Source organism: Rana temporaria, chromosome 3 (genome assembly GCF_905171775.1).
Source record: "Rana temporaria chromosome 3, aRanTem1.1, whole genome shotgun sequence".
NCBI classification, from domain to species: Eukaryota; Metazoa; Chordata; class Amphibia; order Anura; family Ranidae; genus Rana; species Rana temporaria.
In genome coordinates this window covers 186,868,580-187,445,295 of record NC_053491.1, presented here as the reverse complement: position 1 = coordinate 187,445,295, position 576,716 = coordinate 186,868,580, and the positions used below count along the sequence as shown (strand labels likewise).

The 576,716-nt window shown below is 42.0% G+C and overlaps 1 protein-coding gene and 5 long non-coding RNA genes across 9 annotated transcripts; 5 read left to right on the top strand and 1 right to left on the bottom strand.

Annotated features, from left to right (window-relative positions):
* Positions 1 to 156,971: 156,971 nt before the first annotated feature.
* Positions 156,972 to 486,590, bottom strand: KCNC2 (potassium voltage-gated channel subfamily C member 2). Of its 4 annotated transcripts, XM_040343983.1 has the most exons (6): positions 485,929 to 486,588; positions 481,454 to 482,082; positions 187,922 to 188,849; positions 168,887 to 169,042; positions 160,434 to 160,527; positions 157,904 to 157,991 (listed from the first exon to the last, which is right to left on the bottom strand). In XM_040343983.1, the coding sequence occupies exons 2-5, from the start codon at positions 482,027 to 482,029 to the stop codon at positions 160,466 to 160,468; spliced, it is 1,722 nt and encodes a 573-aa protein (XP_040199917.1). In that variant the 5' UTR covers positions 482,030 to 482,082; positions 485,929 to 486,588; the 3' UTR covers positions 157,904 to 157,991; positions 160,434 to 160,465. The 4 variants fall into 4 exon arrangements, with proteins under 4 accessions (XP_040199915.1, XP_040199914.1, XP_040199916.1 ...); XM_040343981.1 differs by lacking the exon at positions 160,434 to 160,527 and having other exon boundaries at positions 156,972 to 157,991; positions 485,929 to 486,586; XM_040343980.1 differs by having other exon boundaries at positions 157,902 to 161,328; positions 485,929 to 486,590.
* Positions 435,452 to 436,995, top strand: LOC120931962. The gene is made up of 3 exons (XR_005747916.1): positions 435,452 to 436,242; positions 436,386 to 436,489; positions 436,956 to 436,995. It is a non-coding gene; the product is annotated as an uncharacterized LOC120931962 (long non-coding RNA).
* Positions 486,591 to 506,026: 19,436 nt separating the features above from the next.
* On the top strand, positions 506,027 to 507,212 carry LOC120930370. The gene is made up of 3 exons (XR_005747716.1): positions 506,027 to 506,350; positions 506,853 to 506,939; positions 507,040 to 507,212. It is a non-coding gene; the product is annotated as an uncharacterized LOC120930370 (long non-coding RNA).
* Positions 507,213 to 508,561: 1,349 nt separating this feature from the next.
* On the top strand, positions 508,562 to 509,933 carry LOC120930369. Its single transcript, XR_005747715.1, has 3 exons — positions 508,562 to 509,072; positions 509,574 to 509,660; positions 509,761 to 509,933. It is a non-coding gene; the product is annotated as an uncharacterized LOC120930369 (long non-coding RNA).
* A 1,348-nt stretch (positions 509,934 to 511,281) lies between these two features.
* LOC120930368 lies at positions 511,282 to 512,653 on the top strand. Its single transcript, XR_005747714.1, has 3 exons — positions 511,282 to 511,792; positions 512,294 to 512,380; positions 512,481 to 512,653. It is a non-coding gene; the product is annotated as an uncharacterized LOC120930368 (long non-coding RNA).
* Positions 512,654 to 514,005: 1,352 nt separating this feature from the next.
* LOC120930367 lies at positions 514,006 to 515,377 on the top strand. The gene is made up of 3 exons (XR_005747713.1): positions 514,006 to 514,516; positions 515,018 to 515,104; positions 515,205 to 515,377. It is a non-coding gene; the product is annotated as an uncharacterized LOC120930367 (long non-coding RNA).
* The last annotated feature ends 61,339 nt before the right edge of the window (positions 515,378 to 576,716 follow it).

The following is a 576,716-nucleotide window of genomic DNA, read 5'->3' as shown; positions in this document are numbered from 1 at the left end:
GCCGATGAAACAGTCCCTGGACCGAATGCCAATAGGGCTGGAGGAATTACGTGTGGAGATTGAGCATTCTGCCACAATTCAAGGGGCCCTCAAACCTAATTTAAATCAAATAAAATACATAAACTTCATTAAGGAAAGGAAAACCTTTACGAGGTGCAGTAAAAAGACCTCCAATAGAGTACTATGCTGCAGAGATCTCCCAAATATGATGCATACCTCAATATAACTCCTACCAAAGCCACAAAACCCTTTATATGGAATATCCAAGTGCCAGCCTCCCCCACTGTCCCCCTAAACTATCCACCATCCAAAGACATCAAAACCACTAAACATGTTTAGACATCTTAATAAAAAGAGGTTGGTTTAGGCTTATTTCCAAATAAGCCACCCTGAGGTTTAAAAGAGAATTTTGTGAGCTGATTATTAATGCATTTACACCAGACACTAAAGACAAAGAGGTGTACGATTTCATCGGGGTTCAGTTTCCTAGAATTCCTTTGTTCTATGCATGGCCCAAGATGCATAAAAATAGCTCAAAGTTATCATTTATGTATTTGTTCTCTTTAAATTCAGGCAGAGTGGCAGAGGCTTTTTGGGGGGTCCCAAACTCAGCTAGAACCCCCCTACATTTTTTACAATGGGCCATCAGAGGGGGTGAGGAATCAGATAAGTGGACCTTATATTTGTGTCTTTAAATACTCCTTAAAATAAATGTTATACTGGGGGGGGCGGAGCTAGCCGGAGATCAGGATGGACGCACTGTAACTGACCTCCGGCTCCAGCGACGATACAGCGGCACATAGCAGCCCATCCAGCGAGCATCCTGACTCGGAAAGCGGGCGTCCTACTGCCTAAGATCCCGGGCAAGCGGCGGTGACCATGACGAGACGCAAAAAGGACGGGAGCCGTCCAACCAAGCTGACAGAGTTTTTCTCCCTCGAGGCCAAACAAGATGGCGCCGGCGCATCTTCCACGCCACAACCCAGGGCCTTCCAGCCTTCACTCCAGCATCCACATCAGCCGGGGAAGGGAGCAAAACGGAGCAGCCCTCCTAAACATCTCCACTCTTCTCCTGCTACTCCCTCATCGGGCAGCCCTGAGAAGGCAAGGTTCCGCTCGGATGCCACAGGAACAGCAACGGAGGTAAGCTCCCCTATAGACTCAGGAGATGACACCAGAGAACTGCCAGATTCCATTGATCTCTTCCCCACCGCAAATAAGCCAGTGATGGATACTGTTTTAAAGGAGATGCTGGTGTCTCTCAGGAGTTCCCTACATTCGGACATGGTTTCATGTGTCCATAGATTTAGCACTGACCTGAGCAATGTGGCTGACAGAGTCTCACATGTGGAGAACAAAATGGGGGAATATGCCTCTACCATAAACGCCCTAGTTGATGCTAACGAATCTGCTGAGGATGATATTGATATTCTTAAGGCCAAAATGGCAGAAATTGAAGACAGATCATGGAGGAACAACCTCAAGGTCAGGGGGATCCCTGAGTCCATTAAACAACCAGAGCTGCGCGGCTATATGGCCCAGCTACTTACAAGTTTACTGCCTGATCTGTCTGAACTTGACTTCACGGTAGATAGAATTCACAGACTCCCTAAACCTGCCTATCTACCTGACTCCATCCCAAGAGATGTCATACTCCGTCTACACTTTTACCACACTAAGGAAAGGCTCATGGCAGTCTCCCGGCAGAAAGACGAGGTTCCGGCCCCGTACTCGAATCTACAATTTTACACTGATTTGTCACAATATACACTACAGAAACGTAGAAACCTTGTCACGATTACTAAAGCACTGAGAAATCACAAATTGAGCTATAAATGGGGCTTCCCGACAAAATTAATTGTCACAAAAGATGACAAGGACTATGTGATAGACTCCATGGCAAAAGGCTTGGCCCTGTTACAGTCCTGGGAAATTGTTCCTGAACCACAACCACCGCAGCACCATAAAAGCAACATTGGGGGTATGGAGCAAGAATGGCGCACAGTTGACCGCAGGAATGCTCAATCCCACAATTGAATTGATCTGGATAGGGCCTTTTTTCTGCAATACCACCCGCTGGAGAGAAACACCTCTCTGCTCCAAGTTTCTCTTTTACACCCCATTTACCTACTGAGCGATTGAGTATCGCACCCTTTTGTTTTGTTTTACTACTCTTCTCCATGGCCAGAAGCCACTGTTTCACTGTTTTGTTTTTCTTGTTTAGACTGTTGTTTTTTGCCCATCTGATCGCCCTTGCAGCGATGCCTATCTCCACACAGCCCCTTCCAGGAGGACTACCTGCAAAACCTATGGAATCCGGAGGGAAAGTGCCGACCTTGCCACCGGGAACCAAACTACCCTCTCATGTGAGTGTTACCTTACACCCCCTCTTTTACCAGCATACACCCGTAGTACACATATGGCGATAACATTTCTTACTTTGAATGCTAAAGGCCTCAACCACCCGGCTAAGCGGAGGTCCCTCTGGAAGGACGCTTTGCAGCAAAAATGCGACATCTTGTGCGTCCAAGAAACGCACTTCATCCAGCACTTGCACCCTAAATGTTCACACCCTCAATTCCCGAACGTTTACCTTGCTAATGCTGATGCCAAGAAGAAAGGGGTGATGGTAGCGGTTAAAGACTCTGTGGCATTTCACTTACACAATCACATTTTTGATCCCCAAGGACGTTACATCATATTGGTGTGCGATATAAACTCAGTCACTTACACCGTGGTAAATTTATACGCCCCAAATGTCAGGCAACTCAACTTCTTCCACAGACTTTTGAAGAAAATAAAGGCAGTACGGAGAGGCCTACTAGAGGTGTGCGGTGACTTCAACATCACACCAGACCCTTCAGTGGACATGACCTCCACTCCTAGGAGACCCCCACCTTCTTTGAAATCTTCCCTTCAAGCGTATGAACTGTATGACTCGTGGAGATGCCTAAATGCCAACCATAGGGACTATACGTTTTTTTCTAACCCGCATGGTTCTTACAGTCGAATTGATCTTTTCCTGGTTGATAGGTCGTTGTTATTTAAATGCACTTCTGTATTGATCAACAGTATTACCTGGTCGGACCATGCCTCAGTTAAACTTGTTGTGGGAAACCCTTCCCTTCATAGACCCACTTACTTGTGGAGAGCCAACCCCTACCTGCTCAGGGAGGGTCCGTCCAGGTCCTACATTAAACAGAAGCTGATAGAATTTTTCGAAGTGAATCAGGGATCGGTGGAAGATACATTTGTTTTGTGGAACGCCCATAAGGCGTTTGTAAGGGGTATAATGATACAGTTGGGAGGGAGACTCAAGAGGGAGAGGCAGCAGCAGACCGCACAACTCATTTCCCAAATTGATGCCCTAGACAAACAAAATATGATCAAACCGTCCATCACATTATCTAATCAAATAGCTTGTCTTCGTACGGAACTTAGGCTTAAGTTCCTTGAGGATTTTGAGAGGGCTTCCAGGCTGAAATTAGCTTATTATACCAGTGGCAATAAAGCAGGGAAACTCCTGGCCAGTAAACTCAAAGGCCATAGGATCAAATCTCAAATCCCGCATGTTTACCACCCCATATCTGGGAAAAAACAAATCCACCCCCAGGCGATAGCAGACGCATTTAGTAATTATTACAGCTCAATGTATAACCTTAAAGAGGACTGTACTACTCCACAGCCGACGGAAGAAGCTATAAATGCGTTTCTAGACAGCATTGCTCTTCCCAGGCTCACGCAGGCCCACCTAGAACGTCTCAATTCTCCCATCTCCGAGTGTGAGGTGCAAAAAGTTATCCAATCATTACCGCTTAACAAATCTCCGGGACCTGACGGCTTCACCGGAGAATACTACAGAACCTTTCGGGACATCCTCTGCCCACATCTTACTACAGTATTTGGATCTGCTTCTGCGTCCTCCTCGTTCCCTAGGGAAATGCTCAAAGCTACTATCATAGCCCTGCTTAAACCAGGGAAGTCTTCAGTTATTCCGCAGAATTTCAGGCCGATATCACTGTTAAACAGTGATGTAAAAATATATGCAAAACTACTAGCCACAAGATTGGTGGACATATTACCAGACATTATTGACATGGACCAATCGGGCTTTACCAGGGGGAGACAAACCGCCGATGCCACTAGGAGGCTAATAAATTTAATTCACATAGCAAAACGCAGGGGAACGCCTTCTCTGCTCCTTTCTTTGGATGCAGAGAAGGCGTTCGATAGAGTCCACTGGGGATTCTTGGGGGAGGTCTTGCGTAGGTTCGGTTTCGAGGGTTGGGTCTTCTCGGCTATCATGGCTTTGTACACGCAACCGACGGCCCAAGTATACATAGCGGGCGCTTTATCTACTCCATTCGAGATATCTAATGGGACGCGACAGGGGTGTCCTCTTTCCCCACTAATCTTTAACTTAGTCTTGGAACCTCTCGCCACGTACATCAGGTCACACCCCCAGATTAAGGGCCTCCGCGTTGGCACTAAAAATCATGTCATAAGTCTATTCGCTGATGACATCATTTTACTCTTGACAGAAGCCGACAAATCTTTAGCGACAGTCCATGCAGCGTTGCATTCCTTTTCAGCAGTCTCTTATTATAAGGTCAATGAGACGAAATCCCATGTGTTGAACTTAGGGGTAGAGGACGAGGTGAAAACACGACTACAGGAGTCATTTCCCTACATATGGAGAGAGGAGGGCATAACCTACCTAGGTATTACTTTAACTTCCAACCCTGATGATTTCATTGCCGCAAACTACACCCCTTTCTTGAGCTCCTTTAGATCCAGATTACAAAAATTAGCCGTTTCCGAACTCTCCTGGCTGGGAAGACTGGCGGCTTTTAAAATGCAAATTTTACCGCAACTTCTTTATATTTTTAGGACCCTTCCCATACCGCTGCCCAGTGTCTACTTTAAGTCCCTACAGTCCACCTTAAATAGCTTTTTGTGGCAGGGAAAAAAGGCTAGATGCGCCTTTGGTGGTATTGTTAAACATAGATCAGCGGGAGGAATAGGTCACGTACATTTGCAGGACTACTATTTTGCCTCAATCTTAGGACAGCTTAGCCACTGGATTGACCCCACATCCAGACCGTTATGGAAGGACTTGGAGGGGGCGCAGGTGCCGAGGGAGAATCTTAGGGACTTTCTGTTGACAGCTCGTCTCCAGGGGTCCCTGGGCAGGAACTTCGCTCCAACTATCCTAGCTTCTTTGAGAGCCTGGTCTCACCTCTGCACGGCCAGTGGCTGGACGGGCCCTACCCTCCCGCTCAATCTACCCATAACTGCGGTTCAAAACATAATTCCTGACTTAAAACTCACACTGTGGGAGGAAAAAGGTATATGTTACCTTGAAGATATGCTTACAGATTCTCGTATGGAAGAGTTTGGGGTTGTTCGGCAGAGGTTTGGCCTACCAGACACTGAGAAGTTCAATTATTTACGGGTATCCCAGTGGTTTAAAAAGTCATCCAAGACCCTAACCTTTCTACCGACAAAGATACCCCAATTCTACCAGAGACCGGCTAGTGAGTCCAAGGGTATATCGGTTATCTATAGGGGACTTCAGGAAAAAGAGGTACTGGTCAAATCCCACAACATCCTGGCATGGGAGAGGGACCTCGGAACGGACTATTCTGTCAAACAATGGGAGAGAGCAATAAATACTCAACTAGCTTCCACTAAGAGCACTAACCTGCTGGAGATGCAGCAGAAGCTGCTCCTCCGCTGGTATCTTACTCCCCATCGCCTGTCTAGGATATTCCCGAGTGCTTCTCCGGGGTGCTGGAGACAATGTGGGGAAAGGGGGACATTGGTCCACATACTATGGGGTTGCCCAAAAATTAGGCCCGTGTGGTCACAAGTGGGAGATTTACTAGTTAATTTACTACCTACCTGCTCCGTACTCTGCCCCGGCCTAGCTATCCTATCCATAGGGGCTGATTTGTTACCCATCTCACACAGGACAGTGATACTACACATTCTTATGGCCACGAGACTGGTCATTCTTCGGCACTGGAAGGACATTCTTCCTCCTTCACTTGCAGAAATCATAGGCACTGTACAAATACATGCCACCTATGAACTCCTACACACGTCGGCACTGGGTAAACATGTGAGGGCATTGACACTATGGAGACCTTGGCAAGACTGGTATTCTGATAAAAGAAACAATTAACTTCTAATAATGACTGTGTAAGGTGAACGACCTGGCGAGATGAGGGCATAGTTTACATGTTTATTTTGTTAGGGTATTCTTTACCCGCTTTTTTTCATTGAACTCTATTCTGACCTTTCTAATTTCTTCCTTTTCTCTTCTCTCCTACTTCCTACTTCCTTTGCTAATACTACTTGTTACACACTCTACCACTGTACCTCAGGTAGCATACTGCACGTAATTGAAACTAGAGGGAGCATACTGCTTGGAGCATTTTTGTTGCTGGCTGCCGCGACCATGTAGAGAGAACGTGGGTGGCTGGCTATAGCCATTTTGCTAGGAAAGGATATGCTCAAACCCTCTGTTAATGTGATGATTATACATTTTTGAACTGTTGCCACAAGGTTAATGGAAGCTGCATCTACTGACTGATTCAAATTCAAATTTACTGCTAAGCATTCCATGACTATGCATATTCCTGTTGTTGTCCTTTTTGGTATTGTGTATCTTCTTTGTTTAAGCTGAAAATCTCAATAAAAACTATTGAAACAAAATAAATGTTATACTGATGTTTGCCAAGAATGTTTGTCTAATCTGCTTGCAATGTTCTGGAGGATATAATTTTCATGGCCCTAAATAAGGTGTTGAGGGGCGAACTGACTTCAGATACCCACCTTTGTGAGCTCCACCATCCTCCTCCTCCACCTCCTGCCACAACGCCACAGCCTGCAAGGAAGTGTGGAAGCACGTGTGGAGGGAAGGCTACAAAGAAGACAAGAAAGTGATGGCCTGGGTTCAGTCTGGTCTGACAGAAGACGCAGGCTGTTGTAGTACCGCAGACTGGGGACATATATATCATCTGCTGCTGTTCCTGATCTCTGGGAGTCCATGATCAGATTGGGCTCCCTATTGTATGGGCTTCTCAAGCTACCAATTTGCTTTTCCAAAAATTTGATCTCTGCCCTGGGGTACAAAGGCTTCACAAATTCCAGCAGATTATCCATCATTGCCTTCCTTTTTATTTTCTTTAGGAGCCATAATAAATGGTTATTTTTAGTTCAGTAAATACTTGCCTATGTGTTTTTATCTTAAAAAAAGGACAGTTTGTTTGTGAGTAGGCAGGTACATTTCAAAAATACAATGTCAAAATAACAAGGGACACCAACACCAACCTCTGCAAGGTTAAAAAATACAAGATAATAATCTTGTTTTGGTAACTTGACACACAAAAAAAAAGGATTATGTAGATCACTAAAACATTTTTTTTTAAATAATCCCAAAAATGGAGATCTAGATAAAAAAAAATGGAAAAGATGACTATAAAAATAAATTCTAAACATTATTATGGAGATATGGCTTTAAAAAAGAAAAAGATTATTCATGAGATCACACAAAATAATAAAGAAATACGTTTGTCAGAACTCTGTGTGAAAATCAGCAGCAAAACAACTTCTTTATTCTAGCATTATAAAGATCAAAAGAATGTGCTGCATTAAAAAATCCAATAATTTGCAGCGTGACAAATGTGCTATCTCCATTACAAACCCTAGTTTTACCAGACCAATCGCTTCTCGTACTTGATTCTGAGCATGCACGTTTTTTTTGCGCGTCGTAATTGCATACAGACGAATGCAATTCGTGACATGAATTTTTCCTGTCACGAAAATTTAGATCCTGCTCTCAATCTTTTCTTGGCTGGAATTCGAGGCATTAAGGGGGGGAGATGTAAGGATTAAGTTCACCTGCTGGTGGCACTATCCTGTTTGCTGCAGCTTCATTGTCCACCAGGTGTCTCCCAGGAGCCAGCAGGCTGATGTAACCAGGCAAATTAGTGTTTGGCTGCTGGGGGCTACTTAAGGCTTCTCCTCTCCCCAGCGTGTCATGATTCTGGTCGCTACCTTGCTGCCTGTTCCTGATGCCTAGCCTGATCCAGTCTGTAACCCTCTGCCTTGTTCCTGCCTCCCCCTGCCTTGCTTCTGTTCGAGTACCCTGTTGAGATCCCCCTTCTTTGCAACCTTGCATTCCCTGTACCCTTGTACCTTAGAGGGTTTTTGTATATAGATAGTAGTTAGGTTAATTTGCTATTTGTCTCTTGGGGTTTGTTTATGTTCATGTTTACTGTGTGCTGTGTTTGCTGTGTTTATGGTTCATTGTGTTTCACTGTAAATAAATATCACTTTAATATATATATATTTTTTTTGTTCTCAGTTCCCTTGTGTAGCTACGTGTCTGATCTCCTTAGACGCTGATCCCTGACAATCAGCTTCCAGAATTTTTTGTCAAAGCCTAATTGAACACACTTAAGTTATACCTCCCAACTTTCTGAGATGGGAATGAGGGACACCTATTAGCAAAAGTGTGTAGGCATAGGACACACCCTGCCAAGCCCCCTTAAAGGAGAATTATACAAAAAATTATTGAATAAACCCACACATGTTTTTTTTTTTTATCACCACTATTCCTTTACATTGGCTTTTGGAATTCGGATGCAGAAATCCAAAAGTTGAATGAAAGGTTTAGCACTGTAAAACACTGTTGGATAGATAAATAGTGCATTTTATATACAACTATATAAACCAGACCAAAAATGAGGGACAGATGAGAAGGAAAGAGGGACAGAGGGTCATTGTTCAAAATCAGGCACAGTCCCTCAAAATCAGGTACAGTTGGGAGCTATAAGTTAGAAGCTAATTGGCTACCATGCACAGCTGCACCAGATTTTGCACTCTCCAGTTTTGGTAAATCAACCCTCGAGGCCGCAGACGAAGGAGAATCTTGTCTCCTGGTTCTGCTGGACCTAAGCGCAGCCTTTGACACGGTAGACCACAAACTGTTACTAATGCGACTAGCCAAGGTAGCAGAAGTCGCAGAAGGTGATTTACCATGGTTTTCTTCCTTTCTTGAAAACCGATCACAAACAGTTAAATTGGGTTGTTTCACGTCGGAAAAGCGCACGGTGTCATGTGGAGTCCCCCAAGGATCCCCCCTGTCACCGGTGCTATTCAACATCTATCTTCGCCCTCTCTTTGATATTATCAGTAGCCAAGAACTACTCTATCACTCTTATGCAGACGATACGCAACTGTATTTTCGCATCTGCAACAAAAAGGATCATCATCTCAGTTTAGAGAAATGTCTCTCTTTGATAGAAAACTGGATGACTAAGAGTTATCTTAAACTCAACAGTTCAAAAACAGAACTCCTTATGTTTCACGCCAGCCGAAAGAGTCAACTGGCAACAACCTGGACACCCCCGCCCATTCTGGGCCAAATCATCACCCCTAGCTCCAAAGTCAAAAGTCTCGGGGTCATCTTCGACACCTTCATGACAATGGACGCACAAATAGGGTCAGTAGTCAGCGGAGCGCACCATCTGTTGCGCCTACTACGCAGACTTATTCCATTTATCCCCAAAGAAGACGTAGCAGTCGTGGTGGGAACAATCGTGAATTCCAGACTGGACTATGCTAACGCCCTGTACCTCGGACTCCCAAAGTACCAAATCTCCCGTCTGCAAGTCGTTCAGAATACGGCCGCCAGACTGGTGACTGGGAAAAAAAAATGGGAATCAATCTCACCTTCGTTGAGAACCCTTCACTGGCTGCCAGTAAAAGACAGAATTGCATTTAAAGCACTCTGCCTGACACATAAGTGCATCCATGGGAAGGCTCCGCAATATCTTTGCGACAAGATAGAACCTCACAATTCGAATCGCGTTCTGCGATCCACCGACCAAAATCTGGTCAGGGTACCAAAAACCAAATACAAGTCCAAAGGAGAAAGAAGGTTTGCTTTTCAGGGTCCTAGACTATGGAACGCTTTACCAACCAGCATTCGGTTGGAGGAAAACCACCTGACTTTCAGAAGACGGATCAAAACTCTGCTCTTTTGATGTCATGAGACACGAACAACTAGCGCCCAGAAGCGATTCAGTTCGCATGCGCCGCGCTTTATAAGTTTTTCATTCATTCATTCATTCATTCATTCATTCATTCAACTCTTATATGTATTACCGTATTTGCCGGCGTATAAGACGACTGGGCGTATAAGACGACCCCCTAATTTTCCAGGAAAAATGTTGGTTTTGGGATATACTCGCCAAATAAGACTACCCCTTCCTACTAGTCTTACTGGAAAGTTAGGGGTAGCCAGAACCTCTGACAGAAACAGGCTTTTTTCAAATCTCACTGTGCCATTACATTACATTACATGTCTCACTGTGCCATTACATTACATGCCCCCACTGCGACATGCCCCCACTGTGCCATTACTTGCCCCCGCTGTGCCATCACTTGCCCCCACTGTGCCATCACTTGCCTCCACTGTGCCATCACTTGGCCCCACTGTGCCATCACTTGCCCCCACTGTGCCATCACTTTCCCCCACTGTGCCATCACTTGCCCCCACTGTGCCATCACTTTCCCCCCACTGTGCCATCATTTTTCCCCACTGTGCCAACAGTGCCATCACTCACGTTTTGCTGATTCTGACTTCCAGGCCGGTGACAGTCTCCGTCTGCTGCGAGCGTCCATGATTTGAAAGCCGCGCCTTCTCCTCAGACTGTCCTGTGATAGGCGGAACACAAATTTTCCCAGCAGTGCCTCTGTTCTGTGTTCCGCCTATCACGGACGTCCTCTCGTCCGAGCATAAGAAGGCATCTGTGATAGGAGGAACACAGAACAGAGGCGCTGCTGGGAATATTTGTGTTCCGCCTATCACAGGACACTCTGAGGAGAAGGAGCGGCTTTTAAATCATGGACGCTCGCAGCAGACGGAGACTGTCACCGGCGTATAAGACGACCCCTGACTTTGGATGCATTTTTTTGCATCCAAAAAGTCGTCTTATACGCCGGAAATTACGGTACTTTATATTCAGTTATGACAAAACTGATGAATAAACAGGGCTATAGCAGAAATTGCTCTAGTCCAAAGGGGGTAAACAGATATGAGCTGAATGTAGTTAGGAAAACTATTACAGGCTTCATTAACAACATTATCATAGGACCTGACCAGATGGCGTGCACGCGCACGTGAGTAGGAGGTGAGCCCGTAGGTGGGGGAGAGAAGAGCAGGGAAGCCGCTGGGAGATGAGGACGCTCCACAAGACACACTGCACGTCCCATGCTGCATGCCGTAACCCGGAAGCTGACACCCTGGAGACGGTCGTAGTGGGATAGCGAGGACTGCAGGAACGAACCCCTGGCTTAGGCGCCCTAAACCCGCTCTCCACTGCGCTAATCCAGGCGGCCGCACCGGGATCTACAGCGGGCAATGGAAGCTGAGATGGACGGGGGAAAAGATACAAAACGGAGCGTATGAAAGGAGTCACATATCAGTACCCAACACTGAGCACCCACCACCACATGGATAAAGGTCGGATCTGATCTATTATTATATTACTTTTGTTTCTGTACTAAAGCATATTGGAGGAGGAAGCGTGTGACAGGGTAAAGGAAACCCCCTAAAGGAGAGAGAAATAAAAGTCACTTGGAGAAAGATGTGAATGTATGTAAAAACTAGCCCCAGGGTCTGCATTAACCGAACAGCTGTATATACTTTGTTAATCTATGTAAAAAGGGGGCCTAGGACCAAGTACAATTACTATATAATTACGAGAAGTGCTGTACTACCTGTGCTACCTGATAAAATCCCTACCCGAGTATTCAGGACCGTACATAAGATTACACATGGGTCTGCCCTACTTCAGGGGATGCTGAGACATGGAGACACTAGCAAACTGACATAAAGAGTGCACCCGAAAGTGGAAGTAGTACCCCCCCTCATATACATAAAAACCTCTTTTCAGCACAGACAAGCAACCCGCAGAGACCAGATAGACACAGGAAATTCTGTGGGTATGCCCCTGGCCTCTTAGTGGCCCTCATCTATCAGCAGATAGAGGACGGCAACATTTTCCTCTCAAAATAGAGGGAATTACCTCTCGGGCATATGCAAAAGTGATAAAGGGCCCTGCTGTGGACATAGACCTAGAATCTAGAATATATGGAACCCGGAGGGACTGTTTGGTAAATTGCATGCGGTCTATTATTTCTTTTGTTTCTTTTCTTTTTTGGTCTTTCCCTGGTGTTTGACACCCAGCTGACTGAACCTCTGAGCCTTTTTTTAAAACGTAGACATTAACTACAGGCTTTAAGGAGGATCATTTAAGGGAAACACAAAACGATACAGAGACATCAGGTATCGCTTACCAGGGTCGAAAGGGGGAAATTAGAGACTAAGGGCCGGAGTGGCGTTCTGAAAACCAGTAGGCCTAAAAGGAAACATAGACGTGCACTGGCAAACGGACAGGAGGAGGTCAAGCTGGGGAAGAGAATCAGAAGAAGGGATAACAACATGAGCAGAATGACAAGCAGGTCCACGAGGGGGGGACCCCCGACAACGCCAAGTAGTACAGCTACAACAAGTTCAATTAGACCATTTATGACTAAAGGGGAAAGCCCACGAACCCAGGGCACCCTGGGAACAACAAAGCAACAACAAGTAAACAAAGACAAGAAGCTGGAAACTAGAAAACCCCAGGGGGGAAACATCAGTGAAACATCAATGGAGTCAAGAGAAGAAGGAACCATAGAGCGGGGGCCTGAAAGTAGTAGGACTGAGGAACAACATACAGACTCGCAGTCCATATCAAAAGGAGAAATGGCAGAGATGCTGCAAAAATTGGAAACAGCGATTAAGAGTGGCATCAAGGGTGAAATACAGAACCTGCGGACAGACCTGGGACACTTACTTGGCAGAATGGAAACAATTGAAGAACGAACAGAGCAGCAGGAGCAAGAAGTAAAAGCATTAAAGGACCAAATAGATCAAACACAACTACAACAGAGACTTATACTCTATAAAATAGAAGACCAGGAAAATAGAAGTCGGAGACAAAATTTGAGGATAAGATCAATACCAGAAGAGAGGGGAGAAGACCTCAGGCAAACAATGCAGAAGATCTTTAACCCCCTGCTGGAAAAACCAATAGAGGATCCGATAAGGATCGAAAGGGTCCACAGAGTGGGGAACCCGCAGAGAACGAGGTCGGATCGAACAAGAGATGTCATAATTAGATTCCGACTCTACGAAGACAAGGAAATAGTGTGGAAGAAACTAAGGGGACAACCCCAGATAGTCTATGAAGGGATAGAGCTACAGATATTCTCCGACCTATCACTTGAGACCTTGGCAAGGAGACGAGTGTTAAAACCACTTTTAAAGCGGATGACAGATCTAAACATCAAATATACTTGGGGGTTCCCGGCATGTCTGGTCGGTACAAAAGACGGGAGATCAGCAACGCTGAGATTCCCGGAGGACCTGGAAGAGTTCTGCAAAAAATTAGATATTCAGATACCCGACATACCAGGATGGGAATAGAGGAGTAAAGGTCAAGGGAGAAAATGATGAGAGAACCCATAAGAGTTTTTTCTTAGACTTTCTTGGTTTCCCTATGTGATTGTGGTGGTGGGGGATGTACCCATCCCCCCCCCCCGCTTTACGATCAGATCGGGGGGGAGGCAACCCCAGACCTCACCTAGGGGGAACTGGATCAGATACGGAAGATGATCCAGAGGTCAATAATTGGCCAAAAGGGGATAGTAGGGGGGAGGAGATGGGAGGGAGTAGGGGGAGGGGGATGGGGGGGGGGGGGGGAGAGGGAGGGGAGGGAGGGGAGGGGAGGGGAGGGAGGGGGGAAGAAATCCTATTTCACCGAAACAATCGGAAGAAACTTTAACCAACAACCAAGATGCCGGTAATTAAATGCCTATCTTATAACGTAAAAGGCCTCAATAGTCCATCAAAGAGACATAAGGTACTAAAGGAACTAAAGAGGTATAGGTCAGATGTTGTCCTCCTACAAGAAACCCATCTTACATTAGGATCAAACATAAAGCTATACTCCCCTGACTTCCCCATATGGTACTACGGTGATACCATTTCTAAAAGGGCCAGAGGGGTAGCAATTGGGATAGCTAAGGGGATTAGGTTTGTGTTAACAGACCGATTGACAGACCCAGAAGGGAGATTCCTCTTTTTAAGGGGAAAACTAGAGGAGGAGGAATATACTCTTGTAAACATATATGCACCAAATACCTCCCCGATGAAATATCTCCAGGGAATCCTGGGGAAATTAAAAGATTTCAGGAGGGGAAAGATAATATTGGGAGGAGATTTAAATTTCTGTATGGACACAAAGGTCGATAAAACACACCAAACATTAGAGACTCAAGAAAGGCAATTAAGAAAGGTAAAAGGTAGTCTACATAGAAGCCAATTAGTAGACACATGGAGGATCTTTAACCCAAGCAAACGAGATTATACATTTTTTTCTCACGTACATGAGAGCTACTCCCGGATCGATCACATTTTCATTGAGCATAGAATGTTAGATGCGGTGGTCGAGACAAAAATAGAGACCATGACGATTTCCGATCATGCTCCAATCAGTATATCCATAAATATTATAGGCAACCAGAGGACCTATCCAAATTGGAGACTAAATGAGAAACTACTAATAGAAGAGAAAAGTTTAATGAGGGTTAAAAAAGAATTAGAGGAATATTTTAAGATAAACAACACAGATGAAATTTCGGCAGCAACATTATGGGATGCCCATAAGGCGGTGATTAGAGGGGTGTTAATCTCCGAAGGGGCAAGGAGGAAAAAAGAAATGAACAGTAAGAAGGAGAAATTAGTAGATGAGATCTTCAACTTGGAATTAACACATAAGAAAAATGGTAAACAACGAGACATTTATCTGGACCTAGTTAATAAGCGGAATGAACTTAAAGAACTTATTGATCGGGAAACAAGAAGGGAATTTAACTTGGTGGCAAGGGAGAGATATAGGTGGGGAAACAAAACAAGCAAACATCTGGCTCGGATGGTACAAAAAAAGAAATCAAGGAATTATATAGACAAAATTAAAAATGAAAAAGGAGAGGTCTTGCACACAACAAAAGATATTGCTGAAACATTTAGATCATATTATGAAAAATTATACTCAGTTGAACAAAAAAGTTGGCAAAAAGGGGAGAAAGACAAAAAAATCTTAGCATTTTTAGAAGAAGCAAGGCTATCAAAAGTCAGTCAAACAGACGCAGAGGGGATGGACAGGCAAATAACGGAGAACGAAATTAAAGTAGCATTATCAAGCTCTGCCTCAGGTAAAAGTCCGGGGCCAGATGGCTATACAGTAATGTATTACAAAAAATTTAAGGAGATACTTCTGCCAAGGCTATGCCAGTATTATAATGGGCTTGGAAAGGAGTACGAACTAAGTAAAGAGGCATCAGAGGCGACTATCACCGTTATCCCTAAGGAAGGGAAGGACATCGGAAACTGTTCAGGATACCGGCCGATATCTCTGCTCAATACAGATTTAAAACTGTTTGCAAAGGTATTGGCCGGGAGAGTTAAACAGGAAATGGCGAGATTGGTGTACCCGGATCAGACGGGTTTTGTCCAGGGAAGAGAGGGGAGAGACAATGGGGTTAGAACACTGTTAATCCTCCGGAAAATGAAGGCGGAGGGGTCCCCAGGTCTACTACTGTCGATAGACGCAGAAAAAGCGTTTGACAGGGTAGACTGGGGACTCATGATGCTCACCCTGAAGGAAATGGGGTTTGGACAGAGGATGATGGAGTGGATTGGCACTCTCTACAGGTCCCCCACGGCCAAAATAAAAATAAATGGAAGTCTCTCTCAAACCTTCTTAATGAGAAATGGTACAAGGCAAGGGTGCCCTCTATCGCCATTACTGTTCGTGCTCACATTGGAACCCCTGCTGGCTAGGATCAGAAACTCTCAAAAAATAAAAGGGGTTAAAATAGGAGAGGAAGAACATAAACTTGCAGCTTTTGCAGACGACGTCCTATTCTATTTAACGGAACCCAAAACATCAATCCCAAACCTTCTAAACCTCTGTAGCGAATACGGAGAAATCTCAAACTTTAAATTAAACATTACAAAAACGGAGATTATGAGTATAAACATAAGCAAGATAGAAGAACAACTCCTGAAAATGAAGTACAAATTTGCTTGGGTTAAAGAACTCAAATACCTAGGAATACTGCTAGCAAAATCGACTAGGGAGATGTATACGATAAATTTTATCCCTTTATTAAATGAAATTAAGACAGAAACAAAAAGGGTGGAAAACAGGGCAATATCATGGATGGGACGAATTAATTACTGCAAAATGGTCATTCTGCCAAAAATTTTATATAAGTTCCAGATGATCCCCATTGCCCTTCCCGGGACATTACTCTCGGCCCTTAGAAAATTAATAATGAATTATATATGGAGAAATAAGAAGCACAGGATAGCACTTCAGACCCTAAAACAACCAAAAAAAAAGGGTGGATTAGCGGTCCCCGATGTTAAGAGATACTATGAGGCGGTGATATTAACAAGAGTAGTGGAGTGGGCCAGGGCTAGCAAAGAAAAAAGGTGGGTTAGTGTAGAAAATGAATTGTCACAGGCAAGGTTAGATAAGATAATTTGGAACCCTCCACAATTTAGGACAATAGACAAAAACGCACACGAGATAACTAAAAATGCACTTAAAGTTTGGGACACGGTCTATAAAAAAATTGTGAAAGAGTACAATTCACCCCTTATATCACTAAAGAATAATGATTATTTTGCACCAGGTAAAACACAAGTGGGGGGAAATTGGATTAAAATGGACACTATACAATTAAGGGATATAATGAAGGAAGGGCACATTTTAACATTACAGGAGTTGAAATTAAAAAACTCTTTCCTGGAAATTAATGAATGGAGATATCGGCAACTAAACCATTTTATCCAAGATCTTCCACACCCATTGAGGTCAGGAGATCAGTTATTGGAATTGGAAAAAATATGCTCTACAAAAAATGCCAGAGGACCTATCTCGGGACTATATAAGATGTTACTGAAGATGGAAGAGCAGAACATACCTCCATTCATTAAAAAATGGGAAAGGGAACTAGGGACACATCAGGATAGGACCACAATAGAGAAAATGCTGACCCTGACACACTCCTCCGCGGTGGATAGCCGCACAGCAGAGATGTGTTTTAAATGCATAGCAGGATGGTATATGACACCAGACAAATTAAAAAAGTTTAAAGAGGGACAGACTGGAGAGTGCTGGAGGGGATGCGGTTTACCAGGAAATATGGCGCACCTGTGGTGGGGATGCCCTAAGATAAGAAGGTACTGGGAAAAAATATTGGCCTGTGTCGAAGAGATTACAAAGAAAAAGATAAAGATGGACCCTTGGGTTGTCCTGTTCCACGGGGGGGAAGAAGGCATTAAAAGTTATAAAAAATCGCTAGTACCACACCTATTGAACGCTGCCAAAAGATTAATTCCAAGGGGCTGGCAAGAGGTGGAATGCCCATCGATCTGGGAATGGATCGACGCGGTTGAAGAAACGTATAAAATGGAGGAACTGCAGGAGGACATGGAGGGCAATAACATATTACAAAATATGAAATGGGAAAACTGGAGAACTTTTAAGAAATCGTGGAGTTATGCGGAAAAATTAAGAGAAGACACTTAAGGCCATTTTAGAAAAATCAGAGAGAAGTAGAGGTATAAGGAGATTGATTCGGTGAGATAGGAGGGGGGGGGGGGGGAGGGGGGGGGCAAGGGGAGGTGAAGTATTAAGGGAAAACTTTTGTATATGTCCAGCAAAGGAAGTTAAAAATGTACTTATGAAAATAATATAATATATATATATAATAATAAAAAAAAAAAAAAAAAACACAAAAGTGGAAAACAAAACAAAAACAACTAGCATATAAAAACAGAGACACTAATGATGCAAAACCGAAATAGAGATGCAATGGGCTGGTACGCAGAACATGAGCATGTAAATGCACACTCTATGAGGTGGAGTCTGAAGTTCAAAAAAAAAAAAAAAAAAAAAAAAAAACAACATTATCATGCTTTGCAGAAAAGCTGACTGCAGAGAAACTTACCGTATATACTCGAGTATAAGCCGAGTTTTTCAGCACATTTTTTTGTGCAGAAAATGCCCCCTCGGCTTATAATTGAGTCACCTTTTTGCGCCTGATCTCCTTGACCTTGGGGACCCGGTACTGGCACACATGTAGTCCCACTATTTCTCTACAAGTATGCAAAGTTTGTTGTCCGGGGGACCTACGGCCGGGGAGCACCGTTTTTTCAAACCAGGCACCCCTTCTATAGACTCCCATGTTAAACTGTAATTTCTCTGGTGATTTTGGGGACCTGGTACCGGCTGGTCGTAGTTCCCCTGGACTCGAAACTTTGCACACATGTAGCCCCATTTCTTCTCTACAAGTGTACAAAGTTTGTTGTCTAGGGGACCCACGGGTGGGGAGCACCGATTTTTCAAAGCCTTTCATAGACTCACATGTTAAACGTCAGTCTACTCATGGACACAGTGAGGCATGGGCATAGTGAAGCATGGGCACAGTGAGGCACAGGCATAGTGAGGCATGGGCACAGTGAGGCATGGACACAGTGAGGCATGGACACAGTGAGGCATGGACACAGTGAGGCATGGACATGGACACAGTGAGGCAAAGTGAGGCACAGTGAGGCATGCAGATGGACACGCTAGGCTTATACGCGAGTCAATAAGTTTTCCCATTTTTTTGTGGTAAAATTAGGTGCCTCGACTTATATCCAGGTCGGCTTATACTTGAGTATATACGGTACTAAAGAAGTATCCCTATCAAGGAGTGTCACTGCAAGCAGTGACAAGCATGTCATTCTAAAATGACACCCTAACGCATCATTTTCAATACACCACAACATACAGGAAAACCCTACCATGCATTATGGAGCATTCCATATCTGACTATAATATGCATGTGTTAACACAGTGCAAAGAAACAAATGAGCCCTCAATGGAAAGGCCCCATTCAATCCATAAAGGCAAAGGAACCTGCTTGGGAACCTTAGCACAAGATCGCACTGCTGGAATCCTGGTAAGAAATATAAGAATGATTTGATGAAAATAACGCAATGGCGGGCGTGGCTTGGCGCGTGGAGTGGATGGCCACAGAGTAGAGGAGCTCCGACATCCAGGGAGACATTAGCTTGATTACAGCCTGCCCTGCCGCTAAATATGTCCATCCTCACAAAGAAGGGACATCACAACCGCTCCCTGCGATTGATGGGCACCCCTAAGGCCTGGTACACACGATAGGATTTATCCGCGGATACGGTCCGCCGGACCGTATCCGCTGATAAATCTTCTGCGGATTTTAATCCGATGGAGTGTACACACCATCGGATTGAAATCCGCGCCGAATTCCCATCGCGGTGACGTGTTGCGCCGTCGCCGCGATGATGACGCGGCGACGTGCGCGACGCTGTCATATAAGGATATCCACGCATGCGTCGAATCATTACGACGCATGCGAGGGATGGGTTTGGACGGATCGATCCGGTGAGTCTGTACAGACCACCGGATCGATCCGCTGGTTCCGATTCCAGCGGATAGATTTGTAAGCATGTCTACAAATTTTTATCTGCTGGAATTCGGAAATATCCGCTGGAACGTACACACCAGGGGATCTATCCGCTGAAACAGATCCGCTGAGATTTTTCAGCGGATGGATCCTCTCGTGTGTATGGGGCCTAAGAGTAAGATATCGCCGGCTAACCTAATAAAATTCCGGAGGAAGCAAGAGCTCCAAGATGGCGCTGACACGGAGCCCTGAGCGGGGAGACGACAGGGAGGATGATGAGATCTCTTTGCCAGCGTCGGAGGACTCATCGAGAGGTAACATACCTAATGATCACCCACTGAATTACGCCATAATGACTGACATTGCAGCAGACATAAAGAGTTCCTTTGCAGCCGCTATCACTGATATCCTAATCTGAACTGCTGAGGCTCTCAAAACAAATGGCGGTGAATGACAGAGCAGGCAAACGGAGAGACAGGGCCCTGATCAGGCTACCGATCACTCCAACGCTTAAGGTGTTTACTCTGTGACACCTCTTAACTCTGCGCTTCTACAAGCGACATTCAGAGTTTAGTCTCGCTCTCAGTTTGCTACTATCTTTACCTGATTCTCCATTCAATCTACCCTCCTACACCTCTCCCCCACCCCACCACTCCCCCTTTTCCCACACAGTACCTCCCACTATCCCTGTAGATTCTACAATTTACCTGCTTCATCTCATACCATCAATATGTCATACTCCCACTTGGGCAAATCACCCACACACTTATATCACACAATGTCAACGGCCTTAACATTCCCGAAAAACAAACTAAACTTTTGAGAGAATTGAGAAAAGTGAACCCTTCAGTAATCTTCATACAAGAATCACATTTTAAAGGCCAAAACGTTCCTAAACTCACCGACAATCTTTTTACAAAGGCGTATCACGCTACAAACCTCTTGGCAAAAACCAAGGGTGTTTCTAGCCTTCTGAACAAACACTCTCCGTTTGAATTATCCAGCCAACTAATCGACCCAGAAGGTCGATATATTTTTCTCAAAGGCTTATGGGGGGGGGACGCCGGTCACACTGGCGAATGTCTATTTCCCAAACTAGGCACATATCACATTCTGTACCAAAATTGTCTCAGAACTGAAATGGTTCGCAGAGGGCTGTATCATCCTGGGAGGAGACTTTAACACCCCCCTCTCCCCCTCCCAAGACACTTCTAATGGTCATTCCCACGTCTCCTATAAAATCTTGAAAAGAATCAAGAGCTTATTGCAATCACTTTTGTTGGTAGATACATGGATACTCCTACACCCCACAGATAAGGACTTTTCTTTCTTCTCCCCTCCCCATAAAAAGTACTCTAGATTAGACCTGATCTTTATCTCCCAAAGAAACCTAAACGCTCTCTCAAAAGCAGAAATAGGCATCATCGCGCTTTCTGATCACACCCCTGTAGCTGTGACTCTGTCCTTGGGACCCAAACAAAAATCCCCTTTCAATTGGAGGCTCAACGCGTCCTTACTAACAGACCCAAACATACATGATAGCATTCGTGACTCCATAGAAACATACTTCACGCTGAATAAAGATTCAGATACAAACCCACTCAACAACTGGGAAGCTCACAAGAGCGTAATAAGAGGTGAGATAATAAAATGAGGTGCGAGAAAGAAAAGAGAGAGAGTTGAGGAGATCTCCTCTCTGTCCAATACCATAGCCAAACTTGAGACAATACACAAAAAATCACTCTCTGACGGGGTAGTGGACGATCTGAACCGACACAGGACATCTCTTAAACAATTGTTAACTTTTCAGACCCAAAAATCCCTATTCTTTAAGAGAAATATCTTTTATGAACGAGGAGACAAGGGAGGGAAACAACTTGCTAGGGCCTTGAAAGACACCACTATAGCAAATCAAATTTTTTCAATCCGTAACAGCTCAGGCACCCTAGAACATTCCTTAAATAAAATAGCAGGAATCTTCCACGCTTTTTATACAGGCCTATAGGACCTCCCACCACAACACAAACCCCATCATATACATTCCTCTAAAGAGGAACTGATTCTCAAATTCTTAAAGGATAGTAACCGCCCGTCACTTCATGATAATGATGTCACCATTCTGAATGAGCCCATTACTGCAACTGAACTCAAATCCACAATCAAGGATCTAAATTCAGGGAAGAGCCCAGGTCCAGACGGATACACATCCCAATATTACAAAAGTTTCTCTCTCATCCTCACTGAACCGTTGCTCAAAGCTCTAAACCACCTAGCACATAACACACAGAATTCCGGTCCCTTGCTCTCTGCTCATATAGCCGTAGTCCCCAAACCAGACAAGGACCTCACAGATTGTGCGAATTTCAGGCCCATATCGCTCCTAAATTTGGATATAAAAATTCTAGCAAAAATCCTAGCCAACAGAATCAAACCCCTTCTATCACAAATTATTGGCTTGAGGAGACAAGGGAAGCTAGAGACAACATTACCAAATCATTAAACCTTATTCACCACATAGGTTGCTCAAAAGTCAAGGGCCTTCTCCTGTCCACAGATGCGGAGAAGGCCATCGACAGAGTATCATGGGAGTACATGTTTGCGGTATGTTCCCATATTGGACTGAAGGGACACATGCTGAACTGGATCAAAGCCCTATACCAGAACCCGACCGCACAGGTTAAAGTTAACACCACCCTCTCTGAACCCATAAATATTCGAAATGGCACTCGCCAAGGATGCCCTCTGTCCCCCCTGCTTTTTATCATGTCGCTAGAACCACTTATTAGGACCATAAACGTATTATCTGACATTAGAGGCTTCACGGTGGGAGACCGAGAATTTAAATTAGCTGCCTATGCCGACGACCTCCTATTTTTCGTCACCCAACCCCACATCTCTATGCCGAACCTGACTAAAATATTTAAAACATTTGGCTTCATCTCAAACTTTAAAATTAATCCGACCAAATCTGAGGCCCTCAACCTCACACTCCCCCCTGATAAATATGACTCACTCAAACAGAATTTCAAATTTAAATGGGAAAAAGAATCCCTTAAATATTTAGGGGTCAAACTCACACCTAATATAGACTCCCTGTACCGAACTAACTGTATACCCCTGTTAAACTCAATCTTGGGAGATGGAACACTAAATTGTTCTCCTGGTTCGGAAGAGTCGCCATATTAAAAATGGTAGTGCTCCCGAGACTTCTCTACTTCTTCAATGCTCTCCCAGTCCACATACCGAATTCCTTCTTTGCCAAACTTCAATCGGCCCAGAGGGGGTTCCTATGGACAAATAAGAAATCCAGGATTTCAATAAAAATTCTTAAACTCCATAAAAACAAAGGTGGTATCGGCATGCCTGACTACAAAAAATATTATTTTGCCTCCCACATTACAAGGGTGATCGACTGGCACTGTCATAGCCTCAACAAGGATTGGATTCGTCTAGAATTGAATTAATCCTCTCAGTCCCTCCTTTACTACCCCTGGACCCTTCATTCTAAAACCTCAAAAAACTCCTCTAATCCTCTCATTGCTAACACACTCAAAATATGGCACAGGTTAGCTCAACCTTATAATCTGGCAACAATTCCAGGCCCTTTAACACCGATTGCAGGAAATCCTGACTTGCCTGGTAAAAACCAAAAATCTCTTCCGAGCCCTAGTCCCTCCAAAAAACTTTTAGCTACCCACTGCATATTGGGTGACTCGGTTAAATCATTTGCAACCCTTAAAACCGAATTTGGGAACTCACCCCCAAACCCCTGGTTCTACTTGCAACTCAGGGATTTCCTTGTAAATAGCAAACATAAATCGGCATATTCCCAAAGGTTATCACCCCTTGAAGACATTTGCCATAGAAGGTCTCCAATCCTAAAAACGACTTCCTTAGCTTGCACATGGCTAAACTTGCACGACTCTAAAGAGGCTACCAAACATAAAGAGAAATGGGAGAGGGACCTAGGTCAGCAGTTCACTGAACGCCAATGGAAAAGGGCATGCCTATTCGCACACAAATGTTCGCTAAGCACCAAACACCAAAAAAACCTCATATAAATTACTAACACAATGGTACATCACACCATTGAAAGCTAATAAATGGTCTCCGACAATCTCTGACACCTGTTGGCGCTGCAAATCAGAAGTAGGTACCTTCCTGCACATCTGGTGGGGATGTCCTTCAATCCACAAATTTTGGGAGGAGATTTCCACTTGGATTGGGCACATCACTGAAACCAGGTTGACCCTGAACACAGCAGCTTGCTTATTACACATCAATTCCTTTCTAATACGAAAATACAAAAAGTCTTTAACAAGACACCTTTGACCTGTGCCCTTGAACCTCAGCTTTATATTCCGTATGTCATATATATCTTTTATGTCTTCAATGTATCCCAGATTTAAATGTGTGCCCCTCTCCTCTTCCTCCCTTCCTTTAGCCTCTAGTGGCAAATTATATATGCCCACCCCTCGTCAATCAGTACCTTTCCTCCCCTCCTCGCCTTCCCCCTACCCTTCTTACCCTAGAATATTCTCACTGCGCCCCTTCCTTATCTCTCCGCTACAGCTCCCCCCCCTCCCCTACTCCCCTCCCTTTTCTAATTGTATTTACTAAAGTGATTTAATTACCTTCACCTAAGGTAAACTCCCTTATATATGATTTCTCCAATTGTAGACAATTACATGTGCTTATAATTGTTACAAAAGTTATATGTACAATTCATTTCTGCTTTAATAAACCTTGGATTGTGAAAAAAAATAAAAAAAATAACGCAATGCCCCAATGTGTAAAGTTTGCTAACCAATCAGCATTCTTTGATATTAGTCGCTGACAAGCCTGAACACAGTGGTTTCTGCACAGTTTTTGAAGTGCTCATAATAAAATAAACAATCTAGACACATAAGCAATAATATTATTTATTACATATATTTACACTTTTAAATGACAATAGGATACTGAAGATGGAATAAGTAATCAGTTTAGACCCTGATTTACTATTTATAGTTCATATAAAACATACTGCTTTTCAATAAGATTGACATAAAAATCAGTTCATGTTTATGGAACTGCAAATGCATAATTGACTAATGTATAGACCACCGGCTGTAATCACATCTGACAACAACTTAATTCAGCTATAAAGCAGACATTTTGTTGACATACATTCCCCAAGCTGCTGTATTTAGCTTTCATTCTTAAAGAAAGCACTGCCAAAAATGACAGCAAGCAGATATTCCTACTGAAATTCCTGAACCTCCATCTGGTGTAAACATGTTGATGAAGACGTATGCAGATTCCTCACTTCTGATGCTATTTTTATATATTTCAATCAAAAGTAAAGTTTTCCTGTATCAAAGAATAAGAACTTTTTTCGGGTTAATATCCTGGAGTTTAAATGCATTCTTATTTGTATTATTTTTTATTTTATTCCCAGTGGAGGAAATTTACTAAAGCTGGTGCACACAGAATCTGGTGCAGCTCTGCACATAAACCAATCAGCTTCCAGGTTTTATTGTCAAAGCTTCATTTTTTTTTTTCCGCTCAGACTTAACAATCTTGGTGACTTTCTCATGGAAGATGGGCCCCCATCGTCTCTATAAAAGTTTACCATCATATGCGGATAAATGATTACTTTTAAATTAGTTTTGTATGCTTATTTTCTCTTTTTTTTAGAGAGAGAATATATAGATATAAGAAAAGAAAGTAAAGAGAATTAAGCCGGCGTTGCCCCCCACCACCCCTCCCCTCCCCCCAATCCCCACCAACCCCCCACCCCACCTTCTTGTGACTCCACATTTGCAAATTTAAACCTAATTACTGCTATATCATTCTCATTGCTCTCTCAAATTTTCCGCAAAGCTCCAAGTTTTTTTAAAAGCTTAATTAAACAAGCTGAAGTTAGAAGCTCATTGGTTACTATGCATAGTTGTACCAAATTCTGTGTGCACCAGCTTTAGTGAATCTCCCCCAGTGTGAACTAGCAATATAGTTATTGCGATTTTTCTCTTGAAGAGCCGTTTTTACCTTTATTTAAATTTTTTACAACATTTAACCACTTCCAGACCCCCCACTGTATATATACGTCCTCTTTTTAAACATGGATATCTCAGTAACGGCAGCAGCTGCTGCCACAACTGAGATATCCATGTTTTCAGCGGGCGGCCGTGTAAACGATAACGCCGGTCTCCGCGGCGGATTCGCCGCGAGATCGCCGTTATCGGTGGCGGGAGAGGGCCCCTCCCGCCGCTTTTCCGCGCCCTCCGCCGCTTACCGGAGCCGTCGGTAGTGGCGGAGGAGATCCGATGCTGCCGCCTGGAGAGTGAGGACTTGAGTGAGGGGAAGATGGCCCCCACCCGTCCTCATAGCTCTGCTGGGCGGAAGTGACGTCAAAACGTCAGTCCCGCCCAGCCTCTTAAAGAGACAATTTTTTTTCTGTCATTTTTTTAAATGACAAATTTTCCTTTTTTTTTTTTTTTTTTTTGCATTTAAGCCTAAATATGAGATCTGAGGTCTTTTTGACCCCAGATCTCATATTTAAGAGGACCTGTCATGCTTTTTTCTATTACAAGGGATGTTTACATTCCTTGTAATAGGAATAAAAGTGATCATTTTTTTTTTTTTTATATTTTAGTGTAAAAAATAATAAAATCAATAAAATTAAATAAGAAAACCAAAAAAAAAATTTTTTAAAGCGCCCCGTCCTGACGAGCTCGCGCGCAGAAGCGAACGCATACGCGAGTAGCGCCCGCATATGAAAACGGTGTTCAAATCACACAAGTGAGGTATCGCCGCGATCGTTAGAGCGAGAGCAATAATTATAGCCCTAGAGCTACTCTGTAGCTCAAAAAATGCAACTTATAGAATTTTTTAAACGTCGCCTATCTAGATTTTTAAGGGTAAAAGTTTGACGCCATGCCACGAGCGGGCGCAATTTTAAAGCGTGACATGTTGGGTATCATTTTACTCGGCGTAACATTATCTTTCACAATATATAAAAAAATTGGGCCAAATTTATTGTTGTCTTATTTTTTAATTCAAAAAAGTGATTTTTTTCCAAAAAAAGTGCGCTTGTAAGACTGCTGCGCAAATACGGTGTGACAAAAAGTATTGCGATGACCGCCATTTTATTCTCTAGGGTGTTAGAAAAAAAAAATATATAATGTTTGGGGGTTTTAAGTAATTTTCTAGCAGAAAAAACTGTTTTAGTCTTGCAAACACCAAATCTGAAAAACACCTGAGGTCTTTAAGTGGTTAAGGTGAATGTAAACCCTATGTGAATGACATTGCAGAGAGAACAGAGGTGATTGGACACTGGCACACCCAATGAAGACGAGTTCCCCTCTATATAACCCCTCCCATAAGGGAAGTACCTCAGTTTTTTCGCCAGTGTCTAAGGTGTTGGTTCGCGACTAAGGATGTGCTAAGGCGAAGCTCTACTAAAAAATCCCTCTGGGGGTCAAAAAGGCTGCGCAATCGGATCCATCCAAAACGCTTATTTTATACGCCTAAATGGATGGTACCTGGACCTCGCAGAAGACCGAGGTTTTGCCTGTAATGTCTCTCTTTCAAGGACTGGGCTCTATGGTCCAGTACTTTTGCTATACAAAAGAAAACGCAAACGTTTCTGGCAGAGTCTTTTACAAGGCCCAGGGAAGAGGTCTCTTTTAAGTAGGAACCCATATACCTGAAGGTTGGCACAACATGCCCGCCATGATGGGTGAAGATTGGTACTGTCTGGTCTTCAGCAGTCCTGCGGCGGGGAAAAGGTAAGCCAGAAAGATCCTAAGTTGAGAGAATACTTTAACCCCCCTGGCAGTATTCCCGAGTCTGACTCGGGGTGAGATTTTTTGGCTACGATCGGTAACCCCTGAGTCAGACTCGGGCTTGCCTCGCTGAATCCACAGGCTTGGTTTACTTACCTTGTCCCTGGATCCAGCGATGCCACCGCGCTGTGTGAGTGAGCGGGACCTTGCTCGATTCACACAGTGCCTCTGTGTGCCGCCGATCTCCGTTCCCTGTGACGTTACGACGCACGGGGACGGAGAACGGCGCCAAATTCAAAAAGGTAAACAAACACAATACATACAGTATACTGTAATCTTATAGATTACAGTACTGTATGTAAAAAATACACACACCCATTGTCCCTAGTGGTCTGCCCAGTGCCCTACATGTACTTGTATATAATAAAAACTGTTCTTTCTGCCTGCAAACTGTAGATTGTCCATAGCAACCAAAAGTGTCCCTTTATGTCAAAAATGGTTTTAGAGCAGCTAGAAAACAGCGATAATAAATTATAATCACTTGCAGAATTGAGCGATAGCGATTTGTGGGAAAATTCGTCATAAAAAAATAAAAGTAATGACAGCGACAATTCTGCAACTGAGCAAATTTCTGTGATTTTGAGTTGATTACATTATTGAATAATTTTTATTACAATTATATTATTATTTGTTATAATTATTTATTATATTATAATTTATCATTTTGTTTTTAAAAAAAAATCATACCCGGGATGCCTACTAGACTCTTGTTTGGTCAGATTTAAGTGAGTTATTCCTTAAAATTATAGGCCTACAGTATAAAACACCAAATTTCCTTGCAAATAATGGTACCGCTTTCAGCACCTTTTTTCTGAAATAATCATACCGCCAGGGAGGTTAAGGACTTTCTTATTTGAGTAGTGCGTGTCTTACCTGTATCCGCCACTAGACGGGGTATATCAGTTATGTTCAGTCATTCATGTTAATGGGAGCATAACACCATCCTGCGATTTCCTCCGAGACTGCATATATTATCCTTATGCTTCGATTCTGTTTCTGCACCCAGCACTCTACTTGCACCTTGCAATTTTTTCACCTCTTGGACTGAGTCGCAGTTGCACCATTTACACTTTGTAACAATTGGACAATCTTGCGGTTCCATCCACCATTCATATGATGTGATTTTACTTACATTATACAGTCACCTATTTGTATGTATTTGCACTCTTATTCAGTTCACTGTTTTATTCATCCATCATTGTTGTATATCAGTTATGTCCAGTCATTCATTTTGATTAGAGCATAACACCACCCTGCGATTTCCTCTGCGACTGCATATACTATTATCTTTACGTTGTGATTTTATTTATGCACCTGAGTCACCTTATCTGCACTGTTTGCATATTCATTCAGTACAACTTTGGATGCACCTTATCTTAGCATTTATAGCGATTGTTATCTTTTAGTCAGTCTATTTGCATATTTGCACATTCATTTATCAATTATACTATTTTGGTTATTTATACATTTTACCAATTACACCATTCTATGCTATTGGAGCGCAACACCATCTCTGGATTTTTTTCCATACTGGGTTGCTACTGTCCATGATACTTTTTTAGTTGCACTAAAGCCTCGTACACACGACCGGTTTTCTCTGCAAAAACCTGTGTTTTTACAGAGAAACATACAGGGAACATACAGGGATTACTTCAATATAACAAAAGGCAGGAGTCTGCAACAAAGTTTGTTATAATCCTTGCAATGTACATAGCTCACCCAGAGGAGAATGTTTTTTCTCAACAAAAGTGGAGTTATGCATTGTACACACGATCGGAATTTCCAATGAAAAAAGTCTGACTGAATTTTTTCATCGGATATTCTGACCGTGTGTGGGCCCTATCGGACTTTTTCCGTCTGAGTTTACAAATAGAACATGTTTTATTTTTTCCAATGGAAAAAAATCCTATCGGAAATTCCAATCGTCTGTGTGGAACTTTGACGGAGAAAAAAACACGCATGTGCAGAATCAAGTCGATGCATGCTCGGAAGCATTGAACTTCCATTTTTCGGCTCGTAGTGTTTTACGTCACCGCGTTTTGGACGGTTCCATCGGATTCCATCGGATTTTATCCCATCAAAAATTCTGATCGTGTGTACAGGGCATTATGCATTAAATGATGTTTTGTCTGTTAAAATTAATAGAATCACATGAAAATGCAAATTCATATATTGTAACTCATTTTGCAAAGAAGTTTTCATTGCACATCCACACACTTACAAAGCCATCCCCAACTCCCCCAGCTACATCACTGACTTTATGTCTAAAAAATACCAACCTAATCGTTCTCTTCGTTCTTCTCAAGACCTTCTGCTCTCTAGCTCCCTCATCACCTCCTCCCATGCTCGCCTTCAGAACTTTTCCAGAGCCTCTCCAATCCTATGGATCTCCTTACCCCAATCTGTCCAATTATCTCCTACTCTGAAAATCCTCCTCTTCAAAAAAGCCTATTCTACCCACACCAAACAACTTTAGTTTATATTTCTCAATATCATCATCCCCCACAGATGTTACCTTTTGTTCCACTTGACCATCCATTCTAGATTGTAAGCTCTAATGAGCAGGGCCCTCTGATCCCTCCTGTATTGAATTGTAGTGTTAGAGTCGGTTCACACTAGGGCGACACGACTTCCAGCACGACTTTCAGAGGCGACTCTGACACGACTTGAGCATGAACCACAGGGCGATCTGGGGCGATTTACAACACGACTTGAATTCGTCTCCAGGACAGGAGACTTTCCAGTGGCCAATAAAACAACAATCAGCTCTGGGAGAGGGAGGGGGAGGGAGGGGGACGGAGAGGTTTGCCTGAGAAATGTATGTTATCTTCCTGGAAAGTCGCTTAAGTTAAGATAGTGATCAGACTTGGTTCAGACTTCTGAGGCGATTTCCATTGAAATCAATGGGTACAAATCGCCTACAAGTCGGATTGAAGTAGTACAGGAACCTTTTCTGAAGTCGGATTGCCTTGAGTCGTGTGTATTAACACCGCTCCCATTCACTTCCATTGTTTTTCTCTACAGCGCGACTTGGGACGACTTGAGGCGACATGAAGTCGGATCGCAAGTCGCCCCAGTGTGAACCGGCTCTAACTCTAATGTTTGCCCCTATGTTGTAAAGCGCTGTGCAAACTGTTGGCGCTATATAAATCCTGTATAATAATAATAATAATAATAATAATAATGTAAGCTCATTGATGGAAGTTTTTATGTATGTTGATGTGCATTACTGTGAATGTTTACATGCTTTATATTAATTACAATTGATTCCTGTGGAAAGCAAGTGCATTAATGTGCATAGATGTTAATCTAGCTTAAAACATTTAAGAAGCAGATATATGCTGTTTTTTATTTTCCTTGCATGTCCCCCTCAGATCTACGGTGACTGCACTTCCAAGTGAACTTGCAGTGCAACGTGGATTTGCCTTTTGTAAATAACCCCCACAGAGTAAGGCAACTAATAGCACCGACATATTTATAATGCAATGTCCCATTAATGTATATTTAAAGAGATAGGCACCATAGTATTGTTCAGGGCATTTGCTCCACAGCAAATCTCATGTACTATATGTAGAAAGGAAAATATTGCCCCACTCCTATTATCAAAGCTTTAGAATGAATACTTTTGCTGCAATACCATGCTAAAATGCGTACACATGTTGTATTGTATTGTACTACGAATGCACCTTGGGTTTAAAATCTCTTTGACAACATGCCGAAGGGAGCAATGATAGCAATAACTTGAGATTACAGCTGGGTAATGAAGCAGATATGAAAGTATAATACAAAACTTTAGAGACCTGTTTGGCAACTTCTAGAAGATCGTCTTAGCTGTCCCCTGCTGAAGGATACAAGTGGCAGCAAACAGAGAAGTTCTGATGTACTTCTGCCTTACATATGACAGCTTCACCTAGTTGTTAACTGGAAGTTACCTACTATTTTAAAATGTTTAAAACATAACCACTTCACTAGTAGCTTTCTGCCTGAAGGGTTTTTACTCTAATGTGTTGATTTACTAAAACTGGAGAGTCCAAAATCTGGTACAGCTCTGCATAAAAATCAATCAGCTTCCCTTTTTTTTTTTTTTTTTGTCAAAGCATAATGGAGCAAGCTGAAGTTAGAAGCCGATTGGCTACCAATGCACAGCTGCCCCAGATTTTCCACTCTTTATCATTAGTAAAGCAACTCCTAAGCCTGGGTTCACACTTATCCGACAAACGCTCCGACATTGGGAGCTCATGTCGCATGACGTGTGAAAATGAATGTTTCCCTATGAGAGTTGTCTTAACTGGTCCAACACAAGTCGGTCTGACTTTGAAAATGCTCGCTGTACTACTTTGGTCAGACTTTGATCCTACTTCAGCCCATTGAATTTGATTGAAGTCGGATCAAAGTAGGATCCTTGCCCTAAACATCTGATTGTGATTAGCAGTAAAAAGAATTTATCTTGCACTGGGATTGTTTTGATTGGTCAAAGAACAAGTCAGACAATAACAAAGTCAGATCAAAGTAGTATCCTGTTCATGAAAGTTGAATGGATGTAGGACCAATGTAGGACCGATGTAGGACTGATGTCGCAGAGCAAAGTAGGATGAAAGTCGGATGACTGTCATGTTGTATCAGTGTGAACCCAGCCTAAAAGTCAATTTAAAGTCTATGAGAATGCAAAATCCACTTAAAGCAGATCAAAAACAGGTCAGAAGAAGGTAAAACGGCTGGTCAAATGAACCTGTCGTCGAATTTTTAATGATCTTAGAAGCGTCTCAAACCAATGTCAAACTGAGGTTATTGATACTAGCACAAAGTCTGTCCACATGGCCCCAAATCGCAGTAAAAACATAAAGGGATTCTAAACCTTCCTCACGTTATCCTTCCCCCAAAAGTTTAGGCTTATAAAACACATTAAACTGCTACACAAAAAAACATACCCATATATGCTTAACCACTTGCCAACCACCCGCTATCATTATACTATGGAAAAGTTACATCTTCTGTTGTTACTTCTGAATGCAACCTCGTTGGCGATATTATCCTATGTTTGTGACACCATGTGTCACAGACATGTATTGATAAATTGTGAACATGTATTGATAAATTGATATCAGCACAGGGTCACAAAACAAGGTAATTATGAAGTTTCTAACCATCTCCTACTCAAAAATGACAACAAAAGCTGACAAATGCTCTAACTTTTTATTGCTCAAAACAAAATAAATTCAGATTCAGACATTCTGTAAGACACATTTTTAGCTGGAGGTGTGTATGCCCTTTGGGGTTCGTCAGCTTCAATGAGGTTATCCTGGTTATTAAAAAAAATACAGAATATCAGCCTTTATAATGTATGTTATGTAAAACAAAACTGAGTAAGTATTTTTACCCATTGATTGTTGACAACAAAATCAGCACTATTTTTGACTACTTGAAATAAGTTAACATGCCCCAGGGAGCATTGGTAAGCACTGGCTGTTATGAAATGGCAAACAACCATGCAATTTTGAAAGACTGACTTAAAAAGATAAGAACATATTCTTAAAACAGAATTCCAGGAAATCTGTTAAATACATAATTTTTATATATATATATATATATATATATATATATATATATATATATATATATATATATATATATATATATATATATATATATATATGAACTGTTTTACCTGTAAAGTTAAGGAAATTCTGGTTAGCCACTCTAGTGGTGTATATACCGTTGGTGGCATAGCAAAGAAATATGACATCCCCTTTCTCCAATGCAGTTTAGTAATTATAAAACTATAATAAAAACTCAGTCAGCTGATTGGACATTGAGGTGGAACATAATTGCTCTCCCCTATGCCAAGCATGTTCACTAAGGGAGCATCATGTTGTAAAGTCTGCTACTTCACCCCATCCCAGCATGATTCATGCTATGCAGGGAGCTACAGCAGGTTTGATATCAAGGTAGATTTAGGAACTTCCAATAGTTATATGTAAAAATAAATGTAATTTTAAATGAATCCACAACTGGATAAATATTTTATATCTGCATGAAGTTCAGCTTTAAAGGGTCACTAAAGGAATTTTTTTCGCTCTTTACCTTACTGCAGTACTGGTTTCATGTCCTCATTGTTCGTTTTTGCTTTGAAGTAGCTGTAATTCTGCTGTGATCTCCACACTTCCTGGTTGCCTGTTTCCTTATAACCATCATACTGGGAGCTTTCTCACGGTGGTCTAAGCTGTCATTACTGTGTGTCTAAAACTCCTCAGAACCAATCAGATTCATTTTTAAAACAAAACACTGCCCTGGATTTGTTTGTTTTTGTTCTGTGAGTCTCCCCGACTCACCTCTCACCTGGAACTTCATGTATGTACCTTTAAAACCGAAAGTGAAACTAGAGGCACATTATATGATAGATTAAATTCAATTTTTAATCATTTTTAAAAGGAATCAGTTAATTTTTATGTCTCTATACCCTGTAAACAGTCATTTCAGCAAAAAAAAATGTTTTCCTTTAGTGACCTTTTAAACTGGCATTGTCCTTAAAGAACGCCTATGTTCAGTATGACAGCTGGCCTCATCAGTGTATTTTACTCCAAGGCTTTTTCATCTGTAACAGATGCATTTCTTTTTGTCTAAACTGGTCTTGCAATCACATAAAGATTTGGATATTGCCGGGTTCATAAGTACTCTGTCAAACAGATTTAAAAACATCAATACATTACATTGTAAAAACCCTTGCATATTTCCATGCATATATTAGCATTACTGTCCACTTAAAAATGTGTGCTGCCCATTGACAATAATTTGAATTTGAAATTTGAAATAATTTAGAAAATGATCTGGATTATACCACATTGTAGAAATGAAACAGTTTTGGATCATAGAAAGCAAATTATATTTGGATCATGTAAGTGAATACCAAAAGTGCTGCAAAAAATGTAAATTACATTTTCAGAGGCTATTATGTGTAAAGGCTAAAAAAACCCCACAAAAACATTGATTACTTACAATGGTAAAGAGAAGGCAGAAAAGTACGGTATGTGTTAAGGGAGCTGGCTTAGACTCTTTCTGGCTTTTGGCTTTTTTTGGTCATATGGCCATCAGCAATTATCTCTCCTGATATGACACAAGTCAACAGACCTGGCCTCAGAATACACCGGCTTGGGCCCATTGCTAAAATGTGTTTTAGCACCTGCTTTGAATACTCTGCTTTTGGCGCTGATTAGATTTCAGCCCTCTGTTATCCCCCTACAGGTGGTACATTGTCTCTTTGAGATTACATTTTGGATTCTTTAGATAATGAACAGATTTGTGAAAAACATACTTATGTCACAAACAGTACCAAGGGGAACTGGGAATTAGAATATATATACTATTTCTGAACTGCAAAGCCAAATTATTTTCCGTTCTATATTTTTGCATTGAAAGTTCTACAAATACATTGTTTATTATATTATATTTTATACTTACAGACTTGCAAATGTCAGACTTTATTACTTATACCGTAAAAGAATAAAAATCAGTAAAATATGCTTTGCTGTAAATATTATATTGCATTAGACTGTGTTTGTTGTGTGGTTTGACAGCTAATAAAATACTTTAATGGGATTGTTTTATGCTGTTTGTATTATTGTTATTGTGACTATCCATCCTTATTTGTATAATATCCACTGAAGTGTTACTTTTATCTTTTTATATTTAAGATAAAAATCTCCCAAATAATATAGCCTTTTACTGCAAGATTAAACAGTTATAAACAGAGCTGATTTTCTGAGTAATATAACAGAATATCTGCAGTTCCTATGATTATTTGTGCTCTTGTGAGTCTGTAACATAGGGACCAAATGCATCTACAAACATGATCTTCTTAAAGCTGTAGTAAAGTTATTTTATATACATATAAACATATAACTATGTTACCTAGTTATATTTAAAATGGTTGTAAAGGTAGAAGGCTTTTTACCTTAATGCATTCCCTGCATTAAGTTAAGCAAAAACGTTCTGTAATCAGGATTCCCCTCAGCCCCCTTAAATACTTATGTGAGCCCAAACTTGATCCAGTGCTCTTCTCTCTTTCCCTCCTCACAGGATAAAGAGGCAGCAGAGAAAGACATTGGTTCCTACTGCTGGTAATGAAATCATGTTATAAGTAATAAGGCCAGTATGCTGGCCTGAATTTATGGGAGGAGCCCGGGGGTATTTAACCAGCCCTCTCACCTGTGGTCATTGTTGGTTTCCTGTGAGCGATACCACACATCACTGGGCTGACTCTTCCCAGCTCACCTCACCTTTGTGAGTCCTGGCATTTTGATCGCAGGTGCATTTCGGCTTCTTCGTTCGTGGTCTTCGTCGGCAGTTCCCGCTCACTGTCGCAGGTACTTTCCGAATCTTTCGCATCATGTGCGATCTTGCAATTTGTTATGCTACCTGTCCCGCATCCTTTCGTAAAGAAAAAAAAAAAAAAAAGCCTGCTTCTGAGTTGTGGTCTGCCAAACATACGTTTAATTTATAATTCCAAACCTCTGAGTGGCGGTCGGTCTTTGTCCGATATCACTCGCTGTAGATTTCACTGGATATAAAGATTCACTGTCCATGGGTTTGCCGTCTCTTCCATTTAGAGACAAGCATGTATTGTTTGTACAGGTTTCTGTGGCTGATTGAGGTGATAATTAGGCTCACCTGATGCCTTCTCTGCACTGGGTTAGCCTGGGGGGAGGGGTGGTTGGTTGGTGTTCAGTTTCAGAGTAAGGGGTGACATACACTCTACAACCAATTCATATCAGATCAATTTAATCCTTCTGATTCGTATGGGATTAATTTCATATATTTACGAACTGATTCGGGTCACACATATTGCATACTTTCTACTGTTGCCATTCGTTGTTCTCCCCCATTCCGTGTGTTTTAGTTCCTGCAGTGGAACTTACAAATCGTTTGCACAAGTTTCTCTCTTTGTTTACCAACCAAAGCAATTTTTTGTGCGTCATCCACGGGGCAACACCATGCTCTTCAGATGTCTTGCAGACCCACCGTGCTTTTCGTAGATCAGGTCTTTTTTCAAACTGTCGCAGGTAGGATTTGTACAAATTCTTTGTTTCATGCACTGTTTTGCCAGATAACCTGTGCCATCAAAACCCCACTGTGGAACTTGCGAGTCATTTGTCAAGTCTCCATATGCAGCCTTATTTGAGCCTTGTGCAAGACCACGGTCTTATCGTGCAATTCATGAGCACATGCCACGTAGTAGGCCCATGTCACTTAGAAATGCACTGTCTATTATTCCAGTTATTTTACTTTTACATTACCCTCCGGTCGAATTTAGTCACATCAGCGACTCGCCGGTTCATCCCTGATAGTTTTTTTTTTTTTTTTTTTCCCCATCTCATTCACTGAGCCCTGGTTCACATTGATGCTACTTTGAAATCGCACTACTTCACTTAAAATAGCAAGTAGCAAGGTCAGTGCGATTTCAGGTCCTACGTGAGAGACATCTGTGTGGCTTCATGCTCAGATGACTATTGAAGTCGCACCGGATAACAGCATAAGTAATGCAGAAACTACTTTTGCAAATCAGTGCGGTGCCGCAAAATCTGTGTCACACCGATTGGAACAGTGCCATTGACTCCAATAGGCTGCGACTTGTCATGCGAGATGCGAGCGATTTGATCTCTCAAATCGCATTACAGATCGCTCCTATGTGAACCTAGGCTGACAGTAATTTAATTTGTCACATTTTGTTTTCCCTTCACTCCAATTCAAATCCATTCGCGTCTGCGATGCACTGATTCATGTCAACTCGTGCTAGTCATTCTGGCTCATGCATCTCACGCTCCACAGTCAGTTCCATTATCAGTCGCAAATTGCAGCACACCTGTTAGCGCCACTGTTACGGCAAACATTTCCGTTGTTCGATTCACCTACCCTTCAATCTGATTTGAATCCAAGTCGCATCCGATGCACGGATTCGTCCCGGCGTGCCCCAGTTGTTTGTTTGGCCTCATTTCAGTACATGCTCCAGAGTTCGCTCATTGTTAGTTGCACCCGCGGTGCACCGACTCGCACCTCTGTCATGGGAAATTTCTGTCACTCATTTCACTGTCACACACCTGATTTGAATCCACACGCATTCTCATGTGCAGGTTTATCTCAAGCGTGCCCTAGTTGTTGTTGGCCTTATTTCAGTACATGCTCCAGAGTTGCTCGTTGTCAGTCGCATCCGCAGCACAGCGATTTGTGCCTCTGTCATGGGAATTTCTGTCACTCATTTTACTGTCACGCATCTGATTTGAAACCACGCGCATTCTCACATGCTTCAGTCGCATCCCCATGCACCAATTCGTCCCAGCGTGCCCCAGTTGTTTTTAGCCTCATTTTAGTACATGCTCCAGAGTTGCTCGTTTTCAGTCGCATCTGCGGTGCAGCGATTCGTGCCTCTGTCATGGGAATTTCTGTCACTCATTTTACTGTCACGCATCTGCTTTGAATCCACACGCATTCTCATGTGCAGGTTTATCTCAAGTGTGCCCTAGTTGTCGTTGGCCTCATTTCAGTACAAGCTCCAGAGTTGCTCGCTGTCAGTCGCATCCGCTGGGCAGCGATTCGTGCCTCGGTCATGGGAATTTCTGTCACCCAATTTCACTGAAAAGCATCCAAATTGAAACCATGCACATTCTCACATGCTCCAATCGCATCCTCATGCACCAATTCATCTTGGCGTGCCCCAGTTGCTTTTCGGCCTCATTTCAGTACATGCACCAGAGTCCGGTTCATTCTCAGTCGCAACCACGGCCCGACCAATCCGCGCCTCTGTCATAGCAATAATTTATTAAACTGTCACATACCGCACTCTGATTTTGAATCTAGTCGCATCCGTGATGCACTGATTCGTCCCGGTGTGCCCCAGTTGTTTGGTCTCATTTCAGTACATGCTCCAGAGTCCGGTCATTGTCTGTCGCACGTGCGGCACACCGATTCATGCCTCTGTCATGGCAAAACATTCCACTGTCATGTATCATGTTTGAATTCTAATCCGGTCGCATCCTCATGCACGATTCGTCTCAGCATATCCCCAAAAAAAATAAAAAAACCCCAAGCACTCACCAACAGCCAATCTAAATCTAGTCGCAATGTCGGCCCTATGATTCGGATCCTCAGTAACCACAAACTCCTTCAACCACTAACACCATCAGCCGATCCAAATCTAGTCATATCATCGGTGCAATGACACGGATCCGGCACACAAGCCCCACCGTCACCTTACATCCACAGCCGATCCGAATCCAATCGCATCATCGGCGCGACGATTCGGATCCTCGGCAATACAAACTTCACCAACCGACCCGACTACAGTCGCAGCACCGGCCCAACGTTTCAGATCCTTCACAAAATAACCCCACCGATGCTCACACCTCGAATTATTCGCGTTGGCGATACGAATACAGTGGTACTTACGATTCAGATCCCGGGCCTTACGTTTGTTATCAAGCATAAACATTTGCATCTCACTCCATCTGTATTTACAGTGTTGCGCACGGTCCTTCCTACATACTCCAAATTTCCGCTAAACTTTGTTTTCACCTTTCTAATAAAGCTGCTTAATTGCAATTGTGGCTTAAATTGGTCACTCATCTCCAGTAGCAACTCGGCTGCTCGCCTATTTTCTGTCGCGCTCACACGCAAACTTGCATTCACTACGTCTATTGTTCCTTCAAGTTGACCCACATCAGGTCAGTGCTCCAAGACTTCACCCGCACAAGGAGTGTACTAAGAAGCAGCTTCAATCTCTCCCGGGGATGCTCAATTTTCAGTTCGGATCATTCCCCAGGGTCGATCTTTTGTATCATGCCTCCTGGTCTTCCTCTCCCAGATACAGGACTCCGATCAGATCCTTAACTTAGACACCGCGGCAGTAGCGGACCTTTCAATATGGGAGGAGTTCCTTACTACGTGAAACAGTATCAACGTTATACCATCAATGTCGCCCCCATCACCGCAGGTAGTGACGGATGCCGCAGCTTCCACAGGCTTCGCTGCAATTTTTGGGCACTATTGGTTTGCAGGACCATGGCCTCCAGAGACACTCTTAATTCCAGAGTTTACCCGGGCTTCCTCCGTGTTCAAAAAATTCCCGATCGTGGCAGCCGCTCAGCTCTGGGGTCATATCTGGACAGGACGAACCGTGGCCTTCACCACCGACAACCAGGCCACGGCCAACATTATTAGTAAAGGCAAGTTTAAGTTATGTCCTTCTTACGCAGGCCCATACAACTATCCCCACAGCACCAGTTAATGTCCACTATCTTGGCTAGTTCCCCATTTGGCTTTCTCCCCAGCCTGGTCATTCAAGCAACCATCTACTCGGCCTAGAGAGAAGATAGTCACCGCTCCAATTGGGTATGTGGATGAATCCATATCCTCTCAGAGAAACCCAGGTGCCGGAAATGCACGAAGCAATTGTAGAAAGAAATGTTTGGACAGCCTCACTCTGGAAAACCTTCTCGGTTGCCTTTATTGATAAAAGTATTCAAACACCACACATCACAGAAAAGACAGGGGCATACAGCTGACGTTTCGCACTACAATCAGTGCTTACTTATAGCTCATCTACTCGGCCTACCATGGGTTCTTGCGGCCTTGCGAGTTCACCCACAGCTACCCCACCGGCCAAGTTCTACATAGACCTCACTTGGCTTGCTACCACGACCACTTCATTCTCTACCTGGCACTATCCAAAACCCAGCGATCAGGCACTGGGGTAGACATCCAACTCTAAAGCAAACAATGTCCGGTGTGCAGTAACCATACTCAATCGCCTTCTGTCACTCCTACCTGAACAGTCAAACTCTTGTCCCCTAATACCTTTCCCGATCAAACCCTTGAGTGCCTGCCAGTTCGTCAAACACGTCAGAATTCATCGGGGCACAACCAACCATAGGAAGTTGATCCAGGGTTCACCCGATCGCCTCTCGGGGGATCAGGAAGGAATTTTCTCCCCTGCTGTAGCAATTGGCCTAGGCTCGGCTGGGGTTTTCGCCTTCCTCTGGATCAACGGTGGGGGGGCGGTTAGGTCACTTTGGGTCCTGTCACCTTCACACTTGCTCACTCACTCTTCCACGCTACCTACACCTCAACCCCAGTCAGTACTCCAGTCGCTCTTATCGTATTGGAGCGGCCTCGGCCACATCCCGGTGTGGGATCCCAGATCATGACAATTAAGAGACTTGACGGGTGGAAGTCTGCCTGCTTCGCCAAGCACATCCCTCAATACTCAGGTGGAAATGGCACAAGCGTCCACCAAACTTGCTCAATGAATAAAGCTTAAACCAATAAAACTACACCCCTACCTGAATGTTTTTGCCCCCTTATCTTGGCATACCGTCCATCAGATCAGGGCACACTTCAGGTCTATTTCATGTGGTAAGTCTTATGTTAAGTCTATCTATCTTGTTCATATCCGTATCGGACATAGGGCTTTGACCATAAGTAATAAGGCCAGTATGCTGGCCTGAATTTATGGGAGGAGCCCGGGGGTATTTAACCAGCCCTCTCACCTGTGGTCATTGTTGGTTTCCTGTGAGTGATACCCACCCTCCCATCCCCTTTTTAGGGCATTTCTCAAATTCATTTCTCTCCACAAAATAATCATCTCTAATCTTGGGTATGCCCCCTTATCTTGGCATACCGTCCATCAGATCAGGGCACACTTCAGGTCTATTTCATGTGGTAAGTCTTATGTTAAGTCTATCTATCTTGTTCATATCCGTATCGGACATAGGGCTTTGACCATAAGGAATGTAGGCAGTGTACTCAGGATTGAGCCTACACGAGTGCCCCCATGGAAATCTGCTTCCTGCGGGGGCACTTGCCAAACAGGAGGGGACAGGAGTGCTGGCAAGGGACCCTAGAAGACGTGGATTGTGGTTGCTCTGTGCAAAACCATTGCACAGAATAATAACATGTTCAAGATAAGTTGTAGACATAAAAAGCTTGATATTTTTAGGAACATTTGTTGAGCTGGTCTTCAAATCCCCAACAAAAAAATTAAAGCTATATTTATAGAGACAGAAAGAGCACTTGATACCAAATGGAACCATGTTCTGAATAAAAAAATATATTTTACCAAATAATTCCAGGCAGCGCAGCAGGATTGCAAGGCAGCTGTAATTGTGAACTAGGACAAAAGGTCAAAACTAAGGCTGTGAGGTAAACAAGCAGCATTGTTTTAGCATGTATAGATCTATTTGTAAAAATTATATATATATATATATATATATATATATATATATATATATATATATATATATATATATATATATATATATATATATATATATATATCAAATATTACCAAAAGTATTGGGACTCCTGCTTTTACATGCATTTGTGCATCCCGGGCTTAGTCCGTAGGGTTCAATATTAAGTTGGCCCACCCTTTGCAGCTACCTGTATAACAGCTTCAACTCTTCTGGGAAGGCTGTCCACAAGGTCCACAAACACATGGGTAAGTGAGTTTAGGATGTAGAAACTTGGATGGCCTGCACAGAGTCCCAACCTCAACCCGATAGAACATCTTTGGGATGGATTAGAGCGGGGACTGCGAGCCAGGCCTTCTCGTCCACATTAGTGTCTGACCTCACAAATGCGCTTTTGGAGTAATGGTCAAACATTTGCATAGACACACTCCTAAACCTTGTGGACAGCCTTCCCAGAAGAGTTGAAGCTGTTATAGCTGCAAAGGGTGGACCAACTCAATATTGAACACTACAGACTAAGACCAGGATGCTATTAAAGTTCATGTGCATGTAAAGACAAGGCTTCCCAATACCTTTTTTAATATAGTGTGTGTGCATATATATATATATAATATGTAGCTGTGTTTATCTCTCTCTCTCTCTCTCTCTCTCTCTCTCTCTCTCTCTCTCTCTCTCTCTCTCTCTCTCTCTCTCTCTCTCTCTCTCTCTCTCTCTCTCTCTCTCTCTCTCTCTCTCTCTCTCTCTATATATATATATATATATATATATATATATATATATATATATATATATATATATATATATATATAGTTCTTTCTATGGAGTGTTTCATTTTGTCTCTCATGTACGTGTGTGGTTCCAGCAGAAATAATCGGTCTTTGTTGTTGCAGGATACTTGCAGCATTTCTAAGTTTCAAGTCTTTCAGAGTGTTTGACAACCATGTCCCTTACTTAATTGCTTAGCAAAGTAAGATGTGTTCTGTTTCACTTTTTGACAGACATGCCATACGTTGCATTGTTTCTTTCCACTTGATTGCCGCTTGGAATAATTTGAAAATATACCCTGCTGTGGGTTTTCCATCATAACAGCCACACATTCCAGCTGATACTGGAGTAACTTAAATATCCAGCAATCCTTGTCTTCCAGTCTTTGTTCTGTTGTTTATGACCTATTGCACATTGTGAAAATTTCAGCATAAAAAGTACTTTTCAGTTCCATCTCCTTGTTCCATAAAAAAAAAAAAAAACTCCACAAAAATTTTTTTTTTGTGTAATGATACCCAAAGTATTTTAATATGGAGTGCAAGAAATCTTAAACATCTATATATTATTGCTGTCTATACAATATATACTGTACATTGAAAAATAGTTAGGTTAGATTTTCATTCACTTTCTAAAAATCACTGTTTTTATCTATGCTTTATATTATAATAATGCATGCCTGTTGGTAAAGCCATATGTGCTCATTACATATGTTTACTGTTGTTCCTGATTATTAGGTCTGCCTATTGGTTGTATTGTACTGTTTCTTTCTCTCTGTACCAATCTACCAGTCAGCTCTAACTGAATCAAAACTATACACCGGCTGAGATTTTAGCTGAGAACTGTAGCTGTTTATCAAGCAAGGCTGACAATACAGTAGCTCAAAAAGTAACTTTACACATCTTTAAGTGTATCATATATATATATATATACAGCATATATACAGTATATATACATTGTAGAAGAAGTATAAGAAACATACTTAGATTCGGGTACCAAAGATAAACTTGGCCCAGTCATATTGACTTCCATGAAACAAATAGAGTAGGGGAAATTTTAAAAAGGTACCTTTATGCTACCATGGGTTCAAGTGGGTCAATCCAATGTACCATAATCCCCTCATTTGAGTAGCTACAAGCAAAGTGGAAATGAGCTTCTATGTGGTCATTGTATTCATATCTTCACTTTAGACATTTATTTTCTGCTCTGCAACCCTCACTAACTTTGGACGGACCTATTACATTTTAACATATCTGTCCCCAAGCCGCATCTAAACCTCCTTTCATTTCATCAATAAGTAAAATGCTCCTAGGCATTACCCCAATAACTGGGGATCTCAGGTTATACGTGAAAAAGATGGTAATCTGTTCTTCAACACCCTATGTTTGAGTAAAATCAGGGACATGGCCTAAATCTTTTTTAGGTGTGGTTTAAAAGAAAAAAATCTATAAAATTCTCATATTCTGGTACAAAACTCCTCATGTCTTACATATTTACACCTAGTCTGTTGAAGAGGTGAGCAAGAAAAAGGCACTATGGGGAAGATGTACTAAAACTGGTGCACACAGAATCTGGTGCAGGTGTGCATAGTAACCAATTAGCTTCTATCTTCAGCTTGTTCGATTAGGCCCCTTTCACATCCGCATTTTCATCCATCCGTTGCGGATGAAAACGGGACATACATTGGTCCCTATGTGATAGCGGGTGTCAGCGGATGACCATCCGCTGACACCCGTAATCACCTGCCTCCGCAAAGCTCTGATTTTTCGGACGGAAGAAAATCCTATTTTTCTTCCGTCTGGTGGATCGGATCGGATGAACACGGACATACGGTCCGTGTTCATCTGATCCCCCCCATAAGGGAAAGCGGAGGAAAGACAGGGCGGTCCCTGCACAGTGTGCGTGGACCGCCCTGTCAACCGACGGCTCAGAAGGGATTTTACGGAGGATCCCCCCTGAGCTTTTTGGACACACGGAGGCAGATCATTACTGATCCGCCCCGTGTGAAAGGGCCCTTAGGCTTTGAAAATAAAACCTGGAAGCCGATTGGTTACGATGAACAGCTGCACCAGATTCTGTGTGCATCAGTTTTAATAAATCAAAGCCACTGTCCCACGTATTTTGGCAGTGCAGTTGACTTCAACTTTTTGGGATCTCTGTTGTATGGATCCTAGAACAAGTTTTAGATACATCTTGGCCTTTAGATCCTCTGCACTATTTCCTGTGATTACCTATTCTGGGCTTCTTTAAGCACTCCAAAAAACTTGCTATACACATTCTGACATCAGCCAGGAGACATATTCCTCTACAATGGAGAACTACTGAGATTCCCTCAAAACCTTAGCTTCTTATTACCATTACAAATGTTAGAATGATGGAGCACCTCACAGCTATGTCTAGAGCAGTGGTTCTCAACATTCCCAATTCCTGTGACCCCTTGATAAAATTTTACAAGTTGTGGGGACCCCTAACAGTAACATTTTTGTAGCGTAGGTTGTCAGCACCCAAGGCAAGACAAGTAATTTGCGCCCCCAACCCACGGACATTTAGCACTCCCTGAGTTCTTTCCACTCTCTCTTTGTTCTCCTTTCTTTCCCTTTTATCTCTCTCTATCCTAATTTCTTGTTTGTTTTTTTCCCTCTCATCTGTCTTTCTTGTTCCTTCTCTTATTCTTTCTCTCCCTTTTTCTTTGTTTCTTCCCCTCTTTTCCTCTTTCTTCCATGTATTCTCTATTTGTATTCCTTTTCTTAGGCCGCGTACACACGATCGGTCCATCCGATGAAAATGGTCTGATGGACCGTTTTCATCGGTCCAAACCGATCGTGTGTGGGCGCCATTGCTTAGTTAACCTTCGGTCAAAAAAATAGGAACTTGCTTTAAAATATAATCGATGGACGCCTAACCGATAGGTCAAAACTGATCGTTAGTACGCACTAACCACGCATGCTCAGAATCAAGTCGATGCATGCTTGGAAGCATTGAACTTTGTTTTTTTCAGCACGTCGTTGTGTTTTACGCCACCGCGTTCTGACACGATCGGTGATTTAACCGATGGTGTGTAAGCACATCAGACCATCAGTCAGCTTCATCGGTTAACTGATGACAACGATCCTTCGAACAGTTCTCAACGGATGGACTGATCGTGTGTACGAGGCCTTACTCCTTGGTGGGGGGATGGGGGGGGGATAGGATGAGTGGCAGTGCTGGTGGGGGTGGGAACAGTGGCAGTGCTGGTGGGGGTGGGAACAGTGGCAGTGCTGGTGGGGGTGGGAACAGTGGCAGCGCTGGTGGGGGTGGGAACAGTGGCAGTGCTGGGGGAAGTTCTGATCAGCCAACTTGATCAAGTTCATCTTCTGATCTGAGAACTGTATTGGGGACTTTTAATGGCCAAACATTCCTCACCAGTCAGCTGACCTCTAGTCTCTGCCCCCCAGCCATGCCGTGAACTGAATGGGTGGCTGCGAAGGGGCTGAGGGGGCGGCCACATGCTCTAGGAACAGCCCAGCTGGGCGGCCACATGCTCCAGGGACAGCCCTGCTGGGAGGCCTGCAAAAAAGGCTGGGAGATTAGTGCAGGCTTCAGGTCCAGCCCAGGATTTGGTGACCCCTGGTAAATGTTCATTCGACCCCCAAGGGGGTCCCGACCCCCAGGTTGAGAACCACTGGTCTAGAGGCTCAATGGTTTAGTTTAATAAAATATGGGCTCCCCTTTCAATATGGCATCCCCTATTGCCACCTCCCCCTGACTCTTCCTCATGATTTCTTAATGCTTGGTCTAATAAATTGTAGTCTAATGTGTTGTGCCTTTTCGATACTTCTACTTTCTTCTTGTTTCTACAAACACTCTTTATATTATTGACATTTTCAACAAACAATATACAGAACTAGTCTCAAATAAATAAATTTTTGTGGAAAGTGAAAACATCCCTGGCTATAAAGTTTTGGGCATGTAATGTGATAGTCCACTAATCTAGGCACATTAGTTCACACAAATAACAATGACAGTCACACTCTCCTAATACAATTTTACACAGATAAAGAAATCTAGTGATTTTTTTGAAGCTTCTTTTATTTACCAGTGTATTAAAAAAGCAAAATGTTTAATAATCCTCAAGCAATATTGTGCAGAACACTGGAATCTAATTTTCTTCACATATATTGAGCAAAATAATAATTTCAGTACACTCTTTTGTACTCTTTGCAAACACTGTTAATGCAATGCTATCATGATACAAGTAAGCCAGCAGCTATAAGAAGATTCTGAATATGGAAAATATGTTTTTCTTGTATGTGTTTTATATGTTAAAAAATGATTTAATTCTACTTCTGTGTATAAGGTAATTATAATATAAACCTACGGTCATAACATATGATAATATCTGACAGAAAGTCTGGTATATTTGTAGCAACATTGTTTTCCTATAATCTTACCTTTGCTCAGACATTTTTAGTTCTGATAAATACCTGGAATTTTACATTTATTTCCATTTATTTTGTTTCCATTTATTTCCATGAAGCTGATGAATCATTCCTATTGTCAATTATTATTTAAATATGGTATAATGTTCATATATCACTGCACCTGCATCCACTTGCAAATACTTCCTGAAGAACTAGCTTAGCACTGTATGCACTGCAACAAATCCTTCTCTGTCTCTCTCTTTCATTCACTCTCTTTCTCTCCCGCACACCACACCCTCATAGGGGATACATGACTATGGGCACAGGTGTACATGTGTATATATATATATATGTATGTGTATATATGTATTTATATATCCATTACAAGCTATAGAAAAGCCTTAAAGTAAGGCCTTATTGTCTACTGAAACTTCAAGCACAGTGAAGTAATTCATTTTCAAATTTTACAACAGAGGCAGAGGAATTGCAGCTCTTTTCCCTTTATTTTCTCTGACAGCAGAGATTTGGCAGCCTGACAGTCATTTAAATAGCAGAAACAATAGGTGCTGTAAGCTTTAGGAAATAAACTACGGCTGGGTTCACACCGGTACAACATGACTGTTGCTGTTGCATGACTGTCATCCTACCTTGCCCTGTGACATCGGTTTTACTTCTATCCGACTTGAATGAACAGGATATGATTTTACTTCAACTTTGATATAGTAGACTTGTCCTTTGACCAATCAAAACAACCCCAGTGTGACATGAATTCCTTTTCCTGCTGCTGTAATCACCATGTTGGGTGTCACAAGTAGGACGGTTAGGACGAGGATCCGACTTTGATCCAACATCACACCGCAGAGCTCCGCATGTGCTTGGGCACTGCATGCTTGACCAGACATATGTAGACCTGCCATGCAGTTCGTTGGCAAGCGTACCTCAAAGACCCGGTCCCATACCAACGAACCAAATGGGCCTTTCCTTGCTCCTCATCAGCTGGGATCTCCAACCCCACTATACATTCAGTCCTCTCTGAAGCCTGCACTGATAGGACTGAAGGTGTAGAATTAGGTGTGTCACAGCCAAGTACTTACGGGCAATTTACTATCGGTACACCGACGTCAGATTGTACCAGGCAAATTTCCCTGCCCCAGCTGCTGCAGCGCCGAAGTTCGCGCCCAGCCATCCACATGCCCAGTGGTTGAATGCTAGCTTAGCAAAATTGCTAGCACTTTAACTGCTGCCTTTTCAGTTGGTAGACTCTGCCCCCTTCAGTGAGTTTGTGGAATGTGCAGTACCTTAGTGGCAGGTTCCCAAACGGCACTTTTTCTCACGGAAGGCGATTCTGGCTCTGTACCTGCTTGTGGAAGGCAATGTCCATGCCTCGCTGGAAAGGGTGGTCAGCGGTAAGGTGCATATTACCGCTAACTCATGGTCCAGCAGGCATGGACAGGGATGTTACCTATCTTTTACGGCGCATTGGGTGACTCTGCTGGCAGCTGGGAAGGATGCAGGACAAGATACAGTAGTGTTGGAGGTTGTTCCAACACCATGCCTCCAAAATGCTACTACTGGTGTTTGTGACACACCTCTCTCCTCCACCCCTTCCTCTTCTTCTTCCTCCATGGCCTCTTCCTGTGCTGATTTGTCCTCGGAACCAGCGGTGCTCCGTAGGCGTTCAAGGAGCTACGCAGGTACGCAGGCAAAAAGATGCCATGCGGTGCATGAGCTGGTGTGCTTGGGGGACAGGAGCCACACTGGGGCAGAGGTTCTGTCAGCTCTGCAGGGGCAAGCTCAAAGGTGGTTGATGCCACCCCAGCTTAAGCCAGGAATGGTGGTTTGCGACAATGGCACCAACCTCCTCTCCGCCCTCCGTCAGGGACAACTGACCCACATTCCCTATTTTGCTCACGTCCTTGGTGGTGCAGCGGTTCTTGGGCAGGTACCCGGGCTTACTAATGTCCTGAAGCAGGCCAGGAAACTCTGTGTGCATTTTCACTGGTCTCCAATGCTCGACTGGCTGACCTCCAAAAGGAATACAACCTGCCCAAGAACCGCCTTATCTGTGACATGCCCACCAGGTGGAACTCTATGTTGGCCATGCTGCACACGCAGCAGAGGGCCATCAATGAGTATTTGTGCCAATATGGCACCAGGACAGGGTCAGGGGAGCTTGCTTTTTTTCCCCACGTGCACTGCCCTGTCACCATTTGAGGAGGCCACAAGGATGGTGAGCAGTGACAGTGCATGCATCAGTGACACTGTCCCTCTTATGCACCTGTTGGAGCACACTCTGCGTGGAATAATGGACAGGGCCCTTGAGGCAGAACAGAGGGAAGAAGAGGAGGACTTCCTTACCTCTTAAGGCCCCCTTTATCCAGACAGTGTTCCTGCTTGCCCGCCTATCACACAGGAAGAGGAGGAGAAGGAGGAGGATTGTGTCAGCATGGAGGTGGAGCCTAGAACTCAGCATCAGCAGCTGTCTTCAAGGGATCAATTACAGTCCCAAGAAACCCATGGACTTGTACGTGGCTGGGAGGAGGTGGCTGCGAATCATGTCGTCCTCAGTGACCCAGAGGACTCCACACCGAATGCCTCAGCAAACCTATGCTGCATGGCCTCCCTGATCCTGCAAAGCCTGTGGAAGTATCCTTGTATTCGTGCTATCAAGGAGAGGGATCATTACTGGCTGGCAACCCTCCTTGATCCACGTTACATGGGTAAGGTTGCAGACCTTATCTTGTTGGCGCAGAGGGAGCAGAAGATTAAACATCTTCGGGAGGCCTTGCAGAAAGGTCTGTGCAACACGTTCCCAAAATCCTGGTCCTGGACAACGTGCTGCTGAGGCTTCGGTCAGTCAAAGAAGGAGCGGGGGAGAAGGTGGGCGTCTGACCGATGCGTTCAGACAATTTTTTAGTCCGCAGCCCTAAGGTATGATTGGTTCCAGCAACCATCGCCAGTGTCTGTTTTACATGGTGCAGGAATACCTAGGGGCAAGATCAGACTTGGACACCTTTCCCACGAAAATCCTCTGGGTTACTGGGTCTTGAGGATGGATCACTGGCCAGAGCTTGCACAGTATGCAATTGAGGTACTGGCCTGTCCTGCATCCAGCGTTCTTTTGGAACGCACATTCAGTACTGCTGGAGGCACAGGCTGTGCCTTTCCACCGACTCGGCCGATCGACTGACCTTCATAAAAATGAATCAGTCTTGGATCACCAGCAGCTACCAAGCACCTGATGCTGATGTCAGATCACTTCAAGACTGCCTATGCTGATGCTGAGTGACTATCCTGTTATGCTGAGTGACTATCCTCTTCCTTCTCAATGATCATGCTGATAGCTTGTAAGAACATTTTTGGTTCTGGGCACCGCCACCAGTGGCTAAGGCCCAATTTTTCTCCCCCGTTTAACAATTTTTGATGCAATACTTTGCAGCATGGCTCATTCCTGCACTCCAACTAGAGTATCTGTGAGGGGTTGCTGTGTTGCGGCACCAGTGCCTAAGGCCCAATCTTTCTGCTCCTGTTTAACAAGGGTGTGTAATTACAATTCTTGATCTAATATTTCATAGCAGGACCCATTCATGCGCCCACCAAGAGTAACTGTGAGGGCTTACAGTGTTGTGGCAACACCACCACCACCACCAACAAAGGCCCAATTTTTCTGCCCCTGTTCAACAGGTGCATGTAATTACAATTCTTGATATAATATTTCACAGCAGGGCCCGTTCCAGTTCCCACCAAGAGAAACTGTGAGGACTTACAGTGTTGTTGCACCAGCACCACCATCACCACCAAAGCAAATTTCTGCAGAGTATATACGGCAGGCCCCTACTTTCAAACAACTCCAACAACTCGGAAGGAGACAACAGGAAGTGAGAGGAAATCTATCCCTAGGAAGGGAAATTCTCTCCTGTAAGAGTTAATATGAGGACAATTAGCCGGATTCAGGTAGAGCGGCGTATCTTAGATCGGCATAGCGCATCTCATTTGCACTACGCCGACGTAACAAACAGCGTAAATGGGCCGGCGTAAGCCTGCCTAATTCAAATTAGGAAGGTAGTGGGCATGTTGTATTAAAATTAGCCGTGACCCCATGTAAATGAATTCCCGAACGAACGGCGCATGCGCGCGCATGCTCAGAATCACGTCGAATTTACGCCCTAAGATACGACGGCTCAATGGCAACGACGTGAACGTAACCTACGCCCAGCCCCATTCACGTACGACTTACATAAATGACGTAAAATCCGACGGAAGTTCCGACGTCCATACCCTAACATGACTTAGACCAGCTATTTGGTGGTTTATCTTTACGCCGGACGTACGCCTTACGTAAACGGCGTAGCTTACTGCGACAGGCGCAAGTACTTTGTGAATCGGCGTATCTCGCTCATTTACATTTTCAACGCGTAAATCAATGGAAGCGCCCCTAGCGGCCAGCGTAAATATGCACCCAAGATACGACGGCATAGGAGACTTGCGTCGGTCGTATGAAGCCAAAATTCAGGCGTATCTTGTACTGTGAATTAGGCACATAGATACGACAGTGCATCCGTGGACTTACGCGACGTATCATTAGATACGTCGGCGTAAGTCTTTGTGAATCCGGGCCAATATGTCTCCTCTCCACTGATGCTTTATCACCAATCCTTGTTTCACTAAAATCCCCAAATTTTTTAAAAAATTGTCATTGGGACAGAAAGTGAGGTGAAATCTTCTGAACAGGTGCACAGACAGCAAAACAAATGTTACAGGGGTGATAACCCTTTCCTATGTTTTCCAAAAAGCTTAAAAATATATTGTTGGACTGGAGCTACACTTTAAAAATGTACCAGTTCAAAATTACAAACGGATTCTACTTAACAACAAACCTACAGCCCCTGTCTTGTTTGCACCGCCTGTATGCTGCTGTTCAAAGTATATAGGGACTGGGGGGCCCACGCCTTTCCTTTTTTTAATTTTGGTGCAAGGTTCCCCTTAACATCCATACAAGACCCAAAGGGGCTGGTAATGGCCTGGGGGTGGGGGGGGGGACCCATGCCATGTTTCTCAATGATTTCCATCCATATTGCCGGGACCAGACATTACATTGAAGCCGCAAGCAGTTTTAAATGACTTTTTTTCCTATAGAAATGTCATTTTGTGCAGGGACAGTTCTAAACACGGGAAACATGTGCTGTACTATAGACACCAAGCAGGTACGATATTTAAAGGAATATTTCACTTTTTTCCACTTTAAGCATCATTAAAATCACCGAAAAAAGGAATTTTTTAAAACTTTTTTTTGCATTGATACATGTCCCCTGGGGCAGGACCCGGGTCCCCAGGCCCTTTTTAGGACAATAACTTGCATATTAGCCTTTAACATTTGTGAAAGTATTCGAGTCCCATAGACTTTAACTGGGTTCTAAAGTTCACGCAAACTTTCGGTCCGTTCACAGGTTCTGGTGCGAACCGAACCGGGGGGGGTTAGGCTCATCCCTACTAGTTAACTAAACATACGAACGCCTTCTTGTCATAAACTTATTAAAGTGCAATGCCTTTACTAAGTCTTGGAGTATATGGACAGAGATGTATGACTTATGAAATGGTAATGTTGTAAGGCCTCCACATCATATATAAAACTCTCCAAGGATAACTGACTACTGTTTTTTGAGATAGGATTGTGACAAGATTGCACTTTGAGATTTGCACTGTATCTGTTGTTATTCCTGTTCTATAACCAATAAGGGCTCTTTCACACGGAGCGGATCCGTATTGATCCGCCCCGTGTGTGTCTGTCTGCTCAGCGGGGATCATCCGTAAATCCCCGCTGAGCTGTCGGCAGACAGGGCGGTCCCCGCACACTGTGCAGAGACCGCCCTGTCTTTCCTCCGCTCTCCCCTATGGGGAATCGGATGAATACGGACCGTGGGCCAGATTCATCAACAGATACGACGGCGGATCTCCTGATCCGCCGTCGTATCTGTGAGAGCCGACGGTCGGATCTGTGAGATCCCACGGTCGGAGCTATGCGACTGATTCATAAGAATCAGTTCCGCATAGATCTCCCTTAGATCCGACTGGTGTAAGTGACTTACACCAGTCGAATCTTATGCCGGGTACTGACGAGCAAACATGTACGATGAAACCGGTCCGTCGGACCGTTTTCACCGTACATGTCTGCCCGGGGATTTCTGTACGATGGCTGTACTAACCATCGTACAGAAATCCGCGCGTTAAATGCTTCCACGCATGCGTCAAAGTCATTCGACGCATGCGAGGGATGGCGGCCGCTCGGACATGTATGGTAGGTCTGTACAGACGACCGAACATGTCCGAGGGGACAGGATTCCAGCGGGCTGTTTTAAAACAAGCCCGGAAATATTTGTCCACTGGGAAAAGGCCCGGCGGGCAAATGTTTGCTGGAATCCTGCCCGCTTGGGCCTACACACGACCGAACATGTATGCTGAAACTGGTCCGCGGACCAGTTTCAGCATACATGTTCGGTCGTCTGTACGGGGCCTTAGGCTGTAATCTCCCGCCGGCCGCTAGGTGTCGTCACTTTTTTTTAAACGTCGCATATGCAAATGAGGAGAACCACCGATTCACGTCCGTACGCCCGCCCGTCGCTCTTTTTCAACGTCGTTTGCGTTCGGCTTTTTCCGGCGGAGAGCTACCCCTGCTAATATGAGGGGTAGCTAATGTTAAGTATGGCCGACGTTCCCGTGCCGAGTTTTAAATTTGTTACGTCGTTTGCGTAAGTATGTCGGGAATACGGATGGCCGTAAGTAACCTAGCCGCCGAAAACAATGACGTCCTAGCGACGTCATTTGGAGCATGCGCACTGGGCTTTTTCGCCGGCGGCGCATGCGCAGTTAAATCGGCGCGGGAACGCGCCTGATTTTAATTGTACACTCCCCCTAGCCGCGGAATTTGCATTCCGCCGGGGGGAGTTAGGATCCGACGGTGCAATTTGCGAGGTAAGTGCTTTATGAATCATGCACTAGCCTCGCTAAATTGCATCGGCGGATCGTAAAACAGGTAGATCTGGCGGATCTAAAGATCTGCTGAGCTACATGAATCTGGCCCCGTGTGTCTGTATTCATCCAATCCGTTCCGCCAGACGGAAGAAATATAGGGTTTTCTTCCGTCTGAAAAAGCGTATCTTTGCGGAGGCGGATGTTTGCGGACGTTAGCGGATGCTCAATCCGCTAACGTCTGCAATCCCATAGGGAAGCATTACAAGTCCGTAAACGGACTGGTAAAAAACGAACCGTTTGTTCGCCCGTGTGAAAGGGCCCTAAAAATAATGTTTAAAAAAATATGCATGCTTATTTTCCATTAAAAGAACACAAGTATTCATCAGCATTGGTCCTTCATGCTTGTGATTCTTTGGCCATGGTGATGGGCTCAGAGATGAGCTGGGGCATATCAATTTGATGTCCAGTAGTGTTCTTGTAACATGACATGAATGTGCAATAATAGCTTTACAAATAATGGTAGCAGGTAAGCAGCCAAGAAAATCTTAACACCGATTTACTTCATTTTTAGTGAAAAGGTTTTTTGAATCAGACATTTAGATCACAAGGGAAAATTTATTTGGGTTAATTACACGTGAAACTTTTCCCACTTTGACTCAAGCAATACTATCATGTGATAAAGTCCCTTGATGTGCCACTTTTAGCATTGAATACGCAAGTTGCAGCTTGATAAATAAAACCAATTTACTTCTGTTTTATTAGCTTTTGTAAAAGACAGATTAACCAAATAACATCTGAGAATATATTGGTATATTATGCAAAGACACAAATTATTTTTTTATGCTTACAAAGTCAACCACACATTTAATGAAAAATCATATCACTTAGTAAACTATTTAGGTTTGCTAATTAAGCATTGTCATCATTATTAAAGTAATGAAAGATCATGGTATGTTTGCAGGAATTACTGTAATTAAGCATAAGCAAACCAAAAGTTAATTTGAACATATTGTAGCCTTTCCAATGTAATTCTACTTAAAACAACTTAATATTTTAAACAAAACTTTACACATTTGCCAAGTTTACATTTTTTTGGTAGGTTTTGTCACAGTCCTGAGTCCATATTCACTAGGTACAAGCTGATCAGGACTTTTTAAGTAGCAACTGAGGCTATGTAGTGGTGAAGGCAAATCACTTAAAAGGCATGGCTCTCAGGATAACTGAGTGGCAGCAAAAGTAACTGACACTGGATGAAACTGGGCACATGATACTCCACAATAGAGAGGAACTAGACTCTTGGTGCCTGCATGTTCAGCAAAGGTGAGAGCCCTAAGAAGGGCCAAGGCACAGGGTCCAAAGAGCAGCCTGGTATTGGCTAGAGCACCCCACCAGGAGTGATAGACTTTGCTGCTGATGGCTCCCATGTTGCTGCTCTCTGACTCCCCCAAACAAGCACTTACTGAGCAAGAAGACAGGAGTTAAAAGAACACTTGGAAAAGAATCTGGGAGCACTGGGGTGTTGAGAACACAATACACTGGTGGAAGAGTGTCGTGTAGCACTGGGGTGCTGAGAACACAGTAGACAGACATACGAGTCTTTTGCAGCACTGGGGTGCTGGTAACACAGGAATACAGGAATTAGAGTCTTTTGCAAAATTGTGGTGCCGGGACCTAAATACCACTCTTGGAATGCCGCTCAAAGTCAGAGACCCACGATCCTCAGGTAAGGGGTGCAATCTGTCAAAAACCCCATCTAAAGCAATGTATACATGAAAACAAGAAAGTGCCTCTCTCTCAACCAGCCACTGTAGTGTAGACACCTAAACAGCTTCATCATGTGAGTCTCCGGCAAAGAACACACCCCCTGATGTGTTTTGCCTTTGGTGCAAACTCACAGGCTGAAGCGGTTTTGATGTCTACACAATGGATGATTGAAAAAGAAGCACATGTTTTCATGTATGCACTGGGGTGCTGGGAACACAGGAACACTGGGAGTGCAGCAACACTGAGAGCTCACTGGAAGTACACAGGGCACACAGATACAGGAATGCTGGAAGCTTTCTTGAAGTACACAGGGTACAATGGTGCAGGGATGCTGGAAGATCTCTTGGAGTGCACAAGGCTCAAAGAAAGAAAAACCCTGGCATTTTAAAGGCCTTTCAGTGGATTGGCTGAAGCAGCCTCTGATTGGTGTCTCCTAAACAGGAGGAAAGAAGCGCCACTGGAATAAGGCCCCGTCGACTGTTACCCGCGTACACACACTCGAAATTTCGGACAACAAATGTTCGATGGGAGCTTTTTTTCGGAAATTCCGACCGTGTGTATGCCCCATCGGACATTTTCTGTCACAAAAATTTGAGAGCTGGTTCTCAATTTTCCGAATAACAAAATACGTTCTCGGAAATGTGTGGACAATTCCGATGCACAAAATTCCATGAATGCTCTGAATCAAACACGAGACGGAAGCGCTTGGTCTGGTAAAACTAGCGTTCGTAGAGATAGCACGCTCGTCACGCTGTAACGGACTAAAAAGCATGAGGCTGAAAATGGCGCATCATCTCTCACCAAACTTCTACTAACGTGACTGGTATTGAACTTCTCTTTTCTAGTGCCGTCGTACGTTGTACGTCACTGCGTTTTTGACGTTCGGAATTTCCGTCAACATTTGTGTGACCATGCGTATGCAAGAAAAGTTTGAGCCAACATCCGTCGGAAAAAAATCCACGTTTTTTTTTGCCGGAATGTCCGATCGTCTGTACGCGCCATTACACTTTTTTCTCTGTTATTTCTTCCAAAATTCTATTCTTATTAGGAAATTAGCTACTTATAATTGTTTTCATTAATATTGATTTTACTAAATAAAAACATAGAATTAAATTGAGTTCTTAATAATATATTGTACATTTAATTTAATTCAAATGTAAAATTTCAAGTATGATGATGATTTATTAGAGATCTGCCATGTTTTGAACATTTGCTTATATAATTATTTGGTAATAAAAAAATAAGAATTTCACTTGAATAGGCTTGCTGATCTGGTATGAATATGAGATCTAGATTTTGAAGAGCTGTGGCATGAATTATGAAAGGGAAAATTGTCACATAGGGGTGTGTTTATAAAAAAAAATGCTTTTCAAATGTCTCAACATTCATGCAAGCGCAACAAATAATGCCCATAATGTTTGTAATATATGTGTAATAATTTCTTCATTTGATCCTAATGCAGCGTACACACGGTCGTTTTTCGGCATGAAAAAAAAAATCATTTTTCAGCATGTCCAAAAAAACAAAGTTTTTCCAACTTCATCATTAAAAACGATGTTGCCCACACCCACTATCGTTTTTGAAAAATGATGAACAAAGCGCGGTGACATACAAAACGTACGATGGCACTCTGAAGGGGAAGTTCTATTCGCCTTTGGGCTGCTTTCGCTTTAGCTGATTCCTTGTTAGTAAAAGACGATTCATGCTTTTTTGTCTGTTACAGCGTGATGAATGTGCTTACTCCATTATGAATGGTAGTTTTACCAGAACGAGCGCTCCCGTCTCATAACTCGCTTCTGGGCATGCGCGGGTTTAAAACGTCGTTTTAGCCCACACACGATCATTTTTTACAACCCGAAAAACGTCATTTTAAAAAACGACATTAAAAAATGCAGCATGTTCGAAAAAAAAATGTTGTCGTTTTTCAGAAGCCGAAAAACGATGTGAAGCCCACACACGATGATTTTAAATGACGTTTTTAAAAATTTCATTTTTTTTTCAGGCCGAAAAACGACCGTGTGTACGTGGCAAAAGAGTAAACTAGCAAAAGAATATTTGACCATGAGAATGAACATTTGCCATTAGAGAAAAAAACGAACTTCCCGTGACATCGCTGACCAAATATGGTCATGTCCATTTATGGTCAATGGCATCACCTGGAGACCCCACCCCTTTGATTATACTTTAGCAGAAGCCAAATAACTGTGTTGGATGTGCCAGTGGTTTCTGTTCTTTTATTGGGTTAGCAGACTTTGGCCATTGTGATTGGTGTGAATCTGCATTACTGGACAGCATGACTAATGATGGATTTACAGGGGACACCTGTTTTAGTTAAAGGACTTGTCAAAAATTGAATGTGTGTGTATTTACTATGGACTTTTTTTGTGAATGTGTAGGGGTACTATGTACCCCTTACTCATTCATGTAGGGATAGTATCTAGAGGCCCTCTTAGTTTTTAAAAGAGCTTCCAGATTCTGAGAACAAATCCAACCAAAGACCCTCACAAACACCAGACCAAGGTTGTGGGGAAGAGGTCCCTGTCCTTATTATTATAGGGGCATGGTGCTTTTCTGGGGGGGTCCCTCCTGGCAAGGTAATCCTTCATGTTTAGGCTGATGTCTGATATGGTTTAAGAGGAGGTGTGAATGCTTGCCCCCCCCTTCCTTCTTGGCCATCCAGGCTGCATGTTTGAATAAAGGTATGGATTCTGGGGGACCCCAAAAAAATGTTGTGTTTGTTTGTGTGGGGTTCCCACTTAAAATTCATACCAGACCTTAAAAGGCCTCAGAAAGGGTTTAATGTCAGGTACGCCAATGCCTTCCTTATGTTTGGGGGCAGTGAGTCTGGTTATGTTTATTCTAGATTACTTATTTTTCCATAAGAACTGGCAGAAGAGCACTTGGACAACAGAGAAAAATGTATTGGAGAATTGTTTGGAACAAGTAGAAGATCCTCAGTAGTGCGTTCATCTTTATTATAGATTCCTGTCAAACCAAAAAAAAGGCAGATTTGTCTTATCATTTTGAAATACATCCTTTAACCTGCCATTATCTCTAAACCCTTGGTATTTTACATACACTGGCAAGTGCAGCAAAAGAAGACAAAGAAACATACACCACTAACCCTAATTCATTACAGTAGTGGAGTCTCTTTCTAAGAGTCTGAGGCCCCGTACTCACGACCAAACATGTCTGCTGAAACTGGTCCGCGGACCAGTTTCAGCAGACATGTTTGGCCGTGTGTAGGCCCGAGCGGACCATTTTCGGGCGGATCGGACAGGTTTCCAGCGGACAACTGTTTCCTGGACTTGCTTTAAAACAGTCCGCTGGAAACCTGTCCGCCCGGACATGTACGGTCGTCTGTACAGACCTACCGTACATGTCCGGCCGCCCACCATCCCTCGCATTGCGTCGAATGACTTCGACGCATGCGTGGAAGCATTTAAAAGGCAGGCCCGCCCACGTCGCTGCGTCATTGTCACGGCGACACCGCGTCATCGACGCGGCGACACCGCGGACACGCCCCGCGTATTGTTTACGCGCGGACTTCTGTTCGATGGTGTGTACAGCCATCGAACAGAAGTCCCCGGGCAGACATGTCCGATGAAAACGGTCCGCGGACTGGTTTCATCGGACATGTCTGCTCGTGAGTACAAGGCCTGACACACAGATATGATTGCAAACTTATATAACAAAGACTTCCCTTTTCAGTAAACTTTTAGAAGCAGGTAAATTAACAAGCAGTTGTTATTAATGTCTTAGCAGTGTACAGTATGTAACATGTTTCAGTAGTCTGAGTTCATACAGATTTGCTGCACTCATAAGGAAGTTTGGGTTTTAGACTAGTAATTTCTGCATATGTATTAATTTCGTGTTACTCCTAATGCTATTGTGCATGGAATGTGTTTATATGAATGTTTGCAAACACTGTATGTGCAAATGATGCATCTTAAATCTAGTACACACGTACGGGTTTCCCGACTGACTTTTTACCGCCCGGTAACCTGAGGGGAAAACCGTGAACCTGCTTGGTAACTTTTTCCCCCTACACACGACCGGGTTTCCCGACAGGAAAACTGCCATGAGAGCTTTGGTCAGGAATCCCGGCCGTGTGTAAGCTCCATCGCAGTGTTTCCCATAGGAAAACTGCCGGGTTAAAAACCGCCAGAAATCCCAGCGGGAAAAAAGAGAGCTGGTTCTCCTGGCCAAAAGCTCTCATGGCAGTCTTCCCGACGGGAAAACCGGTCGTGTGTACTGGTAAAAGCATTAAGGAATTGCATTATTGTATTTGTTTTTTACAGTAAAAAAAAATATGCTAAACTCCAGACAGATATAAAAGTCGCAAATTAAAATGATATTCTTAATGTAGTTTTCTATTTATTATTACATCAATAAATATATTTTAAAATGCAAGAAACATAAGCACCTGAATTTTACCTTCTATCAGCTCTTGCAGTCCCTATATAGCTCAGTCTGGGAGGGAGAGAAGTAGCACAAAGAGAAGTAGCACATAGTCAGGTGTGCTGAAGTACTCATGTGCTAACAAGGGACCTGCTAATAAAATTAGGGAGTAGAGTGAAAGTGATATGAGCTCATTAGTTAGTTGCTTCTCCTGCCACTGTCCAGTCATGGGGTAGGGGACACACAAATTTTAGATACAGAATAACAATGCCTACTGCAGTAAGGGCCCTTTCACACAGGGCGGATCAGTAATGATCTGCCTCCGTGTGTCCGTAAAGCTCAGCGGGGATCCTCCGTAAAATACCCGATGAGCCGTCGGCTGACAGGGCTGACACTGTGCAGGGACCGCCCTGTCTTTCCTCCGCTCTCCCCTATGGGGGGATCGGATGAAAATGCACCGTATGGATTTTCTTCCGTCCGCAAAATCGGAGCTTTGCGGAGGCGGACGATTACAGGTGTTAGCGGATGTTCATCCGCTGACACCCGCAATCACATAGGGACCAATGTATGTCCCGTTTTCACACGCCTACGGATGGATGAAAATGCGGACATACGGTCCGCACATGTGAAAGGGGCCTAAGGGACATACACAAAAAGATACACTCAGAACCTTTCCAAATAACTGTTTTCTTTATTCATCAAGTTTGATGTTTCTTATAAACAGGCTTATGTATGTGTAGTGGTATCCCTGAAGGAGCTGCTGATTAATTTTGGGTCTACTCTCTGACCTATCCACCCTTCTAACAAGCTCAAACCCTCCCGTGGCACACCAGACAAATGCAATTGTATTGCGAGTCCCTTGCTTGGCTGGGACCGCAATAACACATGTGAAACATAAAATGACAATGCAATTATGTCATTACCTCATTCAACTTGCGGCTCCCAGGAGTAAACACATCTCACACATTCAGTATAGTAAACCAAGGGTAACTTTACTTGGATTGTAATAAGAGAAATAAAGTAATTGAACAACAGATTAAACACACACAAATATATGTATATGGTTGACTCTGCAAGCGTCCTTGCAAGAGTCTATAAAAACCAAATTAAATGTTAATACTAATAAGTCTCAGTGGCTATAGGTAGTCTATGCTCGTGAGCTCCCCCTAGTGGGTAATTCTGTAAAACACAGTTACTTGTAATCTTTGCCAGGCCTAGCCCAGACGACTCCGGAATGATCCTCAATGGTGAAGTCTATGGTGAATATGTTGGTGCACTTTTAGGTTATTTGTAATTCAAAAGGGTATTCAGGCCTAGTCAAAGGGGTATGATCAACACAGATGCTTGCAAACTGATCTTCAAGTCAGCAGCGGTCAACTTGGATAGCGTGACTTTCGGATGTTAGGCCTCTGAGTTAGAACATTGAACAATACGTTGCTCGGGTATGTGAAGCACTACAAGTCATAAGGCTGAAGTAATATTGAAACTTGGGCAATTGCCCTCTCACCCGAGCAGGCCCAGTCCACCTGATTCCCTCACGAGAGATGCGCTGATCAGTCGCCACTCTGCAACACACCGTCCCCGGTCTCTCGCTCTCTGTGTTTACAACCGTCAGCTGGTGAGTTTCTCTGGTCTCTTGGGAACACGAGCTGGAGGCACTTTGTCTTGTCCCTCTCCGGATGGCTGATCTTCAGCTGGATCCTGTCTCAGGCTTTAGGCCTAGCTGCTTGGCTGTAGTGCTCTCCCTCGTTCTGCAGAGGGGAGAGCGCCGATCCCAGGAGAACGAAATCCGCTCCTCCCAGGCTTTAAGTAACCTCCCCCATAACGATGTGCGGGGGTGCAATGTTCTCTGGGAAGCCAATGCATTGTGGGTACTGTAGTGGATTTTTACCAATGTCAATGGAGTCCGTTTCTCCTAAACCTTCAAATCCCACAATGCATTGCTGTAGGAAGAAAAAGTAAACACATATACACAACGTAACTGGAACTCCCGGTGATTTAGGTATTCATAACTATGAAATAGTCCCTGATAGTATGACCCCGCTACATATGTATCGCATAAATATTAACCAATTGCTTACTGGACACGTATACCCCCTTCCTGCTCAGGTCAATTTCCAGCTTTCAGCTTTCTCACATTTTGAATGACAATTGTGCGGTCATGCAACACTGTACCCAAATTAAATTTGTATCTTTTTTTCACACAAATAGAGCTTTATTTTGGTGGTATTGAATCAGAACTTTTTTTTTTATTATTGCTAAACAAACAAAAAAAGACCAACAATTTTGAAAAAAAAAAGAAACAATTTTTTTTTATATTTTGTTATAAAATTTTGCAAACAGGGAATTTTTCTCCTTCGCTGATGTGCGCTCATGAGGTAGTACTGATGGGCACTGATAAGCTACACTGATGATGCAACACTGATGGGCACTGATTTGCAGCACTGATGGGCACTAATAGATGGCACTAATGGGCACTGGTGAGGTAGCGCTGGTGGGCACTGATCAAGAGGCACTGATGAGGCTGCACTGATGGGCACTGACAGGTGGCACTGATAGGCACTGATAGGTGGCATGGAAATGTGGCACTGATAGGCGGCACTGATGGGCACTGATAGGTGGCATAGATAGGCGGCACTCATGGGCACTGATAGGCGGCACTGATGATCACTGATCAGGAGGCACTGATGATGAGGCACTTATGGGCACTGATTGGAAGCACTGATAGGTTGCACTGGTGGGCACTGATTAATAATACTGATGGGCACTGATAGATGGCACTGGTGGGCATGGATTTGCAGCACTGGAAAGCACTGATTTGCAGCACTGGTGGTACTTAGGGAACCAATGTCACTCTAACAGAAGCTGGTTACTGGCTTTATTCTTTTCTTCATGCTAACAGCATGAGGGGCTAAAAAGCCAGTAACCAACTACTGTTTACTTCTGTGATCAGCTGTCAGCCAATTACGTGGTAAATGACCCACTGTGATTGGCCCTGCTGTGTTATCACCCGAGTCCCAAGCACTCAACGATCACAGAGTATTTGAGGTCTGCACTGTAGCCATCTTTCGGCTATAGCGCGTACCTCAAGTGCTTAAGGAATAGATTTTTAAGGTAACAAGGGTAGTAGGTAAAGCAGTACATACAGTAGGTGGGCTAGTGTCTTATCAGGGTATTAGGAATATGACAGAAGAGTTAGTATGATGCCAAGGTGTTGACTGCAGTCCACAAAGCATACAAAATTAAATACATGTATATACAGAGTTTAACAAAAATTCTCACACCTCTAAGTGTTATTTACTGCAGAAAAGAAAAATCAGGTCTCCTGTCCTGCCAGACAGGGCTGTGCGAGTTGTGTAAATCATAGGGCTGGATGGATAGAAATATAAACCTTTGGTATATAAAATATTTGTGTATTTATCTGTTTGCATGGAGACATGTAAACCTGACCTTGTAGATAACAAAAAGGAATAATTTCCACAGCTGAAGACTGTAACCTTTAATACATAATTTATTGTATTGTTTACTACAATTGCAAATGCATGTTAATGTGCCTTCCTCGTAAACTACATTACAACATTATCTAGGAAATAATGATCTGCACTTTAGAATCTATCATATTGGAATAACATTTCTACTATTGTCATCTAATCGTATTTGATTTTCTAGAGTATTTTTGAAAGGCATGTGATAACAGTGATGCCACGTACACACAATAGGTTAAACCGATGAGAATGGTCTGATGGACCGTTTTCATCGGTCAAAACTGATCGTGTGTGGGCGCCATCGGTTATTTAACCATCGGTTAAAAAAAGCCAACTTGTTTTAAATTTAACCGATGAAATCCTAACCGATAGAAAAAAAACGATCGTTAGTAGGCACGACCATCGGTTAAAAATCCATGCATGCTCAGAATCAAGTCGACGCATGCTTGGAAGCATTGAACTTTGTTTTTTTCAGCACGTCGTGTTTTACGTCACCGCATTCTGACACAATCGTTTTTTTAACCGATGGTGTGTAGGTGCGACGGACCATCAGTCAGCTTCATCGGTTAACCGATGAAAACGGTCCATCGGTCCATTCTCATCGGATGGACTGATCGTGTGTACGCGGCATAAGAGTCTATCATTTAGAATTCACATTACCCATAAAAGCAATGAAAATTTACAATAAAAACAAACTTTTTTTCATCCTGACTTTGGGGGTACAAATATAGTTTGCAAAAAAGGAAGATAAATAAATGTTCATTATATAGTGACAAAAACCATATTGCCACTGGAAAGCAATAACAAATTGCATTCTTGTTGTAATGAAGTGCATACGCTTAAAATCTTTTTCTGCCATGGTAGATATAAAACCACTGCTTACTATAAATTGCTATCAAGTGCTTGCCAGAGAGATAGAAGATCAGCAATTTTTTCTATTAATAATGCATTAATTTGTGTATTCATATGCCCTCTTACCAATGTTGTTGCTTTATGAACTCCCTGCTTACCTGATCATTTTTATTTATTAGGATAGCAAATTAAGGAATAGCAAACTCTCTGCATAGTATGGATTGCTACTGCCATCCTGTGGAAAAACTGACAATAACCGCATCAATTGTTACTTTTTTCATGAAGACAAACAGAAAAAGCGCAAGTTATTTTTTTTTTTATATAAACCTGGGTGCTCACATAATACTTCCCAAACAGGCAATAATGAGGGTTTCTGATGGTAGCACCTTTGAATGTGCAGAGATTTGGTTTGTTGGAACATGTCTATATGAGCTACTATACTGTACATAGGTTTTGAGGTGACATAAAGTAAACCTTTCCTTAAAAAATGATGGTGGCTGTAATTGTTGATTTCTAATGGGACAACAGACAGGGAGGCAGTTTACCAATACACCAGACACAAAGCTTGGATAATAACTGCCACGGCCGTTTAGTGTTGGTTTAAAAGATAATATATCTTTGAGTAAATAAATAACATTGCAAGAAATGACACACTCAAAACAGCTTAGCCACCACGGCTCAAGCTGTATCATAAATAATTAAAAACGTTAAACTTCCTGAATAAAGTCAACTTTACTTACACACTTTCAGACCCAGTCATTAAAATTGAGATCCACTTTCATAGTATTCCAACTATCCATCTTGACTTCAAGGTGAAACCACCACACAATATCGGCCGCGACAAAGAAAATTATTTTTTTTTTGGATAAGATGGTGGGGAGCACCACGGCTGTGCCTTCTGAGGCAAATGAGCTCCCCGTCATGGAACCCCCTTTTAATAGGCAGGCTCAAGGGTTTCTGGAAAATTCTGAGGTAAAGTTCACATGGCCTAACCCTAGTACGCCAGGGGACCTTACCTCAAGTAAGCCAATCATAGCCAGGCTCTCTGCGAGCCTGTATAAACAGCGGCAAGACTCCTATGGCCTAAACCCTATAGGCAATGTGACCTCACCTCAGGCCACTAAGCCTAAACAAGGCTCCCTGTGCACCTCGGGCTCACAAGGGGGAGCCTTGAAACTGCCTCCTGTCGTAATCCCATGAGGAAAGGGAGGTTCCTAGAAACCTCATGTCAGTGACCAGTGGCTGCTGGTGGGTTCTTCCTTTGGGGGGGGCGGCAGACAAACAATACCCCCCTGGCGGCGTGGCATTGAGACAGCACCCCCCTGGGAGGCGTGGCACTGACAGCACCCCACCCCCCCACATGTGGTGTGGTTTCGGCACTTACCTGCTCCTGTGGCGGGCCTGTGGTGTCCTCTCCTCCTCTCCAGAAGTGCGGGCTGCTGCCACCCCTCTTGTGCTAGAGAGTCAGCTGTATGCTTTTTCAACGGGGATTCTGGCTGTACATTGCATAGTTGGAAAGTGAGGCGGCCATGGTGGCCGCGGCTGCGACCCCCCTCTGCTCTTTTAACTGACAGCAAGACAAAGGCGGCCCAGGGCACTGAGTGCTGGTGGCCTACTGGGAATTTTCCCGGTATCCCGGTAGGCCAGTCCGGCCCTGCACACTTGGGGGCAATCCACCAGGGAAGAACCTGGGCAAATCTACAGTGGCTCCTACAGGAGTACAGTGCACAAAGTGGCACATAATTGTGAAGCGGAAGGAAAATGATAAATGGTTTTACATTTTTCTTTACAAGTAAATATTTGTAAAGTATCTTGTTTGTAGAACCACCTTGCGCTGCAATTACAGCTGTAAGTCTTTTTTTGGAGATGTCTCTACCAGCTTTGCACATCTAGAGAGTGACATTTTTACCCAAGCTTATTTGCAAAATAGCTCAAACTCTGTCAGATTAGATAGAGAGCATAATAGTTGTTGCAGAATGAAAAACATTGTTTCATTTTGTTTCCTTTTGATTAGTTTTTTACATAAAATTGTTTAGTTAAAATTGTTTCATTTTGTTTATTTCCTTTTCGGAATCCGTTTGGTTCATTCATTTTCGAATCGATTCAAATTTTTTGAATTTGAATAGTTTTCCTAAGATAATAGAATAAAAAATAAAGATTTAGAATATAAGTAAATATAATGGAATAGAAAAGAATATAACAGAAAATAAAATAATATAATAGCATAAAACAGAACAAAATATGATAGAAAATAAAAGAACAGAATAGAATAGAGTAGAATAGAAATAAATAAAATAGAAAAAAAAGAATAGAATAAAATAGAAAGATTATAACCATCTTCTGAAATTTGAATAGAATAGAAAATAATTTTTTTTTTAATAGAATAGAAAGAATATAACCATTTTCCAAAATTCAAATAGAATCAATTTGAATTTGAATAGAATAGAACAGAATAGAGTAGAATAGACTAGAAAATAACACAATAGTATAGAATAGAATTAATATAACCATCTTCCTATTCTAAGCTATTATTTTTCCTATTCACATTCAAATTGATTCTATTTGAACTTAGGGAAATGGTTATATTATTTTGATTCTAATCTATTGTTTATTTAATTATATTATTTTGTTATTTGTTTATTCTATTCTATTATTTTCTATTTTATTATTTTGTTTTCTATTCTACTATTTGTTATTCTATTATTTTATATCCAAATTCAAATTTATTCTATTTTAAATCAATTTGAATTCTATTCTATTCAATTTTTTTCTATTCTATTATTTTCCATTTGATTCAAATTCAAATTGATTCTATCTAATCTATTATTTTTGTATTATTATATTCTTGTTTTATTTCTTTATTCTATTTTATTATTTTCTATTTTATTATTTTATTTTTCTATTCCATTCTATTCTTTTCTAATGTATTCATATTCAAATGTATTCTATTTGAAATTCGAATTTCAGAAGATGGCTATATTCTTTCTATGTTATTCTATGTTATTCTATTCTATTCTATTCTATTTGTTGCTATTATATTCTAGTCTATTCTATTATTTTATTTTATATTCTGTTTTGTTCTGTTTTACTCTATTAGATTCTATTCTTTTATTTTCTGTTATATTCTTTTCTAGAATTTTTTTCCCATTCTATTTCTTTATTTTCTAGTCTATTTTATTCTCTTTGAAAATTGGAAAACTATTCGAATTTGATAACTTTTCAATTTTGAATTAGAAAAGTATTTTAAAACGAATCGAATTTAGTTCATTTTTTTTTAATTAGTTTTAATTTGGTAATATTGTAATTCGGAAATTCGTATACATTCGAATTTCCAAAAAACGAAAATCGTCCGAATTTCAATTTGGAAAGAAAAACTAACCGCACATGTCTATTCAGTTCTCACCTGTGCTGCAGTGGTGTGCACTGAAAAAAAAGTATTACATGCACTACTTCTTGCAGTGAGTTGCATTGCAGTACACCACATCGCAACCTGACGTAGTTAATAAAAATACCTGAAATGTCACTTTGTGAGATTACAATAAAGTAGAACAGTGCATTGCATCATTTATGATGCTTTGGTACCACTCCTTTTACAGTACACACCAGCAGCTGCGTGACACGTGACCCGCTGGTATGAATGAGCCCTTAATCTTTTGTTGCATCTTAGAAAGCTTGTCCATGAGTCTCCTCAAGGAATACAAAAACTGCATTTCATAGGGTGCAATACAGAATTGTCACTTCCAGAATGACCTAAAAAGCAACCCCCTAAAAATCCTTTCTTTTCTGATATGACGTCTACTTGTACCAAAGATCATGCGTCTAACATTCACATTTGTTTCAAATCTGTTATATTATAAAATATAAATATAAAATATTGACATCACTGGCGCATGCACTCTGAAGGAACAGCCCATGTGTGCCATTGTGCCATTCTTTCTGAGCCCGTCCCGTAAACGGTGGCTCCCGTGTGCACGGGGGTGACGTCATCGCAGCTCCGGCCAATCATAGTGTCGGAGTCCATGAACCCGGAAGAAGCTCCCAGAAAGATGTCGGCTGTGACAGCAGTGTACAGGGACTGCTGCAACAGCTTTATTTTAAGGTAAGTATTTCATAATGAGCTTTAATATGAGATGTATACTAGCTCATTATGCCTTTGTCTTGCAGGTTTTGTGTTTGTTTTTTGGATTTTTTTTCTGAGGTTTACAACCTGTTTAACCACTTGCCGACCACCATATAGCAAAATGACTTTGGCAAAGTGGTTGTGTTATCCTGACCGGACGTCATATGACGTGGTCAGGATAACAAGCCCAGGGGGCACGCATCGCGGTGATCGCTATTGCGGCATGTCAGTCTGAGACACTGCAACTCCGATCTAGGTAAAGGCTCTTTACCACGTGATTAACTGTGTCCAATCATGGCTGATCACAGTGTATACAGGAAAAGCCGTTTATCGGCTTTTCCTCAGTCCTGTCTGTCAGACGCGAGTAGAGGAGTGCTGAACGGCTGCTCCTCTGACGGGGGGGGGGTCTGTGCTGATTGATTATTAGCATAGACCCCCCGAGGATGCCCACACTGAACCACCAGGGACGCCACCAGGACCATCAGGGATACCCACCACTAGTCACCACCGTATATGCCACCCATGGCCACCAGGGATGCAATTCAGTGCCCACAATGGATGCCAATCAGTGCCCACAATGCCTGCCAATCAGTGCCAAACAATAATGCCTGCCAATTAGTGATGCCCATCAGTACCATCCATCAGTATACATCAGTGCCACCTATCAGTGCCCATCTATGCCCATCTGTGCTGCCTATCAGTGCCCATACGTGCGGCCTATCAGTGCAGCCTTTAAGTGCAAATCAGTGCCTATGTGTGCCCATCAGTGCCACCTATGTATGCCCAACAGTGCTGCATATCAGTGCCCATCAAAGCCACATATTAGTGGCCATCATCAGTGCCGCATATTAGTGCCTATCAACAGTGCCCCTCAGTGCCACCTCATTGGTGCCACTTAATCGGTGCCCATCAGTGCCACCTTATCAGTGCCCGTTAGTGCAGCCCCATCAGTGCCCATCAGTGAAGGAGACAACATACTTATTTTCAACGTTTTGTAACAGAAACAAAAAATAAGAAATCCCAGAGGTGATCAAATACCACCAAAAGAAATCTCTATTTGTGGGGACAAAATTATAAAAATGTTGTTTGGGTACAGTGTAGCATGACCGCACAATTGTCATTCAAAGTGCGACAGTGCTGAAAGCTGAAAATTGGTCTGAGCAGGAAGTGCCTGGTATTGAAGTGGTTAAGTTGCATTGAGTCAGCATTGTTTCATACAAAGATGATTGCATTTGGTTTGCATTGTGCTTCCAGTTACAGAAGAGCCGATGCATTGTAGGATGCAGAGGTGTGTTTAGCAGCGCAAAGAACCTGACAGCTCTGGCAGTGCTTTGTGCCCTGATTGGGCAAAGCTTTCATTGCTTTAGCCAATCAGAACAAACTCATGCTTGGTCCAAACCATTCGCCCATCCTTACTTAACACACATGCTGGTTCTTCTCAGGGTGCTTGGATGACCAATCTCTGACATTAAGTAGTGTAGTATTTTATTAATGTCCAAACAAAATCTAAAACCACTTTATAACATCCTATTGGATGAAATGCGTCGGACGGAGTGTCTGGTGCTGGCATTATGCCGCTGTGCGATCCCAGGTGGGCAGCAGCTTCCTATGTGTGTTTGTCATATTTTACACGTATCATGATGTTTTTATTTTGACATAATAAAATACTACACTATTGGAGATCTTTCTTGGCTCTTGGTGAGCTTTTTTTGCCCTAGTTGCATTTACTCTCAAGGGACTCCTTATATACCACAGCAGGTGGTAATGTTGCTGTAATGGTAACCATGTTTTCTGGTGAGTGTTGAGTTCACTTACTGTCTGTGATTGGTCATCCAAGCACTCTGAGAAGAACCAGCACGTGTGTTAAGGCGTGTTTGTTGATTTCACCCTTCACTTACTAGGATCACAGTGGGACTTTTTGTTGTGTTTTTCTGGACTAGTCTTTTTTTTGCACTTATTGTTGGTGCCACACTTTATCGCATTGTTGGCGCCACAATTTATCTGCATATACAGTATTTATATTGGTTGGTTATGCTACCTGATTGTGTTAGTGGCCTCACACATTTTGGATTTTTTTCACAGAGTAGATATTCACATTTTATTTTATTTATTTAAGTATAGAAATATACTTGTTGATCCTGCCAGAAATCCAGCCTAACCTCCTGTACTGAGCTGACGACAGAGAGCCTGCTCCCTGGACTACAGAACTGATGATGATTTGGATTTTCACTTTGCAAAATAATTTTCACTTAACTTAGTGAATGTGGTGCAAATTCACTTTGCAGAGAATACTCAAACAGGCATAAGTAGTATAACAAAACATGGATTTTGCTAGCTCATGATTGGATGGTTAAAGTCAGCAGATTTTTGACTCATTCGCTAAGCTAAGTGAAATTTTCCTTGGAAAACAAAAATTCACTTTCCTAAGTGAACAGCCTATTTTCCTTCAGTAAATCAATCCCATTGATTTATTTCCCAGCAAAATATTGCTGCTCTCTTGACTTGTAAGAGGCTGTTCACACACTGGGGTTTATTTACTAAAGGCAAAATCACTTTCCACTACAAGTGCACTGCAAGTGCACTGAAAGTGCGAATGGAAGTGCAGTCACTGTAGATCTGAGGGGAAGATCTGAAATGAGGGGAAGCTCTGCTAATTTTATCATCCAATCATTTTTATTTTCCTTGTATGTCCCCCTCAGATCTACAGTGAGTGCACTTTCAGGGTGTCCCAAGTAGAGTCCCAAGTAGAGTAGTAATGCAGTGTGCATTGCGTGCCACAGTAAACAGTGGGTGTGGCCAAGTTGCTCTTGCTGACATCATCACCCTGCCCCCAGTGATGCCAAACCTGCCCCAGACGGCTGCCTGCACCTCCCGGATGGCAACAGATTTGTATGTGACTATCTTGGTTACTTGGGGAGCCACAGCCTGGTCTGAATAAATCGTCCGGATTTCAGTCTGCCTCAAACCCGGACACATGATTACAAACCTGGACTGTCTGGGTAAATCCTGGACAGATGGCAACCGTACCACAAAACAAATCTGGTTGGCCAAAAATGAAACCCCATGTAAATAAATGACTCCATGGCTCTTATAAAGCTGAGAGGGAGCTTTGAATGTTTTTGTAATTAAATTCCTGGACAGGAAGGCATTGGAGGCATTTGTGGCCAACATATTATAAGCCTGCCACCACTCTCATGGCAGGACCTACACTACATTACACTATGCCAAACCTATGATGCTAGTCATCAGGGCTGGACTGGGACAAAAATTTGGCCCTGGACTTCATCCAGACTGGCCCACTATGACAGGTCTCTCCCCCAGCGGCCGGACAACTCCCCCCCGGCCACCCAAGCACCCTCTCCCCCTTCACTAGCCACTCTTTATTAGAGTAGAACAGCTGGTACTCTTATAGGCAGTACCAGTGGGGAAGCTAGACATTATTTCACCCGGGGCAAAGAATCAGTTTGGTGCCCCCCCCTTATGGGACAAGATTAGGCAGAAGTGAGAAACTCCCAGGCCACTGTCACTGAAGCCGGCCCACTGAGCCAATGGCCCACCGGGAAACTCCCTGTAGTCCCAATGGCCAGTCCATCCCTGCTAGTCATCATATACTTGATTCTACTATTGTACATCTTAGTGCAAAGGCCCCAGCACCACTCTCTGCACCAATACAGCTTAAATAAAGAACACTGTGGGCAGAGTCCTCAGTCTTCCAGATATTATTGAATTTCTCTTATTTGGGTCTATTCTGGTCTGTTAAATATACTAAATAAAAAAACGACCACTACACACCACACTGACCACTACACACTACACACCACACTAACCACTACACACTACACTGACCACTACACTCTTCTCTGTCCACTACACACTACACTGATCATTACACTACACTGACCACTACACACTTCACTGAGCACTACACACTACACTGTCCATTACACTACACTGACCACTACACACCACACTGACCAATGTGACCATAGGATCATGTATACAGTATATATGTAATTCTGCACTTCCGGATATTGGGTGTGAGTGCACATCGCCGACATCTCGCTCCCGCTGTCTTTTTACACGGCTGGAGCCGTGTACTAGATGTCTACTGGCACCTGCTGATCATTCAGTACACTGACATAATGCCAGTCTGCCCTCTGTAAACAAGGCAGATTGTCATTCTGTCAGTACACAATAAATGGATCCTGTGTTTCTGTAAAGAAAAAACATGGATCCATGTCCTTCACTAGTAAAAGCACCTCCCCACTACACTGATACACTGAAACACTGGCTAGGCACACAGTTAACCCTTTGCTTGCCCCTGATGTGAACCCCTTCCCTGCCAGTGTCATTAGTGCAGTGACAGCGCATATTTTTAGCACTGATCACTGTAATAATTCCACTGGTTCCCAAAAAAGTGTCAATTAGGTGTCCAATTTGTCCGCTACAATTTCGCAGCCCAGTAGACATGTGCACAGCAAAAATTTTCGTTTATTTCTGTTTCGTTTCTGTTCGTTTATCGTGATTCGTAACGAGTCGTAATTTCGTAAGACGTTAGTTATCGTATTCGTACTCGTTAGTATTTTCGTAACCCTTTTTATTTCCGTTTCCGTTTTTTTCTGTTTGTTTATTTTTCGTTGAATCGAGATTATTATTTTCGTTATATTTTGTATTCTGCCGCGTTCGTATTTTTAAAATTATTTTATTCGTTCCTTCGTTTTTACGTTGGTTTAATTCTACGTTGTTTTGCTATTCGTATTTACATTATATTTTCCATAATGCTGTGTTCGTATTTTCGTAAGAAATATATCTTCGTTGCTTTATGATCATTCGTATTTTCGTGTCTAATTTACTTTGATTGTAAAAACGTACTTTTGTAGATTTTATTGCATTCGTAATTCTGTTAGAATACATTTTACGTTTATTCGACACACTACTCGTCGTAATTTTGTAATTCGTACTTTACTGTGATTGACTTGACTGTCTTAGTTAGCACACACACCCTGTCTAGAATGAAGTCTGACGTAGAAGAAAACTAAAAAATTTCAGATATTACAAATACAAATCTAGAAATTAGATGCACTGCAGTCTAACACAGAAAAAGACACAAGGAGCCAGGAGGTAATGAAAAAGAAGCTCATTGGGGGAAGGAACAAACCTCTTCAGAGGAAAGGGACAGCGCTCAGTGGCTATTGGTCAATGTCCAGAAATATTTCAGTACTAACGAAAGCTAATTTACATTATTTCGTATTTTCGTTGTTTTCATTTCCGTTTTCCGAAGATTCGTAATTTATTTTTCGTTAGTTTTTATTTTAGTTTTTTATTCTTTGTTCGGCATTTCGGTTGTTTTCTTTTCGGTCATCGAATATTAGTAAGTTTGCATTTTCGTTCATTTTGTTTTTCGTATTTTTTTTTTTTTTTTTAGGTTCGGTATTTTCGTTGTTTCTATGTTTTTGTTTCTTTCTTCTTTCGTATCTTCGTTATTTTCCATATTCGTTATTTTGAAAATATCGTTATTCGTTATTAATTGCGCTAAACCGTTCGTTCATTCGTATGTTAACGAATCAACTAAAATAACGAAAATTGACGGAAAACGTATTCGTAACTAAAAAAATTGCACATGTCTACAGCCCAGTTATAAGTCGCTGTTCGGGGCCATTACTAGTAAAAAAATATTTAAAATAACCCGTAGGTTGTAGAAGCTATAACTTTTGTGCAAACCAATCAATATATGCTTATTAGGATTTGTTTTTACCAAAAATATTTAGCAGAATACATTTATCCCTAAATTGATGAAGAAATTCGATTTTTTTTACATACACAGGTAAACAACATGTTTCACTGTTATATACAAGCCAGCAGGTAAAATGGTTATCTTTATAGAGATACCAGTGCTGTCTTAGATCCCTGATGTCTAACCTGACCTACACTCCAGCCATTCATGCCAGTCATGCACAATACCATAAAAATGATTGGGCCATGAATGATGTGAACATGTGGCTGGAGTCGCAAATGACTGCACTGTTTTCAAATGGTGACAGCAGATACTGGGAGAAGATCCCAGTCTCCCAGAGATGGCATCATCCTCTCTGGGAGTTTTTTAGCAAATCTTCAGGAGGTAAGCAAATGACCTACACCTATAGTAAGTGCATAGGGCATTATTCAACTTAAGTCAAAGCTGCACAGTTGTTTTTTTGTATCTTCAGGTGCCCCTTACATGCATAGGCAGTTTTTTGGGAAAGGTGACCTAAACCTTTAATAATTTTACTAATGTTTTGTAATTACAGCTCAAAATAAAGTCTCTATAACTGTTCTATTTTTGTATAAATACTGTAATAGTGAGAGTCCCTGTCCCTATGGAAAGGGAGCAAAAATGGACACATCGGGCCAAATCTTCAAAGGAGATACGCAGGCGGAACTGCTGTTCAGCCTGCGTATCCCTGTGCCTATCTTTGGAAACGATCCTCAGAAGGATTTTTCCAAAGATAGGCAGAAGATCCGACATCTGTAATAGACTTACACTGTCGGATCTTAGGATGCAGTACTGCATCCGCCGCTGGGGGCATTTCGAGTCGAAATGCCGCTTTGCGTATGCAAATGAGTACTTAGGCAGATCCACAAAGCTTTTTAGCTTTGTGTTTTCTGCGTAAGTTACGTTTTGCATGCGTAAAATTAGGGATGCTTTTACAAGGCCTAAACTGTTTAGACCTTGTAAAAACAAACCTTTTTTTTCGATCGCCGCAATTTTTTTTAAATTTCGAATTTTTTTTCCCGGCGCGTAACTTTTTTTTTACCCGACGCAACTTTATTGTCCCGTCGCGATCCACAAAGCCCGGCGTAAAGTACGTTCGCGTGATGCACGTCGGGAAAAATGACGTCACACGCATGCGCCGAACGTCCGGCGCGGGAGCGCGCCTCATATAAATAGGAATCGCCCCCTCGATCAGATGACCGCCTTGCGACGGAGGCACTTAAGTTACACGGCGTGTAATTTCTAGGTAAGTGCTTTGTGGATCGGGCACTTAGGTAGAAATTTAACGCCTGTGTAACTTAACTGCTGAAAGTAAAGTTAGGCAGGTTTTTTGAGGATTTGGCCCATAGGTTTTTTTTTATGAAAGGCAAATCCACTTTGCTCTGCAAGTGCACTGCAAGTGCACTTGGAAGTGCAATCGCTGTAAATCTGAGGAAAGGACCTGAAATGAGGGGAAGTGCTGCTGATTTTATCATCCAATCATGTGGAAGCTAAAATGCTGTTTTTTATTTTCCTTTCATGTCCCCCTTAGATCTACAGTGATTGAACTTCCAAGTGCACTTTCGGTGCACTTTTAGTGCAAAGTGGATTTGCCTTTCGTAAATAACCCCCAGAGTGTGCATGTCGGCGGACTGAAGAGCTACAGAGCATAGCTTTGAAACAGAGCTTTCTCCAGGTTTTGCTATGTTTGCATGGGGCTCTGTAGTTTGGAGTGATAAGGATTAAGCCTCTAGCACAACTCTAGAGCAAAAACCCATTCTGCCTCTGACCCAAATTGTGAAAGCAAGAAAAAAGACAGTCTGCTTCCTTCTGTGTCCAAGCGTAAAAAGGAGGAGCCTTTATTGCTACTATAGCTTTATAGACAAAATGACATCATTCATATGAGCACAACTGATTGGTCAGTCCATATAAGGGTTTCTTCTTGTGACGTTTATTCTTGCCACGAGGCACACTCAGATGCACAGGGTCCTCCACTCAGACTCACAGGGGCTTCAATCGATGGAGGGGGTCAAAAGGAGTGAGTAACATCTGTCTTCACTTATTCACTTCCTGAAGGTTTTTTTAACTCTATACTCTGTCACTTCATTTAAGGAAAGTAATATTGTAGTATTTACCCACACACATATATATTTATCAAGAAATAAAAGAAATAAAACAATATAAGAAAGAAAAGCAACATTTGAGTGGTTTAGGAAAAAGTAACAAACACAAAAATAATCATTTTATTTACCTCCATCACAGTCCCCTCTTAAAATTACTATTTTATCAGTACTGTCCCTATGTTCTCTTTGTCCCTGTGCTTCGCCTCCCTACTAGCAACTCTTTTGTGTTTCGCATATCGTCCAGACAGGGCTTATCCGTAGTCCCTCTTCAATGAAACTTCAGGAGGCAGTCAAATACTATTCTTTCCCTCACTTGAGAATGTTGTATGTGTTTTTAACAGGTAAGGACTGTAATGGAGGATACGGTCCCTCTTCTTCCTATTTTTATTGGATCTCCAATATCACCTAAATTCAAAAAAGTAGGAGTTACCTCTTCAGCTGCTTTACCTAACAGTTTCTTTATGCAGCTTATAATACAATAAAACATTATCGTAACCAATATAAGCAGAAACAAAATTGCTATACCTGAGTACAAATGTGTTATCACCCAAAATACTGTCCCCAGGTAACATTTTACACACACACCCCTTGTTAGCTAAAATCATACGATTTTAGAAAGTCATTTGTGAAGTGGCCTCTAGTTGTTCAGCTAAACCTTGGAGTGCCTCCCTGTTTAGTTAACGAACCTCTGTTGGTTATAATCCAATCTACATTCTTATTTGAACCCTCTTTATCCCATTACTAAATTAAATTTTGTAAAAGCAACAATCTTACCGGATTACTGTATTTTTCTTCTTACTACACTTTCAATCATAATCATTTTAATTTTGCAAAAGAACATTAATTTATATTGGGCTTTCCTAAATATTTCATTTCTGAAAGAAACGTATTCATGTTGATTTACACTTTTTTTCAGAACCAATCATACAGTATGATCGACTGGACCACATATGCTCTTGTCACACTATGACTGTTAAACAAAATTTTTATTTAACACAAGGCAGTCTTAGTTCATCCTTCAGTGTAGACAAACATACAGGAAGTTCCACTGTGCTAATATATGGATCCATTTATAAAAGCACAATATTCCTCCCCAGTAAATACATTCGTCAACCCAAAGTCTGAAAAAGTTACTTTTTGATTCATAACTGTGGCTCTATCACACTGCATCATTTATTCATAATGTATCTATACACTATTTTACCAACCTTTCTTTTTAACATCCAGTTGTCACAAGACAAAGCTCAGTCAAAGCTGTGCATATTGACACCTCCCATTCTCTTTGAAATAACACCCTTAGAGTAAGATGTTCTTCAAAACAAATGGTGCAAAAACCCAAATTTTTTAAAATACCAATCATCATCCACATACACTTGTACAATGTAAATGTATGAGAGAGAGATCTCTATATTAAACAAAAATACTAAATTAATAAGGGCTTTCTTTAGATCTTCAAATGATTGTATACAAGTTATCTTTTATATTTAAAGAAAGATTTGCCCTATAGTAAGCCTTTATAGTTCATTAACATTCACTCAGACAGATATTCCATCTTCAAACATTTTAATGAACTCTCAAAAGTTATTTAGGCTCAAAAATGTTTTAAAACCATTTCTTTAGTAAGTACCGTAATACCCTCTAAATATATTTTTCTCATCTATGAACCTCATTCCACAAAAATGTTATTCCAAGGTTCACAGAAGGGAAAACTATCATAGCATGTAACCTGATCTGCATCTCTATGCTAGGAACACATTCCTTTCATGTAATGCTCTCCAAAGAAAAACATCTGTTACTGCCAAACAGAATCTTGCAAGCTTTGTATACCATACATTGCAAGATTCGTTAACAATCGAATTTATCGTTTTTCTAATTTTTAACCTTTTTTAAAAAAAAATTAAACATATTTGGTTTGTACATCAGCTAAAAATCATGTACATTACATTATAATATGATGTTTCTTGACTACAGTAGCGACAAAAAAATGTTTCGAGGACAAACTCGTGAAATTCACAGACTAATTCCAGCCTAATGAACTGTGAATTGGCCATTTTCCCGAGAAACTCATCAGAAATATCAAATTACAAAAACTTTTAACACTTGTTTGTTTTTTAAAAATTTTATAATTTTTAGATTGAACATAACTTTCATATTTTAATATTTTTCCTGGGTGACCTTAAGTAAATTAGCACAATCTACTACCTTAATTTAACAACCAAATCCTAGTTTAGAATCTTTTATAAAAAACTGCTCAATCCTCAACTTATTATTTCTTGCAACCAAATCTGTAGGATTTTATGTTAAATACTAAATACCATGTTGTTTACCATTATCTGAAACAGCTCTTTACACAATCTTAATCAATAATTTTCTCTTAAAACTTTGTTCTGATCCCATGTTTGTGCTTTTGAATGACCACATGTAATAACACATTTTCCTGTTTAGGGCTAAAATATTCATAACTTTTTTGAGTCTTTCCAAGGCAGAAGGGAGGGAGGGATGGATGTTAAAGAGCAGGCTGCGTCTCTCCCATTCTTGCCTGCTTGTGTCTCCCTAAAAATGAACTTCAAGATGAATAACTTATGACACGAACAAACATTAAACAACACACACACAGTTAGAATATGATACGTTATTTCAGCGGTAATTTGAACACACAGAGTTGACAAGGCATCTGTGACTCTTGTCACCCTCTCTAAGTCCCTCTGTGCCCCTTAGTCTGTATGGAGGTAATTATTATATACACAAACATGCGTTAACACCATCTATAAACCGAAATTTCGGCAAGGCAACTGTGTCTCTATATTACATATTTATATATATATAATAGTTTGTACACCATCTATTAATCTGCTTTTTTCCTTTGTTTATTTTTTTATTTATTTTTTTACACACACAGATGGCAAGGCATCTGTGACTCCTACGGTTCACCCTCTTTAAACCACTCTGCAAAAAGCCAGACAAGGTAACTGTGTCACCCCCTTCCCATACAGACAACCGCTAAAATAGCCATATTCAAGTCAACATAGAACATGAAATATCAGCTGGCAGAATAGGGCTACAGGTTCTTTTGAAAAGACTTTGTTCAAGAAATTACCCGTCTTTGCTTGGCCGAAAAGCAGCAAACTAACTGAGATAATGGAGGGCATCTGTGCGGAACATTATTGTCAAGAAGTATAAAATAAACGTCTCTTCCTGAATTCGTAAAGGTGATCAGCCTTCTCGTCCGCACAGTCGCACTCCATCGACATCTTGGGATGCTGCATCCGGCCAAGAAAACAATTGATAAGGATTACCGTATTTATCGGCGTATACTGTGCACTTTTTTGCCCTGAAAATCAGGACAAAATCGTGGGTGCGCGGTATACGCCGATACCCGCTTTCCTGCGCCGAGTTTTGAATATTGCACCGGCATATACCGAGCGCAGTACACTCGGGTATAGTCGGGCAGTCTCGGCTCCTTCCGCGCTCACATCCTGGACGTACAGGACGTCAGCGCGGGTAGCCGAGCATTGCCGACAATACACGAGTGTACTGCGCTCTGTATATGTCGGCGCAGTATTCAAACTCGGCGCGGGAAACGAGCGGGGAGGACGCGAGGACGCCGCAGAAGGATGCCAGACCCGATGAAGAGGACACCCGAAGCCGCAGAAGGACGCCGGACCCGACGAAGAGGACACCCAAAGCCGCAGAAGGACGCCGGACCCGACGAAGAGGACACCCGAAGCCGCAGACGAACGCTGGACCCGACGAGGCCGCTGATGGACGCCGTGCAAGACACCAAAACTGTAAGTACTGCGATAAATACGGTAAGCCTCTAGCACAACTCTAGAGCAAAAACCCATTCTGCCTCTGACCCATATTGTGAAAGCAAGAAAAAAGACAGTCTGCTTCCTTCTGTGTCCAAACGTAAAAAGGAGGAGCCTTTATTGCTACTATAGCTTTATAGACAAAATGACATCATTCATATGAGCACAACTGATTGGTCAATCCATATAAGGGTTTCTTCTTGTGATATTTATTCTTGCCACGAGGCACACTCAGACGCACAGGGTCCTCCACTCAGACTCAGAGGGGCTTCGTTTGATGGAGGGGGTCAAAAGGAGTGAGTAACATCTGTCTTCACTTAATCACTTCCTGAAGGTTTTTTAACTCTATACTCTGTCACTTCATTTAAGGAAAGTAATATTGTAGTATATATCCACACATATATATTTATCAAGAAATAAAAGAAAGAAATCAATATAAGAAAGAAAAGCAACATTTGAGTGGTTTAGGAAAAAGTAACAAACACAAAAATAATCATTTTATTTACCTCCATCACAGGAGATCCCGTAGAGACTTGGATGGGATCTCCAACCCTGTGTCCCGGTCTTATGAGAACAGAGAGTGGAGGATTGTGGAGAGTGAGCAGCTTTTTACTGCTGTGTGAAGACAGACCTGTGTCTGAAAGCGGTCTGCCCTGTGGGAGACTGCAGCTCATGTAAAGGAGATTCTTTGTCCAGGGACTGGGAAAGGCTGGCCAGCCTTCAGAGTCAGGGAGACTGAGGAAGCCAGTGAGTCCAGGGGGGCTGGAAAGAATAATTTCTGTTGAGAGCAAGCAGGGGAACTGCTGATGATAGAAAGCCAGGTGGCTCGGTATGTTTTTCATTTGAGTACTAAATTAAGTTTGATCCCCTGCATGGGAATCCTGAATGGACATTTTGCTTTTGTTTTCTCACATAATAAACGTGGGCTACCAGGCCCTTAACTATAAAAGCCTGTTTGACGTAGACTCATTGCACAAAATTGCATCTATCCAGTTTAGCTAAATACCCCAATATTACAATACACATAGGTGTAAAGTGATCAGTTCATGTATACTGTATAAGGCCCCGTAAACACGACCAAACATGTATGCTGAAACTGGTCCGTGGACCAGTTTCAGCATACATGTTCGGTCATGTGTAGGCGCGAGCGGGCAGAATTCCAGCAAACATTTGCCCACCGGGCCTTTTCCCAGCGGGCAAATATTCCTGGACTTGTTTTAAAACCGTCTGCTGGAATCCTGCCCGCTCGGACATGTATGGTCGTCAGTACAGACCTACCGTACATGTCCGAGCGCCCGCCGTCCCTCGCATGCGTCGAATGACTTTGACGCATGCGTGGAAGCATTTAAAAGGCAAGCCCGCCCACGTCGCAGCGTCATCGCCGCGTCATCGTCGCGGCGACGGCGCGGACACGCCCCGCGTATTGTTTACGCACGGACTTCTGTACGATGGTTAGTACAGCCATCGTACAGAAGTCCCCGGGCAGACATGTATGGTGAAAACGGTCCGACGGACCGGTTTCATCGTACATGTTTGCCCGTGTGTACCCGGCCTTACAGGGATATGCAATTAGCGGACCTCCAGCTGTTGCCAAACTACAAGTCCCATGAGGCATAGCGAGACTCTGACAGCATCAAGCATGACACCCAGAGGCAGAGGCATGATGGGACTTTTAGTTTGTCAACAGCTGGAGGTCCGCTAATTGCTTATCCCTGCTGTATAATCTTTCTGATGTTTAGAAAAATGTGCCTAGTTTGTAAGTATTTTTTACAGTTTTCAATAGAATAGGATATGCATAAAACGTGTGTGTGTGTGTGTGTGTAGTGGGTCAAGTGATTAAAGGCTAGGTATTCGTAATGTGGTCTCATTCAAAAGGTATTTGAGCCTGATGCTCAGGCAGAGCTAGCCCATCCACAGCTCCGCCTAAACAGTCCTTCACTTGTCTGGCAGAAGGACCAAAGAGAGCCAATAGGGCTGATATGAATAGTAAAGACAAGTATTTCACAATTTTTTTTAAATAACAGAAATCTAAAAACCTAAAATCTCACATCAGTGTTCTTTGTAGTTTATTATGCAAAATACCTGTTAAAAAAATATCATAGGAGAAGAATGGTAGCTGCCAGTGCTGATCTTTTCTGAAAAGTTGCTTGTCTGGCTGACCCTTATTCTTAAAAAAAAATGAGCCACTGTTCCAAATTTACTATATAAATAATAATTTCTAACTTTACTGTTTTAATTAGCATGCTTGTTATGGCGTCAGTCACTAAGGAAGTACTGAACCCTGGGGAAAGGATAACAGCCAGGATATTACAATTTCAGGAGTTGTTCATTAGATGCCATTTGCCTAAGAAAGATTTCTTAAATTTAAGAAAATTGGTTGAAGGAATTCTGTAAAAAAAACGGCCTGTGTAGTCTAGTAATGTGCACAGTTCAGCACCTCGGGGGCGTGCCTCATTCCTTAGCCACTGCCCTCCTGCCATTCCCCTTTGGCATTATACTGTCATCTGATGGCTCAGTGGATCAGCTCATCTTCACTGACAGGGGACCAGCCAATCAAAGAGCTCAGTCTGAATTCAGCACAGTTCCATTGCACTTAGGACTCTAGATGAACAGAGACTCCTACAGAACTTTATCTGGACTGTATATAGAAAACCATGCAATACTTTAAAAGGAGTATGATTACAAAACAAGCTCTGTATGGGGGAATATAACCTTTTTGCATTTTGTGAGTGTGTTACTTTCTTGTGATTTGATCAAATTTATTATATGCATTTCAAACTTAAATAATTATATTTTAACACATTGAAGATTTAGTAATTGAACACTTTAATATTTTCATTTACTAAATCTTTAATGTGGTAAATATAATGGAATGTTTAGTATAATGGAATGTTTTCTAACAATGATATGCAGTAAGAGTTGATTTAACATTCACATAATTACCATCCTTTTTTCTTCTGTGCATTGTGCTGATTGCCATTTGATCACACGTCATATCAACAGTGGTAGTCGTGATGAACTGCTAAAAATACCAGACTGAAGATCACTACATATGTTACAATCTGATTGTACAATCTCCTTCTACCACCAATTATGTAGTGCAAGGGACTGTCTGATTGGGTTAGTTGAGGTAGGTCCTCATATTACATACCTTTGGTAAATCTAAAGATGATGGTACAGTCAGATTGTGACATGTATGATGACCTTCTTACAGACTGGGACAATTATATTCAAATGCAAGTCAATGACCTACCACTGAATACTTAAAGCCCAACTCCAGGGATGTTTTTTTTTTCTTATGTAGTGGGGCTGTGCCCGCACTGCATGGGTCAAATGCTTGTTTTTGCTAGGAGTGGGCACAAAGATCATACTCACCTGACCCACCGATCCTCCAGAAAACCATGCTCCCCCACAGTGCAGTGGTGGACTGTTCCAGTCTATGGAGCATGCTGACGTCAGGAACAGTCCATTTGCAATACCACACGGGGTGCTGGACCGGTCTCTTTCTGGGAGGATCGGCAGATCAGGTAGGTATATCTCCCCTTTTATCGACCTTACAATAGATCAGTTAACCCATGACTGCAGGCACAACCCCGTTGTATGAGGGAAAAAAGCTTTAACAGGGCAGAATACATGGCATTTCAGTGGCTGAGTTTGACCTGCGTTGCATTGTGCTGTGTTTCTTTGGGTGCAGCATGTCCTACTGAGGTGCATTTGAGTTTTTAAGAGGCGAACTAGGCAGCCGCCTAAGGTGCACTGCCATGTCCGCTTGTTTCATATCTCGGAGTGTGACAGTAGTAGTCCTTTCAGTGTGTCGCCACCATGCAGTTCAGCAGAGAAAGAGGAGGAGACGCTGTGAGCTTGTCACACCCTCAATCCAACAGTTGTTCGGTCAGTGCATGGATGCATGTGTTCCCCTCCCCTGGCTCCTCCTCTTCTCCCACGCTCTGTGGATCTCTTAACATGTGCAGAGTGCGGATAATGGGCGTGGTGGCTGAGCAACTCCCTGATCTCTCCAGGTTAGACAGCTGCAGTGGGGGACCTGCCAGAGCAGGAGCCGTGATCTTCGGGAAGCCAGTCTGCCGGAGTCTCAAGGTACATACAGCATTACGATTCTGCTGCCTGACACTGACACATCCTGGGACATCATTCCCTGACCAAGAGCCCCCCGAACATCCCTCCTACCAGCCGGGAGTGACCTCACACACAGTCCTGATCATATGATGCCATCTACTGTCCCCTGTCATCATCATCATCATGCTCCACATCATCCCCTTGTTCCTGGCATCCCACCACCTTACCTCTGATTCCTGTCATCATACTTTTTGTCATCCCCTTGTTCCTGGCATCCCACCACCTAACCTCTGATTCCTGTCATCATACTTTTTGTCATCATCCACCTGTACCCCCCTGTCATCATACTTCCTCCTGTACCCCCTGTCATAGGCACTCCCCTTTCATCATCATCCCCTCTGTACCCCCCTGTCATATGCATCCCTCTGTCATCATCATTCCTCTTGTACCCCCCCTGTCATATGCATCCCCCTGTCATCATCATCCCTCCTGTACCCCCTGTCATATGCATCCCCCTTTCATCATGATTCCTCCTGTACCCCCCTGTCATATGCACCCCCCTGTCATCATCATCCCCTCTGTACCCCCCTGTCATCATCATCCCCCTGTCATCATCATCCCCTCTGTACCCCCCTTTCATCATCATCCCCCTGTACTTCTCTGTCATATGCATCCCCCTGTCATCATCAGCCTATGGCTTCTGCTGCTATCGTTGTATCCTATGAAACCAGGAAGAGAGAGCAGTGCTGCTGCACATGGGACTGCACTAAATCGAGACAGAACTCAGATCAGTGTTTAGGGATGGGATGGGGGAAGCAGGCATTGGAAGTTTTTCTGATGAAAAGATGATCTGCACTCCAGTCGTTGTTTTTAAATATGTGTAGTGTTTATTTACAAGCCACAGTTGACAAACGCAAATAGGAACGGTTGACGCGTTTCAGCCTTGGAAGTTTTTCTACCTTAATGTTGAGAATGCATTAAGGTAAAAAAAAATGTTTTACATTTATAACTACTTTAACCACTTCCATACAGGGCTTTTATACACACATCCATACCGGGCCTATTCTGGCACTTCTCTCCTACATGTACAAATCATAATTTTTTTGCTAGAAAATTACGCAGAACCCCCAAACATTATATGTTTTTTTAGCAGACACCCTAGGGAATAAAACGACGGTCATTGAAACATTTTATCTTGCACGGTATTTGCGCAATAATTTTTCAAACGCCTTTTTTTTGGAAAAAAATTGTTTCATGAATTAAAAAAATAACAAAACAGTAAAGTTAGCCCAATTTTTTGGTAAAATATGAAAGATGATGTTACACCGAGTAAATAGATACCTAACATGTCACGCTTTAAAATTGCCCACACTCATGGAATGGCGCCAAACTTTGGTACTTAAAAATCCCCATAGGCAACGCTTTGAAATTTTTTACAGGTTACCAGTTTAGATTTACAGAGGAGATTTACAGCGTTTACATATGTCGGCGTGACTTGCGTGTGCGTTTGCTTCTGCGCGCGAGCTACTGGGGACGGGCGTTAAAACATTTTTTTTTTTTTTTTTACATATTTTTTTTTTTTTTTTACACTTTTTTTTTTATTTTTTATTTTTTATTATCACTTTTATTCCTATTACAAGGAATGTAAACATCCCTTGTAATAGGAATGTGTGTGACAGGTGCTCTTTATGGAGAGATGCGGGGTCAATAAGACCCCATATCTCTCCTCCAGGCTGCAAAGCATGAAATCCGTGAAAAAAAATTCACCGATCTCATGATCAGTGTTGCTTAGCAGCTGCAATTGCGGCTTTGTTTACTTACGGGGACCCGGGCGTGACGTCATCACATTGCGCCCGGGTCCTCCGATGGTCATAGAGATGACTGGTGACCATCTGGTCACCAGTCATCTCTATGCTTCCTGCCAGCGGCGGACGATTCGTTCTCCGGGCCCCCGATGGCACGGGAGAGCCTGGAGAAGCACCGGATGGCGGCTGGAGGGGGGGATGTCCCCTCCCGCCGCCTGTAAGAACGATCTAGCGGTGGAACCACCGCTATGATTGTTCTTACATTGTGCATAATCGCCGGCAGAAGAGAAGGATATCTGAATGATGCCTCTAGCTGCAGGCATCATTCAGATATCCCCCCACAAAGCCCAGGACGTCATATGACGTCCACCCGGATCGTTAGAGGTCCTTTGTGGACGTCATTTTACAATGGGCTGGTATGGATGTGGTTAAAGTATTACTAAACCCACAACAGTAAAATCTGTCTGCATTTGCAGTAAAGTATGCTTGCTATAGTCACTGTGGAACCAAAGGAGTCAATCCTCTGCATTGTGTATAAAGGTTGTGTGATCCTGTGTCTCTGATCCTCTTCTTCTTCCACTGACTACAATCCATCTCCTAAAAAAACAGAAACAGGGGACAAGCTGCATATGCTCAGTTTGGTGTGTATTACTAAAGAGTTTTTTTTTTCTTGGTAGAGTGCATGTGATCAGCACAGGGCCAATCAGCACTGTCCAGTCAAAGGGTCAGGGGTCATGCAGCCTTATAGGACAATCAAGGGAACATGAAAACTCCTCCAACAAGCTTTAACTGGACACTGATACAAGTCACAAGACTCTGCTAACTGCTGATGAAAAAAGTTATTTTTCAGTTTATATTTACTAAAACGATTGCATTTCCATGTTATGTGTACTGTAGGAGACCAGGTATAGTGAATGCAGGGTCCTAGGTTTAGTAACACTTTAACTTCTAGGCTGGGTTCACACTTCTGTGAATTGGATGCGGTTTTCCCCCTCATCCAATAGACATGACAGGAGACTGTGACCGGGTCTCAATGGATCCAGTTCACACATCTCTGGGATGGCTGCACAGGAGTCCTATGCGTCTTTGGCTCCGTTTCAGGTCAGAATTCAGGCAAAAATTTGGGTCTGATTCATCCCTGAAATGGAGAACAGGGACATGCCGGACCCCGACTGTGAACCGCATCCGAATTCAGTGTGAACCCAGCCTTTAATCACAAAATAATTATGGGTGTTTTTTTTGGAAATCAGTATATGCATACATATGATCCTCCCAGATTCTGTAAACAGTTAATATTTAGAAATTTTCTGGATGCCCTAACAAACTTTAGGTTAGAATATATTAGCTAGATTTTGTATTTGAATGGACACTTATACAATACATAGTCAGAGAAAACTTTATATTTTTTTTCTTGCTGTTACATGCATCTTGTCCTAACATTCTTTGTTACACTAGATGGTGCTATGGTTCAAGGAAATGCTTTAAACAGTAGTTTAAAAAAAAATCATTTGTAGCTGCTTTGAAAATGTGTGTTTGATCCTAGATTACATGTCTAGTAAACTGTGAACTGATTTTCCAATCTTACACATGCTATGCACAGCATTGCTAATACAAGGCTTGAATAGTTCATTCTCTTATAAGATGTATTACTTTACATAGAATTTTAAACACAACAGAAATCAGAATGAACAAAAACACATTCTGAATGTCTACTTATAATCAGAGATGTGTTTATATAGGTGTGCAACCATGGGCATCCGCTGAATTTTTTTCAGGGGGGGGGCGCTTCCGCAGTGGCGATACACAGTCACATTTAACCCTTTCTTCAAATGCTAGCAGGGGTTAAAAGCACCCTGCTAGCGGCCAAATAGCGCAGCTAAAACAATGGTAAAGCTGCGCTTTACCGATAACGCGGCCAGCTGGCAGTGTGAAATTGCTCTTGAGATAATTCAGCTTCACTCCATTCCCATATAAATATAGCCTAGAGAATGTACAGACCCCCCTTGAGCACAGATGGACCCCCCTTCAGCACAGACCCCCCTTTCAGCACAGACCCCCCATTCTGCACAAACCCCTCCATTCAGCACAGATGAACCCTCCTTCAGCACAGCCCCCCATTTAGCACAGACCCCCCCCCCTTCAGCACAGATGGACCCCCATTCAGCACAAACCCCCTCTTCAGCACAGATGGTCCCCCTCCCCATCCCATTCAGTACCTCAGTTTATCCATCAGCACGGCATGGGCACAGCAGGTTCCCTCCCCCTGTGTACACATAAACACTGGAGGGGGAGAAGGCTTCACTCTGCTCGCTGTGTTTGTGTGACATCTGGCCCGGGACTGCTCAGACAGCCCACAGCCGTGAGACTCTTCAACACCTTCTCGTTTTTGCAGGGGGGGGTCAATTGCCCCTCTTTGCCCTATGGAGCGGACGCCCATGTGTGCATCCGAACAATCATTACTTTTGACAAAAATCTGAGCTATATCAAAACCAAGAGAACATAAGTAGGGTATGTTAGTCCTAACAATCTGTAAAGCCAAAGTAGGAAGAAAAAAAAAAGAGCAGTCACTAAGAAAAATAATAGGATAAGAAGTTATAGTTTTGCAGGGACACACTCATCATGACATAGCATGACATAGTGGAACAAGTGGAACCACAGAAGGTGAGAAAGGTATACATTCCACCTGGAAGGGTCAGATGCCAGAGATTCCAGGATTATGAGATTGGTTTGTCTTCCTGAGCAGCAAAGAAACAATTAATTATCTCCATACTGTGAGCCCCATGGTTCTTCTAAGAGCCTACTGAATGCAAGAACCTGCATTGAAAAGCATCTCCTTTCTTCTACTTCTATTTAGGGTTGGGTCTGTCCTAAGGATGGAAAGACCTGCTCCTTTATTCAAATGGCTACCTCAACACAGAGTCACAGCATGGAATTAGCAAGGTAGGTCAGTCATGGGGTATATATAAGCTGATGAGACCTTAAACACAGTACTAGTAACCAGTTCATGGTCCTCTGATTGACTTGATTGGCACACAACTTCCATAATATGGGTCAGCATAGAAAATAGATATTGAAGAGAGGAAAGCAGTAACTAACTACAATGCAGAAGTGGTGTGACCAAGATGGGCGGACTGAGCAGATGCCCTTCCCAGAACTCTGCTGGAGACTGATCCGATTTTTTTTTCTTTTGGACTCTTCCTTCCTCCTATGGAAGTGTACCTGCTTTAGATGACTCACAGACTCTTGGGACAACCTAAAGGTGGTAAGAAACTAAATTTTCTCCCATGTGTGGCTGACATAACCGGTTCAGACACCTGGAAAGTGTGAACCCCAGAGAAGTTCTCCAACATAGCCTCACAGACAGACCTTGTGGACGACATTGCTCCGCTAAACCACTGGGTATCCTTGAGGTTATGGTGGCTATCACTGCTTGCCAGACAGCCCTAACTACGATTGATGTAGTGCAGCTGGATATTGGGTTGCTCCAGCAAGGTGTAAAAAAAATCCATTCCAGGCTCACCATTGCATAGCAACAAGTCAGTCTCATGGAAAACACCATGGCTGTCAGAGAAATAGTGTCAGGGAATTGGCAGTGGAAGTACTGGCAATCTTGCCAGTAGAAGAAATGGGTGCCATAGGTGCATCATGTGACAGATGGTTCCCCCTGGCTGGCCTATATAAGGCTGCCTCTGTCTAACCCAAGTTGCTGGATTGTCTTCAGCTGTTCCCTGTTCCTGAACCTGTTTTATATTTCTAAGTGATTCCTGTTGTGACTTTGGCTTGCCTCCTGACCTGCTCTGATCTCCTCTCCAGTTTTTGACACTCGGCTTGACTCACGGACTGTGCTATACTTGCACCTGCCTGATTACCAGTGTTTGACCCCCGGCTTGGCTCACAGACTTTGCTATACTTGCACCTGCCTGATTACCAGTATTTGACCCCGTCTTGGCTCACAGACTTTGCTATACTTGCATCTGCCTGATTACCAGTGTTTGGCCCCTGGCTTGGCTCAGGGACTTTTCTATTTTTGCACCTGCCTGATTACTAGTGTTTGACCCCTGGCTTGGATCACAGACTTTGCTTATCACTTACCTGTGATTGACTCTCAGCTGGCCTCACCACAGCCTCCAATATGCTCTCATGTGCCAGACAGGCTTTTACTAAGTGTCCGGAATACTTCTTGTCGTCTTCTTAAGCAAAGTCTCCAAGTGATCATCAGCTCAAGCCTTCTCAACCTGCTGGCAACCTGTGCTTCTCTGAGCCCTATATATCCTGTACCACCTTCAGGGGTATACTGCACCTAGCCTCAAGGGGAGAATCTCTCAGCATCTTGGCCTCGGAAAAGGTACCTGACAATGGCGGCGCATACTATAGCTCTCTGCTCCTTGCAAACAAAGTTCACTGCTCTAGACTATAGAGCAGAGGATGTAGAGAATCATAGCAAATTAATCAACCTCTGGTTCATTGGGATGGCAGTAGGTGCAGAGAGTAAGAATATGTTTGTTGAAAAGCTGCTGTAGTCACTGTTACTTGCCACCCAGCTTTCCACTTTACACAATATGCTGCCCAAGGCTGGTCCAGTGGGGTTGCCACCTGACACACTAATTCTTCAGCCGCTGAACTTTGGTGACCACAATGAGATCCTTAGAACTTTTTGTGCTGCTGGCAATCTCTCATACCACAACAAGAGACTACTGATTATTATTATTTGTTATTATTATACAGGATTTATATAACGCCAACAGTTTACGCAGCGCTTTACAATATAAAAGGGAGACAATACAGTTATAATACAATACAATACAAGAGGATTAAGAGGGCCCTGCTCAGAAGAGCTTACAATCTAATAGGGTGGGGCAGGTGGTACAAAAGGTTGTTACTGTGGGGAATGAGCTGATGGAGGTATAAAAAGATTAGTTGGAGACGTGATAGGCTTCCCCGAAGAGATGATTTTCTGATTATTAAGTTGAAACCCAGAAATTGCATATATCCTTTAACTCAATCAAGGCTGCTATGAGAGCTAAAGGCATTAAATATAGCACAATTAGCAAATATATGCTACAGTTATGAATTTGAGATGTTTGCCTCATTATTTGTTTTTTTAGAAACATATACTGTAATATCCAATGTGACCCTTTAAGCAGTCAGTTCTTAAAACCATAATTTCCACAAGAGTGTGGTACGATTTTATCTAATTTGAACATTTTTTTTGGTATATACATCTGTCATGGATATGCAGTAATGTTTGTCTGCCAGCTTACCTCTTCTCCATGTGTTCAACTTTAGAAGCCAGTAGGGATGAGCTTCGACTCGAACATTGCCTGTTCGTCTGTTCGGCGAACAACGAACAATTTGAGGTGTTCGCGGCAAATTCGAAAAGCCGCGGAACACCCTGTTAAAGTCTATGGGAGAAATCTAAAGTACTACCGTATTTATCGCGGTATAACGCGCTCTGGCGTATACCGCGCACCCCCAATGTGGCCCCCAATCCTGTGGGAAAAAAAGATTTTTAGTTTTTTTGTACTTACAGTTTTGATGTCTTGCGCGGCGTCCATCTGCGGCCTCGTCGGGTCCGGCGTCCTTCTGCGGCTTCGGGTGTCCTCTTCGGCGGGTCCGGCGTCTGTATTCGGCGGGTCGGGTGTCCATCTTCGGCGGGTCCGGTGTCCATCTTCGGCGGGTCCGGCGTCCATCTTCGGCGGCGTCCTCTCGCTCGTTTCCCGCCACGACTTTGAATACTGCGCCCGCATATAGCGAGCGCAGTACACTCGTGAATCTTCGGGCAGGCTCGGGCGCCTCTCGCACTGACGTCCTGTACGCTCAGGACGTCAGTACGAGAGGCGCCGAGACTGGCCGAAGATTCACGAGTGTACTGCGCTCGCTATATGCGGGCGCAGTATTCAAACTCATGGCGGGAAAGCGTGTATCGGCGTATATCGCGCACCCAAGATTTTGCCCTTATTTTCAGGGCTAAATAGTGCGCGGTATACGCCGATAAATACGGTAATTTTAAAGGCTAATATGCAAGTTATTGTCCTAAAAAGTGTTTGGGGACCTGGGTCCTGCACCAGGGGACATGTATCAATTAAAAAAAAAGTTTTAAAAACGGACGTTTTTTCGGGAGCAGTGAATTTAATAATGCTTAGAGCGAAACAATAAAAGTGAAACATTACTTTAAATTTCGTACCTAGGGGGGTGTAAAGTTAGCATGTGAAATCAAGCATGTTTTCAGTACTTAGAACTGTCCCTGCACAAAGTGTAATTTCTGAAAGAAAAAAAGTCATTTAAAACCGGACTTGCGGCTATAATGAATTGTCGGCTCCCGGCAATTCAGAGAGGATTCATTCATAAAAAAAAAAGCATAGGGTCCCCCCAAATTCAAGTACCAGGCCCTTCAGGTCTGGTATGGATATTAAGGCGAACCCCGCCGTCAATTTAAAAAAAAATGACATGGGGTTCCCCCCAAATATCCATTCCAGACCCTTCAGGTCTTGTGTGGATTTTAAGGGGAACTCCACCCCAATTTTTTTTAAAAAATGGTGTGGAGTTCCCCCAAAAATCCACACCAGACCCCTTATCCGAGCACGTTAACCTGGCCGGCTGCAGAAAAGAGGGGGGAACAGAGTGCGGCCCCCCCTCTCCTAACCTGTACCAGGCCACATGCCCTCAACATGGAGAGGATGATGGGGACAAGGGCCTCATCCCCACAACCCTTGCCCGGTGGTTGTGGGGGTCTGCGGGCGGGGGGCTTATCAGAATCTGGAAGACCCCTTTAACAAAGGGGACCGCCAGATCCTGCCCCCCTATGTGAATTAGTAATGGAGTACATTGTACCCCTACCATTTCACAAAGGAAGTGTAAGTAGTTGTAAAACACACACACACCGTAGAAAAAAGTCCTTTATTAATAAAAAAATAAAAAATAAATCCAGCGGTGGTAATCCACTCGGTCCCATCTCCATGCTCCAACGTTGTCTGTATCCAGTGACGGGTGATCTCCTCTCTGGTCCAGCGATGAGAAGATCGTCCGGGATCCAGAGCGCAGCATCACCCGCCTCCTCTCTCCACCGGACACAGCCCGGCGAATGACACGGCTGAAGCTGTGACATTTTTTTTATTGGTGAGGCGGGGCCACCCGTCACGTGACCCCGCCCCCTCTGACGCAAGGGGGAAGCCAGGCTTCCCCAGTGACGTAGCAGAGGATGCGTCAGAGGGGGACGGGGTCACGTGACGGGTGGCCCCGCCTCACTAATAAAATAAATGTCACAGCTTCAGCTGCTTTTTATGCCGGGCTGTGTCCGGCAGAGAGAGGAGGCCAGTGATGCTGCGCTCTGGATCCCGGAAGATCTTCTCATCGCTGGACAGGAGAGGAGATCACCCATCGCTGGATACAGACAACGTTGGAGCAGGGAGCCGGGACCGAGTGGATTACCGTCGCTGGATTTGTTTTCTTTTTTTTTATTAATAAAGGACTTTTTTCTACGGTGTGTGTGTGTGTTTTTTACAACTATTTAAACTTCCTTCGTGAACTGGTAGAGGTACAATGTACCCCATTACCAATTCACATAGGGGGGCCAGGATCTGGGGGTCCCCTTTGTTAAAGGTGTCTTCCAGATTCTGATAAGCCCCCTGCCTGCAGACCCCCACAACCACCGGGCAAGGGTTGTGGGGATGAGGCCCTTGTTCCCATCAACATGGGGACATCCTCCCTATGTTGAGGGCATGTGGCCTGGTATGGTTCAGGAGAGGGGGGCACACTCTGTCCCCCCTATTTTCTGCGGCTGGCCAGGTTAACGTGCTCGGATAAGGGGTCTGGTGTGAATTTTTGGGGGAACTCCACGTAATTTAAAAAAAAAAATTGGGGTTGAGTTCCCCTTAAAATCCACACCAGACCCAACGTAATTTTTTTTTAAATTGACGGCGGGGTTCCCCTTAATATCCATACCAGACCTGAAGGGCCTGGTAATTGAATTTGGGGGGACCCCACGCTTTTTCTTTTTTGTTATGAATGAATCCTCACTGAATTGCCGGGAGCCGGCAATTCATTATAGCCGCAAGTCCGGTTTTAAATGACTTTTTTTCTTTCTGAAATGACACTTTGTGCAGGGACAGTTCTAAGTACTGGAAACATGCACTATTTCACATGCTAACTTTACACCCCCCCCCCCTCCAGGTATGAAATTTAAAGGAATATTTCACTTTTATTGTTTCACTTTTAGCATTATTAAATTCACTGCTCCCGAAAAAACGGACGTTTTTAAAACTTTTTTTGCATTGATACATGTCCCCTGGGGCAGGACCCGGGTCCCCAAACACTTTTTAGGACAATAACTTGCATATTAGCCTTTAATATTAGCACTTTCGATTTCAAATGCTCGAGTCCCATACACTTTAACTGGGTTCTAAAGTTCACACAAACGTTTGGTGTGTTTGCAAGTTCTGGTGCGAACAGAACAGGGGGGTGTTCGGCTCATCCCTAGAGGCCAGCCACTCTTACCTGGCTGCTTAAGTAATCTATTCTCAAAGCATGGCTCCACCCCAGCCCCTAGCAGAGAACTCTATATTTACATGTGCACTGCAAGCCAGTCCTGCTGATCAACATTGTGTGTTAGCTTTCATGTGTGACTTGCTGTGCCTTCTACATCTGCCCCAACCTTTGGCTTATCCCCTTACTATGTCATATTCTGGAAGAATCTGGAAGACCCCTTTAACAGAGGGGACCCCCAGATCCTGCCCCCCCTATGTGAATTGGTAATGGGGTACATTGTACCCCTACCATTTCACAAAGGAAGTGTAAATAGTTGTAAAAAACACACACACCGTAGAAAAAAGTATTTTATTAATAAAAAAATAAAAAATAAATCCAGCGGTGGTAATCCACTCGGTCCCGTCTCCCTGCTCCAACGTTGTCTGTATCCAGTGACGGGTGATCTCCTCTCCGGTCCAGCGATGAGAAGATCGTCCGGGATCCAGAGCGCAGCATCGCCCGCCTCCTCTCTCCACCGGACACAGCTCGGAAAATGACGCGGCTGAAGCTGTGACATTTTTTTTATTGGTGAGGCAGGGCCACTCGTCACGTGACCCCGCCCCTTCTGACGCAAGGGGGAGGCCAGGCTTCCCCAGTGACGTAGCAGAGGGTGCGTCAGAGGGGGGCGGGGTCACGTGACGGGTGGCCTCGCCTCTCTAATAAAAGAAATTTCACAGCTTCAGCTGCGTCATTAGCCGGGCTGTGTCCGGCAGAGAGAGGAGGCCAGCGATGCTGCTCTCTGGATCCCGGAAGATCTTCTCATCGCTGGACAGGAGAGGAGATCACCTGTCGCTGGATACAGACAACATTGGAGCAGGGAGCTGGGACCGAGTGGATTACCATCACTGGATTTGTTTTCTTTTTTTTTATTAATAAAGGACTTTTTTCTACGGTGTGTGTGTGTGTTTTTTACAACTATTTACACTTCCTTCGTGAACTGGTAGAGGTACAATGTACCCATTACCAATTCACATAGGGGGGCCAGGATCTGGGGGTCCCCTTTGTTAAAGGGGTCTTCCAGATTTTCAGTGTTGACATGGAATGTCTGAAGCCTCAATTCAGATGTAAAGAGGTCCCTGGTATTTACACCCTAATGTGTATTCTCCAGGAGACTCAACTCTTGGGATCCTGAATTTTAAGTTTAAAGAAGGTGAGGGTGGGTGGCCATTATCATTCCACCTTTCTAACTATGCTTGGGGGGGTTAGTGTCCTAGTACATAAATCTTTACTGTTTTACTGAGGTGAAAACTGGTCCGGTGGGCAGATATGTCATATTGCATGCTTTGATTGCTGACATTGCTTTTGTGATTGTGGCTCTCTGTCAGGTGATACCCATCTTTAAACACGTTAATGCAGATAATTTCTCAATTTGGTATTGATAATGTATTGATACTGGGTAATTTTAACTTGGTGCCGTGCCCAGATCTGGACAGGCTCTGGTCTACCTCTAGATGGTCCCCTGGCCTGGCTCAGTGGGCATCCACCTTTACATTGATTGATGTTGGCAATATTTTCATCTCACTGGTAAGGAGGACTACATCAGGTAGTGTGTAACTTTTAGGACCCTCTCTTCCTTAGATCTGGCCTATGTCTCTCCCACTGCTCTGAGAGAGACATGTGAAGCCCAACTGCATGGGTGGACTCGATACCAGGAGGCATGGGAAGTGAGGGAGATAATGGTGGGACTGCAAAGCTCAAAGCCAAATGTACAGGAGGCTTCTGCAAAGGAAGGTCTCTCTCGGAGTCTGGAGTCAATGAGAATGGCAAACGTGATCAACTTCTAAGGATCTGTAGGTATATCTCTGGCTGCTATCTCATCTTTGATGTTATTTGAGAGACCATGAGAAAAATCTCATTGTTTCAAGCGACCTCTGCTGCCAGAGTATGGAATTCAATGGCGTAATCGGCAACAGTTCTCGTACTCTTTTTGGTTGACATGAGGCTCTTTGCAGCAGAAGTGGAGCGTGCAGGAGAATGTCAAATACCCTTTTAAAGGAAGCCACAAACTCAGGGTAACTCGGGACAATGGGGTTTTGCATCTCTCATAGAGGGTTTGCCCAGGTTTGCAAAAGAAAGCAAATAAATAATGAAGCCTACTCTGTTTCTGTCCGTCGGGAAAGCCGGGGGCAGTATCTCAAAGTATATCCCAACCTGGATGAGAAACCCTCTGCATTGAATTGGACTGCCCCCAAATTGCTGGGGAAGCAGAGCAGAACCAGACATGCCTATTACAGAGGTAATATTTGAGGTCAGTGCCTGCACAGAGACTGGAGCAGCAGCAGGGATGGCCTGCAACACAGGTTGTACCAGAAAATCCACAGAGGGAGAATCCAGGTGAGCTGTGCGAATCAGGAGCGTTTGTAATGCTATTGAAAACTGATCCATGCAATGGTCCTGCGATGGTCCTGCTCATTCAATTTGGAAAAAATATTACCACTAAGTGGATTGTCTGCATCTTCAGAATTAATTGCCTTCCCCTACTGTCAGGAACCATGAATCAGACGGAGACAGAAAACTTGTAAAAATGGTACATATAGTAAACGTAGTCAAAACATAGCCAGGGTACAGTAGCCAAAGCAGGTAGTCAGAACAAGCTAGACACTACCACTACTACTAGACACTTTCGTTTTCGTTTCATTTGTTTTTTTTTAGGAAATTCGGGAAATTGAAAAAAAAAATGTTTTAGTTTTTTGTTTCATTCGTTTTTCCTTTTTTTCGGAAATTCTGGAAATTCGAAAAAATATTTTTTTGATTTTTTATGCTTTTTTTTCAAAAATTTCGAATTCCGAATTTTCAAAAAAGAAAATAACAAATAAAATGAATAAAACACATTTTTCCAGAATTTTTGAAGAAAGCAAAAAAAAAGATTCAGAATTTCAAAAATTCTGAATTTCGAGATTTGAAATTTTCGAATTTCCAAATTTTCGAATTTCTGAAATTCCAGAGATCAGCAGACCGGATCAGAAACCAGAAGGGTCAGCCAGGCAAGTCTTCAACAGGAACAAAAATGAGAGTCTCCCGGTATGTTTGATCAAGGCGAAGGCATGGAAGGAATGAGCCAGGCAGTTTAAATAGCAAGAAAGGGATGGCTGTAGGCTGGACTGACAAGCAGGAAATTATCACCAGGTAAGCCACTGTGGAACAATGAGTTCTGGCAATTACCCAACAGCTGAGCAACTTAAGCACTGAGAACGGAGGGCTGAGAGCCCAGCCCTGACAGGCTCGATAAAGAGCCTCCTCTCTCAGAACTCCCTCCTCCCTATATCTAGCACGCAGGGATGGACTGGCCATTGGGACTACAGGGAGTTTCCCGGTGGGCCGATGGCTCAGTTGGCCAGCTTCAGTGACAGCGGCCTGGGAGTTTCTCACTTCTGCCTAATCTTGTCCCATAGGGGGGGGGCACCAAACTGATTATTTGCCCCGGGAGAAATAATGTCTAGCTTCCCCACTGGTACTGCCTATAAGAGTACCAGTACCAGCCGTTCTACTCTAATAAAGTAAAATGTCTAGTGGCTAGTGAAGGAGGAGAGGGGGCTTGGGTGGCCGGGGGGGTGCGGGAGTTGTCCGGCCGCTGTGGGAGAGACCTGTCAAAGTGGGCCAGTCTGGATGAAGTCCAGGGCCCAATTTGTGTCCCAGTCCAGCCCTGCCAGCATGCATTAGTGTGGATTCTACAAATATGGATCAATTATGGGAGCAGTGGAAGGCTGTGATTCACTCACAGGACAGGGAGGATTGTTTTCAGGACGGTTCTGATTTATACATACTAAGTTCCTACATAGAGAGTACTACACTCCACAGCAGATGCACAGAATCTATCCTTATGCCGCGTACACACCATCACTTTATGTGATGAAAAAAAACGACACTTTCTGTGAAGTAAAAAATGACGTTTTTGAAACTTCAATTTTCAAAGACGAAGTTGCCTACACACCATCGTTTTCTCACAATGATCTTGCAAAGTGAGGTTACGTTCCACCACGTTTTACCATTGAAGCTTGCTTCATAAGTAGCTTTTGGAATGCGTGGATGAAAAAACGTCTTAGAAAACGACGTTTTTTGCTACACACGGTCAATTTCTGTGAAGTAAAAAGTGCACTTTTGAAAAACGACACATAAAATTGAAGCATGCTTCAATTTTTTTTGGTCGTTTTTTACAAGACATAAAACGACGTTTTCCCCCACACACAGTCAATTAAAGTGACGTTTTTAAAAACGTCATTTTTTTTCATCACATAAAGTGATGGTGTGTACGCGGCATTAGAGGTCTCCATATTGTGCATGTTGTCAAATAAGTCTTGGTACATACTTCAATATGTTTTAAGACTGCCCCAGGGTGTCAGTTTTGGACGGATATCTTTGATCTTATTAATGCCTATCTTCAACTGTCTCTCCCAGAAAGCAGAATATTGAAGGGTGCTGTATGTCAAAAAACAACAAAGGAAAATTCCTAGCTAACTTCCCAACCAGCCTGCAACAAACTTTTCTTTGTGTTTTTTTTACATCACCCTTCCATGTGCTCCTTGCTGCAAATACCAATTCTAGGTTAGGGTGGTTGCTATTTGTTCATACTGTTGGTGAATTGGGGATGCACTGAATGCCTTTACTGTCATTGTGTTATTACTGAGTGTCCAGTGTGTTTTTATACCTTTAAGGAGAGCTGGGCTCCCTCCAGACATATCTGCCCTTAACAATTGATCTATCCGTTATTATATATGTGCTCGCACTTTGGATTTAAGACAGCAGTACACTAGGGTGCTGTGAAGTGGCCCTGCCGCTTATGCATGTTTTGACAAAGGTGTGTGAACTGAACCCCTGGTTTTAACGTAACCTTTTAGACAGGACAATTTGGTTTGTTGCAGACTGGTTGGTAAGTGAGCTGGGAATTTCTTTGTTGTTTTGTGTATGATACACACCCATGCCCTGCTGTGTGCTAGGCTGCACATTACACAATCCTGACCTCTGCACTCTTTGTGCTGGGCTGTATGTTACACGCTCCTGGCCCTTCACCTGTGCCCTAGGCTGTATGTTATACAGTCCTGACCCATGCACTATATGCTTTACATTACATAATACAGACCCCTGCAATATGTGCATTGGGCTGTTTTGTTACTCACTCCTGACCCCTAAACTCTGTGCCATAGGTTGTACATTACATACTTCTGGCCATTGCACTTTGTATGCTTGGCTACACATTACCTACTCCTTACCACTGCAATCTGCACAAAAAATACTGGAGTGTTATGCAGTGATGTTTTTCATTTCTGCTGGGACCCATTCAGATTTTACTATGGGGCCCTGTGATTTCTAATTATTCCCATGCCCCCCAGTACTCAATACGGCCATGAGTGATGTGTTTTTTTTTATCCCACACCCTTAAAAATGCTGTTATGCAGCAGAGGTCATAAAATAACAGGGCAGAAAAAGCTCCCACTGGATCATGAGGGATGAGCAAGTTCAGACCTGTCCAACTAGAATGTGTGAAGGAGAAATATTCACATACAACCTGGCTATTAAGAGTATGAGTTCAATAGGAAGGTTTATTTCTCCAAACACTGCTTAGTAGATTTTCTGAAACTATAACGCAATTATAACACACAACCATTTTATACAGTGCTCATGAATAATAAAAACAAATAATAATAAGTACAAGTATGTGCAAGTTAGTGTTGTCCTGGTAAGAGATGCCAAAATAATTTCAATATAGAAAACATTTTTATTAAAATGAACTGTGATTTTAATCATACTTGTTTCCAGTATGAGCCATTGCTTTTTCTTATGCACCCATTTTTAAAACATAAAAATAAATATCAGGGCGTGGCTTGGCGCGTGAGGCGAATGGTCGCACGTTGAGAGAGCTCCGCAGCACACATGGCCTTCTTGAGCTCATTACCTGACCATCCAGCACCAGATGCCGGGGAAACGGCTGTACAGCTCCCCGCACTCCCGCCTGAGAAGAGGAACCGCAACTCTTCGCAGATAACCCGCTGAAATATGCTAACATGTCTGTGATCGCTGCGGACATTAAATCCACTTTCTCGGCGGCCATAACTGACTTCTTAGTGATGACAGAGAAAATAGTGACGGTTGAGGCTGCAGGCAAACACAGGGATAAAGCGATCCACAGATTGGAAAGGGTCACTTACTCACAAACCCGCCATTTCATAGAAATGAATAGGCACATTCGATGGCAAACTGGATCATTCCCTTGGTGTGGCCATAATCAAAATGACTATCCTGCCCAAGTTGCTCTATTTGTTCCATACACTACCAATTAAAATCCCTGCTAGATTTTTTACCACTTTAAGGTCTATACTGCTGCGGTTCTTATGGAACCAACAGAAGCCGAGACTTAAATTTACCTTGTTGACAAAACCTAAAGACATGGGAGGTATGGGTTTACCTGACTGAAAATATCACCAGGCCTCACACATAACCAGAATTTTAGACTGGCATTGTCATGATAAATCGAAAGAATGGGTTTCTCTTGAATCGGACTTGACTTCACTTCCATTGAAATTGTCCCCTTGGATTCTATGGAAGAGTTACCCCCTTGATCTACGCAGACACCTGCTGATGGGAAACACTTTAGAAATCTTTCATGGCATAGCCAAACACTCAATTATCACCTCCTCTCTTAGCCCACTAACACCGATCCTAGACAATCCTGACTTCGCACCTGGTTTGGGTAATCCGGCATCTCTGCAAGTCGACTGGTCAGGATGGACTCATGGGGAAATGGTCGGAGGAGCTACAACAGGAGATTTCGACTGAGCAATGGAGGTATGCATGCATCTTCACCCACAAATGTTCAATTAGCACAAAAGTGCAAGAGACGGCTTATAAACTGTTGACACGTTGGTATAACACTCCGGCCAAGATGCATAGATGGAACCCACAGATTCCAGCAGAATGTTGGAGGCGCTTGAATGAGAGGGGCTCACTGTCCCATATTTGGTGGCATTGCCCATTGATTGCTCCATTTTGGGAAGGGGTCATTAGATTGATAAAACAGATCACAGAGACCAATCTCACCATGAACGCTGCATGTTGTTTATTACACGTTATCAATTTCTCCTTTAAAGAAATATAAACGCTCGCTCTCAAGGCACTTACTGAACAGGGCCAAGTCCCTTATCCCACTACATTGGAAAACACAGCAGGTTCCATCTATTGCAGACTGGCTCCATAAGATTGGAGAAATATATGAAATGGAGGAGACCCTAGCACAGGCCAATGATGCAATTGAGAGGTTTCATGAAACCCGGCAGCCTTGGCTTGTCTTCAGATTCTCGCAAGCTTATAGTGAAGCCCTGACTCCTCGGGACACATAGTCTCATCATACAAAGTAATTTGTAGACTCATCCGTTCCTGATACCTCACTGAGATCCATATAGACACGTTAAATAACTATGATTGCCACAATGCCACACACCTTTTCATACTCCCTCTATATCTGTGTATCTCTCAACTTTCCTTTCCTTTTTTCCTTCTTTTTTTATGGTGCGAAACATGAAGTGCGTTAGCAGATGATACTGACAACCTTGAGCTAACGAGTATTTGTCTGTGTTTATACCCTTATGATAAAAGGACTTTATTTTAGACTTACCAGTTAAGGGGTATGACTGTCTACACATGTTATTTACGATAAAGTGTTGTCCAGCCATGCAGAGTCCTTTAGCAAGTTATTGATGTAGCGCTGGCAGGCTGATGGTTTTCTTGTATGTATGCACATACCGTATGTTTTTACACTAACTGATTCTGTTGTTAGCAGTTGCATCTGCAATATTTTGTTTTGTATTACAACTACATCTTTCTCCTTAATAAATGCTGAATGTTAAAAAATAAATAAAAATAAATAAAAACAAAGTTAACAGACACATGCAAATTTCCATAAAAAAATAACCATGTCTGGTATATCAGGAATTTTATATATATATATATACCTGTGAATATATATATATATATATATATATATATATATATATATATATATATATATATATATATATATATATATTCAGTTAACTGAATTAATTTACTGGAAAAAACCCATGACATTGGTTTAGAAATGCTATCAGTTCTTTGACCCAGACAGAAAGAAGTCTATGATTCTCTCATTTTTCTCCAGTCTATTTTTGTCTTTGGATGACATTGTTAGCTCCTCTAACATTTGTTCAGCAGTCATGTTACCTATTGATCTGAGTTTCCTGCACCACAAGTCTTTTAGTATCATGCATACTGTATTGCCCTTGTACCTTGCTTTTAGGAAAATAATTGCTTCTATGTAGTGGCACAGAGTGACCAATGGCAAATATAGCTGTACTACAAGAATATGTGATTTGACAATAGTGAATGTCTGCAATAAAAATGTAAATCAAAAGAAATGTGCTTGTAAAAGCTGTAAGCTGTATGTTGCTTCCAATGTTAAATTATGTAAAAGTATCTATTCAGTGTTACCAAGGCCCGTTGAAAGCTTTATGATATTAAGACAACTGTACTTACAATCACACTCAATCATTTTGTGAATCAGAGAACATAATATATTTCAATACCGTATAAATATATTATATTTTAAAGGGGATGTCTGTGACATTTTTTGAACATAGATCATATCTTCTTTTCTTTTAACATAACATATTTTTAAAGTAAGGAAGAAATAATTATTCTATCAGATTTGTATTGATGCCTTTGACCTTACTCAGGAGATTGTCCCTAACTTTCTGTCCCTGTGCTGCCCATAGAAAGAAAAGGATATTGTCAGAAGCTCCTTGTGATACATAAAAACATTGCCTGAAGTTGTAACCCATCCACACTACTAAAAATGTGTTATTTTTTTTTTATTCTTATGCTTGTGTCCTTCTTGGGGAGATTTTCTTCACTTCCTGGCCAGTTCCCTATCACGTGACAATTAAGGCTCGGTTCACATATGAGCCGCATCTGTCATACAGCAGGGGTCCGGTGCATGGTGGTTCACCAACAAACGGACAAAAAAAGGCACACGTTTTTCCTGCAAAACGCAACGGACCTGCTGCGGAGATATGTCAACCGACTCCATACAGAGCCAGATCAATATTCCTATCGCACATGTTCCTGGTAGATATGGCTCATAAAATGGAGGGTGCTGCAGCGATTACTAGTTGGGTCCTGGAGACATCAAACAAGTGTACATATTCGCCAGCACACCATGGATCGACAAGATTTTCATCCAAAAAGTTTTAATGAGAAGAGATCACATAACAAAGGTGCAACGTTTCTGAGCCACTCAGGACCCCTTCGTCAGGAATGTGATGATCATCACACGCCTGTTGAAGGGGTCCTGCATGGCTCCAAAACATTGCACATTTGTGATGTGATCTCTTCTCATTAAAACTTTTTGGACAAAAATCTAGTCGATCCATGGTGTGCTGGCGAATATGTACGCTTCCATACAGAGCCAGTCACACTCTCCTGCTATGGGAATTGGATGCGGTGAAAGCCACATCCAATTCTCATAGGTGTGATACCAGCCTCAAACCTGACAGGTTTCAACCCTTTCCTACTCTACCCAAAACAAAAGTAAATGTTTTGGTTAGAGCTGGGCTTTAAAGCAAATTCAACCAGTTCTAGAGGCATGTGTGCTGTTAATTTGGGGACTGTGTATATACCTGATGCCTGTTCATGCCTGCAATGTGTAGCTGGCATAATAAGCTATATTTTGGATGCACAGCTAAAATGTATATCCCTCTAAAAGGGTCCTACTGACATTGAATCTGGTACTGCATTATGGCCATAAACTCAGAGAAGTTTCTATCACTGAACATCTACAGTTTGCTGAACATGAGATCGTATATGTTGTCCACCGTCAAAATTATTGTGCAGTTAGTGTGGAGTAGTAAAACTAAACAAATGTTGTGGAGCTTGTGTATTTACAAACTATGTATTGCTGTATTTTTAATGATATTGTAATACAATTTGTTATATTTTTATAGAAATTAGTCGTGTAGGTTTCTATGGGTGGTGCCATAAAAACCCATGTCTTCTTTAGACTCTCTGTATCCAAAAATGGGGCTGTGGCTACTTACAGGCGGCCTTGGTGCTTCTCTGGGCGAGCCAGAGAATGAATCGGTCGCCACCGAAAGTTTACCATTGGGATTTCTGGGAACCAGATGATCTCCGGCCATCTCTATGACGTTATGATGTCACGTCTGGGCTAGCAGAAGTAAACATAGCTGAGTAAATGGCTTGAAAGGCAGAGAGAGTTTATTTATTTTTTATCTCAGCCTTTCCAGCCTGAAGGAGAGATGTGGAGTTTTATTAACCCCACATCTCTCCATAAAGAGGACCTGTGACAAACTTTTCCTATTACAAGGGCTGTTTACATTCCTTGTAATAAGAATAAAAGTGATGATAATTGAGAAAAGCGTAAAAAAAAGTTAAATAAAGAATAAAAAAAATGTAAAGCATCCCCGTCCCTGCATGCTTGTGCACAAAAGCGAACGTATACATAAGTCGCGTCCACATATGTAAGCAGCGTTCAAATCACACATGTGAGGTATCGTCGCATGCATTACAGCAAAATCAATAATTCTAGCCTAAGACCTCCTCTCTAAACCTGTAAAAAAAATTAAAGCGTTGCCTATGAAGATTTTTAAGAACCAAAGTTTGGTGTGCAATTTTATAGCGTGACGTGAAATGTTAGGTATATATTTACTTGACGTAACATCATCTTTCACACTATATGAAAAAACTTGGGCTAACTTTACTGTTTTGTTTTTTTATTCATTCATGAACCAGTTATTTTTTTCTAAAAAAAAACTTTGAAAAATTGCTGTGCAAAAACATTGCAATGACCACCATTCCCTAGGGTCTCTGCTAAAAAAACATATATAATGTTTTAGGGTTCTGATTAAATTTCTAGAAAAAAACGATGATTTTTACATGTAGGAGTGAAATGCCAGAATTGGAAGTGGTTAAGATTTAGATTTAGCCTGGACTTCCACTTTAAGTTTCCATATTAAGACATTACTTTGATTTTGGAGTGAAGTTCTTTTTATTGTAGTAAAAAAAATAAAAAAAAGTTCACCTTCCCATAATAAGGGACTGTATAAATATGAACAGTTGTTGTCAGATTATAACAAATTGATTGGAATCTGATCTACATACAGTCTTAAATATAAGCATGTTCTTTTCTCTCTCCTCATGGAGAAAATGCTTCTGCGCCCAGTAGTAAATTAAGGATTGGGTATGTGCCAAGGTACCATATTATATAGAAGAAAGTAAGAACTTTAGATGTTGTTGGTGTTTGGGTAGTGAATAGCAAAAATAGAGTGTGGTAAAAAAAAATGATCTATATATAAATATGTATATATTGATTTTATGAACTTGGGGTGTATGTATGTACTATAGTCATTGGAGCAGCATTATACTGAAATACTGCAAAAAAAAAAAAGGAAAAGACTGTTAATTTGAAAAACCTTTGTATTAGTGTAGATCATATATCCCCTCAGTAGAACCCTTGTCTTTGACTAGCGACAAGCTGGCATCACTGTTGCACCATGCTGTGATTATTTGCTGCTGAGCATCCTGCAGAGCTAGCGATGACACTGCTTTGACCTTTTAGAGGAAGACGGAAAGCTCTACATCTAGATGATATCCAAAGTTGCAGGTACATACAATCAGCAGTCTGAGCATGTTTAATGCAATCATTCATAAAGATCTGTACAAAATATGTATCATTATGATTGCTAATAATATTATTTTTATAAAATTATGAACTGTGTATAATAACTATAATTATATGAACAAGCAAAAATTTAATAGGAAGCAGAATTACTGCAATGAGGTTAAGATTATGAATTAATGTAGCATACCAGTTACAGATCTCTAGCTAGTGTTTCCATGGTAACAAACCGCAAAACTCTACAGATTCTTTCCTTTATTTGAAGAATACTTCTGTAACTCTAAGTTTACATTGTTTTATTATATTTTTCATCATCAGAAGCATATTGTTTGCTCTAAAACAATTAGTAGAAAATTACAGTATTCTATCTTTTATGTGTTTATATCTCACACAAACAAAGTAGGTTTCAAGGCTGCTTAAGTACAACAATCAGAAATAGTAAGGAGAATTAGGTAAATGAGGCGCAACAGGATATTTCTAAATATAAATGATGTATAATGTGAATCAAAAGCTGGTCTGTTGAAAATCCCTTTCCGGTTCTGTATCTTAAAAGCTTGGCTAATTACAACCTTTGTCAACGAAATTCAGGTATTGAGGAGGAGACACACACAACCTCTCACAAACCACAACATATACCATGTGTGACATGGTAACAGTGGTCACATCAGCTGAATCTCAAGAAATGTAACAGGAGCTTAAGGCTTTATTTCTTTTGACAGATTGTGACATCAAAAGTGTTGGGCATGTTTGCCTGCTTTGCTACCCTAATAGCATGATTTAGAGGAGCAGAACACAGTATAGATGGCAGTACTGTATATGAAATTGGCCATCACAAGTACAGATAATCAATCATATAATAACATATGAAAGCATATAACATATAATATTGGTTTTTACATAATACAATAGAAATTACACAAGATTCACACATTTTTATCCAAAATTCACACATTTTTCTAATTGGATTTTCTTGGGAACAATGTGTGAATCCAAGGTTAAAGTAACTAAATCTTGAGTAAAACATTTATAAGGAGAGTGGCATGTACATATTAATATACACCAAGTACACCTTTATTTACGAAAAGGTTCACCGGATGTGTAAAGAATACATCTTTAAAAAGTGCATTACGATACATTGAGCATGTTAACCGCTTAAGCCCCAGACGATTTGGCTACTCAATGACCGGGCAATTTTTGCATTATGCATTAATACTGCTTTCACTTTCTCCAAAACATACTACAGAGAGCTCTTAAGGTTTCACTTCTGCACTTGCCTCCTAAACTAACTTACAGTTTGATGTCACCATTATGTTCAGGCTGAACACAGGTTTTGCCTAAACTTTCGCCGTTCAGGCAATGATTAGACTTTTTGCTAGTTCTGCAGAAGTCGACCATCATATATAGTAATGGTATAAGTAAAGTCACCGCTTTGTTTATAATTAATGGCAATTCCTAAGAGATATCAAATGGGGTGAGTAAGTGACAAGAGCAGATCATGTCTGAGGGATTTTTTTTTCTTTTAGTGGGTGAAAAGGCATTATCATAGGACTTTTTTGGGTTTAAGGACTTGCCAAAAATTGTTGGGGCTTTAAGTTACTGTGTACATTATTTTTTGTGACTGTGTGGGTAATATGTACACCGGTACATCAGTATCAGTACACACACACACACCAGACAATATCCAGGGACCCTATTAGATTAAAGGGGGCTTCCAGATTCCACTAAGCCCCCATTTGTAGACCCTACAACCAATTGGCCAGGGTTGTGGGAAAGAGGCTCTTGCCTCATTAACATGGGGCAAGGTGCCTTGACATGGGAGTATGTTAAGGGTATGTGGCTTTCTATGGCTCAGAAGACTCTGATATGAATATTTTTTTTTTGGGGGGGGGGCCTTATGCTTTTTTTTTCTTGTTTGCATAGGGTTCCCCTTGAAATTAGTACCCGACCTAGAGGGAATTTGGAGGGAACCCACACCATGTTTTTTTTTAATTGGGTCCCTCTCCCTCCCATCCATACCAGACCCTCATCTAGGATATGGGGTCTGCTATAGATGAAAGGAATACTCAGCTGCCTTGTTTACAATTTAAACTACATTTTTTCCTTTATATTATCAGTTTTACTGCAGTGCGAGCACTTTTTTTTTTATATGACAGGAAATTTCCTGTATCAGAGATGTGGCAGAATGTGATAAAAAATCTCTACAATGTAAGCAAAAACCTACTTATAGACAGTTATCTTTAAAAAAAAAGTGTCCACTTTAGAAGATTTGCACTCAAGTTCTGTTCTAATGACTACTGGAACAATTTGTAGCTTCCACCCAATTTTTCTCCCTATTGCAATATCCACAAGGACAAATAGATATTGAAACATCCCACCAAAGAGGATGAGCATAATGGCCAGCAATGGCAGCCCACATTTACTGTATCACTCAGTGACAAACTTACAGAACTCCAAATATGAGAGAAATACATTGGCTACCATTGCCAATTGCATAGTTATAGTACATAGTTACATAGTTGGTAAGATTGAATAAAGACAACAGCCCATCCAGTTTAAGCTGTGTAGGTGTGTGTGTGTGTGTGAAGAAAAATAATTTCCCATATCCCTGTATATTTTTTTCACTAATATGCATGCCCAAGAGTCTTTTAAAACTATCCATACTTCCTGCCGACATCACTGATTGTGGAAGATAGTTTCATATCTACACCGCCCTGACAGTGAAAGACCCACTACGCAGCTTAAGGTTAAACCGCTTCTCTTCCATTCTAATCGTATGTCTCCGTGTCTTCCTACAATACCTGGTACTGAAAACGCTGGGATCATCATTGAGATATTGGTATAACACTATCGTATCTCCTCTAAAGCATCTCTTCATCAAGGAGAATAAACTTAGTGCCTGTAGTCGTTCCTCATAATTGAGGTCCTCCAGTCCCCATATTAATTTAGTTGCCCTTCGCTGGACTCCTTTCTGAGGATTGGTGACCAGAACTGGATAGAATACTCAAGATGTGGCCGAACCAGAGTTTTATAAAGTGGCAGAATAATCGTTTTATCTCTGGAATAAATTTCCTTTTTAATGCATGCTAATACTTTGATATCCGCAGCTTGACACTGCATCATATCGCTCAATCTGTCTTCTACTAGGAAACTTAGATCCTTCTCCACCCTGGAAGCCCCTAGGGGTTTCCCTCCTAATGAGTAACATGCGTTTAAATTTTACCCCCCAAGAGCATTAACTTACATTTAAAACGTTGTTTGCCATGCAGTAGCCCACTCCATTCATTTATTCAGGTCATCTTGTAAAGTTTCTCAGTCTCGCTGTGTTGTCATTGCCCTACATATTTTTGTGTCGTCAGCAAACACTGACATCAAGCTATTTATCCCACCCTCTATATGTATAATTTATAAATTAATTAAACAGAATTGGTCCCAGGACAGATCCTTGTGGTACCCCACTAAACACTCTAGACCATTCTGAGTATAGGTTATTTATTACAACCCTTTGGGCATGCCACCGTAGCCAGTTTTCTATCCAAGAGCAAACCCTATGGTCCATGCCCACAAACCTCAGCTTGTAGATTAAGCATTTGTGGGGATTGTATTGTATACAAAAGCATTGTATCAAATGCTTTTCCAAAATCCAGATATACCACATTCACCACCCTACCTTTGTCCAGATGGCAGCTCACTTCCTCGTAGAATTTGAATAGGTTAGTTTGGCAAGAGCGACCTTACGTAAACTCGTGCTGATTACTGTTAATAATACTGTTTTCATCAGCAAGTTCTTGGATATGGTCCCTTATCATCCCCTCAAATAGTTTACAAACTACTGACGTTAGACTGACAGGCCTATTGTTACTGTCCTTTTTCGAATATTGGTACCACGTAGGCTTTTCACCAGCTGGTGCCAATCCTGTCAGTATGCTGTCCAAGATTAGGAATTAGCTGTCTGGCTATAGCCTGACTGAGTTCTTTAACCACTTAAGACCCGGACCATTACGCTGGCCAGATTTTGCGATTCAGCATTGCGTCGCTTTAACTGACAATTGCGCGGTCGTGCGATGTGGCTCTCAAACAAAATTGGCATCCTTTTTTTTTCCCCACAAATAGAGCTTTCTTTTGGTGGTATTTGATCACCTCTGCGGTTTTTATTTTTTGCGCTATAAACAAAAATAGAGCGACAATTTTGAAAAAAAAAATATTTTTAACTTTTTGCTATAATAAATACCCCCAAAAAAGATATAAAAAAAAATAAAAACATTTCAGTTTAGGCTGATACGTATTCTTGTACAAAATCGCAATAAGCGTTTAACGATTGCTTTGCGCAAAATTTATAGCGTTTACAAAATAGGGGATAGTTTTATGGCAGTTTTATTAATATTTTTTTTTTACTACTAATGGCAGTGATCAGTGATTTTTCATGACTGTGACATTATGGCGGACACATCGGACAATTTTGACACATTTTTGGGACCATTGTCATTTTCACAGTAAAAATTGCTATAACAATGCATTGTTTACTGTAAAAATGACAATTGCAGTTTAGGAGTTAACCACTAGGGGGCACTGTAGGGGGTTATGTGTGACCTCATATGTGTTTCTAACTGTAGGAGGGCGGGGATGGACGTGTGAAGTCACTGATCACCTTTTCCTATATCAGGGAAGAGACGATCAGTGATATTGCCACTGTGAATAACGGGGAAGGTGAGTTTACACACACCTCTCCCCGTTCTTCATCTCCTGTGAACGATCGCGGGATACCGACGGCGATCGTGTCCATGGGTCCCGCGGTCACGGAGCTTCGGACCGGGTCGAGGGCGCTCGCCCGTCCCATGGCTGGGCACTTAAAGGGGACATACAGGTACGTGCCTGTGCCCAGCCGTGCCATTCTGCCAATGTAAATGTGCAGGAGGCGGTCCTTAAGTGGTTAAGGACTCTCGTGTGTAAGTCATCTGGTCCTGGTGATTTTCTTTATGTTAAGCTTCTGTAATCCTTTCCAGACTCTGGCTTCTGTTAGCCACAAGGGTAGATCCTGTGACATGTTACTAACAATACTGTCATGGTCGGTATATAAGTATTTAGTACAGCTGCCTTCTCCTTGTCATTTGTAACTATCTTCCCTTCCTCATCCTTTACGGGGCCTATGTGTTCCAACCTCGCCTTTTTACTGTTAATATATTTAAAAAACTTCTTAGTCATTTTTAGCCGCTCTGATTGCGTTCTTATACTTCTTAATGCATTCCTTGTAGTGTTATAATGTTGACCTTGACCCCTGGGCTTTGCACTTTTTAAAGGCCATTTTTCTTGTCATTAATGTGACATTTGGTTTAGCCATTCAGGTTTAACCTTTGTTCTTCTATATTTATTACCCCTTGGAACGCACTTTTTTAATATATTTTTATTTAATATGTTCCTAAAGCATTAACATTTTTCCTCCATGTTCAATGTTTCAAGGATTTAGTCCCACTTATTATCCTGCAAAATTGAGCGCAGTTTAGAAAAGTTGTCTCTTTTGAACTTTAGTGTTCTTTTACTCCCCTTGTGCCTCCCTTTCCTATGATTTATGTGGAATGTAATAATTCTGTGGTCGCTAGTTGCTAAATTGTCCCATATTTCCACACCTGAAATCAGATCTGTATTATATGTAATTATTAGTTCTAGAAATGCCTTTTTATAGTCCGGGAAGCCACCAATTGGGACATGAAGTTGTCCTGTAGAACATTTAAGAAATCGCGGGCCTTTAATGAGTGGGATGTCCCTTCTGCCCAGTCAAAGTCAATAGTTGAAGTCCCCCATTATGATGACATTTCCCTGTCTTGCTGCCTTTTGAAAATGCTAGTTGCCTGGCTTTCTCCGGTTAAATTTTGTAGTTAAATCAGAGAAGCAAGACATCCTCTTTATTTCTCTGGGCACAGTTACAGCACGTCATACTTTTCTCTTGACAAAAAGTAAACAAATTGAATGCTTTAGTGCAAGGATGTTGGGGGTGAATCAAGTTTTATGTAAATATAAATGATGACCCTGAGTTCATTCAGCTGTCTTCGTTGATAAATAGGCACTCATGATCAATGTATCTTATCTGTAAAAAGAAAAAAAAAAAAACAATATTTATAAATGTTTACTATATTTTCAATAATCTCTTGAAAACATTGTACCTTGCAAGAAATTGTAGAAGAGAGCATCATTGGACAGAAAGACACATATGGCAACAAAAACATTGTCAGAAATTCTAGTCCCTTCTACTAAAAATTGTTTTTTATTAGGGTTGTCCCAGTACCGAAACTAGTACTGATACGGAGCATTTGCGTGAGTACTTGTACTCGCACAAATGCTCCCGATGCCTTAGCCGATACCTGGCGAAGTAGCGGGTGGAGTGGCGGGTGGAGCAGCGGACATCTTGTTACATCCAGCCCATTTAGTTTGGGCTGGGTGTGACAAGATGGCCGCTGTCACTGTTATGTGGCCGAGTGCAAGGAGTACCAGGCTGGGCGTTGCAGGCAGCCTTCCCCATCAGTGCCCATAAATGTCACCTATCAGTGCCCTCCAGCCATCAGTGCCACCTGCCAGTGCTTGCCAGCCATCAGTGCCATCTGCCAGTGCCCGCCAGCTATCAGTGCCACCTGCCAATGCCCCCCAGTCATCAGTGCCACCTGCCAGTGCCCGCCAGCCATCAGTACCACCTGCCAGTGCCCCCCAGCCATCAGTGCCACCTGCCAGTGCCCGCCATGCCATCAGTGCTGCCTGCCAGTGCCAGCCGTCAGTGCCACCTGCCAGTGCCAGCCGTTAGTGCCATCTGCCAGTGCCAGCCAGTCATCAGTGCCATCTGAAAATGCCAGTCAGCAATCTATCAGTGCTGCATATCAGTGCCACCTAATCCTATCAGTGCTGCAGATCAGTGCCACCTAATCTGTATTGTGCTTTGAGAAACTGTCACACTTATGCAGCCGAGTGCAAGGAGTACCAGAATGGGAGTTGCAGCCAGCCTTCCCCATCAGTGCCCATAAATGTCACCTATCAGTGCCTGCCAGCCATCAGTGCCACCTGCCAGTGCTCGCCAGCCATCAGTGCCACCTGCCAGTGCCCGCCAGCCATCAGTGCCACCTGCCAGTGCCAGCCATCAGTGCCACCTGCCAGTGCCAGCCATTAGTGCCATCTGCCAGTGCCAGCCAGCCATCAGTGTCATCTGTCATTGCCAGTCAGCCATCTATCAGTGCTGCATATCAGTGCCACCTAATCCTATCAGTGCTGCAGATCAGTGCCACCTAATCTGTATTGTGCTTTGAGTAACTGTCACATGACATTAAAAAAAAAGTATCGGTAATCGGTATCGGCGAGTATCGGTACTTGTACTCGGTCTTAAAAAAGTGGTATCGGGACAACCCTAGTTTTTATCTTTAAGGACTGTTCTGTCAGTCTGTGGTTCTGTCCTGTATGACAATGGCACTCTCAGCCTCACGGTGCGCAGAATGTGATTGATACTGGTGTTGGTTAACTCCACAGTTTACTCTTTACACACCCATAACAGTTTTCACAACATGTTTTAATCGAAACACTTGATTTTTAGAAAATGTCTGTAATACACACATTCACACCAGACAGGATAATGAAAATAAAATATGTTAGCGCTCTTCAAAGCTCTGGTTTAGGACATTAGGGATAAAGCTTAATGATTTGTATGTATTGCTTAATAAAAAGACAAGAAAATAATGCAAACAAAATATTTACAGAAAAAAGATATTACAAAAAATAGACAATAGGCAACAGTAAAATAAATGTGAATAAGAATGAAGGGTACTTAAATTGGTGGTGAACCCTTACAGACCACTTTTTACTACAGGCAAGCCTATAATAAGGCCCCCGGATATCTCCTAAACCTGCACGGAAACCTGCACGGAAGTAACTCCGAGAGTGATGTTGCTGGCCAAATCGGATAATCGGATAATGGGGGACCGATACAGGGGGCTTCGATCTAAGGTGAGTATTTCATAATGAGCTACTGGTGGTAGTTCCAGTGCCCAGTTTAATGTAAAATAATTTTTTCCAATGTATCAGTCATTAGCCCTCGAAAATGACTCTCAGGTGTGAGAAGCCAAAGTGCCAAAAGCAAGCTCTGTTACGCCACATTATCGTAACACTGTTTTATCTGTTCTGTTTTTCTGTTATTTAAGACCCCTGGCTTCACAAGGCATTGGTGGTGCATTAGCCACATTTAGACTGTACTCTTGTACATCAGTCTCTATCCTTATCTGTGTTTGGCTCAGGCCAGGCATGCCTTTAGCCTTTGGTCATGTATGCCTGTCTAGATTGGCTTTGATTTCTGTTCCTGTCTGTTTGTATAAGAATCTGGTTGTTCCTGGTTATGTCTCTGTCCAATCCTGTCTGTCTGTGGTATACTGACGTTCAGTCTGTTCCTAAGCTAGGTAATATACTGCCCAAGCCCTTACATACTTTTAAAAAGTCTGCCAAAAAACAAATACTGGTGCCTAAACCCCACTGCGAGCCATATACCGATAGCTGACAATGTAGTATACTCCCCCCTTTCCTCCCCCTACATGTTCTCCTGCATGTCTTCCCTGTGTTCAGATATCTGTTTGCCCTGGATTTCCACTATGCAGTTGTCATTAGATCTAATATATTTCTAAAGGTGCTATTGGCATGAAATTTTCACCAAATGTCGGTAACAACCCATGCAATTTATACTATTAATTATTATTATTTCATTCCGTTCCATTTGTTTAGATGCGGCATTCTTTATTTTGGATAATTCATAACTTCAGATAATTTTGTTACGTTCACTAACAGCCAAATTTGAAAGGAAATTTGATTTTCAGAATTGTTGAATTTTCGAATTTACGAATTACAAATTTTCTAATATTTTTAATTTACGAATTTACACATTTTCAAATTTACGAATTTCGAATTTGCAAATTTCGAATTTTCGATTTTCAGAATGTACGAATTCCAAATTTTCTAATTTTACGAATTTACAAATTTACGAAAATAAATTAATGAAACGAAAATAAACAAAATTTATTGGCACATCACACTAAAAAACATTGTACCAACAAGGAAGTTTGGAGGTAGGAACATAATGGTGTGGGGCTGTTTTTCAGCATGCGGTACTGGCAAACTTTATGTCATTAAAAGAAGGATAAATGGAAAAATATACCTAAGCATTCTTGATAAAAATATGCTGCCATCTACCAGGATAATGAAGATGAAATAAGGGTGGACATTTCAGCAAGACAATGATCCCAAACACAAAGCCAAGGAAACTCTCAATTAGTTTAAAAGAATAACACTGCTAGAATGGCCCAGCCAATCACATGACTTGAATTCAATAGGTGTCATGTTACATGATATTGTTTTATTATAATGTACTGTCTCTTTAATGTCCATCTTAAGTTTTTTTCTTCTGCCACTCCGTAGTTTGCATGCTGCTGAGTTTTCTCCTCCCCCTCTTCTCTGTATCAGTCATTTTATGCTGTACTTTCAATGTGACCTGTTGCATCTTCTATACCTGCATGGAAGAATCGTTCTTTTACCTGTTGTGATTACACATTCTACGGATCATACGATGAAAAAACATCGTCAGATCTTCTTTCATGTGAGTTGTGACTGAGTAAGCTATCTGGAAAGGTGATTTGGTATGGATAATCTCTTCAGGGCAATGAGCACCATGTGCTACTGAAAACCACATTCATAGCTTTTGCAGCCGATCCAGAATAATAGGAAATCTATGGAAAGATCTAAAGATCAGAGTTCATAGAGTTCATAGAAGAGGCCCATGGAATCTTCAAGATTTAAAGACTGTGTGTAAGAATGAGCCAAAATCACAACAAGAGGTGTCATTACATAAAGGATTTTTTACAAAGTATTAAATACATTTCAGTTCTTTTTTTCCTTAACCACTTAAGGACCGGACCAATATGCTGCTAAATGACCCAAGGGGTTTTTACAATTGGGCACTGCGTCGTTTTAACAGACAATTGCGCGGTCGTGCGACGTGGCTCCCAAACAAAATTGGCGTCCTTTTTTCCCCACAAATAGAGCTTTCTTTTGGTGGTATTTGATCACCTCTGCGGTTTTTATTTTTTGTGCTATAAACAAAAATAGAGTGACAATTTTGAAAAAAATTCAATATTTTTTACTTTTTGCTATAATAAATATCCCCAAAAACATATATAAAATTATTTTTTTCCTCAGTTTAGGCCGATACGTATTCTTCTACCTATTTTTGGTAAAAAAATCGCAATAAGCGTTTATCGATTGGTTTGCGCAAAATTTATAGCGTTTACAAAATAGGGGATAATTTTATTAATTATTTTTTTTTACTACTAATGGTGGCGATCATCGATTTTTTTCGTGACTGCGACATTATGGCAGACACTTCAGACAATTTTGACAATTTTGACAAATTTTTGGGACCATTGTCATTTTCACAGCAAAAAATGCATTTAAATTGCATTGTTTATTGTGAAAATGACAGTTGCAGTTTGGGAGTTAACCACAGGGGGCGCTGTAGGAGTTAGGGTTCACCTAGTGTGTGTTTACAACTGTAGGGGGGTGTGGCTGTAGGTCTGACATCATCGATCGAGCCTCCCTATAAAAGGGATCACTCGATCGATGCAGCCGCCACAGTGAAGCACGGGGAAGCCGTGTTTACATATGGCTCTCCCCATTCTTCTGCTCCGGGGAGCGATCGCGAGGGGGCGGCTGGAAACGAATAGCCGCGCCCTCATCCCGGATCGCTCCTGAAGCCACGGGAACCACCGCATGTACGGGGGGGGTCCCGATCGGACCCCCGACCCACGTCTAGGCAGGCACGTACAGGTACGTTGATGTGCCTGTCCGTGCCATTCTGCCAACGTAAATGTACATGCGGCGGTCCGGAAGTGGTTAAGTGTTTCACTTAATTTCTCAAATCATTTGGTTTGGTTTCTTTGTATGTGTGGATTGCATGGGTTGTTACCGACATGTGGTGAATATTTCATGTCAATAGCACCTTTAGAAATAGATTTACCTAGAAACGTGTTCAGTTTCAGCATACATGTTTGGTCGTGTGTAGGCGCGAGCGGGCCGAATTCCAGCAAACATTTGCCCGCCGGGCCTTTTCCCAGCGGGCAAATATTCCTGGACGTGTTTTAAAACCATCCGCTGGAATCCTGCCCGCTCGGACATGTACGGTCGTCAGTACAGACCTACCGTACATGTCCGAGCGCCCGCCGTCCCTCGGCGACGACGCGGACACGCCCCGCGTATTGTTTACGCGCGGACTTCTGTACGATGGTTAGTACAACCATCGTACAGAAGCCCTCTGGCAGGCATGTACGGTGAAAACGGTCCGACGGACCGCTTTCATCGTACATGTTTGCTCGTGTGTACCGGGCCTAAAAGTTACCCACATAGTTTAGGCCATATAACTATATGTTTCCAAAATCTTTTAGGGAAAGGAGAGACATTAACACACAAATACTAATATGTTTATTCAAATAAAGCTGATCCCTTTTATATATTTAGGTCACATGTGACCTACTTCAATATGTAATTGGACAATCACCATTGCTATCTTTAAAATCTGAGATAAAGAATTTCTCTATACTTAGTATAATCTCACCTAATGCATTAGATCAAATGTTTGTACTTCATCATTTAATCACCATACCATAACATTGTGCTATAGTGGTATATAATTGTTTCCTGCCTAGACATAGTGTACCATACATTCAAACAAGATAAACAAAAGTGAATTACTGATAGCATTTTCTGATAGCATGTGTTTTTTTTTTAATACAGTTTCTGTTTCAAGTTACAAAACAAAAATAAAACAAAAAAAAAACAACATAGGGTCCCCTCATACTTCATACCAGCTTATTCAGGAATGCACATGCCCTTCTGAACTTTACAGGCCACATGTCTTTAACATGGAGAAAGTACCTTGCCAAGGGGGCTGTCTTGGCAAGGCACCATGTCCGCATGTTGATATTTGCCCCTGTGCATTTGTATATAACAAACTTTGTAGAACCACCTTTTGCTACAATTACAGCTTCACATCTAGAGAGTGACATTGTTGCCCATTCTTTATTGCAAAATAGCCCAAGCTTTGTCAGATTGGATGGAGAATGTCTGTGAACAGCAATTTTCAAGTCTTGCCACAGATTCGCAATGGAGTAAGGTCTAAATTTGACTGGACCATTCTAACACATGAATATGCTTTGATCTAATCCATTTCATTGTAGCTCTGGTTTTATGTTTAGGGTCGTTGTCCTGCTGGAAGGTGAACCTCCACCCCAGTCTCAAGTCCTTTGCAGACTCTAACATAATTGCCCTGTATTTTGCTCCATCCATCTTCCCATCAACTCTGACTAGCTTCCCAGCCCCTGCTGAAGAAAAGCAACCCCACAACATGATGATGCAACAACCATGTTTCACAGTGGGGATGGTGTGTTCAGGGTGATGTGAAGTGTTAGTTTTCTGTTACACATAGTATTTTGCTCTTAGGCCAAAAATTTCAATTTTGGTCTCATCTGACCAGAGCACCTTCTTAAACATGCTTGCTGTGTCACCCCACATGGCTTCTCCCAAACTGCAAACAGGTCTTCTTATGGCTTTCTTTCAACAATGGCTTTCTTCTTGCCACACTTCCTTCCTTAAAGGCCAGATTTGTGGAATGCACGACTAATAGTTGTCCTGTGGACAGATTATGCCACCTGAACTGTGGATCTCTGCAGCTGCTCCAAAGTTACCATGGGTTTCTTGGCTGCTTCTCTCATTATTGCTCTCCTTGCTCAGCCTGTCAGTTTAGGTGGACGGCCATGTCTTGGGCCCCGTACACACCATAGAATCCATCCGCAGATAAATCCCAGCAAATGGGTTTCAGCGGATAGATCCTATGGTGTGTACACGCCAGCGGATCTTTTTCCGCGGATAAATCTCCCCTGGGATGGATTCCAGCAGATCGGATATTTGCTGACATGCACAAAAAATCCATCTGCTGGAATCCATCCCAACGGATGGATCCGCTGGTCTGTACAGACTCACCGAATCCATCCGTCCGAAGGGATCCCCCGCATGCGTCGTAATGAATTGACGCATGCGTGGAATTCCTTATATGACAGCGTCGCGCACGTCACACCGCGTCATAATCGCGGCGACGGCGCGACACGTCATCGCCAGAGGATTTCGGCGCGGATTTCAATGCGATGGTGTGTACACGCCATCGCATAGAAATCTGCTGAAATCCTCGAGAGGATTTATCCGCGGATACGGTCCGCTGGACCGTATCCGCGGATAAATCCTCTCGTGTGTATGGGGCCTTGGTAGGTTTGCACTTGTGCCATACTCTTTCCATTTTCAGATGATGGGTCGAACAGTGCTCCATGAACTGTTCAAAGCTTGGGATATTTTTTTATAACCTAACCCTGCTTTAAACATCTCCACAACCTTATCCCTGACCTGTCTGGTGTGTTCATTGGTCTGCATGATCCTTTTTGTTCACTAAGGTTCTCTAACAAACCTCTGGGGGCTTCACAGAACTGCTGTATTTTTACTGAGCTTAAATTACACACAGGTGGACTCTATTTACTAATTAGATGACTGTTGAAGGCAATTGGTTTCACTAGATTTTAGTTAGGGGCATCTGAGTAAAGGGGGCTGAATACAAATGCACACCACACTTTTCAGATATTTATTTGTAAAAAATGTTGAAAACCATTTTTCTTCCAGTTCACAATTACAGATATGTGTCACTTTGTGTTGGTCTGTTACATAAAATCCCAATAAAATATATTTATGCTTTTGGTTGTAACATGACAAAATGTGGAAAATTTCAAGGGGTATGAATACTTTTTGAAGGCACTGTGTGTGGGAGAGTAGGATATCTGGGTGTTTCCTTGTTTTAAAGGGGGTTTTCAGATTTTGATAAGTTCAACCATAAACCCCTACTTTCACCTAGGCCAAGGACATGAGGATGATGTTGTTGTCCCCATCAACATGCGGACATAGCGCCTTGCTAAGACATCCCCCTAGGCAGGTACATTCTCCAGGCTAAAGACATGTGGCCTGTAAAGTTCAGAAGGGGATGTGCACACTTAGTGTTCCAGCTTTTGCTGGCCAGCCAGGCTACAATCCTGGATAAGCTGGTATGAAGTATGAGGGGACCCAATGCTTTTTTTTTGTGTGTGAAAAAGCTCTGTAGTTCAAATTAAATAAGCAAAAAAAAAACTCAATCACACTGTCCAGTGAGTAACAAACCCCTCCAACAACCGTCCACTCAACAGGTGGGAGAATGGATGGACAGCCACACTCCAAAAAGTCTTGTCGAAAAAATACGTGCTCTTTATTGTAAAAAGGAAAAAATGCGTTTCGCATTAACAACTAATGCTTAGTCATAGCTATGACTAAGCATTAGTTGTTAATGCGAAACGCGTCAGCTGTCTATCCCACTGTATGCTGTTGTGTGCTGTGCATTTTTTCCTTTTTACAATAAAGAGCACGTCTTTTTTCAACAAGACTTTTTGGAGTGCGGCTGTCCATCCATTCTCCCACCTGCTTAATTCTATGCATTGCCAGCACCCGTGTGATTCCTGAGTGGACATTGATTACCTGCCTGTGCTCACCTGGAGCGGCGGTCTCCCTACCTATCGCAACCGTCCACTCAACAACCCACACCATGACAATCCTCTCTTGCTAATTATCCCATTACCAGCTGTTGTATGTAAACAAACAGGTCAGGGATGCCAAGTAATCTCATCGACTAGATATTGTTATACCTATGTTTGGTCAATGAAAGCACTCAGGATCCCTGGTCAGCTGCAGCATACCAACAAACGAGCTAAGGATCCTAAGTGAGCTGTCACAGAATGGAAATATAAGAGGAGAGGATCATGGTGACAAGGGTTGTCATGTTAGTGGGTCATTGGGGCATCCTTTATCATGACTGATCTCCATTACTGGACGATGTGATTGATGTTGAATATGCATGGCATTTAATAAGTGTTTATTTATTTGCTATTAAATTACTTTTTCAGTGTCTGTTTTGTTTACTATTCAAATATAGAAATTTAAAAACCAACAGGGTCCTTCCAAACTGCACAGCAGACCCATATCCAAGCATGCATCCTGGCTGGCCAGGAACACATCATTGGATGGCATGTTTGACACTGTTAAAGTCTGAAGGTACACTCAATGTACCACTGATGTACAACAAAAAAATCTGACATACGTACTAAGGATGATCATAGACGAGTTGAAAAACCAAACGTTCAAAAACGAAAATGGCATGTTGGATCAGACACTTTTGATTATGGAAAGGAAATCGTGTACAGAAGCTCTCACATGATGCGAAAAATTAATGACCTGATGATCAACAAGAAATTTCTCTCAGATCTTGACTCGTCTATGGCCTTCCAAAAAACAGGTACTTAAACTTCACTTTTTTAACTTAAAAAACTAAAGAAAGTTCTAATGCTAGCACATTTACCAAAAAAAAATATATGATTTGCAGCCCTTCGTTTTTTCTAGAAAATGACAGCCAACAAAATAAATGCCGTTATTACTCTTTGATAGTAGATTTTTTTTATAACCAAACTGATCCAATAGCCTAAAGATTTCAGTGATTTAAATTAAAAAAAATATCAGAAATAAGAAACCTACCTACAAAGTAAAATTAAGTAAATTGAATTATTATTATAAACTCAGTCTTCATGGGATGTTGAATTATTTTTATTGTATAGCATTTAATAACAAATACAGACAAACATAAAATAAAATGGCAAGCTTCAATAATTGAGAAAATTAGCTTTTCAAACCATGCCAATCAGCCCTTGTACCTTGGGAATTCATTCTGTACACTGTACAATGTCATTTCAAAATGTTGATTTCATTTTAATGTATTATTATAATGCACACTAAATGCCTTGAAGACATTTATCAAAGTCACCTTTCAAATGTCAGTTCATAGTTATATAACATCAACTTTCACAGTATAAAAGCAGCATTGGTAGGGCAATTTATTTTTTCATTGAAACATTTTTGAAGATGGATGCATAGATAAATAATGTAAGTAGGGTTAATACACTGTGCCATTAGGTGCTCAATGCTTTAAAGCTGTTTTACAGGCAGATAAACAAACAGTTGAAATACATGCACGTGAGCTGTGTTGCATGGATTGTGCTTTGTTTCTTATTGAGTTGCTTTCACAGGTTGTTTGAACAAGTTTTGAAAGCTTACTAAATGAGTGGATTCTAGGAGTTTAGAAGCTATAATCACAACACCAATGCTTGAAATCTGAAACATTATCAGAAACAGTCATCCTTAACCACTAACCGACTAGCCGCCTGGCGGCAGGTTGGCTCGGCTGCGTGAGATCATGTAGCTATACGTCATTTCGCATTGCAGCCAATAGGGGCACTGTTTTCCCCTGGAACCGACGCGCGTGCCCGGCGGTCACGATCACTGCCGGGCACCCGTGATCGCTCGTTACAGAGCGAGAACCGGGAGCTGTGTGTGTAAACACTTTATGCACTAAATACTACACCATGAGATTTTCTCTTTTCTGTCATTGGTGACTTTTTGCTTCAGATGGGACACACTGAATTGATTTTACTATGAGAATGAAAGCTTTCTGGTCATGATCCATATATCCTGATACATTCCAAAAGAAGGTCTTTGGATTCCGATAGAGGTGAAAAGTGCGAGTTAGTGATGACTACATACCTCTGATGACCTGGATCTTGCCAAATGCGATTTTGGCTGATCTAATTTCTATACGGCAACCTTATCCGGTGAGTACAATTTTCTGGCATTGGTGGAGATCGCACTGGGTGATTGTAACACTTAAGGAGGGAGATCACCTGAAATACATTACTTAAGACTTTCTCACAAAGATGTATTCTGAACTTTCCGTATATTTGACTGTTTAAATAATTTCAATTCTAGACTCACTAATATTGCACTTTAGGGCCCAGATCCACGTAGCACGGCGCATTTGTAAGTCCGGCGTAGTGTATCTCAGATACACTATGCCGCCGTAACTTACAGCGTATTTCCCGTATCCACAAAGAATTTGCGCCGTAAGTTACGGCGGCGTAGTGTAACTGTGTCGGCGTAAGGGCGCACAATTCAAATGGATGAGATGGGGGCGTGTTTTATGGTAATTCCTATTGACCCCTTGTAATTGACGTTTTTTTTTAACGGCGAATGCGCCGTCCGTGGGGGTATCCCAGTGCACATGCTCCAAATTAACCCGCAACAAGCCAATGCTTTCGACGTGAACGTAATTCTACGCGAAGCCCTATTTGCGAACGTTTTACGCAAACGACGTGAACGACGGAAAATTCGACGCTGGCCCGACGTCCATACCTAACATTGGCTACGCCTCATATAGCAGGGGTAACTTTACGCCGGAAAAAGACTTACGGAAACAACTTAAAAAAATGCGCCGGCCGGACGTACGTTTGTGGATTGGCGTATCTAGCTAATTTTCATACTCGACGCGCAAATCGACGGAAGCGCCACCTAGCGGCCAGCGTAAATATGCACCTTAGATCCGACGGCGTACTAAGACGTACGCCAGTTGGATCTAGCCCAGCTTCAGGCGTATCTTGTTTTGTGGATACAAAACAAAAATACGCCGGAGCAACCTAGAAGTTACGCGGCGTATCAATAGATACGCCAGCGTAACTGCTTCGTGGATCTGGCCCTAGGTGTTAGGTGTTTTTTATATTGTGATGAGCGCTGCAATTTTTCTTTGTTATTATTGACACTGAAGGGATAATTTTTAGTAGATAATGGGTTACACTCCAATATACAAATGTTTATCTTTAACAATATGAAATGTAATACCCCAGGGCTCCATATCACCATGAGATTATATAGTCATTATGAGAGGGGCCTTCTTCTTGTATATCGAGTATTCTGTTTTTTTTTTTTTTGTTGTTTTTTTAACTATGATTACATTTTGACCCATTTATAAGTGACAACTGTTTAATACTCTTTAAATGAATGTAAACTCTTTAAATAAATGCAATGGTGCCACATGTGATATCTTTTTTATCAGACCAAAATAATCAAATATTTAATCTCAACTATGCATCAGCTCTACATTTAGATAAGATGCTGCAATCTTTTACTCACTGCATGAATCAACTGTTTTTGCAGAGAGTGTGGAAAGTTCATAAAATATCTGTCCTGGAGAAAGTAAAGTATTTTCTCCCCAGGAAAGAAACAAATAGGAAAGTATGTCAGTTTAAATTTGTCTCTTTACCTTCTTAAGGCAAAATAAACCTCTGCCTTCAGCTATCATATTAGAGGCCATGTCAAGTCTTTTATAACAAAAAATACATGCATTATTCAAAACTTTTTTTATTATATTTATATTCAAAAACTTTCAAATTCCCAGATTTTCATTAATATTCTAAATTTTAACTAAAGTGCTCTGATAAAATGTTAATCGGTGATAATAAGGGTATAATGTCTCAAAGTAAATAGAACTAATTTCCAAAATTCCATAAATATATAACACAGATGTAAAATACAGACTAATGAGCCCTTTTAAAATGTTGCTTAATAAAGACACATGATATTAACCAGCATAAAGCCAACATGATATGTATGTTAGTGCTGTATGCCTTAAAGCGGTTCTCCACCCTAAAGTGAAGTTGCGCTGATCGGCACCCTCCCCCCCTCCGGTGTCACATTTGACATCTTTCAGGGGGGAGGGGGTGCAGATACCTGTCTAAAGACAGTTATTTGCACCCACTTCCGGCCCGGCATTCACGGGCAAAAGACGGGCAATGCGTCACATGCCGTCGCCCCCCCCCCCCGTTGTGTGCTGGGAACACTCGGCTCCCAGCACACAGCGGGAGCCAATCGGCGGGCGCAGCGCAAATCGTGCATGCGCCGTAGGGAACCGGGCAGTGAAGTCGGAGCGCTTCACTTCCTGGTTCCCTCAGCGTGGATGGAGGGGGGAACAAAAGGGTGACGAGCGATCGCTCGTCCTCTGCTGCGGACGCCGCTGGACTCCAGCACAGGTAAGTGTCCTAATATTAAAAGTCAGCAGCTGCAGTATTGGTAGCTGCTGGCTTTTAATATTTTTTTTGGGCGGAACATCCGCTTTAAAGTCCTTTCCATTAAAAGTATGGTTCATATTTTTTCAGCCTATGCTGCAGCTCAGTAGGGCATAGGAAACCCACATATTACTGTAAGAATACATTCTCTGTATTCCCCCTTAAAACAGGAAAACCTTAACCACTTTAAGACCAGGCCTTGTTCTGTTGTTTACAAGTCGGTATTTTTTGCTAGAAAATTACTAAGAACCCCCAAACATTATATATATTTTTTAGCAGAGACCCTAGAGAATAAAATGGCAGTCGTTGCAATATTTTTTGTCACACTGTATTTGAGCAGTGGTCTTTCAAATGCAATTTTTTGGGCAAAATTAAACTTTAATGAATACAAAAAAATATGTAAAATTAGCCCAATTTTTATATAATGTGAAAGATGATCTTATGCCGAGTAAATAGATACCCAACATGTCATGCTTTAAATTTGTTCACGCTCGTGGAATGGCGACAAACTATGGTACTTAAAAATCTCCATAGTTTACGTTTTTATTTTTTCTACAGGTTACCTGTTTAGAGTTACAGAGGAGGTCTTGTGCTAGAATTATTGCTGTCACTCTAATCACTGCGATACCTCACATGTGTGGTTTGAACACAATTTACATATGTGGCTGTGACCTGCGTATGCATTCGCATCTGCGCGTGAGCTCGGAGGGATTGGGAGCTTTAAATTATTATTTTTTATTATTTATTTTACTTTTTACTTTTACACTGTCCTTTTCATTTTTTTTAGATTACTTTTATTCCTAGTACAAGGAATGTAAACATCCCTTGTAATAGAAATAAGCATGCCAGGTCTTTTTCAAAAAGACCCCAGATCTCTCATTTACCTTTAACAGCAAAAATAAAAGTAATTTTGCATTTAAGAAGAAAAAAAATCCCTTTAAGCCCCAGAAGTGACATCAGACGTCGACGTTTGACTTCCTGCCCAGCCACCGACTGGACCAGATCGCTTCTGGGTTTACCGACAGCTCCGGTAAACCCAGAAGACACCAGAAAGTGGCAGGAGGGGGGGCACCTCTCCCGCCACCTTTTAAAGTGATGTCATGTTGCGGTGCTTCCAAAGTGCTTTTCAGGCGCTTTGAAAGCGCTACCCATTAATTTCAATGGGCAGAGCATTTTGGGAGCGCCATATACAGTGCTCCCAAACCACCCCAAAGATGCTGCTTGCAGGACTTTTCCTAACGTCCTGCAAGTGCAATGCCCCAGTGTGAAAAGTCACACTGAAATTAATGGGAGGTGGTTTTCAGGCACTTTACCAGTGCTATTTCTAGTGCTACTGCCTCAGTGTGAAATGGGTCTTAAGCTCCTTCACTTAAAAACTGTAAATAGATTGCTAAAAAAAAATGGTGGGACACCATATGTATAGACCCGGATTATAGAGGCCCGGATTCACAAAGACTTACGCCGATGTATCTAATGATACGCCATGTAAGTCCACGGATGCGCCGTCGTATCTATGCGCTTGATTCTGCAAAGGAGATACGCCTGAATTTCAGCTCCATCCGACCGACATAAGTCTCCTATGCCGTCGTATCTTGGGCGCATATTTACGCTGACCGCTATGGGCGCTTCCATTGATTTACGCTTCGAATATGTAAATGACCTAGATACGCCGATTCACAAATGTATTTGCGCCCATCGCAGTAAGCTACGCCGTTTACGTAAGGCGTACATCTGGCGTAAAGATAAACCACCAAATAGCAGGTCTAAGTCATGTAGGGTATGGACGTCGGAACTGCTGTCGGATTTTACGTCGTTTGCGTAAGTCGTACGTGAATGGGGCTGGGCGTAGGTTACGTTCACGTCGAAGGCATTGAGCCTTCGTATCTTAGGGAGTATATGCAACGTGATTCTGAGCATGCGTGCGCATGATCCGTTCGTTCGGCCCTTCATTTACATGGGGTCACGCTTCATTGTAATACATCACGCCCACTACCTGCCTACTTTGAATTAGGCGGGCTTACGCCGGCCCATTTACGCTACGCCGCCGTAACTTAGGGATATGTTTTACATTTTTTATTGACAAATAAATATGTACCTCTTTTTTCAACTTACCTACACCATGTCTGCAGCCTCATTCAAAGTCCCAAAACTCTCTTATTTTTAATCTTTCAGAATCAGGGATGTAGGTGCACCCCTATGCGCCTCATTTAAATTCCTACCCCCCCTTTTAGTACCTAACTTAGGGAGCAAGTGCTTTGTGAATACTGGTCTTGCCTCTCTATATTACGTTGGCGTAGCGCATATGAGCTGCACTACGCCCGCTCAAATATACGCCACTCTACCTGAATCCAGCTATATGTATCTAAAACTATGCATAAAAATATACATATACATCCACATATATACATAAAAACTGTATCATTTAAAACAATTGACCAATTGGTGAAAAATGTATTTAAAAAAATGTACATGCTAAACACACCAACACTCATTTAATCTGTTTGGAGCCAGGGTGTCCAGCTCATGTTTACACAGCCTCAGGAATGTCTCATTAACTGTGAGGTAGCAAGGCATAACTTATATAGCAAAGACTTCAATTCTCTAGTGTCCTTGTTATTTTTGAGGGGAAAATGTTGGGGAAAAGGGGTTTGGTGGAGTGCTCTACTATAAATCTGCTTCTTTTTTATAAAGTGCATTTAGTGAAGCCAACATATAATAAATTGCAAACAATAGACAATATACTGGTCTAAAAAGTAATGAACTGACCTATTGTGTAGGTATTCCCCGCTATATCACTAAAAGTATTTTGCCCATGATGAATAAACCGGCAAGTGAGGCAGTTATGTTTTTTACACTTAAAAACACCCCTATGGTTGTCAAAAGACAATTATTTTCCAATAACACTATTCTCACAAGTCAATTTATTGGAGGCCACGATGTTCATAAATGTCTGGAAATTTAGGTAGTGGAAATTTGGGCCCAACTTTGTGTCACTAAGCAGAATCTGCAAAATAGCATGGTGTTTACAATTCAATGTTAAACTATGCCTGGTCACAATTTCATTTATTACTTTTTCATTCCGTGTTTTCTCCTCCCTCAGCTCTGTTCTATGTAGTCGTCCATTTTAGAGCAGTTTTTTTTTCAGATGACAAAATTGCCCAGAAGGGATGTTGTCCTTTCAGGATGGGTGGTGACAGCTCCTATAATGCAAATAAGAGTTCCCACATGTCGGTTGATATTATTTCTTGTCACTATCATCCCCTTCTTATGAGTAAGCTCTAAAAGAAAAAAAGATTGACTGTGTTGGATTTGCCATATGCATAAAGGACAGTCCAAAATCATTGTGATTGCAATATTCCAGAAAGGAGCCCAACATCTGGATCCTGCAGCGCCAGTAGATGATGACATCATCAGTGTACCTGCATAGTATTTAATATACTCAGCAAAAGGGTTATTATTCTAGAAATTAAGCTCCCCCAATGGCCCATGGTAATATTAGCGTAATTGTTGGCATAGTTTGCCCCCATTGTGGTCCCATGAATTTGCAAATAAAATTTGTCCAAAAAACTAAAATAATTGTGCATAAGCCTGAATTCTATGTATTTTATAATGAACTGAGCCTGTCTATAATGCATGTTAGAACTTTTCTTGAGTAAAAAACTTGAGAACATTAATACCTACCCAGTTTTAAATTGAAGTATAAGTGAACTCACATCCTGGGAGACCCACAAATGGCAAGACTCTCAAATAGGATGACCTTTTGGATGTAATTGGCATTTGTCATTCTTTTATTTGATCAAAAAAGAAAACTCTATTTTATCAGGATTTTCATCATCATCTTTATTTACATTTCCCTGGACTCATTGGTGTACATGTACCTGGCTTCTGAGTTTCTCTACTTTTGAATAGATTTCATGATGTTTTTCTTAGTAGACTTATTTATTTGGGAGTCATCCATGCTTTCACTACATTTAGACCATGGCTGGGGTCCAACTGGCACTTATTACTGATGCCACCCAGTGGTCATTACATTACACTGGTTTTGTACACATTGTTGGCTGGCAAGTTTGATTGCTCCCACTTAGTTGAGTGTGCGGAGGAATCTCATGGTTTTAGGGGAAACCTCACCCCAAATGTTTCCCAGACCAGTTTGTGGCTTTAGTTAATACTACTAATTTGGACCATCCAAGCTGAACCTGTGAACAAAGAGCAAATGGGTTCCTAGTGTTCTTTAGCATAGGTGTTTTCTCTGTATAGTTTAGCTAGTTCTTGTTTACAGTACCTTGTTGCTGCATCCTGTGCCTGGTAACGTGTGCCTGGTGCCTGGTAACCTGCCCCTATTAGTCACACTCCACAACCCTGCTACTCTGCTGACTTAAGTCCTTGTTATGAGCTTGAATATTTGTGATTAGCCTGACTTCTGGCCTGTCCGGGACTTCTCAACCCCCATATGATTTAGTACTTTAGTCTTCTTCAGAACGAAGGGCCTGCATTTTACTCTCCTGGGCAGTCTGCTGAATGAGTGCAGAAGCTGGTTAGGGGTGCCCTAGAGAAAGACCAGACTTTTTATTTGACTATACACTTTGTAAGTCCACACTAACTGTGTGGGACACAGATATTAATACTTAGGATTTTAGATACTTAGCAACTGTTACAGAATCTACACACCTTCAAAATGAATCTGCAATTTGCAGTGGGGGTGTTAACAACACCCCCACTGCAATGGCAAACAGTTATAGCATTGAATCGCATGGTACCAAAGTATCATGCAATCAGGTTGGAGTGTGTTTTAAAAAGTGTATGAATTACTTTTTGGTGCAATATAGTGCAATTTCAGCCCTTTCAATTGTTCAGGCGTGATTCCTGGTGTGAACTGGCTCTAAAAGCAGCAAACTCCCTCAAATCCAAACTTGTAAAACTGGCATTGTTATGCGCAAATCTTGACAGCATGTATTTATTTAAAATGTAACTCCACTTTTGAGGGTAAAAATATCAAATAAAAAAAAATATATACAATTGCTATTAAAGCCATATTGTAATTTGATGTTATTAAAACTGACCTTTCCTTTTAAATATGCAGCACTGTGTTTTTATTTGAGATGCACTCTGCAGAAAACAAAACACTTGTTCTTCAGAGCATAAACAGGTAGGGCTCTGCAACAAAGTGTGTTAACATTGCAATGTACCACTCAGTGGGGATTGTTTTTTTGGTGTTTTTGGGGTTGTTTTTCAACAAAAGTGAAATTACTTTTTAATGATAAAAGGAACAAGATTTGCAACAAACTCATGTGTAAAGCATCATCTGGCACTGCTGAATTTTTTTTTTTTTCATAAACACTTTTGAAATTAAACTGTTCCAAAAGACATTTAGTGTCTTTCAAAATGATTGCGTTGATACTGTGTCTAGACAATTTCTAAAGTTTTCTCAATAGTCTCTTTAATCTAAAAAAAAGTATTGATGCATACTTAACTATGGTGACCCAAATTGAGAAGTGGACTTGCATTATAGCTACTTAATACAGAATATCATTCCTTAAAAATGAAGATTTTGCATTGCTGATTGAACACTTTGCTGATTCTCATAGTGCATGCACATATTCACTAATTAGCTGGATAACATTTAATTTTAAATAATTATCTTTAATGGTAATGTGTCTTGCATTAGTGATTCAGTAGCAACCATTAACAAACATATATAGCAATAAACAATTAATAAAATGATTCAGAATTTTGTACAAATAATATAATTTAAAGTAAACCTGTCATTGAATAGTAACTGGGAGCTGCAATTAATGACTCCCTTCTGAAAATGTTATTAGCCTGGCCGTTATGTAGACATGCTGGTATCACAACTTAGGAGTTACTGTCTCAAAACAAGTATGCAGATTACTAAAGTCAAAGAAGAGTCAAAGTCAGAAATCTTTATCTGTAAACGTATCTGCTCCCTGAATCCCTGTGATCACACATGCCAAATCCTGTCTCCTGGCCTGCCTGCAGCTTTAGGGAACCATTATAAATCTCATTATAAATCTCTACCTACAGCCCTTGGAGCTTGGTGAGGAAGAGGTGAGATAGTGGTCATATGAACACCAATGAAGACATTTAGAAAGGGTATTTTGGTGGATATTTATTTTGATTTGGTATTTTTAGGATAGTTATTGTGCTATACTAAAGGATCACAGATACTTTAACAAGTTTCATTTTACTTTACAACAATATATTACCACTATTTGTTTCATAATTCTTGGAAGATTGCTTGTTGGTTGCTAAGGGTTAATGTGTTACACAAGTTGCTGATTGCCTTGTTACAAACCTAAAATTATTAGCACAATAATTTAAAGGAAAACATATACAAGTTACATAATTGTTTTAAGCATTTTATACAAAAGCTAATAAATAAAACACCCACACATACATTAAGTATAATTATTATTAATTGATAAAAATAAATATACTCATTATTAGAGGCTTTAAACATTCGTTGCTCTGACAATTTAGTTGTACAGTGAAGACCAATTTTTTAAACATATAACTGACTTCCTTTCAAGTAATTGAATACAAAAAGGCCTTTAATACAAAGCAACATGCTGTTTGGAGCATGACATGAATACTGAGTATCTAAATCTGTGTGCATGAGTATTCCAAAGCCAGCCATAGATGGTTCCAATCTCAGCCACTTCAGCAGGGACCAGTTGAGATTCAAACCAATCGATCAATTTGGGTACAACCAGCATGCTGTATTTTTACATACAATTATTGTCAGCGCCAATAGCCACAAGGAATAATCACTGTGTTTTGACAGGGACAGCTCCCCGCTCCCCCCACTTGGAGAAAACAGCTCAGCAGTAGGAAACAGTCAGTATTGATGTTGTAATTAAGTGATTTTCTTTCCGGCAATTCTATGGCTGGCTTCACTCTGGTAGCTGTGAACATTTTTAATAGCTCTTTTAAGCATTTGATTTTTTTTACTTTATTTCTTCAAAGGGAGGATAATGTAAGTAAGATAGCAGATGGTCAAATTGCAGATGGTATTAATGTTCTTTAAATTTACATAGTTATTAATGGCCAACAATTTGTGGACTCCTGACCATCACACCTTTATGAGCTTGTTGATCTTCCCAGTATAAAACAACAGTGTATCTGTGGAAAATTGTGCACATTCGGCCACCAGAGCATTTGTGTGGTCAGGTACTGAGAATTCCTGCAATCAGTGTTCCAATTCCTCCCAAAGGTATTCAAATGTGCTAGGCTCTTTGAAGATCAGCTGAGCTTCTCCACCAAACTCATCAAATCATGTCTTCATGGACCTTGCTTTATGCATTGGGGCACAGTTATGCTGGAACAGAAAATGACTTTTCCTGAATGGTTGCCACCAGTGGCGGTGCGTCCATAGAGGGCGCCGGAGCGCCACCCCCTCTCGCACCGCCACTGAATACAATACATAGATTCCTGCATTACATGAATCTATGTATTGCTGCTGCTGCCGACTATTCAGATGGCTGGCCCCCTGGTGAGAACCGGCCATCTGAATAACGGCAGCTGGTTGGCTATGGAAGTGCCTATCAGAGCCAGCGGCTCTGATAGGCATTCCGATTACAGCCCTCAGGCTGTAATAGGCTTCCAAATACTTATCCAGGGATGCACGGGGGATGCGTTCCTTGGATAAGACTGACAGGCCTCTCAGCCAATCAGGTTCACCGATAACCTGATTGGCTGAAGCGTCATCGAGGGCAGGAGAAGACATCGAGGGACCGTGGAAGGAGGATGGCCGACCCCAGAAAGGGCGCGGGGGCAGCATTTTACAGGGCACAGTGGCGACAATTACAGGGCACAGTGGCGACAATTACAGGGCACACTAGCGACAATTACAGGGCACAGTGGCGACAATTAAGGGGCACAGTGGTGACAATTGGCACAGTGGCGACAATAACAGGGCACAGTGGCGACAATTAAAGGGCACAGTGGTGACAATTAAAGGGCACAGTTGTGACAATTAAAGGGCACAGTGGCGACAATTACAGGTCACAGTGGCGACAATTACAGGGCACACTGGCGACAATTGGCACAGTGGCTGCATTTGATGGCATGGCACAGTGGTGACAATTGATGGCACAGTGGCTGCGTTTGATGGCATGGCACAGTGGCGACAATTGATGGGCACAGTGGCTGCGTTTGATGGCATGGCACAGTGGCGACAATTGATGGGCACAGTGGCTGCGTTTGATGGCATGGCACAGTGGTGACAATTGATGGCACAGTGGCTGCTTTTGATGGCATGGTACATTGGCTGCATTTAATGGCATGGCAAAGTGGTGACAATTGATGGCACAGTGGCTGCGTTTGATGGGCCCAGTGGCTGCATTTGATGGGCACAGTGAGGCTGCAATTGTTTTTTTTGTTTTGTTTGTTTGCACCCCCCCATACATTTTGAGCACCAGCCGCCACTGGTTGCCACGTGGTTAGAAGGAGAATTTTTTTTTTCATAAAGTTTGTCAATAGAGCTATGTGATTGACTTTATGCACATGGTTTGGGAATGGATTTTCCATCAAGCTCATATAGGTGTAATGGTTATGTGGCAACAAAATTATATGTCCACCATTCACTTGCTATTATTTAAATGCAGAACAACCAATGGGACATTCATCACATTGCCTGGTTATATTTGATCACGCATTTGCTTTGTTAACTCTTTTTTGATACTATATCCTTCAAATCTGGATTTCACATTCTTTTTCTTCAACGAGAAATCCAGACCTTAGCAATGTTATTACTGCCCCTGATTTAGACATTTACTGTTGTGAAATGACTGATTTAGACATTCACTGTTGTCAAATGACTGACCATTGTTTCCTATTTGCCACAGTTGATCCTTCTCTCTCATTGTCTCCCACATTTGTCACACTTTTAATGCCCCGCAACTGAGCATTTTAGTTTACAGTTCTAATTGATACTTACCGGGATACTACACGTTATAATTGTATCAAAATATAAGTATGAATGTCAGTGAATGAGGTGAAATCTAGGCATGGAAACTTCTCTAGATACACCTTCTTTTCATAAATATGTTGTAATGAGTTACTTTACAATGGATTACTAGTGTATACAGGGCACTAGTATAGGCACACTATCAATAATGTTGTCCCTACTGGTCACTGACCACAGAAGGAACAGATTATTGTCCTGTTATTTATTCATATTACTGTACAGTATATGTTGACCAGATATTTATAATTTCTTTGCTTGTTGTTGCTTAACTAAAAATGTGTTTGTTAACCTACTTTTCTTTTGTATAGTAAAAATGATTATCACTTATCAATTTTACTTACTGTTGAGTTTTCTTGTAGTATTTCACTCTGTTCCAGAAAACCCATACTTTATCAAGGCATAGTTTTCTGACCAAGCTTGAAAGCATGATCCATGAAGACATGTTGCTCTCTGGTATTCCAAGACTGTACAGCAAATCAAATGACAAATAAATATTTGTACCAAGAGTGTGCCTGTGTCTTTTTATGCTGCATTGCCAATTCTGATGTACAGATGCCCTTGCACAGAAGCATGTTGTCCCTGTATTTGTTCTTCATTTAAAGTGTCATTCACCAGTCACATTTAGTGCTATCTAAATGTGACTACTTCCATGATATTAAATTAATAATTGGTACTTGCAGTATACAGTCACAAAGAAAAACTCTTATTAATTTCAATTAAAGAAGAGTATTTAAATTGGTTGCAAACCCTTACATATACCCAGTGAAGTGACTAGCCTCAAGTGATACACAGAGATCAAACAAATCCTTCTATATACGTTGTACCTGTCTGTCTGCAGCCTTCTCTTCTGTCCACTTATTAAAAGTACAGAATTTATACATTTTGTCTGAGCTTCCAGAAAGCAGGGGGAGGGGAGCTTAAGTTACACTCTGCAGAGCTCAGTGAGGAGAACTGAGAGTTGACTGGAGGGAGCCCCTCCGCACAGCATTTAGGAACAGAGGCTATCAATCACAGGCTGTGTGCTGGGGCTCCCTCTCATTACCTTTTTAGGTGTCAGGAAAACCTGCCAGAAGTGGCTAATGCTGATAGCAGAAGAATGAGGCAGCAGACAAAAATTACACTTAGTGCTCTGGATAGAGAAAAGCACACATTATAGAGGGATTTGCTTTGTTCACATTTAATGTCTGATGTTTACAACCACTTTAAAGATGAACTACAGTCAGCTTCCATAAATAAAAAATCCCCTTTGATACCTCCTACTTTCTATAGTAAGACTCTAATAAAGTTGTTAAAAATTAGGAGGTGTAGGAAACCTGTGTTCTCTGCGCTGTTCTCACACTGCATCTAAAAAGCTCTGGGTGTGAGATCTACTGAGGGTGTCAATGTAATCCCTAGGACACTCCAAATGTAGATCACAAATGCAGTGTGTTTGCCTGCACTGGATCGCATGGTACCGCAGTACTATGCAATCCGGTTACAGTGCATTTTTAGAAGTAGCGCATGCACTACTTTTGGTGTGATCCAGTGTAATTTCAGTCCATTTAAATGAAGTGGATGAAAATTGCATTGTACCGAATATGACAGGAATCGCATAGGGACACGGTGTTGTGCCATTCCTGTGTGAACCGACACTAAAAGAGAAAAATGCTTACTTACTTATTCTCCACTTCTCCAGAGGCCTGCACCCTTCTTGATTGCCCCAGTGTGAATGCGTAATTGATGTCCTTATAAACAGTGAAGAAATGTTGGTCATGCACTATACATGATGTTGATGCCAAAGGGGTGGCCGCTAAATTTGCGAAGAAGAACAGCATTTGGCACAGACTAAATCTGTGGGAAAATTGAATAAGGTAATATTTCTCTGTTAGTCTTATAGACTTAAACTTATTAGTGTCTTATTATAAAAGGGTAGGGCGACTACTGAAAGGGCATTTTTTAATGAGCTGATCTGAGTTCATCATTATTATTTTCGAGTATTAATTTCATTAAAAAGTGAAACTGTGCATTAAGTTTTAACTGCAAATAAGGAGCCTAGCTTACCTGTTCAGGGCTTCAGATTTTCATCCACACATCACTGTAGGTCACCAATTCATTTAATCTTCTTTTGTTGGTAAACTGGTTGTTCGGGAACTCCTTTTATTACCTGTTTGTAATGCAGAAATAGGTATTCTCGAATTGAGCCAGGTAGGCTATTATCTCTCTCATGCAGAAAGTTTGATGTATAATAATATCGAGTTGAATTGGACTGCTTAATACATCCACAAATCATATCATATTCAAACATGCCCTAGAGTTTTAAGGTGGGGTAGTTGTACAACAAAGACCATAGGACGCAGGCTTACCTATCCCATACATAATGAGCTCTGTGTAATTTGACAATTTTTATCACAAGGTTACTAAAGGCATACATCAAACAAAGCCGCTTCCCTTGCCTCTCCAATCAGATGGGAAGATCTATAGGTTGCATTCAAGATAACGTCCTTAAAGCAGTATCAAACCCATAAACATTTATTATATTGCAGTTTATCAATTCTTATATGTGATGGTTGCATTTACTTTCCTTTTTTAGGCTTTCTTTTTCTTCTATTTTCATCTGGAGATCCAGCTAGCAAGTCTGTGTTTTTTCAAAAGAACTCTCCAGTGGAATGTATTAGATAACATGATTGAGACAAGCTAGTTACCCCAAAACCATTATCCCAAAAGGATAAAAACTGAATGTACACAGATATCATAAATGGATTGAATATTGGCTGGTTCAGCAGGGACTGGCCGAATTTCAGGAGTGGAATAGAGTGCCTCCACAGATCTACCAACGACAGTTAATTATGCATTGTCATTTTTTGACTAGCTGACCCAGGTTGATGTGGTCCGCCCTTAGTTTGGTGGTATTTTGGTTTGCTGGGCATGTTTGGTTCCACTCTTGCATTTTTTTTGTTTTTCCAGTGCTCTTTTTTGCTAGACCAACTATAGGTAGGGGCGGGTTTAGGTTATCACCTGCCCCCTATCTATTGATTAGCACACCTGTGCTCCTTTTTAGGAGACTTTAAAATTCATAGTTAGGAACTGCAGTACACGGAGTGCCTTGGCGTTGGCCTGCAGCTTACACAGGTATTGGCAAATAAATGGAACTAAACCTCTGTTTTTTAATGCATACAGCTAGACAGATTAATTTGGTTTAGTGCTTTTTTGGTTGGTAATTTTGAGCCTGGCCATTATGGAAAAACAATTTATATTCCATGATAGAGAGAATGGGTGATCTATAGAATGCGCCCTAATAGCCGCCCACTGTTGCGCCTGTGGAGGAGTAGATGATGCCTAGCTGCTGCTTAAAAAATAAGTGAACAGAAAAAATATAAGATGATCACACTCCCTAAGGGGTGTCAACAAATTAAAACAGCGCTAACAAATATCTGTGCATATTTGACTATATGTGAAATACATTATTACAACCCATATGTAATGATATAAAGTGATAATAAGCAAAATATATCCAGTTGAGAAATAGAAACTAAACTGTGACTGTAATAATAAACACCCGTGATTAACTTAAACGTGAAGTGAACGCACTAAAAGTGCAAGAGGACAGTCTTTAAAAAATTATTCAGAACGTGGTCAAAAAAACAAAGTTCATTTGTTTAAGGATCCTGCGATCTTCAAATTTTCAAAAACTTTCACCACACCCGACAGTGCTCAGTGACTCCTCCCCCATCAAATGGACACTCACCGGATAGGCATGCCTCACACTCTCGTGTTTTGGCACAAAAACCTTATCAGATGTAGGTGTTCCCGTCAGTATAGATGTAATCCAAATATGACATCCAATCAGTTCCACATATATGTCAGAGAGAGACAAAAGAAGTGCAAATAGTGTGATACCGTCAAGGGTTTAATAGCACACCAAAATAAAACTTCAAACAGTACACTCACAAACAAAATCTTGTAAAACAGAAAAATGTCACATCAAGAAACTCCTTCAAACGTCAAAAATGGTGAGAAGCGGTCACGGCGGACCCCCGATCAGCGAGAAAAAGTAAAACCAATTCTCCTACTCACGGTGCCATAGACTGCTGTCAAATGAAGCTGCACATCCACTTAAATAAAAACTTCAAGCACACTCTGCATCCAAATACGCAGCATTCACTGGTAAAAATAGACTGTGTAGCAATACCCCGACATGTTTCGTTATAAAAACTTATTCATGGGACTGATGGTGTCCCATGAATAAGTTTTTATAACAAAACATGTCGGGGTATTGCTACACAGTCTATTTTTACCAGTGAATGCTGCGTATTTGGATGCAGAGTGTGCTTGAAGTTTTTATTTAAGTGGATGTGCAGCTTCATTTGACAGCAGTCTATGGCACCGTGAGTAGGAGAATTGGTTTTACTTTTTCTCGCTGATCGGGGGTCCACCGTGACCGCTTCTCACCATTTTTGACGTTTGAAGGAGTTTCTTGATGTGACATTTTGCTGTTTTACAAGATTTTGTTTGTGAGTGTACTGTTTGAAGTTTTATTTTGGTGTGCTATTAAACCCTAGACGGTATCACACTATTTGCACTTCTTTTGTCTCTCTCTGACATATATGTGGAACTGATTGGATGTCATATTTGGATTACATCTATACTGACGGGAACACCTACATCTGATAAGGTTTTTGTGCCAAAACACGAGAGTGTGAGGCATGCCTATCCGGTGAGTGTCCATTTGATGGGGGAGGAGTCACTGAGCACTGTCGGGTGTGGTGAAAGTTTTTGAAAATTTGAAGATCGCAGGAACCTTAAACACATGAACTTTGTTTTTTTTGACCACGTTCTGAATAATTTTTTAAAGACTGTCCTCTTGCACTTTTAGTGCGTTCACTTCACGTTTAAGTTAATCACGGGTGTTTATTATTACAGTCACAGTTTAGTTTCTATTTCTCAACTGGATATATTTTGCTTATTATCACTTTATATCATTACATATGGGTTGTAATAATGTATTTCACATGTAGTCAAATATGCACAGATATTTGTTAGCGCTGTTTTAATTTGTTGACACCCCTTAGGGAGTGTGATCATCTTATATTTTATCTGTTCAATTTATATTCCATATATATATATTTAATCGCATACTGCTAAAAACGCATCTTATTCAAGTCCCAACCCTCCCCCCCTTTTTTATAGATTTACAGGGATGGAGGCCTGTGGTAGTTTTTATCATATGCCTCATCTAATGTCCCAACCGTATCCCCCCTTTTTTCAACACTATCCAGGGACGGAGATGTGTTTCAGGAGTGGTATAAAGTGCCTCCACAGATCTACCACCGACAGTTAATTATGCATTGTCATTTTTTGACTAGCTGACCCAGGTTGATGTGGTCCTCCCTTAGTTTGGTGGTATTTTGGTTTGGTAGGCATGGTTGGTTCCACTCTTGCAATTTTTTTTGTTTTTCCAGTGCTCTTTTTTGCTAGACCAACTATAGGTATGGGCGGGTTTAGGTTATCACCTGCCCCCTATCTATTGATTAGCACACCTGTGCTCCTTTTTAGGAGACTTTAAAATTCATAGTTAGGAACTGCAGTACACAGAGTGCCTTGGTGTTGGCCTGCAGCTTACACAGGTATTTGCAAATACATGCAACTAAACCTCTGTTTTTTAATGCATACAGCTAGACAGATTATTTTGGTTTAGTGCTTTTTTGGTTGGTAATTTTGAGCCTGGCCATTATGGAAACATTTTTTTAATTCCATATATATATTTAATCGCATACTGCTAAAAACGCATCTCATTCAAAGTCCCAACCCTCCCTCCTTTTTTTATTGGCTGAATTTCTTATGCCGCGTACACATGATCGGAATTCCGATGAAGCTGACTTTCATCAGTCTTACCTACACACTGTCAGACTGAATTCTGACCGTCCAAAACACGGTGACGTAAAACACTGTGACGAGCCGAGAAAAATTAAGCTCAATGCTTCCGAGCATGCATCGTCTTGAACATGTATGGATTTTCTCCGATGGAATTCCACACAGACGATCGGAATTTTCCATCTTATTTTTTTCAATCGAAAAAAAAATAAAACATGTTCTATTTTTTTACACTGATGGAAAAAAGTCTGATGGGGGCCACACATGATCGTTTTTTCCGATGAAAAAAGTCCATCTAACTTTTTTCATCAGAAAAAACGATTGTGTGTACACAGCATAACAGTGTTGTTCAAAAGAAGTCAGTCGTTAGATCGATTTGTGTTGAATGAACAAATTGGAAACTTTTTTTGAGCAAAGTATTCTGACAGCGCAGAGTTCCCCAGTCAGAATATAATGTCCCAATGTGGAGGATTAATCCAATCACCTTTGCTGACTGAATAAAAAGTAAAAACAATCATCTCTGACCAGCATAAGATAAATAATTTTTTATGACTTATGGCTAAATTCCAGTCACTTCTAAGAATTTCCACCTCTCGCAAGAAGCCTTTTTTTTAACAGTTAGTGATATATAGGGATGAGCTTCGTGTTCGAGTTGAACCCATGTTTGACTCGAACATCGTATGTTCGACCGTTCGTCGAAATACGAACGTTACAGGCCGTTCGCGCCAAATTCGAGTGGCACATCACGGCCCATAATTCACTGCGGCATTGCAGTGCATTGCTGGCTGCTGATTGGCCAAGCACTATGACCCACATGCTTGGCCAATCACAGCGCGCAAAAAACGGAGAGCCATAATTGGCCAAAGTCAAGGTGGCTTTGGCCAATTATGGCTCAGGGGGTTTAGTACACGCCCCACACTATAAAAGGCCGCCTGCAGGTCGGCCTTGTGTAATGTGTTGCGGCGGTGGTTAGAACAGAGAGAGAGAGAGTGTCATTTTTTCTAGGTAGATAGAGCAGGCAGGCTAGTCAGTTAAAGTTACAGTGTGTGGAGGATATATATGCATCCCAGGTGTTGTACATATATTTATACACTGTATAGTTTAGCTAGATCAGCTCTTCCTAATTTACTGGCAGGCAGGTGATTGTGCTAGCTGCAGTATTCTCATGTGGTGTATTGCCTGTGTCCTCTGCAGTGTGCACCATAAAGCTATGTGGTGTGTGCACCGCCTTTGTCCTCTGTAGTTTGCACCTAAAGCTACTTGGTGTGTACTGCCCGTGTCCTCTGTAGGTTGCACCTAAAGCTACGTAGTGTGTACTGCCTGTGTCCTCTGCAGTGTGCACCATAAAGCTACATGGTGTGTACTGCCCGTGTCATCTGCAGTTTGCACCTAAAGCTACTTGGTGTGTACTGCCCGTGTCCTCTGCAGTTTGCACCTAAAGATACTAAGTGTGTACTGCCCAGTTCCTCTGCAGTTTGCACCTAAAGCTACATACAGTAGGTGAACCCGATTTTGTGTCAATCTCGCTCTCTTTCTCGGCGAGATTGAGCACCTACGAGCCCCATCGCGGGAGCCAGCGCCGAGCTGGCTTGCCGCGATGGAGACAGAGCCGTCATAGAAGCGACGGGAGATCCGACTTGGATTCCCGCCAATTCTACACGTGTGCGGCGTTTGTTATGAATCCTGAGGGGGAAGTCCCCGCCGGATTTTAAATAAAAATCCGGCATGGGTCCCCCCCTCAGGAGCATACCGGGCCCTTAGGTCTGTTATGGGTTGTAAGGAGAGCCCCCCTACGCCGAAAAAAACGGCGTAGGGGGTCCCCCTACGATCCATACCAGACCCGTATCCAAAGCACGCTACCCGGCCAGCCAGGAAGGGAGTGGGGACGAGCGAGCGCCCCCCCCCCCTCCTGAGCCGTACCAGGCTGCATGCCCTCAACATGGGGGGGTTGGGTGCTCTGGGGCAGGGGGGCGCACTGCGGCCCCCCCACCTCAGAGCACCCTGTCCCCATGTTGATGAGGACAGGGCCCCTTCCCGACAACCCTGGCCGTTGGTTGTCGGGGTATGCGGGCGGGAGGCTTATCGGAATCTGGGAGCCCCCTTTAATAAGGGGGCCCCCAGATACCGGCCCCCCACCCTAAGTGAATGAGTATGGGGTACATCGTACCCCTACCCATTCACCTGCAAGAAAAGTGGTAAAAACACAAATAAACCACACAGTGTATTAAAATATTTTATTAGTCTGCTCCGGAGACCGCCCCCTGTCTTCTTTATTAGCTCTTTTACCAGGGGGGGCTTCTTCTTTGACGTCTTCGGGTGGGTGGGGGCCGCCGTCTGGTTCTCTTCCACCGCGGGGGGGGGGGGGTGGCAATGACGGATGCGCGCCTTGCATCGGACCTATATAGGTCTCACAGTCCCATCATGCTCTGTACCTACCCATGTGATACCTACCACGTGGTAGGTATCACATGGGTAGGTACAGAGCATGATGGGACTGTGAGGCCTATATAGGTCCGATGCAAGGCGCGCATCCGTCATTTCAGCGAGGAGGACCGGCGTGTCAACATCGGGAGAAGGAGAGAAGTGAAGAACATGACGTCACAGCACGGAAGAAGAACTCATCACAGCACGGAAGGAGAAGACGTACAGCACGGAAGAAGACACCGGACAGCGAGACGAAGAACCGGGGTGCGCCGAGTCAACAACGGAGAGCGGCGAAGACAGAAGGAGAACCCCGGAGAGTTGAGAAGACCCGTCGGGATAGCGGAAGAAGAAGAGCCCCGCCGAAGACGCCGGAGGAAACCCGCCGGGGGGGGGTGGGGGCTTTTTAAAAGCCACCCCCCCCCGGCGGTGGAAGAGAACCAGACGGCGGCCCCCACCCACCCGAAGACGTCAAAGAAGAAGCCCCCCCTGGTAAAAGAGCTAATAAAGAAGACAGGGGGCGGCCTCCGGAGCAGAAAAATAAAATATTTTAATACACTGTGTGGTTTATTTGTGTTTTTACCACTTTTCTTGCAGGTGAATGGGTAGGGGTACGATGTACCCCATACTCATTCACTTAGGGTGGGGGGGCCGGTATCTGGGGGCCCCCTTATTAAAGGGGGCTTCCAGATTCCGATAAGCCTCCCGCCCGCATACCCCGACAACCAACGGCCAGGGTTGTCGGGAAGGGGCCCTGTCCTCATCAACATGGGGACAGGGTGCTCTGAGGTGGGGGGGCCGCAGTGCGCCCCCCTGCCCCAGAGCACCCAACCCCCCCATGTTGAGGGCATGCAGCCTGGTACGGCTCAGGAGGGGGGGGGGCGCTCGCTAGTCCCCACTCCCTTCCTGGCTGGCCGGGTAGCGTGCTTTGGATACGGGTCTGGTATGGATTGTAGGGGGACCCCCTACGCCGTTTTTTTCGGCGTAGGGGGGCTCTCCTTACAACCCATAACAGACCTAAGGGCCCGGTATGCTCCTGAGGGGGGGACCCATGCCGGATTTTTATTTAAAATCCGGCGGGGACTTCCCCCTCAGGATTCATAACAAACGCCGCACACGTGTAGAATTGGCGGGAATCCAAGTCGGATCTCCCGTCGCTTCTATGACGCGCTTGCTGGGATGTGCTGTCACTATTCCAGTGAGTGTGAGATGTCGGCGAGATCTCGGCACCCTGTCGCCGAGTATCAGCGCGACGCTGTCGTGCTAAAAGCACAATATCACAAACACCTACTGTAGTGTGTGTACTGCCTGTGTCCTCTGCAGTTTGCACCTAAAGCTACTTGGTGTGTACTGCAGGTGTCCTCTGCAGTTTGCACCTAAAGCTACGTAGTGTGTACTGCCTGTGTCCTCTGCAGTGTGCCCCATAAAGCTACGTGGTTTGTACTGCCTTTGTCCTCTGCAGTTTGCACCTAAAGCTACTTGGTGTGTACGAGGGCAAGCAGGCTCTGTGTCTATAGGCAACAGTGCTGGTCGTGGACACGGTGCATCCTCATCAGCACGTGGCCATTGGACACTCTCGTCCTTGTTTTCGGCAGCTGGCCGTGTTGAGCCGCAACCTGCCGAAGACTTGGTAGAGTGGAAAACCAAGCTGTCCTCATCCTCCTCATCCTCTCTCACCCAGGCTCAGGATACTTTGTCTGGCAAAGCAGCTGCCAAGGTGTCCTCTTCCCTCTGATCAATGGCATCAATCACTCCTTCCCTAGCCCCACCATGTCCTCCTGAGGAGTCCCCTGAACTGTTTGACCACAGTGTTGAGTACATGCTGCATGAGGATGTGCAGCGTTTTGAAGGCTCCGATGATGGTACACAGCTAGAGGAAGGCAGTAACGTGAGCCCAAATAGAGGGGATGCCCAAGAAGGACAGCAATCTGGAAGTCATGTTCCCCCAGCTGCAGCATACTGCCAGGTTTTCTACAGTGATGAGGAGGGAGGGGATGATGAGGTCACTGACTCTACGTGGGTGCCTGATAAGCGAGAGGAGGAGGAGGCACAGGCACATCTCCAACGAGGCAGGATGCCCTCCAGGGGCCAGCTTAAGGGCAGCACACCGACTGCATCACAACGCAGAGCTACGCATATGCAGGGCGCTGCTGTGTCTCAGCGTTATTCCAAAAGTTCTTTGGGGTGGGCCTTTTTTGAGACGAGTGCATCAGATCGCACCACTGCTATTTGCAACATATGTCTCAAGCGTATCTCGCGTGGCCAAAACATTACCCGCTTGGGCACCACATGCTTGACCAGACATATGTCGACCTGCCATGCAGTTAGTTGGCAAGCATACCTTAAAGACCCACACCAAAGAACAAAGCGGACCTCCCCTTGCCCCTTATCAGCTGGGATCTCCAACCCCACTATACCCTCAGTCCTCTCTGAAGCCTGCACTGATAGGACTGAAGGTGTAGAATTAGGTGTGTCACAGCCTAGTACATGCGGGCAATCTACTATCGGTACACCAATGGCAGATTGTACCAGGCAAATTTCCCTGGCCCAGCTGCTGCAGCACCAAAAGTTCTCTCCCAGCCATCCACATGCCCAGCAGTTGAATGCTAGCTTAGCTAAATTGCTAGCACTTCAACTGCTGCCTTTTCAGTTGGTAGATTCTGCCCCCTTCCGTGAGTTTGTGGAATGTGCGGTACCTCAGTGGCAAGTTCCCAAACACCACTTTTTCTCACGGATGGCGATTCCGGCTCTCTACCGCCATGTGGAAGGCAATGTCAATGCCTCGCTGGACAGGACAGTCAGTGGTAAGGTGCATATTACCGCTGACTCATGGTCCAGCAGGCATAGACAGGGACGTTACCTATCTTTCACTGCACATTGGGTGACTCTGCTGGCAGCTGGGAAAGACGCAGGACAAGGTACAGTAGTGTTGGAGGTTGTTCCGCCACCACGCCTCCAAAATGCTACTACTGGTTGTGACACAACTCTCTCCTCCACCCCCTCCTCTTCTTCTTCCTCTGTGGCCTCTTCCTGTGCTGATGCATCCTCGGAACCAGCGGTGCTCCGTAGGCGTTCAAGGGGCTGCGCAGGTACGCAGGCAAAGAGATGCCATGCAGTGCTTGAGCTGGTGTTCTTGGGGGACAGGAGCCACACTGGGCCAGAGGTTCTGTCAGCTCTGCAGGGGCAGGCTCAGAGGTGGTTGACGCCACGCCAGCTTAAGCCAGGAATGGTGGTTTGCGACAATGGCACCAACCTCCTCTCCGCCCTGCGACAGGGACAACTGACCCATGTGCCCTGTTTTTCTCATGTCCTTAATTTTGTGGTGCAGCGGTTCTTGGGCAGGTACCCGGGCTTACAGGATGTCCTGAAGCAGGCCAGGAAAGTCTGTGTGCATTTCCGACGGTCATATAATGCCAGTGCTCGGCTGGCAGACCTCCAAAGGGAATACAACCTGCCCAAGAACCGCCTAATCTGTGACATGCCCACCAGGTGGAACTTTACGTTGGCCATGCTGCAGCGGGTGCACACACAGAAGAGGGCCATCAATGAGTATCTGTGCCAATATGGCAGCAGAACTGGGTCAGGGGAGCTTGTTTTTTTCCCCAGAACGCACATTCAGTGCTGCTGGAGGCTTTGTAGCCGATCACAGGGTGCGCCTCTCCACCGACTCGGTCGATCGACTGACCTTCATAAAAATTTATCAGGCTTGGATCACCACCAGCTACCAAGCACCTGATGCTGATGTAACTGAATATTTTTTTTTTTAAATGTCAGATCCCTTCAAGACTGCCTATGCTGATGCTGAGTGACTATACTGTTATGCTTACTAAGTGTCAATCCTTTTCCTCCTCAATGATCATGCTGATAGCTTGTAAGAACATTTTTGGTTCTGGGCACTGCCACCAGTGGCTAAGGCCCAATTTTCCAGCCCCTGTTTAACAGGGGCATGTAATTACAATTCTTGATCTAATATTTCACAGCAGGGCCCATTCCTGTGCCCACCAAGAGTAACTGTGAGGGCTTACAGAGTTGTGGCACCAGCACCACCACCAACAAAGGCCCAATTGTTCTGCCCCTGTTCAACAGGGGCATGTAATTACAATTCTTGATCTATTATTTCACAGCAGGGCCCATTCCTGTGCCCACCAAGAGTAACTGTGAGGGCTTACAGAGTTGTGGCACCAGCGCCAGCACCAATTTTTCTACCACTGTTCAACAATGGCATGTAATTACAATTCTTGATATAATAGTTCACACAGCAGGGTGTTCCAGTGCTCACCGAGACTAAGGCCCCGTACACACGTCCGAGGAACTCGACGTGCCAAACACATCGAGTTCCTCGTCGAGTTCAGTGTGGAAGCCGCCGAGGATCTCGGCGGGCCGACTTTCCTCATTGAACAACGAGGAAATTCTCTTCTGTAAGAGGTGTCTCCTGTCCACTGATGGTTTATCACCAATCCTTGTTTCACTAAAAAACCCACATTTTCAAAACATCATTTGTCATTGGGACAGAAAGTTAATTGCAATCTTCTGAACTGATGCACACAGACAGCAAAACAAATGTTTACAGGGGTGAAAACCCTTCAATATGTTTTCAGAAAAGCTTAAAAATAGATTTTATGGCTGGAGCTACACTTTAAAAAAGTACCAGTTCAAAATTACAAACAGATTCTACTTAAAGGAACACTAAAGGTTCGTTTTTTATTAGATCAATTAATTGCTGTAAGCTAGAGCATTTAAATATCACTTACCTCGTTTTTCCTTTTGACCTCCAAAATACAGTAATCCAGGTTTGAAAATGCCATTTCCTGTCACTCCTCTTCTTGCTTTCCACCAGCATCTGAGCCGTTTTGCATGGTGGAAAGCAGAATGTGCTCACCCCCTCCCTATGACTACAGCCCTGCGTGAAGATGCTCTCTTATCCCTCACAGGCATGGAGGCTAAGCCTAATGGGAACTGTAGTTCCAATTAGGCCGTGAGGTAGCAAGAATGAATGCGCACCGCAAACCAGGAAGTCAGTGAGAATAATGATTCAGGAGTGACGGAGGTGAATAAAACAGCTCGATTTCAACAGGTATCAAACTAGTTATAATGCAAAACATTACTTTTTACTTTATCAGCTACTGTCAGACTTTAATTTAAGAGGAAAATATTTTTGTCTTTACAACCCCTTTAACAACAAACCTATAGTGCCTGTCTTGTTTGCACCGCCTGTATAATGCTGTTCAAAGTATATAGGGCCAAAGGGGCTTGTAATGACCTGGGGGGAGTGGGGGGAAACCCATGCTATTTTTCTCAATGATTTTCATCCATATTGCAGGGACCATACATTACATTCTTATAGTAATCTCATTTTGTGCAGGGACAGTTCTAAACACGTGCCACCTCACAGGCATACTATAGACACCCAGCAGGTATGATATTTAACCACTTAAGGACCCCTTCACGCTGATATACGTCGGCAGAATGGCACGGCTGGGCACATCAACGTATAGGTACGTTGTCCTTTAAGCCCAGCTGTGGGGTAGAGGGCACGCGCCCATGGCGCGCTCCCGCAACCCGGTCCGAAGCTCCGTGACTGGGACCGCGGGACCCGCGGACACGATCGCCGCTGGAGTCCCGCGATCGGTCCCCGTAGCTGATGAACGGAGAGAGCCGTGTGTAAACACAGCTTCCCCGTTCTTCACTGTGGCGGCAGCATAGATAGTGTCATCCCTTTTATAGGGGGACACAATCGATGACGTCACACCTACAGCCACACCCCCCTACAGTTGTAAACACACTTCAGGTCACACATAACCCCATCAGCGCCCCTGTGGTTAACTCCCAAACTGCAATTGTCATTTTCACAATAAACAATGCATTTTAAATGCATTTTTTGCTGTGAAAATGACAATGGTCCCAAAAATGTGTCAAAATTGTCCGAAGTGTCCGCCATAATGTCGCAGTCATGAAAAAAATCGCTGATCGCTGCCATTGGTAGTGAAATTTTTATAAAAATGTAATAAAACTATCCCCTATTTTGTAAATTTTGCGCAAACCAACCGATAAACGCTTATTGTGATTTTTTTTTACCAAAAATAGGTAGAAGAATACGTATCGGCCTAAACTGAGTAAAATTTTTTTTAGATATTTTTGGGGGATATTTATTATACCAAAAAGTAAAAAAATATTGCATTTTTTTCAAAATTGTCGCTCTATTTTTGTTTACAGCGCAAAAAATAAAAACCGCAGAGATGATAAAATACCACCAAAAGAAAGCCCTATTAGTGGGAAAAAAAGGACGCCAATTTTGTTTGGGAGCCACGTCGCACGACCGCGCAATTGTCTGTTAAAGCGATGCAGTGCCGAATCGCAAAAAGGGGCAAGGTCCTTTAGCTGCATTTTGGTCCGGGTCTTAAGTGGTTAAATGAATTTTTCTTTTATTTATTTTTTCACTTTAAGCATTATTAAAATCACTGCTCCAGAAAAAACAACCGTTTTTAAAACTTTTTTTCCATTGATACATATTCCCAGGGGCAAGACCCGGGTTCTCAAACCTGTTTTCCAACAATAACTTGCATATTAGGCTTTAAAATTAGCACTTTTGAATTCAAACTTTCGAGTCCCATTGACGTCAATGGGGTTCTAAATGTTCGCGCAAACGTTTGGTCCGTTCGAAGGTTCTGATGCGAACCGAACAGGGGGGGGGGGGCGGTGTTCGGCTCATCCCTAGTGATATATAAAGTTTTCACATCTATGGATCGAATGTGGATGTCTTGGAATGTTAAATGTTATTGATGGTAGAGGGTAAGGATAGGCAGAAATTTACACAGCATAGACTTCAGGCAGTACATCCCCTAGTGAATTGAGATGAGCTGAATATTGGACTGGATGCAGGAGATTACAGTCTACTTAGACTAAAATCAATTGAGTGACGTTAACACATGGATAGCAATAGAAACAAATTTTTCAGCCCTGGTTCACACTGGGTACGATTTGGAACGATTTGAGATGCGATTTGACATGTCAAATCGCATCTCAAATCGGCGGCAATTGTCGGCAATGGCACTGTCCTAATCAGTGCGACGCTGCATCTGCGATTTCAAAAAGTAGTTCCTGTACTACTTTTTGCGATTTTGGGCCGCGATTTACATTAAATTGCGGCCGAAATCGCGGCCCGCGAAATCGCGGTAAAATCACGCATTTTACCGCGATTTTGAATTCGCAGCAGTGTGAACCTAGGCTTAGTCTTATTTTTGCCTGGATGCAGGTAAAGGACCTGGCCAGTTTTTGCGATTCAGGACTGCGTCGCTTTAACTGACAATTGCGCGGTCGTGCGACGTGGCTTCCAAACAAAATTGGCATCCTTTTTTCGCCACAAATAGAGCTTTCTTTTGGTGGTATTTGATCACCTCGGTGGTTTTTTTTTTTTTGCGCTATAAACAAAAATAGAGCGACAATTTTGAAAAAAAAACAATATTTTTTACTTTTTGCTATAATAAATATCCCCCAAAAAGATATAAAAAAACGTTTTTTTTCCCTCAGTTTAGGCCGATACGTATTCTTCTACCTATTTTTGGTAAAAAAAATTGCAATAAGCATTTATCAATTGGTTTGCGCAAAATTTATAGCGTTTACAAAATAGTTTTATTGCATTTTTATTATTTATTTTTTTTACTACTAATGGCGGTGATTAGCGATTTTTTTCGTGACTGTGACATTATGGCGGACACATCGGACAATTTTGACACATTTTTGGGACCATTGTCATTTTCACAGCAAAAAATGCTCTAAAAATGCATTGTTTACTGTGAAAATGACAATTGCAGTTTGGGAGTTAACCACTAGGTGGCGCTGTAGGGGTTATGTGTGGCCTCATATGTTTTTCTAACTGTAGGGGGGCGGGGCTGGACATGTGACATCATTGATCGTGTTTCCCTATATTAGGGAACACACGATCAATGAAGCTGCCACTGTGAAGAACGGGGAAGCTGTGTTTACACACAGCTCTCTCCGTTCTTCAGCTCCGGGGACCGATCGCGGGAGTCCGGCGGCGATCGGGTCCGTGGGTCCCGCGGCCGCGGTCACGGAGATTCGGACCATGCCCGCGACCCACGGCTGGGCACTTAAAGAGGATGTACAGGTACGTGCTTGTGGCCAGCCGTGCCATTCTGCCGATGTATATCTGCAGGAGGCGGTCCTTAAGTGGTTAAGCACATTTGCCATATTTTCTAGCTAAGCATAAGAATAAGCAGTTTACTAATTGTTTTCACTTCTTTGGAACTGCTTATTTAAAGCATATTTAAAGTGTATGCAAACCATTTTTGTTTATGTCACAATGTACAGTATAAGATTTCCTATCATCTGTGCCCAGTCTTGCCACACAGAGTTAATCCAGCTCTGAGCAATCCTCTTTTATTGTTTAGTGAAATAAAACAGACTTACAGAGAAAAACCTAAGTCCGTTCCGCCCCCTTGCTGTGAGTGACCAGTTATTTACATATCTCATGCACTAGCTTCAGACAGGCATTATTTTTTAATTCCCATCCCCACTCCTTTTCTGAAGTCATGTGGTTACTTTTCTGGATTTTGACTGGATGTTAGTGATCATAGCAGAATTCAGTGTAAGAATTACATAGGAAAAAATGCATGTTGACAAGAGGAGTGAAGAGGTGGGCAGAGAGTCTAATGACATCACAACTCCACCCACCGGGCTCCAGACAACAGATCCACCCACAGAATCTGCAGTTTTTCAGGTCTCATAACAGACAGAGGGGAGACATTTGACAGGTAAGGAGGCATGAATATCCTTATAGATAACCACTATGGCAGTAGTTTAGAAAGGATGAGAGTGGGTTTACATCCACTTTAAAGCCAAAAACCTGTAATATATTGCAGTCCATAGATGGTTGCAGTCAGTTATTTTTTTAGACTAGGGAAATTTTTAACATATACAAAAATTATCCGTTGAGCTTGTCAAAATGCAGTGCCCTTGTTTCTTCCTGTGAGTCAAACTGAAATCACAAACATCTTTATCTCTCTTGTATAATTACTACTCCCATCAATTCCCCATGTAATAGAGGTGAACAAAGGCAAATGTGTTTGAAGCCTCTGTGACAACCAATAATACTTAGTTGGTCCAGATACTGAAGAGAAGTCAATGTAGCCACAAAGATGGTTATTTACTAAAGGCAAATCCACTTTGCACTACAAGTGCAAATTGCACTTGAAATTGCACTGAAAGATCACTTGGAAGTGCAGTCGCTGTCGATCAGAGGGGGACATGCAAGGAAAATAAAAAACAGCATTTTAGCTTGCACATGATTGGATGATAAAATCATCAGAGCTTCCCCTCATTTCAGATCTATCCCTCAGATTTACAGCGACTGCACTTCCAAGTGCCTTTCGTAAATAACCCCCACAGTGTGTACTCATAGGATTATACAGTAATTGTGAAATGCCTGAAACAACAAAGCCATTGCCGCCATCTTAAGACTGGTAAGCTCAAAAATATATTTTTTTCTTTTGGTGGTATAGATACACTGAGTTCTGAGATAGACAGATTGTTAGCATACAGTGCCTTGAAAAAGTATTCATACCCCTTGAAATTTTTGTCATGTTACAACCAAAAACTTAAGTGTATTTCATGTCATAGACCAACACAAAGTGACACAGAATTGTGAAGTGGAAGGAAAATGCTAAATGGTTTTCCACATTTTTTACAAATAAATGTCTGAAAAGTGTGGTGTGCATTTGTATTCAGCCCCCCCTGAGTCAATACTTTGTAGAACCACCTTTCGCTGCAATTACAGCTGCAAGTCTTTTTGGGTACAGCTTTGCACATCTACAGAGTGAAATTTTTGCCTATTCTTTGTTGCAAAATAGCTCAAGTTTGGATTTAGGTCTGGACTTTGACTGGGACATTCTAACACATGAATATACTTTGATCTAAACCATTCCCTTGTAGCTCTGGCTGTAAGTCACTGTCCTGCTGGAAGTGAACGCCCGCCCCAGTCTCAAGTCTTTTGCTGACCCTAACAAGTTTTCTTCTAAAATTACCCTGTATTTGGCTCATCCATCTTTCCATCAATTTTGACCAGCTTCCCGGTCCCTGCTGAAGGGAAGCAACCCCACAACATGATGCTACCACCATATTTCACGGTGGGGATGGTGTTTTCAGGGTGATGTGCAGTGTTACTTTTCTGCCACACAGCATTTTGCTTTTAGGCCAAAAAGTAAAATGTTGGTCTTATCTGACCAGTGCACCTTCTTCCACATGTTTGCTGTGCCCCCCACATGGCTTCTCGCAAACTGCAAATGGGACTTCTTATGGGCCCTACTATCTTCTCTGCTTCGGAATCGCACACCCTGAATTTGAAACTTCTAAACTGTTTTGATTTTGTGGTGTTACTGCCCCTTGGCAGAAAAATAAAAGTTGTTTATTTTTCTATAATTCTAGTATTTCTATATTTATTTACTCCTCCAAGGCACATACAAAGTCCCACCCCATTCAACCTTTTCTTGAAACATAGTCACTGGGACTTCTTATGGCTTTCTTTCAACAACGGCTTTCTTCTTGCCACTCTTCCATAAAGGCCAGATGTGTGAAGTGCACAACTAATAGTTGTCCTGTTGACAGATTCTCCCACCAAAGCTGTGGGATCTCTGCAGCTCTTCCATCTGCTTCTCTGGTGAATGCTCTCCTTGCCCGGCCTGTCGGTTTAGGTGGACAGCCATGTCTTGTTAGGTTTACAGTTGTGCCATACTCTTTCCATTTTCAGTTGGTGGATTGAACAGTGCTCTGTGAGATGTTCAAACCTTGATATATTTTTTTATAACCTAACTCTGCTTTAAACTTCTCCACAACTTTATCCCTGACCAGTATGGTGTGTTCCTTGGCCTTAATGATGCTGTTTGTTCACTAAGGTTCTTTAACAAACATCTGAGGGCTTCACCGAACAGCTGTATTTATGATTTATTATTAGATTAACTTACACACAGATGGACTCTATTTACTAATTATGTGACTTCTGAAGGCAATTGGTTTCACTAGATATTAGGGGTATAAGTGTAAAGGGGGCTGAATACAAATGCACTCCACACTTTTCAGATATTTATTTGTAAAACAATTTAAAAACCATTTATCATTTTCCTTCCACTTCACAATTAATTTGTGTTGGTCTATCACATAACATCCCCACATTACAGCTGTAAACATACCACTTTAAACAATATATATTCTGATCACATTGTCAGTTTGCTGTATGGTGCCCCAAAGTGTCTCAGTTTTTTCAACATTCTAGCAATGCTGTTTATACTACAGGTCTACTTTATGTAGGGTGAAGACTTCCTAGGTCCAACCATCTGACACAGTCATTACACATGGACTTACTCACTGAAATGCATCAATTCTAGCACAACATTTAGATTTCTCTAGCAGCAATACCAGGTATCAGAGTACATGTCAGAAGCAGATGGGTATTTTACAGTTGGCGCCACTGTAAAAAATTACCGTTGATTTATTGAAGAAATATTGGCTGTTTAATTAGTAGGACGAGAGCTCCCATAGAACAACGAGGAAATAGAGAACATGTTCTCTATTTCCTCGCCGAGCTCCTCGTCGGCTTCCTCGGCCAAAAGTGTACACACGACCAGTTTCCTCGACAGAATTCAGCCAGAAACTCGGTCGGAAGCTGAATTCTGCCGAGGAAACTGGTCGTGTGTACGGGGCCAAAGAGAAATTCAAAAACAGGAATATTTTTCTTACAAGCAATTGGATGAATTCTGCTTTATCCCACTAAATAAGTGAACATCATGAAATATCAGCTTGCTTAAGGAACATACATTGTATGTTCTTTCAGTAAATCAACCCCTGTAACTCTTAAAATACACTGTTATCAGGAAAGTGTGTTTAATACAATCATAACAGCAACCCCTGCTTTACAAATAGTGTGTGTAATAGAACATTGAAAGAGAAACTGGCCTGTAGAAGCTGTTCCCCAAAAACACAAAAGTCAAAGGACAAGTTACTAATATTTCCTATGGTCTCCCTGCAGCTTATCTTTCCTCATTACTGACTTGCCATACTGTACTTTGTTCTGAACTGCATCTTGGAAGAGACAACGTTTTGCTTCCTCATGTCAGATCCTTAAATTCACACTACAAATATACAGCTTTAAGACTGTGGGCACAGGAGTGCCTAGGTACCCTCACATAGTAGGAAACGCACTGCATTTTAACAGTAAGGTATTCAAGTTACAATTTCAAGATGCAAGTTAGGCACAATTAACATTTCTAAATCCTTTCTTTTTGAGTTCAGGTTCAAAGACAACTTTACTACAACTTTACTACAACTTTTCCTAAATCCACCTCTATTACCTAACCTAAACTGCACAAATCCCCTTCCCAGAAATGTACTTACTTTAGCCCTAAAGCCCTGGCTCCCTCCCATATTTCCAGCTTGTTGAACTAAGGCCGGTTCACTCCAGGAATCGCACAGAAATTCCAGGGCCATAAAATATTAAAATAGAGAAGTGGCCCCATGGGATTGTCACCTCTAACAGCAATTTGTTTTATAAATACGTTTTATTCTTAATAGAGTGGTTGTTAAGTACATGTCTCTCTATGGCTGCTTTGCTGGTTCTTTCTGTTTTGTGTTTCAGGTGACAAGCTGCCTGCTGTTGCTTGGAAGATTTACCTCAGGTCTCTCAGCTGGACTCACCTCTGGAATCTCCTCAGCCTTCATTCTCGATCTTTTGGCCTGTTCTCCCACCCACCCTCCCCTTTGTTATTCCCCCTCATCGCGCTCCCTCTTTATGTGGGTAATGTCGCCAACTTTGTGGGCGAACAGTAAGTAAGTTACTTGGTTGGTATAAGATATTTCTTGAGTCTAAGACCCCTTTCACACTGAGGCATTTTACAGGCATTTTTGAGCTAACAATAGTGCCAGGCCAGGAAAAAAGTCCTGCAAGCAGCATCTTTGGGGGGCGGCACCAGAGCAGTGTATACATCGCTCCTCCACCACCCCTGCCCATTGAAATTAATGGTCATTGCTGCCGAAGCACCTGCAAAGCGAATCGACCGGCCCCTAGTGGAGGTTAAAAGAGCCCCGCTAGTGGCCGAATTGTGCCAATATAACAGCTAACGCCCCCCCACCCCAGTGTGAAAGGGGTCTTAGTGACTAAGGATGTCGGTCTGTTATTGGTTAACAACAGTCCTGTTTGATATTGAAGGTCTATCTTTTGGAGTAATGTCGCCCAATTGGTAAACTGCTATTTGGTTGGTATAAGATATTGAGTCTTAGTGACTAAGCATGATGGTCTGTTAATGTTTAACAGCGGTTCTGTTTGGTATTAAAGGTTAAAGTTAATTTCATAATTAAAATTGTTTTAAAATTGTTTTTGTCTTTACTTTTTCACAATCCTTGTTGTGTGTTTATTTTATATGTATGTTCTTATGGTATGATGGGTGTTAATCGGGTGTAAAATCCCATGTGCTTACATTCCTGTGCAATTCTGGTTCGATTTAAGTACAGTGCATTTTCAGTCTATACATTTAAACGGTCTGAAATTTCACTGCACCACACCAAGAGTAGTGCATGCACTACTTTAAAAAACTCACCCTAAAATAAGATTTCATGGTACTTCTGTACTCATGTGATCCAGTGCAGGCAAACACACTGCATTTGCAACTTGCGTTTGGGGTGCAGTTAGCACTGCATTGACATGTGCTTCAGATAGTAAGTGTAGTGCATTTTGAACTGGTGCAGGAAATGTGCAAGGAACACAGGTTTCCAACACCATGTTCCGGTGTGATCAGGCCCTAAGACTGACTTACTGTAAATTTTGGCTGTATACCAAGGATTTACAGACTCTGTATACAGACCCATTCAAGTCTATGGGGAAAGTACTAAAGACATTTCTGCCTAACAGACTGGAAACTCAGATAAGGTCTGGTTCACACCAGATGCTTTCCAGTGCATTTTTAAAGCATATTCATAATGCATGCACCGTTTTTGCCATGTATTCCATTGGCCCTAGTGTACCCCAGTGTGGGCAGTTCTAGAACTTACAAAAAAGTACAACCTGCTAAATTTTTTAGTCTAGAACACATTAAAAGCATGTAAACTGGAATGCACATTGTCCTAATGAAAATAAAGTATTTTTAAGTGTCAAAAAAGAGGAAACAAACTAACTGGACTGCATTGAAAATGCATCAAAAACGCATAAAAAGTGCGTGTGAATATGTATGCAAAACCACATTCAGAATGCTGAAATTGTGATGTGCACACACCCTAATGCAAGCAAGCATCTGGAGAAAGGGAGGGTTATAGCAGTAATGCTTGGGGGAAGGGGGTGGATTTTCATAAAATTGTAGGAAAGTTACAGCTGTCCTTAAGGTGGAAATGATTTCGAGACACAGAAATGTAGGAGTTTATTAAAAAGGCAAAATGCAAAAGCTAAAAAAAAACAAGAAAACAAGCAAGAATAAATAATTAAATAAAGGAAAATATTTTATTGTATCAACTCAAATATACATTATCATAGACAGAGTAACATATAACAACTCACATTCTTATAACACAATACAGATAAAAAGATATATCTCTCCTTGGCAAAAAATAAAGATCAATATTTTTCTACAACAAATATTTATGCTGCTGGGTTCTGTAGTGATGTCAAAGCAATGGATTTAATCACACACTATCAATTTATGTGTTACCACCATGATTGTATTAGTCAGAATAATACTTAGACTTTATCTCATAGAATGGAAGAAATGCCAGCACCCAGATAGGTACATTTTAATGGTAAAATAATTCTGGCATGTTTAACAAGATATATCCTAGGGTAAAGATTATAATACACATATCTGGTGGTTTAAGACTTACTGCCCAGTATTACCAAATAGTGGTGTACTAAAGGAGCAAGTAGGAGACACAGTAATGAACTGGCAGCTTTGTGTCAATCTGGCCTACGAGATATCTCTAGAACACCACCACTTAGTAAAAGTGAGGCTACTATACATCTTCTGCAATACACATAGTAATAATAAACGAAGATATATCTGCTCATACAGATCATGTTAAATTAACACACACCTTTTATGTGCATTTCTATACAATCTACAGCACAGACTAGAGTACTGCAGGGATTGTGAGGTAACCCAAAATATATGGGGTTTATATACACACATCAATTGATGAGAACCATACAATCGAACATGTACTTAGATTGAGGAAAATAGCTGATACTCCATGCTCACATTTATTTACAATTTATATGCCAATGAAGACCTTTCCGGTCTTGGGCAACTGAAACAACTCAGTCTGTGATTGTTGCACTTTGCAGATTGAGCTGGACATCAGATCTCATTCACTACCTTGAAACATGAGAAGCTTACATCTAGGGCCCATTCATCAGCAGGAGTTTCTTTCCAGCATAGTCCTTGTTATGGCTAAATTCCACTGTCCCCTTTTCAGCAGTCACAAATCCATGATAAATTCCGTACAACACTGTAGTCAATAACAGCAGCACCAAATATCATATTAATCCCGATATTATTTTGATATCTCTTTTAATATAAAATCTTGCATGCACTTCATGCTGTGGGATTTGGTATATTAATTTATGTTATACTTTTCAATATCAATAAAAATCATAACTGGCCAACTGATAGGAGAATAACAGTCAGGGATAATTCAACAGTCTCAAGGTCACTTATTTAATTTTTAAACCTTTCTTGTTTTCTGTTCCATATCACCAGCCTAAAACATCATATCTCTTGTTGCAATGGACAGAATTATCTAAACACTGACATTGGGTTTCACAAGACTGGCTAGAGAAGTTATAGAATGCATTCAGATAATGCTTGGCAATAAAATATTAATCACAAAATTATTTTAACTGCCTATGACAACTTCTCCCTCTAGTGTTATGCATTTTTCAGTATGAAATCAGAGCACCAGACCAATGCAGTGTTACAACTGCAACATAAACCATGAGCGATTGGTTAACTGATCTATGGTAAGATGCTATGATTCCCTAATGGATTACCCTTCTGTACCGCAATAAAATAAATGCGAAGGATCATGCTGCAAAAATCATATTTTAAAAAGTAATTGACATGGATAGTCCAGAAGTTATTCATTCATCCATTTTTTTGTTTTCTTTGCACCTCATTAAATTAGTTGTATCTACCCTTGGGCTATATGGTTGCTATTAGACCCCTTTCACACTGGGGATGTGGCCGGGTTCATGGTAAAACGATGCTTGTTTTAGCGGTGCTTTATCGCTGTTTAAGCACTGCTTTTCAGCAGCTAGCTGGGTGCTTTTAACCCCAAAGAAGGAGCTAAAAACTCCTTTGTTGGCAGGGCGTTTTGGGAGCGCTAAATACAGTGATTACAATCCACCCAAAGGTGCCTTTTTCAGAATTTTTCAGGAATGGCCAGCAAGCGCACAGCCTGAGTGTGAAAAGTCACACTTGAATGAATGGGAGGTGGTTTTCAAATGCTTAGCAGAGGCTAAAGTGCCTGAAAACTGCCCCAGTGTGAAAGGGATCTTAGAGAAAGATTCATTTCTTACACTCATTGGTTATACTCCATGATGGTGTGAAGAAGCCTGCTGCATTTTTAACATCACATGTATACATTTTGCTTCCAAACAATCAGATCCATAGAAAGTGAATTTGTTTCCCTGGCATACACAGCCTGCAAGGTTAGTGTTAATGCTTAAAGGAAATTAGTGCTCAGCAACAAAATAAATAAACTGGTCAATGGCTATGGGGGCAATAGAAAGTGTCAGTAAAATCACTGAGTTATCTTCATCATCTGAGATGCTCAGTAATTCACATATCTACTTCATCTTCTGAAGCTGGTACTTGGTCACACACCCTATGCCAACTATTGTGTTATGAATATGATGGCTGGTCTAACTGACCAGCAAGGCACAGGAGCAAGGGCCAAATTATAACTTCAGAAGATAAAGGAAATATTTACATAACAGTGTGCTAAAAATTTGAGTTTCAAGGGTGCTGAGGCGAATGTGGAGTCACATTTGAGTACCATCCCTTAAATAAATCAATACATTTATTTGATATATTAGCTGAAAGTGTTTGTGCTATTTGGATTTCTTGAGCGATTCAAATGCTATTTAACCATTATGTATGAATAACAACAGGACAATACATGTGGATATATTATATACAACTTAATTTTACTTAGTAAAAATTATCAAATTAAAACGCCCATTAGTATAGTCTACAAACAGGTCATGATTTGGTAATGATTACTGTCCAGTAAAACTAAAGATACTGGTTAAGAAATGAAAACGGTTGAAGCTTTATATCATTTGGTCATCTATAAACTGGCTGGTGATGCTGGTATTTGCACTATAGCAATAGGATAGCAATAGAATGAATATATTCTATGTATAGTTAAACAAAACATCTCTAAAAGAAATGCTACTTTATTACCACTGCTATATTTCTGCTATATTTTTTTGTGAATCCCAGTTTAAAAATAATTGGCTTTAATTCTAAATAGTTCAGTTTTAAAAGACATCAACCATACTTAAAGCACATAAAACACAGCAAAAACGCAAAAGAAAAGAATGCAGCCTTGAACCAGTTGTGTACAGGCACAGTTTGAGTGTTTGAAGAGAGGTGGATGAAACAAATTAACAATTGGTTAGACAAACCAACATGAACATATATGACAAACAACTCTAAAAAAAACAAAATAGGTTGACTTGAAAATATGCAAAATTTTAATCCAGATGTTTAAGGCTGGTCAAAAATAAAACTCAAAATATTCAAAACCCTTTTTAGTTCATTGACACATTGAGTACAAAATGTTATCTTTCTACATTTTTTGAATTTTGCCTGTGAAAATGTTGAAGAACCCTGGTGTAAAAAAAAGACCTGCTAGCTTAAAATTGCAAGCCTGGATGGCATTTACCTTTTTCACATGTATTGTGCCTTCCCAAGCCATTAAGAAAGAGATCTGGCCTCTGCTTGCGTGTAACCAGTAATGACAACCTCTTTGCAGTTATCTGTGTGCAAACAACCAGAGACATTTCGGCACTCTATTACAAGATTTTAGCACAGTAAAAAACAAGTCAAAGTCATCTAAAAAAATATATCAACTAAAGTAAGAAAGTAAAAGCAAATTCCTACTGGCAGGACAACTAGCGAATGATGCGATGCCAAGCTTATGTTCAGAGCCATTTGGTAGCCCCAGTACTCTGCAACATTGCGCTGATATGATGTGTAGACGGAATGGTCCATGCAAATGGTCTGATCTGTTACACTGCGAGCTCTAAAGACAGGATCCCAGACATCTTCAGAATGGATCAGAAACTCACAAGAAATGAACGTTCAATGAAGTGTTGGCTATCATTTGGAAGCACATTGGTATAGCTGTATTTCCCTGAAAATATATGTAATCATTAAATACTGGCCGATCGATCCAAACTCTATTGTTTTTATTGCCAGAGAGAAATTGGTCGGTCAGTAGATATGCACAATCTCCATAGGATAAATAACTTTAAATGCATCATAGCAAATGATCTGCTGACAAAATGGTATTTCCTAGCATTTCCAGATGACATAATGCTGTCTGGGAAGATCCTAGAGTTAATGCTACATTTAATTATTTCCATTATGTGGTAAATAGTGCTTGAGAGAATTCTATTTGTCAGATTGATGTAGTCTGCTTTACAAGATAGATGGAATGGGAGATCGAGAGCGTCTTAGAGGACAAGGTGAACTGTAAGGTGATGTTACTGGAGACAGTCTCAGGGCATTGCCAGTCAAGCCAGCTATGTTGTTTAAACTTCGGGATTTCTCATATCCTTTTACGAAATATTGCACAGACATCAGTGGAATTCAGCCAGAAAGAGACAGAGACAAACAGTAAAATGAAATGCAATCAATTATGAGTCCATCAAAAAGGTTTATGTAGACAGTAATGAAGAGCTGAGACAATTTTATTAGTTATCATGACCCTACATATTCTATGCAATTTACTACATTTGTTCAAATTAACCTGAATAATAATTAAGATACACATTATTATTAGTAGTAGGGTCTTCAAACAATATAATTTATTCAAAATATTAAAATTGTGTCAGCTGAAAAAAATATGGCATGTTAAACTATATGATAAACAGGCTTAATTAAAAACACAAAGCATTATGAGAAATGATAACCCCCCTTTAAGATGTTCTTGATAAATAATTATACCTCAAGGATGGTGATTCAGGTGAAAAATTTAGACTTTCCAGTCATAGTTTATTATATCTTTGTAAATAATGTTTTAGTACAGCTACAGCTAGCAACCAAACATTGAAGTTTGTAAACATCATAATTAAGTACTGTTTCCAAAAGCCAGTGTTTCCTAAATTCAATAATAATTTACGCAATATTTGAAACAATTTGCAGTTTAAATGATTATATCAAATTAACATATAATGTATTCTGAATTCCTTTTTATATGTTTCTTTTTTTTTTTTTACTTTTCAATTTTCACTCATGATAGCTAAATGTAATTAAGTATATTATTCCATGCCCCAATTCTATTTAAAAATACAAGTATTTGGAAACTGTGTATCTGCATTTGAATCTGTAACTTTTTTTGTAAAGCATATCCAAATAATTTTTTATGGTTATAGTGTAGCTCAAATGTTTGTAAATGTGCATAAAACTGTTTGTAAATTTACCACAAAGAAATAATTGTATTCAATAATTTAAACAGGTATGATTTTAAAGAAATGGTATGTCAACATTTGAACATCAAAATAACTAAAAATACATTAAAAAAATTAATTTAATTAAAGAATGCCTTTTTAAGTAATTAAAATAATTTGAGCTGACAACATTAACCATCTTTAGTAGAAAAAAAAACAACAACATTTAAGCTTCCCAAATTTTAAACATTTTTAAATAGACATGAAACATATTGAATACACACCTTATTTAGATAGATTTTCAGAATAAGAATTCAGTTTGCTGTTATATTATAATAATTGAAAGTCCAATGTTTCAGGCTAACACTAAGTTTATACATTTTGAAATGGACAAAGGTGAGAAGCATTTGAACTTGATAAAAGGGCATGGACATTTGTGTTTGCAGTGCTTTACTTTCAGTGAGGTAACTTTGTTGCATTTCAACTGAAAAAAAATCTCTCTAGAACTTATACAGGGCACCCGGATACCACAGGGCAAACTTCTAGTTTCATAACTGCCCTTTGGTTGTGTTTTTGTTATTATTACTAATTACAATTGCTAAGCATGTATCATGTACCTAATGATTTCATGCATCCAAGTTATATGTATTATATTTCATAATATTATATTTTATACAAATTGTTTACATTATATTTTCTTAAGGTTTTCCCATCCATGTTTAGTTTGGTTGCCGGAGTCACCCCATGGCTATATTGGTGATGTATCTCCAGTATAGTTAGCGACTTTGTTCCTGTCAATCTAAAGTTGGTCATAGACAGATCGAAAGTCAGTCGGATCAGCAGGGACCAGTGGAATTTCAATCAGTGTGTGGCCATCCATGTGCAACAGAAATTGATCATTAGACCAAAGTCTGCCAAACAGTTGGAAAACCTTTGTCAATCGGCAGCTGTATCCAAACGTCTGCAGTTGCTGATGAGTGTATTCTGATAGTAATAGGAGTCACTGTTAGAATACAATATCCCAGTGGGGGATCATTTTTCCTCCACCTGAACAAAAAAGAAAACTATGAAAAAAAATATGATTATAGTCATCTTTAGAGTCTTAATTCTCATGTTATAAAATGGTATTATCAGCCCTCCTGTTGATTCTCAACTGAAAAAAGGTAGATTAAATATCCAGCAGGTGGTGGAGGAGTTGTTCATTTGCAGAAAAAAGAACTCAAGAACAGAGATCTCAACACCAGGACTCTAAAATACATAGAAACCTGTTAAAAAATGCAAAGCATTTAAAAAATGTAATATATTTTGGATTAATTGAGCCTTTAAAATATAAAAACGAGTTATTTATTATTTAGGGATTGTTAAACACAGTAAGCTATTTCAGTGTTTGTGTTCAATTTATCCCCCCCCCCCCCCTTTTAGTCATGAATATGCAGTTACGGGATACATATATGAAACTAAATATAAAGAATGTGTGCTAAAATGGCCTTTTCAGTGATGCTTAATACACTAATTGTCCAATGGCAGCTCAAAGCAGCCATTAAGAGTTGGCTTGGGAATCAGAGCTGACCTAGGTGCATTTCATTGGCCCATCTCTTCTACAAGTAGGTGCAATGTTTGCACGATAAATAAGTAACTATAAAATTATTTAGTTATTATTTTAGTTAAATCATATAAGCAGGTAGGCAAATCATTTAATTTCATGACCTAGGTAAGTATTCCTGCTATGTATAGATACAATGGAGAAGCAGGCGCCTAGCGAGATAAAGGTGCTTTTGGATGCCTACATTTTGTTTATTCCAAAGATAGAATAATTCAATAAATTAACAGTCATAGCTTATAGGGGTTTAGCATGTAGGCTGGCTATGGTACAGTCAAATGGCTGTGAGATAAAAGGCTTTAGCATGCAGTCTGTCTCTGGTGCAGCCAAAGGGAAGTGAACTAAAGGGGTCTAGCATGCAGGCTGGCTCTGATGCAGCCAAAAGGCTGGGAACTAAAATGCAGTTAAAGTACATGTAAACCTTAACTGAACGTCACTTATTTTAACAAAATACTGATGTGTATTTTTAATACTGCTTTCATCTTTTTTCCTACTTGTTGCAACTCAGTATAGTTTTTATTTAGCCTCTTTACAGCTACTTCTTGTCAGGATTTACTTGCTCCAGCAATTGTAGGTCTTCATTTCTGGAGATGGCTTTTTTTATGGTCACAGCAGTGAAACATGCTTGCACAATGTGCGTTGTCATGGTAACTTGTAGTCTCCAAAGGGAAAGCAAATATCAAGGAGCAAAACTGGGATACCAAGGCAGAGCACTGTCACTTTCATGGAAGGGTCACCAGGTGTTATTTTAACCACTTCCCATCCCGGCCATTGTACTTTGACGGCCACAAGGTGGCTCTACAATGCCGGGAGGATGTCTATTGACATCCTTGGCTCCTCCGGCCACCGGGTGGGTGCGCGCCGCATCACTGAGGTGCCGTTGCACGTGCCTGGCGGCCGCGATATCCGCCAGGTGCCCGCGATCGGCCGTTACATAGCCAAGGACGTGGATCTGTGTGTTTAAACACACAGATCCACGTCCTGTCAGGGAGAGGAGACCGATGCTGTGTCCCTTGTACATAGGGACACAGATCGGTCACCTCCTCCAGTCAGCCCCCTCCCCCACAGTAAGAATCACTCCTAGAGAACACATTTAACCCCTTCCTCACCCCCTGGTGTTAACCCCTTCCCTGCCAGTTACATTTATACAGTAATCAGTGCATATTTATAGCACTGTTCGCTGTATAAATGTGAATGGTCCCAAAAATGTGTAAAAAGTGTCCGATGTGTCCGCCATAATGTCGCAGTCCCAATAAGAAGTCATAATTCTGTTCCCCATTTTGTAGGCACTATAACTTTTGCACAAACCAATCACTATACTCTTATTGCGATTTTTTTTACCAAAAATATGTAGAAGAATACGTATCGGCCTAAACTGAGAAAAAAATATAAAAAAATGGGATATTTATTATAGCAAAAAGTAAAAAATATTCTGTTTTTTTTTCAAAATGTACGCTCTTTTTTGGTTTATAGCGCAAAAAATAAAAACCGCAGAGATGATCAAATACCACCAAAAGAAAGCTCTATTTGTGGGGAAAAAAGGATGTCAATTTTGTTTGGGAGCCACGTCGCACGACCGCGCAATTGTTAAAGCGACACAGTGCCAAAAGCTGAAATTTCACCTGGGCAGGAAGGGGGTATATGTGCCCAGTAAGCAAGTGGTTAAAGAAAGCTGCAGTAATTTTTGTAAAATTACTTTTGAGATTGCATCAGCATGTTAAATATTATGTGATACTTTATTAATTGGGTTAACATATACACAGTTTGCTCAAAATAATGTGTTTAACTATTATCGTATTCGAATATGAGAACATTGCATCACTAACTGGTTTCAGATACCCAATATTAATCTGGTGAAGTCAGTACTGTAGATATTCTTGTTTTGATTAAATTGCTAGCCAACAATATATAAGGATCTTGGAATACACCTCACTTTGTCTTTTTAGTGCAATGTTTAGAAATGAATACCTTTGTTGATTCATCTACAGTATACCCAAATCTAAAAGCCCAGTTTTGGATGAATTCTGTTGTGTTCAATTTACCAAGTGGATAGCTCCTAGAGTGGAGAATCAAGAAGAGGCAGAATAACATCATTGTTTTTCATTAACAGAGTAAAATATGTTATGTATTTTCTGTGGGTATGACTGGAGAGGGATGTTGTAGTGTTCAACATGGTCCATAAGAAGTCAATTGGGCTGATTTACTAAACGAAAACAGGTTGTTAATTTTCCAAGAGAATTTGCATGTTGCAAGGGAATTTACACTTAGCTCAATTAATAAGGTGACATTTTTCTAACTTCTATCATCCAATACAGTGCAAACAAAAAAAAAATTCCCCTGTGCATGAGCTGTTTTTTTTCCACCATATTTACTAAGCAAGAAAGAACTCCCTTTCAAATTGCCAAAGCTCTTACAAAATGAACAAATAAACTACCTTCAGTAAATATATTTTTTTAGAATTCATACATTTTATAGCTCAATTTTCACAGTGATAGATGTTGGAGAGCCTTCCTAAGCTTAATGTTGCGATGATAAATAGGTACTACAACCAATGACTAAAACTACAAAGCTACTTAGTGCACAAATCTCTACTTCCGAGCTGTTGAATGCTGTTTTATGAGGAACTAAGGCATTCACTTAACTTTAAAAAAAAATAGATAGAGGTGGGTGTTTGTTTGAGGTCATTAAACAGCAAGAGAACATATTCATAATTTTAAGTGTCCATATATTTGTAACTTAATAAACTGTTCTATTGTTTTTTTGTTATGTCAATTTTAAACATAAATCTAGCTATGTGTTTGATTCATCAGTTTGTTGTAGGTAATATTCAAGTCACATAAAAGTACTACCATGTTTCAAACATCTATGTATCAAACATTATATGACAAATATGTATTTAAACCACTCTGTTCTCTGTGTTATCAGAGGCTGATATGGGCATTCAGATCAAGCCTTCTTATGAAAGGTATTAGCCCAAACTTATGTAGGGCAACATGTGAAACGAGATATGAAAATAGAGGAACATTTTATAGAACTTGCAATTTAATCTATGTTGCAAAATATTATACTGTAATATATATTTTTTTATATAGATCAGGAAATTCAGTACTATAAATTAAAGAAGAAACAAGTATGTGCTTTAGCATATAATCTTGTGGATTTATTAGAATTCCAAGAGCAGTCATGAAATTAAGTATTATACAGTGTGTTTGTTGGACAGTTAGACAAAATAAAAATGAAAACATGAGACATAAATGACTAAATGGTTAGACTGAGCCACACACATTGCTAAGCAACTTTTCAGCAAACACAGTACAGAGATGGAAGAAATAAAAAGAGGAGCTAAGCTACATTGAACACCATACAGTCATTCAATTGCGTGTGATTATCCCAAAGCAAGTTTATCAAGCCGAGGACTGATTAGCAATTGGAAGAATTTATTTGTCCTTTGTCCTGACCAAGTTAATTGCCACTGAATACAATAGGTAACACTTTATGAAATCATATAATATGCAAACATTTATGGGTAGATTATAAGTCTCCATTACTTAACCCAAGTTTTATATATGTACTGTACTGTATATAGCAAATTTTATGAAACCTTTATATGGTTCTATACATACTATTTTGCAAATGTTCTGGGAAAGGGCTTTTTTCAACATAACACCTGCACAATTTTTCAGGTTTTACATGGTAATATACCAAATCACCTAGTAACTTAAAGGTAAAAATTATATTATACTTGACAATGTTTTCATAATATAAATGGATTAAAGTTCTGCTGATCTGAATTTAAATGTAAAAGAGGGGAGTCATACCTTTTCAGGATAGAGATTTGTACTAGAATGTGTATGTTCAAGCTGAATTAAAGTAAACTTTTTTTCCTGTAAATATTCTGAAATTGCAGGTTAAAGTTGTGAAAGCATACCTGCAAATCTGTGTTATATTTTGATTTATTGTTATTTTTCATATTATCCATATGCCATCTTGTATGTAGACTATGTTTTGTGACATTAGTGGGAGGTGATGAAGGTGTTAATATTATCTGAGGGAAGTGATGTAACCATTCCTTCACAGAATATTCTCTATACGAACACCCTTTGCCAGGATTTGTGTGTAAAAGGGCAGTGCTATCTTCACTCTCTTGTGCTCTTCAGCCACTTATTACATATTTTAAATGCTGCTGTTAATAAAATGAAAAGACAGACGTAGCATAAAGCTGGAAGGAACCAATTTGTTCTGTGCAGTGATGTACTTCCCTCCTTATGCGAATGCAGTCTTCTGGCTAAGCCACACTTAGTGGTCTATTTTGTAAAACATTATTTGCATGAATGTCAGAAACTTTTTTGAAAACTGAATGAAATTTCACCTTATATTTTCAAATTGATTAAATCCTGTGTCATCAGCTCCACCTAGTGGCCAAAATGTAGCATGTTTTCTCATTGAGGTATTTCAGAAAACAATACCACATTTTGTTTACTAGGTGGAGCTGATGATACAAGAGGTAATCTATTTGAAAACATATGGGGAAACTTTGTTCAGCTTGCACAAAAGTGTATGACATTTGTGCAAAGAATTTTTTTTATAAATCACTTATTTTGGTGAGTGGGCATGCATGCATTATTTTGTAAATACAATATTTTCATAAAAAAATATTTCTCCTTTAAACATAAACAACAACATTTCTATATTTATGTCACTGTGCACATGAAGTTCTACTTTGTAATCATAATGATGTTAAAAAAAACTCAGCATTCACTAAAACACTGAAACACAAACCATAAGTTATTGTTGTTAAATAAGTTCAACTATCGTAAGTAAAAACCTTTACATGTTGAAAATGCCTTTTTTCACATTTGAAGAAAACTATCTGTAACTGATTCTTTGGTGTACATATCCAACAGCTTGATAAACAGTGCATTATGTTAAGATAAGCTATCTTGGTACCCCAGCTGCATTTCCAGTGGTATATATAATTTTTTTTATTGCTAAATATATTTTTCCAAAATATTCACTGCAGAATTCATAGCTCAGTATCAGCTGGAGTGTCAGTGATTGCTTACCTCTATCTTACGTAATAAATTATTCAGATTATAATTAGTTCAGAATTTAAAAATATCATACCTTTCCGTATTCCGCCATCTGTATTGCAAGCATAGTCACCTGCCGTCAGAAGGAAACAAGTTCCTGCTCTTCGGTTTTTATCCCTAGTGCTAGAGCGTCTCATTGGGTGTCTTTCTCCAGGTGACAAAGGTTGGTCACTTCCTGAACTGTCCTCACCTGGTAATATTTGGGGACAAATTGCAGCAAATCACATCCAGAAATATACTCAAATAATATATAGTAATAACAATAAAAATGTGTATAAATTTACAAATAAAATATAAATAAATAGAATAATTTGTAACTTTATCACTTGTGCATTTGCCTGGCATTACCAGGTATTTTTTCAATTTGCAGTACTGTGAAAGATGGGCTGACGATTATTCTTACATTGTACCCAAATGATTTAATATTTTTTTTAGCACAGAGCTTACTTTGGATAGAATATATGTTTTTTTTTTTTACATTTTTTTATAGAAAAACCTGATGTATAGCATTTTACGGACTTCAAAATACCCCCAAACATGTTTTTGTTTTTGGAACAAAGCAAGCAGCAGTCTGAATGGTAGAGGTCACGACTATGTAATGCGCAGTTCATATATTTCACTGATCAAGAGTTAGTACCCTCTTATGGTAGTGGTCAGTTTTGTGTGCTTTGTTAAATATTAATGATCAGAGGTCAGTGCTCCATAACATTAGTGGTCAGTGTGCCCCCTTTATGATCTATATGTGCCCTGTGCCCCCTGCTGCTCAGTGTGCACCCTTTTCATTGGCGGTCAGTGGGTCAGTGGGAATGCCCATTTCTTTTTGTTAACATGCTTTACATGGAGCTGAAACTTGAAAAGGTAAATGTAAAATATTAAATAAAAAGTGTGGACACACTACCACTTGAGAGCTCCTCAGATGCCATACAGGACATTTTCGGGGAATTGCAGGAGGACTCCCCGCAACCCACGCTTAGCGAGATCCTACGGGCGGTGCAGAAATGCACGTCATCGGTTACTGCTGCAGTAGATGGCCTGAAGCTCCAGTTTGGAGAGCTCACTGAAACGGTGTCACTTATGCGCCATGACCTCCAGAAGATCAGGGAGAGGACCACGGATGTGGAGGGCCGCATTAGTGACATGGAGGATGCACTCCCTCCCCTCACCAGAGACACTAGATCTGCCCTGCAACAATCCGCTCAGGCTACCGCAAAAACAGACGACATCGAGAACCGCCTGAGAAGGAACAATGTCCGTATAGTGGGGCTCCCAGAGAAGGCGGAAGGTAGGGACCCCACGGCCTTTGTTGAGACATGGCTCCAGGACATATTTGGCAAAGAGGCCTTCACCGCACTGTTCGCGGTGGAGAGGGCGCACCGCACACCTCCTAGGCCCCTTCCCCCTGGTGGCCCCCCCAGATCCATGCTTGCCAGACTCCTAAACTACCGTGACAGGGAGATAATCCTGCGGCTGGCCAGGGAGAGGGGATCGGTGCACTACAACGGGGCCAGAGTCTCGTTTTACCCAGACTTCTCAGCTGAGGTACAGCGCAAGAGGGCTAAATTCGCGGAGGTCAAGAAGCGCCTGCAGAAGGTACAAGTTACATATGCAATGCTGTTCCCGGCGAAACTGCGGGTTACAGTGAGAGGCCAAGCCACTTTCTTTGAATCAGCCGCAGAGGCCGCGCAGTGGCTAGACCACAATGAGCAGGACCTGAGGAGACGCCTAGAAGATGACAGGGGAGACTGACGCCCCACAGCTGCCTTCACATGTTACCGTTTTCGTCGCAGACAAGATAAGTTTTTACCTGTTTACCGGGATTTTACCTGTTTTACATTTTATTAGCGATTGAACAGAGCTTCGGCAGTTGAAGTTTACCCCCCCTGGAATCTATGCTACAGCGGGGGGCATGCACCGGCGCACTGATCGGTGCCGCTGTTTCACCCTGGCTAGGGAAATGTGATTGTTTGTGCCCGGTTGGCACACATCGTTTGCCGAATCCACGCATTGGAGGGCCGCGGATGGGAAGCGCCTCCACCCCGGCTGGGGCTGTGCTGTGGACATTGCTACAACACCCTTTTTTGTTCACAACTTTTGCTCAATTGCTAACAGGATCACGACATTGGTTACCTATTCTGTTTCTGGACTTACTGCAGTCATACCTATGGTTTTGCTTACCCGAGATGACCCTAAGGCCCATGGCCTTAATCATTGATCGCTTCTGGTTTCACCCATGGCCACCACCCCGATAGTGACTTGGAATGTGCGCGGGGTACATGACCCGTTGAAACGCACCATGATTCGTTCTGGACTGAAAAAGTTCCTCCCCGCGGTTGTGGGCTTGCAGGAGACCCATCTTACGAAGGACACGGTGGGGTGTCTGGGATTTTCCTGGGTGGGCAGGGCATACCACTCCACTCACACCTCATATTCACGGGGGGTGAGTGTGCTGGTGCACAGCTCCCTGGCCTACCAGGAAATCGACGCAGCCATAGATAATCTTGGCAGATATGTGTTTTTATATTGCAAGTTATTTACAGTTACCATGGTACTAGTTTTTGTATACATCCCCCCGCCCTTCTCTCGGGAGGTGTTACAGTTACTTTTGTCTTACCTGGGCGATAAGCCTGATGTTCCCATCCTGGTAATGGGGGATTTCAATGCATGTATTGACCCTAGGATGGATAGGCATCCCCCAGCTCGGGCTCCTCAGGGGGGCAGGGGAACGATACTGAGCAGATGGCTGGGAGAAGTGGGGTGGCTAGACATCTGGAGGGCTAGGTACCCTGTTGTTAAACAGTTCTTGTGCTTTTCTAAGTCCCACGGTTCATTGTCACGCATTGATCTCTGTGTGGGGTCCCCTCAGGCTCTGAATATGATTCCTAGGGTGGAGTACTTTCCGAGAGGGGTCTCTGACCACTCTCCGCTGGTGGCTCACTTGGTGACCCGCCCGGTCTCCTCTCTGCCCAGGGCTCCCTGGAAATTGAATGCCTTTTGGCTAAAATTGTTCACCTCCCATGATCAGGTCACACGCAGGATAGAACAGTACTTTATGGATAACTGGGGAGGGGGGGACCGCGCCCTAAACTGGGACTCCTTTAAGGCATGCCTCAGGGGAACATTTATTGAGGAAATTGCAGCCGTTAAGCACAACTCATCCGCTCTCTTAGAGCGGGTGGAGGATCAGGTGAGACAGCTGGAATTGACCTACGTTATGGACCCTTCGGACTCCGCGAGGGAGGCATGGACGTCGGGCCAGGACTCCCTGGACCGGCTGAGATCCTCCGCCGCGGAGAAGAAACGCTTCTTTACCCAGCAAGCCTATTATGAGGAGGGGGAAAAGACGGGTCGTCTGCTGGCCAGAATCGCTAGATCTCAGCAGGCGTCCCCTGCCATAGGAGCGATCCGAGATGTTGGAGGCACCGCTCTCCCTGGAGGAACTCCGGGCGGCGGTTGCATCCTTCTCTACATGCAAGGCCCCGGGCGACGATGGTATTCCCATAGAAGTGTATACCCAGTATGGGGAGGCGATGCTACCCAAATTGCTCGAGGTGTTCAACTCCTCATTTGATACTGGAGACTTGCCCCCCTCCATGACTAGAGCAAACATTGTTCTGCTTCTGAAGGCCGGCAAGGATCCATTGGACCCTGGGTCGTATAGACCTATATCACTCCTACAGAGCGATGTCAAAATTCTTGCGAAGGTACTGGCCATGCACGTGAACAAGATTATTACATCCATTATTCACTCTGACCAGGCGGGCTTTATGCCGCGTAAATCCACGGCGACGAATCTTCGTCGGCTCTACCTGAATGTGCAGACCTCCTCGGGATCCGCCGGCACTAGGGCACTGTTGTCGTTAGATGCCAATAAGGCCTTCGACAGTGTCGGCTGGCGGTATCTTTGGGAGGTGTTGTCTAAATTTGGATTCGGCCCTAGGTTCCTGAGGTGGGTACGTCTGTTGTATGCTCAGCCCAAGGCAACTGTACGCATGGCTGATAGGATGTCTCAGGCCTTTGCTCTGGGCAGGGGGACCAGGCAGGGATGCCCCCTGTCCCCCCTGCTCTTTGCTCTGGCCATCGAGCCCCTTGCGGCCCTGGTGAGGGACTGTGAGGCGGTTCGCGGGTTCAGATATGATAATATGCACGAAAAGATCATGCTGTATGCGGACGACATGCTCCTCTTTTTGGAGGATGCAGATGACTCCCTACGCCAGGTAATGACTATCATCACTGACTTTGGCCACTTCTCGGGCCTCACCATTAACTGGACGAAGTCAGCCCTGATGTTCCTGGATGGGGAACCTGATCATGGGAGTAGCCTCCCGTGCCCGGTCCCTGTAGTAACATCATTTAAGTATCTTGGGGTCTGGATATCTCCCACGATTACAGATTATTGTAAGCTTAACATACACCCCCTACTATCTAAATTTCGAGACAAGATTCAAATCTGGAATAGACTGAAGATGTCACTGGCGGGTAAAACCAACCTTATCAAAATGATACTAATGCCTCAACTGTTGTATTTCCTTCACAATGCGCCCATTGTCATCACCCTTAAAATATTCCGTGTAGTTAACTCCCTTTTCCGACAGTTGTTGTGGCACACCAAGCCCCCTAGGATAAAACTGGAACAACTGCAGCGCCCGAAGGAGGGAGGGGGCCTGGCACTACCTAATCCCTGGCTATATTACTTAGCGGCTCAGCTGCAGCATTTAATAGGAGCCATGGAACCGATGCCCAAGGCCTCTGCGGCTAGGCTTATGCTGCAGGGCTCTGGAGCTGGTACGATTCCGGAGGGGCTGGAGGCTCGTAAGTTCCAAAGATCCAATAAACGTATGCCCACGTATGCTTTAATCCAGAAGATCTGGAACAAAGTTCGACAGCTTCAGGAAGTGGTGGGGTTTACCGAATTTAGCCCCATTTGGGGAAACGACACATATGAGGAACTGGCCAGGATTGACCAGGGCCACAGATGGAGGTCCTATGGGGTCACGCACCTTAAGCATATCTTTCAGGGGGGTGCCTTACTCTCGTTTGACGTACTACAATCCAGATTTAACCTACCACATACCATGCTATTCTATTATTTGCAATTACAGCATGCTGTTAGGGCCCAGGGGGCAGGTACGGCGTGGGTTCATTCCCCCACGCCGATTTTCCGAATGTTGTACTCCACACAGGATACTAAGGGCATGATTTCGTTATGTTACAATATGCTTTTGGCTTCATTTCTCGAGGGACACCCTATGAACGTAGCAGAACAATGGGAGGTGGACCTGGGGCCCATGGAAGGTGAGGTGTGGGAGGAGGCGTTACAGGCCGTAAACACATGCTCGCTTAATGTATCGCAGAGAGTCTCCCAACTCTATATCCTGTTGCGGGTGCATTACACTCCGGTTAAACTTTTCAGAATGGGCCGGGCCCCGGATCCGCTCTGTGGACGCTGCAGAGCGGCCCAGGGAGATCTGATCCATCTACTTTGGAGGTGTCCCAAGCTACACAGATATTGGACAGAGGTCTTGGCTACACTGAACTCGGTGTTCCAGGCCAACGTTCCATTGGAGCCGCTTCATTGCCTATTGGGCGTTCTGGAGGGGGTAGTCGAGGAGGGGACCACCAGGGTGGCATTTGCCAGGTCTCTGTTCCAGGCAAGAAAACTTATTCTCTTGCATTGGAAATCAAGGGAAGCCCCGGCCCTTAAAACATGGATCCAACACATGGGCAGGACCCTATCAATGGAAAAGTATATATACCAGCACAGAGGGAGCTCAGGGAAATTTCTTAAGATCTGGGATCCATGGCTCGCGACACCTGGTCTTAGCCCCTTGGAACTGGTACAGGACAGGCTGCTGGGTGGAGTGTAGGGGCAGCTATCTGCGCCAGAAAAAGAATTCTTACCTATTCATCTGGGAGGCCTTCTAGCTGGGGAAGGGGTAGGAGGGAGAGAGCGGGCGGTGGTGAGGACAGTGGGCCTGTCGAGGTCAAGTGATATATAGTAAGGAAGTAATGTTATACGGTTATGACTCTGTGGTCTCTTAAGGATTTATGTTATATATGATGGAATGTAAGCTACAAGATTTCATTTGCTTTTTGTTTTCCTGTAAATGCAAGCCTTTGTCTTTTCCTGTAAATGTTTGTTATGTGAGCAATAAAAACCTTTTGATTCAAAAAATAAAATAAAAAGTGTGCCGCCTTCCCATGCAGGCTGGTATCCCCATAGCAAGTGAGCAGGCAACATGCAGCCCAATGTCCATACCAGTGCACCTGCCCTTCAGCATTGGGTGGGTGTTTTGAGTGGGGTTCTCTCAAAAAATAAGGGTTTTCCCTCAAAGAAATACTCAACAAATATCGGCTGCACAACTATGTACCTAGTCTTAATATTTAAGCAGCAGTAGGCTAGCAATAATTAAGGGATTCCCACTTATACACACTAGACAATAATATAAATAAAAAGTGCAATGCTGTTTACATAAAATAAAATAAAAATCACAGTTAAACAAAACTACAAAAACATCAATCTTCAGTGCAAAGCAATACAACACTCCAAACACTGTCAGTGTGTGTGCGCGTGTGTGGTGCTGGGGGTTAATTTTTCACCTACCTGCCCTTCTATAGGGGACAAGTAACTGGTCATCTCCCACACTTGTGAATAGGGATGAGCTTCGAGTTCGAGTCAAACTCATTTTCGACTCGAACATTGCCTGTTCGGCGAACAATGAACAATTTGGGGTGTTCGAGGCAAATTCGAAAAGCCGCGGAACACCCTGTTAAAGTCTATGGGAGAAATCTAAAGTGCTAATTTTAAAGGCTAATGTGCAAGTTATTGTCCTAAAAAGTGTTTGGGGGCCTGGGTCCTGCACCAGGGGACATGTATCAATGCTAAAAAAAGTTTTAAAAACTGACATTTTTTCGGGAGCAGTAAATTTAATAATGCTTAAAGTGAAACAATAAAAGTGAAATATTCCTTTAAATTTCGTACCTGGGGGGGTGTAAAGAAGGCATGTGAAATAGCGTACTTAGAACTGTCTCTGCACAAAGTGTCATTTCTGAAAGAAAAAAAGTCATTTAAAACTGACTTGCGGCTATAATGAATTGTCGGCTCCCGGAAATTCAGGGAAAATTCATTCATGAAAAAAAAAAAAAGCGTGGGGCCCCCCCCTCCTGAACCGTACCAGGCCACATGTCCTCAACATGGGGAGGATGTCCCAATGTTGATAGGGACAAGGGCCTCATCCCCACAACCCTTGCCCGGTGGTTGTGGGGGTCTGCGGGCGGGGGGCTTATCAGAATCTGGAAGACCCCTTTAACAAAGGGGACCCCCAGATCCTGCCCCCCCATGCGAATTGGTAATGGGGTACATTGTACCCCTACCATTTCACGAAGGAAGTGTAAATAGTTGTAAAAAAACATGCACACACCATGGAAAAAAGTCATTTATTAAAAAGAAAAAAAAAGAAAATTCCAGCGGTGGTAATCCACTCTCGGTCCCAGCTCCCTGCTCCAATGTTGTCGGTATCCAGCGATTAGTGATCTCCTCTCCGGTCCAGCGATGAGAAGATCGCCCGGGATCCAGAGCGCAGCATCGCCGGCCACCTGTCTCCACCGGATACAGCCCGGCGAATGACGCTGCTGAAGCTAGTGATATTTCTTATATTAGTGAGACGGGGCCACCGTCACGTGACCCCGTCCCCCATGTTTCCCCACTTGCGCCAGAGGGGGCGGGGTCACCTGACAGGTGGCCCCACCTCACCAATATAAGAAATGTCACTAGCTTCAGCAGCGTAATTCGCCGGGCTGTCTCCGGTGGAGACAGGCGGCCGGCGATGCTGCACTCTGGATCCCAGACGATCTTCTCATCGCTGGACCAGAGAGGAGATAACCCGTCGCTGGATACCGACAACGTTGGAGTGGGGAGCCGGGACCAAGTGTGGATTACCACCGCTGGATTTTTTTTTTTTAATAAAGGTTTTTTTTTCAACGGTGTGTTTGTTTTTTTACAACTATTTACACTTCCTTTGTGAAATGGTAGGGGTACAATGTACCCCATTACCAATTCACATATGGGGGGCAGGATCTGGGGGTCCCCTTTGTTAAAGTGGTCTTCCAGATTCTGATAAGCCCCCCGCCCGCAGACCTTCACAACCACCGGGCAAGGGTTGTGGGGATGAGGCCCTTGTCCCCATCAACATGGGGACATCCTCCCCATGTTGAGGGCATGTGGCCTGAAGGGTCTGGAATGGATATTTGGGGGGAACACCACCAGAAATGACACTTTGTGCAGAGACAGTTCTGAGTATGGAAACATGCGCTATTTCACATGCTTACTTTACACCCCCCCAGGTACGAAATTTAAAGGAATATTTCACTTTTATTGTTTCACTTTAAGCATTATTAAATTCACTGCTCCCGAAAAAACGTCCGTTTTTAAAACTTTTTTTTGCATTGATACATGTCCCCTGGGGCAGGACCCAGGTCCCCAAACACTTTTTAGGACAATAACTTGCATATTAGCCTTTAAAATTAGCACTTTAGATTTCAAACATTCGAGTCCCATAGACTTTAACGGGGTTCTAAAGTTCACACAAACGTTTGTTGTGTTCGCAGGTTCTGGGGCGAACCGAACAGGGGGGTGTTCGGCTCAACCTTACTTGTGAACTGGGAACACAAGTGGAGGACACCCAGAACAGGTGGAGGTTGAAGCAGTGATATTGTTTCAATCTGAATGTATCCCTTTATCAAATCCATCTCTAGGCCTGATAAAAGTAGTGTAGTCACCCTAAACCTGCACTGCATCAAACTCCACCTGTACTGGGTGTCTTCCTCTTTTGTTTGGTATCCATTTGCCGTACTGTGCTATTCAGAATATATCACCCTCTTCTAGCTTCATTTAGCCATAATAATGTTTGTATTGTATAGCTGAGCAGCTTTGCACGACACTCTGGGTAGATTTATCTTTGTATATCTGTTTATACTGACATTGATTTAATAATAAAACTACTTGACTATTTGCTTTTGGGGGGGGCCTTTGTTTTTAGTCAAAACCATCCTTAAAGTACTACCCCAGTGTTGAAGGGAATGTGGGCTGGTATAAGCATTGCAGCTGGCCTGAATGCTTATCGCTCCTTTGTTTTTGATATACCAGCCTGACATGCTGGACTGTTTTTTTTTGGGGGGGGGAGATACTGTTTTTGTTTATATAGTAAAATAAATAAACACAAACAAATAACCATTGAAATCCATTCGAAATACAGGTTTAGCACACTCCATAAGCAAAAAAAGGCACAGCTCCAAAACAATGAAACATTTCAAAATATACAATCACTGCTTCAAAGCTGGGAAAAGATGGAATTTAGGTGGAAAATAGGTGAATGTTGGGCAAATTTCAGAAGAAATCTATATACACCGTGTGATAAGTATGATGAGTAGTACAGTAAAGCATTTTCCTTTTGAACAACAGGCCATACTCCAGTTTGACACCTTTGTTGTAGAAATTATTAAAAGCAAAGCAAACAGTGAGCAAGGGGAAAGAGCGATGTTGATGTGTTTCAAGCTACAAGCTACATGCATAATGCTATGTATGCTACTCATAACATCATAATGTTATGAGTAGCGCTAGTAGCGTGAAACACATCCACATCTCTCTCCCCCTATGCACACATTTTGCTGTGTTTTTAATGATTTCTACAAAAAAAAGTGTCAAATTGAAGTGGCTATCCAAATCTTCTATTGTTTTTTTAATGCAGCTGCAGGTAAGTGGCTAAAGAAGTGTGAGACTGACCTAGAGCAGAAATTCTTTGAACTTTCATATTCCTTTTGAAAAAAGTATTTTGGATGAATCTTGTTTAATGCTAATCTCAACCATTTAGAACAGGGATATGCAATTAGCGGACCTCCAGCTGTTTCAAAACTACAAGTCCCATCATGCCTCTGCCTCTGGGTGTCATGCTTGTGGCTGTCAGAGTCTTGCTATGCTTCCTGGGAGTTGTAGTTCTGCAACAGCTGGAGGTCCGCTAATTGCATATCCCTGATTTAGAATAACAATTCACAAGTTTTTTACTACTAAAATCTAAGATACAATAACTCAAAGATTTTTTTCACAATTTGTTTTTTGTAATTGACAAAAAACACTACTAAACTAAAGCATGAGTTATTTCAATAAAATTTGAGGTATTTTACTCACAAAACCATGTGGTATTTTATCTCATAACATGATATTTAGTGGGATAGATACAGTGGAGAAAAAGTAGAACCCCTTCAGGTTTTAGTGCTAATAATGAGGCAAAATGGTTTAAACCATAGAAATATCCCAACTCACTAAGTCAGTGCGGTCCCTGCAGCTTATGTATTAATAGAAAAAAAGATAACTAAAATACCAGTCAAAGGGTAGCTGCTTTCACAGGACACACATGTTAAAGTGTGTAAATACAAGTTAAATTAAGTAAAGTAAAGTTAAATTAAGTAAATACAAAATATCTTTATATATGTCAAATATTAAATGAAAATTGTTTTAAAATCACACACATACAGTGGATATAAAACACATGGGCCCCGTACACACGACCGAGTTTCTCGGCAGAATTCAGCCAGAAACTCGGTTCAGAGCTGAATTCTGCCGAGAAACCCGGCCGTGTGTACACTTTCGGCCGAGGAAGCCGACGAGGACCTCGGCGAGGAAATAGAGAACATGTTCTCTATTTCCTCGTTGTTCAATGGCAAAAGTCGGCCCGCCGAGTTCCTCGGCGGCTTCCACACTGAACTCGACGAGGAACTCGATGTGTTTGGCACGTCGAGTTCCTCGGTCGTGTGTACGGGGCCATACACCCCTGTTAAAATGTCAGGTTTATGTGATATAAAAAATAAGACAAAGATAAATAAATTCAGAACTTTTTCCACATTTAATTTGACCTATGAACTGTACTCAATTGAAAAACAAACTGGAATATTTTTTTTTTGGGGGGGGGGAGTAAAAGTAAAAAAAATAAAATAATGTGGTTGCATAAGTATGCACACCCTCTTATAACTGGGGATTTAGCTGTGTTCAGAGTTAAGCAATCACATTTAAAATCATGTTAAATAGGAGTCAGTACACACATGCCATCATTTAAAGTGCCTCTGATTAACCCCAAATAAAGTTCAGCTGCTCTAGTAGGTCTTTCCTGACTTTTTTTTAGTCCCATCCTACAGCAAAAGACATGGTCCTCCGAGGGATCTCATTGTTAAAAGGTATCAGTGAGAAGATGGGTATAAAAGAATTTGCAAGGCATTAGATATACCATAGAACACAAAAAAGACAGTCATCATCAAGTGGATAAAATATGGTACAACAGTGACATTACTAAGAACTGGATGTCCCTCCAAAATTGATGAAAAGAAGAGAAGAAAACTGATCAGGGAGGCTGACAATAAGCCTACAGCAACACTTAAGGAGCTGCAGGAATATATGGCTGTGTGGTACATGTGACGAAACTCTTCTGCATTGTTCATATGGCTGGGCTATGGGGTAGAGTGGCAAGACGGAAGCCTTTTGTTATGATAAAAAACATCCAAGCAAAAACACATCTGAAGTCTCCCAAAATCATTTGGGAAAACATGTTATGTTCTGATGAACTTTGTGGCCGTAATTCCAAAAGATATGTTTGGTGCAAAAACAACACTGCACATCACCAAGAGAACACCATACCCACAATAAATAATGGTAGTGGCAGCATCATGCTTTGGGGCTGTTTTTCTTATGCTGGAACAGGGGCCTTATTCAAGAGAATTATGAACAGAGGGAATTATAAATAGTTCCAAATACCAGTCAATATTGGCACAAAACCTTCAGGCTTCTGCTAGAATGCTGAACATGAAGACTAGCTTCATCTTTTATCATGCCAATGACCCAAAGCATACATCCAAATCAACAAAGGAATGGCTTCACCAGAAGAAGGTTAAAGTTTTGGAATGGCCCAGCCAGAGCCCAGACCTGAATCCCATTGAAAATCTGTGGGGTGATCTAAAGAGGGTGTTTTTGAAAAGAAGAGTTGGCAAATACTGCCAAGTTAAGATGTGTCAATATTAGTTTAAGGGTGTGCACACTTTTGAAACCATATTATTTTATTTTTTTATTTTTACTTCTGTCACTCCAGGTGGAAAAAAGTTCTGAAACGATTTATCTTTGTCTCATTTTTTTTTACATCATAGAAACCTGACATACTATTTTTCCACCATTAAAAAAGACAGCTTTGTCATTGGGAAGATTTGCCTTCACTTCTGTCCTATAGCCAAAACAGGAAGTGAGAGGAAATCCCTACAAATAAAATAAATACCTTGGGGGGCCCCCCAGGTCACCAGAACTAGTGCCACAATTGGAAGATTTCTCCCTAATACTATTCTTGGGACAACCCAAAATGTGGGATTTTCTTTAATTCTCGTGATAATGGTAAACAGGACAAATAGAGAGGGTGAGTCTCCCTAACAGGGGGCACAGACAGCAATACAAACCTGACAGGGTTGTTAATCCTTCTCCACTTTATCCAAAACTAGAAAAAAAAAGTTTTGCCTTTAGTTATGCATCAATTAAATCAGCCACAATGATTTTGTGTTTTTCCATATTTAGGTGTCTATGCAGGTTTATATGCATTGCTGTTGAGAAACTGATCCAAAAATGCACAGACTACTCCAAATTGGCTATTATATTTTTACATTCCTTAAATACCTCATGCCTGGACCACGTTCCGCCCATCAGTGCCACCTCTTAGTGCTGCCAATCAGTATCTCTGTGTTATCCCAGGCAGCCCATCCCCCATACAGTTAGTAAACACACCCAGGGAACACAGTTAACCCCTTGATCGCCCCTGATCACTGTAATCATGTCACTGGTTCCCATAAAAGTGTCAAAAATGTCAGTTAGGTATTCAATCTGTCCACCACAATGTCGCGATCCTACTAAAAATTGCTAATCACCGCATTACTAGTAAAAAAATAATAATGATAAAAATGCCTATCCCCTATTTTGTAGATACCAACCAATATACGCTTATTGGGGGGGGGGGGGGTTACCAGAAAAAGTAGCAGAATACATATTGGCCTAAATCAATGAAGAATTGGATTTTTTTTATTAGGTATGTTTTATAGCAGAAAATAAAAAATATTGATTTTTTCAAAATTGACAATTGTCTTTTTTGTTTATAGAGCAAACAAATTAAAACTTCAGAGCTTATCAAATAACATTAAAAGAAACCTCTATTTGTGGAAAAAAAAGGACATACATTTTATTTGAGTACAGTGTCGCACGACCACATAATTGTCAGCTAAAGCAATGCAGTGCCATATCGCAAAGAAAATGGGCTGGTCATTAACGGGATAAAACCTTCCGGGGCTGAAGTGGTTAAATACCACCAAAATAAAGCTCTATTTGTTTAAAAAAAATTATAACAATTTTGTTTGGGTACAGTGTTGCATGACCAAGCAATTTTCATTCAAAGTACAACAGCGCTGAAAGCAGAAAAGTGGCCTGGGCAGGAAGGGGGTATAAGTGCCCAGTAGGCAAGTGGTTAATTACTGCATGCATTTATTTATTTATTTCCTTAGAGAATTTACTTTAACACTGTTTTATAAGTTATTTATCTCATGTTTTAGAGGTCACCAAAAGTTTGACAGTCAGCTAAATACATTCTAGGATTGTGTGCACATACATTCACATGCTCATGCAAGACAAAACATTTATAAAAAAGTTGATACAATTGTAATACTTTAAAGCCCAAAGGTTCTGGATGTCCTAGGATCTCCAGAAGTGGGTTAGTGATGCTGGATAACAGCGTGAGAGCTACTTTTAATTTTAGCAGTGGCAGGGTGTTTTTTTTTTTTTAATGAACTTGGACTTTGGTTTTAACCACTTAAGGCCCGGACCATTATGCAGGTAAAGGACCTGGCCAGTTTTTGCGATTCGGCACTGCGTCGCTTTAACTGACAATTACGCAGTCGTGCGATGTGGCTCCCAAACAAAATTGGCATCCTTTTTTCCCACAAATAGAGCTTTCTTTTGGTGGTATTTGATCACCTCTGCGGTTTTTATTTTTTTGCGCTATAAACAAAAATAGAGCGACAATTTTGAAAAAAAAAAAACAATATTTTCTACTTTTTGCTATAATAAATACCCACAAAAAAGATATAAAAAAACATATTTTTTTCTCAGTTTAGGCCGATACGTATTCTTCTACATATTTTTGGTAATAAAAATCGCAATAAGCGTTTAACGATTGGTTTGCGCAAAATGTATAGCGTTTACAAAATAGGGGATAGTTTTATGGCATTTTTATTAATATTTTTGTTTTACTACTAATGGTGGCGATCAGCTTTTTTTTTCATGACTGCGGCATTATGGCGGACATATCAGACAATTTTGACACATTTTTGGGACCATTGTCATTTTCACAGCAAAAAGTGCTATAAAAATGCATTGTTTACTGTGAAAATGACAATTGCAGTTTAGGAGTTAACCACTAGGGGGCGTTGTAGGGGTTATGTGTGACCTCATATGTGTTTCTAACTGTAGGGGGGCGGGGCTGGACGTGTGACATCACTGATCGCCTTTCCCTATATCAGGGAACAGACGATCAGTGACATTGCCACTGTGAAGAACGGGGAAGGTGTGTTTACACACACCTCTCCCCGTTCTTTAGCTCCTGTGACCGATCGTGGGACACCGGCGGCGATCGGGTCCGCGGGTCCCACGGCCGCGGTCACGGAGCTTCGGACTGGATTGCGGGCGCCTGTCCCCAGCTGTGGCATTCTGCCAATGTAAATATGCAGGAGGTGGTCCTTAAGTGGTTAAGACCAGATTTTAAGATTCTTGTACACTCAAATAAAGTGTTACTAAACCCAGGACCCTGCATTCACTATATCCGGTCTCACACAGTACACATAACATAAAAATGCAATAGTTCTCATAAATGTAAACTGCTAAATACCTTTTCTCAACAGTTGGAGCATTCTTTTGACTTCTATCAGTGTCTGGTTAAAGCTTGTAGGATGAGTTTTCAGTCTACTCTGACTGTCCTATGAGGCTGCAGGACCCCTGATCCTCTGTCTGGACAGTGCTGATTGGCCTTGTGCTGGTCACATGCACCCTCCCAAGAAAAAAACTCTCTAACAATACACACCCAACTCTCTGTTCTATCAGGAGATGGTTCGGGGACTGTGGAAGATGGGGAGGCACAAAGAAGACAGAATCAAACAATGTAGAGGATTAACCCCTTAGGTTCCACAGTGAGTATAACAAGCATGCTTTACTGCATATAAAGACTGATTTTAATGTTGTGGGTTTAGTAGCACTTTAAGTGACTCTCATAATACTTGCTCTCACACTGCTGGAATTTTCCAGACTGATTTTTAGGTCCCCTTTTATCACATGCATTTTTCTCTGATACTGTGGGATAACAATGCACAATCTCCCTTTACATTATAGGGGGATGCTTTTATCATCATAAATATAGATAAAGCTGCTTTACGTTAATCAGATAATTACATTTTTTAAAGCAGATGAAAAGGGTTGATATGCTAACTGAAACTAAATTGGACTGAATGCATTTGTTTCCAAAAAACCAACACCAAAAATCCACATAATTAATCTACTGTAATTTCCACAGCCATTGATGCATCACTCATCTCATGCATGAAACATAACCTTGAAAGTGACTCTGTCCCTGGACTAAAAATGCACACAAAAAGGTCTCCCTGTGTGAAATCAAGTACTGTATTTATTGGCGTATAACACTCATATTTTTACACTGAAAATAGAGGGTAAACTGTACCTGCATGTTATACGCAAGGAGCTGTGTAAAGTTTTTTTCCTGAAACTTCCCTCTTAAAGTTAGGGTGCGTGTTATATGCCTGTGCGTGTTATACGCCAATAAATACGGTAAATATTTTTCTGGTTGTCCAATGATAGGGTGTTCTGTAGTAATATGGGGTCAGTGAAAGGAATTGGGGAACAATGGAGATCAACACTCCCAAAAGTGTCTGCTTCTGCATAGACTTCTGAGAATCCCTCTTCATTAGAGCAGCATTCAACAGTGCTTGCAACAAGAAAGGTATTTGTTTACATTCTTCTATGCTGGGTAACATTTTGCTCACACTTTTAGTTTAGCCACAGAGTAATTTTTAAGTTAAATTAAATGGTGTAAAATCCAGTCTCACAAGGTTCTAGAACAGGGATATACAATAAAGGCACCTCCAGCTGTTGCAAAACTACAAGTCCCATCACGTCTCTGCCTCTGTGTGTCATGCTTGTGGCTGTCAGAATCTTGCTATGCCTGATGGGACTTGAAGTTCTGCAACAGCTGGAGGTCCGCTAATTGCATATCCCTGTTCTAGAAAATGTTCATAATAATACTTGTTTTCTGAAATCTGGCAACATTTTTCATTCTATAATAATGATTGCATGTGTGGGTTAAGGTACACAAATGCATACAGCTACATTTGAAAATGTAAGATTCTTTTATCACAAACCTGGAAAATTTAGAATAAGCATATGATGAGAAATGCACAAGCAGGGTTTAACTCTAATGAAAACTTTATGTAAAAATGTTTATCAGATCCAGAGATATACCGTAGGTAGCTCAAATAAAACACAAATCTCAATTCTTCCTGTAAAAGTCAGTTCCGGTCATAGCCTGCCCATACTCTGATAGTCTTTAATATGTTTAATGTAAATAGCATATTTTACCATTAGAAGGCACTCAAAAACAGCAGATGATGGCAATAAGTTTAATTCTAAAGGGTGAGTATTTCCAAATACAGTAAGTTTATCTGTCTACATGGCTGAGTCTGCTATTTATTTTAGCATGCAGGTCCCATTAAAAACAACTTTTTTATATACCATATTTTTTCACCATGTGTCCAGTGTGACCTTCCCATGGTTATGACAGGTTTCTTTTTAAACATATTGATTTGTTCATGCTAACACACACAAACTGTGACATGCATGGTAAAGATACATGGGCTATGAATAATTCCCTCAAAAGTAACCCACCTGTTCTTTACCTAAAGTCACACATCTGACTTTTCATAATTTTTTTTAACTCATTTCTCTAAAAACTACCAACCTAGTGCTCTAAGCATATAGCATGACTTCTACATAGCTCGATTGCAACCCTTCTGTGCTTTTATGTCAGCCCTCATAGCAACATGCACTGGGCAAGGTTGTATAGCCTATAACGGGAGCAAATAAAAGCTACTGCTCTTCTGACAAAGTACCAGGCCAGCACTGAGGGATACTAGGTTCATCCCTTATGCTTGGTGGAGGTAGGGGTAAAGAAAATTCTAAAGAACTGCTATAGAGGTCCACATTGACCTAACTGGCCCATGTTTTCCTACTTACCAATTAGCCTTATAAATATTTAGTGAAGTTAATTTACTAAAGGTGTACATTTATAATGTAGTCAGATGAACCTTTGTTAACCTGAACACAGAATTACATCCACAGTATTTTAAGAACATATAAATTTCCTTTGCGTGTGATTGAGTTATTGAAGTGTAAACAATTTACTGAGCTAAGTGAACATGTGAAAAGTGCTTCCTGAAATAATGTAACCCAGCATATTGCAGAGTATATTTTACTTCATTCAGATTTATACAGTATAGTATATCTTTACATATTAAATCTGAAGACCAGAAAAACAGAAACCTACGCAAATAAAATACAATCATAAGCACTGTTTTACCAGCCAAATATTTGTATTTCTGTTTATTAAAGTAGAACTATAACTTGGATAAAGCAAGGGAGGGTTATAACCTGATCAGATTTTTTTGCCATCTGTGTCCATTTGGGTAGAGTTCCCTTCACTTCCTGTTCCATAGCTGAAACAGGAAGTGAGAGAAAACACTGCACAGAAAAAGGAATATCTTGGGGCCCCCGGGGTCACCAGAACAAGTGCCCCATTGGAAGATGTCCCCTTTATTACTTCTCTAGGAACAAACCAAAGTTTGGGATTTTCTTTTACTTTCACTTTCAATGATGACGGTAAACAGGACAAATAGGGAGGATGAATCGTCTTAATGGGGCACAGACAGCAACAACAAAAAATCAGACATAGGTTCTAATCCCTCTCCACTTCATCCAAAAAATTTTTTAATAAAAAAATATGTTTTGCCTTTAGTTATACTTTAATTTCTGAGGTTTACACAGCATCACCAGTCTGGAAAGATTACTTTTCTCCACTGCAGGCAAACAATACAAGATCTAATTTCTTCTCTACCCTATGATTAGACCATGAAGGCAAACAGAAGAGCTAATAGTACTGTGTTCTCACCTCCTAGTAGCATGATACTTGTTAGCAAATGAACATTGCAGAACATCCATTTGGCTGTAAGTGCTTTTCCCTCTAACAGTCCAAGCTTTGCTGTATGGAGGATTGGCTAATACCAAGCCAATGTCAAGTACTTAAATTAGTTGATTTTAAAATCTGTATTTACCTGCTTCAATTAATGTTTTTATCTGCCTACAGCACAGTTATAGAGACATGTCATATAGGTGATTTTGTAGTAAGGATGAATCAATGCTACAAATTGCTAATATCAACATTTAGAAAAAAATATGTAGCTAGTGATTTAATTACTATAGTCACTATTTGTCACTGCTACAGGTCGCTATAAGTATCTTGTTGCTGACATAGACCACTGTACAAATTCAACCATAAATTGCTGTAAAATCAGCTAGTAGCTAACTAATTAGTGCTCAGTTAATTAGCTAATTCATTATTTATTCCATAGAAAATAACTATGATTTCCTTAGCAAGAAATAATTAAAAAATATATTAAAATAAGAGAATAATTGTAAATAAATCACTATTTTGGATAGAGTGGGAAAGTGTTACACCCTCTGTCTATTTTTAATATTGTCTACATTGAGAATGTTAAATATATTTCCTCTCACTTTCAACCTCTTGTAACATAAACAGGAAGTAAAGAGGAATCTCCTCAATGGGAACAGAGGCATTTATAAAAACCTGACTGAGGTTTCTTTTTTTATCATAACATTGTTTTTTTTATTATTACAGTACTTTAGGTTACATGATTTGTACTATACCTGACATGTTGTGTTCCATCATTCGGTTATCTTTGCCAAGGCATGCATCCACCTGTGTGCTGTTACATCCAATGTTAAGATCCATCTTGCAGAAAGTGGGGGAACTAGCCTGAGGTCCATGTGGGATATATTTCTTTCTTTTTCTTGGAAGCTTTTGCTTTGCCATAGCAAGGGAGTAGTACATTCCAAAGTTGTTTACAATGACTGGAACAGGCATCGCAATTGTAAGTACTCCAGCCAAAGCACATAGTGCACCTACCAACATCCCTGACCAAGTTTGAGGATACATGTCGCCATATCCCAATGTTGTCATAGTAACCACAGCCCACCAGAACCCAATAGGAATATTTTTAAACTGCGTATGTTTGCTTGCTGATGGATCATTTGGACTGGCACCTATTCTCTCAGCATAATAGATCATTGTGGCAAATATTAAGACTCCTAGAGCCAAAAATATTATGAGAAGCAAAAATTCATTAGTGCTAGCTCGAAGAGTGTGCCCAAGCACTCTCAGTCCTACAAAATGTCTGGTCAGTTTAAAAATTCGAAGGATGCGGACAAATCTCACAACCCTGAGAAACCCTAGCACATCCTTAGCAGCTTTGGAAGAAAGTCCACTGAGTCCCACCTCCAGGTAAAATGGCAAAATAGCCACAAAATCTATTATGTTTAATAGATTTCTGACAAATTCAAGTTTGTTAGGGCAAAAAGTGACACGTACTAAAAATTCAAATGTAAACCATACCACACAAACTCCTTCAACATATGTCAAGGCAGGGTCAGTTTCAATCTCAATTATTGAAACAGTTTCTGTGCCATTATTTACTGTCTCAGTTTTATTGACGATGGAATTAAAAGCTTCATGGGTCTCCAGGCAAAATGTAGTTATAGATACCAAGATGAAGAATAAGGAAGCAAAGGCGATGAACTGAAACAAAAAAAAATAAAGAAAATAAGATTAGTCTTGCCATACTCTATTATATGTTTTAAATGTGTTCATTTACAGATGTGTATGTATTGCAGAATATGTTGATTGACATATCTAATTTTAAATAAAAGAGTGATATTTATCTATACATAAAATTATAAGCATTGGTAGTACCAAAGGCAGATGTGTCGGAGTGCAAGATAAAATATGTTAATTCAGGAAATGTAAATTGTGTGTAATTAGAATAGTATTTTCCTGCTTTTAAAAGAGGAAGGGAAAGCACAAGTATATATCAGTCTTTGGCTACAGCTTCAGTCTGCTTTGTTTCACTTTAAATTTATTTTCATTCTAAAGAGCCAGGTCTTTTAGTATCCATTGTTTAAATTATATTTATGGCTCATGCAAGAATAACAAAAATAATCATAACGCCACCTTTTTAACATAGTTAGAACAGCTGAATAACACAACAACAAATTAAGTAGTATTTAATTAAGTAACAGACTAGGAAATCCCTGCAAAACATTGATAGTTAAGAGACATGCTTCTAGCTCTTATTAAAAAATTCTAACATATTTTAAGTTATCAAACAATTAATTTCAGTAATATATTAGTCCCTGAGAACTTCACTTAAGCTCGTAAGAAGTTTATATGATTTAAATGTTTTTTCTCAATGCTTCATGGCAATACATCTGTCTCTCTCTTTACAAAAATTGTAATAATATATCAGCTGCACAGTGATAGCCCAATTTTACAAGTTAACCCAATCACAACAAATCATATACACTCAGTTTAACTATGTAAAGTAAACGGAAAACTACTACAGACTTGAATCTGAAATATAGCCCCCATTTTGTCTCTATTACTAGATATTCTCATATCTACAATATGTGACTGTAAGCTATTACCGATCTAAACCTGACTGTATATATCTACTGTAATTTTAACCATATCAAACACAGGAAACATCGAAGCATCCCTTATGAGACACAAGAGAAACATTTTGATTGCTGCAAAAGTTAATTGGTTGCTTGCTGTATGAGGCCAGCTTAGCAAAGCTCCAAACTGACCATTATATTAGATAATGTGTACTGCCATAAGGAAGCTAATGCCTTCGCTCTAATAATCACCAACAAAAGTGACAAAGCTGACTAGTGTTCTGTGAAAACATTTGTTTGCTCTGTTTTTCTATTCTCTGGCTGAATTACCTTGCACTTAGTAAATCAACTGATCTGAAACCAGCTCCCTACTAGAATTATTTACTGTAACTGTGTCTAAGTCATGCAGGCTAGACAATTAGCCAGACATTGACTCCCGGATGGAATGGATTGCATTTGCATGTCAAGGAGAAAAAAGCATGTACTTTAAGTAACATATAATTATCTGTCCGAGAAATCCCAAGAAATTCTATTATACTGAATCTGAAAACCATTAGCATTTATCCATCAGCACTCAGATACATTTGGAACTAGACTTTACATAGGTGAAATAATTTAAAATGCTTGCTAATCAAAACAACTAAACTGAATGGAAAAGTAAAATCCTGGAAAACAATTCGTTCTCATTACATTTAGGCCTGATTTTCTAAGATTTGGCCAACTAATAAACCTACAAACATCCTTAAATCTGAAGTTATCAGTTGTAGCAGAATCTCATTCTGCATTCCCTTTCAATATATTTCTTTTTAAGAAAGATCAAAGAAATTTAAAACAAATGAATCACTGGATTCAGCAAGTTTTTTTTTCTATTACATCTTTGAGTTTTACATGTTTAAAAGGTATATCATGAATGTCATGAAGAAATGTTGTATTGCTTAGATTGCTTTACATCTTAATATAACAGAGGATAATTTACAAAGAGGAAAAATGCAAAAAAAAATGTACATCCTGTTTGAGGAAAAAAAAGTTAATCACTAGAAAATGTAGATTAAACTGGAATGAAATGTGCTGCCATTTGCTTGAATAAAGTATGCCAGGAATGAATACAATTGTGAATTGTGTTCTTCTAATTAAGAAAGTTTTAAAGAAACTTTTTAAGTGATGAATATTGCAGCTAACTTTGGTAACCTCCTTCTGAAAATGCCTGTTGCCTTGCTGTCAAACTAGCCCTCTGTGTTTATGGCTTTCTGCCTCAGTGAAGAAAAATGTAAATCATAAGCAGCCAGACAACTAGGATTTTTAGGAGGAGATTGAATTGGTAGCTCTGGTTATATTTTAGTCCCTCAGAAATCTCTACAAGATGGTCATAGACCAAATATAACCATATCCATAGAGGGAATGAAGAGTACTAGAAGGTGACCACAGAAGAGGAGGTAAGTGACAGCTATATGCCATACCATAGCACAAAGCACGTAAGTATAGCACATTTTTTTTTTCAAGGACAAAGTTTGACCCCAGTTCTGTTAGAATCCACAGCCAGTTGGGACTGGTGAGTGAACTAGCTTAGCAGGTGAGCAGCTTAATAACTGTTCAAGATGCTTTTTTGGGCAGAAAACTATTCCTAATTGTCTTAATTGGAATGATACACCTAGCCCTACCATAAAGCCGCAAACATTTGAAAGCCCAGACAACACCTCAATCTCTCATGAACTGGCAAGTGGAGCTAGCCAGAATTAAAAAAACACTAAAACTTAAAGGGGTTGTAAAGGAATGTTTTTTTTTTTCATAATAAGCATCCTTTACCTGCAGACATTCCTCTTTTCACTTCCTCATTGTTCATTTTTGCTCAGAAGTTGCTCTATTTCTTCTCTGTTCTGTTCACTTCCTGCTTGTCTGATTTTACTGACCACCGTGAAGGGAGGCTTTACTGCGGTGGTCAGTAACTTGCTCACCCCCTCCTGGGAACTACATCTGTGTGGCAGGATGCTCTCTACATGTTAGAGACTTCAAGGAGGTGTGAATTACTGGGCATGTCGCAATTCATACTGGAAAATGTAGTTCTTACATGAACCAGCGATGCAAACCAGGAAGTGAATGAGAGAACAGAAACTAGAATGCTGGAGGTGATATAGTTAAAGGAATTTAATAGGTATTTACTAGTTTTTTTTAACAGAATCATTAAACTGTTCTGTCTGTCTACGTTGCAGACATACATTTTAGGCAAAACATTTTTTTCCTTTACAACTCCTTTAACCTAGGCCCCTGACTATGTAGTTTATAATGTTACCAAGTTTTAAAGTAAAACAGGGACACAGGGAGATATTCTGTATTTGGTTATGATATGCAGTGTGTCTGTGTAATATGTATGCTCTGTGTCCCTGACATAATCCACAGTAATTTGTATTTCCAGATAAAAACTTCCTCATTGCTATCTCTTCAAATGTAGACCCCTAAAAGGGCTTACATGATGCAGGTGTGTCTTGAAATTATTTCTGCTTTGTGTCTCATAATTCTGAAATTTTTATTTCTGGGTAAAAAGTGCCTTGTCTTTCTCTGTTCAAATGTGGCTTTCTAAAAAAGCTTATATGATATGCATGAGGAAGAAAAGTGTTACTGCGCTGATCTAATTATCCAGAGGTATTAAATCTCTGGGAGTATGGACATAAGTGAAATATCAGGGCCACAATGTACCCAATCTTAAATGTGAATAACCTGGATACAAACAATATATAAAAAAATATGAGAAATATATGAGTCATACAAATGTGACACAGTGATTTCAAACTTGAATCGTATATCTAGATCAGTGTGTCAGCATACAATCCATATGCCACAGTGCTTCTATGAGAAAAATGGCTGTTGCTGCTACTGACCAACCAAATAGTGAAAACAATACGAAAGATATTACAAAAAATATTGTGTATATATGTGTATAAAACTACAATATGCAGTATACCAACTGCACCGTGAGTTGTCCAATAACCGGTATTGGAACAAAATAAATATCAAAAAAGTGAAATAATTATCAAACAACCATACAAATGTGCAATGTGCTGACTGCACTTAAAAATAGTCCAAATGGCAGGCAATCTTGCGCTTATACAATAGGTTCCAGCAAACACAAGGTTCAATGTTGGTAGTACTGTGTAGAGGAAAGTGCCGCTATCTCTTCCACCCGACAAAGATGTGCCACCATCACCAATGGTTAAAATCAACACTCACCAGACCCCAGATATTATTAGGCTCCAAAGTGGTGTCTTTTCTTTGTCCGTCAGTGGGTGTTGCCTCCTTTTCCCTTTTACAAGGTGTCATCAATTCCTCAAAAACAAGGGGCTCATCATGGTGTAGTATATTAAAATATGTATTTATTTAAAAAAGGTAAAAAAATAACACTTACAATATAAAGTGCCTCTGACCGGCACTGAGTGTCTTTGGCAGTGTCAACCGTTAAAAGCCGCTGACCAGCATTTAAATGGCGTCCTAAGAGGTGTGCTTGCCCCGCTGTGCTCCGCATGTATTGCTACAAGGGGTCCGGGCGCGCTGGTGTGCTGCACCCTCTGTGTGCGTGTCCAAACAGCCTCTACGCGTTTCGCTAATTGCGTCGTCAGGAGTTATTAGCGAAATTAGCGAAACGCGTAGAGGCTGTTTGGACACGCACACAGAGGGTGCAGCACACCAGCGCGCCCGGACCCCTTGTAGCAATACATGCGGAGCACAGCGGGGCAAGCACACCTCTTAGGACGCCATTTAAATGCTGGTCAGCGGCTTTTAACGGTTGACACTGCCAAAGACACTCAGTGCCGGTCAGAGGCACTTTATATTGTAAGTGTTATTTTTTTTACCTTTTTTAAATAAATACATATTTTAATATACTACACCATGATGAGCCCCTTGTTTTTGAGGAATTGATGACACCTTGTAAAAGGGAAAAGGAGGCAACACCCACTGACGGACAAAGAAAAGACACCACTTTGGAGCCTAATAATATCTGGGGTCTGGTGAGTGTTGATTTTAACCATTGGTGATGGTGGCACATCTTTGTCGGGTGGAAGAGATAGCGGCACTTTCCTCTACACAGTACTACCAACATTGAACCTTGTGTTTGCTGGAACCTATTGTATAAGCGCAAGATTGCCTGCCATTTGGACTATTTTTAAGTGCAGTCAGCACATTGCACATTTGTATGGTTGTTTGATAATTATTTCACTTTTTTGATATTTATTTTGTTCCAATACCGGTTATTGGACAACTCACGGTGCAGTTGGTATACTGCATATTGTAGTTTTATACACATATATACACAATATTTTTTGTAATATCTTTCGTATTGTTTTCACTATTTGGTTGGTCAGTAGCAGCAACAGCCATTTTTCTCATAGAAGCAATGTGGCATATGGATTGTATGCTGACACACTGATCTAGATATACGATTCAAGTTTGAAATCACTGTGTCACATTTGTATGACTCATATATTTCTCATATTTTTTTATATATTGTTTGTATCCAGGTTATTCACATTTAAGATTGGGTACATTGTGGCCCTGATATTTCACTTATGTCCATACTCCCAGAGATTTAATACCTCTGGATAATTAGATCAGCGCAGTAACACTTTTCTTCCTCATGCACTATTGACCCCCACTAAGGGCACACAGTACTGCAGCAGATCACGGTTCACATTTATTTATTTATTTATTTATTTATTTTCTTTTGCGCCGGTGACATTCACAACCAATTGTTATATGATATGCAGCATTTTATGTAATATTTCTGCTTTGTGTCTCTGACAAAATCCACTGTAATTTTTATTTCTCCTACTATAAAAGTATCTTGTATCTCCCTGTTTAAATGTGGCCTGCTAAAATGGGTTACATTATGTCTCTGACATAGTTTTAGCTTTATGTTTCTGACATAATCCATTGTAATTTTCATTTTTGAATTTAAAAATGTGTATTGTCTCAATGCAGCCTACTAAAAATGCTTACACGATGTGCAGCTTGCCTCCGTAATATTCCTGAGCTGTGTCTCTGACATAATCCATTGTAATTTTTATTTCTGGATATAAAGGTGCCTTATCTCTCCTTGTTCAAATGCAGCCTAGTAAAAAGACATGTGATGTGCAGCTTGTCTCTGTAATATTCCTGCTTTGTGTCGTTGACATAATCCACTTTAATTTTAATTTCTGAATTAAAAATGACTAGGACTGTTACTGATCAAAATGTTTCTGTTCGATTAATCGTTTTGTTTTTTTTAATCGATTAATCGACTAATTTCCATTAATTATAACACACATACAGATCCAACTACTTTTAGCTGATCTTTTTGCAGGCTGATTCCCAGTGCAGCTACCAACAACTGGAAAAATGGATAGCAGGATACAAAAAACACACAAAGGCAGCGCTCGATGGGAATAGCATTAAAACTTTTATAGTCTTCAAGTAGGTAACCAAATAAATATTGCACTGGAGATAAAATCGGTGTAGCTACATAAACTGTAAAAATGGTGCGAGTAATACCAACCGGTACCAAAAGCAGTCATAAAAACATGTAGACAAGAATGATACTGGTATAAAAATGTGTACAACGATACCACTGCTGAATCCAGATGAGGAGAGGTTAACATCAGTCCGTCGGCATGTAGATGTCCCATGAAGGGAACTATCACAACTCCCAGTGGATGGTTGTAGAATCCCAGGTTGATAGAGGGAAGTGTAACAGCCCTTGCGTGTGGCAGATAGTAAGGTCCCGCCAGCATGCAGATATGAAGGCACAGCAAAGGAGCCCTTCAGATGGACACGGCAAGCCCCGCCGGTGTCCGTGACGTCACTGGATTTCTGACTCCCTGAAGGCCCAGAAGCTGGCGGAGAGGTGAGTACCAATCAAAAGAATTTTAATCGATCAAAAAGATTTTGATCGATCAAAAAAATTAAAGATTAATCGATTAATTTGCACAGCCCTAAAAATGACCCATCTCTCCATGTTCAACTACAGCCTATTAACCACTTGCCTAGTGGGATTTTTTACCCCCTTCTTGCCCAGGCCAATTTTCAGATTTCAGTGGTGTCGCACTTTAAATGATGCGTTCATGCAATACTGCACCTAAACTACATTTGTATATTTTTTTTCACACAAAGAGAGCTTTATTTTGGTGGTATTTAATCACCACTGGGTTTTAATTTTTTTTGCTAAATAAACACATAAAGTCTGAAAAAAAAACAGAAAGGTAATTAATTTCCTTGAAAAACAAAAAATGCAGCGCTAACAAGTGAGTGACAACCAATGTAAGTGGCTAAAGGTTATTGAAAACAACATCTATAGTGAACAGATTAGATATCCTAGTGCTAGATCAGAGTCAGATAAGAGATCTGATGCAGTTTAAATCCCATAAATGTGCAACAAATTATTATTCTGGAATTTTCTTTCCATATAATAATCACACTTGGCATGGATGGATAATCTACAGAATATGCATCCTACATAAATAAGTTCATTTAAACAAGTAGCAATCTTGTAGTTTGCCAATGTAAAATGGTGAGTTGTTGAAAAACTTGTAGATGCAAGAAGTGATCAGCAAATATGACACCTAGGACAGTGACTCCAGCAACAGGAGGGGTGGAATGACCCCGTGCCATGGACACACGCCAGCGGTGACGGGTCAAACAAGCAACCACAAATTTACGCACTGGCAGGTGAACTGTCTGGAACTCCTATGAAGGGAAAGTTCTGATGTCCACGCCCTACAGGTGGGGGTTAAAAACTATAGCTACACAGACCACAGTGCAGCAAAACTTGGACCCTAACCTATGCTAATCCTCAGGAGCAAATAGAGCAGAAAAGGTTTTTTTTTCAGTGCTGTCCTCATTTCTTGTAATTTCTTTCCTTGTATCTCTTCTATTTCTTATTTGATGGTGCCAGTGTTTTCCAGACCTTCTCTGGGTCTCAGCTGTGATAATTAATGATCAGTTTTCATTTCCATTCACATATGTCTATATTGTTAATGCTAGCTGCTTTCATGTACATCAGCTTTTCCACTTAGTAGCGCAACTTTTTATATATATATATATATATATATATATATATATATATATATATATATATATATATTGCAATTCATTTCCTTCACTGATGTGCGCTGTTGAGGGTGCACTGATGGGCACTGATATACTGCACTGATGAGGTGGCACTGAGGCACTGACGAGGCGGCACTGGTGAGCACTGATGAGGCTGCACTGATGGGCACTAAAGGGGCACTGATATCTGCACGGATGAGCACAGGTAGGCAGTAGTAATTGGTGACACTGATGAGAAGGCACTGATGGGCACTGATTGGCAGCACTGGTAGACAATTTGTGGACTGCACTCATAATCAGGACACTGATAACCAGTGACCTGATTATCAGTGTACATGTCCCTTTTACAGAAGTGATCAGCAGTGTCCAGAGGCCGTCATCATGGTTGCAGAAAAGCGACACAGTGCAGAATCGCAAAAAATGGCCTGGTCATTGAGCAGCCAATTCTTCCGGGGCTGAAGTGGTTAAATTGAATAATGATTTCACAGTAGGATTGTATCTTGGGGCAGGACCATAGAATATGACGGAAATCTGAATCATAACACCCACATTTCCAGTATTGGCTCCAAGAATAGATTTTACTTTTACATTTTTTGGGTGTTAAATAAATTTGATGGATCTTCATGACACTTACAAACTTGCATCTGCCATGCCACAATATAATGCATTTCTCAACGATTCATAAGAACCAAGGAAAGTGGCTTCCAAGACAACAGAAACATTTGAGTTATCTGAGGTAACCCAGTTGTGGACATGTGATAAGAGGGCTGCATAGTAATATTTTTGCAAATTCGGACATGCTAATCCTCCCTGTGTCCAAGGTCTCCGTAGAATCACTTTATTTATCCTAGGGGGGGCAAGATCTCCACATGAAAGAGGAGATAATGGCATCAAATTGTTAAAAAATTTAATTGGGTATCCAAGTTGGAGCATGGCGTGTTTCTCCCTGCTTAAATATAGCCTACGGAAAAGACCTACATGATGTACAGTTGTCCCTGTAATATTGTTGATTTGTGCCTATTTCTGGATCAAAGATGCCTAGTCTCTCTTTCTTCATATGTAGTCTAATAAAAAGGCTTACTTGATCTGCAGTATGTGGTCTATTACAACAGCTGAAAGGTGGTCTATGTAGTGTGGACAATATTCCTGTTGTTTTTCTGTCATATATAAGCTTAGATGTGGATTTGTAATATAAAAAGCCTCATGTTGGGTGTCCTTCTTAAAATGCTTCCTACTATAACTAATTCACTGCAACATTTCTATGTTGTGTTGCTGACATAATCTACAAAATGTTTATTTCAGTATAAACAAGTGCCCTGTCTCTCCCTATTAAAATGCAGCCTACTAAAGTCTACATGATGTACAGCATGTCTCTTTGATATTTTACTTAAAACCTGCCTTATCACTCCCTCTAACATTACTGCCCAGTTAAGCTGCTTACATACTGTCACGAAAGGAGATTCCGCAGTCCTGTCAATGTCAGGGGAATTCAGCCCCAGCGCGTGCGCATTGGCACGCGTTTGCGCGCGCATGCACGCGTTAGTGTGCACGGCGCGCGGCGCGGGAGTGCGCGTGGCGCGGGAGTGCGCGCGCCCGCTGACGGCGTTTGGCGCCAAGGAAACGCTATTTAAACTGGTCAGTCCCTCACCACCTTGCTGACCAGTCTACAGCGTTTACCTGAGAACCTGCATCTGCTACCTATTGATTCACCTGTTTACCTGACCCGGCTTTCCTTGACCTTCCTTGTCTGCAACCCGCCTTTGACCCCGGCTTCTTCTGACCACGGCTCTGCTCAATCCCTGGCTTGTCGCTGCCCGCCTGTATTACTGACCCGGCTTGGACTACCACGATTCTCTGGACTTTCCTTGTTACCTGAACCACTTACCGGTGACCCGACCGGCTTACTTACCTGCCCGATCTCTGTACCTATAAGTGCCATACTACCGTCTTGTCTGCTGCTGAAGTGCCCTGCCTGAACCAGCATACCTACCGGCTACTATTCCAAGACCACTACTCAGCTTTACCACGAGGCACTTGTGTCCCTCCGGACCCTTGACCCTCTGTCCATTCTACCAGTAGGTCTTGGGTCGGAGGCTTACGAGAGGCCGCTCCCTGCACGTTGGGCTCCATAACCAGGTACGTGACACATACTCTCCAGCAACTGATATATACACATATATATGTATATATATATATATATATATATATATATATATATATATATATATATATATATATATATGTATATATATATATATATATGTATATATATATATATATATATATATATATATATATATATATATATATATATATATATATATATATATATATATATATATGTATATGAGAGAGTGAGAGAGAGAAAGGAGAGATCCACCTCTTAGACCAATAGTCAATGGTATAGACTCTATAACAGGAATGGGTCGATACATCGATCATTACTTACAACCAGCTGTACAGAAGACCCAAGCTTATCTTAGAGATACCAAACAAATGCTACAAGTTCTGGAAGAGATCCCAAGAGAAGATGACCCCTGGTGGTTGGCAACAGCAGATGTTGCATCCCTCTATACGGTTATACTACACAATCAAGCCTGTGAAACTGTCATATGGGGATTAAGGAAACATTCCATGTTACCATGTGTCCAAAGAAAATACCTTAAAATGTCTTGATTTCTGCCTGAAAAATAGCTACTTTTGGTATAATCGTAATTATTACTTCCAAAAGACGGGCGTGGCTATGGGAGCTAAATCTGCTCCCAGTGTAGCAGGGCTCTCCATGGCGCAATAGAAAGAGGAACAGATATTTTCCAATCGTCCAAAAGGTTTGTTCAGTTACAGAAGATACATCGACAATATTTTCATGGGAAAAGGGGAACAAATAGAACTATTAGATTTCCTCCAAAACCTGAACATAAACAATAGAAATATCAAACTCAGCTGGGAAATAAATGACAAAAAGATCACCTTCCTAGATTTGGAGATCTGTCAAGAAGATAAAACACTTGTTTCCAGAACCCACTTCAAGAACGTGGACAGGAACGGTTACCTCCCCCTGGAGAGCTGCCACCACAAAAACTGGTTGTATAATAAACCAAAAGGACAACTCATGCGCCTGAGAAGAAACTGTACCCATAAAGACTCTTTTACATCTCAAGTTGAAAAGATGGGACAGAGATTTATAGAAAAGGTATATGACAACACATTTATCAACAATAAAATTACTGAAGTAGCAGAGACGGACCGAAATACACTCATAAGGGATAAATCAAGACATGAGACTGCAAAGGACATGGTACCAATTATCTTTGATTATAGCGTGCAACATAAAAAAATCGAAAAAATTATCAAGCGCCATTGGAATATCCTATTGGCAGATAAACATCTGCAGGAGATTTTCCCCAGACCCTAAATTTGTTTATAGAAAAGCTCCCACAATTCGGGACAAGATTGTGAAAAGTTTCCCGGACCCGACTGGAATAGGCCTGATCTTCTTCACAGGAAAGTTTTTTTTCCCCTGCAAGCGCTGTTATGCATATGTGAGAACGAAACATCCAAATGAAAAGAAAAAAGACTTTACCTCCACCAGTACAGGACACTCATACGAAATCAAAGAATGTATCTGTTGTTACACAGAAGGGGCTGTCTATGCCCTAGAATGTAGCTGCGGGCTACAATATAATATATAGGCTGGACAAAAAGACCCCTCAAAATCCGCATAAAAGAACACGTGCAAAATATAATCAAAGGTTTCAATAAGAACAGTGGGCCAGATTCTCGTAGAATGGCGTAACTTAGGGTGGGCGTAACGTATCTCATTTACGTTACGCCGACGCAAGTTTTTCAGGCAAGTGCTTTATTCACAAAGCACTTGCCTGTAAAGTTGCGTCGGCGTAGCGTAAATCACCCGGCACAAGCCCGCCTAATTCAAATTAGGCGGGTAGGGGGCGTGTAGCATTTAAATTAAGCGCGTTCCCGCGCCGAACGTACTGCGCATGCGCCGTCCATAAAATATCCCAGGGTGCATTGCTCCAAATAATGTCGCAAGGACGTCATTGGTTTCGACATGAATGTAAATGCCGTCAAGCCCCATTCTCGGACGACTTACGCAAACAACGTTAATTTATCAATTTCTACGCGGGAACGACGGCCATACTTAACATTGATTGTGCCTCATATACCATGGGGCAACTTTACGCCGGGACAAGCCTAACGTAAACGTCATAACTTTACTGCGTCGGTGGTGCGTACGTTCGGGAATTCGCGTATCTAGCAAATTTGCATACTCGACGGGGAAAACGACAGAGGCGACACCTAGCGGACAAAAAAAAAATATCTATGCGTAACTGATTCTAAGAATCAGTCGCATAGATACGACGGCCCAGATTAGGACTTACGACGGTGTACATGGCGTTGCGCCGTCGTAAGCCCTTTGAGATCCTGGGCCAGTGTGTCTAAACACTTTGCTACCCATCACAACAAAGACCCCACACAACTCAAACTTTGGGGCATCGAACCTTACGTAAGACACTGGCGGGGGGCCATAAAGTCAGGACACTAAGCTAACTCGAATCAAAGTGGATATTCACGATGGACACTTTCGCACCTCGGGGCTTAAATATCGAATTCGATCTGAATTGTTTTATCAGTGATTTTTAATCTTGCTAGTTTATGAACTATTCCAAAAGTATTGCCTCTCCTACTATGTAATTTTGCTCGCCGTTATAATTTCCCGTGCAATTGCATATTACTACCCCCCTCCGTCTACCTCAATGGAGTTTCCATTCTATATGAATCTTTATGGCTACTGTGGCTTCTGGGTTTCCTTCAGAATACTTTTAGCAATATTTCCCCTGTCTATCCACCTGCCGTATGTTTAATGTCTATTTTTTACATTTTATATATTTTAATATCTTATCATTTACATTTTTATAGACATTGGCCGTTTGTTTTTAATCGTTTTTTTCCATATTTACACAAAGTTAGTAAGTATGACCTTTATCATAGCATTATATTATTTGCTTTAGAGTCTTATGCCCATATATTATTTTACTATTAGCATCATGGGTCTTTTGCATAGTCCCCGCTACCCCCTAGATGACCCGATCTGTTCTACTGTTGTTTCTAGTTTTCTAGGCCACCTCTCTGCTTGTGGCAGCAGTAAATAGCCATTAAACGGATGTGTATCTATTTTACTAGATTGTGCTTTTAGTTAAAGCCACTGCATTGTTTACTGTGACCAAATCCACCCAAACATGGCCGCCGTTGCAACCATTTTTTTATCCCATAAATAACCATGAAAATGGCCGCCGACCTACTTCTGCTGACAAAAAACATCCAAAATGGCCGCCATACTACTTCCAGCATCCGGAGCTACAAGAAAATGGCCACCGTAGATATTTAATGTTATTTTTGACCATGGACAACCAACAAAATGGCCGCCGACTTACTTCTGGTGACAAAAACCACCCAGCTACAAGAAAATGGCCACCATAGTAATTACTTGTATTAATTCACAACCATATATAAAGCCACTTCCTAAAGGCCTCCAGTTATCCCCTGATAAAGTTACGTGACTGTAACGAACACGTGCAGGAACGCAGGGCACTGAAAGTGATATTGGACGAGTTTGCGACTCGTTTTTGATATGCCTGTCTGATACTTCACATTGTGAGTACCTGTTTTTATTATTGCTGCTGATTCCAACAAATGTTTTAAATACTACACTATCGAGCATCCCTCTTTACATTCCCCCATGCCTCAATGTGAGGCTATCTGATACAGATACACCAGGGACACTTAAAGGGGACTTTGATGCCAAAGTAAAGATACATACCAGCAGAGCCTGAGACGTCAGGAGCCACCAGGAGATTGAAAGACACTCTCCTACACTGTTACCTTACAGCGGTAAGGTAAGGGGACACCTATACCCTAAGTTGCAGGGAGAACCAGCAACCACGTATCGGTAGCACTCCATACCAGAGATTGACTACTAGCACCAGCACCTTCACCCTGATCACTGTGCACACACAGCCATCCATCCAGCTTGCACCTTATTTTTATTTCATTTTATGGAATTTGTGTGTGAATATATTTATTTATGGTTGCACATGTCACATGATGATGCCATTTTAAAGATTTTATTCTCACATCTATTTTGTGGTACACTTTTCACAGTATTTGGACACTTTCTCAGTCCATTGTTTATACTGTCGCAGCTGATTATTTATATTTTATTGTTGCTATTTTGACCATTCATTTATTGCCTTTCAAGTGTACTTGTCACGTGAGCACATTTGCACTTTATCACCTATTTATGCACAGCATAGCACTACTTCTACATTTAGAAAGGAGAGATTGCTGCACAAATAGAATGTTTATTAAAAAAAATGAAAAAAGTTACAAACTTTCCCTGTTATGCAAGGCAAGGAACAGTTTCGGGCTAAGACAATAGCGCCCTTCTTCAAACCAAAAACATAAATTACATCAAGATAAAAATTCACTACATATATTCACAATAATCATCTGGAACCAATTAATTAATTTAGCATTCACTAAGTACTCATGAGAGTAAAAATTAGCATAATGATTGAAACAACAGAATCATCAGGTGTAATGAGTTCCCCATACATTATGAAGATACCAGGAAAAGGCACCTGTTATCAAAAAAAGAAGTAAAATACACATATATATATATACCGTATTTATTCGAGTATAACGCGCAAAATTTTATACCCAAAAAAAATATCAAAGTTTGGGTGCGCGTTATACTCGAGGACTTTGTTCCCCCCCGCCGCTACCGCCGCCGCACACACCGCTGCTACCGCCGCCGCACACGCCGCTGCTACCGCCACCGCCACCGAAGCCACCAACGCCGCTACAACGTTAATCACGCGGCGCGGGGGGAACATTAGACAGCTTTCGTTTGAATAGCTGTTTTCCCTGCCACGCGTAGACACTCCCCCTTGGACGGATCTGTCCAATCGCGAGCAAGGGGGAGTGTCTATGCGTGGCAGGGAAAACAGCTGTTCAAACAAACGCTGTCTGTAATGTTCCCGCGCGCCGCGTGATTAAAGGTAAGGGGACATGGCTGGACATACGGGGGCATGGCTGGACATACAGGGGGCATGGCTGGACATACAGGGGGCATGGCTGGACATACAGGGGGCATGGCTGGACATACGGGGGCATGGCTGGACATACAGGGGGCATGGCTGGACATACAGGGGGCATGGCTGGACATACAGGGGGCATGGCTGGACATACAGGGGGCATGGCTGGACATAAATGATTTTTGGCAATTACAATGATTTTATACCGATTTTTAATTGAAAATTAGGGGTGCGCGTTATACACGGGTGCGCGTTATACTCGAATAAATACGGTATATATATACTAGATTCTGAACCAAACATATATTCAGAAAAAAATACTACAACGTATTACAAAAAATTAAAATAAGACGGATCTCTGTCTTCACCCAGTCAAAGCACACCCCCCTCCCACAGTTAAAAAGAAACCCCTAGGAGCACATTTAACCCTTTGCTTTTTTTTAGCACTGATCACTGTATTAGTGTCACTGGTGCCCAAAATGTGTCATTAGTGTAAGATAGGTATCTGATTTGTCCACCACAGTCCCACTAAAAAACGCTGATTGCCACCATTACTAGTAAAAAAAACAATCAATACATTGGGGATTTTGCCAAAAATATATATCGGAATACATATTGGCCTAAACTTATGAATAAATTATATTTTTTTACATTTTTTTATTGAATATATTTTATAGCAGAAAGTAAATAATATTGTTTTTTTTATTTATTTGGGTACAGTGTTGCATGACCATGCAATTGTCAGTTAAAATAATGCAGTGCCATATCTCAATGGCCTGGTCATGAAGACGGGTACACCTTCTGGGGCTGAAGTGGAAAAAACTGCAGGAAAATGTGGATTAACAGCATATTAAATGTTTTGTTTTTGCTTTACTACTTTGTTTGCACAATAGAAAAGCACCACGTCATAGGCAGGTTTCGTTTTTTTTTTTTTTTTTTTTAAGGAATAGTGCACTTTCAGAGTTGAACTTTCAACGTTATTTAAATTCACTGCTCCCTGCAAAACAGTAATTTTTATTAATTTTTTTTTTTTTTTTTTGCATTGGTGCATGTCCCCAGGGGCAGTGCCCAGCTCTCCATGCATTTTTTTGCAACCCCAGGCTATTAGCCTTAAAATTGGAGAAAACTGAACTTTTGATTTGTTCAGCTGAACACTTGTGAACCAAACTCATGTGTGTTCCTACCCAGGCTCATCACTATTGGTGACTACTGTCAATGGACCAAAACTGAAATCAAGTGTCCCCATTGGAGGGGAACTCAACCAATTGAGACAATTTATTGCTTGACAGGTATCTAAGAGGGTGTTTTCTTCACTTTGAAAAAATTCTCCTCACTTGCTGTTGTGTCTGGAAGTGAAAATAATTTTCTCTAATGAGACATAAATGGCAAAAAAAAATACATGACAGGTGTTTTAACCATTGTCTACTATATCCAAAATGAAAAATAAATAAATATTTTGATCTTTGATCTACAGTAGGTGAACCCGATTTTGTGTCAATCTCGCTCTCTTTCTCAGCGAGATTGAGCACCTACGAGCCCCATCGCGGGAGCCAGCGCCGAGCTGGCTTGCCGCGATGGATACAGAGCCGTCATAGAAGCGACGGGAGATCCGACTTGGATTCCCGCCAATTCTACACGTGTGCGGCGTTTGTTATGAATCCTGAAGGGGAAGTCCCCGCCGGATTTTAAATAAAAATCCGGCATGGGTCCCCCCTCAGGAGCATACCGGGCCCTTAGGTCTGTTATGGGTTGTAAGGAGAGCCCCCCTACGCCGGAAAAAACGGCGTAGGGGGTCCCCCTACAATCCATACCAGACCCGTATCCAAAGCACGCTACCCGGCCAGCCAGGAAGGGAGTGGGGACGAGCGAGCGCCCCCCCCCCCTCCTGAGCCGTACCAGGCTGCATGCCCTCAACATGGGGGGTTGGGTGCTCTGGGGCAGGGGGGCGCACTGCGGCCCCCCCCCCACCTCAGAGCACCCTGTCCCCATGTTGATGAGGACAGGGCCCCTTCCCGACAACCCTGGCCGTTGGTTGTCGGGGTATGCGGGCGGGAGGCTTATCGGAATCTGGGAGCCCCCTTTAATAAGGGGGCCCCCAGATACCGGCCCCCCACCCTAAGTGAATGAGTATGGGGTACATCGTACCCCTACCCATTCACCTGCAAGAAAAGTGGTAAAAACACAAATAAACCACACAGTGTATTAAAATATTTTATTTTTCTGCTCCGGAGGCCGCCCCCTGTCTTCTTTATTAGCTCTTTTACCAGGGGGGGCTTCTTCTTTGACGTCTTCGGGTGGGTGGGGGCCGCCGTCTGGTTCTCTTCCACCGCCGGGGGGGGTGGCTTTTAAAAAAGCCCCCACCCCCCCGGCGGGTTTCCTCCGGCGTCTTCGGCGGGGCTCTTCTTCTTCCGCTATCCCGACGGGTCTTCTCAACTCTCCGGGGTTCTCCTTCTGTCTTCGCCGCTCTCCGTTGTTGACTCGGCGCACCCCGGTTCTTCGTCTCGCTGTCCGGTGTCTTCTTCCGTGATGTACGTCTTCTCCTTCCGTGCTGTGATGAGTTCTTCTTCCGTGCTGTGACGTCATGTTCTTCACTTCTCTCCTTCTCCCGATGTTGCCACGCCGGTCCTCCTCGCTGAAATGACGGATGCGCGCCTTGCATCGGACCTATATAGGCCTCACAGTCCCATCATGCTCTGTACCTACCCATGTGATACCTACCCACGTGGGTAGGTATCACATGTACCTCGCTGAAATGACGGATGCGCGCCTTGCATCGGACCTATATAGGCCTCACAGTCCCATCATGCTCTGTACCTACCCATGTGATACCTACCCACGTGGGTAGGTATCACATGGGTAGGTACAGAGCATGATGGGACTGTGAGGCCTATATAGGTCCGATGCAAGGCGCGCATCCGTCATTTCAGCGAGGAGGACCGGCGTGGCAACATCGGGAGAAGGAGAGAAGTGAAGAACATGACGTCACAGCACGGAAGAAGAACTCATCACAGCACGGAAGGAGAAGACGTACATCACGGAAGAAGACACCGGACAGCGAGACGAAGAACCGGGGTGCGCCGAGTCAACAACGGAGAGCGGCGAAGACAGAAGGAGAACCCCGGAGAGTTGAGAAGACCCGTCGGGATAGCGGAAGAAGAAGAGCCCCGCCGAAGACGCCGGAGGAAACCCGCCGGGGGGGTGGGGGCTTTTTTAAAAGCCACCCCCCCCCGGCGGTGGAAGAGAACCAGACGGCGGCCCCCACCCACCCGAAGACGTCAAAGAAGAAGCCCCCCCTGGTAAAAGAGCTAATAAAGAAGACAGGGGGCGGCCTCCGGAGCAGAAAAATAAAATATTTTAATACACTGTGTGGTTTATTTGTGTTTTTACCACTTTTCTTGCAGGTGAATGGGTAGGGGTACGATGTACCCCATACTCATTCACTTAGGGTGGGGGGCCGGTATCTGGGGGCCCCCTTATTAAAGGGGGCTCCCAGATTCCGATAAGCCTCCCGCCCGCATACCCCGACAACCAACGGCCAGGGTTGTCGGGAAGGGGCCCTGTCCTCATCAACATGGGGACAGGGTGCTCTGAGGTGGGGGGGCCGCAGTGCGCCCCCCTGCCCCAGAGCACCCAACCCCCCCATGTTGAGGGCATGCAGCCTGGTACGGCTCAGGAGGGGGGGGGGGGCGCTCGCTCGTCCCCACTCCCTTCCTGGCTGGCCGGGTAGCGTGCTTTGGATACGGGTCTGGTATGGATTGTAGGGGGATCCCCTACGCCGTTTTTTTCGGCGTAGGGGGGCTCTCCTTACAACCCATAACAGACCTAAGGGCCCGGTATGCTCCTGAGGGGGGGACCCATGCCGGATTTTTATTTAAAATCCGGCGGGGACTTCCCCCTCAGGATTCATAACAAACGCCGCACACGTGTAGAATTGGCGGGAATCCAAGTCGGATCTCCCGTCGCTTCTATGACGCGCTTGCTGGGATGTGCTGTCACTATTCCAGTGAGTGTGAGATGTCGGCGAGATCTCGGCACCCTGTCGCCGAGTATCAGCGCGACGCTGTTGTGCTAAAAGCACAATATCACAAACACCTACTGTACTTAACATGTTTATGTAAAATGACCCAAAATGGATCATAACACAAATGATTTTAAGGTAAGTGATAGGAACACAGATAAAGGTTTAGCAATTTGAATACATTAAAGAGACTGAATACGAATAAGTTCTATGTTTTTACAGTCAAATCATCTATAACTGAATTTCTTAATATTAGGCATCTAAAATCTTGGTTGAAGTACATATAAACAGTCATCTCTGCACACTGCTTGTGCAGTGCAGCAGTAGCCATAATTGAAGATCTTTTTCTTACCATATCTCACTTCTAAAGCAGATGCCTCTCTTCTGTGCTGTTCTGTGATGTACACAGAATTAGGAGAAAGTCTCATGTTCTCTGTAACCTAACATTCATTAGATCAAACATGAAAAACATGTAAGCTAAATATAATCTGTTAACAGGCCAAATGAATCATCATAATCATCCTAAATACTGTAATATACTATAGCAAGGATGGGAAATTACTTTTCCCAAGCGGCCACATGAGAAGCTGGGACTCTTGTGGAAGGCCGAACCAATTGCTGAATGAATTTACTCGCTTAATAAAAAACAGCAAATCATATTGTTTTAAGCTGCTACTGATAAGAATATGCTACCAGGCTATGAAAATGTGTAGTATGTCAAATATAGCAGTAAAAAAGTAAAAACACCAGGCATATCACTATGTCATTTTATTTTTAACATAACATACTTGTCAACATTCACAAAAAAACAATACTGAAATTAGAATGATTTGCAGTATGTTAAAGACCAGCAGATAATTAATTTTATACAAAAAAAACAGTAAAGTGCTTTTGATGTTTTTCAGTCTTTTTTGGACTTTAACAAGTGCACTGTAGTCTGGCAAAATGTCTGAGGTGAATATGCAAAGGATCTGTATTTGTTGAACTTCATCGCTAAGAATGTTTGTTCACATATGTAGGTAGATCCAAAAGAGAACTTACATCTTCTGAGCATGCCTCCTAATGTCATGTGTGTTAAGCACTCTTCTTTGAGGTTGGGTTCACACTAGTGAACCCAGCATCCATTTTCCCTGCATCCAATTTGCATGACAAGAGATTGTGATAGAGTCGGTTCATATATCTCCAGGGAAGCTGCGGAACGGATTGCACAGACGTCCTGTGCATCCTTGGCTCCATTTTAGGGCTGAATTCTGGCAAAAATTTGGCCCTGATTCATCCCTGAAATAAAGAACAGGGACACACTGGATCCCAGCTGTGAGCTGCATGAACTTAGATGTGAACCCAGCCTGAGAGAAGAGTAAAACTCCAGCATTGATACTGACTTAAAGGGCTAGTTAACTATTTTAGTTGCAACATCGAAAATATGGTTAAAGTAGACCTATAGGCAATTTTCTGTAATTTTTTATTTTTTTTGCCATATGTGTCCCATTGTAAAGATTTCTCTTGACTTCCTCTCCCATAGCCAAACAGACAAGTGAGAGGAAATTCATAAATATTAAGGGAATACCTTGGGTATCCCCAGGTCAACAAAACTAGTGTCCCCATGTTAAGATTTCCCCTCTATTACTTTTTTGGGGACAACCTAAAATCTGTCATTTTGGTTTAGTTTCACTTTCAATGATAATGGTAAACCGGACAAATAGAAAAGGTTAATCTCCTTAACGGCGCACAGACTGCAATAAAAACTGACACGTTTTTTAATCCCCCTGCACTCTATCCAAAACTAAAACAAAAGTTTTGCCTTTAGTTATACTGTAATATTAAGCACTGACCAACCAAATACCTCCTGATTAGGGATGAGCCCGATGTTTCTAGTCGAACGTAATGGGTGTTCTCCGAATAGCGAAAATTATGCGGTGTTCGCAGCAAATTCGAAAGCCGTGGAACACTGTTTAACAATCTATGGGAGAGTAACATGATAAATCAGAAGTGCTAATTGTAAAGGCTTATATGCATGGTATTGTGATAAAAAGTCATTGGGGACCTTGGTCCTGTCCCAGGGGACAGGCATTAATGCAAAAAAAGTTTTAAGAACTTTTTTTTTTTTTTCTGGAGCAGTGATTTTAATAATGCTTAAAGTGAAACAATAAAAGTGAAATATTCCTTTAAATTGCGTGCCTGGGGGGGTGTCTAGAGTATGCCTGTAAAGTGGCACATTTTTTCCACGTTTAGAACAGTCCCGCAGTAAAATGACGTTTCTAAAGGAAAAAAAGTAATTTAAAACTACTCGCGGCTGTAATGAATTGTTTGGTCTCAGCAATACAGATAAAAGTCATTAACCCCCCCCCCCCCACTCCGCAGTCCATTACCAGGCCCTCTGTGTCTGGTATGAATATTAAGGGGGACCCCAAACCAAAATTTAAAAAAAATTGCGTGGGGGGTCCCCAAAATGTCATACCAGGCCCTTCAGGTCTGGTCTGGATATTAAGGGGAACCCTGCGCCAAAATGTAAAAAAATCCATTCCAGACCCTTGTCCAAGCATGGAACCTGGCAGGCTGCAGGAAAAGAGGGGGAACGAGAGAGCGCCCCCTGAACCATACCAGGCCACATGCCCTCAACATGAGGAGGATTCTTTGGGACCCCAGAGGGGGGCAGGGTCACCTGGTAACGTCACCGCGTGGCGCAGTCCTCAGCTATATAACAGCTGTTAGGGCGGGAGAAGCGTCACTTGGCAGCCACCTCCCAAGGAGGCGGAACTGTTGCGGCTCGTTTTTTTATTTTTCAGGCGGTGCAAGATGGATTTACATCGCTGGACTTTTTTTATATTTTTTTAATAAAGGACCTGTCCCAATGTGTGCAGCCTGCCAGGTTGCGTGCTCGGATAAGGGTCTGGTATGGATTTTGAGGGGAACCGATATGCGATTTAAAAAAAATTGACACAGGGTTCCCCTTAATATCTATACCAGATCTGAAGGGCCTGTTATGGAATTTTGGGGGACCCCAATTTTTCTTTAAATTTTGGTTTGGTTCCCCTTAATATTTATACCAGACCGAAGGGCCTGGCAATGGACTGGGGGGAACCCATGCATTTTTTTTCAATTACTTTTATCTGTATTGTCGAGACCCGACAATTCATTAGAGCCGCGATCAGTTTTACAGTAAATTACTTTTTTCCCATAGAAATGTAATTTTCTGCGGGACTGTTCTAAACACAGGGAAAATGTGCCACTTTACAGGCATACTATAAACACCCCCCAGGTACGAAATTTAAAGGAATATTTCACTTTTATTGTTTTACTTTAAGCAATATTAAAATCACTGCTCCCAAAAAAAATGCAATTTTTAAAACTTTTGTTTGCATTGATGCATGTCCCCTGGGGCAGGACCCAGGTCCCCAAACACTTTTTATGACAATACCATGCATATAAGCCTTTAAAATGAGCACTTTTGTTTTTTCATGTTCGTGTCCCATAGACTTTAACGGTGTTCGCGTGTTCGAACAAATTTTTTGACTGTTCTTTGACTGTTCGCAAATTCTGTGCACCTGCACCTGTGGGTGAGTACCACTGCAATGTTGCTGGGTTTGGAGTGATCAAGATTAGGTGACAGCATGGACAAAAGCCCTGGTGGAAAAGGTAAGTACTCGGTGGGTGCCTGCATATGCCTGAATGAAGCTGTTAGGCTAAGCTAGACCGCCAAAGGTGGTCCATGTTCTGTGGTGTATGACATAGAGTACACACAATCTTGCATAAACTGCGGGAAGTAAAAGCTGAATGTTATGCTGCTTGCTTCTCCATGGGAGCTGACAGAATCAGATAACTGACTGGCTCCTGTATGTACAGTGGAAGGCTGTGATAAATCACTGCCCCTGAATATGTAGCTGCAAACACTGGGTATCTGGATACTAATGAAGAAAGCACTGACAGACTGTGTTCTATGGCTGCTGTCACAGGGGTAGGTGGATCAGGTAGCTGACCAACACCTGTATATGCTGTGCCAAACTTTCTGGGGGAGAAACATTATGCAGCTAAAAAGCAGGAGGTAGCTGGGAAAGAGCTGAGTGCTGTGTCGTATGACCATTTTTAAGGGAGAATGATTTTGTAGCTGATTGGAACCTGTAGCAGACTTTCTAACTACTGACTGGCATGTGTGAGACTTTTTCACTGCTGCCCTGGGAAAGAAACACAATGATGAGCATGTGTCAGACTTTTACCATATGCTGGTATGTGGCAAACCAGCATGTGGTAGATGTTCTCATTGCTATCCTTGGGGAGAAACACTATGCAGCTCCAAGCAAGAGGTAGCTCGAAGAGTAGGATTACCACTGTCACATAGAGAGGATGTTCCCCTACACTGGATACAGAACTGGCCGATAGCAGAGTTGTGGGAGGACTCCTACGCAATTCCATACTCTGCCAATCCGTTCCTCTGGTCCTTCTAGCTCTGGCTGCTCTCCAAAGCATCCACACAGACATCTGTCAGCATGCTTCTCAAATTCTCTAAGTTTCCAAGCTCAGAGAGGTATGTTGACAGTGGATATTTTACAGGCTGGATAGGTAGAGGCAAAGGGCCAGATGTCACTGTTGGGCTGCTATTTGACCATGTCATGCTCTATAGGAACAAATAGGAAGACCAGTCATCTCTCTGATCATTTATAATGTTTTTACCAGAATTTTGTGCTCTACACTTTTTTATTGACACTGCATGTGTGTTCTTTTTGTGTGACAGTTTATGTGCTGAAATCCCTGGGTGCCAAGTCTTCTTTGTTTGATATTAAACAGATGACAATGCAAAAAGTCCCCATGTGCCATAAATGCCAGGGTTTAGGGCAAGGGTTGCACAGGCTCCTAGCATTGCTGGAAGATAAAATGTCTTCTCTGGGAGAGAACTCTGAACGTTCGAAATAGGGAAATTGGAATCCCTCATCTCTCAACAAGCACTCTGGCATGACTTAGTGCCGATGGGAGCAGCTAGAAAAATGCGTGTAGATGTGCCAGGCAAAATAGCATTTGACAAGTGAAGACAATGAAGTGATAACCTTACTGACCCATTTTCTAATACAGAATCCTTGATTGGCATTACTGTTGTCTTTAACACAAGCAGTTATCAGTAGTTCCAAGGATTATGAATGAATTATACTATCTTCTTTTTTCTGGATGTAATGTTTAGAAACAATACTAGTGACAGAGGTAAAGAAAGGATTATTTAAAGTGGACCTGTTATTGGGATAAATAAAAGCCTAAATGCAAAGTATAATTGCTATTGTTCATGTATTTCTTGAAAAAAATCTGTTATAAAACAAGATATAATCTCTCCTGGATAATTGTCCAAATCATTACTTAAATCAGGATTTGTTAGGGAAGAATTAAAGATGAGAATATATTTTAACATCCACAAATCTTATGATCCACTCAATTCAACTTCATTACTTTGTGGCAACATTATTCACTGTGAATTATTACATTTTGTTGGTATACAGGGGAACAGCAAAAAAAAAATGTCCAAATCTAAATATTAGAAGGGAAGAATGGAAAACATGTGGGGGCACTTGTATTTTAAACACTGTTAACACAAAACATTAGTGGCCAAAAGTTTTTACTTTTTTCTTGTAGGAGCACCAATGCAGTAACTCCCACAGCAGAGGCTATTGGAATATCATAAAACTATAAGTACACAATATACTTTAATTAAGCAGAGTGAAGCGTTATGAAGAGTAGCAAACCATATCAATAATACTAAATATAACAAGAAGTAAGAAAATATTGTGTTGCGCTGATAATCAAGTAAAAAATTGCATACATATATATATATATATATATACCATATACATAAATAAGAACCCCCTACACCTCAAATCAGGGAGGTATATGTGCAAAAGATAAACAAAAACCACTAAAAAACTATAATGTGAAAAGGTTCTAATAGAACCAGCAAAAATAGATCATGGAAAAAACACAGTTCAGTACATAGGCTAATAGGAGACAGGTGTGAGATCCACAGTCCTCTGGTGTGCAGCTGTCATTATAGCAACAAAAAAAAAAATATATATATATAGAACCTTTTCCTTCTGGACTCCTCGATTAAACACAGGGTATCAGCCGCTCATAAGGAGAAAAGAAAGATATATGGTGCAAATAACGTAATAAAATGGGAAATGAACCCTGCAATACAATGATTGCACTCACGGAACCTCGATGGTAAAAAGGCTCAACTGCAATCAGTCATTGAACGCCGCTCAGTGCTACGATCTCCTCAGAAGGACGGATTCGACCGTCGACCGTCGATCGCGTCACTCGGCTTCTCCCCTAGAGTGACGCGATCGACGGTCGACGGTCGAATCCGTCCTTCTGAGGAGATCGTAGCACTGAGCGGCGTTCAATGACTGATTGCAGTTGAGCCTTTTTACCATCGAGGTTCCGTGAGTGCAATCATTGTATTGCAGGGTTCATTTCCCATTTTATTACGTTATTTGCACCATATATCTTTCTTTTTTCCTTATGAGCGGCTGATACCCTGTGTTTAATCGAGGAGTCCAGAAGGAAAAGGTTATATATATATATATATGTTTTTTTTTTTTGCTATAATGACAGCTGCACACCAGAGGACTGTGGATCTCACACCTGTCTCCTATTAGCCTATGTACTGAACTGTGTTTTTTCCATGAACTATTTTTGCTGGTTCTATTAGAACTTTTTCACATTATAGTTTTTTAGTGGTTTTTGTTTATCTTTTGCACATATACCTCCCTGATTTGAGGTGTAGGGGGTTCTTATTTATGTATATGGTGTATATATATATATATATGTATGCAATTTTTTACTTGATTATCAGCGCAACACAATATTTTCTTATTTATTCACTTTGGTTTTGTGCACCTCACGTGTCTGCAGCTTATCTTTAGTATTTTATATGGTTTTAGTAATAGCGCTGTAGTACCTTTTTACATATTATTACTAAATATAACAATCCATGGGTTTACACTTGCATACTATGGGGCAGATCCACATACATATGCTGCGCCCGGCGCAGATGTCAAATACGCTACGCCGCTGTAACTTACTTTGAGTTGGTTTGAAACCTCAACGACTTTTGCGCCATAAGTTACGGCGGCGTAGTGTATCTCTCGCGGCGTAATTGAAATTCGGCGGGTAGGGGCGTGTTTCATTTAAATGAAGCGTGTCCCCGCGCCGAACGAACTGCGCATGCGCCGTCCCTAAAATTTCCCGGCGTGCATTGCTCTAAATGACGTCGCAAGGACGTCATTGGTTTTGACGTGGACATAAATTACGTCCAGCCCCATTCACGGACGACTTACGCAAACAACGTAAAACTTTCAAAATTAGACGCGGGAACGACGCCCATACTTAACATTGAGTACGCCACCATATAGCAGCTTTAACTATACGCCGGAAAAAGCCGAACGGAAATGACGTAAAAAAATGCGACGGCCGGTCGTACGTTCGTGGATCGTCGGAAATAGCTAATTTGCATACTCAACGCAGATTACGACGGGAACGCCACCTAGCGGAAGCCGAAAAATTGCATCTAAGACCCGACGGCGTACGAAGACGTACGCCTGTCGGATCTAACACAGATGCCGTCGTATCTTGTTTTGTGGATACCAAAACAAAGATACGACGCGCAAAATTTGAAATTACGCGGCGTATCAAGAGATACGCCGGTGTAATTTCTTTGAGGATCTGCCCCTCTATGTATGTCTGTCACATTCTCACATATGACCTTGATATTTATGGATGAATGAAGAAGGTGAATGCATTCACAAAAATCCACTGCATCCTTAAATATAATCTCTTCTATCTTCCTTTGAGCTGTGGAATCTTAAGTCATCATTACAGCAATTTTCCTCGGTTTTTATCTAATCTTTTTTTAGTAGCGTTCATTAGAAACAGATAGAAGCAGTCATAGCAACAAGACACAATGAGATAAGTTGATTTTATAGCATTAGTCTGTATAATTTAAAAACATTTTTTATCAAGTAGTAAAGTTTAGATCATATTAATGTATGCATGCCTAACATTATTTCTTATCATTCAGTACCATTAAAGTTACGCTTCAACTTATACTTGTTCCTATAATTTTTGTTTAGCTTAGGTTTGATTTCTTTTTGGGGAAGTCTAATGTCAGCTCCAGTTCTGTTTATCTCAGCACCTTACCCATTTCCAAAGAAATAGAGCTGCAGAATCTGGAAATAAATCCTATTATCTGATTATAGCTGTTGAATTTGTAATTTTGTTGTCTTTCATTTTATAGCTCAGAGCTTAGTATTAAGCTGGGCACACATACTACAACCTAACTGTACAATCTCTTTGACACTTACCAACAAGTGCAAGAACCTGTATCTTCTGTGGTTAGTCATGCGATGTTGCATTGCTTTTGATGACATGCAAGGCAGAGCATCCCTGAGCATCACAGCAGCCTACGCTATCTTTCCTGATCAGGTTTGCTATTAAAAATGTAATAACACTTTTTACTTAGTGTGTCCTGCATTGAAAATAATTATTGGGGTAGACAGGAGCAACAATGGGAAAGGAGCAAATGTAAGGAGTCAGGTGGTGGACATTGGGGGGTGGGCCTCACCCAAAACCTGCAATGGGGCCTAGGTATATGCAGCTAGGCCCCTTCTTCCTAGTACTGTTTTGTTAAAACGTTGTTATTACAACATTTTAACGTTAAAATTATTATTGTTAATGAGTACAGTAGTTAGTGGATGGTGCTGTTAACAGCCTGAGCAGCTTGATCATTGCACCACTAGATACTGTATACTGTACCTACAATTACAGCAAATTAGAATTGCCTGTCAGTTCTCCTCTCCACATGTTTGTTAGAAAATTTTATTTTACTATTAAATACCTTGCAAGGGCAGATTTAATATGCTCTCTTTTTTCATGATCCATAAGAACTTATTAAAGCCATAACTGCTATTCTTAAGTTATTTTAAGGGAAATATTCTTTAGCAACATTTTGACTAAAATAAAATGAACAACTTCAGTTTTGCAGATAATTTATTTATGACATTTTCCAATTTAAAACTGTCACAAAAAAATTCAAAATGATATGCCACCTTATTGCGCTGCAATCTTTTTGGAAAAGGTATTTTCCATTAAAAAAATATACATTTTTAGACAAGCTATTTAAATTTTTTTTTTTTTTTACCACAACTGTATCTATTTAACTTAACTTTATAAACAGTTATCCTGTATAACAACTGAGTCAATGGATAATGCGCTTTCCTTTCTTGCACAGCACAATAATATATACAGTACATTTGTATGTTACATCAGTGGCGAGGTAGAAATGAAATAAATGTCCACTGGTTAGCAGACAACTAGAAAAGCATCCGTTACCCATTTGTAGAAGGTAAATATGCAGTACTGTTTAAATAGACATACTAAGAATACAAGAAAATATACACATAAAGGGGCAGATCCACAGACAGAGTACGCTGGCGTATCTACTGATACGCTGGTGTACTTTCAAATTACCCGCGTCGTATCTTTGGTTTGAATCCTCAAACCAAGATACAACGGCATCTGGGTTAGATCTGACAGGTATACGTCCTCGTACGCCTTTCGGATCTAAGATGCAATACTTCGGCGTCCACTGGGTGGCGTTCACGTAGTTTTCCGCGTCGGGTATGCAAATTAGCTTTTTCCGGCGTATAGTTAAAGCTGCTTTTTTGCTGCGTATAGTTAGATTTGCCATGTTTAGTATGGCCGTCGTTCCCGCGTAGAAATTTTAATTTTTTCTTTTTTTTGCGTAAGTCGTCCGTGAATTGGGATGGACGTAAGTCACGTCTAAGTTTAAAAAATGACGTCCTTGCGACGTCATTTCGCGCAATGCACGACGGGAAATTTAGAAACAGAGCATGCGCAGTTCATTTGGCGCGGGGGTGTGCTTCATTTAAATGAAACACGCCCCCTAATCGCCGATTTGAATTCCGCCGCCAGAGATACACTACGCCGCCGTAACTTACGGCGCAAATTCTTCCAGGATTCGAACCAGCCAAAAGTAAGTTACAGCGGCGTAGCGTATCTCTGATACGCTGCGCCGATCTATTTCTATGTGAATCTGCCCCAAAGATTATACATACCCTCTAAATATGATATGCTAAGCTGTGTTTATAGATTCGATTTAGGAAATCTTCACTAAGAATAAAACATTTTTTTTTTTTTTGATTTACAATGTTAAACTGTGAGCCCCCCATATAATATATCACATTGTGTGGCCTCTTGAAAGAAACTTCATTGTAAAGCAAGAAAACGCTGATCTAGTCAATACACTCAGTGCTATTTTGAGTGAATAGTATAATTATGTTCAAAGGAAATTACAGCACCTGCTATGATTAAGCAAAATAACAGTGCACTATGCTCTTGCATGTAGTGCTATGTTGTGGTTCTCAATGTTCAAGAAGTATTTCATTTTAAAAAGATGCAGTAAATGTGTAAATGTGTTTCTTAGTAATTCTGCATAACATATTGTATTTCCTTTTATGTAGTTGTATACTTGTGTTGAAAAAACAAAATTGTAACACACTAACACAAAAAATAATAATCACTACAGTCTCATAGTTTTAGATTAAATAGCCTGCACGATTGTTTTTTTTTTTTTTTTAAAGCTAATTACTATTATTACGTTTCATTATTTCAAAGAAGAATGCATGGCCAATATCGGATACCAGAAATCTGCTTCTCCACAATCCACCATACCTAGGACCCAAAAAAAATGAAATTTTAGATCTCCAGAATTGGTAATAGTAGGTACCATTTCTATAGAAAGCATGAGTGAGCAGGCAAAAACATTATTTTATATCTTATGGGATTCATATTCAACTGTAGGCCATAACAGAATGGCACAATCAGAAGAACATAACGTGGCAACAAGTACACAAATGAAATGCCCCCTGCATTCCCTGAATCCCTAATACTGTTTATTGCCCCTTTAGCATCAATAGTTGTCTATGAGGCCCTAAATGCTTGCAGATTGTATAGCTGCCCATATGTCTTGGGAAAATGCCACCAGTTCATGCAAAGTCTTTGGTCTTTTTGCATGAGAGATCTCCCCAGAGTGGTTCGATGATATTAAGGTCAGAAGGCTATAAAAGCCACTTAAGAACCTTTACCTTTTTCTGCTGTAACCACTGCAGTATCAACTTGGCCGTGTGCTTAGGATTATTGTTGTGCTGGAAAGTCTAAGAGCGTCCCATGTGCAGCTTTTGTGCAGAAGAATACAACTTGTCTGCCAGCATTTTCTGACAACATGCTGCATTCATCTTGCCATAAATTTTCACAAGGTTCCCCAAGACTTTATAGCTCCCCCCCAAAAAAACATCAGCGAGCCACCACCATGCTTCACAGTGGGGATAATATTCTCGTCTCCAGGCTTTTTTGTGGCATTGGTGCAGTAAAGTTTTCGTTCTGGCAACTTGACCATGAAGATCAATTATTTCAAGTATCGTCATAGTGTGCTCTTTGAAACAGCCAAGTCATCTTTTTCCAGAGCAGCCTGTATTTCTCATGAGGTTACCTGTGAATTGTTCTTTATATCTCGAACAGTTATTTTGGCAGTTGTGGCTGCAATCCACTTCTTAATAAGTGATTGGACAGTACTGACTGGCATATTCAAGGCTTTGGATATCTTTTTATATCCTTTTCCATCTTTATATAGATTCATTACCTTGTTACGCAGGTCTTTTGACAGTACTTTTCTGCTACTAATGGCTCAGTATCTATCCTGCTCAGTGCATCCACGTGAGAGCTTACAAAGGTATTGATTATTTATACATAGGGGTTGATTTACTAAAACTGCAGAGTGCAAAATCTGGTGCAGGTCTGCATTGAAACCAAGCAGCTTCCATTTTTTTTGTCAAAGCGTAATTGAACAAGATGAAGTTAGAAGCTGATTGACTACCGTGCACAGCCACACTAGATTTTGCACTCTCCAGTTTTAGTAAATCAACCCCACAGACACCAACTACATTTTAACCTGTGATAGTCACCTTGTGTGTCTATACCAAGGCCAAACATTCCAGGGTATGTATACTTTTGATCAGTGCCATTTGGGCGATTTCTATTATCAATGCCAAAATGTCACAAATTCTGCCAGGGTATGCAAACTTTTGAGCATGACTGTATATTTCCACATTTGCAGTAAAATGTGAGAAAACCCCACTACAGGTTTGTTATGTGTTCCCATTCACACAGCATACCATTTTTTTTATTTATTTATATATATACCTTTTAGATGTTTCTAAGGAGAATGCCTCATGGCTGACTTCAAGGATTTATAAAAAAAAATAGCGAGTCTGTCCTAAAGACAGTCTAAATCCTCTCATTAACATAATATACAAAAAGCCCAGATTCTAAGCCTTTAAAACTTTGTTAGGACAGACAATTTTCAAATCTAGTTTGCATGCAAAATACAGATAGGGATAGTCATGACAAACACAGCTCCCAAACCCTCCCTAATGATTTTACAGTGCTTGAACTTTCAGAACATCTAAAATATTGGAGGTTGCAATTTTTAATTTCAATTAATTATGCCACATGCATGAGAACATGTAACAAATATAAAGTAGATGTTATCCCAATTTGGCTTCAATTTGGCTGCTCAGTGGTGTGCTTCTGTGAAGGCTGAATCCCTAGGCCACAGCACATCATAGATCGGGACATGGGCACTCTGGTTGCCCCTCCCAATCATGTGATGTCCAATCAGCCATCACCCAATGTAAACAGAGACATGAGTCACTGTGTCGGCTCTCCCTGCTGAACTCAGTGAGAGCTCAGTGGGTGGGGGTGCTGCAGTCTGTCAGATATGTGTGTGTAACTGATTATTTTACTATTCAGCTACACACATATCAGTCAGTGCAGCAATCCCACACAGTACACAAAGAACCATCTGTCCCTGTCCAAGTGTCCCATCAACATCTGTACCAGTGCACAAAACATATGTCACAGTGTACCAGTGTCACATCAATATCTGTCACAGTGTACCAGTGCACAAAAACACCAGCAAAAGCATTCCATTGCAACAATAACATCTGTCAGTGTCCCACTGCAACATTAATATCTGTCAGTGCCCGTCGATGAACGATCAACATCTGTTACAGTGTTCAAGTGCACAAAAACATCTGTCAATAAAAATAAATAAAACATGTGCCCCCATCCCTCTTTGCTCGTGTGCAAAGGCAAACATACATGTTGGTCCCATCCGCATACGTAAATGGCAATCGCACCACAATGTGGAGTATTGCCACGAACAATAACAAGAGCAATAATTCTAGCACTAGACCTTCTCTGTAACTCTAAACTGGTAGCCTTTAAAGAAGGGGTCTCAAATTGGCAGTCCTCCGCTGTTGTGAAACTACAAGTCCCACGAGCACTGCAAGGCTGACAGTTACAAGCATGACTCCCACAGGCAGAGGCATGATGGGACTTGTAGTTTCACAACAGCTGGAGGGCCACTCCTTGAGACACCTGCTGTAAAGGCATAGAAAGCATTGCCTGTGGAGATTTTTAAATACCAAAGTTTGGCGCCATTTCACAAGCGTGTGCAATTTTAAAGCATGGCATGTTTGGCATCTATTACTTGGTACAGCATCTTGTTTTATATTTTACAAATAAATTGGCTATTATATTGTGTTTGTGTGCATTAAGAGATTCACTAAAGTGTATTTTTGCATTACTGTTTAAAAACAAAATTAAATTAATTTAATTTAATTTAATTAAATAAAAAAAACTGCTTCGCAAATAACGTGTGACATTAAAATCGGCAAAACTCACCACTTTATTATATTGGGCCTCTGCTAAAGAATATAATATTTTGGGGTTTCTAAATAACTTTTTGCAAAAATATACATTTTTCCGTAAACAAAAAGTATCAGAAGAAGGCCTGGTCTTAAAGTGGATAATACCTGCAGGTGCTCCGTGGATGCCGGGGCTCTCTATGTGGCCAGGCTGTGAAAAAGTTTTACACATGTGTTATTCCCATACTCAAGAGGAGAAGCAGAATGTGTTTTGGGGTGTAGTTGCAAGCATGCCTATGCCATGTGTGAGAAATAACTTGTTAATACGACATGATAGGAGGGGGAACCAATGCGCAAATCCACCTAATCAAGGATAATTCTAAACTAAAAGGAAGCTAAAATTAATAAATAGCAGCCACGACGAAAAGTGTTCTCACACTCAAGACAGATATGAATAATGGTAGGTGTAATGGCGCTAAAAACACTAAAAAAACTTAAAAGCAATAAATAATCCTCATCACTAGACCCATAAAGTAATAAAGAAAGTTTCGTGGTGAATCCTCCAATGGATGTGAATAAATGTGTTCCACTCTGGGTTAATCCTGGAATACCATCCGACATCAACAAAAAATGTGGAGGGTATTGGTAGTGGTAGATAATAATACGTAACTAATGATAAGTGAACAGCTGTGCCAAACCACTGCACAATGTTGCATCAATACAATCAAAAGTGAATAATAGGTAGCTTAATGAACATAGATGATAGTGAAAAACAAATCCAGTAAAATTAAAAACACCAAAGGCAATAGTCCATTAAAGTGCAGCGTGCAATGATTAAAAGTGCAAAAAATTACAAAGTGATCCGAAGTACTTTAAATGACATGCAAAAAATGAGCATGAAAATGAAATCTATATGTGAAAAAATGTCCAGTGAAACAAACAATATTAAGATAATAACAATGTCTCTAATAATCCACCAATTGAGGTTAAAGTAAAAACAAGGTGATATTGGTAAAGTGTCACAGTGCATAAATTGATGAAGAATAAACAATCATGAATGAATGTTCAGTGAAAAAATTGTGCTCCAAATCACAGATCCTTATATCCACAGCGTTCAGTGATCAATGCTGGATGTGCATGCATGCTTATACTTCCACCATCAGGCTTCCCAGAAGTGTCCGACAGACTAGGTGTTCCAGCCCCTTACCTCAGAGCGGCTTGTAATCAAGCCTAAATGGATATCTCACAGGCAGTCTGCTGTTCATCCAACCCCTCAATCCCACGACTCGGTCACAGATGATTGCAGTCTCTCAGAGGAAATATAAAGCAAGGGGAGCCATCCAAGCCACCAATTGGGCGCCAAACGGTCTCAGCGATCTGCACTCCTCAGTACATCACAACGAACTAACTCCCTTTCACCGTTTGGCGCCCAATTGGTGGCTTGGATGGCTCCCCTTGCTTTATATTTCCTCTGAGAGACTGCAATCATCTGTGACCGAGTCGTGGGATTGAGGGGTTGGATGAACAGCAGACTGCCTGTGAGATATCCATTTAGGCTTGATTACAAGCCGCTCTGAGGTAAGGGGCTGGAACACCTAGTCTGTCGGACACTTCTGGGAAGCCTGATGGTGGAAGTATAAGCATGCATGCACATCCAGCATTGATCACTGAACGCTGTGGATATAAGGATCTGTGATTTGGAGCACAATTTTTTCACTGAACATTCATTCATGATTGTTTATTCTTCATCAATTTATGCACTGTGACACTTTACCAATATCACCTTGTTTTTACTTTAACCTCAATTGGTGGATTATTAGAGACATTGGGCCAGATCCACAAAAACCTGACGTAACTTAAAAAATCCAATTTAAGTTACACTGGCTTAAAGTTTCTACCTAAGTGCCTGATCCACAAAGCACTTATCTAGAAATTTCAGGCTGTGTAACTAAAATTCCGCCGGCGCAAGGCGTTCCTATTCAAATGGGGCGAGTCCCATTTAAATGAGGCGCGCTCCCGCGGCGGCCGTACTGCGCATGCGCGTCGGCCGTACTGCGCATGCGCGAAGTTACGTTACGCCGAGTTTTGAGGATCGCGACGGCTTAAAGTTGCGTCGGGGGAAAAAAAAATGACAGCGGCATGCATTCCTGAGGGAGAACTCCATGCCAATTTTCAAAGAAAAAACCGGCATGGGTTCCCCCCCCAGGAGCATACCAGGTCCTTAGGTCTGGCATGGGTTGTAAGGAGACCCCCCCACGCCGAAAAATTGACGTAGGGGGTCCCCCTACAATCCATACCAGACCCGTATCCAAAGCACGGTACCCGGCCGGCCAGGAAGGGAGTGGGGACGAGCGAGCGCCCCCCCCCCTCCTGAGCCGTGCCAGGCCGCGTGCCCTCAACATGGGGGGGTTGGGTGCTCTGGGGCAGGGGGGCGCACTGCGGGCCCCCCCACCCCAGAGCACCCTGTCCCCATGTTGATGAGGACAGGACCTCTTCCCGACAACCCTTGCCATTGGTTGTCGGGGTCTGCGGGCGGAGGCTTATCGGAATCTGGGAGTCCCCTTTAATAAGGGGGCCCCCAGATACCGGCCCCCCACCCTAAGTGAATGGATATGGGGTACATCGTACCCCTATCCATTCACCTGGAGGCAAAAAGTAAAAGTTAATAAACACACAACACAAGGCTTTTTAAAATAGTTTATTATTCTGCTCCGGACGCCCCCCCTGTCTTCGTTATTAGCTCAATTACCAGGGGGGGCTTCTTCTTCCGCTCTCCGGGGGTCTTCTTCCACTCTCCGGGGGTCTTCCGCTCTCCGGGGGGGCTTCTCCGGACTCCGGGGGGCTTCTTCCATCTTCTCCCCTCTTCCGCTCTTGACTCGGCGAACCCCGGTTCTTCTGCAGCTCTCCGGTGCCTTCTTCTTCAGTGCTGGCTGCCTGCTATGTTTGTGTGTTAGCTCGATTTCAAACAGGCAGCCGGCGCGGTCTTCTGTGGCGTCAGGGTCTTCTGGTCTTCTGTTCTTCCGATGTTGTCTCGTCGCCTGTTGTCGCTGTAATGATGGAAGCGCGCCTTGCATCCCATTTATATAGGCATCACCGTCCCATCATGCTCCGGTAGGTACCCACGTGGTGGGTGCCTACCCACGTGCACCCACCACGTGGGTACCTGCCGGAGCATGATGGGACGGTGATGCCTATATAAATGGGATGCAAGGCGCGCTTCCATCATTACAGCGACAACAGGCGACGAGGCAACATCGGAAGAACAGAAGACCAGAAGACCCTGACGTCACAGAAGACCGCGCCGGCTGCCTGTTTGAAATCGAGCTAACACACAAACATAGCAGGCAGCCAGCGCTGAAGAAGAAGGCACCGGAGAGCTGCAGAAGAACCGGGGTTCGCCGAGTCAAGAGCGGAAGAGGGGAGAAGATGGAAGAAGCCCCCCGGAGTCCGGAGAAGCCCCCCCGGAGTCCGGAGAAGCCCCCCCGGAGAGCGAAAGACCCCCGGAGAGTGGAAGAAGACCCCCGGAGAGCGGAAGAAGAAGCCCCCCCTGGTAATTGAGCTAATAACGAAGACAGGGGGGGCGTCCGGAGCAGAATAATAAACTATTTTAAAAAGCCTTGTGTTGTGTGTTTATTAACTTTTACTTTTTGCCTCCAGGTGAATGGATAGGGGTACGATGTACCCCATATCCATTCACTTAGGGTGGGGGGCCGGTATCTGGGGGCCCCCTTATTAAAGGGGACTCCCAGATTCCGATAAGCCTCCGCCCGCAGACCCCGACAACCAATGGCAAGGGTTGTCGGGAAGAGGTCCTGTCCTCATCAACATGGGGACAGGGTGCTCTGAGGTGGGGGGGCCCGCAGTGCGCCCCCCTGCCCCAGAGCACCCAACCCCCCCATGTTGAGGGCACGCGGCCTGGCACGGCTCAGGAGGGGGGGGGGGCGCTCGCTCGTCCCCACTCCCTTCCTGGCCGGCCGGGTAGCGTGCTTTGGATACGGGTCTGGTATGGATTGTAGGGGGACCCCCTACGTCAATTTTTCGGCGTAGGGGGGGTCCCCTTACAACCCATACCAGACCTAAGGGCCTGGTATGCTCCTGGGGGGGAACCCATGCCGGTTTTGTTTTTTACAAATTGACGTGGAGTTCTCCCTCGGGAAAGCATACCAAATGCCGTCGCTGCAATGGGCCTTTACAAGGTGTGACTAACTTTACACTTTGTAAAACGAGCCCTAATTTTACACTTGCAAAATAACACTTACGGCGCAAAAAAGAAGCTAGAAAGCTTTGTGGATCGCCTTAAGTGCTAATTTGCATACTAGCAACGGCATTTCGACTCGAAATGCCCCCAGCGGCGGATGCGGTACTGCATCCTAAAATTAGGCAGTGTAAATCAATTACACATGCCGGATCTTCTGTGTAACTTTGGAAAAAGCCTTTTGAGGATCGTTTCCAAAGTTACACACAGACTGAACAGCACTTAAGTCGGAGTATCTCTTTTGAGGATCTGGCCCATTGTTATTATCTTAATATTGTTTGTTTCACTGGACATTTTTTCACATATAGATTTCATTTTCATGCTCATTTTTTGCATGTCATTTAAAGTACTTCGGATCACTTTGTAATTTTTTGCACTTTTAATCATTGCACGCTGCACTTTAATGGACTATTGCCTTTGGTGTTTTTAATTTTACTGGATTCATTTTTCACTATCATCTATGTTCATTAAGCTACCTATTATTCACTTTTGATTGTATTGATGCAACATTGTGCAGTGGTTTGGCACAGCTGTTCACTTATCATTAGTTACGTATTATTATCTACCACTACCAATACCCTCCACATTTTTTGTTGATGTCGGATGGTATTCCAGGATTAACCCAGAGTGGAACACATTTATTCACATCCATTGGAGGATTCACCACGAAACTTTCTTTATTACTTTATGGGTCTAGTGATGAGGATTATTTATTGCTTTTAAGTTTTTTTAGTGTTTTTAGCGCCATTACACCTACCATTATTCATATTTGTTAATACGACAATTTTGTGAAAAAAAATTGTATTCAGTTTGTTAATTTTCCAAAGAATTGTGGGAAAAAACTTAAACTTCCAAAAACTCATGCCCTTTACTAATTACTTTGGACTGTCGACTTTCCGAAAAAAGGGTCATTTGGGGGATATTTGTACTGTCCTGGCATGTTAGGGCCTCAAGAAATGAGATAGGCCGTCAGTACATCAGGTGTGATCAATTTTCAATGATTGGTACCATAGCTTGTAGTCTATAACTTTCACAACGACAAAGTAATATACACAGATTTTGGTTATTTTTACCAAACAAATGTAGCAGCATAATTTTTTTGTCAAAATGTATGAAGAAAAATTACTTATCTGCAAAACTTTTATAACAGAAACTAAGAAAAAAACTTTTTTTCAAAATGTTTGGTCTTTTTTCGTTTATAGTGGAAACATAGGGAAAAAAAAACAGTGGTGAATAAATACCACCAGTTGAAAGTACTATTTCTTTAAAAAAAAAGATTAAAAAAAATGTATATGGGTACAGTGTTGCATGACTGAGAAATTGTCATTCAAAATGCGACAGTGCTGTAAGCTGAAAACTGGGCTGGGCAGGAAGGGGGTGAAAGTGTCAAGTATTGAGGTTGTTAAAATCGGAGACACCGATAAGTGACCCACTTCAATAACTCAGTGGGGTTAATTGACTAAAGGAGGAAAGAATGTTTATTGTGCAATATGACTAGCTTATTGGAGTGAAAAGAGCTTCACTTTACTCAATAAGTTAAGTAACATTAACTTTGCAAAGTAATCATACTATACACTTGTACTCTATATTCTAGTAACTTAATCAGTAATGTTTCTTGGTAACATTATTATTATCACTGGGGTAGTTTGGTGGAGGGTGGTAGCACAACTATCGGCAGGGCCGGATTCCAGACAAGGCCAACAAGGCCAGGCCTCGAGGGGGCAGTGGGTGCAGGGGCGGCACTGTGGCTGAGAGGAGAGGACACTTTCACTTTCATTTCAGGAGTTCCCCCTGTCATGCGGATGGTGAGAGGAGAGAAAACAGAGGGAAGAGGAGGTGAGATGGTTCTCAGCAGCAGCACCCCCCCTCCCAGTTCTCAATGTAATTTTGTCATTTTTGGCAGCAGCACCCCCCAATGCTCAATGTCATTTTTGGCAGCAACACCCCACAGGTACTCAGTGTCATTTTTGGCAGTACCAATACCATTCCCGCACCCCCCCTTCGCTTCTCAATGCATCTCAGTATCCTGCCGAAAAAGTCCCCCGCCGGATAATGTCCCCCCTGTACTGTGTAGACGAGGGCGGCATTGAAAGACCCGGCCTTGGGGCGGCAAAGGGAGTAAATCCAGGCCTGACTATCGGTATGTTGAACTGGGCATAGAGGCAAAAAAAAGAAAAGCAACAGCATTTGCTGAACTCAATTCATACTTGTTTCCACCTTTATTGTGTGTTTATTGTACAGAATGTTGTAACTCAGAACTATATAGACCAGATCCAGAAATCAGTATTACTACACACGTAGAGGCATCAGGAACACAGCATGTGAAAAGAGAAATCGTGCAGGCATTCAATAATACCAACTATAGAAAAGATGTATAAAAGTAAAGGAAATCTTTTCTTGAAGCCCAACTGAAGTCTTACACCTCTGATACATTTATAGTGCTGTAACTGCACGTTATAATTTATGAATGATTTTTGTTAGGAAGTGCCTTAAAAGACCTTTATCATTGTGAATGCTGCTGCAGTTTTTTTTCATTGCTTTGTGCTGGCATAGTTAGGCTGAGTATGAGCAGCAGTCTTCAACGCAACTGTGCTCACAAAGGCTTGCAGAGGAACAGGGATGTGTGTGTATACCCAGCTGAGAGCAAAGGATTTAGAACCGGCAATACACTGATCAAAATTCAGCGGTTCAGCAGGGACCAGGCTAATTTTAATCAGAGTGTAGCCCTCCCTGCTCAACAGAAGTTCATTGTTTTATCAGCTGTACATTAGTGTTTTATGCACCATCCTGAGGGAGTGGGCAGTATAGTGCCACAAAATATGTTGACAGTGTTTTTTTAATATTCTGTGGGCAATAAATATCAACTTTATGAAGAATCCACTTCTCAGCTTCTCCTTTACATCCAGGTTGCTCAACTTACCCATCTTTTGGGTCTTAAAGATTTCTTGCATTAGAAATATAGAGGTGATCTCAAAAACATAAAACAAATATTTCCATATTTCTAGTGAAGTAGAGTGGAGTGAAGTAGCCCAATATCACAGCATTATCAATGAGACAGGGTGTGAGAGAAATATATTTAATATCTATTTTTTGCATATTCTGCCTAATAAGCCGATAAGCTGCTCTCCTGACTGGGGGGAGTCTGCTCTGATAATCAGCATATTAATTATCAGTGCAGGCCTCTCAGGGATGCCCATCAGCGATGCCCAGCAGTGCCCCACCAGTGATGCCCAGCAGTGTGATACCAATCAGTGCCCACATGTGCCCACCAGGTATGCCAATTAGTGCACATCATGAATGCTAATCAGTAATGCCTACCAGTGCCTCCTCATCAGTGCTGCCTAACAGTGCCATCAATCAGTACCCATCAGTGCCACCCATCCATGCCCATCATTGCCCATCAGTGCCACCCACCAGTGCCCATCAGTGCCATAACATCAGTGACCATCAGTGCCCATCGGTGCCCATCGGTGCTGCATATCAGGGCCGCATATCAGTGCCCACTGGTGCTGCATATCAGTGTTGCCTATCAGTGCCCATCAGTGCTGCATATTAGTGCCTCCTCATTAGTGTTCATCTGTGCCACCTTATCAGTGCCGCCTCATCAGTGCCCATTAGTGCAGCCTTGTTAGTTCCAGTCAGTGCAGCCTCATCAGTGCCCATCAGTGAAGGAGAAAATTTACTTATTTACAAAATTTTATGACAGAAAAAAAAAATTCCAACATTTTCAGTCTTTGAATTTGTAGCGCAAAAATAAAATAAACCCAGTGGTGATCAAATACCACCAAAATAAAGCTCTATTTGTGTGAACAAAATGATAAACAATTAATTTGGGTACAGTGTTGCATGACCGTGCAATTGTCATTCAAAATGTGACAGTGCTAAAAATTGGCCTGGGCAGGAAGGGGATAAAAGTGCTTTGTATTGAAGTGGGTAATCCTAGACTCCTGGAAAAAATACCCTTGCAGTGGAGTTTACCCCCCACTTTAAATTCTTGTTATTTCAACAGAGGGGGTGTTACTTACCAAACTCTTGCTCCAACATCTGTGCTGTCCACTTCTCCCTGATGTCTCAGGCTGGGTTGTCCCTTGACATCATCACATCATCTTTCCATAAGTGATTCTTTCTCTAAGTGATTCTTTATACAAGTGATATACACTTTAGGCTCTGCACTCCAGCGATTGCACAAAGAGAAAATCCATAGAAAACTACTCTGCAAAACACCAAACAGGCTGCAGGTGACCTGGCTTCTCATTTCAGCTCTCATTCCTCTCTGTAACATGCATTCTCCACCACTCCTTCTGTCGTGTCCTCTCTCTTTAAACTCTCTTTCCTTTACCCCGCTTCTCCACCCCACAGATTATATATTTCACCCTCACTTCTACAGTATCTTCTCCTTTATACTTCACTCTCCAACGCCTGCTAATTATACACCCACATGCTAATAAAACCTCTAGTATGTTGGGGCATGTCCCTTCTTATAAATCACACTCCAATATTACCTCCCTCACCTTTCTGCTTCTCCTAACATATGTTATTTATTTATCTAGCATTCTCCACTTCTTGCAATAAAAAAATCTGCAGTTAGATATATCCCCAAACCCTGGGCCTACATAATTTAACTGTACCCAAATCTCCCATCACCCCACATCCTCTGGCAGCAGCAGCAATCCACATAATTTAGTTGTCATTCCTCTTTTTACCAAAAAAGGGGAATCCCCTTCTCCTGGATCCTCTGGAATGCCCGCTCTGTCTGTAACAAACTCACCTCCCTCCATGATCTCTTATCACTAACTCATTTAACCTACTTGCCATTACTGAAACCTAGCTTCATGAATCTGACATTGCCTCTCCTTCTTCCCTCTCTCATGGTGGCCTTCTCTGGACTCACTCCCCCAGACCCAGTTGACAGATGAGAGGTGAAGTGAGAATCCTCGTAGCCACTCACAGCACCTATTAGGTACTTCACCCACCTCCCTCTCTGACGCTCTCTTCTTTTGAGGAACATTGTATTTGTCTGTTTTTTCCAGTTTCTCTAAGAATTGCTGTGATGTGATCTACCTCCTCTTGACATCAGCCTTAATTTCTCTGCATGGATAACCTACTTTCTATCTTCTGAAAAATCTCACAATCGTTCTCGGTAACTTCCAAATCCGTTAATACTAACACTTTTACTACTTATAAACCTCTCAGTCTAACCTCTTCTTTTCACCTGAAGCAATAAATACATGAAGAAAACTGGTCAGGGAGGCTGCCAAGAGGCCTACAGCAACATTAAAGGATCTGCAGGAATATCTGGCAAGAACTGACTGTGTGGTACATGTGACGACACTCTCCCGTATTCATCATATGTCCGGGCTACTGGGTAGGGTGGCAAGACGGAAGCCTTTTCATACAAAGAAAAACATCCAATCCCGGAAAAAAATTGCAAAAACACATTTGAAGTCTCCCAAAAGCATATGGGAAAATGTGTTATGGTCTGATGAAACCAAGGTTGATCTTTATGCCATAATTCCAAAAGATATGTTTGGCGAAAAAACAACACTGCACATCAACAAAATAACACCATGCCCAAAGTGAAGCATGGTTGTGGCAGCATCATGCTTTGGAGCATTTTTTATTCAGCTGGAACAGAGGAATTATGAACAGTTCCACTTCCAAATACCAGTCAATATTGATGTAAAACCTTCAGGCTTCTGCTAGAAAGCTGAACATGAAGAGGAACTTCATCTTTCAGCATGACAACGACCCAAAGCATAATCCAAATTACCAAAAGAATGGCTTCACCAGAAGAAAATTAAAGTTTTGGAATGGCCCAGCCAGAGCCTAAACCTGATTGAAAATCTGCAGGATGATCTGAAGAGGGCTGTGCACAGGAGATGCCCTCGCAATTTGACAGATTTGGAGTGTTTTTGCAAAGAAGAGTTGGCAAATATTGCCAAGTCAAGATGTGCCATGCTGATACATATGCCGTGTCATGCCATACCATACCCAAAAAGACTGAGTGCTGTAATAAAATCAAAAGATTCAACAAAGTATTAGTTTAAAGGTGTGCACATTTATGCAACCATATTATTTAATTTTTTTATTTTTACTTCACTCCACCTAAAAGATTTCAGTTTGTTGTTCAACTGAGTTGTACAGTTTATAGGACACACTAAGGTGGAAAAAGTTCTGAAATGATTTATCTTTGTCTCATTTTTTAACATCACAGAAACCTGACATTTTAACAGGGGTGTGTAGACTTTTTATATCCACTGTATATTAATTTCCACATCAAATTTTAATTATTTCTAGCCTACTCATATTATTCTGACCAATCTTGAGATCTTTAAGCGTAATTTGTGAAAAATCCCACATATTTACCTCCTTGAATTCTGTGATTCATACTGACCATGCCCTGTAAGTAGGCACTGCTGTGTCACACATTTCACAGAGCCTGTCTTTTGAACTACAGAGGTGATGAGAGAAGGTGTTTCAGGAGGCGGAGTTAGTACAAGAAACATCACACATCATCAGCGCTTGTAGTCAGAATGGTACTATGGGGTATATTGTCCATTGAATTTTTGAAATTAATTAAAAGAATAAATGATCGAGGAAAGGAGAAGCTGCAAAGCATGCAGGGAATTCAGGAAGTTGTGGAAAGAGATGACCAGCAGACCGGCTGCACTCACAATATGAAAAGGGATTTTTAAAGTTAACTTTAACCAGATTGTCAAAACAAATATTGTTTGTATTGTTATTACAATGCCGATATTATAAAATGAAAGTGTATGCAGTGACCATAAAACTCCTTTAATCCATCCAAACCCTCAATAATTAGTGTGGCTATATTCTTTTTATATCGCTATATTCTTGTTTACCTACATCATATGCATAGGGATTAAAAAAAGTGCTAGTTGTAATTACTATGTAGCGTTTTAAATGATTTATGTAGGTCTTTCATTTGCATATCAAATGCGCTAATAGTTTGTTTAACAGACACAAAATTAAACAAGTCATGTCAATAAAAGAACAAGTCCTGGCATGTTTATTATTTTCTCTGAAAATATTTATTAAATATGGCACCAACCAAAGCCAGATACTTAGAATCAGCCAAGCATTATTGTGTTCCATTATTCTCGGATTATCCCTGCTGGTGGCATTGTTTCTCAACTTGGCTTTACCAACATGTCTAAAACTGAAGAGGAAGCATGCACAGCAAATGGAGCTTATTTAGAATAATTGCAAGAAAATAAATTGCCGGGAAAACTATCAGATTAGCTCACATTAGCCTAAACCTGTGCAAGCAGGCACATAAATTCCAGAGATTGCATGATAAACATAAAACTGACATGAAGCCATTCTCAAACAATGGACATCAGCTACTGACCCAAAATATCAAATGTGAAAGCAGATCTCTCAGCCTTGTTCCGCAAAGAACCCTGTCTCATCAGGACCTACCCTCACGCTTCCATCACAAGTGGAACAATTATATTGCTAAAGTCCCCCCAGCCTACGAATCACCCAGTGCAACAATGATGCCCCAGAGCCATTGACCTTATTTATATGATGAACACAACCGGGCTCACTAATAGCCCTTTTTTTGTTTGGAAGGTCACAACCTTAGGTGCTCTCATTTATTATTCTGTTCGTTCTACATGAGAAATGCTTCAGATGACATGTTACACTGTTATGACATCTGTTATTAAAAATGTAAAACTCAATAACATTTCTTTGAAAAAACAAGTACCAATACCAAGCATTTCCCCGAGTACTTGTATCATTCGATGCTTCACTCGATACCTTGGCAGTCAGGGATGATCAGTGAGGCGGGAGGAGTTTCAAGCACCGATCTCCCTGTATAGATTTCAATAAAGCCTGACAGTTTCTCCCCGGACCCCCCCCCTCCCTTTTCATCTGCTTTAGTGAAATGTATACAGCGGTGATCAGTGCTTGTAACTCCCCCCAAAGCCGCACAGTTCACCGCTGGCTGTCCCTGTATCCTCCTCCAGTCCCCCGTCCGTGCTGCTGCTGTCCTCCTCCACGCTCTGTGTACCGTGTCCTCCTCCGCGATGCTGCTTTCCCCCTCCGCGCTCCGTGTCCCCCTCAGTAATGCTGCTGTCCTCCTCCACGCTCTGTGTCTTGTGTCCTCCTCCGTAATGCTGCTCTCCCACTCCGCGTTCTGTGTCCCCCTCCATGCTTCTGCTGTCCTCCTCCGCGCTCCGTGTCCCATGTCCTCCTCCGTGATGCTGCTCTCCCCCTCCATGCTCTGTGTCCCCCTCCGTTCTGCTGCTGTCCTCCTCCGCGCTTCGTGTCCTGTGTCCCCCTCCGTTCCTGCTGCTCTCCCCCTCTGCGCTCTGTGTCCCCCTCCATCTCCTCCTCCACTCCCTCTGTCCTCGATCTGTCAGGATGGAGAGGAGGTAGGAGCCGGTAAACTCGACTCCTTCCTTTTCTTGATCACTGACTGTTCATTCACATAACTAAAACATTGTAACCTATGTTTACAATGCTTCAGTTTATGAATAGAGAGGAGCCTCTGTCTCCTGACCATTAATTTTAGCTAAGGCTGCAGAGAAAGGGACTGGGGAATCTGTGTCCTTAGTCCCTTTCTCTGTCTCAAAGGGGAGATGTCAGGGGTCAAATACCACTAAAAGAAAGCTTTATTTGTGGGAAAAAAATTATGCAGATTTTGCTTCGGTACAGCGTCGCACGACGCAATTGTCAGTTAAAGCGAAGCAGTGCCGAATCGCAAAAAGTGCTCTGGTCTGGAAGGGGGTAAAATCTTCTGGGGCTGAAGCTGTTAAAAGGGATCCTCTGCTTACTAAGCAGGTGGTTAATGGGGTTGCTGTGGAGGGTGGAGGGTTAAGTCAGAATTATTATATAAGAAGATGGGTTACTGTAGAAGAAGAGAAATGGAAGGCCAGCCCTGGATTTGATTACCCAAACATATTTGCCAAGTTGTGTGAAGATGTGGGCATGGTAAACTCAGGGGTGGCAGCCCTAGATGTCACTGCTACTCCTAACAGCTAGTAGAGCAGCCAATCTAGTAGGGGTGGGGATTTTAGTGCAGAAAGGCCTAGACAGTTGGTAATAATAGAGGATTCTATATTGAGACCACCTAAACCAAATGATTTGCTGTCTCTCTGGTGTCAGGGTTCGGCATGTGGTGGACCAGGTTGTTAAATTACTGGGATGGCTGGGCATGACCCAGCTGTCTTGGATCATGTTGAAATCAATGACAGAATACATGGAAGGTGGAGGCTTCTTAAGAATCAGTTTAAAGAACTAGGCTGCAAGTCGAAGGGAAGGACCTCCAAGGTGATATTCTCTGAAATATTGCCTGTGCCATACAACACACCAAAGACAGGGGGAGATTAGAGAACTGAATGCATGGCTAAAGACCTGATGTAAGAGGGAAGAATTTGTGTTTCTAGAGTACTGGGCTGACTTTTCATTGGGGTGCAGACTATATGCTAAAGATGGTTTACAACTAAATGGAAGGGGGTCTGCTGTGCTGGGGGTCAGACAGGGGTGAGTCCCTATTGGTGGGCGGAATGGGGAAAGATAGGGGCAGGTGAAAAAAAGGTTTCCATGTTACAAACAACCATTGGAAATGGTACTATTTGTACTAAAAAAAAATATATATGCAAAATACATGTTCAAAATGAGACAACGTATTAAAGTGTTTTTTTTTTTTACCAATACCAAAAGTCTGCCAAGCAAAATAGGTGAATTTTGGCACACAAAGATAACTAAAAATTAATTGGTATTGTTGAATCTTGGCTTTATTCTTCACATGACTGGTCTAATAATATTCCTGGCTAAGCTCGCTTTCAGCGAGACGCGGTAAAATGGAAAGGCGGTGGTGTCTGTCGATATGTTAGAAGTGATCTCAAAGAGAATGTGAAAGAGGACCTAGTTGATGGACAGTGTGATGAGGCTGGTGAGTGGGGTCTCCGAAGGGGGATTGATATATCCTTTCGTGGGAACTTTGGACTCATTGAATATCGATAATTATTCAACTTCATTAAGTGTTTTAGCACATTTATCGTTGTGTTCATTTGCACTTATATTGCTGTTTTGCACATTTTGGATCATTTATTTATGGCACTCATTTATAGATCCACATTTATTATTTCACTATCCAGTTGCCAGCACTGCTACATATTCGTATATATATTTAAAAAGGGGTCAACGTTTTTACCAAGTGACTATAAACCTGTTAGTTTTACTTCTATAGTTGGGAAGTTACTGGAGAGTTTAATAAAAGACCACAAAAATTAGTTTTTGCAAAAAAAACAAAGTCACCATGGATTCATGAAATATAGACGTTGTCAGACAAATCTGATTTATTTTTATGAGGAGGTGAGTAAAACAGAGGGGTGGCTGTGGATATAGTACAGTGGGGATCAAAAGTTTGGGCACCCCAGGTAAAAATTTGTATTAATGTGCATAACGAAGCCAAGGAAAGATGGAAAAATCTCCAAAAGGCATCAAATTACAGATTAGACATTCTTATAATATGTCAAAAAAAGTTAGATTTTTTTTCCATCATTTTCACTTTCAAAATTACAGAAAACAAAAAAACGGTGTCTGCAAAAGTTTGGGCACCCTGCAGAATTTATAACATGCACTGCCCCCTTTGCAAAGCTGAGACCTGCCAGTGTCATCGATTGTTCTCAATCATTGTCTGGGAAGACCAGGTGATGTCAATCTCAAAGGTTTTAAATGCCCAGACTCATCTGACCTTGCCCCAACAATCAACACCATGGGTTCTTCTAAGCAGTTGTCTAGAAAACTGAAACTGTAAATAGTTGACGCTCACAAAGCTGGAGAAGGATATAAAAAGATAGCAAAGCGTTTTCAGATGTCAATATTCTCTATTCAGAATGTAATTAGGAAATGGCAGTCATCAGGAACAGTGGAAGTTAAAGCAAGATCTGGAAGACCAAGAAAAATATCAGACAGAACAGCTCGCAGGATTGTGAGAAAAGCAATTCAAAACCCACGTTTGACTGCACAATCCCTCCAGAAAGATCTGGCAGACACTGGAGTTGTGGTGCACTATTCCACTATAAAGAGATACTTGTACAAATATGGTCTTCATGGAAGAGTCATCAGAAGAAAACCTCTTCTACGTCCTCACCACAAAAATCAGTGTTTGAACTTTGCAAATGAACAAATAGACAAGCCTGATGCATTTTGGAAACAAGTTCTGTGGACCGATGAGGTTAAAACAAAACTTTGGCCGGAATGAGCAAAGGTTTGTTTGGAGAAGAAAGGGCACAGAATTTTATTAAAAGAACCTCTGCCCAACTGTTAGGCATGGGGGTGGATCAATCATGCTTTGGGGTTGTATTGCAGCCAGTGGTACAGGGAACATTTCACGAGTAGAAGGAAAAAAGGATTCAATAAAATTTCAGCAAATTTTGGATGGTAACTTGATGCCATCTGTGAAAAAGCTGAAGTTAAAGAGAGGATGGCTTCTACAAATGGATAATGATCCTAAACACACCTCAAAATCCACGGGGGATTACATCAAGAGGCGTAAACTGAAGGTTTTGCCATGGTATTTACAATCTCCTGACCTCAACATAATTGAAAATCTATGGATAGACCTTAAAAGAGCAGTGCGTGACAGACAGCCCAGAAATCTCAAAGAACTGGAAGACTTTTGTTAGGAAGAATGGGCAAAGATACCTCAAACAAGAATTGAAGGACTCTTGGCTGGCTACAAAAAGCGTTTACAAGCTGTGATACTTGCCAAAGGGGGCAGTACAAGATATTAACTCTGCAGGGTGCCCAAACTTTTGCAGACGCCATTTTTTGGTTTTCTGTAATTTTGAAATAGTAAATGATGGAAATAAAATCTAACTTTTTTTGACATATTTTAAGAATGCCTAATCTGTAATTTGATGCCTTTTGGAGATTTTTTCATCTTTTCTTGGCTTCGTTATGCACATTAATACAAATTTTTACCTGGGGTGCCCAAACTTTCGATCCCCACTGTATACTTGGATTTTGCAGGCTTGGAAAATCAGTTTGTAAATGGATAAAAAACTGGCTAAAAGACCATATTCACTGAGTGGTGGTTAATGATTCATACTCTGCATGATCTAGGATTATTAGTGGTGTACCCCAAGAATCAGTGTTGGAACTGCTTGCTTGCTTGATCTTTATAAGTGATATAGAGTCTGGGATTAACCACTTCCGGACCGCCCGCCGTCATTATATGGAAGCTCTTTAAAGAGGGATATCGTTGTCTTGGCAGCAGCTAGCTACCTTATCCCCAGTATCCATTTAACGAGCGTGCGGATTTGCCGCAAGATCACTTTTATCCGTGGCGGGAGAGGGGCCCCCCTTCCCACCACTTTCTGGTGCCCTCCGCCGCTTACAGGAGCCGCTGGCAGTGGCTGAGGCGATCGTGTTCTGTCTTGTTAGGTGTGGAGATGCGTGAGGGGAAGATGGTCCCCAACCATCTCCATACCATTGCAGGGCAGAAGCAACGTCAAAACGTCACTTCCGCCCATAGCTCTTAAAGCAAAAAAAAAATTTCAAATGACATTTGATTTTTTTTGTTGTATTTTAGTGTAAATATGAGATCTGAGGTATTTTTTACCCCAGATCTCATATTTAACCCCTGTCATGATTTTTTTCTATTATAAGTGACACCTTTTTTTTAAGGTAAAATAAAAGGTAAAATAAATAAGAAAAAAGCGAACGCATACATGAGTAGCTTCCGCATATGAAAACAGTGTTCAAACCACACATGTGAGGTATTGCCACGATTGTTAGAGCGGGATCAATAATTCTAGCCCTAGACCTCCTCTGTAACTCAAAACACCTAACTGTATAATATTTTAAATATCGCGTATGGAGATTTATAAGGGTAAAAGTTTGTCGCCATTCCACGAGCGGGCGCAACTTTGAAGCGTGACATGTTGGGTATCAATTTACTTGGCGTAACATTATCTTTCACAATATAAAAAAATTGGGCTAAATTTACTGTAAAAAAAAGGTATTGTAATGACCGCCATTGTATTCTCTAGGGTGTTAGAAAAATATATATATTGTTTGGGGGTTCTAAGTAATTTTCTAGCAAAAAAATATATTTTAACTTGTAAACAACAAGTTTTAAAAATAGGCCTGGTCTTAAAGTGGTTAAAAGTACTATTTTAGTCTTTGCAGGTGACACCAAACTATGCAGTGGAATAACATTCTTACAGGATGTCTCCAGCTTACAAGCCAACCTCAATGCTTGTTATTTAAAGAGGAAGTAAACTCTCCCACGCTGCTGTTATCTATTATCTAGACCATTATATGAAGTTATAAGCAAACGTTACCCATTGTAAATCCTCAACCGCATATTATTTACATTTTATTAAAACGTTTATAAATGATTTCTCCAGGGATTAGCCTGTGCCATTTTAGGTATTGTTTCCCAAGTCTGCACTGCAAATTACTTCCGCCCTTCCATGTATGTCTTGCTGTATTCTCGCACATGTGTGGTCGCATCTTAACCAGGCCTCCGGTTTGATCCGATGTTGCTATGGCGACCGTGCTCCGCTGCTCAAAGCCAGCCTGACAGTGCAGAATTATATAGAAGTTTTGCCATTCCGATATTGTTTGCCTGTCAGGCTGCTGTATGCTGCAGCTAAACACTGCTATGGTTTGTAGTCTAATGGCAAGATATACACCCCATGTGATGTCACATGGTCACATGGGGTGTAGCAAGTCTTGCGGGATTTGATCACAGTGCCGCTGGGAGAGGAAATATCTTCCATGGCATTCTGTCAATGGAGAGACTGTGTAATGCGCCGGCAACTAGCTGCATCCCCTCCCCGTGGTACCTTACACACACAGTGAAATCCTCTCAGCACTCTAAGGTGTTTTTGGCAACACAAGGAATATGACTCAGATTGAGACACACAAACTTCACAAATTACATCTTTTACAGACGTTCTTCATTCTTCTTGTTCTGAGGCAATTTGAAAAAAATGCTTCACAAAGCCCTTAAACAAACCTCAGATCATATAACAAACAGTCTGACTAAGGAAATAAGCGAACTAGGCCAACGCACTGCAAATCATGAACTGCGAGTTGATGAACTTGAAAATAACACCCAGGGTTATGCAGTTGAATTTGAAAACCTCAAAGAGAAAATTGTAGTCCTTCAATCTCGTTTAGAAAATTACGAAAATAGGGCTTGGCATTCCAATATCCGTATACGTGGAATACCTGAATCTGTCACTAATTTGCAAGCCACTATGCTATCCCTATTTCAAGAACTACAGCCTTCCATACCAGTCAAACTACTGTAGATGGACAGAGTTCATAGAGTCCTCACACCTCGCAAAACTGATGGACCACCGCACAATATTATTACCAATTTTCACTATTCCCGTACCAAAGAATCTCTCAGCTTACCATCTCTAAGCATGAGGCTTTGAAGACACTTCATCAAGTTTTACAGCGACACCAAATCACCAAATCAGAGGGGCTTCCCCTACCAAGGATCTAAATAAGTCTGCCGTTCTGCTGAATAACTCCAATACTCTTTACAAAACATTCAGATTCTATAATGCCCTCTTAACCAAAGCACCGCAAAGCAAAATCCAATGGTTACCCATTCCCTGCTAAAATCAGCTGGTGCTGAAGGATATAAAAGTCGCATGGGGCAATCAAAGTGTGGTCGTTTTTTTTTCTCCGACGCCAACTCCTGAGGACTCTATGGACTGACTTTTATCATTTTGTTTGACTCAATGTCAGGTATTCCTATATCTTTAACTTCCAACTAACTAGATGTTTGGTAAACTTTTTTTTTGTCCTACCAGTTTAGAACTCACTCGTTGCAAACTTTTTTCTATAGTTTAACTCCTTACTTTTCGGCTGGTCTTTTTTTTTTTTTTTTTTAAGCAGTGAGTTGTTCGCTATATTTATTTACAGCTAGTAATTGTTTTTTGAATGTATTCTGTGGTGTCTTTTGTTTCTTTTTTACACCTTACCCCATCCCTTCCAACCTTCTTCATATGCTTTCTCATGACACATTGATGGGTATGAATCTTTTTGGGACAATGATATCATTTCTATTTATATACTACTTTTTATTGTTGGCGGTGTTCCCTTTGGTAATGTTTTTGCGTCTCCAGTTTGCTACCCTCGGATCCCCATTATTATGTGGGCTTCTGACGGTAGCTCTTTGGCCTCTGGTGGACTATTTGTTTGCCGTTCTGTTGAGCTATTAGCTCTCTTTATTCTTTTTCAAATCTTAGTAATATCTGCTCGACGAGACAATTCCTTTCCTTTTCTTCCAGACTTTTCTTTTTTACTACCACCCACCTATACTGAATTGTATGCGATCCTACTGTAAGTTTTTATTATGCAACTCCTTATATTGGCAATATGGCCCCCTTAAACATTTTGACCCTAAATGTCCAAGGTCTTAATATACCACAAAAAAGCACTAAAGCATTCCGTTCATTTGCTGCAGCTAAAATCCACATTCATTGCTTACAGGAGACCCCTTTTACTGAACAATCTACTCCTAAGTTTTTCAGCTCCTCTTATCCACAGGTATGTGCAGCCTTTGAAGCTACTAAACAACAAGGTGTTCTTATAGCTATTCACAGCACAACCCCATTTGTACTTTCATCTAAAATTAAAGATCCCGAAGCCTGCTACCTCATTCTTATTGGGCACATTTCTGATGTTTCTGTAACCATTGTCATATTATGCTCCCAATAAACATCTTTCTTGGATACAAGACATTTTAGCAATTTATCTCTAAGAATAACATGTTAGACTCTTGGCATGAGTTCAATCCAGCTCGTAAACGCTTTACATATTACTCCCATCCACATAATTTTCTAGGATTAATCATATCTTCCTAAGTTTGATATGGCCCCAGAGATCCTATCATCAGTTATTACACCCTTCACCTGATCTAATCATAGTACAGTTTGTACTACCATCTCCACCCCTATCCTGTGATCCCAGGATTCGTCTTGGTGCATTAATGATTCCATTCTATCTCACTCATCCCATTCTATAGATATTAAACATGCTCTCAATGATACGATCAAATTAATAACACTTCTGCAGATATTTCCCCTCTCACTTTTTGGGAAGCCCATAAACCTGTAATTCGAGGAACGCTTATCTGGCAAGCATCTTTCTCAAAGCTCCTTCACCAAAAATTTGAAAAGGACTTCAATCTGTGTCACTATGCATTCCAAAATTTTACCTCTCCTTCTCCTAAACTCGCCCTGTTTTTCACTGACTCAGCATTGAGATCAAGTTGGGTTTATCCCCTCACGCCAAGCAAGTGGTAATATTTGTAGAGCTTCTTTACTTGCTAAATCCAGATGTCTACCAGTGTGTTTCTTATTGCTCAATATAAGAAAAGCATTTGGCACTGTCTCATAGCCATACTTACAATATATTCTTCAAAAATGGGGGTTTGGACAGTATTTTTTTAAGTGGATTTCTTCCTTATATGACAAGCCAAATGCATTTATCAAATATGCTGGTTTTAAATCAGACCCTTTCCCTATTGGAAGAGGCACCCATCAAGGATGTCCTCTCTCCCCCCTCCTATTTGCAATCCTAATTGAACCGTTGGCCCATCTAATTAGATCTAATTCAAACATAAACGTTATTGAATCAGCTGGATGTCATCATAAAGTATGTATTTTTGTAGATGACAGCTTACTCTTCATGTCATCTCCCCATATCACAGCATCTAATCTCCTCTCTGTCCTAAACAGTTTTGAACACATTTTGGGCTTAACAGTTAACTATAGAAAATAGACTGCACTCAACATTTCCTTGACTCCTTCAGACCTTCAGCTTGCTAAAGATTCACACCTCATAGACCTCCATACCTAGGAATATAACTCACTCTTATGATAACTGACTTATACTCAGCTAACTTCCCTCCATTACTAAAACAGATTACTGAATTATTATCACAATGGTCCTCTATCCATTTGCCAAGTTTTTATATCTTATTAGAGTCTTGCCCATCCCAGTTCCATCTAATCTTTTATGGCTTATACAGAGCAGAATTATCTCCTTTATCTGAGGTAAAACGAAAACTTGAACCTCTAAATCCACTCTCTGCCTCCCACAATGCTGCAGAGGTTTAGGTCTCCCAAATATGTCTGCTTACTATCATGCTGCACACCTTACACATTTACAAAAATATCATGCAATCAAAGAAATTACTTTATGGGCAACAATTGAGTCTATTGACTGTGACCCTATTTCAGTATCTAACATGTTATGGTTAAGAACAATTGATCATACTTTCATATGGAATCTTATCACAAAACATTCTTTATTCACCTGGGACAGATTCAAAACTTATCTTGGCTTTCAATCTCCCCATTTACCTCTCCTTCCTTTTCTTAAAAATCACACTTTTTATTCTGCCTGGATCACTCCTAATTCTTTCGAAGCATGGAATACAGCTAATTTATCCCATTGATATAATGTGGTATCTGTCTCCTCCATACATTATTTCCTACTTTGTGTGATACATTTGGACTTCCTCAAATCGGAACTGTTTAGATATTTGCAAATCAAAAAATTCCAACCTTATTTTAATTCCAACTCCCAACTATCCCAAATATTGTGTTTTTAATGCATATGTATTTCTGACCCTCATGCTAGAGGACTTGTTTAGTTTTTCTATAAGCAAATTTTATCTAGTACTAACACTTGTCCCCCCTCATATTCTGGAAGACATCTTTGATACACATATACTGCCCAATCCTGCTACAGCCCTATTAAACCTGAAACCTGATGGGATCACACAGAATCAATTTTGCCTTCTTTTACAGCTCCTAACAGCTGCAAAACAAACTGTTGCTAAAGCATGGAAAACAAAATATTTAATTCTAGCTGAAACCATACACAGAACCAATAAAGCTCTTATTCATGCTAAAATGGAAGCAATGGAAAGAGATTGATCTCCTTATTTTACTGTTCTTGCAAAATGAACCAATAGAATAGAATAGAATGTTATAATGCTTTCGATGTAATACGTTATTGGTTTATTTGTTGCTCTACTCATTACATTTTTACATTGTTATAATCTCATCCTAATCATACATCAATATGTTTAGCTCTATTGCTATTTGAATATTGTACCACCATCCTTATATGTACTCTATTTGTCAATCTTTGTTATATTTAAAAAATAATAAACACATTTGATGCGATTATTGTTTTCATGTTAAGTGTGCACAGGCTTGGAGTCTCTCTAGGGCACTAAGCTGCAAATTAAACAGAAGGTATATTCAGACACCTTATAATGTTTGATTTTATCTTTTTAAGTTACTTTAGCAAGTGTAGTGATTTATTTATTTTGTATCCAATCATAGGAATAGAATGGGATTTAGTGAGAGTTTTTTGTTGCTTTTTTTTTTTTTTTTACTTGAAAATACTAGAGATGTAAATAAAAATCTCCCAGTGACAGTGGAAATACAGATTTAGACAAAAACTATGCATTTTTGCCGTTTCTGGTATATGGAGCCCTACAAGCATTTAGAAATAAATACAGTGCAGCTGTGTTTTCTGAGCAGTACTTTTATATGGCTTTGAAGTGTCATTTGTTGAGAAAAGTGAATATTAAAATCAACCAAGCTATTCATTACATGTAGAAAGTTACAAATTAGTGGTTACAATTCCCTCATATTAAGATTCTCTTAGTAACACAAGCACAAGAAAAGCAAACATTGTATTCCTTGAAAAAATGAACTAATATGTATCAATCAAGAAATCAATGTAAAAAACACTGTTCACTTGCATTTATATACCTGAGGAAGGGAATAAGCCCCATCTTGCATTGGGATCCAGAAGAGTTGCACAACCTGTGCCCACAGTGGTTACACACAACAAAGCATAGCAAAGTAACTATGAAGCTAATTTACTAAAGCATTTTGGAATGTTCACAAATAGACTGAATATTCAAGGTGATCACACTGACCACCAATGTAGCACACTGACCACCATTGTAAGGGGGACACACTGAACACCATTGTATGGGGATCGCATTGACCACAAATGTAAGGGAAGCACACTAAACACCATTAAAAAGGGGAACACACTGACCACCAATGTAAGCGGAACACACTGACCACTAATGTAAGGGGAAAACACTGGTCACCATTGTAAGGGGAGCACACTGATCTTCATTGTAAGGAAAATACACTGGCCACCATTTTAAGGGAAGAACACTAGCCACCATTGTAAGGGTAAAACACTGAGCACCGTGGTAAGGGGAGCACACTGACCACCAATGTAAGAGGATCACACAGAGCACTGACCACTATAGTAAAGGGTCACACTGAGCACTGACCACCACTGTAAATGGACATACTAGGACTGATTTACTAAAACTGGAGAGTGAAAACTGTGGTGCAATGTACAGACACCAGCGAGCTTCCAGGTTAATCTAAAGTTAGAATCTGACTGGTCATGGGGGGTTGGTAAGGGGACACGCCGAGTAAAGACCAGCAGTGTAAGGTGGCACACTGAGCACTGACCATCATTGTAAGTAGGCACACTGATATTGAGCAAATAATGTTGTATTAAGTCCTGAACACCAAATACTATATGCTGCATAGTGCTGAAGTCTTCACTCGATACAATATGTTGTATATTGCACACTGAAGAGGGCATACCAGCTATTATGTTGCTGGGGCTTAATTGCTGTGCAATGCTGAAAGTTAACTGTTGATCAATGCGAGAGGTTACCTGCTGTTCAGTGCTGGGGTAAATTATTGTGTAATACTGGGGGTTAATTATTGTACTGTACTGAGGGTTAATTATTATACTATACTCTGGATTAATTATTGTGCCATGTTGAGGGTTGGAGGTAACTTAAGCTTGGAGGTAACTTGTTAATGGAGTAAAAAATGCTCACTTACTGAAGAAATAATTACTTAGTAAATGGGAAGCTGTGTTCACTTTAAATACCCAATTAAGGGATACTGAAAAAACTGGGGGCATGGCAGTACCAAACATGTGAACAGACATACTTCACAGACTCCCTGCTGATAATCCTGACAGCATCCAATCCCCGGTGGCTTTACTACCATCCTCCTCCCTAGCCATACTCTCCATCAGTGGTTCTCAACCTCAGTCCTCAAGTACCCCCAACAGGCCATGTATTAGGAACTTCCCTTAGATAAAATCACTCTTATCAATACCATGTCATTGATATTGATGCGCAAAGTAAAGTAAAACCTGAAAACATGGCCGTTGGGGGTACTTGAGGACTGAAGTTGAGAACCACTGCTCTACATAACCCTTGGACCCCTCTGGTTCTATTCTCACCTGTATTGTCACAATTATGATGATAAAAAACAGGGACAAAGTTGTGGCTCAGGACTCCCAATATGGTGCCTGTCAGCTCTTCCCCAATGAGTATCTAGTGGCTCAGAAATTGAAAAAAAATTACATTTTTAAATATATTTTTTTATTTTCACATGACTGGATGAACACAACCTAATTGTATGTATTCTTTATGGCAAGAGAACATATTGATTAATAAACAATCGCTACACCCTTAGTAAATTAACTAAAATGAGTGGAGAGTTTTTACTTTGCAAAGTGAATATTTACTTAGCTTAGTGAATAAGGTGAAACTGTGTTACTTTCAATCATTCAATCATGCATAAACACAATCTTTTTTCCCTTGTGGAAACATAGGCAACTGAACATTTACTTTCTTTAGTGAACATTCTCCACTCTTTTCTCAAATAACCCCAATGTATATTTCAGGCTTTTACCTACAGTAATATTCTACATATCTGTTAGTTATTTAATTTATTAATTTATAATATTATTTTAAGAAAACTTACTAGAAAAGGCCTTACTATCCCTTTTATTAAAATTGACAGAATTGAGGCTATCACTTTACAACCAAAAAAATCCAGAGAAAAATTATTTTAAAACTGACAATTACAGTAAAGAATTTACCCTTGAAGAGAAATCAACAGGAGTTATGAATAAAATGTTCTTGCAAATGTAGATACAGAAAGAGGAAAGGTGGAAGAGGACAAGGAAAATGGAAGCACTTAAGTTAATGCTCCAGACAAATATAACAACAATGGCAATGAATGCAGTTTTGCATCCATTAAAAATCAAAGTGCAGCTGAGGAGAGTACCAGAACTTAATTTTAACTATTTTAATCTTCCATACAATACAACTCATTATGGGAGAAATAGGGCAGCTGGTTTGTTAGGCTTTTTTACAAATTTTACAGAATTTAGACTGTAATATTCAATCTCGCCAGATGGTGTCGGTAATAAGCAGCATTTGTATACCTGGATCAAGTGCACCAGCTAATGGTGACAGCAAATAAATCAACAATAACAAATATATTAAACATAGACAACACTCTACATTTGAATTTTTTTTAAATAATGTAGTACTGAAGTAGATCAGACTACTTGCTCTTAAGTTTCTTATTCAGTTCATACTGGGCAATCACTGACAGTGAGTAAGCCATGTAGGACATGTAGGCACAACCTGACCACCCTCAGGGTAGCACTGCATAAACTTTCAAAGTAGGCTCTACCAATCCAGTGTGTTTCTGTTGATGTAAAGGAAAAAGAAGAGTTAGGGCAGTTTCTGTCAGTTCTTATCTTGCCAGAGATTATTAGTACTTGGAACAGGTTTTCTAGCCTACCTGATTGATGTTCCTCTCCAAGTGCTATTGTCCTGCAGGCATCTATCTACCACAGTGGTTCTCAACCCCTGTCCTCAGGACCCACTAACAGGCCAGGTTTGCGAGATAACATCACATCGTATTGTTCTCCCTCAGTGGCGGCTGGTGCTCCAATTTTTTTGGGGGGGCGCAAACAAACGAAAAAAAAAAACATCAATTGCCGCCACTGTGCCCATCAATTGCCGCCACTGTGCCCACCAAACGCAGCCATGGTGCCATAAAATTGTCACCACTGTGCCATAAAATTGTCGCCACTGTGCCATAAAATTGTCACCACTGTGCCATGCCATCAAACGCAGCCACTGTGCCATGACATCAAATGCAGCCACTGTTCCCATCAATTGTCGCCATTGTGCCATGCCATCAAACGCAGCCACTGTGCCATCAATTGTTGCCACTGTGCCCATTAATTGTCGCCACTGTGCCATGCCATCAATTGTCGCCACTGTGCCATGCTATTGTCGCCACTGTGCGAATCAATTGTCGCCACTGTGCCATGCCAAACGCAGCCACTGTGCCATCAATTGTCACCACTGTGCCATGCTAAACGCAGCCACTGTGCCATGCCATTGTCGCCACTGTGCCCATCAATTGTCGCCACTGTGCCATACCATTGTGGCCACTGTGCCCATCAATTGTCACCACTGTGCCATGCCAAACCTCGCCACTGTGCCATCAATTGTTGCCACTGTGTCATGTCATTGTTGCCACTGTGCCCATCAATTGTTGCCACTGTGCTATGCCAAACGCAGCCACTGCGCCATTAATTGTCGCCACTGTGCCATGTCAAACGCAGCCAATGTGCCATGCCATTGTCGCCAATGTGCCCATCAATTGTCTTGTCGCCACTGTGCCATGCCATTGTCGCCACTGTGCCCATCAATCACTGTGCCCATCAATTGTCACCACTGTGCCATGCCATTGTCGCCACTGTGCCCATCAATTTCCACCAGTTTTTCCCTAAAATGCCACCAGATTCCCCCCCCCCCGCCTGGCACTTACCTTTCTCGGTCGGCCATCCTTGGATCCTCCTTCACGATCCCTCGAAGTAGTCCCACCCTTTATGTCTCTCCAGAACCGGTGAACCTCATTGGCTGAGACGCCTGTCAGTGTTAACCAGGCAACGCATACCCTGTACGTCCCCTGGTTAACTATTTGGAAGCCGATTACAGCCCTCAGGCTGTAATCAGGAAGCCTATCAGAGCCGCTGGCTCTGATAGACACTTCCAAAGCCAACCAGCTGCCGTTATTCTGATGGCCAGCGCTCACCAGGGGGCCGGCCATTTCTATAGTGGGCAGCGGCGACAATACATGAATCTGTGTATTGTTTTTCAGTGGCGGTGCAGGAGCGAGAGGGGGTGGCGCTCCTGCACCCTCTATGGACGCGCCGCCACTGTTCTTCCTGCTATAAAAGCTACCAAGAAAACCAGTAAAATAAACATTCTATTACCCAGGTTATAGATTTATTATTAGAAATAATTGTTTATGCCTATGACAATGGTTTATTATTCTGACAAAAATATAATTTCAAAACTAACAATGAAACTAAAGAATCTAGCCTTGAAGAGGGAGAGAAATAGGTAGCTATAGGATGTTGTATGCAGATTTACTGACCAGGAAATTACTGACAGAAACATAGGTAGCAGATAGAGCAGAGAGAGAAACTTATCAGTCTGCTGCTACCCCTCATGGGCTAGACAGGAAGTTAACCTAACTGTATTGCTTAGCTAAAGTAAAGAAAAATTGGATTTTTATAACAGCTTACCTGTAAAATCCTTTTCTTGGAGTACACCATGGGACACAGAGCCATAATCATTACATAATGGGTTGTCTGGTCACCAGAGGTGATTGGACAATGGCACAACCAATCTGAGACAGTTCCCCTCCATATAGTCCCTCCCATCAGGGAAGTACCTCAGTTTTGTAGCAAGCAATAAGGTTTCCCATACAAGAAAAGGATTTTACAGGTTAGCTGTTATAAAAATCCTATTTTCTTTATCGTACACCACAGGATACAGACCCATAATCATTACATAATGGGATGTCCCAGAGCAATGCCCTTATATGAAGGGGGGAGACACAGATCAAGCAGGCCGCTACGAACAAGAAGCTCTATACTGCAGCCCGCAGTACACTTCGCCCAAAGGCGGCATCCTCATGTCCTTTCATATCATGGACTGAAGACCAAGTTGCAGATCTGAGTCACCAAAGCCTGGTGGTGCACCGCCCATGAAGCACTTATCGCCCTGGTAGAGTGCGCTCTAACAGAAAAAGGAGGACTTTTTTCTTTTTAAACCATAGGCTTGAATAATAGTTTGTCGAATTCACCTGGAGATAGTGGATTTTGATGCCGCTTGTCCCTTCTTGGGACCATCTGGCAAAATAAACAAAACGTCTGTTTTGCGTATCTGAGCGGTTGCCTGCAGATACACTTTTATTGCTCTCACTAAATCTAGAGAGTGCAAAGATCTTTCCTCCGCTGTCTGTGGATCCAGAAAAAAAGAAGGCAGGACAATGTCCTGATTTAAATGAAAAGCCAACGCCACCTTAGGTAAAAAGGCAGGCTGGGGTCGTAATACAACTTTGTCCTCATGACAAATTAAATAAGGCTTCTTACAAGAAAGCGCTGCTAATTCAGATACTCTTCTAGCCGAAGAGATAGCAATCAAGAATGCCAATTTCTGCTTAAAAGGATCAGTGGAATCTGGCAAATAGGTTCAAAAGGTTGCTTCTGCAACACTGACAATACTAAATTCAGCTCCCATGGGCATAAGGGAGCTCTGACTGGCGGATTGGTCCGCAGTACCCCTTGCATGAAAGCCCGAACTAGGGAATGAGATGCCAGTGGTCTTTGAAAGAAGACTGATAGAGCTGGTATTTGACCCTTAATGGTACTGAACAGGGCCGCCATCAGGAATTATGGGGCCCCTTACACAGCTTTAGGCATGGGCCCCCTGGAGCAGAGAACCGGGGGGGTGCTGCCGCCTGAAATTGAGAAGCGGGGGGGGCTGCCACGAATTGAGAAGCGGGGGGCCCTTTACAAAAAAAAGAAGAAATACAAATATATATAAATATATAATATAATATAATAAAAAAAATGTATATAAATTTATAAATATATATCTTTTTTTTAAAAAGGGGGGTTGCCATCTGGGGCCCTGGGGACCCCTGGGCCCTTTAATAATATATATATTTTGACTTTTATTGGTAAAAAATATTTTGACTTTTATTGGTAAAAAAAGAAATACAAAAATAAAGTGTAAATAAAGGGTGCATAAAAAAATGTTAGTTGATGTAAGAAAATACCATCCCTTGCAAATTCTATCCACAGCACTGATTTCTTGTAGTGTAATGACTATGCTGACCACTCTCTTGATACCTATTCTTGGTTCTGACATACTTTATGCTCAGATTAGTGGCATGTATTGTCATGGCTGATGATAGTACCAGGTTTCACAGACAGAGGTGGACTACATCAATATTTTTGCTGTGGAATCCCAAAGCCTATAGTTACCCCTGTCTAACAACACATAAGTAGCTTCTGGCAGGTATGCCCTGTATACCAATTTCTGGTAAAAGCATGTAGGAAATTAGGAGTGCAAAATAATATTTGTATTACTTGTTTGCTCTACAAATTTAATCCCATTATATTAAAACAAACCAATGGTTTAATGAGCAGTATTACAAAGCTGTGCTTTGTTTAGTAAGAAAATGGTTTGTTTTTCATCGACCTATAGTCTCTTTAGCAGTTAACTTGTTTCTGAAATAACTAGGCACACACATACTGTATATCCATGGCAACAGACTGTGAAAGCAATGTCTACTGACTGTACTTTTCCAGATCAACCAAATTCTAATAGAAATAACAAACAGTAAATCAAAAACATTGTGGAAGCATGCATTATATACGTCATAGAGAGAAAATGTGGTGGCCTTTTATACTGTTTGTTCAGTTGCACCTAATGTAAATCAATATGATCCCAAAATGGTGTTTAGGTTAGGTCATTTCTGCATGTAGGGTTAAAACTGCATAATGGATAAAATTTAGTGCATCTAGTATCTTGAAGAATCCTGTCTCTTTTCTCTTTTGGGGTATTTTCTTTTTTCTGCAGAGGAAGAGGGAAGTGAAACATGACTAGTTGCTACAGTAAGTGGCTTGCTGTACAAACATTGTGAACACGTGTATATATATATTAGGCTCCCCTTCCTAAAGTGTACTTATGTGCATTTGCAGCCTAAATGGAAGGATAGATGGGTGTCTTGTATGAGGCAAGGGTCTGTGCCACGATCAAGTTTCTGTCTGGGAAGTAGTGGAACACAGTGGCAGCTGTGTGGAAGTATGGAGGTCCTGTTACTATCTGTTCGGTTTCAAACTTGCCCCACAATTGTGTTTTGTTAAGGACAGTAAAGGTGTAACTACTGTATAGGGCCTAGGAATAGACCTTTCATGGTAGGTTCAGCCCATCCAGAATTTAAGCTACCAGTCGTTCAGGAAAGCATGCTTACATTGTAGAGTAAAGTCTCTCAACCACTCAAAAACAGATGGCTTCAAAGAAAAAAAGGAATATTGGGTTTCTGGTTGACAACAATTTATTAAACAAACTAACCTAAAGCCAAAAAGATTTTAGTAACTCTTTAAGTGACAAGGTTTAATTGTTTGTTATCAGAAATTCCAGATCTGGAGAGCAATTTGAAATTTAAAAGGAAACCGATTAAATCAAAGATAAACATTGCATGAATAAAACCAGGCCAAAATATATATTTGAGTTTTTTTTAAAACATACAAACAGAGAAGTTACAGTATTTAATGTTGTTTGCAACAGTTCAGTAGCACTTAACCGTAGGTAAATGAACAAGGGACCAGTTCACACCAGGACCTGCACAGGACAGGAACGTGCTGCATATTCTTGTACAAATGTACATGCAGTATAGTGCCGTTCGATTTGAGCCCGTTTATTTTGAATAGGTTGAATTGCACTGAACCACACCAAAAGTAGTTAATGTTATAGCACTTTAGTAAGTCAAATGTCATCCAGTTGGGGTTTTTGATTTATCCTAATAATTTCGACTTAATTAACCTGATCTAGTATGAGACATATGGCTTGATGAAGACTGGTCACAAGGGAGCCTTATCATGCAGAAATATTGATTTATTTCAGTTATTTTAATATGCAAAAGGATGACTTTTTGGAAAGGGGAAAGGGCATATTATTCTAAAAGAAAATATTCTTAAACACATTCCATCTAAGATTGTTTGGGATAGGAACATCACTGGTGTAATTACCACTGAAGAAAGATTGACATTCAATATTCTTTCTTATAAGTCTACTTACAACAATGGCATTGCTTTAGGTCTACATGGATGGCTTGCTGTCCTTGGCATGCTATGTGCAATTTACTGAGTTTCCAAACTGGAATGATTGGTGATGTCTCAACAGTCTGACATGGAATAAATAAAGCATTTCAAGTCTTTAGATGCATATCAGCTGCCTATATACCATTCACACTAGACAGTGGGACATGTTTTTTGTATATGTATAAGTATGTGAAAGGACATATTATTGTACACACATTCTCTACATGTTTACATTGTGTTTAGTCAGAATTACAGTGTAAAACGATTAACTATCACTAGCGTGTTTTACTTCCAGTTTCATGGCTGTAATTTCTCTATCAATATATGTGTCTGCAAGGTGGATGAGTAAATGCATTACTGGTCTGATACATTATTCTGGCATCCATGGAAACTGCAGAGCAACTTGACTTGATGCTTATTTTGATCTTCTGAATATTTGATGACTGGAAATTAAAAAAATAAATAAAATGTTGTTCCTCTTTTCTGATCCAGTCACTTGGGATAATGACACACTGCCTCTGTTTGGTTTAGCTGTTAATATGCATAAATATTCAAAGACTAGCTGTGTTCCTAATCTCAGTAAAGAACCTACCTGATCTCTATTAAAAAAATATGTTTTTGTGAATCTGTTAGCTGTTTACTATTGCATATCATGCAGAAATTATAAGAGATTAAGATAATATATGGTATATCGTTATCTTCATGGCTTTTTAATATGTGTCAGGAACTTGTTTTCATCCTGCTAAGTGGCTGGTGGTACTGGTACATAGTACATAGTCATGTTTAATATGTGTCAGGAACTTGTTTTCATCCTGCTCAGTGGCTGGTGGTACTGGTACATAGTACATAGTCATGTTTAATATGTGTTAGGAACTTGTTTTCATCCTGCTCAGTGGCTGGTGGTAGGGGTACATAGTTGGATGCCAAGATGTCAGCTGGAAATTAGTCTTCATCGGGGCATCATTCTGATTTTTCACCCTCTGCAGTGAATTCTTCCAATGCTCCTATTGTTGTGCCCTCAGACACTTGCTGCTAATAAGGTTCTGCTGCTTCATCATATATTATCTCTATTTTCCAGATTTTATTTCTGAGTCCATGCATATCACAATGCACGGATGCCCAACACACCCCACGGTCAACAGTCATCAGTACTCTGCTTTTAAATGGCAGGATATTTTGTACACCTTGCTGTGACTCCTGACTTTTATTTAGCTCTTTGCCTTGGTTTTAGCTTTGTTCCTGGTTACCCCTGGCTGCAACCTCTAGTACTATCCACTACTATATTAGTGTGTCTTACTGCCAGTATGCATGGCTGGTTTACAAATTTGCTGGTTTGCCAACTACAATTAATGTACCCTGCAAATTTACTAGCTTAATCCTTGAGTTGCTGGTCCACCCACTAGGCCTAGCTTGCCTATGTTGGAACTATAATCAGCCATCTAAGATCCTATGGGCACTAGAAACTTTAAGAATTCACATAATGCATCCAAGGAAGATGGCTGCAAATGATGAAAAGCAATGTATGAGTGGTTATGAAGACTGAACGAATGTCTGTACCCTACAATATGCTTCTCTTTCACAAATTGCAGAATTTCTTGTTAGAATAACTTGCATAGGATTATTTCTAATAATTGTAAAACTTTAATTTATATTCATGAAATTCAATCCAAAAGTAATCTCTTTTTGCAAGTATGCCAACATCTTTTATGATTTATCTGTGGCTAGGAAAACAGTTCTAAAACCTAATGCCCCTGTTCTAAATTTTCAGATTATTATCTTTCCTCTAAGTATTTAATGCAACATGACACGTGATTGTGAAAATCTGTATCATAGGAAAAGGTATTTCTGCCTTTTTAGAAAAATGCTAAATATCCACTCTGGGGAATTCTGGGTAAATCATATTTTTAAAGGGTTTCACATCTAATTTAATTTTCTTCTAATCATTTCCTCTGATGTTTTGATAATTTTGCACGTTCAGAAATAATAATGGCACTCATGCTGAATTTGTAACAGTCATTAGTCAGATATAGATACTAATTGATAATGATCATTAATAGGATAAAAGTCTTGGATGTCACTATATGCTGAAAAGGCACTCAAAAGTTCTAATGACTACACTAGGCACTACTGGAAAACATACGCCTATTCTTGTGCTATATATCTCAATTGATGGTTGACATGAAGAAGGTGAGCTAGAGTGACAAACTTTGTACGTATAATGCAGGGAGCCTGTCCGTGGACCAGTTGTAAAAGGAATAGCTGCTCAAGAGGTACTTCAAAGGGTGCAATTGCAAAAAAAAACAGGGTACTGTTTCCTACATTATTATCTATCTATAGGCACCAGAATTTTAGGAAAACTTGTTCTACTATAAACAAACATTAAAAAGTGGTATTACAAGCATCATCCAGTAAAAAGCAAAAACATAAATCATAAAACTACACTTAGAGCCCTTTTACACGGGTGGACCGTTAAGGTCCGCCTGACAGTTTTTTAGGTGGACCTGAACGGGCGCTCCGTGCACCTCTATGGAGCCACGGATGTCAGCGGTGACATGCCTGCTGACATCTGACCCGCTCAGTGTGCAGAGACAGACCTGTCCTCTGCCTGCTCAGCGGGGATCGACAGAGCGATCCCCATTGAGCAAAGCGGAGCCCACACACGGACAGCCCCGTGTGAAAGGCCCCTTAGAATAAAGGTACTTTGGAACTGTGGAGGATTCATAAGAAAAACATAATTATTTGGTGATCCAATATAATCGGTTACAATACCCCATTAACCTAATCAACAATGTGATTTTGAATTGACAATGTTGTCAAAGTAGTAAACAACCTTCCATCCATACAACGGCACAGCACCATGCATGTGAAGAAAAGAATAGATATTAGTCAAACTCCATCTTTAAGCCCTGGTTCACACTACAAACCACATGTGAATTGCACAGGAACCACACTGCATCCTTGCTCAATCATATTCGATTCAATGTGGCGCGATTTGAGCCTATTCATTTTGAATGGTCTCAAATCGTAATGCACCAAAGATGTGCATGCAGCAATTTTTGAATCACACTACAACTTGGTTGCATGGTAGTTTTGTACCATGCAATCTGGTGCTATCTGGTGCCTGCAAATGCACTATGTTTGCAACTTGTGTTTGTATCATTAAGATTTCACTGACCCCCGCAGCATATCGCAAGGGCAGTCTGATTTGAATGCGGTGTGTGAGAAACACGCATGTATTGCCTCTTTTCCCACACCACATTTGTGTCAACCTACGCTGTTTAAAATTAAGGACCTTCTGAACAACATTTAGATCATTGAAGTGTCACATTAATTCCTAGGAGGGGGTACCCAAAAGTAGGTATTCATGCAGTTCTGCTAGTTAGTAGGACATCACTTAATTCTACATTAGCAAATAACAGATCATGATAAGAAGACTACAAGAAAGCATCTAAAATGTACTGTAAAGTGCACAGTATATGTATGTATTGTTAATTCAAGTGTTAATTAGGTCCAAATATATTAATCAAAATTCAACTGTATAATTTGGATATTAACCATCTTTGATGATAACCACAGCAACATTTTGGTACTGTATAACAAGAATTTTCATATGCTTAATTAATGCATATTTGGCACATAATAGCAAGACCTTTCAGACTGTATATATGCATATCAGGTAACTACACCTACAGTAATATGCACAACACTGTTTGGATGTTCAGCCCACATTATTGAATGTGTATTACTCCAAATCTATCACCCAGATATCTCTCATACCTCATGTTAATGAAAGCTCTATTCACTGCCAAAGGTAAAGCCACAATCATCAACTATGAGTGGAGGTGAGCCACACTAATGCCCCGTACACACGATCGGAATTTCCTTTGGGATAAACTCTGATGGATTTTTCTGACAGAATTCCGTTCAAACTGTCTTGCATACACACTGTCACACCACATTCGGACCATCCATAACTCGGTGACATACAACACTATGACGAGCCGAGAAAAGTTCAATGCTTCTGAGCATGCGTCGACTTGATTCTGAGCATGCTGTTTTTTTCTCCGTCGGAGTTCCATACAGGCGAACAGAAATTCCAATAGAAATTGTTTTTATCGGGAAAAAAGAGAACATGTTCTCTTTCTATGTCTGTCAAAAATGTCGATGGAAAAACTCAGATGGGGCACAACACGGTCGGAATATCCAATGAAAAAATTCCATCTGACTTTTTCCATCGGAAATTCCGATCTATGTACAAGGCATAAGAACCTGATTTAATAGGACAAAGATAAGTATGAATCAGCTCAGAGCTGTTGTGTTGGTTGTGTCAGGGGAGAGAAAGAAAGAACACTGTGCATGCATCAGTTTGTGAACAAAGGGGACTGCACGTTCCTGTTATACTGAAAGCACGCTCAATGGCCAAGGCATTCAAACCTTTTTGCTAGGATAGGGTGGACATGTCAGGGTGGTAGTTTGTGGACAAGTTTGGGGGAAGCAAAGATTGGTCTACAGGTATGCCATGTAAGCTGTATTTTTTAAGCTGGACAATGTCTTTTACATTACTTGGGCCCCTTACACAGTACTTTTTTTAAATGAACCTAGCTTTTGAAAACCACCTATGTAATTACAGGTTGAAAATACTATTTAACTTGTTTTAACCTTTTAAATTTGACTTTTTCCTCTTAGTCTTTACAAAAGGAGGGAAACTAAAGAATGGAATATGTCCAACAAGTCTTATGTAACAGTTTTTGTTGCTGTATTTTCACAAAACATTTCCTACATTTTCTATTTTATTTAGTAGTTTTCAAGGTAGAGAACTGATGGGGAAGATCCTGAAAACAGGTAAAACACCTGCTATACTTACAGTATAATTGAATAAATAGGCCCATACAGTTTTTCAAGCTATCCTCAGTTTGCCATACTTTTTTACCATAATAAGAACAGCATGGGCCTGTCTGACTAAGCTAACATAACTGCTTGAAAGCATATTTTAGATTGCACAACACAATAACTGTTTTCAAAGAACTGACTGGAGATCTTTCTATATGGGTCTCCAGTGAGAATTCAAACAAAACTTCTCCTATATCAACATCATTGTCTGCAGTGGTGCTATTGTTAATGACAGTGCTATTTGCTCTCAGGTTTTCCATTGTGAACCTGTGTTTTAAATGTGTAAATTGTGCTTAGTTCGATTTCTAGCACCAATCAAAGAGGAACATTATCCTTTATTTATCCTCAAGCTCTATAACTTTCAAAAATGTTTACTTTAGTCAGAAAATTAAGTCCTTATAGATCACTTGGAGGAAAACCACCTGACTTTCAGAAGACGGATCAAAACTCTGCTCTTTTGATGTCATGAGACACGAACAACAAGCACCCAGAGGCGATTCAGTTCGCATGTGCCGCGCTATATAAGTTTTTCATTCATTCATTCATTCATTCACTTCAGGCTGGCTTCTTTTGCAGTTATACCTTTAAAAAACATTGAAAATTAATGCCTATACTACTTAAAATCCAGTAATGCGTTGTCTCACCTTGCTCTGCACATGCTCAGATACTCTCTATTTTAGACACCATGATTAAAATCAGAGCTACTAGAGGCTGATCTGCTGAGGTGGGACAGAATTTCTCTGTACAGAAATTACAGAGACTTTGCAGAGGGAACAACACAAATTAAGAAGGGAGAAAAGGAGGTGACAGGACAAATCCTGCTGCCAAAGAGACACAAAAGAACTAAACTTTTTTTAATCAATTCATTCATTTTTTTATCTTTTTATGTGCAAGATTTCTATACAAAAACAATTAAACCTCTTCCTATAAATACATACATCTAAATAAACTTGCAAGGACAGTGTCTTAAATTATCTCCTTGATATTCTCTCATTTATCCCTTATCTGCAGATCTGTAAACTATTGTATTGTAAAGCATCTGTCCGCCTTCTTCTTTATTTGAACCAAGACATACAATCAAGGCTGGAAATGTACATATTTTTATTGAAGAAAGAAACATATAGCTTTTAATAAGTAAGTGACTGCTCTGGGCTTCACTAAAATAGTGGTCCCAGCAAGAAAAAAAACAGGAGCAATGCTGGAGGCAATTTTGCTTTTGTTAAAGAACATTAATTGTTATTGGATTGGATTGGAATAAATACTTATAGAGCGCCGAATGCGAGTTGTGAAACTCGCGTCTAAGCGCTTACCAACAAGCTGGGGGTATCCAGTTCCCAAGAGCAAAAAGAAAAAGCTAGGACATCTAAGTAAAAGAGGGGGGGGGTGTCAGGGCACAAAAAGCCTATCCCTACTCCCTGACCATGGACCGCAGCCTGGGATTAAGGCAGCGTCCTGCTAAAGGCTTGGAAGGCCAAGTCTCTATCTGTAGGCTTGTGAAAAAAGAAGTGTTTTCAAGCCCTTACGGAAGGCCATCAAGGAGGAGGATGCTCGGAGCCGATGAGGGAGCTGGTTCCAAAGAGAGTTCCCCAGTGTTTGGAGCCGGCGGCCACCTTTTGAAGCTGATCGACTAGATTTAATAATTGCTAACAGGGCGTCAGTCGAGCGAAGCTCTCTGGGTGGACAGTAGTGTTGTGTCATATTCGATAAGTACATCGGACCTAGTTGCCAATAGGCCCGAAACACCAGACAGAGTGCCTTGAACTCAACCCGTTTTGCTATCGGGAGCCAGTGTAGATTCTTAAGCACCGGGGAGATGTGATTCCGCCTTGGGCAGTTTGTGACTAGTCTTGCAGCATGATTCTGTGTAATCTGCAATCGTTTTATCCACTTCTGTGGGAGCCCTAGAAAGAAAACATTAGAACAATCTAACCTAGAGTGGATAAGTCCATGAACTAAGATCATACGGTTGTGCTGAGTGAAGAGATTCTTAATTTTCCGTAATAATTGCAGATGATAGTTGGCTGATTTTATGCAATATTTTGCGTGAGGTACGAAGCTTAGTTCAGCATCAAAAATTATACCCAGATTTTTTACCTGCTTAGCTGGAGTTGGGGCAGGGCCAAACGAGGATGGCCAGGCAGGTAAAAAGGTAGAGTTGGCTTGTGGGCCGATCAGCAAAAGCTCAGTTTTGTCGGCGTTAAGGCCTAGCCTGTTTGAGTCCATCCATTGTTGGATGTTAGATAATCCCTTATTCAGCTGCTCAGGCATATTAGGTCCACTTGCAAGGTCTGCCAAGATCTGTGTGTCATCCGCATAGATCTGGCAGCCTAGACCATAGCTGGTAATGAGGTCGGCAAGTGGGCGCATGTAGCAGTTAAAGAATAAGGGAGAAAGGGCAGAGCCCTGAGGTACCCCGCAGGTCAATGACTGGGTATTTGAGCGGTACGACTCCATTTTTATGGAGTGTGTTCTTTCTGACAGGAAAGATCTAATCCAATTTAACACTGCGTCCTCACAGCCAAATAAGGATTGCATTCTAGAGAGAAGGATAGAATGGTCAATGGTGTCAAACGCCGCAGAGAGGTCCAGCAGCACCAAGGCTGCGGACCCCCCCGCATCGCGGACACCCAGCAGACGTTCCCTCATATCTAGGGCAGACATCTCCGTACCGCGACCGGGTCGAAATCCCGACTGGCAGTCATGGAACAGACCGTGTGACTCAAACTGCTCCTGCAGCTGGGTAAACACAACCTGCTCCAGGACCTTAGATAGAAAAGGCAGTAGAGAAATGGGGCGGTAGTTGGTAAGTATCGTGGGTTCCATGCACACTTTTTTCAATAATGGGAGTATGATTGCTCTCTTGAATCTAGAAGGCACTATACCCAAGCGGAGGGACAAATTAATTACTCTGCAGATGTCAATAATCAGAGTGTCTACATGCTTCTGAATGAACCAGGCAGGGCAGGGGTCATCAGGATAACTGGTTGGTTTCAGTTTTGAGATGATAGCTCTGATTTCCTCCTCTGACACTAGGCGAAATTTCTGTAGTTTTTCCGGGGTGGTTTTGGCTTTTGATGTTGCACAGGGGGGTGCTAAGGAGGATCGAGCACGGATTTTCTCCACTTTTGAAATGAAAGACTGGTGGATATCATTACACAGTTGTGGGGATGCCATAATCTTGGAGTGGAATCTTTTGGGCTCAAAAATCTCCCAGACTATGGCGAACAGTTCTCCCGTTTGATTAGGGGCAACGCTAATTTTGGTATTATAATATGTTCTTTTTAGCGTTTTTACTGCCTTGGCATAACCTCTGCAATGTATGCGGTAGGCTTGTTTGTCCAGATTGCATTGAGATTTTAGCCATTTTCGCTCCAAGAACCGTCTCTTTTTTTTGAGAGGGAGGAGGCTAGATGAATACCACGGTTGGGATTTCTGTAATCTCGGTCGGTTGTTAGCCACCTGAAAGGGCGCCACTTTGTTCAATGATTTTTTTAGCCTAGATTCAAAATCGTCCAAGGCACTCTCTAATTGGAGAACACCTTCTTCGAGATCGTCAACAAGCTTATTCTCCTCAATCTCGTTGTCGGTTTTAATATAGCAGTTCTTGAATTCATCACAGTTCACAGGCTTAAGTTTTCGAAATGGGATTGACTTACGCATGTTATTACCCGCCTGTATTCTTTTGAGAGCAAAGTCGGGAAGAACATACGAAGTCAAAAAATGATCTGACCACACAATTTTTTGTATCGTCACTTTTGAAATGGAAAGACCATATAGGAAAAGGGCATCTAAAGTGTGGCCCTTGATATGAGTGGGTTCCTTGATATGCTGGGTGAAATGTAAAGCCTGCATGTCATCCAGGAGATCTTGAGCATCCTGGTTCCATACATCATCTAGCCACAGATTTATGTCACCCTGAATCACTACATGATTGGAAATCAATGAAAGTTGCATAGAGAAATCGGCAAAATCAGAGAGAAATTGGGCCAAAGGGCCAGGAGGCCTATAGATGATTGCGAATGTGAATGTTGCGTTATCATTCACTAAGCATTTCGCTGCTAGGTGTTCAAAGGTATTATAGGGAGAAGAGGAGATTTCTTGGCAAATCAAATTAGTGTCGTGAATAATGCATATGCCTCCACCTTTTTTAGTTTGTCTATTCTTGGTCATGATGCTATAGTTGCTGGGTAGTAATTCATCATAGATTGATTTTGAGCTGTCCTTAAACCAGGTTTCTGTAACTCCCATTATATGAGCACCAGAAATTAGCAGCACATTGTGAATTTCATCGCAGTGCTTTACTGCGGATCGGGCATTTACATATAGGGCCTGAATAGACTCAATTGAGTAGGGCTTGACCAGTTTTTTCTGTCTTTCCCGAAGTAAATGTGGCCGGTCAGTGATGGTAGGGGCCGGAGCAATTTTTGCAGTATGGGATAAGCAAAGCGCATTTATATCTATTAAGGGAGGGATTTGAGATTGTTCCCAGGAAAGAAGCTCTGCACGTGAGTAACACAATCGTGTACCCTTACCTGTTGATGGAAGATCTGCGCGTGTCATCTTAGTGTTATTGATGTTAAAGAGAGAAAACGGCAAAGGCCCCCGTGGCCCCCGCCGACACCCGCGGACGCCCGCAGACGCCGCACCCTTATGTCGCAGCCTTCGGTCGCGACCAAGGTGCGCGCCTGCAGGCGCGCCCGCTGCGCGAGTGCTGCGCTCTGCCCAGATAAGTCCTGGCTGGATAGAGGCCACGCCCCTTTGCTCTCTCACAGCAGGGTCACGTGACCTAAGCCCCGCCTCCAAGATGGATGCCAGAGGGGGAGGCTCGGCTGATGTACAGCGACAATTTCAGCTGGATTTCAGGTGATTTAAAAGTCTTGCACAGGGGAGGGTTGAAGGTTTAAAAAGTCCTCAGCTTTGTTGGTAGAGATGTGCGAGTGCTGCGCTCTGCCCAGATAAGTCCTGGCTGGATAGAGGCCACGCCCCTTTGCTCTCTCACAGCAGGGTCACGTGACCTAAGCCCCGCCTCCAAGATGGATGCCAGAGGGGGAGGCTCGGCTGATGTACAGCGACAATTTCAGCTGGATTTCAGGTGATTTAAAAGTCTTGCACAGGGGAGGGTTGAAGGTTTAAAAAGTCCTCAGCTTTGTTGGTAGAGATGTGCGAGTGCTGCGCTCTGCCCAGATAAGTCCTGGCTGGATAGAGGCCACGCCCCTTTGCCCTTTCACAGCAGGGTCACGTGACCTAAGCCCCGCCTCTAAGATGGATGCCAGAGGGGGAGGCTCGGCTGATGTACAGCGACAATTTCAGCTGGATTTCAGGTGATTTAAAAGTCTTGCACAGGGGAGGGTTGAAGGTTTAAAAAGTCCTCAGCTTTGTTGGTAGAGATGTGCGAGTGCTGCGCTCTGCCCAGATAAGTCCTGGCTGGATAGAGGCCACGCCCCTTTGCTCTCTCACAGCAGGGTCACGTGACCTAAGCCCCGCCTCCAAGATGGATGCCAGAGGGGGAGGCTCGGCTGATGTACAGCGACAATTTCAGCTGGATTTCAGGTGATTTAAAAGTCTTGCACAGGGGAGGGTTGAAGGTTTAAAAAGTCCTCAGCTTTGTTGGTAGAGATGTGCGAGTGCTGCGCTCTGCCCAGATAAGTCCTGGCTGGATAGAGGCCACGCCCCTTTGCTCTCTCACAGCAGGGTCACGTGACCTAAGCCCCGCCTCCAAGATGGATGCCAGAGGGGGAGGCTCGGCTGATGTACAGCGACAATTTCAGCTGGATTTCAGGTGATTTAAAAGTCTTGCACAGGGGAGGGTTGAAGGTTTAAAAAGTCCTCAGCTTTGTTGGTAGAGATGTGCTAATGCTGCGCTCTGCCCAGATAAGTCCTGGCTGGATAGAGGCCACGCCCCTTTGCTCTCTCACAGCAGGGTCACGTGACCTAAGCCCCGCCTCCAAGATGGATGCCAGAGGGGGAGGCTCGGCTGATGTACAGCGACAATTTCAGCTGGATTTCAGGTGATTTAAAAGTCTTGCACAGGGGAGGGTTGAAGGTTTAAAAAGTCCTCAGCTTTGTTGGTAGAGATGTGCGAGTGCTGCGCTCTGCCCAGATAAGTCCTGGCTGGATAGAGGCCACGCCCCTTTGCTCTCTCACAGCAGGGTCACGTGACCTAAGCCCCGCCTCCAAGATGGATGCCAGAGGGGGAGGCTCGGCTGATGTACAGCGACAATTTCAGCTGGATTTCAGGTGATTTAAAAGTCTTGCACAGGGGAGGGTTGAAGGTTTAAAAAGTCCTCAGCTTTGTTGGTAGAGATGTGCGAGTGCTGCGCTCTGCCCAGATAAGTCCTGGCTGGATAGAGGCCACGCCCCTTTGCTCTCTCACAGCAGGGTCACGTGACCTAAGCCCCGCCTCCAAGATGGATGCCAGAGGGGGAGGCTCGGCTGATGTACAGCGACAATTTCAGCTGGATTTCAGGTGATTTAAAAGTCTTGCACAGGGGAGGGTTGAAGGTTTAAAAAGTCCTCAGCTTTGTTGGTAGAGATGTGCGAGTGCTGCGCTCTGCCCAGATAAGTCCTGGCTGGATAGAGGCCACGCCCCTTTGCTCTCTCACAGCAGGGTCACGTGACCTAAGCCCCGCCTCCAAGATGGATGCCAGAGGGGGAGGCTCGGCTGATGTACAGCGACAATTTCAGCTGGATTTCAGGTGATTTAAAAGTCTTGCACAGGGGAGGGTTGAAGGTTTAAAAAGTCCTCAGCTTTGTTGGTAGAGATGTGCGAGTGCTGCGCTCTGCCCAGATAAGTCCTGGCTGGATAGAGGCCACGCCCCTTTGCCCTCTCACAGCAGGGTCACGTGACCTAAGCCCCGCCTCCAAGATGGATGCCAGAGGGGGAGGCTCGGCTGATGTACAGCGACAATTTCAGCTGGATTTCAGGTGATTTAAAAGTCTTGCACAGGGGAGGGTTGAAGGTTTAAAAAGTCCTCAGCTTTGTTGGTAGAGATGTGCGAGTGCTGCGCTCTGCCCAGATAAGTCCTGGCTGGATAGAGGCCACGCCCCTTTGCCCTCTCACAGCAGGGTCACGTGACCTAAGCCCCGCCTCCAAGATGGATGCCAGAGGGGGAGGCTCGGCTGATGTACAGCGACAATTTCAGCTGGATTTCAGGTGATTTAAAAGTCTTGCACAGGGGAGGGTTGAAGGTTTAAAAAGTCCTCAGCTTTGTTGGTAGAGATGTGCGAGTGCTGCGCTCTGCCCAGATAAGTCCTGGCTGGATAGAGGCCACGCCCCTTTGCTCTCTCACAGCAGGGTCACGTGACCTAAGCCCCGCCTCCAAGATGGATGCCAGAGGGGGAGGCTCGGCTGATGTACAGCGACAAATTCAGCTGGATTTCAGGTGATTTAAAAGTCTTGCACAGGGGAGGGTTGAAGGTTTAAAAAGTCCTCAGCTTTGTTGGTAGAGATGTGCGAGTGCTGCGCTCTGCCCAGATAAGTCCTGGCTCTTTAAAAGTTATCAAACTGTTATGGGTAAAGTTTCACTTTAAGATCTAAAACATATGACAATACACAACTCATGTGTGAATAAATGTGTTTATGAGTGTTCCACATAGAGGACTTTATAACCATTTTTTTAGGAAGTTGAAATCCTCAAAACAAAACAAAAATGTCATAGAGTGTTATATTTTACAAGCTAGAAAGCTCTCTGTTTATTCTGTTTCTCGGTCATGCATTGTTTATTGTTCCAAATTGTCAAGGATATGTATTCCAATGAAATATGGCATTCAAACAATTAGTATGTAACAGACAATTTAACTAATATAAATGGTTAGCACATAAACATATCCATGGGTAGTAAGCATAATTATAGCATTCCAAATAAACCGTGTATGCATACTGTAAAATTTCAAAGGTTTCCTTAAACTAGTATTTTATTTACAGTTTAAAATGGCTTGATTTCAAATCTAAAGCATTTTTTTTAACTAGTTAATAGCCTAAATCCTCTAAATAGCTTAGTAATAAATGTAGTTAATTGGATATGACAGTAAACATAACCACTGGAATGTAACTAATTAATGCCATCTATTTCTGTCAAAGAATATGTTTCAGTTAAATATTAAAACTGTAGAAAGTTATCAGTGAGTTTGCTAGCTTTGTCTAGAATGACAAAAAAATGTGTGGATCTGTTATATTATGCTGTACTAAACTTCTACTCCATAAGGTGGTATACATAACCACAATCCCAATCCCACTCAATTAATTGTATTTTGCCAAAAATATATATTTATTGCATACTTGGTAATTCAGAAAGAAGCATAAAGTGGATGAAAAGGAAAACTTTATGTACGTGTATTTGTGAAAGTTTTGGAGAAGTGACCACTTATGGCTACAGAATTTCCAGAACATCCAAAGCAAATTAGTCCTATACAGGGCTTTTTTTCAGCAGGAACGCGGGGGAACGCAGTTTCGGCACCTCCAGCTCTGAATGTATGTAATGGTGCTCGGAGGTGGGTAGGGAGTGGAACCAAGGAATGGTGCTCGGAGGTGGGTAGGGAGTGGAACCAAGGAATGGTGCTTGGAGGTGGGTAGGGAGTGGAACCAAGGAATGGTGCTCAGGGGTGGGTAGGGAGTGGAACCAAGGAATGGTGCTCGGAGGTGGGTAGGGAGTGGAACCAAGGAATGATGCTTGGAGGTGGGTAGGGGGTGGCACAAGGAATGGTGCTCGAAGGTGGGTAGGGGGTATAACCAAGAAATGGTGCTTAGCGGTGGGTAGGGGGTGAAACTAATGAATAGTGCTCGGAGGTGGGTAGGGGGTGGAACTAAGGAATAGTGCTCGGAGGTTGGTAGGGGGTGGAACAAAGGAATAGTGCTCGGAGGTGGGTAGGGGGTAGAACCAGGGAATAGTGCTTGGAGGTGGGTAGGAGGTGGAACCAAGGAACGGTGCTCAGAGGTGGATAGGGAGTGGAACTAAGGAATGGTGCTCGGAGGTGGGTAGGGGGTGGAGAAAAGGAATGGTACTTGGCAGTGTCATCTTAAGAGCATTATAGGCCCCCGGGCAATACAGTGCACTGGGGCCCTGTCTACACAATCACGCACGAGAATTTACTGACAAAAATCATAAAATTTACTGGCAGAACCACATTTTTTACTGCCACTGCAAAAAAAGTACCTAAAATTACAGTTTTCAGTGCCCAACAATGCAAATATCAGTATTTAAACTATAATCATATAGCTAGTGCTATTAGAAATGTGTTAAACAAAAGTAAAAAAAAAAAAAAATGTCTTCATTGACATGAAGGTCAGGTTACTATAACCCAGCCAGCACAGAGTTTCCTCTTACATCAGAGTCTGCAGGATTCCCCCTTACAGTGAAAGGGAACTCTTATGTAAAGGGGAACGCTGCAGATCATGATCTAAGGGGGGAACTCTGATGTGGAGGGGGGCTATGGTGACCAGAGACAACCTTATATCAGAGTCCACTGCTTTCTCTTTCCCACTTACATCAGGGTCCGCAGACTGAGTTCCCCCTTGCATTGTAAGGGGGAATCCTGCAGACTCTGATGTGGGGGGTACTCTGGTGACCAGAGACCACCTTCCTTAGATTAAATACACTAAGGTAAGGGGGGTCACTAATATAGGAGGGGGAACCTTTATATCAGTGCCCCCTTACATTTTTGCATTCACTCCCCCCTTACATCAGCAACCCCCCGCACTCGTGGAGGACCGGATCTTCTCTGTGATTTCCGCGAACTGGGCATGGGCAGTTCTAACCCGTCACTCTCCATAATTTTTTACTGGGGTTGCTGGGCAGCCGGTGGGGCCCCCCAGGCAAGTGGGGCCCCCGGGCAACTGCCCAGCGTGCCCAATGGAAAAGATGGCCCTGGTGCTTGGAGGTGGGGAGGGGGTGGAACCAATGAATGGTGCCTGGAGGTGGGTAGGGGTTGGACACAAGAGGTGACTCCTAAGGAGGGAGTTCCTGCACCTATTCTCTGAGAAAAAAAGACATGGTCCTAATTAACTCAAGATATCACTTTTGTGGGATACAGATTAGGGGGAGATATGATACCCAGCTGGTATGATGGGGAGGCCAAAAACCTCTCTACTAGAAATGCTCCAAAGTATAACTTTACCATTTTAAAACATACATTATTTACATGTTATAATATACAGTATTAAAACCAAGATCAGAGGCATCTCTGCCTTTCCCTCACAGTGTGTAGAGCCATGAATATCCCCACTTAAAGTGGTTGTAAAGTTAAATAACTATTCCTGCCAGCCCCTCTGTTCTACTTAGTGATCCTACACTGTGTACATGCTTTTTTTAAATTGTCCCTGTAATTACCTTTTTTCAAAACGTCTCTGGATGGTCACATGACCTCCGGCCACTCTCCTCCCCAGATTGAAGGGCTACGAAGTGCTCTGATGTCACCCAGAAGGTCACGTGACCACTTTTCTCTCTGATCAGCCCCTCCCCTTGTAGCCCTCAGATCGAGGGAGGAGAGTGGCTAGAGGTCACATGACCGGCCAAAACCAATTTTGAAAAAACATGAACACAGTGTAGGATCACTTAGTAGAACAAAGGGGCTGGCAGAATTTTTTTTTTTATTTTACTGCCAGCTACTTATAGCGGCAGAAGTGGAGAGGCGGAGAAGACGACTCACATAGGAGATTACAGGCTGAGAGAGAGGGGGAGAGAGGAGAGCAGCGGGATGACAGAGGCATGTAAACTGCCCACGTAATCATGGATTAGCAGCCATGATTACAGTGGTCATTTACATAGGGGGACATAGTAACAGGCAGGATCAGCCAGGTTTTTTACAGGTTAGACAGCAAAAGCACTGTGCTGTTTAACCTGCTATAAGGGAACAGGATCTTTTCTTTCTTTTTTTTTTGGGGGGGGGGGTTACAACCACTTTAATACCCCTATGGCCAAAAGTATAGACAAAACCCTTGGGTTTTCACACTAATACTGTCCACAAATGTTATTACATAATTCATTACATTACATAACTGTGTCATTTACTCTGTAAGGAAATGCCATTGTCAATCACATAAAACAGGATTGAGCTGATAGATTATGTGTGTCTTTGACTGAACTGAAAAGAGGCCCAGGTTGAATTTAGATTAACTTGGTAAATTATACATGTACAAAACAGAAGGTTCCAATATTTATTATTGAAAAAAAGAGAACTACCACTTTTTTCAATGGTTTATGTACATCAAACAATAGACTCATTCAGAACATTTAAAAATCATTTAAAGTCTGACAGAGATCAGTGGAAGAAGGGAAACACTAAACAAATGCACCAGCTTTGAGGGAAGCTCCAGCACTGAAGCATGGTTGTGTCAAAACCAGGAGCAATGGGCATAATCACTGTACCAACACATTCAAATGTTTCTTGCCTTCCTATGGAAGAATCACCACGTGGCAATTATAGCCAATCTTCAATTGGAAACCAAGATTATGCTTCCACATAAGAACTAAGAAGTTTACAATCTTAAAAAGATGATTTACACTTTTAGCTCAAATATATATTTGTCCTAAGACATTTATAATGAAAGCTTTATTTCTTATTTTTACCACATAAACATCATACATTTTCCAGATCTCCATAGCTAGTACAGTACTGATAATTGTTCAGTTATTAACTCACTGAGTACACAAATGTCACAACAAAAGGTTGAACAATTTGCATATTAAGCATATTTACCTGTCAGTTGAACAAAATGTTAAGACTGGCTTGCTCAATAGGCACTGAGAAAATAGTTGATTTAATTTGTTTCTGTTGTTAATATTTTAGGTTGCATGTGTAATGAATTCTCAGTAACATTGCCATTGCAATGATGATGTTTTTCTACTGTCTTGTGTTGCGTATCCCAATGGCTCATTTATAGTATTGGTAATAACAAAAAATGTGTAGCCATACCTTTCATTTTCTATAACTTTGTGCTTTTTAACCACTTCCCGACGGCCATACGACTATATACGGCCGCAGGGTGGTTCTACTTCTCTGGGGCGCTGTCATTTGACGTTCGCCCCTTTCCGCGTTCCGCGCGCGCGCTCCCGAGGGCGCAGCAGGGAACTTCTGTGCCAATCGCAGATCGCCGTGAACGGCCAATCAGAGTGGCCGTTTGCTAGGTGATCTGTGCGGCCAATGAGAGATGATCTCATATGTTTACATTTAACCCCTTCCTCACCCCCTAGTGTTAACCGCTTCCCTGCCAGTCACATTTATACAGTAATAAGTGCATATTTATAGCACTGATTGCAGTATAAATGTGAATGGTGCCAAAAATGTGTCAAAAGTGTCCGATGTGTCCGCCATAATGTCGCAGTCGCAATAAAAATCGCAGATCGCCGCCATTACTAGTAAAAAAAATAATAAAAAATAATAATTCTGTCCCTTATTTTGTAGGCGCTATAACTTTTGCGCAAACCAGTCGCTTATTGCGTTTTTTTTACTAAAAATATGTAGAATACGTATCGGCCTAGACTGAGGATAAAAAAAAATTGAGCTATTTATTATAGCAACAAGTAAAAAAATGTTTTTCTTTTTCAAAATTGTCGCTTTATTTTTGTTTATAGCGCAAAAAATAAAAACCGCAGAGGTGATCAAATACCACCAAAAGAAAGCTCTATTTGTGGGAAAAAAAGGACGTCAATTTTGTTTGGGAGACACGTCGCACGACCGCGCAATTGTCAGTTAAAGCGACGCAGTGCCGAATCGCAAAAAGTCCTCTGGGCAGGAAGGGGGTTTAAGTGCCCAGTAAGGAAGTGGTTAAAATAGTACTCATACTTCCATTGTTATTGTGTCAACAAATGCAGAATTCTCTTTTTTACTGCTACATTTAAAATATGCTGGTAATGAGAAAAAGATCAACTAATAATGTTAGTCCATATTTTGCCATTGAACTGATGCATTAACCATGACTGCAAACAGGTGAAAAGCTACAAGTATGCTGGACCTTTCTCTGCAGATTTTTACATTAACAATAGAAAAAAAAATGCAGAACTTTTCCAAGGGAAGAGATGTAAAACTTTTCTTTGAAACTGAATGTAGTTGCCATGAGAACTGCAATTCTATTATCTTTTTTCTTCTGAAACTTTTCCTTTTACATGAAATTTATCTTACACCACAAACCATACAGTTCTAATATAGTAAAAAAAAAAAAAAAGTTGTAATGTCAAATGGAAATATGAAAGATTCCATTAGAAAAGCACTTCTCAACTACTAGTTTCTTAAATGTGTTCCAAGGATGGGTTACAGCTCTAGTGATAGAATTATCTCCTATTGATATATTAAGAATGTAAAAGGTAATTTACCAGCTAAGGATCCTGCAGATATGCTACCAAGACAATACTGATATTAAAAAGAAGGCCATAACATACCACTGAAAAAATATCAGAATAGTGTCTTAGAAATATCCGAATTCACTGAAATAGCCATATGAACTGCTAAAAATTTAGAATTAACATTTTCACTTAAAATTTCACACAAAATCCACACTTTTCACATTGAATTCCATTAGAAAAATTGTCAAATCTTGGGTGAAAACATTGATAAAAAGGCCCCATAGCCTTTAACAAAAAAAGAAAACTACCGAAGCCAAATGTATGTTATAAATATTGTCAATTCTTGTCACAATTTTTTTAAGTTAAAGCAAAGCTGACTTTATACACAGGCCTCTGATCCTTCATTTAATAATGATCAGATACTGAACATGGTTTATTTTCATCCAACATATACTATTTAGAGAACGTCAGGTGCTTGAGCTCCATATTAGCAGTGAACTTTTAACACCCACAGCAGATTAAAGTGGAAGATTAGACAACATATCCAACCTATTCTGTAGACCTTTTGTCCAAATCTGTTTTCCAGAGATAGTTAAACTTTAATCATTTGCACATTTTTGTCCAGTACAACAATTTGGCTTCACTTTATGGAACCTTTGTACTGCTATCTAAGTACAATATTTGTTATAAAAACCCTTTGGCATCCTACAGAAATCTTAAAAATAATCCATTAAAGTCAGTTTTATTTAAAAATATGAACAGTAAACATTTTAGAACTGTAGATTTATATCTTTTTGTTTTACTATTTACACAAAGTCTTTGTTTTACAAAGACAGATGTAGGGTGCATGCATCCATAACATGGTATTCACATGGAATTTTATAAGGAAAGCAGAGCAGGAGCTATTTGTCCTTAGATTCTCTCTCTTTGATTAAAGTTCTTTAGGATCTGTTTGAAAAGTAGACAGAGAGAGTTATAAGTAATTCCTGGTAAAGTAGAAAACAATACTTAATGCATATCTATCCAACTGTCTACACCAGCATTTATTATTCTCTTAAATAGCTACTGTGGCTGCATAAACTTCAGAATTCAACACACTTCCAGCTGTTTAAAGCGCAGTACATACAGGCCAAATGTCGACCAGTGTAGCGGGAACCTCACGACTTTTCGACCATGTTTACAGCTGTCTGTTCAACAGAAGCCAAGCTATTGACCTGCTGCTGTCCAATGGGCATGCTGGACCCAAACACAGCTCCAAGATGACCACTGCCTTTCTAAAGAAGCTGAGGGTAAGGGTGATGGACTGGCCAAGCATGTCTCCAGACCTAAACCCTATTGAGCATCTCTGGGGCATTCTCAAACGAGCGCAAGGTCTCTAACATCCACCAGGTCCATGGTGTCATCATGGAGGAGTGGAAGAGGACTCCAGTGGCAACCTGTGAAGCTCTGGTGAACTCCATGCCCAAGCTGGTTAAGGCAGTGCAGGAAAATAATAGTGGCCACACAAAATATTGACACTTTGGGCTTAATTTGGACATTTTAACTTAGGGGTGTACTCACTTTTGCTGCCAGCGTTTTAGACATTAATGGCTGTGTGTTGAGTTATTTTTTGATTACAAACGTATTTTATTGGAAGATCAATAGACATACCAGTAATAATAGGCAAGCAATATGCATAAAAACTTAATAGGTAAAAGCGTAGATATATTACCATATCAAAAAAGAGTCATTAACACAAAATTCTGTTAATCCTGAAATTAATATGGGGTAATATACACAAAGAAATCAATAAAGTTTGTTAGATAGAACTGGAAGAAGTTTGACAATCCTGGTACCACTTTATTATATCTGTATAATCTGCTATTTTAATATCTGTAAATAAAATAGTTTATCAAAGTGGGAAGTCCCAGTTTTCCCATTTCCCCTCGAAGAGGTGAATCATATCATACAGAGTGTGATGTATTCGTTCAGCTAAATTGATCATCTCCATCCTTGCCAAAACTTGTGACCAGGATACAGAGGAGGAGCGTCAATTCAGGGCTGTTACTCAATGAATGGAACAGGAACATCAAAGGTAGAGGTGAGAAAAATCCACATCAGCATTGTCAACATAAGAAGATGACTAGCTATCGTAAATGCTCTAGTGGCAGCCTGTTGCCAAATTGGCTTAAGGTGTTTACAACTCCGAAAAAATTGGACAAAATAACCCGTTTCAGGGCAGCTACGAAAGCAATGGAGAGACAGCAGGAAATATGGTATGGAGTTTGGTAGTTGTTAAGTACCATCTGGTATGAAGTTTAATTGCAGTTTCACGGGTAGACAAGGATCTCGTGTTTCTATACATATTTTCCAGCATCAGGAGGTGAAAAAGAGAGGGTCATCTCCATCTCCCAACTGGTCATTGGTTTAGTCTTTTGGTCAAGGGAGGCCTTGTTAAGAAACCTGTAAATGCCTGAGATTACTCCTCTATCCCTAGTGGTGTGTTCACAAATAAGTTCAAATTGAGTGCTACGAATGCAGGACGATAATGTACCTCTGCCATGACAAAAGTGCAGAATCTGGATATATCTAAAATATTCAGAGGAGAGTTAATCGTGTTCTGCTCTGAGTTGGGTGAAAGATTTAAACTGTGAGCCAGAAGGAATGCAAAGGTAGTTAAGCCATTGAAGCACCATCTAAGAACACTGGGGCAGATCCACAAAAGAATTACGCCGGCGTATCTATTGATACGCTGCGTAATTTGAAATTTCCCGCGTCGTATCTTTGTTTTGTATCTACAAAACAAGATACGACTGCATCTCAGATCGATCCGACAGGCGTACGTCTTAGTACGCCATTGGATCGTAGATGCATTTTTTCCGCTAGGTGGCGTTTCCGTCGATTTCCGCGTCGAGTATGCAAATTAGCTAGTTACAGCGATCCACGAACGGCCGGCGCATTTTTATACGTCGTTTGCGTTCGGCTTTTTCCGGGGTATAGTTAAAGCTGCTATTATGAGGCGTACTCAATGTTAAGTATGGCCGTCGTTCCCGCGTCAAATTATTGATACGCTGCGTAATTTTAAATTTCCCGCGTCGTATCTTTGTTTTGTATCTACAAAACAAGATACGACTACATCTCGGATCGATCCGACAGGCGTACGTCTTAGTACACCATCGGATCGTAGATGCATTTTTTCCGCCGGCCGCTAGGTGGCGTTTCCGTCGATTTCCGCGTCGAGTATGCAAATTAGCTAGTTACGGCGATCCACGAACGTACATCCGGCCGGTGCATTTTTATATGTCGTTTGCGTTCGGCTTTTTCCGGCGTATAGTTAAAGCTGCTATTATGAGGCGTACTCATGTTAAGTATGGCCGTCGTTCCCGCGTCAAATTTTGAATTTTTTACGCTGTTTGTGTAAGTCGTTCGTGAATAGGGATTTGCGTAGAATGACGTCACCGTCGTAAGCATTGGCTTGTTCCGGTTTCATTTCGAGCATGCGCACTGGCATACCCCCACGGACGGCGCATGCGCCGTTAAAAAAATACTTTGTTTACGTCGGGTCACAAAGTATTTACATAAAACACGCCCCCATCACATCCATTTGAATTCCGCGCCCTTACGCCGCCAAAGATACACTACGCCACGGTAACTTACGGCGCAAATTCTTTGAGGATTCGGAAAAAAAAAGTTACGGCGGCGTAATGTATCTTAGATACGCTACGCCCGGCGGATATATGCGCTGCGCTTGGTGGATCTGCTCCACTGTCTCTTTGTTGAAAGGCTGAAGGAAAGTTGAGGTAAATGAGTAAAGGGGTGCAAGTGGAAAGTTTAATTTATATTTGCTGGGGTATAGAGACCAAATATAAAGGGATTGAGATATAATACTTTTGAGAGGAGCTATATTACATACCCTTATGGATTTGGACCACAGTAGACCCGGAAGGTGATATGGAAATACTTTATGCATTTCAAATTGTAACCAGGGGATGTCCGATATTGGAGCATGCCACTGGGCAGTCTGGGTGAGTCTGGCCGCCAAAGAATAATGCCTTAAGTTCGGGAGGCCTAAACCTCCAAGGGGTTGGGGTCTTTACAATAGTGATTTGTTAAATCTCGGGTGTTTAGAATGCCATATAATTTGCAATCTTATAAAGTTTCAATATAATCTTTATATTAAATCATTATAGAGATTCAATATAAGATTTAGAGCCATAAATGGGTAAGGTTCTAAAAACAAAGAGTATTTTGGGCAAGATTGCCATCTTAATGGCTGTTACTCTGCCCAAGAAGGAAATGTGTTATGTTGTCCAAGTTTTCAGTAGGGTTTTTAGATGGGCAACTATTGGGTGATAATTGAGATGAAAAAGATCTATAAATGCGGGTGTGAGTTGGATACCTAAGTAGCGGTATAAGTGAGTGCACCATGCAAAAGCAAAATGTTGTTGCAATATAGTGGCCAAATCATTGGCTATATTGATAGGCATAGCATAGCAGTGCATTTGGACATACTTACTCCTAGACCCAAAAACATTGGAAACAGTCTAACAGAGACGTTAAATTTGGAAATACATCTCTTACCACTTACCAATGGGCTACAGTTATTAAGCACACATTGTTACCAAGAACAATCCATATGTGAAATGAAAAGGATTTCAAATATATCCCCCAATGACTGCATGGGTATACTAAAGTTAGGAAACGGTTAGTAATTACACCTGCATGAAGAACAATAGCTGTAGTATTTATGTAAAAGTCACGGGGTTCATTACTCTATTTATTTAAGAGCAGTCTCTATCTGTTAAGTTAATGAATATAAATAAGTGGAAGGTAGCAGTAACTAGCAGTAGATTAGTCAATTAAAGAGTAGAGATACAGTACTATAAAGGACAAGCAAGAATACTGATGACACTGATGACACAGGATATGGTTTTGATATGCAATAGTGTAATTTTGTGTAAAATTCTCCCCTGAAAGCGAATTCTTCAACAAGCTAAATTTTTGTAGAATTCATAGATGGAAGTCATTATTGTCCTACTCACAACAGAAGGAATCTGAAGCCCTGTACACACGACTGGGATTCCCGGCCGTATAAAGTCTGCCGGGAATCCCGACGGGAAAACTTGCTCTGTAACTTTCCCTGTGTACACACGAGAGGTTTTCCCGTTGGGAAAACTTCGGGGAGAGCTTTGCCCGGGAATTCCGGCTGTGTGTATGCTCCCTCGCAGTGTTTCCCCATAGGAAAACTGCCGGGTTTAAAACCGTTGGGAATCCCAGGGGGAAAATAGAGAGCAGGTTCTCCAGGAGAGTCAGGACGCTCTCTACATTGCAGATAGAGAAAGGTGCTGTGTATTAGTGGGCATCCTGACTCTCCTTTAGTCCAAGGGAGGGGGCGAGCACGACACTCCACACCAGGGAGAAAGACTCGCATTACAGACAGAAGAACAGGAAGTGAGGATTCCTCAGAAGAAATAAGGACATTTAAAAGCAAAATCGGAGGAAGAGCTAAGTGAAGGACGACTGCACTAAGGTAAACAAAGCTATTTAGGGAAAGAAAAATACCTTTACAACCCCTTTAAATGATCATCAGATTAGGCTATAACAGAAATAAAAAAGGTGTATCTCTGCATTGTGGTGGGGCGGCAGCTGACACAGATAAGTAATATACCAAACTTAAGGAAAAAACGCAGTTCATTTACGTTTGGCGCTACATACCTTTTCTTAAAGTGGTTGTAAACCTAGTTATACCTAGCTATAATAAGGCTTACCTGTAGGTACTGTAAATATCTTCTAAACCTGCACCATTTAGAAGATATTTACCATATACGCTTGCACCGACATCAACGATGCATGAGCACTGAAGAAACAGCTCGCTCGTGCTGTTTCTTCAGCAGCTGTGCCGTGACTGGCGGCTCCCACATGCATGAGTGACGTTATCGCGAACCTGGAGATAATAACTCCGGGAGACATGTCGCGATCACATCGATGTACGGGGACCGCTGCAACAGCGTCGATCTAAGGTAAGTATTTCTTAATGAGCTAGTATGCGATGCATACTAGCTCATTATGCCTTTTTCTTACAGGGTTTTTTTTTCCTCTGGTCGACAACCAATTTAAGATTACGCTATAAAGCTGGCATTGGTGTTGTGTGGTACAAAAATACGGACTTTCTGAAAACATATGACGTTTGTAATTTGGAAGATTAAGTAGGGAAAGAGAATTTTTTTTAAGATGGTATAGGAAGTAAAAGAGGCAGTAGAGATGGGAGAGATAAAGATAAAGATAGAAGGGGCGGAGTTCATGGGTGGGGGTGGAGTCTGCTGGGGGAGTTCACGAGTTGTCAGTCATGTGTCAGTTGAAAGTGCATTTTTTATAGATCCAGTAGTGTACAATCAATGTCAGGAAACAGGTTTATTTATGATGAATAAAGTCTTTCAAATCACAAAATATATATATATTTTTTCCAAGTTGCTAACTCTTTATAAAAACATTGAACACTGGTTGGTAATAGAATTCAAAAATGATTTCCAATTAGTTATATTTTCTTTTATGACATTTTTGGATTGAAGAAGGTTAAGAATGAATGAAGCTTGTCAAAGACCCCTAGGGGAAGATTAGTGTTTAAAGCTTCTGATTTTGTGTATTTATATGAAATCCTGAGAATCTGTGAAATTCTGATAGAGCTGGAAAACCAATGAGAGATAACAGCAGGTCTGCTGAAGTCAATAAAATGTCATTACCAAACGAAAAAAAAAAACTTTTTATAATTTCTGCCTCTCTTTTAGCCTTTTAGTATCGATAGATACCCTAATCGTGACTTCTGAAGGTCCTATAAAATGACAAACAGTACAGGATATAGGCCCCTCACATGTGCTGTGTTGAATGGTATTTACATAGAAAGGGACCCTATGATCTGATATAAATTTGTGGATTATTATAATCTTACTGCAATAATACAGTATGTTTCTTAGGAAACCCAGTGTCGATACACTGAGTCAAATAATTTGTGGATGTCAAGAGATAATAAGAACAAGTCAGCATGTCTAGCTTTAGTTAATTGAATAAAATATAGAGCCCTTCAAGTATTACCTTGATCTTGGTGTGCAGACAAAACATTACCTGGTTTGGGGGGATTATTAACAAAAGAAAGCCTGACGCCATACAACTGAAACATAGCCTTAGGCCCCATACACACGAGAGGATTTATCCGCAGATACGGTCCAGCGGACCGTATCCGCGGATAAATCCTCTCGAGGATTTCAGAGGATTTCTATGCGATGGCGTGTACTCACCATCGCATTGAAATCCCCGCTGAAATCCTCTGCCGATGACGTGTCGCGCCGTCGCCGCTATTATGACGCGGCGACGGGCGCGACGCTGTCATATAAGGAATTCCACGCATGCGTCAAATCATTACGACGCGTGCGGGGAATCCCTTTGGACGGATGGATCCGGTAAGTCTGTACAGACAAGCGGATCCATCCGTTGGAATGGATTCCAGCAGATGTATTTGTTGAGCATGTCAGCAAATATCCATCTGCTGGAAATCCATCCCAGGGGAGATTTATCCGCGGATAGATATCCGACGGAGTGTACACACCATAGAATCTATCCGCAGAAACCCATTTGATGGGATTTATCTGCGGATAGATTCTATGGTGTGTATGGGGCCTTATTGTCATAGAAAACTAACAAATCTCAGAATAAAATGTGCACTTTTTATTTAACACTAGCTGTACCAACACTGTCAGTGCTAGAGCTAAAAATATATATATATATATCATTTTGATGCATTTTTATATCCCAAGGTATAGTCAATGTGGTCTTAACTTTCCTAAAAAAAATAAATGATAAATGCATAGCTTATATTATCTATCATAAGTAATGCCAATATTATTCCTTAGTCACTAGGCTCATAGTGGAAATGTAAACATTGCTCAGGTCCAAAGCCTCGTACACACGCTCGGTTTACTCGGCAAGAACCAGCAAGAAAACTGCTGGCAGAGATTTCTTGCCGAGTATACCGAGCGTGTGTATGAAGCCTCGTACACACGACCGAGGAACTCGACGGGCGAAACACATCGTTTTCCTCGTCGAGTTCCTTGTTAGGCTGTCGAGCAACTCGACAAGCCAATTTTCTCCATTCCCGTCAAGGAAATAGAGAACATGCTCTATTTTTGGCTCATTGAGTTTCTCAACAGTTTCCTCGACGAAAATGTACTGTACACACGACCGGTTTCCTCAGCTAAAAAATATCTCCCAGTAAGTTTCTTGCTGGTTTTTGCAGAGAAACTTGATCATGTGTACGAGGCCTGAGGCTTTCAGGATTCTCGACAAGAAAACTGCCCAGAATCTAGATGAGAAAAATAGAGAACATGTTCTCTATTTTCTCGTTGTGAGATTCTCTGCAGTTTTCCTGCCGAGAAACCCGAGAGTGTGTATACTTACCTGGTCGCCGTGGAAACCCGTGCATGCTCAAAAAGACTTTGACGCATGTGCGGTAGCTTCCACAGCATAGGTAGGGTGAAGCAAGATGGCGGCGACGGCATTGAATGTGACGAGCGCATGCTCGTCGTACGCGATAACATCACCGCGTTATTGCCTTTCAAGGTCTATGTGTACACTCGGCGGTAAGAGATTCTTGCCAAGAATCTCATCGGGAAAAACAACGTTTTTTCCTGACGAGATTCTTGCCTGTGTGTACGAGGCTTTAGACTATATATCTCAGTTCAGAGCACATATGCAGTAGTTGTGGGTACAATTTGAGCCCCAGCTATTGAAGTCTTCTCACAACAGCATTAGAGTTAATACTTACCTGACTAAAAAGGTGTGTGTGTGTGGGGGGGGGGGTATATATATATATATATATATATAGTGCCTTAAAAAAATTATTTCAAAAAGTAATTATACCCCTTGAAATTCTACACATTTTGTCATGTTACACCTAAAACGTAAATATATTTTATTGGGATTTTATGTTGGGATAGACCAACACAAAGTGGCACATAATTGTGAAGTGGAATGAAAATGCTAAATGGTTTTCAAAATGTTTTATTAATAAACATCTAAAAAGTGTGGCGTGCATTTGTATTCAGCCCCTCTGAATCAATACTTTGTAGAACCACCTTTTGCTGCAATTACAGCTGCAAGTCTTTTTTGGGAATGTCTCTACCAGCTTTGCACATCTAGAGAGGGACATTTTTGCCCATTCTTCTTTGCAAATTACCACAAGCTCTGTCAGATTGGATGGAGAGCGTCTGTGAACAGTAATTCTCAAGTCTTGCCACAGATTCTCAATTGGATTTAGGTCTGGACTTTGACTGGACCAATCTAACACATGAATATGCTTTGATCGAAACCATTCCATTGTAGTTCTGGCTGTATGTTTAGGGTCGTTGTCCTGCTAGAAGGAGAACCTCTGCCCCAGTCTCAAGTCTTTTGCAGACTCTAAGGCCTTGTACACACAACCAGTTTCCTCTGCAGAATCCATCAAGAAAATTGGTGGGAGAGCTTTTTTGCAGAGGAAACCGGTCGTGAGTACATTTTTCATCGAGGATACTGTCGAGGAACTCGACGAGCCAAAAAGAGAGCAAGTTCTCTTTTTCCTCGACGGGAGTCTTAAATTGGCTCGTCGAGTTCCTCGTCGGGCTGGTTTCCGATGAGAAACTCAAGCGTGTGTATGCTAAGAAACCCGCGCATGCTCAGAATAAAGTATGAGACAGGAGTAAAAGTAGCATTTGTAATGGAGATAATAGATTTTTCAAGCTGTAACAGACTGTAAAGTGCAAATCGTCTCTTACCAAACTTTTACTTAACACGCAAACACATGAGATTAGCAAAAGCAGCCCCAAGAGTTGTGCAAGTTGAATCGAACTTCCCCTGCCGTTGTATTTGTGTGTTTGAGAACGAGGAGATTTTGTCTTGACCATGTGTACACAAAGCAAGCTTGTCGAGTTCCTTGTTAAAAGCAGAATAATTAAAACAGCCCGCACAGAGCTTGTCAATAGTCCTGCAGCAGCGCTGCAAACTCCTGGTTTGATAGAGAAAATGGCTAGTGTAGAATGGCCAGATCAGATGTAGTCAGAATATGTGCTCCAATCACCAAACAGGACAATCACCACGTGGGGGGATATAGGGTCCCCTTCGGGGGAAACACTCACCAGACAGTTTCTTTTAAATAGCGTTTCAATCTATATCTCCTTGTGTGCTGCCCTTAGATGCTGAAATCTGCATACCCTTCTTACTTCTGGATCACCGTTTATGTATTTTTACTCTCAAGGTATCGTATCCACAGATGTATAAGGGAAGGAAAAAATCCATATAGTGCAGTATCGTTTAAAAGCTTTAATGTCACCCAAAAAATACATGAACACCAATCCCCTTAAAAAACATGCGTACCAGATAGTAAATCAGTCAGGCATATATATAACATATAGATGTGTCTTTGTGCAACTCTCACTGTTAGGGTCTGGATACCTGAAGACCGCTCTGAAGGCTTTCCTGCAGTGTTTAACTTCCTGGGTTCACAGACAGTGGAGCGCAGATGTCACTTCCGGTTGGATGCTGGATCGCAGCGCTCGACGTTTCGTCCATTCGGACTTTTTCCAAGAGCGTGCTGGTCCCTTGCATCCACCGGATAGATATAATGTGCAGCACTGACTGCCCACCAATGACAGACACAGCTGGGGATGACGCTCCACCTGTGTGTCATTCGATTCACCTCCCCTCCGAGCGCCGCACAAGGCCACGCCCCCCGGCGGGGAGGAGATAGCTGAGGTTTCCTTCAATGCTGTGCTCCTATTGGCCCACACTGCTCTCACCATCTAGGATATGGCTAAGTGTTTTGTGGAGCACAATGGTCTGAGCTACCATTAATCTTAGCAAAGGGGCTAATAGAGTGTGAAAGGATCTGGGTGTGTTATACACAGCCAGCGAACTTTTATTAGTGTGATTGTCCTGGGCTAATGTTTCTCTCCTCTCCGAGCACTGCGTTAGGCCACGCCCCCGGAGGGGAGGAGAGCATACAGGCATCATCTGCTTTGTACTCCGCTCCTATTGACCTTCACTGCTCCCACCATAGAGCAGATCGAGTGTCAGCCAGTCTGTAGCTGCAGGGAGAGATAATCTATGCAGGTGATAAAAGTTTTTAAAAGTTTTAAGAGATATTTGGTGATCTGTGCCTATATTCAGAGGGCACAGACTCACAGATACTTCCCTGATGAATTTAGTTAAACCTTTAACTTGGGCACAATATATTCTATGTGTCACCTAGCGGGAGACATCTGTCCGTATGCGCCCTGTATTTATAAATGAATATAGTGCATTATAATTACAATGACATTAGATCATATATCCAAGATCACCAATCTCAGTGAGCTACATCATCGTGCGGAAATATTCAGTTGAAAGTGAATATAATAAGATTTGAAAATGAATACATATATAAATTATAAAAATTATAAAAATTATAGCGATTCTAAAAATCTACTAGAAGCACACAGTGCATGCAATTTACACATATATATATAAAATACCTAAAAAAATATATATGATGCATACATACGTCTAAAATATGAAATATAAAAATATGTATATATATGAGCACCCAACCATCATAAGATAAAACCATATAAATATATATATAAAAAATATATATATAAAAACCATATAAATATATATAAATATATACATAAAAAACACCCCTATTGTGTATATACACCCCACATATATGAAATGTGTAAAACAAGCACGTAAATCACATATCTAAAATCAGGAGAGAAACATTCATGTGTCCTAAAAGCAACACTCGTATATGATACATAATATATCTATACCTAGCCAGCCCCGTGGTATAGGATATAATATACTAGATGAATGCTCCTGTTTTTTATGGGTGCCCTTAGAGGGGGATAATATACAGTAGGGTGAGTTGATGTTTCAGGGGGGTATTTTAATATTAGATGATTATATATATTCATTCTAATATATAAGCCCTCCTGTAATGCTCTACAGTATCCTCATTAGAAAACCTAGCTTGTATATCTCATTGTTAGGTTGATTATGTGTCACTGATGAAGCAATTGATATCAAGTTCCACATTGAGTCCTTTCGGCACTAAAACGTCTGTTAGAAAAATCCAGTTAGTTTCTCTCTTTGACAGTTCACGTATTCTATGTGAACCCCTCCAATGCGTTTCGACCTGTTCAATGCCCCAGAATTCCAAACCCGATGGATCCTGATTGTGTTTTGTCTTAAAATGGAGAGACACATTGTGATCAGTGTACCCCGACTTAATATTTTTTATGTGTTCCCCTATTCTGATTCTCAGTCGTCTTTTCGTTCGACCGATGTATAATAACCCACATGGGCATCTTAATGCATAGACTACATGGGTACTATTGCAGGTAATGAAATGTTTTATTTCAAAATCTTGTTTATTGGATGGTGACGTGAAGTGGTCGAGGTTTCTCTGTAATTTCTTCACCTCTTTACAGGGTTTGCATTTTCTGCAGGAAAAAAAAAAATTGTTGTCCCAAAAACTTTGTGGTTTTTCCGGTAGGTCCAGGATTTTTTTCACTATGGTGTCACCATAGGTAGGGGCTTTTCTGTAGATAAATTGGGGGCGTTGTGGTAGCAAAGGTCCTATTTTCTTATCCAACCACAGAACGTGCCAGTGTTTGGAGAAAATCTCCTCCACCTCCTTATATTGACTGTGGAATTGCGAAATGAATCCCCATTCATTGGGGTTGCGTTCTTGAGCTTCTTGATTGTTCTTTTTGCCTTTCTCTTCCAAACATTTACTCCTCTGGATCTTGTCCACCTCTTCTACAATTGTGTCCAAGAACTGCGGGTTATAGCCTTTAGCTTTGAATCTTTCTGTAAGAATTTTTGATTGGCTGAGGTAGTTATTGGTTTCTGAGCAGTTACGTTTAACCCTCATTAATTGTCCCTTTGGGATGTTTTTCAGCCATCTTGGATGGTGGCCACTGGTTGTTGGTAGATAGCTATTTCTATCTGTCTGTTTAAAATAGACCTTAGTTTCCAATTTATTATTTTTCCGATAGATAGTCACGTCTAAAAAATTGATAGTGTCCTCGTGCCATTCTGATGTGAGCCTGATGTCATTATTATTATTATTTAAAACGTTTAAAAACACCTTTAAAGACTCTTCTGATCCTTCCCAGATAAAAAACAGGTCGTCGATAAAACGTTTATAAAAAATTAATTCGGCTTTCTGTTCCTTAAAAATGGACTTATCTTCCCATTCGGCCATGAACAGATTGGCAATGCTCGGGGCAAATTTGGCTCCCATTGCAACTCCACGTTTTTGTGTATAAAATTTGTTACCATACCAGAAATAGTTATGTGATAAACAAAAATTAAGTGCATGGCCGATAAACACTATTTGATTACGGGGTAGATCATCTCTTTTGCTTAAAGCCCAATTGAGGGCTAGGGTGGCATCATCATGTTGAATGATGGAATATAATGAGGATACATCAGCTGTGACCAGTAGTACTTGTTGGTGCTCAGTTAAAGTGACCTTGTGCAAACAATTTAAAAAATCTTTTGTGTCCTTTAAGTATGATCTAGTCGTTTCCACGCTCTTCTGCAGAAATGTATCAAGATATTTGCCCATTCTTGAAGATATAGAATCTATACTGTTAACTATGGGGCGTGCTGGAGGATTGATCGGATCCTTGTGGACCTTGGGCAGCGTGTAAATCGTTGGTATTTTGCTGCTTGCTGGAAATAGATACATTTTCTCTTTATTCGAGAGTACTCCTGAGGATGAGCCAATTTGTATTAAAATATCCAGTTGATCTCTATAAGACTGTGTAGGATCATGGTCTAGTAGGTCATAAGTGGCCTGGTCTGATAACATCTCGGAGATTTGATTCTGGTAGTACTCTTTAGTCAGAATCACGACTCCTCCTCCCTTATCAGCTGGTCTCACAATTATGTCTTTCCTTTTTTCCAGCAGTTTAATACCATCATTAATGTGTTGGGCACTTACATTCTTTTTTGGCTTCAACTCATTCAAATCCCGTAAGACCAGTCCCTTAAATACTTCAATTTGATGATTGGGGTTATTCGGTGGGTTAAACAAAGATTTGTTTTTCAGGCCACTGTTGATAACCCCTTGATGGTTATTAATAGGTGCTGTCTGTGTGTTTAGGCCCACAAAGTGTTTTTTAATGTTTAGTTTTCTAATATACTTGTGTATATCAATGTACACATCGAATTTATTTATCGTTTTTTTCTACCGCATTTAAGCCCCATATTGAGAATGTTTAATTCTTTATGTGTCAGTTCCACTTCAGTAAGATTGAAAATCCCATCCATTACTGGTGACGACTTCTTTTCCTGGACCCTCCTTCCTGCCCTGCATCCTCTGCTGTTATGGGTCTTGATTGGGGGTGCTGCATTTGTTCTCTGGTCCAGTAGTTATGTGGTTGTTGTGGTCCCCACTCTTGCTCCCTGTATTGTTGTGACGGGTGCTGTTGAGGCCTGCCCCTGGGATGTGGGTAGCCTCTCCCCCTTCTCTGCGCACCCCCTCCTCTCCCTAAAAAAGGACGGGTTGAAGGAGCATCGTTGTTTGGTTGTGTGTTTAGCGGTTGATAGTAATTGTAGATAGGGGTTGGGTAGGGTATAGGTGGCTGGCTATGATTTGATCCTCTACCTCTTCCTCTTGGTTTCCCTTTTCCTCTTCTGATCGGCGTGGAAAATTGAGCTGGGGAATCAATCACTATTTCTTCTTCACTTATATTTTCCTGTCTTGTTTCTGGATGTGGATGCGGAGTATCACCCGCATTAATCACTGTTTCCTCATCTGATTGTTTGATGATTAGATTTACTTTATCCGGTAACGTTGACTGCCAGGCATATAAATTATTGGTGTTGTAATCATTCATATCTCTATGGTATTTTTTTATTTTCTTTTTTTGCGTTTCCTTATCGATTTTTTCAAGCCTCTTATTGGTTTTAGTATTGAAATCGATAATTGATTGGCTGTCCTTGATTGGTTCCAATTGTGCTTCTAGTTCCTTTATTTTATTTTCTAACATATTCATCTTTCGTTTTTTCCTTATGAGTATGAGGTCTTGTAGTTTAAAAGATACCCCATTGAAAAAATCAAACCACTCCCGGATGGAATTGAGATCATCCAATCCATCCTGGGGGGTGATTTCCCATCTTAAGCTTCTGATGGTAATTTTATCCTTCACGTATTGTTCTAAGGTGCATATGTCCCACCAGGTTCTCACCTGTCTCTCTAGTGTGTTGCCTAATGCTGACATGGCCCTGTTATAATTCACCTGGCTAACGGTTGGTCCACTAGCTGTGAATAAAGTGTTTATGTCAAGATTACGATTGCTTAAAAATTTGAGGGCATCCATAGCTGCTGGGAGAAAGAAAACGAACAAAGTGTGCAAAAGTACTAATCACTGGCCCTCTAATTATAGTACAGCCCTGCGCTTTAGGATAACCCACAAAGTCCGAGACAATGAATTCAAATAAACACACTAAACCAATAATAAAAGCAGCTGCTTAAAATATAAAAGTCACTGGTAAAAGCAGAATAATTAAAACAGCCCGCACAGAGCTTGTTAATAGTCCTGCAGCAGCGCTGCAAACTCCTGGTTTGATAGAGAAAATGGCTAGTGTAGAATGGCCAGATCACATGTAGTCAGAATATGTGCTCCAATCACCAAACAGGACAATCACCACGTGGGGGGATATAGGGTCCCCTTCGGGGGAAACACTCACCAGACGGTTTCTTTTAAATAGCGTTTCAATCTATATCTCCTTGTGTGCTGCCCTTAGATGCTGAAATCTGCATACCCTTCTTACTTCTGGATCACCGTTTATGTCTTTTTACTCTCAAGGTATCGTATCCACAGATGTATAAGGGAAGGAAAAAATCCATATAGTGCAGTATCGTTTAAAAGCTTTAATGTCACCCAAAAAATACATGAACACCAATCCCCTTAAAAAACATGCGTACCAGATAGTAAATCAGTCAGGCATATATATAACATATAGATGTGTCTTTGTGCAACTCTCACTGTTAGGGTCTGGATACCTGAAGACCGCTCTGAAGGCTTTCCTGCAGTGTTTAACTTCCTGGGTTCACAGACAGTGGAGCGCAGATGTCACTTCCGGTTGGATGCTGGATCGCAGCACTCGACGTTTCGTCCGTTCGGACTTTTTCCAAGAGCGTGCTGGTCCCTTGCATCCACCAGATAGATATAATGTGCAGCACTGACTGCCCACCAATGACAGACACAGCTGGGGATGACGCTCCACCTGTGTGTCATTCGATTCACCTCCCCTCCGAGCGCCGCACAAGGCCACGCCCCCCGGCGGGGAGGAGATAGCTGAGGTTTCCTTCAATGCTGTGCTCCTATTGGCCCACACTGCTCTCACCATCTAGGATATGGCTAAGTGTTTTGTGGAGCACAATGGTCTGAGCTACCATTAATCTTAGCAAAGGGGCTAATAGAGTGTGAAAGGATCTGGGTGTGTTATACACAGCCAGCGAACTTTTATTAGTGTGATTGTCCTGGGCTAATGTTTCTCTCCTCTCCGAGCACTGCGTTAGGCCACGCCCCCCGGAGGGGAGGAGAGCATACAGGCATCATCTGCTTTGTACTCCGCTCCTATTGACCTTCACTGCTCCCACCATAGAGCAGATCGAGTGTCAGCCAGTCTGTAGCTGCAGGGAGAGATAATCTATGCAGGTGATAAAAGTTTTTAAAAGTTTTAAGAGATATTTGGTGATCTGTGCCTATATTCAGAGGGCACAGACTCACAGATACTTCCCTGATGAATTTAGTTAAACCTTTAACTTGGGCACAATATATTCTATGTGTCACCTAGCGGGAGACATCTGTCCGTATGCGCCCTGTATTTATAAATGAATATAGTGCATTATAATTACAATGACATTAGATCATATATCCAAGATCACCAATCTCAGTGAGCTACATCATCGTGCGGAAATATTCAGTTGAAAGTGAATATAATAAGATTTGAAAATGAATACATACATAAACGTAAATATATTTTATTGGGATTTTATGTTGGGATAGACCAACACAAAGTGGCACATAATTGTGAAGTGGAATGAAAATGCTAAATGGTTTTCAAAATGTTTTATTAATAAACATCTAAAAAGTGTGGCGTGCATTTGTATTCAGCCCCTCTGAATCAATACTTTGTAGAACCACCTTTTGCTGCAATTACAGCTGCAAGTCTTTTTTGGGAATGTCTCTACCAGCTTTGCACATCTAGAGAGGGACATTTTTGCCCATTCTTCTTTGCAAATTACCACAAGCTCTGTCAGATTGGATGGAGAGCGTCTGTGAACAGTAATTCTCAAGTCTTGCCACAGATTCTCAATTGGATTTAGGTCTGGACTTTGACTGGACCAATCTAACACATGAATATGCTTTGATCGAAACCATTCCATTGTAGTTCTGGCTGTATGTTTAGGGTCGTTGTCCTGCTAGAAGGAGAACCTCTGCCCCAGTCTCAAGTCTTTTGCAGACTCTAAGGCCTTGTACACACAACCAGTTTCCTCTGCAGAATCCATCAAGAAAATTGGTGGGAGAGCTTTTTTGCAGAGGAAACCGGTCGTGAGTACATTTTTCATCGAGGATACTGTCGAGGAACTCGACGAGCCAAAAAGAGAGCAAGTTCTCTTTTTCCTCGACGGGAGTCTTAAATTGGCTCGTCGAGTTCCTCGTCGGGCTGGTTTCCGACGAGAAACTCAAGCGTGTGTATGCCAAGAAACCCGCGCATGCTCAGAATAAAGTATGAGACGGGAGTAAAAGTAGCATTTGTAATGGAGATAATACATTTTTCAAGCTGTAACAGACTGTAAAGTGAAAATCGTCTCTTACCAAACTTTTACTTAACACGCAAACACATGAGATTAGCAAAAGCAGCCCCAAGAGTTGTGCAAGTGGAATCGAACTTCCCCTGCCATTGTATTTGTGTGTTTGAGAACGAGGAGATTTTGTCTTGACCATGTGTACACAAAGCAAGCTTGTCGAGTTCCTTGACAAACTTAACAATGAACTCTTCGAGGAAAACGATGTGTCTCGCCCGACGAGTTCCTTGGTCGTGTGTACAAGGCCTAACAGGTTTTCTTCTAAGATTGGCCTGTATATGGCTCCATCCATCTTCCCATCAACTCTGATCAGCTTCCCTGTCCCTGCTGAAGAAAAGCATCCCCACAACATGTTGCTGCCACCACCATGTTTCATGGTGGGGATCGTGTTCAGGGTGATGTGCAGTGTTAGTTTCCTGCCAAACATAGCATTCTGCTTTTAAGTCAAAAAGTTACATTTTGGTTTCATCTGACCAGAGCATCTTCTGCAAATTGGACTTCTTATGGGTTTATTTCAACAATGGCTTACTTCTTGCCACTCCATAAAGTCCAGAGTAAAAGTTGTGGATCTCTTAAAGTGGTAGTAAAGTCTTTACTACCGCTTTTACCTACAGGTAAGCCTATAATAAGGCTTACCTGTAGGTATAAAGAATATCTCCTAAACCTGTACGGTTTAGGAGATATTCCCCTCGCAATGTGCGAGTGCCGCTGATTGTAGCGGCGCATGCGCAGCGGGGATCCTTGGCTAAAGGGCCGGCAGCCGCCGGACCTTGCCGGAATGATATCTCCCGCGCGCATGCAAATACAGCGCTGGAGCGGCGACACCCGGGAAGACACGCCGAGGCAAGATGACATCTCGCTCAGCATGGACCTGGTAAGTTCTCTACACCTCGTTTTAAGGTAAGTATTTCATAATAAGCTAGTATGTGGTGCATACTAGCTCATTATGGCTTTTGCCTTACAGGTGTAAAAAAATAAATAAAAAATTGCGGGTATACAACCGCTTTAAGCTCTTCCAGAGTTACCATGAGCCTCTTGGCTGCTCCTATGATTAATGCTCTCCTTGCCCGGCCTGTCAGTTTAGGTGGATGGCCATGTCTTGGTAGGTTTGCAGTTGTGCCATACACTTTCCATTTTCAGATGATGGATTGAATAGTGCTCCGTGAGATGTTCAAAGCTTGGGATATTTTTTTATAACCTAACCCTGCTTTAAACTTCTCCACAACTTTATCTCTGACCTTGGCTTTCATGATGCTGTTGGTTCACTAAGGTTCTCTAGCAAACCTCCAAGGGCTTCACCAAACAGCTGTATTTATACTGAGATTAAATTACACACACGTGGACTCTATTTACTAATTAGGTGACTTCTAAAGGCAACTAAAGGCATATTTATTTGAAAACCATTTTGAAAAGCATTTATCATTTTCCTTCCACTTCACAATTATGTGCCACTTTGTGTTGGTCTATCACATAAAATCCCAATAAAATACATTTATGTTTCTGGGTGTAACATGACATATTGTGGAAAATTAAGGGGTGTGAATACTTTTTCAAAACACTGTATATACAGATAAAGCACTCAGTGCACTATTCCATGGTTGTTGGCGGTGACTACAGGTACTTTATCAACACAAACTTTGCAACCACAGATCTCTGACTGGCCAGGTTACATTCTGTTGCATTCAGGGACAAGGGCCATTTTGTGACAGCATTCCCTCATTCACTGCACCTCAAGCAATGCACTTGCTTCTCTATTTTATCCTTAGAGCAGTGGTTCTCAAACTTCTAGTGCCGTGACCCCTTGATAAAATTTCCCAAGTTGTGGGGACCCCTAACAGTAAAATTATTTTTGTAGCGTAGGTTGTCAGCACCCAAGGCAAGACAAGTAATTTGCACCCCTAACCCACGGATACTTAGCTCTCCCTGAGTACCCTTCCACTCGTACGGTATTAAAACCCCTTATGGTACTCACTGTGTCTCCGCAGCAGTGACACCTATGCCAAAATCAGGAAATAGGGTCTCCTCCAGCCCCTCCCACTTCACATTTCTCACCAGCCAGCTGACATCTAGTCTCTGCACCCCAGTCACGCCGTGAACTGAATGGGTGGCTGCGAAGAGGCTGAGTGGGCCACCGCAAGCTCCAGGGACGGCCCTACTGGGTAGCCATGAAAAGGCTGGGAGAGCGGTGTGGGATTCAGGAACAGCCCAGGATTCAATGACCCCTGGCAAATTGTCATTCGACCCCTAGGTTGAGAACCACTGCCTTAGAGCATCCGCCTGCCTGCTAGGGCAGCTTCACATATTTCTGGGAGCATTGAGCCACACCTTCTGTGGGGCTTTTGCTTCCCATCCAGAAGTGCTTAGCTTTTGCCTGAGGTTTGCTGGCTTTTCAAGTGACGTTGGATTTTTATTTTTTTTATTTATTTATTAAAATGCTTATTGAGAGTGCAGTCTTTACCCAAGGGCCTCGATGTCCATGGATTTTGTCCATTATTAGAATTTTGTATTTGTCATAGTCATAGTTGTTGCAACCTGGGCCCATTATGCATTAGGCCACCTCATAGTTTACCACTGCAGATTCAGTGTTCTTTGGGCCATGTTTCCCACACAGCAATTCTCTCAAAGACAGTTAGAATTTTTTTTTGTGTCATCAGTAGACAACATCTTTTTAATAAAGTCATCAGGTCTAATTTCACCAGTGCTGCTATGATCAACAGCACTTGCCTCCTGCCTCTGGACAGTCATTGATTCTTTCACAGGACTAAGAGTTGGCCTGACTCTCCTAGGGTCACCACTACCAAGCAACATTTACACTAGTCAATGGCAGACTTTCCCAAACTGGCTTTTTTTTTTTTGGAGCACATTGGATTCATCCATTCAGTGCAATCCCCTCCAGCTCTTATTTTAGAAACATCCTTTTTTGAAATCCCCATTCTGCAGATACACAATTCTACCAAAATAATACACTGTAATTTTAAGAGCTGGTCTTACTAACAACTCTTGCCACTTACTTTTCAGCAAGGATCAGCAGACTCCACTTTTTACCAATTGTGAGATTTTTGCTTCAAGGCCTCAGTCCACTTGCCAACCTTATGGGCACGTGTCCACTTTCATTCATCAATGAAAATGCCTTACACAAATATTTTCCCACACATGGGGTTCTCAACATAACACTGAGCACCATCTCTCTCAGACAATGTTACCTTCACTTCTCATTAGACAACGGCATGATCAAAAGCCTGTCGATAGACCAGTGAGATCTATACACCAGCCCTGTGACCACAAACAGCATGACTCTTCTGGGGGGGGGGGGGAGTCCTGGATTACCAAACTGATTGCTCTTTTGTGGGGAAGACACCTGACAACTAGTCATACTGCCGTTTAGAGACTCTTTGCATGGACAATGTTTAATATGCTTCTTTACACAATGACAGTTACAAAAAGTCTATCAATGAGACACCCAGGAACAGTCTAAGCAGGCTTGTCCTGCACTTTTATTTAGCTAGGCAGCAACGAAAAACGCAGTTTAAATACAGGAGAGTTTTGTATAATAAGTCCATAGCATAAAACAAACAAAACATCTGCTCATCCAAGCCATTAGCCACTAACCAAACTCAGGTCAGTTCTTGACGAATAGAGTGCCCCCTAATGTGATCCCCTGACATGTGGTTTATTCCTCCCCCATACCATACTGGAACAGACTGATTTATTAAAAATGTGCTGCAACAACTTCTGTCTGGACACAGTGTAGTCAATACACCAACACAATTGTTTTAAAGTGCAACATTCTTTATTCTTGTACAATCACATAGAAAAGCAAGAGAGAGAACCAGTCAGATTGCATATATAAGGACCTGTGGATAGCTGAGACTAATAATGAGGTTTAGCTACCAGGTAAGTTGTGGACCTAGAAATAGAGACTTTATCCCACCAAAAGTTCTGCAAAGTCTCTAGGCTCCAGGACCCAGAACAAAATTAACAAATATTCTGAGAAAACAAGACATTTGTTTTCTGCACATCAGTTATATCAAAATTTATATGTGAGAAATCTTGGTGACTTATACACACCATTCACAATCCTGACAGACTGTGCCTTACTGCCTCCCCTCAGACCTGTGAGGAAGGCACATTTTGCCAACATACAGTGTGGATATATAAAGACGGCATTAATCAGAGAGGCACCACAGAGACCTAAGGTAACCCTGGAGGATCTTCAGAGTTCCACAGCAAAGACTGGTGTATCTGTACATAGGACGACAATAAGCCGTACGCTCCTTTGAGTTGGGCTTTATAGCAGAGTGGCCAGAAGAAAGCCATTACTTTCAGCAAAAAACAAAATGACACGTTTTGATTTGGGGAAAAGGCATGTAGGAGACTCCCAAAATGTATGGAGGAAGGTGCTCTGGTCTGATGAGACTAAAATTTTACTTTTTGGCCATCAAAGAAAACGCTATGTCTGGCGCAAACCCAACACATCACATCACCCAAAGAACACCATTTTCAGCAGTCAGGACTGGGAAACTGGTCAGAGTTGAGGGAGAGATGGATGACGCTAAATGCAGGGATATTATTGAGCAAAACCTGTACCACTCTGTGTGTGATTTGAGGTTAGGACAGAGGTTCATCTTCCAGCAGGGCAATGACCCCAAACACACTGCTAAAGCAACACTTGAGTGGTCTAAGGGGAAACATGTAAATGTGTTGGAATGGCCTAGTCAAAGCCCAGAACTCAATCCAATAGAAAATCTGGGGTCAGACTTAAAGATTGCTGTTCACAAGTGCAAACCATCCAACTTGAAGGAGCTGGAGCAGTTTTGCAAGGAGGAATGGTCAAAAATCCCAGTGGTAAGATGTGACAAGCTCATAGAGACTTATCCAAATTGACTTGGAGCTGTTATAGCTGCTTAAGGTGGCTCTACAAAGTATTGACTTTAGGGGGAGTCAATAGTTATGCACATTGGGCCAAATTCTCAAAAGAGATACGCAGACTTAACTCCATTTTTCTAATTTTACACGGCGCGTATATTTGCGCGCGATCGTCAAAACGACTTAAGCAAAGATTTCCGTATTTTCAGCCGTACTTAAATTAGTTACGCCTGCGCATTCCCGGGCGCAAATTACGCTAGGCTCGCCGCTGTTTTTGATAGGCAAAGATGCAAATGAGGGAGTTAGGGCGATTCTCAGAATTAAGTGTGTGTGCCGTATTTTCCGCCCTGTGCGCACCTGTTAGTTTTTCTGACTAAATTTCCACATTATAAAACCAGCCCTAATTTTACACATGCTGTGGAAGGGTTTGCAGAAGGGAGTTACAGCTCTAGTTGTGAAGTTTGTTGTTGAAAAATGCCAGGACCAGCAATGATTTTGACGGCACTTGCTGCCTTACAGGCACAAAGGAGGAGGAGGGCACAGAGGAGGAGGATGAGGGCACAGGCGCGTGTTTATCGGCCACGCCGTGATATTTGGCAAATGCCAGTTTATGAGGTCATCGGCAACTACCGATTTGATAGGGAGGCCATCCTGGAGATCACCCAACTCCTTCATGAGGATCTAATCGCCCCAACCCTACGTTTCCATGCCCTGACACCTCTTGAAAAAGTTATGGCAACCCTCCATTTTTTATCGAGTGGCTCATTCCAGCGAGCATCTGGAGGTGTGGCTGGCATGGTGCAGTCAACCATGAGTAAATGCCTACATCAGGTGGTCCCTGCCATACTGCGGCGCATGAGCCACCAGTTTGTCATGCCCACCCAGGAGGACCAGCGTGTGCAAGCAATGACAGACTTTTACAATATTGCTGGCTTTCCTAAGATCATCGGGGCGATTGACTGCACCCATGTGGCACTCCAGCCCCCCCATGATACTGAACACCTGTTCAGAAACAGGAAAGGCTGGCATTCGATCAATGTCCAGATGATCGTAGATGCACATGGCCTCATCTGGCACGTTTGTGCCAAGTTTCCCGGCTCGTGCCATGATAGTTTCATACTAAGGCAGACCAAGATCTACAGAGACTTTGAGATGAACGTGTATGGAGACAGCTGGCTGATTGGTGAGTGACATTGGTGTCAGGTATGCCCCCCCCATGATGGAGACATCACAAGGGGCACATGCATGACTAATATCCTCCTGTCTTTTCCCTTACAGGTGACTCAGGATATGCATTGGGACCCCACCTGATGACCCCCTTTAGGAACCCCCAAACACCCGGAGAACGAAAATACAATGAGGTGCACGTCCAGACCCGGGCTATAGTTGAGCGGACTTTTGGCATGCTAAAGTCACGATTCAGATGCCTGGACAAGACTGGGGGTACACTATTGTATTCCCCAGACTTTGTATGCAAAATTATTGGTGCATGTTGCATACTGCACAATTTTGCATTAAGAAGGGGCATGCATGTGGAGATATCTCCTGACCTAACCCCCCACCCAGGCAACCCCCCCCCCCCCCAAACCCCTCTACCCGGTCTGCTGAGGGCCAGGCAATCAGGAGACAACTGTCTGAAGGCATCTTTGCCCAGTAAATGCATCCTAATACTATTTTTGTTTTTGATTTGCCAAGACCAAGTCACAGAGATTATGTGACGTTTAAATCTTTATTTTGGTAAATAAATGCACATTACTTATATGCCAAAGAGAATGTTTATTTTTATTTACAAAACGCACATTAATTATCTCACAATGAGAATGCATGAATGCACGTCACTGTGGTCCCTAGCACAGACACATCACATGCACATCGAATTGGATTAGATCCAAGTACCCCCCCCCCCTTTGGTACTTGGGAGCAGTAACGCCCCGCCACGGCTCCAATTATGTCACTGTGCATTCATACACCATTCAGGAACCTAGGATGACTTCTCCCTGGTCCTGGGGATCCCTACTCCACCAAAACTGAGGGTGACACCCTTATGTTTTCAGGAATGCCATCCCCCCACATTCACACATCATTCACACACATATACCAAATCATAAGTACAGTGTAAAAAAAAAAAAAAAGTACCCCTGCAAATTAGGGATGTTGCCGAGTGCTCCTTCTGGGCTGCCCACGGGCACGGGCACGGTCACGGGGACGGGCACGGGGACGGCCACGGGGACGGCCACGGCCGACTGGGGGATCTTCACGGGGGGGGGTCTGTGCAGGGGGGGGAGTATTTTCAGGGGGGGGACTGTGCAGGGGAGGGAGTATTTTCAGGGGGGGGGACTGTGCTGGGGAGGGAGTATTTTCAGGGCGGGGGGACTGTACAGGGGAGGAAGCAGCCTCCCCTGGTGTCTGTCCTCCTGCTGGCCTTCCCTCCAAGGCAACGGCTATCCTTGTCAGACAGGAAGTTATGTCAGCCGTATTGGCCTGCACAGCCCGGGTATTGGCCTGCACAGCCTGGGTGAGGGCAGTCACCTCCTGGGCCACACCTGTTGTGGCATTCCTCAGGTCCCACAAACAGGTGATGACCCCTCCTGGGCTGATGGGGCTGCCACCTCCTGGGCTGATGGGGCTGCCACCTCCTGGGCTGATGGGGCTGCCACCTCCTGGGCTGATGGGGCTGCAACCTCCTGGCCATCTGGGGAGGACACAAAACAATCACAGGTTGTTGGATCCATACACTTGGCACATCTTCCCTTCCCCCACCCACACATGCTAATCACCAGATAGAAATTCAAAAAAATTACCTGTCCTCATAAGAGGATCATTGTCAAAGCCAGGCAGGCCCACCACCTGCTGTGGGTGGAAACACTGGGCCACTGCCCATTCCTCCTCACTCATCCTGACTGGGCAGGGTCCCCCTCCTCCAGTGCCCCTGGTATGGGCATGCAGCGTTGCCAGCTTGTTCCGGGACACGCTCCTCAAGTCATTTATTTTTTTTTGAACTCCAGCGATGGTCCTGGTCTCCCCCCCCCCCGCCGCATTGATCCGATCGGTGATCTTTTGAAGGATCTCCTTCCTCCTGGCCGGGGTGGTGGTGTGGCTCTCAGGGCCATGGAGAAATCGCCCAAATTTAATGACGCCCTGAGCAAGTATATGCTTCTCTGCCGGGGAAAAATTTAGCTTCCTGCGCTTGGGAGCCATGACAGACAACACCCAGCAACAGGGAACTCACCCAACAAACAAACAACAATACACACACACACCAAAGAAACTACAAACAAGCCTAAATAAAAAATAGACAGACAGCTACTATTAATTGGAAAACAAACAGGCAAAAAAGGAAAACAAAAAATATAAACAAAACCCAAAAAAAACTATTATGAAAAACAAACAGGCAAACAATCAAAACAAAAAACAAATTAGCAAAAACAAACACCAACTATACCCTCCAACTCCACAAACACTTTTCTCACAAAACAATCTTACCAACAAACACTGACAAACGTTCAAAGCAGAAGCAACTTGCTTTAGGAAGGGAACACAGGGAAATACTTTTGCAATTGAAGTGTGTTTGACTGGGGCTATTTAGACACAGGGCGATCTTCAAACTAAGTACGCTTGGCCTTTTACCTATCTCACTGATTGCGCTGACCAAAGTTCTGCACATGCGCATTGAGGTCCAGATTCGTGCGTGCATGCGCAGTACGGCCGGCACTTCATTTGCATGGGGTCACGGCTCATTACAATGAAGCACGCCCACTTCATTCCCACTTGCCATAACCACGCCTTACGCATTGAAACTTAAGTTAAGGATGGCGCAGTTTTGTGCGCAAATGCACTGAGAATACGGTAGTTACGACACCAACTTAGGGCGCCGTAACTTAAATGACATAAGTTAGATAATCCTAAATTTACACATGGTTTTGAGAATTTGGCCCATTGAATTTATTTGTTATTTTGTCCTATTTGTTGTTCGCTTCACAATTAAAAAAAAAAAAAAACATCTTCAAAGTTGTGGGCATGTTCTGTAAATGAAATTATGCAAATCCTCAAACAATCCATTTGTTGGAATTTTAATTCCAGGTTTTGAGGCAACAAAACAAGAAAAATGCCAAGGGGGGTGAATTCTTTTGAAAGTCACTGTACAGTTTACTACAGGTAAAGTAGTATTACATCATCCTGCCAGCTTGTATTATTTAGTAAAGCAAAAAAAAAAAAAGTGCTTGGGTCAAAATCCATCCTTGATGAAGGTCTGTTTTAGATTTTAAAGGGGAACTCTGTGAAAAAGAATTACATAGGGTTCCCCCCAAATACTATACCAAACCATCATCCCAGTATGTGGCCTAGCTAACCAGGGAAATGGGGGTTAGCATGTGCCCCCCCCCCAAACCATACCAGGCCACATGCCCCTGGCAAAGCACCTTGTCCCCATGTTCATGAGAAAAATAGCTTGTTTCTACAACCCTTGCCCAGTGGTCATTGGGGTCTGTGGTCAGGGGGCTTATTGGAATCTGGAAACCCCATTTACCCCCCTGCCCACCCCCCCCCTTAACATGTAAATGAGCAAGGGGCCCTTCTCAATCACAACAAAGTAAACAGTAAAGAAATACACCACACACTTTGGAAAAAATTATCCACAATGTAAATCTATAATGAAATAATCAATCTTCTCATCCATGTTGGTCGATGATGTCATCCATCACCTATTGACATTTGTTTACATTCAGCTGTCAGTTGGAAATTCCCAACAGACAGATGAATTTCCAGGTGGGCATGCATCATTGGTTACTAAAAAGCCAGCAGCTGCTGGCTTTGTTGTCTCATACTATTACCTTATGAGCTCAGTGCTGTACAAGGATATACTTAAGGGACTCTGTTATCTTTCATTTTTGCAATCCATTGTATTTTCATATATATTTAGAGCATACTGGTTTTCATGTGTGTAAGTCTTGCAGTTTTGTATTTACCTTAAAACTTCCAATAAAAATTATTGTAAAATAAAAAAAAATATGAAAAAGAAAAATACTGCAATTAAGCATTTAAAATACTTAATTTTCTGTGCTTTTGGCTGCATTTTTTAGTTGATTAACGGATCTCCTAAAGCTATGATAAGACCAGAAATCTTGATTACTGTATTTATTGGCGTATAACACTCACTTTTTTATCCTGAAAATAGAGGGTAAACTGTGCCTGCGTGTTATGGTGCGTGTTAGGGTGCGTGTTATACGCCGATAAATAAGGTATATTCACCCTCCAAAACAGTTACAGAAGATAGATATACTTTAGAACATTTTATGGGTTGTGAGGGTGGGGTGTTGACTTATTCATACAGAGATGAGTGCCCTCCAGCTTTATTTAGCGCCTAATATTTCAGCCATTCACAAAGAGTTTATGTTTTAGAGTCTTTTGCAATATAATGATTGGTGGTTGAGAGATGCTTCTTAGTACTTTTTTTATCAGGCTTTCTGTCTTTAAAACGCAGCAAAGAGCCCCAAATAAGTGTTCCAGCATTACCAGCAAGTACATTCCAGGATCACCAGAATGCGGACATAAAGCAGTGGGATAGACTGGTAAGGTACAATAATGCCTGCATGAAAAAGTAAACCACAGAGCAGATAGGATTGATCTCTGTATGCATTTCAAAGTTTAATTTGTAATAATAACTAAAATGTATTTTAAAAATCACAACTTTATTATGAGCAGTTGGAAATTTTCCAAAATATTAAAGAATGCAGAGTGCTGTTAGCACTGGGGACATATACTGTACATGGTAACACTTTTTTACCATGAAGGTACTCCATAAATAAAATATATAGATCTTCTGAGTCTTAAAAGATGTTGCATAATTGAAAAGGAGTGTTACAGTTGATCATTACAGATATCTCTTTACGTTCCTTATTAGCAGAAGTTAAACAACTCTCTGGATAATTCTAATGAATGAAGTCTGGGAAAAATTAATGGGTAAAATGAGTCATTCAAGAAAATAAATAAAAAATGTGTCTAATGCGCTACTGTGAGTAAACAAAAATGTATAAATAAAGTGAGCATAAGTACAGTCTGGGGCAGCTATATCTAAAAGTGTTCACCATACACAACTCAAAATATAAATAAAAATATGATAAGCGCTCCAGATGACAATATGCAATAGGTGACCACAACACAAAAAGTATATATAATAAAAACAATATATAATAGCCTCCAAATGGTGGCATGAAGTGAAACTGAGTGCAAAGACTCAGAACAATGAATATCCAGTGATTACAATAAATGAAAGTGCATCAAGTGCTAAAAGAAATATATATATATATATATATATATATATATATATATATATATATATATATATATATAAATAAGAATTCAAAGTTCATAAAAAAGGTCATAATAATACAGATGAGTCGTTCTGATGGTATTGATGTAATGGTAAGATCTTCTCTATAGTGGAAATGACATCCAAACAAAAGCGGTCTCACTATGCCCTTACCTTAAAGGGTCACTAAAGGAATTTTTTTTTTTAGCTAAATAGCTTCCTTTACCTTACTGCAGTCCTGGTTTCATGTCCTCATTGTTCGTTTTTGCTTTGATGTTGCTGTAATTCCTCTCTGTTCTGGACAATTTCTGGTTGTCTGTTTCCTGATCACCACATTACTGGGAGATTTCTCACTGTGGTGACTAATCAAGGAGGTGTGATTACTGTGTGTCAGCACCAATCCAGTTTCGTTTTACAAAGCATCACTGCCCTCTATTGGCTCTTTGTCTCTGTACATCAGGGAACCAGGAAACAACAGCAAAAACGAAACTAAACTGTAGGTACATTATATGATTGTTTTTTATCTATTTTTAATCATTTTTAAAGGGAATCAGTTAACTATTATGTATCTATACCCTGTAAACAGTCATTTGAGCTAAAACATTTTTTTCCTTTAGTGACCCTTTAAGGGTGATATATATATATATGCATATAGTGCAGATGAAAGCATCTCCAGGATGTGGACCTCCCTTCTTTCGGATAGCGATCCTTAGCTCTGCTGGTTCCTATTATGGCAGTGTGAAAGGACCTACACAGGGCTCAATGCTCCATGCAGTCAAGCGGTGAGAGAAGGAAGGAGAGAGTGGATGCCTCCAATAGTGAAGTACGTTGAAACAGGGGTTTCTTTATTGTAAAAACATTGGACTCTTACATTGAGGTAGAAGGTTAAAATCAAATGTGACAGGACGCGGCAAACGAAGCGCCGTCTTACGTCTATCCGTTGGCCTCCGGTTTGCGCAGGTCTCACGTGGTCTCGACTCCCTACGGCGTTACGTCACGCACCTCGTGACTTCATCAGGGGAACCTGATTGGCTGTCGAGCCACTGCTTAAATATACTGGAAACCGGATGTAAACACCCCGCCATTTTCTTGAATTCCATGATAATAGGACAATGTATGGCTATAGACAGGGCCGTTTGTGGACATACATACAGAAAAACAATATTAGGTGCACTTATCACAAAGTGTGATGTACACAATTATTCTTGTATGCCGCTGACGTATATGGCAATAGATAAAAAGACCAAATGTCCGCAATATAAAAGATGTGTAAAATTCAAGAAAATAAAACATGTCTTCAGTTTATTATGATGTTTTAGTGGGAATTAGTGATGAGAGAAATATACAGACTACTCTTGGTAACTTTTTCTTGGTAACTTTCTACTGTCATGCTCATCTACTTTCTGATTTTCATGCCTGGAACAAGGATGTACAGTAGCAACTAAAGTCTGGGTAAAGTTAAAATTCCAGATCTACCTGTTAAAGGTCAGTTACACATATGGATAACCTTGACCCGAACCCAGTCTTTCTATAGCTCTAGATTTGGCCAGTTCTGCTGGCCTGGAGTCAAACTGAGCTGAATTAATAGTTTTCCCCTACGTTCTGGTTGATGTTTGCTTCTGCCTTCTGCCTAGAGAGTGTCCCTGAAAATAGTGTGGGAAGATCCAATAGCCAGAGTAAGGAATATTTACATCTCCCTGATCAACAGCTAAAAGGTTTATTGCCAGTGGTGCATTCTGGGGGAGGATATAAATATTTGGTGGAATCTTCAAGCAGCTCTTTTGTCTCACACTCTCTGTGTAGGGAGAGTCTGCTGTTGTTTCTAACCTTACAGGTCTGCTGCAGACACATGTGATTGAGTAAGGTAGGCCCCAGGTTTGGGACTGAAGTTTGCACTGCCTGGCTGAGGTGTTGCCTGAGAGAAGTAAAGTTGAGACCTGGGTAGGAACGCCAGGGGTTAACTTTTTCTGCAGAAGGAAAGTCCAGAGAAGCTGCATACAAGCTTAGAATCCACAGGATGTCTCGTCATCTGCCCAGGAAGTGTAGTGTTACAGAGTTCTGATCTGGCCTAAATATTCTTGTTTGCCTGTATGGCTGTAAGAAGCAGTTTTGTATGGAGTTTGTACATGTTAACCCTCTCTCCCTGGAATTTATTGGCCTTTAATAAATTAGATTATTTGTCTAATTATGACTGGTGCTCAACTGTTCACATCCCCGCTACACTTCAGGAAGTCTACCCTGAGGTGAAATGTCAGGCCACCTAAATTCTGGGGGTCCATAATAGCCTTTAGGGGAAAAGGGGGTGCAACAATTGTATACACCTTCATTCATACTAGAAGTACAGAATCATACTTATTTAACATAAATGTTTTTATACCAAACAACCTTATAAAGTATTTTTTCTCATTGTATAAATTAGAAAAACACACAGCAAACTTGTTACACTGAGAGTATTTCCGTAACATTTGGAAGCTATTCTACTTATTTAGCAAAGTGATACAGAGCCTTATCACAGCTGGTAAACTTGGTAAACAAGCAACTCCTCAAAGACACAAAGCAAGTCTTGCAGAGAAGGCTATGATCATTCCACAGTATCGGAATACAAGAACAACATCCTACAGAGAGCATGTGGGGAATAGGTGGAGCTTGCTTTTCAATGCCTGTGCAATGTATTCCACTGATGTCTCGTTATGGAAGAGGCTTGCATTTCATGTTTCAAACTCATATCAAGTGCATAGCTAGTTTTTCAGTGACAAAAAAACATGAAATAACTAATACTCTTATTTTTCAGAACAAATCCTGCAATAATCACATGATCAGTTCTAGTGTTACAATAAGGGGGGGGGGGAGCTGATGGAAAATAAATCAGCCAATCATATGAGAAGGAAATGCAGGCTGACATTGCAAGCCACCATCCCATAGTTATAGTCTTCTAACTATCGGCCTTCAAAAGTGACAGACTACGTAACAAGTTTGCAGCCAACTGAATCAATATCCTAATCCCTGATTTGCATACTTTTTCCAGGTACTGTATTAAAGTCAAAGAAATCAACATAACAGCAAGGGAGTGGCTTTCTCAGGAAATCAGCACCCTAACATATTTAATTTCTTAGTAAGAGATAATCAGTTAAATACTCTCTACTGTATTATAGAAAAATCTGTGTGTGTGTGTGTGCGTGTGTGTGTATATGTATACTCTACACAAATTTTAATCTGAACCTTGATTTCTAAATGTATAACATAGTATAATGATGTAATATGTTATATGGGTATTCAGTGCAGACTTGTGTGTCTGCCTGTATAATAATGTTATAATGGCTCAATAAAAGACATTCATTTTTGGATTTATCTCTGTAACACAGTGAGCAATGTTTGGATAAATCTAAACGTCCCCCCCACCCCCTTTCCCCAAATTAGCTTTTAAACTTACAGTTTTAAGTACATGGGAAATAAACAAAACATTGTGCTTTCTAACCACATTTTATCACTATTAGCATGTACCAATTGCTCAATCTATTTTTACTTCTTTACTAAAATTTCATATCAAAATGCTGCTATCTGCTTCAATGGAAAACATTTACGCTTATCTCTTTATCTATTGTCTACAGCAGCCGAAACAGTAGGCACTAAGCAGGGAAGTCATTGAACCATTGGGTTGCTATAGAAACAAGACATTACTAAACCTCACATGTTGTGAATGGACTGTGCAGAATTAACTGCAGTATGTGTGTGAGACAAGCACTCCCCAGTATTGCATACAGAGGAAACAAAAACAAAGCTAGTTTTTATGAATGCCAGCATGTGAGAAAGTCTACTATTAGCTTATAGCTCATTTTAAGGTAATGGATGCATGCAGCACTGTGCAAATGTTTAATACTTTGATGATTTCTCTAGTTAATATGCAAACAAAGCATATGGTTTTCTGAAAGTGCCACATATGCCATGCATCATGGCAGTTCCACTATGTCTGGTCTGAAGCCAGCACTCTCAAGTCTTTAGGCTCTGCCCAGCTTCAAAACAGATCTAACAGAACATAAACAATTTAACAAATACTTGTGACGTGCATTACATTAACAAAGAAACTAAACATGTTTCAGAATGATATATAAATTGGCACAGGTTTTGCGCTGAATAAACTATGGGATCGCTGCAGTATTCAATATAGAAAACTGCCTCAGATCCCCCGCCAGATTGGACCTTGCCTTATAAGATATGAACTTTCTGCCAGTAAACAAGCAGATAGCTCTCTCTCTCTCTCTCTCTCTCTCTCTCTGTTGCTCTCTCTCTCTCTCTCTTTGCCCATGCAGTGAAGCCTACCTATATGCCTCCTTCCTCTCACTCTCAGCTGAGTAGAGGAGAAAGGGGGCAAAGGGAGCCAAAGCAACAGACTGCTAAGGAATGCTGACAGATTGCTTTTGTTGCTGTGTCTGGTGCAGACATGGCATAGAAGATAAAGCAGATCACTCCTAATTAACAAAGGGGCTTGCAATTTGTTTATTTAATAGGAACAGGGTCTTCTTAATTTCCTCAATTTAGAAGAGTAGGTCAGCCTTTATGCATTTGTCACTTTTTGTTAATTCCCCATTTAAAACAAATAATAGAGACCATACAATATCATGTACCACTAAGGTTAAGTTCAAAGAGGCCTTGAGAGTAAAAACCTCTGAAACGCCTATAGCAATAGTTTGTGTTTCAGATGCATTTTAAAAGCATTTCTAAAGCATTAGAGAGTAATTGCTTAAAAGAGAAGTTAGTGTTTCTTTAATATTCCTACTTACCTAGGTTGATGCAGCATCGGTCTGATGCTGCATCTATCCCCCGGCACCTTTACACTGAGAACCGAGCGATCAAACACTGCCGATCGCTCGGTTCTCACAGCTCCCCGAGCAGAGAGCTGGTGACTGTAAGCCACAGCTCTCTGCTCTGCCCCCTCCTGACTCACGTGAGCACTGGGCTGTGGAGGGGGCAGGAGAAGCTGGGTCAGGCTCTCAGCGGCTCGCTGAGAGGCTGAGCAGGTTGTCGGCCCAGGATCTAGGTGGATCCCGACTCTGTGGTCATGATGTGGAGCCTGTACCGACTTCTGTGATGTCAGCAGAGAGTGGACTTCAGCATGCTTGCTGCTGAAAACAGGTCACAGGAGTGCAAAACGAACTGCACTCCTGTGATCCACAGGAAAAGTACAGCCAATACCATTATAATAGATACTATACTGAATATTATTAGCTCATTCTCCAGAAAATTATTGCATCTACCAGAATGAACAGGGAAGAGAGAAATCAACGCTATAGGATACCAATCAAAAAGTCTCCTTACCTGATCCAAAGCCACGGGTGCTGGCAATGCATGGAATGATGCAAAATGAAGGAAAAACTTTCTGGACAGCCGCACTCCAAAAATGTATTGCTTTTATTGTAAAATCAAAAAAACACACAAAAAGCATGCCACAGCAGACAGGGTAAAAGCTGACGCGTTTCACACCAAACTTTAGTGCTTATTTATAGCTTACCAGAATGAACACTCTGACCTCACTAAGAAAATGTATATTGTTGTGGCTCATGGTCTAGTGACAGAGCAAGATATAACACATCCATACTGTACATCTCTACAGTAGACCTAAACTCAAAACGTGAAGATCTGCTACCTTAATAGGAACATCTAGGAATGTTAATGGTGATGACTTCAGCACCCTGAAGATTTATCTTTTTTGTTTTATTCTATTTGAAAAAGAGCAAAACACTTTTATGTGCCTAGGCACTCCTGTACCTTGATATTATTTGCTTTGTATCTGAAGGATAATATAATCGAAGATACCATGAGGCTGATTTACGAAAAGGATTTGAAAAAGTGCACTCAATAAACAGTGTGAATATTTACTATAATTATCCAATTACATGCACATGAAATAAGTAAACATGGATTTTCTTTTCACTTGACTGGATAATTGAAATTAATCTTCACACAATTTATTGTGTAAACATTCTAAAATTCCTAAGTCCCCGTTCACACTAGTGCAATTTTTTATGGAATCACATGACAATGGAAATATCAATGCTTTCAATGTTGCCCGTTCACATTAATGCAACCCAACTGCGATGCCTGTTTGGAGAAGGGTCTTGTGCTACTTCGTGTGATGCAGTGTGATTTTGTGGCCCATAGACTTTAATGGAAACACACCAAAAATGCATGTACATGAGTTTTGATGCAATTTTGTTGCATTTTCCCCCATCTATTCTCCTACTTTCCTGAGTAGTAGAAGTAGAAGTAGTAGTAGTAGTAGTAGCATAGTAGTAGTAAAATTGCATCCAAAAACGAACAGTAGTAAAATCACATCAAGGATACTAAACATCTACACACCACCTTCACTGCATAATCAAACCTTAAGTCACATTCAAAAATCATCTAACTGGTGTAAACCAGGCTTTAAATCAGTGGTCTCCAAACTGTGGCACAGGTGGGCAGATGTGGCCCTTTGCTTGCCTTTAGCGAGCCTGGAACACTATTCCTCCCACTGATACAAGACACTATTCTGCCATCTGGCACAAAAAATGGGGCGCCCCTTCTCCCACTGACACCAATAATAGGTCACTATTCCTCCCTATGATTCCAATGATGGGGCAGTATTCCTCCACCCAATAACAAATGTATTGATGTTTAGTCCAACTGATGCCAAGACAATTTACACTCCAGCTGGCTACAATCCGGCCCTCCTAAAGTCTGAAGGACAAAAAAACAGCCCTTAGTTTTAAAAGTTTGGAGACCCCTGCTCTAAATAATGTTCACAAGATTTTTAGAGAGATTTGATAATGTCACTGCTGTTTTGCTCACTGTTTTCCTGAGAACTTACTGGAGAGGAAGCTGCACCAGAGGACCAACAGTGCAAAGATGGCTTCTGCTGTATCTATTCTGTGGATCTGTGGTTCCTCTACTTCCATGTTCCTACTTGAACTTTTACCCACTAGTCATCATCACCAGTCATTGGGGAATAGCTCTAAAATGAGGAAAAAGCCCTCCCTCAACTAAGTTGGCTGCTCCCACACAGTGGACAACAGGGCATAGCAAGTCAGTAATGGGTACAAATCAGCTGTAGCAAGACCACAGGCAATAGGGGGTGACCAGTCCTTTGCTTTATACTTGCCTTTTGCACAGTGGATGCAGTTCAGATCCTCTTTAAATATTCAGCAAACTTGTATTCAGATTTTGTATATTTTCTATACAGTATATACATATATACAATATTGTAGTAGATCACACGAAGACACGAAGCTTCTGTTTACATCAATTTGAAATATTGTATGAGATATACTTGCACTGACAACTCTAGATTACATTAATATTAAACACCATAGTTGTACACAGTCATTAAGACCCATTCAGTCCATTTGCAACATATGTGTACAGCCTTAAACTTCCAAGAAAATTATAAATATGTCAAAAGACAGGACTTATGTTTACATTGTTAATTACGTGACACACTTATAAACCATTAAAAAAATACATCTCTCTAAAATATTTATGAAATGCTAAAATATTTATTAGTAATGACATCACTTACCCAGTATTACATGCCATTATTACACTTATCCCAATTTATCTCAGTTTCATTTTGTCTTATTTTCTCTTTAACTAAGTCCACAAAGGTAAAAAGTTTAAGGTATATAATCCACAAAGGTCCAAAAAAAGTATACAATCTTACCATTATTATTATTATTTTTAAATCATCATGTTGATATACACATGTTGTACTTCTATATGTACATGTTTTTTTTTTTGCAGATTGTGCTTCCTGTTAAGCTGTGTTCCACAGTATTTGTGAAACTTTATATGCCTATCGTGCCTGACTGAAAACAATACACTGCCTATGAAATGTGTACTTTAATTGATCTCATTGCAGCAGTTAGCAGGCAGATTGACTTTACTGTTTTAATATGAATAGATACACGTTGGAAACCCTATTCCTATGTATATAATATATTTTCATGTTTTGAAAGCTCAAGCAAATAGAAATGGGAAAGTAACATAGAAAATTAATGTGTATCTAATGTTACAGTTAGGCCCCGTACACACGACCGAACATGCGGACCAGTTTCAGCAGACATGTTCGGTCGTGTGTGCGGCCGAGTGGACAGGTTTCCAGCGTACATTTGTCCGCCAGACCGTTTTCGAGTGGACAAATGTTTCTAAACATGTTTAGAAACATGCCTGCTGGAATCCTGTCCGTCGGACATGTTCGGTCGTCTGTACAGACTTACCGTACATGTCCGAGCGGCCGCCATCCCTCGCCATCCCTCGCATGCGTCGAATGACTTCGACGCATGCGTGGAAGCATTGAACTTCCAGGGCTGCGCACGTCGCCGCGTCATCGTCGCGGTGACGGCGCGGCCTCGTCACCGCGTACGCGCGGATTTCTGTATGATGGTGTGTACAGCCATCATACAGAAATCTCCGGGCGGGCATGTCCGCTGAAAACGGTTTTCATCGGACATGTTTGCCCGTGTGTACAAGGCCTAAGGCTCCATTCACACTTCTATGACTCCAAAGTTGCTCTGACTTTGGAGGGCAACTTTGATGCAACTTTAAAGCAAATTTGAATGAGTGCAACTTGGATACGACTTTGGCTTTGACCAGTGATAATGGACAACTGTTACACACAAGTTGCATTGCATAACATTAAGGTATGACTTTCATGTAACTTCTCAGAGTTAACATTGAAGTCTATGGCCCACAAGTTGCCCACAAGTTGCATGAAAGTCAGACCAAAGTACTGCATGCAACTTTAAGTCACGCATATATGAATGGTTATCATTGGAAAACATGGGGAACGACTTTTCATGCAACTTTGATGTCCAAAGTTGCACGACAAGTCGCACAAGTTTGAATGGAGGCTAAAACCATGTGAACCATGTGTGACCATTTTTCACCCAAATCAGAACTAACCTCAGTTTTAGAACTGAGTCAATTGCTGAATAATGGTTCCTCCTCAAATGTAAAAAAAAACAACACCCAGGAAAACGAAATACACTTACTATTGGACCACCAGGGGTATATTTATGTTAAGTACGGTACTAAGCATATTATGACCTTAATGTGTCAGTGTGAATGTGTGTATTTGGAAGAAGAATCCCTTACTGATGATGTTGTTAGGGATGTCCCCAATTCAGTATGACATATTAAGGTCACAGTTAGGACACAGACAAAGACGCCTTTTTAAAAAAATCCAGTGACTGTAGACGTAGGTAGAGGAGGAGGACTAACATGCCATCTTTAAACTCCCTGTATAAATGTGACATTTCATTATGCTTTAATAATAGACCATTTGTCTTTTTCAAATTTGACAGTGTGAAAAATCATGTACATCTATCAAAATTCAGTAAGATTTTAGAAGATTCCACTAGCTATTTTTCTCATGTTGTAGAAAAATACTCAGATCCTTTTATAGCTACACCTGAAATCATTAAAATATTCTAATGTCACTAATCTATGTAGCCTGTTCATTAAACTGAAATTGACAGTAAAGATAATAGGAAATGAAGTAAATGGTAGTCCTAGCTATTATACACATCTGTCTCCCAAACAATTCTTCAGAGACCATTGAAAGGTTCTGCGTTTTAGACTTCCAGGTAGTCACAGAAATTAATTCTGTGCAACAGATTGCTCAGTGTGCCCTTTGTTACTGTAGGAAAAAACAATTTCTTTATCCAAATACTACTTCGGCTACCTCACAGATTATTTCTGAATCTCTGAATCATTTGTAATACCTCATGGAGACTTTTGCAGTTCCAGTGTGGGGTTTTTTCACAACATGATCTTTTGTAATTTTGAAGTAACCTGTCTGTTGATCTAAATATTTGTGTTCCCATTCTTTAACAGCTTCACCATAAAGAGCAGAAAAAAATAACACATATTAGGTTATACCTAAAACAGACTGTCACACCACTTTTGTTGTTTGCTTGCAATATTGACTACCTTGCTCACTAAGCATGTGTATTGTATTTGGTTCAGCAATTATTCTTTGTTAATTTACAGGCTAATTCACCCATTGGGTCATTCACTGTAGTTTAAAAGAAAATTCCTACATATGTTACATAGGATCACATTCACCATTTGACATTCTTAAATCGAAAATCCAAGTCTCATTGATATTTGTCTTATTTTCAACAATTGTTATAGCTACTGGACCTAATCCTCTTTGTGACACACAGGATGATTCACCTACAGTTCCCTTGGAGAACCCACTGTGTTCTTGCGTAGTCCCACACTGCACACATGTCACACATATGTCAAATCTCAAGTAGAAACGGAATACTTAATTCCACAGTCTATTTTAAAAAATTGACAGGCTTTTGTTGAAAATGTTTCAACATTCCTCAGTTAAAGTCCAAACTCAAAGTCCAAGTCATAATGCACTGAAAACATGATCTTTAACCACTTAAGCCCCAGACCATTTTGTTGCGAAAGGACCAGGCCCCTTTTTGAGATTCGGCACTTCGTCACTTTAACTGTGGACCAGTTTCCGCGCACATGTTCGGTCGTCTGTACGGCCGACCGGACAATTTTCCGGCGGATCGGACAGGTTTAGAGTGGACAAATATTTCTTAGCATGCTAAGAAACATGTCTGCTGGAAGCCTGTCCATCGGACATGTTCGATCGTCTGTACGACTCACCGGACATGTCCGCTCGGCCGAAAGCCCTCGCATTCGTCGAAGTGATTAGATGCATGCGTGGAAGCATTGACCTTCCAGGGTCGGGCACGTCGCCACGTCATCATCGCGGCGATGGCGCGGCCACGTCACCACGTTCGCTGTCCGCGGGAAATTTGGTCTGATGGTGTGTACAGCCATCAGACCAAAATCCGCCAGCGGACATGTCCGATGAAAACGGTCCGTGGACCGTTTTCATCGGACATGTCCCATTGTGTGTACGAGGCCTCAAAGGGGACGTACCTGTACGCCAATATGCGCAGCCGTGCCATTCTGCCGACATATATCGGCGTGCGGCGGTCGGCAAGCGGTTAACTAGGGAATGAAAAATAAAATGTAATTATTTTCCTATTCCTCACTTCAGAAGGCTCCCCTTATCTGTATGATTGGTCCTCCAAAGCCTCTTCTATAACACTATGAGCTGTGGTCACTCAATTGGGGGGCCGACTCATAGGGTAGTTAATTCCTGGAGTTTGGCTTTTGTAAGTGAGTGCCAGGAACATAACCCAGTATTAATACAGACATGGTTAACCTATTCACTTTGGAAGATAAAGCAAAAATATAGAACTGGTGGACAGCGAGGTAAAAAAAAAAAAAAACACAGCAATCACAGGGTAATATAGCCATCCTGAATGTAGCTGGAGTATTTAAAAAATGTTTATTGCAAACTCCACTGATTGCTCAGTTCTCACCCTCTGACAGTCATTCATCAGCTCTCTGCTCTGCCCCCCCCCTTCCTTGCTCACTGGAGTGCTGAGCTGTGGATGGGAGGCAGGCTCAGGCTCTAAGTGGATCTCTGAGAGGCTGAGCCAGGTACTGGTCCAGGCATCTGCATGGATCCCATAGAGTCAGGATCTTTTTTTGAGCCTGGACCGGCTGAGTGACTACACCCTACAGCAGACTATAGCCTGCTGTCAGATGAAACAGGTCACAGGAGTGCAGAATGAATTGCACTCCTGTTGATCCCCAGGAGAAGTACAGACAACATAGCTTTGGCTATACTTCTCCTTTAGAAACAAAGTTTAGCACCCATAGTCATTATATAACATTTGATCTGTTGGGTTCCATTCACAATGTACAAAATCTACTATTATACGTAAAGCAGAACTGTACTCTCCTCCAATATAGTAATATGGTGTACAGGACACTGATATCTTCAGCCACACTTCCTCTAGATTCTGATATTCTGCTGTTTTGATCGCTTGGGCCAAGGTGACATCACTCCCAAGCATGCACAGGTATTCATAAATTTTGGCAGGTGCTGAAATCAAGGCCGGTACAAGGAGGGGCGGGAGGAGAAGCTGCCCCAGGCAAATTATTTTCCAATGGGTGGAGGGGCGCCACATAGCTGTCCTGCCTTCCTCTGTACTACAGACAAGGAGTCAGCTGCTGCTGTTCTGTGTCATTTAGCTCACATCGGGCTCCATACTGCCATCTATGGCCACTTGCTGCATGTACACTTCTCATGTTTGTGCTGCCTGTGTTTTGTACTGTGCTTGGTTCCAGCTCAACACTGTTTTAAAGCTTTGACATGTGGAAACCACAGCTGGGAATAAGAAGACCACTTTTACAAGTATGGGGCTGTGTGAACAAGTGGAGAAGGGAGGGGGCTGGAGCTGTGTGTGTGGGGGGGCTGCATATATTCAGGTTTGAGGGGCGCTATGTGAGTGGGGGGCTGCATGTGTACAGGTGTGGGAAGCTTTGTGTACAGGTGGGAAAAGAGCTGTGTTTACAGGTTGGGGACTAAATGCATGCAGATGTAGGGGGACCTGTGTGTGCACAGGTGTGGGGGGCTAAGTGCGTACAGCTGTGTGGGGATGAATGTGTACAGGTGTAGGACTGCTACATGTGTACAACTGTGGGGAGCTGTGTGTGTACAGGTCAGAGAGGAGCTGTGTGTACAGGGGGAGGGATGTGTATATATGTGTGGGGAGTTGCATCTACAGGTGGGAGAGGAGCTGTGTGGGGGGCTAAAAGTGTACAGGTGTGGGTGTGCTGCATGCCTTCAGGTGTGGGGGGCTAAACATATACGGGTCTAGGACAGAGCTATGTATGAGGGGAGAGCTCTGGGTATGTGTTCAGGGGTGGGGAGGCTGAATGTGTACAGGTGTAGGGGGCTGAGTGTGTACAGTTGTGGGGGTAGCTGTGTGCATCCAGGTAGGAGAGGAGCTATATGTGTGTACAGGTATGAAGGGAGCTCTGTGTACAAATGTAGGGGGTGGTTGTGTGTGCATAGGGGTGGGAGTGCTGTGTGTATAGGTGTGTGGGGGAGATGCACTTATACAGAGCTGTATGTGTGTCTGCAGAGGTGGGGGGAGAGCTCTGTGTATGTGTATAGGGGTTGGAAGGCTGAGTGTGTGCATACAGGTGTGGGGGGGTTAGCATATACAGGTGGCAGTTGAATGCATACGATGTGTGTGTGTGCGCAGATGTGTGGGGGCTTGTGTGTACAGGTGGTGGCTGTATGTGTATTATGGGGGGAGCAGTTGCCCTTTTAGGTAGGCTAAACAAGGCCTCAAGATTTATAATTGCGTCCTGCTTTGCTCGCCCATGGAAAACACAAACCAAGTGATCCTGGTGAATACTGGAGGGATATTCTGCAATGTGTAGGAAGCATTTGCTAGCAAGACTATATAATCTGGCTTGGTATGAATAGGGCAGAGGGGTGGCAGAAAGAGCAATGCTGGACACCCAGGAGTAATCGCCCAGTCTTAGGAGAAGCACCAAGACTCAGGAGAGGTCTTGCCAAGGTTACAAAGAAGGAGAGAGTCAAGGAGTGGAGACCAAGACTCTGTGAAAGAGATCCTGCAAAACCTTAATCTGGTAAGATGGCTGACACAACAGTCTATGGGGAAGCACCCTGATCCTCTATTTCAGCGGCTGATTCCCAGTCTGGACAAACTTCTGCATTCTGTCTCACCTATACCAGCTTAGCTCCAGAAAGTATTGGGACACATATCTGGCTAGTTTCAGTTATTGAGTCTTGAATCTGCAAGTATGTAAAGTTCAATCTTTACAATGTTTTCATGTAAGGAGGTAGGTACCTTATGGCAAACTGTGCTTTCCTCGCCTCATGTGTGCCCTGCCTTTCGTTTTTCCCCTTGCCTCTGGCTGTCATTGCAAGGAGACCAACACATGCAAAGAACACACAGCAGGGAAGTCCAACAACATCATGGTGAGACCTGAATGGTGGGCCTGGAGCTGTGCAGTGATGTTGAGACAAGTGTGCTGGCAGCTGAAAATGAGATCCTACCTGCAAAAGACTATCAGGGTGTGAGCAGTTTGGCATCTTGGTTCTGGATGTTGAATGACCTTGATCGGGCACTGGCTGAAATTGTACACTGAGATGCCTATGCACAGCTTAGTGTACAGTGTGAATAGGCAAGTAAGAATACTTTATGCTTTTTGAGTAAAGTTCCACTTTAGCAACTATACTTCTGCTTTGCAACTATTAGAATATGCATACTAAGCAGAAATATTGGCAACCATATTTTCTTGTATCGCTACAGTAATTCCCACTTCTACAACTGAAATGCCAAAAAGGAGACCAAAGTTTTATCTTATCTGGCCATGTTAGTATTATACCCGTCTTTGTTTATTATTACATGATGTTTTCACCTTAGGTGAAGTAGAAGAGGTTTAGCATGATGGAAACATCAACTCAGTTTCTACTATAAGTAATGATAAAACATTTTGCTTTATTTAGCCCTATCATTTCTTCAAAGCGGATTATTGCTTGGTCATTTGGTCTGTGGTTTGGTGCTGCTAATTAATGTATAACCTGGTAAGTTAAATATATGTTGAAATTTAACTTTGCCTATATTATTTAGAATTATGTCTGATTGAAGATGGCAAAGTCATTATTTTTTATTCTGTAATTTATATGGCCTAGACTACAATTAAAAAAATGTCTAAATGAGACCTGTGAGAGCTGAGTCGCCAGTAGGCAACAGATATTCAAACTCCGAAGTTGAAAAAACTGAAAGATAATGTTTTTAGAACTCATAGGTCAGCTAGAGTGAAGAAGCTTACAAGCATATCTATGTAGATAATTGCATATGAGATGCTGGTTTGTGGTTTTATGCTAGTAAAACACATGCTGCAGCAGGGAAAAGAAACGTTTTATTTGATTTTTTTGTACCATTCTCTAATACAATTCTTTTTTTTTGTACAACAAAATTATATGAAAGGAGGACATTTTGATAAAGAAGATCATGGCATTTTCCTTTGATCCTTTAATCATTGGGATTGCAGTTACATAATTGCCTAAACCTTCCTGGTGTTTCAGGTAGACAGATTTGCTTTGTTTTATACTGGAGTCTTCACCTTTAAATACTTGATCAAGTTGACCAACCTTTTCTATTATAAATTCAGGCCTCATGCACACTGGTTTAAAAAATCCCAGTGCGCATGCTCAAAAAATACGCCGCAATTCGTCATTGCTTTAGACGTGAACGTAACTTACGTACAGCCCTATTCGCGAACGACTTACGCAAACGACGTAAAAAATTCAAAATTTGACGCGGGAACCACGTCCATACTTAACATTGCGTATGCCTCATAAGAGCAGGAGCAACCTTACGCCGGAAAAAAACTAACGTAAACAACGTACAAAAATAGCGCCGGGCGTACGTACGTTTGTGAATCGGCGTATCTACCTAATTAGCATATTCCTCGCGTAAATCGACAGAAGCGCCACCTAGCGGCCAGCGTAAATATGTAGCCTAAGATACGACGGTGTAAGACACTTACGCCAGTCGGATCTTAGGGAAATCTATGCGTAACTGGGCTAGATTCACGTAGAATGGCGTAACTTTGTGCGGGCGTAACGTATCCTATTTACGTTACGCCTCCGCAACTTTTACAGGCAAGTGCCGTATTCTCAAAAAAAGTTGCGGCAGCGTAGCGTGAATAGGCCGGCGTAAGCCCGCCTAATTTAAATTGTGAAGAGGTGGGTGTGTGTTATGTAAATCAGGCTTGACCCGACGTGATTGACGTTTTTCCCGAACGGCGCATGCGCCGTCCGTGGAATTTCCCAGTGTGCATTGCTCAAAAGTACGCCGCAAGGACGTCATTGGTTTTGACGTGAACGTAAATGACGTCCAGCCCCATTCACGGACGACTTACGCAAACGACGTAACTTTTTCAAATTACGACGCGGAAACGACGGCCATACTTAACATACGTATCCATACGTATCTAGCTGATTTACATATTTTGATGCGTAAATCAGCGTACACGCCCCTAGCGGCCAGCGTAAATATGCAGTTACGATCCGACAGCGTAAGAGACTTACGCCTGTCAGATCTAATAGATATCTATGCGTAACTGATTCTAAGAATCAGGCGCATAAATACGCCTGGCCGGACTCAGAGATACGCCATCGTATCTTCTCTGAGAATCGGGCCCACTGATTCTATGAATCAGGTGCATAGATACGACATCGCAACTCAGAGATACGACGGCGTATCTCCTCTGAGAATCTGGCCCACTGATTCTATGAATCAGTTGCATAGATACGACACCGCAACTCAGAGATACGATGGCGTATCTGGAGATATGCCGTCGTATCTCCTACCTGAATCCGGCCCAGAGGCTTTTATTGAAGTGCGTTCAGGGGCTTAGGCAAAAAAATGCCAAAAGACCCAAAAAATGTAATTTAAGAGCAGCAGTGTGGGCGAGGCCTTAAATTACGTTTGCCTTAAAGCAAAAGTGGTGCTAGATTAAAAAAAAATTGCAAAACACAATCTGGAAAAGATAGTTTACCACCAGTGTTTCTCAACTCCAGTCCTCAAGGTGCCCCAATAGGTCATGTTTTCAGGATTTCCCTCAGATGAAACAGCTGTGGTAATTACTAAGGCAGTGAAACTGATCAAATCATCTGTGCAAATTAATGAAAAACCTGAAAACATGATCCGTTGGGGTGCCTTGAAGACTGGAGTTGGGAAACACTGGTTTACACAAATATGTCCCACCACTCATTCTTCTAATTTCCACTCTCTTTGCGGGTTATGGCTGCCTATTTAATCTTCATATTATTATTATACAGGATTTATATAGCGCCAACAGTTTGCGGAGCACTTTACAATGTTAGGGCAAACAAGTACAGTTACAATACGATTCAATACAGGAGGAATAAGAGGCCCCTGCTCGTTAGAGTTTACAAGCTACAATCTACAATCCTAGCTGACCTCTACATTCCTACTGTATCATATAGTGACACAAGAATAAAATAATGTTTTGGATGTGAGGAGTCCATTGCACTACATTTCTTTTGCAAGTGATACTTTTTACATACTTTTCAACCTAGGAGTCACTTACAAATTAGGTCAGGTATTTTAAATACATTTAACTATTTCCTTTTACTGCTTTCTCATACCCTAGGCCTTGTAATATATGGAAGTAAACCTTATGTCAGGCACCTCATATGACACAATATTTCTACCTGCTAAATCTTAAACGTTTTACCACTGAGTCATTTCCCTTGCTTGAACTTTACTAAAATATGTTGTCCTTTTAAATGTTTTTAATGGGAAAAGAAGTGGGCTTACCACTATGCCTGCATCAAAGTAAAGAAGCTTAATTCGTTATGATGTCACCAGGAGGACCCTGAAATACAGGAAGTGTGCAGAAAGATAAATTTAATGGTAGCTGACACACCAGCTGCTTTCTTACTTCTATATACTAGAATATAGAAGTTTGCAAAAAGAATTTAGAAACACAAGAATGCCCAAATGTGCGTGGGCACCTAAAACGACATACTAAAGCAAATCTACAGTATTTACAAAAAACACATTCTATCTATCTATCTATCTATCTATCTATCTATCTATCTATCTATCTATCTATCTATCTTATATATATTAATATCTATTACTGTATCTATATTACCTATCTATCGTATCTATTGATTGTTGGAGTATAAATATAGTTTAGCTTTATGTGTTAAGTAAAGTTCCTTAAGGCAGACTATGAAAATTAAGGACCAGTGCAACCCCAATAGAAAATGTAAAGCATATTTCCAGTCTAGAAAGCTGGATCCTGCTGCCAGCTTTGTATTGCTATCTGCTCAATGTGGAGATCATCCCTCCCTTTCCCTGAAGGGAAATTTCCCTAGTTAGACCAGGAGTTGGCAAGAAAAGCCTAACAGGTACTGAAATTTCCTCACGCTAACAAAAGTAAAAAAAAAAAAAACGTTTTGGATGGAGCTACTGAGTGCTACTCAGTAGCAATAGCACAATTACTCAGTGGGGGAGATCGCCACACTAATGCCCTGTACACACAATGGCCCGGATTCACAGACACTGGCGCATATTTATGCCGCCGTAGCGTATCTCCTTTATGCTATGCCGACGCAGCACAGAGAGGCAAGCACTGAATTCACAAAGCCAGTGCTTCCAAATCTGCGCTGGGTTTCCAAGGCGTAAGTCGGCGTAAGTGGAAGTGGGTGTGAGCCATGCTAATGAGGCGTGACCCCATGCAAATGATGGGCCGAGCGCCAGACAGATACGTATCGCCAACTGCGCATGCGCCGTCCCATGGGCGCATCTCAGTGCGCATGCTCACAATCACGTCGGAACAACTGCCTAAGATACATCGAATCACTGCCTACGGCGTGAACGTAACCTATGCCTAGTCATTTCACGTCCTACGTAAACTTCGTAAAATACGTCAGCTTGTGTTCCCTGGTGCAGCCCTTTGCATGGATGCTGTTGAGTTACACCTTCTTTATGGGGCATAACTTTACGCCGGACGTATGACTTTACACGCACTGCGTCGGACGGACGTACGTTCGTGAATCGGCGTATCTCCCTCATTTGCATATGTGAATAGAAAATCAATGGGAGCGCCAAATACGTCCAGCGTAAATATGGGCCCACTCTACGCCGGCGTAGGCAAGTTACGACGGTCGGATGAAGCCTGTTTTCAGGCGTATCTTAGTTTTGTGGGCACGGCGCACAGACACGACGGCGCATATTTGCACTTATGCCGCGTATCTCGAGATACATCGGCGCAAGTGCTTTGTGAATCCGGGCCAATCAGTTTTTCTGCCAGGAAACGGCTGAAACTTGTCTTGCATACACACGGTCACACAAATCTTGTCTGAAATTCCGAACATCAAGAACGTGGTGACGTACAGTACGTAAGACGAGCTGAGATCAATGAAGTTCAATGTGCAGTTTGGCTCTTCTGCGTGATTCTGAGCCAAACTGACAGACGACTGTGATTCCAGATAAGAATTTTTCCTGGCACAAAAATTGAGATCCTGCTCTCAATCTTTTCTTGCCAGGAATTCTCACAGAAGAAGTGTGATAAGGCATGCACACGGTCAGAATTCATGACAAAAAGCTCACATCACACTTTTCTTGACGGGAAAACTGATCGTGTGTACGAGGCATTACATCGCTTGTGTTAGCACGACAATGTTGTTTGGCCTGCTGGTCTTAACGTAAAAAAAAAACGTGAGCATGTACCCAATCTAAGGGAGTAGGGACATTTAAAAAGCTATGGATTGCAAAAATTGTTGTGCAAACAATGGTAAGCGAAATATGCAGGATTGGAATTTTTCACTATTCAAACCATTGTCTTTCCTTACAGAAAAATGCAACACAGTGATACCAGAAGGACATCCTGGGTTGTTAATAGAGGTGTTTGTCAGGTTGAGAGACCTGCTTAGGTTAGGTTTCATGGCACATTGACCAAGTAAAGGGAAAAACATCATTCAATGCAGCAGCTTCATCTGACCTTGAAAATACTTTTCACTCTAGAGAACAAAGATAAATGTGGTTCTAGTTTCAGCTTCCTGTTTTCCTATTAATATCCAAAGGCATAAATCAGTACAACACAGAGGCAGGTTTATATTTGCCGACAAAAAAATATATATTATTTTTTTCCTCTTCTTTTATCTTTCCTACAACAATGATATGCACAACTGTAAAATGTGTCTGAATGAAGGAAACAGTAAAAACAGATATCTACTAATATGCTTTCCACAGAAATAAATAATTGTTTCGTTTGTGTGGCTGCCTACAAAATATCCATGTTTAGACGTACATTAGAAGGAGCTACACATCACTGCACAAATAGGGAACTTTACCTAGGTGTTTTTACTCTGCAAAATACCTGACAAGCATTTCAACTTTCTTCATATTCTGCCCCCTGGCCAGATGATTAGCTAAACCATTTAAGGTGCTTTGACTTCAAGAAAGAAACCGAAAGATCTCTCATAGTATCTCTTGGTAGTGGTGTTCCAGTTCTGAAACCTAAATTTTCCTTCAATTTGATTTTTGGCCTTCTGATACTGAGGTCCAAAGGACTGAGGTTAAAGGCAAGAGGATGACAATCAGCTGGCAGAACTAAGGGCTGAGAGCAGGTGCCCATTTGATCCTATTATTTGGGTAGGTGATCATTCCCAGAGAATATTATGAATACCTCTCATATTAGTTGCCAGCAGTAGAGTTCTAATCTTGAATAGTCTGCTGGAACTTGAATAGTCTGCTATTTTCCTCAATCCCAGTAACTTAAGAAATGTTTTTCATTTGATTAATTTGATTGTTAACATGGTAATTCCCAATAAATATTATAACAGTTCATTATGCAACCTAAAACTTTGAATTTACCCTAATTTTCATTACCAGTAAAGATGCTTGAATCTGCCCAGGTTTGATGGATGGGGGTGTTGTAGAATCCTGTTTAAAATTTACCAAAGCAACAAACCCTGTCAGTAAATATGGCTATTTGTAAGGCTAGTATCAAAACTATTGCAAAACAAGTATGGGAAGATGGTCACTGCCGGAAAGTTTGGAAAGCTGGGCAATAGCAAAAATGTTCTAAATAAAATTACAACGATAGGATCCTGTTCATGTGGCTTCTAGGGCAACATTAAAAAACACAAACCTTTCAAATAACAGGTTTTAGGGATGCCCTAAAGCTCTATGTTGTACTTTGGAATCAGCAAGATTTTATGGGACATTGTCAAAGAATACTTTAATAGCGAATTTTTCGATGAAAAATTACAGAAAGCAGCAACACCACAATCTATTTTATTTGATTGATGTCAAGTTGACTTGACTGAAATAAAGAGTAGCCCCCAAATACAGTATTATGGTCAGAAATTGGTTAGTATGGGATGGGTGAACGGTTCAGCCCGAGCATGAGTTCGGGCCAAACATTTGCCTGTTCGGTTGTTGGCTGAACACTCGTATTTGCAGGGTGTTTGCCAGGTGTTTTCCCCGACGAACACCTTGCAATGCACTGAGCGCCGCACAGTGCATTCTGTGCCCCGATTTCTTTTTCCCAACTAGGGTGCTGTGTAAGCTTGTTGCTAAGGAACGGGGCAGGCAAGCCGGCTGCCGCATCCTTAGCAATGATAAGTCATCAGCTGTCAATGGGTTTCCCCGTTGACAGTTGACTAAAAAAGAAAAAAGTGGCAGTAAACAAAATAAAGAAACAAAATGCATTATATGCAAGTAATTAACCATAAAATGGGTATGAGGGTCTGTGTATTTCCCTGGGGGACATGTACCAATATTTTTTTTATTTTTTTAAAACAATTGTTTTTTCAGGAGCAGTGATTTTATTGATGCTTAAAGTGCAACAATGAAAATTTAAAATTCCTTAAAATATCATGCCTGCCCCCCCCCCCCCCCTTATTGTGCTTGTAAAGTGGCAACGTTTTAGCATATACAGAACATACCAAAGCAAAACTTACATATCTAAAGAAAAAAAAATCCCATTTAAAATGACTAGCAGTTACAATATCTGGCTATTATTATTTTTTTAAATGATGTGGGGTCCCACCCCCAGTTCATAGCAGGCCCTTCGGGTCTAGTATGCATTTTAAGGGGATTGAAAAAAAAATGGTGTGTGGTCCCCCCCAAAAGCCATACCAGACCCTTATCCAAGCATGCATCCTGGCAGGTCAGGACAAGGGAGGGGGGGAAGAGAGCACCCCCTCCTGAACCATACCAGACCACATGCCCTCAACATGGGGGAAGTGGGTGCTTTGGGGCAGGGGGGCTCCCCATGTTGATGGGGACAAGGACCTCTTCCCGGCAACCCTGGCCTGTAGTTACATAAATGGGTATCGGGTACATTGTACCCCTACCCATTCACTAAATTTACCAAAGGGTAACTTCATGGATATCCTGGGTAAATAGAAATACTTTCCCAGGGGACTGTCAATTAGAGTCCCTTGGGCATTTCTCTTTCCTGAATAAGTGTATTGTCCCTTCAATATTGTCATGCAGGGGTATAAGTACAGTCAGTAATCAAAAAGCTTGTGAGTGGGGTAACAGTAAAAAGGCAGGCATAAAGCAGAGCCAAAAAACAGGGAAGCAAGAGGGAAGAGCAGCAGGCCAAGTGTGAACATGCAAACATAGGCAGGGACAGCAATTTAAATATTTTATAAAATCCATAACCTAAACTTGTGTTCTGTTTGCAGGAGCTCACAGATTAATATTTCCTCTGTTGTCCGTTACATGCAATAACTTGCTAGTTTTAGCAGAGAGAAGATGGCCCCTGAATTATGCATGATGAAGAAATGGTGAAAACAGCTCCTTTGCTTCTGTTCATGGCCTGCATGAGCCGTTTAAAAATTATTCTAGCAGCCATAAAAAAAAATAGAATTTTTGTTAAAATTTACAGATTACTGTATAGTTCTTTTATATCTGTATCCCTTTCCTGTAAGGCCGCCCCTACCCAAGTCAAGCAAACACAGGCTGGGACAGCAATGTAAACTGGGTACAAATATTGGCAGATGGGAAAGATGCTGCAAGGGGGACCCAACTAGATTTTGTGGTGCTACTCAGACTTGTTTCATTTCAATTCTCCTTTATTGTCTTTGTTGTCCTTTTCGGATCTGGTATGGATCAGGGGGACTCCACGCTGTTTGTTTTCTCACTTTTCTATTGCCATCATTCTTTTATTTACATTTCAGCTCTCAGTGGGGAAGCCCGCTGACAGCTGATGACTCATCTATTAAGAATGTGGCAGCGAGCTTCCCAGTCCCCTCCTTAACAAATACTGTAGCTATTCTTCACACAGAATTTGATAATAATTTTTTGATGGGTCCGAATTCGAATCATTCTGAAAATTTGGAATTCATTAGAAAACTAATAAACTAAACGAATTTCAACACATTTTGGGCCAGATCCACAAAGCAGATGCGCCGACTTAACTCGAGATACGCGGCGTAATTAAAATTTACACCGCGCGCATCTTTGCGCCTGATCCACAAAACGAGATACGCCTTAAAATCAGGTTTTTCCGTCCTACCTAAAATAATTACACCGGCGCTTCTTCGCACGCAAATTACGCTAGACACGCCGCTGTTTTGATAGGCAAAGATGCAAATGAGGGAGATAAGGCGATCCACAAAATTAAGTGTGTGCGCCGTAGATTACGCCCTGTGCGCTTCTGTTAGTTTCATGGTGTAAAATTACACTTTATAAAAGCAGCCCTAATTTTACACATGCCGTGTAAAGGTCAGCTAAAGCAATACCATTAAGGAAGAGCTGAGCACACACACTTGCTGGACTACAATCTGTATGCCAACATGCCAGGGGCATCCATGCGCATAGCTAGACTAGTGACTTCAGTAACCGAGGGTACCCCCTCTTCTGAGGGAACAGCAGTCAGGAGACGCCTCGCAGAATGCATCTTTGCACAGTAAACACACACATTAATTATGTCACAATGAGAATGCATGCATGCACACCCACCGTGGTCCCTAGCACAGACACATCACATGCACATCTAATTGGATTAGATCCAAGTACCCCCCAATGGTACTTGGGAGCAGTAACGCCCCGCCACGGCTCCAATTATGTCACTGTGCATTCATACACCATTCAGGGACCTGGGATCACTTCTCCCTGGTCCTGGGGATCCCTACTCCACCAAAACTGAGGGTGACACCCTTATTTAATCAGGAATGCCACCCCCCCCCCACATTCACATATCATTCACACACATAAAACAAATCATAAGTACAGTATACTAAACAAAATCATAAAAATAAAAAAACAAAAGTACCCCTGCAAAATTAATTGCGGCGGCGATTGCTACGGGCACGGCCACGGCCAACCGGAGGATCTTCATGGGGGGGTGTGAGCAGGGGAGGGAGTATCTTCATGGGGGGGTGGGTGAGCACGGGAAGGAGGAGCCTCCCCTGGTGTCTGTCCTCCTGCTGGCCTGCCCTCCAATGCCCTCATGAGGGGAGGTTTGGCCACTCCCCTCCCCTTGGGAATCCTGCCCTTCTTGGGACTCATCAGCAGCCTCTTGTCCTTGGGGTGGTGCAGCAGCCTGGCCTGATGGCCCAGCAACTTCCTGGTCATCTGTGGAGGACACAAAACAATCACAGGTTTGAGGATCCACACACTTGGCACATCTTCCCTTTCCCCACCCACACATGCTAATCACCAGATAGAAAAACCAAAAACGTACCTGTCCTCACAGGAACATCTGATTGATATCCACGCAGGCCCACCACCTGCTCTGGGTGGAAACACCGGGCCACTGCCCATTCCTCCTCACTCAGCCTGATGGGGCAGGGTCCCCCTCCTCCAGTGCCCGTGGTATGGGAATTGATCCTGGCCACCTTGTTACGGACCACGCTCTTAAGATCATTGATCTTCTTTTGGATGCCAGCGGGGGTCCTCGTCTCCCCCCCCTGCCGCATTTATCTGATCCGTAATTTTTTTAATCATCGCCTTCCTTTGGGCCGGGGAGGTGTTCCGGCTATCAGGGCCATGCAAATAACGCCCATATAGGACGATGGCCCGAGCAAGTATTTGCTTCTCTACCAGAGTAAAATTGAGCTTCCTGCGCTTGGGTGCCATCACAGACACCACTCAGCAACAAGAATAAACTCACAGGACAAACAAACAAAAATAATCACACAACAAACAAACAAAAAAACTCACAGAAGAAACACACACAAAAAGCAAAACACACAAGCAGACAGATACTACAAATTCAAAAACAAACACGCAAAAACAAACACAAAATACAATCAGAAAAAAACAAACAGAAAATACACTCAGAAAAAAACAAACAGAAAATACACTTATCAGAAACAAACACCAACTACAATCTAAAAAAAATAGGAAAAAAGAAAAACTGCGCCAACTCAGGTGAGCCAGCTATGATACTGGGAAATTATTTCAATATAGATAAACATGAAATTCGAATATTAAAAAATTAAAAAAGTGAATCATAGGAATAGATACAGATGAATAAGTCCAAAATTAGTGTCCTGATGGGTGTCAGACACAGGATATGCAGCAGGAAATCTTTCAGCTGAATTCTTAATCACACCACCGTGACAGGTAATACAAATCAGTGAAGCCACCACCACATGAATAGCCTCTTACCAGATTGCTAAGAGGAATTAGCCTTAAGCAAGATACACCACTCTGTGTTGGTACCAGATCCGGAGAAATTCTGATCACAATCATCCAAGGAACAAAAACCTCCAGGGGAGAAGAGCCAGCTATCCAGCGAATCAAATCCTCCACAAAGGAGAGTGGCAGCCCTTCCACTCGGAAATCATATGGTTCCCCAGAATAGAAACAGACTAATAGTGTGATACCGTTTGAGGGTATTTATTTAAATATAAAAAATTGTACTTACAATCTTCCTAAAAGTTACAAGCATAAAAACAAATGCCGGCCGGCAACGAGAGCCCTTCCTCGTTTGAATAGAGCGCGGTAGCGTCACTGAGTGCACGTCCCAGACGCGTTTCGTCATAGGCTGACGTTATCAATGGGGATGACCAACTACAATCTACTACTCCAAAACTTTTCTATCACACACAACTCACCAACACACACCAACAAACGATCAGAGCAGAAGCAACTTGCTCTAGGAAGGGGAACACAGGGATATACTTTTGCAAGGGAAGTGTGTTTGTCTGGGGCTATTTATACACAGGGCGATCCTCAAACTAAGTACGCTTGGCCTTTTACCTATCTCACTGATTGCGCCAAGCCAAGTTCTGCACATGCCCAGTGAGCAGCAGATTCGTGCGCGCATGCGCAGTACGGCCGGCCCTTCATTTGCATGGGGTCACGGCTCATTACAATGAAGCACGCCCACTTCATTCCCACTTGCAATAACCCCGCCTTACGCCTCGGAATTTAAGTTACACTTGCGCAATTGTGGACGCAAATGCGCTGTGGATACGGCACTTACGACACAAAATTAGGGCGCCTTAACTTAAATGACATAAGTTTTGACTAACTTAATTTGCGCCGCTGTTTGTGGATCTGGCCCTTTGTTAGTATTTCATTTTTGGATATGTGGGGGGAAAAATTGCGCTAACTAGAAAAATTAGTGATAAGAGGTATGACCCAAAAAGCAGCCAGCACACAAACAAACAAAGTCCAGGCAAATAAATACAAAAAAGTGCAGCGCTAAAAAACATTAATGTGAAAAAAATGTTATATAAACAAACAATTGAGGAAACACTTGTGTAGTGAATGGTAAATGGGAAGTTAGCTCATGAGAGCCAAAGTATATGTGTCTAGCGATCAAGCTAGTGGAAAACACTGGATAAATGCAAAAAAGCAATCAGAGTTCAATGAGCTGTAGGGAGAGTTCATGAAACTGCTTCCAGCTGGAAAGGTGAATGCACTTCACAGATGATGTAAATTCAAACAAACAGTGGTAATGGCTTGTCTGTAGCAATCTCCACGTTGGTATAGGAAATAAAAAGGGTACTCTTACCAGCTGTGGTGGACTTGCGTGCTAATACTAGCGCCAAGTCAGGTAAAGCGTGGTGGTCACAGCGGACCCTGGGTTTTGTGCAGATGGATGGCTCTGTTGGATGGTTCAGATGGTCGCTCCACTCAGGATATTGGAACCGATCTGGTCAGACGCTCTCTCCAAGGCAGAAACCCCAATGGGTGAGGCCAAATGATGGAAAAGGCCACACTCGTGGAACACAGCATATGTGAGAAACAAATGAAAAAATGCTCCAATGGTGCAGGTCAAACAAGTAAAAACCGTGAAGGCTTTATTTTGTTAAAAAATGTAGCAGTAAAATCACGTGAAATTAGGATCATAAAAAGCAGTATGGGGTACTCAGCATGTTACCCGACGCGTTTCGGCTCAAAGCCATCAACAGGGGCATGTGTCTGTACCCCCACACTGCTAAACTTATATAACAAATGCTCTGTAACTCCTCCCCAGGAAGGGGCGGGGACAGGAAATGGAAAACAATGACAGAAAACAAATGCATTTTAAAACATGATGTATCATATCAACATTCCCCATGATGGCTTCAAAATACTGTTTAACGTAGAAGTATAAACACAACTTTAAAAACCAATGACATATAAAAAGTAATCATAAACCTATAATGAATGCATGTATGTATACATGCGCCCATATAGGCAACCATTGACCTTAACATGCTGTGGAGCATATCCGTGCAGATAAGAAATCAAAAAAGGAAGAAATGAAGAGGGGGGGGGGGGGGGGTCTTGGGAGGGGGCAGGCCGCCAGCCATAGCGCAATACCACCTACTCCAAGACCTACCATGCCTGTCACATTGTCACCACCAAAAAGATTGCACTAATAGGCTGTAAAAGATGTACCACTTAATAAGCGTCACCCTGGGCTAAGATCTATATAAACCCTACATGGTGAGCATGTGATCGCAAACACTGCCAATCGGGACGGTCCAATTCCCAGAGGAACCGACCACTCAGATTGAGGACAGCAAAATGCGGTGACAAAAAAAAAATGAATAATAAAGAGTGACCTGTAAAAAAAGAATCAATAAAAAAGACTCAATCTCAGGGGGCACACGTGCGTGAAATAAATAACCTTTCCCGCAACACGTGCGGGAAAAGATTAACTTATAATGTAATGACAAAAAAATGCTTATATAAACATTAATGTCATTACGATGGGGGGTTCCCAATATAGACAGAGGAAACCCATTCAAGCTGATGTAAGCTGTGAAAGTGTATACAAATATAAATGACTCTAACTAAAAAATCAGATAGCGGTCTGCATAAAGACAAATGAATTCCAAACGCCCAAAGAATAACTTTTCCCGCACACGTGCGGGAAAAGATTATCTTATAATGTAATGACAAAAAAATGCTTATATAAACATTAATGTCATTACGATGGGGGTTCCCAATATAGACAGGGGAAACCCATTCAAACTGAGAAAGTGTATACCAATATAAATGACTCTAACAAAAAAATCACATAGCGGCCTGCATAAAGACAAATGAATTCCAAACGCCCAAAAATTGGACCAAATATCATATGAAGGTCCGCCATTAATGAATGGAGGAATTTAATATATTAAACCAATAAAGGAAGGGGTATTATAGACCCAATGGAAAAATCGGGTCTACTGTATACACAATAGTAGGAGAACCACTCGCTGTATATAGAGATGATGGGAAAAAAAAAAATATATATATATACATATACATACATACACACATACACATATATATATGTATATATACACATATACATACATATACATACTTAAAAAAAATGAACAATAAGAATATCGATCTCAAGAGCTCACGCCCGATTGATAAAACAATTGACGTCCCAGTCAACATTCATACCATGGGGCGTGTAGCTCTTGAGCTCGTGTATCCAGAAGGTCTCCAATCGGGAGACCCCCCTAACACAGGAGTCGCCTCGCCAGTGTGGTACGAATTTGTCAATGACTTGAAAAGAGGTACCCCTGGGGTCTTTAGCATGACATTCCAAATAGTGCCTAGAAACGGTATGTTTGGGGCACCCCTTCCTAATTTTCCCCAGGTGTTCATTCACTCTGATAGCAAAATTGCGGATAGTGCGACCCACATACTGCAATTTGCATGGGCAGGTGATGAGATACACGATGTAACTGGAAAAGCACGTAGTAAACTGTTTCATCTGATACGTGCGATTGGTGACCGTAGAGACAAAGGAGTCAGTCCTCCGTCGTCCTAGTACATTGATAATGCATGTGTTACACCTGCGGCAAGGGTGATAGCCCTTAGTTTCAGGAAAGAAAGCGACTCTTTTTGGTGGATCAATGACATTAGGCGCAATTTCATTCTGCACGGATCTTGCACCCCTGAAAATCAGACCAGCCCTTTCAGGTAAACAAGGTCCCAAGATCTTATCACTGAGGAGCACCTTCCAGTGTCTGTTCAGTATTTTTTTGAGGTCATTATGTTGGACAGAATAATCCGTAAAAAAGGACCATTTAAACTTATCATCCCTGTCTTTTTTGGGTTTATCCACAAGCAAGGAGGACCTATCCATCTTGGACACAGTGTCAAAAGCCCTATCCAAATCTCCAGTTCTATATCCTTTGTCCAAGAATCGCTCCTTCAAAGTCTGGCATTGAGAATCGAAGTCCTCCTTTTTGGTGCAATTCCTCTTCATACGAAGGAATTGACCCTGAGGAACCGATCTCAGCCATTGTTGGTGGTGACAGCTATCGACCGGAATGTAACCATTCCGGTCGGTTGGCTTGAAGAAGGTCTTGAACTCGAAATGGCCATTAGTTGCCTGAATCTCCAGATCCAAAAAATGGATCGAAGTGGAGCTGGCTTCATATGACAAAACGATACCACGATCGTTGTCATTCAGGAAGGACATGAAGGAGTCAAGAGACTCCCTCGTGCCCTTCCAGAGGAGGAGGATGTCATCGATGTAGCGTGCCCAGAGAACCAATTCAGGTCTCTGTGCAGCATCGACGACATCCTCCTCCCACTGGGCCATGAAAAGATTGGCGAGGCTGGGGGCATACTTAGCCCCCATCGCCACGCCTTTGACTTGAGAAAAAAACTGGTTTTGGAACCAAAAGTAATTATGTTTGGTGGCAAATTCTAATAGTTCCATGATGAAATTCCTCTGAATAATAGAGAGGGATAGATTCCGTGTAAGGAACAGTTTCACAGCGGCCAAGCCCAGATGGTGTGAAATGCATGTATATAAGGCAGAAACATCTGCCGTCACCATGAGTATCTCTCCTTCAAACTGGACAGCCTCGAGTAACCGAATGGTGTCCTTAGTGTCCCTCAGGTAGGATGGGACTAATTTCACAAGGGGCTGGAGATAAAAATCGACGTATCTGCCGATACGGGAAGTCACGGAGTCAATCCCGCTGACGATTGGTCGTCCAGGGGGATTGACAATATCCTTATGGACCTTCGGCAGATAATAAATAACTGGAATGCGGGGCGCCAAAGGCACAAGATAGTCCGCTTCCTTTTTATTTAAAATATTAAGGGCAGAACCCTCTTTAATTAGAGCCGTGAGGGCTTTTTTGTATTTGGAGGTGGGATCCCCGGGGAGAATGACATAAGTGGTAGTATCACCTAAAAGTCTGTTCATCTCCCTGAGGTATGCCTCCTTATCCAGTATCACCATTCCTCCGCCTTTATCGGCCGGACGAATGATGATATTTTTCTTGGCACAAAGGGTCTGTAAACCAATTTGTATAGCAGGATCCCATCATCTCTATATACAGCGAGTGGTTCTCCTACTATTGTGTATACAGTAGACCCGATTTTTCCATTGGGTTTATAATACCCCTTCCTTTATTGGTTTAATATATTAAATTCCTCCATTCATTAATGGCGGACCTTCATATGATATTTGGTCCAATTTTTGGGCGTTTGGAATTCATTTGTCTTTATGCAGGCCGCTATGTGATTTTTTTGTTAGAGTCATTTATATTGGTATACACTTTCTCAGTTTGAATGGGTTTCCCCTGTCTATATTGGGAACCCCCATCGTAATGACATTAATGTTTATATAAGCATTTTTTTGTCATTACATTATAAGATAATCTTTTCCCGCACGTGTGCGGGAAAAGTTATTCTTTGGGCGTTTGGAATTCATTTGTCTTTATGCAGACCGCTATCTGATTTTTTAGTTAGAGTCATTTATATTTGTATACACTTTCACAGCTTACATCAGCTTGAATGGGTTTCCTCTGTCTATATTGGGAACCCCCCATCGTAATGACATTAATGTTTATATAAGCATTTTTTTGTCATTACATTATAAGTTAATCTTTTCCCGCACGTGTTGCGGGAAAGGTTATTTATTTCACGCACGTGTGCCCCCTGAGATTGAGTCTTTTTTATTGATTCTTTTTTTACAGGTCACTCTTTATTATTCATTTTTTTTTTGTCACCGCATTTTGCTGTCCTCAATCTGAGTGGTCGGTTCCTCTGGGAATTGGACCGTCCCGATTGGCAGTGTTTGCGATCACATGCTCACCATGTAGGGTTTATATAGATCTTAGCCCAGGGTGACGCTTATTAAGTGGTACATCTTTTACAGCCTATTAGTGCAATCTTTTTGGTGGTGACAATGTGACAGGCATGGTAGGTCTTGGAGTAGGTGGTATTGCGCTATGGCTGGCGGCCTGCCCCCTCCCAAGACCCCCCCCCTCTTCATTTCTTCCTTTTTTGATTTCTTATCTGCACGGATATGCTCCACAGCATGTTAAGGTCAATGGTTGCCTATATGGGCGCATGTATACATACATGCATTCATTATAGGTTTATGATTACTTTTTATATGTCATTGGTTTTTAAAGTTGTGTTTATACTTCTACGTTAAACAGTATTTTGAAGCCATCATGGGGAATGTTGATATGATACATCATGTTTTAAAATGCATTTGTTTTCTGTCATTGTTTTCCATTTCCTGTCCCCGCCCCTTCCTGGGGAGGAGTTACAGAGCATTTGTTATATAAGTTTAGCAGTGTGGGGGTACAGACACATGCCCCTGTTGATGGCTTTGAGCCGAAACGCGTCGGGTAACATGCTGAGTACCCCATACTGCTTTTTATGATCCTAATTTCACGTGATTTTACTGCTACATTTTTTAACAAAATAAAGCCTTCACGGTTTTTACTTGTTTGACCTGCACCATTGGAGCATTTTTTCATTTGTTTCTCACATATGCTGTGTTCCACGAGTGTGGCCTTTTCCATCATTTGGCCTCACCCATTGGGGTTTCTGCCTTGGAGAGAGCGTCTGACCAGATCGGTTCCAATATCCTGAGTGGAGCGACCATCTGAACCATCCAACAGAGCCATCCATCTGCACAAAACCCAGGGTCCGCTGTGACCACCACGCTTTACCTGACTTGGCGCTAGTATTAGCACGCAAGTCCACCACAGCTGGTAAGAGTACCCTTTTTATTTCCTATACCAACGTGGAGATTGCTACAGACAAGCCATTACCACTGTTTGTTTGAATTTACATCATCTGTGAAGTGCATTCACCTTTCCAGCTGGAAGCAGTTTCATGAACTCTCCCTACAGCTCATTGAACTCTGATTGCTTTTTTGCATTTATCCAGTGTTTTCCACTAGCTTGATCGCTAGACACATATACTTTGGCTCTCATGAGCTAACTTCCCATTTACCATTCACTACACAAGTGTTTCCTCAATTGTTTGTTTATATAACATTTTTTTCACATTAATGTTTTTTAGCGCTGCACTTTTTTGTATTTAGTATTTCATTTTTATTTCATTCGGAGATTCAGATACATCCATAAATGCACATGTCTATTCATTCAAACCATGATGTAGACATGTGCAATTGATTTATGTCCAAATCGAAATAAATGTTTGGTTATTTGGAGATTCAGATGTATCAATAGTAACAAATGGCATCTAAATTAATTTAGTTTTGTTTAATTTATATGTTTTCTAATGAATTCGACATTTTCAGAACGGTTCGAATTCAGATTGGTCAAAAAATAATCGACCAATCTGAAATTCTGTATAAAGAATAGCTGGTTGTTCGTGATACCACCCCATAATGACACTCGCCCAATGACAGGTACACATGGGGGAGGGGTCACCCGGTTCTGGACAAGAACAGACGTGTTCAGGTTGGCATTTTTATTTTTTATTTTTTTTAATAAAGGACTTGTCAAAAACTAGTGTTGTATTTTTATTAACTTTGACTTTTTTGGTAAATGTTCCATACTCATTTACATAGGGGAGGGTCCTGGATCTGAGGCACCCTTGTTAAAGGGGTTTGCCGATTCCAATAACTAACCCCCGCACTCCCACAACCACTGGGCAAGGGTTGTGGAGAAGAGGCTCTTGTCTTCATCAGTATACAATTTTATCTGGTGTAAAAATGCAGCTGGATCCAATAAATGGTAGAAGAGAATTAAAATGTTAAAACGTTAAAACACACATAGTCCATAAAAACAAATTAGTCCATAGTATATCAATGGGTATTATGATGAATTAATGCATATATGGATGCGTGTATAACCAGGGGTTGCAGTAGGCGGCAGCTGTCCTCAGAGTATAGCCAGCTCTGTACAAACAAGAAGGGGAAGAGAAAAGGGGGAAGCACCACCTAGGTGCAGAGATTAAAAAGCTTTTAATAGTGCAAGATAAATGACACTTACAGGATGGAAGTTAATTCTGGCTCATAAGTCAAAGGATGGGCTAGATGTATGGTCTTTCTGCGTCCATAGGGATGTAATCATTGCTCTCCAGGCTGTATGGGTGGATGGGTGTTGGATGTCCTCAGCACGCTGTGGCCACCAGAAAACAGGAACCGAAAACCAGCATGGAATGCGGCCCGAGCAGCCGGAAGTGACGTCACCGGAACAAGATGGGGCCGGGCTGAATTGGAAAGGTTGTGTGGAGAGAAAAGGCTACGTGCTCGGAGCTCCAGCTCCTTCTACAGGTCCAGAGTTGCATGACCACTCAATTGTCATTCAGAGTGTGAGAGCGCTGAAAGTTGAAAATTGGCCTGGGCAAGAAGGGGGTTTAAGTATCCAGTAAGCAAGAGATTAAGGATGTGGCGGCCGGTCTCCCAGCCCACGCCTTAAAAAAAACAGCTATTCTTCGCATTGATCAAACATTTTTTGACTAATCCGAATTAGAATCATTCAGAAAATTTTAAATTCGGCAGAAAATTAATTAACAAAACGAAACAAAACTAAATGAATTCCGAAATGAGTCAACGAAACAAAATTAACATAATGAATCTATCCAACATTAAACAAAACAAATTTTCCTATTCTGCACATGTGTACCATAATGCTTTTGTACTATGCTGTCAAAGACTTTCCACATTCTATGGATTTTTTTCTTTGACCTTTCATTATAGAATTTGCTGAGCGAAATATTGAATGTGCCATAAGTCATTTTGTTATTAGGGATTGTGCGATCTTCAATACATGAACAGTCTCATGCATTGTCTAAGAAAACAACTCCTATAGCATACCTGCAGTCTCAGACCATCTCTTGTAGCACTTCTGTTGAATTGGCTATGTTCTGTAGTACATCTGCTTTCAGTGTTCATCAAATATTATGTGCCTTTTATGTCAGGGGCCATGCTTAAGGCCCTCTACAGTATATCAATAAAATTGACCACCACTGGTTCAAATCCATCAACACCCTTTTACCCTTACTTTTTCTTTTATATCGGCTTTTTAAAAAAAAATTGGCACTATTACAGAGTTTGAATAAAAAGTTTGGCATAATTTAACACTCTTGTTAATTAAATAGTGGAGACCAAAGAGAGGATAGAAAAGTACCCCTCTAAATATTTTAATATGCATAATGAAAACACAGTACAAGTATGTAGACTGTGCATTTCTATGTCCTTAAATCGGAGGTTCACTGGAAATACTGCAGCTGCTTTAAAAAATGAACACCTACCTGTCCAGGTCGTCCACAACGTCGGTAGCCGAAGCCGAGCTACCGCTCAGCTCTCAGTTTCCTCCTCACCATCCTCGTTGAGGGAATCGGGAAGTGAATCGCTGCAGCTTCACTGCCCAGTTTCCCTACTGCACATGCGCGAGTCACGCAGCGCTGTCCTCACTGGTCCCCGTGTTCTGGGAGCTGTGTGTTTCCCAGAACACAACGGGGGGTTACACGAAGGAGGCGGGACTCCCGTGGGGGGGTGTCTATACCAGGAAGTGGTTCAAATACCTGTTTTATACAGGTATCTGCACCCCCTCCCCCTGAAAGGTGCCAAATGTGACACAGGAGGGGGGGGGGTTCCGAAAAGCAGAGGTTCACTTTTGGGTGAACCTCTGCGTTAAGGAAAAATTAGAGTGTTCCTTCATGAGATCCATACAGGGCACAACCTAAACCCTATTCCTACCTTGCCTCAAAATATAAACAGCCCTGCACTCAGGGTATGAGGGTTGATTGCACTGTAGGGTTTTTTCACTCTCATTAACAATTATTTTCCAGCTCTTGAAACATAACAGGTTACAAACATAACCAAACATAACCAACCATATTGTGAGTATATTACAAACAAGGATCATTATTTGTCCCATATTAGTTATAAGTAATGCCTTTTCTTCCCTTCAAATATCTTCTATCCCTGCTTCTGTTTTGCTTTTCTGAATGCTTATAAAAATGATATGTCTGAAGCTTCTTGGTCGGTATGTACTGACTTATTACTGTTGATGATGTTGAAGATGCTTGTAAAAACTTGTCTTTTTCAATAAAATCTTCAAGAAAAAAAAAAAAAAAAAAAATGATATGTCTGTCTTGTTTGCTGCTATTAAATACTTTTTTTCTTTAGATTGAATAACATTCTGCCTAGCTTTGTGCAACAGTCCTTAAAATTAATTTGTGATGATTATTTTTATGTGATCACATAAATGAAATATTACTTCTCCATTTTTGCCTTCATAATAATTACCAAAGCAACTGTTTTGTTAGCTATTAAACTCTTGTGAATTTATCAGAATTAGAGTTTATTCATATAAACATGTCACATATGTTACTTTTGATTTTTTTCTTCTGAGTTCAGAAAACATCATTGGATAAGCCAGTCCCATGTTACCTGTGTAAAAGTAGTCCAGAGTTTTTATTTTTTTGAGAATTGTGCTTCAGATGGTCCATGGTTTTTATGTATTTTAAGAAATATTTTAGTCGTTAGTATGTCCTGGGCCAATCAGGCTCTGGAAATAAGATAATATACATAATATAATTACTTTGAAGACACTTAAGGGTTCATTTACTAAAACTGGAGAGTGCAAAATCTGGTGTATTTCTGTCACAAATGATTTCTATTACAAGCAATGTTTACATTCCATGTACTAGGAATAAAAGTGATCAAATAAATGTTTAAAAAAAATGTAAAAAATAAATAAATAAAGTAAAATACAAAAATAAAAATTTAAAACGCCCCTGTCCCCGGTAGCTCACTCTTAGAACTGAACGTACACGTAAGCCCACATATGTAAACGCTGTGCAAACCACATATGTGAAGTATTGCCACGTGCGTTAGAGCGCCAGCAACAATTTTACCACTAGACCTCCTCTGTAACTCTAAACTGGAAACCTGTAAAAAAAAATTAAGCATCGCCTATGGAGATTTTTAAGTACCAAAGTTTGGCACCATTCCATGAGTGTGTACAATTTTAAAACGTGACATGTTGGGTATCTATTTACTCGTCGTAACATTATCTTTCATATTATACAAAAAAATTAGACTAACTTTACTGTTTTGTTATTTTTTAATTCATGAAACAGTTTTTTTTTGTTCCCCTAAAAAATATGATTTTTACATGTAGAAGAGGAGTGCCAGAACAGGCCCGGTATGGAAGTGGTTAAAACACAAGGGAGATTACCTCTGTGCCATAGATTACTCCCTACCATAGCTGTGATTGCAAGTTTTTGTGTCACCTAACATCCTATTAAAAACCCATGAGGAGACTAGTGACATCAATACCACAAAGTGAAACAAGAAAATTACTGTAGGTAACTCATGGCCAAGCACAGCGAACAAGTTCCCAACATTTCTGAAAAATAAAAAAAACTAGAGGGGACTCAATGTAGTGCATGCATAGCACCATAAGCTGCTTTCTAACGATTCTAGCAGATTTATCTTTCAATTATCAATGTGTCCAAGTAGGGACCATTGGAAAAATCTACAGATAAAGTAGAAAACCATTTTAAAGCACTCCAACACAAATAAGTTTAGCAAGCCTAGAGTGCCAATGTCACAAAACTGATATTTCCCAGAGGGGCGGTGGGCATTTAGGATGCTAGAACTGATTTCCAAACATCTGTTAAAATAAACTGTACAGTTTATCTTGTTCTGATTATGATAAAGCTGCCTTGCTATAGAAGGGGTCTGGCTGTCTTGGTTCATATGAAAGGCTGCTTTTATTTCCCAGTACAGCTGAGGCTATAAAATACGCAAATTTATACAAAAAAGAGAATTTGTGCAGGAAAGGGTTGATGATAGCGGATATGCATTTATGAGAATAATTTGTTATGTATTCCCTTAGCAGAAGGCATGTTACTTTTTTAAACTCAGTGTGGCAGAAATGCAGGTGCAGTGATAAAAGGCTTGCAAAATTCTCAATAAGAAACAGAAGAACCTATAAACTGGCCAAGACCCAAAACCAGACTCTGTTTACGGTGATAGAAACACAGAGAAACTTAATTACAGTAAAACCTTTGTCTGTGAGCATAATTCGTTGCAGAAACATGCTTGTAATCCAAAGCACTTGTATATCAAAGCATTTTTTTACAGGGTATAAAAGAGAAGAGAGGCACCTCAATGTGTAGCAATAAGTTGCTAAATGTTGTACCTTCATTAAATGTAACCATATTGCTACACTAAGGCCTTGTACACACGACCGAACATGTCTGCTGAAACTGGTCCGCGGACCAGTTTCAGCAGACATGTTCGGTCGTGTGTACGGCCGAGCGGACAGGTTTACAGCGGACATTTGTCCAGCCGACCGTTTTGCAGCGGACAAATGTTTCTTAGCATGCTAAGAAACATGTCCGCTGGAAGCCTGTCCGTCGGACATGTTCGGTCGTCTGTACAGACTCACCGTACATGTCCGATCGGCCGCCATCCCTCGCATGCGTCGAAGTGATTCGACGCACGCGTGGAAGCTTTGAACTTCCAGGGCCGCGCACGTCGCCGCGTCATCGGCGCGGCCACGTCCCCGCGTATCGTGGGCGGACCGTTTTGAGCAGACAGTCCGTCCGTCTGTACGAGCCCTTAGAGGCTCCTCTCTTCTTTTTTATACTCAGTTGTGACATGACGCTACTCTTATATCAAGACATTGCTTGTATATCAAGGCAAAATGTATTAAAATATTTTGCTTGTCTTGCAAAACGCTCTCAAACCAAGTTACTCTCAAACCAAGGTTTTACTGTATACAATGTTCTGTAGAACTCGACTGAAGGTTGGATACCTAGACATTCCCTTCCTCATTCTACTGTGCACTCACTGTACTTTCACTTTCCACTTCAGTGATTGGAAAAGTCATTGTCTTCTTGGGGTTCATTCACATTATCCTTACTGAGCTGAGCTGATCTGTGTAGATGCAGGCTTAACATAAGGGCACATGGAAAACAAGTGTTTTTTTATGTACCCTGTTCACAGCACTATGCCATGTTAAGGTGGGTTGTAGTGTATTTTCATAAAAAAAGCAAACATCCTGCATTTTTATGCAGAGCAACTCACCACCACACCCAATGTCACTGCCCCATACCCTGTTCACAGCACTATGCCATGTTAAGGTGGGTTGTAGTGTATTTTCATAAAAAAAGCAAACATCCTGCATTTTTATGCAGAGCAACTCACCACCACACCCAATGTCACTGCCCCATACTGTGTTGTAACACACTGCAGTGTGTATTCTTGATTGAAGTATCATTAGTGACTAGGGATGAGCTTCGTATTCGAGTCGAACTCATGTTCGACTCGAACATCGTATGTTCGATCGTTCGTCTAAATACGAACCAAATGAGTCGTTCGCGCCAAATTCGAGTTACGTTTCACAGACCATAATTCACTGCGGCATCGCTGGCTGATGATTGGCCAAGCATGCACTATGACCCGCATGCTTGGCCAATCACAGCTTGCAAAAAACGGAGAGCCATAATTGGCCAAAGCCAGGGTGGCTTTGGCCAATTATGGCTCAAGGGGTTTAGTACACACCCCACACTATAAAAGGCCGCCTGCAGATCGGCCTTGTATAGTGTGTTGCGGTGGTTAAGAGAGGACAGAGAGAGTGTCATTTTTTGCAGGTAGATAGAGCAGGCAGGCAGGCTAGTCAGTTAATGTTACAGTGTGTAGAGGATATATATACATATATGTTAATGTTACAGTGTGTAGAGGATATATATACATCCCAGGTGTTGTACATAAATTTATACACTGTATAGTTTAGCTAGATCAGTTCTTCCTAATTTACTGGCAGGCAGGTGATTGTGCTAGCTGCAGTATTCTTACATGGTTTATTGCCTGTGTCCTCTGTAGTTTGCACCTAAAGCTACTTGGTGTGTACTGGCTGTGTGCTCTGTAGTTTGCACCTAAAGCTACTTGGTGTGTACTGGCCGTGTGCTCTGTAGTTTGCACCTAAAGATTCAGGAGCAGTGATTTTAATGATGCTTAAATTTAAAAAAAAAAATTCCTTTAAATATTGTACCTGCTGGGTGTCTATAGTATGCCTGTGAAAACGTCTTTGAGAACCCGGGTCTTGCCCGAGAGAACATGTATCAATGGAAAAAACGTTTTTAAAACAGTCGTTTTTTCAGGAGTCCTGAAAAAAAAAATGTTTTTAAAACTTTTTTTCCATTGATACATGTTCTCTGGGGCAAGACCCAGGTTCTAAAAGAAGTTTTTCACAGGCATACTATAGACACCCAGCAGGTACAATATTTAATATTTATTTAATATTTATTTTTTATTTTTTTATTTAAGCATCATTAAAATCACTGCTCCTGAAAAAACGTTCAAAGGTTTTGGTGCGAACCGAACAGGGGGGTGTTCGGCTCATCCCTATTGAATAAATAAATTGAAAAAAAGTAAATAGTGTTATGCGTATAACCTTGGCTGCACTTTACAACTAGGGTTATCACCTGTCCGGTTTTGACCCGGACATTTAAGGTTTTGATACATGCATCCGGGTTTCAGTCTGCCTGAAACCTGGACACACATACCCTCTGTCCAAACCCCAGTCCTGCTTATCTAATGGGGGTCTCTATGGGGAGCCCCTGTATTATTGTGAGAGTCACTGACCCCTGTATTACAAGGGGGGTGACACTGACCCCTGTATTACAAAAGAGGGGGTCACACTGACCTCTGTATTATGAAGAAGGGGGTGACACTGACCTCAGTATTATGAAGACGGGGGTGACACTGACCTCTGTATTATGAAGGGGGTGACACTGACCAAAGTATTAGGAAGAAGATGGTGACACTGGCCTCTGTATTATATGAGGGGGTGACACCTAGGGTTGCCACCTGACCTAGATTTACCTGGACAGTCTGGGTTTTAAGTCATATGCCCGGCTTTTAGTCCGCCTGAAAACCAGACATCTTATTCAGACCAGACTGTGGCTCCCCAAGTAACCAAAACAGTCACACACAAATCTGTTGCCATCTGTTAATGCAGTTTGGCCACACCCACTGTTCGCTACGCTGCACTACTTGCTCTGCAATACTACTTCCAATCAGGGTGCATTTAATTAAAATCAAGTTTATTTAAATCACAATTTAAATCATGATTTACATCACTAGTAAAAAGTCTTGATTTAAATCAGCTCGATTTAATTCATAATTTTTTAAGAGCAACTGTCATCTCTGTCCCGCAGTGGCTCCTCCTCTGACCTGCTGTTGACTCACCGACGGTCCTATTCACTTTATTGGGGCGGCTGGTCATGCGGCAGTGACACATCAAGGTGAGGGACGTGGCGACAGCAGGTGAGTGGATGCCCGCTAACAGGCGCTGCCATGATGGATCTGAAATGACAGGTGATCTTTAAATGTAATGATTCATTCTTGCTGGCAGTTAGAATCTTTAATATTTGCAAACAAAATGAACGTTTCCTATTTAGAATAAGCAGCATAAAACAGCGATATCAGAACCGATTCAATCATACAGTTTGTAGTGGACATTTAAAAAACTATGGGATAAAGGAATATTTCTAAAATTTTGGTTTATCTCATGGTTACTGTGACATTGTGTGAATGCATCAATGCAGTGCATGTTATCTCAGCTTGCAGCAGTGGCGGCTGGTGAAGTTTTATGATGGGGGGGGCGCAATACCCCGCCCTTCCACATTTGGTCCCTCCCACTTCTCATAAGCCACACCCCTTATAGAATCCACCACTCCGTCCCCTGTATTCCACTTGCTTCCACTGAATGTCAGGAGTATACAGCTCAGCGTCACAGCACAGAGTATACAGCCCCAGCATCACAAATCATGGTATATAGTGCAGCCTTACAGATCGGTGCAAACAAACTAAAATATGACACTGTTAGTAATGAAGGACTCGAAATGGGCAGGAGATTACCAGAGACTGCGGACATACTGCACAGGATTACCAGAGACTGCGGACATACTGCACAGGATTACCAGAGACTGCGGACATACTGCACAGGATTACCAGAGACTGCGGACATACTGCACAGGATTACCAGAGACTGCGGACATACTGCACAAGATTACCAGAGACTGCGGACATACTGCACAGGATTACCAGCGACTGCGGACATACTGCACAGGATTACCAGAGACTGCGGACATACTGCACAAGATTACCAGAGACTGCGGACATACTGCACAAGAGTACCAGAGACTGCGGACATACTGCAGAAGATTACCAGAGACTGCGGACATACTGCAGGAGATTACCAGAGACTGCGGACATACTGCAGGAGATTACCAGAGACTGCGGACATACTGCAAAAGATTACCAGAGACTGCGGACATACAGCAGGAGATTACCAGAGACTGCGGACATACTGCAGGAGATTACCAGAGACTGCGGACATACTGCACAAGATTACCAGAGACTGCGGACATACTGCACAAGATTACCAGAGACTGCGGACATACTGCACAAGATTACCAGAGACTGCGGACATACTGCAGGAGATTACCAGAGACTGCGGACATACTACACAAGATTACCAGAGACTGCGGACATACTGCACAAGATTACCAGAGACTGCAGGAATTACTTGTCCTGCGACTTGGGACTTAAATGTTGCATGACAAGTCGTACCCCATGATTTCCAATGAGAACCGTTCATATCTGTGCGACTTCAAAGTAGTCTGTGCATTACTTTGGTCCCACATTGATGCAACTTGAGGTCCATAGACCTCCAGAATACACAGGCATTGCTTTAAGTCACATCAGAATTGCAGTAGAATTGTGCAACTTTCAGACTGCATTAGCCTGAAAGTCGCAAGATTCTGCCACAATTTTTTGGTGCGATTTTGCAGCGACTTGAAGCAATGCCTATGTATTCTGGAGGTCTATGGACCTCAAGTCACATCAAGGTGGGACAAAAGTAATGCAGGGACTACTTCAAAGTTGCACAGATATGAACAGTTCTCATTGGAAATCATCGGGTCCAACTTATCCTGCAACTTTCCAGTCCCAAGTCGCAGGACAATTTGCAAGCGGGGGGTGGGGTGGTGTTGACGGCCGATATTTTCCCTGCACATTAAGTATAAAAAAGTTTTTTTTTTAATAACTGGGGGGGGGGGGTAGTGTTACCGGACGCTATTTGTGCTGTAATGAATTTTTACATAGAAAAGAAATGTTGTTAATAAATGGGTAAATGAATTATAAAAAAAAGATTTTTTTAATAACCGTTATTGGAAAAATCTTTTTTTTTAAATTCATTTACCCATTTATTAACAACATTTCTTTTCTATGTAAAAATTCATTACAGCACAAGTAACACTACAGCGGGCGGTAACACTACCCCACCAGACCACCCCCCCCCCCAGATATTAAAAAAAAAACTTTTTTTATACTTAATGCTAAATTGAATCAAATATAAAAAATAAACTGTTAATAATCTTAATATATTTAACTAATATTAAATAAAAAAAAACAATATTAAAAAATATATAAAAAAGAAATTGGATTAAGCATATTACAAAAAAAAGACTAAGAATAAGCGGGGGGGGGGGGGGGGGCCGCCGAATATTAAATAGAAAAAAAAAATTAGAATAAGCGGGGGGGGGGGGGTGCCACCGAAGAATAATCAATAGAAAAAACACTTTGAATAAGCGGGGGGAGGGTGCTGCCGACGAATAATCAATAGAAAAAAACCTTTGAAACTTTGAATAAGTAGGGGGGGGCCGGCAGACGCCGAATACGATTGTGGAAATACGATAGTGGCAATCGCGGGAGGGGTTGGATGCTGCTGTGAAGCGGCCGCCGATGTAGAGACAGGCAGGCTTACCTGTTCCTCGGTCGGGCGCAGTGAGCTCGAGCTGACCCGACGTCACTTCCGGTTTTTCCAGTGACGTCGGAACGAGCACAGAGACGGGCGGGTGCACACAGACAGTGTATGCACCCGCCCGGCCATAACAATACACTCCATCGCGCCAGAAGCAAGTGGCGCGATGGAGAGCGCCACAAAGGCATATTTTTCGTGCCAATGTAGCGCCGCGTCTGCAATCCCGTGATTGCACAGACGTGGCGCTACTCCTAAAGGACTGTTCCCGGCGTCCGGCGCGCGGACATAAGGCCCTTTTTTGGGAAAAAAAAATTCTTAAAGGGACAGATTTAAAAAAAAAACATTTTTTTTTTTTTTTTTTTTTTTACTGACTGTGTGATGGGGGGCGGCGCCCGGGCGCCCCTATGGACGGGCCGCCACTGGCTTGCAGAGCTTGGATTAATTGAATGAGTTTACCAAAAATGTAAATATTGCTGAATATACAGCCTCATGCTACATAACTAAGCTCCATTTCAAGCTGAATAAACTAAATTATTAATATATCTTAAATAGAGAACTATCTTTAGATCGATTTTTTGCTCCATTAAAATAAAGTTGATAAAAATAAAAAAAATTGATTTAAATAAAAAAAATAATAAAAAAAATAAAACATTGATTTATATCCACCCTGCTCTCAATGGTGCACCCGAAGGTGTCCCAAGTCCCTTACTACAACAAAAAAATTGCCACATGCCGCTAAAGTGTTTTAGGTAGATTCAGGTACCTATGCCTAACTTTGCGGCGGCGTAGCTTAAGGCATTTAAGCTACGCCGCCGTAAGTTAGCTAGGCAAGTACATGATTCACATGTACTTACCTGCTAAGTTACGGCGGCGTAGCCTAAACCGGCGGGCGTAAGGGTGCCTAATTCAAATGTGTTTGAGGGGGGCGTGTTGTATGTTAATGGGGCTTGACCTTAAGTTTTTTACGTTTTTCGTGAACTGCGCATGCGCCGGGCGCCTACATTTCCCAGTGTGCATTGCGGCTAAGTACGCCGCACGGGCCTATTGATTTTGACGTGGACGTAAACGAAGTAAATCACGATTCACGGACGACTTACGCAAACGACGTAAAAAATTTGAATTTCGTCGCGGGAACGGCGGCCATACTTGACATTACTATTCCAATAGGGCCTAGCTCTAACTTTACACGGCCTATCTCTTACGTAAACGGCGTAAAAGTACTGCATCGGCCGGGCATACGTTCGTGAATCGGCGTATCTACTCATTTACATATTCTACGCCGACCGCAATGTAAGCGCCACTTAGCGGCCATCCAAAATATTGCAATCTAAGATAGGAAGCCGTCGTATCTTAGATATGTTTAAGCGTATCTCTGTTTGAGCATACGCTTAAACATAAGTCGGCGTAGATTCTGAGTTAGGTCGGCTTATCTACTGATAAGCCGGCCTAACTCTTACTTAATCTACCTATAAGATTTGAAGAAAAGGTGCCAACTCTACTTACAACTTACACTAGCATGGGCTGTTGTAAACAAGCCCTTGCACTTTGAAAGACTAGAAATGCTTGTTTTGTACTACACTTACCTATTTGCCTGTGGATTCTGCCAAATCAGTAAGTGGCCACGCTGGTCATACAGACTGGATCTTGGAGGTATGTTATTGCATTTATCAACATTTGAAACAGAACATGTCCAGTCTTTCTACATTTTGGTGTGTTACACACAAGCCATCTTTATTAGGAGATTATCTAATACACATTTCTAAATTTGGCTCTGGAAAAAGGCAGCTGATGTGTTGCTGAAAAAGTATTATCTACCTCACCCCAACTCGACTGAAAAACTCAAATGCACTTGCTGTTTCTTCCAGTGAAAAACATATTTTATTCATGATGCAGCTTAGACTGAATGTAAAAAAATGTTTGAAAGAAGGTACAAAAATTTGCATATTCCCAGATGAGAAGTGTTACTCAGCTGCTGCTACAAACAAAAGAGATCTTTGTAGTTTCATCTCATTTATTATAGCCTGCAAACACTATAGACAGATAGCGAAGACTTTAATGCAGTAGAAAATTCCTATTTTAGTTATATAGTAATATTTTAGCACTGTGTTGCTCACTTTGACTATAGTGAAAACCGGACAGTCATAATATTATGATATTCTAACCTAGCACTTACAATAAGCCTGTGGCGAGTACAGGTTTACTTAAAGTGGAACTCCACTTCCCCAATCAATATTAATTATTTTTAATCCACATGCTGCTAGCATTAGTAAATAGATAGGAAAGTATATTATATTTACTTGTTTCACACTTTTTTTTTATTTCTTCAGTTACTTCCTGTTTTTTGGCCTAGGCAAATAATGTTGTATATTTCATGAGTCTTCAGGAGGGGAGGAAGGATTTTCTCAGCTAAGCAAAATCTACTGCATACATGCTTGAGCTAAGGGCAGATGGGTTCCAGGAAGTAAATCGTACATGAATCATTTGCCCTTACTCAAGATGGCCATGATCAGAAATGCTGCGGGGTGTTTTTCAAAGTGTTTTTTCAACAAAATACAGCATAGATACATGGATGGATGGGGGGGGGGTCTTTATCCCTTTAGACGTTATTTCCAATTGGGAGTATTATACCAAAAATGTAATGTTTGTTGCAGGGGATGTCAAAAATCTGACTTGTACAGTGGGGATCGAAAGTTTGGGCACCCCAGGTAAAAATTTGTATTAATGTGCATAACGAAGCCAAGGAAAGATGGAAAAATCTCCAAAAGGCATCAAATTACAGATTCGACATTCTTATAATATGTCAAAAAAAGTTAGATTTTATTTCCATCATTTACACTTTCAAAATTACAGAAAACAAAAAAGCTTGAGCACCCTGCAGAATTTATAGCATGCACTGCCCCCTTTGCAAAGCTGAGACCTGCCAGTCTCATTGATTGTTCTCAATCATCGTCAGGGAAGACCAGGTGATGTCAATCTCAAAGGTTTTAAATGCCTAGACTCATCTGACCTTGCCCCAACAATCAGCACCATGGGTTCTTCTAAAGCCCCATACACACTATGGCCTCGTACACACGACAGAGTTTCTCGGCAGAATTCGCCGAGAAACTCGGTCAAAACCCGGATTCTGCCGAGAATCTCTGTCGTGTGTACACTTTTGGCTCGATGGAGCCGCCGAGGAACTCGACGAGAAAATAGAGAACATGTTCTCTATTTTCTCGTTGTCCTCGTTCTTCTATGGGAGAAGCCGGCCCGCCGAGCTCCTCGGCGGCTTCATCCCAAAACTCGACGAGGAACTCGACGTGCCAAGCACGTCGAGTTCCTCTGTCGTGTGTACGGGGCCTATCAGTTTTCCTGACGGTTTTCTCTTCAGGTTTACCAAAACCATCTAATATAAGGTCAAACCTCAAGAGTTTCAATTTGTATGCAATCAGGCAGGCCCTTGCACTACATGGTTTTGGTAAACCTGAAGAGAAAACTGACAGGAAAACTGATAGTGTGTATGGGGCTTCAGCAGTTGTCTAGAAAAACTGAAACTGAAAATAGTTGACGCTCACAAAGCTGGAGAAGGCTATAAGAAGATAGCAAAGCGTTTTCAGATGTCAATATCCTCTGTTCGGAATGTAATTAAGAAATGGCAGTCATCAGGAACAGTGGAAGTTAAAGCAAGATCTGGAAGACCAAGAAAAATATCAGACAGAACAGCTCGCAGGATTGTGAGAAAAGCAATTCAAAACCCACGTTTGACTGCACGATCCCTCCAGAAAGATCTGGCAGACACTGGAGTTGTGGTACACTATTCCACTATAAAGAGATACTTGTACAAATATGGTCTTCATGGAAGAGTCATCAGAAGAAAACCTCTTCTACGTCCTCACCACAAAAATCAGTGTTTGAACTTTGCAAATGAACATATAGAAAAGCCTGATGCATTTTGGAAACAAGTTCTGTGGACCGATGAGGTTAACCACTTAAGACCCGGACCAAAATGCAGGTAAAGGACCCGAACAGCTTTTGCGATTCGGCACTGCGTCGATTTAACTGACAATTACGCGGTCGTGCGATGTGGCTCCCAAACAAAATTGGCGTCCTTTTTTCCCCACAAAATGGGCTTTCTTTTGGTGGTATTTGATCACCTTTGCAGTTTTTATTTTTTGCGCTATAAACAAAAATAGAGCGACAGTTTTGAAAAAAAATCAATATTTGTTCCTTTTTGCTATAATAAATATCCCCCAAAAATATATAAAAAAAAACGTTTTTTTTCCTCAGTTTAGGTCGATACGTATTCTTCTACATATTTTTGGTAAAAAACCCGCAATAAGCGATTGGTTCGTGCAAAATGTATAGTGTTTACAAAATAGGGGATAGTTTTATTGCATTTTTATTAATAATTTTTTTTAACTACTAATGTCGGCGATCAGCAATTTTTTTTGTGAGATTATGGCAGACACATCGGACAATTTTGACAACTTTTTGGGACAATTGTCATTTTCAGAGCAAAAAATACTATAAAAAATGCATTGTTTACTGTTAAAATTACAATTGCAGTTTGGGAGTTAACCACTAGGGGGCGCTGAAGGGGTTAGGTGTGACCTCATATGTGTTTCTAACTGTAGGGGGGCGGGGCTGGACGTGTGACGTCATTGATCGTGCTTCCCTATATCAGGGAACACACGATCAATGACAGCACCAGAGTGAAGAACGGGGAAGCTGTGTTTACACACAGCTCTCCTCGTTCTTCAGCTCCGGGGACCATATTGGTACATATTGGCATTCATGGTTCCCTTAATGAACTGTAACTCCCCAGTGCCGGCAGCACTCATGCAGCCCCAGACCATGACACTCCCACCATTATGCTTGACTGTAGGCAAGACACACTTGCCTTTCTACTCCTCACCTGGTTGCCGCCACACATGCGTGACACCATCTGAACCAAATAAGTTTATCTCGGTCTCATCAGACCACAGGACATGTTTCCAGTAATCCATGTGCTTAGACTTCTTGTCTTCAGAAAACGGTTTGCAGGCTTTCTTGTGCATCATCTTTAGAAGAGGCTTCCTTCTGGGACGACAGCCATGCAGACCAATTTGATGCAGTATGCAGTGTATGGTGTGAGCACTGACAGGCGGACCGGACCCCCCAACCCTTCAACCTCTGCAGCAATGCTGGCAGCACTCATACATCTATTTCCCAAAGACAACCTCTGGATATCACGCTGAGCATGTGCACTCAACTTCTTTGGTCGACCATGGCGAGGCCTGTTCTGAGTGGAACATCTCCTGTTAAACCACTGTATGGTCTTGGCCAACGTGCTGCAGCTCAGTTTAGGGGTCTTGGCAATCTTCTTATAGCCAAGGCCATCTTTATGTAGAGCAAAAAAACTTTTTTTCAGATCCTCAGAGAGTTCTTTGCCATGAGGTGCCATGTTGAACTTCCAGTGACCAGTATGAGAGAGTGAGAGTGATAACACCAAATTTAACACACCTGCTCCCCATTCACACCTGGGACCTTGTAACAATTACAAGTCACATGACACCAGGGAGGGAAAATTGCTAATTGTGCCCAAGTTGGACATTTTTACTTAGGGGTATACTCACTTTTGTTTCCAGCGGTTGTAACAAAGTGTAATTTCTTCAGTGTTGTCACATGAAAAGATATAATTAAATAATTACAAATATGTGAGGGATGTACACATTTTGTGAGATACTGTATATACAGTATATATATATATATATATATATATATATATATATATATATATATATATATATATATATATATATATATATATATATATATATATCAAATTGTACCATACACTTCCAATCCTGGAGAAATCCAGTCTTGACCTCAGTGGAAGAGATCCTCAGTGGAAGAGATAAAAAATACCAGTAAATAAAAAAATCTTCAAATTTCCAGCTCTCAATATGGTAAACATCCAACTCTTACAGCGGAGCTCCAGCCTCCCCCCTAGAGATCAGAAATTAAAATCCAGCAGCAAATACTGTAGCTGCTGACTTTTAATATTAAGACAATTACCTGTCCCGGGAACCCATGATGTCAGTATCCCAGCCAATTTTTTAATCGGCTCTTGGGTGCTCCTGCCACCATTCCTTGAAGGAAACCGGCAGTGAAGCCTTGCAGCTTAACAGCCGAGTCCCTACTGTGCATTTGCAAAGCATGCTGCACTTTCTGAATGGCCCAGCGGTGAAGGAAGGAGGAGGAGGAGGGCCAAACTTCTGGGCGATCTCACTGCGACGAGACAGGTACCCACTTTCCCCTCCCCCAAACAAGTGCAGCTTCCCCTTTTGGGTGGAGCTCCACTTTAAGTAAACCGGCATCAGTAGGCTGAAAGGCCATTAACATTAGACTCCCTGTGCCAGGAGACAGCCCTGTACAGTAAGCTCTACTTTACACGTTACATTCCAGGGTGGGACTTCAACAGAGATTCATCTTATTTCTACATATTGTTGTTAATTTAGGCCTAGACTGAAGCAAGAGTCTCATATTCGATCTTCATGTAAAAATGGCATGGTATGTGTGTTGTGAATAATATTATATGGTATAGCAAATGCTTTGAACAGCATAACAGTAAAAATGACATGATGAGTGTTATGTGACTATATGCCTATGCCTTAACAAACACTCCACACATGGTATTCCCATGAAAATACAGCATATGTGCTGAGTAAATATGTGTTTCAGTAAACAAATCCTCCATGACATTCACATGAGTCACAAAATGTATTCAATGTGAAAATATGGCAACAGCAAAGCCCTTGTGTATATTATCCATGTGAAACTACTACAGTCAATGTCTATTGTGAAGCAAGTTTGTGAAATCACATAATATAGGTACAGTGAATATACATCTTCACTGAAATATATGGTATTAATTTGAAATCATACAGGATATGTATTAAAGGGTCACTAAAGGAAAACATTTTTTTAGCTGAAATGACTGTTTACAGGGTATAGAGACATAATAGTTAACTGATTCCTTTTAAAAATGATTACAAATAGTGTTGCTCACGAATATTCGCATTGCGAATATTCGACTCGAATATAGCATATTCGAGAAATCGCGCTATATTTCGAATTTCGCGGTGAATATTCGCAATTCCGAATATTCGCATTTTTTCAATTTGATTTTTAAAACAGATCACATCCTATCGACGTCTAAAAGCATTGCTGGTATGATTAGAGACCCTGGGCCGAGTAGCTAAGCTGAGGCGATCCTTTTATGTTGCCAAATTGAAAAAAAAAAAATTGCGATTTTTCGCTATTGCGAATGCGAAAATGATTGCGAATTTTCGATAACTGTGGTAGGAGAACTCTGATTGTCTCTGATGCAAAAGGGGGGGGCTTTGTGTATGTGTATGTTATGAATATTTGTATGTTTGATATTATTATTTTTTGTAAGAAGGAAAAAATTGCGCATACCTTAAAAAAGGGGAGAATACAGCAGCAACTCAAAAATGTTATACAACATAAATTAATACAAGACAGAAAATGGAGTCGCTCTACAAGAATAAAAAATATGTCTAGTGACAAGACATGTGGGCAAATTATAAAATAAGCAAGCGCAAATAACTTGTGAAATACACAGTGAAACAAATATATAAAGAAATATAGTCCCAATAATAGAAAAATAATCTTTCATAAAAATGTCTTTGATATGTGAAGTGAAAAAAAGTCCAAAGCATGCAGCATGAACGTGTTCAATCTTCAAGGTGTTTGATTGACAAACGGCTGTGACAGATGGATAGAGTAAAGAATCACCACCAATGCAAAACACTTTTTATTTTCTATTGTAAAATATCAAGAATATTCTGAGCCAATCAGAGTGCTCCTTCCGCATTTGCCGAATATTCGCAATTATTTTGTATTGTAAAATATCAAGAATATTCTGAGCCAATCAGAGTGCTCCTTCTGCATTTGCCGAATATTCGCAATTATTTTGTATTGTAAAATATCAAGAATATTCTGAGCCAATCAGAGTGCTCCTACAGCATTTTCCGAATATTCGCAATTATTTTGTATTGTAAAATATCACGAATATTCTGAGCCAATCAGAGTGCTCCTTCCGCATTTGCCGAATATTCGCAATTATTTTGTATTGTAAAATATCACGAATATTCTGAGCCAATCAGAGTGCTCCTACAGCATTTCTCGAAATTGCGCAATAAATATCGCATTCGCATGTTGCGATATTTCGATAAAATATCACGAATATTCTGAGCCAATCAGAGCGCTCCTCCAGCATTTCTCGAAATTGCGCAATAAATATCGCATTCGCATGTTGCGATATTTCGATAAAATATCACGAATATTCTGAGCCAATCAGAGTGCTCCTACCGCAGTTATCAAAAAATCGCAATTATTTTCGCATTCGCAATAGCGAAAAATCGCAATCATTTACTTTCGATAAAATATCACGAATATTCGAATTTAGCGAATATATCTCGAATATTCGAATATATATTCGAGATATATCGCGAAATCGAATATGGCATATTCTGCTCAACACTAATTACAAATAGAGAAAAAACAATCATATAATGTGCCTACAGTTTAGTTTCGTTTTTTCTGTTGTTTCCTGGTTCTCTGATATACAGAGCCAGAGAGCCAATAGAGGGCAGTGATGGTTTGTAAAACGAAACTGGATTGGTGCTGAGGAGTTTTAGACACACAGTAATCACACCTCCTTGATTAGTCACCACAGTGAGAAATCTCCCAGTACTGTGGTGATCAGGAAACAGACAACCAGGAAGTGTCCAGAACAGAGAGGAATTACAGCAACATCAGAGCAAAAACGAACAATGAGGACAGGACTGCAGTAAGGTAAAGGAAGCTATTTAGCTAAAAAAAAATGCTCCTTTAGTGACCCTTTAAGCACACAGGACTGCAGTGAAAACATTCCTTTTTTTTTTGCTATGACAGTATATGTGCTACTATATTAATATAGGCATACACTTACACATACGCATACACAGCAAAGGACTCACATATAGCATTAACCACTTCCCGACGGCCGTGCGACTATATACGGCCGCAGGGTGGCTCTACTTCTCTGGGATGCCGTCTTTTTACGGCCGCCCCTTTCCTCGTTCCCCGCGCGCGCTCCCCAGCGCGCAGCGGAGAACTTCTGTGCTGGCCGTGTCCCTTGGACACAGCCAATCACAGATCGCCGTGAACGGCTAATCGGAGTGGCCGTTTGGTAGGCGATCTGTGCGGCCAATGAGAGATGATCTCAAATGTAAACATATGAGATAATTTCTCATTGCCGGCTCTCACAATGACAGCGTGCTGTCAGGGAGAGAGGAGACCGATCTGTGTCTCTTGTACATAGGGACACAGATCGGTCACCTCCCCCAGTCACCCCCCTTCCCCCACAGTTAGAACACTATATAGGGTACACATTTAACCCCTTCCTCACCCCCTAGTGTTAACCCCTTCAATGCCAGTCACATTTATACAGTGATTAGTTAATATTTATAGCACTGATTGTAGTATAAATGTGAATGGTGCCAAAAATTAGTCAAAAGTGTGCGATGTGTCCGCCATAATGTCGCAGTCCCAATAAAAATTTTGTAGGCGCTATAACTTTTGCACAAGCCAGTCGCTTATTGCGATTTTTTTTTTTTTTTTACCAAAAATATGTAGAATACGTATCAGCCTAGACTGAAATAAAAAAAATATGGAAAAAATTGGATATTTATTATAGCAACAAGTAAAAAATATTGTATTTCTTTTTCAAAATTGTCGCTCTTTTTTGTTTATAGCGCAAAAAATAAAAACCGCACAGGCGATCAAATACCACCAAAAGAAAGCTCTACATGTGGGGAAAAAAGGACGTAAATGTTGTTTGGGAGCCACGTCGCACGACCGCGCAATTGTCAGTTAAAGCGCCGCAGTGCCGGAAGCTGAAATTTCACCTGGGCAGGAGGGGGGTATATGTGCCCAGTAAGCAAGTGGTTAAGATAAAAGGCCATTGTTTATGCTGTGAACATTTGCCTTATTATTGAGTAGCTGGGACTAGTACTCTTAGATCAGTGGATCCCAAATGACAGCAATGCATTCAGAGCTAATATTTTGAGCAGAAGTATATGAACAAAGGTACATTCAGACAGGATGAGGACTGCCAAAGTAGTCAAGAGCCTGAGTAGACAAAACAAGAACTGGCATGTAAATAGGGCATCTAAAGAGACAGTTTAACATTCAATTTTTTATTTAGTTATTAGAACATAAAATAATAGTAAAGACATTAAGAAAAGTATAACAGGATTCACACCATTACAGTTACATAGTATAGTGAATGCATTTTTTGATAAATACATTAAGTCATTATAATAATCGTGAATAATCCTTCCAATTCATATCTTTAAATTCAGTTTTTAGCTAGTAAACCTCCAAGAATAAACCTATTCACCTCTAGGGGAGCAAACAGTGAACCGGTCTATTCTAACATGAATAAAAAAAATAGAGAACAGGATGTCGTCAAGTAAATCAATGTATTCTAGCGAGTCCAACCAAAATCAATCAGGTAAATGAAATCAGCATAAGTCTCTGCAAGGAATAAGTGATACCAACAGGCTACCTAATGGTAGTTAAGAATGAGCGTACAAGTCTATTAGTGCTGTAGATGCTTTAGGATGCATGATTCATACATGGCAGTGCTTCTTAAAGTGAATTACATTATAATTTTTAAGTGCTAACAGTAATTCGTAGTATGCCTGGGTGTTGACTCTAAGAATGACATCACACAGGTTAGGGGCCTCAATTGATTTCCATATTTTCGTTATGGTAAGTCTAGCCGCTATAAGAATATTCGCCACTAATATTCTGTATTGAAATGGGAAAGTGTCAAGGTTGATACCTAAAAGGGCCATAGCAGGTGATAGTTTTAACAAGTAGCCTGTGAGAGAGGCAATAAAGGTGGATATCGAGTTCCAGAAACTGGTCAGATTTTTTCAACTCCATAAAATGTGGAATAAGGAACCAACTCGATCCGTACAATGCCAGTATAGAGGTGATGTAGATGTATACATTTTAGCTAATTTGTAAGGTAGTTAGGTAACATCTATTCAATATTTAATGCTCTAAGTAGGATGTTGCAGTTTGGTTTATTCTCATAGCATTGTACCAACATTCATCCGAAAAAAAAAGGATTGTCCTAAATCTTTTTCCTATTTATACATATTGGGTTTTTTCGCATATTTAGGATACTGAGAAAAAACTTTATAGAAGAAAGCTATACTTTTATGTTTTACAGGTTTGTTAAAGTGGATGTAAAGCCACTCTCATCCTTTCTAAACTACTGCCATAGTGGTTATCTATAAGGATATTCATGCCTCCTGCATGTATCCTCACCTGTCAAATGTCTCCCCTCTGTCTGTTATAAGAACTGAAAAACTGCAGATTCTGTGGGTGGATCTGTTGTCTGGAGCTCTGTGAATGGAGTCATGATGTCAGTAGACTCCCCACCCTCCTCTACACTCCCCTTGTCAACATACATTTTTTCCTGTGTATTCCTTACACTAAATTCTGCTATGATCACTAACATCCAGTCAAAATCCAGAAAAGTAACCACATGACTTCAGAAAAGGAGTGGGGGTGGGAATTAAAAAATAATGCCTGTCTCCAGGCTAGTGCATGAGAAATGTAAGTAACCTGTCACTCACAGCAAGGGGGCGGAACGGACTAAGGTTTTTCTCTGTAAGGCCTCGTACACACGACCGTGAAACTCGACAGAATCCATCAAGAAACTTGGTGGGAGAGCTTTTTTGCTGAGGAAAACGGTCGTGTGTACGTTTTTCATCGAGGAAACTGTCGAGGAACTCGACGAGGAAAAAAGAGAGCAAGTTCTCTTTTTCCTCGACGGGAGTCTCAATTTCCTCGTCGTTTTCCTCGTCGGGCTGGTTTTTGACAAGAAACTCTAGCGTGCGTATGCTAAGAAACCCGCGCATGCTCAGAATATAGTATGATACGGGAGTAAAAGTAGCATTTGTAATGGAGATAACACATTTTTCACGCTGTAACAGACTGAAAAGTGCAAATCATCTCTTAACAAACTTTTACTTAACACGCAGTAACATGAGATTAGCAAAAGCAGCCCCCAGGGTTGTGCCAGTGGAATTGAACTTCCCCTGCCGTTGTACGTCACCACGTTTGAGAACGAGGAGATTTTGTCTTGACCGTGTGTACACACAGCAAGCTTGTCGAGTTCCTCGACAAGCCTAACAAGGAACTCGTCGAGGAAAAGATGTGTCTTTTCCGACGAGTACCTCGGTCATGTGTACGAGGCCTCAGTCCATTTTATTTCACTGAACAATAAAAGAGGATTGCTCAGAGCTGAATTAACTCTGTGTAGCAAGACCGGGCACAGATGATAGGAAATCTTATACTGTACATTGTGATATCAAAAAAAAAAAAAAACATTTTGGGTTTACACCCACTTTAAGGGTGAGGTGTGACCAAATTAAAGACTGAATTTCAAAATTCTGATGTGGATTAAAGCTTTGCAGACGGTTAAGCTTATTTAACTTCCTAAAGAGACAGTTTAGGAACAGGCATTTATTGACACAGAGGTCAAGTGTCTGAGCAGAGAAGCACTAGTATTAATATTTTTATTATTATTCAGGATTTACTTAGTACCAACAGTTTGCACTGCCCTTTACAGAATTACTAGAGAAAATATAAAAGCTAATCCAAAACAGAAGGGTTCAAAGGGCCCTGCTTGTGAGAACGTACAAACTCAAGGAACGAGTATTCTATGTCTCCAGTAGTAGGCACAGATTCACACAGATTCTAAAAATAGCCTGTTATTCACCATTATTGTTCACAAGAAGAACTGGGCTTGACATTCTCGACTTGCTATATGGAATAAAAAGTGTACTACTTTATTGCCTGGCTGAAGTGCAAATTGTTAAGAGGTAAGGGCTGGACGCAGGTGGCAATCTGGCAATTGGCAGGAGGGCATCATTAGCATCAGACAGAGAGCAGGAACTAATGTGCTTCTGGGAGAAGTTCACAGAAGAAGCAGAAGATAAGCCATTCGTTTACTAGTGGTGGATCAGAGTCAGGAGACAAGTAGGCCATTCAAGCCAAAGCAGGGACACAAGAACAAGCATTACAAGTGCATAAACAGGAACAGCATACAAACACACATATAACAATTACAGGAAAATAATCCATGCAGCAAAGTTACACTTTGCAGTTGTTAGTCACAGGAAGAACCTGCAGCCATAAAAAAAAAAACATTAAAAGTCACAAAGCAGAGAAAACTAATAAAAGGAACGTTTTACAGGTTTGTTAAAGTGGATGTAAAGCCACTCATATGTTTTCTAAACTACTACCATAGTGGTTATCTATAGGGATATACATGACTCCTGCATGTATCCTTACCTGTCAAATGTCTCCCCTCTGTTTGTTATGAGACCCGAAAAACTGCAGATTCCTTGGGTGGGTCTGTTGTCCACAGCTCAGTAGGTGGAGTTGTGATGTCAGTAGACTCCCCGCCCACCTCTACACTCCCCTTGTCAACATGCTTTTTCGTCTGTGTATTTCTTACACTGAACGTCTGCTATGATCACTAACATCCAGTCAAAACCCAGAAAAGTCACCACATGACTTCAGCATTCCCAATCCTGCTGAGGTGTGGAGCAGCCAATTCTGGGAGAGCTGGAGAAGAAAGGAGGAGGGGATCTGAAGTACACAGAATGTCTCTCTCAGGCTCGTGCGTGAGATATGTAAATCACATGTCACTCACAGCAAGGGGGAGAAGCAGACTCCTTTTTCTCTGTCTATCCATTTTTATCTCACTGCTTAGAGGATTAACTCTTTGTGGCAGGACTGGGCACAGATGACATAAAATCCTATTCTGTACAAGGTGCAAGCCTTAATTTAAAAAAAAAAATAGGGTTTTTATCCACTTTAAGTCTTAATATAAGAAGGAAGGATTTGGGTTTGTAGAGTGCTGGGCTGCTTTTTCATTTGAGTATAACCTATAACCTTTATATGCTTTGCAAAGTGAAAAGCAAGAGGGGGGGGGGGGATTTTAACTAGGTTGTTTAATGACCCTCTAAAGTGTCTGTCCTGTTTTTTGAATTGTTTGATAAAGTGGAAAAGGGCTAGACTATTTGTCAAGTTGTTGTATGCCCATGTTCCTGTTATAAAGATTTACCACTCTTTTTGTCCTAATAACCATTGTCAAACATTTTAAGATGCCACCAGAGCAAGAAGTAAGGCGAAATCCTCCATTGTGGAAACCTGTTCCTGTGACATCTCTTTAGGATGGGAAATGTGCTCACTTTGAAGAGATTTCCTGTCATTTTAAGTTGCATTTCCAGAAAGAATTGTTTGTAACAAATTTCGACTTTGCGAAAGTGTTTGACAGATCCTCTAAGAAAACGTTGCTTTAAAACTGCTTTTGGAGAGTCGTGATTAATGATTCACTAGATGTATGATTAAGTCTGGAATTCTTGCAGATAATTAGGTTATTTATAATATGTATAACCACTTGCCGACCGCCTAACTGGGAATGTACGGCATTACTTTGATGCTAAATATCGTAGTTATGGCAGCAGCTAGCTGCGATAACCCTGGTATTGTTTTTTCCCTTAGGCGGAAAAATTCGCTGCAAGATCACTTTTATAGATGGCGGGAGTGGTGCTGACATCTAAAATGCCCCCCACTCTAATGCCGCATACACACGGTCGTTTTTCGGCATGAAAGAAAAAGTTTTTCCAACTTCATCATTAAAAACGATGTTGCCCACACACCATCGTTTTTGAAAAATGATGAACAAAGCGCGGTGACGTACAACACGTACGACGGCACTCTGAAGGGGAAGTTCTATTCGCCTTTGGGTTGCTTTTAGCTGATTTTGTGTTAGTAAAAGACGATTCGCGCTTTTCTCTCTGTTACAGCGTGATGAATGTGCTTACTCCATTATCAATGGTAGTTTTACCAGAACAAGCGCTCCCTTCTCATAACTTGCTTCTGGGCATGCGCAGGTTTAAAACGTCGTTTTAGCCAACACACGATCATTTTTTACAAGCCGAAAAACGACATTTTGAAAAACGACATTAAAAAATGCAGCACGTTCTAAAAAATTTTTTGTCGTTTTTCAGAAGCCGAAAAACGATGTGAAGCCCACACACAATGATTTTAAATGATGTTTTTAAAAATGTTTTATGTTAATTTTTTTCCATGCCGAAAAACGACCGTGTGTACGCGGCATAACTCTTCCTTATGCTGCCTTACCCTGCTTGCTCTGCTTCCCTCCCAGCACTTATCCCCCCCTCACAAACTCCAATCACTTGTGGCTAGTCTGCAGCTGTCAGATTCTCCCCTCTGCACTCCCGCTAGCTTTTCATGCTGCAGGGCAGCCACAGAGGGATCGACTTGCTGAATGAGATCCCCCCTGCTGCTCTGACGCCCCTCCAGTGCCCCCCACTTCTCTTGTGACCACCTGCATGCCACCTGCATACAGCTCTTAGCCGGCTCTCCAACCTCCCCCTCCCACCAGCTTTCTGAGTGATCATTGTTTTTTAAAACTGCCCCCTGACTCCCCTTTTAGTGCCCCTCCATCTCCCCTGGTTACATGTGTTTCAACGTTCATTACAAATCATTCTTTTGTTCTTTCACCACTGACATATAGTAAACTGTGTTTACCATGTGTCAGTTTGTGAATGAAACTATGTTTAAATCAATAGGAGGCTATAGAGATTTATCCATTCATATACAGTGCAGCTCAGGCTGAAGAGAAAGTTCTGTCTTCAGTCTCTTTCTCTGTTTCTGAAAAAAATGACATTATAGCTTTGTTTAGATACCTGATGTCTCTCCAAAGCACCCCCACCCCCCAAAAACAAAATGTAAAAAATATAAAAAATAAATAAAAATGTACCTGTACAAAAGTTGTAAAAATGAATAAATCAATAAAAATAGTAAGGGTAAATTTAGACATGCATCTAACGCTCTCTCTTGCCTCTGAAGCCTTATCCAAGATCGGATCGCACTCCTGTGGCTACTGAGAGGTGGTGAGGAAGCGATACAATGCCTTCTCACCATCAGTTTTTACCCCATTTTACCAATAATTGCACCGCAACCTCATGCATTGGATGAGGTTGAGGGGAGTCTGCGACACTTCTCCTTGACATGAATGTGTAGTGTTCGGCGGACAGCATCGCTACAAGTTGGGTCAAATTTTCTGTGGGCGCAAAGCATCATGGCATCAGCACCCTGTCTGCGGCCTATTGCAGCTTAAAGCAGAGCTCCACCCATGGAGATTCTGACTCGCGCATGCACAGTAGGAAACCAGAATCAGCTTGGGTGCCAACATCAATGATCCCTGGAAAAATAAGTGTCCTTGTATTAAAATTCAGCAGCTACAATATTTGTAGCCTCTGACTTTTGATGTTTTGGGGGGAGACTAGAGCTCCTCTTTAGGAGGAGCTTAACCATGCATTTTTGGCCCCCCTCAACCGCATGTCTAAACAGGACCTTGTTCATGCGGGTCATACTACAGTGAGGCCGTGTTTAGCTGCACAGGCATGCACAGGTGTTCCATGCATCCCATGCAAGCAGCCCCATCAGTGTCAATTGGGACACTGAATGAGGCCTTAGCAGGAATTTTGCTGTGTTTGTATCTTCTAATAATGAGTTTTGTGTATTTTTAGCGAAAATATAGTTTGATAAACATGTGTGCAAATATCGCAGGACCTTAAAAATCCGTAGCACTTTTTTATTCCACAGGTCATATGCTTTCAGAAAAGACATGGTTTGGGGGTCTTTTACAAACTCTGAAAACTGAAAGTGAAAATTAAATACCTTAAAAAATACCTTTTTGAGAAATGTGGATATTTACATTTTTGCGTACATTTGATTTTCACCATTTTGCAAAAAGGCACAATTTAAAAATGTGCAAATATTTTTTATTTATTAACTCAGCACAGATAAAGTCTTTATATTTAGTAGGAATTTAGAAGGAATTTGGTAAAATTTGCTGTGCTTGTATCTGCTAATAATTATTTTAGTGTATTTTTAGCGAAAATATTGTTTTGATGAACATTTGCGCAAACATTGCAGAGCCTTAAAAATCTGTAGCACTTTCTTTTTATTCCACAGGTCATGTACTTTCAGAAAATATATGGTTTGGTGGGTCTTTTACAAACTCTGAAAGCTGTAAGTGAAAAAGGAAAACCTCCAGATTTTTTAAAAAATTGTATATTTATATTTTTATGTTCAATTTTCACCATTTCACAAAAAGGTGCAATTTAAAATGTACAAATATTTGTTATTTATTAAATCGATGCAGACTAAGCTTTGATTTTTAGTGGGGATTTTGTCAAATTTGCTTTGTTTTTATCTGCTTATGATTTGAATGTATTTTTTGTGAAAATATTAATTTGATAAACTTTTGTGCAAATATCGTGGGGTCTTAAAAATCAGTAACACCTTTTTTTTTATTCTACTGGTCATGTGCTTTCAGAACATATATGGTTTGGGGGGTATTTTATAAACTCTGTAAGCTGTAAAGGAAAAATAATAAAGCAATGGAAAAATTGCTAAAATGCAGCTGAGTTCAAAAGTGGAGCACAGGGCCTGGCAGTGAAGGGGTTAAAAGAGCAAAAAAGTACAAAAAATAGTAGTTACCAATTTTCAATAAACAGACATATGAGGTACCAGTCTGGACACAGATGCACCTTAAAATACTTTAGGAACAAACGTTAAAAGTAAGGCAACTGAAAATACTTAAGATTTTCACAATTGTTTTTTAAGTTAATAAAAATAGAGAGATGGAAAAAACGTTGTGGTTGACCTGTCTGAAGTGGAGAAAAGAAAATTTAAATAAAATGAAAATACACTAATCAGAATTCTTTATTTAATGGGTATATAAAATAAAACGTCAAACGCGATTAAGTGGCATCGACATCAACTCCACATTTGTTGCATATTCGTTTTTCCAGTTTTGATGGAACAGTCCTATTGTGTAATGATGATGAAGAAGATACATTAAAATATGTAAAAACCTCAATATTTTTACTCTTGGCTATTACTTATGTAATGATCTGTGTAGATCAGAGTCGTGCAATTATTACACAGATTGTGATTTTCTTCAAAAGGAGATATGAGATGCTTATGCCTAGTTTCAAATTCAGTTAATGGGAAATCCTACTTTCTTGCAGAGTACAGATGCCCTTATAGTGGCATAGCAGATGATCAGAGCTCCAAAGCTACATATTAATGAGCAATTCGTTTAATCCTTTAAACTGTACTAAAATTAAATTTTTACATGTATATTTTAGATTTGATATACTATAGCAGTAATAGCACAAATGTTGGTTCTATTCACCACACATCATTATATTTAAGCAAATAAAGGAAATAGCTGAAAAATAAAGTGATGATAATAAACAGCTTCTAATAAAAGCGATACAATTACATTCAGCCAGTCAGTGACAGGACAGGCTCACAGCAAATGGGCAGAATGACATGACTGTCATTCTGCCCAAAAAGAACCAGTGCCGGTGGACCGAGAAAGAAGCTGGGGACAACAGTAGAGCATGGAGTAACTACAGCTTAACCACTTAAGGACCGCCTAACGCCGATATACGTCGGCAGAATGGCACGGCTGGGCACAGGCACGTATATATACGTCGCCTTTAAGAGCCCAGCCTTGGGTCGCACGCGCCGTCGGCGTGCGCACGCGACCCGGTCCGAAACTCCGTGACCGCGTCCGCGGGACCCGCGGACCCGATCGCCGCCGGTGTCCCACAATCGATCAGAGGAGCTGAAGAACGAGGAGAGGTGTGTGTAAACACACCTTCCCCGTTCTTCACTGTGGCAATGTCAGTGATCGTCTGTTCCCTGATATAGGGAACGACGATCACTGACGTCACACATCCAGCCCGGCCCCCCTACAGTTAGAAACACACATAAGGTCACACTTAACCCCTACAGTGCCCCCTAGTGGTTAACTACTAAACTGCAATTGGCATTTTCACAGTAATCAGTGCATTTTTATAGCACTTTTCGCTGTGAAAATGACAATGGTCCCAAAAATGTGTCAAAAGTGTCCGATGTGTCCGTCATAATGTCTCAGTCATGGAAAAAATCGCTGATCGCCGCCATTAGTAGTAAAAATAAATTGTTAATAAAAATGCCATAAAACTATCCCCTATTTTGTAAACGCTATAAATTTTGCGCAAACCAATCGATAAACGCTTATTGCAATTTGTTTTACCAAAAATAGGTAAAAGAATACGTATTGGCCTAAACTGAGAAAAAAATTTTTTTTTTTATATCTTTTTTGGGGATATTTATTATAGCACAAAGTAAAAAATATTGAAGCTGCCGTCTGTTCACTTCCTGGATTTACACAGGCACACAAAGGCACACCCCAGCTCTGCAGCTTTCATTGACCCTCTTATGACTCATCCCCCTCACTTCCTGGCAAACTCTCACGAGAGAGAGAGTTGTGAATGATGTTAACCTGAATAATATATATTTAAGATTTAATATCTCAAAGATATGATGTGGGTTAAATGAGAGTTCTTTTGACCAGAAGTGAAAGTGTTAACATAATAACATTTATTAAAGTATAGTTAGTCTATCTAATACACAGAAAATATCTATAATCTTACACCAAAGAAGGAAATAGTAGGTTAAAGTACAAGGATACCGAGTATATTCATCAAAATACAAATAGCAAACAAACATATGACAAGCAGATATACCTTTAAGTGCTGAGAGATGATCTGATATTTACCTTTATTAATGGTTCTGGGCCCAGGTCAGATTCATGACTCCATTTACTCTGTTTGGGGCCCCCCCTAAAATAGGTACATCTCTCATTGACTTGAACAGGGCCACTCTGATTGGTAATTCTGTTAGCCCTCTCCTCCCTCCTTGGACAATTTTCTCTTCTTTTAATTTAGCCTAGCTCAGCCCCTCAATAGCACCTCCTCTCTTGGGTTAACAAGTAAGTGATAATTAGTTTGAAGAGAAATTAATTAAAGCAAAGGTTTATCTCTTGAATGGTGCACCTAACTATGCATGCCAATAGCCGGAGCAAATTGTCCCTTCCTGAACAGATGGAAGAAATATTCTCATCATATCAAACACCCTTTGAAATGGATAAAGGGTTGGTTAGCAAGGAGGAACAAGACCTTTATCTAGCTAATGAATTTGGCCCGTCAAGTCTACACACTCAGATGGTGTCTCTTACTGGCCTTTGAATATTACGTTAGGTAAATAGCCAGGCGTCTCCCATAACACCTCTTCACCCAACATTCTTGCATGTCAAAAGGGAACTGTTAGGCCCGGTTCACGCTGATGAGAGTTCATAACGAATGTGATGCGTCAAAAACATTCTGAATTTGCATGTCATCCATAAAGTCATTGTTTTCAATGACAGTCGTTTACATACATGCGTTGCGATTCCTTTACGAATGCGATGCGATTTTATTGCGAATTTCAGGAGTTGGACAATCTGCGATTGATGTTCTAGCCAATGGAATCATAATGTAAAAAAAAAAAAAAGATGTTAACTTCCTGTGTATTTCCTGTTTTTTGTGGAGAGTAGTGTGGTGGAATTCACACATATGTGAACCATCAATGCGATTCCAGAACGATTTACATTGATGTCTATGGAGACTAAATACGAATGCGATGCGATTTTATTGCGAATTTCAGGAGTTGGACAATCTGCGATTGATGTTCTAGCCAATGGAATCATAATGTAAAAAAAAAAAAAAGATGTTAACTTCCTGTGTATTTCCTGTTTTTTGTGGAGAGTAGTGTGGTGGAATTCACACATATGTGAACCATCAATGCGATTCCAGAACGATTTACATTGATGTCTATGGAGACTAAATTCGCAATGCAACGCTGTAAACTCGCACAAGACCCTTTTTTATTGCATCGCATTTGTAGAGGAATCGCAACACGTGTATGTGAACGACTGTCATTAAAAACAATGACTTTATGGATGACATGCGAATTTAGAATGTTTTTGATGCATCACATTCATTATGAACTCGCGTCAGTGTGAATCGGGCCTTAAATTGATTAGTTCTCAGGCAAAGCCTGTCATATATATTTACATCTAGCCAAGTTAACCCCTTACAGAAACAAATTACATACACACTACTCTTATTTCTTATTCTAAACTATTTATACATATATATACAAATATTCCCAGTTGCTAATGGAGATTACTCATAAACTTCTCATAAGGTAACAATGATGTCATAAGCCTGACCAGACAATAAACAGGAAGTAGGCTGTATAAGGTATTTACTGGCAGAAAAAAAATTGTTTTACTATCCAAAGGTAAAACAACAAGGGCAGAAGATTTAATAGATGGAAAGTTGAAAAAATTACGGAAGTTCCGCTTTAAAGACTTTTCACCTTCTAAGTTTTGCACAAAGTGTAAAAAGGTTCGGAGCTCTGGGAGATTCACTCTCACATTCTGTTCAGGTTATGGTCACTGTCAATGGTACACAAAATACTACATTTTACTCTAGTCCCCAAAACAAGAGAGGAAGGTGAATCTTACTAGTAGAGACACCTGTTTTAGTAACAGCTTCCAGGACAGGAAGTATGGGGAGCATAGGCGTGCGCAGCCTATTACATTAGGGTGTGCACCTCAAACCAAAGCTCAGACACACATGCATCTGTGTGTGTATATGTGTGTATATGTATATATATATATATATATATATATATATATATATATATATATATATATATATTTCTCTCTCTCTCTCTCTCTCTCTCTCTCTCTCTCTATATATATATATATATATATATATATACATACGGAAAAAATCGCTGATCGCCGCCATTAGTAGTAAAAATAAATTGTTAATAAAAATGCCATAAAACTATCCCCTATTTTGTAAACGCTATAAATTTTGCGCAAACCAATCGATAAACGCTTATTGCAATTTGTTTTACCAAAAATAGGTAAAAGAATACGTATTGGCCTAAACTGAGAAAAAAATTTTTTTTTTTATATCTTTTTTGGGGATATTTATTATAGCACAAAGTAAAAAATATTGAAGCTGCCGTCTGTTCACTTCCTGGATTTACACAGGCACACAAAGGCACACCCCCAGCTCTGCAGCTTTCATTGACCCTCTTATGACTCATCCCCCTCACTTCCTGGCAAACTCTCACGAGAGAGAGAGTTGTGAATGATGTTAACCTGAATAATATATATTTAAGATTTAATATCTCAAAGATATGATGTGGGTTAAATGAGAGTTCTTTTGACCAGAAGTGAAAGTGTTAACATAATAACATTTATTAAAGTATAGTTAGTCTATCTAATACACAGAAAATATCTATAATCTTACACCAAAGAAGGAAATAGTAGGTTAAAGTACAAGGATACCGAGTATATTCATCAAAATACAAATAGCAAACAAACATATGACAAGCAGATATACCTTTAAGTGCTGAGAGATGATCTGATATTTACCTTTATTAATGGTTCTGGGCCCAGGTCAGATTCATGACTCCATTTACTCTGTTTGGGGCCCCCCCTAAAATAGGTACATCTCTCATTGACTTGAACAGGGCCACTCTGATTGGTAATTCTGTTAGCCCTCTCCTCCCTCCTTGGACAATTTTCTCTTCTTTTAATTTAGCCTAGCTCAGCCCCTCAATAGCACCTCCTCTCTTGGGTTAACAAGTAAGTGATAATTAGTTTGAAGAGAAATTAATTAAAGCAAAGGTTTATCTCTTGAATGGTGCACCTAACTATGCATGCCAATAGCCGGAGCAAATTGTCCCTTCCTGAACAGATGGAAGAAATATTCTCATCATATCAAACACCCTTTGAAATGGATAAAGGGTTGGTTAGCAAGGAGGAACAAGACCTTTATCTAGCTAATGAATTTGGCCCGTCAAGTCTACACACTCAGATGGTGTCTCTTACTGGCCTTTGAATATTACGTTAGGTAAATAGCCAGGCGTCTCCCATAACACCTCTTCACCCAACATTCTTGCATGTCAAAAGGGAACTGTTAGGCCCGGTTCACGCTGATGAGAGTTCATAACGAATGTGATGCGTCAAAAACATTCTGAATTTGCATGTCATCCATAAAGTCATTGTTTTCAATGACAGTCGTTTACATACATGCGTTGCGATTCCTTTACGAATGCGATGCGATTTTATTGCGAATTTAAGGAGTTGGACAATCTGCGATTGATGTTCTAGCCAATGGAATCATAATGTAAAAAAAAAAAAAAGATGTTAACTTCCTGTGTATTTCCTGTTTTTTGTGGAGAGTAGTGTGGTGGAATTCACACATATGTGAACCATCAATGCGATTCCAGAACGATTTACATTGATGTCTATGGAGACTAAATTCGCAATGCAACGCTGTAAACTCGCACAAGACCCTTTTTTATTGCATCGCATTTGTAGAGGAATCGCAACACGTGTATGTGAACGACTGTCATTAAAAACAATGACTTTATGGATGACATGCGAATTTAGAATGTTTTTGATGCATCACATTCATTATGAACTCGCGTCAGTGTGAATCGGGCCTTAAATTGATTAGTTCTCAGGCAAAGCCTGTCATATATATTTACATCTAGCCAAGTTAACCCCTTACAGAAACAAATTACATACACACTACTCTTATTTCTTATTCTAAACTATTTATACATATATATACAAATATTCCCAGTTGCTAATGGAGATTACTCATAAACTTCTCATAAGGCAACAATGATGTCATAAGCCTGACCAGACAATAAACAGGAAGTGGGCTGTATAAGGTATTTACTGGCAGAAAAAAAAATTGTTTTACTATCCAAAGGTAAAACAACAAGGGCAGAAGATTTAATAGATGGAAAGTTGAAAAAATTACGGAAGTTCCGCTTTAAAGACTTTTCACCTTCTAAGTTTTGCACAAAGTGTAAAAAGGTTCGGAGCTCTGGGAGATTCACTCTCACATTCTGTTCAGGTTATGGTCACTGTCAGTGGTACACAAAATACTACATTTTACTCTAGTCCCCAAAACAAGAGAGGAAGGTGAATCTTACTAGTAGAGACACCTGTTTTAGTGACAGCTTCCAGGACAGGAAGTATGGGGAGCATAGGCGTGCGTAGCCTATTACATTAGGGTGTGCACCTCAAACCAAAGCTCAGACACACATGCATCTGTGTGTGTATATGTGTGTATATGTGTGTATATATATATATATATATATATATATATATATATATATATATTTATCAGTAACCCCCATGCTCTCTCTCTCTCTCTCTCTCTCTCTCTCTCTCTCTCTCTCTCTCTCTCTCTCTCTCTCTCTCTCTATATATATATATATATATATATATATATATATATATATATATATATATATATACATACACACTCATAAATAAATTTTAACAAACATTTTTAAATGTATTAAAAAGTAGGATTTTTTTTTTTAATAAGAGTCATGTTTTAATATCCTGAATTGTATTTACTGCTTTAAATAAATGTGTTAGATTCCCCCAGCAACAATAGATTCCCTCAGCAACAATAGATCCCCCAAGAACAAGACATCTCCCCAGTAACAATAGCTTCACCAGCAACAATAAATCCCTCCCAGCAACAATAGATATCCCCAGCAACAATAGATCCATCCCATTAACAAAAGATCTCCCCTGTAACAATAGATCACCCCACAAGAAAATACCCCCCAGCAACAATAGATCTCCCAGCATCCAGTATCAATATACTCTCCAGCAGCCAGCAATATAAGCCCCCTCCCTCAACAGTAGTATTCTCCCATCAACAATTGACCCCCCAGAAACAATAGATCCCACCAGCAGTAATAGACTTCCCCAGCATCAATAGATCACCCAGTGACAATAGAGACCCCATCAGCCAACATCTATAGACACTCCAGCAAATCCAGCCACCCCTTGGCAAATACATTATTCCCTTTCCTAACACTGAACCACCTCTCAGCCAATCTGGTGCTCGGGTCTGTTACCTGTCACCTGATTCGCTGAAACGACAGGCGCTATGATTGGATGCCTATCAGGTGTCCAATCATAGCAGAGCAAGGGAAGAGAGGACGGGAGAAGACATTGAGGAGCGTGCAGGACACCGCCGCCGTGACCCGCTGCCCCACCAAGACAAGTAAATGCCAGGTGGGTGGGGGATGCACACTGGCAGCATTCGATGGGCACAGTAGCGGTAATTGATAGGCACACTGGCAGTAATTTATGGGCACACTGGCAGCAATTGATGGGCACACTGGCAGCAATTGATAAGCACACTGGCAGCAATTGATGGGCACAGTAGCTGCGTTTGGCAGAGTGACGTCAATTTATGGGCACAGTAGCTGCGTTTGGCAGAGTGGCGGCAATTTATGGGCACAGTGGCTGCGTTTGATGGTACAGTCGCGGCAATTGATGGGCACAGTAGCTGCGTTTGATGGGCACAATAGCTGTGTTTGATGGGGTTTTTGAGCTTGTTTGCACCCCCAAAAAAAAAAAAAATTGGAGCACCAGCCACCACTGCTCCAATGCGGGCTGACGTACAGGTACATTAACCCACATTTGGCACTGCTTTCCATCCGCCATATATTGGGGCTGTGGGAAGTGGTTAATATACACTTGGGATACTTGGGACACTTTGGATATTTTTATACCAAAGACATGTAGTACATATATAATATATAATATATATATATATATATATATATATATATATATATATATATATATTATATATATATATATATATATATATATATATATAGAGAGAGAGAGAGAGAGAGAGAGAGAGAGAGAGAGAGAGAGAGAGAGAGAGAGAGAGAGAGAGAGAGAGATCTGCCACTGTGGATGTGGTCTGTGGACAAATGATCATGTAAAAAAAGAATAAAAAAAAAAAATGGCCAACTAATTGATAAACCTAACCTACCTCACCCTGACTTGTCACTAACCATATATATATATATATATATATATATATATATATATATATATATATATATATAGTTAGTGACAAGTCAGGGTGAGGTAGGTTAGGTTTATCAATTAGTTGGCCATTTTTTTTTTATTCTTCTTTTTTTACATGATCATTTGTCCACAGACCACATCCACAGTGGCAGCCAGTGCCCTTCTCTCTCACTGTCACACTTGCTCACCTTAACAAAACAGGCTGCCTAAAGCCACTCACAGCCTCTGCCGCAAACCAGTCACTGCGCTGCCTGCTTCAGTGCCACTGCTTCTAATGGAGACAGGAGACGAGACGACGAGTCACAAGGAGGGCGGGGGGGGGGTGGGGGCGGAGTGCAGATTTAGATCACTCCGCCGGCACCTGCGGGACCTGTAGCCGGCGCTACAGAATCTGCATCGGAAAATGCGGCTACAGGCTGTGTTACTCCGCGGCGCTAGTTCCCTCCCTGCTCATTCCTCCCAGGCTCCAGAGACTAATACACAGCTGTATTTGCCAGCGGCGGCCGGACATTACCCAGCCCAGGCGCAGGCAGTGACTGTTACATAGATTGGGACTGAGAGCACAGCAGCCAGCAGGGATGATTAGGGTGTGCCTGGGCACACCCGGCACACCCCGTGTGCACGCCTATGATGGGGAGTAGGGACATCAGAAAAAAAAACCTTCCCAGCTTTATCCAAAGCTGGAAAGAAAAGCTTTGGCTCATTTTACCAGTATGTGCATTTTTTATACGTAGCTTCTATGTTTCACAACAATTCACTTTATTCAAATATATCCTCGGTAGTGGACCATATGCCATGTGGACCATGGGTACTTGTGTGCCCAGCCTGCCTACTGATAAATAGCTGATTTGCCTGTTATCCAAAGAGGTACAATACATTGGAAATCCTGCCATGCTACTTTCGTAACCATTACGCTCTTAAAGAGGAGGTCCGCCCACCCCTGCAAAAATTAAAAGCCAGCAGCTACACATACTGCAGCTGCTGACTTTTAATATTAAGACATTTACCTGTCCTGGAGCCTAGCGATGTCAGTAACGCAGCTGATGTTTCCATCAGCTGTTGGGTGCTACCGCCACCATTGCGGGTGAGGGAACCAAGCAGTGTAGCATTACGGCCTCATGTCGGGTCCCTACTGAGCATGCACAGGGCACTGCTCCGCTCTGCTACTGGCTCGGTGGCAGGGCAAGGAGGAGGGAGCCGAGCTGTGACGTATTTCACTGCGACCTGGCCTCCCAGAAGTGGGGACAGGATAACTGTCAAAGACAGGTATCCGCTCCCCCCCCCCAATGGTGCCAAATGTGGCACCAGATGGGGGGAGGAGACAAATGAGCGGAAGTTCCACTTTTTGTGGAACTCCACTTTAATGTCTGCTCCAGTCTATGACCCCTTCACTCTGTTAACCACTTAACCACCAGCCGCCGTCTACAAACGGCGGCAAGGTGGTTGCTTAACTGGGGGTCGCCGTTCTGAAACGGCGCCCACCAGAAGCAGTAATGCGCGCCGCCTCGGGCGCGCACACAGAAAATTCTGTGCGCGCCGGGTCTATGAGACCCGGCGCTACACAGATCACGGTAATTGACCGGCAACGGCGGTCTTTTACCATGTGATCGCGCCGTCCAATGACGGCGCGATCACAGGTAAACAAACCGGCGTCATTTGATGACGCCGGTTCCTCCCTCCTCTCGCTGTACCGATCGGTACAGTGTGAGAGGAGAGCGCGGATGGCAGCAGCAGTGTGGGATGGATCTGTGACTATTGCAGTCACAGATCCATCCATCCCTGCTCAGCCATCCCTGCATTAACCCCTGCAATACTCTGCCTTCCCTGCGCAATACTCTGCAATGCTCTGCCTTCCCTGCGCAATTACTCTGCAAAACACCCGCGCAATACTCTGCAAAACACCCGCGCAATACTCTGCAAAACACCCGCGCAATACTCTGCAAAACACCCGCGCAATACTCTGCAAAACACCCGCGCAATACTCTGCAAAACACCCGCGCAATACTCTGCAAAACCCCCGCGCAATACTCTGCAATACCCCCGCGCAATACTCTGCAATACCCCCGCGCAATACTCTGCAATACCCCCGCGCAATACTCTGCAATACCCCCGCGCAATACTCTGCAATACCCCCGCTCAATACACTGCAATACCCCCGCACCAATACTCTGCAATACCCCCGCGCAATACTCTGCAGTACCCCTTGCGCAATACTCTGCAGTACCCCCGCGCAATACTCTGCAATACCCCCGCGCAATACTCTGCAATATCCCCGCGCAATACTCTGCAATACCTCCGCGCAATACTCTGCAATACCCCCGCGCAATACTCTGCAGTACCCCCTGCCAGTACTCTGCAGTACCCCCGCACAATACTCTGCAATACCCCCCGCGCAATACTCTGCAATACCCCCCGCGCAATACTCTGCAGTACCCCCCGCGCAATACTCTGCAATACCCCCCGCACAATACTCTGCAATACCCCACGCACAATACTCTGCAATACCCCACACACAATACTCTGCAATACCCCACGCACAATACTCTGCAATACCCCACGCACAATACTCTGCAATACCCCCCGCACAATACTCTGCAATACCCCCCACACACTACTCTGCAATACCCCCGCACCATACTCTGCAATACCCCCCACACAATACTCTGCAATACCCCCCACACAATACTCTGCAATACCCCCCACACAATACTCTGCAATACCCCCGCACCAATACTCTGCAATACCCCCGTACCAATACTCTGCAATACCCCCGCACCATACTCTGCAATACCCCCGCACCATACTCTGCAATACCCCCGCACCAATACTCTGCAATACCCCCACACCAATACTTTGCAATACCCCGGCCAATACTTTGCAATACCCAGAAAATACTCTGGGGAAAAAAATGTGTTTTAACCACTTCCCGCCCACGTCATATGAGGTCCTTGACTTTGTGCAGGGATATCTAAATGATGCCTGCAGCTACAGGCATCATTCAGATATCATTTTTTTCAGCCGGCGATTCTCTACACCATAAGAATGATCATGGCGGCTGTTCCGCCTCTTGATCGTTCTTACGGGAGGCAAAAAGGGACGTCCCCACTCCCTTCGCCCTCCGGTGCTTCTTCTGACTCACCGCTGCGATCGAAGCCAGGATCGTTTTTTTTCTTGTTTTTTTTCAGGCTTCCCAGCCTAGAGGTGAGATGTGGGGTCTTATTGACCCCATATCTCACTGTAAAGAGGACCTGTCATGCTATATTCCTATTACAAGGGATGTTTCCATTCCTTGTAATTGGAATAAAATTGATCAAAACATTTATTTTTGGGGAAAAACGTGTCAAACTAAAATAAATTAAGTAAAATGAACAATAAAAATAAAAAATAAATATTTAAAGCGCCCCTGTTCCCGCGTGCTCGTATACAGAAGCGAATGTGTACGTAAGTCCCGCCCACATATGAAAACGGTGTTCAAACCACACATGTGGGGTATCGCTGCGAACGTTAGAGCGAGAGCAATCATTTTGGCCCCAGACCTCCTCTGTAACTAAAAACATGTAACCAGTAAAAACATTTAAAACGTCACCTATGGGGATTTTTAAGTAGCGAAGTTTGGCGCCATTCCACAAGCGTGTGCAATATTGAAGGGTGACATGTTGGGTATCTATTTACTCGGCGTAACTTCGTCTTTCATATTATGCAAAAACATTGGGCTAACTTTAATGTTTTTTTTTTTAAAAAGCACAAAACTGTTTTATTTCCCCAAAAAATGCGTTCGAAAAATTGCTGTGCAAATACCATGCGCGATAAAAAGTTGCAACGACCGCCATTGTATTCTCTAGGGTCTTTGCTAAAAAAGCATATATAATGTTTTGGGGTTCTATGTAATTTTCTAGCAAATAAATGATGATTTTTCCATGTAGGAGAGAAATGTCAGAACTGGTCTGGGTGCTCCAGAACGCCTGATGGTGCTCCCTGCATGTCGGGCCTCTGTATGTGGCCACGCTGTGTAAAAGTCTCACACATTTGGTATCGGCATACTCGGGAGGAATAGCAGAATGTGTTTTGGGGTGTAATTTGTGGTATGCATATGCTGTGTGTGAGAAATAACCTGCTAATATGAAACTTTTGTGAAAAAAAAAAAAAAAAAAAAAAAAACCTTGATTTTGCAAAGAATTGTGGGAAAAAATGACAACTTCAAAAAACTCACCATGCCTCTTTCTAAATACCTTGGAATGTCTTCTTTCCAAAAAGGGGTCATTTAGGGGGTATTTGTACTTTTCTGGCATGTTAGGGTCTCAAGAAATGAGAGAGGCTGTCAGTACATCAGATGTGATCAAATTGATCAATTTTCAGTAATTGGTACCATAGCTTGTAGACCCTATAACTTTCACCCAGACTAAATAATATCCAAATTTTTTTTTTTTTACCAAAGATATGTAGCAGTATACATTTTACGCCAAATTTATGAAGAAAAATTCATTTTTTGCAAAATCTTATAATAGAAATGAAGAAAAATTCATTTTTTTACAAAATTTTCGTTCTTTTTTCATTTATAGCGAAAAAAATAAAAACCGCAGAGGTGATCAAATACCACCAAAAGAAAGCTCTATTTGTGGGAAAAAAAGGACAAAAATTTCATTTGGTTACAGTGTTGTATGACTGAGTTATTGTCATTCAAAATGTGAGAGCACCGAAAGCTGAAAATTGGACTGGTTATTAAGTGGGTTTAAGTGCCCAGTTGTCAAGTGGTTAAGCGGATTTGCCTGGTCGGCGGGGAATCTCTCTGCTGATCCCTGCTGAGCAGATGGATGACAGGTCCATGTCCGCTCCGCTATGCAGAACTGACACGTACACAGCCTGCTGTTCTCTATGGAGCAGTTGGCAGGAACAGGGGGTGTAAGAATTGTTCTGGGGGAAATTTGGGGAGGTGTGCTAGGAGTGGTGATTTGTATTGAGAAGGAGGGATGGGGAAGAGGATTTGGGCTAGAAGGGGAATTTTTGCTACAAAGGGTAATATGGTGGGCAGGATTTGTGCTAGGAGGGGAAAGTATTTTGGTGTGGGGGATTTGGGGGGCATTATTTGTGCAATTTTTGGGGGGCAGATTTATGCTAGGATGGAGGATTGGGAAGAGGAGCTTGTGCTGGGAGGGGGATTTGAGGGGTATAAGATTTGTGCTTGGAAGGCAGATTGTTTTTTTGGGGGAGGGGGACTGTGCTGGTAGCATATACAGACTGACAGGATTTGATCTGGGGGAAGAGATTCGTGCTGGGAAAGGGGATTTCAGCAGGGGGTGAATCTGTACTGGGAGGAGGGAGAATTTATGCTTAGGGAAAGACATGCAGATTAGTGCTCAATTTTCTTTTGGGGGGGGGGTAAATTTGCTGGCACATAATGCTCATATATCTTGAAGGGGGATTGCACAGCTTTGCATGTTCGTCCTGGGCTCTAGATGACCTTGTCTCGGTACTGCCTGCACATCAAGATTATTTTTACCTTGTCACCTTAGGCTAAGAGAGGTTCACTAAAACTTGATAGATACCATAGACTGAGATGCAATACACAGTTAGCTTATGCACAGAGAACATACAGTATCTCACAAAAGTGAGTACACCCCTCACATGTTTGTAAATATTTTATTATATCTTTTCCTGTGACAACACTGAAGAAATTACACTTTGATACAATGTGAGTGACCTAAAAACAATAAATCTAGTCCAACCAGATTTTCAAATGTAAGTTTGTACCAAGTATTTTGGGGAATATTTATACAGCAGTGAATGTAACATTTACCAAACATGAATCTTCCTGGTACAATTTTTAAATGGCAGTGGTTGATGCACCTGCAGTGAATGCTTGGCAAATGTCACATTCATTGCTTTATAAACATGGGAAAAAGTGCCAGTACTGTAAAACAAACTTACAGACTCCAACTCTTAAGCCTTGTACACACACACGGTTTTCTAGGCAAACCGTGCGCGTGTACGAGGCTTTCAGGTTTCTCGTCAAGAAAACTGCCCAAAATCTCGACGAGAAAAATAGAAAACCTGCTCTCTATTTTTTCCTTGTAATTCTCGACTGTGTTTTCCTGCTGAGAAACCCGAGAGTGTGTATATTTACCTGTCGCTGTGGAAACCCACGCATGCTCGAAATGACTTTGACGCATGCGCGGTAGCTTCCTAGGCATAGGTAGGGTGTAGCAAGATGGCAGCGACGGCATTGAATGTGACGAGCGCAGGCTCGTCGTATCGATGACGTCACCGCGTTCGTTCCATTCAAAAGAACGGAAGTTCCTTTGAATGGAGTGTCTGTACACTCGGCCGACAAGAGATTCTTGCCAAGAATCTCGTCAGGAAAAACAAAAAATTTTTCCTGACGAGATTCTGGGCCGTGTGTACAGAGCAATTTTACCTGGACATGAGGAAATAACAATGACCAATGATAACAATAGAGCTTTGTTACACTTCAATACATGCTTATATATGTTATATAAAATATATCGTGTTTTCACTCAAAAAATTGAAGGCATAAAAAAAACTGATTTAAAAATGGGTTTAATAGTTGGTGACTGGCCTGTTGATTCATTGCTTTGGTTCAATGTTGTGTGATTCATTCATTTACGTAGTTAGATTTATGTATTCATCGTTATTCCATGTGTCATTCTGCTTCTGCTTTGTCAAAACTACCAAAGATGATCTCTTTAGACCAATTCATTTGATAGTACGTCACATTTGCAGCTGTTATATCCATATGTATATTTTGCTTAGCTGTAGATGAAAAATCTGAAAGACATTGCCAGCTATTTTGATTCCAACAAATTCTATATCACCCATATAACCAAACTTGGTTTATAAAACCTTAAAAAAAAAAAAAAATTCAAGATATTAAAATATTTGTAAGTCTTTTTAGCCACTCTTCTGACTCACCTACCTCTACCACATTGCATAGACAGGATGTTGACACTGCTATTCACTATTCACTCTGTGCTGCTATAAAAAAAAGCCCCATCACACTACAGAGATCTTTTCCTCTTGTGAGCTGGGTCTAACACCCCTTCCCCAACTGGAGGCTTCCAATACCACTACTGAATGCACTAAAGACTGCCATACACTCCCATTCTGTCTATTTGTTGCAAAGGGGAATGTAGGCAGATAATATGAAAAATAAGTATTTATACTATCATTATCTTAACAATGTAGTTTATTTTAACCTTTTCGCTGTCAGGCCCTGCTGGACCATTTTTGCAATTTTTTTATTGCTTTTTTATTTCTCCCCTACAGCTTTCGGAGTTTGTAAAAGATTCCCCCCTCCCCCCCAAACCATTTCCGAAAGCATATGACCAGTAGAATAGAAATGAGGTACTACTGATTTTAAGTGCACAATTATATTTGTACAGATGTTTATTAAACAATATTATCGCTAGATAATACACTTAAATCGATATTAGCAGATAAAAACACAGCAACTTTTACACAATTCCTACTAAATATAAAAGCTTAACCTGTAATAATAAATAACAAATATTTGTCAATTTTAAATTGCTTTGTTTTTGCAAAATGGTGAAAATTGAACGTACACTGATATGTAAATAACCAAATATATCTAACAATCTGAAGGTTTTCATTTTTCCCTTACAGCTTTCAGAGTTTGTAAGAAACCCCAAAACCAAATATTTTCATAGCATTTCAAGCACAGGACCAGTAGGATAAAAGGAATGTGCTACTGATTTTTAAGTCCCCACGATATTTGCGCAAATGTTTACCAAAGCAATATTTTTGCTAAAAATACACAAAAATTCTTATTAGCAGATTCACGCACAACTAATTCTCCAACATTTCTGATGAAATCATACTAACTATAAAAGCTTAATCTGTATTGAGTTTATAAATGACAAATATTTGTAAATTTTTAATTGCACCTTTTTGCGTAATGGTGAAAACTAAACATAAACAAAATTCTAAATACAGAACTTCTCCAAAAATCTCATTTTTCACTTACAGCTTTTAGGGTTCATAAAAGACCCCCAAACTATACATCTTCTGAATGCATAGGACCAGTTGAATAAAAGGAAGGTGCTGCGGATCTTTAATGCCCCGCAATATTTGCGAAAATGTTTACCCAATCAATATTTTCACATCAAATGCACTAAAATCATTATTAGAAGATACAAACCCAGCAAATTTTACAAAATTCCTGCTAAATTCCTTTTAAATATAAAAGCGAATCCAGTATTGGGTTAATAAATAACAAATATTTGTAAATTTTAAATTGTGCCTTTTTGAGAAATGGTGAAAATTCAGACAGACGCAAAAATGTCTCAAAAAATCTGGAGGTTTTAACTTTTCACTCACAGCTTCCAGAGTTTGTAAAAGCCCCCCCCCCCCCCAACCATATATTTTCTGAAAGCACATGGCCAGTAGAATAAAAAGAAGGTGCGCACATGTTTATTAAAACAATAATTTCACAAAAAATACACTAAAATTATATTTAGAGGATACATGGCAAAATTTACAAAAAATAATGCTAAATTCCTACTAAATGTAAAAGTTATTGAGTTAATAAATAACAAATATTTGTACATTTTAAATTGAACAGTTTTGTGAAATAGTGAAAGCTGAAGGTGCGCAAAACAATAAATAAAAACTATTTACTCTAAAAAGCTTGAGGTTAACATTTTTCCTTTACAGCTTTCAGGATTTGAAAAAGGCCCCTCAAACCATAGATTTTCTGAAAGCACATGACCTATAGAATAAAAAAATGGAGATGACGGAGAAGCAATGGGAATACATCTCCACAATAGCACATAAAGGTTCTCTTAACGTCTCAATCCAGGAAAACAACTTTAAACTTCTAACCCGCTGGTATAGAACACCAGTAATTCTGCACAATTAAAACCCCACCTTTTCTGATAAATGCTGGAGGTGCTCCAGGGAAATAGGCACGTTATCACACATTTGGTGGTCATGCCCCTTAATCCAACCATTTTGGACTCAAATTCGAGAACTAATGACACACATCTCCACATACGCCTTAGAACATACCCCAACACAGTTCCTCCTTCACCACTCAGACTTACCGACTCACCATTACCGCAAAACACTAATACCACACTTGATAAATGCAGCCAAAATGTGTATCCCTCTTCATTGGGGATCAACCCAAGTTCCGACCATTCCAATGGCTCAAGCGAGTTGAAAAAATTGCAGAAATGGAGGAACTAATCTCCATAGCCAAAGATTGTCCAGCCAAATGTTCACACACTTGAGCCTGCTGGCCCCACTTTCGCACTACAGACAGATACAAATAATTAATATGTTAAACTCCTCCAAACCCTATACCACAAAACAGATGAGACTCTTAATGACTCCACCCTTACTTTCTAACAGTTATCCCCTTATAATCACAAGACATAGGGCATCCCACCCCTAAACAAGGGAAGATTGAGGGAGGACCCTTCTTGTGTTCTCAGACCAGTTATCCCCAAAAATTCTCAGATTAGGCAATCCTACCTATTTTACACTAACCCTTAGGGATTGGTGGTGGAGACTGGGATGCTAGATATCCAGCCCCCCTCCCCAACACTACCCCACCCCGACTCTCTTCTTCTTCTTCTATCGTCCTCTTCCCCTCTTTCCCTCTTCTCCTTTCTTCTTTCCTTCCCCCTCTTACCTAGGGTTTACATCTTAAATCACACCCAGTAGTGCTCACTTCCCTTTAAATTCCGATACTCTACCAATCTTAGCCATACGGCATACAGTCGAAGAATTACGTATCACTCAAACCTATATTAGCACCAGACAGAAGAATTGCTCTTATAGTAAACATTACAATTTAGCAAACCTAGCATAACTAAACCTTATTTCTCTTCCAAAGACCCACTTTTTCGATTTAGATTTGACACATTGCAATTAATGTTACCTGCTACTCTGTACAAAACTCTTTCATCATTCAGTGTATTGGATAATATTGCCTTAAGCACTTTGTTTAAGAACATTGTAAACTTATTTTTCTTTACAAATAAATTTTGTGGGAAAAAAAATGTGCTACTGATTTTTTTAGGCCTCGCAATATTCGCGCAAATGTTGATCAAATTGCAATTTTATTAAGATACACTAAAATCATTATTAGTGGATACATACATAGCAACATTTTCAAAATTCCTGCCTAATTTCTACTAAATTATTATTCACATATGTCAAACTAAAGTGTATACCTTTGGAGGCCCATGTTTGCCTGCACGGGGATGCACAGGTGTTCTGTTCCATGCATCCCCATGCAGGCAGTCCCATTTTATGTCAATTGGGATGCAACGGCTACATAGGCATAGCCGCTGCTCCCAATCTGACATCTATGTAGGTGTGGGTGCATGACCCAGAAAACAGACAGTGTGAGCTCAGGGACATACACCCGGACCTACATGGATATCAAATTTGGAACAACGGTTGTGTTGTCGCGGTTGCTACATCCCAAATGACATCAATGGGAGTGCCTGCACAGGGATGCACGGAATACCTGTGAATCCCTGTACAAGTAAACATGGCCTTGCAGGGTGTACACTGTGATTGCCCTGTGTGAACAAAGCCTTAGGCCCCTTTCACAAGAGCAATCTGATCGGGTCCGCCTGTTTTGTAGAGGGACCTGATTGGACCACCTATTATTGTCTTTGGAGAGGTGGATGTAAATGGACATGTGTCTGGTTACACCTCCTGCATTTGATCTGATACGGTTCCCCATCCGTCTAGAAGATCGGATCGGATGACAGTTGGATGGAAACGGACAGGCAGTCCATTTCTATCTGATCGCCCCATAGAGAATAGCAACCTGCATCAGCAGAGCAGACACGGACCTGCCATCTGCATGCTCAGCAGAGATCAGCGGACAGATCCCTTGCTGAGCAGGCGGATCTGCTTGACGGAGCCTGCTCCATGTAAAAGAGGCCTTACTATGTTTTTGTTTTATTTTTTTTTACTTTTTAAATTTTTTTACAATTATATGTTTTACTTTTTTGTACTTTTATTTTTCTTTAGTGCGATATCAGAAGTCCAAACAGACCCCTGGTGTCTTTTTTTCGAGACAGAGAAAGGGACTGAAGATAGTCAGACATAGTGTGTGATCCCCTCTAAGCCCCTGCAGCACCTGAAGCCGGTGGGAGCTTCAGGGGATCAGGTTTACGGAGGGGGTCGGATCGGTGTGGAGGGGGTGATCATGCAAGGGGAGAGGAAGAAGATAGAATCGTTTTACAAGAATAGGATCAGCAGGACATGGAGAGGCTGAAGAAAGGGAAGCGGAAGCATGGGGGGGTCACATTTGAGCTGAATAACTCTAATTAGCGGATTGTAATCTGCTGACCAGGGCTAAAGGATTGTTCAGAGTCTGCTGAGCAATTCTGCTATAAGTTTATGGTCACTGAAGGAGGAATAAGGGCCGTACAGAGCTGGCTATTGCTTTACTGGAATGAATGCATTTTTTGCCTTGAGTTGTAGTTGAAGATACCTTAGTCATTGATCCACTGAAAATGCATGGTCTCCCTTTCCATTTTAAAGGAAAATATTGACTCCTAAATCCTATGTTAATTTACTTGCCCTTTCTCTTCTTCTCCCCCAGCAGATGACGTTTCTCTTAACCCTGACCCTCTCCTGAAAATAGTACCTACCTTCTAGTCTTATACCTAAACCAATATCTGGTATATATCGTTGCCCAACATCTCCAAGCAGTTCAACCATACTGAAGTACTGTTAGGGGGCCAATACAAACAACCTTGCGTGAAAATGAAAGTCCACCCCTAAAAGAATATTTCAGGGCTTCACTATGGGGCCAGTGTAGAATCTTGTGTGAAAATAATATGCCACAATTCCACCTGTTTTAGTCCCAAACCACCTCAGACATAGATATATGAATTCCCTTCTCGGATAACAAGGTTCTCCAAATGTTAAGGGATCACTAACGCACGACACACTAAATGTGAATCACACTAGTGTATGGTAACAACCTCCATGCCCACCAAGTCTTCTGTCGGCTGTCTGGAAAGCGCAATTCTCCACAGTAAGATTCAGGGTAAAATGCAAGGACCATAGCACAATATTGCTAAAAACACCAATTTGTTTTATGCAAATAAGCAAATATACTCACAAACAACTTTGGGTAACAAAAGTTTAAAAACACCATGCTGCGGTAAACCAGCAGGTGTGACGATGTCATAAGCCACTAGCCCAGTGGTTCTCAACCTTTCTAGTGTTGTGACCCCTTCATAAAATTTCCCAAGTTGTGGGGACCCCTAACAGAAAAATAATTATTTATAGTGGGTTGTCAGCACCTAAGGCAAGACAAGTAATTTGCGCCCCTAGCCCACGGACATTTAGCACTCCCTGCGTCCCTTCCACTTGTACAATATTAAAACCCCTTATGGCACATTTTAGGATGTACCACTCTTTCTCTTTGTTCTTTTCTTTCCCTTTTAAATCTCTCTATCCTAATTTCTTTTTTTTCCCCATTCCTCTCTCTAGCCATGTTTCTTATTTTTTTCTCTCCCTTTTTCTTTGTTCCTCCCCCTCTTTTCCTCTCCCGTGCATGTATTCTCTTACTCCTTGGTTGGGAGGGGGGATGGAATGGAATAAGTGGCAGTGCTGGGGGGAGTTCTGATCAGCCAGCTTGGGTGCTCTTGATTAAGGTCATCTGCTGATCTGAGAACTGTAGTGGGGATATTTAATGGCAACTCTAATCACAGGTAGTGTTACTCATTGTGTCTCGTAGCAGTGACACCTTTGCTCAAATCAGGAGATAGAGGGATAGAGGCTCCTCCAGCCCCTCCCACTTCACATTTTTCTCCAGTCAGCTGATCTTTAGTCTCTGCCCCCCAGCCATGCCGTAAACTAGATGGGCACCTGTAAAGAGTCTGAGTGGGAGGCTCGTGGGCTCTAGAAACAGCCCAGTTGGGTGGCCACAGGCTCCAGGCACAGCTCTGCAGGGCGGCCGCAAAACGACTGGGAGAGAGGTGCAGGCTTCAGGAACAGCCCAGGATTCGGTGACCCCTGGCAAATCAGCATTTGACCCCCGAGGGGGTCCCGACCCCAGGTTAAGAACCACTGCACTAGCCCCTCCCTACATATTTCATTTATGCAAGGCACATCCTCAGGGAACCAAAACACCTGGAACTGTGGCATTTTATTTTCACATGAGATTCTACACCAGCCCCCTAGTGGAGGCTTGATATATTCTTTTGGAGGTGGACTTTCCTTTTCTCACAAGATTGTTTATACCGGTCCCCCAGTGGAGCCCTGAATATTCCTTTGGGAGTAAACTTTCATTTCTATTATATCATTGTTTGATTTATACTGATTATTTTTTTTCTCCACTATATATTGGTGGCTACTTTTTTTGATGTTGATATTATTGGCATCACATTACTATTTGTTTTCATTGTGATTTTTATGGTTAGAGGTTTTGCGCACTCTTTTTGTTTATTATTTAGTTTTTTCCTGTAGCCAGAACACGGTGTGCAGCATTACCCTCTAGCGCCAAGCACATAATTATTTGGTGGTTTATTCAAAGATCTGTTACCTTCTCCTCCTGCGCCTTTAATTTTCTCAGACTACAAGATAGCCGGCTACCTAAACCTGCCCAATCTAAACTAGGTTGGCATTACAATCTAAGCAGTTTTTTTCTATTTAACTGGTCAAATTCTTTCCTTTTTCTTGCCTCTTTGACATTCACTCTTTCCACAACTATTCTTCTTTTCATGTCTAAATTACAGCAATCCATCCACCTCTAGATCCATTTGCCTTTCCCCATCTTTTTTTTCCGTTCTTCTGTACTGATGTTTTACAATCATCCTGGGCAATGCTAATATCCCACTGAGGCTTATATTACTGCTATTACCAAACTCCAGTCACTCGCCTCTTTTGCTGTCATCTATTGATCTTGTACTCCTACTGACAGTAATGGCCACACACCTAAACTGTAATATATATTCACCATGACAACTTTGAATTTTGTGTGTGATCTTCCTTCCAGAATATTGCTGCATTGGAAACAAATTACAAGGTCTTGACCCAGGATTACAAAATATGTACCTCAATACTTTCCCCACTGCTTTTGAGGCTGTATCCCCCCCCCCACACACACACGCACCTACATATTTGGTGGGACTACCCTGTTGCTAAATCTTTTTGGACAAATATATTTAACATTATTTCCACCCTTTTTGACGATAATCTTTTCCCTGATCCCGCAGTGGTCCTCCTTAACATGAAACCTCCTTATATGACCTCTCGACAATTCAAATTACTCCTGTAGGTTATTACGGCAGCCAAGCAAATAATAGCAATAATTTTTGTTTCATTTTAGCAGTTAAAAATAAAATTACTCAAGCAATGATACATGCTAAAATTGAAGCCATCATATTAGACAAGGTAAGTAAGTTGTAAGTGAGATGCTATGGAGCCATGGGTCAAACACTATCTTCCTCCCAATTTTGATGAATCCCTGCTCCTACCCTGATTAAAAGCTTACCCTTCTGACCTACACACTTCCCATACTTCTTCTCTCTGGCTGATATCTGGGGTTTTCCCTCTGACACCCTTCCTCTCTCTGCTTCCCCTAGCCTCCCTTTTCTTCTCCCCCTCTATCTTGACCCTTATTCCCCCCTTCTACCACCATCCTTTCTCTTCCTTTTCCTCCTTCTCTTTTACATACTGGCTACATGTGAATATACTCACCGTAACAAAAGTATGGCCTGAGGTGTGCCCTGGCCATAAACAAGGGGGTATGCCTGAAAGAGGGCATACCCTAGATATTATAGTGGAAAATGAAATAAGAGGGAAAAAAAGGGGGGGAGAGGGGGGGGGCAAAACGTAACACAGTGACCACTAGAGGGTAGCGTGTGGGGGTTTAAATTGTTGAATAACCCCTTCTCACTAATACAGGCTAACTACCTCAGCCTTTCAACTTATCGCCCAACTACAGACACTTTGGACTTTCTTCCACCAACTATATTTATAACAACTCTGCAGCTTATATTCCTTAATTTATTTTGAACAATGACTCTTATGTTGACAACAGTAGACCACTTTGTTTGCTAAATAAAAGGAATTTTACCCTTGCCTCTCTTAACATCTGTATTGACATATATGTTATTATAATTAATTACGCTATTTTCCCTTTGCTCCATCCTCTTGTCGTCTGTCTATTTTGTACGCATATGTAAGGTAACAGCAGCACACTGAGGCTCTAATAAGCTATCCCTCAACCTCCTTCAAACATAGTTTGCAGCGTAAATGTCATGGTCTTACTTTTTAAACTGTCAATTGCTGTCTATAGTTCTATTGTACTGTGTACTAATACACCATCTTATGTGTTCTTGCTTTGTTGTGCTCCAACAATTTTTTGTCTCATTTTAATAAATACATTGAATAAGAATATGGTATGTGATGTTATGACAGTTTGCCTGTTTATTTCTTTACACAAACATTGTAGTTGTTCACAGCGCCTTATATTTTGTTTTGCTAAGATACTGTAACTGGCTGCCATACAGGTTTGGGAAGGGGTGTCTTACACTGTTGCCACAGTTTGTGAACACTTTGTTTGTTTTGCTGCTCATACACCAGTCTCTTTACATACATACTAGCAGGTCGAAGAATTGGAATTGTCTCAACACAAAAGCCAATAGATATTCTTCCACACACATCTCTACCTACCCATTATCTGTTCAATTTATGTTAGTCAAATCATAAATATTTTTTGTCGTCAGAAGGAGGGGCATCAGAAAAAGAACATCATTTATAAGTTATGGCCCGTACACACGATCAGAAAATCGTACAAAAAATACTGCTTTAGATATGATTTACGATAATCGAATCGCTAGTACGCGACAGTTCATCTGATATTATCCGATCGAACAAGCACAAAAATGTTTCTCGTACGATACCAGATCGTACGATCTCCTGATACACCGTCGTATCTCTGAATTCCGTCAGTCGTATCTATGCGACTGATTCATTGGGCCAGATTTACAAAGAGATACGACGGTGTATCTCCTGATACACCGTCGTATCTCTGAATTCCGTCGGTTCATAGAATCAGTTACGCATAGGTATGCCTAAGATCCGACAGGTGTAAGTGACTTACACCGTCGGATCTTAGGCTGCAATTCCAGGCCGGCCGCTAGGTGGCATTTCGGTTTATTTACGCGCTTTTTTTTACGTCGTTTGCGTTCGGCTTTTTCCGGCGGATAGTTACCCCTGCGTCTATGAGGCGCAGCCAATGTTGAGTATGGCTGTCGGAAACTAACTTAGGGAAAACAGAGCATTGTGTTTTAACAATGACAGCATAGCAATATGATATTATTTAATAATTACTACAATTTCAATAGCCCTGCAGGATTTATGCATGCTTAGGTACTCAAAGAAAAACATCTTATGTAAGAATGGTCCCATCCACCCCAATGCAGGTGCATAGTTGCCAACATTCTAAAAAATGTATAGGGAGACTTTATTAGTATGTAGGTGGAGTCATATTTTATTAGGGGTTGGGTAAATTTATTTGTAGGTGTGGCTTAGTAGAGAGAAAGTGTGCCGTGGCAAAAAAGTGTGGAGTACACAAAATTTTGGCTAAATGGGGGTGTGATTAGAGTCTGAGATGAAAGAGGGATGGAGGTATAAGGAAGAGAGAGAGAAAGAAAGAAAGAAAGAAAGAAAGAAAGAAAGAAAGAAAGAGAAAAAAAGAGAGAAAGAGGGAGAGAGAAGAAGAGAGAAAGGGATAAAACGAGAGAAAGGGAGAAGGTTAGAAAGTGTGCAAACATGATACAGGAGATGGTCAGAGATTGCAGAAACAATACAAGAGTTGGTCAGAGTGCATGAGGACATGATACAGGAGACAGTCAGAGAGGGTGCGGACATGGTACAGGAGACTGTTAGAGAGGGTTCAGACATGAAACAGGAGACAGTCAGAGAGGGTGCGGACATGGTACAGGAGAGCTAAATGGCATCAATGAACAAGTGAACTGCTCGGGTGGGAGGCCCCTCCCCTCTGCACTGTACTCACGGAAGTGACCTGCTAGCCGCATGGTGATCCCCGCGGCCATGTCTTCACTGCCGGAAGCTGCAGCCGGTGATGGGCTGTCGGGACAACGCCAAAATCCCGTGATTTTTCATGGAACACGGACAGACCGGGACAAGGGTCTAAAAACTGTGAATGTCTCCGGGAAATCGGGACTGTTGGCAGATATGGCAGGTGTTGTCTTGAACTATGTTTTCTTTCAGCAGGATATAATCTGTGTATTATATAGAATTATAAATGTCTCACACTGTCAGGGATTAGCTGACAGTGTGAAAAGCTCAGAAAGATTTTGCAAAAGTATCTCTAGTACAGTGTAAAAGTTGCACAGCATGAGTCAAATTCAAGTACAAGTTCTAGACAAGTATATAAATTAGGGGCAATCTTCAACATTTTTAGAATGCATGAGAGACACTTTCACAAAATTTCCCTTCGCTAGTCTTTATTAATTCCAGGGGATGAGTTTAAAGCAGAAATACACCTTCTTATCCTTTACAGCCAAGGAAGCTGCCTTTGCCTAGGTTCACACATGTGATTCGCACCTGCACTGCGGGGGCGATCGCATGCGATGTCTGTGCAATGCCACTCGGCTTGGATTCGCACAAAAAAGTGCATTATTTTTTTCCCCGCACTGGAATCGCATCGCATGGGTGTCCTCACCTATGCGATTCGATTCCTGTGCGTGTTCACAGTTCACACTGCGATCTGTGAACCGATCTGGGGGTGTCATTAACATAGTATTGACACCCGCAGCGGTTCACAAAGGGCAGTGTGAACAGCCTAAGGGAGAGATGCGATGCAGGAACCATCGCTGTAATTGCGCTGGTTCCCGCATCTCATATGTATAAACCTAGCCTGAGCCTTCTGTATTTTCCATGGTGATGAACATGAGATCAGCTATGACACTATCTACCTGATGGCTTGACAGTGCAGCTTTAAATAACATAAGTACAGTAAAACCTTGAATTGCGAGCATAATTCGTTCCAGAAACATGTTTGTGTACGCTAGTAACTGTTCTAACTGTTTTGAAAAACTGTTAAATCAGTGAGCTCAGTTCCACTTTAAAGCAGAACTAAACTCATGCACCTAATTGTTTCTCAAAACAGTTCAATTCAAGCCAAGCCATGATTCAGAACTGTCACAGTTAGCTTGTGCTCTCAACCGAAATGTCAAGCCATCAAACGCCTGATGTCATACCGGGCGACTGATCACCTTTGCAGGACCTTGGCAATTACAGATCAATAAGAGGCTAAGACAGCAGTTACCTTGGGTGTAAAGGATAGGTGGGTAGAGTTCCACTTTAAGTAATAACTCCAGTAAAATAAGCAACCTTTCTATAGTTTCAAATGACAAAGCTGTTTAAATATCGAAACCTGTCAATGATTTTGTCTTGGTTTATACAGCTAATAAACAAATTTACAGCTATCCAAACTAGGAATAAAGAAACAATTGATTTCTGTACTCGCTCTGCTTAAAGATAATTAGGAGTCAGTGGGAGCCGTGCAGTCTCTGTGACCACCTCAGTGACTGAATCATTGCTGACCTGTGAAGAGCAGGAAGGATCATGGGAGCTCCGTTTTTCCCCCCCTATATTTGATTTGCTCAGTTATGGTATGCTGAGAAGGAGTTGTGACACTTAATAAATTATGTGTTTTTTTTTTTCCAAAATAGTTGTTGTTTCTTTAACATTTGACAGCATTGTGCGATCAGTTTAGATGCAGTTTAGATGCAAACCCTTTGCTCCGATCCTCTCTGCTTGCATTTTCAAATACACCGCTTTCTGAATACTTGTTTTTTTGGGCTGCATTTGCACAGACATTTAGCCATGCTACAAATCCCAATGGAAATAATTACTGTCTACTGTGGCTGTAGCCACCAAGCCTGTACATCGCAATGACAGGCAGTCATAGCTCCCAACTGTCCCTGATTTCGAGGGACTGTCCCTGATTTCGAGCAATGTCCCTCTGTCCCTCATTCTCCTCATTTGTCCCTCATTTTGGTCTGATCTATAGAGTCGTATATAAAATGCACTTTTTATCTTTCAAAAAGTGTTTACCAGTGCTAAACCTTTCATCTGATTTCTAAATTGCTGCATTTGTACATTTTAAAAGCCAATATAAAAGGTATAATAGTGGTAAAAAAAAAGCCCTTGTAGATTTAGACTTTTTTGGGGGGTTAATTCTCCTTTAAGGGGGTGTGGCAGGGGGCGTGTCATATGTCTACATATGTCTGTTAGTAGGTGTCCCTCATTCCCATCTCAAAATGTTGGGAGGTATGGGCAGTAGCAGCTATTCATAACTGTCCGCACAAATAGTGATAACCTCCGATGATCATGCTTGGTACACACCAACAAAAAAATAAACAATTAGGCCTCATGTACACTGCTGCTGGTAAAGGGACATTAAGGAGCAGTTGGGCATTTTTTTCAGCTGCCCCTGAACTCTCCTTTATGTTATCTTATCAGTACATGTACACGGGGCAATTTCTAGTCGTTTTTAGGCAGTTGAGTTTAGAAGCATTTTTTGGAAAGCAAAATAATTCGTTCAGGATGGATGTTCAGAGGCATTTGAAAATGCCAAATGCCTGTAACAGCCATGTTTTGTTTACAGCCGTTTTTAATGGAGATACCTTTTTGACTATTTGAAGAAAAAAAACCACTTCTAAACGCAAACACGGCTAAACATGGCATGTAAACATGGCAGAATGGACATTTTTAAACGCCGGTTACTATCTGTCAAGTAAGATTGTTTAGGAGAGGTCCCGTATACATTAAGCCTTATGCCGCGTACACACGGTTGGAATTTCCGACAACAAATGTTCAAAGTGAGCTTGTTGTCGGAAAATCTAACCGTGTGTATGCTCCATTGGACATTTGCCATCGGAATTTCCGACAACAAATGTTTGAGAGCTGGTTCTCAATTTTTCAGACAACAAAAGTTTTTGTCGGAAATTTCAATCGTCTGTATGCAATTCCAATGCCCAAAAATCCTATGCATGCTCTGAATCAATTCGACGCATGCTCGGGTTTATTAAACTTAATTTTTCTGGGCTCGTCGTAGTGTTGTACGTTACCGCGTTCTTGGTGATTGGAATTTCCGACAACATTTGTGTGACGGTGTAAATGCAAGACAAGTTTGAGCCAGCATTCCATCGGAACAAAAATCCATGGTTTTGAATGTCCGATCGTCTGTACGTGGCATTAGGAAGCTATTTATTGAAAAATGTAAAAAAAGATTACCCAAGCAAATGAGATGTATTATTTAACAGGTACGTTTGTGATGCCCTTTCTTCTACTTTGACTTCTGCTTTTACTTTCATTATTTGACATCGTTCTCCTCATTGAGTTCCTTGTTAGGCTTGTCGAGGAACTCGACAAGCTTGCTTTGCGTACACACTGTCAAGACAAAATCTCCTTGTTCTCAAACGCGGTGACATACAACACATACAACGGCAGGGGAAGTTCGATTACACTGGCACAACTCTTGGGGCTGCTTTTGCTAATCTCATGTGTTTGCATGTTAAGTAAAAGTTTGTTAGAAAAAAGATTTGCACTTTTCAGTCTGTTACAGCTTGAAAAATGTGTTATCTCAATTACAAATGCTACTTTTACTGTATTTTGAGCATGCGCCGGTTTTTTAACATACACACGCTCGAGTTTCTCGTCGAAAACCAGCCCGACGAGGAACACGACGAGGAAATTGAGACTTCCGTCGAGGAAAAAGAGAACTTGTTCTCTTTTTTCCTCGTCGAGTTCCTCGACAGTTTCCTCGATGAAAAACGTACACACGACCGTTTTCCTCGGCAAAAAAGCTCTCCCACCTAGTTTCTTGATGGATTCTGTCGAGGAAACCGGTCGTGTGTACGCTGCCTCAGTCATTGTCAATGGATGGACAGTTCTTTCTAGGCCAAGGCTCCACCATTACATTTATTGAACTAGAACTAAGGCCTGGTAAGCATTACCTATCCCTATGAAATTCTGGACAGTATGATTAGTATGGTAAATGTGCTAAGGAAGGCATGGGGTATGGAAGACTCTATGATGGTTACAATTAAACTTTAAAACACACTTGTCCATGCAGGGAAAAGCAACAGGTGTCCTGTAATGTTCTCTCCCCAACAGCTTATATTTATCTTTCCTTTGCTTTCTCACTGCTTTATTTAGCTGCCAGGAGTAAAGAAAATACCTGGTTCTTCCAGGAATAGAGGCAGGAATAGAGGCAGTAGTCGCCCATTATGCAGGGCAGAGGGGCGCCGCCCCCCTAATCTAAATGTGGGGCGTCGGAAGCATGGATTACAATGTTTTTTATTTTATTTGTAAGCATGTGATTAGAGCAATAGGCTTTAATAGGTGTGGGTGGATGTGGGTGCATTGTTCTCTGCCCCCCCCAATCAAAAATATACCACCATCCGACACTGAATAGAGGAGCACATGGCTCACACCAATGTGATAACTCTGATGCATGAAGAATGACCCAGCATTTTTATGTAAGGACTGGGAAAGCAGTATGTTATCTCCAGTGGAGTGACTAGGTTCTTACACAGGGCAATCTTTCCTATAAAAGAAAGCAAAGGTAGGGTGCTACTACCAAATTAGATTAGAAAAATTTAGGAGGCTACCTGGGTGCACAAAGAAAGTTGCACAGCTGCAATGGCAATCAGGAAAAGAGATAGTCCGCAACTCCTTGCTTGCTCTTTAAAATCTTCATAATTTATTGGTTCTCCATAAAAGATACAGTAGCAGACAGCAGATGTAAACGCATTTCAGCCTTGTGGGCCTTGTACACTACAAATGCCATGTACAAAAATGCCACAATAGATATTATATACATCTCTCCTGGCAGCACATGCCATAAATTTGCCAATTAATAGATAATTAAAGTTACTTGGAGAGGTGAAACACCATACATGGACAGACATACATTTTATCAAAAACACAAACATAATTGTTTATATGGTCAGAAAAAGACATTAAAATCCAAGAAAATGGCAATACAAAAACTGAATAAACAGAAAAAATTTGCAAGGATGCCCAGTAGGAGAAATTAGACAGTACTAAAACGGAAGAGACAGGTAGTACAAAATGGAATCAACATAAGTGTAAATCCAGGTCCGATCTGGGGGTTTAACCCCTGGTGGACCCTGGTTTTTAACCTAAATATCCACCATGCCTCCCTATCTAAAAGCCGTCTGTTCATATCGTCACCCCTGGGCATGGGAGTCAATATCTCAATGCCAGTAAACATAAAGTCACCAGACTGGCATTCTTTAAATGACATTTAAAAAATACTTTGTGCTTGGATTAACAGAGTCATAATAATGTTCTCCTAAGTGGTTGTAAACCCCATTTATGAAATTTGAACTAAACGCATATATCTGTAGGGTTTACTTATCTCTCTCTAAAGCTCTATGTGTTGTTTCCCTCTAGTGCTCCATTCCGTTATCTGCAGAGTCACTTCTGACAAGTTCTCTGACACATGAGATAACAGTAGCTGAAAATTTGTGTCGGGGAGGGAGCTTAGAAGGAGATAATCAGGGAGCTTGTCTATTCAGACTACAGCTCTGCATGTTCCTTCGTTCCTCGGCCTATGTGGAGGGGGGCTTGTCTCTTTCCTCCAATCAGCTCACACACAGTGTAAGCCAGGGGTGTCAAACTGGCGGCCCTCCAGCTGTTCCGAAACTACAAGTCCCATCATGCCTCTGCCTGTGAGAGTCATGCTTGTAACTGTTAGCCTTGCAATGCCTCATGGGACTTGTAGTTTTTCAACAGCTGGAGGGCCGCCGGTTTGACACCCCTGGTGTAAGCTAAATATCCCCAACCACCCCTATGTGCTGCTTAAAGAGGAAGAAAGATTTTTAATGTGATCTGCACTTTCCAAAGAGTGTAGAAAGCTGAAGACAGCAGATATACAAGTAAAACTTATGTTGGAGGATTTGTTTAATTTCTGTGTATCATCTGAGGCTATTCACTTCACTGGGTATATATGAGGGTTTACAATCACTTTAAAGCATGTGGGTATATGTGAGGGTTTACAACTACTTTAAAGCACATGTGGTGTATCCATTGTACTGCAGGTTACAAGAAATGCAGCAGATATGATACACCACATACTTGGTTTCACATATAATGTATTGCTTAATGTCAAAGCCTTCTCCAGTGGTTGCTGAATTAAAAGATTTAGTGAATAAATAACATGACAGTATCTGCACTTTTTTTAAAGTTGCATGGGTAACAACCTGGATATAAAAGCAGGGTGGGTTTGTATGTTTTCTAGACCAAAATAGAAAAATAAATTGTCATTCCTCCAGTTGAGGTTTTCACAGCTAGTTGCCATACGCTGCAGCTGTTTAAAGAATATATTCAAACTGTTGCAGACATACAAATACGACCAGGGCATCTGTAGTAGCAAGCCTCGCTGTTCACCAACTTGCAAGACTCTTGTAGTAACGTTGACTCTCACGGGACTCTATGACCTAGTATGAGTAAGGACCAAATAAAGCTCATATGTTTCAAAGCAAGTGTGTGTGGTGTCTTCTATCTTCTCAGGTGTTCTCCTTTAAAGTTTCAAGATAGTGTTCCCAAAACAAAAACAGCTATATAGTGTAATATGTCCACATATTATGTGCCAATATCCATTGTGCATCAGCCAGTGTAAATCCCTTCCCAGATCCATATGCCAAAATACCCTTACCATCCTCAGTATTCATCCATCCATCAATAAATGTATTTTTTACCCCTCTCAATCCAGACATGCTCCTAATTGCTTCAGTCATCACAAGTCATCAATCAAAAACAAAATATATAATATAGTGTACTCTTGTTTTACAAATGAACAAGTACATATAATTCATTTGCTCACATATGCTCAAATGTGCTTAAACGTGTTAAAATAAATCACCACGTGCACTCTTGTCCTCATGCATCAATCCACATGCCGCTATACATTACCAGAGTCTGTGCCCACACATTACCGGGCTTGCTCTCATTGATATTAAATTGCTTCTTTCCATTGGCTTCATATTCCCAATTGAGAGGGGGAAGAACAAGATAGATGGATGAATATTAAAGTGGATGTCTAGTTTAAAACTAAAATCCCTGCATCTATAGCCACCACCATTCTAACACTAATCTATCTAGCCCTGTAATGAAAAAATCTGTATACATACCCTTTCTGCAGGCAATCCGACTCGATCTCCAGTGGCGAAAGCTCTGCAGAGAACACGGCCGACAAAGGTTGTAAAATAAATGGGAAGTAACTTCACCCATAGAGTTAATATGGAGCTTCCTTTGACGGACGTGTCCTCTGGACCCCGTCTACACAGCAAAGCCACGTCTGACATCTCAGAGCAGGATTGGGTCAGAGCGGCTTAAGAAAAGGTATGTATACAGCTTTTTTTCTTGTCAGGGCTAGATAGGTTAGTGTTGGAATGTTGGTGACTATAGATGCAGGGATTTTCGTTTTAGTATGAACTTGCACTTTAAGAATATACTAGTTTGGTAAGGGCACTTGGTATGTAGTTCTGGGAAGTAATTTACACTGGGTGATGCACAAAAGAAATTGGCACATACTGTATATAGGACGACATTATCATAAGGGATAGCAGGCTCAACTAGCAAAGCAGTATCTACTGCTTTAAGAAATGTGGTAAAATACCACATAGCGTTTTTCAAAAAGTTTTTTGGCATTCACAAAAAGCACTTCTAAAATACTGCATGTGGTATTTTCCGAAATAAGTGGTATTTATCTCATGACATCATGCATTATTTTATCTTGTGGGATATCCAATGGGTTGGATACAGTGGAGAAGGATTAAAACCCCTGTCAGTTTTTATTACTGATAAAGAGGTAATATGGTTTAAACCGTAGAAATATGCCAACTCACTAAGGTTGGCCATAGACGGTTCGAATCACTGCCAGTTCAGCAGGTTCAAGATTTGAACCGTTAATGGGCAGGCTGAATGTACCAAGTTGATTGATCAATCAACTTGAGTACAACCAGCCTGCCAGATTCTCTTGTGATTATCGCTAGCGGATGTAGCAGATAATCACTGTCTTCTCCCGGCAGGAGTACCTTCATTAAATGTAACCATATTGCTACACTTAGAGGCTCCTCTCTTCTTTTTTATACTCAGTTGTGACATGACGCTACTCTTATATCAAGAAATTGCTTGTATATCAAGGCAAAATTGATTAAAACATTTTGCTTGTCTTGCAAAACGCTCTCAAACCAAGTTACTCTCAAACCAAGGTTTTACTGTATAGGTGTTCAAGAAAAAATATTGTGGATAATGAGAGAAAAATAGAATGCAATAGTATAGGTCCATATAATCCTCCACAAAATGTCTGCGATATATATTTCTTAAGATCCAGTAGAAATAAGCTCACAGAACTCTCACCTAAAGTAAATGAAGGAAACCGCATCAAATTGTAAATATGGCATTCAAAACTAACTGCACAGTGGAGGTAAGTATAACATGTTTGTTATTTAAAACAAAAAAAAAAATCCTTTACTAACCCTTTAAATACTGCATGCCTGGACCACTACTTAAAGTGGTTGTAAAGGCACATTTTTTTTTTCCTTAATGCATTCTACATTAGTGTACAGCAGCCCCCCTAATACTTATCTGAGCCCAACTCGATTCAGTGATGTTGCACGAGAGACTTAGCTGCCTGTGCATCTTTCTCCTCATTGGCTGAGACAGCAGTGAAGCGCTAATGGCTCCCATGGCTGTCAATCAAAGTCAGTGAGCCAATGAGGAGAGAAGGGGGGCAGGGCAAGGCCGGGCTGCAGCACCATGTCTGAATGAACACAGGGAACTGCAGCTTGGCTCGGTGCCCCCATAGCAAGCTGCTTGCTGTGGGGGCACTCAACATCAGAGGCCAGGAGTGCCAGGAGGGACCCAAGAACAGGAGAATCTGGGCTGCTGTGAATGTCCTTCTGTGAATTGACTTTAACACTTTTTCATGTGGTATTTACCAAGCGTTTTAAGCCTTTTGCGGTAATGTATTTTTGGAAAATGTGTCTGGACACCTTAATACGGCATGCAATCATGAATGGAGCTCATTGATTGTATGGTGTATGTGGACATATTACACTATTTTTTTGTTTTGAGAGCACTGGAGGTAATTTGCTAAAACTGGAGAGTGCAAAATCTGGTCCAGTTGTGCATGGTAGCCAATCAGCTTCTAACTTGCTCAATTAAAGCTTTGCCCAAAAAAAATCTGGAAGCTGATTGGTTTCTATGCAGAGCTGCAACAATTGACTTTTTGGACTGAGCGCTGAGGACTAACTATAATATCAAATTGTTGCAGAATTGTGGCAGAATCAGCGTATAGAATGTTTTTAGACCATTGTCTTTCAAACATGTGCTACAGTTGCTAGAGTCAATCTGGGACAAATAGCTGTTATATAACTTTAAAAATCAAACAGGATGACACTGAGGATTTGCTAAGCCATTTCTGACCATAAGGATTTATTTATCAATAAGGATAGGTCATATTCTACCATTTGTCATTTGGCTATACATGTTCTGTGCAACCTGGGATCTAAAAAAAAATAAGTGTATTTCCAATGCTAACATGGTAATGGCCATCAGTCAGTTTTCTTCTTAAATAAAATTATGCAATATCTGCTTCATTTAGTTACATGCTAACACATATTTCTTTGCTATTCACCACTCTGTAAAACATAATGAGATGTTTTGATAGAAACAGCAATGCTAACATATTTGAATGGCTTTTTATACACGGCATAGCATAACTGCTGTCACATTCTAAAAGTTCTTTACAATCTGATGCTTGTGGAAAAGTGGTACCTGTCAAAATGTCTTATAAGAATAATAGATAGCTAGATTTCAATTAAATTTTATTATGAAAAAGAATGTTCAAAATTTGGTATAGGTCTGAGTAAAAGATTAACTAAACACAGCATATTAAACAGATTAAATTGATTGAAATTGCAACATAAATCTTTTTTTTTTTTTTTCATTAGGCTTGTTAACATTAGCATTTTAAACCTTCTAGCTACACATGGAAGAATTTATTGGAGAAAGACCCGCAAAAGTTGATATTGCAATGCCTATCCATTTGGGAAAACTAAAAGAAAAAGTCATTGGGGTAGATTCACAAAGGAGATACGACAGAGTATCTCCAGATATGTAAATCAGCTAGATACACAAATTCACGAACGTACGCCCGGCCGACGCAGTACAGATACGCTATTTACGTTAGGCTTTTCCCGGCGTAAAGTTACCCCTGCTATATGGTGGCGTACATGCGGCGTACCAATGTTAAGTATGGACGTCGTTCCCGCGTCAAATATTAAATATTTTACATTGTTTGCGTAAGTCGTCCGTGAATGGGGCTGGACGTCATTTACGTTCACATCAAAACCAATACGTCCTTGCGGCGTACTATGGAGTAATGCACACTTGGAAATTCCACGGACTGCGCATGTGCCGTTCGTGAAAAACGTCGGGTCATGGTTAATTTACATAACACACGCCCACCTCTTCACAATTTGAATTAGGCGGGCTTACGCCGGCCTATTTACGCTACGCGGCCGCAACTTTCTTTTGAGAATACGGCACTTGCCTGTAAAAGTTGCGGAGGCGTAACGTAAATAGGATACGTTATGCCCGCACAAAGATACACCATTCTACGTGAATCTACCCCAGAGTATACTTTCAAAATATACAATTGTGCAGTATATATATAATGCATGGTAACTATATGGGCTATATATTAGGTCCGTGCAAAGAGAAATGATTACAGACTTTAGCATCCCATGGCAAACGGAATTCTGATTCTTTAATGTATATCTATGGTCAAAACTTTCCTTTTTATTAATCTTGAAGTTTGAAAACATACTTTTTGAAGAATCCCCTAATATTTACTTTCTTGAATTCCCTATATTTACATATTGAATGTATTGAATATATTGTCCCTTGTGAATACCGCTTCTCCAAGCTAACAACCCTGATGAAGTCACTTGTTTGATGACGCCATGCGTAGGGATATTACAGGCACCGGAGGTTACGCAGAAGAGCTTGGCGCTCGTATTTGATATGCTTGTTTACCTTTTTTAAATGTGAGTAATATTTTCTATTATAATAAATGCGGAATACAAAAAATACTACACCATATTGGGCTTGCTCTCTATCCTCTCCATACCATTTGGGTACGACACTGTGAGACCACATATCCTTTGAAGATCCTACACCCCACGGGCAGGCAAACTGTTTTCAGCATTCAGGCAATACATCCCATGCTTTGAAACAACACCAGGCCGGATCAGGATTGGGCTCATACATTTGCTGTAACCTCACAGCAGTGAGGTAAGGGGCCACCCATTCACTACCACAAGAAGAGCACTCAGTGTGAACACCATATAAGGAATCGGCACTTAGCACTTTCATTCAGCACATATTAATTATTTGTGCACTCTCTTTTGGACTTTTAGATGCATGTTCATTTATAAGATATTTTACTATTTTTTGTATGTACTGAGTACCATTTGGATTATCACGTATGACTTGCATGTTTGCACTTTCAATAGATATTTGCACTTTACTATTGTCACAGGATTTGCTGGTAGGATTTTTTCACAGACAGTTAGCTGGATTCAGGTAGGCGGGCGCATCGTTGCGGCAGCGTAGCGTATTGTATTTACACTACGCCACCGTAAGTTTGCAAGGCAAGTATTCACAAAGTACTTGCCTGCTAAGTTACGGTGGAGTAGCGTAAATGGGGCCGGCGTAAGCGCGCCTAATTCAAATGAGGATGTGGGGGGCGTGATTGAAGTTTTTGACGTGATTGATGTTTTTTACGAACGGCGCATGCGCCGTCCGTGTACATATCCCAGTGTGAATTGCGGCAAAATACGCCAAACGGACGTATTGGTTTCGACGTGGACGTAAATTACATCCAGCCCTATTCACGGATGACTTACGCAAACAACGTAAAATTTTCAAATTTCGACGCGGGAAAGACGGCCATACTTAACATTACTAGTCCAGATATTTGATGGAATAACTTTACGCCTGAAAATGCCTTACGTAAACGGCGTGTCTGTACTGCATCGGCCGGGCGTACGTTCGTGAATCGGCATATCTTGTCATTTACATATTCTACGCCAAACGCAATGGAAGCACCACCTAGCGGCCAGCCTAAAAATTACACTTTAAGATACGATGTGTAAGACACTTACGCCGCTCGGATCATAGCCTAATTTAAGCGTATCTGGTTACCAGAATACGCTTAAATTTGCGTCGGCGCAGATTCAGACTTAGGCCGGCGTATCTACTGATACGCCGGCCTAAGTCTTTCTGAATCCACCTAACTATCTCTAGCTTGATTTGGAATCAGCTTGTCCCAGACCATTCTCATCGGATTAACCGATCGTGTGTACGTGGCATTATAGTAGCGCGGTAATATTTTTATACACAAGCTAACAACCTTCTTCAAGACTGCACTGTCCACTGTGAGAACTGGAAGTTTAGGAAAGCATCACGGAGACAGCAAGGGCCAGCATTATTAAAAAATGTAAACTGCAAGTGCTTGAGTAAGAATTTTAACAAATAGTTTACTAGGGAATGTGCTGTATATTATTATTGTACTCAGTGAGGAGAACTAAACAAAACTGGTGCAGTCAAAATCTGGAACAATTGTGCATGGTGACCGATCAGCTTCTATCTTTCATTTTCAAAGCTTACCTGAACAAGTTAAAGGTAAAAGCTGATTGGTTCCTAGGTACAGCTGCACTGCATTCTGTCTGCTCCTAATTTGATGAATTCCCCCCCCCCCCCAATGTGTTAAACTAATATGGAGGGTTTAATGTTATCTTAATTATAACTGACTGCTACATTTATAACTGGGCTTTGATCGTTACTCTTAGGCCCCTTTCACGTGGTCGGACCGTTCAGGTCCGCCTGTCAGTTTTGTCGGCGGACCTGAACGGCCGCTCAATGCAAGCCTATGGAGCGTCAGATGTCAGCGGTGACATGTCTGCTGACATCCGACCTGATCTGCTAAAATCAGACGTATGGCGATACATCGTAATCCATCCATGGCGGATCGGGTGAGATCTGATAAAAACAGAAACGTCCGTTTTCGTCAGATCTCTCTATAGAACAAGTTCCTTGCTGGTTTTTGCTGAGAAACTCGGTCGTGTGTACGAGGCCTCAGAGGTAGTTTTTCAATAATTTCCCCGGAGAAGGAGCAGAAGCCGTGTCTAGTATGTGTCTTCTTGAGCTGGCTGTGCATGTTGGCGCAGGCAACACCATCACACCATGCTGTACTTAGATCCCAGGAGTGTACACAAAAGTATGACTCCATAAGATCCTGTAAGTGAAAGGAGCCGACTTGAATTGGGTAAATGGAGGCGGCACAAGGGAAACCAGCCGAATCAGGAAAAAATTCCAGCCTCAGTACATCAAGACGTAGTATCCATAGTAAGTCTTCACTTCAGAAATATATATTAAAAAACATTAAGTTTAATATCACTTTATATTTCAAAAATGTTTGCTTATGTAAAACACTATAAAAGGAAGTACAAAATTTGGGTAAATTCCGAGACTTTTAGCTCAGATTGACCACAACAACTACTTTTCAGGATGAAAGTAATCAGATATCTAGCCAAAAATATGTTTTTACACTCATGGGACTTTTTCAGTGCACCTGCCCTAATATAATATTACCTTATTTTTCTTTTAGGAAAAATTAAAATCACTCACAATATATGTTTTGTCAGCCGCATGTCTCTGATGTACAATGAATAGAATAAAGCAGTAGCTGCATTCCAGCTGTCAAATTATTTGTACATGTTAAGAACAGAAAAGCAAAGAGTCCTATGTTTGCTATGGACTGAACATCTCCTGGTTTTTCCAACAAAGTAAATAAGTGGTACATGAATACAGTGAAAGAAGTTATCTTACCTAATCTATCTTGCATAACACAGCAAAATGTTCATTGTTATTTTACGAATATTATATGCATGTTTGGAAGAAGAATATTAGATATTGTTTCTGGAATACTTTGTATGATTTTAATTTCATAGGCCTCCTGCTAGCAATTTGGATCAGTTCCCAAACTTTAACTCAGAAAAGGGATAAGGTTTGGATTTGCTGCTACTATGGGTTTGAAGAAAATCCTTGGGGGTTAAAATCTGCAATATCATTGAGATTTATTTTAAATCCAAAATGAGCTGCATGACTGGCCAGTATGGACACTTTTGGGTGAACTAGCCCCCTCACTATTGGCCATTGTGTCAGTGAGTGGAAGCTGTTGTATGGAAAATATAGGGAAAGCTGACAACCAGGGCAAAATGTGGACTGGATAATTTTGCACAGATGATTATTGTTTTTGTTATTTGAGTTAGCGCCTCACCTTTTTTTTTTTATATACCCATTTGCAAGGTTGTTTTTCAACTTTAAAAGGGGTAGCTTCACTCACGTCTTTTATTTACTATTGGTATAATTCTTTAGCGTCAACACTTGTTATTTAACACACTTAGAAAGCTGACAACCACTTTGCTGTCCTGTTTGCTCTTATTCTTTTTTGTATTAATTTTCTGTGGTTGTTTTGAGGAAATTGGTCGCTTTTGGCTGCTGTCCCGTTCACAGCAAACTTTTTATTATTTTTTTGTGCTGCAAGTCTTCACTTAAAAAACTGGGCCTTTCTTTCAGGTGTTGTTTTTTTGTTAGTTTTTTTGAGGTTTTACTTTAATTTGTGTTTTTTTTTATGTTGATAGGGCTTTTTTAGGTTTAGGTTGCCAAAAGCAGAGCGTTCACTTGTTACTGATAGTCATCAGCGCATCATTTTAAAGGACAGAAAATTAAGTGCAAGAACAGTATGCACTTAATCCACCTTACTTATCACTCACATCCATCCCATCCCCACAGATAAAATCAAAGTTAGGCATACACCAGTTAGGCCTATTATCGCTGATTAAAACTGTTCTATGGTTGGCCAGTTTTACACTGTTGTATCCGCTGCAGTATCTTAATTCTTTTAGTAAAGCCCCAGCCTGTGGTTTTTGTATCCACTGCAGTATCTTAATTCTTTTAGTAAAGCCCCAGCCTGTGCTTTTTGTTCCTAGTAAATTTTGGTCTAATATTACTATTTAAAATTGTCATGCTGCTGGGCAATTTTACACTGTTGCATCAGTTGTAGTCTTTTAATGTTTATAGTAAAACACCTGCCTGTACTCTTTTTCTTTAGTACATTTCAGCAGTATAATCTGTAGTTTCAATGGGCCAGATCCACAAAGAGCCGGTGTAACGTAAAAATTCCCATTTTAATTACACTGCCTTAAAATTTCTACCTAAGGGCCCGATCCATAAAGCACTTACCTAGAAATTTTCGGCTGTGTAACTTAAATTCCGCCGGCGCAAGGCGTTCCTCTTCAAATGGGGGCGATTCCCATTTAAATTAGGCACGCTCCCGCGCCGGCCGTACTGCGCATGCTCGTGACGTCATTTTCCCGACATGCATAGCGCAAAATTACATTACGCCGAGCTTTGTGGATCGCGCCGGGTCAATAAAGTTGTGTCGGGAAAAAAAAAAGATACGGCGGGGAAAAAAAATTTAAAACAAAAAAAAAACGCGTCGCTGGACAGAAGGGTCTGCTTTTACAAGGTGTAAACAGTTTACACTTTGTAAAAGCAGCCCTAATTTTACGATTGCAAACTAAAACTTACAGAGAAAAAACGAAACTGAAAAGCTTTGTGGATCTCCGTAAGTGCTAATTTGCATACCCGAGGCGGCATTTCGACGCAAAATGCCCCCAGCGGCGGATGCGGTACTGCATCCTAAGATCCGGCAGTGTAAGTCCCTTACACATGTCGGATCTTCTGTCTATCTCTTGGAAACTGATTCTGTGGATCAGTTCCAAAGATAGAAACAGGGATACGACGGCGTATCAGTAGATACGCCGGCGTATCCCTTTTGAGGATCTGGCCCTTAATTCTTATGCTGCGTACACACGATCATTTTTCAGCATGAAAGAAAACGTCGTTTTTTAGCACGTCTAAAAAACAACGTTTTCCCAACTTCATCATTAAAACGACGTTGCCCACACACCATCGTTTTTAAAAAATGATCTAGCAAAGCGCGGTGACGTACAACATGTACAACGGCACTATAAAGGGGAAGTTCCATTCGCCTTTGGGCTGCTTTAGCTTATTCCGTGTTAGTAAAAGACGATTTGCGCTTTTTTGTCTGTTACAGCGTGATGAATGTGCTTACTCCAGTATGAATGGTAGTTTTACCAGAACGAGCGCTCCCGTCTCATAACTTTCTTCTGAGCATGCGCAGGGTTTTTTTTTTTCATTTTAAATTACGTTTTTTTAAAACTACGTTTTTTTCATGCTGAAAAATGATCGTGTGTAAGCGGCATTACTGAGAATGTTTTCTATTAGCGAGGACAAGGATAGCCACAGCAAACTACTGGTCACTTTCTTTCTGACAGTCAAAGCATGCTTATTACCATTTGATGAAAAAAGCAGGTTTTGCTGATAAGGTCCATGAAAAATCCATATTTTCAAACAGAAATGTATCAGATTGGGGTGCTGCTGCTGTGTGTAAGCCAAGCTGACTGTAAATGAAAAAAAAAAACATCAATTCCACAGCCAAATACTGCTAGTGATGAGACTGTGTTAAAATCATACTGTTCTATAACACCAAGCACAGCTCAAAGCACGTTAATTAACTACTTGCCAACCAGCTCCTGTATATATACAGCAGCAGGTTGGCTCTCCTGCGCAAATCCCATATACAGTATGTGCAGTGGATGCGCGTGTGTGGGCGCGATCGCTGCCAGCCACCCACGATCACAGACACGAGAACCAGAACGGGGATTTGTGTATGTAACCACACAAATCCTCGTTCTGACAAGGCAGTAGAGACAGATCTGCTGTTTGCAGTAATAGCGAACAGCGATATGTCTCCTCCCCCAGTCAGTCCCATTCTCCCACAGTTAGAAACACTAACTTGGGAACATATTTAACACCTTGATCGCCCCCTAGTGTTAACTTCTTCCCTGCCAGTGACATTTACGTAGTAAATCAGTGAATTTTTTATAACACTGATCGCTGTATAAATGTCAATGGTCCCAAAAATGTGTCAAAAAGTGTCTGATCTGTCCACCGCAATGTCACAGTCCCACTAAAAAACGCAGATGACCACCATTACTAGTTAAAAAAAAATGCCATAAATCTATCACCTATTTTGTATATGCTATAACTTTTGCGCAAACCAATCAATATACGCTTATTGTGATTTTCTTTACCAAAAAAATGTAGAATACCATATTGGCCTAAAGTGATGAAGACATTTGTTTTTTTAACTTTTTGGGGGGATATTTATTATAGCAAAAAGTAAAAAATATATATTTTTCAGAATTATCGCTTTTTTTTTTTGTTCACACCGCAAAAAAAATTAAAACGAAGAGATGAGCAAATACAACCAAAAGAAAGCTCTATTTGTGGGGAAAAAAGGACGTAATTTTTTTTGGGTACAACGTTGCACGACCACGCAATTGTCAGTTAAAGCAACGCAGTGCTGTAATGAAAAAAAAGGCCTGGTCAATAAGGGGGCAAATCCTTCCAAGGATTTGTGATTTTTTTTTACTTTTTTGTTTTGCATTGGTCCCGCATAACACTACCCAACTTCTCATGCTTCTTTTACAGTAGATTGTTTACTAGCCCTAAAATGGCCTTCCTATGAACCTAAATAGGATTCAACTCCTGGTCAATTAAACTTCGGGAGATTTTCCCACCACTATACCACAACAGCCTCTTGTTAATCTTTAAAATTCTTACTTAATTTCAGTGCTCCAAGTAACTAATAATAAAAGAAAAACATGAAGATCTGTACTCAAACAAGAAAAAAAATTACAAAAAGTATTCAGAAAAAAAGTTTATTTTTACCTGGCTCTTTTTATATCATCGCCTTTGATTATTGTCCATAGCTAGCAATAAGGACCATAAAACGGGAAGGATAGTGATAATGAATAACATTTTTATGTGAAATTACATTATAAAACAAAGAGTTACAATTTAATTTTGATTTCCAAAGCATAGATGTTACCATTAATATTTTGTATTACTTTATTAGTTGAAAGTATTTGAAGAGATTTGGTTACCACTCACACTCTTGACTTTCAAACACATCCAGATTTTCTATTGTGCTCAAATTCTTCTGTGCCTTCTCACCTATGGGTCTGCAATGATAAATTCAGAGAGCAACTTTCTTTCAACAAATGTGAGCAGGGCTGGACCCAGGGGGGCATTGGGGTTGGCTTTGCTCCCCCAGATTTTAGTTTGGGCACTCCCCAGGGCCAGTGTTTCGGGACTCTGTTGCGAGGGGGGAGACTCAGTTATGATGGGTTGGCTACCTTTTGAAGGGGAGACTCTGTCATGATGGGGAGACTATGTTGTGATGAGGGGAAAAATCTGTTGAGATAAGGGGGTCTATTATTATGGGGGGGTTCTGTTGTGATGGGGGACTCCAGTGGGAAGGGGCATCTCTGATGTAATAGGGGGATTGTGATGTGAAGGGGAATGCTGATGTGAAGGGGGAACTCTGCATGTGGCACGAATGAGTATGTTACATTATCCAGTCCACATGTCAGTGTTCTTCATCCCAATAAATATAGTCCAGTCCTGGGGTGTCTCAGCATTTTGCATACTTTTAAAGGCTGAGAAATGTTGTTCTAATACATGCACATTTTTTTTGCGGCCACATAGAGATATTAGGAACTAGCATTCTTTGTTCACTTCTGCACTGCCTCTGCACTACCCAGAAGTAATGTCAGGCATTATTTTCATTTCACGACTCGTGGTACAGAAGCCCACCAAGTATATAGGAAACATTTACAGACAGTCAACATCAGTGGGAAGAGCTGGAAAGATGGAAAAACAGGGATAGATAGCTGGAGAGGATATAACGACAGTGTGTTGAAAGTATGCTCTCTGACTTTTTTTACCCCCAGATCACACAGGCCAATGCCTCAATTATAACTAGATGAGCAGATCTCGCCTTACAACAACTTGTCAGCAGGATGATTGGAAGGGGGGGGGTGGAAATAAAGATACGCTATTCTTGGGAAAGCATTTTTTTTTCCTGGAGCCCTGTAGGTACCCTCTTCCAGGCCTATAGGTCTAAAAAAGGCTGCTGACATTACCTATTGCTTTATGGAATCAGGAACCACCTGTGACTTTCGATCACTTTGTCAAGCTGCTTGCCAAAGAGATTAATACCATAAACAAAAAACAGGGGCACTGCATTGGTGTACCACCAAAAGAAAGCTCTATTTGTGGGAAAGAAATGATAAAAATTTCATTTGGGTACAGTGTTGTATAACCGCGCAATTGTCATTCAGAGTGCGACAACACTGAAAACTGAAAATTGGTCTGGGCAGGGAGGGGGTTTAAGTGCCCAGTAAGCAAGTGGTTAATAAATAAATAATAAATAAATAACATTTAAAGTTTTATAAATTTGATTTCACTACAGGTGTGCGTTAGTATAATTCCGTATCGAAAAAACGATTGTACATTTTTAGCTGTGTCAAAATGAACTGATTCTCTGTGCAATTATATTGAATAACTGGTGTCTAAATTTTCAGTAAGCGCAACAGGATGTGTTTTTAGCCTACTTGTTTTCTAGACATAGATGGCAAAATACCTCAGCTTCTAGACAGAAATTAGCATGAAGAAGAAATGCATGCATTTGCTATTTTCAATGAGTGATAAACAGGTTAGATGTCATTTTATTTTTAGCTGCTCATAGCAGAGAAATCACATGGCTGTCCTTACAGTGTAGATACCAATAACCTTCTCAGCTCAGACTAACACAGTTTATAGAACAGAATACTTATTAGAGCTGAAAACAACAGCATATCAACACAAATGTAGGCACAAATGTCGGAGATAATTTCTAGTTCAAGACTGAAGCTGACGTAGAAGCAGAATACGTCAAAAATGTTATGTACCCATACAGCCCCCAAGAGATTTGTTTCTCCCCTTCTTTTTACCAGATGAGACACAGTAATCAGGAAACAGCGGACTTTCTTTTTCAGCACAGTAAAAACTATCAGGAGGACGGTTTTGGTGATGCAGTATGCTTGGTTTTATTCATCTTTACAGGCAGGGATGGACTGGCCATTGGGACTACAGGGAGTTTCCCGGTGGGCCGATGGCTCAGTGGGCCGGCTTCAGTGACAGCGGACCGCCGCCCCCCTCCGCTCCTCTGTCTCTCTCTTCCCGCAGCGATCACCTACTCTCCCTCCCTGCAGTGCTCACCTGGGGGGAACAGAGAAGCAGGGGGAGGAGCAGGGACGACGACAGAGGAGCATGGGGAAGGGGACAGACAGCTGACTCAACAGCTATGGCCTGGGAGTTTCTCACTTCTGCCTAATCTTGTCCCATAAGGGGGGGCACTGAACTGATTATTTTCCCCGGGTGAAATAATGTCTAGCTTCCCCACTGCTACTGCCTATAAAAGTACCACTACCAGCCACTCGACCCTAATAAAGTAGAACGGCTAGTGGCTAGTGAAGGGGGAGAGGGGGCTTGGGTGGCCGGGGGTGGGGGTGCGGGAGTTGTCCGGCCACCATGGGAGAGACCTGTCAAAGTGGGCCAGTCTGGATGAAGTCCAGGGCCAAATTTTTGTCCCAGCCCAGCCATGTTTACAGGTACTTATAATAAAAGATCAAGGTAACAGCCACAGGTGATCGAAGTGCATAAGGAAGGCCACAGATTATGCAGTTTTCTTTCCTTCCATCGCAGGTAGAAGGATAGAAAATTGCTTGATTGCCCCATCAAAACAATCAATGTGGGTGGGGGAATCACTCCCACTGTGCTGGAAAGTGGAAACTAATAAGAACTAGAAAATTTTTTACTTTTTTGGATGAATTACTGGGCAGATTTTGCTACCTCCTGTACCGTCCAGCCAGTGCATCTGACCTATATTCCACTATTTGGGTGACGATATCTATTACATTGGAGGGATTTTTCCCCACCTTGTCCTTCTCTCTCTGCTTACCAGCAGACTTGCCTGGTTTAACCCTTTACTGCCTCGTTTAACGGTGAGCTTTTTTCTTTCTATGTAACACCCTTTATGTCTCGGGATATAAATATATTTTTTGACATTTATATGATAACTGCTTATTGATTTAAGCTACAATATCTTTGAATACTATATTACATATCCTTCCCTCCCCCTCTAGAGCACTAAGAAACCCAGCTGGCTGGCTGGGTCAGCGCCACATTTATATATAGCCTCAGAGCCCATTCACACAGGGGCAACAGGACTTTGAGCACGACTTGAGTATGAATCATCGGGCAACTTACAAGGCAACTTCGAGTTGCCTCCAGGACAGTACAAGGCAACTTCAAGTCGCCTCCAGGACAGGAGGCTTTTCAGTGGCCAATCAAACAACAATCAGCTTTGTGGGAGGGAGGGGTTTGCCTGAGAAATGTATGTTATCTTCCTGTAATGTTGCTTCAGTTAAGACAGGGATCCGACTTCTGAGTTGACTTCCATTGAAATCAATGGGTACAAGTTGCCTACAAGTCGCCTACAAGTCGGATTGAAGTAGTACAGTAACCTTTTCTGAAGTCAGAGCAACTTCAGTAGTGTACATTAAGACGGCTCCCATTTACTTCCATTCATTTTCTCGACCACGCGACTTGGGGCAACTTGGGGCGACTTCAAGTCAGATCCCAGGTCGCCCCCCCCCAGTGTGAACCGGCTCTCAAAGGTGATATTCAGGCTTGTGTTCATCGATTCAACACAACCTGTTTGTAAGTAAAACCAAATATATATTACTACATATATATAATTTTTTCTGGCGGCTCAGTACTAATATTCACACTTAGTGCCTTGTTACTAGGAGGACTGGTTTGTTGGGAACTTAAAGTCACTACTATTTGGCTTTGTCAGTGACACATATGTGACGTGTCCTGCTACTACATACTAGTTTCTATGTCAGATCCCCCTTATATGTCCCAATAGTGGGGGTGCAGTTCAATTGGGATTGGTGTTGCTGGGCGGGACTGGCGGTGACCATAGACACGAACAGTAACTTTGATGGTTTTATTGTAAATGTTTATGTTTTATGTAATTGTTTTATGTATAAAATTGCGTGATTTATTGACATTTTTGTTGATGTTTTGTTTATGTTTATGTATGTCTTCTATTAGATTTCCACGCTCCTGATGAAGCGTTTTTACGCGAAACATGTTGTGCAAAGCAAGAGGCGAGATTTATGATTTCTCCTATCACAAACAGGGGGTAGAGATTGTGCTCCTCCAGGCATTCCCGGCCAGGACAACTACTGTCAGTGAGTAAAGTGGTGATATGGCGGTCTTTTTTGGGGTCATTAGTTTGGCTTGTGGGGTGGCTGTGTCAGTTTCATTCCAGGACACTGTATTGTCCTGGAATGAAAGTGCCCGGGACAGACCTGCAAAATGCGGGACTGTCCCGGGCAATCCGGGACTCGTGGGCACCCTTGTCCTCTAACAACTAGCCTGCATACATTTCTGGGACATATGTTCTTCTGTCATTCTGAGTTAGGCTGCGGGAAATCAAGCTCACTGCCGCAGAACCCAGGAGTTGGCTTATTGTTTAAGGTTTACCCCAAGTAGAATGGAACTGACATACTGGAACACAGGAAGCACAGTCCTCTAGTTGTGATGTTCTCCTACAAGCACTAATTAATAATACGTCCATCTTTAACAGTAAACGTGGACATTCTACAACCTTTTACTGTGTATAAGGTAACAAAATAATAGAACTGTGTTAGGAATGATATACTGTATATAGTCATTATAAAATTGAAACATGCACTGTTATAGGATGAAAAGTTCCCTGTACATTTCCCACACCTGCTGCATCACATTGAAAAGACAATGTATATCTGTTGATTGCTGTTAATTGTTGTGCTGTTCACAGGTTGTAATATCTGGTGAATCCAAACAAAACAAAGTTCTTTCTTTTTATTGACATGCAAGTCTGATAAGAAGTTCAATCGTGTATTGATAGGAGAGGACAGATCCCCCATTTGGTTTGATGTCACAGCTATGGTACAATGACTTTTCAAATCAATAAGACAGCAAGTGGATGTTATTCCGTGAATGCAGAAAACCAAGACCTAGACTGTTTCCATAGTAACATAAGCATCAGCATCTAAAGCAGATGAGCAGAGTGCACATTACAGTGCACGGGTGAAAATACATGTTTCCTAGGACTGCATGATGACACCATTTAATTCACTTCTAGGAGTGAGTAACAATAACATTGTGTTTAAATCCCTTCAATTAAATCTGAACTTCTGGCAAATTGTTAAATATACACTTCAAAAAAACATGCATGTGAAATGATTAAAGGTAATATATCGCTCCAGGTGGTAGTCCAAGAATTCACCTCCCCTGCACTGAGCGGGTGCTGGCTCTGTATACAAGATACAAGCAAACAAAAAAAGATCCAGATTGTCCCACTCCAGTGATGTCTTTATTGAATGTAAAATAGTACAAACAGCATACAAAGTCACAGATGAAAAGCTGACGCGTTTCACCCCTCCTTACAGGTGCTTAGTCATAGCTGACTAAGCATTGGTAAAGGGGTGAGACGTGTCAGTTATTCATCTGTGACTTCATAAGCTGTTTGCACTGTTTTACATTCAATAAAGACATCACTGGAGTGCTGTTATCTGGATCTTTTTTCGTTTGCATGCATGTATGTGAAATGGACCTGCCAAAGAATTGGTAATTCAGTGCAAACAATCTTGTGATCCAGAAATGCCTGCCAAACAGAACAGACAGGTCCTGGATGTCTATGCAGATTATGCTGCAGTTAAAGTGGATGCAAACTCCCTCTTATACCCAGTGAAGTGAACAGCCTCAGATGATACACAGGGATGAAATAAATCTCCCTATATATGTTTTATTTGTATATCTGCAGTCCTCAGCTTTCTACATTGTTTAAAAAGTGCTCATCGTGTTAGAAATTGTTCTTCCTGTTCCACCACTAGGTGTGGAGTCTGGGCATACACTGTGTGACAGATGATTGGAGGAAATGCACACACCCCCTCCACATAGGCAGAGGAATCAAGAAACATGCAGAGCTGTACTTTACATAGACCAACTCTCTGCTAATCTATCTCTATGCACCAACCCTGACACAAATTTCCAGCTGCTTATATCTCCTGTTGGAGAACTTGTCAGAAGTTATCATGCTGATAACAGAGAAACGGAGCAGCAGAAAGACACAGGACTTAGTGCTTTGGAGAGAGATAAGCAAACACTGCAGATATATGTGCCCAGGTCAGATTTCATAAATGGGGTTTCAACTTTAAGGGAAAACTGATACAAGTTTTCTGACGTTTTCTGACAACTTCAGAGTCACTGACCCAGAACCAGTAAGCAGATTGGAAAGTCAGTGAAAAGTCAGATATTCTCATCTGCAAAAAAAAGTAATTGTACCATAGCTGTGACGTAAAACCAAATGGTGGATCTGTCTTCTCCTATTGATACATGATTTCACTTTACTAAAGGCAAATAGGCTGTTTACTTTGCAAGAGAAGTTTCACTTTGCAAACTATTTTCCTTAGTGAATGTGAAATTTCACATTGCAAAGGATGCCTAATCAAATGCAAGGAAATTTAAAAAAAAATGCAATTTTGCTGGCAAATGATTGGATGATGGAAGTCACCAGAACATCGCCTCATTCACTAATCTCTGGGGCAAAGCTCCTTGCAAAGTGCTACTTCTCTTGAAAAGTGAACAGCCTATTTGTCTTTAACAAATCAACCCCATTATGTATGTATAGGTTTCTTTTAAATCACAGGAGTTGGTATATTAAAGGCAAATAGATTGTTTACTTTGCAAGTGCAGAAGCATTTTACAGGGGTATTATCCCAAGAGCTTAGTGAAAGAGGTGAAGCTAAAGTGGTTGTAAAGCTAAAAGTTTTTTTTTCCATCTTCCCCGATAGTTACCTGAGCACGATTTATGATCCAGTGATGTGCATGAGAGCAGCAGCTCTCTTGGCTCTCTCTCTCCCCCCATTGGCTGAGAGACAGCAGTGGGAGGCAATAGCTTCCCAGTGGGAGCAACCCCTCATGAATGCCCTCATAGCAAGCAGGTGTTTCCGCGGGGGCCTGCAGAAGAGGAGGATTGGTGCTGTTAGGTGCTCCTAGGTTCACAATCACGTAACCACTTGATCTCCTAAAGGTTTGACCCCTTCATGACCAGGGAATTTTCTGCTATTGCACTGTGCTACTTTAACTAGCATTGCTTGGTCATGCAACACTGTACCCAAATTAAATTTATATACTTATTTTCAAACAAATAGAGCTTTTTTGCTGGTATTTTATCACCACCAAGTTTTTTTACTTTTTTGATATAAAAGAAAAAATATCAAATATTTAGGAAACAATCATGTTTTTCTTTCACATTTCTGCAATAGAATATTGCAAACAAATAATCTTTTCAATACATTTAGGGCAAAATGTAGTCTGCTACATTTCTTTGGTAAAAAAAATACCCCAACTTAGTAAATATTATTTAGTCTGTGTGAAAGTTATAGAGTCCACAAACTATGGTATATATATATATTTGAAAATAAATTGATTAATCCTGATATACAGATGGCCTATTTAATTTCTTAAGGCCCAGATGATCACGTTTTGAAGAGCATACAGTCCAAGGTATTTAGTAAGAGGCATGGCGAGTTTTTTTAATTTGTAATTTTCGATCACAATTTTTGGAAAATAAAGATTTTTTTTTCACAATTTTTTTTACATACTGTGCCTACCAGTGCAGTACAGCATCACCATATGACTGGTGCAGCAGTGATCAGGGATACTGACTGGTGACAAAATGCAAAAAATTAATACTTTAATAAATATTTTTTTTATTCAATTTTATTAATGTGTTTTTTCTCATAGTGATACTGTACTACTCTAGGGGGCTGATCAGGGTTTTTTTTTTTAATACTGGTATTGCTTATAACAGTGATGATCAGGGATGGACTGGCCATTGGGACTACAGGGAGTTTCCCGGTGGGCCGATGGCTCAGTGAGCCGGCTTCAGTGACAGTGGACCGCCGCCCCCCCTCCGCTCCTCTGTCTCTCCCTCCCTGCAGCGCTCACCTCCTCTCCCTCCCTGCAGCGCTCACCTGGGGGGACAAAGAAGCAGGGGGAGGACCAGAGGAGCAGGGACGACGACAGAGGAGCATGGGGGAGGGGACAGACAGCTGACTCAACAGCTATGGCCTGGGAGTTTTTAACTTCTGCCTAATCTTGTCCCATAAGGGGGGGCACCAAACTGATTCTTTGCCCCGGGTGAAATAATGTCTAGCTTCCCCACTGGTACTGCCTATAAGAGTACCAGTACCAGCCATTCTACTCTAATAAAGTAGAATGGCTAGTGGCTAGTGAAGGGGGAGAGGGGGCTTGGGTGGCCAGAGGGGGTGCGGGAGTTGTCCGGCCGCCATGGGAGAGACCTGTCAAAGTGGGCCAGTCTGGACGAAGTCCATGGACAAATTTTTGTCCCAGTCCAGCCCTGGTGATGATCACTGTTATAAGCAATAGTTTAAGCTGTCAAGAATGGCTTTCATTCATGACAGCTTGCTTATTATTGTGATGATGTGATTGGCTACAGCCAATCACACGGTACGAGGGTGCTGTGATTGGCCTAGGTACCATGTCATAGCTGTTGGCCAATCACTGCATCACAATAGTAAGCAAACTGTAATGAATGGAAGATATTTATGACAGTATTGTTTACATTTAATCATGTGATGCTGATGATTGGTCCTAGCAATCACATGATACCCCAACCGCTCACAGTGGCTAGGTATTGAGAAAAGTGATCCACTGTGTCCACCAGAAACAGCAGTCATGAGATTGCACCGCTTCATGTCTCAGGGGGAACACCAGTGAGCATTTGCTGAGTGACAAACCAGTAAGCCCTGCCACAGTAAATATACCGTGGGGAAGCATCAACTGGTAAAGCTGACTTTTATCGTCCAATCATGTGAAAGCAAATATGCTGCTTTTTTTTCTATGCTAGTGATTGGGTATTCTTTGCTTTACCGTATTTATTAGGCTTTGGGGGGAATTCCCTTGCAGACTGCAATTTCACTTGCAAAGTGAACAGTGTATTTGCCTTTAGCAAAAAATAAAGTCTGGTCCAAGTCTAGATGTAAACAGAAAATTAGGTAGCAGCAGCACACTATTGAAGTAGTCTTTCCAGTACCTTTCCTATGCAACACACATGTTCCCAATCATGTTCCCAATTAGTGACAAAGCTATCCAAAGCAAAACAGTATTGGCTGTCCCAGAGTGTCACCTCCACCTCTTTCAGGCTCAGTCCTGCTTAACATGAGCTTCTAAAGGGTCTGATATTAGGATAGAATAGCTACATACTAGTTCTACTGAAACAAATCAAAGCAATTATTCGTTAATAATAGAATACCAGATGACATTTTGATTTTTATAGTTGCCTGGCTTTCGACTTTAACATAAGTATTTAAATTAGCTGATGTGCCATGTACTCTATGGCAGACATTTCTGGTGAAGAAGGCTCTTTGATCTACAGCACAGAAGCAGAAGGAATTGTAGCAGAATTTAAGATGGGTATAATCCCAGAGAATCCTCTAAAGCCTCCCAAGATGAATACTAATTATAAATTGAAGTCTTATTTACACTCCATTGAGTCTTTGTAACAAGCAGACACCTTGCTCAGGATGCATATGCTTTAAAATATGGATTAGCCCTGCCAACATAAATACAGCAAAAAATAAGAAATAACAAGCCTACAGTGGATTCAAATGTGCTCCCAACAAATCCTAATTGAATTTGCCTTCCTAGATTATTAGCACAATTAGGCAATGTACAACACTGGTTTGGGTTACAGATGTGTACTTCTCCCAGGTAATATTGTAATAAATCATTTGCATTTACAATTTTTGTTACAGTAAAGCGAGGTCAGTGCAAAATATATACCGTATTTATCGGCGTATAACACACACTTTTTTCCCCTTAAAATCAGGGGGAAATCGTGGGTGCGTGTTATACGCTGATCCCCGCTGTCTCTGAGGGCAAGAGGAGCACCGCCGACATAGACCGAAATGAAGACGAGTGTGTCCTCGGCTCGGCTCGGCTCTGCTCGCAGTCACACCTAGTCCCGCCTCCTAGCCTTTATGTCCCGCCATTGGACCAGTGCTGTTTCCATCATAGGAGCCAGGACAAGGGGCGGGATGGGGCGGGACTGGGCAGGACTGCAAGATGAGCCAAGAGGAGCCAAATACACAGGACATCCGGCTCAGCGGCGCTAAATTTAAAAACACACCATGCTGCAATTTTGGGCAAGGTGCAGATGGACACTTATAAGGCTGCAGATGGACTCTGTACAAGGCTGTGCATAGCATGAATCTATTCATGGCTGCTGTAGCCACCCCCTATTCATGCGTCCGGCCCCTTTTCGGATGCCGGGCACCTGAATTCCAGCAGCGGCTCTTATAGGCTTAAAAAAAGGTGGACTGGGAGCACAGAGCATTGCGCTCGCAGTCCACCCAGGTGTGTTAGAAAAGCAAGCTGTGCTACCCATCCCACAGCTCGCTGCTGTCACTCGCTGCCTGACCCACCACCAGGATGGGGTAAGTGCTGGTCAGACAGCGGGAGGGCGGGGGGTGTCAGAGTGGCTGCATTTGCTGGGCACAGTTGGCTACATATGATGGGCACAGTTGGATGCATTTGTTGGGTACAGTTGGATGCATTTGCTGGACACATTAGGCTGCATTTGCTGGGCACATTTTGCTGCATATGATGGGCACAGTTGGCTACATATGATGGGCACAGTGGCTGCATATGATGGGCACAGTTGGTCGCATTTGCTGGGCACAGTTGGCTGCACATGATGGGCACAGTTGTTTACATATGATGGGCAGAGTGACTACATATGACGGGCACAGTTGGCTGCATTTGCTGAGCACAGTTGGCTGCAATTGATAGGCAAAGTGGCTGCATTTGATGGCACAGTGAGGCTGAAAGTTTTGTTTCAGTATTTCTTAGAATTTTTCAGTTTGTTTGCACCACCCCTTTACAAGGTATATGGTTGAAAATACTGTATATGTTTTTTTTTTTTTTCTTTTTTATGTATGCCTAAAATCTAAAACTGCTCCTTTAGATTTTCTCATCACTATGGTCAAAAAGGAACATTGATTCGACCCCACTAATGATTAAAAAACCGAACGTGGTTAAAAAAAATTCAAACAAAAAACAAAAAGCTTTATTTAGCAAAAACAATAAATGTGTGTAAGATTGAGAGGGGCGAAAGAGTGATAAAAATGACTACTGAGGACATGAGGGTTTAAAATGTATGTAAACCTTAACAATGAACTTGGTCTATTTTGATCTGTCAAATATACCATTAAAAGCATTTTGTTACATCTGTTTAGATCAATATAAAAAAAAATACCTGTTGATCAGGCTGGAATTCTCCTAGATTGATAATGTTGTGCTCTCTGACTGTGCTAACTGTTATCAATTAAATTGTTCTCTAAGGCCTCGTCCACACGATAGGATTGCCAGAGGACAACGGTCTGAAGGACCGTTTTCATCAGTCCAAACCGATCGTGTGTAGGCCCCATAGGTTATTTAACCTTCGGTCAAAAAAATGAGAACTTGCTTTAAAATTGAACCGTTGGACGCCTAACTGATAGGTCAAAACCGATTGTTAGTATGCAAAAGCATCGGTTAAAACCCCGCGCATGCTCAGAATCAAGTCGAAGCATGCTTGGAAGCGTTGAACTTCGTTTTTTTCAGCACGTCGTGTTTTACGTCACCGCGTTCTGACATGATCGGTTTTTTAACTGATGGTGTGTAGGCGCGACGGACCATCAGTCAGGTTCATCGGTTAACCGATGAAAATGGTCCATCAGACTGTTCTCATCGGATGGACAGATCGTGTGTACGAGGCTTAAGATCTACAGAAACACACTGGATACCTGAAATATATTACATTTTTGTCTTTAGGTTAAGATATGACTTAAAAGAGGGGTGAATATGCGCTATCTCCCTTATACCTGCATATCCTCAGATCTTACATCCCATGGATCTTTGACATTTCTGCTTTCTTAAGTTGTAGGGTAAGTCTTGCTGTTATAATTTATGTCTAATCAGTATGTATGTAACGATTCAGATGTCAAGAAAACCCTAGATTAAATATTTACAGCATTAACATTTAAGACACATTTTTAATTTAGCAATAAAAATAGTGCTGTAGATGAGGAGAATATAGAGGGTGGATGCTGTTATGGCAAGATTAGCCTGAGATAAAGTTCATAAGATAAAAAAAATGTATACAGAAACAGCTACCACCTACTGTATACAAAGCGCCATGGTATAAAAGGTAGGACTATAAGTAATTTTAACCCCTTTAATACTCGACACATATACCTCCTTCCTGACCTTCCTGTCACATTTTGAATGACAATTACTCAGTCATGTAACATTGTACCTACCCAAATGAAAATAGTATAATTTTTCGAGACAAAGAGAACTTAATTTGGTGGCATTTAAACACCACTGTTATTTTTATATATATTCACTATATAAACAAAAAAGCAAAAAATAGAAAAAAAAAAAAAAAAAAGAACACATGTTTTGTAGTTTGTGGTATAAAATGTTGCAAATAAATAATCTTTCTTAATAAATTTAGACCAAATGTATTCCGATACATATATTTGGTAAAAAAGCTAACCCAAATCAGTGTATATTTTTTACTTTGTGTGAAAGTTATAGGGTCTACAATCTATGATATACATTTGAAATTTGATTATTTCTGATGTACTGACTGCCTATCTCATTTCTTGAGGTTCTATAATGTCAGGACAGTACAAACACCCCCCAAATTACCAATTTTGGAAAGTAAACACCCAAGGTATTTATTAAGTTGCAATTTGTTGGCCCAATTTTGGAGAAAATTAAGAAATAAGTAAAATTTGTTTTTTTTTCTCCACACTGTTTTGTTTTTCACATACTGTCACTAGAGCAGTTAAGACTCATCATATGACTGGTGCAGTGGTGATCAGGTACACTGACTGGTGACAGTATGACAAATTTATAATTTGAAGAAAAAAATAAAGTTTTTTAAGCTTTTTTTACAATGTTTTTCCTTTTTTATTTTTTACAATTTTTTTACACACTGTCACCAGGGCAGTCTAGTGTTACAATAGTGACATTGTACTGCTCTGGGGAGGTGATCAGGATTTTAAAAAAAATGTTACCCTCTGGTTATTGCAGTGATGATCAATCTCTAACACTGTTCAAAGGTTTTATTCATGAAACCTTGCTTATTATTGTATAGAATATACTACAGCGCTACTAACATTAATAATACAGAAAAACCAAATATAAAAAACTAAATAATACAGCTGCAATCTGTGTGATGCCAAGTCAGAATAAAACAGTGAAAAATATTATAGATGCGCTAATATTAACTTATTATAAGGTGCTGACGTGATTATTCTTAATGGGTTTTAAATAGTATGTATTAAAGTATATGTTTGTTCAAATATCTGCATTGTGTTCACACACAGCTCGCTATATGTATGAGCTTTGTTGCCACCATGATGTTTGTTGTCTCCCTCCGTTCGCTCACTTCCGTGACACGTTGACAGTGAGATGGCTATATAAGCACTGGCTATTCTCAGTCACGTAGTAACCCATGATTAAGTCACGTGCCAGTGACGTAACGCGTAGGGAGGAGCCTACAGTGACGGGATCGAATCCGAGGCCATCGGATCCGACTGAGGAGACTGCACGCTGAGTGGCGTATCATGCTTTATACAAGCGAGGATTCGTGAGTGTACATGCTGATGTATAGACTCATTTTTTCCAATTAATCCTTCATATTGCGCAATGAGGTCTTTTCTCTCTTTTCTTATACATATCTGCCACTGAGTGCCCGCTCACCGGACTGCAACAGCTGGAGTGCTGGGAATTGCGTTTTGAGTGAAGGAGAGGTATCGTATGATTTTTCCTGATTGGGACTATCTCATTGGTTGTTTATTTTGTATTAGTTTCAGCAATTGACACATGGTGGAGGTTTATTCAGTATCACATTTGTTCACAGCATTGTTTGCATAGAGATTTGATTTTCCCTGAATTTTTTTCTGTACGTCAGCACCTTATAATTGCTTATTATTGTGATGTTGTGATTGGTCGCAGCTATCACATGGTACAGGTCCACTGTGTTTTGCCCCTATACCATGTGATCACTGTGAACAATCACAGAGATCACAATAGTACACACAATGGCAATAAATGAAAGTCATTGTTGTCAACCGATGTGATTGCTGTTATTAGTCACAGTCAGCACCTGGTACCAGGGCCAAGCACAGCGGCCCGGTACAACACTCTGTGATCTGCCGTTTCCAGTGGACACAGTGGGTCACAGATCACGCTGCTGTGCACCCCCTAGGGCATGCACAAGGTGCACAAAACGAATGACATTATATGACGTTCTTCCGGGATATTAGTGTTCCCGCTGGACTATTTTTTTTGCTACAGGCTGGTTGGGGAGGTGGTTAAACCCACAGTTTTTATGCATTTTGACAGCTGACTTAATCACTTACTGAGTATGTAGCTTCAATAACTTTTAACCCTTGCTTATGTTCCATGTTGCCATGACTTCTGTCCCAGGCTTCCTGTTTCCCATGCCTCTTTATATCTGCACTGTTCCCCCCCCTGTATTCAGACTAATGTATTTTATTTTTGTCCACTGTTCCTTTTACTTTAAAACATCTTTGCTGTTTTTCTTTTCTGTTGAAAGATAGTTCTTTCTGCTTAACCCAAGGTACCTTGTGCCTCATGCTCCATGCCCGTGTTGGTCACTGTGATCCCCTAGAATGAGGTTTTTATCCTAAAGTACATCTGAGCAATTCTCATCAAAACTAAATTGGGGTAAAATCTTAGAAAATATATATGATAATAGAAAAATATTTACATATTCAATAATACTTAAAGGGTTAGTTCACCTTTACCAAAAAAAAACTGTCTATGCAGATAAGTTGCATCTGTAGATAAAAAACAAACTGTAGCGCTTTGACCAAAGTTGAATAATGCCCTTGCTGTAGGTGTAGGCCAGTGGCAGCTGGTGGTATATTTTTTGGGAGGGGGGTGGAAATCCGTCTGCAAACCATGCGTCCGGCGCCCTGCATGTAAATTAAAGAACAGGCGCACTGATTAGGGGGACAGCACCCCTGTGCCCTGTATGGATGGACCACCACTGGTGTAGGCCACATACATACAGTTGTGTGAAAAAGTATTTGCCCCCTTTCAGATTTTTATTTTTTTTTGCATATTTGTAATACTTCAATGACTCAGATCATCAAACAAATGTTATTATTACACAAAGTTAACCCGAGTAAATACAAAATGCAGTTTTTAAATAAAGGTTTTATTTATTAAGACAAAAAAGCTGTCCAAACCTGCATGGCTTTATGTGAAAAAGTAATTACCCCCTAAACCTAATAACTGGTTGTGCCACCCTTGGCGGCAACAACTGCAATCAAGCATTTGCAATAACTGGCAATGAGTCTTTCACAATGCTGTAGAACAATTTTGGCCACTCTTCTTTGCAGAATTGTTTTAATTCAGCCACATTGGAGGGTTTTCCAGCATGAATGGCTTGTGTAAGGTCATGATACAGCATCTCAATTGGATTTAAGTCCGTGCTTTAACTAGGCCACGCCAAAATCTACATTTTGCTTTGTTTGAACCATTTGGAGGTGGACTTGCTGTTGTGTTTTGTGTAATTGTCCTGCTGTAAAACCCAAGTGCACTTGGGCTCACTAACTGATGGCCAGACATTCCCCTTTAGGATTTTCTGGTAGAACTCAGAATTCATGGTTCCATCAATTATGATAAGTCATCCAGGTCCTGAAGCTGCAAAGCAGCCCCAGATCATCACGCTACCTCCACCATGTCTGACTGTTGGTATGATGTTTTGATTCTGTATTAGATTTATGCCAGATGTAACGGGATGCACACCTTTCAAAAAGTACAATTTTTGTCTCATCAGTCCACAGAATATTTGCCTAAACTTCTTGTGGATAATCAAGATCTTTTTTGGTAAATGTGAGATAAGCCTTTGTGTTCTTTTTGGTCAGCAGTGGCTTTGGCCTTGGCACTCTCTCATGGATGCCATTTTTGCCCAGTCTCTTTCTTATTGTTGAATCATGAACACTGACCTTACCTGAGGCAAGTGAGGCCTGCAGGTCTTTAGATGTTGTTCTGGGTTCTTTTATGACCTCCTGGATGAGTCGTTGTCATGCTCTTGGAGTCATTTTTGTAGGCCGGCCACTCCTGGGAAGGTTCACAACTGTTACAAGTTATCTCCATTTGTGGATAATGGCTCTCCCCGTGGTTCACTGGAGTTCCAAAGCCTTATGCCGCGTACACGCGATCGGTCAAACCGATGAGAACAGTCTGATGGACCGTTTTCATCGGACCAAACCGTTCGTGTGTGGGTCCAATCGGTTATTTATCCATAGGTTAAAAAAAAGAAATCTTGTTTTAAATTTAACCAATGGATACCTAACCGATAGAAAAAAACGATCGTTTGTAGGATCGGTTCATCCGATGAAAACGGTCTGATGGATTTTTTCATCAGATATCCGATAAAGCTGACTTTCATCAGTCTTGCCTACACACCATCAGTTAAAAAACCGATCGTGTCAGAACGCGGTGACGTAAAACACAATGACGTGCTGAGAAAAATGAAGTTCAATGCTTCCGAGCATGCGTCGAATTGATTCTGAGCATGCGTGGATTTTTAACCGATGGACGATCGTTTTTTTCTATCGTTTTTTTAATCATCAGATCATTTTAAAACAAGTTCCTATTTTTTTTACCGATGGATACAAAAACGATGGGGCCCACACATGATCGGTTCGTCTGATGAAAACGGTCCATCAGACTGTTCTCATCGGTTTGACCGATCGTGTGTACGCGGCATAAGGTTTTGGAACTCCAGTGAACCACGGGGAGAGCCATTATCCACAAATGAAGATAACTTGGAACAGTGGTGAACCTTCCCATCAGACGAACCGATCGTGTGTACGCGGCATTACACTCCTCCTGTCAATCTATAGAAAGGGTAATGTTTGATGCCTTATACGATTTAGATGGACTTGACTAACAATTTAAATCTGAATTCCAGCTAACATGTTTTAGGCAGTTAAAGCAACAGTTTTTTTGTTTTCCTTTTGGAATAAAAAATTTACATAAATAAATAAAAGTACCCCCTGTCAGTGATAAATGGCTTGAGTCAACCCTCTAAATGCCATTTTTGCTGAACAGCTTGGTCTGTTAAAAGAGCGTTAAAAAATATCAGACTTACTGGTCAGATCACCAAATGAAAATAAACCAAGAAAAAAAACAAAAACAAATAGAAAGTTAATGCAGCCACCGCATCTAAGAATTAGTAAACTGCAATATATGACATATTTGTAAAGTTTATACTTTAACCACTTGCCGCCCGCCAATGACAGATTGACGTCGGCAAAGTGGTTGTAGAATCCTGACTGGACGTCATATGACGTGCTCAGGATTCTATGCCGCATCGCGGCGATCGTTGTTGCGGGGTGTCAGTCTGACACCCTGCAACACCGATCTCGGTAAAGAGTCTCTCACGGAGACTCTTTACCACGTGATCAGCCGTGTCGAATCACGGCTGATCACGATGTAAACAGGAAGAGCCGTTGATCGGCTCTTCCTCACTCGCGTCTGACAGACGCGAGTAGAGGAGAGCCGATCGGCGGCTCTCCTGACAGGGGGGGTTCGCGCTGATTGTTTATCAGTGCAGCCCCCCCTCGGATCGCCACATGGACCACCAGGGATGCCCACCCTGGACCACCAGGGAAGGGCAGATGAAAAAAAAAAAAGCTGGTAAAAAAAAAAAAAAAAAAGGCTGTAAAAAAAAAAAAAAAAAAAGCATTAAAAAAAAAAAGATGCCAATCAGTGCCCACAAATGGGCACTGATTGGCAACATAGGTAAATCAGTGTCGCCCCAGTGTCCATCAGTGCCACCCCACATTGTCCATCAGTGCCACTCTACAGTGTCCATCAGTGCCACCCCACAGTGCCCATCCATGCCCAGTGCCCACCTATCAGTGCCCATCTGTGCCACCCATAAGTAGCCATCAGTGCCGCCCATGAGTGCCCATCTGTGCCGCCTATGAGTGCCCAGTGCCGCTCATGAGTGCCCATCAGTGCCGCCCATGAGTGCCCATCAGTGCCGCCCATGTGTGCCCATCAGTGCCGCCTATGTGTGCCCATCAGTGCCGCCTATGTGTGCCCATCAGTGCCTCATACAAGAGCCGCCAATCAGTGCCACCCCATCTGTGCCCGTCAGTACTACCTCATTGATGTCCATCAGTGCCATCTCATCGGTGCCCATCAGTGCCGCCATATCGCTGCCGGTAATTGAAAGAGAAAACTTACTTATTTACAAAAAAATTAACAGAAAAAAATAAAAACATATTTTTTTTTCAAAATTTTCAGTCTTTTTTTAGTTGTTGCGCAAAAAAAAAAAATCGCAGAGGTGATCAAATAACACCAAAAGAAAGCTCTATTTGTGGGAAAAAAAGGACGCCAATTTTGTTTGGGTACAGTGTAGCATGACCGCGCAATTGTCATTCAAAGTGCGACAGTGCTGAAAGCTGAAAATTGGATTGGGCGGGAAGGTGTATACGTGCCCTGTATGGAAGTGGTTAATATCACTTAAATAAACACAATATCGTATGTTTTCTAACATCACTTATATACACACAAACACACAATTTGTGTTTGCAAACACGTTTTCTATATGACAAAACTACAAGCCGTTGTTCAGTATTCGAGGGGATGTTTGTTTTAGAGCAAGATAATCTTAGGAGTAAAGATATATATATATATATTTTATGGAGAGGATGAGTCATAACAGGAGGCTGCTATAGAACCCTCAGAATGCCGGCATGTTTCTGACACGCCTGCTTGCGGCTTGCAGCTCTGCAGTGAACTACTTACTAAAAGCCCATGAAGCTTGTATGAGTATATAATGGTTGGATTATTCATGCTGCATTCCCTTCTTAATTCTTTTCAAACATCTATCATTAGTGTAACTTGTTGTTTTTTTCGAATCAAGCATTTAATAATAACTCATCACTTGCTTAAAAAAATGACTAAATATTTGAAACAGTATAACATGTTGATTGTGTAAGCACACTCATTATTAGCCATAACGACAGACAAATATTCAGGTCTCTGGAGGTTATTAGTTGACTGTCAAACTAAAATAGCAGTTTACGCAATTTCGCTGACAGCTTGACGGGTTCCCTAACACAATACATTACAATGCATTCATTTGCATTGGTTTACAACTGTTTAAGACAGATGCTGATGCTATACCGTATAAGGCGCTTGTTTACAAAAAGTAGTAAAAATATATATATTTTATACATATAGGCCCGGATTCACAAAACACTTACGCCAACGTATCTCGAGATACGCCGCGTAAGTGTAAGTATGCGCCGTCGTATCTGTGCGCCGTGCCCACAAAACTAGATACACCTGAAAATAGGCTTTATCCGACCGACGTAACTTTCCTACGCCGGCGTATTGTTGGTGCATATTTACGCTGGCCGCAAGTGGTACTCCCATTGATTTCCTATTCACCTATGCAAATGAGGGAGATACGCCGATTCACGAACGTACTTGCGCCCGGCGCATAATATACGCGCTTTGCGTAAGTCCTACGTCTGGTGTAAAGTTATTCCCCATATGGGAGGCGCAAGTCATGCAAAGGTATGGACCAGGGAACACAGCCGTCGTATTTTATGTCGTTTACGTGAATAGGGCTAGGTGTAGGTTACGTTCACATCGTAGGCAGTGATTCGACGTATCTTAGGCAGTTGTTTCGACGTGATTCTGAGCATGTGCACTGGGATGCGGCCACGGGATGGCGCATGCGCCGTACGTTATTCGTAACTTTATGACGCTCAGTCCTTTATTTACATGGGGTCACGCCTCATTAGCATGGCTCACGCCCACTTCCACCTACGCTGACTTACGCTGAGGAAATCCAGAGTATCTTTAACAGCGACTGGGGGCGAGTGCTTTGTGAATACTGTGCTTGCCTCTGTGTGCTGCGTCGGCGTAGCGTATATTCGATACGCTACGCCGGCATAAATATGCGCCAATGTATGTAAATCCAAGCCATACAGTGAAACCTCAGATTGCGAGTAACACGGTTAACGAGCGTTTTCGCAATATGAGCATTTTTTTGTTTAAATCCTAAATCATGAAGAAAAAAACCTAATTTGGTGTGCATCAAGCGTAAGGTGATGATACGGATGCACCGGTATTAAATGTGCCACCGCCCCGATATTGTAGAATTGAACTAAGGACTAGTGAGTTGGGCTTTGAAGGCACACGATACACACCCTACTCTAAAAAGAGACCTGCAAACCGTGACGTTAGACCCTTTGATCAACCATTACATCAGGGCCCAATACCTAATGGTGGAAAAGGGAATAATCCACAAACTAAATACATAGGAGCTACAGCACAACAAGCATTACAAATACTAAGTATGCCAAATCAGTCTCCAGATATTGGCACAAACCCTTATCCCTCAGGTCTTGGACCTATCAATATACAGACATTTACGGTTCCTGCAGACACCAGTTCCCAAGTCCCTACTACTAGCACATCAAGTGCATTAAATATGCACCCCACTGGCTACCGCGCGCTTGTATGGACGTGTGACCGCGCTGCTCCGTCCAAGGGAACCTAGCATTTAGCTACAGCGGCGGATATTCCGCCCATCACTCGCCCCATTCTCGCCGGAGGGTTCGGAGACACAGGTGGCATGACCCGCAAGAGGAAAGAGGGGTCTCAGCCCCGGAAATTAGAGGAATTCTATCCTCCCAAGAGCCGCGGCCTAAAACAAGATGGCGCCCGCGCCGACCTGGAGGACGCATCCCCTACCTCACCCTGCAGCTCCAGATCAACGGCCTCGAGCCCGGTATTACATCCAGGAGTCACACGGCACTCTCCGGGCGGATCGTCCCCGGCCGATAGGAGTCCTGCCAAATCTAGACCTCGCCTGGAGGCGAACATCAGTCAGGTGAGCGGGGGGGCTGAGGCCCTGGAGGACACGAGGGAGCTGATTGACCCCTTCACTGCCTTCCCCACCTCAGGCAAGGCAGTGTCTGAGTCATTGCGTTTTACGTGACCCCGGATGCACGGGCGCACGTTTTTTATTTGTATCTGTTTGCTTGTTTTAGCCGGCAATTTTAAATTATATGTACCGCTGTGTATATGTTGCACAATTTTTAATAAATATTTGACGGTACTTCACATTCTGAGCCTATTTCTTCCCCTGGTTCGCCGGATGGACGTGGAGCCGTTAAACACATTGGAGAGGATATTCTGCCTGTCAGCTGTGACCGAGTTTTCTCCATGACCTGAGTGGATCGACACGCTTTTTATGATCGTGGATCTGGTAAGAGCACACCCTTACTTACCTCTCGGTGGGAATATATGTTTCTTCTGACCAGAGACCAGAGGCTGTTCAATATTTGGATCATTTTATTACTCTGCAACTGTTTTTTGCCCATCTATTTGGACATTCATATGTTTTGGGGTTCTGCTGTTGATTTCCCCTCTCATTTTGGACTGCCTAACAATTGATTAGTATGCAATTCTAATGGACTAACAAAGTTTTTTAAGCGTTTGGTCCCAAATAGCAGATTGTTGTAATTACCCCGAAAGGTTTTTCCCATGACTGTTTGGGCATCATCCCTTTTTTTTTTTTTGCTATTTTTTGCACTAGCACTTTATTCATTTATTCATTTATGCATTTATTTATTTATATTGTTTTCGCATTAAGTTGCGACTCCTAGCGCAACTCATCTTTTTTCTTTTTACTTTTTGCGTGTATATCACATGTTTAGCGTTGCTGCTGGAATTACTCACTATTTATTTATTCACTTATCCATTTGAAATTCATTTATATTCATTCTCCTAGCGCGAGGAAAACCCCCCCTCTTTCCTTTAAGTGTCTGACACTACATTAAAGGACATGCTTGTCTCCCTTAGAAGCTCCATGCACGCGGACATGCTGCAGTGCATGAGGAACTTTAAAGCAGATGTAGGTGAGCTGGGGGAGAGAATCACCCACGTAGAAGAAAAAATGGGAGAATTTGCATCCTCTCACAACTCACTGATTGATGCCCATTCTGAACATGAGAATGAGATAGCCTGGCTGAGGGCAAAGGTCGCTGACCTCGAGGACAGGTCAAGGCGTAATAATGTTAAACTAAGGGGGGTCCCTGAAACAGTGCTCCCCGCCCAGCTACAGAAATTTGCCAGAGGCCTGTTGCAGCAGATCCTCCCTGAGATCTCTGAGTCAGAGCTGCAGATTGACAGAATTCATAGACTGCCCAAACCAGGTTTCTTGCCTGAAAATGTACCCCGGGACGTCCTGATGAGGATACATTTTTATCAAATTAAAGAACAGCTCATGGTCTCCTTCAGAAAAGTTCAACAACTTCCGGAACAGTTTGCTGGGCTTCAACTGTTTGCAGACTTATCACAATTTACTATGCAGAAGCGACGCTCATTGGTGACGATCACCAAAGCTTTGCGCAATCACAACATTCCCTACAGATGGGGTTTTCCAGTGAAGCTTACCATCACTCATGATGGGAAAGACACAACCATTGCTAATCTTGAGGAAGGCCTCTCTTTGCTCCGATCCCTGGATATCCTTCCAGCTCAGGCACCCTCGGGCCCCATGCCATCTGCCAAGAAGGATCAACATTACCAATGGCAAACAGTGTCTAGGAAGAAAAAAGGCAAGAAGCGCACCGAGTGATCCTTTCCCCCTACAGAATGTAGTGGCTCAGTAATCACACCAAGGTTCCCACTCCATCCGGAGTATTTAGGATGTTACGTTCCTGTGATCCCCCCTTGTTTATGATTGTGGGTAGGAATTCTACCCTCTGGTTCATGCTTTTTCAAGCTTTTTTAGTGAACTTCGTGTGCTGTTTTTTTTTCTTTGACTCTGACCTCTTTACCTATTTCCCTCCTCTCTGGACGTCGGACTCTGCTCCACACCGGAAAGACCTGTATACATCCCCTACTCTCCCCACCGTCCTGGGAAGGCTGCATCCACTCGGCACTGAAAGCTGGCAGCACCACAAGATGAACTGCTTTCCACAAATGAAACCAAGGTACTGTTCTCAATCTCGTTTCCTATCCCCAAATGGCGATTAAAATTGTCTCCTTTAATGTAAATGGGCTTAACCACCCCGCCAAGCGGGCCTCGGTCTGGAGGGAGGCTCTGGCCCTCCAGGCAGATGTCCTCTGCCTTCAGGAGACCCATTTCTCCTCTGATAACCCGCCTCGTTTCTCACACAAACGCTTCCCGCACATCTTTATGGCCTCTACCCCGGCCAAGAACAAAGGTGTTTTAGTAGCTATAAAGGACTCAGTGGCTTTCAGCTTCCAACAAGTTCTTACAGATCCTGGGGGGAGATACCTGGTAGTGGTGGGAGAAATTAATAACAAACCCTTCACTATTGCTAATGTGTACGCACCTAACTCCCATCAGCTCCGTTTTCTGAAAAAGACCTATGCTAAAATTGCCTCAGTGAAACGAGGGTCCTTGGTAATATGTGGAGACCACAACCTGACAGTTGATTGTGCCCTGGACTCCTCATCTACATTGAAAAGATCCCCTCCTCAACTCCAGCAGCTGTTGCACTCAGAAGACGTCTTTGATGTTTGGAGGTGCCATCATCCAACAGAACGTGACTATTCCTTTCACTCAGCCAGGCACAATTCCTACTCTAGAATTGACCTCATACTGGTTGATAAGATGCTTTTGCAGGCAGTGTCCTCCTCCGCCATCCACAATATAACGTGGTCAGATCACGCTCCTGTTTCCATAACGGTGGCGGAGGGGCACACTCCCAGTCCTGCATATCTCTGGAGGGCAAATTCGAGAGTTTTTCAAATGCCTACTCATGCTACTACCATTGCTAAATGTTTGTCGGAATTCTTTGCAAATAATGTGGGGTCGGTTTCTGATACAACTACTGTATGGTGTGCCCATAAGGCAGTGGTCAGGGGAGTGATCCTTCAGATTTGTGCAAGGGAGAAAAGGCAGAGGACACTGAGAATGACTCAGCTCCTAGATGACATCAAAAACTTAGAAGCTCAAAATAAATCCCGTGCCAACGCGGCACTAGGGAAAACCCTCTCGCAGCGACGGGCAGAGCTCAGGTCCCTTCTTATTGAGCAATATGATAAACACTTCCAACGGCTAAAACTGAACCATTACTCGTCGGGCAATCGGGCGGGAAAATTCTTAGCCCAAAGGCTCCGAGCAGCCCGAACCAAAGCTAAGATCCCTTTCTTGATCCATCCGACCAACAAGCACAAAATTGTAAATCCTAAAGACATAGCAAACTCCTTCGCCGACTACTATTCGTCCCTGTATAACCTCAGAGATGACCCTGACACCCCACAACCCTCTGATGACAAGATCCAGGAATTCTTGGCTAGTGTCAACCTTCCGTCCCTCTCTCAGTCACAACTAGACTCTCTTAATGCTCCTATCTCAGAGCCTGAAATTAGAAAGAGTATTAGCTCACTCCCTCTGGGCAAATCCCCAGGACCCGACGGGCTTCCGAACGACTATTACAGAACGTTCCAAGACGAACTGGTCCCAGCTCTACATACCTTGTATGCCAAAGCGGTGTCCTCTGCCTCTTTCCCTCCTGAGATGCTCAAGGCGTATGTGGTTACTATCCCAAAACCTGGTAAAGACCCCACCACTCCGTCCAACTTCAGGCCGATCTCGCTGTTAAACTCCGATGTGAAATTATATGCTAAGATATTGGCTCATAGAATTTTATCTGTCCTTCCCTTTCTTGTTAAGTCTGACCAGTCTGGCTTCACTCCAGGGAGGCAGGCGTCAGATGCTACAAGGAGGGTGTTGGGGGTTATGCAACATGCTAGATCCTGTCGGACGCCTTCTCTGCTACTCTCTTTGGATGCGGAGAAGGCGTTCGACAGGATACATTGGGGATATATGAAACACACCCTGGGGAGATTTGGGTTCTCTGGGCCGATACTCTCGGCAGTCCTCGCTCTCTACTCCTCCCCGTGTGCCCAGGTGTATACCTCAAACCTACTGTCAGATACCTTCTCAATATCAAATGGCACCCGCCAGGGATGTCCTCTGTCCCCCTCAATTTTTAATCTGCTGATGGAGCCGTTGGCGGAGAGGATCAGGTCCCACCCAGGTATTGAGGGCTTTCAGATACGGAATAGGTCCCATGTTATTAATCTGTTTGCGGATGACATCATCCTCTTTCTGACTACTCCCCAAGTGTCCCTACGCCATGCACATGATACCCTACAGATGTTTAGTGAGATGTCATTCTATAAAGTTAATTTTACCAAATCGGTTATCTTGGGACTGAATGTCCCCTCCCCCTTGCAGTCGAGACTTCAATTGAGTTTCCCTTACTCCTGGGCTAAATCCCATATCTCTTATCTAGGCCTTAAGCTGACCCCGGACCCGAGTGACTTAGCAAGTGCCAACTACCCGCCCTTAATTGACAAACTAACCAAAGAAGTGTGCAGACTCGCCAATGTAGAAATGTCCTGGTCTGGAAGACTGGCGGCATTTAAAATGCTTCTTCTTCCACAGATACTCTACGTGTTTAGGACTCTCCCCGTCCCTCTACCAGCCACATATCTTAAAGCCCTAAACACACTCCTTTCCAGATTCATTTGGCGCTCCAGACGTCCCAGATGCTCTAAGCCGCTACTGACTAAACATAGGAGGGCCGGTGGTATGGGACTGGTGGACATTAGGGACTATTATAGAGCGTCTATTCTGACACAACTTGTGACTTGGATGTCCCCCCAGGCTGATTCAGTCTGGGGATCCATCGAACGGGCCCTGGGCCCAACCACCGGCCTTGATCTCCTTCTACTGGCAGATGTCTGGAGACCATTTGATTTACGGGACCTCCCGATTACTCTCCGGGCCTCACTGCTGGCCTGGAGGGCTTTGAGAGAGGTTCAGTTTCCCACTTCTGAGTTAATAGAAGTCCCCATCCCGTTGGGGACACTGTCTCTGGTCATCCCGAACCTCTCCCTATCCAGTTGGAGGGCAAGAGGGATTGGGACTGTTCAGGATTTGTTCCTGGGGGATGCCCTTCTCACCTTTGAATCCTTAGAAGACAAGTTCAACTTGGGCTCCCCAGACCATTATGCCTATCTTCGCATCTCCCACTTCCTGAACTCATTAGGACCGTATCGTATATTCATGGCTAGGGAGGTGTGGAGTTTTTATCATACTTCCCCAACACCTCGTAAGGGTATTTCATTCTTTTACAACCTCTTCCAAAGCAAGTTGCGCTTTGTTAAATCTCAACCCTTCAGGAAATGGGAGTCCGACCTGGGAGTAGTGATCACGGAAGCCCAGTGGACTAAAGCGTTCAGCTCAATCTATACCTCCTCTAGATGTATCAACCACTGGGAGCTATCCCAGAAAATAGCACTTAGGTGGTACCTCACCCCTTATAGAATCTCCAAATTTGGAAACCAAAGTTCCCCGTTATGCTGGAGGAACTGTGGTGGAATAGGCAATCTGTTCCATATGCTATGGTCCTGCAAGCATTTGACTAGTTTCTGGCACTCTATCTTCCAATATATTTCCAGGATCACTGGAATTCTAACTCGGCCCAGTCCTAGCTTAGCGATTCTACATGTGGGGATAGAGATCTTCCCTGTGGATTGTAGAGCGGTGGTGACCCATATCCTCCTAGCAGCTAGATCATTGCTCGCACAACAGTGGAAGGCGGACAGGGCCCCAAACGCATCAGAGGTCCTTCTTATGACACAGACGCAATACACTTTTGAGTCTCTTTTGGCCAATAGAAGAGGGGTACGATGTAAATTTGATGCCCTGTGGAAGATATGGACTACCTGGTATATGGTTAAAAACTGATATTTGACTTACTGGTATTTGGTTTACTCCCGTAAAAGCGGATCAAGACTTTCTACTTATGATTACTAACCTATTCCTCACCTCCCAGCCTTCCCTCCCCTCCCCTCCCCCCTCTTCCCTTCTCTTCCTCTCTTCTCCTTTGTTTCCCCTCTTCTCACTCTTCTCCTCATGTTTTACTTCCTATGGCTTAGCACCTTCTTTTTTGTCGATCTCACCTCACCTCAATAGAGGACTGATAAACTGAAGGGTCTAACAATTTATTCTGAGTTGCTCACATTGGTGTCCTTGGATGCATATAATGGAAATTTGTTATATTGTATAGGAGTGTAATGGCCAATTGGGTCGTGGTCCCATTGTGGGGGCCGCTCCCTTGCTGCCGTTTTGTGTATGTATGTTTGCTACCTTGGCACCAAATGTATGTTTGATGAAAACTTTTCAAATAAAAACAATTTAAAAAAAAAAAAAATATGCACCCCACTGCCCAGCTACAAACTTTCAGAAAGCAAAGTACCCTAGATTCCCATATTAGTTCCAACAATCCACAAATTCTAAATTTTCCCACATTAGGGATCCCCATGCCTCCAACATAGAACGAGATATTCTCAATTTGACGCCCTACCCATTTTCTAGCGACGAATTAGAGGTGTTGAGATTTGGTCTTAGCTTCTGTCCTTCTGCGATGCTCGATAAATATGAACTTATCAAGGATGTCTATATGTTCATCAGGAACCTTACCTTTAAGTTCATATTTGATCGAGATCGCTCACGAGCTAGAGAGGAAAGGGAGTTTTCTGAAAGAATAAAACATTTTAAGATGGCAGAGTTCAGGGCACTACGCGATTTAATTTTACTTTTGGAAGAAAATGATAGTGGCGAACCCAGTGGGGAAAATGTGAACAACATTACAATCCCACCTAAAAAATTTAAACTGAAATCGAAGAATTTTCCAGATCTTATGACTAGCCCTCAAGCGTGGGCTTTTCTGTGTAATATCATCAGTGACATAAAACGACTAAAAACTTCCTTTAAACACAACAATCTTACGAAATTACAGCGCCAGACCATCCTTAGACTACAAAAACACCAAGATGTTGTCGTAAAGGCGGCAGATAAGGGTGGGAATATAGTCTTGATGACTAGAATTTTTTATGAAAACATGTGTCTTACAATCTTACAAAATGAAGAGTGGTACTGTCGCATTTTGCCCACATGCAATGATGTTTTCAGGGAAGAATTCCTGGATATCATCAATGACGCCTTTTTAAAAGGCCTGATCAATCAGGAACTGTACGATTTCCTGAACACTCGGTCTCCCAGGGTAGCGACATTCTATGCACTTCCCAAAGTGCATAAGAACCCCCTGTCGCCCCCTGGGAGACCGATTGTCTCGGGGATCGGGTGCCTTACAGAAAATGCTAGCAAACTTGTAGACTCTGTCTTGATGCCACATGTAGTAGCTTTACCTTCCTACACTAAAGATACGTTGGCTTTTCTGAGACACATTGAAGGCATGGTCGTCCCTCCCAACTCCCTTCTCGTGACTTTGGATGTGGAGGCCCTTTACTCCAGTATCCCCCACGAGAGGGGAGTTGGGATGGTTCGTACCTTCCTCAAAGAAGAGGACCATCACCATTGGCCCTATAATGAATTTATTCTGCGGTTACTGAAGTTCATTCTTACCCATAATTGGTTCAGTTTTAATCTCTCCCACTACCTCCAGATACAAGGCGTGGCTATGGGCACCTGTTGTGCCCCGGCCTACGCTAACTTGTATCTGGGGGGGTGGGAGAGGGACTTATTCTCTGACGAACAAATGTCACAATTTACTGATCGCATCCCGTGTTGGATGCGATATATTGATGACGTCTTCTTTGTTTGGACAGACACCAGAGAATCTTTAAATACCTTCATCCACAAGCTGAACAAAAACATGTTCAATCTAAAATTCACTTTTAGTTGTAACACTAATAGAACTAACTTTCTCGATCTTGCCATACTTAGAAATAATGATGACTCCCTCTCAGCAGATTTGTTCCGCAAGGAAACTGCTGGAAATACTCTGCTACATGCAGACAGCTCACACGCCCCCTCTCTTATACGCAGCATACCTTATGCGCAATACATCCGCTTGAGACGCAACTGTTCTTTATTGTCGGACTTTCAAAAACAATCTAAGCTACTTCAGGCCCGCCTATTGGCACGTGGCTACAGCAAGAAACTACTATGTCAGTCCTATAATAAAGCACTATATCAAACCAGAAACACTCTACTGTTCAAAACTAAAACCAAAGTACCCGATGGTACAGTCAAACTAATTACCAGATTCTCGTCCCAATATGAAGAGATTAGATTAATAATGGACAATCATTGGCACCTATTAAGGGAAGATGCAACACTCAATAAATATGTGGGGATTCACCCACAGATAGTCTTCAGACGTGCCCCCTCTATCCGCGATAAACTTGTGAAAAGTTATTACACTAAGCCCAATCTTGACGCAATTTCTCTGCCATTGGGGACGTCTCGATGTGGCAACTGCTCCTTCTGCAGATGGTTACGACCATGCAGTACAATCAAACTTCCTAATGGTGAATGCTTTTCACCGAAATTTACAGCAAATTGCCGCACACAAGGCCTTGTATACCTCATGATGTGCAAATGTGGAGCGTTTTACGTGGGTAAAACCATTAGGCAATTCAGACAAAGGATCAACGACCATATCTACTACTCGGGAAACGGCAAGATGCTAACCCCGATTAGTAGACATTTAGATTTGTATCATCAATTCGACACAACCTGTGTCTCCTTTGTCGCCCTTGCGGTGATCCCCCAGAATCCGAGAGGAGGAGAGTGGGACAGGTTTGTCCTTCAAAAGGAAACTATCTGGATTGAGAGACTTAACGCAACTCAACCCCCGGGTTTGAACGAAACACAATCGTACAAACCCTTCCTTTAGGTTTATTCAAATAACTTCAATACACATGAGCACTTCTCTATGTGACGCACGGTTAACAATTATATAATTTGTTTTACACTTTTTATTTTTATTTTTATTTTTACCTTGACACCCCCTTATGTCACTCCAAGGCATCCAATACTGTTTTCATGTCGGCTTTATCCTATGTGAAATCGAGGATTGATCACTATGTATGTGTTAATCACTATTTAACAGTAATTTATTTATGACACGATAAACTCTTGCACCATTACTATGTACTATGAGCGAAAAGCTGTATATATAAATATGTGCAGCCTTGACTACATTATAGTTCACCTTATAAATTCCTTCCTTTTTCACAGTGCACTTTGACTATATTACAATATAAAATACACTGAGCTCCATTCCTGACTCTCGTAATAAAGGGAGAAAAAGGGAATGGAATAATAATAATTTTATATTTATGTTTATTTTTATTTTCATTTTATTTAATTTCTATAATATATTTTCTTTATTGTTCCGTGCGTCGCTCATAGGGAAATGCATTAATAACGCAAATCACTTAAATATTGAGGAACATTACTCTCCCCTCTCCTCCTCTTTCTCGCATTACCCCCACGTACACTACATGAGCTGTACTCTGGTTCCGTTGAAAATCCCAACCATGATCTATCCATCTATATATGATTGTGTTTTTCCTCCTTTTTTCCCTTAGGATATATATTTATGACAGATCGTTTTTATCCATATACAATAAATCTTAATTATTAGATATTAACGCTGATAGATGGACTTCAATATTTATATTAATAAAATTATACTGATAAATGCTGCTTAGTTGCAACATATGAAATGCTGCGCTTGTAAAAAAACAAAAATATTTTTTTTTTAAATTTCTTTATTGATGTATTTTGTTTAAAGTATGTACATTTTGTAGTTTAAAAATTCTTTTGAATGACTGCATCTTGTATCTATCTCTATGCATCAATGTGTGGCAGAGCATTGAGATTCCTGTGCAATGGTTGCACTCATCTGGCTTCAGTTTGGGGTGGGAGTTTTCTTTTCTTTACTGTTTAACGCTGGTTCTCATTTTTTCTTTTAATTAGTTTTTTTTCTCTACCCTTTCTTTCCCTATCTGAATGGTACAGCCCTGCTTAGGGAAGCGCGCTGGAGGTTTGCTGGCCCCGCCCCTCCTTTGTATGGATCGGCTTGCGAGCCCCTGTATGTATGGGCCCTGGTCTGACCTGTCACTGCCTCCGTGCATGCTGTGCGGAGGCGCGTGTCATTGGTGGGAGGACCCCGCGTCTCGTACGTCCCCGCCCTCGTCACTGCCCTACCCAGGGAGATGACGTTACGTCGTGCCCTTCTGTGCACATGCACGCTACGGACGTGGCTGCGCACGCTCTGCAGACCTGGCTGACTGGTCAGTCGGGGTTATGCAGGGACACGGCTACATCGCCGTGATTTGGGCAATTTTAAATGACGTCATTATCGGTGCGACGGAGACGCCGACATGCAGGTGGGTCTTCTCCCACTCCACCTGTTACTAACCAGCCCTTAGTGGACTATATATAGACCAGGTAAGCAGCTGTTCAGTGTACTGGCGCTACTCTGTTACCAGGGACACACTCAGCTATACACTGTACTGCAACACTAAGGTAAGGCGATTTCCTAGGATATCTACAAGCTGTGGGCTAATGCTTTGCTACAGATTTGTAGTTTCTATATTTACCACCTCAACCTTTGTTTACCCCAGTCTTATTTTATACATATTTGTTTTGTATCCTTTAGGACTTTAACGCCTTTGCCTATTATCCTTTCCATACCCATGGACTAAGGTCAGTTAGGTAGGCGATTATTTAGACAGATTTACCCATCTGTTTTTCTATGTCCGATTAATACACTGTATGCACTAGCTGGGTGTGTGAACATATACCTGGATCAGATTCATTGTTCGTTGCTTACCAGCAATCAACTGCCATACCACCGCATGCAATTTAGTTCTGCTTTTTCTTTATGGTAAGTCGCTTTCCCCCCCCCCCTACCTCCCCCCCTCCTCCCTTTTCTACAAATCTGAAACTCCCGACTATGTTTCTATGAAATTATTTTTGACATTGGTATACTGAAAATTATGATCTATACCTTCACAATACCATCCACAGATTATACTCTCCTATCTGGTTGAAACAATTTCCTTGTGAATTACAATCAGTGATAGGCCAATAAAAGACCGTTCGTTGATTACCACCAACGCGGGATACCCCTTGTAAGTTATTTTCAACCTTTATAGGACTTTCCTGATTGTTCTATCACGCATTTTTATAGCTTATGCACATACCCTCAATATAAGAACCCCCACATGATATGATTCTTTTCCCCCCCCCCTCCCCTTTTCCCCCCTTTTTTGTTTTCTTTCTTTTCTTTTTCTTTTTCTTTTTCTTTTCTTTTTTCTTCCTTTTATGGAATTCCCCCCTTTTATATGGAAGTCTCAGGGGAAGGGCTCTCTCTCTGCGTGCTTCGTTGCGCATTGCTGCATTGAGATAACATGTTTATAGTTCTTTATCTGGCTGTCCACCACGCAATCTCTGCAGCATGGGTGGACATCTATATGTACTTCTGTTGTAATATATTTTTATTGTTTTTCTTAAAATTTCTTAAAATGTAATGTTTTTCTGTTTTGTGATTTACATATACCTGTAGACTGATGCTGTTTCTTGTATATGTTTTATTAGAATGAAATATCTATGCTCCTGAGGAAGCGCTAATTCCATAAGCGCGCAACATGTCGAGCAAATCCTCCTAGTCCTCTGGACAACCATCTGGTCACTTGTGATATAACGTTTTTTATAATTATGCTTTTTATTTTAAGCTTTTTATGTTAGAACTATACAATGTATGTGAACCGTGTGTGGTAAACCAGTTGTCAATTGAACTTCACTTTGTGATTTTTTATTTATAACGGTTTCTATGATATTTCTATATCTATAATAAATTTTTCTAGTTTTCTACAATTTTTGTATCGTGTGCCTTCAAAGCCCAACTCATAAATCCTAAATCAGTTTGCGAGACAAAATTTTCAGGACTCAAGGCCCAGTGGTGTGCAGTACCATATTTGGCCAGAGGTGAAGGGGGTGCCGGACTCAAAAATACTCTTAAAAACCCAGAAATACTCAATTCTCGAGCCTTTACGAGGTTTTCTGAGTTCATTTGAGCTGTCCCCAAGCCTTTCCGAGTATTTCCGAGACTCTACAGCGCCCCCCACCTCTGGCCACATGCGGTATTGCATGCCATAGAAGTCAATGTAGAACAAATTATTTTAGTTTCCATTGACTTCTGTGGGGAAACATGCTTTGATATGCGAGTGCTTTGGATAACGAGCATTCTCCTTATGCTCGTAATCCAAGGTTCCACTGTATACATATATATATATTATATATATATCTTGGTATAGCTAGACTTTGAAAGCTGGTATGTGATTGTTTAGTATTGGTTACTTGTCATGATCCTTGGAATACTGAAGTATTTCTCCTTGATTCTATTACACAGTGGTGCGTCCTCCACCCAGTCTTAAAGCTAACCACCTCCAGACAGCTCCGTGTTCTGGAAGGAAGGCGGCATTATTTTGTGTTTGGCCATTTGTTTATGTACTTTAATTATCTCCTGGGACTTCTCTGTGTCATTACACATATCAGCCCTCCTATTCAAGCTATCGGACCAATCCTTGCTCACCCTGTTTCAAGTCCTCATTTGCATGGCCTAGAGGACTTAAGTGAGGACTAGAGTGTACTTTACAATTGACCACTAGGAAAGTGGTTGTTTGGGCTGGGTGTTCAAACTGCTATGTATAAAAGTGTGTTGTGTGCATCCAATAAATGTGAGATTCCTGTTTGAACTTATATACAACCTGTCTGGTGTTTATTCTGAGCTATAACAACTGGATTCGAAAGTTCGAAAGGGCACTTTGTTGTAGTTCGAATTCCCGGAGCATCAGATGACTGTACTATAAGACGTTGCGATCTGTAATCTGATCCAATAGCAGCAGAGGAGTGTCGGGAGAGTGGAACTGTTGAGGACATGTAGCCTGGCACGGTTAAGTAGGGGGGCGCTCTTTTGTCCCCCCCCCTTTTACTGTGGCCTGCCAAGTTGCATGTTCAAATAAGGGTCTGGTATGGATTTTGGGGGGAGAACCCCACGCCATTTTTTTTTTATTTGTTGCAGGGTTCCCCTTAAAATCCATACCAGACCTGAAGGGCCTGTTATATATATATTTTTTTTGGTGTGGAGTTCCCCTTAATATCAATACCAGACCCGAAGGGCCTGGTAATAGACTGGGGGGAACCCACATAGTTTTTTTCAATGATTTTTTATGTATATTGCAAGGATCCGACAATACATTACAGCCACAAGCAATTTTAAATTACATTTTTTCCCTAAGAAATGTCATTTTGCTGTGGTACTGTTATAAACATGGGAAGGAGGCGCTATTTTACAGGCAGACTTAGGGGACCCCCAGGCACAATATTTAAAGGAATATCTATTTTTTTATTGTTTCACTTAAAGCATTATTAAAATCAGGAACAGTGCTCTGTGAGATGTTCAAAGCTTGGGATATTTTTTATTACCTAATCCTGCTCTGAACTTCTCCACAACTTTATCCCTGACCTGTCTGGTGTGTTCCTTGGCCTTCATGATTTTGTTTGTTCACTAAGATTCTTTAACAAGCCTCTGAGGGCTTAACAGAACAGCTGTATTTATATTGAGATTAAATTACACACAGGTGGACTCTATTTACCTATTAGGTAACTTCTGAAGGCAATTGGTTCCACTAGATTTTAGTTAGGGCTATCATAGTAAAGGGGACTGAATACAAATGCACACACTTTTCAGATATTTAAAACCATTTATCATTTTTTTTCCACTTCACAATTATGTGCCACTTTGTGTTGGTCTATCACATAAAATCCCAATAAAATACATTTAGGCCCCGTACACACGAGAGGATCCATCCGCTGGAATTGATCCGCGGACCGGCTCCAGCGGATAGATCCCCTGGTGTGTACAATCCAGCGGATCTGTTTCCGCAGATTTTTATCCCCTGGGATGGATTTCAAGCGGATAAAAATTTGAAGACATGCTTTCAAATCTATCCGCTTGAATCCATCCCAACGGATTGATCCGCTGGTTTGTACAGACTCACCGGATCAATCCGTCCGAATGGATCCCCCGCATGCGTCGTAATGATTCGACGCATGCGTGGAATTCATTATATGACAGCGTCGCGCACGTCGCTGCGTCATCATCGCGGCGACGGCGCGACACGTCATCGCGATGGGATTTTGGCGCGGATTTCGATCCTATGGTGAGTACACTCCATCGGATCCAAATCCGTGGAAATCCTCGAGAGGATTTATCCGCGGAAACGGTCCGTTGGACCGTATCCGCGGATAAATCCTCTTGTGTGTACTAGGCCTAACATTTTGAATACTTTTTCAAGGAACTGTATGTTTTCTAGCTTTAAAATGTCACTTGGAGCCTTGCCCTCTAGTAACTATATGAATGTGCACCAACGTAACACTGAATGGTACCAAGTATAACACAACACTGTAATTGCACTTTAAAGGCAATCTACAAAAATGCCATCAGGGTTATCATCCCCAGTTTCTTCACAAAGAGAAGCTGTGAATGGAGGGCTCAGCTGTTACTATTAAGATCCCACCTCTACAGAAGAACAATGTTATTTCAGGCAGCACTTTCAACTCTATATTCTTGTTATGTGATGTAGAAACCGGTAGTCATCTATATAACAATACAGGGTCACAGGTTAATCCTCAACCTGGTTATATAACTGCAAAGCATTGGAGTAAGTATGGGTATCAGCATCCAACCCAACCAACTTCTTGAGTGACATAAAATAGCTTAAGAAAAGTCATGTATCCAGTATTATAACACAGTATTAGGCAGCGTCATGCTGCCTCCAGTCTGCCACAACGTTCTCTTCCACCTACTTTTAGAGTAGACTCAGCCGCCTGACAAGTCGCGTCCCAGTTTTATTCAATAGAACCGTTCTAATAGGAGCGACTCAAGTCGCTCCGACTTGGAAAAAGGTTCCTGTATGACTTCGGGGGCGACTCGGGGCGACTTGCATTGACTTCTATACGGAAGTCATTTTGCAAGTCGCCTCTGAAGTCGTCTTCAGGACGCTTTGCCGAGTCGCCTCCGAAGTCGCGCCGCCCCAGTGTGAACCGGCTCTAAATGTATAACTAGACTTATTATGTACACTGAAACAACTAATCAGATATCAAATAAGCCAAACAGTGTAAGTATAAATCAAATAAATGTCAAAAAGTGATGTTGACAGATGAAATGACCCTTCATGTTTCCGAAGCCCATACATTCTAGTTATGATTTTGTTCCTAAGAAATATTTAAAGAAAAATATAAATATTTTACAGTGAGACCCTTATCAATAACATTACTGCCGCAGTGCATTCTACTGAAGTATACATTTTTTCATTAATATTTTCATTTAAGTAACGTTATTTACTTTTTCATGCTTTTATTTTTTGTGTGGTTTTTATACCTTATTTTCTGTCCAATACTGTATAAAAGATAAAAAGGTACTTCCACGTTCCACTTGCACTTTACTCCTTATATAAGACTGCAGAGTTTATTATACCCCACAGGGAGTACATCTGTCAATGTCTGTGTAAAGGTGTTTGGAGTCAGAGTGGAACACATTGTGCTTGAACAGGTTCCATAGTCTTGCAGTTAGTCCTGAAACCAAGAGCACCTACACATTGACAGAAGTATTCCCTGAACAGTTGATTAAATGTAGCATGTTCGTGAGCTCCTTTCTTTTTTTACGTATGCGGTTTATATAAATTAACAAATGTGAGTGAAAACAAGCCACAGAAAACTTGGAGACACAAGTAAGTAAGATTTAGCAGATAACGAATGGATAGTTTGTTTTATGCAGTGACAATAGTAAGATGAACAGATACAGTGCCTTGAAAAAGTATTAATACCCCTTGAAATGTTCCACATTTTGTCATGTTACAACCAAAAATTTAAATGTCTTTTATTGGGCTTTTATGTGCTAGACTAACACAAAGTGGCACATAATTCTGAAGTGAAAGGAAAATGATAAATTGTTTTCAATTTTTTTTACAAATAAATATGTCAAAAGTGTGGTGTGCATTTGTATTCAGCACCCTTTATTATTCCGATACCTCTGACTAAAATCTAGTGGAACCAATTGCCTTCAGAAGACACCTAATTTGTAAAGAGAGTCCACCTGTGGGTAATTTAATTTCGGTATCAATGCAGCTGTTCTGTGAAGCCCTTATAGGTTTGTTAGAGAACCTTAGTTAACAAAAATCATCATGAAGGCCAAGGAACACAACAGACCGGTCAGGGATAACTTTTAAAAAAAAGTTTAAAACAGGGTTAGGTTATAAAAAAAATCTCAAGCTTTAAACACTGTTTAATCCATTATCCGAAAATGGAAAGAGTATGGCACAACCTACCAAGACATGGCTGTCCACCTAAACTGACAGGCCAGGCAAGGAGAGCATTAATCAAAGAAGCAGCCGAGAGCCTATGGTAACTCTGGAGGAGCTGCAGAGATCTACAGCTCAGGCTGGAGAATCTGTCCACAGGACAACTATTAGTCGTGCACTCCACAAATCTGGCCTTTATGGAAGAGTGTCAAGAAGAAAGCCAATGTTGAAAGAAAGCCAGAAGAAGTCCCATTTTTAGTTTGCGATAAGCCACGTGGGGGATGCAGCAAATGTGTGGAAGAAGGTGCTCTGATCAAATGAGATCAAAATTGAACCCGTTAGAGTCTGCAAAAGACTTGAGACTGGGGCGGAGGTTCACCTTCCAGCAGGACAACGACCCTAAACATATGGCCAGGTCTACAATGGTTTAGATCAAAGCATATTCATGTTTTAGAATGGCCCAGTCAAAGGCCAAACCTAAATCCAATTGAGAATCTGTGGCAAGACTTGAAAATTGCTGTTCATAGACACTCTCCAACCAATCTGACAGAGCTTGAGCTATTTTGCAAAGAAGAATGAGAAAAAATGTCACTCTCTAGATGTGCAAAGCTGGTACAGACATCCCCAAGAAAGGGATGCAGCCAGTAATTGCTGGGAAAGGTGGTTTTACAAAGTATTGACTTAGGGGGTGAATACAAATGTACGCCACACTTTTCCCATATTCATTTAAATTTATTTATTTTCATTCCACTGCACAAATATGTGCCACTTTGTGTTGGTCTATCATATGAAATCCCAATAAAATACAGTTACGTTTTTGGTTGTAACATGACAACATGTGTAAAATTTCAAGGTGTATGAATACATTTTCAAGGGACTGTAATAATCCCTTACATACTTACCAGCTGTCCTGGATTTGCTGGTGCAGTCCCACTTTTAAGTTTGATGCATTGACAGCTATGTCCCAGGAGCACAGCATACCTTCCAAAAGTTTAGAAATTTACAGTCATGGGGACTTAAAGCATAACTAAAGGCAAAACTTTTTTTGTATTGGATAGAGTGGAGATGGATTAGAACGCTGGTTAGTTTTTATTGCGGTCTGTGCCATAGTTAAGGAGATTCACCTTCTCTATTTGTCCTATTTATCATTATTATTGAAAGTGACAGTAAAAGAAAAACCCAAATTTTGGGTTGCCCCTAGAAAAGTAACAGAAGGGAAATCTTCCAATGGGGACACTAGTTCTGGTGACCTGGGGGACCCCAAGGTATTCACCTAATTTGTAGGCATTTCCTTTGACTTCCTGTTTGCCTATGGGACAGGAAGTGAAGGGAAATCTCAGCAATGGGACACAGATGGTAAACAAATCTGACATGGTTTATAACCCTCCCTTGCTCTATCCAAAATGGAAAAAAAAGTTTTGCCTATAGTTCTACTTTAATTCCAACTCTCTCTGCTGGTGGGGCATACCAGAAACTGACTGTGGGAATTTACTTATCAAACTCACCTACCAGAGCTATATAATTTATTCAGTTATTAATAGGAGAGTGGAGCTCCCTAAATCTAACAGCTTTCCAACTGTGTGGGGGATGCTGACTCTAGACGAAGAGATCGGTGTTCCTGATTAGTAGGAATCACAGATCTTTCTCTGCCTCTGACAAAATGATGATCTACCTTGGTTACAAAGTGCCATTCTGTCATTCCCCCCGAATGATCGCAGGTAGCCGATGGCCATCACAGCTGGAGCAGGTCGTCGGCGGTGCGCACGTCCCCCAGACCAGGAAGTGCAAACAACTGACTGGGACATAGTTTCATGCAGCTGGGCTGCCCTGTTACAGTAGTTAAAGGATAATATCACCTTCAGTAAAATATTCCCTCATCCACAGTAGCCTGTGTTTAAAAAACTACAAGGTGTGGCAGGCTTTGCAGCTGTCGGCTTGTAGTTTTAAACTACCACGCCTTGTTAGATTGTATCTGCTTGCCTGCATGGGCACAAGATACACTGGCAGATCTGCAGGAGAGCTGCATGCCAGACCTGCTGTCCATTGCAATTCTCTAGGCTCCAAAATAAATAAATAAATAAATGCATTTTTTTTTACCTGAATTTTTTTTTACATTTATATATTTTTTCTAAACAGCGAACTTATGCTTTAAAATGGTTCATGATGAAGTTATGCCGTGTTTCCTGACCACTTTGTAGTTGTTGAGTGAAAAAACATATAAATATAATTTGTGAGAATTTTGCTACAACAGGGTCAACAAATTACTAGTAATGCCACTGCTGCATATTTATAGCTACCTTTTCATTTTTCACTTCACTACTAGGGATGAGGTTTGAGTTTTCTGCTACCATAGGTTTGTGGCAGATCAAGCAGGTTCAAAATGTGCGATCCCAGCAAATGATTGTGGAACTTCGCCAGACTGAATGCTTTGTAACCATAATGTACTGCCAGGCCTTTGAACTTAGAAAGGAAATTAAGTTTTTTTGTACAAGCTAGTCACAGCAGCCAAATTGTCAGTGTGCTTTTCCTGTGAGATAGGGGAAGCATAAGGAGTTCTGCATATAGAGAAATTAGTGGAGGTCTTGTACAGTAGGTACAGGCAAATCTGTTAAATTAAAAGTAAACCCTTACCCAATGTCATGTAGGTAGAAAAATGCTGTATCTTAACCGCTTGCCGCCTGCCAGCCGACAAATGACAGCTGGGCGGTGTGGCTCTCATTCTGGCTGGGCATCATATGACACCCTCGGCTTCTCGGCCCTCTAGGGGGCACACGCTTGCACCCGCTGCATCACTCGGGAACCGATGCGTGTGCCCTGTAACAAAGCAGGACCGTGGATCTGTGTGTGTAAACACACAGATCCACGTCCTGTGAGGTGAAAGGAGACCGATGGTGTGTTCCCAGTACAGAGGAACACTGATTGGTCTCCTCCACTTGTGAGTCCACTCCCCCTACAGTTAGAATCGCTCCCTAGGTAACACATTTCCCCCTTGATCACCCCTAGCTTTAACCCCTTCCCTGCCAGTGACATTTATACAGTAATTAGTGCATTTTTATAGCACTGATCGCTGTATAAATGTGAATGGTCCCAAAATAGTGTCAAAAGTGTCCGATATGTCCATCACAATATCGCAGTCATGATAAAAATGGCAGATCGCCTCCATTACTAGTAAAAAATATAATAATAAAACTGCCATAAATATATCCCCTATTTTGTAGATATAACTTTTGGGCAAACCAATCAATATACACTTATTACGATTTTTTACCAAAAATATGTAGAAGAATACATCTCGGCCTAAAATGAGTAAAAATTGTATGCAAGCAATAAAAACTGCAGAAATGATCAAATACCATCAAAAGAAAGCTCTATTTGTGGGGAGAACATTTCTAAAAAAATTATATGAGTACAGTGTTGCATGACCGCACAATTGTCATTTAAAGTTCCACAGCGCTGAAAAATGGCTTGGGCAGGAAGGGGGTTTAAGTGCCCTGTATTGAAATGGTTAAATAATAGGGGGTGGGGGGTTTACCTTTTTTTCATCCTTTTTTTTACATCTAAATAGTATTGATGTTTTGTACCCTCTCTACAGCTGGTCTCTGTTTACATGCACCACAGTGATAACAAGGTGCTTGTGTCTTTTCACAGGGCATATTTCCTAAATACAGTAAAACCTTGGTTTGAGAGTAACTTGGTTTGAGAGCGTTTTGCAAGACAAGCAAAATGTTTTTATAAATGTTGCACTGATATACAAGCGATGTCTTGATATAAGAGTAGAGTCATGTCACAACTGAGTATAAAAAAGAAGAGAGGAGCCTCTAAGTGTAGCAATATGGTTACATTTAATGAAGATACAACATTTAGCAACTTATTGCTACGCTTAGAGGTGCCTCTCTTCTCTTTTATACCCTGTAAAAAAATGCTTTGATTTACAAGTGCTTTGGATTACAAGCATGTTTATGGAACGAATTATGCTTGCAAACCAAGGTTTTACTGTACTCGCTGCATATGTTTTTTTTTTTTTACCTTATTTTTTTTTTTAAATGGTGACAACAGTGAAAACAGTATCCCTTTGATATGTGCAGAAGCAGAACACTTTATAGTTACCTTTAGGAGAACCTGTGACAGGGTGGTTTACAGGAGAATGTGGAAGAAAGGATGAATGTGGGAGATATATCAGTATCATCAGCTGTTATTTTTAAAGCTAGAAATAAAAATAAAAAAGTGATATTGTCATGTTAAAGCTTACCCGAGATTGTAGTGGTTGGGTTACATGTAATTTACCAAACTATGTTTGTGTTATTTTATTTGCAGTGATGGGGTACAATGTACTGTACACCCAAAAACTCTTTTAAGGACCAGCATCTGTCTTTAATAACTGTTCAACTGATTGATAGGTATTTTTTCATTTGTCAAACTCTAGCTAGTTTTGTCTGTTAATTGGGGTCTTTTTCTTTTTTTATGATAACTTTTAGTTTGGGGTGATTATAGCAGTTGTTTCTGATAGTTCACTCAAGAGCTGTACCTCACTATATCCTTTAGAGAAACAAAAAAAAAACTGCGCACCCAAAACAACATACCCTCATGTCAGATGCACCATGAACTCCTAGAATAATCCCATATACTCAAATCAAAAATATCAGAGCTGTAACCCTTAGACGGGGCAGTTTCATGAAAGGAATGAAAATGGAATAGGGTTAAAACACAAGGCAGCTGTTTTGTTTTTTATACTAAAAGTAAAAGCGTACAGCCTCAGAAAAAAAAGACCAGCAAGATGGTATCTTAACGTATCCAAGTATAAACATTCAAACAGCAGAAACAGAAAGAGTAAGAGGGAATTGTTTTTAGTTTTTCTTAGTTAAATGGATATAAATTAATGTACTGATTTTATCATTGACATCTGCATTGTGTGCTTGGTAGACCTCTATGATCCAAACCTGATTCATCTTAATAAAAGTCAACTACCCAGTCACATTTTCTCCCACTTTATTACAAGGCCCTCACTGACATGACACTATTGGGCCACCTCCAGCCAGTGGCACATCCTTAACTTACAGTAGTCCATTTGTTCTATTTACAGCCATGCCATCCCTTCCCAAGGAAAACAAGGAAAAAAAATAATGGCATTATTAAAATTAGTAAGGAACGTAAATTGGTAAATACTGTTTAACAAAAATAAAACATAACACAGTGTTGGTACACAGAAATATGTTAATGGGATCACCCAGGCCATGAACTGGAAGAAGCAGGTTGTTGGTAGACATGTGCAATTCGTTTAGTTCTGAATTAGTTTTTTAATGAATTTAGACAAATTTATTAATTGGGAAATATCCAAATTTTCTCATTTCCGAATTTTCCGGAAACTCAAAAATTCGGAAATTCGAAAATTTAAAATTTAGGAAATTCGAAAATTCAAAATTTCGGAAATTCGAAAATTTGGAAATTCGAAAATTAGGGAATGCCAAAAATAAGAATGAAAATCAGAGAAATCTAAAAGAACAAAAATACAAAAATAAGAACAAAAATCCGAAAATATTCAATAATATCTAACTAATAATACCTTAACTATTACTAACTACTAAATTATAGGTATTGGAATTTCCTTTCAAATTTGACGGTTAGTGAATGTAATAAATACGAATTTATCCGAAGTTACGAATTATCCACAATAACGAATGCCATATCTAAACAATGGAAGGTAACAAATTATAAGGGGACTGTTTTCCCCAGTTCTTTACTATGTATGATTCATGGGTACTATTTTATTTGCTTATCCCAGCTTGTTATGCCATGCAACAGACTACAATGGTAGATTGACATATCCTCTCATTTGAAGCTTGCCTGTCATTTTTTTCTTATATTGCAGCTTATAAAAAGTTTACATACTGTCCAGCCACTAAACAATATGTTGGCTATACTCAAATAATTCACTTTAATTTCTATTTCAAGATTAAAGTTGGCTGATCTCTCCCCCTTATAGTGTGGCCTGACCAGGCTGCTTACAGCCACTATTATTATTTTCTCTCAGACTAAAATTCTAAAAATGCTTTTTTTGTTGAAATGAATCCAGTTGAGGTACTGCTGCTATATTGAATCCAAGTTATACATAAAAGTAAAAAAAAAAATCAAATAAACATCCAAATTATGTGATGCCAGAACACAGTCAACAGCAGATAACATCACTCCAAACATTCACTTCTCCTTAGTCCTCCGACATACAGTATGTCCAATGCCCACCCCAGAGTGTGTCCTTGCAACAATGCATCAAAGAGAGTGAAAAAGGCCATACTGATGACATCACAGTGCTTAAAAAACATTTATCTCAATAACACAGATCCACAGCATGACACCCCGCTTGTTATCCACCTACTCCGATGCGTTTCACCCAAAGGGGTCTAATCATGGAGACCTTTCTCTTCATCAGAATACAAGGTCAATCACACCTACTGTGTAAAATAATACTGTTCCATAACAGCATACAGCTTAAAGGTATCTTCCATGAATGCAATTTAAATTATTAAAAGTAATTTTTCCATGTTGCCCTCAATATCACAAAAAAGGACCCATTTCCTGCTGTATAGTATATAACATTTTTTTATTGTTTTTTAAATGTTCCCATGCCCTTTTTGACAATAGTTTGCTTACTAGCCTTGAAAATGGACAGAATTTTGTAAAAGATTCACCCTCTAAAAAAATGGGATTCACTGCTAAGTTCAGATTTTGCATATTTTAAACATGATTCAACAAACTCCCCTCCCGTGAAACAAACCCAGGCAGATTTGTGACTTGCTAACTACCATACATGGGAATACCTGAGCATAATAGTAATCATGCAATGGAAAAAAGGAACATTTGGTAAAAAGGTTGGTAACCCAAGAAGTCATGTAAAATTACATTGTACATTAGCAGTGGCTAATATACAATACAAAACTGGACAATATAAGAATACAAATATAGATCTATAGTATCATCTTTTTCCAAACAGTTTTGGCTTCTTCCTTTGCCTGTAAGCTCTTTTTTTTTTTTTTTTTTTTTTTTACTGCACAACAGGTTGCCATGACAACTTATATTTCAATTTCTATAAATCTCTATTTATAGAACCCAGGGTACACCATAGACAAGATAAAATGAAAGCTAAATAGGACACACAATGTCCACCATTAAACAGAAAGTAAGCAATCAATAGCTAAAAATAAATAAAGCAACTACCAAAAATAATGTCAAAAATGCCATCCATTTTTAAGAGTGTGGATGAAAGAACACAACCTAATCCAATTTAGCTATAAGGCTAAGGCAATTAGCAAGTGTTATCTTTTGCAGATAGTTTCATTTGAAGATACACTATAATGAAATATGCATTACTGGAGTGCACACACATATGCCATGAAGTAGAAACTGCACAGAATAATGGCTTTCAGATCAACAAACAAGTCTGTGGGATGAACTGTTGCTTAATTCATGCACTGTATTTACTTAAAATGTTATCATAATTGGTAATGTAATTATACATTCCACGAATGTGAATATTGTGGTATCTCAAAACCAACAATGTGCTAAAATGCTAATTTCTTGGCATCGCCTTTAAATCTCCAGTTTACAGTTTGCTGACATTAAAAGAAAAGGTCAATCATGTTTTTTGTAATGTGACTACTAAGATAAAAACCCGATCACAAGTAAGAGAGCCCTGGGGCAAAGTAGAAACACTAATCAAAATGCAAGCTAGTTATTTTTAACCTTTTGCAACCTTTCTTCACAGTGGTGGAAGAGGTCATACTAAATATACTGTACTGAAATCAGTCTGGCACAGCATACCTCCTCTTCTCCTTTCAAATGAACTCCGAGAGACACTTGAGATTTAAGATGTAGTTTTAAGGTTTTTGTAGCAATGCACTCGAACGATCTCAACAGTCTCAGACAAATTGCCTTAAAATACCAATTTCTAGACACAGCCACTAACCATAAAGTGCTAATTCTACAAATAATTATTTATAGGGTATTTAATGTGCAACCTAAAGGCACAGCAAGCATAATTTTAGCTAATGCAAATAGAGCCTGGTGCTTCCAAAGTGAGCGGTATTCCTGCCTGTAATTATCACTCAAGTTTGCATACTGATTAGAACCTGATTCCTTAAAAACTGACAAAAGCAAAATCGTATGAGATGCTTAATGCTATTTATAAAGATAAGGATTTTGGTCATTTTAAGTAAGAACATGCTCAAATCTCTTCTCCAGGCAAACAGCTAAACATACCATTAAAATACATAGTATATGGTTGCTAGTTTACCTGCAGGCAGATTTGTTTTTCTGCTCATCCAGTCTTAAGGGGATACTCAACTCTGCCAGATAACATATATAGACACAAAAAAATCACTAGCGCTGTATGGGAAAAAACTAATGTCCAACAACATGTATATAAACCCTCATATGGGACGTGAACCACCAGTGCTGCAGAATTAAAGGTACCCGGAAGTACCAGTCATATACATAAACACCAAAACTAACTCTGCGCTCGTGGAGGTTCACAAGATCAAATCAGCCCAAAATAATAATGGAAGAAATCATTAGTAAACAAAGTCTCTATTGGGAAGAAACCAATCCTTTTAATTGAATTCAACTTCACGATTTACACATATGCAGTCCAGACTGGATAATATACCAACAGTAGTACAGTTGCTTATACAGATGTAGTGTTGCTCCAGCACTCTCTCACAGTCTCAGAGGGTTAAACTTTGCGGCTTCAATCTAGTATGCCATCCGTAATAAACTAACAGTACCTTGCCAGACGGATGTAAAAATGAGGCCCTGGTGAGAGTATGGGTGTCACCCCACTGGCCGGAACCGAACGGTGCGGGGTCCCGGTCACCTTCACGTGTGGGTGCAGGAGCCCCGGATTGTCCAGTGAATCCAGCCGCCGGGGACACGGCACGGAGCAGCCTGTAGGAGCGGACGTTCTCCCTGTGTGAGCACGCTGATGTCGCACGTCTGAGACGCCGCTCAGCATCAGAACAGGGAAGTGCAGGGAAGTGCTAAGTGCCCTCTGGTGGAGAGACCATAGAAAGCGCTCCTCTGTATTGGAAATCAGGAACTGCTGACGGAAATTCAGTAGAATAAAGTTGATAAATTCATGATATTAGGATGGAACTTCCATGGTGAGGGAAAAACAATTTAAAATATGTCCTTGACGACGCGTTTCACGCTTACAAGCGCTTTTTCACAGGCTAGCTTGGTGTATTTCCTACTGAACTTTAATCATACAGCTTGATCACCTCTCTGTCCCAAACCTGTAAATAGACTGCAAAGAAATACAACAACCCAGTAGAGAGTCATCCCTATGTTCTCTCTGCTCTTTCCTCCTCTCAAAATGTTTCTCTCCAGCGCATATGCACTATGACACAACTGATTGGCCTCTATTCTATCCCTCCTTCATCAGTGCTGCTGCACAAGGGACTAAGAAGGCTAATGCCAAGTAAAAAATCTGATGTTTTTACTGTGTGGCTCCATAATCTATTGCCTGGGGGCCCCATAATCTCCTAATGCCCGGGGGCCCCATAATTTCCTATTGCCCGGGGGCCCCATGAGTTGTCAGTCCACCCCTGGTTACAGGTCAGGAACTCAACAGGTAGTAAAGCCAGGATGGCACCAGCAAAGTCCCTCTATATGTCTATATGCATAGTTCAATTATGCTGAATAGCAAACAGATGTACTTTACTAAGATGTACTAATTTATAAGTTTTACACAACATTTTAACTATGACTTTCTTTAATGTCATAAAATAAAGGCGAACTTAGTAGCCTAAGAAAACCACAGTTGTATCTTATATACATATAAGCTCTACACTGTAAGCTTTGGATGCCATTTTCTCTGAAGGAGTTGGTGACAAGTCTAAGGACCCAAGCACTTTTCACCCTAAAAGTCCAGCTTTTCTGTTTAGTGTGATCTCCTTGTACTCTTCTCCAGTACAGTTCAACGTATCATGCCCTGGCATGCTTGAAGATGTGGGCTCGGGCACAGTTTTGTTTGATTTGCCAAGAGAATCACTTTAGTCTATGGCAGAGGTGATGATGTAAGTGTATTTGGGCCCAGTATGATGTGAGCACAGGCCAGCAGGGGAGGGGGACAATTTTGCTTAGATACAGTACAAGGCAACTGTGCCTAGTGCCTATGCCCTAAATATGCACATACTTAAAAGAAAAGTTCAGGCTTTAAAAAAAAAAACATTTATACTCCCCTATCCCTGCTGGCTCTGCACTAATAACCAAGCAATTAAACACTGCTGATCACTCTGAGCAAAGAGACGAAACTGTCAGTCAGTGGCTCTCTGCTTTCCCCTCCAGGTCTTACTGGAGCGCTGGGCTGTGGAGGGGGTGGGAGGGGCTGGCTCTGTGGATCACTGAGAGGCTGAGCTCACTGCCTGTCCAGGCTTCTGGGCAAATCACAACCCTCCTCTTCAGAGAAGCCTATCCTACCCACACCTAACAACTGTTATTTCATTTTGTCCATCTGATCATCCCCCCACATCTACTACCCTTTGTTCCACTTAACCCTCCCTTCTAGACTGTAAGCTTTAACAAGCAGGGCCCTCTGATCCCTCCTGTATTGAATTGTATTGTAACTGTACTATCTTCCCTTAAATATTGTAAAGCGCTGCACAAACTGTTGGCGCTATATAAATCCTGTATAATAATAATAATAATATGGTCAGGATCTTTCCAGAGCCTGGACCGCCTGAGTGACATCAGCTGACAGCGAGCATTAGCCGAACTGCACTGCTGTGAACTGTAGAAAAACTATGGCCTTTAAGATTTTAGACCTCATATACAAAAGTACAGTTTCTGCTTCTTTTTTTTAAATTCTATATTGTTTGCATTGTCAGCACTTTCCCATGTGAGGATGACTATATGGAGAAACCAAAGCAGGTCACAATTCTTCCACTGTATATAATGAGGTTAATTTTATATTTATTTATTAAGAATCAAAAGTAAAAAAGAATAGACCATTCAGCAGAGTACCTAAATTTCCCTTACATCCACTAATCAGCCATTCTTAGTCATATCTTAGACCTGAATGTCTGTTTATTCCTTCCTATTCATTGCACAGGATATACCATAGTTCTGCACCGATTTATACATCTTTTTGAAAATGCACACTGGCATATGCCATTATTTATTTTTATGTTCTGTAAACATTTTAAATATTTGAAAATGCATACACCAATAAACAAAGTTAATAGGAAAGTTGTTATCATTATGCAGTACAATGCTTGGAATTCTGAATTCCAGCCTCAAATAAAGATACTTGTAACATTGCAGACAATGAGCAGAAAATAGAAGTCAGATGGATTTTCTTAGCTCAGTTAACTGATACCTTCTACAAATCTGTCTTTTTAACAATTCAGAAATGTGATTCCCAAGTGCAGCTTCTGCTTCCTGTTATTGATTGACCAAAAAGCCATCAAAACATTCCCAGGGAATCATTCAACTATTTCTGGAGTGTAAACTGTGACTGTTCTGTCTAATGGCAGAAACAGTTCGTTATTGATCATCACCATACTGCTAAATAAAGCCTCCATATGTGTGAAATAACACATTATAGTAGTGCAAATTCATAAATAATATATGTTTATTCTTATATATTTCTACAGATGTATGCTGATATCCAAGCATCTAATTTTTATTATTAAAATACAATTGTTTCTCAATAAAGATGCAGTAAGTTTATTTATCTTTCCAATCTGTTGCACTAGTCAGTAGGAACTTTATATAGGTAAATGAACAATTTTAAACTGGTTCCATTTTGCATTAGGCTATAATTATCTGAAATAAAGCTCACAGATCTCAACTGTATGGTGGCCTAATTTAACAATCCTCCTCTATGAACTCTATGCCCCTTGCACATTAAAGCAGACCTTCACCCTAGTGTACATGTCATATTGCCCTACCTCCTACCTCCTTCTCCATCCCCTTCACACAATTTGGATATACATTTGTTTATTTTTTATGACCGCTTTAAAGCAGACTGCCCCCCGAGTATGCGCAGATGTGCTGCAGGGCTTCAGGTCCCGAGTGAACCCTTGGGGCACATCTTTGGAAATTCCAAACTTTTACTGTCTTTGCACATGTGTAGGAAATCTCCTGTGCGCATGCAGATGTGTCAAAGGGCTCTGCCAGGACCCAGAGGGACTGGCAAGAACACCATGTATTTCACACAACGAAAGCAAGCGAACAGGGTACTTTTTCAGACAAGTAATGAACATAATACAGCAGTAACAAAATGATAGGGTCACATTTTCTTTATAATCATAATATAGGAGCCAGAACACATGCCTCATAGAGGCCAAGTCATAAGTATAGTTAGGACTCATGCTGATCTGTAGTCCACGTAATAATGAGGGGTTCATCTGACACTTTTAACATAGGCCTTGACTTTAGCATTCTGATGATATAGCACCTACAGTGAGCATTCGCCAGCCGCTTTTGCCCAGGAATTTCTATGGACTAGGTATCTCTGTGGAACAGATCTCTCTGCTCCTAACCCCCAACCCTTAATGATACCATTAAATATAATCCAATATTCATAATTAACAATGGGTGTGTTATAAAAGTCCTGATAGGCTTCTCAGAGGCTAGAAAGGTCTACCTGCCAAGGAATGGCCACATGCTTCTAATCTAGCATTATATCTCCCAATGAATCCCTGTAATGCCGCATACACACAATCAGTCCATCCGATGAGAACAGACCGATGAACCGTTTTCATCGGTTAACCGATGAAGCTGACTGATGGTCCGTCGCGCTTACACATCGTGTCAGAACGCGGTGACGTAAAGCACAACAACGTGCTGACAAAAACGAAGTTCAATGCTTCCAAGCGCATGCGTCGACTTGATTCTGAGCATGCGTGGATTTTTAACCGATGGTTGTGCCTACTAACGATCGTTTTTTTCCCATCGGTTAGGAATCCATCGGTTAAATTTAAAACAAGTTGGCTTTTTTTTAACCAATGGTTAAATAACTGATGGGGCCCACACACGATCGGTTTTGACCGATGAAAACGGTCCATCAGACCGCTGTCCTCTGTTTAACCTATTGTGTGTATGAGGCCTTAGACAATCTTTAGCTTTATGGGCCCACTTTTAATATGTTTCATTCTCTGCTGGTAGTACTAAGATTGTCCACACAAAATAAAAAGTCTAAGATAAGAATTAACTACATGCTGATGTCACTTAAACCCAGTTTATTGTCAGACAGGCATCATATGAACCAATTATTTTACTTCTATCAGGGATGTTCATCTTTTTCCTCATGGCTATCAACAAACAGTACCATCACTGCATACAAATTCAGTGGGGTTGCTTAACTAAATGGAAATAGGCTGTTTACTTTGCAAGAGAATCTTCACTTTGCAAGGGAATTTTTCCTTAGCTTAGTTAGTGGATGAGGTGAGGCCCCCGATAACTTCCAGAATTTAATCATGTGTAAGCAACAATATGTTTTTCTCTCTGCATGTGACCTGGTATTCCACAAAGCGTTCACCACATTCACTAAAGTAAGGAAAAAATCCCTTTTGAACAGCCAATTTGCCCTTAGTAAATCAACCCCCTTGTGTTACATTATCAATAATGTAAGTACGATACTTGTCTTGTCATCTTCTTCTAGGACACAAAAATGAAAAAACACCAACAAAGCAATACATCTGTATCCATATGATCTTAGATATATACTTTTTCATAGGATATATTAAGACCACTAAAATATTAATAATGTTCTCAAGATGCTATCCTCAATTCTAGTGTTTCAAAGTGATATTGCTCTCTGTGGAGTCACAAGACAAATGTATTCTTCAGAGACAATGTCTGTTCTTATTTGCTTAGATTATTTTATTGAATGAATTGCATTGTCCTTTCATTTTAGCTGGTTTTGACCATGCTCTGCTACCGTTCCATATTTATTTTTTTCTTTCAATAGATTTTTATTGGTTTTACAGTAAAGAGTTGGTACAATGAACAAGCAGAGCAGCATCATTATTCCATACAAAAGCTGCATATAACAATAGTTAGAATGTAAATGATGAATGTAAGCAGACAAAGCGTGTTCACCAAACAGCCTAAAGACCTTAACCTTTTTGGTTCTCTACATTCAATCTTTTCGCAAATCTTTTCGGCCCACATGTGTGGCAGCTTGGGAAGGATGTACAGTATAAAGGGCCCTGTAGGTTCATCCACCATAGCAGGCACAGCCAATATATGTCATATGACTTCATTAAAAAGACACCATTTTTAAATAATTATCTTGGATAATATATATATACAGTTGTGCTCATAAGTTTGCATACCCTGTCAGAATTTTTGATCTCTTGCTCATTTTTCAGAAATGAATGATACAATATAAATGATAACTCAAAAACTTTTCATTCACTCATGATTTGTGTTTGGCTGAAGCCATTTATTATGAATCAACTGTGTTTACTCTTTTTAAGTAAAAGTTAAGTAAGCTCCAGCTCACCAATTTTTTTTTTTTTACAAAATAAACATGGACAGGCGTTTTTAAGCTGTAAAAAAAGGCTAACACAAGTGGCTGTAAAAACGCCAGTGGAAATGGAGCCTAAATAATAATGACAACAGAAACTACCCAAATGACCCTGATCAAAAGTTTACATAACCTGGTGATTTGGGCCTGATAACATGCACACAAGTAAAGGGTCTGAATGGCTAACCATCCTAACCATCCTAACCTGTGATCTGTTTTCTTGTAATTAGTGTGTTTTCCTGCTGAAGAAAAGTATCCCCACAACATGATGCTGTCACCACCATGTTTCACGGTGGGGATGGTGTGTTCAGGGTTATGTGTAGTGTACATTTTCCACCACACATAGCGTTTTGCTTTTAGACCAAAAAGTTCAATGTTGGTCTCATCTTACCAGAGCACCTTTTCCCACATATTTGCTGTGTCCCCCACATGGCTTCTCGCAAAACTGCAAAAAGTGCTATGGCTTTCTTTCATAAATGGCTTTCTTCTTGCCACTCCTCCATAAAGGCCAGATTTGTGGAGTGCACCACTAAAGCCTCGTAGACACGATCAGTCCATCCGAAAAGAACGGTCTGAAGGACCGTTGTCATCTGTTAACCGATGAAGCTGACTGATGGTCCGTCGCGCCCACACACCATTGGTTAAATAACCGATCGTGTCAGAACGTGGTGAAGTAAAACACAACGACGTGCTGAAAAAAATGAAGTTCAATGCTTCCAAGCATGCGTCGACTTGATTCTGAGCATGCGTGGATTTTTAACCGACGGTCGTGCCTACTAACGATCGGTTAGGAATCCATCGGTTAAATTTAAAGCAAGTTGGCTTTTTTTTAACCGATGGTTAAATAACCTATGGGGCCCACACACGATCGGTTTTGACCAATGAAAACGGTCCATGAGACCGTTGTCCTCTGTTTAACCTATCGTGTGTACGAGGCCTAATAGTTGTTCTGTAGACAGATTCTCAAAGTTTTTAATGCTGTAATGTTTTAACGTTCTGCAGTTTAATGATTCAATGATCTAATGCTGTAATGCTTCAAAAAGTTTTAATACTTCTATTTCACATCTCCTGCCTGTAGTAATAATATGCCATTATATGATACAACCCCCAATAAGTCGCTCTTCTGTGTATGAATCTATAAATCAATTACACTATGCAGACATTTGTTCTCATTTTCCAAGGCTCTGATGAAGAGGAAACCACTCGAAACACGTCAGCCTACCACTAAGCATCTGCCCTTGCATGGGCACTACTCATTTTAAATGAACATTTTGTAACCTAGTCTTTATGAATACGTAGTAATTTTTATTTATTTATTTATTTATCTACTTGGATTTAATAAACTGTATCCATTTGATCCATGCGTTAGATCACTCGCCTTTTTCCTCGTTTTTTCACTAGACAGATTCTCCCACCTGAGCTTTGAATCTCTGCAGCTCCTCCAGAGTTACCATGGGCCTCTTGGCTGCTTTTCTGATTAATGCTCTCCTTGCCTGGACTGTCAGTTTAACCACTTACCCCCCGGACCATATTGCTGCCCAAAGACCAGAGTACTTTTTGCGATTCGGGACTGCGTCGCTTTAACAGACAATTGCGCGGTCGTGCGACGTGGCTCCCAAACAAAATTGGCGTCCTTTTTTTCCCACAAATAGAGCTTTCTTTTGGTGGTATTTGATCACCTCTGCGTTTTTTTTTTTGCGCTATAAACAAAAATAGAACGACAATTTTGAAAAAAATGAATATTTTTTACTTTTTGCTGTAATAAATATCCCCCAAAAATATATAAAAAAACATTTTTTTTCCTCAGTTTAGGCCGATACGTATTCTTCTACATATTTTTCGTAAAAAAAATCGCAATAAGCGTTTATTGATTGGTTTGCGCAAAAGTTATAGCGTTTACAAAATAGGGGGTATTTTTATGGCATTTTTATTAATATTTTTTTTACTAGTAATGGCGGCGATCGGCGATTTTTTTTTCGGTATTGCGACATTATGGCGGACACTTCGGACATTTTTGACACATTTTTGGGACCATTGGCATTTTTATAGCGATCAGTGCTATAAAAATGCATTAGATTACTATAAAAATGCCACTGGCAGTGAAGGGGTTAACACTAGGGGGCGGGGAAGGGGTTAAGTATGCCTGGGTGTGTTCTTACTGTGGGGGGGGGGGGGTGGCCTCACTTGGGGAAACACTGATTTTCTGTTCATACATTGTATGAACAGAAAATCAGCATTTCCCCTGCTGACAGGAACGAGAGCTGTGTGTTTACACACACAGCTCCCGTTCCCCGCTCTGTACCGAGCGATCGCGTGTGCCCGGCGGCGATCGCGCCCGCCGGGCACACGCACGGGAGTCGGGGGCGAGCGGGGGGCGCGCGCGCGCCTCCGGCGGCGCGCGTGCGCCCCTAGTGGCGGCTAAAGGGTAGGACGTCCATTTACGTGGTCTCGCCTAGGAGAGCCACCTTGTGGACGTAAAATGACGGTGCGGCGACGGCAAGTAGTTAAGTGGACGGCCATGTCTTGGTAGGTTTTCAGTTATGCCATACTCTTTCCATTTTCGGATGATAGATTGAACAGTGCTCCGTGAGATGTTCAAAGCTTTGGATATTTTTTTATAACCTAACCCTGCTTTAATCTTCTCATTAACTTTATCCCTTAACTGTCTGGTGTGTTCCTTGGCCTTCAAGATGCTTTTTGTCACTAAGGTTCTCTAATAACCTCCGAGGGCTTCACAGAACAGCTGTATTTATACTGAGATTAGATTACACACAGGTGGACTCAATTTACTAATTAGGTGACTTCTGAAGGCAATTGTTTCCACTAGATTCTAGTTAGGGTATCAGAGTAAAGGGGCTGAATACAAATGCATGCCACCCTTTTTAGATATTTATTTGTAAAAAATGTAAAAAACATTTATCATTTTCTTCCAGTTCACAATTATGTGCCATTTTGTGCTGGCCTATCACATAAAATCCCAATAAAATACCTTTACGTTTTTGGTTGTAACGTGGAAAATGTTAAGGGGTATGAATACTTTTTCAAGGCATATATAGATATGTAGATATAGATATCACGACGCATGCGCAGTTCGTGATACGTATCTGTCTGGCGCTCGGCCCATCATTTGCATGGGGTCACGCCTCATTTGCATGGGTCACGCCCACTTCCACTTACGCCGGTGTACGCCTTCGAAACCCACGCCACGCTGGCGCAGCGTTGGGAGCACTGGCTTGCTGAATTCCATGCTTGCCTCTCTGCGCTGCGTTGGCGTAGCGTACATTGGTTATTCTACGGCGGCGTAATGTGAGCTGTGCTCTCTGTGAATCTGGGCCACGCCCTCTTAAAAAAAAAAAAATTCTATGGTTCCTAAAGACATATTTGTTTAGACATGGAATGATAACTTATTAACACATTTGTTCTTTTCTTAAGCTTGGTAACCTGTTAAAATAGAAATCAGCTGAAACCTAAACCCAACTTCTAGAGCATTCAGTGCTATAAATACCCATCTGTACCACCGGAAGGAAAGCTCCTATTACTAATGATAACACAGTTATGATATATTGCGGAGAGGGATTGCCCAGAAAACAAATTCTACAATCTCCTACATGTCTATGACTAAAGTATTTAGATCCACATACTGAGGGATGAGCCGACGACAAATGTTATTTGCCGACACTTCTAAACACTTTTTTCTTTGTAAATGTCAGTAATGATGAAGCACTTTCTGTACATCACAAAAACAATATATAAACTTTATCAGCAATTTTTCAAACAGTAAACAGTAAAGTTAGCCTGATTTTTTTTTTGTATAATGTGAAAGAGGTGAAAGATGATGTTTCAGCCGAGTAAAAAGATACCTAACTTGTCGCGCTTTAAAATTGCGTACACTTGTGGAATGGCGTTAAACTTCAGTACTGTTGTACAGATTACATGTTTAGAGTTACAGAGGAGGTCTAGCGCTAGAATTATTGCTCTCGCTCTAACGATCATGGCGTATGTAACCTGTGTGTATCTGGCTCTGATACTAGCCAATGCCCCACCAGCCACTGACCTCACCACACGTCCATGCTTTGCAGCATGTTAAAATGTAGGCCTAAAAATTCAGCAAAGAAAAAAATTATAACATTTAGGCCTCATTCACACCATGGTGCAGAGACATCGGGGCACCAAAAGGGTACAAAAAAAGCAATTATTCTCTATGGCCCGGATGCACGTAGGAGAGCGCATCTTTGTGCGGGCGTAACGTATCCTATTTACGTTATGCCTCCGCATCTTTGACAGGCAAGTGCAGTATTCACAAAGCAAAGTTGCGGCGGCGTAGCGTAAATAGGCCGGCGTAAGCCCGCCTAATTCAAATGTGGAAGATGTGGGCGTGTGTTATGTAAATTTATTGTGACCCCACGTAAATGACGCTTTTTACGGACGGCGCATGCGCCGTCCGTGAAAGTATCCCAGTGCGCATGCTCCAAATTAACCCACAAAAAGCCAATGCTTTCGACGTGAACGTAAATGACGCCCAGCCCTATTCGCAAACGACTTACGCAAACGACGTAAAACGTGAAAAATTCGATGCTGTTCCGACGTCCATACCTAACATTGGTATGCCTCATCTACGCCTCATAGAGCAGGGGTAACTTTACGCCGGAAAAAGCCTTACGTAAACGGCGTATCTGTACTGCGATGGCCGGGCGTACGTTCGTGAATAGGCTTATCTAGCTGATTTACATATTTCAAGTGTAAATCAGCGTACACGCCCCTAGCGGCCAGCGTAAATATGCAGTTAAGATACGACGGCGTAGGAGACTTACGCTGGTCGTATCTTATACAAATTCTGGCGTATCTGATTCTTTGAATCAGGCGCCAAGATAGGACGCCTCAGACTCAGAGATACGACGGCGTATCTGGAGATATGCCGTCGTATCTCCTACGTGAATCTGGGCCTTTGTGCCTTGATCACTCCAAAATATTGGTATTAAAAAAAAACCTGCAAGGGGGAAAAAACTGACATGACATTAACATTGGCGTGAATAGGGCACATAACTGACACGCATGAAAACTAATGTCAGCGTGCATGTAAACTGATGTTGGTTTTCCCATCAGTTTTCACACACGTATGGTGTGAACAAGCCCTTAAATCAACTTTTGGTGCAAAATGTTAAATCTCGTAAAGTATTCTACTCTTGCGGCTGTCAACCTGTTAGTCAAGGAAACTGGCTCTGTATGTAATTTGGGAGTAGAAAGATTATTAGCTTTGACCTTTATTTTACTGGTTTCTGTTGGGAGCTATTTTAGTGACCCCAAGCAAATAACTGACAACGGAACTTATAGAAGTTAAAACACTCACTGTTAAAGCCCAAGTGAACTTTAACAACTAACAAAATAACAGGTGTACAGAGTCTTACAATTTTTTTTTTCTAGAAAGCAGCCACAGCCTTAAGCCTCGTACACACAACTGCCAGGAAAGCTTTTGGCCGGTAAAACTGGACGTGTGTATGCTTCCTCCCAGTTTTCCCATCAAGAAAACAGCCGGGAATCCTGGTGGGAAAATAGAGAACCTGCTCTCTATTTTCCCATCGTGGTTCCCAGCATTTTTTTTTCTGCCAGATCTACTACTTACCTATGGAAAATACTGCGAGGCAGTGCCGATGGAGCATACACATGACCGGGATTCCCGGCCAAAGCTCCATGGCAGTTTTCCTGCCGGGTTCTCGGCTTTCCCCTTAGGTTTTCTCGGCAGGCTTTTTACCGCCGAGAAAACCAAGCGTGTGTACAGGGCTTAAAGCGGAGGTTCACCCTAAAACAATGATATACCATTACATCCAGCATACTTCCGACATCTACAGTATGCTGTGTTTTTTTTGCCGTACATACCGTTTTATTGTTATTTTCCCCCCGGCTTCCGGGTTCTGGCTCCCGCGGAAGTGGGTGTTCCTATTCAGAGGTTAGATGATTGACGTCTGGTGAAAAACTTTCCCTGGCGCATAAGGCGCATCACCAGTTTTCCCTAAGTGCCCGACTTGCGAGTCGGCTCTATACGGCGCCTGCGCCCGCCGTGTAGAGCTGACTGCGCAGGCGCCATATAGAGCTGGCTACTTACGGAAAACTCGTGACACGCCTTATGTGCTAGGGGAAGTTTTTCACCAGACGTCAATCATCTAACCTCTGAATAGGAACGCCCACTCCCGCGGGAGCCAGAACCCGGAAGCCGGGGGGGGGGAAATAACAATAAAACGGTATGTACGGCAAAAAAAAAAAAAAGCATACTGTAGATGTTGGAAGTATGCTGGATGTAATGGTATATAGATGTTTTTTAGGGTGAACCTCCGCTTTAAGTGGTAAAGCCTGTCCCCTGCCAACATACGCAGAGAGGGGTCCCAGTGTGGAAACAGCAGTCTCTCTGCAGAGGTCTGGCAAGTCAGAGCTACAGCTTCTCACTCACCAGCTGAGCTTTACTAATGGCAGAGCTATAGGCCTTACTCAGGACAGGGCTAGTTGGACCTCTGCAGAGAAACCACTGCTTCCACCAACAAAGTAGGGTTCTTTCTCTTCAGAATTCTGATAAAGGTCATGCTTTTCTACTTTTTTCGAATGAAAACAAGCTGTGTTTAGTTCATTTGAACTGAAATCTCAAAGGGCTTTTAACTTCCGCACTTCTATCTGTTGCCACATGCAAGGGAACATCTCACCTTTTACTGAATAACATATGACCTTAAAAAACATCCAACACTGACAGCGTAAAAGGTTGAGTAGGTATGAAATGCCACATGTAAGGGATCCTAAAAAATGATTTAAATAACATACACCCTTAGAAAACATTTATGTTACTACCTTTTTGGGGAAATTTTCATTAACCAAGCCTAATGGCATGGGAATAGAAAAGCTAACTTGCATAGAAAAGGTCTACGCAGGGCCATCTTTTCCATTGGGCACGCTGGGCAGTTGCCCGGGGGCCCCGCTTGCCTGGGGGGCCCCACCGGCTGCCCAGCAACCCCAGTAAAAAATTGTGGAGAGTGACGGGTTAGAACTGCCCATGCCCAGTTTGCGGAAATCACAGAGAAGATCTGGTCCTCCACGAGTGTGGGGGGTTGCTGATGTAAGGGGGGAGTGAATGCAAAAATGTAAGGGGGCATTGATATAAAGGTTCCCCCTCCTATATTAGTGACCCCCCCTTACCTTAGTGTATTTACTCTACGGAAGGTGGTCTCTGGTCTTCCAGAGTGCCCCCCACATCAGAGTTCCCCTTTACATCAGAGTTCCCCTTTACATCAGAGTCTGCAGGATTCCCCCTTACAATGCAAGGGGGAACTCAGTCTGCGGACCCTGATGTAAGTGGGAAAGAAAAAGCAGTGGACTCTGATATAAGGTGGTCTCTGGTCACCAGAGCCCCCCTCCACATCAGAGTTCCCCCCTTAGATCATGATCTGCAGCGTTCCCCTTTACATAAGAGTTCCCTTTCACTGTAAGGGGGAATCCTGCAGACTCTGATGTAAGAGGAAACTCTGTGCTGGCTGGGTTATAGTAACCTGACCTTCATGTCAATGAAGACATTTTTTGTTTTACTTTTGTTTAACTTAAACACATTGCTAATAGCACTAGCTATATGTTTATAGTTTAAAAACGGACATTTGCATTGTTCGGCACTGAAAACTGTAATTTTAGGTACTTTTTTTGCAGTGGCAGTAAAAAATTTGGTTCTGCCAGTAAATTTTATGATTTTTGTCAGTAAATTCTCGTGCGTGATTGTGTAGACAGGGTCCCAGTGCACTGTATTGCCCGGGGGCCTATAATGCTCTTAAGATGACACTGGGTCTACGTTAGGCTACATACCACATAAACTATTACAATAAGCCACCATGAAGACCAGCTAAATGATGCACAATACATATTATAAGGCTGGTCACTCTTCTATATGCATTCACAGTAATCAGAAGGAGCTAATGATGTTTCAATAGTCCTCAGCATAGCCTGGCAGAAGGCTCTGTTTAAATATTCACTAAGCAGTAGGCAGACTTTAAAGACCATGGGCCAGATTCACGTATCTGGGCGTATCTTTGTGCGGGCGTAGCGTATCCTATTTACGCTACGCCGCCGCAACTTAGACAGGCAAGTGCAGTATTCACAAAGCACTTGCTCCGTAAGTTGCGGCGGCGTAGCGTAAATGGGCCGGCGTAAGCCTGCGTAATTCAAAGTAGGCTGGTAGGGGGCGTGTTGTATGGAAATGAATCGTGACCCCGCGTAAATGACGCGTCTAACGAACGGCGCATGCTCAGTATCACGTCAAATTTTCTCCCTAAGTCACGCCAGCTCAATGTTTAGTCGACGTGAACGTAACCTACGACCATCCCCATTCACGGACGACTTACGCAAACAACGTAAAATACGACGCTGTTCCGACGTTTCCAACGTCCATACCTTAACATGACTTACCCCTGCTTTATGAGGGGTAAAGTTATGCCGGTCGTACGCCTTACGTAAACAGCGTATTTTAATACGCCGGGCGCAAGTACGTTCGTGAATCGGCGTATCTAGCTCATTTGCATATTTAAAATATACGGAAGCGCCACTAGCGGCCAGCGTAAATATGCACCCCCAAGATACGACGGCGTAGGAGACTTACGCCGCTCGTATCTTGGCAACAGTGAGGCGTATCTGATTCTTTGAATCAGGCGCAGAGATACGATGCCTCCATTCGGACTTACGGCGGCGTATCTGGAGATACGCCGTCGTAAATCCTTTGTGAATCCGGGCCATCATCTATTCATTACTTTCACTGTGAGGTTCATAGTATATCCATACGAAAACTGTATCTTTATTAATGAAGGGTTAACATTACGGTGTCGCTGAATGGTTTCATCCAAAGATCTAGAAAACATGCCAACATGTATTGCTTATTCTTATTTCACTAGCATATACAAACATGCCTACGTAATACACTGCAGGATGGTACAGAGTAGAAAGGAATAGCTTGAAGGTCAGTCACTTGTCTAACATGTACCTCCTACCCCCATTCTCAAGGACTTATGCTGTATATAACACACATGGCTGCACAAAGAATAGCCAAGGGCTTGGCTGTTTTGCCCAAATCATGATTAAACATTGGCATTTCATTTGAAGCTAAATGTGCCAGGCGAATTTAGAATTTGCAGTTCTCTTTTTCTTTTCTGTTTATGCCCAGTAAAAATTCAAGGATCTTAATAACTCACAGTATGTCCAAGTAGATAATTATCTTTTTTTACGTCTGTTTTTTTTTTTTACTTATCAGTTTGATTAAGCAACTCGATGGAACATAGGATGATAGAGCTGCCCAGATAGTGGATCGGAGTGGGTGGCATTTTTTATGTGCACTGTACTATAGTCATATCCACATACATTCAAACCTTTTACTGTAAACTCTTTTACCAAGATGTGACACTGAAATGTTCTGAGACGTGATGGTAAACAAACTGTGATCCTGAATTCAGAAGGCACAGGAGAGTTCTATGGATCTTCTATACCGCTAACTGTGTTAAGCATCGGATTTTGTAATTGTTTATAAAGCTTTGAGAAAAACTGCCTGTGGATGAAAATAGAGAATAATAAAGAGTATGTGTGGTGGTTTTTATTTTTTTATTATGGCCAGGGCTAAAACAAATTGTACATTTAAGTAAGGCACATCTCAAATATTGCATATTAAAATATTATTACTTTTAGCCAGCAAGTGGAGCTCCAGTCTCCATATTTATAGGTACTACTACCACTCCTCTCATCATACTGCCCTCTACTAACCCCCCTCAGATTATACTGCCCTCCACTGCCACCCCTCCCCTCATACTGCCCTCTGCTACCACCCCCTCCCATAATACTGCCCCCTACCAAATATACTGCCCTCCACTGCCACCCCTCCCATTTTACATTATACTGCCCCACTCCCATTCTACTGCCCTCCACTGCCACCTCTCCCATTTGTATTATACTGCCCTCCACTACCACCCCTCCTATTATACTGCCCTCCACTGTCACCCATCCCATTTACATTATACTGCCCTCCACTACCCCCCATTATACTGCCTTCCACTACCACCCCCTCCCATTATACTGCCCTTCACTGCCCCTCCAATTTTACTGTCCTCCACTGCCACCTCTCTTATTGTACTGCACTGCACTGCCACCCCTCCTATTATACTGCCCTCCACTATCACCCCTCCCATCATACTGCCCCCCTCCCATTTTACTGCCCTCCACTGCCACCACTCCTATTATACTGCCCTCCACTAACCCCCAGTTATACTGCCCTCCCGTACCACCCCTCCCATTATACTGACACCCCTTTTATTATACTGCCCTCCACTAACCCCCCCCCCCCCATTATACTGCCTTCCACTACCACCCCCTCCCATTATACTGTCCTCTACTGCCCCCCTCCCATTATACTGCTCTCCACTGCCACCCTTCCCATTATACTGCTCCCCACTGCTACCCCTCCCATTTACATTATACTGCCCTCCACTACCCCCCTCCCATTATACTGCCCTCCACTGCCATCCCTCCCATTTACATTATACTGCCCTCCACTACTCCCCCATTATACTCTGCTACCTCCCATACACTGCCCCCCTCCAGTCATGCTGTACAGTCCCCCCATACAGCCCTCCACTGCCCCCCTCCCATAATACTGCCCTCTGCTACCCCCCTCCCATTATACTGCCCTCCACTGCCACCCCTCCCATTTACATTATACTGCCCTCCACTACCCCCTCCCATCATACTTCCCTCCACTAACCCCCCTTCCATTATACTGCCCTCCGCTGCCCCTCCTTCCATCATACTGCCCTCCGCTACTACCCCCTACCATAATACTGCTCCCCTTCCATTATACTGCCCTCCACTGCCACAACTCATCCCAGAACCCTGCACTCTGTACACAGCTCATCCCAGCCCAGAAGGTAGTGGGAGAAGACCTCACCGCCAGACACCCTGACCTGAGCACCAGTGGGTGCAGCATCCCCCGGAGGAACTGCAGTAATTCAGGTACAGATAACATAGGGACATACACCACAGGCTGGACCAGGCTTATATCAGGGCTGTGGCAGGGAAAGAGCAAGCAGTAGTGGAATAGGGCAGCCATGAGCTGGGTGGTGTGCTCTGCTTTTCCTAACATTCACCTGGCATGGATTAATGGCCATCACTCCTCAGGACTCTCTGCAGGGGGCACTCTAGGGGTACTATCTGTGTGTCTCCAGAGTGCCCCCTTACTTCCTCCAGAGTGCTCCCTTACTCCCTCCCCTTACTTTCTCCAGAGTGCCCCTTAGTACAGTAGTACTAAGGGGGCACTCTGGAGGAGGATGGTAGGGGGCACTCTGAAGGAGGATGTAAGGGGGCACTCCAGAGGATGTAAGGAGGCACTAAGGGGGCACCCCAGAGGATATAAGGGGGCTTTGGCTAAGTTAGTATCGCCAGAATGCCCCCTTTCACCCCCTTACAACCTCCAGGGTGCCCCCTCAGTGCCTCCAGAGTGCCCCTTTACTTCCTCCAGAGTGCCCCCTTACATCCTTTGGAGTGCCCCACCACCAAGGTGGTATAGCAGTGGCTGACAGACTATCAGGAGGTGGTATTGCACTCCTCTTCCTCCTCTCTCCACTAACTACCCCTGCCATACAGGCCGCACTCCTCTCCTGTACATATTACCCACAGCCATACATTCCGCACTCCTCTCCTGTACATATTACCCCCGCGGCCCGCCATACACTCCACACTCCTCTCCTGTACATATTAGCCCCCCTGCCATACACACCGCACTCCTGTACATATTACTCACCGCCATACATTCCGCACTCCTCTCCTGTACATATTACCCACCTCCGTACACTCCACACTCCTCTCCTGTACATACTACTCACCACCATACACTCTGCATGCCCTATTTAACATTGCCACATTATGCACTATATAAGTCATCTCAGACTCTCTTTAACAACACACCCTTTAAGACAATATTTAGCGCAATTTAAGACATGTCCACTGTTTACCACGACACGCTTTGCATGCCATATTGTTGTTCTTCTTGATGCCTAGGGCCCACTTTTGATCTTGCACACTGGCCCACTGATTTCATGATACGCCCCTGACCCAAAAATTGGCAAATAAATATGTCAAAAATCATCTTTGGAATGGCAGTTTGGAAATGTTGTCACCCTTGTCTGAAAGTAGATAATACCACAGTGTTCTCTTTTTAGAAAACCCATGGTGCTGTGGGGATTCTTTGTCTTTTAATAAATGTTTATTTGTAAAACAAAAAGTGTACTGTACAAATAATTAAAAAATATTAAATAAAATTGACCCACAACTGCTACAGTGATCTCTGTTAAAGTGGACCTTCCATGAAAATTGAATATCTGTTTAGATGACAGCCCTACATTCTCTTTTGAAGAAAAGGTTTATAAACAGTTGCCAAAAGTAAAGCATTTTAAGAAAGTTTAGATCTGCTTCTGAAGCTTCCTTGAGGATTTCTGGTAACGCCACTGTGCCTCGTGACTGCATGTGGGGGTTAGCTAGTTGCTCAATATCTCCCCAGAAAATCTTCCAACATGTGCACTGGCACAAGGCATCATGGGACTTGTAGTTCTGCTGAATGAGTCAGGAAATTTGTAATTATGTAATGTGTGAGCACTACCGCACAGGAAACAGGACACCGAGAAGAAAATAAGTCTTTACCAAGTGTTTAGAAGGAAATTGTTTATTACACTAAGCAAATGAATACGGATGTCATTGTGTAAGAAAATAAAAGGCTTTAGCACTACTCGAACTTAATCATTTTCCCTGACTTTCACCAAATGTTTTTTCCGTCTCAGACTGGTGGCTATATCTAATTAAAAAGCACATTAATGCATCAAGTACTTACAACAAATAAGCTTAAATCCCACAAACCCTCTGTCAAAAAATGGTTTTATTATGTTTATTGGGACTTGGGAATTGTCTTCCTGGAATATCTGGCGCTTATCATGCAAACCACATGGTTTCACTCAGTCTACCGCAATTGCTATAGCTAACATAAGTAAAAAAAAAAAAAACATTTTGAATGTAAAGCAGCCTATAGATTATGCAATTTTCTTTCCTTCCACCAAAGGCGGAAGGAAAGAAAATTACTTGATTACCCCAACAACACAGTCCGTGCTATTGTGTTCTGACAGTGAGGGGCCTTCCCGGCCAGCAGAACACAATCACTGCTAACGGCTATAGCCACCAGCAGTAATTACATGTAAAAAGTCTGGCAGGCTGCTTGTTCCCAAGTTGATCAACTTGAGTTCAGCCAGCCTGGCCATGAATGGATTGAATCTTGGCCGGTCCCTGCTGAACCAGCCAAGGTTCAATCCAACTATGGCGGCTTAAGGTCCTTCTGTTATTGTCACAGTTAGAAAGTCAATTGCAGAGGTTGTACCACAGAGCACATAGAAGACAGTGGTTGATTCAGTGCACAATCCATATTGATCTGATACTAAAATGTTATTTAAAGTAAACCAGGCTATTGAAACATATTCTTAACAAATAATAAATTTGTTTTATAACAAACCACCACCGGCTTCTGTAGCTGCAGGCACTGTGAAACAATTCCACCACAAATGTTATAGCAGAACCACCAGCATTCTTGTCTAGGCCAGCTCAGCTCAACAGCTCAACACGCTCATTATCCCAACAGTGATTTAATAGCCATCCAGTCTTCTGATCTCAAATGTAATGACTGAGCAAGTACATTGGGAGAAGAAGCAGGGGGCTGAGCAGCCAAGAAAGCTTTAGTGTTTCAGCTGTGAACCTTGGATATGTATTACTTAAAGCGAAAGTAAACCCATCGATTTAACAGTTTTAAAAAGCAGTTACATTTCCGGCATGCCGGGTTTTTTTATTGGCACATTAGTTGTGCTCTCAACCAAACTGTCAAACCATCCAATGGCTGGTGTCATAACTGATCACATGTGCAGCACCATAGCAGTTGAAGGTTAAACATAGGCCAAGATGGCAGCTTCCTTGGCTGAAAATCATAGGTGGGTTTACTTACACTTTAAAGTAGCCGTAAACTTTTTATTTGGACTTGAACCCTCAGGTAAGCCTATAGTAAGGCTTATCTGTAGGTACAATGAATATCTCCTAAACGTGCAGTGTTTAAGAGATATTTACACAGCATGCAGCCTGTGACATCACTGACGCATGCACTCTGAAGTCTGGTTCACACTTATGCATTTTTTTGTGCTTTTTCAGTTTTGTAGAAACACACTACAGTCCAAATAACATGGTTTCCTATGGATGTAGTTCACACCTGTGCATTTTATGGAAAGGGTCAGGGACTTTTTTCTAGTTTTTGGTACCATAGACTTCTCTGTGCATTTTATGGAAAGGGCCAGGGACTTTTTTCGGGTTTTGGTACCATAGACTTCTCTGTGCATTTTATGGAAAGGGTCAGGGACTTTTTTTCTGGTTTTTGGTTCCATAGACTTCTCTATGCATTTTATGGGAAGGGCCAGGGACTTTTTTCTGTTTTTTGGTTCCATAGACTTCAATGGATGAAAATCGTGTATTGAAAAACTCAAAATGCACCTGGAATATGCAAACTGCAACCTGCATAGGTGTGAACCAGGCCTTAAGGGACGTGCCATTCTTTCAGAGCTGTGTGCCGTGCCCGTGACTCCCGCATTCATGCATGGGAATGACATCATTGCGGCTGAAGCATGCAAACCTGGAAGAAAGCCTGGGGGAAGACAGAAGTCTTGACAGCAATGACTGGAGGGCTTTGTTCTAAGGTAAGTATTTCATAATGTGCTAGTATGCAATGCATACTAGCATGTTATGCCTTTACCTAGCAGGGTTTTTTGTTTTTAACATGCCTAAGTTTACTACCAGTGTATTAGTGTCCAGGGATGGACTGGCCATTGGGACTACAGGGAGTTTCCCAGTGGGCCGATGGCTCAGTGGGCCGGCTTCAGTGACAGCAGCCTGGGAGTTTCTCACTTCTGCCTAATCTTGTCCCATAAGGGGGGGGGGGCACCAAACTGATCTTTGCCCCGGGAGAAAATAATGTCTAGCTTCCCCACAAGTACTGCCTATAAGAGGACCAGTACCAGCCGTTCTACTCTAATAAATTAAAACGGCTAGTGGCTAGTGAAGGGGGAGAGGGGGCTTGGGTGGCCGGGGGGGGGGGTGTGGGAGTGGTCCGGCCGCTGTGGGAGAGACCTGTCAAAGTGGGCCAGTCTGGATGAAGTCCAGGGCCAAATTGTTGTCCCAGTCCAGCCCTGTTAGTGTCTGCATCTACACAGGTCCATGGGAGCTTGTTTTAACTACTTGGTAACCGCCCTATAGCCGAAATACGGCTACAAGGCGGTTCCCTAACTCTAGGAGGGCGTCAATATACGTCCTCCCAGAGAGTCAGAATTGCGCGCCCGAGCGGGCGCGCACACGCGATCACCGGCGCTCGCTGGGTCCACGGGACCCGCAGCAACACGGATCGCGGTAAGGAGCCAATGGAAGCGGCTCCTTACCACGTGATCGCGCCGTCCAATGACGGCGCGATCACTTGTAAACAAACCGGCGTCATGTAATGACGCCAGTTCCTCCCTCTCCTCTCTGTACCGTTCGGTACAGTGTGAGAGGAGAGGGAGGGGGGGGGGGATCGGGCGTCAGCAGCAGCCGCCGCACTGTGGGCTGGATCTGTGACAATTGCAGTCACAGATCCAGCCATCCCTGCGCAATACTCTGCAGTAAAAAAAAAATGATAAGCGCTAAAGTAAAGTGCAATACTCTGCAATACCCCCCATACTCTGCAATACCCCCCCCATACTCTGCAATACCCCCCCCATACTCTGCAATACCCCCCCCATACTCTGCAATACCCCCCCCCATACTCTGCAATACCCCCCCCATACTCTGCAATACCACCCCATACTCTGCAATACCCCCCCCATACTCTGCAATACCCCCCCCCCATACTCTGCAATACCCCCCCCATACTCTGCAATACCCCCCCATACTCTGCAATACCCCCCCCTACTCTGCAATACCCCCCCATACTCTGCAATACCCCCCCCCCATACTCTGCAATACCCCCCCCATACTCTGCAATACCACCCCCCCATACTCTGCAATACCACCCCATACTCTGCAATACCCCCCCATACTCTGCAATACCCCCCATACTCTGCAATACCCCCCCAATACTCCGCAATACCCTCAATACTCCAATACCTTGCAATACGTCGCCTATGGGGATTTTTAAGTAGCAACGTTTGGCGCAATTTCACGAGCGTGTGCAATTTTGAAGGGTGACATGTTGGGTATCTATTTACTCGGCGTAACTTCATCTTTCATATTATGCAAAAACATTGGGCTAACTTTACTGTTTTTTTTTTTTTAAGCACAAAACAGTTTTTTTTTTAAAAACACGCGTTCAAAAAATTGCTGCGAAAATACCGTGCAAGATAAAAAGTTGCAACAACCGCCATTGTATTCTCTAGGGTATTTGAAAAAAAAACATATATAATGTTTTGGGGTTCTATGTAATTTTTTAGCAAATAAATGATGATTTTTACATGTAGGAGAGAAATGTCAAAATTGGCCTGGGTGCTCCAGAACGCCTGATGGTGCTCCCTGCACGTTGGGCCTCCGTATGTGGCCACGCTGTGTAAAAGTCTCACACATGTGGTATCGCCATACTCGGGAGGAATAGCAGAATGTGTTTTGGGGTGTAATTTGTAGTATGCATATGATGTGTGTGAGAAATAACCTGCTAATATGACAGAAACTAGAATTTTTTTTTTATTTTTACAGAATTTTCAGTCTTTTTTCTTTTATAGCGCAAAAAATAAAAACCGCAGAGGTGATCAAATACCACCAAAAGAAAGCTCTATTTGTGTGAAAAAAAGGACAAAAATTTCAGATGGGTACAATGTTGTATGACTGAGTAATTGTCATTCAAATTGTGAGAGCACCGAAAGCTGAAAATTGGTCTGGTGATTAAGGGGGTTTTCGTGCCCAGTGGTCAAGTGGTTAAAGTGAATTTACTGCTTATTAAAGTGGTAGTAATGTCTTGTTGATAAATTTAAAAAATTGTCCCCCTGATGGTTTAATTCATAATATATTAGTATGCACTGCAAAATAGTACATTATGACAGAGTAACCTACAAATGGAACCCTCCACTGCTGCACTGTCACAGCTCTCCCTAGTCCCCGGGCGCTTCCATCTTCACCCGGTCTTCAGTCCAGGTTGCGTAGCTTCAACCGTTTAAATGGCTGGTCAGAGGTGACATCATTACAGCACACAGAGCAGGCTGCAAATGTGGCCTGAGCTGTGCATGTGTAGCTCATATGACATTACGCGCTGACAGCCAGGGAGGACATTTATGGCAGAAGAGACCTCTAGGGTCTCTTCTGTTATAAAAAACCCTGCCTGTCAATGGATTTTGCAATTCTTGACTTTACTACCACCTTAAGAATACATTAAACACACACATTCACTGAATGAGGCATTTTGAGCCATAATGATAGTATTCATTACATAATACAAATCCAGAGGTATTTGGTGCAAAACGTGCGGTGCAAACAGTGACAGTGCAAATGCATATATTCCCATATCTCATACAAAAGCATTTGACTGTTTTGCTCCACCATCAATGTGCCAAATTAAAAAAATTGTGTATAAATTCACATTTTTTAATCCACATTTTTAAGCCAGTCAGGCACTCAAAGATAACAGAGCCTAAAAAGTGACTTAAAAGAAAGTGAAATGTTCCTATCTTCTGTAGAGAGTAGACAACAGGCTACTAAAGGGAAGCAGTAGTAATGGGTTGGCCTCAAACTCTACTGGACCAAGGAACAGTGGCTCCCTCTATACTGTCGAACACAAGCCTCAGGAGCCAAATCCAGCCCCCCGGGCCTTGTCATGTGGTCCTCGCACCCAGTTTTGTGGCCAGTCCTGACACGTGTCATGTTGTCTTTATGAGGACAGTTAATGAATTGGCAAAGAAGTCTGAGCACCTTTAAGGAAGACTTGAGTCTAGTCTCTCTAGCCCATCAAAATATTGAAACCAGTTTCCTTATGCTAAAATAAGTCACATGCACATGGAGCATGAGCTGGATCACACAGTAGGCCGTAAAGAGTAAAATCAGTTAGTGCTTTATCTTTCCAGGGAGATCCACAAATACAGAAAATGTGTCCGTCTTGCATACTTAACCTAGCCTTACATAGATCGAAATTCATCTGGTTCAGCAGGCGCCAGCCAAATTTCAATCCATGTATGGGCAGACTGGTTGTACAGAAGTCGATTTACCGACCAACTTTTGTATAACCAGCCTGTCAAGTTTTTCCCCATTGATCAAGGATGCTGGCTATAGCTGGCAGCACTGATTAGTGTTCTCTGACAGCTTCCCACTGTCAGAATACAATATCTCAGCAGGAAGGATTCCCCAAACCAGATTGAGTGTGTGGGTTGGGGAATCTGGTCCTTTTTTTTTACGCTCAACCCACTGGTTACAATTTTGTTGGCCTTGTAAAAATGACACCCCCACATATGCACACACACACAAACACCCCAATACAATAACTTCAAGGAGGGTAATGCATTCAGATGTTCATCTACCACCTGTACATGATTACTTTATAGGATGAAAAGGCTTTGTTACACTACCACAAAGATGATATAAAATGGTGGGCGAGATCCACAAAGAAGTTACGCTGGCGTATCTATTGATACGCCGCGTAACTTCTATTTTGCTCCGGCGTATCTTTGTTTTGTATCCACAAAACAAGATACGCCTGAAGCTGGGCTAGATCCGACTGGCGTATGTCTTAGTACGCCGTCGGATCTAAGGTGCATATTTACGCTGGCCGCTAGGTGGCATTTCCGTCGATTTCCACGTCGAGTATGCAAATTAGCTAGATACAGCGATCCACGAATGTACGTCCGGCCGGCGCATTTTTTTACTTTGTTTCCGTAAGGCTTTCTTCGGCGTATAGTTACCCCTGCTATATGAGGCGTATCCTATGTTAAGTATGGACGTCGTTCCCACGTCGAATTTTGAAAAATTTTACGTTGTTTATATATAAGTCGTTTATATATAAGTCGTTCGCGAATGGGGCTTTGCGTAGAATGACGTTCACGTCATAAGCATTGGCTTGTTGCGGGTTAATTTGGAGCATGCGCACTGGGATACCCCCACGGACGGCGCATGCGCCGTTAAAAAAAACGTAATTTTCGTTGGGTCAAGTAAAATTAACATAAAACACGCCCACATCTTTAACATTTGAATTCCGCGCCCTTACGCCGGCAGATTTACGCTACGCCGCCGTAACTTTAGAGGCAAGTGCTTTGTGAATACAGCACTTGCCTCTCAAAGTTGCGGTGGCGTAGCGTTACTACGATACGCTACGCCGGAATAAAATGATGATCCGCTACGTGGATCTGGCCCGGTATGTGTGTGTACATATTCAGTATCTACAAGTCTTTTGCTCAAGTTAAAAACGAAATTGAGTACAAGGGGTTTAAAAGACTAATCTAATTTGTTGTTTAATGGGCATAGCAGCTGCAGCACAGATTTAAAGAATATGTGACCTTACCTGATAAAACAACCAATTCAGTTTAATGTAGAGATGAAAGGCAAAACACGTGTATAATCATATACAGCACATATACATATATATATAGATATATATATAGATCTATATATATATAAACAGTACTCATATGAACATTCTAGATACTTTTTTTCTTCGCATAATCTATGTTCTCAGCTGCATAAGGAACTTAGAGAGGCGGGGATAGAGAAACAGCAATGCACTGAACTTATCAGTGAATGGCTGTGCAGGGGGGGGGGGGGGGGGGGGGTGTCAGCAGAAAACTGATTTTTGGAGGACAAGGAGACTGCTTTCCCAGAACAGCCAGAAAACTGACCATGGTTTGAAGGATGTGGTCTCATGTCTAGCATGGTCAGTTTGAAAAAGTAAAGAAGGGTCACTGGCAGAATCACCAGGTATTTCACGCAAAGGAAGAAATACAAAGAAAACAGGATACTTTTTAACATAAGTACATGGTACAACAGACACGTATCTGGAATAAAAAATGTTGGGGTAACATATTCTTTAACGCATACACTCTGTAGTATAGGGTGTGCTGAGGCATGCTGGCTGTAGACAGGTTAAAAAAAGATGAAGGCCTACATAGACCACATACAGTAAACAAAATAAAATGCTGTCCACGCTGCAAATAGTATGATAGCATTAAAGGAACCTAACATCAATTATTAAATTTAAAATATATATTAATATATATTTTTTAAATAATTAAATAATTAATTGTTTAGATTATTGTAACTTAAAGGGGTTGTAAAGGTTTGTTTTTTATTTTCTAAATAGGTTCCTTTAAGCTAGTGAATTGTTGGTTCACTTACCTTTTCCTTCGATTTCACTTCTAAATATTTTTTTTCTTTGTTTTCTTTGTCTGAATTTCTCACTTTCAGTTTCTCCTCAGTAAGCCGTTCTGGCTGACTAACCCCCAGCCAGAACGGCTCGGATGACGGGGGCAAGCTTACTGAGGAGAAACAGGAAGTGAGAAATTCAGACAAAGAAAAAAACATTTAGAAGGGAAATCGAAGGAAAAGGTAAGTGAACCAACAATGCACTAGCTTAAAGGAACCTATTTAGAAAATAAAAAAAGAACCTTTACAACCCCTTTAATCCAAGGCAGGAAAGTGTGCCCATGTTTGACAGTTTAATTTCTTGACAAGTCTGAGCTTCACAAGGGTTGCATGTCACTCAAACACCAGTCTGATACTCTGATCTAGGTCTGATCTAGGTGAACCATTTCTGATAGATGTGCAGTGAAAGGAAAACTTCCTCTTCCATATAGGAAATTATACAACCCTTATGCTGGCCGTAAACAATGTTATCTACTAGCAACCATTTTCAACCTGCTTCAGATTGCAAAAACAATTGAATATATTGATGCAACTTGTTGACACCCCTGCCACATACATAGAATCATGTAAACTCTGGGTTTTAGGTTGCTTTGGGGGTTGATTTACTAAAGGAGTAGAGGATGTTCACTTTACAAAGTGTATGTTCTCTCAACTTAAAGATGTCCTTTTTCTCCAAAAATATACCATATTCATCTACTACTTGATGGCCCTGTACTCTATTTTTCATGTAATTGTTTCTTATAGTGTTTTCTGCCACCTTGTAACGTCCTTCAGGAGCTTTTATTCCTCTCCTCTTTCTCTACCTTCCATTTGTTTGAAATTAGTAGTATGGGGGTTATTTACGAAAGGCAAATCCACTTTGCACTACAAGTGCAAACTACAAGTGCAAAGTGCACTTGAAATTGCACTGAAAGTGCACTTGGAAGTGCAGTCGCTGTATATCCGAGGGGGACGTGCAAGGAAAATAAAAAACAGCATTTTAGCTTGCACATCATTGGATGATAAAATCAGCAGAGCTTCCCCTCATTTCAGATCTACCCCTCGGATTTACAGCGACTGCACTTCCAAGTGCACTTTCAGTGCAATTCCAAGTGCACTTGTAGTGCACTTGTAGTGCATAGTGGATTTGACTTTCGTAAATAACCCTCTATGCGTTAGTTGTGCTCATGTGTACTGTTTTATGCATACTACAAATTCCACAGTGCATAGTCCCTACTTAATGTCAGTAATGAGCAAGAGAGGGTGGCTATGCTACTACATACAGTGGCACCATGGAGAACGAACAGCCACCCTCTAACAGGGAGTCAGATCACAGCAGCAAACACAAAATAAAGGAATTTGGAGATTTGGAGGAGGCTGAGAACAAAAGAAGGCACTTTTTTGTTAAAAATATATACAGTGGAACCTTGGATTAAGAGCATAATCCGTTCCAGGAGAATGCTCCTAATCCAAAGCACTCGCATATCAAAGAGATTTTCCCCATTGAAGTCAATGGAAACGAAAATAATTTGTGCTGCATTGACTTCAATGGCATGCAATACCACATGTGGCCAGAGGTGGGGGGGGGCGCCGGAGAGCCTCTGAATCACTCTTTAAGGCCCGCTTATTTGATCAGAATTTTCTAACATGTCCTTTCAACAGAAGTCGATCAGGTGCATCCACCCACTGATCGAAATTCGTTTGGTCCGATTTCGATCAGTGCAAGACCAATTTTATTCATAATCAACTTGACAGCCACAATAGCCAGACAACTAGCATTGTCCAACAAAGAGCCAAAATGTTTCCGTCAACAGAAATTGCATCCATTGCCTTGGACAGTGTTTATTAACCTTTTTTCAGTCAAGGCATCCTTTACATTTCAGAAAAATCTCGAGGCACCCCATCCTAAACTTTTAAAAATGAAATTAATCGTTTTACATAATGCAGCAACACCCATATGTGTAGGACTCCCGACATTAGGGATGATTTATTCTTCCAAAGATTTGCACACTGGTACCTACAGAATTATAATGTTTCTCTTCTCCCTCAGTTTCTCTCCTTAAGGCTGGGTTCACACTACTACACTACTTTCATCCTTCTTTGCTCTGTGTTCAATGTTTCCCTATGAGAGCGTCTTGTAGCGTCCTACACAAGTCGGTCCGACTTTGAAAATGCTCCCTGTACTACTTTTGGTCCTACATTGATCCTACTTCAGGCCCATTGAATATCATTGAAGTCGGACCAAAGTAGTATCCTGTTCATGAAAGTAGGATGGATGTAGGACCAATGTAGGATAAATGTAGGACCAATGTAGCAGAGCAAAGTAGGATGAAAGTAGTGTAGTAGTGTGAACCCAGCCTTAGCCTGTGGGCACACTGGGTACCATTTAAAGTCATGCAATTTAAGGCTGGGTTCACACTACTACACTACTTTCATCCTACTTTGCTCTGTGTTCAATGTTTCCCTATGAGAGCGTCTTGTAGCGTCCTACACAAGTCGGTCCGACTTTGAAAATGCTCCCTGTACTACTTTTGGTCCTACATTGATCCTACTTCATGCCCATTGAATATCATTGAAGTCGGACCAAAGTAGTATCCTGTTCATGAAAGTAGGATGGATGTAGGACCAATGTAGGATAAATGTAGGACCAATGTAGCAGAGCAAAGTAGGATGAAAGTAGTGTAGTAGTATGAACCCAGTCTTAATCCCGACTTCAACCACTACTTCAGCACTACTTCAGCACTACTTCAGCACTACTTCACCACTACTTCACCACTACTTCAGCACTACTTCAGCACTACTTCAGCACTACTTCGCACTACTTCAACCCTACTTCAGCACGACTTCAACCCTACTTCAGCACTACTTCGGCACTACTTCGCACTACTTCAACACTACTTCAGCACTACTTCAGCACTACTTCACCACTACTTCAGCACTACTTCAACACTACTTCAACCCTACTTCAACCCTACTTCGCACTACTTCAACACTACTTCAGCACTACTTCAGCACTACTTCGCACTACTTCAACACTACTTCAGCACTACTTCAGCACTACTTCAGCACTACTTCAACCCTACTTCAGCACTACTTCACCACTACTTCACCACTACTTCACCACTACTTCAGCACTACTTCACCACTACTTCAGCACTACTTCGCACTACTTCACCACTACTTCAACCCTACTTCAGCACTACTTCAGCACTACTTCAGCACTACTTCACCACTACTTCAGCACTACTTCACCACTACTTCAGCACTACTTCAACCCTACTTCAACCCTACTTCGCACTACTTCAACACTACTTCAGCACTACTTCAGCACTACTTCACCACTACTTCAGCACTACTTCAACACTACTTCAACCCTACTTCAACCCTACTTCGCACTACTTCAGCACTACTTCAGCACTACTTCGCACTACTTCAGCACTACTTCAGCACTACTTCAGCACTACTTCAGCACTACTTCAACCCTACTTCAGCACTACTTCAGCACTACTTCACCACTACTTCTGTGAGATTTCTAACGATTTGATGCGACTTCTGCGCTACTTTATGAGAGGGGCTTTCCATGTCACAGGGAGAAACAGTGACGTCATATACAAAAGTTTAATTAGCAAAGGGTTAATCTTTAACTTCTTTCAGGCTCAAGTAGTGCTGATATAGATGCAGGCACGATTTACAATATAGTCTGTGGCAATGAAATTGTGCTAAAGTCCTAAAAAAGTAATACATGAATAACTTCTCGAATCGTACTATTTGAAATCGTATCAATTAAGACACTGCTATAGAAACACATTAGATACTACTTCAGATACGTGAATCGTATGTCATGCCTGAAGTCATATTGGTGTGACCAAGAGCCCGTTCGGCTAATTGGACCCTGGTGCTGATGGAGAGGGGCAGGAGAGGGGCAAACAAGGATGCTGTGCAGGTGCCCTACCTCTTACTTATCAACCGATGATGTCATTGGTTGTTAGGACACTGGTGGCTACAAGGTTGTAATGGTGCACAATGAAAACCTGTGGCTTTATGGGACTAATAGGCAGGTTTGTATATCATTTTTGGGTTGTTTCTAGACATTATGCCAAGGCTCCACTGAAGACACCTGAGGGCACCCCTGAAGACACCCCTGAAGACACACCTGAAGGTACCTCTGAAGACACCTGAAGACACCCCTGAAAACACCTGAAGACACCCCTGAAGGTACCCCTGAAGTCACCTGAAGGCACCCCTGAAGACACCCTTGAAGACACCTGAAGGCACCCCTGAAGACCCCCCCCCCCCCCGAAGACACACCTGAAGGCACCTCTGAAGACACCCCTGAAGACACCTGAAGACACCCCTGAAGTCTCCTAAAGACATCCCCGAAGTCACCTGAAGACACCCCTGAAGACACCCCTGAACACACCAGAAGACACCCCTGAAGTCACCTGAAGGCACCCCTTAAGACACCCCTGAAGGTACCCCCGAAGACACCCCTGAAGACACCCGAAGGCACCCCTGAAGACACCTGAAGGCACCCTGGTTGAAAAAGACTGGTCTAGGATGCCTCCAAACCATTGCAACTATCCCAGGAGACACAAACTTGTTCTAATGGGGATGTGAACCACTGTTAGGTGTATAGAGAAAATCATAAACACACAAAGTATAGCAATAGAAGAGCCCCCAAACTGTAGCTTTGAGCAGAGAAGAGGCAAGTTGCACTGTGTCGGTTTTTAGCAGTGACTTTTAGCGACACTCTACAGGTAGTTCCCCAGGCAGGTTGTGTAGTAAGTAGCACTCACCCTGGCGGCTCTGGAAGAGTAGGGATCCTCAAATAAAGCCCACATCCGAGGTCTTAGCCTTCTCCACCGGCTGACCTTACCATCAGAACCCACCACGTCCTCTATGCCCAGCCTCTTGCCCATGTCCTCGTCATCCTCATCTATAGGCGGCGGCTCTCCGGTGATCAGGTCCGGGGTCTCAAAGATGTCCAAGGCTTCCTCGGCATCTCGGTGCTGGCGGTAGGTCATCCAGCAACAGGGTTCCACATCGGTCTCATCGATCCCCCAGAAGGCCAGCTCCTCCTCGAACAGGGGTCCGCACACATCGGCCGGGCAGTGCAGCTTCCCCGTGCGGTAATAATTGAGGACATAGGCGAAGACCCCGGGGTGCCGGTCAAAGAAGAACTCATTGCCCCGGCTGGTGCTCTGGAAGGGTCCCGGGACTGGCTGCTGCTCCAGACCGGGGTCGCTGTTCGATTCGCATGCCAGGAGTGCCAGGCGGGTCCCGGGCACGGTCTTCAGCGTACTCCGGTACGTCTCGTGTCTGGTGCCCCCCACGTTCAGGATGACCCTCTCGTTCTCATCGATCTTCCCCATCTCTCTGGATCCGACATGACTCGCATGGGTGGCAGGTGAAAGCAGCCGGGCTCCTGAGGGAGGAGGAAAGGCAAAAGTCAGTCACAGTCACCGATTCACCTACACATCGCCCGATCACATCGCAACACAAACTTCCCAACTTCGACACACTCCTCCCACCTGTCACTCAGCGCCCCGCCTACCCAGCAACACCTGTCACTCGGCGCCCCGCCTACTCAGCAACAGCTATCACTCGGCACTCTGCACCACCTGTCACTCGGCGCCCCGCCTACTCTGCAACACCTGTCACTCGGCACTCTGCACCACCTGTCATTCGGCGCCCCGCCTACTCAGCAACACCTGTCACTCGGTACTCCGCCCACTCTGCACCACCTGTCACTCGGCGCTCCGCTCACTCCTCACAATCAGTCAGTCATATGGACCTTCACTTGTCCCTATCACACTCCTCCCACCTGTCACTCGGCGCTCCGCCCACTCTGCACCACCTGTCACTCGGCGCCCCGCCCACTCCTCACCATCAGTCAGTCATATGGAGTGAAGGTGATCAATCACCTTCACTTGTCCCTATCACACTCCTCCCACCTGTCATCGGCGCTCCGCCTACTCTGCACCACCTGTCAATCGGCGCCCCGCCCACGCCCACAATCACCTTCACTTGTCCCTATCACATTCCTCCCACCTGTCATCGGCGCCCCGCCCACTCCTCACCACCAGTCACATGGAATGAAGGTGATCAGTCACCTTCTCTTGTCCCTGTCACACCCTGGGGGGCCATACACGCTTCTCTTTTTTTTTTTTTGCCATCATACAATCTATAATTGACAGCCCATTAAACTGATATGAATCTTGATCCTCAATACCCCTGGGTCCACCATCTCATCTTACCATCTCATCAAATGAAATCTGATCATATCCATGAACAAAATATCTCAATCAATGCAAAACGATCAATAATATTCTGTCCTGGCCTAATGACTGACTCTAAAATAATGGGAAAGGAATGTATATGTATTCGATTGCAGTTCTATCATGTCAATGAAATTGCACATGGATCAGATATGAAAATAGAAGCTTGTGTGCCCCATTATCATACAATCTGCAACATGTTGCTCTGTGATTTCTGTACAATCAGCTTTAGATTGACCAAAGCTGTTCAATATGAGGACCTCCCTAAACGATCCAATCAGGCAGGCCCTGCACCACCTAATTATCAGTAGATCTAGATCAGATACATAGTGTATGGTCAGCCCAAGCTGGCCATATGTAATATAACCTGCTTGTATAATCCCCTTTAGCTGTACCATCAACTACGTAGTGCGAGGGCCTGCCTGATTTGATGCTATGAATCTATCAATGAGGTTTGTCTTTATATTACATGAGTTTGGAAAATCTAAAGAAGATTGTACAATCAAATTGTATATAGCATATAGTGAGCAGTAAAGCTGGGCATATCCTATGCAAACCAATTGTATAATCCCCTTTATATCTACCATTAACTATGTAGTGCAAGGGCCCACCTGACTGATACAATGAAGGGCTTGTCTTCACATTACAGGGCTCTCCAAACTTTGTATCCAAAGGGTCCTTCATATTTTAAGGGGGGGGGGGGGACTATGGCCAGTGAGTGTAGAAAAATTCCTGGGGTCAATAACAACATCCAATCGTTGGTTTCAGTGGGAGGAAAATTATCCCATCAGTGGTGTTGGTGACTGAGAGGAATAGTGCCCTGTCAATCTCAGTGAGAGGAATAGTGCCCCATCATTGGAGTTTGTGAGAGGAAGAGTGTCCCATTGTTGGTGTCAATGGGAGGAATAGTGCCGCATCATTGGTGTCAGTGGGAGGAATAGTTCCCCATCATTGATGTTGGTGACTGAGAGGAATAGTGCCCCATCATTGGAGTTTGTGAGAGGAAGAGTGCCCCATTGTTGGTGTCAATGGGAGGAATAGTGCCGCATCATTGGTGTCAGTGGGAGGAATAGTTCCCCATCATTGATGTTGGTGACTGAGAGGAATAGTGCCCCATCATTGGTGTCAGTAGGAGGAATAGTGCCCTATCGTTGGTATCAGTAGGAGGAATAGTGCCCCATCGTTGGTATCAGTAGGAGGAATAGTGCCCCATCATTGGTGTCAGTGAGAGGAATAGTGCTCCATCCTTGGTGTCAGTGAGAGGAATAGTGCCCCATCGTTGGTGTCAGTGAGAGGAATAGTGCTCCGTCCTTGGTGTCAGTGAGAGGAATAGTGCCCCATCCCTGGTGTTAGTGAGAGGAATAGTGCCCCATCCTTGGTGTCAGTGAGAGGAATAGTGCCCCACCCCTGGTGTTAGTGAGAGGAATAGTGCCCCATCCTTGGTGTCAGTGAGAGGAATAGTGCTCCATCCTTGGTGTCAGTGAGAGGAATAGTGCCCCATCCTTGGTGTCAGTGAGAGGAATAGTGTCCTATCATTGGTGTCAGTGGGAGGAATAGTGCCCTATCGTTGGTATCAGTGGGAGGAATGGTGCCCCATCAGTGGTGTCAGTGGGAGAAATAGTGCTCCATCATTGGTATCAGTGAGAGGAATAGTGTCCCATCCTTGGTGTCAGTGGGAGAAATAGTGTCCCATCCTTGGTGTCAGTGGGAGAAATAGTGTCCCATCCTTGGTGTCAGTGGGAGAAATAGTGTCCCATCCTTGGTGTCAGTGGGAGAAATAGTGTCCCATCCTTGGTGTCAGTGGGAGAAATAGTGTCCCATCCTTGGTGTCAGTGGGAGAAATAGTGCACAATGAAAACCTGTGGCTTTATGGAACTAATAGGCAGGCTTGTATATCATTTTTGGGTAGTTTTTAGGCATTTTTCTAGGGCACCCCTGAAGACAACTGAAGGAACCCCTAAAGACACACCTGAAGGCACCCTGATTGAAAAAGACTGGTCTAGGATGCTTCCGACCCATTGCAACTATCTCAGGAGACACAAACTTGTTCTAATGGGGATGGGAACCACTGTTAGATGATGTATAGAGAAAATCACAGTTTGGAGGTCACTGATATATTACATCATTTTGGTAAATCTAAAGATTGTATGAAGGTCCCACCTGATTTGATCCAATGAATGGATCAGTAAGGTTCGTCCTTATATTACATGATTTTGATAAATCTAGGGACGATTGTAAAGCTGGTCATACTCTATATACAATCTACCTGTACAATCCCCTTTAGATCTGCCGTCTACACTGCATGGGCCTGCCTGATTTGCTACAACAATAAGGTTTGTCCTTCTATTACATCATTTCTTAAATCAAATGGAGATTGTACACGCAGATTGCATAGTGCATAGCTTGTCACACACTCTACAATCAGATTGTACTGAGTTTTCAGAAGCAGATTGCATAGTCAGTGTATAGTGCATCTTAAAGCTAGTTAAACAACTATACAATCAGATTGTACAGAGGTTACAGAAGAAGATTGCACAGTGCATCTTAAAGCTAGCCACACACTATACAATCAGATTGTACAGAGGTTGCAGAAGCAGATTGCACAGTGCATCTTAAAGCTAGCCACACACTATACAATCAGATTGTACAGAGGTTACAGAAGCAGATTGCACAGTGCATCTTAAAGCTAGCCACACACTATACAATCGGATTGTACAGAGGTTACAGAAGCAGATTGCATAGTGCATCTTAAAGCTAGTTAAACAACTATACAATCGGATTGTACAGAGGTTGCAGAAGAAGATTGCAGGGTGTACAGTGAATGTTACAGCTGGCCACACACTATACAATCAGATTGTATAGGGCGGCTCCTTGCACTCTGATCAGATTGTCTGGTGTATGGTGAGTCCCGATATGGAGATATGGATGAGGCTGATACTAGCACCCAGCAGCCATGGCCATTCATTCATACATGTCACCCACACAGCCCATACCTCAAAGAGAGAGAGAGAAAAGTGTGTGGATGGTGTGCCCGGCGCTCCTCACCTCCATGGGCACACCATAGACGATGAGCGATGTCCAAGGTGGAAAGTCCTTGTCTTTGATGAATAACGATCTGTATCCAGTCCTACTCCTCTCTATAGAGCCTCCTCTTCCTCGCACGGAACTATGTCAGACTCACAACAGGCGGTAGCCATTAAACACTGAGAAGACAAACAAAGCGTGCTGGGGGTGACCCTGTGATCAGTGTGCCATCCTCGGTAGACAGACAGTGGCAGGGAAGGGTGGCGTTGGCATGAAGGTGCTGATGATGAGGAGGAGGAGGTCTCCTTGGAGGAGAAGACAGCTGGAGGAGAGGAGCTGTCCTTTCAGCACCACCGCACAAACTCATAGCACAGTCTGCACACACCCTCCGCTGGTAACATCCTTCGCCCCCTCATCAAACACTCATCCGCTCTATTTTAGAAGGATCCACACATGGCTTCCTGGTGTCTGCTCTGCCATCTCCAATCACTCTGAGTTTCATCTCAGACACTGGCAAACCGTCACCTAGTTACAGGTGACATGCGTGCCCAGACTCAGACTTCAGGATACCTAGCAACCTGAGGATCGTCATGATAATGGGCTAGAACTCATGGTGGCCATATACACCATGTATGGTTGGCGTTGCAACCCATCAGATCGATGGGACACACATAAGCAAGTAGATTTCCGTATATAGTTGGAAGATAAGATCATAAGTTATTGATCACTTTACCGTGCGTTCTCACAATCAAAGCATCTCAGATGCAACGCGATTGATCGTTTTCTTTCGTTCAGGGCCGATCCGCCCTATAGGCTCACTATGCAAGGCGCTTAGGCCCCCGCAAAGCTGCGAAGGGCCCCCCAAATTGCTAGAGTCATTTTCGCCCCCCTCACCCCGCTTCTCAACTCGCTGGCTGCATGGGAGAAGAGGTAAGAAGTCAGCACCCCACACTTCTCAATTTAACGTAAGATGTCATTTCCGACAGCAGAACACCCCCTCCCACCGCTTCTCAACTTTCTTTAATGTGACATGTCACTGTCGTCAGCACCCCCCCGCTTCTCATTTTTAATGTGCCATGTCATTTTGCTTAGGGCCCCAGGGAGGTCAGCATCGGCACTGCTTACGTTAAAGGGGGGTTCCAGCCTTTTTTTAAGTTTATTAAAAGTCAGCAGCTACAAAAAGTGTAGCTGCTGGCTTTTAATAAACAGACACTTACCTGCTCCACGGCTCCAGCAACGCGACGGCCGGGGCTCCGCTCCTCGCCCCCCCCCCCTCGGCGTCTTCATTCCTAGTGTGGGCACCCGGCAGTGACAGCTTTCGGCTTCACGGCCGGGCACCCACTGCGCATGCGCGAGCGGCACTGCGCATGCGCGAGCGGCACGGCGCCGTCCGATTGGACAGGCGCTCGCCTACAGGGAGGGGCTGCAAGAAGGCGGTTAAGCGAATCGCCTTTCCAGCCCCTCGGCGGAAGAAGGAAGTGGGACAGGAAGTCCCCTTCTCCTGAAGCCCCCACTCCCCCCCCCCCAAAAAAAAATTACATGCCAAATGTGGCATGTAAGGGGGCGAGGAGTGGGTTAAGCGGAAGTTCCATTTTTAGGTGGAACTCCGCTTTAACCGATCAACTCAGCTTGATCAAAGCGAGTCTAAAATGATCAAAAGGAAAGTTATGCCTGTTTGATTGTTTGACAAATCAGTTGTGTATTGATCAGAAAATGAAATTGAAGGGTGTATGGCCACCATAGAGCTTCTAGTATGTACGCAGGGCTTTTTTTTTCAGGGGGAACTTCGTTCCACGACCTCTGGCTCAGACCCTTTGGTGCCTGCTCACCACTATCACTTGTAAACACAGAAGTCTGGTTTCTGTGTTTACAAGTGACAGCTCTGCACTCTGTGTGTAACCCCCTGAACTCTGCACTCTGTATGTAATTCAATCCTGGTATTTAATGCCCCTTTAAGACCCTTCTACTGTTTGTGAAATCTGTACGGGGTCGCGGTTGAGTTCCTGCACCTATTTTCTAAGAAAAAAGCTCTGTATGTACAGAATATTAAGGTCAAATATATGGTGCAATTAGTGTTGCGGGAACAGGAGTAGTAAAGGTTGTAGTTAGATAGAGAGTCCCTTGTCCTTGCCGCCAGTAGGGCTTCTCTAGTCAATGTCCTCCACCACTATCACAAACACTGCAAGTCTGAGGAGCAAAGCGAACCCCAAGTACTATCTTAAAGGGGTTGTAAAGCTTCCTATGCATAAAGGTGAAAAAACACCTTGCACTCTCCGCCCCCCCCGAGCCCCCGTTTTACTTACCTGAGCCCCAAATCTCCATGGGCGCGATCCTGCGTTGCTTTCCCCAGCTCTTGTGGGCTCTTCATTGGATGATTGATAGCAGCGCAGCCATTGGCTCCCACTGCTGTCAATCAAATCTATGACGCGGGAGCGCGCCTGCAAGCTAACCCCCTTGGGAGAGCACTTCCCAGAAGGGGGTTCGCTCTTGCAGGGAGTAGCCGAGACAGCCACCATGGGACCCCAGAAGAGGAGGATCGGGGTCACTCTGTGCAAAACGAACTGCACAGTGGGGGTAAGTATGGTATGTTTGTTATTTAAAAAAATAAATAATAATTAAACCCTTACAAGTCTAAACATTTTTTACCCTAAAGAAGAAATACAACCAAAGCTCGTTTGGCCGTACTTCCCCTGTGGGTCACAGAAGTGAAGTTCATTTTGTACTCCTGTGACTCATTTTCAGCAGACAGCAGTCTACTGTCTGATGACTAGTGTTGAGCAGAATATGCCATATTCGATTTCGCGATATATCTCGAATATATATTCGAATATTCGAGATATATTCGCTAAATTCGAATATTCGTGATATTTTATCGAAAGTAAATGATTGCGATTTTTCGCTATTGCGAATGCGAAAATAATTGCGATTTTTTGATAACTGCGGTAGGAGCACTCTGATTGGCTCAGAATATTCGTGATATTTTATCGAAATATCGCAACATGCGAATGCGATATTTATTGCGCAATTTCGAGAAATGCTGGAGGAGCGCTCTGATTGGCTCAGAATATTCGTGATATTTTATCGAAATATCGCAACATGCGAATGCGATATTTATTGCGCAATTTCGAGAAATGCTGTAGGAGCACTCTGATTGGCTCAGAATATTCGTGATATTTTACAATACAAAATAATTGCGAATATTCGGCAAATGCGGAAGGAGCACTCTGATTGGCTCAGAATATTCTTGATATTTTACAATACAAAATAATTGCGAATATTCGGCAAATGCAGAAGGAGCACTCTGATTGGCTCAGAATATTCTTGATATTTTACAATACAAAATAATTGCGAATATTCGGCAAATGCAGAAGGAGCACTCTGATTGGCTCAGAATATTCTTGATATTTTACAATACAAAATAATTGCGAATATTCGGCAAATGCAGAAGGAGCACTCTGATTGGCTCAGAATATTCTTGATATTTTACAATACAAAATAATTGCGAATATTCGGCAAATGCAGAAGGAGCACTCTGATTGGCTCAGAATATTCTTGATATTTTACAATACAAAATAATTGCGAATATTCGGCAAATGCGGAAGGAGCACTCTGATTGGCTCAGAATATTCTTGATATTTTACAATAGAAAATAAAAAGTGTTTTGCATTGGTGGTGATTCTTTACTCTATCCATCTGTCACAGCCGTTTGTCAATCAAACACCTTGAAGATTGAACACGTTCATGCTGCATGCTTTGGACTTTTTTTCACTTCACATATCAAAGACATTTTTATGAAAGATTATTTTTCTATTATTGGGACTATATTTCTTTATATATTTGTTTCACTGTGTATTTCACAAGTTATTTGCGCTTGCTTATTTTATAATTTGCCCACATGTCTTGTCACTAGACATATTTTTTATTCTTGTAGAGCGACTCCATTTTCTGTCTTGTATTAATTTATGTTGTATAACATTTTTGAGTTGCTGCTGTATTCTCCCCTTTTTTAAGGTATGCGCAATTTTTTCCTTCTTACAAAAAATAATAATATCAAACATACAAATATTCATAACATACACATACACAAAGCCCCCCCCCTTTTGCATCAGAGACAATCAGAGTTCTCCTACCACAGTTATCGAAAATTCGCAATCATTTTCGCATTCGCAATAGCGAAAAATCGCAATTTTTTTTTTTTCAATTTGGCAACATAATAGGATCGCCTCAGCTTAGCTACTCGGCCCAGGGTCTCTAATCATACCAGCAATGCTTTTAGACGTCGATAGGATGTGATCTGTTTTAAAAATCAAATTGAAAAAATGCGAATATTCGGAATTGCGAATATTCACCGCGAAATTCGAAATATAGCGCGATTTCTCGAATATGCTATATTCGAGTCGAATATTCGCAATGCGAATATTCGTGAGCAACACTACTGATGACGTCACAGAGCCAGTCCAGGCTCGGGCAAGATCGCAACACTGGAGTCAGGATTCGCCCACATGCCAGGATCGGCACCCAGTTTAGCCTCTCAGCGAGCCACTAAGAGCCTGAACCGGCCACTCCGACCCCTTCAACAGCCAAGCACTCCAGTGAGCGAGGAGGGGGCAGAGCTGAGAGCGGTGACTGACAGTCAGCAGCTCTCTGCTTGGGGATCTGTCAGAATCAAGTGTCCTGCAGTTGTTAGATCGCTCTGCTCTCAGTGTTAGATCCGACGGGGGAAAGATGCAGCATCAATGCTGTATCCACCTAAGTAAGTATAAATCTGCAAAAGCCCCAAACCCCATACTTCTCTTTTACAGTGTTTGTTACCCCAACATTTCATATTCCTGGTATGTGCCTGCTGCACTATGTACTTGCATGACAAAGTCTCCTGTTCTTTTTGTATTGCTTTATGTGTAATCTCTGGTGTCCCTGCTCGTCCCTCTGCTTTCCAAATTAAAAAAACTGACCACACTAAGCAGGAGAATGCCCTGTGGTTAGTTCTCTAGCTATGCTGGGAACTCAGCCTGCTCTCTTCCAATGATCATATTTGTCCTGACACCCCCCCCCCCCCCCCCTCAGTGTGATTCTGCGTTTCCTGCCAGCTCCTATGCAGCTGAGAACAGAGGGAATGTGATGTGATGTTTGCCTTTCATTTCTATTTTAAACAGAATGGGATAGAAGATATGACGGCGTATCTCCTGATATCTCCTGATATCTCCTGATACGCCGTCGTATCTCTTAGTCCGGCCGTCGTATCTATGCGCCTGATTCAGGTTACGCAAAGATATGCCTAGGATCCAACAGGTGTAAGTGACTTACACCGTCGGATCTTAGGCTGCAATTTCAGCCCATCGCTTTTTTTTTACGTCGTTTGCGTTTGGCTTTTTCCCGCGGAAAGTTACCCCTGCTATAGGAGGGGTAAGTACGGCGTATCCTATGTTAAGTATGGCCGTCGTTCCCACGCCGAGTTTTGAATTTTTTGCGTTGTTTGCGTAAGTCGTTCGCGAATACGGCCGGACGTAATTTACGTTAACGTCGAAACCAATGACGTCCTTGCAACGTCATTTAGAGCAATGCACGCTGGGAAAATGAGCGGACGGCTCATGCGCTGTTCGATCGGCGCGGGGACGCGCCTAATTTAAATGTTACACGCCCCCTAGCCGCGGAATTTGAATTCCGCCAGGGAATTTACGATACGCCGCCGCAACTTTAGAGGCAAGTGCTTTCTGAATAATGCACTTGCCTCAAAAACTTGCCGCGGCGTAACGTTAATCAGATATCTAAAGATCCGCTGACCTATCTGAATCTGGCCCACTGTGTGGTTTTACAAGTTGATCGTTTACAATCACTTTAAGGCATTCCTTTTATTAAGGTAAAAAATGTTTACGCAATAATATTGGCCCACCACCTTTTACTTACCTGAGTCCCCATTTGATCCAGCGCTGTGCCCGTCCACACCTCTTCTCCCTCACTTCTAGTTCTCATTAGCTATGCTGGGGACCCGGAAGCCATTGGCTCCCACTGCTGTCAATCCAAGCCAGTAATGAGGGAGTGTCAATGGATAGAGCAGCAGGGCTTGGGAGTGAGCATGCACAAGTGGCTTCCCATGGGGGCACTAGACAGAGAGGAGGGGCCAGGAGCACGGCCAGGGGACCCAAGAAAAGGAGGTTTGGGGTGGCTTGCACAGAGCAGGTAAGTATGAACATTTTTTTTATTTCTTTATTATTTTTTTCCTTTATAATCACTTTAAAGCGGGAGTTCACCCAAATTTTTTTTCTTAACATTAGATTGAGGCTCATTTTGTCTAGGGGAATCGGGTGTTTTTTTTTTAAATCGAAGCTGTACTTACCGTTTTAGAGAGCGATCTTCTCCGCCGCTTCCGGGTATGGGCTGCGGGACTGGGCGTTCCTATTTGATTGACAGGCTTCCGACAGGCTTCCGACGGTCGCATACATCGCGTCACGAGTAGCCGAAAGAAGCCGAACGTCGGTGCGGCTCTATACTGCGCCTGCGCACCGACGTTCGGCTACTTTCGGAAAATCGTGACGCGATGTATGCGACCGTCGGAAGCCTGTCAATCAAAAAGGAACGCCCTTCCCCGCAGCCCATACCCGGAAGCGGCGGAGAAGATCTATCTCTAAAACAGTAAGTACTGCTTCGAATTTTTAAAAAACACCCGATTCCCCTTCGCAAAACGAGCCTCAATCTAATGTTAAAAATTAACTTTTTGGGTGAACCTCCACTTTAAGGCCCCTTTCACATGGGGAGGATCCGCTCAGGGACGAACCTGTCAGAGCCCCGCTCTCCTCTATGGGGAGATCGGACGAGAAGGGATCCACCTGTCCGTTTTCATCCGACTCAATCGGCTAGACGGATGGCGAATGTATCGCCATCCGTCTGTTTGGAGCGGATCTTATCGGATGGCAGGCGGGTGTCAGCGGACACATCTCCACTGACATCCGCCTGACCATACAAGTCAATGGGTGGCCCGCTGATTTGATAATGTGGAGAGGAGGCGAAGCTGATGCCACATAACACCTTGTGTTTTTTTTTTTAAATACAACCCATAGTATATAGTATTTCTATAGTATAGAAATTAGGAATGTTAAATTATGAGTAGTGGGTACAGGATTAAACTCAGGAGTCCTGGCTTATATCTTTCTCCGGAGTATGTCAAGCCATGCTATTGGGTGCCTTGGTATTCAGACAGTAGATGCCAGTGAAAAAAGTGACAAGCACAAATCAGGTATAACTTTGCAAACATATTTATTCTTCAGTGAGGGAAAAAAACACACATCGGGGTAGATTTACTAAAACTGGAGCACTCAGGATCTGAGGCAGCAGCACATTTTGCACACTCCAGTATTAGTAAATCGCCCCCATTGGGTAGTGCTTAATTTTTTTTAGATATGCCTCCACTGTGGCCCTTCTGTGTGTTCTACTCATTTCATGCCTTTGTAATACAGTAAAACCTTGGTTTGGGAGCATAATTCGTTCCAGAAACATGCTTGTAATCCAAAGCACTTGTATATCAAAGCATTTTCTTTACAGGGTATAAAAGAGAAGAGAGGCACCTCTAAGTGTAGCAATAATTTGCTAAACGTTGTACCTTCATTAAATGTAACCATATTGCTGCACTTAGAGGCTCCTCTCTTCTTTTTTATACTCAGTTGTGACATGACGCTACTCTTATATCAAGACATTGCTTGTATATCAAGACAAAATGTATTAAAACATTTTGCTTGTCTTGCAAAACGCTCTCAAAGCAAGTTACTCTCAAACCAAGGTTTTACTGTATCTACTTTGCTGGGTGTTTTTCGCAGGTATTTATAAACCAGGCAAATTAGTCTCCATTTACAGTTGTGCAACTTGCCATGCAACATTGGACACTAAAGTTGCTCGATAAGTCGCTTGCCATGTTTTTCAATGACAACCATTCAAATATGTAACTTATGCCGCGTACACACCATCACTTTATGTGATGAAAAAAAACGAAGTTTTTAAAAACGTCAATTTAAATGACTGTGTGTGACTGTGTGTGGGGGGAAACTTTGTTTTATGTCTTGTGAAAAACGACAAAAAAAATTGAAGCATGCAGTAGTTTTTCAAAACGTCGTTTTTTGTGTCACAGAAATTGACCGTGTGTAGCAAAAAACGACGTTTAAAACAACGTTTTTAAACCCGCGCATGCCCAGAAGCTAGTTATGAAGCGAGCTTCAATGGAAAAAAGTGGTGAACGTAACCTCGCTTTGCTAGAGCATTGTGAAAAAACGATGGTGTGTAGGCAACGTCATTTTTGAATAATTCTATCCCGTATTGCGATTTTTATTTTTACCAAAAATATGTAGAAGAATACATATCGGACTAAACTGGGAAAAGTTATTATTATTTTTTTTTATTGGATATTTATTATAGCAAAAAGTAAAAAATGGTGTGTTTTTTTTCAAAATTGTCGCTCTATTTTTGGTTATAGCGCAAAAAATAAAAACCGCAGAGGTGATCAAATACCACCAAAAGAAAGCTCTATTTGTAGGAAAAATAGGATGCCAATTTTGTTTGGGAGCAACGTCGCACGACCGCGCAATTGTCATTCAAATCGTGAGAGTGCTGAAAGCTGAAATTTCACCTGGGCAGGAAGGGGGTATATGTGCCCAGTAAGCAAGTGGTTGAGGCATAACACAGTCTACAATGGATCAAAACCTTCTGCTATCAGCTTAAAGTGGTAGTTCACCCACAATCCCATGATTTTACCATCGAGACAGGCATTGTAGCGCGAGCTACAGTATGCCTGTCCCGATTTTTTTAACCCCGTACTCACCTTGTAGTCGTCCATCGTAGATTCCGGCTCCCGCGGGGAATGGGCGTGCCTATGGAGAGGGAGGATGATTGACGGCCGGCCCTGGCACGTCACTCTCCCCGAAGACAGCCGGAGTAGGTCTCGGCTCTTCACGGCGCCTGCGCACAGGCTATGCGCACGCGTCGTGAAGACCAAGCCTATTTCGGCTATTTCCGGAGAAGCGTGACGCGCCAGAGCCGGCCGTCAATCATCCTCCGTCTCCAGAGGCACGCCCATTCCCCGGTATCTTCGATGGACGACTACAAGGTGAGTACGGGGGTAAAAAATTCGGGACAGGCATACTGTAGCTCGCGCTACAATGCCTGATTTTAAGGTAAGATAAAAAATTTTTTTTTTTTCCCGTCGATAGGGTGAACCCCCGCTTTAAGCAGACCATCAATGTGTGTGTGTAACAGAATGTTATTGCATTAGATGGTAGTTTTTTCAGAGAATAAAGATACACAATAATGGGCAGAGAGAACAGCTAATGATACTACAGAAGTTCCTTGTCAGGCAAAGGCATTTATCTGTTTTTTGTTTTTTTAATCAATGAGAGCCTGGTTCCTAAACATAGATTCTCTCCATGAGCTTAATTTATTTTGCCATGACCTACCAGGGATAAAACTTAAAAAAATATAAATATTTGATAGTTTTCTCCGCTACAGCCTGTCAGGATTTCACCATGTTGGAAAAATTCAGCTGAAAGGTCTGTGACAGTGGAACAAGATAAGACCCCTTGGACAGGGGATGCCTTTGCCCTTTGCATGAAATACCAGCAATTTATTGTGCCTGGGGGGCATCCATCCACAGCATCCACAGCATCCATCCCTGATGCCTGCAGCCTGTCAAAGACTATGGCAGGCTGAAATATGCTATGGCTGGACAGGGCTGAATATTTTATCAAAATGTACTTTCATTTAGGGCCATACGTGTTCAAGGACCAATGCCCGAGACACGGGTACTCTGTGTTCCAGGCATTCATCCTTGAATGCATAGTGCTCTTAGGCTGCATTCACACCTGAGCGTAGGTCGTTCGGTCATTTTTTCCGGCGTTTTTTTCCGGCGTTTTGTCGCCCATATTAATGCTTATTTGCGCATTTGCATACAGCGTCGTCCGACGTTTTTGTACTTCGACGTTTTTTATTTTAGCCAATAGGAAAAATTATAATCTTTTCATCACTTGTTGCTATGTTGGTAGATTTTTTTTATCTTCTGCCTGGGTGAAATGTTCTATTGATTAAAGCGACAAAACGCCCGTAGCAATTGCTCGTTGTCGCGCTAGTCGCTTGAATCGAGCGTTTCCATTACTTTCTATGGGAAATAGAAACGCTCAAAAACGCCCAAACCGCCCGATTCGCGTGACAAAAAAGGGTCCGGAACTTGTTTGAGCTTCAGGCATTCAGCGTCAGGCGTTTTGGAGTGGAGATGTGAACCATCTCCATAGGGAATAATGTATTTTTTCCCCTCTAGCGTTTTTAAGTGTCGCGCTTCAGGCGACAAAACGCTCAGGTGTGAATGCAGTCTTAATGTGAGTATCACCCTTTAGAGCTGCAGTGCATTTCAGGCTGCCATAGACTTTGACAGGCTGCAAGCAGCCGGAATCACATGCATAGGGGCTAAAGGTCTCATATGCCCATATGGAAAGGGCCTAAAAAGTAAAGAATATTGTTATCGCTCGTAAATCAACACAGTGATTTAAAGTAACAGAAGGCTGAATAAGTGGGTGCAAAAGAGCGATGGCCAAACCTTCACTGCCTTACACATGACTAGTAAAGACTCCACCTGCAAATTGACAAATATGTACAAGAATAGTGTGTGTGTATATATATATATATATATATATATATATATATATATATATATATATATATATATATATATATATATATTGATAGATATATACAGTATCTCACAAAAGTGAGTACACCCCTCACATTTTTGTAAATATTTCATTATATCTTTTTATGAGTGGAACCTGTCCTGTTAAACTGATGTATGGTCTTGGCCACCGTGCTGCAGTTCAGTTTCAGAGTCTTGGCAAACTTCTTATAGGCTAGGCCATCTTTATGTAGAGCAACACATTTTTTTTTTATATCACATGACACTGAGGAGGGAAAATGGCTAATTGGGCCCAATTTGGACATTTTTCACTTAGGGGTGTACTCACTTTTGTTGCCAGCAGTTTAGACATTAATGGCTGTGTGTTGAGTTATTTTGAGGGGACAGCAAATTTACATTTATACAAGCTGTACACTCACTACTTTACATTGTAGCAAAGTGTCATTACTTGTGTGTTGTCACATGAAAAGTTATAATAACATATTTACAAAAATATGAGGGGTGTACTCACTTTTGTGAGATACTGTATATATATATATATATATATATATATATATATATATATATATATACTGTATATATACACACACACATTTGTATAAATATACTTTTGTCCATTAGCATTTTGTTGATTTTGATCCATCTTTCTCTGAACAATGCCATTGATCTTTATTGGCAATGGGTCTCAAAATTGCAGCCCTTTGCTTTCCTTAATCCGACCCTTGGGGCACTGTTCCTCCCACTTATAGGAGGACCATTCGTTCTACCGACACCAACAATGGGGTACTCTTCTTTTCATTGACATTAAAGATGGGGCATAAAGATGATATAAACAACTGGGCATTAATTCTCCCACTAATACCAATGATGGGCCTCCATTCCTGCTGACCACAGGCACTTTTTTATTTTTTACTCCCTCTGACCACCAAGCCAGACATTGTCTACTCTCAGTCACGCTGGGTATTTTCTACTCTCACTGGCCACAGTCTGGTCCACTTAACCCCCCTGGCGGTGTTCCCGAGTCTGACTCGGGGTTACATTTTTGTGCAGCGATCGGTAACCCCGAGTCAAGCCTCGTACACACGGCCGAGGAACTCGACGTGCCAAACACATCGAGTTCCTCGGCCAGTTCAGCCCTGAAGCCGCCGAGGACCTCGGCGGGAGGAGAGCTCCCATAGAACAACGAGGAAATAGAGAACATGTTCTCTATTTCCTCGCCGAGGTCCTCGTCGGCTTCCTCGGCCGAAAGTGTACACACGGCCAGTTTCCTCGGCAGAATTCAGCCAGAAACTCGGTCGGAAGCTGAATTCTGCCGAGGAAACTGGTCGTGTGTACGGGGCCTTAGACTCGGGCTCGCCTCGCAGAATCCACAGGCTTGGTTTACTTACCTTGTCCCTGGATCCAGCGATGCCGCCGCGCTGTGTGAGCGAGCGGGACCTCGCTCGATTCACACAGTGCCTCTGTGTGCCGCCGATCTCCGTTCCCTGCGACGTTACGACGCACGGGGGCGGAGAACGGCGCCAAATTCAAAGAGATAAACAAACACCTTACATACAGTATACTGTAATCTTATAGATTACAGTACTGTATGTAAAAAATACACCCCCCCCCCTGTCCCTAGTGGTCTGTCCAGTGCCCTACATGTTCTTTTATATAATAAAAACTGTTCTTTCTGCCTGCAAACTGGAGATTGTCCATAGCAACCAAAAGTGTCCCTTTATGTCAAAAATGGTTTTAGATCAGCTAGAAAACAGTGATAATAAATTATAATCACTTGCAGAATTGTGCGATAGCGATTTGTGGGGAAATCACAAAGGAACAAAGGAAGACACGTGAGACGTGGAAAATTGCTAAAATGGAGAGTGACTAAACTTCAGTGAATTTTAGGTGTGACTTAAAAGAGGATGGTTCGATAGAGACCAAGCCTACATACAATATACCCTGTACACAGTATAAAGTCCTTGTACCCATGCTTCTAAAGGATCCAGAAAAAAATCTGCTAAATGTGTACACACAGATCAGGAGTAAAAGAGAACAATGTCATACCTCCCATCTTTCTGAGACTGGGAATGGGGGACACTTATTAGCAAAAGTATGTAGCCATAAGACACACACCCTGCCTCCTTAATGGAGAATTATACAAAAAAAAAATTGTAAAAGCCACAAATGCTTTTTTGACCACTACTATTCCTTTATACTGGCTTTTGAATTTTACAAATGCAGCAATTTAGAATTTGAATAAAAGGTTTAGCACTGGGAAACCCTTTTTGAAAGATAAATAGTGCATTTTATATGCAACAATATAGATCAGACTAAAATGAGGTACAAATGAGGAGGAAAGAGGTACAGAGAGACTTTGTTCCAAATCGGATACAGTCCCTCGAAATCAAGGACAGTTGGGAGCTATGCAATGCATGTGTACACATAGTCAGGGGCTGAGGTATCCTGTTGCCATTTATAAAGGTTCTGTGTGAAGTGTGTAGCATTAAGCTCTTTTTGCCTGTCTGTCCCTGCATTCTGTCCCTTTTTCTCCTACCCAATTGTTCCCCCCATACCAGGATTTCAGGGTCCTTAAGTTTACATTCAGATAAGCAAAAGCTGAAGGTAAACAGCAGCCACTACACCGTTTAGTAAAACCTAAATTCCAGACAAATATATAAAGCTGCAATTTAAGTAAATTACAAATACCGCTAGTCTGAATTCTGTCTTTTCATTATACTCAACTGCCTACGGGGCCCAAACTGAGGGACCTATTTAGCCAGATTCAGGTACCCGTGCCTATCTTTAGGCGGACGTAGCGCATCTCATATACGCTACGCCGCCGTAAGTTAGAGAGGCAAGTACAGTATTCACAAAGAACTTGCGTCCTAAGTTACGGCGGCATAGTGTAAATGGGCCGGCGTAAGCGCGCGTAATTCAAAGTAGGCTGTAGTGGGCGTGTTGTATGCTAATGAATTGTGACCTTGCGTAAATGACGCGCCGAACGAACGGCGCATGCGCCATCCGTGAACGTATCCCAGTGCGCATGCTCAAAATCATGTCGCAAATAGTCAATGCTTTCGACGTGAACGTAACCTACGCCCAGCCCTATTCTGAATCGACTTACGCAAACAACGTAAACGACGTGAAATTCGACGGCTGTCCCGACGTCCATACTTAACATTGGCTGCGCCATCTTTTTGGTGGTGTATCTTTACGCCTGAAAACGCCTTACGTAAATGGCGTATCTTACATGCGACGGGCGTGCGTACGTTCGTGAATAGGCGTATCTTGCTCATTTGCATATTCTCTGTGTAAATCGCTGTACATGCCCCTAGCGGCCAGCGTAAATATGCAGCTAAGATACGACGGCGTAGGAGACTTACGCCGGTCGTATCTTAGCAACAGAGAAGCGTATCTCAATTTGAGCATACGCTTAAAGATACAACGGCGCGGATTCGGACTTACGACGGCGAATCTACTGATACGCCGTCGTAAGTCTTTATGAATCTGCCTAATTGTGTTTCATGGTGCTATCAATTTACACAAGGAGCTTGCTTACAGGAGGGGGGTTGCACAGGCGTAACCTCTTCAGTATGTGCTCCTTACCCTACTTAGAGGGGGAAGTATGTGCTCCTTCCTCTTACCCTAATTTTTTAAATTGCAGGAATACAGAGGGAAGGTGATCTTTATATTTGCCAACAGAGGCACAGAAATCCCAGCTCCTTTCCTCTTATTTTCTATGGCAGCAGAAACTTGGTAGCCTACCAACCTTCTTATTAAACAGCAAGTGTTTCTAAAGTTCTAGAAATTAACTGAAACAATCAGAGCACATTACAACATTACAATCAATAAAAAAGAAGAAAACTAGAGAGAAATAAAGATATATAATAGTAGTACACCATTATCAGGTCACATAAATAGCTTAGTAGTACACCATTATCAGGTCACATACATGTTCTTCTGATAAAAAAAATTCAAATCCTTTTGTCTTCTTGATAATAGAACACACTGAGAGCCCTACTTATCTGGGCCTTCCTGCATTACAGTACCTTCACTACTACATATGTTGCAGTCACACAGTTGCTATTTTCTAGCTTTGTGTGTTCAAACAGAGGATTGGTCTTCATTTCCAGACACCCCATACCAGGCCCAGACTGGGACAAAAAAATAGGCCCGGGCATTTTAGACTGAGCAGCCAACTTTTCCAGGGACCACCGAGGGGGTGGCTGGTGTCGGTCCATCAACACTGTAATGTGCAGGGACACTGTGATATAAAGGGGACTGCATTGTAATGATTACAGTGCCCCTTACAGTGCATTCCCCTTTATATTACAGTGTCCCAGTCCTATTGTGGCCATACAATGCTAGTACTATCTGTCTCCTATTGTGCCCACACTGCCCAGTGACACTGACCTGCTCTCTCTGGTGGTCCTGGACAGCATGGCTCTCTCTCTCTCTGGCGGTGGTGCGGGTATAGTGTGTGTCTCTCTCCCTGGTGGTGTGGTACAGTGTGGCTCTCTCTGGTGGTGCAGTACAGCGTGGCTCTCTCTCTCTGGTGGTGCGGTACAGCATGGCTCTCTCTCTCTCTGGTGATGTGGTACAGCGTGGCTCTCTCTCTCTAGTGGTGCAGTACAGCTTGGTTATCTCACTCTCTGGTGGTGCGGTACAGCGTGGCTCTCTCTCTGGTGGTGCGGTACAGCGTGGCCCTCTCTTTCTGGTGGTGCGGAACAGCATGGCTCTCTCTCTGGTGGTGCGATACAGCATGGCTCTCTCTCTCTGGTGGTGCAGTACAGCGTGGTTATCTCTCTCTCTGGTGCGGTACAGCGTGGCTCTCTCTCTCTCTGGTGGTGCAGTACAGCGTGGTTATCTCTCTCTCTGGTGGTGCGGTACAGCGTGGCTCTCTCTCTCTGGTGGTGCGGTACAGCGTGGCTCTCTCTCTCTCTGGTGGTGCGGTACAGCATGGCTCTCTCTCTGGTGGTGCGGTATAGTATGGCCCTCTCTCTCTGGTGGTGCAGTACAGCGTGGTTATCTCTCTCTCTGGTGGTGCAGTACAGCGTGGTTATCTCTCTCTTTGGTGCGGTACAGCGTGGTTATCTCTCTCTCTCTCTGGTGCGGTACAGCGTGGCTCTCTCTCTCTGGTGGGGCGGTACAGCGTGGCTCTCTCTCTGGTGGTGCGCTACAGTGTGGCTCTCTCTCTGGTGGTGCGGTACAGCGTGTCTCTCTCTCTCTTTGGTGGTGCAGTACAGCGTGGTTATCTCTCTTTCTGGTGCGGTACAGCGTGTCTCTCTCTGGTGGCGCGGGTACAGTGTGGTGCGGGTACAGCATGGCTTTCTGGTGGTGCGGGTACAGCGTGGCTCTCATGGCTCTCTCTCGTGTTGTGCGGTACAGCGTGGTTCTCATGGCTCTCTGGTGGTGCGGGTACAGCGTGGCGCTCTGGTGGTGCGGGTACAGCATGGTGCTCTGGTGGTGCGAGTACAGCGTGGTACTCTGGTGGTGCGGGTACAGCGTGGCACTCTGGTGGTGCAGGTACAGTGTGGCTCTCATGGCTCTCTGGTGGTGCGGGTACAGCGTGGCTCTATCTGGTGGTGCTGGGGCTATTAGTTCCCCCAGCACAGTCCTCTTTCTTTTTCCATGTCTCCTGTAGTACATGCTTATTTCCGGTTTTTCTCTTTTCCCCCCCAGCATGCTGGCGACTGTAGCCGTCTCCCTTTCTGAGATCAATTGGGCCGCCTATCTCTGGGACTACATTTCCCATGATGCCCCACTATTTTTTTCTGATTGGCCCTCTGCTGTGGCGAATTGGGAGGGAAGAAGAACAAGCAGGAAGCTTTCTTCTCTCTTGTCCCGTGCTGCAGACATGCCCGACATGAGAAAGGGGGAGGAAGGGACATCCTGACAGCGGCCCACAGCTCCCCCCTTACCTCACTGGGCAGATGGACACCTATGGCTGGCAGAGGAGGAGTAGTCCGTGGGGGCCGAGAGCGGAACTGTCTGAGGCAGAGCTGTGCGTGAGAGACACACAGCTCAGCCCATGCAGCCGCTAATTCCACAGTAGAAGGCACAGCCGCATAGCAGTAGGCGAGCCACGCCTGTGACCTGTGTCAACCCTGTCCAGGCCGCAGTGCCGCTTACCTCCCGCTGTGCGGCCTGGACATCAACAAGCCACGGAAAGGGCAGCCCTGGCCCACCGGGCAAATGCCCGGTCTGCCCTATGGCCAGTCCGGGCCTGCCCCATACTATTGCCTCTACCTAACGTACCATAACCAGCCACATTCCAGACTCAACATTTCCCCCCCCCCCCCTGTTACACTTACAAATATTTAACTTCTGCTGTTTATAGATCCTCTTATTTACCTCCCGTTATTTCTAATCTGAACCACTTATTTCAGTAAATTACAACATGAACAAGCACAGAAGGACTCCTGTTGATACATTTTATGCAGCTAAGAACTCTTAACAGCTCCCCCTAATCAGAGACACAAAGGACAGAAGAAAAGGTGGTTTATAATGTGACAAAATAGTTTTAGAAGTGAGGGAAAAATGTTTTTAAATCAGGAGGGAAAAGGCATAACCCTTGAGACAACCACTCAGTGTAAAAAAATAAAATAAACATTAGCTAATTCCACATATTCCCCAGTGCAAGGTATAATGGTTTGCATCCTGCTCTGCAAAAATAGCCAGGCTAATGTACTAAATACAAAAGCCAAATGGCCACATAAAAAATAAAGTACATAAATGATCGGTGCTTCCAATCACCACTGTGTTTGAAGTGCACTACATCTTCAAAGTATCATCGTCTATTGCGTGCATCCACTATGTGCAACAATTGAATGCTCACCTCTGTTTTTGACCTCTAAGGAGATCAAAAAGCGCTTTGTGCCACCCTCAGGGCTGTTGCCAGGATTGAATTTCCACTGTGCTGCTTCTCTCCACTGCATTCACTGCTAAAGCATGCATAACGCATGTAAATTTGTTTTTACCACTAGTGCTCTCTGTATATAGTTTTTAACCACTTCAATACCAGGCACTTATACACCTTCCCAGTGCCGATCCTGACCTCCCTGGGGCCCTAAGCAAAATTACATGGCACATTAAAAATGAGAAGCGAGGGGCGCTGACGACAGTGACATGTCACATTAAAGAAAGTTGAGAAGCGGGGGGAGGGGGTGTTCTGCTGTCGGAAATTACATCTTACATTAAATTGAGAAGCGGGGCGTGCTGACTTCTTACCTCTTCTCCCATGCAGCCAGCGAGTTGAGAAGCGTGGTGAGGGGGCGAAAATGCCTTTTACCATGTCACATTAAAGAAAGTTGAGAAGCGGGGGGAGGGGGTGTTCTGCTGTCGGAAATTACATCTTACATTAAATTGAGAAGCGGGGCGTGCTGACTTCTTACCACTTCTCCCATGCATCCAGCGAGTTGAGAAGCGGGGTGAGGGGGCGAAAATGCCTTTTACCAGACGGGGCCTCTAGTAATTTGGGGGGCCCTTCGCAGCTTTGCGGGGTCCTAAGCGCCTTGCATAGTGAGCCTTTAGGGCGGATCGGCCCTGCATCTTCCTGCCCAAGCCAATTTTCAGCTTTTAGCGCTGTCGCAATTTGAATGACAATTGTGCTGTCATGCTACACTGTACCCAAACAATTTTTTTTATCATTTTGTTCCCACAAATAGAGCTTTCTTTTGGTGGTATTTGGTCACCTCTGCGGTTTATATTTTTTGCGCAAAAAAAAAAAAAAAATACTGAAAATTAACCACTTGGTATCCCGGCAATTATCAAAAGACGGCCACAAGGTGGCTCTCAATTGCCGGAAGGACGTCTATAGACGTCTTCCGCTCCTCCGGCCACTGAGGGACCGGGTCACGAGCACACCGGCGGCTGCACGCTCGTGACCCACGGCTGGACACTTAAAGGGGACGTACATGTACGCCCTTGTGCCCAGCCGTGCCATTCAAGCGGTTAAATTATATCATGTTATGGTCACTGCTACACAGATGTTCTTTTATATGAATATCGGTAATAAGTTTTGCATGTTTGAGATTACCAGGTCCAGCAGAGCGTCATTTCTAGTCAGGGCCTCAATAAACTGCACCATAAAATTGTCTTGTAATAGGTTTAAATATTTTTGCTCTTTAACTGTCCCAGTAGTGCCATTACTCCAGTCAATTTCCGGGTAGTTATTATCACTGTCCTAGCCCTTGCAGCCTTTCCATCTGTGAAAGAGGCTCAGTCTCCACTGCATCATTAACACTGGGAGGTCTATAACAAACTCCAATGATAACCTTTGTAGGACGCACACCCATGTACAGTTCCACCCATTATTGAGCATTGTTTAAACACCACTGCCTACCTGAGTATTGTTGATGACCATGTCCATCACTTTAAGACTGCAGCGTACTCATCTTCTGATGAGGGTAATGCACCATGTCCCAAAGCTCAGATCATCTTCTCACCACTGGTTTCTTGAACATCACAATGAGTTCACTGTATTCCAGTGGCCTCCACAGTCATCATGGATGTGCAGCCAACAAATTTGTTGTGATGCTATCAAGTCAATATGGACCAAAATCCTTGAGGAATGATTCCAACACCTTGTTGAATCTATGCTACGAAGAATTAAGGCAGTTCTGAAAGCAAAAGAGGGTCCAACCCCCGTTATTAGCCAGGTGTTCCTAATAAAGTGGACGATGAGTGTATAATACAATTCATTCTTGTTATTAGCTGAATACAAGATCTGAATTGGGGCAATTACAAAAAAAATTCTATTAACCACTTAAGACCCGGACCATTATGCAGGTTAAGGACCTTGCCCCTTTTTGCGATTCGGCACTGCGTCACTTTAACTGACAATTGCGTGGTCGTGCGACGTGGCTCCCAAACAAAATTAGCGTCCTTTTTTTTACCACAAATAGAGCTTTCTTTTGGTGGTATTTGATCACCTCTGCGGTTTTTATTTTTTGCGCTATAAACAAAAATAAAGTGACAATTTTGAAAAGAAATGCAATATTTTTTACTTTTTGCTATAATAAATATCCCCCAAAAATATATATAAAAAAAACTTTTTTTCCCCTCAGTTTAGGCCGATACGTATTCTTCTACATATTTTTGGTAAAAAAAAATGCAATAAGCGTCTATCGATTGGTTTGCACAAAATTTATAGCGTTTACAGAATAGGGTATATAACAACAGAGAAGGGCGGGGCAAGAGGGAAAGAGGGACAATAGCTGAAGTTGGCCCAATAATGTTCCCTCCCCCTAAAATTTAAGGACTGTCTTGGTACAGTAAAAATAGCATACATATAATTTAAAAAGAAATTTATTACATTAAGGATTGTACAATAAATACATGATTAAAATTGAAAAAACAGAGGCCTAAGATAACTCGAGGCAATTTCTGTAATTTACAACCATATGGAATGATCTCTCCATGGATATGTCCATTATGCGGGGTAGAGGCTGGAGACTGCTACTAACCTATGAGCGGCTCCCCAGAGGTATGGCCCTGGTTCTTATTGGCATTTTCGCCATGTAAGTCTCCACTGTAACCACTACTGCAATCCCCTTGTTTTTACCCATAGATGCTAACCAACCTGTTTTCCACAGTCATATGGTTTGCAATATCTATCTTTACACATACCGTTTACCCACTGTATGTTTATTTACCATTGCAATTGGTTACCCCCTACCTCCATCATGCCTCTACCCACGCAGTACTATTTATTATCATTTGTTTTGGCAATCCATCCCCATTTATCGGTGAGTCTAATTTTTCATTGTCTCCCGTGTTAATTCATCTAACCTAGGTGATGGGCTTTTTTCCCCCCCCCTTTCCCCTGCCCTTCTCACCCTCTTCTCCTTCCTTCCCTTGGCGCCCCCCATTCTCCCCCCTTTTTATTCACACCCCTTCCCTACCCTTCACTTTCCTCCCCTTCCCCTTTGTCCCCTTTCCACTATTTTTCCCTCCCCCCTTCCCCTTCCCCCTTCTCCTCATCTACACCTGCTCCCCAACCCTTCACATCCCTCTTCCCCTTCCCTTTCTCTTCCTTCCTTTCTCTCTCCCCCTTCCTTCCCCCTTTTTTCCCCCCCCTTTTCTTTCCACCCCTCCCCCTTGTCTCCCCCCCCCCCCTTTCCACCTTGTCCCTCACTCCCTCTTCCCACCTCACTTCTCACTCCCTTTCGCTTCCCCTTCACTTGGTGGTCCCCTCCACTCCACTAGTGCTCCTTGCCTTAACCTTATTTCACATTATGCCCCCCCTAGAAGATCCTCGCATATTCCCCCCAGTCCACCGCACAGGGTATATTGCTCCGGCGGGTTGGTGCCACGCATGACCACCATATATGGCGGGTAAGCCAGTTCCAATCAAACTTTAATGTCTATATTAATCTTCAGCTGAATTATTGTCTACCAATTTTCTTGTCTTATTTTTCATTGTATTGTTTTGTAGAATGATTCTCCTGAAGAAGTGGTCAAACCACGAAACTAGTCGAGACTCAGATCATTCCATATGGTTGTAAATTACAGAAATTGCCTCGAGTTATCTTAGGCCTCTGTTTTTTCAATTTTAATCATGTATTTATTGTACAATCCTTTATGTAATAAATTTCTTTTTAAATTATATGTATGCTATTTTTACTGTACCAAGACAGTCCTTAAATTTTAGGGGGAGGGAACATTATTGGGCCAACTTCAGCTATTGTCCCTCTTTCCCTCTTGCCCCGCCCTTCTCTGTTGTTATATACTTTCCCGGATGATGGTACACCCCTATTGATTACTACCCTATGTATAGGAGGCTATACTCAAAATTCTTGCATATTCATTGGGTGGATAACACACCCGTTTCTCCTTTCTCTCCGAGTGCCTCTAACTTGTAATTTTATTACCCAACTATATATCTATATCGATTCCCTTGGAGATTGTCCATCAGGCTAGATGACACATGGACACACTTGGCATCTAGTATGTAGGACCATTAACTTTCCTTGCATTTAGATTTCCTATTCCTTATCTAGATACCTTAACCCTTCAATTGTTTGGGCCCACTTCGTCCCTAACCACTACAACCAATATGATGAACGGTGCTAGGCTGGGTTAATTCGGTCCATTCCACTCTGCCCTACCCAAGGCGAGTGCGTTAGCAGATCGGAAACCATTCCGATCTGGTAGGGATCTACGTGGCATCCACACGTGGTACCCCCAACCGTTATATCACCCATCCCTAGACATAAATATTGTAATATTATAATGTTTATCATCTTCTCATCCTTATTACTATGCTATTTTGGGGCTACATTCCCCATGCTTTATACAATTAAGCCAACTACATTCTTCAGGATTAATATTTCACTAATTGTCTAGCCTATTACCTATCCACTGATTATTAGGGTTAAATTATACATTTTCCCTTTTACTAATTGCTTACTTTTGTCACGGTTTTTCCCTCCCCATTTACTTAGCCATTTCTACCATTTTCTTTTCTCAACTCCAATGTTAGTTTACATCACTCTAATTGCGGGCCTATCCGGCCCCCCCCCCCCCCCCCCCTCACCCATTTTACATATCACCTTCACTTAATTGATCTTTATCACTTCACAATAGGCTACTTCATTTAGATCAATATGCCCCGATCCTTAGCCCTGATCCTATGTATCTGCCCTAACATCAGTCCTACATTGCCTTACAGTCCCTATGACCAACTAGCCCTTGCTCTGTGACCATCTCCTCATATGTTTTACCCACATTAGGTAATCGAACATTGGGGGGATATACTCCTCCCCCCTACATTGCATATTGCTTTGTTTATATCCATATTTTTATTTCATTATGCTCATTTTTATTTTGCTACTGGCAACCCTCGGTGGTTCAGTGTGGCCCGTTGCCGTCCGGATTGTTCCCCTGCGGTGGACCGGTGTTTCTCCTGGCAGGGGTGACCCTTGTCACCCCCTCTTGTTCTCCCCGGGCTGGGCTTATGGCTCCGTAGCTCGGGCCGAACGCGCATGCGCGGTAGCGTCAATCACGCACCCGCGTCACGTGGAGAAACTGACCTGGTTACGTCACACGCGCTGCCCTCCGGCGGCGTGTCTGGCGTCCCCGGGTTGGGGAGCTCATTTAACGGGCCTCCGCCCGTGGATGAGCACGCAAGGATCTCTCCATGGATATGTCCATTATGCGGGGTAGAGGCTGGAGACTGCTACTAACCTATGAGCGGCTCCCCAGAGGTATGGCCCTGGTTCTTATTGGCATTTTCGCCATGTAAGTCTCCACTGTAACCACTACTGCAATCCCCTTGTTTTTACCCATAGATGCTAACCAACCTGTTTTCCACAGTCATATGGTTTGCAATATCTATCTTTACACATACCGTTTACCCACTGTATGTTTATTTACCATTGCAATTGGTTACCCCCTACCTCCATCATGCCTCTACCCACGCAGTACTATTTATTATCATTTGTTTTGGCAATCCATCCCCATTTATCGGTGAGTCTAATTTTTCATTGTCTCCCGTGTTAATTCATCTAACCTAGGTGATGGGCTTTTTTCCCCCCACTTTCCCCTGCCCTTCTCACACTCTTCTCCTTCCTTCCCTTGGCGCCCCCCATTCTCCCCCCTTTTTATTCACACCCCTTCCCTACCCTTCACTTTCCTCCCCTTCCCCTTTGTCCCCTTTCCACTATTTTTCCCTCCCCCCTTCCCCTTCCCCCTTCTCCTCATCTACACCTGCTCCCCAACCCTTCACATCCCTCTTCCCCTTCCCTTTCTCTTCCTTCCTTTCTCTCTCCCCCTTCCTTCCCCCTTTTTTTCCCCCCCCTTTTCTTTCCACCCCTCCCCCTTGTCTCCCCCCCCCCCTTTCCCCCTTGTCCCTCACTCCCTCTTCCCACCTCACTTCTCACTCCCTTTCGCTTCCCCTTCACTTGGTGGTCCCCTCCACTCCACTAGTGCTCCTTGCCTTAACCTTATTTCACATTATGCCCCCCCTAGAAGATCCTCGCATATTCCCCCCAGTCCACCGCACAGGGTATATTGCTCCGGCGGGTTGGTGCCACGCATGACCACCATATATGGCGGGTAAGCCAGTTCCAATCAAACTTTAATGTCTATATTAATCTTCAGCTGAATTATTGTCTACCAATTTTCTTGTCTTATTTTTCATTGTATTGTTTTGTAGAATGATTCTCCTGAAGAAGTGGTCAAACCACGAAACTAGTCGAGACTCAGATCATTCCATATGGTTGTAAATTACAGAAATTGCCTCGAGTTATCTTAGGCCTCTGTTTTTTCAATTTTAATCATGTATTTATTGTACAATCCTTTATGTAATAAATTTCTTTTTAAATTATATGTATGCTATTTTTACTGTACCAAGACAGTCCTTAAATTTTAGGGGGAGGGAACATTATTGGGCCAACTTCAGCTATTGTCCCTCTTTCCCTCTTGCCCCGCCCTTCTCTGTTGTTATATACTTTCCCGGATGATGGTACACCCCTATTGATTACTACCCTATGTATAGGAGGCTATACTCAAAATTCTTGCATATTCATTGGGTGGATAACACACCCGTTTCTCCTTTCTCTCCGAGTGCCTCTAACTTGTAATTTTATTACCCAACTATATATCTATATCGATTCCCTTGGAGATTGTCCATCAGGCTAGATGACACATGGACACACTTGGCATCTAGTATGTAGGACCATTAACTTTCCTTGCATTTAGATTTCCTATTCCTTATCTAGATACCTTAACCCTTCAATTGTTTGGGCCCACTTCGTCCCTAACCACTACAACCAATATGATGAACGGTGCTAGGCTGGGTTAATTCGGTCCATTCCACTCTGCCCTACCCAAGGCGAGTGCGTTAGCAGATCGGAAACCATTCCGATCTGGTAGGGATCTACGTGGCATCCACACGTGGTACCCCCAACCGTTATATCACCCATCCCTAGACATAAATATTGTAATATTATAATGTTTATCATCTTCTCATCCTTATTACTATGCTATTTTGGGGCTACATTCCCCATGCTTTATACAATTAAGCCAACTACATTCTTCAGGATTAATATTTCACTAATTGTCTAGCCTATTACCTATCCACTGATTATTAGGGTTAAATTATACATTTTCCCTTTTACTAATTGCTTACTTTTGTCACGGTTTTTCCCTCCCCATTTACTTAGCCATTTCTACCATTTTCTTTTCTCAACTCCAATGTTAGTTTACATCACTCTAATTGCGGGCCTATCCGGCCCCCTCCCCCCCCCCCCTCACCCATTTTACATATCACCTTCACTTAATTGATCTTTATCACTTCACAATAGGCTACTTCATTTAGATCAATATGCCCCGATCCTTAGCCCTGATCCTATGTATCTGCCCTAACATCAGTCCTACATTGCCTTACAGTCCCTATGACCAACTAGCCCTTGCTCTGTGACCATCTCCTCATATGTTTTACCCACATTAGGTAATCGAACATTGGGGGGATATACTCCTCCCCCCTACATTGCATATTGCTTTGTTTATATCCATATTTTTATTTCATTATGCTCATTTTTATTTTGCTACTGGCAACCCTCGGTGGTTCAGTGTGGCCCGTTGCCGTCCGGATTGTTCCCCTGCGGTGGACCGGTGTTTCTCCTGGCAGGGGTGACCCTTGTCACCCCCTCTTGTTCTCCCCGGGCTGGGCTTATGGCTCCGTAGCTCGGGCCGAACGCGCATGCGCGGTAGCGTCAATCACGCACCCGCGTCACGTGGAGAAACTGACCTGGTTACGTCACACGCGCTGCCCTCCGGCGGCGTGTCTGGCGTCCCCGGGTTGGGGAGCTCATTTAACGGGCCTCCGCCCGTGGATGAGCACGCAAGGATCTCTCCATGGATATGTCCATTATGCGGGGTAGAGGCTGGAGACTGCTACTAACCTATGAGCGGCTCCCCAGAGGTATGGCCCTGGTTCTTATTGGCATTTTCGCCATGTAAGTCTCCACTGTAACCACTACTGCAATCCCCTTGTTTTTACCCATAGATGCTAACCAACCTGTTTTCCACAGTCATATGGTTTGCAATATCTATCTTTACACATACCGTTTACCCACTGTATGTTTATTTACCATTGCAATTGGTTACCCCCTACCTCCATCATGCCTCTACCCACGCAGTACTATTTATTATCATTTGTTTTGGCAATCCATCCCCATTTATCGGTGAGTCTAATTTTTCATTGTCTCCCGTGTTAATTCATCTAACCTAGGTGATGGGCTTTTTTCCCCCCACTTTCCCCTGCCCTTCTCACACTCTTCTCCTTCCTTCCCTTGGCGCCCCCCATTCTCCCCCCTTTTTATTCACACCCCTTCCCTACCCTTCACTTTCCTCCCCTTCCCCTTTGTCCCCTTTCCACTATTTTTCCCTCCCCCCTTCCCCTTCCCCCTTCTCCTCATCTACACCTGCTCCCCAACCCTTCACATCCCTCTTCCCCTTCCCTTTCTCTTCCTTCCTTTCTCTCTCCCCCTTCCTTCCCCCTTTTTTTCCCCCCCCTTTTCTTTCCCCCCCCCCCCCTTGTCCCCCCCCCCCCCTTTCCACCTTGTCCCTCACTCCCTCTTCCCACCTCACTTCTCACTCCCTTTCGCTTCCCCTTCACTTGGTGGTCCCCTCCACTCCACTAGTGCTCCTTGCCTTAACCTTATTTCACATTATGCCCCCCCTAGAAGATCCTCGCATATTCCCCCCAGTCCACCGCACAGGGTATATTGCTCCGGCGGGTTGGTGCCACGCATGACCACCATATATGGCGGGTAAGCCAGTTCCAATCAAACTTTAATGTCTATATTAATCTTCAGCTGAATTATTGTCTACCAATTTTCTTGTCTTATTTTTCATTGTATTGTTTTGTAGAATGATTCTCCTGAAGAAGTGGTCAAACCACGAAACTAGTCGAGACTCAGATCATTCCATATGGTTGTAAATTACAGAAATTGCCTCGAGTTATCTTAGGCCTCTGTTTTTTCAATTTTAATCATGTATTTATTGTACAATCCTTTATGTAATAAATTTCTTTTTAAATTATATGTATGCTATTTTTACTGTACCAAGACAGTCCTTAAATTTTAGGGGGAGGGAACATTATTGGGCCAACTTCAGCTATTGTCCCTCTTTCCCTCTTGCCCCGCCCTTCTCTGTTGTTATATACTTTCCCGGATGATGGTACACCCCTATTGATTACTACCCTATGTATAGGAGGCTATACTCAAAATTCTTGCATATTCATTGGGTGGATAACACACCCGTTTCTCCTTTCTCTCCGAGTGCCTCTAACTTGTAATTTTATTACCCAACTATATATCTATATCGATTCCCTTGGAGATTGTCCATCAGGCTAGATGACACATGGACACACTTGGCATCTAGTATGTAGGACCATTAACTTTCCTTGCATTTAGATTTCCTATTCCTTATCTAGATACCTTAACCCTTCAATTGTTTGGGCCCACTTCGTCCCTAACCACTACAACCAATATGATGAACGGTGCTAGGCTGGGTTAATTCGGTCCATTCCACTCTGCCCTACCCAAGGCGAGTGCGTTAGCAGATCGGAAACCATTCCGATCTGGTAGGGATCTACGTGGCATCCACACGTGGTACCCCCAACCGTTATATCACCCATCCCTAGACATAAATATTGTAATATTATAATGTTTATCATCTTCTCATCCTTATTACTATGCTATTTTGGGGCTACATTCCCCATGCTTTATACAATTAAGCCAACTACATTCTTCAGGATTAATATTTCACTAATTGTCTAGCCTATTACCTATCCACTGATTATTAGGGTTAAATTATACATTTTCCCTTTTACTAATTGCTTACTTTTGTCACGGTTTTTCCCTCCCCATTTACTTAGCCATTTCTACCATTTTCTTTTCTCAACTCCAATGTTAGTTTACATCACTCTAATTGCGGGCCTATCCGGCCCCCCCCCCCCCCCCCCCCCCTCACCCATTTTACATATCACCTTCACTTAATTGATCTTTATCACTTCACAATAGGCTACTTCATTTAGATCAATATGCCCCGATCCTTAGCCCTGATCCTATGTATCTGCCCTAACATCAGTCCTACATTGCCTTACAGTCCCTATGACCAACTAGCCCTTGCTCTGTGACCATCTCCTCATATGTTTTACCCACATTAGGTAATCGAACATTGGGGGGATATACTCCTCCCCCCTACATTGCATATTGCTTTGTTTATATCCATATTTTTATTTCATTATGCTCATTTTTATTTTGCTACTGGCAACCCTCGGTGGTTCAGTGTGGCCCGTTGCCGTCCGGATTGTTCCCCTGCGGTGGACCGGTGTTTCTCCTGGCAGGGGTGACCCTTGTCACCCCCTCTTGTTCTCCCCGGGCTGGGCTTATGGCTCCGTAGCTCGGGCCGAACGCGCATGCGCGGTAGCGTCAATCACGCACCCGCGTCACGTGGAGAAACTGACCTGGTTACGTCACACGCGCTGCCCTCCGGCGGCGTGTCTGGCGTCCCCGGGTTGGGGAGCTCATTTAACGGGCCTCCGCCCGTGGATGAGCACGCAAGGATCTCTCCATGGATATGTCCATTATGCGGGGTAGAGGCTGGAGACTGCTACTAACCTATGAGCGGCTCCCCAGAGGTATGGCCCTGGTTCTTATTGGCATTTTCGCCATGTAAGTCTCCACTGTAACCACTACTGCAATCCCCTTGTTTTTACCCATAGATGCTAACCAACCTGTTTTCCACAGTCATATGGTTTGCAATATCTATCTTTACACATACCGTTTACCCACTGTATGTTTATTTACCATTGCAATTGGTTACCCCCTACCTCCATCATGCCTCTACCCACGCAGTACTATTTATTATCATTTGTTTTGGCAATCCATCCCCATTTATCGGTGAGTCTAATTTTTCATTGTCTCCCGTGTTAATTCATCTAACCTAGGTGATGGGCTTTTTTCCCCCCACTTTCCCCTGCCCTTCTCACACTCTTCTCCTTCCTTCCCTTGGCGCCCCCCATTCTCCCCCCTTTTTATTCACACCCCTTCCCTACCCTTCACTTTCCTCCCCTTCCCCTTTGTCCCCTTTCCACTATTTTTCCCTCCCCCCTTCCCCTTCCCCCTTCTCCTCATCTACACCTGCTCCCCAACCCTTCACATCCCTCTTCCCCTTCCCTTTCTCTTCCTTCCTTTCTCTCTCCCCCTTCCTTCCCCCTTTTTTTCCCCCCCCTTTTCTTTCCACCCCTCCCCCTTGTCTCCCCCCCCCCCTTTCCACCTTGTCCCTCACTCCCTCTTCCCACCTCACTTCTCACTCCCTTTCGCTTCCCCTTCACTTGGTGGTCCCCTCCACTCCACTAGTGCTCCTTGCCTTAACCTTATTTCACATTATGCCCCCCCTAGAAGATCCTCGCATATTCCCCCCAGTCCACCGCACAGGGTATATTGCTCCGGCGGGTTGGTGCCACGCATGACCACCATATATGGCGGGTAAGCCAGTTCCAATCAAACTTTAATGTCTATATTAATCTTCAGCTGAATTATTGTCTACCAATTTTCTTGTCTTATTTTTCATTGTATTGTTTTGTAGAATGATTCTCCTGAAGAAGTGGTCAAACCACGAAACTAGTCGAGACTCAGATCATTCCATATGGTTGTAAATTACAGAAATTGCCTCGAGTTATCTTAGGCCTCTGTTTTTTCAATTTTAATCATGTATTTATTGTACAATCCTTTATGTAATAAATTTCTTTTTAAATTATATGTATGCTATTTTTACTGTACCAAGACAGTCCTTAAATTTTAGGGGGAGGGAACATTATTGGGCCAACTTCAGCTATTGTCCCTCTTTCCCTCTTGCCCCGCCCTTCTCTGTTGTTATATACTTTCCCGGATGATGGTACACCCCTATTGATTACTACCCTATGTATAGGAGGCTATACTCAAAATTCTTGCAGAATAGGGTATATATAGTTTTATTGCATTTTTATAAAAAAAAATTTTTACTACTAATGGTGACGATTTTTTTCATGAATACAACATTATGGCGGACACATCGGACAATTTTGACACAATTTTGGGACCATTGTCATTTTCCCAGCAAAAAGTGCTATAAAAATGCACTGTTTACTGTGAAAATGACAATTGCAGTTTAGGAGTTAACCACTAGGGGCACTGTAGGGGTTTAGTGTGACCTCATATGTGTTTCTAACTGTAGGGGGCGGGGTTGGACTTGTGACATCATTGATCGTCTTTCCCTATATCAGGGAATCAATGACACTGCCACAGTGAAGAACAGGGAAGGTGTGTTTACACAGATCTCTCCCCGTTCTTCAGCTCTGGTGACCGATCGTGGGATACCAGCAGCGATCGAGTCTGCGGGTTCCACGGGCGTGGTCACGAATCTTAGGACAGGGTCACCTGCGTGCCGCCGGCTGCGTTTTCGCGACACCACGGCTGGGCTTAAAGAGACACGTACAGGTACATAATTGTGCCCAGCCGTGCCATTCTCCCGACGTATATCAGCGTGAAGGGGTCCTTAAGTGGTTAAACAACTTGGGGACTTAAAGGTCACTATATGACAATAGAATAACATGGACAGGCATTTTTAAGCTGTAAAAAACGCTCAGAAAAGTGGCTGTAAAAACGCCAGTGGAAATGAAGCCTAAAGAAAACATTGTTTTATTGTTCTAAAAAAACTACAGAGAATTCCATAAAAATGGAATATGTTCTTGGGAGACTATTAAAGTTCACCTTCCTTCTCCAGATAAAAAAAGGTCAAATTTCTTTTTTCAAGGGTTAATTATTCTCTGTGACTCAGTAATCATGCCTTAGAGAAATACTGACAAAACACAAGGCTCAATCTCTTAAATCACGATAACTCCTAAAGGCAGGAGGAACATCACCCTCAAATCCTCTGGTTCAAAAATCAGACTTGACAAGGAGTTTAAATGTGCTGATCATTTCAAATTATTCTTGGCTTTTGTTTTGACCCAAAATAATTTCTAGTTTCCATGAGGCAGCAGCAACATGAATAGGACAGATGCATACACTTTTCAAATGTTATCAAAGTGGCTAATTTCCTTTGTTGTTTATTGAGGAAAAGATTTGTCTCAATATTCATCAAGTGCAAGAAGAAATCTATACAGCTGTGATGATTATGAACATCTGTGCTGATTCAGAGTACAGTGATAATAACACTGACGTTCATATTCAGGGTAAAAACAGAAATCATGCACCAGAAAGAACAAAGGTAACAGAGGAAAAGATTTTAAGTATGAAAAGTTATGACCACTTACAAAAATAGCCAACAGGCAGTTTGATCAAGTCATAAAAATATTATTACAACAAATTCATCTGGAAAAAGTAAAGGCGCATATTTGCAGGATCTATAAATACATCCAGGCTGCCTGATTTACTACACAATAAACCCAAAAGCAAACATTTATTATATTGCAGCTTACCAATTCTTAAATGTGTTGGCTGTATTAATGTATTTTTTTAGGCTTTCTTTCTTCTATTTTCATCTGGTGATCCAGCCAGTAGGTCTGTTGTTTTCCAAAAGCGCACGCTCCCCAGCAGAATGTATCAGTTTACATGGAGTTTACAAACCACTGTCAGAGGTGATTAAAATGACCAGCTTTTCTTTATTAATATAAAACCTTTATCCCAAAAAGGACAGAAATGTTTGCTGTAACTGAATGTAAAGTGTGATATGGTGCTTAGATTCAGTTTGTTAGTGTATTTAACCTCCCTGGCGGTATGATTCTGTCTGGAATTACGTACCAAAAGCGGTACAATTATTTTGCAAGGAAATTTGGCGTTTTATACTGTAGGCCTGCAATTCGTAGGAATAACTCACTTAAATCTGACCAAACAAGAGTCTAGTAGGCATCCCGGGTATGAATTTTTTTAAAAAACAAAATTATAAATTATAATATAATAAATAATTATACATAATTATAACAAATAATAATATATTTATAATAAAAATTATTCAATAATGTAATCAACTCAAAATCACTGAAATTTGCTCAGTTGCAGAATTGTCGCTGTCATTACTTTTATTTTTTTTATGACGAATTTCCCCAAAAATCGCTATCGCACAATTCTGCAAGTGATTATAATTTATTATCGCTGTTTTCTAGCTGCTCTAAAACCATTTTTGACATAAAGGGACACTTTTGGTTGCTATGGACAAGCTACAGTTTGCAGGCAGAAAGAACAGTTTTTATTATATAAAAGAACATGTAGGACACTGGGCAGACCACTAGGGACAGGGGGGGGGTGTGTATTTTTTACATACAGTACTGTAATCTATAAGATTACAGTATACTGTATATAATGTGTTTGTTTACTTTTTTGAATTTGGCGCCGTTCTCCGCCCCCGTGCGTCGTAACGTCACAGGGAACGGAGATTGGCGGCACACGGGGACACTGTGAATCGAGCGAGGACCCGCTCGCTCACACAGCGGGGAGGCATCGCAGGATCCAGGGACAAGGTAAGTAACTTTGTCTGTGGATGCTGCAAAAGGTAAGCCGCGCCGCTGCACGCCCTGCACATCTACCCCGAGCGTGACTCGGGGATACCGATAGTAGCATTGAGTGAGTGAGTGAGTAACTTGTATAGCGCAGCAAATGCGAACTTAATCGCCTCAAGGCGCTTGTCATCCAGAGTAGTACAGATCTTTCAGAAGAGGTGGGTCTTTAGCTTTTTCCTGAATGCCCGATGGTTTTCTTCCAAGCGGATGGTCGTGGGTAGAGCATTCCAGAGCCGTGGTCCTTGGACTGAGAATCTTCGTTCTCCTTTCGATTTGTAGCGGGATTTAGGAATTTGGAGAAGGTTTTGGTTGGTTGACCGAAGCATGCGCTTGGTGACGTACGGTTTTATTTTCTCGCATAGTATTGAGGAGCTTTTCCCTGTGAACATTTGTGGGTGAGGCAGAGCGTCTTGAATGTCACCCGGTCCTGTACGGACAGCCAGTGGAGGGACCTCAAGACTGGGGCGACTGATTCCCACGGCTTTTTACCTGTTACCAGTCTGGCTGCCGTGTTCTGGACGACTTGTAGACGCGCCATCTGGTATTTTGGTAGCCCTAAGTAGAGGGAGTTTGCGTAGTCGAGTCGTGAGTTGATGATTGTTCCGACAACTACTGCCGTGTCTTCTTTCGGGATAAAGGGGATGAGTCTACGTAGCATGCGGAGCAGATGATGAGAGCTGCTGACGACTGATCCTATTTGTGCATCCATCGTCATGTCTGAGTCGAAGATGACTCCGAGACTTTTGATTTTTTTGCTTGGTGCGATGGTTTGTCCGAGGATGGTGGGTGGTGTCCATGTGGTCCTAGCAATGGATTTTTTATTTGCGTGAAGGATGAGTAGTTCTGTTTTCGATCCGTTAAGTTTGAGGGAGCTATCGGTCATCCAATTGTCGATCAGTGTGAGGCACTTTCCAAGTTCAAGAAATTGGTCTTTTTTGTTGGTGATTCGAAGGTAAAGCTGCGTGTCGTCCGCATAGGAGTGGTAACGCAGGTCCTGTCTGCTGATGATTTTGAGGAGCGGGCGGATGTAGATGTTGAAGAGTAGAGGTGAGAGGGGTGATCCTTGCGGGACTCCGCATGTGATGGTCCGTGTTTCTGATGTGAAATCTCCAAGTTTCACGGTCTGGGTACGATTTTCCAGGAAAGATGCGAACCACGGTAGGGCTGCGTCAGAGACTCCTGCTACTTCTTTGAGTCGCGTGAGCAATATGTTGTGATCTACTGTGTCGAAGGCTGCACTAAGATCCAGCAGCACTAGGAGACAGGATTCTCCGTCATCTGCTGCTTCAAGGGCGTCATCCCATATCTTGAGAAGAGCCGTTTCTGTGCCGTGGCCTGGGCGAAAACCTGATTGTAGAGGATCTAGGAGTTTGTGGTCGTCCAGGTGGGGCTGGAGCTGTTGCACTACTGCTTTCTCCATGATCTTGGAGATCGTGTTCAGGCTTGTTACCGGTCTGCGCTGGTTAGGGTCTTTCGGATCGAGGTTGGGCTTCTTTAAGAGAGGTTTTATTATGCCTTGTTTGAGGTTGTCCGGAACCATCCCTTCCCTGAATGATTGGTTTATGATGTGCGTTATGGTGGGTGCCAAGATGTCCGTGCATTCTTTCAAGAGTTTTGTCGGGATGATGTCGTTTGGGGATGTGTTGTCTCGGAGGCTTCTGATGATGTTTTTTGTGGTGTCGATGGTAATTGGGATCAGCTCGAAATTCATCGAAGTTTTGTTGATTTCTTCTTCTTGCTGTATCTGAGTGGGGTTTATGTTTTTTTTCTGTTGAACTGTTGCCCGAATCTTTTCAATTTTGTCGATAAAAAAGTCTGATAGTTCGTTGCAGAATTCTTGTGTCTCACTTGCAGGGGGCTCCAAACAGGAGGGGTTCATAGCCTTAGAGACTAGTTTAAAAAGTTCCCGTGGATGGTTTATGGCTTTGGAGATGGTGTTTGCGAAATGGTCTTTTTTGGCTTTAAAGATTGCTTTGTGGTAATTTTTGGTGAGGGTTTTGTACTTTGTGAGGTTTTCTTTTGATGGGTTCCTCCTCCAGGCTCCTTCAGCTCTTCTGCGTTCCTGTTTCAGTAGAGTGAGAAAGTCATTAAACCAGCCTGAGTTATTTTTTCGGTTGAGAGCTCTGCGTTTTGGAGCGACTGTATCTGCTGTTTGTAGTAGTGCTTTGTTTAAAGCGTTGAGAGTTTGCTCCGTTGAGTGGTTCGGATTTGGTACGTCTATTTTAGTTGCTAGTGTGATTTTGAAGAGCTCAGAGTGTAATTTCTTCTTTGATCTTGCCCAGTGTATAGTTGTTGGGAGTTTGGGTTTTTGAAGGACGGTATCGGTGGTTAATATGAATTTGATGGCGTGGTGGTCCGTCCATGGTAAAGGTCTATTGTCGATAGTGTTGACATTCACGTTTTGTATGAAGATGAGATCCAAAGTGTGACCTGATGTATGTGTTGAAGTCTTTATCAGTTGCTGCAGACCCCGTTCTTCCAGTTGGTCGATGCAGGCGGTAGCGATGGGATCCTGAGTTGAGTTAGCCCAGAGGTTGAAATCCCCAAGTAGCAACAGGTTTTTGGTTTTCAGAGTGTGCGTCGAGAGGAATTCGGAGAAGGGTGTGAGGAGATGCGTTTTTGGTCCGGGCGGTCTGTAGCATAGTAGTATATGGACGGTTTCTTCTGGTGTAGTTTGAAGTTGCAGGGTGAGAGTTTCCATAAAGGGCAGAGAGTTCTGTAGAGTAGGTTTGGTGAGAGCAAGGTGGGATTTGTAGATCACTGCAAGGCCTCCTCCTCTTTGTCCTGTTCTATGTTCGGTTAGGATGCGATAATTTTCGGGCACCAAATCTGCTAAGATGGGGTTACAGTCGGGTGTTAGCCAACTTTCTGTGATAAAGAGGCAGTCTGTATTGTGTTGGACGATGAAGTCATGGATTTCCTTTCTGTGTTTGACTGCAGATCTTGTGTTGATCAGGGCGCATTCTAAGTGTTGAAGTCGCTGCGGTGGCTTCTCTTTTTTTGGGTTTGGTTGGCGGTAGATTCTTAGTAGTCGTTCTTACTGTAGTGTTTTTTCAGTGGTGGCTGGAAGCGTAGCGGCCAACTTCCTTAAGTTGCGGAGGGTGTCCGCTGCGTACTTGATGATGATCATGGTGGGAGATAAATTGATGGCGAAATGCTGGTACTGTAATCCTGTTGATCCAACGATGATGGGGATGGTCCTCGGGGGGGGGGGGGGGGGTGCTGTTCCCGGAAGGTTCAGTTGGTATTCGCACAGTGACAGTGATGAGGATCGGTAAAAATGCTGCAAAAAAGATGGTGACCCGGCCTAACCGCCCCCCTCAGTTGATCCAGAGGAAGGCGAAAAACCCTTGCCTAGCGGCCAATTGCTGCAGCAAGGGAAAAAATTCCTTCCTGACCCCAGTGGCGATCGGAAACCCTGGATCAAGCTGCTAGTGTGGACCCCGGTTAGACTTACCTGGGAGGTGTAGGGTGAGCTAGGAAAAGAACGTGCAGAATGGGGTGGGAGAAAGGAGGGGGAGCCGAGATGGCCCTTACTTACCGGGTTGTGGTTATGCTACTGTCCAGATGTCTCTTGTCTGTGGTCCCCTGGGTGTTGATCAGTGTCTGTGTGGCCTGAGCGTTCCCAGGCAGGTCGGCTTAGGGTGGGTGGTGAGGAGTCCTTTTGCCTCAGCTGGGTGTACCAAGATGGCCGCCGGAACCACAGCTAGGCCCGAGCCACGGTCTGTCCTGGTTCTCCTGGCCGAGATGCACTTCGTGGGCCTGTCTGGCTGGAGGCGATGTAGAGGAGGAGGAAACAGGGGAAGCAAAGCCGGTGGCTGGGGCTGGGCCGCAGCCGCGCTCTTTCCTGCTACTCAGCCCGCTTAGGGGAAGTGTCCGAGGACACCTGGGAGACCACAGGCGGCAGGCGGCGGCTGCGGCGGCGGATGAACTGGTGAGTGGAGCGGGGGGGGGGGGTCTGGCGGGGTCCCGCGGACTGTGTGCGGCGAATGTCGCCTCGGTGGTCCGGGGGGGGGGGGCTCCGCGGCGGGTGAAAAAAAACGCCGGACTCAGCTGGAGGGAGCTGGTCGGCGGGCCAGGTGGTCCCGGGGGGGGCTGGATCCCGGGGTCTGGATGGAGCGGCTGGGGAGGTGAGTAACGGAGTGCCGAAGCGGGGGAGAGGGGAGCACCGGGATTCGGCTCTGAGATCGCTCTGGGACAGCTGACAGGAGCTGCTGCAACACACGTCCGCACGTGTGCTCTGACTGTGATCTGTATAGGACCAAGCAAGAAAAACCACACAGAGTCACGCTCGGGGATACCGCTAAGGGGGTTAAATCTGATAATACATTTAACGTTACCCTCCCCTCCCTCCCCAGACTAACAATGCTGCAGTCTGCTGTGCCTCGTGTGATCATTCACCCAGCGTTGAATCTCACTAATACAGGAGGTATGTTACTGGCCAGATCACCATGTTTTGGGTTTAGTACCACTTTAACACAAACGGGAGCAGAGTGTGAAAGTGCTCACTGCAAAGATGATTGGTCTCAGTGCAATTATTTTAGTAAATATAAACTGGTATTTACTGATATTATACCTTTTCTCATCAGCAGTACATCAGTGTCTGGCTGAGCTTGCTGGCTGTCTGGCTGAGCTTGTAGGAGAAGTTTTCATTCTCCTCCTACTGTCTTATGAGGCAGCATGACCCCTGACTTTCTGTCTGGACAGTGCTGATTGGCCCTGTGCTGATCACGGGGCCAACAAACATCTAAATGATTCAGAGCAGGATTGGGAGAAAGTGCTGTTGCCAGATGAGACCAAAATTGAGCTCTTTGGCATTAACTCGGCTCGCCATGTTTGGAGAATGAAACATGATGACTATGACCCTAAGAACACCATCCCTACAATCAAGCAAATAAGTGGAAACATTATGCTTTGGAGCTGTTTCTCTGCTAAAGGTACATGCCAATTTTGCCGCATTGAGGAGACAATGGACAGGGCCTAGAACTGACAAGAACCTCAGCCAAAACATTAAAGATGGGTCGTAGATGGGGCTTTCAGCATGATAATGACCCAAAACATACCCGCCAAGGCAACAAATGAGTGGCTCAAGAAGAAGCACTTTAAGGTCATGGAGTGGACTGCTAGTCTCTAGACCGAGGATCCTCAAACTACGGCCCTCCAGCTGGTGCTGAACTATACATCCCATGAGGCATTGTAAAACTCTGATATTCACAGACATGACTAGGCATGATGGGAATTGTAGTTCCTGAACAACTGGAGGGCCATAGTTTGAAGACCCATGCTCTAGACCAGGGGTGGGCAAACTTGTTGACTCGAGGGCCGCAATGGGTTCATATATTGGACCCGGGGGCCGGACCAAGAGTAGATGGACGGTGTGTATGTGTGAATTGATATAAATTACATTTAAATTTGTAACATTAAATGTTTAGATTAATTTAAGGTAGAAAAGCATAAAAAGTTATTTTACAAAACTACAATTGATGGCACAGTGGCTGCATTTGATGGCATGGCAGAGTGGTGACAATTGATGGCACAGTGGCTGCGTTTGATGGCATGGCACAGTGGCTGCATTTGGCATGGCACAGTGGTGACAATTGATGGCACAGTGATTGCTTTTGATGGCATGGCACAGTGGTGACAATTGATGGGCACAGTGGCTGCGTTTGATGGCATGGCACAGTGGCTGCATTTGACATGGTGATTTAAATTTATTCTTTTTGGCCTCTCTTACCATACCCTGCTGTTCACGCGCTGTGTGATCACGTGACCACCATGTTATCTGCAGCCTCCGGCCAGCTCCTTTCCTGTGTCTCCCCGTGGCAGTGACATCAGAGGAATTCCCCAATCCCCCGGGGTGAGAGCACCCGCAGCCTATCTGCGCTCGCCTCGCTCCAGCCCCCTCAAAGCATAGGCCACAAAGCCGCGGCCTCAATTAGCGGCGATGGCGGCACGAGGAGATCGCGGGTGGGGGCCGGATTAAAAGTTCCTATGGCCCGCGGGCCGTAGTTTGCCCATTCCTGCTCTAGACCCTAATCTTAATGAAAATGTATGGAAGGAGTTGAAACCAAGTTGCCAAGCGACAGTTAAGAAACCCTAAAGATTTAGAGAAGATCTGTAAACAATAGTGGACCAAAATCCCTCCTGAGATGTGTGCAAACTTGGTAACCAACTACGAGAAAGGTCTTACCTCTGTGCTTGCCATGTTTTGCTTGGGGATCAAATACTTACTTTACTCACTGAACTGTCGTGAACAAAAAAAAAACATAAAACAAAGACACAATATTACCGTATTTAACCTCTTGCCAACCAACCGCCGTCGTTATAAGGTCTGGATTTAATTGTCTGTGATAAACTGTTTGTTGGTATATGTAAAAATGTTATGGTATATGTAAAAAAAATATTAATCCCGGGTGGACGTCAGATGACATCCTGTACTTTGTGCGGGGATAACTGAATAATACCTGCACCTAGAGGCATCATTCAGATATAATTTTCTTCCGGCGGCGATCCTGCGCACCGTAAGAATGATCATAGCGGCGTTTCTTTGTAAGTGGGCAGACTTACAAAAGCTGCAGGGGATCAAACAATTTTTTTCCCACTGTACAGACTGATTTTACTGTTGTGGGTTTAGTAACACTTAAACATTGCACCCATGGTCCACTCATCACAGGTGCAATGCTTTGTAGGTTCCTGTTAAAAAAAAAAATTAAGTGGAGAATAATCATATAATGGTGATAGAAATTTCGGCTAACTCAGGAGGACTATATGAGGAGACTTAAGAACACTAACTTGAGTGACCACATATCACCTGGAAGAGTACAATTATTAAAAAAAATTATAAAAATAAGTGGCATCTTAAGCTTTTTCATTACTTCTTCATCTAAAAATAAACACATTACCTATGAATATTAAAATAATATTCATGGTATGCTTTCAACCTACACTATTGGTCTTTATTCATTTTTTACCAAGGATAGAAGTATGAAATGCTAACAAATGTGTCTTGTACACCGTATATATTACAGAGGTCAGGATAACAGTTCAAACTGTCAGAAAACATTAATACATTAGTCGTGTTAACTTGGATCCAGATCTAAGTCAAGGGAGTATAATGCCTCGTTTCCACTGAGCGGATCGGTTCGGGTCGCTTAGAATGGAACAGGTTAGAATGGTCCGGTCTATTCTGCAGAGCATTTCCACTGCAAATCGGACCATCCGGGACCATGCAAGGTTTAGAAAAAAAGCCTAGCACATCCACCAATCAGTGAGATGTATTTGTAGGTCCGCCCTAATGGAACCGTTCCATTCTCTATGGCCCCACATCTGAAGCAGGACCCAGAATGGTCCGGTACGGTTCGCTTTTATGGCACGCTTTCATAATGGAAACACCCAAAAAAGCGTACCATACCGAACCGTACCGAACCGATCCGCTCAATGGAAACGAGGCATAAGAAAGTATTAAGAAAGATCACAGTGTGGGAAGTTGGGTTGGGGTGGGGGAGGGGCGGGGTTTGGGTAGAAGGGTAGTTTAGAGGGTGAGAGGGGGATAAAGAGAGATTATGTGTGGTATCTAGGCTGACTGCTCTGGAATTGAATTGTATTTTGGGGATTAGTAATACTCCAGCCAGTAAAACCAGGTGATTCTGAATCTTTCCTTGTGGTGTCTCAAAGAGGTTGTGAGATCCTCCATATATTTGATATTGCTTATTTTATCAGACCATTGTGTAAGGCCGCGTAACACGGTCGATCCAAACCGATGAGAATGGTCCGACGGACCATTTTCATCGGTTCACCGCTGAAGTGGCCTGATGGTCTGATGTGCGTACACACCATCAGTTCAAAAACCTATTGGGTCAGAACGCGGCGACGTAAAACACACGACGTGCTGAAAAAAACGAAGTTCAATGCTTCCAAGCATGCGTCGACTTGATTCTGAGCATGCGCGGGTTTTGAACCGATGCTTTTGTGTACTAACCATCGGTTTGGACCTATCTGGCAGCGGTCCATTGGTTCGATTTTAAAGCAAGTTCTACAATTTTTGACCGAAAGACAACGGACCAATGGGCAGTACACACGGTCGGTTTGGACCGATGAAACTGGACTTCAGTCCGTTTTCATCGGTTTGGACCGACCGTGTGTACGCCGCCTACGGGTTAAGGGAGGTTCCTGCAGGGGTGCATTCATGGGATTATTCAAAAAGGATCATTGTGTATGCTGGGGAAAGGGGACTAGAGGAGCAAATAGCCTTTAAGGGTGGTGATCCAAGTCAAGGTGAGTAAGTTTGTTCATTATCTCTTTCAATCGTGTCCAGAGGCCTCTAATTTTATTACAACCAGAAGACGTGTGCCTTCAGTAATTCTGCATCTCCACAACATGTGTAAAGTGTGAGGCTAAATTTTATGTTAGAAAATATATGGAATCAAAATTGCGCCAAAAAACAAAAATATAAAGTATGTAACAATAGCTGCTAAACACCACAATCCGACAAAAACTGTAAATGCAAAAAATATAAAAATTGTAGTGCTGTGAATAAAAAGATGGGATCATCAACCATCAAATAAAAGTGACATAAATGTAAAGGTGTAATAACCTTTATATGTGCATGAAATCATTAGTGAACCCTTCATATATGTAAAAACCCTAAAAGGAGAAGAGATATATTGAAATATGTCTCCACATATATCTTCACATATGTAGAGGTGAAGTAAGTGCAACACCAATGCGCTGTGTCCACAAAAATAGAAAATAGCAGCTAGCAGCAAAGTTAGTGCATATAAACCATCAGTGATAACAAAAGCAACTGTGAAAAATGAAATAAACAGTCCTCTACACAAATCATCAAGTTATAAAAATATGAAAAAGCTTGTAAGCTTCCGTAACAGTTCGTCTGATAGATATCCAAGTGGAAGGGATCTTGTCCACACTGTACCCTGTACTTCCAAACGTTCTCTATACACTTGGTGTGCTATAGAAAATATCACCCAGGAGTGCCTGCACCAGTGGGCAGGGGGAGAAATGAATACTCTTACCCTCCAAAGTGGACCCAGCTCACCGTACGGCGGTGGATCGCTTGCGCTTAAGCCACACCAAGGACAATACGAACTGGATCTATAGGACACCTCCTTTTCTCCGCTGGAAGACAAGCTTCTGTATCAGACCGACTGTTACAGCATCAAATCCGGTATATTGGCTTCAGAGATGTATCAGATTAGGCCGAACTTGGAAGGTATGTGGAAAAAACAAAAAACCTCCACATAGTGTAAATCCAAAAAGCTGACAAGCTTTATTCAAATTTGTCAAACAAAAAATTTGCCCGGGCCGCAGTAGTCCTGTAATCATGTCACACTGATTCAAAGTCCCATCATTGGATCAGTGTGCCGTCTATCGCAGGAGGTGTGACATTGTTACTACAGCCCAGACAAATCAGCTCCCTGATACATGGAGATCGCAGCTCTGCAATGAGAGGAGGAGGGAGGGGAAGACAGGACCTTGACCAGGATGACACTCCGCATGGGCGGCACTCGGCGGCGCGGCCAACGCTACTGCGCATGCACGATTATCGGTGCAATTATCTGCATTATTTTTCTTTCGACAACATGCCAAAAACATAATTTTTTGCGCAAAATGTTTCACCAGCTGAAATTTCGCTGCATCCCTAGAAATAATATAATAGAAAGGAGTACAAATTGCTTCCTAACATAAAGCAATCTAGCTCACATTAAAGAGTAGGATCCTAAAATGCAGGGTTTTTTTTAGCATGGAAAAAAGTTAATTTATTCGGCAAGACTGTAATCATTTGACCTCTAAAGACTCTCTACCCTTATATAATTGTGTTGAAACAAACCACTGGCAACTTCCATGACAAAACGCAATTATATATAGTACTCTCTATTGGAGATATATTTAGAAGCATCAGAATGCAGGAAAATCTAATCAAGGTGTCAAAACATGGTTTCATGATTGTCAAACTACAACTATAGCATAATTATATTAAATAAGAAAAATGTCAGTGCTTTTCATACCATTGAAATCAATGTATTTTTTATTTTTTGCTTGGGTGAGGACGATGGAGGAATATGACTTCAGAAGTAAAAAAAAAAAAAGGAAAAAATTATTTAGGCACTTAGGCCCAGATTCTCATACAATTACGTTGCTCCTGGGCAGCGTAACGTATGTGATTTACGTTACACCGCCGCAGGTTTACAGCGTTAGTGCCTGATTCTCAGAACACTTACCTGTAAACTTGCGGCGGTGTATCGTAAAAGTGCTCGGCGCAAGCCCGCCCAATTCAAATAGGGCGGGCACCATTTAAATTAGGCGCGCTCCCGCGCAGAGCGTACTGCGCATGCTCCGTCGGGTTAATTACCCGACGTGCATTGCGCTAAATGACGTCGCCCCGACGTCATTTGCTTAGACGTTAACGTAAATGGCGTCCAGCGCCATTCACGGACGTCTTACGCAAACGACGTAATTTTTTTAAATTTCGACGCAGGAACGACGGCCATACTTAACATTGGTTGCCCCTCATAATAGCAGGGGCAACTTTACGCGTCGCTTAAGCTACGGAAACGTTGTAAATTCTCAGCGTCGACCGCGCGTATGTTCGGGAATCTCGCGTAATTACCTAATTTGCATAGACGACGGAGAAAACGACGATGCGACACCTAGCGGCGGGAAAAAAAATTGCATTTAAGATCTGACAGCGTAAGAGCCTTACGCCTGTCAGATCTAATGGGTATCTATGCGTAACTGATTCTAAGAATCAGTCGCATAGATACCCGGGGCCAGATTAGGACTTACAACGGCGCAAATGGTGTTGCGCCGTCGTAACGCCATTGAGAATCTGGGCCTTAGCAGGTAAATACAAATTTTCTTACAAATGTTAAAGCGGGGGTTCCGTGGTCCGGCTTTTTTTTTTTTCTGTGAAATGTATTCTTTTAATATTGCCAAGCTTGTACTCACATGTTTGACATTGCTACTCCTCCGCATTCTTAATCGGCATCAAATCTGTATTTATAAAAATCGCTACAGGAATTTTCCATTTTGCTTGTGGGCAGCGTGAAGCCCACAATCAAATACTTCCGGGAAGCGGTGAATGCTGATATCCCAGCATTCACCGCTCTATTCTGCGCATGAGCAGTGTCGACGGCGAGCGGCGCCGTCAACACTTCTCCGTTGCCATCACAACGGCCGGCAGTAATAGTGGTACAATCAAAGGATATTGTTATGTGGTCCCGTGCAAGAAAATGGTTGCTTCTCCGCGTATATTCAGGTGAATAATGCCATTATTTACCCGTTTGCCATCAATTAAAATGGCGGAATTAGATCCGCCCTCGTCGCGTGACCTGCTTCTTGAGTGACGAGGAAAATCTTGCGAGATTTAGTCTTTCAGCGTTGATACTAGTCTCCTGGAAAGCACAAAGCTGTGCTCCCAGGAGACATAGCAAAACACTAGGGAACTCACGAAGCGAAGCGACACGCCCACTCCCGTGGGAGAGAGACCAGGAAGTGGCTGTATACAACAAGATTTTAAAGGTATTTCAATGATTAAAAAAAATTCTGATAGCGAAATGTTTATCTACATAAAACGATCTTCTGGATATGCTATACTTTGTATTTAGGGTGAACCTCTGCTTTAATTACCATGAAGTCCCTGAAAAATGTAAAATAGCTTTGGAGATTTATCATGGCAACTGTTAATTTACTGTATCTTTACAGTATATAAATACCGTATAGAAATACACACACATATACAGTATATATATATATATACAGACACAGTATTTATATAAAATATATAGATAGATAGATAGATAGATAGATAGATAGATAGATAGATAGATAGATAGATAGATAGATAGATAGATAGATAGATAGATAGATAGATAAATAGATATACACACAGTAAGGGAAACAAGTATTTGATCCCCTGCAGATTTTGTATGTTTGCCCACTGACAAAGAAATGTTCAGTCTATAATTTTAATGGTTGGTATCCTGGGTATGACATTTTTTTTAAAAACAAAATTATAAATTATAATATAATAAATAATTATAAATATTTATAACAAATAATAATATAATTATAATAAAAATTATTCAATAATGTAATCAACTCAAAATCACTGAAATTTGCTCAGTTGCAGAATTGTCGCCGTCATTACTTTTATTTTTTTATGACGAATTTCCCCACAAATCGCTATCGCACAATTCTGCAAGTGATTATAATTTATTATCGCTGTTTTCTAGCTGCTCTAAAACCATTATTGACATAAAGGGACACTTTTGGTTGCTATGGACAATCTACAGTTTGCAGGCAGAAAGAACAGTTATTATTATATAAAAGAACATGTAGGACACTGGGCAGACCACTAGGGACAAGGGGGGGGGTGTATTTTTTACATACAGTACTGTAATCTATAAGATTACAGTATACTGTATGTAAGGTGTTTGTTTACCTTTTTGAATTTGGCGCCGTTCTTCGCTCCCGTGCGTCGTAACGTCGCAGGGAACGGAGATCGGCGGCACACAGAGGCACTGTGTGAATCGAGCGAGGTCCCGCTCGCTCACACAGCGAGGTGGCATCGCTGGATCCAGGAACAAGGTAAGTAAACCAAGCCTGTGGATGCTGCGAGGCGAGCCCGAGTCTGACTCGGGGTTACCAATCGCAGCACAAAAATCTCACCCCGAGTCAGACTCGGGAATACCGCCAGGGGGGTTAATGTGCTTCTTCTTGATTGACTCTTTTGTTGCCAGTTCTCCTTTGAATCATTCGATGTTCATTAGCAAACTTCAGACAGGCCTGTACATCTGCTTTCTTGATCAGGGGGACCTAATGGGGGTGCTGCAGGATTTCAGTCCTTCACGGCGTAGTGTGCTACTAATTGTATTCTTGGTGACTATGCCCCAGCTGCATTGAGATGATTGACAAGGATTTTCCTGTGTAGTTCTGGGCTGATTCCTCACCGTTCTCATGATGATTGAAACTTCACAAGGTTAGATCTTGCATGAAGCCCCAGACCGAGGAAGATTGATAGTTATTTTGTGTTTCTTCCATTTGCAAATAATCGCACCAACTGTTGCCACCCTCTCACCAAGCAGCTTGGCGATGGTCTTGTAGCCTATTCCATCCTTGTGTAGGCCTACAATCTTGTCCCTGACATCTTTGGACAGCTCTTGGGTCTTGGCCATGGTTGAGAGATTGGAATCTGATTGATTGATTGCTTCTGTGGACACATGTCTTTTGTACAAGTAGCAAGCTGAGATTAGGAGCACTGACTCTTCTCATCACGTTACCTGTATGGAGGACACCAGGGAGCCAGAAATCGTGCTGATTGATAGGGGATCAAATGCTTATTTCATCAAAATGCAAATCAATTTATAACTTTTTTGAAATGCGTTTTTCTGGATATTTTTGTTGTTATTTTGGCTCTCACTGTTAAAGGGCTTTTAAAGGTAAAAAATGTTTTCCTAAATAGCTTCCTTTACCTTAGTGCAGTCCTCCTTCACTTCCCTCATCCTTCCATTTTGCTTTTAACCACTTAGTAACCGCCCCATAGACAATATACGTCTACAGGGCGGCTGGTTAACTCTAGGAGGGCGTCAATGTACGTCCTCCCAGAGTCGCTCTCCCGCGCGTCCCCTGGGGCGCGCACACGGGAACATCCATGACCGCCGGGTCCAGAGGACCCGGCCGATCACGAATCGCGGTAAATGGCCGCTGATAGCGGCCGTTTACCACGTGATCGCTCCGTCCAATGACGGAGCGATCACATGTAAACAAACCGGCGTCTTTTGATGACGCAGGTTCCTCCCTCCTCTCTCTGTACCGAGCGGTACAGTGTGAGAGGGGGGAGCGCAGGTGTCAGCAGCGCTGTGGATGGATCTGTGACTATTGCAGTCACAGATCCATCCATCCCTGCTCAGCCATCCCTGAAACCCCCTGCAATACTGTGAATTCCCTTCTACAATACTCTGCAATACCCCCCCTACAATACTCTGCAATACCCCCCCTGCGCAATACTCTGCATACCCCCGGCAATACTCTGCATACCCCCGGCAATACTCTGCATACCCCCCTGCGCAATACTCTGCATACCCCCCTGCGCAATACTCTGCATACCCCCCTGCGCAATACTCTGCATATCCCCCTGCGCAATACTCTGCATATCCCCCTGCAAAATACTCTGCATACCCCCCCTGCAAAATACTCTGCATACCCCCCCCCCCTGCGAAATACTCTGCATACCCCCCCCTGCGCAATACTCTGCATACCCCCCCTGCGCAATACTCTGCATACCCCCCTGCGCAATACTCTGCATACCCCCTGCGCAATACTCTGCATACCCCCCTGCGAAATACTCTGCATACCCCCTGCGAAATACTCTGCATACCCCCCCCCCTGCGAAATACTCTGCATACCCCCCCGTGCGAAATACTCTGCATACCCCCCTGCAAAATACTCTGCATACCCCCCCTGCGCAATACTCTGCATACCCCCCTGCGCAATACTCTGCATACCCCCCTGCGCAATACTCTGCATACCCCCCTGCGAAATACTCTGCATACCTCCCCTGCGCAATACTCTGCATACCCCCCTTCACAATACTCTGCATACCCCCCTGCGCAATACTCTGCATACCCCCTGCGAAATACTCTGCATACCCCCCTGCGCAATACTCTGCATACCCCCCTGCGCAATACTCTGCATACCACCCCCTGCGCAATACTCTGCATACCCCCCCTGCTCAATACTCTGCATACCCCCCTGCGCAATACTCTGCATTACTCCCCTGCGCAATACTCTGCATTACTCCCCGGCAATATTCTGCATTACTCCCTGGCAATACTCTGCATTACTCCCCGGCAATACTCTGCAATACCCCTGCGCAATTACTCTGCGCAATTACTCTGCAATACCCCCGCACCAATACTCTGCAATACCCCCGCACCAATACTCTGCAATACCCCCGCACCAATACTCTGCAATACCCCAACACCAATACTCTACAATACCCCAACACCAATACTCTGCAATACCCCAACACCAATACTCTGCAATACCCCAACACCAATACTCTGCAATACCCCAACACCAATACTCTGCAATACCCCGGCTAATACTCTGCAGTACCCAGAAAATACTCTGGGAAAAAAATGCGTTTTAACCACTTCCCGCCCGCCGGCCGTCATGACGTCCTTGACTTTGTGCAGAGATATCTGAATGATGCCTGCAGCTACAGGCATCATTCAGATATCATTTTTTTCAGCCGGCGATTCCCTACACCATAAGAACAATCATGTCGGCTCTTCCACCTCTTGATTGTTCTTACGGGAGGCGAAAGGGGACGTCTCCCCTCCCTTCTCCCTCCGGTGCCTCTTCTGACTCACCGCTACGATCGAAACCAGGATCGTTTTATTTTTTTTTATTTTTTTTTCAGGCTTCCCAGCCTAGAGGTGAGATGTGGGGTCTTATTGACCCCACATCTCACTGTAAAGAGGACCTGTCATGCTATATTCCTATTACAAGGGATGTTTACATTCCTTGTAATAGGAATAAAAGTGATCAGAACATTTATTTTTGGGGAAAAACGTATCAAACTAAAATAAATAAAGTGAAATGAACAATAAAAATATTTTTTTTTTTAAAGCGCCCCTGTTCCTGCGTGCTCGTATACAGAAGCGACCGCACACGTAAGTCCCGCCCACATATGAAAACGGTGTTCAAACCACACATGTGAGGTATCGCTGCGAACGTTGGAGCAAGAGCAATACTTTTGGCCCTAGAGCTCTTCTCCAACTAAAAAGATGTAACCAGTAAAAATATTTAAAGCGTCGCCTATGGGGATTTTTAAGTAGCGAAGTTTGGCGCCATTCCACAAGCGTGTGCAATTTTGAAGGGTGACATGTTGGGTATCTATTGACTCGGCGTAACTTCATCTTTCATATTATGCAAAAACATTGGGCTAACTTTAATGTTTTTTTTTTTTTAAAAGCACAAAACCGTTTTATTTCCAAAAAAACACATTCGAACAATTCTTGCGAAAATAACGTGCGCGATAAAAAGTTGCAACGAGCGCCATTGTATTCTCTAGGGTTTTTGCTAAAAAAGCATATATAATGTTTTGGGGTTCTATGTAATTTTCTATCAAATAAATGATGATTTTTCCATGTAGGAGAGGAATGTCAGAATTGGTCTGGGTGTTCCAGAACGCCTGATGGTGCTCCCTGCATGTTGGGCCTCTGTATGTGGCCACGCTGTGTAAAAGTCTCACACATTTGGTATCGGCATACTCGGGAGGAATAGCAGAATGTGTTTTGGGGTGTAATTAGTGTTATGCATATGCTGTGTGTGAGAAATAACCGGCGAATATGAACATTTTGTGAAAAAAAAAAAAAAAAAATCTTGATTTTACAAAGAATTGTGGGAAAAAATTACAACTTCTAAAAACTCACCATGCCTCTTTCTAAATACCTTGGAATGTCTTCTTTCCAAAAAGGGGTCATTTAGGGGGTACTTTTCTGGCATGTTAGGGTCTCAAGAAATGAGAGAGGCTGTCAGTACATCAGATGTGATCAAATTGATCAATTTTCAGTAATGGGTACCATAGCTTGTAGACCCTATAACTTTCACCCAGACTAAATAATAACCCAATTTTTTTTTTTTTTTACCAAAGATATGTAGCAGTATACATTTTAGGCCAAATTTATGAAAAAAAATACTTTTTTGCAAAATGTTATAATAGAAATGAAGAACAATTCATTTTTTTTACAAAATTTTCTTTCTTTTTTCATTTATAGCGGAAAAAATTAAAACCGCAGAGGTGATCAAATACCACCAAAAGAAAGCTCTATTTGTGGGGAAAAAAAGGACAAAAATTTCATTTGGTTACAGTGTTGTATGACTGAGTTATTGTCATTCAAAATATGAGAGCACCGAAAGCTGAAAATTGGTCTGGTTATTAAGGGTGTTTAAGTGCCCAGTTGTCAAGTGGTTAAATGTCCTTATTTCTTCTGAGAAATCCTCACTTCCTGTTCTTCTGTCTGTAACTCCACACAGTAATGCAAGGCTTTCTCCCTGGTGTGGAGTGTCGTGCTCGCCCCCTCCCTTGGACTACAGGAGAGTCAGGACGCTCTCTACGTTGCAGATAGAGAAAGGAGCTGTGTTTTAGTGGGCATCCTAACTCTCCTATAGTCCAAGGGAGGGGCGAGCACGACACTCCACACCAGGGAGAAAGCCTTGCATTACTGTGTGTAGTTACAGACAGAAGAGCAGGAAGTGAGGATTTCTCAGAAGAAATAAGGACATTTAAAAGCAAAATGGAAGGATGAGGTAAGTGAAGGAGGACTGCACTAAGGTAAAGGAAGCTATTTAGGGAAAATAAATTGTACCTTTACAACCCCTTTAAAATAAACCTACCATTAAAATTAAAGGAACACTAAAGGTTCGGTTTTTTTAGATCAACTGATTGCTGTAAGCTAGAGCATTTAAATATCACTTACCTCGTTTTTCCTTTTGACCTCCAAAATACAGTAATCCAGGTTTGAAAATGCCATTTCCTGTCTCTCCTCTTCTTGCTTTCCACCAGCATCTGAGCCGTTTTGCATGGTGGAAAGCAGAATGTGCTCACCCCCTCCCTATGACTACAGCCCTGCGTGAAGATGCTCTCTTATCCCTCACAGGCATGGAGGCTAAGCCTAATGGGAACTGTAGTTCCCAATAGGCCGTGATGTAGCAAGAATGAATGCGCACCGCAAACCAGGAAGTCAGTGAGAATAACGATTCAGGAGTGACGGAGGCGAATAAAACAGCTGGATTTCAACAGGTATCAAACTAGTTATAATGCAAAACATTACTTTTTACTTTATCAGCTACTGTCAGACTTTAATTTAAGAGGAAAATATTTTTGTCTTTACAACCCCTTTAAAGACTGATCATTTCTTTGTCAGTGGGCAAGCGTACAAAATCATCAGGGGATCAAATACCCTTTTCCCTCACTGTATATATATAGAGAGAGAGAGAGAGAAATACATTTAATGGCAAACAGTCCCTGTTAGTCCAAGGTAGAGTCTTGGATGAAGTTTTCCTGTGGCTTAGGTTGTGGCATTTCAAAGGATAAATTGGTGGCAGTGATAGATCTCTATAGCAGTATACACTGTTAAGAACTGGGCAAACCTTTTTCCCCACCTGGGGCATAATATGCCTTTGCCTGGGATAAACCAGGGTTGCGTATGTTTGGGCTTGTTCTGACATGCAGCAGCCCTTGATGCCCCTGCGATCCACAGTGGTCTGCAGATCGCTCATTTTTTGTTTTGTAACAGAATGCAAAATTTGCCATATTAATCAGCAATATACAGATTTGGATTTCAAAAAACAGAAAGTAATATTGTAGTGTATTGTGTAGTGCATATAGTCCATATATATGACAACAAATACATATAAAGAGAGTTTCAGTAATCTGATCATAAAGAGCTAAAATGCAAAAATTAGAGAATGATAGCATTTCAAGTGTTAAAAACAGGGGGTATCCGTGGAAGTTCAGGCACATAGAATGTCTAGGTATGAAACATGCCAGCATTATACTAAAAGACCTACTTATAGCAGGAAGATGAACATATTGGATCTCTACTGTGAACAGTTATATAAGGTATGATTCATAATGAGAAGATATTTTTATGCACAGCCATGCTTTATACATTTAAATATTGTTATTCAACATCAGATAATTCTCAGAATTTTAAAAAGGGAATACCATCTTACCAGCTCTAGGCATTTCCTCTGTTTCTTATTTTTCATACAATATTAGCAAGGCATTTACTAAATTAAACCATGTTTACATTATAAATGGTTGAACTAGATTGACTTGTGTTTTTTTTTCAACCTGACTATCTATATAAATACCGTATTTGCCGGCGTATAAGACGACTGGGCGTATAAGACGACCCCCTAATTTTCCAGCTAAAATGTTGGTTTTGGGATATACTCACCATATAAGATGACCCCCTTCCTACTAGTCATGCCTCACCTCACCTCACGGTGCCATTACATGCCAGACTGTGCCACCATTACATGCCAGACTGTGCCACCATTACATGCCAGACTGTGCCACCATTACATGCCAGACTGTGCACCATTACATGCATCACTGTGATCAATTACATGCATCACTATGCCCAATTACATGCATCACTGTGCCAAATTACATGCATCGCTGTGCCCAATTATATGCCTCACTGTGCGCCACTACATGCCTCACTGTGCCCACTTACATGCCTCACTGTGCCCCACTACATGCCTCACTGTGCGCCACTACATGCCTCACTGTGTCCAATTACATGCCTCAGTGTGTCACTGCTTACCTTATCCGTGACATGCGGACCGCGGCCGTCCATTTTTCAAAAGCCGCGCCTCCTCTTTCTGCTGTTCCGTGATAGGTGGAACACTTAGCTTCCCAGGAGACACTGTGTTCAGTGTTAAGCCTATCACGGATGCCCTCTCGTCCTCGGTCTCGGACAAGAGGGCATCCGTGATAGGCGGAACACTAAACACAGTGTCTCCTGGGAATCTGAGTGTTCCGCCTATCACGGAACAGCAGAAAGAGGAGGCGCGGCTTTTGAAAAATGGACGGCCGTGGTCTGCATGTCACGGATAAGGTAAGCATATTAGGTTACCGGCGTATAAGACGACCCCCGACTTTTAAGAAGAATTTCAGGGGTTAAAAAGTTGTCTTATACGCCGGAAAATACGGTAGGTGACCTGGACATTTAATGTTCCTATGTCCTCACATCAGAACACACAAAAAAAAATATTTTCTCAGGAAACGTATATTCCTCAAACTTGGAGAAAGCCATGAGGGGTGATATGCATGAGGCAGGTGGGACCTGTGTGACAACATCATGCTGTTTGGGGCCAAGCGCCATCTTGCTGAGCTGACAGATCTACACTGTGTATATGCACGATGTGAATAGACACTTGCGTCTCTGTGCATTGTGAGGGTTACTTCTTTTTATTCTTTTATTAAAAAGTCAGTGGCAATCATATACTATTTGATCTTCGTTGCATATATCTTTTTGAGCCTTTTTTGCAAGAGCTGCAGAATATAGAGTAACCTCGGTGCTGCTCACCATGTGATTAAAGCGCTTTTGACCACCTTGATTAGTCCATTGCATCAGGTGAGGAGACACCCGATTGGGCATGTGGATGATACTCTTTGGTGCCAGTCCATGGTGGAAGATTTCTGGTACTGTGAAAAACTTACCCAGAGTTTTTTTTCCTCAGAAAATAGGTGCAGGAACTCAACCACGACCCGTTCAGACTTCTGTGTTTACAAGTGATTGTGGTGAGCAGGCACCAAAGGGTCTGAGCCAGAGGTGGTGGAACTGAGTCCCCCCAAGTCCCCCCTGAAAAAAAGCCCTGGCTTTAACTGTGGTGGTGTTTCTTTTTTTGGACACATTATGTAATTGGATGGTATATGGGACTGTTCTCATGTTTTATTATTACAACAATATGGGATTGTTTTAAAATGTTTTACTTTTTTCTGAACATGATCTTTGATAATTGTGCACAGTGTTGTTTCTATGCACATTTGAGTCTGCATCTGGCAATTTATATTAAGGAGCACTTCACTGTTAGTAGGTTTGCATCCCTTAAACTTTAAACCTCATACACACGATCAAATTTTCCGATGGGAATTGTGTGTTGACAGACTGTTGGCCGAAAATCTGACCGTTTGTACGCATCGGACAATTGTTGTCGGATTTTCCACCGACAAAAGTTGGATGGCAGGCATTAAAATTTTCCGTGGTCAACGGTCTGTTGTCCACGGTCCATCGAACAAAAGTCCAAAGTACAAACACGCATGCTCGGAAGCAATGCTCACCAATCACAACATTAGCAGAAGGTGCCCAAAAGCTTAAAAACCACGTAGTACATCTAGTACGTCACTACGTTTATGTTTGTTGGCCAACAATTGTGTGCCATTTGTATTCAAGACAGAATCCAGGGACACGCCCTGACGCTTTGTCTAAGGAAAATCCGATCATATAGGAGTCTTAACCTTTCTAATCATGAATAAGTCTGCACAAAGGCTTACACATGCTTTCTGTGTGTTATAGAAGTAGCATGACTTTTGTGTGCCTCTTCTTTGCATCTGTGCAGCTTTTAACCCCTTCCTTACTGAGTCATTGTAAAATGACGTCCGCAGGAACTCTCCCTCCGGGTGGACGTCATATGATGACATCCTGGGTTTTCCGGGTGGCTAGAGGGCGTGCGTGCGCGTCCACCACATCGCTTAGGACCCGGTGCGCGTGCCTGGCGGCCGTGATTTCCGCCTGGCACCCGCGATCACAGCAGGACCGTGGATCTGTGTGTGTAAACACATAGATCCACATCCTTTCGCCCATCGAGTTTCTCAGTCGTGTGTACGAGGCCTCAGAGGTGAGGAGACTGATGTGTGTTCCAAATACAGAGGAACACACATCGGTCTCCTCCCCTTGTGAGTCCCCTCCCCCTACAGTTAGAATCACTCCCTAGGGAACATATTTTATCCCTTGATCCCTCCCTAGTGTTAACCCCTTCCCTGCCAGTCACATTTACACAGTAATCAGTGCAGTTTTATAGCACTAATCGCTGTATAAATATGAATGGTCCCAAAAATGTGTCAAAAGTGTCCGATGTGTCCGTCGCAATGTCAAGGTCACAATAAAAATCGCAGATCGACTTCATTACTAGTAAAAAAATTAAAACAAATACTGGCACGATTACTAGCGAATCACAGCGCCTGGCCTGCGAACCTGTGAGTAACTCTGATGAAAGATGTCGGCCGTGGGAGCAAAATGCAGGTGGCACTACAGTGCATCATTCTAATGCAAGTAAGTAAGTAAGTATTCTAATGCAAGTAAGTAAGTATTTCATAATGAGTTAGTATGCGATGCATACTAGCTCATTATGGGGCTGATTTACTAAAGGAAAATAGACTGCACAGTTGAGGCGGGAGATGACCAGGGAGTGAAAATTAAAAGCTTTATGGTGTCGTTGGTTAGAAAGGGGCATATTTTGGAGATGTTGTAGAGTTTGAGGTGGCATAATTTGAACAGTGATTGGACGTTGGGTCGAAAAAATAGTTCAGGATTCACCCTCTCTATTTGTCCTGTTTGGTGTTACTACCAAAAGTGAAAATAAATAAAATCACAAATTTTGAGTGGTTACCAGAACAGGAATAGAGGGGAAATCTTCCAATGGGGTTTCCCTCATTTTGGAGGGATTTCCCCCCCACTTCCTGTTTTGGCTATGGGACAGGAAGTGAAGGGATGGAACACAGATGGCAAAAAAAAACACTGACAGGGGTTATAATCCTACCTTACTTTATTAAAAAAAAAAAAAAGATTTTGCCTTTAGTTCTAGCAGTGTTGCCAACCGTCCATATTTTTACGGAAAGTTTGTAAAAACGGGCACTTTTTTCCCCTGTTCGTAAATGTCCGTGGTTGCGGGAATGTGCCAGTAAAAATAGCCGAGTTCAGTTCGGCTTGGAACTGCGCATGGAGATTGGAGGCAGGGGGAGATTGGAGGCAGCGGGTGTTAGTGGCAGGGGGTGATTGGAGGCAGGGGGTGTTGGTGGCACCGCAGAGGGGGATGGTGGCACCGCAGAGGGTGGGGGATGGAGACAGGGGTTGTTGGTGGCACCGCAGAGGGGGATGGCGGCAGGGGACAATGGAGGCAGGGGGTGATTGGAGGCAGGGGGCCTAGAGGAGATTGGAGGCAGAGGGAGATTGGAGGCAGGGGGAGATTGTGGCACCGCAGAGGGGGGTGAAGGCAGGGGTCTTGGTGGCAGAGGGGGATGGAGGCAGGGGGTGATGTGACTAAATAATTTGCAATTATTATATCAAAAATAACAAATGTTTTTTTTACCTTAAAGGGTCACTAAAGGCAAACTTTTTTTTTTTTTTAAATAACAAACATGTTATACTTACCTCCACTGTGCAGCTAGTTTTGCCCAGAGTGTCCCCTAACCCTGTCTTCTAGGGTGCCTCTGCGGCTGTCTCGGCTCCTCCTCGCAAAAGCTTTCCACCTTCATGCCCAGAGGCGATTTAGTTCGCATGTGTTGCGCTATATAAGTTTTTCACTCACTCACTCACTTCATGCGAGCAAGCTCGCATGGTGGAAAGCTTTTGCGAGCGCGCTCCCGTGATACAGCGGCGGGCATAGCCGCCGGCTGTATCACTTGGCCCCGCCCCCGGCGCGCCGCGTCATCCGCTGTGATTGACAGCAGCGCCAGCCAATAGCTGCGCTGCTATCAATCCGTCCAGCCTAGCCAGTCAACGGCCAAGCTGGGAACCGAAGAGGATCACGTGGACACGCGCAGGACTTTTGAGGGGTCAGGTAAGTAAAACGGGGGTTCGGGGGGGGCGGTACCGTCAGATGTTTTTTACCTTAATGCATAGGATGCATTAAGGGGAAAAAGCATTTACCTTTACAACCCCTTTAATATCTACCTTAAATCACATTGCTATTTGCCTAGCGTACTTGTTTGTAGCCTAAATACTGAAATTTGCACCTAAAAATGTAATTTAGTAACTTTTGTGAAATGCCAGTAAAAACGTGGCTACGCCAGTAGATTTCGGGTGTCGTGCCAGTAAATTTCGATTTGGTAGGTTGGCAACACTGAGTTCTAGGTTAAGTCAATCTTGTAATTTTACTAACCAAAAGTATTATGATGGAGCTTTTTTAAGATAATGTATGTTATTTCCTGCTGTTACCACTTTACTAGTCAATGCTGAACTAACCTTGGATAAAATGTCGTATTGCATAAATAATATATTTGTGCTTAATGGAAATAGACTCAAGAATAAAGTTCCTCTTCAAATTATAAGTTATCTGCATGTAAGCAGAAGCATAAATTATACTTCATAAAATGATATGCATGCTTGAATAGTCTTAGCATCAATAAATCTTTTCATTACACGACTGTTTTCGTAGATGAGAAACTTTGTAGCAAATGTACAGGTCTTCTGACTGATATGTCAGCATAAAATGCACTCACCCTAATTCCTCTGATTCCACGGATGGTTAGTGGTGCATTAGAAGCCACTTTTCTAGTAAGTAAGGTAGCAGATGATGATATGAGTCATGATTTTGGCTTGCAACAAAATAAATATATGGTCCAACTGTCAACGAGCCATAAAGAAATCATCATCATGTTGTCCAAAGCAACATAAGAAAGACAGTGTTTCCTGCGTCAGAGTGGGCGGCTATGTTCACGATCCACATTTTATTATAAAAAACATGAGTTACGTATTCTGTTTGCTTTTTTGAGGAAACAAATATTTTCCAGGCAACGTAACAAATTTTGAAACACTGAATAAAATGTTGTGGCTTTCGTTAATGCGTATTTATTTCCCCAGTACACACTAAACTGAAGGCTGCCTGAGCAAATAAATACTTAAGCCAAAACGATCATTTTAGGAGGCTGAAGATGGAAGTAGGGGAGTTTTAGAAAGAAAAAATAACTTTAAACACTGAAAATTCTCTGCTTTTGACCTGTTTTGGTGATAATATATTATAGCGTTTTATAGTTTTAGAGATGACATCTGCTGCTTAAAGGATAGACAAGAAAATTGCCCTCCTAGGACATAACACCATTATTCCGAACAAATAAACCAAAATAACAGTTATTCCAGTATCCCAGGGGCAATTTTAATTCGTACATGATTCATCATAACATTTTCCAAATGGTATTTTTAAAAACACTTAAAGATGAACTCCAGATGAATCCTCCTGACAAAGACAACCACACAGAGATTACTTTTTTTCCCAAAGCAGGTCTTCAATACATTCTATAAATACAGTGAATTAAAAGATTTAAGAGCGACAAATATGTTATATTGAAAGTCCGTTCAATTAATAAATACAAAAATAAAACCTCTGCTAACACTAATGGGTCCACGTATAAAAATATGTCTCAAGCGTTCACACAGGAGCCACAAATAATTCTTGTGATATTTCCTGTGATCATCAGCTCCATCTAGTGCCCGTATTGTGGTATTTTCCTGTTTGAGGTTTTGCAGGAAAACCGCATTATGGCCACTGGATAGAGCTGCTGATCCTAGGAAATTCCAAAATTACTGGGATTATTCTTCATACCTGTGTAAATGCTCATAACACTGGTACAGCAAATCTTTTTAACCACTTAAAGCGGGGGTTCACCCAAAAATAAATGTTTAACATTACATTCAGCCGAGTTGTCCTAATGACAATCGTTTTTTTTTTTTTTTCCCGTACATACCGTATTTTCACTGCCGCTTCCGGGTATGTCTTCTGCGGGACTGGGCGTTCCTAATTGATTGACAGGCTTCCGACCGTCACATACAGCGCGTCACGAGTTTTATTTTCTGCGCTATAAACAAAAATAGAGCGACAATTTTGAAAAAAATGCAATATTTTTTACTTTTTGCTATAATAAATATCCCCAAAAAATATATATAATAATATTGTTTTTCCTCAGTTTAGGCCGATACATATTCTTCTCTACATATTTTTGGTAAAAAAATCGCAATAAGCATTTATTGATTGGTTTGCGCAAAAGTTATAGGCCCGGATTCACAAAGCACTTGCTCAGACGTATCTCGAGATACGCCGCGTAAGTGCAAATATGCGCCGTCGTATCTGTGCGCCGTGCCCACAAAACTAAGATACGCCTAAAAACAGGCTTCATTCCACCGACGTAACTTGCCTACGCCGGCGTAGAGTGGGCGCATATTTACGCTGGACGCATGTGTCGCTCCCAATGATTTTCTATTCAAATATGCAAATGAGGGAGATACACTGATTCACGATCATACTTGCGCCCGACGCAGGCTACGACTGGTGTGCGTAAGTTGTATGTATGGCGTAAAGTTATGCCCCATAAAGGAGGTTTAACTCAGCAGCATCCATGCAAAGGGCTGCACCAGGGAACACAAGCCCGCGTATTTTACGTAGTTTACGTTGGATGTGAATATGACTAGGCGTAGGTTACGTTCACGCCGTAGGCAGTGATCCGGCGTTTCTTAGGCAGTTGTTCCGACGTGATTGTGAGCATGCGCACTGAGATGCGTCCACGGGATGGCGCATTCGCCGTTCGTTATACGTATCTGTCTGGTGTTCGGCCCATCATTTGCATGGGGTCACGCCTCATTTGCATGGCTCACGCCCACTTCCACCTGCGCCGGCTTACGCCTAGGAAACCCAGCGCAGTTTTGGGAGGAAGTGCTTTGTGAATTCCATGCTTGCCTCTCTGCGCTGCGTCGGTGTAGCGTAAAGGAGATACGCTACGGCGGCATAAATGTGCGCCGCTGTCTGTGAATCCGGGCCATAGCGTCTCGAAAATAGGGGGTAGTTTTATGGCATTTTTATTAATATTTTTTTTTTGCTAGTAATGGCGGCGATCAGCGATTTTTATTGTGACTGCGACATTATGGCGGACACATCGGAAACTTTTGACACCATTTTGGGACCATTGTCATTTTTACAGCGAACAGTGCTATAAAAATGCACTGATTACTGTAAAAATGCCACTGGCAGTGAAGGGGTTAACCTGCAGGGGGCGCTGAAGGGGTTAAGTGTGTCCTAGGGAGTGCTAGTAACTGTTAGAGGGCATGGCTTGCCATGACACATCACTGATCGTTGTTCCTGATGACAGGGAACACGCGCGTGACCACAGGGGACGTACCTGTACGCCCATTTGTGCATCCATGCCATTCTGTCGACGTACATCGTCGTGCGCCGGTCGGGAACCGTGTAATAAATCATCTTCATAGTATGAATAACTATTGAAAGCGTGACCAGTATTAAAAACAAAATTTTAATTAATCTGTTTTAATTTATGATACATGTACAGGGAGTGCAGAATTATTAGGCAAGTTGTATTTTTGAGGATTAATTTTATTATTGAACAACAACCATGTTCTCAATGAACCCAAAAAACTCATTAATATCAAAGCTGAATATTTTTGGAAGTAGTTTTTAGTTTGTTTTTAGTGTTAGCTATTTTAGAGGGTTATCTGTGTGTGCAGGTGACTACTATTACTGTGCATAATTATTAGGCAACTTAACAAAAAAAAATATATACCCATTTCAATTATTTATTTTTTACCAGTGAAACCAATATAACATCTCAACATTCACAAATATACATTTCTGACATTCAAAAACAAAACAAAAACAAATCAGTGACCAATATAGCCACCTTTCTTTGCAAGGACACTCAAAAGCCTGCCATCCATGGATTCTGTCAGTGTTTTGATCTGTTCACCATCAACATTGCGTGCAGCAGCAACCGCAGCCTCACAGACACTGTTCAGAGAGGTGTACTGTTTTCCCTCCTTGTAAATCTCACATTTGATGATGGACCACAGGTTCTCAATGGGGTTCAGATCAGGTGAACAAGGAGGCCATGTCATTAGTTTTTCTTCTTTTATACCCTTTCTTGCCAGCCACGCTGTGGAGTACTTGGACGCGTGTGATGGAGCATTGTCCTGCATGAAAATCATGTTTTTCTTGAAGGATGCAGACTTCTTCCTGTACCACTGCTTGAAGAAGGTGTCTTCCAGAAACTGGCAGTAGGACTGGGAGTTGAGCTTGACTCCATCCTCAACCCGAAAAGGCCCCACAAGCTCATCTTTGATGATACCAGCCCAAACCAGTACTCCACCTCCACCTTGCTGGCGTCTGAGTCGGACTGGAGCTCTCTGCCCTTTACCAATCCAGCCACGGGCCCATCCATCTGGCCCATCAAGACTCACTCTCATTTCATCAGTTCATAAAACCTTAGAAAAATCAGTCTTGAGATATTTCTTGGCCCATTCTTGACGTTTCAGCTTGTGTGTCTTGTTCAGTGGTGGTCGTCTTTCAGCCTTTCTTACCTTGGCCATGTCTCTGAGTATTGCACACCTTGTGCTTTTGGGCACTCCAGTGATGTTGCAGCTCTGAAATATGGCCAAACTGGTGGCAAGTGGCATCTTGGCAGCTGCACGCTTGACTTTTCTCAGTTCATGGGCAGTTATTTTGCGCCTTGGTTTTTCCACACGCTTCTTGCGACCCTGTTGACTATTTTGAATGAAACGCTTGATTGTTCGATGATCACGCTTCAGAAGCTTTGCAATTTTAAGAGTGCTGCATCCCTCTGCAAGATATCTCACTATTTTTGACTTTTCTGAGCCTGTCAAGTCCTTCTTTTGACCCATTTTGCCAAAGGAAAGGAAGTTGACTAATAATTATGCACACCTGATATAGGGTGTTGATGTCATTAGACCACACCCCTTCTCATTACAGAGATGCACATCACCTAATATGCTTAATTGGTAGTAGGCTTTCGAGCCTATACAGCTTGGAGTAAGACAACATGCATAAAGAGGATGATGTGGTCAAAATACTCATTTGCCTAATAATTCTGCACTCCCTGTATATTCATGGAAAAATTTTAACAATTGGAAGACATCATTATACTCTAAATATAAACATTTCTCAGTGTTAAATCCAGCTACAAAAATAGTTATAAATCAATACAATATTAGGAAGGAAAAAACGGGGGTAAATTAGGAAAATGATGAACAAACAGTGAATGCAATCATTGAAAAAAATAATAATAGTGTGATTAAATAAGTTTATCACAAAGGAGAGAAATATGTAGGTGGCTATTGTTGAGGTTTCTGAAAATAGAGCTGCCTATTGTGATTTAATGGCTTAAAAATGATCGGGTCACTGACCTGGAGCAAGTATGCAGATAGCGCTTCACACTTAGGCCCCTTTCACACTGGGCGCAGGAGGTGCGCTGGCGGTATAGCGCCGTTCTACCGTCGTATTTACCGCGATATTCGGCTGCTAGCGGTGCGGTTATAACCCCCACTAGCGGCCGAAAAAGGGTTAATACCGGCCTCAATGGGCCTCTGCAGAGGCGCATTGTCTGCGGTATTACCGCGGTTTCCAATTAATTGCAATGGGAAGGAGCGGTGTAGGAGCGGTAAACACACTACTCCTTCACCGCTTTAAAGATGCGGCTAGCAGGACTTTTGGAGCGGTCCTGCTAGTGCAACGTTTCAGTGTGACATCCTTCGGGCTGTCACACTGAAGACTGCAGGGCGTGATTTTTTTCAGGCGGTATAGCAGCGCTATTTTTAGCGCTAAACCGCCTGAAAAACGTGTTGGTGTGAAAGGGGCTTTAGCCAAGCCCTAGATTATGGGATGCAGGAAAGAAAATCACTCAAATCCCTCCCACAGCTCAATTGTGTTCTGCCAGCAAAGAATACTGGGGAAGAAAACAGGAAGTGCCACCTAAGTGCAATATGTTGGTCACAATTTATTGGGTTAAAAAGGAAATGCACTTACAAACATGTATAAAAAATGGGCTCATCTGTGTGCTGTAATCACAGTGCGGTCTGGTCTCAGGTGCATCCAGGCTCACGGGTAGGCAGAAGAGTGTAGAAATTCATCCTGTAGTAATCAAGAAGCCAGCCAGAACCAGCGTGGAACACAGATGGTGACGTTACAGGAAGCGGACCCAGAGAGAGCACCAGGGGAAGGACAGTATGAGGCAAACCACTGAGAATCTAGGCTACGCGCTCGGAGCCTTCTGCTCCTTCTAAAGGCCTGGTGAAATGGATACCATCTGTTCTTAGGAGACTGTTCTTCGCACTGGCTCAGCGGAAGACTTTTTTGGTTGATTTTGGCCCATCTAACTATAACTATCTAGTAACTTTCTCTTTAGTCAATCCATAGAAGATATAGAAATGCAAAGTTTTGATGATGACCAAACAACTGTTTGGAATAAATGGCTCTATGATATTAGGCTGTATTGCTATACTGTACACGTTATATATGTAAAGTTTACCAAAGTGCATAAATGAATGATTTACATGAGTCTACCCACTATTTCAAAATCAGGAATAATGTCCCTGTTGTGAGAATTTGTGACAGAAGGCCCTACTTTGCCATGCACTGGTCCAGTGGAGGGTTTATTGATTTATTTTCAGCCCACCTTACCTTCACCTACTTTCTAGAAGAAAGAGAGCAAATACCTGTATATTCCATATCCTATAAATATTCTATATCTTACCACAGGGTTTCTCTGCTTCATCTATTAAGCAAGAGAAAGAATTTAGAACATAAAAGCCACCAAATCTTGAGCAAATCACCGTTTTTAGAAGGTAGGCTGTCATGAGAGACACGTGCCCATGAAAAAAAAATACTCTACAGCCAAGAGGGTCTTTTCATGTGACTTTGAGGGCAACGTTTAAAATACACAAATCTTTAAATATTATGCTTGGCGATTCCTTAAAGCTCTATGTGGTATTAGGGAACAGTACAATTTGCACAGTGACAGTGTATGCTGGTAGAGCATATTTGGCTATGGATATGATAATTTTTAATGTACAATTAGGTTGGCTTGAATGACCCCAGGACCCCAATTTCAGTTTGAAAAAACAGCTTTAATAAGGTAGGGTTAACAGCTACACATGCTTTTTTCATCAAACAGAGTAGACCTGCTTTGATCAGCAGACAGAAATTGGGCAGTAGTTAGTTCAGTGTGTCTCTCCCTGTTCTCACTGATGCAAAACTACCCAATTTCTGTCAAGTTCTTATTAAGAATTAATTGCAGATGTTACACAGTATATACGGTAATTGGCCAGCAGCAGGACATTTGTAATGAGGGTCAAAATGCACTATAGAAAAACAATTTACTGTAAGCAGGTGTTTTACTGCAAGAATTTAAAGAAAAATACAGATGTGACAGCAGTGTAAATTTGGCCAGCAGTACGGCAATTTTATATATGGAAAATGGAAAGAAACTGCGCTAAAATAACAGAAAGAAAAGGAGAGAAAAAAACCTGCAACATAGTCACAGTCTATTCACTCCAGGTGCTGCGATTACCGTGTAAACAATAAATACAAGAAATAAACATGAGAAAATATAAATCGCGCTACCTCTACAACCCTTCTTAACAGTAGGTAATCTCTAGTGATATATATGAGAAGATCACTGCTGAATCAAAACAGTCCTAATGTTCAACCACCTGCTACAACAAGAAAAAGCCGCCAATGAGTATTTTTATGACCGGGGTTATAGGACAGCCTCTGCGCAGCTGGGATTTTTTTTGCCACGTTACTGAGCGCTCATGCGCAATGCCTGTAGGCTCATGCGTCCTTTTGAGGAGGTGACAAACCTAGTCAGTCGCACTGAAGGCACCATCAGCGACATCATGGCATCTGTTTTCTTCCTGGAACGTGCCCTGCGAAGAGTGCTGGATCAGGCCGCAGATGAGCGTGAAGTGGAAGAGTTGTGGTCACCATCACCACCAGAAACAGCCTTATCAGCATCCCTTGCTGGACCTGCAGCAACGCTGGAAGAGGAGTGTGAGTGAGAGGAGGAATGTGGCTTGGAGGAAGAAGACCAACCACAGCAGGCATCCCAGAGTGCTCGTTGTCACCTATCTGGTACTCGTGGTGTTGTGCGTGGCTTGGGGGAAGAACTGAGCTTCAGTGAGATCAGTGAGGACGAGGAATGGGACATGAGTAGCTCGGCATTCAACCTTGTGCAAATGGGGTCTTTCATGCTGTCGTGCCTGTTGAGGGACCCTCATATAAAAAGGCTGAAGGAGAACGACCTGTACTGGGTGGCCACGCTACTAGACCCCCGGTATAAGCAGAAAGTGCCTGAAATGTTACCAAATTACCGGAAGTCGGAAAGGATGCAGCAGTTCCAAAATAAATTAAAAAGTATGTTTTACACAGCGTACAAGGGTGATGTCACAGCACACCGGGAATCTAACAGTGGAAGAGGTGAAAGTAATCCTCCTCCTACCAGGGCTGTGGAGTCGGAGTCGGAGTCGAGGAGTCGGAGTCGGGGGAAATTTTGGGTACCTGGAGTCGGCAAATAATGCACCGACTCCGACTCCGACTCCTACTAAATTTAGATTGGAATAAAAATAAAAAAAAGCAAGTTTAAATGTCCCAATTCACAAAAAGTTATAATTAATGACTTCTCTACTGTAAGAATAAAGACCAATGCATGCAGTGCCTCACGTAACCGCAAAACTAACACGTTAAGTGACCGTGAAGAAGCATGCTTTTCATGTGCTTCACTATATGGCACGCAACGCACAATTAGGAGCGGCAATACTTCTACTTTCCATAGTGTTGTGTTCTGCTTTTACAGGGAACGCATGTTAGAGAACCAGTAAGTGTCCAAATAAAAAAATTCCAACAGGAGTTTTATAAAGCACTAAAAGAAGTTGAAAAGTATGATCGCTCATCAAAACTTACTGTTGAAGAAGCCATCCTTGTTCATCCAGAGATCGTTAGTGATGTGGCCAGAATAGTTACTGCAATGCCACCCACCCAAGTCAGTGTCGAAAGATTATTTTCAGCCCTAAAAATAATAAAGTCTGACTTAAGAGCCTCTATGAAAGAGGATCTGGCAGAGGCAATTCTCTTCCTTAGAACTCTACATTGAATTGATTTGCATTTGCTAAGCCTAGAACTACATTTCAAGATTAATATAAACCATTTCTAGGTTTTACAGATTTTGTTTTTGGTTCATTATAGATAAACTTTGTTTTTGTTCTAAAACAACCAAATAATGTGGTTTGTATTTTTGAACTGGTAAAGATCCTGTTCCTGATGTTTATGCCTGCTGCTACTATCCAGTCACTTGATTGTTTTCATTGTGTTTGTCTTTTGCTTAACCACTTAAAGACCTCAGGTGTTTTTCAGATTTGGTGTTTGCAAGACTAAAACATTTTTTTCTGCTAGAAAATTACTTAAAACCCCAAAACATTATATATTTTTTTTTCTAACACCCTAGAGAATAAAATGGCGGTCATTGCAATACTTTTTGTCACACCGTATTTGCGCAGCAGTCTTACAAGCGCACTTTTTTTGGAAAAAATTCACTTTTTTGAATTAAAAAATAAGACAACAATAAATTTGGCCCAATTTTTTTATATATTGTGAAAGATAATGTTACGCCGAGTAAAATGATACCCAACATGTCACGCTTTAAAATTGCGCCCGCTCGTGGCATGGCGTCAAACTTTTACCCTTAAAAATCTAGATAGGCGACGTTTAAAAAATTCTATAAGTTGCATTTTTTGAGCTACAGAGTAGCTCTAGGGCTATAATTATTGCTCTCGCTCTAACGATCGCGGCGATACCTCACTTGTGTGATTTGAACACCGTTTTCATATGCAGGCGCTACTTGCGTATGCGTTCGCTTCTGCGCGCGAGCTCGTCAGGACGGGGCGCTTTAAAAAAAAAATTTTTTTGTTTTCTTATTTAATTTTATTGATTTTATTATTTTTTACACTAAAATATAAAAAAAAAAAAAATGATCACTTTTATTCCTATTACAAGGAATGTAAACATCCCTTGTAATAGAAAAAAGCATGACAGGTCCTCTTAAATATGAGATCTGGGGTCAAAAAGACCTCAGATCTCATATTTGGGCTTAAATGCAAAAAAAAAAAAAAAAAAGGAAAATGTGTCATTTAAAAAAATGACAGAAAAAAAATTGTCTCTTTAAGAGGCTGGGCGGGACTGACGTTTTGACGTCACTTCCGCCCAGCAGAGCTATGAGGACGGGTGGGGGCCATCTTGCCCTCACTCAAGTCCTCACTCTCCAGGCGGCAGCATCGGATCTCCTCCGCCGCTACCGACGGCTCCGGTAAGCGGCGGAGGGCGTGGAAAAGCGGCGGGAGGGGGGGGGGCCCCTCTCCCGCCACCGATAACGGCGATCTCGCGGCGAATCCGCCGCGGAGACCGCCGTTATCGTTTACACGGCCGCCAGCTGAAAACATGGATATCTCAGTTGTGGCAGCAGCTGCTGCCGTTACTGGGATATCCATGTTTAAAAAGAGGACGTATATATACAGTGGGGGGTCCGTAAGTGGTTAAACTGTGCAATACAGTAGACTGTTGGCTTCCCAGCCAGTAGTCCTGTGGTAGGTTGCGTTTCTTTCACTCAAGGAATGTATAAAATACATTCGCATATTCACAGAGGAGTCGGAGTCGGGGAGTCGGAGTCGGAGTCGGAAGTACATAAAACTGAGGAGTCGGAGTCGGAACATTTATCTACCGACTCCACAGCCCTGCCTCCTACCACGACCATGCTGGCAAGGACAGGACGCTTTACAGACGTGTTGTTGATGGAGGGCCACAGCCCTTCGGGGTCCACCCTCAGAGAACGACTCGACCGACAGGTAGCAGACTACCTCGCCTAAACTGCAGATATTGACACTCTGAGGAGCGATGAACCCCTTGACTACTGGGTGTGCAGGCTTGACCTGTGGCCTGAACTATCCCAATTTGCGATAGAACTTCTGGCCTGCCCCGCTTCAAGTGTTCCTATTTTTTTCTCCTCTCTTTTTCTATATTGCCTTTTAACTCATTAGGCCACCAGGCTTATGTCTGGGTGGGATGGTTACATGGTTCATTTTTTGTATTGTTATATGGTATACCCTTGCTAATATAATTATTGAACATATGGTTTGATACTACGCTGCATTCAAAACTCCATAAAGACGTTTTTACCTACATTTCCTGGACGGTGATATTCATCTCTCAGTTGTTATGGTAATTATTCTTGGAACCTTTTGGACCTAACACATCTACTCACTCTATTTTGTTTTCTTTTTGTTTGTAGTATTCTATGTTTATGTTCGATGTGTCCATCAATCTGATAAGCTGTTATGTTGGATTGATGTTTAATAAAACCCTTTGTACAAACAAAAAAGTCCCTAATAACATAAATAAAATACCACCCAAGAAACAAAAAACTATATTTTTTTTAAAGGAAACCATGCAGTATAAAAATGAAGTTTAGCCTAAAATAAAATGCTTATAAACCTTGAATAAATAATATATATATACTTCTAAATAAAACACCAAAATGCCACCCCTTGTAGCAAAAGCCCATTTTTATTAAAGAAAATCCCTGCAGCAAAAACAAAAAAGTCCCTATGGACTAAATTTTCATCTCAAATCAACCACAAAATTAAAAACAAAGAAGTCTGAAATATTAGGGACAAAAATGACACCAAAGGGTCAATTGTTCAAAAAGTTAGCAATCATAATTAAAGAAACATTTTCTAACTGCCCCTAATCTCACCATATTTCCAAATTATTTTGTAATATTTCCAAATTACTGACAATATGGCTACTCTGAGGCTCCATTTTTTTTAGTAAGGGTGCCTGCTTAACCAAAAAAAAACCTTGGTTGGTTCTTTTAAAGGAGTTGCAATGCAATCTATGCATTAAGGTGAAAAAACATCTGCTGCTGCCGCCCCCCCCCCCCCCCCCGAGCCCCCGTTATACTTACCTGACCCCTCGAAAGTCCTGTGCGGTCCCGATATCCTCTTCGCCGCTCAGCCTGGCCGCTGATTGGCTAGAGGGGATGGATTGAGAGCAGCGCAGCCATTGAATGGTGCTGCTGTCAATCACATCCAGTGATGCGGTGCACCGAGGGGCGGGGCTGAGTGATACAGTGAGCGGCTATGGCCGCTCGCTGTATCACGGGAGCGCGCCCACAATTAGTGACCACCATGCGAGCTCTCGCATGACTGTGGTTACTAATTGCGGGGAGGACCAGAGACAACCGTCGAGGGACCCCAGAAGACATGGATCGGGGCACTCTGTGCAAAACGAACTGCACAGTGGAGGTAAGTATGACATGTTTGTTATTAAAAAAAAAAAAATTCCTTTAGTGACCCTTTAAGCCTGCTGGTCATAGTTCAAAGGCCATAAGTGCATTATAGTTAAAAATTCTCCCGGGCAAATTTGCACATTTTGTCAAGACCACAAACCTTGAATCCGAAGAATTCGCCTAAAAGCCGGTAGCAACAAATCCGAACCTCATCCTCAAGAATGGAACAACGTGAAAATTCCCTTTGCAAAAAAAAAAAAACAGTCATGTGCATGGGAGATTATAAAAAAATTGGATTTTTGCATGTGCGTGGTTAGATTTTTGAAGTCAGCACAACTTCACTTTTTTCACTAAGCTAAGTGAATTTTCTCTTTCCACAACACATTTTCTCTTTGCAAAGTGAATCTTCACCTAGTTTAGTAAATGGGGTGACAATGTGCTAACTTCAGTCATTCATTGTGTGAACAAAAATAAGGCCCGGATTCAGAGAGATCGGCGCATCTTTAGATAGGCGTGGCGCATCTCATATGCGCTACGCCGACGTAACATTGAGAGGCAAGCTGAGTATTCACAAAGCACTTGCTCCCATATTCACGCCGGCGTAACGTAAATGGGGCGGCGTAATTCAAAGTAGCAAGGCAGTGGGCGTGTTGTATTATAATGAAGCGTGACCCCATGTGAATGCATGGCCTAACGAACGGCGCATGCGTGCGCATGCTCAGAATCACGTCGCAAATACTCCCTAAGATACGACGGCTCAATGCGTACGACGTGAACCTAACTTACGCCCAGCCCCATTCATGTACGACTTACGTAAACAACGTAAAATCCGACGGCACTTCCGACGTCCATACCCTAAACCAGTGGTCATCAACCCTGTCCTGCAGGGCCCACTAACAGGCCAGGTTTGCAAGATAACTGAAATACATCACAGCTGATATCATTTGCTCCTCAGTGATTGCAGTATTCTAGACTGCATCTCCCCAAGGTAATACATAAAACCTGGCCTGTTAGTGGGCCCTGCAGGACAGGGTTGATGACCACTGCCCTAAACGACTTAGACCAGCTTTTTGGTGGTTTAACTTTACATCGGAAAAACGCCTTATGTAAACGACGTAGATTACAGTGACGGGCGCAAGTAAGTTTGTGAATCGGCGTATCTAGCTCATTTACATATTCGATGCGTAAATCAACGGAAGCGCCCCTCGCGGGCAGCGTAAATATGTACCCAAGATACAACGGCGTAGGAGACTTACGTCGGTCGTATCTTGGCAACATTCAGGCATATCTCATTTTAAGATTGAGCGCATAGATACGACGGCGCACATTCGGACTTACGACGGCGTATCTACTGATACGTCGGCGTAAGTCTCTGTGAATCTGGCCCTAAATATTTATTTTTTCTCAACTCTCCTTGCACATGATTGGGTATGCTTTGCAAAATGAATGTGCCCTGTTTACCTTATTCAAGAAGATAAGTGAACATTTATTTTAAAAGTGAATATTCTCTTTTCATAAATCAGACCCACCATGTATATTATAGAAAACAACAGTGCTGCTTTTGGTTGTTAATCAAAGCAGGTGGTGGAAATAGAAATTCAATCTTCAGTGCGGGTACATCCACAGTGCACATTTTAAGCAAAGAAATGCCAAGTTGGCATAGTCCAGTACAGGCATACCCCACTTTTAAGGGTATTCTACTTTTAAATGTGATTATAATTCTGACTGCAGTTAATCATTCTACAAAATTACACACTCCTAAACTGTCCATACACCATTCAATTTTCTTATTCAATTTCCTTTAACTGTGTAGTGCAAGGGCCTGCCATATTACACACAAATTGAAAATGTTTAGATTTGACCTCATATTATATGGTTTTGGTAAATCTAAAGGAAATCTATAAAAGAAAATTGTACAATATATGGCCAGCCTTAATAAAGCAAGAACATTTAACAAATTAGCAAAACACATGAATGAAAAAACGAATTTAAGAAAAAGAAAAATGAGCAACGTGATCTAATTCTGTCATGTTCTATGTATGTAAAGTGAAATCAGACTTAACATTTGAATCTTTGCTATTAAATTTGTAGTTTGCAGACCATATAAAATAACCTTTGCAGAATTATTAAGTGCACTACATTATTTAAATTATTCCCAAAACATGCTTTGCAGTGGACAAAGGCCATATGTAAAAAGAAATGTTCTGACTACAAGGGACATGGTTTATGCATAAATTATAAGGGACAAACTCAATAGCACAAAAGTGCCCAAGGAGAAGAACAGTGCTTTGCTAAATGTTTGCCCAGACTAAAATATAAGCATTACCAACAAACTTATTTTTAAAGCACTGAAGCCGGATGCCAGGCAAACAGCTAAATATGCAGTTGAAGTACATATAAGGAAGCTATTTACATGCAGAAGGGTTTATACGTCTGTCCAATTTAGTCTTGAGATTTACACATAACTGACAGACAGTACAGTCAGGTGACTTTACATTTGCTGCACTCAAGCAATGCAGCTTGGTCTCCTCCCTGTCCCCAGACTGTGAGTGTACAATAAAGGAACTGTACAGAATGCTGATGAGGTCATCCTTCTGTTCCCTCCTCCTGTCAGTACGTACTTTGTCAGCACATGCGCATGCAGCACATCTGATTGACTCCTAGTGCTGCCCCCCTCTCTCAGTCTGAGTGTTGCTGTACAGAGGATTACAGTGGGCTGATAGCAAGTCAGATTCATGCTCTTATACAAGTTATGTTTAAGAGATATGGTGAAAAGATGGACTTTGTAGGCACTACTTAGTAATTTAAAAAATGTATGTTTAATCATCTATAAATATAATACACTTCAAGGATGCCAATTGCATCTAAGAAAACATATAAAACACTAAATAAAATACAAATGTCAAGATATAAGACCAGGTGAGACAAGCATTGGTATACGCTTAGATTGTTGTTAACTCTATCGCCAATGAGATATGACGCATAAGGTTGATGTAGCCCGGGTCAGCACCGTCAAAGTCTTGACATATGTGAAAGTTGCACAAAAGTTGCTCAACAAGTTTCGCGGATCTTAGCCGCTTCCTCAGGAGCTTTTGAACAATCTAGTGGTGTTTTTGAAGAATATTCACCGTGGTCGCATGCTTTGCCAGCATAGAAAGTTATTTTCCCAAATCACCCGGTCGGGTGAGAGAAGATGAATTGTTGCAAAGTACAATGCTACCGTACACTGTGGCCTGGAATTGGTTCAGCTGGTGCACAAGGGGGTACATCTGGTAGCTTATTTCTTGTAAGGCAGCGCTGGTACAGCGGCTGTAAGCAGGGGAGCACTAAAGGCTCAATTTCAGCTGGGATGGATCTTGTGCTGTAGAGGTAGGGGCTTCTGAGGCACAGTATACGATGCGGCTGTAGTCTCCAAAGGACAGCGTTGTATTTAAAAATACATTTCATAATGTTTTAATGAACTCATACCTATATTAATTGGTGAATTTTCACATCTTCCACAAGTTTAGCTTTACCTATCACCCATCTGTTAAGGCAATTTTATCAATTATGTAACTGCTTAACTCCAGGCAGATATAAAGGAAACAGATTAATGCAAATCAGTATTCATTAATAAACCGTTAACTTTATTTTTAAATGCAGCAAGGGTATGCATTTTACAATATAGTTAAAATGTTCTGTGTTTAAGTATGGCACCAATACTATGGAAGAACTCCCTCAAAGTCTCAGGCATAATTAGAGGAGGAGCCCAGTCTCAGTTCACTAGGTTCCACTTGACCTTGTTGCCTTCCTAAGATTGGGGAATCCATAAGCCCTACAGTGCCTTGAAAAAGTATTCATACCCCTTGACATTTTCCACATTTTGTCATGTTACAAACAATAATGTAAATGTTATTTATTGTGGATTTTATGTGATTGGCCAACACAAAGTGGCACATAATTGTGAAGTGGAAGGAAAATGATAAATGGTTTTCAAAATGTTTGACAAATAAATATCTGAAAAGTGTGGCTTGCATTTGTATTCAGCCCCCCCAATACTTTGTAGAACCACCTTTTACTGCAATTACAGCTGCAAGTCTTTTTGGGGATGTCTCTACCAGCTTTGCACATCTAGAGAACAACTATTCTGCCCATTTTTCTTTGCAGAATAGTTCAAGCTCTGTCAGATTGGATGGAGAGCGTCTTTGAACAGCAATTTTCATGTCTTGCCACAGATTCTTAATTGTATGTAGGTCTGGACTTAGACTAGGCCATTCCAACACATGAATATGCTTTGATCTAAACCATTCCATTGTATGTCTGGTTGTATGTCCAGGCCTTTGTCCTGCTGGAAGTTGAACCTCCGTCCCACTCTCATTTTTTTTGCAGACTCTAACAGGTTTTCTTCTAAGATTGCCCTGTATTTGGCTCAATCCATCTTCCCGTCAATTCTTACCAGCTTCCCTGTCCCTGCTAAAGAAAATCAACCCCAACAACCATGTATCACGGTGGGGATGGTGTGTTCAGTGTGATGTGCAGTGTTAGATTTCCCCCACACATAGCGTTTTGCTTTTAGGCCAAAAAGTTACATTTCGGTCTCATCTGACCAGAACACCTTCTTCCACATGTTTGCTATATGCCCACATGGCTTCTCACAAACTGCAAACAGGACTTCTCATGTCTTTCTTTTAACAATGGCTTTCTTCTTGCCACTCTTCCATAAAGGCCAGATTTGGGGAGTGCACGACTAATAGTTGTCCTGTGGACAGATTCTCCCACCTGAGCTGTGGATCTCTGCAGCTCCTGCAGAGTTACCATGGACCTCTTGGCTGCTTCCCTGATTATTGCTTTCCTTGTCCGGCCTGTCAGTTTAGGCGGACAGCCATATCTTGGTAGGGTTGTAGTTTTACCATGCTCTTTTAATTTATGGATGATGGATTGAACAGTTCTTTGTGAAATGTTCAAAGCTTGGAATATTTTTCTATAACCAACCCCTGCTTTAAACTTCTCCACAACTTTATCCCTGACCTGTCTGGTGTGTTCCTTGGCCTTCAAGATGCTGTTTGTTCACTAAGGTTCTCTAATAAACCTCTGGGGGCTTCACAGAACAGCTGTATGTATACTAAGATAAAATTACACACAGGTGGTCTCTATTAATTAGGTGACTTCTGAAGGCAATTGGTTCCACTATAATTTAGTTAGGGGTATTAGAGTAAAGGGGGCTGAATACAAATCCAAAATTCTCTGGTCTGATGAAACAATCGTCATGTTTGGAGGAAACCAGGCACCGTTCATCACCTGGCCAATACCATCCCTACAGTAAAGCATGGTGGTGGCAGCATCATGCTGTGGGGATATTTTTCAGCAGCAGGAACTGGGAGACTAGTCAGGATTGAGGAAAAGATGTATGCAGAAATGTACAGGGCCATCCTTGGTGAAAACCTGCTCCAGAGCTCTCTGGACCTCAGACTGGGGCGAAGGTTCATCTTCCAACAGGACAACTACCCTAAGCACAAAGCCAAGATAACAACAGAGTGGCCATGGGCGTCCGCTCCATAGGGCAAGCTAGGGCGTTCGCCCCCCCTGGAATCAGTGTCTGTCACACTGTCATTTAGCCGCGGCCGCCTCCCGCACTGTGTGTCTCTCTCTCTTATGTATGTTAGCTTCAGTGTCACAAATTTAGCTGCGGCTGCCTCTCGCACCTGCGCCGCCGATTGTCACTGTGTGTGTCTCTCTCTCTTATGTATGTCAGTCAGCGCCGCGGCCGGCATATCAAGTCAGCCAGTCTGTGTTCCGCTCCGCTCCCGCCCCTTGTTTTCCGGCCAGCCAATAGATGAAGATGATTGCTGAGCCACTCACTACCCCTAACTTTACAGTCTAGCCCAGTGCTGGTTCTGGCGGCGTGACGTCACTCACGCTGGGAGGGGTCGGGGATCATCGTGAGACTGATGGGAGGACTCTGCTGTACCAAGAGGAGCCAGTGCCCGGAGCGCCGCTGTTTAGGCAAGTTTAACACATGTGCACTGTGCACACACTTGTAAAATGGCTCAGTGGCTCTACTCGAATATAGTACAAATCAAAGTGTATAGTTAATTACCAACCAAGTGTATTACCATGCAGCAGGTCAGTGTGTTCCTTTAGTGCATTGGGGAGCCATTACAAAAAATGTCAGTGCAAACATTAAAGTGGAGGTTCCCCTAAAAATAATCTTTTAACATTGCATTTATGAGATTAATTACTATTAGAATCGGCTGTTTTTTTTTAAAAAAATACGTACATACCGTTTCCTATATGTGTTCTCACCGCCACCTCCGGGTATGATGGTCGGGACTGGGCGCTCCTAATTGATTGACAGGCATCAGACCGACGCATACAGCGCGTCACGAGATGCCAAAAGCAGCCGAACGTCGGTGTGCAGGCACCGTATAGAGCCGCACCGACGTTCGGCTTCTTTCGGTATCTTGTGACGCGATGTATGCGTCGGTCTGATGCCTGTCAATCAATTAGGAACGCCCAGCCCCGACCATCATACCCGGAAGCGGCGGTGAGAACACATATAGGAAACGGTATGTACGGACGTATTTTTTTTTTTAAAAATGCAGATTCTAATTGTCATTAATCTCATAAATGCAATGTTAAAAGTTTATTTTTAAGGGAACCTCCACTTTAATACGTACAAAGTGCGCCAAAATGTGTGTTGCATTACTGCACTGCAAAGCCAGCCTGGTTTTACTGACTTCCCTTCTGAAAATACTAGTTTCTTGGCTGGAAAGCCACCGGAGACAGCCAAACAACTAGCGCTTTAAGGGGATTGGCAACAAAAACCTTTACATTTTTCGTTGTACATATACCCTTAAAATGCCAGGAGGGTGCACTGGTCAGTGGTCATAGTAACTCATGTATTAATGTCAGTGCAGGACATTAATACGAGTTACTATGACCAGTGCAGGACATTTACCCCCCCCCCCCCCGCCGCCATGCTGTATATTAAAAAAATCTTCCAACTGATGCCATACGGAATGATGCAGTCTGAAGATTATTAACTGTAACGACTGATTTTTGTAATATGCGGCCAGGGGGGGGGGGGATAAATGTCTTGCACTGGTCATAGTAACTCATGTATTAATGTCCTGCACTAATAATGGTCACTGATGAATGATTTTACTGGTCACTGATGAATTAATTTACTGGTCACGGGTCACTGATGAATGATTTTACTGGTCACTGATGAATGATTTTACTGGTCACTGTCAAATGATTTTACTGGTCACTGATGAATGATTTTACTGGTCACTGTCAAATGATTTTACTGGTCACTGATGAATGATTTTACTGGTCACTGATGAATGATTTTACTGGTCACTGATGAATGATTTTACTGGTCACTGATGAATTAATTTACTGGTCACTGATGAATTAATTTACTGGTCACTGATGAATTAATTTACTGGTCACTGATGAATTTATTTACTGGTCACGGGTCACTGATGAATGATTTAACTGGTCACTGATGAATGATTTAACTGGTCACTGATGAATGATTTTACTGGTCACTGATGAATGATTTTACTGGTCACTGATGAATGATTTTACTGGTCACTGATGAATGATTTTACTGGTCACTGATGAATGATTTTACTGGTCACTGATGAATGATTTTACTGGTCACTGATGAATGATTTTACTGATCACTGATGAATGATTTTACTGGTCACTGTCAAATGATTTTACTGGTCACTGATGAATTAATTTACTGGCAACGGGTCACTGATGAATGATTTTACTGATCATTGATGAATGATTTTACTGGTCACTGTCAAATGATTTTACTGGTCACTGATGAATTAATTTACTGGTCACGGGTCACTGATAAATGATTTTACTGGTCACAGATTAATTAATTAACTTTTTATTCTCGTGCGTGATTATATAATCAGACAATGGCAGCTTGATCCTTCTATTAAGCTTTTGCATCAGGTTTCTCAAACCTTTGCATGCCTGCGCTTTATGCGATAATGACTAAGCCCCTCTTCTTTGTGACATTGTCAAAAAGGGACCGAGCACTGATGACTTTAAAATGATGCCCCCCCCTGAAAAAAGTTCAGCGGACGCCCATGAGAGTGGCTACTAGACAACTCTGTGAATGTCCTTGAGTGGCCCAGCCAGAGGCCAGTTTTGAACCCATTAAAACATCTCTGGAGAGACTCTGCAAAGAAGAATGGGAGAAAAAAAAAGTGTGCCAAGCCTGTAGCATCATACTCAAAAAGACTTGAGGCTGTAATTGGTGCCAAATGTGATTCAACAAAGTATTGAGCAAAGGCTGTGAATACTTTATGTACTTTACTGTACATTTTGGAAAAAGGCTGTAACATAACAAAATGTGGAAAAGCAAATCGCTATACTTTCTGGATGCACTGTATATTCATAAATGGTAGAAAACAACACACTCATCACAAATCTCCAAAAGGACAACCAGAACCGATTTGCATGCCTCCAGATGGACTTACAAGATGTCAGACAGTCCTACAGATGCTATTGTGTACCGACGCTGCCCCCTCTTCATCAGAGCATTTTGAAACGCTTGTAGTAGGAATTTTGCCTGAAATGTCTCTTAAAGTTCCTTGTATGTGGTACACAGACTGGGAAAGGATGGGGCAATAGCGATATACAATCAAGTATGAAATGTGTGACACTCGCGCCTTGGTAGTGTGGAATAATGTATGGGCTGCTGCTGTAGATACTATACCCCTAAAGAGGGAACAGAAATGTAATGATAAGGGACTATACAGTGCTTACCTGTCCACACCTAGTGATCTATTTCTGATCAATTATATATGTGCTAGGACCAGTGATTTTAGATGGACCATTCCCTGCTATTGTAATCCATAATAAATATGTGACTATGAAACCCAAAAATTTGTGAAATTCATAAAAAACAATGGATTGATATAATCAAATTATAAATTGATAAGTGGTAACTAATAAATAATATTAATTTAGTGTTGACTGGTGATAAATAAATAAATACAATATCAGTGACTTGTGAAACATGTGCTAACAAAGTCTGTTAAAGTGTTCTTGTGCTCCGTGCTCCAACGGTGACTTTCCTCTAATGAGGCTATATGGTTCCGCATTCACCAGATAGGATGGACTCCTCTACCTTATGGCAAAGAGAGTCATCTCTGCTTTTAGGTCCCTTGGGGGGGACCAATCCCACCTCAGTATCCGCTGGATACTCCCGCTGTAACCTCCTATGGCAGCGCTCCTGGACCAAGGTTTGCAGGCATATATTGTACAAAGAAAAATCTCCTCATGGCGTAAGATCCTTAAAACCTTTTAGACATCTTACAAATAAATGTTTCCTTGTTTAAAATCCTTAAAAATGCTTTAAAAAGTAACTCAGGTGAACGTCCTCTGTATTGCTGACGGTTTGTATAGGTTAATGGTGTCTGCAGATCAGCGTGTATTTCACCGTCCGTACCGGAAGTTACGTATGCGGGGTTCTAGCTTGACACATTTCGTCATCAAAGTGAGACATTGTTAAAAGCAGTTGTCAATACAATCAAGTATCTTGCATGCAAATGTGCTGACAAGGAAAATAATAATAGCAAAATGAGAAGAGAGATTACCTCATCAATCTTTTGCTGCTCCTTCGTTAGCAGGCTGGTGGTGGAGTGATGACAGCACTGTATTAGTAATTGTAATACAAAACATGGTGTCATCTTTCTGTCCCTGCTCGATAATAAAACTATTTAAATCTCAACAGTAAATGGATAGTAAAAAATAAAAATGAAGTACTAACAGAACAAATTTTTTCTTATCATCCACCCTACGACTTCTTAAGTTTGCATTTTCTTCTTGTAATAGAGGTAACAGAGTGGCTACTACAAGCTAGGAAATGGTCATAAATGTGTATCGGCCTACCAAAGGAGGTAATATGAGGCAGAACTAGATAATGCAGCCAGAAGCAATATGAAGGATAAAGACAGCAATACAAATGGCTCCCTAGTGAATAATTCAACCTACACAGTATATTTCTCCTTTACAATCACCTTAATTTATGGGATGTCTTAGGGTTGGTCCATTATATTATTCAAAAACAGTACATTGGAATTTCTCTTTTATCTAATATTTCATGCTTTTATACTTATGTAGCGCCTTGCTGTCTGGGGACTTTCAGGCACCCCTAGACGGTAGGTGGCAGCAGTGGAGTCAGGGTCTTGTAGATACTTCTCCTCGGCAGCCAATCAGGAGGGTTGATCACCTCGCTGTGCATGCTGGGAAGGGGTATTTAGGGGGCAGGCGCCATCGGCTGGGGTTGTCGCCTTGCCGCCTAGAGCACCTACTCTACCTGTGGGCCCGGGGTGTAGACTGGGTCCGCTATTTGCAAGTGGTCCTGGGCTGTCCGTCCCGTGGGTGGAAGCCGATCGATGGAGAACCTGTCTGGGAGACACCGAGCAGGAGGCTGGTGTCTCAAGAGAGGCCTAATTGCTCATCGAAGGACACTTTGTTTCTGAGATGCTGGACGATGGTCGCCTATCAGTTCCTGACTAAACTAAAGCTGTTTGAAGGAAATCCGGGTGCTGAATCCAGTTGAAAAGGATTTTGGACCGAAGCTATCTTCACCCTAAAGTTTCCGAGTGACATTCTGGCTGCTAGGTTGGTGAGAGAGGCCTATCGAGGTGCACTGTACCCACTCTGGCTAGAGTGGTGAAAAGAATTGTAGTTGGAAGCAGGACTGTTTCCTGTAACCAGTTACACCAAAATCTGTCACCTTCCATACCTTTTATCCCTTCACCTTTTCTACTATTTAAAGTTTTTACCCCGTTGGGTAATAAAAGCACAGAAAAGACATCTGTCGTGTGGACATTGACTTTATTACAGCTCTCATCCAGTACCCTAGACAGCGGGAAGACAGAGGTAACATGCCACCCAAAACAAACCAGCAGCTCCTTCGGGGGTAGCGCTACACTTATCTTTTCCAGATGTGGTTATCCCAGTCATGTGACATACAGGGTCCTCTAAGCCTGTTCTCCTGTGTTGGGTCTTTCTCACTGATGCAGGGGGCAGCCCATGGTGCCCTGCACTCAGAGCAAGTGAGTTGAATAACCATGCTCACCATTAAACCCAGAAGCCAGAGGACATCTAGTGGCAGGAAGGAATTGCTGTGGGTGAAAGTGCAGGAGGCGAGTATTGCAACTAAAATTGATAATTTTTATCTCCTCGGACACTATTTACAAAATAAATTTGCTCGTATTTGGTCCCTAGTGTATTATCTTTTTTTGCTTTTGTTTTCAGTTTTTATTTTTTATCTTTTAATACGCCAAGGTGTATTTTATTTGTTTAATCAGACTGAAGTTGTTGCATTAATAATACCAGAATTCTTCTTAGAAGTAAACTCATATATATTCATGTTATGTATGGCTAAAAGATAGCCAGTTTCTTCCTACATAACAAGAGCACTATTCTATTCTTCTTTCAAACATCTGCCTAGAAATGCAAACAGAAGAGGGGACTGCATTGTCCTCGGAGGGATGCAATAGTTCTCATTATGACCTAGTAAGCAAAGCGTGTAGTGCATCTAGTTTAAGTATACTTAATGTCATTTAACCACTTAAGCCCAAAGACCAGAGCACTTTTTGCGATTCGGCACTGCGTCGCTTTAACTGACAATTGCGCGGTCGTGCGACGTGGCTCCCAAACAAAATTGGCGTCCTTTTCTTCCCACAAATAGAGCTTTCTTTTGGTGGTATTTGATCACCTCTGCGGTTTTTAGTTTTTGTGCTATAAACAAAAATAGAGCGACAATTTTGAAAAAAAAATGAATATTTTTTTACTTTTTACCATAATATATATCCCCAAAAAATATATAAAAAAACATATTTTTTCCTCAGTTTAGGCCGATACGTATTCTTCTACATATTTTTCGTAAAAAAAAATTGCAATAAGCGTTTATTGATTGGTTTGCGCAAAAGTTATAGCGTTTACAAAATAGGGGGTAGTTTTATGGCATTTTTATTAATATTTTTTTTTTACTAGTAATAGCGGCGATCAGTGATTTTTTTCGGTACTGCGACATTATGGCGGACACTTTTGACACATTTTTGTGACCATTGGCATTTTTATAGCGATCAGTGCTATAAAAATGCATTGATTACTATAAAAATGGCACTGGCAGGGAAGGGGTTAACACTAGGGGGCGGGGAAGGGGTTAAGTATGTTCCCTGGGTGTGTTCTGACTGTGGGGGGGGTGGACTCACTAGGGAAAATGACTGATCGCTGTTCATACATTGTATGAACAGACGGTCAGGCACTTCTCCCCTGACAGGACCGGGAGCTGTGTGTGTAAACACACAGCTCCCGGTTCTCGCTCTGTAACGAGCGATCGCGGGTGCCCGGCGGTGATCGCGACCGCCGGGCATGCGTGCGGGAGTCAGGAGCGAGCGGGGGGCTCTCGGCGAGATGACATATAGCTACGTGCTCTCGCCCAGCAGAGCCGACCTGCCGCCGTATAACTGCGACGGCTGGTCGGCAAGCAGTTAAAGGAGTAGTTCACATTTTTAGGCTTCAGGTTCTACGTTATTCCTCTCAAACTGAAATGACAGTCCTCTTTAAGGGCAAGCAAATGATTTATTTAGTGCCAACACCTGGTGCAATTAAATTATTATTCAATGATAATAGTCCAAAAAAATTCTGTCAGACTGTGCCAGTAGGCCATATCTTTACTTGTATGATGACTGCCTCATACTGGATACCTCCCAACATTTTGAGATGGGAATGAGGGACACCTACTAACAAACGTATGTAGGCATAGGACACGCCCTCTGCCACACCCCCTTAAAAGAGAATTAACCAAAAAAAAAAGTTTTTTCTTACCACTGCAATTTCTTTTATATTGGCTTTTAAAATGTACAAATGTAGCAATTTAGAATTTGGATTAAAAGTTTAGCACTGGGAAACACTTTTTGAAAGATAAAACGTGCATTTTATATACAACTATATAGATCAGACCAAAATGAGGGGGAAAGAGGGACAGAGGGACATTACTGCAAATCAGGGACAGTCCCTCGAAATCAGGGACAGTTGGAAGCCATGATACTGAGCTCCTCCTCTACTAGCCATTAGCATCAGGCACCTAGAGAACATGTCCCAAACATTTTGCTGAGTGCTCTGATCTCAGTACCTAGCCCATCTTCCATAGGATTCCATGTCGGTAGGGGGGGGGGGGGAGTGTCTCTGAGCCACCTGAACTGCTGGCTTCTGCCCCGAATGCCTGTCACATGCAAATGCACCTGTATGCTCCACAAATGGCAGGCTGTTTGTCAGAACAGAAGCACCAAAGGACCCCCTCCTAAACTTAGTGCAAATTAGATTTTTTCAGGCTGTACTTGCATGCAAAGAGAGTGGGGCTACTGCATCACACCCTCCATTGTACGGGGAGAGGAGATTGTACTGTGACAGCTCCCTGCAGATCTTTTCTACACAGAAGAAGGAGAGTCGGGACAGAATAACAGCCATTGGGGTTGATTTACTAAAGGCAAATTGACTGTGCACTTTGCAAAGTTGCCCTCTGCAAGTGCAGTTTCTCTAGAGCTTAATAAATGAGGGAAAGCTCTTAATAAATGAGGGAAAATGCTGTTTTTTTTATTTTCCTGGCACGTGATTGGATATTTTTTGCAAAGTGTACAGTCTATTTGGCTTTAGTAAATCAACCCCATTGTGTCATAAATACAGCATTAAACTTTCAAAAACAAATATATATCAACAAATATACAATTGAACTGTCCACGGTATCCACAGATAGTCAATCAAATCTGAAGATCACAATGTGTTACTTTCTACACCATAGGGTCACGCCATCAAGTAATAACATACCGCTAAAAGCATACGCTCTTCTTTGACCAAGAGTGGAATTGCATTGAGGTCAAATAGTTAAATCCAGCACGTTCTTTGAGTTAAAATTAAAAAAAACATAAAAAGTGTCCGTTAGCGTACCTAGATAAATGCACATACAGTATTCACCAGCACACAAGGATGCTCAAATGTCGTCCAAAATGTTTCTATTGCAGAAAGTTCACACCACAAGAGCAAGTGCAAGGTTTCGGAGCCGTGCAGGGACCCTGTGGTCACATGCCTGACAAAGGAGTCCTGTGAGGCTCTGAAACGTGGCACTTGTTCTTATGTTAACTTTCTGCAATAGAAACATTTTGGATGACGTTTGAGGATCCTTGGTGTGCTGGTGAATATGTGCTTTTATCTGTGATGTTTCCAGAAACAAGCTGGTAGTCAGCACCCACTATCGATGAGCCTTGTTCCCAGGAACATTTGCAGTGGAATATAGACAAGACTGTTAGCGAACCCCCCATTCCCCTACTCCACAGGGGACAGAAACCTTTACAAAAGACATATCCCAGTATAAAATGAATTGTACATACAAGAAATATATATGATATATGGGACTTTCCATTTTAGTGTGATCTGCCATGATATAGTATTTGAAATATACCGCCTGACTATATTGCAGATGAAATAGGCTCTTTTTTAAAAGCTTGAGGTGAGATGTAATCTCCCTATAAAAATGATCAGTGTCTCCCATGCCAGCTATAAATTACAGCACTGTGCAGGCTTTTCCTGCAACCCGCTTCTTCTTCATTGTACGGTATACACTGTGCAGTACAGGCAGTTAGAAGCATAATCTGCGTTCTCGCAGGCATATATACAGTATATATTTGAAAGGATATTTTATGTATGGATATTTTTGCATAGTTACATTAGTGCAGGTTGCACCAATGCACGTATCCCTGTGTCATGCATGGCTGATCCCCAGGAAGCATGTCTACTTACATTGGTCCATAGTAGCTATTCATTATCTTCAGCTTTAAAGCATGTATTATAAGTAGGCTAGAAATGATATACATAGAACAAGAGTAATTACTATTGGTATCAGCGCGAAATTACGTTACGTCGGGCTTTGTGGATCGCGACGGGACAATAAAGTTGCGTCGGGTAAAAAAAAAGATACGGCGCCATATTTTAGAAAAATTTTTTGGCGCCATATCTTTTTTTTTACCCGACGCAACTTTGTCCCGTCGCAATCCACAAAGCCCGACGTAACGTAATTTCGCGCTATGCACGTCAGGAAAATGACGTCACGAGCATGCGCAGTACGGCCGGCGCGGGAGCGCGCCTCATTTAAATGGGAATCGCCCCCTGGAGAAGAGGAACGCCTTGAGCCGGCCGGATTTAAGTTACACCGCTCAAAATTTCTAGGTAAGTGCTTTGTGGATCGGGCACTTAGGTAGAAATTTTGCGGCGGTGTAACTTAAATAGGAAAAATTACGTTGCGCCGCTTCTTTGTGGATTACCCCCATAGCGTCTACAAACTATGGGTTATTCTTATTTATTTTTCATTTTTTACTAGTAATGGCGGCGATCAGCGACTTATAGTGGGACTGCGATATTGCGGCGGACTAATTGGACACTGACACTTTTTGGGGACCAGTAACACTAATCCAGTGATCAGTACTAGAAAATATGCACTGTCACTGTATTAATGACACTGGCAGGGAAGGGGTTAATATCAGGGACGATCAAAGGGTTAAATGTGTTCCTAGGGAGTGCTTACTAACTGTGGGGGAGGTGCTTTGAGTGGGGGAAGGTAAAGATCAGAAACACAGGATCAGTACATTCCTCTCTCACAGAACGGCAGTCTACCTTGTTTACATAGGCAGACTGCGCGTTCTGCCTGTCTCCTGAATGATTGGCAGGTGCGGGTGGACATCGCGTCCACCGAACCTGCTGATTGGCTCTCACTGTGTCCAATCACAGCAAGAGCATGTCACCGAAGGTGTGCGCCCCAGACCAAAAAGTATCAGATGATGTACGTGATCAGGCACAAAGCAACCGCCCTTCTGCAGTATATGTGCATGAGGCGGTCCACAAGCAGTTAATAGATGAGGTCCAGATCTGTATATTAGACCAATATTATCAGCTATTTCAGTGCTGAAAAGCAGAAGGGTCTCTTCTACGCAGTCAGCCAGGGGGTGGTAAAAACAGGTGGCTGAGGCATGGTTTTGAAGATAAAGTGTCTTTCGCGCTACTAGTGAATGGAAGGAAGCTAGAGCAAAAAAGCTGCTAGATCTAATGGTGTTCACTGTACACAAAAATAAATAACTCTTAAAATGATCTTGCGCTAAAGAAATAAATAAACAAATAGGTGCAAACTGCAAAAAGGTGGTGAAGTGCTATACAATGGGTTCCAATTGAACTCATATATAGTACATAGTGTACAAACACTTACTATTCCACAAGAAAATATAACATCAATATATGATCAATAAATTAAAGGAGTTGTAAAGGAAACATTTTTTTTTGCTGAAATGACTGTTTACAGGCTATAGAGACATAATAGTTAACTGATTCCTTTTAAAATTGATTAAAAATAGATAAAAATCAATCATATAATGTACCTCTAGATTCGTTTTTGCATCTAGTTTCGTTTTTGCATGTTCTCCTGTCTGTGTGCTATACAGAGCCATAGAGCAGTGATGGTTTGGAAAATGAAACTAGAATCTCCCAGTACTGTGGTCATCAGGAAACAGACAACCAGGAAGTGTCCAGAACAGAGAAGAATTACAGCAACATCAGAGCAAAAACGAACAATGAGGACATGAAACCAGGACTGCAGTAAGTTAAAGGAAGCTATTTAGCTAAAAAAAAAAATCCTTAGTGCCAATGTGCAAAATAGCAACAATAGCAAAAAGTGCAAAAATACACTCAATAAGTGCTAGATGTGAAAAATGGTTCAATTTTGCAATATGAATGAATGAGTGAAAATAAAGTTCTAAAATGTCCCATGTAATTGACCGTAGAAAAAAGGGGACCAATTTTCCAGTATTTCACAAGTTTTGATGGGAGTATTTCCTTAATTGGAGTATTGAACCATGATATATATCCATGTCCACCAGTCTCCCAGAACTCTCACCTCACAGAAATATGGTAATAGGCACATCAATTATATCCTCACTCTTCTCTGTTATTCAATGTTAGGATTGATGTGATTATGTCACTACTTCTCTCCTCTATTCCTTACGATCTTGCTATCCTAAAGGGAACAGCAGGGGGAGGGGGGGAGAACTCCAGCCCATGCCCAGGATAAAGCAAGGAGGAGAGGAAGCTCCAATAGTGTAGTAATAACGATAAAACTTTAATATTGCACACACAAAAAATGGACCCTTACAATGTATAAAAAATATGTTATTAAAAAAAATTAAGTTTACAACTGTTTTAACCTCTTGATAGTCCTAACTAGTCACAATGAACTCCTACCTCTGTCTGTTATTCTTTGTTATTATTTTTCTGCCCAAATAATTTTTTCATAAAGAAATGTTTATTGAGAAGGTAAAAATATAGAACACATACATTACATAGGTAAAGATACAAAATGCAAACAAACTCAAAACCTTATACATAGTAAGCAAAATTTCCCACATTTTGTCATGTTACAACCAAAAACATAATGTATTGTATTGGGATTTTATGTGATAGACCAACACAAAGTGGCACATAATTGTGAAGTGGAAGGAAAATGATAAATGGTTTTCAAAATGTTCTACAAATAAATATGTGAAAAATGTGGCGTGCATTTGTATTTAGCCAAATCTATCCACAGGACAACTATTATTTGTGCTCTTCACAAATCTGGCCTTTGTGGAAAAGTGGCAAAAAGAAAGCCATTGTTGAAAGAAAGCCATAAGAAGTCCTGTTTGCGGTTTGCGAGAGGCCATGTGAGGGAACAGGAAACATGTGGAAGAAGGAGGTCTGGTCAGATGAGACCAAAATTTAACTAACACAGCACATCACCCTGAACACACAATCCCCACCGTGAAACATGGTGGTGGCAGCATTGTGTTGTGGAGATGCTTTTCTTCAGCAGGGACAGGAAAGCTGGTCAGAGTTGATAGGAAGATGGATGGAGCCAAATACAGGGCAATTTTAGAAGAGAATCTGTTAGAGTCTGCAAAAGACTTGGGTGGATGTTGACCTTTCAGTAGGACAACGACCCTAAACATCCAGCTACAATGGAATGGTTTAAATCAAAGCATATTCATGTGTTAGAACGGCCCAGTCAAAGTCCAGACCTAAATCCAATTGAGAATGTGTGGCAAGACTTGAAAATTGCTGTTCACAGATGCTCTCCATCCAATCTGACACTCTCTAGATGTGCAAACCTGGTAGAGGCATCCCCAAAAATACTTGCAGCTGTAATTGCAGTAAAAGGTGATTCTACAAAGTAATGACTTGGGGGGGGGGGGGTTAATACAAATGCACCCTACACTTTTCACATATTTATTTGTAAAAAAAATTGAAAACCATTTATAATTTTTCTTCCACTTCACAATTTTGTGCCACTTTTTGTTAGCCTATCACATAGAATCCCAATAATAGATTTACATTTTTGGTTGTAACATGACAACATGTGGATAACTGTGAATACTTTTTCGAGGCACTGTAAAATTTAAAAAAAGAACTGGAGTTTAAACTGGTTACAAACAATAAGACCTTTCTTTCAAAATAGACTTTTAACTGGAAAAGAGCTGTATTTTGTATAAAAGTTTTCTTCCCAGTTCTTCCACCGATTTTCATTTGGACAGTAGACATAACCAAATGTGCAATGTAAATAATTTTATTTAATTTTATTAAAAATCACTGGCGCATAAACATGATAAATAATTCTGCATCTACACAAACAGAAAATTAAAAAGCATTACACTCTGTGAATATATTAAAAACGTCATAAAAAAACAAAATCTAGCTTTTTTTTATTCATTATGGCAGTAATATTCAATAAGGCATTTGAAGATAAGTCTCTTATGCAAGTTTGATATGATAAGGTTACAATGTGTTTGACTAACTTTCTATTGACAGAGTAAAGACAACCATAGATTTGAGATTCCAAGTGCCTGACAGGGAGACAAGCTCATAGCTGACACCAGTTTTAACCACTTCCAGCGCAGACCAATTCTGGTATTTCTCTCTTACATTTTAAATTCACATTTTTTTGCTGGAAAATTACTCAGAACACCCATAGATTAAATATTTTTTGTAGCAGAGACCCTAGAGAAGAAAATGATGGTCATTGCAACTTTTTATGCCACAATGATTTTTCAAACACAATTTTTTTGGGGGGGGGGGGGGGGGAATTAACTTGAATGAATTTTAATACAAAAACAAACAAACAATATATAAGACAATTTGTTTGGTACAATTACTGCTCTCGCTATAATATATATGGAGATACCTCACGTGTGGTGCGAACATCGTTTAGGTATGCATTCGCTTCTGCGTGCTAGCACAAGGGGACTAGGGCGCTTTGGTTCATTTTTTTTTCTCTTTTATTCCTATCATAAGAAATGTAAACATCCCTTGTGATATAAATAAGGCATGACAGGTCCTCTTTATGGAGATATATAGGGTCTATAGGACCCAAGATATCTCCTATACCCTGTAAAGCATGAGATCATAAAAAAACATTGATTTCTGCTTTCCAGGAAAAAAGGGGTAAAGTGACGTCATAACATTGCTTCCGGCCCCTCATGATCACAGAGATAGACGGGGACCATCTGATTCATGGCCAGTTCTGTGGTAGCCCAGCACCACTGCCGGGTCAGATCCCGGGTTCTCCGATCACATAAGAGAGCCTGGAGAGGCACCGGAGGGTGGCGGGAAGGGGGGACATTCCCTTCCATTGCCTGTAAAACCAATCCAGCGGCTAATCAGCTCCTAGGATGGCTTTTACATAAATGGGAATCGCCGGTTGAAAAGAAAGATACTGGGATGATGCCTGTAGCTGCAGGCATCATCCCGATATCTCCACTTCAATTCCAGGACTTCATCTAATGTCCTACAGGCGGGAATAGGGAAATAGCAACTGGGCCAGTAACAATAATTGGTTGGTTTACCCCAGATAAGCTAACTAGTACAGCTGGAAACTCTATGGTGATATCTTGCAAACTAAACCTGGGTATACATGTACTGAAAGTCGACAGGTTCAGCAGGAACTGACCAGCTTCTGTCGAACAGTTATGATATTCGATTAGAGCTTGCAGCCAATGGCTGCAGTGCTGATTTGTGTGTTCTGACAGGGGGTGAGGCGGGAGTCCCCCCCCCCCCATCAGAATACAAAGACAAAGCAGGAGAGATCTCTTCATCCAGATGGATTGTGTTGATGCATGGATCTATGATTCTTTTTTTCATTCAACCAAACATGTATACCCTGCTTAAAGCGGAGTTCCACTCAAAAGTGGAAGCTCTGCTTATCTGACTTCCCCCCTCCAGTGCCACATTTGGTACCTTTTCGGGGGGCGGGTACCTGTTTTTGTCAGGTACCAGTCCCGAATTCCAGGAGCTCGCCCGCCCTCCTCTTTCCCCCCTGCCGCCGGGCCATTCAGAAAGTGCAGAAAATGTAGGTATATGTTGCAAGGGATTGGGGGGTAATGCAAACCTGTAGCTTTGTCTTGAACAGGCAAAGTGCAAGTTGCCTTTAAGTATCACTTAAGACTCTAGTCCAAATGATAATTTGTTTATACACAGCAATGAGCACACTGTGAAAATCTCAATATATGTAAAACAGTTATTTTTGGTTATCTGGCTCTGGCAGAGTTGATAATATGTAAATTCATTCTGACGGATTTAGCGTTTGTGCCAGGATAACTGACAACAGCTCCCTTAAATACAACAAAGCACAAGGATGGACTAAGATGTGAGATTTTTACTTCACCAGTCCCAAACATAAAACATTTGTTAATATTTAAGAAACATGAGAATCATACATAAAATGCTTGTACACACCTGCCTTATCTAAACAGTTTTCTATCTTTGCTTTATTATTGTCAGGACTGAAAAAAAAAAAACATACATTGGAAAAAAAAAATGTTGGGAAACTAAAAGATATTGATTTCAACCTTTTTTGTTTAGATTGTGGCACCTTTTTATCTGTTGAGCCTGTCTGTTAAGTCTCGGTTCACACCAGCCAACTTCAAAGTTGTGTGATTTTCAGTGCAACTTTAGAGTCCGACTTTGAAGTGACTTTGATAAGACTTTTACACTCTCTGGCATTGATGTTGTGTCAAAGTCAGATCAAAGTAGTGCAGGAACCTTTTTGCAGCGACTCCAGTAGTGTGAATTGGAACGGCTCTCATAGAGATACTGCACAAGGCTGAGTGTTAACCGAGCTTTACAGCCTGTTAAAACTCCTGTTCTTTACAGAGCTTAGTTATATACAAATAGTAAATATCAGATATAAAACAGTTTAAACACTCATAAACTAAAACAAAAATGATGCAAACCCATTACAATTTACCTTTGAGTTCACACTGATGTGAATTGGATGTGGGTTTCTCCGCATTCCAATTCACATGACAGGAGACTGTGACCAGCTCTCAATGCAGCCGGTTCACACATCTCCGGGGGGGCCGCGGTCCGCACTGGAAAATGATTCTGTGCGTCTTTGGCTCAGTTTCAGGTCCGAATTTAGGCAAAAATTTGGACCTGATTCACCCCTGAAACGGAGGACAGGGATGCGCCGGACCCCTGCTGCGAGCCACGACCGCAGCTAGTGTGAACCTAGCCTTAAGTAAACCTCTCTTTCACCTAACCTAAAACGAATCTCAAAAAAGTGCCACCTAGAATTAAGCCTCATTAATTGACTGTTATTACCCTTCTACTTCAGAACAATCTGTCTCATCCAAGATGCTTTGGGGTATAAACTTCAGGCATCTGTGGCATTACCCATCTACATGTAAGCCCCCTATCCAAAAGCAGTGCCATAGTGGACAGAAAGACAATGTCACTTGACAGAGGGGCTATGGAAAAAAGGGATTGAGGATATGCCCTAATAAAAAAAAAAAAAATGGCTTCCAGGAAAAAGTGCAAAAAACTTCATGCAGGGCACAGGGGAAACTTGTTTTTTGGCAAGAGAGATGAGAGCAGGCGCCTTTTAATGCCTTCCATTAGCCAGCACATTTGGATTTATTTGCAAATCCAGATAATATTCTTGGTGGCTCCCAGAGAATACTGAAACATCATTTAGACACAAGATATAACCTGACACCTTAAAGTCTTCGTTGTTTTATGTTACTGTTATTTTGAGTACTTTATCTTAAAGTGGTTCTAAAGGCTCAAAGTCTTTCATTTTGATGCATACAAACATTCTCTGTGCAGCAGCCCCCCTTAGCCCCCCTAATACTTTCCTGAGCCCCATTGCGATCCAGAGATGTGCACTAGAGCCTCAGCTTTCCGAGGACTCTCACTCCTCATTGGCTGAGGCCATCGGCTCCCGCTGCTGTCAATCACAGCCAGTGAGCCAATAAGGAGTGAGAGGGGGCACATATGGCAGCAGCTCAGAAGCGAGCATGTTTGGCAGGGGGCCCAAGAAGAGTAGTATCTGGGCTGCTCTGTGCAAAATCACTGCACAGAGGAGGTGAGTATGACATGTTTATTAACTTATGTTCTGTTGAATCATACAAGTGACATTAGCAATATATTTAAAAGAGAAGTATGGGCCAAATTCTCAAAAATCGTGCGTAACTTAACTTTATGGAGTTAAGTTACACTGCCGCAATTTTCCGAAATGAAGTACCGATTCTCAAAGCACTTACCCGGAAAATTGCGGCAGCGCAACTTAACTCCGTCCGTCGCAAGGCGTTCCTAGTTTAAATGGGCGATTCCCATTTAAATTAGGCGCGCTCCCGCGCCGGACGTACTGCGCATGGGTGTGACGTCATTTTTCCCGACGGGCAGCGCGCGAACGTAATTTACGCCGGGCTTTGTGGATCGCGACGGGACAATAAAGTTGCGTCGGGGAAAAAAAAAATACGCGCCGGGAAAATTTTTTTTAATTTAAAAAAAAAAC

Bases quoted from the DNA above. Each gene is read 5' to 3' on its own strand.
- KCNC2 (XM_040343980.1), bottom strand. From the start codon at position 482,029: ATGGGGAAGATCGATGAGAACGAGAGGGTCATCCTGAACGTGGGGGGC. The intron at 169,043-187,921 runs GTATAGTACAAA...AAATATTACCAG, and splicing joins GATGGAACACAACATGTCAG to GTGAGGACAGTTCAGGAAGT. The intron at 161,329-168,886 runs GTATGATATTTT...ATTTCGTAAAAG, and splicing joins AGATGGCGGAATACGGAAAG to GATATGAGAAATCCCGAAGT.